Source organism: Homo sapiens, chromosome 19 (genome assembly GCF_000001405.40).
Source record: "Homo sapiens chromosome 19, GRCh38.p14 Primary Assembly".
Classification (NCBI taxonomy): Eukaryota; Metazoa; Chordata; class Mammalia; order Primates; family Hominidae; genus Homo; species Homo sapiens.
In genome coordinates, this window is record NC_000019.10 from 31,079,785 (window position 1) to 31,656,500 (window position 576,716).

Below are 576,716 nucleotides of genomic sequence, written 5' to 3' on the forward strand. Positions count from 1 at the left end.
CATATTTCCCATGGTCATCCCATGGACACAGGCTGGGACCGCTCCCCAAAGCCATCTAGAAAGACCCCCTTTTCTCCCTTCTCCATCTTGACAGCAAACCATCAACCCAATGTTAAGGAAAGGCACAACCATCAGAACATTTTAGCAAATAACATAGGTGTAAAATTGTTTTGTGATCCAACCACCCTGGCTTGCCCATGACTGTCCCAGTTTAGCACTGGAAGTCCCATGTCCCTGGAAAACCGTTGGCTCTAGACAAACCTGGAGGGTTGGTCTGCCTGCCCAGCAATACCACAGCCAGAGTCTACTCCAAAAAAATAGACATAGATGTGTATCAAGACTTAACCAAGGCGCTTTTGCCAGAGCATTATTTTAAACATGAAAACACTGCAAATGGGCTAAATGTCCAACAACAAAGCAGCAGCTAATAACTATTATGTCTTTGCCATACAGTAAGCCACTCTGGTGCCATGACAAAGGACGTGCTGGAGGAAGGCTGGGAGATGTGGGGAATATGAAGAGGGATGTATAATATTGAAGCATAAATGATGCAGACTCAGGTGAAGGTGCATGTATTCTACATACAAAGAGTATACTTAGCACTTTGGGCCCTGGAGCCAATCCAGCTAATTAAATCATGGCTTTGCCCTTTACTAGCTATGTAATAGAGGGTAAATTACTTAATTCTTCCATGCCTTGGTTTCTTCATCTGTGAATGTGGTTAACAACAGCACCTACCTTATCAGGCAGTAGTGAGGATTTCATGGGTTCCTATACATAAAGCACTGGGAACAAAGACCAGCTGATAGAGTTTGGATATTTGTTGCTGCCTGTATTAGTATTCTCTCACGCCGCTCTAAAGAAATACCTGGGACTGAGTAATTTATAAGGAAAAAAGGGTTAAATTGGCTCACGGTTCCGCAGGCTCGACAGGAAGCATGATGCTGGCATCTGCTCAGCTTCTGGGGAGGTCTCAGGAAATTTACATTTATGGTGGAAGGGAAGAGGGGAGTGAGCACTTCACATGGCTGGGGCAGGAGGAAGAGAGAGAAAGGGAGGAAGCCCTACACACTTTTAGACAACCAGATCTCACAAGAACTCATGGGTGCAATGACAACACTGAGGGGGATGGTAATAAACCATTCATGAGAAACCCCCACCATGCAGGTGGTGGATCACCTGAGGTCAAGAGTTCGAGACCAGCCTGGCCATCATGGCGAAACCCCGTCTCTACTAGAAATACTAAATTAGCTGGGCATGGTGGCACATGCCTCTGATCGCAGCTACTCGGGAGGCTGAGGCAGGAGAATCTCTTGAACCTGCGAGGCGGAGGTTGCAGTGAGCCAAGATCATGCCATTGCACTCTAGCCTAGACAAAAAGAGCAAGACTCCGTCTCAAAAAAAAAAAAAAAAGAAACCCCTGCCATGATCCAATCACCTCCCACTAAGCCCCACCTCCAGCATTGGGGATTACAACTGAACATGAGATTTGGGCAGGGACACAGATCCAAACCATATCACTGTCCAAATGACAGTGCTGGAGTTGGGGCCTGGTGGGAGGTATTTGGATTATGGAGGCGGATCTCTCATAAATGGCTTTGGCCATCCTCTTGATGGTGAGTGAGCTCTTACTCTGAGTTCACAGGTGAACTTACACCTCCCCTACACACACACTCTTTCTCTCACTCCTGCTCTTGCATATGAGACACCTGCTCCCCCTTCACCTTCCACCATGAGTAAGAGCTTCCTGAGGCCTCACCAGAAACTGAGCAGATGCTGGCATCATGCTTGTACAAACTACAGAACCATGAGCCAATTAAACATATTTTCTTTATAAATTACCCAGACTCGGGTATTCCTTTAAAGCAATGCAAGAACAGCCTATCAAACTGGCACAGAATAGGCACTCAACAGACAGTTGCTGCTGCTACTGGTGGTGGTGGCAGTGGAGGAGGAAATGGTTATTGAGCCTGTGCCACATGTCAGGCTCAAAGCTAAACCCTTGTTGTGACTTTCTTCATTTAATCCTCATGGAGTCCCCATAATCCAGTTTAAGGAGTTGCCAAAGCTCCCCCACTGGTAAATTGTGAGCCATGATTCAAGCACAGGCCCTTAAAGTCATTACTGAGAACACCCGGCAGGGCACTGGCGAGTAACGTGTGATAGTGTTGCCATCCTCCATGCCCAGGCTAACTTAACCTTGGACAGGAGCATAACTGCTTGTCAGAATCTCATCCCTGCTGACAGTCATTAACTTTAAGGCAGCACAGAAGAGAGCATGTTAAGTTAAACTCAGACCTGTGCTTGTCAATTACAATGCCTTTAGAAAGATGCTACCATGATTCACGATGGACTCAACATGTTCATGTCGACAAGGAAGACTGGATGTCACACGCTGGACAAAGGTGGTGTAAACTGCCAGATTCCCAGTGATAGGCCAAGGAATTCCAAAGTTAGGAGAGCTCCAGGTGTCAAACTCATGAAGGACTTTCTCTCAGGTATTGAACATCTATCTGCCTAAAGCCTCCAACTGCCTTTCAAGAGAAGACCCTTATCTTCAAAGAAGACATGACTGAATTAAGGGGAAAAAGGTTACTCAAAAGTTTAATCAAATAGGAAATGCAGACCAATACCTAATATTCTTTGATGTGCTTCAAAGATAGGCAGTCAATCATGAAAGTGTTTGAAGAAATCGCAATCAAGATTACCAATGTGGGATTTGAAGAGGCAGCAGCTCCCGGGAAGTGGGGCATCACTGCTCATGGCCAAGAGTAATTGGACATAAAGAACGCATAGATTCAACTTTTGATAACTTCAATTGTGATTTAGAAGAACAAATCAGAATGAAATTGAATGGATAAATGAACATCTTATTGCGGGCTGAAACATTTTTCTGTTCAATTCATTAGTGCCACCCCATTCCCAAATAAAGAAGCTCTGATGTTTCTTATGACTAATGGTGTTGTAATATTTAGGAAAGAAGGAAAGAAGTGATGTGTTTGTGTGTGTGTGTGTGTGTGTGTGTGTGTGTGTGTATGATATATATTACCATATTGTGTTACATATTTATTAATTATATATTATTCTATTATATATCTCTCAAAAGATTATAATAATGATAATTATATTTGGGCAGTGAGATCATAGATGTCTTCAAATTTTTCCTTGTATCCTTCGTCTGAATTTTCTGCATTATCCTCACTGACAATGCCCAATTTCAGTAATAAGAAAACTCACACCGAAGAATGCAAAAATATCTGAAGCCAAACCTATGTAGTCCAAAGCTGTCTGCTTTCTAGTTTCTATGCTAAGCCCAACTTGCACATTCAAAACACCATTCCCGTTACATGCATGCAGTAATGTTTCATCAAAATTGCATCTGGAGTCATGTCCCTGGACACTGGGCTGTCAGGGATTAAGATGGGTGCCTCTAAATTCTGGGGGACGGGCTACCTATTGAGCCGTAGGTAGTGCCTGCATTTTGTTACCCATGGTGACAGCTGCCAATGTGTGAGTGAATGTGAAATGTCAAGTTCTTTGGCACCATTCCTGGAAGAATCTGTAATTTACTGGCTTCCTCATGTCACTGTCTGAAGTATTGCCTGGGAGACAGGCTATGACCCACCCTGGATCTTGGCCCAGCTTTCTTTAGGGTTCTCTGAAGGCCACTTTCCCATGAGGGTCCTTTGGTGGGAGCCCTTCCCATTCATTTTCCTCTTGCTTCGAATTTCTCCTGGGGAAGGGAATGGGGTCTCTGGCAACTTATTTTTTTTTCCTGCTTGTATTTCTGGGTGAAATCCCATGGAGGCACAAAGTGTGGAGCGGGGGATGCTGCTCGCCCCATCTTATTTTAAACCATGATAAGGTGGCAGGAGCCTTCAGCGATCAGGAAGGAAGAGACAACCGGAGAGTGGCAGGAGTGAGCAGAAATGACTCCAAAACGGCTTTGGTATTTGCTGGAGGCCTCACAGAGAGGATGCCTGCCAGTTTCGTTTTTATTTTTTATTTTTTAATACCAATTCAGTCAACACAAGCTAGGCAGTGTGTGGATCACTTTTTTTAATTGCTGCAAATGAAATGCATAATTAAATGCCATAAATTAAAAACTGACACTGGATGATCTCACTATGTCTGATCCAACAAAACAACTCACCCCAAAATGTGGAGAAAGCAGAAGCCTTCCTTCACTGATGTGCATTCTAGCCTCTGTTGAGGACATGCACTCCTGCAAACCTATAGATCCAGGAAAGGTCCTCAGACCTACCACCCCTGAAAATAGTGATGCACTGACCTCCTGTGTGCTCTGTGGCCAGTGGTGTGCACGTAGGAAAATTGCATGCTACAGATATTCTCCTCCCAAGCAAAGATTCAACCTGGTCAGACAAAAGTGACTGGTCAACTTGGTCAAACAACAAGACAATGAAATGACAGAAGAATGGAAGATAGACGTGGGCATGGAATAAGTTGTGAATCTAAAGTCTAGGCAGGCAGACACCCGAGTCTGAATCCATGGGATTAATACCAATTTGTGCAGTTCCATTTTGAATAATTGGCTAAGCCAAAAGTGTCCAGACTCATCTCATTATTAAATAGAACCTGAAGCAACATCAGCCCTGTTCTCTCTCTTAAACACCAAACTCAAAGTTCTATCAGTTGCATCCCTTTCTTTGCATGCTCAGGCAACACCTTAGTCAACATGGTCATGACCAAGCTCATTGGTTTCTGGCTTGGTTGATGGAAGAAAGAAAGCACGGTGTCTCCCTGAGCCCTCTGGTATCTACCCACCCCTAACACAAGTACACTACAAGTCCATGCCATTCATGGCACTCAATGGGCCTGCTGTCGTCTGCTCTTTTCACCTTCCTGCCTCTGGTGTTTCTCCTTTCCAGTGTGCCCTCCGCCATGATACCACCAGAGGTGGCTTTCTAAATGTGGGTTGGCACATTCCACCTTCTTCCTTGGAAATGCTTATTAACTCTCCCCTGGCTGTAGGATAAATCCAAAACCTGTCAATGTGCCCTTCGGGACTTTCTTGATCCTTCGACCTAGTAATAGTCAAGCCTGGAGGCTACAGCACCTTCCAGAGACCTGACCCCAGCCAGGAGAGAGAATTTGCCTTTGAACGGGCCATGTTCCTGGGCCTCGAGTGACCCCCCCGGGCAAAGGTATAAATGCAGGTGAAGTGCCCTTCCCTGGCACTCTTCACCCATCACAATCTTGTTCTTTGAAGGCTCAGCTCCCGTTAACAGACCTTCAGTTGGGCCAAGTCCTGGAACTACTACACCATGGGAGAATCACCCTCTGCAGCTGGCTTATTACCTGGTGGGACTGAACTCCCTGAGGACAGGGATCATTTTTAACTCATTTTTTTTCATCTTGTCATCATCCAGCATACAAATCCGGGAGACTCAAGAAATGTTTGTTGAATACACAAAACTCTGAAATAATCATAGTCGTACATTGCTTAATGACAAGGATATATACTTTCTGAAGAATGTGTTGTTAGGCAATTTCATCATTATGCAAGCATCATAAAGTGGACTTACGCAAACCAAGATGGCAAAGCCTACTCCACACCTAGGCTGTGCGGTATAGTCTATTGCTCCTAGGCTACAAATCTGTACAGCATGTTACTGTACCAAGTACTGCAGGCAATTGTAACACAATGGGAAGCATTTGTGTACCTAAACATATCTAAACATAGAAAACATACATTAAAAATATGGTATACAAGATAAAAAATGGTACACTTATATAGGGCACTTCCCACTAATGGAGCTTGCAGGACTGGAAGTTGCTCTGGGTGAGTGAGTGAGTGAGTGGTGAGTGAATGTGAAGGCCTAGGACATTACTGTACTGTACTGTAGACTTTATAAACCTGTACACTCAGGCTACACTAAATTTATATTTTAAAATGTCCTTCAATAATAAATGAACTTTAGCTTACTACAACTTCTTTACTTTATAAACTTTAAAATTTTTTTAACCATCTTTTTTTCTTTCTTTCTTCTTTCTTTCTTTCTTTCTTTCTTTCTTTCTTTCTTTCTTTCTTTCTTTCTTTCTTTCTTTCTTTCTTTCCCTACTTTCCTTTCTTTCCTTTCCTTTCCTCTTTCTTTCTTCCTTTCTTTCTTTCTTTCTTTCTTTCTTTCTTTCTTTCTTTCTTTCTTTCCTTCTTTCCTTCCTTCCTTCCTTCCTTCCTTCTTTTTTTTTTGATAGAGTCTTGCTCTGTCGCCCAGGCTGGAGTGCAGTGGCACAATCTTGACTCAATGCAACATCTGCCTTCTAGGTTCAAGCGATTCTCATGCCTCAGCCTCCTGAGTAGCTGGGATTACAGGCAGACACCACCATGCCCAGCTAATTTTTGTATTTTTAGTAGAGATGGGGTTTCACAATGTTGGCCAGGCTGGTCTCCAACTCCTGACCTCAGGTGATCTGCCCACCTCAACCTCCTAAAGTGCTGGGATTACAGGTAAGAGCCATTGTGCCTGGCCTAACTTTCTGACTCTTGTAATAACACTTAGCTTAAGACACAAACACATTGTACAGCTATACAAAAATATTTTCTTTCTTTATATCCTTACCCTGTAAGCTTTTTTCTATTTTTAACTTTTTTTAATTTTTTATTCTTTACTTTTTAAACTTTTTTGTTAAAAACAAAGATACAAACACACACATTAGCCTAGGCCTACACAGGGTCAGGATCATCAGTATCACTCTCTTCCACCTCCGCATCCTACCCCACTGGAAGATCTTCAGGGGCAATAACATGCATAGAGCTGTCACCTCTTGCAATACCTGTGGTAGCAATGTCTTCTTCTGGAATCCTTCCGGAAGGACCTGCCTGAGGTTGTTTTACAGTTAACTTTTTTTTATAAGTAGAAGGAGTACATCCTAAAATAACGATGACAATTATTGTATGGTAAATCTGAAAACCAGTAACACAGTCATTCATTATCATTGTATTATGTCCTGCATATAATTATATGTGCTACACTTTAACACGACTGGCAGTGCAGTAGGTATATTCACACCAGCATGGCCACAAACACAAGTGATGCTTTGCTACGACTTAAGGATGGCTACGATGTCACCAGGAGACAGGAATTTTTCAGCCCCACTATGATCTTTTGAGAACACTGTGGTACATGCTGTCTATCTTTGACCGAAACATTGCTATGCTATGCAAAACATTGCTAAAGTATAGAACATAATTATATGTGCTAGACTTTCATACAACTGGCAGTGAAGTAAGCTTGTTCACACCAGCATGGCCACAAATGCGAGTGATGCCTTGTGCTATGACCTTAGGATGGCTCCTGTTACCAGGAGATAGGAATTTTTCAGCCCTATTGTGATCTTATGAGACCATCGTAGTACATGCTTTCAGCACTGACCAAAACATTGCTATGTGGGGCATCAGCAACTCAGACAGGAAAAAGTTATAATTCCTGAGAGCAGTACCAGGTAACTGAGGCCATATTCTGAAATCAAAAATACCAGGAGGCCTGGGTATTTGCCTCCCCTCTCTTCCCTGCTCACCTGGACCAGACAGGCTGCTGCAAACCCTCAGTCTTCGGATGGACTTGAAGCTGTCAGTCTGTGGCTCTGTCAATCACGGGCCTTTCGAAAAGACTCAAATTCATTAGGAGGGGAAAAAAGCCTTTAAGAAAATGTTGTCAGAAAGAATCAATCAGTTTAAACATTTAAAAGTAAAATGTGCGTCAGTTAGTCTCCATGGGAAGGTTTTCATATTGCAGGGCATTCCCTCCTGGAGCCCCGCATTCTGAAGTTTCCTTCTGAGGCTCGGCTGCTCTTGAGGTGAGGGCAGGGGAGGAGGCAGCAGCAGCCTGTGAGCTGGGGGTGCTGAGGCTGAGTGAGAAGTGGCCATGTCATTCTCTAGCACTGCACATCTCACATGGATATAAAGAGATGACATGGTTTCAGGTTCTTTATCAGTCAGGGTAGAGCATAATTATTTGATCTTGTTTTCTGGCTGGCATTGGAGTATCCTATTCATTCCTCTTTTTATTTATTTATTAGAGACAGGATTTCCCTCTGTTGCCCAGGCTGGAGTGCAGTGGTGTGATCAGATCACAGCTCACTGCAGCCTTGAACTCCCTGAATCAAGGGATCCTTCCACCTCAGCCTCCTGATTAGCTGAGACTACAGGTGTGTGCCACCACACCCATCTAACATTTTTTATGTTCTATAGAGAAGAGGGTCTTACTAAGTTGCCCAGGCTGGTGTCAAACTTCTGGCCTCACGTGATACTCCTGCCTCAGCCTCCTACTGTTCTGGGATTAAAGGTGCCACTCACTGTGTCCAGTCTCTATTAATTCTTCTTGAAAAGAGAGAAGAAAAAGAGAAAGAAGGAAGGGAAGAAGAAAGGAAGGGAGGGAGGGAAGGAAGAAGGAGGGGAACAAGGCAAATAAAGCAGGATGAAAGAGAGGGAGGGAGGGAGGGAGGAAGAAAAGAGGGAGGAAGAGAGGGGAGAGGGGAGCAACCTTCATCCATTTGCACTTGATGACGATATAGGCTCCCCACTTTGTGCTCTCTGAGTGGCTCTCCCAGCTAGTTACCACTGGCTTCATTTTTGTGGTGCAGAGGTGTTAAATAACTTGCTTGAGCACATGCGGCTAGATGGAAAGCATACTCAGAATCCACTCTTTTAACACATTTTGTTTTGAAAATGCAAAAAGGTAGAAATAAAGACAAGTAAAAGTGGAAATACTCTCTTCAGCCATGAGGTATCTTTCCAGATATAATGGGGCACAACAGACCACCTTTGGAATAGAGTTTGGAGGTGGGGCTGGGGATGAAGTGGTGGGAGAAGGATTTTTTGGAGCGAAGAAGGGGGCTGAGGATTCCACCTGACACCCTTCTCACTGGGTCAGCATCCAAACAGTCCCTGGGATGGCTTTCTTGGGTGAAAATTAGTTTAAAAATCCAATTGCATACAATTTTAAGTAAAGGGACAATTTCTCGAAACATCAGAGTAAAACCCAACCAATAGAGTAAAAAACCAAACCAAACCAAACCAAACCAAAACAAAACAAAAACAAATCTTCAAGTAGTTTCTTCTATTGGTCTCTTGGAAACTCAAATCTTCACTTGTCAGCAAACCAAACAGCTGCCTACATGGGGAGCTTTCAAAAGCTTTAGCAAGTACCATGTTCTGGTTTCCCTCTCCCAGTGAATTTCCTTAAACACCTCCCCAGCCAACCAGAAATTCCACCACTGGATATGACGGTGGCCTCGACTTTTACTTTTGTTCACATGCAAACATCTTAGCAACAAACAACTTACATGTTTTCGGTCCCGACGTGCTTGTCAATGCAGGAAAGTAGCCTAGAAAGGAGAGTATAAAACATGAAAAGGAAAGGGAAGCATAAGCCAATGACATCCAAGGCTGAAAGAGAGTGGAAAGAACCAAAAACTGATCTGACATCCCTCCATCTCTCTTTCTTATATAATAAAGTACTTTCTTCATGGCTCACCACAGAGCAATCCAACATGGCACCCAGGTAAGTCATCATCAGGGACAGATACAAAGGAAAATAAAATTGTCCACAGAGAAATAGAAAAGGCCTGGACATGCCCTCCTCTCCAGCAGGCTGCCACCATTAAGAACTGCACCCTTCCCTTGGCACAGCTGGTGAGTCCAGGGGACTCCAGGCCTCCGTGGTTACTGTAGCCCCTCTTAATCTCATGAGGATGTGACACAGGGTCGGCTTGCTTTGGAAGTGAACGGGGGAGAAAAGGGACAGTCAAATATCTGTGACTGATATTTAAATTTAAAACCAATGCTATTTTATTTATTCATTCATTTGATTTCTTTAAAAAATTACCATAATAGCTAGAAATCCCATTGGCTGTCTTGTGTGTGCATGCACACGTGTTCTGGCACACGCACACACACAGGTTACATTTTTAGGGTACCCAGTTCTTTTCTAAGCATCCCGGAGGCTCTGAATTGAAAAGGAACTTAAAGCTATATAAATATTCTTCAAGGCCTATATAAAGAATAGGGTCCCCGCCAACTAGTCACTTACTCTTCGCTTGATCACTTCTAATAATAGGGAACTCACTACTTCCGCATGCAGCCATGCTTCCTGTTTAGACAGCTGACTGTTAGATTTTGACTTAATATAAAGATGAACTTTCTGTTTCTCCACTTACTGAATGCTTTTGGCATTCCAGGCACTGAGCTAAGCCTTCCACACATATCATCTTTGTCAATTATATCAACAGCCCTGTGAGACAGGGATGGTTTTACAGAGAAGGAAACTGAGGCTCAGAGAGACAATTTGCTGAAGATCTCATTGTTAGTTAGTGGTCAGGTTGGGGTTTGGTCCTAGGTCTCCTGGCTTCCAAATTCTCAGGATTGAATAGTGGGCTTAAGCTTCCATCCTATCAATGGTCCGGCATCATAGAGCCAGGCTAGTTCCCCTTCCCATGGAAAGCCCGGTAGGAGGATAAGAAAAACTCTCCCATCTTCTCTTTCTGTTCACCTCCACCCCTACCCTTCCCTGGAACCTCATCTTTCACAGGGTAAATAGCCCATTCCCCAAACCAGCAACCTTTTCCTAAGCATGTTGTAAGTGACCTTTGTGAATGTCACTGTGGAGTAAACAAATAACATTTGTATATTTTCCATGGTGGTCACTTCCTGCCTATGCTGTCCTCAGGAGCAAATGACAGAGGTGCAGTCCTCAAACAATCACCACCTCCTTAGTGTCTCGCAGCCTCTTCTCGTTGGGCCGGGAGCAGGGCCTGCAGCATATACATTTCATCTAGCTGATACCTCCTCTGTGATCTCTCCTGCCAACTGGACTCTGAGGTCCTTAAGGAAGGCTTTATTCATCTTTGTTCTGGCAACACCTGGCAGGGCTCAGGTACACAACTGAAGCTCAACACCTCTCTGCAGGAGGAAGGTATGAAAGGAGAAAGGAAGAAAGGGAGGGAGAAAGGGGAGACAGAGAGAAGGAGGAAAGGAAGAGGTAGGAAGAAAGAAATGGCGGAAGAAAGAGAGGAAGGAAGAAAGGAAATAAAGAAGGACTCAATTAGGGGTAAAATTACTTAACTTTTATGAAAGGAAAGCCATTCATATAAATAAAGTCACTTCCTCTTATAGGAAAATACAAAAAGATTTGGGATATAATCATTGGCTGATTATAGAGATAACCTAGTGATATTCTACCATTTGGAAAACTACTTTTTAGTTCTTACTGGTCAAGTAGTAAATCGGAAGTATCCAAATCACAATCATTTGTTTGTTCTTAAAAATCTAAATTAAGGCCGGGCGCGGTGGCTCATGCCTGTAATCCCAGCACTTTGGGAAACTGAGGCAGGTGTATCACCTGAGGTTAAGGGTTCGAGACTAGTCTGGCCAACATGGTGAAACCCTGTCTCTACAAAAAATACAAAAAATTAGCCGGGCGTTGTGGCGGGCACCTGTAATCCCAGCTACTCGGGAGGCTGAGGCAGGAGAATTGCTTGAACCTGGGAGGTGGAGGTTTCAGTGAGCCACTGAAGAGATCATGCCGCTGCACACCAGCCTGGGCAACAAGAGCCAAACTCCATCTCAAAAAAAAAAAAAAATCTAAATTAGGTAAATTAGAAATTTTTCAAAAAATGAAAATAAGTGTTTGAATCTCCAACTGCTTTTGAGAGGTTGGCAGTTGTGGCCAGTCATTTCTTCCTGGCAAAAGCTGGCTGAAGTTGAGCGGCACATGCTGGTATAGAAGGAGCTCCTGACCCTGGGTTCATGATGGACCCTGCCCAGACCCCCACACTTTGTGTAATTCCTGTCTGTCCAGGGAGCTGTCTGCAATGGTGGCCTCTGTCTTTCATCTGTGTGTGTTATTTTCACACTGAGTGAAAGTGAAACAAGTTCATTCATTCTTGTCCATGGATCCTTGCAAATCTCCAGCTCTGAAATCCTTTAATTCTAAGTCTTGTTCTTAAGGTGCCCAGGAACCACCAGCACTGGCCAGCCACACAGAAGGCAGTCCCTGCAACCTTGCTTAGTGACGGTGCTGAGCCCTCCACTTACCAGCTCCATTTATGAATGCTAGTATTTAAGGCCTGAGATCTTATTTTCAAATAAATTGCAGCACACCAAACTGAGTTTTGTTTTGGGAATTTGTGAGATTGTCTCAAGACTAGCCCCCTAATGTGGGGCCAAACAGCAAGGACAGAAAAAACATCAGGGTTCCACCGTCTCCCAGTCCCCCCAAAGCCCTGGACTATCTGAATGTGACAAAACTAACTTGTATTCTCAAATGTCCATCCTACACATCCCCAGCCCCTGTCTCACCTGTCAGTCTCTCTCAGTTAGTTTGCAAGGAACACAAAATTGTATATAGAGTCTGAAAGTGAATAGACTATGCCTTCATGGCATGGCCTTATTGGTGAAACCCCAAGGTCAAGAGGCAGGAGAACCCACAGCACCTCTGCAGGCAGGGATGCCTTCCTGAGGCTCAGTTTTGGAGACAGGCAGGCGCTTTATGGGGCCTGTTAGTGGGCACCATATACATCAGATGACTCAGTCCGCTGTGTTCCTCTTGATGCCGCTGAACTGCTTGCAAGACGATTTCTTTGAGCTTCCTTCCTCCCTTCGTCGAGCAGAGGGGGTAAGTCAGGGAACGCTTTTATGTGGCTGCTGCGTTTCCAAATGTTCCTCTATGATTGACAGCTCTGCATTCAGCTTCCCATTATGGCACCTGCAGATAATGAGATATCTTGAAACCGGAATTTCCAGCGCCTGAGCCTGCCAGGAATATTATCATCAGTGTTCTAGAAAGCCATTCCCGCTGCACACATGACCTCTACAAATTTGAAATGTCAAAACACAGCCAGGAGCTGAAACCAAGGCCACTCCAGTCCAAGTGGCTATTGGCTCTTGAATATACAGGAAGGAGTCCTCTATCTTGGGAGAATTATGGATTACCAGAAAATAGTGATCTTTTCATTAACCTATATGTATTTAGAATGTAGATAATGTCTGTCTTTTATCATTCGCATAGCCTGTGTGTGGGGGGACCTGAGAAATGAAGGCCTGGGCATTCCCCAGAGAATCCAGGACTCTTTGGGGGCTAACTCAGGCCATCAAATCTCCTCATCCTCAGTGGCAATCTGGGGCTTAATTTTGTAGACGTTATAGCCACCTAGACCTTGTTGTGTTATCAAAGAGGATAAAGGTAGAGGAAACTCAGTCCTACCTTTGGAATTGGAAGTTTAATCTTCTACTTGTTCATTTTCTTCTGTCTCTTTCACTTGGGCTACAAGCTTAGAGTCCTCAGCACAAGGGGGTTATGGGCTCACCTGTCTACTCAACTGAGCTTCTGGTCTGTGCCATTCACTATGTTGTGTGCTTAATATGAATTAGATATTTTAGGAGCTTGCTATATACAGACGGTGGCACTTGGTGAAGGATTTTGTTATCACCCTCAACAGGGAGAAGCAGAGGGTCAGGTGACTGATGGGGGGTAGAAGGAGGAAAAGGGTATTTGGAGAGCCTGCTCTTGGAGCTGGGCTACAAGGTTGGGTGGGATTTTCTTACAGGCATAAACTGATGAGAGTGAGGGTCATGGATTGACAGGTTTTACATGCAGATGGTTGCTCATGAACAAAGTCCTGTAGGTCTAGAAGTACATGGCACATCTTGGGGGCAGCAAGAGGTTGGGAGGGCCTGGATCACAGAGGGGCTGCACACAATGGGAGACCTGGCTAAAGAGGGCAAACAGGCCCTCCCAACAAAGGCCCGAGAGCCAGCAGGGCTGGGCCATTTCCCCAAAGTCTGAAGACTCGGAGTCTGTAGAAATGGCTCTTACAACCTTTATCTCTTTCTTCCTTTCCATGTTGTTGATAGGCCAGTCTTCCCTCCCTCTCCCCAGTTCTCCATCCACGGCAGAGTTGACCCTATAGCTAGGTTCTAAGGGCAGACACAGAAGCCACATGCGGCCACCTTCAAGAGCTCTTCATCGTTCCATCAGAGCGACTGGTTCAGGATGAACTATGACCCAAATTGGGCCACTGAGAATCAGCCTTGAGATTTTAGCTGGTGTCTTCATGAGCCAGGTCTGCTATTTCCACAGAGATTTCTAGGCAGGCAAAATAGAAGCTTGGCACTGCTGGTGGTCATCTTGCACTGCCTGGAGAAAGATGAGCTATGGATGTGCCAGTGTGGAGGAACGCAGAGCAGAGATGGGAAAGGTGGAGTTCTCCTGGTGTCATTCAGCACCTGACTTCAGCCATTTCTGAAGCCAGCTTCCATCCCTGGATTGTACCCTGGGAGATGATACATTTTTATTTATGTATTACTTGAAACAAGTTTTAGTTGAACTTCTGTCTCTTGAAACCACAAATAATCATAGTATGTGTAACAGCACGCATTGGCATAGCAAGTAGTCCTGTTCTCACCACAATGGCTTTGGGGATAACGCATTGGTACCTGATTGGATATTGAGATGAGGTATTGCACAAACAGTTGAAGGCTATGCATGCACATTTTTCTAGACACTTCACTACTTTTCTACTCACTTGGTCTCTCTCTAAGACCTCAGACCCTGCTGACAGGTGCAAAGACATCCACTCCATTCCCTCAGTGCAGATCTTCTAGGTGTCCACAAGAGAAGCCCATTAGGACCCCAAAACTCAGAGCTAGCAAAGCAGAAAACTCAGACCAGTTACTCCAAGTGGAGCTACACACTCAGGAGATCTCCGTGGACAGGTTCAGAATCCCACTGAAGACCCGGTCTAGCCCAGGTCAGCATGGGCAGACTCAGGAGTGGGAGCCTGCTCTGGGTGGAAGCCCAAGTGGTCCAGAGGTGTCCCCTGCAGGGGGGCCTCTAGCTAAACTGGGTGGGACCTCTTCCTCCTTCCTCTTGGAGGCTTTGGCTACATGGGGGAGTGAGCAATGGGCCTCCTGCTCCTCCGGGAAGCAGATATGGCTGAGGCCTGCCCTCCTCCAATGGGGCCTGGACAGCAGGCTTTTCTCAGCACATGAAGACAAATTCAGCCCAGAGGGTTTCTCTCCTGGTTAAGCTAAGGATATGAAGTTGGTCAGGGAGGACGAACCACATTCTTAAAAGGCATCCTGAATAAAATGGCTCAATAACCACAGAAGATTGGAAAATCATATTCCAGTGCCTCAGAACCCCCACCACACATGCACACATATATACACAGGCACACATACATATATGCACACACATGCACACATACATACACACATAGGCGCAAACATAGACATATATACACCTATAGACACATGTTCACACATACACACATGCACACACATATATGCATGCATACACATGAACATATAGACACACACATACACATGTAGACATAAACATAGACATACAGACACATATAGACACATATGCATGTACACGTATACAAACACACATGCATACGTGCACAAAGACACAGTGCACACACAGACACATACATAGACACATCTACACATATAGACACACACAAATATACACATAGACACATATACACATAGACAAACACACATATAGACACATATACACACATAGAAACAGACATACACACTGAGACACACATATACACACATACACACATAGACACACATACATTCATAGACACACACTTACACATATAGACACATCTATACACATACAGACACCACAAATATACACATAGACGCTATCCACACATAGACATGTAAACATACACACATAGACACACACAATACAAAGATACACACATACACATACTCACATAAAAACACACATGCATACACAAAGGCACAGAGACACACAGACACACACATAGACACACATACGGACACATACACACAGATACACAAACACACATATACACATGCACACAAACATACACAGAGACACGCACACACACACAGCCACACACAGAAACACATATAGACACAGGCACATAAAACACAAGTACACACAGATACACACTAACACCAATATCACACACACACATACACACACACTACTTTCTAAAGACTCGAAGGAGTCCTATCAGGGAAAATGCACACGACTTGTCTGTCAGGCCAGCTGGCCCTAACAATGGAGGCGTGTGTCCCCACTGAATAATTGACCTTACCCCAGGATCCCCAGAAAGCTTTTTTTTTTTTTTTTTTTTTTGTTTTTCTTTTCCTCCCAATAGCATCTGAGGACAAAGAGACACTTGCAGTAGCGGAACAGGCCTCTCCGGGTAAAATTAGAACTGTCTCTAGAAAGGTGCACGCATGTGCTCCAACATACAGCAAATAATTTATTGTCAGGTGCAATTCCCCTGCTTGAAGATCGGGTGGCTCTCTGGCCATCCACGCCAGACTGGAAAGCAGTGTCCCTAGTCCCCGGATCCTGTCCAGCTGAGCGTAGACGGCAGTAGCCAGGGACTGGCAGCACAGGCTGTGTGACCGGGGCAGGGCTGGGAGAGAAAATGGCCGCCCTGTCGCCAGGTCCTTCTGTGTGTGGCCCTGTCAGGAAGGAGCCGGAGCTCCGGCCGGGGCTGGCTGGCTCCCGCTAAGTACTAACGCCACGGTGGCGGTGGGGGACAGGAGATGAGAGACAGAACAGGGCAGCTGCAAATGGAAATCACCCTAGGGAAGGTTACAACTAGATAAAGTTTTCGACAATAAGATTCCAGAGACTGCTGACGGGAGCAAAGCTCCGTATTTTAGTCTCAGTACAAATTTGCTTCAATCTTATACAACTCCCATGCAGCATTGCCCACAGCTGCATGCTGTAAACAACAAACAAATCTATTTCCATCAGCCCTGCTGATGCCAGGAGAAAAGTGCCTGAGCAGAAGACATGCACAGATGCAAACCCTCACCTGAGCCTGGCGCTGCCCTCCATTTGGCCTCTCTAACTTAATATCGTTGTTACAAAGCTATTGGTCTCCTGGTAGCTAGCTGGCTCAACGCAGTGCCTCTTCTTCCAGCTAATCTGACAACTCCGATCCAAGAAGCATCAAGGGCCCAATTAAGAAGACACATCTTATCAAGGAGCTTATTTTGCATAACAGAATACAAATGACGAATAAAAATTTAATGTTTAATAACTTAGTACAAAGAGGGCTGTTGATATAGAATGCCTGGAATTTTTATGGAGGCTGTCAGACTTGTGATAAAACTGTTATATAGGAACACTTGGCAAAAAACAGCGTAGAATTTTTCAGTAATGGTGTGTGCATGATATTGCATTAATTCTTGATAGGGAACTAACTGTAAGCCAGTTTGAGTTTCAGTGTAAGATGGTGTGTGTGTGTGCGTGCGTGTGTGTGTGTGCATGCGCGTGTGTGTGTCGTGCTCTATCCAGAATGCTCTGAGGGTGTGGCTGGACATGCACCCATGCCTTTATGGAGGAGAATCAAAGTGCATTTTATTGAGGACTTTGCAGAGAAGTTGCTCAGTCCTGCATAAGACATCTGGGTGTGTCTTATCTAGAACAGAAATGGCAGGAAATGAGTGGGGTCACTTTCTGTAGTAACTATCCTGACACCAAGAGTTGGGCAGGATTCTTAAGGGTTGCTTGGGAGCATTGGAAATTCTCCATGACCTCTGTATGAGGGTGAGTGTGTGACACGGAGGAACAGTGTGTGGGAGGGTGCCTCGCTAGTCTCTGGTCTCCGAAATTTGATCCCTGGAAGCAGCTAATAGAGATATGCACAAAAATTCATGCCTGAGCTGGATACTTATCGACTCCGCAGAGCTTTCCTATTGCTTTAGCCATGAGGACATCTTTCAATGATGCTTTCATTCAAATATTTACTGACACCCTAAACTTGGCTCAGCTCTGGAAGGAAAGCCACAGTTCTTCCAGGCCCCTCTAGAAAGCGGGTCTGTGGCCACAGGATTGACTCTTGTCTCTGCCACGCACTACCTGCAAGATACTTGAACAAGTTACCCGACTTCTCCAAACTTCCATTTCTTCAATGTAAATCGAATTATGAATGGTACCTACCTCTCTGACTTAAAGTGATCACCCAGCCTTGGCATTTAGCACGGAGTCGGGAGCACAGGAAACTCTGGATGTATATCAGCCTTCTATCACGTTATCGATGCATTTCAGAGCAATTGCATCTCCCAAGCTTTGGCCCAGAGGAGCATTGGTGTCCACACTCTGAATGGCTTTAGGCTGATTGGAAAAATTCTTGACATTATGGCTGTGTCTCCACAAAATTCCAAATGTCTGTCGAGAGAAATTGAGCCTTCATCTCTAGTAATGCTTTATTTTTAAAGTGGCCATTAACTAGGGCTAAACTCCTGCTGAATTAGAGAGGAACCCTTTCAGATAGATGTACATATCACATCTATATGAATGCAAGATGAATTTCATACTCATCCTGTCCTATTGCATTAGTGTTATTACATTGAATACTAAATGAATTTCTAATGATTGGACACTCAGAGGAAAATGTGACCCTTCACAGTAGTCGTCAAACTCTATAGGTGGATTGGAAATTGTCCGGTGGGGGCTTATCCTACTGGCAAAAAGAACACACGACCCAAAACACAACCTTAAACATTATTGTGTGGGCTACTGGAAAGCATAATTTACTTGATGAGGCTAATATTCAAATGCAAACTTATATTAGAATTAACACTACAGGAGGGGCTTTTACATGGAGGATTTGTTACAGAAATAAAATCTATCGGTAACACTTTCATTGTTCCATCATTATGATCTCATTTGGTATTCACTGTAATGGCACCGATCATAATGAATTTGTTTGATATTCATGTGGTTCTCCCACACATTAACAGAGTTTCTGTTATAATTCACCATCCAATAAGCATTAGTTAATGCAGACTTTAGACCAATAAAGATGGTCTATCCCACCCCTAGAGTTGCCTGGAGCTGTCTAAGAGTTCAGGGACATTTTGATATTGAATGATCCTCCTGCTTCCTCCTGGTTCCCATGCCATCCCTCAAGCTGGAGAGGGCTTTCTGAATCCCAAACTGGACATAAACAAGAATGGTCTCCATTTAGTTTTTGGAGCCCAGAGGAGCAGTTGGAGCTGCACCCTTTGATGCCACCAGTTCAACCCTCACAGATGTGGACTGTAGAATTACCCTCCTTTCTCCCTGTCTCACTGGGACTCCATGGGGGCCCAGCTAAACAATGCTCCCAGCAAAATGCTACTCATGCCAGAGTATATAAGCCAGTCCACTCTCCAAAATAACTTCCTACAAAAAATTTCAGGGCTGTGCTTTGGCGTTTGGACAAATGTTTACTCTGCCTTGGATCCCTCAGCCAGGGAGTGAAGCCAGTTTCTCAGCAGCTCTGACTCGTTGGCAATCAAGTACCCCAACCCCAGAGAAAATAAAATCTGACTGATACTGGCCCAGTTACTTCATCACTTGTCAGGGCACTGGGTGAGAGCTCTCTATTAAACTCTCTGGTAATTAAACTTGTGAAATGTCCCTATGATGCTTCTTAGTAATGGGTTTACCTGAGTGCACTGTCCAGGAGGGACTTGCCTTGCCATGCCACTGGGAGGGATGGTTCCATCCCTAACCACCACTCTTTCTGTTTCAATTGCCCAAATATTTATTACAAGGAATGGCAAAACCGCAATTGCTTTTGCACCAAACTAATAATACTCATCCAGTACTTCTAGAAAACTTGTGAGCCAGCATCAATTTTCAAGAGCAAGGTGCTGCCCACGATTATCTTGAAAATAATGTCTGATCAGTTTCTTAGTACTTGGAGAACTCTGACCTCCAGGCTAAGGGCATGATGTGCAAATCCACACTCCTTAAATCTTCAGTGCCTTTTGCAAAGACACACTCTAACCCCAGGCCTGAGGTAAGAGGACAGGGAAGCAGGTCTTCTAGTGCCTTTGTAAGGGATGCCGGTATGGTGAGCAAGCATGTACACAATCCAAAGAGGTGGGGCTTCCTGTCCTCCCAGAAAGAAGTGAATCCTCAGGAGGATTTCTCCCCTGGCTATCTGAGCGTCTTTGGACAAGTTGCTTGCCCACTGGCAATCAAATGAATTAAATGGCCCAGTGATCCTCAAAATAAACTTTTCCATCTGTAAAATGAAGATAATATAATAGTTGCAAAGATTAAGGAACCTAAGGTATGTAGAAATAGCACTCATCCAAGCTCTAACATAAAGTCTGGACTCAAACTGCACTAGAATTCAAGATTATTGCATCAAACAGCACGTTAGCATCTTAGCTGGAAACAGATGTTCCTGCTCCAGGCTGCCCCCACAAGTCAGGTTTGCTGGGCCTCTTTCATTGTCTCTGCAATGTGGAGTTTCTTTTGCTTCAGAGTTATCCTCACGGCTGTGATTCTCCAGCATCTGTAGCTAGAAAGGAGCAATGCAGAATCCTGGGAGGTGGATGGAAGCTGCCTCCCTCTGCAGTGTTAGGTAGAAGTTCCTTGGATTGCTTGGGTAAATGCAATGATTTCCTTCTGCCTTAGTCTTTTGTTGTTGCTGTTGTTTTTCTCTCCAATGTAGCAATGATTTCCCATTTTAAAATATTAAGCCACTAAGCTGTAAGAGAAACAAACTCCTTTGGGCATTTTTAACATTACCTCAGCAGAGGAAGAAATGTCACATGGTCCTATACCGCACTGTCCTCAAAGGGAATGTATGCCTGGCCCCAAACATAGCTTCCTCCTTAGCAGGACACAAACAAAGCAGCTAAAGATGGAGGTTAAGGCCAGTCGACTGCTTCCAGGTAAGCCGCCCTTGTAGTCCCTGGGATGAAATAGGGCAGGCACCAGAGGCCCTGGGCTGGTCTGCCCTAGTTTTGTGGGTTCCTGTCAGGTCCTCAGAGTTATTTAGCATAGTTTTGGGTGAGATCAGTTCACATAGAGTGCAGTATAAATACCATCCCCAATGTGCCAAGAAGCAGTTCACGAGGTGTGCCCTCACCACCAGCCCACAAGTCACGCTGATGAGCTCCGCGTAACCTCACCTTGAATTAGTGAACTGCGACTTGAAAACCATCCTTCAAGTGTGTACAATTTTTTTCATTTTTTTATTTTGAAGAGACACCTACTTGAGAGAATTCCTCTCTGGAATTTAAGAAATAATGAATGTGGACCTCACCAGCCCCTGGCCTTTTCGTAGTTCATAATGAAAACAAATGTTCATTTTTCCTTTAAAACTGTCTTGAGCTAAATGATACTGACGCTTTCAATTTTTAACATCATAATCAATAAAGGCTGCTTATGCACACTTTGCAAAACCATCAGTTTAGAAGTTTGAAAAAAAAATCTGCATATGGCTGCAGCTTGCTGGCTGGAACGCTCTCGCACTAAATCTTCTGAGTTAAAGTTTTACTGGTGTGTTATGAGTAAAAATGCCTTGTCAGCCATCTGCCAGTTTTTCTCCTAACATCCATATTTCCAACCCTTGCTAAACATTGGGAGCATGCGGCCACAAGAGGCCACCTCTACAATTAAACAGCCAAGCGCAGCAGCAGAAGCAAGGGCATGTCATGAGAGAACTGTCTAGTATTAATTTTAAAAGTCCATAAAGACTAGCTCCGACCCGTCCAGGATGATAGACGGGCTGTGAAATGTATTAGAAACTGTTAACCCCAGGAGAGTAAGAAGAGGGCAGAAAAGCAAAAAGGGAGAGAGGAAAAAAAGGAAAGAAAGAAGGAACAGAAACAATCACAAACAATGCGCCAGTGTCAAAAGCTTCAATAAGTGCTAATCATGGCTGATTAATCAGTCTCTAATTCCACTGATCCAAAAAGGTTACAGAGTCAATTGTGTAAAATTAGCTCCTTCTCATGTGTCCCTCTGCATTTCGAGCCTCTGTCTGTTCATTTGCATCTTTTGCCAATGTTTACTAAGAATTCAGTTCATTAGCTCTTGAGCATAAAGTCAGAAATTGGAGGGGACTCTGCATTTTCTTGCTGAGAGTAGTGCTTAAAACAAATAGCATCACTTCCTCAAACATTTATAGATTAAACTAAATGGCATTAATTACCGTAAATCTCCTATTTGTGAGGAGAAAGAGGGGGGAAAGAAAAAAAATCCTCTTTCTCCATACCCACAGTTTCATGGCAGGATTGTTCCATTCTCATCTAATGTCTCATACAGTTGGGGGCAAAATGTTTAATCACAGAATTAACAGGAAGCGAATGGCAAGGGAAGCTAACAAGGCGTGCTGCAAGGAGGCTAGCTAACTTTTTATAGAGCCGTGTTTTGCAAAGCTCAGAAGCAGAAGGTTGCTTTTGAAAGCCCTTATTAAAAAGAGATCCCTGCCACATATGTAGAAGCTATCTTGGGAAATACCTGTTTTACCCGTGTTTGAAAATCTTGAAACCTGCCAAAGGGAGGTGGAGGAGCCAGCATGGGGCCTGGCTCAGGAAGTCTGCCCAGGGCCTCACAGAGGAAGCTGGGGATTGACATGGGAGAGGGGGAGCTCCTGCGTGTTTTCCAAAAGTGCATCTTGTGTGTTTCAGAGGAGAGAATGTGCAAGTCAAACAAGCGGAATGGTTTGTAGAGCAAGGGGGTAATCTTGCAAGAAGCCACACACCTTTCTGGGAAATGTGCAGAATTCTTGGTCCTTGGAAAGGACAAGACGCCACCTGTTCAGACTTCATTTACACCAAGGGTGTCGCACCTGCTCCTCTTTAGGAGACGTGGGAATGGAGCAGGAGTAACACCCCAGAGAGTCGTGTTGGCCTGGGAGGGACTAGAGCCTTCCGGAGCTCCCTGCTGTGTGCACAGCCAAGTATATTTTAAACAATGTGCTGGTGCTGATCAAACCCAGGGGGGCTGCTTGCAGAAGGCTGGCCACAGGCATTCACTCTGGATCTCTGGGTGCTCTCCCCTCCTCTAGCTTAAGTATATTCACATAGTCTGGTCCCTATGCCTCTGCTTCTATTTTCCTACATATTTTCTGCCTGAAATGCCTCTCATCCTACCCCCTGCCGACCTCTTCTTTCCCCAAATCTTAGCAAAGCATCAACGATGGAGGAATAGGTATTCCAAGTGGAAACCCTTAGACATTGGCCCCACCCTCCCAGAGCTCACATGGAGCAAGGGAATTCTAGATACATAAGGAAGTAATAACAATCAGATTACATGATGACAGCATCACCTCCTCCAGGGAGCCTCCTCTGATTTCCTCAGGCTGCATTCCTGTTTCTCTATCCTGTGTGTCTCTTAGCAAGGGACTTCCTGTTTTCCAATTATGGTTTCTGTTTCTATCTTACCTTCTGAGTGTGAGCCTCTTTAAAATTTTTTTTGTTTTGTTTTGTTTTGTTTTGTTTTTGAGACAGGATCTCTCTGTCACTCAGGCTGGAGTGCCATGGCAAAATCATGGCTAACTGCAACTTCAACTTCCTGGGCTCAAATGATCCTCCCAATGCAGCCTCCTGGGTAGCTGGAACTACAGGCATGAGCCACCATGCCTGGATAATTGCTTAAATTTTTTGTAGAGACAGGATGTCACTATGTTCGCCAGGCTGGTCTTGAACACCTGGGCTCAAGTGATCCTCCCTTCTCAGCCTCCCAAAGTGCTGAGATTACAGGTGTGAGCCATTATACCCAGTGATGAGCCTCTTAGGGATAGGACAATATCCCAAGACCAAGTTCATCCCCAGACCAAGTTCAGCGCTAGGACAAAATAGGTGTTCAATACACACTTGTTGAATGAATGTACCTCAGCAACCAGACCCTCATTTTGCAATGTGCTGTACAGACACTGGTCCTTTCCTTCTAGCTGTAAAATGTCATGACTCAGGACTGGGCCTCTGACCCCTCTGGTCCCAGGAATTAACAGGTTTGCAGAAGGTGTGGGGTATGTATTAATAAGATGTGTAGCTATTAATCCAGCGCAAGATGAGATGATTAAAGTGAAACCCACAGCAAGGTCCAGATTTGGGGAATAATGTGATGGAAAGTTATTTATTACCTCTATCTTCCTTTATGTCTGTGTATCTGCCCATTGCTAAATACAAGCATCTTGAGGGCAGGACTATCTTGTTTTCTTCCTGACCCTAAAATCCAGGACAAGCCTGACTTGCAGTAGATACCTACAAAGTATTTGCAACGGAATCAGTGGGTAGGCTTGGGGCCTAAAGCACAAAGCCCCTTTCTTATATTACAGCAAATCAAGGATCAGAGTGTCTAAGCCTCCTGGTGCTTCTGTGCCCATGTAAACATACCTGTATATCCGAAGGTGAAAGTCATTTATGTCAAAGTTATGCGTGGAAATCCCTTAGGATGGTATTTTGTTCGAGACCCACAGTGGCCTCCCAGTTGGGTGAGCAAGCCATTTTTCCCTCCCGTGTAGGGTACACCGTTGAATCTCGGGAGGAATATTAGAAGTACTAGCTTGCCTTTATGATCCTCGTTGTATTTTTAAAAATATGTCTTTTATTTTGTAAAATGTAATGCAATGTAGTGAGACATTCCCATCATGGGACTGAGAACAACTGAGGGTGTAACTCCAAGGTCACATCACCCATCATCCTCACCCTGGGTGAGGTGAATGTCAGCATCCAAAGTCCCTGCACTGCTAAAGCAGGGTCTCCTATAGTGTCAGTAAATCTCCTCTGACTGCCCAGCACTCACTTACTCAGAGAAACCACAGAGGCTCAGGTCAGCATTAAGGACTCAAGTGGGTGGCTTCTGAGCCCAGCCTGCTGTTTCTAGACCCTCCTTAGGCTCACACCAGGTGGGTGCCCGGGCAGAGCTAGGGTGGGCTGGCACCCGAGAAGGAAGGGCGGGAGGCTCCTTAGAGTGAGCTCCTCGGCTCGCCTCTGCTTCCTGATTCATCATGTTTTTTTATTAGCTCTCTTTTCTCTGATAAACCTTTGCAGAAGAGGCGCTCTTGGAAACAGCTGGAGCAAGTCCCTTCAGCAGGTGGAGTTTGGCAGACAGGTTCCCAGATCCAGCCACCAAATCGCTCAAGCTCCCACTTCAATGAGGGGAAAAGAGAGCTGCAACATAAAGCAGGCTCTGCTTTCCCACCTCCTTGTTTAACTCACCCAAGAATAAACGCAACAAGCTGAGCGTGGAGAGGCTTCTGCTCTTCAACAATGCAGTGGGTCCCAGACACCCCGTTTCTACCAAGGAGATTATTGTATTTATTTTATTTTATTTTATTATTTATTTATTTACTTTTGGCAAAAATTCTTCTTGAGCTATCTCTTACTTTCTTTTTTTCTTTTCTTTTCTTTCTTTTTTTTTTTTTTTTTTTTTTGAGACGGAGTCTTGCTCCATCGCCCAGGCTGGTGGAGTGCAATGGCGCAATCTCAGCTCACTGCAGCCTCCACTTCATGGGTTCGAGTGATTCTCCCGCCTCAGCCTCCCTAGTAGCTGGAATTACAGGCACTTGCCACCTTGTCCAGCTAATTTTTTATTATTAGTAGAGACGGGGGTCTCACCATGTTGGTCAGGCTGGTCTCGAACTCCTGATCTCAGGTGATCTGCCCACCTCGGCCTCCCAAAGTGCTGGGATTACAACCATGAGCCACAGCGCCCAGCCCTCTGTCTTTCTTTCTTTGCTGTCTTTTTTATGTTTTGTCTATTCAATGAGGGAGTGCAGAGAAGGCTTTGCTTGGAGCAGACACCTCTATGCATTCTCCTTTCTTGCCTGAACTTTCTCCCGCTTTCTGCACTCACTCTGTCCTCCTTCTCATTGGCTTCAACCTGCAATCCAATGCAAAAGAAAATGGGAAAATCAAGGGCTTTCTTTTCCATTATTTAATGTCTTGTTTTTAGATTTTTAAAATTCTGACCTGAAATTTGAAAAGACATTGATACAGCACCAGTCATATTCTGTTTTAAATTCTCATCAGAATTTGTACTCATGTCGGGGCAAAGCTATGAGGAGATGGCCAAGGAGAAGTGCTCAATGCCCCCAACCCCAGCTTTTCTTCCCCAAGACAAAGTTTGGGCTCCATTTCCTTATTTCTTTCCATTTGTGTTTTTGCTTTTACATGATGATTGTGGGAAGTGGCTACAATCAGTGACAACCAGCAAGGTAGGATGCTGCTGCCCAAAGCCACAGCTGACCCAGAAAGACACTCCCAGATTATTGGCAGCAGCGGTATTTTAAGAATTTATAGAGTGGAGGTAAAAAGGGCTTTCTACACTATGAAGTGGGCGAGTTGGTCTCACTCTGGGCGGGAAAATTTATTTCAATTTGCATGCCAATTGTGATGGATTGGTAGTAATGGCCTGGAATGCTGAATTCAGGAGGGTTCACTGGCTATGCCTGTGCTGAGCAGAACAGTGGCCTCCCAGGGCCAGTGACTTTGGCCACTGAGCTAATGGGAAGGAAGGTCCCTACCTATTTTCCTTCTGGGGCTAGAATCTCCGAGCTCATTTTCAAATCTAGGCAAGGCATTCCAAAATCAAGAAACACTCCATAAGTCCATACCAGATACAGTAATCAACTTATTTAGCTTTCTCTGAGCCATCGTTTTGGCAAATTGAATACTCTATGGAAATTGGTTTTTTTCATGGGACTTCACTGCCTCCCTCCCTCACCCCCTTGCACTATTGCTGTAAAGGATGCTGAGATATCAGAGTCAAGCATTCAGTTGTTTCAGTTTCTTTGATGGTGATTAGCAAAATAGAATATGTGTATCCTTCAAGGGGAGATACAATTCCATGAATGACGATAGTTGCATTTTCTTTGACATCTTTGTAGCTGCCATATCCATTTGCACCACAACCTGTATACACATTTAAAAAAAGACAAAAGGAAAAAGGTAAACGATCATGAGATGTATTTCCTGTAATATTTAATAATCACATTGAAACACTGACATGCATTGCGCTGCATTTACAAACCTCTGTTTCCTTTGAAAATTACACCCTAGCATTTAATTCACCAAAATAACTCATTTTATACAGCACAACAATGTAGTAAAATAACTCATCTCGAATATGTGGATATGAATAGATTTAACACATCTGCATTGAACAAAATGAATTAATCTAAAAGCCGAGAAACTGCTGTTCTCTTTCGAGAGTTACCGATTATTTTACCATTCCCTTCAGTTTACTTGTTTGTTTTTGTTAAATTACTTTTGGAATTAGGAAATGAGGAAAGCAGAAACACTAGTTAGGTTTTTCTCTACTTGGAATGGAGAAACGGGACATAAATAATCATTTGCATTATACCTTATTTCTTTAAAAATTATATTTACAATTGTGCAGAGACCAAGGAGAGGCCTCTGTTCACTGTGGGCTTCTGTTTAATCTTTGGAAAATACTGTATTTCCATTACAACCCTCTCCCAAAAGAAGTCTAGATATTAAAATTATTTTTTGAAGCTGACTGTAAAGTGCTAAAAACAAATCAGAGTTCAAGTGCATTTCAGGGCTCCCCCCTGGGAGGATATTCACTTGTAGACGTGGAGCCCGTCTCCCGAAAGAGGAGATGCATATGTGTTCACTGCATCTGAATTCTCGCACACGGGGCTGTGGGCTCCACAGTGCAGCATTCCCAAGGCTCAGTGGTTATTTCTGGCCCTGGCCGTCTGGGCAGGCACAGGCATCACGAGGAGAAGAGCCCATCTGTGCTGATGGTTTGGGATGGAGTGTGGTGACCCAAACCCACAGCTGGAAAGATAAACCCAAGCACACTCTTCATGTGGGGCACAGGTGCCACAATCTGGGTGGCTCTGACAGTTCCTGGGTCCTGGAGGGCCTCTCTGATGCAATTAACTTTGAGGGCAACCGGCAGGATCTACTGGGCCCCATTCCTACTAACTCTACAGCAAATGCAGCCAGAAGGTCTCCCTTCCATGAGCTGGGACAGAAATGGAGACCACCTTTGTGCGGAGGGATATAAAAAGGCAGAGTCCCCAAATCTTCAGATGCAGAGCCTTCAGGTCAGAGTTTGCAAATGGATCCTATGTCCCCTTTCTTGCAGAAACCACATTGGGATGTAGCACCCACCACTTCCAGTTTCAGGCTCTGCAAAATGGAGACAGTTTGTGCAGTCACTTAAGTGCAGAATCTTTATCTTCACGATTTCTTGCCTCAGACATATACTCTACTATACTACTATAGCTTCCCTTGTAGGAACTTTTATCAGTACTCCGGTCTCTCTGGAGTCTTTCCAAAGCCTTCAACTTAGTTTTCATAGGGAAAAAAAAATCTAATTTTTCACCTCTTATTTGATCAATGTGCACAATTTATTAAATTGCATAATGACAATTACAACTAAAGCAGGTTTGGGAATAAACTCATCTGATTCCTGGGAAATATTCAGCTCACCCAGTGCACCCCCCCTCCTACCCCAACCTTGAGCACTCAGGACACTATGGGCCTCATCATCCAGGGCATCTTCTAGAAGGAATGGTGGCTCTGGCTACCTCTGAGTTGGTCAAGAGAGGGCTGGTTAGGGGAGTTTCTAAGATCGACCAGATATGATCTAGGAGATATTCAGGCTATGGGTAGGCAAGGTGGGGACCATGTGACGGGCTTTCCTACTAAGGAGTTTAGAGATTCTCCTGGCAGTAATAAGGAACTGCTTATCGTTTCTGGGAGAGAAGGAAGCAATTTCATCCAATTTGCCGTCTGGAAAGCTCACTGGGTTGCAGTAGGGAATGGACTGGATTATTGTTTCTTAGCCTTTCTCCCGCCCTTGTAATGGGATTTTACACCCATAGCTTTCGTGAGGTGTGTGCCTTTGCCATCTCTCCCAGTAGAGTAGGTGGCTCTTTGTCTTTGGACTTAGGCATGTGGCTGCTTTGGTCAATGGATGTTGGGGGGACATGAGGGAACCACAGGCTTTGCCTGTGTCTGGGGGACTTGGCTGTCACTCTATCACTCCTGCAGTCTGCCAGGAAAGGAACATGCCCAAGGTGGTCACGTTCCCTTCAGCCTGAGCCTTGGAATGAGAGGTAAAGGAGCAGACCTGAATCTGACTTGCAGCCTGGAGCAAAGTTGCCGTATCCGACCCACAGGCCCAGTGAGAAATGCCCGTTTGCTGTGAGCTTTGTAACAAACAACCCTCAGCCCTCAATGAGGATGTGGGTTGCAATTGAGCCATATTGCAGATGGCTGATTAATACAGAACTGGACAAGACTGAGTGGGATGGGAAGCAGGAAACCCATCACTCTCTCTCACCCAGTTGGGTGACTTCAGGATAGTCCGCGTCCCTCTCCAGGACCCATTTTCTTGTTGGCAAAGTAAGGAAGTCATAGTAGGTGATCTCTACGGGCCTTGCCACCTCTCAGGGGCCATAACGGAGCAGAAGAGGAGATAGAGCATCACCTTGCCCTGGCTGGGGTACAGTTTCTACAGGAGGGATGATTTCCGTCACTTTCACCAGGAAAGGGTCTTGGTCTTCACGTCGTTTGCAGTCCACAGGATGCCAAGACCCATTTGGCAGTACAAAAGGACATCCTGAAACAGCACATCCCAATGTCCCCAAAGTCACTGCAAGTCATTCCCATCACCCCGTCCCGTCCCCCGGGCTCCACTCACACAAGGTGAAATCTTGCATGCATGTATCCTAAATTCCTTGCCCTAGCTCCCTTCTCTGGTGCTGGGGGCAGAGCATTCCTAGAGAAGGTCTTAGGGTCTGTGGGGGGCTCCTTACCAGGCAGGAGACTTTCTGCCAGGAGCCAGGCCTGCAGGGAGCAGCTTTGGGGTGGGATTTTCGAGGAAGAGTGATTATCAGGGCATCGGTAATAAGGGGGGTGGGAAGAGCATGAGAAGAACAATGGAGAGGCCTCCCCGGTGCAGTCACTCTAAGGTATGTCACCTTCTCCGATGCCAGGGCCACTGTCAGAAAGGCAACTTCATCTAACTAATTAGCAGGGTTTGCCACTTTACAAATCTGCCGCGGCTTTCTTGGCACGAAACAGCCGCGGAGGCAAAGAGCTGTAGGAACCCATTAAAAATCACAGGGCTGAAAGAAAAGGAGGGCAAGGGGGAAATTTGAGATAAGAGGTGGGGGAAGGAAGGAAATTTCCCTGTACCAGGCCAGCTGCCGGCTCCCCTCTCTCTGTCCACATGCAAGCAGGAAGTGGTTAAAGTGATGGGAAGGGGAACCCACCCTCCTCTTGAGCTGGGCCTCTGATCTCTGCATCTGGTTTTTCCTCTTGAAGCACTCTCTGGTTTTAAAGTGGCTTTGAAGGAAGACTCTCCTGTGGACTGCAACCTGTCACTGCACCCTGTCATCCATCCAGTAATTAAAATCTGACTGATTTACTGACTGGTACCGACCATCATAGCTCTGGAGTTAGCTGATGTTCATCTTTCCCAAGGCTAAAGTTACTTGGTGAAAAGAGACCGCTTGCTCCCAAGCTAAGCTGTCATACAGCTGCAGTGGAGACCATAAAGATAGCTAACAGAGCCCTCACCAGCCATCTTTAGTTTATTTTATTCTAATATTTATCACCTCCCAGCAAATGAACATAATACAGACAAGTTAGGGAGAGGTGTGCAGGCTGATTTGTGGGTCCGGTGTGGCAGGCCATCTAAACACTGGACGGGCCACACTGAAGAGCAGGGCATCTCCCCGAAGGGCTGGCCAACCTACAAAGACTTGTGGGTTGGGGAAGAGTCTTGAGCTCTGAAAAGTGAGGCTAGCTGTGTGCATGGGAAAGGGTAAAGGAATCAGGGTCCCATCCAGGGGTGCTGAGTTTCCTGAGCCACCCAGCAGCCTGTGGGGTGACCTATCTTCTCCATCCTGTCCTTGCATAGTCTTGACTTTGCTATCACAGTTCCGGGACGTGGCCCATCCTGGCCCTTCTTGTGTAAGGTTACACCAGAGCTCCTGTGGGAGGCAGCCTCTCCCCACATCTCCAGAGCTGCTAGACCTGGGCTCTGCCCCCATGAACTCCCTGCCAGCCGGCTCCTTTTCTCCTCTTCTCTCAGGATCACTTATTCATTCATTTTGTGAGCGTCTGCATGGGGCCAAGTTCCACGCTAAGCACAGGGGTGAATTTGTATAGAACAGAACAGGCCTGATCCAGGCTTTGTGGGACTCACAGTTCGGTGGAAAGATGGAAGCATTAGACACATAAAGGCACAAAGAAGTGCATATTAATAGTGGAGGCAAGGGCTCTGAAGAAGCAGAGTGAGGGGAAGAGAGACAAGAGTCCACAGACGGAGCACCATGCAAACTGAGGAAAGAGTGTGGAGCTGCTCTCTGGGCAGGGCACAGACTAGAGAGAGGCAATGGGGTGCCCGGAGAGCAAATTGCAAAGAGACTTTGCACTCAGGGACCAGCACATGCAGGGCTGCAGCTGAGAGTGGGTGCCCCCTTCAATTTTCATTCTGGGAAGCTCACCCACCTCAGTCTATCTTGGCACAAATTGGATAATTGTATGTCTCTCTCTCTCTCCCTCTCTCTCTCTCTCTCTCTCACTCTCTCTCTCTTTCTTTTGGAGACACAGGGTCTTGCTCTGTTGCCCAGGCTGGAGTGCAGCGGTGCAATCATAGCTCACTGCAGCCTTGAACTCCTGGGCTCAAGCGATCCTCCTACCTCAGCATCCCAGGTAGCTGAGACTACAAGCATGCACACCACCACACCCAGCTAATCAAAATATATATATTAGGTAGAGACAGGGGTCTCCCTATCTGGGAGTTGCCCAGTCTGGTCTCAAACTCCTGGCCTCAAGTCATCTTCCTGTCCCGGTCTCCCAAAGTGCTGGGATTATAGCCGTGAGCACTGGGCATGGCCCACTTCTCATTTTTGCTGAAGCAAAGAGGGCTCCAGTACTCTCTGCAGGTCACTGCGTCTCCCAGCTGACAGCCATCAGCTCGCATGTCTTATAAATCACGAAACCACACAGTGATGCACTCATACAACTCCCTGGGCTGTGGGTATTAATTGTGCATGATGATGTTTACAGAACAAACCAAAAATCCATATAACATTACATATATATATGTATCATTTTTTAAACAAACATCATTATAACGTTACATGTCATATATATGTATGTGTGCATGCATGTATATACTTTTTAAAACAAACACAATGGCTGTTTTGTCAAGAAAATTAAGTGGGGGGATGTAGGGAGAAACATGGGGAGAACGTACAAGAGATAAGGAGTTTCCGGGGTCTTTGTTCCCCTTGCCCTCTCTGCTTGGGGAGGACTTCTGTCCTGCTGTTTCTGGGACAAGCAGTCTTTGGAGGATGGAACTGGGGTTGGGAATACCTTCAGGGCTTGGAGTTGGATCAGATAAATCCAGATGAGATAAACTAATATGAGATATTACAGACCATCTGGAAGGACTAGGAAGGGTCACAGAGCAAGTCCACAGAGAGCAGACAATGAGAAGGAGCAGGTTTTCTGACCCTTCCCGGGGCTCTCCTCACCACCCTCCAAAACTAAGGGTTCATTTCTATTGTGTTTGCTTCCTGTTGTCCTTAAGTCAGAGCAGTGATTCTAGGTCCTCGTGAAACCCAGAACATTACGCCTCCTAAGCTAGACATCAATAGGAAGGACACCTAAAAACTGGAGACCACAGTACTTCTCCACCACCAAATATGCAGCCTTCACAGTCCCAACTACCTCCTTACATGCTGGTGCAAATCGGGCGTTCCACTCAGGTCTGAGGGTGCCACCAGCCACCTGCACACCTGCGCATGCTCAGTGGAGCTCAGTGGAGCTCACCGGAGCAGTCGTGTCTGCCAGACAAAAGCTATGGCTCTTGGGAAGAGAGGGAAGATAGCGACACAGATCCAGTTACTAGCAGGAAGCCCAGTTTGTTCTCCCGATTCAGTCCCAAGCATCCCAAAGGACTTCAACTTCTGGGGAGCAAAGGGCCTCCTTCACCTGGTTAGAAAACCTCGAGGGAAGAAGAACAGCGGGTGAGAAGAGTGGAAGGTGGTGTTTTTATTTTGAGTAAATCAATTGGCTAATCAGGGTGGGATTTTCCATCTGGGAGTTGAAAGGGCAAAAGGAGAACAGTTAATTTTTCAAAACTTCACTTTAAAATACAAGCCCCCTGTTTGTGAGCTACATTTGATGCAGAGTCTAGGCGGGACATCAAGAAGTGGCGTCAGGGCCAGAACTAGCATAGTTTAAAAGAACAGCAAGTAAATTAAGACAATTAGGCATTCTTAATGCCCAGGGATTTTTTTTGTGTGTGTGTGTACATTTTTCTTCCAAAAGAGCCTGCTTGCAAGACAGAATTTCTTCTTATTTTCTTTCTTTCATTTCTTCTTTTTTTTGCATTCACACTCTGGATTTTTCCTTGTATTTCTCTTGGGGAATGCATAGTTTGGTCCTGACTAGGGTGGGTACCAGGCTGTCGCTGGTAGGGAGCCTGTCCTGTCCTAAATGGCTCTCAAATGGAGTGGAAGGGGGAAGGGGGAAGGGGAGGACTTTTTAAAGGTACAAATTCCACCAACTCCTGGAGACCCCAGGTAGAGGTCAGTAAGGTTAAGTGAGATAAAAAAGTGAAAGCATTTCTGGAAATTCTTAGGAAGAAAGGTGCTAGATAAATTCTAGCTACATTTATGACTATTTTTATGGCTTGGCTTGTAACACTGTGGGTGGTCCCTGGACACGGGGCTCATTCATTCAGCTCACAGGAATCATGAGGTTGAGATCTGCAAACAGATCTGGCTCTGGAATGGTGGATGGGATGGGGAGATGGCTCCAGCAGACACCTCACTAAGGGGGCAGGAGGTCACTGTAAAACAGGAAGATCAGCTGTCCAATGATGGAAGGCACATTTCTCAAATGTTTCTGACCGTTACCCATCTAGACTCAGGCACACATTCACCCTCCCATTCCCATTCTTCTGTGGTGAGAGATCTGGTGATAACAAATGGAGAATAACAAAATCAGCCAGTTGCTAGTAACACACATAAACTGTGTATTATTTACTCTATGAGAGATGAAGATAAGCATATACACATTTGGTTTTATTTTATAAAACAATGCCTCATAAAGTAAACACTAGCCCAGCAATTTTATTGCATTTACCTTGATAATATGTTGCAAGCCATTTAAAGAGAACAAATTCACTGACAGACCATCACCCATGAAGTATGGCTATACAAGCACAACAGTTTGGGGATAAAGTATAAATTGGTTTTAGCATTAGGAGCAAAGATGATTCATACGGAAATCACAATGCAAACAGGTCTTCAACTTAAATAACAAATTTTAATTTAGAGGTCGATAATACTTTTAGCCAAAAATGTGTTCCTGTCTACATTGTAGGGTTGAGGAACAAACTGCAGCAAACTGGTAAGGATGCAAAGTTTAATGTAATTTGTAAATTGTAAAAGCAAGATCGGCAGCTTTGAAATATCACGATCTACTCAAGAGACCAGTCATAGAATGACCTTCCAGAAAGTCCTATACTCTGTATGGGGCCAGGTGCACCAGAAACTCTGCCCTGCTGCCATCCAGACTTGGTAGAAGAGTTCTCCACATACTCTAGTATATTCTTAATTTTTATTTATGAATTCTTCATTACATTAACCCAAGAACCTTCCTAATGGATTACTAATAAGTAGCTCTAGGTAACATGTGAATCTAAAAGTGGTTGTAATTCACCTGTAATTCACCAGCCCAGGACAGGATTCATCCCCTCATGTGGATAGTGGTGGCCTTAGGGCAAAAGTAACAATTACCGAAAAGAAAGTGTAAACTAAGGGTTATAGGAGTTTGGAGGAAAGAGGATACTTTTGGCTGGGTGGAAGATGGGGAGCAGGGGATAACAGGGATAATAGCTTAGGGGAAGGGCCCTCCAGGAAAACAGACCCCCAGGAGCAAAGTCTTGGGGTGAGAAATGAACAAGGGGAGAATGAGTGACCCTGAGTGGCTGGAGAGGGGTGTGTACAAGAGGAAATCATGGGCTGGAGGACTGGTCATTATCTAATGGATGATGCTCTGTCTATGGAAATCCAGCCAGGCACAGAGGCTCATGCCTAAAACCTCAGCACTCTGGGAGGCCAAGGTGGGAGGATGGCTTGAGGCCAAGAGTTCAAGATCAGCCTGGACAACATAGCCAGACACTGTCTCTACAGAAAATAAATGAATAAATAAATATAGTTAGCCAGACATGGTCATACATGCCTGTGGTTTTAGCTACTCAGGAGGCTGAGGCAGGAGAATCACTTGAGCTGGGGAGGTCAGGCTGCAGTGAGCCATGATTGTACCACTGCACTCCAGCTTGGGCAACAGAGCAAGACCTTGTCTCAAAAAGAAAAAAAAAAAAAGAAGAAGAAAGAAAGAAAAGAAAAGGAAAACACAAACTAGAAATCCAACTAAGTGGTATATTTGCAACATAAACTCTTCTGATTCTGACACCAGGAACCACGTTCATGCAGAAAGCTTTGCTTAGTTACTGCCGCACCCCAAGAATAACCTGGGCACAACTGCAAGTGGACATGCACAGTCCAGAGATACAGTGAAGATTTAGTTTCCCAAAGTGATAGACTTTCCTGTCCAGAAAACCTGCAGCAAGATCCCAGTATAAGGATCGATAGGGACTATAGCTTAGGAAAACCTCTTTAAGGAATATAAGGACTTTAAAATCTCATTAAAAGGATTACACCTTAGGAAACCCCACCCCCTAACTCAGGGCCCAGGGGAACTTCTTGGAAAGAGTTTTGTAGAAGCAATTACTTTGGGGGCTTCAGCTCCTTCCAGTCACACAGCAGATTAGGGGTGGACACAGAGTTGGAAAAGAGAAAAATCAAATAAATGAGTGGGAATTAGAGGGTTTTTTTTCTTTCTTTTTTTTTTTTTTTTGACATGGAGTTTCGCTCTTGTTGCCAAGGCTGGAGTGCAATGGTGCCATCTCGACTCACTGCAACCTCCACCTCCCGGTTCAACTGATTCTCCTGCCTCGGGCTCCCAAATAGCTGGGGATTACAGGCATGTGCCACCAGGCCCGGATAATTTTGTGTATTTTTAGTAGAGATCGGGTTTCACCCTATTAGCAAGGATGGTCTCGATCTCCCGACCTCAGGTGATCCCCCCGCCTTGGCCTCCCAAAATGTAGAGCTCTTCTTTAAAGTCTTGTTCAATATATTGAAATTTTTCCTGTATCAAACCAGGAACCTTGGAATAAAGAACTCTGAGTGAATCCAGTCTCTACCAAGTACTGGCTGCATACAGTTGGGAAAGATAGCAACACCATCGGTACTTTGTTCTCTTTCCTACAAAATGGGAGGGATGGCAACCACCCTATAGGGTTCCAGAGAAAAGCAAAGGGACTAAGGGGTGAGGAGGTCTTCAGTACACTCAAAGCCTAATGCAAATGATGGGTGTGCTCATGCCTATGTCAGTACACCTCTCAACAAAGAGAAAGAAGAATACTCCAGGGCCTTTTAAGCACACACTGGATCCTTGTCCTGGACTTAGAGAACAAGGCAGGGTAGAGGTAAGACCTGAAACCACAGTCCCCATTATGAGCTCGCCTCCTAAGGACATGCTGTTGCTTCCCCAGAATACACAAAGACACAGCTGACTTATGATGCCTTGATTTATTTTTAAAATTTATTTCTATTTTATTAATTTTTATTTTATTTTGAGATAAGTTCTGACTCTGTTGCCCAGGCTGGAGTGTAGTTGTGTGATCATGGCTCAATGTAGCCTCTACCTCTTGGGCTCAAGAGATCTTTCTACCTCAGCCACATGACTTGCTGAGACCACAGGCATGAACCACCATGGCTGGGTAATTTTAATTTTTTTTTTAAATTTTCGTGGAGACAGTCTCTACCAAGTACTGGCTGCATACATTAGGGAAAGATACCAGGGTCTGGCTATGTTGCTGGTCTTGAACTCCTGGCCTCAAGCAATCCTTCCACCTCAGCCTCCCAAAGTCCTGCAATGACAGGCACTGGCCTAGTTATTTATGTATTTATTTATTTTTTTTTTTTAAGAGAAAGGCCACAACAGAAGGGCTGTGTTTTCAACCTTATTAAAAAGCAGGCAAGGGACATGAACAGACACTTTTCAAAAGAAGACATACATGTGGCCAGCAATCATATGAAAAAAAAAAAAAAGCTAAGCATCACTAATCATTAGAGAATTGCAAATCAAAACCACAATGAGATACCACCTCACATCAGTAAGAATGGCTATTATTAAAAAGTCAAAAATAACAGATGCTGGAGAGGCTGTGGGGAAACAGGAACATTTACACACTGTTGGTGGGGTGTAAATTAATTAAACTATTGTGGAAAGCACTGTTGTGATTCCTCAAAGACCTAAAACCAACTATCATTTGATCCAGCAATCCCATTGCTGGGTATATACCCCAAAGAATATAAATCATTCTGTTATAAAGACACATGCACACAAATGTACACTGCAGCACTTTTCACGACAGCAAAGAAACGGAATCAACCTAAGTGTCAATCAATGGAAGACTGGATAAAGAAAATATGGTGCTTATATGCCGTGGAATACTATGTAGCCATAAAAGAGAAGATCACATCCTTTGCAGGAATATGGATGGAACTGGAGGCCATTATCCTTAGCTAAGTAACACAGGAACAGAAAACCAAATACCACATGTTCTCACTTATAAGAAGAAGCTAAGTGATGAGAACATATGGACACATAGAGGGGAACAACACACACTGAAGCCTATCAGAGGATGGAGGGTGGGAGGAGGGAGAGGATCAGAAAAAATAACTAGTGGGTACTAGACTGAATAATCTGGGTGACGGGGCCGGGTGAGGTGGCTCACACCTGTAATCCCAGCACTTTGGGAGGCCAGGGCAGGCAGATCACCTGAGGTCAGGAGTTCATGACCAGCCTGGCCAAAACAGTGAGACTCCATCTCTACTAAAAATACAAAAATTAGCTGGATGTGGTGGCACATGCCTGTAATCCCAGCTACTTATGAGGTTGAGGCAGGAGAATTGCTTGAACCCGGGAGCTAGAGGTTGCAGTGAGCCAAGATGGTGCCACTGCACTTCAGCCTGGGCCACAGAGCTAGACTCTGTCTCTAAATAAATAAATAAATAAATAAAATAATCTAGGTGATGGAATAAGATGTACAACAAACCCCCATGACACGATTTACCTATGTAACAAACCTGCACTTGTACCCTTGAACTTAAAAAAAAAAGTTAAATAGAAAATAAATAAATAAAATAAAATCTAATGGAAAATTGGATAAAAAAGAAAGAGCAGTGTTTTCAACAACACTCCCCCATGTTATCACACTGAGCATTGTTTCCAAATTGATTATGTTCTTTAATCAAACACCACACTAGCATTCTTAAAAGCACTGAGAACAAAGCACTAAAGAGTTCTCTGCCACAGTTTGGCTTTTCTTTCAATGTCTAATCAAATCTCACATATTTCCTACTGTCTCCCCAGAGGAGTTCTGGGAACTTTTCTTTATATTCTCATCACATAACCCACCCCAAGAGACAGGAAGGGAGAAAGGAGGATGGAAGAAACGAAAGGAGAGAGGAAGGGAGGAAACAGGATAAAGAAATGCAGATGGGAGAAGGTTAGAATGAAGGAGCCAGCATCACTGGACTGAATGTCCCTGCATCCCTGATCTGTTCAGTGGGACACAGGCAGCCAGGGAGGCAGCCCAGGAGCCTCAGAGACCGCTGGTAGTGGTGTCCTCCTCAGCACTTCTTCCCTGCCTCCCGCACACCTGAGGGTCAGGCCCTTGCATCTAATTGGACAGCTGGGTTGGTGAACGTGGCCTGTTCTGCCAGCCGCCTCGTCGGCCACAGTGACAGCTGTATCACTTCCCTGATGTGAGTGGGCGCTGAGAAGCGTTGACACATGATCAACTTCCCTCTAATATCCTTCAACCAACCTGACAGTTGTCCGGCAGGGGCTAGTCAGCTCGCCTGCCAGCCCTCACCGAGGCATTGTGGGACAGCTTCCTAAGGAATACAGTCAGGAGAGACTTCAAATGAGGCCTTTGTTTTCCCCTAGTGTGCTAACTGGGGAATTGATTCAAATCCTGAGGGTGATGGCTATGATAGGGGCTGCTACATAGGGCCTGGAGGAATGTAGGTAACAGCAAATGATAGCATTTGAGAGGGCCACTCCATCTTGCTCTAAGACTAGCTGGGTGGTCTCGTCGATGCAGGATGTGGTTCAGAGGAAGACTTCTATCAGGGATTTGCAGTTCCATAGCAACACACGCTTTTTTTTTTCTATTCTCACATATCTTTCCATCATGTAGTTTAAGGTGGAAGAAACACTCTCTCGTACCAGGAAAAGTTTGGAAGCCTCAAAGTTGTAAGCAGAAACGTCTCTGTCTTTCCCGATGACAGCCACAGTCTGATGGCTCTATCCTGCTGAGCATCTTGTCATCACCCCTGCCAAGTCTCTTAGCCAGGGGGCCCCTCTCTCTCGCTCACCCACTAGCAGGAAGGACAAGGCTAAGTGGGGATCCAGGAAGCATGGGTTCACTTAAGGCTCTGTCGCTATGCTAAGTGAGGCCAGAGACATCTTGCAGCATTGATGAAGAATCTGGCATCCAGTGACTGTCATTCTTTCCTCTGGTTCTGACATTCTCCAGATGTCCATGAGCAGGAGACGAGGACAGCAGCAAACTCCAGCTTAACATAAGATGGAGAGGCTGTTGGGATTTCTGAGGGACCAGAGATCTTTTGGCTGCAACTCAGAGGAGGGTAAGAAAGGAGGGCTGTTACTACCGGGATGTTGGGGTGGCTCAAGGAACACATTCGCCAGAATGCAGCTGGGCTTCAAGAACAACAGAGGCCAGACATTCCAACACCACCAGTGGCCTCTGTCTCTTATTCCTTTTTAACTCTGAATGTTTGCTTCTCAGCCCTACTCCCTGTTGTTGCCATTTAATTTTTCTTTGTGGTTAAAACAAAACAAGTTGCCAGCACCCCCTAAGCTTCAATAACTACAGTGCAACTTAAAAAGAAAATAATGGCCTCTTTCACTCAGTTTCACGTTTAAGGTTCTCAAGAAAGCACATGATTGGCTCAGCTTGATTGTGGGTCCTTTGCTGAGCCAATAAACTGTGGCCAGGGATTGTGTCATGTGGACAAACATGGCTGCTCCTTGGGAAGCAGGTAGATGGTGGGTGGTGAGAGGCGTTCCCAGAAGCACAAAGTACTGTGCTGAGGAAGCCATGGCTGACCCATGCTGGATGGCTCCTATGCCCAAGGAGGCTCTATAAGAAAGTTCACTGATGTCAGATCAAACATGGAATTTGATCTATGTAAGATTTGGTTTAAGGTTGTGATTGTGGTTAAAATGTCATTTTGCTCAGCCTGTGAGACATAATTCAGAAACATTACCCTCCAAAGAAGCCAGTGAGATAACTAAAAATTCAGCTGACACCCATGAAGAAGGAGCAGAAATGACTCTTTGGGGATCATTAAGCAAACCTGTCTCCAGACCAGCTGGGGCAAACTCAGAAGGCAAGAAGCCAAGTTCATTCTCCCTGTGGTCCTTGCCTGTTTTCCATCCTGTCTTCTGTTCTCCAAGTGGGCCCATGGAGTCAGCTGGCTTCCAGCCCCATGAGTTCCCGCAAATTGAGTAGAAGCCAGCCCTGTGGTCAATGGCTGTGGCAAGAGGCCTATGGAGGCTTCCATGACATGCTAAAAAAAAGGCTGGCTTAGTTAGCAAACATGGCCCTGGGGAGAGGACTTGTGGATTTGGGATCTCACCCTGGCTGCTCCAGTGCAGAGAGGAACTCATGGAGAGGCCGGCAGAGGAAGTGAGCAGAGCTAATGTTCAATTACGTGCAGGCAAGCTGTGATCAATGTGCAGAGAAGAGGCCAGGGGACCAGGCTGGGAGAGCTGCCAACCGCACCTGTGAAGGAATGGTCAGGAACCCTCCCACCCTGGGATGCATTCCTGGCTTTTACCAGTTATTCAGGTTCTAAAGAAGTCACCCTTGAGAACTGTTTGTGACCACTTCAAAATTACAAGCTTCCCACAAAAGTCTGATTTATGAACAATCTGTTAGATATTTGATTCAGAACACCTTTTCGGAATTAATTAATCTATCTGAAGGGGGGGAAAAAGGTGTTTTCTTTTTAAACGTCAAGTTTCTGTCGTGGCCATTTTCTATGCAGAAGAAAGAATCTTTTGATTAAAGTCAGAACTTCTCCCAATTGGGGTTACCCAGCACCCAAGGAAGGGCATCCAATCTAAGCTCTTCTGATGACGTACTTGGGCTTGGCATGTGCCTAATTACCAGACACAGGTCCTTTCATTTCTGTCTGAGTTCTGGCACGGCTGAAGAACATTAAAACACTGCTCAGAGTGTGCCTTCATCCTTTCTGTGATGGGGTGGCCACCAACCAGCCCGCCAGCACAGGACTTTGGGATGGCACATGGCAGCTTGCATTCGTCTCCACGACACACTGTTGGGCACTGTCAGGGGATCAGACTGGTAGCTGTGCAGGAGGCTGCTTGCTCCGATAATTAATTTCCTCTCCAGCCAGCCCCTTCTACCAGTTGTACTACCCAGAACTCTGCCCTAGCTTTGTTTGCCTGCAGCTCTCCCTACCATCCCACCTGCCTTCTCCAGCCTCCCCGCTCCACCCTGGCCTATCCTCCCCCCAATTCCCTGGACGCCAGCCTTCAGCCCTGGCATGTCTCCTGTCAGTCACCCTCTGAGGCCCAGGCTTCTCTTCACTTTCCTGACCCTACACCGGCAGACATTTCCTGGTGACAGCTTTGTGATTCCTCTCCACATCTCCACCGTGATGTCCTGAAAACACGGGGCTCTAAAGAGGCCTGCAGGCAGACAGCAGGAACCGAGAATCAAGCCCAGGCCCCTTGTCATTCAGTCCGATTCTGCCGGCCACTGGCAGCCCCTGGTTTGAAGTTGGAGGTTACAGTGACTGCTATTCCTCTCTCCTCTTCTCCCTCTCTCCTCCACATCCGCACTACACAGAACAGGTCTCCTTGTTTATCAGCTTGAATTGGGAATGTACATGGCACATGCCTTATCTTTATTATACATGATAACACATTTTCCAAGATAGATGATCCGCTCTTAGTCACCTCAATACGCACCTGCTACAAACTCCCAGGCTCAGATTCAATAAACATTTCCTGGGCACTGAGTGAGTTCCTTGATTCAGAGGCAGTGACCACCATGCGGTGCTTCAGAACAAAGGCACCAGCCACAAAGACCCAATTCAAATCTCAGCTTTACCACTTCCTAGCCGGATGACCTTGGGCAAGTAACTTCATCTCTTAGTGTGGTGCCTGGTCTGTAAAACAGCAATAATACCCCCTAGGCTTTCTGTAAGTGTGAAATGAGCAAATTCACAAAGCATTTCAATTAGGGCCTGGCCCATTGCAACTGCTGCCTAAGCAGCTATTATTATTTCCAATAGGTACCATGATATCTGTTTTCTCATTATTATGAGAATCTTGTAAATTATGTACTACTGTCTGCATTTGGTTTATAAAGACACCGAGGATGGAGAAGTTCAGATATTTTGCTCAAATGTGCAGTGTTAATTAGCATCAATACCAGGGCTTGAACCTGGGTCTGGGGAGAACCTGGCCAGCTCTCTTTACTCTGGCCATGAAGTGCTGGGTACTTTGCAGGTGCATATGTGCTTCATCAATATCTGTCAAATGTTGTGTAATCGTCTGTTTTCATTCATATTCACAACTCTGTGGACATAGAGTGGTTAGCCATTCAGGAAAGAGTGAGGGTGTTCTGACCTGGGGACATCAGGCTTGGTTCCCGGGCACTGGCCTTCCCTGGAAAGACCTTCTGGGAAAACTGAAGGCTAGAAAGAAGCTTCCCCATTCAAGAAGGAAAATCCTGCAATAAGTAGCCCTGGAGCTTGCATTCCTTTTAAGAAGGGGTGAAGAATCATACGAGGCACAGCACGCAGGAGTGTGGGGTGGGAAGATGGAGGTAGCAATGCCTCAGCTGGCCAGCACAAGAGGCATTTATGAAAATCAATCCAGGCCAGGCGTGGTGGCTTACCCTGTAATCCCAGCGCTTTGGGAGGCCAAGGTGGGGAGATGTCTTGAGGCCAGGAGTTCAGGACCAGCCTGGGCAACATAGCAAGCCTCTGTCTATACAAAAAATAAAACAAAATTAGTTGAGTGTGGTGGTGCACACCTGTGGTCCCAGCTACTCAGGAGGCTGAGGCAGGAGGATTGCTTGAACCCAGGAGTTCAAGTCTGCAGTGAACCGTGATCACACCATTGCACTTCAGCCTGGGTGATAGTGCAAGACCCTGTCTCAACAGCAACAACAAAAATCAATCCACAAATACACATTCGAAACTTTTCCTCTTCTCTCCCGAACCATGGCCACCGACTAGCTCAAGCCTCTAGCATCTGTCTAGAGTGTGCTCACTTCCTTACTTGCTTGCGGCGTCCGGGCCTCTCTGCCCAAGGGCAGCCAGGATGAATTCTAGAAAATGCAAATCCAGGCCAGGCATGGTGGCTCACACCTGTAATCCCAGCACTTTGGGAGGCCGAGGCGGGCAGATCACGAGGTCAGGAGATCGAGACCAGCCTGGCCAACATGGTGAAACCTCGTCTCTACTAAAAACACAAAAATTAGCTGGGTGTGGTGGCACATGCCCATAATCCCAGCTACTCAGGAGGCTGAGGCACGAGAATTGCTTGAACCTAGGAGGCAGAGGTTGCAGTGAGCTGAGATCGCGCCACTGCACTCTAGCCTGGTGACAGAGTGAGATTCTGTCTCAAAAAAAAAAAAAAAAAAAAAAGGAAAAGAAAAGAAAATGCAAATCCACTCATGTCTTGCTCCCCAGCCCGGCCCTCCAGTGTATTCCCATTGGCTCATAGTGAATCCCACCGCTTTGCTCAGTCTCACCCAGCTCTCCATTTCTTGCCCCGTCATGCTCTCCTGGTCTCTGGGCTGCAGCTGTGGGCTTCCTGCTGGACCTGACACCTGCTCCATGACCCTCTCTTGCAGCCTTTGCACCTGCTCTTCTCTCTGCCTGGAGCACCCCTTATCCCCAAACCCCCAAGGTGGCCCTTTTCTCCACTGTGGGTTGCAGAGTACATAGCACTTGCTTAAAAACATCCCTCCGGCCACCTCATTCTAAAGAGCCTTCAAGCCCCGTCTCACTACCAGATTCCTGCCTCACTGGCATTGTCGCATTTGTATCAATAGTTGAAACTGTCTTTAGAAAAAAAACTACTTACATGAGCTCCTTGCAGGCCAGAACTTGGGATTTCTTGTCTATTTCTGGCACTCAGCACCAGAATGGGTGAAGGTGCTCCATAAACACTTGTGGATGAATGAATGAAATTTCAACCCAGGCTTTATGTGCCCAGTGCTTGACTGTGTTTTATGGGGAACAGAAATACAATTGTGTCTCAAATCCTGCCCCCAGAGAGCTTCTGGTTCTGAGCAGATATATTCACCAGGGAGTGAATACTTCAGGACAGGGAGTCAAACATGTATGTCAAGAAGTCCTAGAGGGCAGAATGAGCGGGGAGTGGAATTCCTGGGAATGTCTTGGGGAGTGGGCTGCAGATGGGTTTAAAGAATGACTGGGCTGGGCACAGTGGCTCATGTCTGTAATCCCAGCGCTTTGGGAGTCTGAGGCAGGCAGATACTTGACATCAGGAGTTCGAGACCAGCTTGATGAAGCCCCGTCTTTACTAAATAAATAAATAAATAAATAATAAAAAATAAAATTACCCAGGCATGGTGAAACATGCCTATAGTCCCAGCTATTCAGGAGACTGAAGCATGAGAATTGCTTGAGCTCGGAAGTTGCAATGAGCCAAGATCTCACCACTGCACTCCAGCCTGGGTGATAGAGCCAGACTACTTCTCAAAAAAAAAAAAGAATGATGGCACTGAGAGACAAAGGGAGGAACAGGTTAGGCTTCCCAGCAGGAGAACGACCACAGCAAAGGCCTGGGTAGGGGTGGCAGGGGCCAAAGAGAGGACATCGTAGAGATTGCCTTTGAATAGAGGAGGCAGCTGTTCCATTGATGCTGAGTAAATGCTTTGCATATACTTTCTAGTTTCTCCTGCTGTTTCCCTGAGTTAGTTCCATCAACCTGTGATGGAATGCACAATATCTTGATGTCATTCTTTTTTTTTTTTTTTTTTTTTTTTTTTTAGAGTAGGGTCTTGCTCTGTCACCCAGGCTAGAGTGCAGTGGCACCATCATTGCTTACTGCAGGCTCAACCTCTTGGGCTCAAGTGATCCTCCCACCTCACCCTCCCGAGTAGCTGGGACTACAGGTGCACAACCATGCCCAGCTAATTTGTGTATTTTTAGTAGATATGGGGTCTCACTGTGTTGCCCAGGCTGGACCTCATGGCCTCAAGCAATCCTCCCATTTTGGCTTCTCAAAGTGCTGGCATTACAGGCATAAGCCACCACACCAAGCTCCTGATTTTCATTCTTATATCTCTCAGAGATTTTTAGTGTCACTTGCCAGAGGGCACCAGGGCCAGAGTCTAATGCCCAGTACTCAATGGTGAACATTTTTGCTGTGCCAAGAGAGAACCACTCGATTAGAGGTGGCTACTGCAGGCTTTGGAAGTTTTCTACGGTGGGAACCAACAATCCGTGATCCGCCATGGTCCAGTGCATGCAGCCTTGGCTTCTCTTCCCTGGACCTGGGAAGCCTGCAGATGCTGGAAGCAGCCCAGCTGTGGCCCCTCCACTGTTCTTGCCCCTTATGTGTGGGTGTGGAAAGAACTCTCATTCAGAGACATGGTGATTTTGGGATGGAGACGTTGCTTCCTCCAACCAGACTGCTTCCTTCAGTTTCCACTGCCTGGGCTCATGCATCAGTAAGTTCTCCTACTAGAAAGTTTATTTGCAAAAAGCCATGGCCATTTGCTCACAAAGCTGTGCCCACTTTTGTCTGTGTCTTTTGCCCATTTTTTTTTTTTTTTTTTTTTGCCAAATGTAGGGTTTAAAATAAAATTCCCGTGTTACTTCCCTGTAACTGTCATAACAAATTCCATGCACTTGGTGGCTAGAGACAACATAAATGTGTTCTCCCACAGGTTTGGGAACTGGAAGTCAGAAATCAGGAGTTCGAGACCAGCCTGGTGAAGCCCCATCTTTACCAAAAAAAAAAAAAAAAAGAAAGAAAGAAAATACCAAAAATGAGCCAATGTCTACAGGGCTTCGCTCCCTCTAGAGGCTTCAGGGGAGGACACTTCCTTGACTCTTCCAGCTCCTGGTGGCTTCCATGTTCCCTGGCTTGTGACTGCAGAGTTCCAACCTCTGCCTCCGTCTTTGCCGGGCCTTCTCCTCTTCTCCCACGGAGGCAGAGAAGCGTGTCCTCTCCTCTTCAGTCTCTTACAGGGACACTTGTCATTGGATTTAGGATCCACCTGGATATTCCAGAATGGTCTCATCTTGAGATCCTTAACTTTAAAGCACCTGCAAAGACTCTTTAACAAAGAAGTTACATTTGCAAGTTCTGGAACATGCTCATATCTTTTTGGAGGCCACTACTAAACCCCCTACAATTCTCTTTACATAATTTCCCAAAACTGTTTCCCAAAAAGTTGCCAGCAGTAACCAAATTCCAGAAGTGAAAGCATGACCCTGGCCCATGGTGACAAACCCGCTTTCTACCAAGTTGATCACCACCTAACTGTTGATTCTAGCCCTTCTAATCTTTAGCCTGTGGTAGCAAGCCAGGTACAATTTGGCATTAAGATCTAAGAATGGCCAAAGTCTCTCATTGCACGCAGTGCTACCCTGATGCAGTGGAAACTACACTAAACAAGCTCCGTGGGATCCTTGGGCCTTCTCCCGTCTCCATGACTCATTGGCTGGGAGACTTTGGAAAATTTTCTCTGCTTCTGTGAACTTCAGTCTCCCTATCTATAAAATGAAGACTAGATTAGAACAGGGGTTGATATGCTATAGCTTTTTTTTTTTTTTGGAGATGGAGTCTCGCTCTGTCACCCAGGCTAGAGTGCAAATAGCACAATCTCGGCTCACTAGAACCTCCACCTCCCGGGTTCAAGTGATTCTCCTGCCTCAGCCTCCTGAGTAGCTGAGATTGCAGATGCCTGCCACCACACCCGGCTAATTTTTGTATTTTTAATAGAGATGGGTTTTCACCATGTTGGCCAGGCTGGTCTTGAACTCCTGACCTCAGGTGATCCACCTGCCTCGGCCTCCCAAAGTGCTGGGATTACAGGCGTGAGCCACTGTGCCTGGCCAGCCTGCTTTTTTAAATAAAGTTTTATTGGAACCCAGCCTTGTCCATTTATTTACAGATCGTGTATGGGGGCTGTCATGCTGCAAGAGCAAAGCGGTTGCAACAGAGACAGAATGACTCAGAAAATGGAGAATATTTGCTGGCTAGCCCTTTACAGAAAAAGCTTGCCACCCCCTAGACAAGTACAGAGCTCTGTAAAGGGCCCTTCTAGCTGGGTTATTTTGTGTTACTATGGACCAGTTCCTCATTTGAGCCCTGCCTAAAATCTGATGGTGGCCTGAGGAGCTGGCTATGGAGAGGGAGCAGGACTGAAAAAAAGGCTCCATCAGCCTCACAGTACCAGCATTGCCCCTCCCCGGACATCCTTGTGTGCACCGTGCTTCCGCATTGCCTGCGCTCCCAGAATTTAGCTCCCCCAGATCTTCCACCCTGTTCTCCCCTTGGGGCTTGCCCCCTGCAACGGGCAGGAAATGCAGACAGCCAGGGGACTTGTGGGTCCCTTTAAGGCCTTGAGACCTGGGGAAATCCCCCAGTTCTCAGCCACCTAAGGACAACTCATTCTCCCAGTCTAAGGGCCGAGTCATTCTCACTTTGCTTCTATCACTGTCCAGATTCCAGCAAAATACACCCTTCCACAGTCAAACCTCTACCTCCTTCATTCTCCTCTCTTATTTGTTAAACAAATCCTGATCTGCCTTTTTAGGCTGCTCTTGAATTTTATGGCAACATATAATAAACATCTGACTGCTTTTATTTCTATTTAACTTTTATCTTGAATGTCTCTGCTGTTTCAAACCAAATATTTACAGCATCACACAGCCGCTGCAATTTCATTCCTCACCAATACTGTCACTCCCTCCTGCTTGCACTCACCAGCCCCGTAGAGAGGCCGGGAATGTTGGGGCGAATGGTCTCTTGTGCCCCCACAGCAGGGCTTCCAGACTGGATCTCTGAGTCACTGGACTCCCGGGAGAGCAGATGGCTTTCCTGGCAGCCTGGCCCTCAGCTCGGAGTCAGGCCATCTCTGGTGACTGAAGGGCTTTCTGTACTTGGTGTCTTCACACATCGGTACTAGGTTGGGTCTGGCTGTGAGAAAGACCCTCGCATGCTCCATTAAGGAGCAAACCTGGGGAATTCGAGCACCTCTGTCTTCTCAAAGGCCTCTCTTTTTCTCAGTACCCTCAGGTTTGGCCCAAGGCCTCGGAGTGCAGCTCCTTGGTCCACCTGTGCTTGTCCCTGCTTTTCTGGCCCACCAAAAAGTGCTCCTGACAGCCCTAACCACCTACTCTTCACCAAGGCTCTCTGGTCCTGTGTGGTCCAAAAGGCCGACTGCAGATGCTCTTTTGAGTCCAGGGCCCTAAAGAAAGCAGTCCTACCTGGTGGGGGATGACACTCTGGACCTGGAGTCTGAAGACCTCGTTTTCTGTCTCTGAGCTTCAGTTTTCTCATCTATGAAATGGGAATCATAACACACGCTTGATGTGACTCTCAGGGCTGCCCTAAGGATACTGAAAAATGGCGAATGACGGCGTGCTTTGTACACAGTGGGTCGTCCAAGGGGAGCCAGAGAGTGCCTCTTTCTGGCATGCCTGAGCCTCCGGAGCTGGAGAAGCCTCCTTTGGTCTCCTAGACTGCCTTTTCTCCTCCCATCTGTCTCAACCTGCACAAATCCTGCCGGGCTCTGCACATTGCTCTGTGTTGACGGATCCACCATATTAGCCTTGCCTGGCCCTTTCCTTCGTCCTTAGAAGACTCATGACTCCAGCTGAGCTTATGGGTGAACTCTTTCACAGCAGAAACTGCTTTGCCCTTCCTTCCCCATGGGCCTTGTACCTGGTCAAGCCTGCATCTTTCAGCTCTCTGGTCATCCAGAGGGAAGTCTCACATGAGTCTTGGTGAGAATCTTCAACTTGGCCGTGCAAGTTTTCTGATACTTTCAATCCAGTTCAAGATAAGATACATACAGCAGTCACACACCCTGAATCTCAGATTCTCAGAGGTAAGATAACCTCCCCGACATGTCCCACCCATGGGGTAGCTCTTTCCAACCCCACTAGAAAGTCATTGTTATGTAGACTCGATGTTACTGTACTCCCCAAATTCATATGCTGAAACCCTAACTCACTGTGGTGGTGTACTAGTCTGTTTTCATGCCACTAATAAGGACATACCCGAGACTGGGTAATTTATAAAGAAAACGAGATATAATGAACTCACAGTTCCATGTGGCTGGGGAGGCCTCACAATCATGGTGGAAGGGGAAAAGCATGTCTCACATGGTGGCAGGCAAGACAGAATGAGAGCCAAATGAAAGGGGTTTCCCCTTATAAAACCGTCAGATCTCCTGGGACTTCTTCACTACCATGAAAACAGTATGGGGGAAACCACCCCCATGATTCAATTATCTCCCACTGGGCCCCTCCCACAACACATGGGAATTATGGGAGCTACAATTCAAGATGAGATTTGGGTGGGGACACAGCAAAACCATATCAGATGGTATTAGAAAATGGGGCCTTTGGGAGATGATTAGGTCATGAGCATGGAGCCCTCATTAATGGGATTAGTGTCCTTAGAAGAGACCCTCAGAGCTTTTTTGCTGTCTTCCCACCAAATGAGGATGTAACGAGAAATGGACAGTATACAAACCGGAAAATGGCCCTCGCCAGGACCTGACCATGCTGCCACCCTGGTCTTGGACTTCAGCCTTCAGAACTGTAAGAAATAAGTTTATGGTACTGCGTTATTGCACCCCCAATGAACTAAGACAACCCACACCCTGGCTTGTCTCAGGACAACTCTGAAGGCCACTCCATCTCTAGAGCTCCCTACAGCTTTGGCTTAGACCTTCTTGAGACTACACTGCAGCCCAACTCCTCCCTCAGCTCAGCCCGCCTCCTTCCTTTCCCTACAGTGTTGATCACAAGAACATTCCCGTCTAAACATTCTGCACAATAATCTCCATCTCAGAGCCTGCTTCATGGGGATCCCAACCCATGTGACGGTAGCCAACTGTCCTTCTTTGTGCAGGAGTCCTTTATTCTGAGAGTACATCCTAGCTACCTTTAGGGTGTGAAAATGGTCTTTCTGCTATGAAATGGTGGCACAATCAGATGCGTGTTTGTGTTATTTTTCCCTGTATTTTACTTAGCACCAGGGGCCACTGGCCACCTGAGGGTGGTCCCCTGGTTTCCTTTGATGGTGTGCCAGGATGTCAGATTTAAAAATCCAAGGACCACCACAGCTTCTCAGTCGGTTCTCTGTCTCAAGAGCAACCAGATGAAGTCCACACACGTGATGCCCCGCTGCCTTCTCAGATAAACTGTGGGTCACATCCAATTTCAGAATCTAGTGGCAAGTGCATCACATGCCCTCTCAAGAAGGCATTTCCAGTGGGTGTCTGCTGTTTCTTTTTCACCTCTCCTGTATTCACTCTACTTTCTTTTGGAGAGAATGCTGCAATTTTTGGGGGGCCCCACTCCTTACCTGCTTTCAGTCCCTGTGTTTGGGAGGAACGTGCCTTCCTCTTCTCCCGACAGCAGAGTGGTGATGTGGGCGTGCAACCCATCACAGCATTTCATCCCCTAAGGCACAGTGATCGGGTTCAGAGATACATATGTCATTGGGACAGGTCAACGACAGTGCAACCAGGGATTTTGTTGGCACTGTTGAAAATAAGAAACCCATGCCTTCATCTGTTTTGTGCTGCTATAACAGTATATGAGGGACTGGGTAATTTATAAAGAACAGAAATTTATTTCTCACAGTTCTGGAGACTGGGAAGTCCAAGATCAAGGCACCAGCATCTGCTGAGGGTCATCTTACTGCATCCTCACATGGCAGAAGAGCGGAAGAGTGAACCCACTCTGCAAGCCCTTTGGATAAAGGCCCTAATCAATTTGTGAGGGAGGAGCCCTCATGGCCTAATCACCTCATGAAGACCCCACTTCTCAACACTATCACATTGGAAACATCAGAATTTTAGAGGGAACACATTCAAACCATAGCCACCCTCTGTCCAGTATGAGTGCTAACTGTGAGAACAGGGTAAGGCCAGAGCTGGCCATGAAACCAAAGCAGAGATCAGAACCAAGAGACGAAGAAAGTGGGAGACTGATCTCTGTTAATTTTGCTTTAGTATCAACCTCCAGCGCCATACCAGAAGCCATGCATGCCATTGTACTTTCCACTTATGTCAGCTGATACATTTCCTTTTCTTCCCTTGAGTCAATTGACTTAAGTTTTTGTCACTTGCATATGAAAGAGTCCTAATGGTTATGGAATTGGAGAATGTACAAGCTAAAAGGAACTTGGATTTGCTCCAATATTAAATATGAAATGAGATCATCTGTACACACTGAAACTTATAGCAAAGCTGACAACCCTAAGTCACAATTGAGAGCCATCCTTTCTGGACAAGGAGGTCCATTCATTACTGCTTAGGCCTTCCTGACTCACTGGGTCACAGTTTCTACCACCATTGGTCTACATTTCTAAGCCCAGCCCTTGATAATTGTTAGCCTAGAAAACAGGGTCAGAAAACACAGCCCACTGGCCAAATCAGATCTGCCACGTGTTTTGAGATGGCCTATGAGCTAAGAATGTTTTTTTTTACATTTTACGATGGTTGAGAGGAAAAAAAAAAAAAGAAGTTCAATATTTTATAGCATGTAAAAATTACATTAAATTCACATGTCAGTGCCCATACATAAAGTTTTATTGGAACACGACCATGCTCATTTGTTTATGTATTTATGGCTCCAAACAGCAGAGTTGAGCAGTTGTGATGGAGACTGTACAGCCTACAAAGTCTAAAATATTTACTATTTGGCTCTTTACAGGAAAAGTTTACTGACTAGTGCTGAAAGTCTCTGGAGATGTGACCTTCACAGTTTGGTATCTAGCTTTGAGACCCCGTATCACCAACAATGAAAAGCACTTCCCTTGAAATAATTTACATAGTTACCCAAGATTTAGACAGCAGACATCTCAGGATGTAGAGGATTTTTTTCAGATTGTTTCCAGGACCTAGCTTTGAGCCAAACATACAGTATTCCTGCAATAAGTCTTTGCTGTGTAAAAACAAAAATCGAATGTTAAATTAGGCCACTGACCCTTTTAAGCCCAAAGCATAAATAAATACAGAAAATGTGAATTTGCCATTATTATTATTTTTATTTTTTTGAGACAAAGGCTCACTCTGTCGCCTAGGATGGAGTGCAGTGACGTAATTTTGGTTCATCGCAACCTCCACCTCCTGGGTTCAAGCGATTCTCTTGCCTCAGCCTCCTGAGTAGCTGGGACTACAGGCACATGCCACCACACCGGCCATATATACATAATATTATATATTATTATATATACTATAGAATATATAATTATATATATAGTATAATATATAATAATATATAATATTAATAATATATTATATATTATAAACAAATATATATTTAAATATAAATTTATATATGTTATATATATATAAATATATATATTTAGTAGAGATGGGGGTTTCCCCATGTTGGCCAGGCTGGTCTCAAACTCTTGACCTCAGGTGATCCACCTGCCTTAGCCTCCCAAAGTGCTGGGATTACAAGTGTGAGCCACTTCGCCCAGCTGATTTTTAAAGAAGATCTATCCAGGTCTTCTTGGAGCAGAATTATGTAGGCATCCAGGAATGCGAGTTGTGCTGCCAAGTGACATTTCTCTTCATGTTTTCCCTCCCTGGCAGAGTCGCCACTTGATTTAGGATCTGACACCATGGGTAGATATTGGAATTCCAGTCTTAGCCTGCAAGTCACACAATGTCTTTGAGCTTCAGCTTCCAAGCCTGCAAGATGGGGCGATAAGAGTTTACCTCCTGGGAGTTAAGAGGATTAAATAAGTTAACAGTTAAGTAAAAGTACTCTGAAATGTTAGCTTTTATTTTCATCCTTCCCTCCTTGTGTAAGAAAATAATGTAAATAGCCTTTATTGCTCTTAGTTTTTCTTGTAAAAGCTGTGGGAAGGTGAAATAACCTCATTGAAATAGAGCCATTCATAAGTAGGGTAGATCATTAACCGCTATGAGATAGATGATTATATTCCATCAGGTTCCAAGCCGACAGCACCCATTTTACAGTTTGGAACTGTGAAGTATTTGTACTGTGTGATCCACAGCTCTTAAACTTTCCAAGACTTAGTCAGTCCTTAGGTTCCAGACAAACTTTCATCCCACCTACACCCCCAACCTACTCTCATCAGGGTTCCCAATGACTGCCATATTGCCAAATCTAATGATCACTTCTCTGCCTGTATCTTACTCCGTCTCTCAACAGTATTTGAAAGAATTGATGATGCCCTCCTTAAAGCTCATTCTCATGTGGCTTAGAGGACAGACCTAGCCTCCTACACCACTGGTCAATCCTGAACTTCCTTTGCTGCTTCTTCCTTTTTCTCCTACCAACCTTTTATTTTTGTTTTAATTTAATTTACTTTTTTTTTTTTAAGAGGCAGGGTCTCACTCTGTCACCCAGGCTGAAGTGCAGTGGGGTGATCACGGCTCGCTGCAGCCTCGAACTCCTGGGCTCAAGCAATCATATTGCCTCATCCTCCTGAGTAGCTGGGACTATAGCAACATACCACCATGTTTGACTGTTTTTTTAATTTTTATTTTAGTGGAGATGGGGTCTTGCTATGTTGCCTATGTTGGTCTCAAGCTTCTGGCCTCAAGTGATCCTCCTGCCTCAGCCTCCCAAAGTCCTAGGATTATAGTATGGACAACTGAACCTAGCCTCTTCCCAACCTCTTAATACTACAGGGCCACAGGGCACTCTTGTCTTTTCTTCTTCTATATGCATATTCTAAGTCACCTCATATCACTCCATAATGTTCATGTACTGGCTACTTGCAAATTTCCTGCCCAACTTCAAGCTTTCTTCTAAATATCAGATCCTGATGACCGACTACCTCTTTGGACATCTCTTAGGCATCTGAGCCTTGCCATATATAAAACCTAACTCTTGTTTTCTTTTCTCAAACCTGATCTTTCCTCAGTCTTCCCCATCTTAGCAAATGATCCTTGATGTGGGCTTAGGGGAAAAAGAAGAACCAAGGATGATCAAAGCTTTTAGCCTGAGCAACCTAGAATGTTCACATGTGATGCTCTTTTCCTAGGCCCTGTCATTACCCCCCATTAGATGAAGGTGCAAATGTGGATATGCATACACAGAGGAACATAGACTGTATATAGATTTGTTATTATCCCTCCATCTCCCCTACAAGGAAGTGAACTCCCTGAGAGCAGGACATTTATGTCAGGTCCTGAGAAACCACAGTGAACAAAATGGACTGGCACATAGTAAGAGCTCCTCAAATATGCCTTGAATGACTCCCTGACCTTGTAGAACAAAAATGCTTCCTGGGTCTACAGAATGAGAATAGGCCACAAGAGAAGCGGGAATGAAACTTGGAAACTCAAGCATGAGTGCATTTTTAAGACGAGAGTGCATTTTTAAGACACATCTCTGGGCTGAGGCAACGCATTTACACACATGTACTGTTTTTACTGAATTCTGAACCAGAGAGCTAGATGGATAGATGATAGATAATTAAATTGGTTCCAATGACAGAGAGCTAAATGGATGTTTGTTTTTATCATGCCAAATGATCATGCTTATTTTCTGAAATTTTCACTTCACAACTGCTTGTTTTGGTGTCAGGTAGATACATTTAAGTTATCAAAACTTGCCTGGGAGGAGTGAGAAAAGAGTGTGCTTCTTGTCTCTGCTATCAGCAAATATAAGCCCACCAGGTGACAAGTCCCTGCCAAGTTCCAGGACAGCATGGGGAGCTGTGTATGATGCACTCATGGAGTCTAAAATCAGGTGGGCATCCAGGTTGGAAAGAAAGAAGTAGAACTGTCTTTATTCAACAGATGATAAGATCACTGATATAGTAAATCTGATGAAATCAACAAAAAGCTAATAGAACTAATAGGTAAATTTTGCAAGAATGCAGAACACAAGACTGACATAAAAAAAGAATTGCATTTCTATATATTAGCAATGAACAATCAAAACTCATTATTTTAAACATATCTTCCACAATAGCATCAAAAACATAAAATACTTAGGAGTAAATCTGACAAAAGATGTGAAAGACATGCACACGGACAACAAAATATTGTGAGATACGTGAAAGGAGCCCTGAATAAATGGAAATATACAGACCTTGTTCACAGGTTGAAAAACTCAATGTTAATAAGATGTAAATTCTCCCAAGTTGATTTAATCCTATCTCAATCAAAATCTTAGCATGCTATGTGTAGAAATTGAAAGCTGATTCTGAAATTCTTATAGAAATACGAAAGACCTGGAATAGCCAAAACAACTCCAAAAAAGAAATGAAAGCTGGAAAGTGGATCTTACCTGATTTTAATAATGATTATAAAGCTACAGTAATCCAAACAACATGATATTGTCATAAAGGTAAACAAATAGATGAACAGAACAGAATAGAGAGTTCAGAAATAAAGCTATGCACATATAGACAACTAACTTTTACAAAGCACCAAAAGCAATGCACTGAAGGAAGAATAGTTTTTTCAACAAATTAAGTTGGAACAATTCATTTGTATTCAACTGTATACAATTGTATATTCATATACAAAAAAATACATTTGAATCCATACCTCATATCAGATGCCAAATTAATGTAAAATGCAAAACTATAACATTTCCAAAACACATAGAAGAAAAACTTTGTCCTTAGATTAAGCCTAAAGGTCTTTCATACAACAGCAAAGCACAATCCACAGAGCAAACTGATGACTTAGAGCTCTTAGAAATTTTTGTTTTTCAAAACATGCACTGTTAAGAGAATGAAAAGACAAGCCACAGGTTAATAGAAAATTTCTGCAAGACATGTATCTGATAAAAGACTTGTATTCAAAATGTATAAACAATTTTCAAAACTTTACAATAAAAAAACAAACAACCCATTAAAAATAGACAAAATATTTGAACAGACATTTCACTAGAGAGGACACATAGATGGCCAATAGGCACATGAAAAGATGCTCAACATCATTAGTCATTAGAGACATGCACAGCAAAGCCAGGAGATACTACTTCACACCCATCAGAATGACTAAAATAAACAAAGACTGAGCATACCCAAGCTGTGGAGAAACCGGAACTCTCATACACTCATGGCAGAAATGTAAAATATTCACCCACTTGGCAAAACAGCTTGGCAGTTTCTTAAGAAATTAAGCATACCTCTGCCATATGATCCAGCTGTTCCACCTGTAGGCATTATCAGCCAAGAGGAAATACAAGTCCATGCAAAGATGTATACATGAACGTGCATGGCAGCTTCATCTATAACAGCCCCATATTGGAAGCAATTCAAATGTCCACCAACAGATGAATGAATAAACAAATTACAGTAAATCTGTACAATGGAATGCTACTCAGAAATAAAGAAGAATGAACTATTGAAATATGCAACAACATGAATGACTCTTAAAATAATTATGCTGAATGAAAGAAGCTATACCAAAGGAAGGACATACTGTATATTCTGTTTATATAAAATTCTAGAAAATTCACACGAATCTAGTGATAGGATCATTGGTTGCCTGGGGATGAGGGATTGGGGAGGACTGGGAGGGAGGGATTATGAAGGGGCATGAGGAAACTTCTGGAGGTAACGATATGTTTATTTATTGATTGTGGTGGTTTCACGGATGCATATGTCAAAACTTATCAAATCATATATCTTAAATATGTATAGTTATTGTAAGCCAATTGTAACTTAATAAATTTGCACTTTTAAAAAATCCAAGCCAGACATGGTGGTCTGCCTGTAGTTACAGCTACTCAGGAGGCTGAGGCAGAATGATTGCTTGAGCTCAGGAGATAAGGCTGCAGTGAGCTTGGATTGCACCACCACACTCAAGCCTGAGCAACAGAGCAAGATCCTGACTCTAAAAAAGAAAAAAAGTCTTATGGGAAAAAAAATCAATTTCCTGGTAAAGAATGCCAACTGCTGGGAAGAAAACAAGATCTGGAGCAAGGTGAGCGTTTAGCAGTGGATGCTGCGTAGACCTCAGGTGATGCCCAAGGAAAGTCAGGCGATATTTGAATAGAACTGAAAAGTGTTTACTGTGTGAAAAGCTGGGGAAGAGGGGAGGAGGTGAGAAAGAAAGAGAAGGGTGAAGACCTTTCCTGAAGGAGGGAGCAGCTTGTAGGAAGGCTTTGAGGTCAGGTGGAGTGTGTTCCTATCAGGACTTCAGCACAGAAGGTACACAGTGATGTGTATCAACTTGATTGGGCTAAGTGATGCCCACATAGCTGATAACATATTACTTCTGGGTGTGTCTGTGAGGGTGTTTCTAAAGAGACTGGCATTTGAACCAATAGGCTAAGTTAAGTAGATTTGCATTGACCAATGTGAGCTGTCACCATCCAATCCATTGAGGGTCAGAATAGAACAAAAAGGTGGAGGACGGGTGGATTCTCTCCCTTCTCCAGCTGGGACGTCCATCGTCTTCTCCTGCTTTGTACATCTGATGTACTAGCTTCCCCTGATGCTTGCACATCAGAGCTCCTGGTTCTCAGGCCTTCTGGTTTCAGGACTTACAGTATCAGCTCTCCTGGTTCTCAGGCCTTTGGACTTGGACTGAATTACACTGGCTTTCTGGGACCTCCAGCTTGCAGACAGCAGGTGGTGGGACTTCTTGGCCTCCAGAATCATGTGAGCTGATTCCCATAATAAATCCCCTCTTAATCTATCTGTCTGTCTGTCTGTCTATCTATCTATCTATCTATCTACCTATCTATCTATCTATTATCTATCTATCTTTATTTATTTCTATTTACCTGTCTGTCTATCTGTGAATACCATTCCTTCTGTTTCTCCAAAGAGCCCTGACCAGTATAGAAGCTGTGATGGATAACACTTAACTCACTTTACTCAACTTTTTTTTTTCTTTTCAAAAAAGAGAGCTTTGGGAGATAAATGGTTCAAATTGTTCACGCTCCAAACCTGCAGGTTTTTCCACCATCAGAAGGATGACCATAAACTCACAGTTCTGGACTCCCTTAGGCCACCAAACTCCCCCTGACTTGAGCAGGCTTGTCCTCCAGCCTGAACAACCCCGGGGCCCAGTCACATCTGCTGAGTGGCTGCTCTGTGGAGGCAGCATGACTGGCCCGATGGGTACAGACACAGCCACTGGCACAAGGCCCACCTTGCTCTGCTCTGTTCAGTGGCCTCAGAACACTGCTTAAGCTCTCTGGACCTCAGGGTCCTACCTGTAGACAGTTCCTTTGGGAGAAGACCATGACAGCAGGTCTTTGGGAAAGATAAAATTGTGTGTAACTGCAAAGGGTGTTCACCAAAGGACTTTGTCTCCAGGTGTGGCCAACCGCTGTAGAGACTCTGGGACCCCACCCAGAGTCCCTTGCCAGCTAGTGTGTGCACCCATGAGGGTAGGCTGCTAAAATCTCACTCCTGCACCCTCCTCTGGAGGACTGCCCTCCTCCTTACTTACAAATGCTGGGATGATATGCCCTCCCTAAGGAGGGGTCCCCATCCAATGACTAACTAGTGGAGAGTGGCAATGGTCAGACCACTTGCCTTAAGGAAGGATGGCTCTGTGGTGTCATTCAGGTACCAGAACTCCCTGTGGAATCAGCTGAGGCCAGACTCCAGCTAGGTCCACAGCTTGGCCTGGCTTCTTTCCCACCCCTCCTTTGCTTCCTGAACAACCTCACATTCTCCCTGCGAGCACCCCCTTGATCAATCAAGGCACCAGCGTTCTAGACACTCTGATTCTGGAGAACCCTAACAGAGACTTCTGAGACCTCAACACTCTGAGATTTTTTTCTTTTTTCTTTTTTTTTTTTCAAACAGGGTCTCACTCTGTCTCAGGCTAGAGTGCAGTGGTACAGTCATGGCACTGTAGCATCAAACTCCTGGACTTAAGTAATTTGCCCACCTCAGACTCCCAAAGCACTAAGATTACAGGCGTGAGCCACCGTGCTGGCCCCACTCAGAGATTATTAACGGCAGGTGTAACATCTTTGCCATAAGCCATCCCACCTCTGCCCCACATGGAGGGTCCCACTGTCTCCCTTCCCAGACCTGCCTTGGAACACTGAGGAGCCTAGGGCCCAGGACCTGACTCACTCCTGGATGTTTTGTTCACACTCTTTTCAAAAAACACATTCTCAATAGCTTTAATTTAATCAAAACATTCTTGACTAAGATCATTAAAGCCTCTGAGAGAGGCATTTAATTCTAAATTCACCATATCCACGGCATAGCAGTTGAGTAACTGAAAAATCAACTTTATGTCATAATAGTTTGTTAGAACGTTTGTTTACTCTTCATCTGAGACATGCTAATTAAAACAAGAGGCCTTCACAAGCAATCCAGTTAGCAAACAGGATTGGTTAATAGATAAGGAATGGTTGTTAATTACAGGGAAGCCCCTCCCTGCCCACATGGATTGGGTTGTTCAATGGGGTCCACGGAATGCAACCTTTGGTTCATCTCTTCCCTCATCGAAGACACTTAGGAACATCTCTGAGAAACACTTACCTTGGTCGGGTCTCGCCTGTCACCAGATCTTTCTGAATTCATCTTGAAGGGAAGTGATTCAGGACCCTTGTGGATTTCTGTTTCCCTAGGGCGGAGCTATTCCCACTCTCCCACCACCTTGCCTGTTAGCATGTGGTCCTAACTCCTGCTGCACTGGCTCCTCACGCAGGATAAGGAGCTGTTGCAGAAAGTCCCCTGCTAACAACTGGCCCTCTGACTGCTGTAGGAGACCTGGCCAGCCCTACTACCTTCCCACAGACACACCCCCACATGTTCCAGAAGCCAGTCAATGGGGGCAGGGGGCATGCTCCTTACTATGAGTTCAGGAACATCTCCAAACATAGACACCAAGGGGCCCAGGATGCATTTGTTAAGTTTCAAAGTATCAAACCCCTTACCCTTCCAACACGGTTTCCACTCTGTCTGGCCTTTTTCTGCCTTTCTGCATAATTGCACTTTCACGGACAATTTTTCATCTGCTTCCCTCCCTCACAAGTCTAAGACCAATCACCCAATATCCTGCTTTAGTCCTGCCCAGCAACCTCTCCTTCTGGCATATTCCCCTCCCTTCAGAGCCCTGGGTATTCATGCACATCCGGCCCTCAGCCAGGACATATACTCCCTGCTCTCCCCAGCCCCCAACTCAGGAACAGGGCTCCTAACCTTCCCGTAGACTCCAAGATGTTAGAATGAAAAGACATCTTACAGACCTCATTTTAAAGTAAAGAAACTGAGGCAGAGAGGCAGTGATGGAGGCGTTGTCATATTTCTGGTTGGAAGGCGCAACCCAAGGCCACGTTGCTATTTTTAATGTCTAATCCACATTACAATGTACATAAGTCATGAGCTGATTCCAACCGTGTTACTCATTTTTGTCATCCCTGTGTTGAGTTAGTTCTCTTATGCAGAGTTTCAGCCTTCCAGAAGCTAAAAGACTAATACAGGGAGCTGTCATGACAACGACACCATGGTAGCACTTAATGAAAACTTGAGTTATGGAAATATAAAATACTGAAATAAAAATATTAATAAAGCCTCGCTTTTATGTGGAATTTGGAAATATGTGAACAGCAAAAATTTTATCACTATGAACACATTAGTCTTGAATTAGGTGCATTTTGTATTGAGGACTTGAAGAAGGTCTCCTCATTGTGATGACTGAGGTGGACGGGGACTCCAAAGGCTCTTTAAGCTTTGAAGAGCACAGATGGCATCATTTGTGCCTGCAGTCTCCCGCAGGCCTGGCACAAAGAATAGGTGTCTGGTAGGTGTTGGACAAGGAAGGGGTAAAGGAATGGATGTTCCTACTCTGAGGCCCTGCAGCCTCCAGTCCCAGAGCTCGCTTTGGGCAGAGCCCTGCAGCAGAGAACTCCTGTAACTGTGGGGACCTCTTCTGGAGGGGCTGGCGTCTCAAGGGTGATTGGCTTCCTGGCAGCAAACACAGGCTCCATGCTGGAGTGTTTGAAGGTCTACGTATCAAAAGGGAGGAAATGATTAATCATATGTAGCCAGCCTGCTGAGAGGAGGGCTAGGAAAACCAGGATGGGAATCAGAAAGAAGCGTCCTCCTGGCCAAGGACGTTTCCTGCCTTCTTACCTCCATTAGAGGCACTTTCTTCTCCGACCTCAGTCTTTTCTGTGCAGGAAATCCTGGCCTTTTTAGCTGCTGTAAGCCTTTGCTTGCTACTGGTCTCAGGAAGCTGTCCTGGACTGATGTCTGAAGGCAACTGCCACTTCATTCTCACTAGTACTTTCTGAGCGCTGAATACATCTCAGGCTCTGCCCTAAGCACTTCTTTAATTCTCCCGATAACCACATGAGGGAAGTGCCATTATTTCTTTTTCCCAAGTGAGGAAACTGAGGTTCTGAGAGGCTAAGGGTTGGAACTCACAGCTCTTCTCTAAGCAATGGAGATGACTTTGGAAACCATTTGACTACAAACCATTTACACCGTCTTCCCCTCCCAGCCTCCGCCCAGGTTGCCAGCCTCACATTGTTGTGGTTCCCCTAGTTTCCTCAAAAGTCAGGCAGCCCAGCCTGGGGGAGATCTCAGGAAACTCCAAGATCAGCTTCTACATGACTGGAGGCCACAGCTGCTACCACCACTCAAGCCTGGCAGCACCAACGCCAGGCCTTGGTGATGGATGTGTGGGCCCTGGCCATCTGCCTGGCACCAACCAGACTCCCAAATGCCCCAGGGATTCAGAGTGTGCCAGGAATCCCCCAGGCCATGCCTGTGCTAGTTTCTGCACCTTTGCTCACTTGATCTCCTCTGCCTGGAGCTTCTCTTTCCTTCTCTAGCCCAATCCAACCCCTTTTCCATGGTCGGATCCAATCCCCACATCCCCAACTCTTGGGAGTCCTGCTGGCTTCTTCCTTCCTCATGTTCCCTGTTGGGGTTTGGTGACTCACATAAATGTTGTAAATGTGCATGATATAAATAAGGAAAACAGACCTGTAATAATCCTACCGGAACTATGAGGGTCAATGGTATAGGAGGTCCAGACTTTACAAGAACTCTCCCATTTTGACGTAAATTAATTTCAACTTATAAAACACTGTCTATATAAAAGAAAGTCCATCTTTGGGTTAAATCTGAGCTATGAACCACCAGTTTGCAACTGTGTCCAAGAGTATGTGTGGTGTGTATCATCAGAGCCAGTATTCAAATCTGAATGGCCCAGCGTGAGTCCCTCAACTTCCTAATATGAGTGACTCGATTTCCCCACAAGGAAACTCCCGCCTCCTTTCCAAAGATGAGGAAGTTATGTTGATCACATTTTCCTTGATCCTCTCACTATCAGGAACCTCCAAACCAAAACTGAGCTAGGTCACAGAAATTATTTTACCCTTCATTTTCTCTTTTGTTCTTCTATTTTTATGTTTTGTGCTTTCATTATATTTCTGTGGCAAACTATTGGAGAAATTTCATGAAAGATGTAGGGAAGAATTAAACACATGAATTAAGTAGGTTTCAGGGGGATGTCTCCAAACCCTAGGAGGTCAGGAAACATTTCCTTTCCTGTCTTAACCCTGACCTTTTTCCAGGTCCAGCTGGGCACGTGTATTGCTCAGGGTTCATTGTTTGCAAGTTGCAGAAAGCAACTCGGGCTGGCATTATCACAGGGGGATTTTTTTAGAAGAAGATGGAGTAAGTCAGAAAATGTAAAGCAAAAACAAAAGAAGAAAAAGAACCAGTCGGGGAAGGATCTGAAAGCAGAGCCATGGCGGGCTGCATTGGACTCTGACTCCAGTTGCAACCTGGGATTGATGGATTCCAACTCCGCTGCCTGCTGATCGGGACTCAAATTCAGAGAAGTTGGTATTGCTTGGATAACATTTCCTCTCTTTATCAGCCTCGCCAAGACCCTTAGAAAAAGGGAGCCTGAATTCCCCGGAGGAAAATCTGGGCGAAATATAGGGAAAGAATGGATGTACTAAATGGATCTCGTTGAAGTGTATTGAACTGAGCCAGGCCTGGTAGCGTAGGAGAATCTAGTGTGGGAACGTTCATTCAATTCATTTCTCTATTTCTTGTGGATCCAATGGGAGCCATCATGGCAGGATGAATCATGACCCCAGAAAGGAGCCTTCACTTAGGAAGTTGGATAAAGAAGAAAGTGGGGTTTCCCAGAGCTTCCTTCATGGGTCTGAAATGGAGCAGGCCTACCTGAGCCTCAGAGTGGCTGCCACCCCCTGCAAAGCAACCATAAATGCCACCTTCTGTCCTGTCCTGGACTATACAGTTCTGGGCATGCTCAGTATCTTGCCACAGGGCTCAGCCCACGCGACAGTGCTCCAGCATACTCTTCTCATCCCCTGGGTTGCCAACGTTTAAGGACTCCACAGGTATTGAGGTGTAGGGGTTAAGAACTCACATCGAGAGCTGTCAAGCCCAGGATCTGAGCTCTGTCTTCTCCAGTTGTCAGGTTTTAAACCGGTCTGATTGCTTCTTTTAAAACTTCCAATTTCTCATCTGTGAAATGTGGATAATAATGCTGACCTCATAAAGGTCGTCAGGAGGATATGAAGATGTTGAATAAGATTATCTTATTCCACAAGTGGCTCCTAAGCAACTACTCCATGCTACCCTCTTACCAACCTCGGGGGTTGCAGCAGGAAAAGGACAGACAACATGCTGCCTTCCTGGAGAGAGACGGCAATCACACAAATAAATGCACATATTATTTCAAATAATAGTAAGTACAGTGAGGAAAAGTCAATAGGGCATTGCAGAGATGGAGACCCATCTTCAGCAAGGAGGGACTCGCTGCCCAACTGCAGGGAAAGTGGTTAGCTGCAGAGCAGAGCTGCCTTGACAAGGGTCTCATCCTTCCTGGGGCAGCCTCCATCTGAGAACTAAGTAAGGTGCCTGTAAACGTCTGGCCATTTTGGCTCACGGCGGGATACGCTGATGAGTGATTCTTACTCCCAAGCCACCCACGTCAGTTGCATTTCTTCCTCTGCACAATGTTTCTACCCTCTTCCCTACACAGGGGTTGATCCCTCTGAAACATCTTGCAACCAAAACTCCATCTTGGCGTCTGCTTCCTTCTGAAGAACTCAACCTGGGACACAGTAAGAGGACAGATCACCTACCTGTGAGGACCCCTGTGATTCAGGTGGGTGGTCAGGGAAAAACTCTGCAGAGGTAGCATGTAAGCAGAACCCAGAAGCAAGGGCAGGAGCAACAAGACCCTGTGGGGGAGACTGGTGCACAGAGGAGCCAAGAAATACTGCAAAGATCGTGGAGAAGGAGACAGGCAAGGCCCGTGTGGTCTGGTGGGAGTAGTAGGAGATGAGGTCAGAAAAGGAAGAGGTGATCATATGATGCTGTGAGGTCATAAAAATTGCTGCTGGCTTTTACTAGAAGTGAAATGGGAAGTCACATGAATTTTGAGCTAGCAAGTGATGTCTTATGTTTCAAATGGTGAATTCTGGCTGCTGGGTGGACAATGGCGTGAGAGGAGAGGAGAAGCAGAGTAGTAGTGTAGAAGGGTGTTTTGGTGGTCTAGGGCAAGAGATGACCACAGTTACCTGTTATATGGCAATCGTAGCAGCTGTGGTTGTAATATAGTAGTATTGTGGTAATACTAATAGTAGTTGTCACTGTAGTCGTGGTTGCTAGGTCAAGAGCAGGGAGTTTTCTTCACCCCACAGCACTGGGCTTGCCATGCAGTATTTGCAAGCAGCTCCTCTGTTCACGGTCCATCTGCATAAGGCCTCCCATGGTGCAGTGAGTGTGTGAGGCCAGACCTTTAGAGATCACAGCCTCAAGTTTTGTTTGTCTCATTCTGGCTATGCGAGAACATGCTGCACCCAAATATGCAATTTGCAAATTCTGGCCTAGGTTTGCTGCTGTTCATTTCATTTTCCAGAAAGTTTTTACATCCCTTTCAGCTGCTGTATGGTTTTCCTGTGTGGAGGACTGGTCAGAGTATGTTTTCTTCCATTCAGCGGCTGTAAATCCCACCCTGGATGTGGCCTGGGGAGGCTGGACCTCTGCCTCTCTGCACCTCCTCTTTGGACCATTCCCTTTCCCTTGGATTTCTCTTTGGTCACAGGAGGTACGATAGGTCGCTGGCCTTCTGCAACCCCACTCAGGAGAGGGATCCTGAGGCCCCGGCTTCAGAGAAAATTCCATAATCAACTAGACTGAGTGATGTGTTTAGGAGGCCAAGGCTGATACTAACTATAATTCACATTCCCCGGGCACTCTGCTCCGTAATAAAGCCTGGATGTCAGATAGCCCGGCCAAGAGCTAACATACCTGTTTGAACTAGTCTTGTGCCAATAGAAACACGTCAGAGAAGAAAAACATTTAGCCAACTGTCTGATGCAAATGGGTTCTTTTCAGCCAAATGAAGAAGGATTGCCTAGACAGGGGCATATGGGTATGTTAAATGTTAATACATAATAAAGCATCACACCTCTTTCCTTTGGTGTTCACAAGGTAACGTCCCATAAATAAATAGAGTGACGAGCTTTTAGACCCTCCCTGAGCCACCCAAAGCCAGAAGGAAACTGGGTGGGCCCCTTCTCCATCATGCTACCACACGGGGTACCCACTCCAGGATGTTTATGCACCCGGTGTCAGAATATAAAAATGTTTAGCCCTTTCCGTGTGGAATTAAGAGGTATGAATTTGTAAGTGACTCTGTTTAATCAAAACCTCCATTGAAACACCATTTAGCCCAAACCCTATCAGTGAATTTCAAAATACAGATTTTGCTGGTAAAATAGCCCCGTGTTGCCGTTTCCTCGTCAAATATGTATTTAGCCCCCCGAGAATCCTTTTTACTAAGCCGGCAGCTCCAGCATGCACAATGGTTTAATCGTATATTGTTCTCTGAGTACCAACCCTTTACAAATCATATGACATAAAAAGAAAAATAAGTAACATTGTAAAGACAGTAATGAGAACTGTTGAGCTAAAGTGCCTCTTAAAGAAATCCTAATAAATTCCAGAATTTCTAGTCTTCTGGCAAGCTTTCCATTTAGAACAAAATCAATGATCAATGGCTGCAACGAGCCAGCATTAGGCTTGCATGCCTCTGGAGCAGGGAAAACTCATAGACGAAAGATGACATTTAAGGAAAAAAAGCTGACATTGAGTCCATCACTGTCATCGCTTCTGCCATAAAGCAGCTTCAAATATTAAAACATTTTTCATCTGTGCTGCATTATTGGCACCAGAAATTGTTTTCTCTCTGTCTGGTGCGCACTTGAACTGCAGCAGCGCTCCCCGGAGACTCCGGATTGTTACTAAGGCCTCATAACATATTGGCAGTTGACGTGGTGGTGTTCATGTACACTTGCCACTCACACGGAGCCTCCCCTCCCCCGGCCTGCACGCCAAGCCGGCTGCAAGGGGACCTGGGCTCTGTGGCTCAAATGCGGGGGACAGCGGGTAGGCACATGCATGCTCTGTGATTTCTTTTTTGCAGTCTGCCTTTCCCTGGCCACGACCCCATCCTTGCCCCTGTCTGATGTCCAAGCTGCCCCTGCTGAGACAGACCTGGCCTCTTCTGGACAGCTCCAGTCACATAAGGACTCCATAGCTTGTGTGGGCTCAGAGCACTTTGGCTGCAGAGAGGAAAGTCTTTACCACTGGGCAGGTAGAAGCTGCTTTTCCTTTTGTACTCCTGGACCTAGCACTCTGCTTTATGGGCACTGTGGCCCCTGGGCTCTGTTTTATGATTCAGAGAAATAAGGATGTCTCAGCTTCTGTTCCTGTCCTTACAGGACTCACTAGTTCGTGATGAAGATGGTGACACGCCCACCTGGAGAGATGTACACGGTTTCCTTGGAGGAAGCCCACGGCCTGGAGTGAATCACTCAAGCAGAGTGTTCGCTGGGTGACTGGTGTCCCATGAGGGCACCAGGCGGATCACATTGAATATAAAAGATGCTCCTTGGGGGCCCTCTTAGCTCTTGCCACATGGAACCCTGAGAAGGGCAGGGCACCTTGGGCTGGAAGGAAGATGCTGTCAGGGCGTGCACTTGTAGAAGAGGAGAGGCGCCACCAGGCAATTCCTGGGATTGCATGGTTTGCTGAGAGAATTGGGGCCGGGGACCTCGGGAGCCGTCACGCTTGTGTGGTCCTAGACATTCTCAATCACTCCCACCCTCGCCCTAAAACTTAGTCGGGATGCCCTTTTCTCTCTACGTGGGGACCCTGCTCTAGGGAAGAAGCTGTAGGGGGCTGGTGTGGCCGGGCTGTTTCTGCCTGTCTGCATCTTACATTTTACTTCTGGCAGGCACTTTTCCCAGGGACTGGAACTTCAGCCTCACTCCCTAAATTCTCAATTCTCCCAGAATCCCCAGCAACCAACCAAGGGGAGCTCCAGGGGCTGAGGGTCAGTGAGGCACAAATGGCAGGTGGATGGCAGGATTCCTGGGTGTCCCAACCCACACCGCACCCATGTGGCCCTTGGGTCTCAGCACCTGCATACCCTGGCCAGCGTGGGGCCAGTGTGGGACCAGCATGGGGCCAGTGGGAACACAGCAGCAGGCCCAGTGCTTACTCCAACCTCAGGACTGGGCCTGGGGAGTGGCAGGTTGGACTCCTCCAGGAGGCACAGCACCTAGAACCCATGGTGCTTTCAGGGCATTGAATAAAAAATGTTTTCATCCAATTAAAACAGGAAGAGGCCAGGCCCAAAGGCCTGTAATCTCAGCATTCTGAGAGGCCAAGACAGGAGGATTGCTTGAGGCCAGGAGCTCAAGATCAGCCTGGGCAATATAGGGAGACCTCATCTTTACCAATAAATAAATAAATAAATAAAATGGGAAGAAAAAAATAAATTTTTAGAATCAAAGATGTGGTTTGTCATTACATCCATGTGGTTGTAAAATACAAGTTTGAGTTTTTGTTTTTCGGAGGAGGAAGAGGCTCACAAAGACTAAAGTGCTTAGGGCCTTGTAAGAGGGGGCACATGGCCAGGGCTCAGTGGTTGGGGTAGGGGTCTCTGGAGCCTGGAGGTGGCCTCAGAGCTAAGGGACAGGTGCCCCCATGAAACACCCCAAGCTTAATTTGACTCCAGGCCACTGTGGCTTCTGAACTGATGCCTGGGCTCTCGGCATAGAAAGGGGGACTATGAGAGGGAGATCTGGGGTCCCTGTCCCTCCTCTGGTCACTCATTTCACTCAGTGGGTGGGTGGGGGTTTAAGGGAAGGAGGAAGTTCTATTCTGCAGACCCTCCAAGTACTGTGCACACATCTCCTGGATGCTGGGTCACCCAGCCCTGAATTCTGGGGAGCTGCTGTCCAGTAAAGAGATATAAGCAGTCCATAAAAGACTGCAGTCCAGGGGGAAATGAAATGGATACATCAGAGGGACTGGGGTGAACCTGCTGGAGGCTGGAGTGATGGGGTGATCTGCAAGGAGGGGCCAGAGCAACTTATGAACCCAGGCATCCCCGACTGCCACGCCTGTCCTCCTTCCCAACACAGGAAGTCTTTGTGAGTTCGTCTGCTTGAGCCTTTGCTCTGGCCTCTCCCCCTTGGTCAGATGGCCCCTCGAAGGCCTCCGCCCTCTCAAAGAGCCCTTCCTCTAAGCCCATCTCAATGCCCCCCACTTAAAGAGTGCCCCATTATCTCTAGCAGGGTCACTGGGATTGGTTCTACCACCAATACACTGGCAATCATTTTCTGATCTCTTAAATAGAACACACAGTCCCCAGTCCCAAGTGGCTGGTATACAGTGGGTGCTTAATACACAACAGCAATCTTGAGGAAGCTTTTAGAAATTAGCAGATGTAGACCTTCATACTGAGCTACTTTCTAACAACTTCTTAAGGATTATTTTTTATTTATTATTCTTAGAGACAGGGTCTCACTCTATTGCCCAGATGAGTGCAGTGGTGCAATCGTGGCTCACTTCAGCCTTGACCTCCTGAGCTCAAGCCATCCTTCTGCCTCAGCCTTGTGAGGAGCTAGAACTATGGCTATGTGCCACCACGCCCAGCTAATTTTGTTTGTTTGTGTAGAGGTGGGTGTCTCTTTTATGTTGCCCAGGTTGGTCTTGAACTCCTGGCCTCAAGCAATCTTCCCTCCCCGATCTCCCAAAGTGCTAGGATTACAGGCACAAGCCATGGTGCCTGGCTGGAGCTACGTTTTAAGTCACTTTGCAGGGACCCTCTCTGCCCTGCCTGCTCTTGGAAGAGTGAGCAAGGGGCTTCTCCCCACCCCCAGGGCCACCTTACATTTTATTTATTGAGAGCACTTTTCCCTGGGACCAAAACTTCAGCATCACTCCCTAAACTCCTGACTGTCCCAGAATCCCCATCCAGCACCCTAGGAGCAATCCAGGAGCTCAGAATTCACTGTTATCCCGGTAGAGTGTGCATCTTTGCCTGTCAAGGTACGCCCCAACTCCAAGGTCTGCCACGCACCCCCACCCCCAGAGCAGAGCCACAGCCGGCAGGGTGGGAGGTGCAGGGAGGAGGAGCTCCTTTTCCATCTACTTCGGCCAACACACAGGGTTCAGGCAGGCCTGTGGACAAGGCGGAGGAACTCCCAGGCAGCCAGGCTGGCTTCGGCGTGTGGAGGCGGGAGGGGCACAGCCAGGTGCGAGGGAAGGCTGGCATCTGGCGCCCACTGCCTGCCCACCCGCCCGCCCGCCCGCCCAAGTAGGTCTGGGCTTCCCTGCCTTTAATAACCATCCCCACCGCAGAGGAACGGAAGCTAGAAACACACCGGCTTTGGCATTTCAGGCGAGTCGAGGGTGGATTATCAGGGCATTTAGAAGAAGGGGAAGGGAAGAAAAAGAGCGCTGGAGACCGGGAGACCACACAGGGAGACAGTGCACAGAGCTGCCGCAGCCATCTGCCGCGACTTCATATGCCGCCCCGGAAACTGACAGACACTGCTTCAGCAAGGCCCAGCCCGTCAGATGAGTCAATCAATCAAAAAAATTCTTATGAAACTTAATCATAGAGGGTCATGTTAGGGAGTGGGGAACAGATTAAATTACCACAGTATTAGATACGGGAAATGATTTCTGTCAAAACCATCTTTACTGCAATTATAATATGTTAATTATGTATTTCATTAAGTAAGTGGATTAGAGTCTGCACAGATGAAATCATGTGGAGGCTTTGAATCATTCGCCGAGCACGGTGGGAGGACTTCTGTGAATGGATCTCGTTTAATTTGGAAAACTTTTGCATGCAAAATGTGATTTTTTTCCCCTTCTTTTGTGACCCTGGCCCTCAGCCTCAGTGGAGAAAACGCCCGGGTTGCTGAGAGGAGAATCTGCTGACTGCCTCCTCCATGCTCTGAAGTCAGCCCGTGAGGCCCGTGTGCTGGGAGCCAGTCCCGGGCTCTTTCTGTCTTGCTTCTTTCAGCTTGCAGTGGGCAAAGCGATGCTGATGGCCTGCAAGGGGGATGGGCACCTCTGGGTGCCTGCTCATCTTCTAGCACAATTAGGCAAAGTCTTCATGAGGTTCAAAACCAAAGGACAACCAGTGCATCAAGAAGACAGCCAGGGTACCATATCCTGGTGCATCCACGTGTCTTCTGGCCACATCGCATGACATGCATCTGCCCTTTTCATTTGGCCTTTGGGGATACCCTGCCCACTGGGAAGACAGCTTTAAGAAGCTCAGTGGAGTCCCTTGCAAGGGAGATGGCTGCCCCACTACGGGCAGGATGGCCCACAGCGCACGGGGCAGACACAATCAGATTTTTTGCAGCACATATTTCAGGCCAGCTCTTCAATCCTCTCTGCCATTGGGCCCTGCTGTTTGGTAAAAGGGCTATTTAGCCACCTGGTTTCCAGGTATCTTTTTTTGTAGTTCTGAAGCAAGGAATGGGCGTTGGGCACACCTGTACCACCGAAGTCCCCTTGGGCCACCATGGTGTGGTCTGTCCCTCCATAGATGGACCCTAGTATCTTGTCCCTGCTCATCCTCAGAATCTAAGCTGGACATCAGGAGCCTGCCCATCTCAGCTTCAGTTCAAGGCAACAGAGGCCACCAAGGAGAAGACCTTCCATATCTCTGCAACTCTTCTATTCTTCTTGGCTTCTGAAGATCTTCTGGGATGTAAGGGGCAGTTGAGTCATAAACGAAATAAGAGTTAATAGTTATTCTTCAGAAAGAGGAGGTATCCAGTGCACATACATTTCCTGGGTCCCTAAGTATTCCATTATCAGTAATAACCACAGGGAAGTTTTGACGAAGAGGAGAAAAGAGAGGAGGCAGGCGGACAGGGCCTGCTTGGAGTGCATGGCAGTGTAAGTGACGGGAAAAGGTTGGCTGATTTGATGAAAACCCCATCAGCCTCTCTAGGGAGATATTACTTTCCTCATTATTCCACTGATTGGCCTTATTTCATCTGAAGAATGCTGTACATTCTTTACAGGCCTGGCAAGCTTCTTTAACAATATCCAGAAAAAAAAATCTATCACCTCCTTAATAGAAACAACAAAGAAATTAACATGAGCCATCTTCTTCCAGGGATCAGTAGAGAGACCTGGCCTGATCCCCTTTCTTCTGACCTAGCCACCCAGTCTTCAACCCCCAAAATTATCAAAGAAATTGTTTAAACGTTGTACACATAGGATGGTTGAGGGAGGAGCTTCTTCTACTATATGACAGCAGCTGAGGATGTTTCATAAATTCCATAAGGAGAACAAAGGCTCAAGTCTGGATCCCAGCATCCCCCTTTGCACAGAAACAAAATCTCGATGTGATTGGATGGTTCAGGAAGAACTCAGTTTTCAGGGAGAGTCTGTCTCGATGCAAGAGAATCAGTTTCGTCCCTGATGAAACATAGGGCTTCTCTTCCTAGCACAACAACAGAGAGGGAAGAACAAAAATACACTCGTGAAATTCAGGCTGAGACTGGCGTTATCAATGGCCTGGAGCTTGCAATAACTATTAATTAAGTGCATTTTTTCATTATTCTTTAGCAAAGAGGTAAGATTTAATGATGTAAGCTAACAATGGATGATAATTTAAAGTGGTGACAATAGTTTAATTATTCACACACACACAAAAGTTAACTCCATAACTTATTTCTTTGTGAGAACAAGTTCATTTAAAATATTTTGAACTGTGCATACAATTATCACTTAAACTCTTTCCTTCATGGCTTTGTAGAGACAAAGAGTCAATTCTCCCTGTAAATTTCTCACTAGACAGTTCTACAGATGAAGAATTCTGCTTAAAAAAAAAAGAAAAAGAAAAGAAAAAAAATCGCACCATTGGGTTTTGCCTAGAATGTCCTAGGTCTCAGGAATGGGATGGATGGTTCCATATTACTGTGTCTTTCCATTCCAATAAGCAGGAACCAAACTCATGCAATAACATGTGTATATGTGAGCGTGTGTGTGTGTGTGTGTGTGTGTGCATGTTTATGTGGAAGGTGCTTCTGTTTTTTGTCAGCCCATCCCAGAAAGCTCGTTTTTCCTTTTCGCTGACTATTCAGAGTTGGAGATGCTATATGTGGAAGGGGTGAGGTGGGAGGATTGCCGCTTCAGGGGTGATTAGAAAAGAAAGGAAGAAGAATAAATAAATACTGTAAGTGGAAGACATCCTCTTGAGTTCACAGCCTTTTCATGGCTTTGAGACAATATAATTGTAACATGACTGAGTATTCAAGCAGCTGGACCTCACCAAGGATGTTCAGGAGTGCCAGAGCTCTAGGGCCCTGGGAAGAGCCAGTGTCATTGCAGGGAGCTAGAGTTCCTGATTAGGGATGGAGTAGAACCTTCACGATTATCCTGTCATGGAAAAATGCAGAATTTAACCATGTCCAGTGCCCAGTCCATTCCTGATCCTAACTTCCTCTGTGCTTCCTTGCTGTGAAACACCTCCACTGTTAACAGCAGCTCCAGGGACCTTACAGAACCCAATGGAGAGGCATCTGAGGCACCATCACCAGACCCATGCCTTGAATGGAAGCAACTCAAAGTCCCAATGGACCCAAAGTCATGAAGCCATGATTAGGACCACACAGTGCAAGTATTCAGATGGATATTTTATAATATCAAATATATAAATGGATTTGTCAAGCCAACAAATACTTGAATATTGTTAAGCATTTGAATAATCCAATATAACAACTTCATTTAGGCTGTCTTTTAGATGACTCATTTCTCAGTGTAATTATCTCACTGGATGGTTTCATGGATCAGGAACTCTGGTTAGAATCATACTAATCCTGCCATTGGAGTTCAGCTGTTTACTACGGTTGGGTGTTGCATAAAGTTGATGATACCGTGTGACATAAGATACTGATGTATAAAGGCCAGTTTTCTACCATGATTACTGTTCGTCAAAAAGATGTTTAGGAAAAAATATAACATGGCACTCAGGATTCCTACTAAAAAATGTACATTCTAGACTATAAGTCTTCTAAACTCTGGTGAAACATTCTACAAAAGAGAAAGACTATGTGTAAAATTAATTCCCTCTCCTTCATCTTACTTATAGAGAAAGGAGTGGAAGGACAGTCATTTAAGCTGAGAATAAAATGGATTGCAGTTTTGGCAGAATAAGAAACTCTATGATCATCAGATGGTGATGTCTGATTGGTGTTTGATAAATATCATCCATAGTTTGTTGAACAGACATGTTCTCACTATTTAAAGGTACTCCACATACCACGTAGTTGCTATCACTTGACTTCTTGTTTTATTTTGTATTATCATAAATTAAACTTTTTGTTGTTGTTAACTTATTTATTGTCTTCCAGAGCAAGAGCTTTGTCCTTCTTGTTTGCTATGGTAATGCGGGCCTAAAACAGTGCCTGGCTCAGAGTGAGTATCTAATAAATATTTGTTGAGTAAATGACTAAATATGTGCTTAATATGGTTGTTGACTGTTAGGTAATTTTCCCTCCCTTAGTCTAGTAAGTGTGTTGACATAATTCATTTAATAAAGAGATTACAAAAATATCACCTTTGGTGGATAGAGTTATTGGCCCCAATTCTCAGCCTTAGCCCTGTGTTTAGAACTTTGCCTTATGAGTCTGTGGTTCTTCCCATTAAAGGGTGGAGCAAATTTCTTCACTCTTGTGTTTGACCAGGAGACTGACTTTGGCCAATAGCAAGAGAGGAAAGTGATGGTATCCCAGTTCTGAACTTCAGCCTTAAGAGAACTTGCATGTTTCTGCTCATTTCTTGTACTTCTGCCATCACCATGAAAAGAACATGCCTGGGCTTACCTGCAGGGCCCAGAAAGAGAGCACCAAACACTGACAGCAGAGCTACCCAGCAGAGCCCCACCCGTAGGTGCCTTGAGCCCCAGCCAGCCCACAGCCACAGGAATGACAGAAATGTTTATTGTTGTGTACCACTGACATGGTGTATTTGCTTGCAGTGCAACAATAGCAAGTCCACACATAATCTTTCTCTGACTCAACTTCATGTCATCCAGTCCCCCAGATGGATGACCCTGTACCCAAGACACTGAATTGGCCCAAATGACCAAGATAGATATTATACCCATGTCCAAGCCAGGACATCTGTCCTTCATTCCTCAGTGGACAGTAGGGAATAAAGAAGAGAACCACCTGACTAAGTGTTGTAGAAAAAAACCAGGTTCCTGTCACATGACCAGGAAAAATAAGCCATGCAGACACTTTGAAGGGCTGGGGATAATGGAGTTTATTGGGTGAAAAGGAAGAAGACTCTCAGCAAAGCAAGAGGGGTTCATGTTAACAGGCCCCAATCTCACAGATTGAATCTCAGGTCAGCTCCCAGAAACAGGAGAGACCAGACTCCTATCACCGCAAATGGCTTGAACTTCCCGAGGTTCCATCCCATCCTCCCAGTGTGCAGGTGGGCATTTTTCAGAGAGAATCAGGAAAGTGTGGGCTTCATTTGAGACCTGAAGTCTGGTTTTTTAGCCTTCAGGCTGTTTTAGGCTTGAAGGCAGGGTTTTGTGGGGGGACACTTGCTGCCTCCTGTCTCTATCATAAGGGCCAGGACCCTTACTCGGCACTTGCCATGTGTTGTCTCATTTTGTCCTCATGGCCGTGGTGTCCCAACTTCACAGGTAAAGATGCCAGGTTTGCTGAGGGGACACCCCTTGCCTCTGTTCTCCCACCTGGGAAGAGAAGTCCTGAAAGCATCTTTCAACAGTGGTTCTTGGAGATAATTCCAAAGAGAAGGACCAGCCCTGTCTGGAATCAGAGCAAATGGATGGAAAAGCAGAGCTAGCGAACCAATCACCTGCACTGTCTCCATCAGCCCCATCCTCACAGCCGCCTGAACATTGAATCTGGCCTCATCTAGACGTGATCCCATGCTCTCCCTGGGACTATGTTACTTGGACAAGGAATATTTGTCCTGGAATCCTTTGTACCCTGCTCTCTTACTTGCCTTAGATAACCCCTTCCGACAGGGAGCAGAATATTACATAAGGGATGCTGGAACTGTGCCTTCAAGATGACAGCATTTTTGAAACAAAGGCATAGCCATAAATCTAATTTGTTTCTTTGCCAGGCTTTCCAAACACAGCTTCGTTGTAGGAAAGTGACCATCCCATCAGAAAATGGAATAATTGTGACTTGCATTTTGAGGACATATCTTTCCGCAGCCTGGGCGCTAGTTCACGCATTCATGTGATAAATTTCTACTGAAGGCACACTGTGAGTCAGGCAGGCTTCTAGGGCCTCGGGGCCCAGATCATTCTCTTAAATTAGTGCCCCTTTGTTTTGGAAGCATTTTAGATTAGACGTCCTTTACCACTGCTTACCGTAGGACTTTAGATGGCTTTCAGACACACACCCAAGTTCTCGCCTTCGTCTGCCCCTGATAATTTGACTTCTATCTTGCCTTCCTAGCCTCTACCTGTTTCCACCTGAGGTTTCCCTGCCCTAAATGCTCCCCTCCATTTCCCTCTAACTTGTTTTCCAGGACACCGATCTAATGGCCTCAGAGAGCAAGGGGCCTTCCCCAACTTCCTGGAGGAGAACCTTTCACAAGTCCCTTAGTGACACCATTGGGAATAATAAATACTTTGTGACATTTGATGCACAATAAGAATATACCCTGAATAATGATCTAATGATCACATTGCTTTGCTTTTGTTATTGTTGTTAACCAATCTGGCTCAACTATTGGAATGTGTGCCTCTTTCTTCAGGTCAGGGACCGTGTTGTGAAAACCTGAGTTCCTGGGACATATTATGGAAGAAGCACAATAAAAACAGATGGGCCAATGTTAATTTGCCTATTCTGCTTATTGTTTATTGTATATGCTCTAGAATGTATGCTCCAAGAAGGCAGGACTCTGTCTGTTGTATTCAATGATGTATTATGAGTACCTGGAATAGTGTCAGGCACGTAATAGGTATTCAATAAATATTGTTAACTGAAAGAACAGTTAGGAGCAGACAGAGAAAATTTTTAGCACTTGTGTAACAATAATAATTCCAGTCTCCAAATACCTTGTCTTTTCCTAAAGGCAGTAGGTCTTCCCGATTCCGATGCCCACAGTTCTTTGTTCTCCCTATAAACAAAACAAGATATTATCAGTGGGATAAGACATCCCACTGGCACCAGTTTTTGTCGGTCGGGAGCAGGAGCAGATATCAGCCACCCAGGGCATCTATTTAAAGTGAAGAAGCTTTGACTTCTGGATCATTATCCACCTGCAGAAGCACAAAGATCTTTATGGGAGCACCATCTTTTTTGGTGATCACACCTCTGGAAATGATGTTATAAGACCAGGAAATTGATTTCCTGCATTGCAAAATCATTCCCAGGGTCATCAGTATCAAAGCCAAGTGGTTCATGGATTTTTTTTTCTTAAGATAAAGTGCAATATGCTTTGTGAGTTAAGCTTAACAAGATGTGATGAAATAAAGTTTATCCTTTGAATAAGTGTCATGGCTTAACACAGGCAGCCGATCCTGGTCCCTTCCTTAATCATGACCTACAGAATTGACTTCCTCCTAAGCAAAAAGTTACGGCACTGAGAAGGTAGCTGGGTGCATGGGGATGGGGCTGGCAGGCCACTTCTGCTGCCCAATGTGACCAGGCCCAGGAGTCCCTCATGCAGCAGCGATGAGACTGAAGGGAAAATAGGCACTTTCTTGCCTGAGAGCAGGGTGGTAAATTGATACAACCATTCCAGAGAGCAATGAGGCCCTAGGTACAGAATTGAACATATATTGACATTCTAACCTGGCATTTTTTTTTGTGGGAATTTAACTTAAAGAAACTCTTTGGCAGGTGGGTGCACAGGAAAACCAGTCCATGAAATGTGTTCTAGTGGTGCTTGTAATACAAGAAAATGATGGCAAGCTATCTACTGTCACTAGAACAGTAGATAAAACAAGTCTTGCTATATTCAAAGAGTAAAAGACTAAGTAGCAGCTAAAATGATGAACTAGAGTAGGAATCAGCAAACTGTGGCCAGCAAGCCAAATCTTGTCTGTCTCCTGTGTTTGTTAATAAAGTTGTATTAGAAGATACCCATTCATTTATTCACATATTGTCTGTGGCCACTTTTTGCTCTAAAAGGTTAGAGCTCAGTAGGTATAATAGATACTATAAGATCCACATGTAACCTAAATGCCTGGAAGTAGTTACAATCTAGCCCATTACAGAATAACTGTGCTGGTTCTTCTTAAAAGAGAGCTGCATAGATCACCAATACAAAAAAATGTTGAAGGAAAAGGGTAGATTATAACATAAAATGCCATGATGCTGTTTATGTGAATTAAACACAAACATATATGGCTATATACCTAAGTACAGGAAAGTGGCACAGATGGGCTGGAAGGTGTCAACCTATTTCATGATTCTAATCGCCTATGGGAGGGCCCAAGGAGAATGGACTGGGGCTGAAGGGAATCAAAGTCTATGCAAAGATAATGACTTATTCCTTCTGCTGCATAGACTTGAAATAAATATAACAACATTATGCTCCCAAGGGAGGTAGGCAGAGTCCGCAGGATGCAGGCCTCGATGTTTGAGGCATAGGCTGCTTCTAAGACCGCTTTTCCCAGCCCTGCCTCACCCTGTGGTCACTCTCGTGGTACAATGAACAACTTTGTCAACTGCACGTGGCAGACAACTCTGACCTGAGGGCTAAAGTTCAGGCAGAACAATGTATTTTAGACAAATAAATAATTGGGATTGAGGACAAAACTATAGATATACATATAATTTGGAATGCCCTAATTGTACTTTCCTACTGCTAACATCACCACTTAAAAATGTGAGATTTATCTAAGTCTGTGCCCTCCAAAACCATAGCTTCTAGCCACATGTGGCTACTGAACACTCGACATGTGGCTGGGACGAAAGAAAATGTACTATCAATGTAAAACACACACCGGATCTCAAGGACAATAGAGAAAAAAATATATGTATCTCATTAACAATTCATCCTATCCATGGCAGGTTAAAATGATCATGTTTGGTATACCAGTGGATTAGTCTACTATTGCAGCTGTAACAAATTACTTCAAAGTAGGTGGCTTGAAACAACTCCAATTTGTTATCTCACCATTTTGTAGGTGAGAAGTTCAATGCAGGCTTTACTGGGATAAGACTGAGATGTCATCAGGACTACATTCTTTTCTGGAGGCTCTAGAATGGTGGTCCCCAGCCTTTTTGGTACTAGGGACTGGTTTCGTGGAAGACAAGGTTTCCACGAGCCAGAGTTGGGGATGGTTTCAGGATGATTCAAAAATACTATATTTATTGTGCACTTTATTGCTATGATTGCTACATTGTAATCATATAATGAAATAATTCTACAACTCACCATAATGTAGAATCAGTGGGAGCCCTGAACTCACTTTCTTGCAACTAGGTGGCCCCATATGGGGATGATGGAAGATGGTGACAGATCATCAGGCATTAGATTCTCATAAGAAGCATGCAACTAGATCCCTCACATGCTCAGTTCACAATAGGGGTGGTGCTCCTATGAGAATCGAATGTTACTGCTGATCTGACAGGAGGTAGAGCTCAGGCAGTAATGCAAGCAATGGGGAGTGGCTGTAAATACAGATGACACTTCACTCCTTCTCCCATGGCACCACTCTCGCTTTCTCTTATGCCTCCCTCTTCTACGTTTGTTTGTTTGTTTGTTTTGAGACGGACTCTGGCTTTGTCACCCATGCTGGTGTGCAGTGGCGTGATCTCAGCTCACTGCAACCTCCGCCTCCTGGGTTCAGGCAATTCTCCTGCCTCAACCTCCTGAGTAGCTGGGATTACAGGCACCCATCACCACACCCAGCTAATTTTTGTATTTCTTGTGGAGATGGGGGTTTCACCATTTTGGCCAGGCTGGTCTTGAACTCCTGACCTCCGGTAATCCACCTGCCTTTGCTTCACAAATTGCTGGGATTACAGGCATGAGCCACCATGCCCAGCCATCCCTCTTCTACTTTTAAGGACCTTCGTGATTACAGATTATCTAGATCACATCCCTATCTTAAAATCAGCTGGCTAGCAAACTTAATTCCATCTGCAACCTCAATGCTCTTTTGCCATGAAACAAAGATTTTTGAACACCTTCGGGGAGGTCTTTATTTTGGCTATCACAATTGAGCTAAATAAAAATATTTTATTAAAATTAATTTTACCTGTCTCTTTCCACCTTTTTAATGTGGCTATAAGAAAATGTAAAGTTGTCCATGAAGCTCTCATTCTATTTCTATTGGGCATCACTGCTTCAAGATGTGAATGTGCTTCACCAACTATAAGGTACCTTGATGGTGAGGAATGTTAATTGAAAGAAAATGACTTTTTATGAAGTGACTTTTATTTTTTTTCTTTTTTTTTCAGATAGGTTCTCATTCTGTCACCCAGGCTGGAGTGCAACAATACAATCATGGCTCACTGCAGCTTCAATCTCCTGGGTTCAAGTGAACCTCTTACCTCAGCCCCCCAAGTAACTGAGACTATAGCTGCATGCCACCATGCCCAGCTAATCTTTTATTTTTCATAGAGATGGGGTCTCACTATGTTGCCCAGGCTGGTCTCAAACTCCTGACCTCAAGCAATCCTTCTGTCTCAGCCTTCCAAAGTGCCAGAATTACAGGTGTGAGCCACCACACCCCAGAATGTTGCTCTTGAAGATAGCAAAAACACACTTCCCCCTGGAGGAATAAATAATACTACGATAGCTCACATTTAGTGAGGGCTTACAATGGGCCAGGCCTTGTGTTTAAATATCAGTTGGTTTCATCTTTATATTAACCCCGAGACAGGTACTGTTGTTCTTTATGTATTGCAAGTAAAGTTGCTGAGGCACAGATAGGTTAAGTAATTTGCCAAAGTCACACAGCCAACAAGTAGGAGCACAGGCTGTGGACTCTGGAGGCCTCCCTCTAGGTGGTGTGCACGTGTTAGACATCAGTTTGCACTGTAAGATGCATGAAGGGTGCTGTTCTTAGACACAACTGGCAAAAACAACAACGCTCTGCGGTCTATCTGCCCCTCTGCCAAGAAACTACAAAAGACACCTCTTCTTTGTGCAGCTCTTCAGAGTGACAACCCTGGTATCTAACTCCCAGCCATAAAGCGAATTTCCCCTGGATACTCTGTCTTGAGGCAGCCCTCCAAATGGGTATTTGAGTCTGGCTCACTTTTTAAGCTCCACGTGTGACTAATTCCCACCAGACAGACAGCAGCAGGAGTCCAGCAGCTGCAGGGAAAGGCCTCAGCTTCTAAGGTCTTGAAGGAAAGGGATAGTTTAGCCACACACATATTCGCACACACACACAAACACACAGGCACACATACATACACACAGACACACATGCATACACACATATACACACGTATATACACATACACACACGTATACACACACACATACACAAAACTACACACACATACACACATACACATACACATTCACACACATTCACACACACATGCATATACACACAATTTAAATATCTCTATACTTATCTCTACTTAAAATATTTGTGTATGTCCAAATGAATATATATATATGCTTTAAATATCTTTTTCTGTATGCTGATATATGTATGTCTGTGTGCACATGTAAATTTGTCATGCATTTCCTTGTCTTTCTCACTTATTTTACCCAACTCTTTCTCTCTTAAATGTCTCTACAGCTCAAGATTTCCTTACATAGTTCCAAAGTTAAATTTTATTTAACATTCATTTATATATCTTTGCGTGCGTGTGTATGTGTGTGTGTATCTCACATGGAATAATTCCTGATCACCACACATATATGAATGCCTCTGTATGTGTATAAACACATAATAAAAGTACATCCATATCACCAAGAAAAACATTTTAAAAATTATTTTGGTGAGCCTAGATTCTGGATGCCTGATAGCGGTATGATTTCCTACAGTGTATTTAACCAAACCCCACTCCAGTATTAAGGAGCACACACAACTAGAATTATATTTTACTAGCAGACAACTCTGAACTAAGGACTAAAGTTAAGGCAGAACAACATATTTTAGACAAATAAATAATTGAGATTTTAAACAGAAGTACATGCATAGATATAATTTGGAATGCCCTAATTGCATTTTCCTATGCTAACATCACCAGTTTTGGAGATATGGGATTCACAGTTTTAGGGATATGAGTCCCACAGTTTCTCCTCTTTAGAATTCGCTCTTTACTTGACCTCCCTTAGGCACACACAACATTTCCTCCATAAGAGATGTTCTCTGAGTCGCATCTGCATTTCCTAATATCTGGAAACCCCTCTGGGTCACCCTTCCCCTCAGTAACTTTGGGCCACCTCCTGGGCCCTGATGTGCAGGATCCAATCAGGCAGACGTGCAGTTTGCATTTTTAGAACCGGCCTATTCTGTTCCTTTGCCATGCTGTGGCAAGCCCTTTCTGTAAAGGGCCAGATAGTAAATATTTTTGGCTCTGCAGGCCACACGGTCTCTGTTACAACTCAACTCTGCCATTGTAGGGCATGAATCGTGGGCTATATGTAAATGAAGAGGCATGGCTCTGTTCCAGTGACGCTATTTCAAAAACAGGCGATGGGCCTGGATGTGGCCCACTGGCCATATTCCTGACCCCCGCCATCCACCAACATGGGTCGTTATCTCCTGATATCTGTAGGTCACTTTCACATATGTCTAGCTGAGGTACCCGGTGAGTATTTTAGAGCCCAGGGAACTCATCAGTGGCTGTGCTCATGCATAATTAGGTGGTGAAGCCAATGTGGTGATTTGAAGCTTCGTTATTTGCTCCCCTGATTTTATTCTCCAAGGATCTGTGAGTTCCTTGCGTGTCCTATTGATCACTTTTTCCCCAGCACCCCAGCACAGTGCCTGGCCCACAGTAGGTACTCAGTACTGATGAAATACTTAAAAAAAATCTGATTATAATCTAATTATAATCAGGTAGAATTTAAAGTATAATATTCATTCAATACTTTTTCAGAAAGTGGTAACATCACTCTTGAATGGATAATGGAAATGTTGCTATTATCGGGCTGTCAGATGAAACAATAATTTATGTGAGTCTTGCAAATAGAGGAGGGGGAAATTATTTCCTGGCCCGCCCAAATTTGTTTCAGACACTTGAATGGATGAATGAGTAAATGGATGACGGCTTTTTTCCGACTTTCTTGGATTTTCCTGGGGCATGGAGAGCTGGAGTCTTGCCTCTCTTTCCTTTTCCACCTCACAGCACACGTCATTTTTTGATCATGAAATTTCTTTACCACCAAGATCAGGCAAAGCCTCAGAATCCTTGTCAACTCAGCTCCCTATGCAGGTACTCACAATCAGTCCAAGTTAACAAGTGCTGTGAAATGTCTTTGTTATCCCTAAACCAAATGTTTTCTTGAGCATCTACTATGTGCTCAGCATACATGAGGTTAGGCAAGATTAACCCAAAGTAGGGAGGTAACAAGGAACCATGGCACAGCCAGGGGTGTCAACATAAGTGCATGGGCACTCAGAGAGACCCCGAGACCTGGAAAGCGTGGGAAGTAATGGAATAATTCCAGTTCTTAGAGGACCCACTTTGTCTCAGGTCCTGTGCTACAGCTTTTATGTGCCCCACTGAATCACACAGCAGCCAATAAGCTAGGTCTCTCTCATTATCTAGAGAAGGAAACTGATGTTCTTAACATTCCTAGGAGCTGCAATTGACACCCAAGCCTTGGGACATGAAGCTGTGAAACCAGGGGAGATGAACTCAGGTGTGTTCTTAAGGATGCCAAGAGGAGGTAAACTAGTGGGCCTTACAGAAAGGATAAGCTTTGTTGGAAAAGAATGTAATCTTTGGCCTATTTCATCAGTCTGAAATATGGGTGCACATGTTTAAATGGGTAGATGGGTGGGAGGGTAGATGGATGGATGGATGGGGCCAGATAAGCTAAAGCATAGGGTTTGAGGTTGAGTTGGTAACACTAAGTCTGGAAAGATGAAATCTGATTATAAAGGGCCTTGAATGCCAATTTTTAGAACTCAGATTTATTCTGTAGTGGAGAATAGAGAGGCATGACAGTTTCAGTGGGGAGTACAATTATTGGTAAGATGCTTTAAAAGATGACTATGGTGGCTGGGCACAGTGGCTCAGGCCTGTAATCCCAGCACTTTGGGAGGCCGAGGTGGGCGGATCACTTGAGGTCAGGAGTTTGAGATCAGCCTGGCCAACACGGTGAAACCCACCTCTACTAAAAACACAAAAACTATCCAGGCCTGGTCGCGCTTGCCTGTAATCCAAGACACTTGGGAGGCTGAGGCATGAAACTCACTTGAACCTGGGACGCAGAGGTTTCAGTGAGCTGAGATGGTACCACTGCACTCCAATCTGGGTGACAGAATGGAACTGTGTCTCGAAACAAACAAAGAACAAGAAAGATGACTATGGCCCCAGTGAGGAACATGGATTAAAAGGACAGGCTGGGGCACACAGCTCAGAGAGGTGATTGGGCACCAATAATCCCATCAAGAAGAGCTGCAAGTATATACTGGGGGCTTACCCTGCACCAGGCACCCTCCTAAGTGCTTCATGGGCATTTTCTCACTCAATTTGTGCAAGATCCTAAGAAGTAAGTGCGTGTTTATCATCCCCATGTTACACTGAGGAAGCTGAGGTGCAGAGAAGCTAAGTAATGTCCCCAAGTTGGTGCTTACAGTGAGCAGGTGGTCGAGCTGGGAGTCTCACGTGAGCGGCTGGCTCCAGAGTCCAGACCCTTGACCCCGACACCTTTTTGGTGGTCAGGGACAGCCAGAGGTCTAGAGGACAGTAAAGGGGATAGGCATTGGAGCAACAGGAAAGAGAACGAGACCAGCCAGGTGGCTGTTTTAGAGCTTCTCAGGCCATCGACCCAGAACATCGCACTATTGCCCATGGAAGCTGAATGCCCCGCTGTTCCTGCACTGCGAATTCTGGGGACGCGCTGTTGACCTGGACCCCTGAGAGAAACCCAACAAGAGCCCCTGGAAGGATAGAAATCTCAGGTATGCAGGATTGCATACTTATTCATTAATAACCAAAGAAAGAAACACTAATATTTCTTTATAAACGTGAAATGTTAGACACTGTTCTAAATATTTCCCTGGCAGCCACCTACAGCCTAGCACAGTGCTTGGCACAGAGCACACACTCCATACACATTTGTTGAATAAATGAATGAATGGTGAGTGAATGAAGGAGCACTGTGCTAGGAGCCAGAGCCTCGGGTCCCAGTCTGAGCTTCTCCATCCTCCTGTTTGATAGAGCTTACACAAGTCACACCGACCTCTCTGGACCTCAGTTTTGGCAGAATGATGGGCGAGTGAGCCAGGGAATTCAAAGATTTTAAGGACGCTGCGTGCATGAAGGCTCCTGTTCCAGCAGCTCTCCCCGGGGTGAGGTGCAGCTCCCACCAAGCTCTCCTCCTTTCCCCCCTTTGTGGCTGCTGCGGTGGTTTTCCCTCTCTGCAACAGGACATCAAATGGTTAATACACCACCCATCGTCTTTGATTTATGAAGTGGCCGATTGGACCAGGAAACACAACACAGACAGCCTTCTCACTTGCAGGGGAGACCCCAGAGAGCAGTAATTCTGTGCATAAAAGCGAGCGGCAGCCTCGGGCCTCAGTGGTGGTGGAAAGCCCACCCTGCCGAGCCCGTCCCGGGGATGATGCCAGGGCCGGCGTTTGTTCCTGCTCTGTGCAGGGACAGAGGCGGCTTTGTCACCTGGCCCCTGTCGTCCACCCAGCCCCGGAATCTCCGCTGCCCAGCCTTTGCCCTGAGAACTGAAGTGCAGCCCTGCCCCGGTCACCGCTTAGCGGTTCCTTTCAGCGTCTGCCAATCTATCAAGATTCAGCTACCGCTGTGAACCCATCAACTCCATGGAAAGGAAAAAAGGAACCCTCACCACAGCAATTATTTATCCTGGCCTGAACTTCAGGTGACCTTTCCCAGGTCCACAGAAGTTGCAGATGGGAGCACCTTGGTGTGTAGGATTTTTTCCCCACTGTGTCCTTTTAAAAAACACATTTTTTTTCATGACATGAACCTCTTTTGCAAAATTTTCTTTTGCAAAAAGATCTTTGGGTGGTCTATAAGACCACAACAGGGGTGGAACATTGGCCTACCTAGAGCACAGATTGGATGTAAACGAAGTCATCCAAAGATAAAATAAACGAAGAAACAAAAACTGTGACCTCATGGGGATGGTTTCAGAGAAGACCCGAGTGCAGCTCACCCACAGGCCAGCTCAGCCCTCGGACAAAAATAAGGGGCTGTTCTGCACCAAAGGCTCTGCCCTGACCCGGGGAGATCCAATATTGTAAACTCTGTGGGTGGGTATTTGTGTGTGTCCCCGAATCAGAGAAAAATCCAGGCCATAACAAGGACTATGCAGGGTGTAACTCCCCGTGTAAATTTAAAGTGACCTAAGGGACATAATTACATAAATCTCATCATGAGACAATATACTTTTTATTTGTTTGAATTTTATTTGTATTGGTAAAACTGACCTGAAACTGACACAAGTTTATTAGAAAAAGGACTCTGTAAAAGCAAGTGGGCTGGTCTTCTTATTTAAGATGGATGTGCCGACTTCTAGTATGATTAGAGAAATGGATAACTCACTAACATCTGTGCAAACTACAATAAAAAGGGATTTAGTGTTACCCCAAGGAAGGCAAGAGAGGCTGTCTGTCCATTAAACGCTTTATTACAGCGCCAGCAGCTTTTTTCTAATTCAGTTATTCCTGCACAGCGTTCAGCACTCTGACTGCCTGTCAACCCACCAGACAGTGCTCGGGGCTGGGAGGTTTTGTGCAAGGTAGGTGACAATCAAATGAGCCACTGAGAAGAGAGGGGAGCCTGACCCTCGTGAAGGATTAACTACAGAAAGTGAGTGTGATCATGTCACACCATTACTTAGAATTTTCACAGTCAATTTCTGAAAATATGAGATAAGTTCTTAAAGAGGCAGTTGTCTCAGGAGCTAAGCAGACCCAGTGTGGTTTTGTTCCATGTGACAGGGCAGGGAGCCTGGAGAAAGAGTAGGGACTTCGAGGGAGAGGGAACAGGTGGCATCAGCACTGTGCCTATCCTCTGTAGGGCATTCTAGAGCCAGGCCTTGGAGCAACTGGCTCCCAGGAAGGCTGCAGCCAAGAAGGGAGAGGATGGAGAGATGCCTTCTGGGACCAAGATGCCATATATCCCTCCTCCACTGGATGCTGGAATCCAGCCTCTCCTGGGGTCAACTGGGCTAATGAACATGACCCTTTGGTGATCATATTAGGCTTTGGGTTCACAGGAAGCCTGTCTAGGGCAGTCAAGATGCCGGTGCTGGGATGAAATGTCCATCTTCTATCACTCCTTTTCACCCCTGCAACTGCTACAACCAATATCATCATAAGCTTCCCCAAAAGACTATATGCCCCTACGGCATGCAAAAAGATCCAGTCCCACAGGAGCTCACAAGCCACATGCTTAAGAAAAGTACTATATGCTCAACACAAATATACTTGAGATATATATTTTCAAAGCCTGGCAAAGGTAGATGACAGTACAAGGAAGCATGGCACATTTTGGGGCCAGAGATGAGTCTGTCCCTCATTTATAGATGGCAGATCTTTAACACAAAAAGGGGAAGGCTCCACCCAGAGCACACGCAATCTTTGGGAAGTGGAGCTGAGACCGGAGCCCCATGTTCCTGATCTCCTGACCAACAGAAGTTATGCTACAGGGCTTCACGCAGTAGGGCTTTTTGAGAAGATGGACTGGAAATGTGATTTCTTCCTTTGCATCTATATATTTAAATGAGAAAAGTAAACCACAAACCTCTAAGCTTGGTTCTGCTAAAGTAATTTAACATCTGCTGCCACCTGAATGTAATTGAAACAATTCATTATCAAATTTACTGATCTGCTTAATGATTTTGTATTTCTCTTTCAAAATCACCTTCCTCCTAAGCTAGCCTAGGTAAATTACCCTTTGCTTCAAATCTGAGAGATTGAAGGGACCTGGGAGAACATCCAATTCAAGCCCCCTCACTTTAAAAATGGTGTAACAGTGTTTTGTGTGTCCATGGTGAGGTTGCAGACCTTTATCGAGGTCACAGAGCAAGTCCAGCAAGAGTTGAACACAGGCTGCCAGAATTCCACCCTTGTCTCATTCCGAGATTGTGTGCTGAGGGTTTTCAACTGCATCTCTAAAGGGAAGGCCAAAGAAAGAGCAACAGGAAAGGATGGTAAAAAGGGGGTAGAAAGGAAGAAGGAAGGGAAGAAAAAAGGGAAAACAGCAAGCTCTCTTTCCAGAGCCACACATTTTTTTCTGTTTGCTCAGTGGCAGTCTGTTAAAGAAATACTTCATTGTCACTGAACACAGAGTCATTAAAGGCACCTTGGAAATTTGGACCCTTTTACTAGAATCAGGGCTTAAATAGCAACTTAATTTATGACACTTCTCGAGGCTGATGGCGTTTTTGCTCTAAGGTAAGGTCATCTCAGTATATACCCCTCCCGTCGCTTCCCTTTAGAACACGCAGAGGCGTTTCCTCTTTACTTTCAAGTTACTGATTATTCAACTGCTCAAATGTAAGTCACATATGTATGTAGGCACGTTTGAGTCCACGGTGTGTTTCTAAAAGAGAGCTCTTTTATATCTGCCTGTAAAAGAGGAGAGCTCAAAGATGGGGGAACCCACAAATAAGCAAGTGAATAATTAGATCAGAGATAGATGCCACCTTTTCTCAGTGTTAAAACTGTGAGGGGAAAAAGTACTCGTGCATAATTGACATAATTGATCTAGTATTTTTTTTTCCTTTTTGCTGCAGTAATTTTTATGCATGCCATTGTTGCTGTTATTATCCAAGATGTGATCTTGCGTGGTTGATAATACAGGCTAGATATGAATACGCGTACGCACCAGCCAATCACAAATCTATAGTGTCTATTTCTGCATCACCAGGTGCTATCTCATGGGAAATATCCTCTTTTTTGGCAGGCACACAGAGCACTGCATTATCTGTCATTTTCATTAGATTCAAGCTACAGCTGGGCCAAAAAGACTTAGTTCTAGCATATGTGCTCAAAATGGCCAAGCTGCGATTGTCCAAATTCACCCTTTCAAGATTGCATTACTGAACAACTGGAGCCAAAGCTAGAAATTGGAGAGAGCAAAGCGCCTGAATTCCACTTGGAAAATGGCAAACACCATAGGCTCTGAAGATTGAAGCGTATTATCATGACTAACTCAAAGGGTCAGAGGAGACACTGGCTTCCACCAGCAAGCTCAACGTCTTTTGGCACATCTGAGGTGGGGATGGAAGCTGCAAGAGCCTAGATTTTGACACCACTTAACAAAGAAAAGCCAATGTCTTTCATTCCCCTCTGTGCCTTTCAGTATACCTTGGCCATGTGGAATGCAATAGGTTCTGTACCCAGGTCTTGACCTGGGCCAGCTGGTCTTGAGCCCCGTAGGACGTAGTCTGTGGCCTGCTGCATACTTGGATAGTGTGGGGTGTATAAAAAGCAACTCATCCTGAGGGAGAAAAGCATCCAACTGTCATAAGCTTGAGTCTCCATGCAAGTCTCCACTATTTTATAAATTCAGTTCTTTATGTGAACATGCGAAGAAGACATATTGAAAAATTAGCCCCACAAAGAAATAAATACAAAAATCCCCACTCCAGGTTGCTGGAAATGGGAGAACCACAGGGCTGGGGAAGATGGTCACTCCACCCAGTGGACTTCATGTTATTTGAAGCAGACATTGAAAAAAAAAAGAGAGAGAGAGAGAGAGACTAGTTGTTCAAGCAGAGAAAAAGAAAGTAAAAAGGCCAGTGGGAATGTAAAATAGTGCAGCCACTGTGGAAACAGTACAGGGGTTCCTCAAAATATTAAACATAGAATAACCATATGACCCAGCAACTCCGCTATTGGGTCTATACCCTGAAGAATTGAAGAGATACTTGTACACCCATGTTCATAGCAGCATTATTCACAATAACCAAAGTGGAAGCAACTCAAGTGTTCATTGGTAGATGAATAAATGAATAAATAGGCAAAATGCCATAGAGACAAAGTAGAACAGCACTCCCAAGGGCTGAGAAGAAGGGGGAATGGAGAATTACTGTTTAATTCAGGGTTACTGGTACAGGGTTCCAGCTGGGGAAGATGAAAGGATTCTGGAGATGGATGGCAGTAATGATTATACAACAATATGAATGCACTTAATACCACTGAGTTGTACACTTAAAAATGGTTAAAATGGCAAATTTCTTATTATGTGTGTTCTACCACAATGAAAAAAAAGGAGGTTTGTGTCTGGTCCTGGAGACACAGACTCCCTGAGTCTGTGCCGCAGCAACACCGAGCAATGCTGTGATCTTCCAGAATGCCAGTAAGGGTGAGCCCTTGGCCATGTGTCCTTTGAGCGATGTGCAAAGTTCCAAAGACAGAAGGAATATCTGGGATTTGGTTATGAGGATATATGCTGCCCTAGAATTGTCCCAGGTTTTCATGCCAGGGTGGAGACCTCACACACCATGGTGGCAGGGGATTTCTGCAGGGAGAAGTCTGCTGACAAACCCATCTTATGGGTTCTGGCATCTTGGCCACAGACAGCAGTCAGCTGTTTTTCATCTGCACTGCTAATAGGGTCTAGCTGAATGGCTAACAAGCAAGGTGAAATGTAGCATGAATGTTTTGAAAGCCATGGAGCCTCACTTTGGGTTCAGGAGTAGCAAAACTAGCAAGAAGGTCACTGTTGCTGATTGGGGACAAATGTGATGAGTGTTGGGGGCTTAAACAACAGGGATGTATTTTCTCACAGTTCAGGAGGCTGCAAGTTGGAGATCAGGGTGACAGCATGATCAGGTTCGGGTGAGGGCTCTCTTCCTGACTTGCAGACAAGCACCTCCCTGGTGAGTCCTCACATAGGGATTGATGGGGGAAACAGAGCTCTGGTAGTCTCTTCCTCTCCTTATAAGGGCACTAATCTCATCATCAGGGCCCTACCCTCATTACCTTATCTAAACCTAATCGCCTCACAAAGGTCCCATTCTCCAAATTCCATCATGTTGAGGTGTAGGGCCTCAACATATGATTTGGGGGTTTGGGGGGACCTACATTCAGCCCATAACAAATGTGACTCTTACCTTCACCAAACCATTCTTCCTGCAGCTAAAGAGAGCATCCCACATCTACATGCTCTTGGGTCCTGTGGTCCATCTGTTCTCATTAGCTGTAATTCTTTGGGTTCCATATTTCTCTCATACCCTTCCAAGTCCAGCTAGACTGCAAGCATCAGTTTATGAATAGGAAATTAAAAGTAACCTACAAAACACCTGATTTTGAAAAGATGTTTCCCCACAGGGGCCCTGTTGTCTATTAATTGTAGTGCTTTAAAACAAAGTAAATATTTTTTTGTTGTTAAAAGAAATTTCTTCTTGCATTTTCTTTCCATTATCACCCCATTAATGGAGACGAGGTAAGGCAATCTGAAAACATTTGAGTCAGAGAATATACAAACAAACTTTCAAACTGTCTTTCAGCAAGTGAGGCTAAAGTTATTGAATATGCAAATTGGCTTATTAAAAGAAGAATGATGTCTTTTTCAGCAATCAGTTTAATTACAGTGGAACCCTTCAATGGAGAAATCAACTTGTTTCTTAGAGTAGAAATTCTTTAGAAAGGGAATTTAGGTATAACAGATCAAAATTAGAAAATTTACACTTGGTGGGAAAAATGGTCTCAGTAAAGAAAAATGTACACTTGGTAGAAAAAATGAGGTGGTGGGGGAAGAGGAAGAGAGATGCCAGTACCCCGCTTGGTAGCCTTGCCTGGGTCTCTGAGCCCCAGGCTATTTGTTTGCCATTGTCCTGCTCTACAGCTTGAAGGCGGTGTTACCAAAATGCCAGGGGTTTGGTCTAGATCACGTCGCTCCCTGCACAGAAAGACAATCACTGAGACAATGAGTATTGCCAGGGAAGAAGACTTTATTCAGATGATGCAGCCCAGGAGATGGGAGATGAGTCCCAAATCCATCTTCCCAACTGATTCAAATTAGGGGTTTATATAGCAGGGAAGAAATGTAACTATGTGTGGGAAAACTGAAATTAGGGAGCAGTCTGGAATCTCAGAGTTTGGATGTGGTGATACTATCTAGAAGCCAGAGAATCAGTTTCCTGAGAAAAGGACTCAGCTCATACAAAGATAAATTTCAAGCTTTAAGACAGGGAGGGTGAATTTCTATGTTTATTCAAAAAAGAAAAAAAAAAACCCATAAACCTCAGTTCTATGGGACAATTAGGCCTGTTTCAAAAGAAAAGATATAATGGCCTATAAAAGGTATTTATGCCCAATAACTAAGGCCTCATACTCCCTGTGGGGTAGGAGTGGATTTTTTTAGGGTTGGGCCCATGTGCACCAGGACCAGAATTAATGTGATGTCAGTATTGAGAAGGCCTTCCATCAGAGCCCTGTCCATTCTGCCCCAGGCCTTTCCCTTTCCCCTCAGAGGCCAGAGTTCCCTGCCCAGTGTCCCATTTCTCCAAAATCTTCTCCCCGCTCAGGTATTAGAGATCTGAGTAACCATGCAAGCCTCTCCTCAGTGAAGACCCATTTGTTCATTCCAGGCCTTATAGGTCTGTTTTAATGGAGGGTCCCGTGGTTGGGGGGATACTGGTCCTTCAAGAGACACCAAAACAACCATGACAACTGAGAAAGATCTCTGGAGAGACCTGGTCTGGAGGTACACTTCACCCATGTCCCACCCTCAGCTACCTCCATATCATAGTGCCCTTGGAAGGGCGGCCGACCAAGATTTAGGGCAGAGGTTTGAAGTCACACTTTTTGGGTTGACTCTCTGCTACTGACAGCATCAACTTAGTGACAACCAGCAAGTTGTAGATCCTCTCTATGCCTCAATGTGCTCATCTGTAAAATGGGGGCGATAACACTGTCTGTCTAATAGGATGGGTTTGAAATGTACAGAGAAAATCAGGCAAAAATTTGGTATAATATTTGTCCCACTGCAAACATTCCTTCAATAGTCATGGTGGTGGCAGCAGTACAAATCTCCCATGTACACTGCTTTGTTACCTTAGCTTTCACACAAGTCTGAAATGCAAAACATGCAATTCACACATACTCAAGAAATGCACAGGCAAGTGTTCCTTCAGTAAACTTCAAATTCTTCAGCAGAGAACACACGCCAACAGTGAACAAAACTGGGAAAACAATCCCTATACTTTAACGTTCTAGTGGAAAGACAAACAATAAATAAAAAGCATCATGAACATAAAGATCATATTTTATTTCAGAAGTATCTGCAGGGAACAGAAGAATAGAACAAAGTAAAGTGGTCAGAAGACCTGAAGCAAGCTAAGCAGTTGGCAGCGGCAATGTAAATAGGATGAACAAGATCAGGCTCATTGAGGAGAGGTTGAGCAAGGATTTTAAAATGGAGGGAGCCATGGAAATCTAGAAGAAGAGAATCTTAGGGAGAGAGGCAAAGGCCCTGGGGCAGAAGTGGGCCTGACCTGTTCCTGGCACAGCAGTAGGTCAGTGGGAATACAAGGAGGGAGTGGCAGGAGTTGGGAAAAAACACCCAAGATAGGGACAGAAGGTGATGGGGCTAGATCATGTAGGGTCTCAGAGCCACCATAAGGGCTCTAGCTCATGCTTAGATGAAATGGCAGTCCTTTGTAGGGCTCTTGAGCTGAGAAGTAGTATTAATTATCTGACTCTTATTTGAAAAGGAAGATCCAATGACCATGTGGTGGGTCACTTGGGATGGGGCACACATAGCCTGGAGGTGAGGGACCAAGCTGGTAGCAGCAGTTGTGGATGCGAGAATATTCTAAATGTGGAAATATTCTAAAGGCAATCCAACAGGCTTACCTCACAGATTAGATGTGGGGTCTGAGAGATACAGAGGAGACAAGATGACTTCCAGATTGCATTTAATTAATGCAAAGTAGTTTGTAAACAAGGAATCCCTGACTACCTTGTTTGTTGTGAAAAACAATAAATCTACATTTACTCTCAATTGCTAAGTGCTTACCTATAGTGTTTAACTCAGTACAAAAGACTATACTGCACATTTAAAAATGAGGTCACATTAAGAATATGTCATCTATGCCTCAGGTGAGGAATATGCTCAGATGAGGACATTCTGGGCATCAGGTGGTAAATGGAAAGCACTCATAAGTATTTTACTTCTGTCTGTTTCTTGAAAAAATATGTTCCCATCCCAGGGCATTTGCACATGCTATGGTTTGCACCTAAAATGTTCTTTTCTAAGAGCTTTGAACATCTGGCTGTTTCTCCTCATCAGCTCAATTATTTCCTCCAACCTGGCCACTCTCTCCCACCGGATCCTGTTGTATTAGTCAAGGTTTTCCAGAGAAACTGAACCAACAGGATACATAGATGTAAACAGATTTATTATACAGAATCAGCTCCCTGTAATCCCAGCATTTTGGGAGGCTGAAGCGGGCAGATCATTTGAGGTTAGGAGCTCGAGACCAGCTTTGCCAACATGGTGAAACCCCGTCTCTACTAAAAAGTCAAAAATGAGCTGGGCGTGGTGGTGTTCCTGTAATCCCAGCTACTCGGGAGGCTGAGGCAGGAGAATCACTTGAACCCAGGAGGTGGAGACTGCAATGAGCTGAGATCATGTCACTGCACTCCAGCCTGGGAGACAGAGCGAGACTCCGTCTCAAAAATAAAAACAAACAAACAAAAAAAAAAATTGGCTCATGTGACTATGGTGGCTTAGAAGTCCCCAGACATGCAGTCAGCAAAGGGGAAGACCCGGGAGAGCCCATGGGGTAGCTCCAGTTTGAACCCAGAGGCCTGAGGACCAGGAGAGCTAAGTGTACATTCCAGTCTGAAAGCCAGAAGGCTCGAGACCCAAGAAGAGCAGATGTTTGAGCTCAAGTCCAAAGACAGGAAAAGACCAGTGTCCCACCTCCATCAGTCCATCAGAAGGAGCTACCTGTTCCTCCTAGGAGGTCAGTCTTTTTGTTGTATTCAGGTCTTCAGTTACTGGATGACCACCCCACCTCACATTGTGGAGGGCCACCTGCTTTGCTTAGCCTAATAATTTAAATGTTAATCTAATCCAGAAACACTCTCACAGAAACACCCAGAATAACAATAATCTGGGCATCCTGTGGCCCAGATCACCTAAAATGAACCATCACACCTGGTGTGTCCCCTTTGTATTGGTATTTTGTGACTTTATCTTAGTTATTTATCTGGTTATCTATTTATGGGTTTGTCTTCTCTGTGAGAGTATCACATCCACCAGCTGTTTCTTGAATTAATGAAATACTGAATAAATGAAAACTTTCTGTGTGTGATTTGAGATCTAGGAGAGAGAGGCATGGAATTTTGCTGAGGCAAGGTGACATTGGTATGGAGGGGAGAGGGTACTTGATGAGAACCAGAAGGAGCCAGGGGGCTGAACAGGAGTGGGACCAGGAGAGAGATTGGGAAGAAAGTAGACTGGATGGGATCAAACCTTATGGGAATAAACAAAAATCCATCTCTGACAGCCAAATCCCCCCTGCATGCATTCTGGCTTTTATTTTTAATCTGGAGCAAAACATCCCCTGGCCTGACTCCTCTGACTTGGGTCCCACACAGCAAATCAAAGCCCAAACAGGGCGGGTCCCAGGCTGGGCTTTCCTGGAAAAGTGAGGAGTGGAAATGAGCCTTGTGGTCTCACCCCAGCCCTGGAAGGCCATTTGTCTGTAGGATAAAGGGGTCAGGCAATGGCCCAGTTCATCATGACTGGCAAGGCTGCCCCAAGAGGCCCAGAGCTGGATAGACACAGGTCAGTTTCCTGCACAGCCAGCCAGCCCTCGGCCGGGAATTCTTACATTGCGCTTTCCTGTTGGCACATACGGCTTTGTGTTTTGTTGATCAATTTTAATGAAAAAAAATAAAATGAAATAAAGGAGAAGCTGTCTTCAAGTGTTAAATGTTATGTGCATAAATCTTGCTAAAACTGTGAAGAGAAATACCCCTATATAGGACTTAAGCTAAAATCATCTCTCCCAAGTTGTCATGTTTTTAATTTGTTTGTGTTTTTTTTACAAATTTTAGATAGAATAATTGGTTTTAGAAGCATTGCTCTGATAAACCTTCCTCTAGGGACTCTGTGGAGAGGTTCTGGTAGAGTTGAGCCATGTGTTCAGGGTTAGATTGGGTCTCAGAGGCTGGCACAAGGGTGACATGAAGGACAAGGTTCCTCCTTGGCAGGGTCTTCAGGAAAGGGAGCACATCCTAGTGGGGAGAAGGAGGCTCTGGCTCAGGCCCTTGGTGGGTACAAAGGGGCAGGAGTGCCCAAGGCACAGGGCCTCAGATGGAACAGCTGTGTGTCTGCTCTCTGTTGCTCTGAGTGGAGGCGGCCAGTGGGGCCCTGGCCAGGAGCAGGCAGGGAGTGGTGAGCATTCTTCCCCCATCTTCCTGTCCCTGAGCACTGCAGGCCTGGCTGGCATCAGCCTTTACTTAGCCCCGCATCTCTGCCCAGTACTTGGGAAGGTTCTGGTCTGGGAATCAAGAAGATGGAGACACAGCCCTACCCTTAGGAGCCTATGATTATTACTTCTCTGTAAAATGAGAGAAGGCTCACTCAGAGACAAGGAAGGGAACCCATGAGGGGCTGCAACTTGGGTCTGAGGGGAAAGTTCTGTGTGGGCTGAAGGAGGAGGAAGCCCTCTGGGGTTGGGGGCACCTTGAGTCAGTTTTCACAGTGGTAAAAAGAGAGGGATCTCTAGGTAGGTGGTGCAGACTGAGGCAAGGCCAGGTGGTGAGAATAATCCAGCCCAGGGGACATCCAGGAGAGAGGCTTGGCTGGACCCACCAGCAGAAGTCCTGTAGATCCATCCGGACCAAAGGAGGTGAGAGGCTGTGTAGGGGAGGAGGGGTGGGCACATGTTTCAGAGTTGACAATCAAGTTTCTAACTATCACAGATGATTTTGGAATATATAGTTGGAAGAGAACTCAGATGAGTCAGTGAGAAGTGATCTGAAAGAAAAATGGAGAAAGATATGAAGAGATACTTTACAGAAGTGAATATCCAAACAACCCATGAACCTATGAAAATCTGTTCAATCTCACTAATCATCAGAGAAGTGCAAATTAAAACCACAATGAGTCCAAGCATGGTGTTTCGCTTGTAATCTCAGCACTTTGGGAGGCCAAGTGGGGAGGATCTTTTGAAGCCAGAAGTTTGAGACTGGGCAACATAGCAAGACTCCCTCTCTACAAAAATAAAAATAAATTATCCAGGCATGGTGACACACACCTATAGTCCCAGCTCCTAGGGAGGCTGAGGTGGGAGGATTGCTTGAGCTAAGGAGGTTGAGCCTGCCATGAGCTGTGATTGCACCAGTGCACTTTAGCCTGGGTGACAGAGACTCTGTCTCTTAAAAAAAGGAAATACTGAAAAACAACAACAACAACAACAAAAAACACAACGAGATACCACCACACAAACTGGCAAAATTGGAAGGACAGAAAGTACCAAGAGCTGACAAGAACCTGGAGCAAACAGGGCTCTCATGCCCTGCTGGTGGAAATGGAAACTGGTAGAATCACTTGGGAAAACTGGCAGTATCTACCATGTGTACCCTCCATCCTGGCAATGCCACTCGTAAGAATGTACCTGGCAGAAGTATGTGCATATGGGGCAATGATAGCACCTGGCCCTTGGGTTGCTGTGAGCAAAAAGAGAATATTCCTGCCCTATCCCAGCAGACTTTTCCCAGCAGCATAGTATAGAATTGCTATAAACTGGGACCTATCCAAGAATCCATCAGCAGAAGGATGCATCAATGGACCATGGCGCCTTCATACAGTGGGTTACTGTAGGCATGCTGTATTTCAAATTAAACATTTCTGAAAATGACTTGGATTTGGGAGGAGTGAGATGTGCTAAGCTCTCCTGTGCCCCCAGAAGCTGCAGGAGAGACATGATATAAGAGAATGGCCAGCCGGGTGGTGTCAGCATGGTTGCCCTCCCTCAAGGGGCCCCACGGGAATCTCCATGTAATCTCCATCCCTTGCCTTCCCAGCCTCGGGGCTGCTGGCCGTCTGCAATGTTCCTTGGCTTCCAGCCACATCCCTCCACTCTCTGTTCCATCTTCACATACCCTTCTCCTCTGCATGCCTTTGGGTCTCCTCTCTAGCTGCCTGTCTCTTACAAGGACACATGTGCTTGCATTTAGGGTAAGCTTGGAAATTCCACGATGAGCTCCTGCTTTCAGCATCCCTCACTTAAATCCCAGTGTTTGCTGTAAAATGTAACAGTCATAAGTTCTGCGCGCTGGGAAGCAAATAGATCTTTGGGGGTTGCTTTTTTTCCCCATTTGTCTGCTGACCACATCTAGAATATAATAACTTGACATCTCAGGGCAGGAATATTCTCTTTTGAAGCTCACAGCAACCCAAGGACAAGGTGCTATCATTGCCCCATTTTATAGCACTGCGCAGAGAGGGGAGGCGGGGACAGAGCAGTGACATGAACCTGATGTTCACAATGAGAATAAGACAAATGTTTAGAGGCTCCTGTAGTCCACTTTCTGGCTTCCCCTCATCTACTTTTGTAATCAAACACCACGGACTGGGCATTGGTGGCTGCAAGTGTAGACAATGGAGGCTAACAGGCCTGGGCTTAGAGCTGCCTCAATTTCCTCATCATGTCAATCTCACAGCAGGGACAGCCTGAGCATGAAAGGAAACAACATATGAAGATACTTAGCTCAGGGTTAGCAAATAGTAAGCTTCCCATTGATGATAGATATGATCGTTCTTTTTGTTTAATTGAACAAATGTTTCCCAGTCCCTCCAGCATGCTAAGCCCTGGGTGGTAGTCACAGTTTGCAGAGAGAGCTGTCAGCATCTCCTGGCTACTGGGACTAGCTGGAGTGATAATAGTATTCAGGGCAAATGTCAGTTGTTCCTCATTCGCACCCCTCCTTCATTCCTGCTTGCCACAAGGATCTATCCTTAACAGTCCATGTTAAATGTTGGCATAAAGAAGGTGCTATCGGTTGGGCATGGTGGTTCATGCCTGTAAGGGAGGCCAAGTCAGGTGGATCGCCTGAGGTCAGGAGTTCAAGACCAGCTTGGCCAACACGTTGAAACTCCATCTCTACTAAAAATACAAAAGTAGCCGGGCGTGGTGGCACATGCCTCTAATCCCAGCTACTTAGGAGGCTGAGGCAGGAGAATCACTTGAAACCGGGAGGCGGAGGTTGTAGTGAGCCAAGATCGCGCCATTGCACTCCAGCCTGGGCGACAAGAACAAAACTCCTTCTCAAGAAAAAAAGAAGATGCTAGCATCCTTGCCTCTCTCTTTGCAGGAATTCACAGGGCAAAAGGTACAGAAGGAAACTGTGCTCCAGGGTGAGACATGTCATCAGAAGGCTGTCATCTGGACCTTGGAGGAAGGACAGGTGAGTGATGCCTCCTGTAGAAGATAATGCCTGAGCTGAGTCCTGGAGGATGCAAACACCACGTGCTTCAGCTTCAGGTGTCAATATCTGAAAGTTGGCTGAAGAAATGTGCACCTGTGCCTCTGGGGAAGATGGTGGTGGAAATCAGGAAATATAGTAGTTGAAGACAGAGCAGGAGACCTGGACTGCAGAAGGCACTGATGATGATGATGATGATGATGATGATGATGATGAGCATGATGGTTGAATGGTCAGGATCCTAGTGGGAAACCCAGGACACACCCAAGGTTGACTGAAGAGCTTCCTGACAGGACTACTCACAACAATGGGGAAAGGGACTAACAGAAAACAGCAAGGGAAGATAAAACACTCCAGGGCTATCAGCAGCAGCAACCTCCATCACCTTGTGACCTGAAGGGCCAGGGAAGGAGCAGTAACCAGAACCCAGAGAGAGCTGTCCAGTGGAAGAGGTCATCTGATAACCTTTGCCAGGAGAATACAGCCACTGTCCATGGTGGCCCAGAAGAGAGAAAGACAGGGGAACAAATACTCTGACTGTCCTCTGATATCCATCTCTTGTAGTGCTCCCAATTAGCCATTCCCAACTAGAAGTCAAAGAGTAAGAGAGCCTATGGATGAAGTCCACATTGGTCAGCTTCCTGGAGTACAGAGCAGGGTGGAGGAAGATAGAAAGTAGATTTGGAGGGGGGCAAACAGAGAATCTATCCCCGTGATGAAGACAATGATGATGGTGCTGGTAACAGTGATAATTGTGGTGGTGGTGATGGTGCTGGTAAGAATGATGATGGTGGTAGTGGTGACAGTGGTGTTTGTGATGGTGGCAATGATGATGGTGGTGGTAAGAGTGATAATTGTGGTGGTGGTGATGGTGGTGGTAACAATGATGATGGTAGGTGGTGGTGGTGGTGGTGATGGTGGTGGTGATGGTGGGGGTGATGATAATGGTGGTGATGGTGGTGGTAACAATGATGATGGTGGTGGTGATGATGGAGGTGGTGGTGGTGGTGGTGGTAGTAAAGATGGTGGTGATGATGACTACCATTTATTGAGCTCATATAGTGCCACTCAGCGTTCTAAGGGCTCTCAACCTTCACACGAGCCCAGTAAGATAGGGAGGTAGAGATTCTCAGAGATTTGGGAGATCTACATACAGCCTAACTGTCAGAGCTGGCCTCTGCTCCCTTGGACCTCCCTGAAAACACAGGAATTGGTAAAGCCCCTGGTCCTGGCAATTTGTATTATAATTACATTTGAGTTTGTTTGTGTTCCTTACCCCTCTGTGAGCTCCTCTAGGTAAGTTTAGTATCTGATTATTACTGTAGACTAGGGCTTGGCAGTGTCTAGCAGGGTATCTGCTACTCAGGAATTGCTAAGCCAATGATGATTAGTGAGTGAATGAATGAATGAATGAACGAATGAATGAATGAATGAAGAGTCTGTGACTTCCAGTCCTAGATAGCAAGGTACGGGCTGTACACCTGCTTTCTACAGAGCCTGGCCCACCATAGGCACTTAGCAAATGTTGGAGATAATCCAACACAGTGGCACCGTGACATTTCTGTTTTCTCTGGTGCACGTTTCCTCACATCTAAACATGGACTGAAAGACATCCAAGCTTTTCAAAGCTATGTGGTTTCCTGAAATTTCCACAAGCCCAAACTCTGAGCTAAAAGTGAGGATGTTTGTCCTGTGTCTCAATGCTGCACATGGAAACTCACAGCCCAACATAGCTCAGAATTGCTAATCACCTTGGGATTGTTGTGTTAATAAGTGAAAATACAGAAACACAAACCTGTCTTCCTGTTAATGTTAATTTTGGTCCCAAAAAATGTTGCTAAAACATATTGACGGGCATGTCACAGATGTTCCTTCTTTCATACATGCGAGATGCTGAATGTGAGAGCTGGACGCTTTGACAGGATTTCTGTTGCTTTTATGATAACCGCCATCAGGCCATCTTCCTACCACTGGGGCCCGGCCCTTTATCTGGCCATTCTCCTGTGCAGAGGCTCACGCTGGGGCAGGCATGTAATTCTGTATCTACTACCACAACCTGCACAATAGACTGATAAAGGTAAGCAGCTTGAAAAAAGATGAGCGATGTCACCATCTTGTCAACTCACCTGCTAATTTCAGTATATGCAGAACATCTGTAACAGCCTGCTTGGTGGAGGACTAAGTTGAATCTCAGGTTGTTCATTCCCAGAGCTCATTAGGGGGAGAGATGACACAATGGCAGGGCAGGTGGCTCTCCAGTTTGACACCAAGGTTTTTAACTCATCTGGGTAGCAGAGATTTAGATCCACTTACCAGTTTTTGAAGAATCAAGCAGAACAGCACCAACTTCCCTCATCTTGCAGTGGCCATGTTTAAGCATAAGAAGGTGTCTCATGATTTAGCGTGATTACCAAAGAGGAAACCCATCCAGAATCTTCTGGCTTCATGGCCTTTTCCTTACCATGCAGGAAGCAGATTGGCAGGGACCTCAGCAAAGGGGCAGGGTAGGTTCTGGTAATATTTTAGGCCTGGTAATATTACCAGGGGTCATGTTATCTGTTTTGGAAGATGTACCATCTGAGCAGAGAGAAGAAGGGTTTTCTCCATGTCTAAGGGGTTTCTTTTAGAATCCCTCTGCAGTAGCAGTGCTCTGTGGCTGGGTCAGAGGAGAGAGAGAACCACCGTAGTGGCTTGGGGAGGGAGAACGGAGACAGTGGGGCATTAAGGAGCTAGACTTATGCCAGCTACCAGGAAGAGGCTCTATGCTAAGCAGAAAGCATGGGCATCCCCCTCCAGACCCACACCAGCAGAATTTGTGTTTTGTTGGTGTGCCCACAGGCTGACAGAAGAAATGCAACAAGGAAGAAAAATGCAATGAGGAAGTGAAGGTACAGTCCCAGGCCAGGGGACTTGGAAAGTGGCCTTCTGCTTTTTTTTGTTGTTGCTGGACATTTTTTCTTTTTGCAATATTTTCAGCCAATTTCATCAAATGAAAAATTGCCACCTCGTTGTGGATGCTTTATTCTGGCTAATTAGCACTGATGAGGAATCCTGGGTCAAGCTAAGGACACAGCTACATGCAGGACTCCAAAGAGAAGCCAGAAGGAACTGGAGTCCTGGCCAGATCCTCTAGAGTCCGTGCTCCTGCAGGCATCTCCACTGCAGGTGAATGCAGTGTCTGTCATCCCCACTGCAAACCATGATTGTTCCCATATGGATTGAGGCATCCTGAGAGCCGCATGCTCTACATAGAGATAAAGTAATTTTTACTATTCCTCCAATGTGGAATAGGAACTTGGAGAGTGAGCTCCATCAGTCTCTGCCCAGATTTGGAGAAAGAACCCAGATAGAACCACCTTTTCCAGAGGCATTGAGAGCAGGTTCAAGCTGGGGAAACATCTTCCCAAATAAACATTTCTGTACCGATGCTGTGAATCCAGCAAAAACGAAGAGTGCATGGAATTGTTGGCCAGATGCAATCTCAGAGAGCTCTTGTTCCAGGGAGAAATGAATCCCTCAGACAATAATCCTCAGCTCCTCCTAGCTGCGCCCAGCTGAAGTCTGCCTAGGGGATAGTGGAAGGCACTGTTTCACTCCACAGTTTTGGAAATGTGCATGCAACATTTCTAGGTCACACCAAAATGCACAGCCCGTGATGAAAAATCCAAATCCTAGGCAGGTCTGAGGACCGACCCTAAACTCCCAACCCAACCCAAGAACCTCATTCCAAGTGCTTCTAAGGAAAGCAGAGAGTCAAATAGAATCCCTCAAAGGAAAGGAGAAGCTAGCTGGTGTTTCTTGCAATGTCAGACACGCCTCAACTTTCCCTTTAGAATGGCTTTCCTTTGCAGATAGAAGTGTATTGCTTTAACCCATACAACACGTGTCCAATGTGTTAAAAGAAGATAAGTTTCTTAGACAAAAAAATACATATGTAAGACTCTAATTCACAGAGGACAAGTAAAGTGAGACTCATGGGCCCTAAAATAGGTATTGTGATGTTTAATTTTATGTGCTAATTTGACAAGGCCACAGTACACAGGTAACTGGTCACACACATCTGGATATTGCTGTGAAGGTATTTTTTAGATGAGACTAACATTTAAATCATTAGATTTAGAGTCAAACAGGTAAATCTCCATAATGTGGGTGGGCCTCATCTAATCAGTTGAAGGCCTTAAGAAAAAGAGAGATTTTGCCCAAGGAAAGGGGAATTCTGCTAGTAGATTGCCTTTGGATCTGAACTACAACATCAACCCTTCCCTGAGTCTCCAGCCTACCAGCCTGCCCTGCAGATTTAGGACCTGACAGCCTCTACAATCATGTGAGCCAATTCTATGAGATTCTCTCTCTCTCTCTCTCTCTCTCTCTCTCTCTCTCTCTCTCTCTCTCTTTCTCTCTCTCTCTCCATCCTTAGAGGACAAAAAGAAATTAGCCTTTGCCAGTGTAGGTGCTGTCATAATGACACTGATTCAACACATGCCTTTTCCCTGCAAAGCCTGAAGGCAGGGTGCCTCGACACCCGGCTTAGGTCTTCTCATTTTCATGAAAGATATGTTGCATGAAAAATGGCATTCTGAGGCTCGTCTTGCTCTGAGTGAAGACTACTCTGAGAATCAGAAAACGAAACACTAGCCAGACATGGCAAAAAACAAACAAACAAAAAATCTTAATTGCTCGAATTGCCACTGAAACCAACCTTCCAGAGAATTGCCTGACTCTAAAATTGGAAGGCCACAGAAAGGCAGCAAGCAGGTTGGGAACCAGGTGTGTTAGGGGGTTTTCTTTCCTGCATTTCATTGTTTTAAAGGCGTCTTGATCCATGGGTTGCAATATGGCTCAACCTGTAAGGAGGGAGAGGTGAGAGGTCAGCCACCCTCTGCTGTAGGGAGCTGATGTTTCCACCTCTTACATTTCGATGAGCAAGACATTTTGCTTCTTCATCCCCCAAAAGGAAGAGGTGAACAGGCGCTGGAGTGTTTTGACTGAAGAGTCTTTGGTGTTCCCTTTCTAATAAAGGGCCATATATTAGTGCCGAACAGTCATTTTTTTGAGCACTAAAGTAATACCAGTACTCTCATTGCTCAAGAAATTGCTGAGCAAAATCTTCCAACAATGTGTCTCCCCGGCATTCCTTAACCCTATTGATAATGATAAAGTCTCATAAATCTAGGTAAATCTTTAATTACGCCTTCAGAACGTGACGATATTATGACCGTGATATAGTCATAAAGGGCACATTCAAAATTAGCTCGGTATACATTTTATGAATATGTAAAAGGGTAGAGGTGGTGAGAGTTCAAAAGCAAAGACCAAAAAAGGATGTATTTTTTCTTTTTTGTTGCAATCATCTGTTAAGACGGGATCTTATTTTCTTTTTTAAGATAATTGTAGGAAAAAGCTCTCTTTCTTGTCTTGTATAGTTTTTATTAAAATCCAAAGCACCAACTTTGTGAAGAGCCCTATTTCATGTTACAAAAACTGCGAGATTAAATAGAGGGAGTATTTTCTTCTGTGTTGAAACACCTTTTGGCCTAAAAATTGTTCGTCCTTGTATTAAATGTGTGTGAAACATTTATGGAGAGAGGCATTTCTTTGCACTGTTTTACTGAGGCCGTAACAAAGCTTAGAGTTTGTTTCATACTCTACAATCAGGGTGATTACAGCCTCATCTGTCTCCCACCCCTGCATTTGGTTAGTAGCCCTATGCAATTTATTTTTATCTTCAGCCAATGCATATATTTTTACTTGTGTGAATAATAGGGGAAAGATTAAGTTCTTTTATTTTGCTAATTAAACTGCATTTTTCTAAATCTCATGAGGTAGTAAGTGACAGAATTAACAGGAGCACTTTGCAGAGTTTTGCTATTTTCCTGATTAGATTAGAGGTATTTGATATTGAAGTCAGAGCTGATGAAGTGGTTTCCTCGATGTGAATGAATGCATGACCCTAGTTTATCACCGCGGCTTCATAAAGAAGTCTTCCTTACTGTCAAGAAAGCCCAACCAAGAGTGAAAATGACATTAGCAAAAAGCTAAGCAAAAGGTCAGCAGAGCAGAATGAGAAGGGAGAAGGAAAAAATGCATTCCTCTGCCTCTTTATTTTTCCCCCCAAGGGGTTAAGGAAGATTGCTCAGTTACAACCTCTGTGCTGAGCAGAGCAGGGTGAGCCTCAGAACTGTACCCTCCTGAGACAGGGACACCTTTCTCAGCCTCTAGAGTTTGAAGGTAAAAATTTTATGTTAAAAAAACAAACAAGGAAACAACAACAAAAAAAAAAACACAAGGGGAATAGAAATGCAGAGCGAGGAAAGCTCCAGCTCTCCCTTCCCTTCCGCCAGTGGCCGCCATGCAGACTTATTCCCATAAGCATCTCCAGACTCCTTTGGGCTATCCTGGGCCTCCTCCGGAGCTGGGCTTAAAGCTCTTCTTCAAGGCAGCCAGGGGCCAACTGAAGGCAATAAGCAAAGGCAACTTCTCCCTCGCTTCCTCACACCTTCCCTTCCTCACACCTTCAAGCTCCCCAACCCCAGCTTCCTAGCCCCTTAGGGGAGGGAAGTAAAATGAAGGAGTGATGTCAGACAAACCAGAGGGGAAGATCAGAATAGGGGTGTGCTTTGCCAAATCCTCTATGGTGAACAGAGGAAAGACATTGCGGCAGGGATGAGGAGGAGCCTGCAGAGGGAGCTCAGTGGAGTCTGGACCATGCCCAGGACTGGGCATCTTTCAATGGTAAGTCCAGGCAAGGCCATTGTGTGTCTATTTGTTACATGATTATCCCCTTCTTCTCTTAATCCCTAATCTTGTCTTCCCCAGAGACACATTATTTTCTTTTTAATCAAGGTATAATTTGCATATAGCAAAAGACACATAAGTGTAGAGACAGATGAGTTTTGGCACATGCACAGCCACGTGCAATTCACATTCCTATTAGAATATAGGATGTTTCCATCACCCCAGGAAGTTCCATCATTATCCTTCCCAGTCAGTGCCTGCCTTCCCACCCATCCAAGCAATCACTGTTCTGGTTTCCATTTCTAACTATAAATTAGATTTTTCCTGTTCTAGAATTTTATAGAAATGGAATTCTACAGAATGAACTCTTTTGTATCTGGCTTCTCTCACCCACCACAATGTTTCTGTGGCTCTCTGTTGCGCATAACCATAGGCCACTCATTTCTACTGCTGATTTGCATTCTGTTATGTGATTCTACCACAATCTTTTCATCTGTTCTTTTAACGAATGTTGGGGTTCCTTCCGGTTTTTACCCATTATGAATCAAGTCGCGGTGACCGTTCTTGTACAAGTCTTTTGCAGACATATATTTTGATTCCTCTTGAGTAAGTGTGTAGGAGTGGAATTGCTGGGCTCTAGGGTAAAGAGTATATTTAATTCTATGAGAAACTACTGAGATGGTTTGGCTATGTCCCCACCCGAATCTCATCATGAGTTGTAGTTCCCATAATCCCCATGTGTCACGGGAAGGACCTGGTGGAAGGTAATAGAATCATGGGGGGCGGTTACCCTCATGCTGTTCTCATGATACTGAGTGAGTTCTCACAAGATCTGAATGGTTTTATAAGAGGCTTTTCCCCCTTTTGCTCAGCACTTCTTGCCACTGCAATGTGAAGAAGGACATGTTTGCTTCCCTTTCCCCCTTCTGTCATGATTGTCAAGTTTTCTGGGGCCTCCCAAGCCATGCTGAACTGTGAGTCAATTAAACCTCTTTTCTTGATAAATTACCTAGTCTTGAATATGTCTTTATTAGCAGTGTGAGAAAGAACTAGTCAACTATCAAACTGTTTTTCAATTTGGTTTCACCATTTTTCATTTAGCCAACAATGTAAGAGAGCTCTGCAACCTGTTTATTCCATATCTTCACCAACATTTAGCATTGATAGTCTTTTAAATTTTAAGTATTTCAGTGATTCTGTATAGCTTTCCAAATATGGTTTTAATTTTCATCCTCCTTCTGATCACTTTTTATATGCTTTTTATATGTCATTCAAATATCTTTGTGAAGTATTTGTTCACACGTTTTGCCTATTTTTAATGGAGTTCTCTTATTCTTACTGAGTTGTATGAATTCCTTATATATTCTGAAGACCAGTCCTTTTCCAAATGTGTATATTACAAAATCTTTTTTCTTCATCTTTAGTTGCCAACTAATATATTTTATTCTTTTATTAACATGCAGTAAATTGAGTTCTTTTGGGGTACACTTCTCTTACTTTTAACACATGTAGAGATTCATATAACCACCATTACAATCAGGACACAGAGCATTTGTGTCACCCCAAATGACTCTAACCTTTGTGGGCACATGCTCCCCACCCATAACCCCTGGGAACTAGTGATCTGTTCTCTATCACCATATTATAGTTTTTTTAAAAAATAAATAAACAGAACACCATATAAATGGAATCACACCATATGTAACCTTTTGAGGTTGACTTCTTTCACTCAGCATCTCTGAGATTTTTCCAAGCTGCTGTATGTATCAGTAGTTCATTGATTTTTATTGCTGAGCAGAATTGCATTGTACCAATTCACGTTTAATCGTGTTTTTTTTTTTAATAAGCAGAAGCTTTTAATTTGGACCAAGTCCAATTTATCAGTTTTCTCTGTTATGGTTTGCAGTTTTTTTCATTACATATAACACATTTGGCCACTGAAAGGTAGTCAAATAATATATTCTCCTGTGTTTATTTATAAGACCTTTATATATAGTTTTAGCTTTTACACTTAGGTCTATAATCTATCATAAATTAATTTTTGCATTTAGTGTTAGGTAGGGTTTAGTTTTTATTTTTTCAGTATGGGTATATCTGTTTTTTAAAGCATCATTTGCTGCAAGACTGCCCTTTTCTCATTGAATTGCCTTGCAGCTTTTGCCAAAAATCAGTTGTGTGAATTTATTTCTGGCCTCTGTATTCTGTTCACTTAATCTATTTGTCTGTTTCACACCAATGCAAACTGTCTTGATAACTTTAGTTTCACAGGCAGTCTTAAAATCAGGTAGTGTAAGTTATTTAACTTTGTTCTCTTTAATATTGCTTTGGTTATTCTAAATCCTCTAGATTTCCATAAAAATTTAAGATTCAGCTTGTCAAAGAGAAGTCTGCTGGAATTTCTATTTGGATAGCAGTGAGTTAAATTTCGGAGATAGAATATTACAGCAACATTGAATTTCAATCCATGAACATGGTATATATCTCTTCATTTATTTAGGTCTTCTTTAATTTTTCTTGGTGCATTTTGTACTTTTCAGTATAGAAGCCATACATATATTTTCTTAAGTATTTTTATTTTATTTTATATAGTATTTTAAATTTTTATTTTCTAACTTTTTTGCTAGTATATAAAAATGCAAATGATTTTCCAGAATTGATCTTATCTCTAGTAACTTTGCTAAATTCACTTATTTCTGACTATTTACAGATTCTTTTGGATTTTCTACATGTACAATTCTACATGTATAAATAATTATAGTTTTATTTCTTCCTTTCCAAACCCGATGAATTTTATATATTTTTCTGCCTATTGTACTGGCTAAACCCTCCAGTACAGTTTAGCATGGATGTGATGAAAGTGAATTTTTATTGCTTGTTTTTGATATTAGGGGAACTCTATCAGATTGAGAAATGTTCCTTCTAGTCTTCTTTCACAAAAAAGTTTTTTTATGAATAAGTGTTGAAAATTAGCAAATGCTTTTTCTGCATTTATTAAGTTCATCATATGGTTTTTTCCTTCTTTCATTCTGGTAATTCTGGTGAATTAGATTAATTTTTTAATGTTAAAACAATCTGATGTTCCATTAATAATCCATTTAGTCATGATGTATTATCCATTTTTATGTATATTTTGTTAAGAATGTTTGCATTTAAGTTCATGAGAAATACTGGCTTGTAATTTTCTTTTATTTTAATGTTCTTGTTTGGTTATTTATTAGCATTGAGCTAGGTTCATCAAAACAGGGGTGATGTGTTCCTTTCTTCTCTATTTTCTGAAACAGTTTGTGAAAAATTCGTATTTTTTGAAATTTGATAGAATTCAAAAGTGATCTAATATATGAGTGCTTTTGATAGGAAGAGTGTGATAACAAATTTAATTTATTTAACAGATACATAGCTAATCAGTTTTTATGTTCTGTGTGTTAATTTTGGTAATTTTTATCTTTCAATGTATTTTTCAACTTTAAGTTGTTAAATATTAGATATAAAGTTGTTCATAGCATTCCCTTATTTATACTTTTAATGTCTGATTTATTTCTAGTGATCATCCTTTTTATTACCAACCCTGGAAATTTGTGTTTCCCCTCTTCTGTTTTTAATTAACATAGTTAGTAATTCATCAATTTTCTTAATCTTTTAAAGCAAACAACTTCTTGTTTTATTTATTATCTTCAATGTTTGTTCAATTTCTGTTCACTGTTGCCCTTCTACTTTCATGGGTTTTATTTACTTAGTTTTTTTCTTATATTTTTAAGTTTAGTGCATTGAATTTTGGCACTTTATTTTCTAATATAAACTTTTAAGGCAATACATTTTCCTCTAAGCATTGCTTTGGCTGCATCCCCTAAAATTTAATAGGTTGTATTTTCATTGTCAATTATTTTTAAATATTTCTCATTTCCCATGGTGATTTTTTCCTTTTGATGAGTAGGTTATTTAGAAGTATGTGATTTATTCCCAGATATATGAGGATTTTCCAAATGTATTTGTCATTTTTTTTTTCCAATTTTAATTTCATATTGTCAGAGAAAAAACTCTGTTTTAAATCTTTTGAAATATATAGAGATGTGTATTTTAGTACCACTAGTTCTATCTTGGTGAATGTTCCAGATGCACTAAAAAAAATGTGTATTATAAAGTTGTTGGGTGTCACATTCTGTAAATGTCAACTAGGCCAAGTTGGTTAATATTGTTCTTAAAATCTACTTACTCTATCAATTACTGAGGAAGAAGTATTGGAATCTCCAGCCATAACTGTGAATTTATCTATTTCTCTTTTTAGTTCCTTAAGTTTCTCCTTTGTGTTTGGAAACGTTGTTGTTGTGTCAAGATATTGTTAGTATTGCTATTCTTCTTTTTAAATTACCCATTTATCATCAAAAAATGACCTTCTTAATACAAGTAATAGCCTTTTCTCTAAATCTCTGTGTCTAATATTAATAGAGCCATGCTAGATTTCTTATGCTTACAGTAAGCATAGTATAAAGGAAGAGTGTTTTTCTTGAAGTAGCATATAGTTACATTTTGCTCTGTTACCAAGTCTCACTATCTATGCCTTTTAATTGGATTAAAGTTTGGGAAAGCTTAAATGGCTGGAACTTAAAAGACAGGTCATTAAAGAGGAACTTCACAGGGAAGTAACCCAAGCAATCTACGTAGATGTTCCCTGGAGTTTTTGGCAGAATTCTAAGACAGGCATGCACATGGTATCACTTTACAAGACCTTGGAGGGGGGAAAGAAAGCTACAAGACAGAATGTGAACTGAATGACAATTCCAGAGGATATATAGCACTGGGAGTCATAGGAGATTTATTCAGCCAGGACAGAGAAACCCCTCTAAATATTCCAGGAATTCAGTTGAGACCCCATACAGGCCACATCTTCAAAGCAGTATATTTCAATCTCGGAAAAGGAACAACTTCTCTCCCACTCTAACAAAGCCTAAAAACAAATCCTAACATGATCAAACTGATTTCCCAATAATTATCTATAAATAAAACTCAACACTCTTTAGACCAAGATGGCAAAATATATTCTCAACTATGTAGCATTCATAATATTCAGCACACAGTTAAAAAAATCACTAGATATGCAAAGAAAGAATATTTTACCTTTATCCAGAAAAATAAATAAATAAAACTTTTCTGTAGAAATCGACTCTGAAATGACACAGTTATTGAACTTAGGACACAAGGACTTTATAGAAGCCATTATAAATATGTTCAAGGATTTAAAATAAATGTTTAATATAATGAGTGAATGAGTGGGAAATCTCAGCCAAGTAATAAAAGCTATTTAAAAAAAATAAATAAAAATTCTAGAATAAAAAAAATGTAATCTGAAATGAAAATTTCACTGGATGCAATTAATAGCATATTGAACAATGTGGTAGAAGGCCAGTAAATTTGAAGATAGATCAGTAGAAACTATCCCACCTGAAGCAGTAAGAAAGAAAATACCAATAAATTAGTAGAGACTCAGAGACCTAAGTAATTCAATCAAATGGTTTAACTGGGATGTCAGAAAGTGAGGAAAATTGGGAGAGAACAAATTATTTGGAAAAAAATGACTAAAATATTGCTGAACTTTATGAACAATATCAACACGGTTGACACTGAAACTCAACAAATCATAAACAGGAGAAACATAAAGATATATGTAGACACATTACAGCCAAATTGCTAAAAATATTTTTAACACAAAAAAAATCATAAAAGCAGCCATAGATAAAAATCATTTAACATACAAGAAAAAAGCAATATGAGTACTGCTAATTTCTAGTCGGAAACAATGCAAGTTATAACACAATGGAATGCCATATTTTAAATACTGAAGTAAAAATAAGTCAACCTAGAATCCTATGTCCAGTAAAACTATCCTTGAAAAATGTGGTCAAAATGAAGACATTTTCATCAGGCTTCCCTTTTGCCCCCAAAGTAATTGGCTGAAGGGAAATAACAGCAGATGTACACTTAGTCCACATGACAGAAGGAAGAGAGGGAAAAAAATGTCAATATAAAAGACATTTTTAATTTCAGCACTTTGGCAGGCTGAGGTGGGAGGTTCACTTGTGGCCAGGATTTTGAGAGCAGACTGGGCAACATAGTGAGACCCCATCCCTAGAAAAAGTTAAAAAAAATTAGCCGGGCATGGTGGCACGTGGCTGTAGTCCCAGCTATTTGGGAGGCTGAGGTGGGAGGATTGCTTGAGCCCAGGAATCTGAGGCTACTGTGAGCCATGATCGCACCACTGCACTCCAGCCTGGGAGACTGCACCCCAGCCTGGGTGACCCTGCCTCAAAAAGATAAATTTTATTTAAAAAATACATTTTTCTTCTTTTGTATCTTCTTTATAAGATATCTGACTGCTTACACTGAAATGATAACAATTTATTGGGCATATAACATATAAAGTAAGATACACAACAATAATATAATGGAGATGTGGATAGAAATGTACTATTGGAATGTTCTTCATTATACATGAAGTACATGGTTTTAGTTCATGGAGCACTGAAACAAGTTGAGAATACATAATATAATTCCTAGATCAGCTTCTAAAATAATAACCCAAAGAAGCATGGCTAAAAAGACCATGGAAGAAACAAGATGAATATTAAATATACACAATTAAACCAAAGAAGACAGGAAATAAGAAAAAGGGGAACAAAAAGCAGAAGGCACATTTAGAAGAAGAATAACAACTTAATAAAAGTGGCCTTTTGGGGGTTTCAACCACATGCCTGTGATGTTTATTAAGAACCAATTACTCTTGGGCAGAAACTGAGTAAATGGAGATCTCACCTCCAATGTATGAAAACAGATGCTTTGTAAATTTCTTCCAGTTTTATAGCTGTTTATAGTGGGAGAGTAAGTCTAATACCCTATACTCTGTCAAGGTCAGACCTGGACATTAGTGCATGATTTGCACTTAATAGATGTCTTTGCTAATCCTCTTTCACTATGTTTACTTATATTTTATTTCTGGAAAAATATAGCACTTTGGCCCTTTAAGTTCTGTTAGTATTGTAGTATATTTCTCAATGTATTTCTTATTTTTATCATCCAACATTGTTTTGGGGCCAACTTTATTTCTTTGCATTACAGTGTAATATTCCACCACCTATGTAAACTGCACTCCACTTATCCTTTTTACTTGCTCATTAGATGCCAAGCAACTCTTATGTTGACGCAAACAACACTGCAGAGGAAATCGTGAAATATATCCCTGGGGTATATAAAGTTGCACACTTTCTTTAATTGGATTTAATCGGTTAACATGACAGTTTTTAGGATGACTCCTTTTTGATGAAAACAGTAGAGAAAGTGTAAACCAAAGCCAGGGAGATGCGTGGAGAAGGTGATTAGTGGGAGAAGCCTTTGCTGTATGTCTGTCCACTACTATCACAATCTTCCAATGATGCAATAGGTACCTACAGGGGCCTCCCCTAAAATCAGAGCCCATCTGCGACCCTGGTTTTTCCCAGTGCCTGTGTGGCACAGGGAGGCCTCATGTTGCTGATGAAAGGGAGACGTGTGAAAGAGAAAGGATCTTCTCTTGTCATTGCTAAGCCTGCTCTGCCTTTTTTTTCTGAGCATTTTTTCATGACTCCAAGTCTGTACCAGACTTTCCCATACATATGACGCGACATATCTGGCCTCTGTGGCTCCAGTCTGAAATTTTCTTTCACTCAAGAATCCTTTAAACTATTTCAGTCATATTTTGCAGGAAGCAGTCTCTGTCAGTAACAAATATCCAACTCCATCACCTCCACACTCTTATTCTCCTTGGAGAAGGAAGCCCTCTGTGGCCATGTCCCCAGATGCCCACTGGATGGTGGCTGTCTTGATGGATGAGGGAACAATCTCAAAAGACTTGAATGCCACAGCCAGTAGCACTTACCAAATGCCAGGCATGTTCCAAGCAGGTCCATGAATTATGCTGGGTAGACAACGTGGCACCTAATTACCTGTGTCGCGATCCTGCATGTTATACTTACTAGTTGTGTGAGCCTGAGCAAGCTGCTTAACCTCTTTGTGCCTCACTCTTCTCATAGGTAACATTGTGAGAATCATCTTTATCCCTTAGGGTTTTTCCAGGACAGTGCGAGCCTTTGTAAAGGACTTAAAATCTGTAAAGCACACAGTCACATACATTATGATGTGGATAACTGGAGAAATGCATTATTTTCTTTGGAAAGGAGAACAAATACTGTTATCATAATGTATTTTTGTTAATTTTTTTGGCTGGAAAATTGGCAATGCAATTTTAAGGTTAGCTTAAATTCACTGGTAAGAATTAGTAGAAATTTTTTAGAAAAATAGTAATGTTTTCTGGTTCAATGAGGAGCTTGCTAGTTGCTACTCTATCTTAACAACATGTAAAAAGCTGAACAAACTGGAAAATAAACAGCTCTTCTTAGATCCCAAAGGGAAGTGAGTTCACAGGACAAATCACCGACCCCAAAATTAGAGACAGATAAGCAAATACAGAGAATCACAACTTACTAGATAGAAATTCATGAGCAGAACTTCTGAAGGAATCAGCGCCAAAGTCGGGAAATCTGAACTGTAATTGATGACTTATTGGAGTCTCAGTGTGGATAAACCTGAGAGTTAAAAACTCTAGGTGGACTAGTCATTGGGTATCCCTCACAATTAAGTGAGTTTTACCCCCTGGAGCTGGACCAGGTTCCCACACTGAATACTGGAGAAAAATCCCCTCATGCTTCTGGCAGAAGGAGGTGAAAAACATCTAAGAGTGCATCAGAGCATTCTGTTCTTCTTAACAAGGTCTGCCCTTAGGAGAAACTATTCAACCAGAGCCTAACCTGCTAGGGTTTTATCAGAACTTATCTCACCTGGAAGAAAGGAAATACCCAACTCCACACCATTGCAGCCATCCTGTCCCATCTAAGTGGCAGTGGGGTGGGGAGATTGAGAAGCACTTGAGAAGTTCACAGTCCAGAAGCAGAGGCTCATTAGAAGACTGAGACCCAATCACAGGTCTAGAGAATGCACCCCTTCTCCCTGCACCTTACTACCACTTTACTAAAGGCCTATTTACAGCATTTCTTTTTATCCAGTACATATTGACCAGCTATCAAGAGAAAAGTACAAGGCATACTAAAAAGCAAAACAGTGCAGATTGAAGAGACACAGCGAGTGTCAAAAGGAGACTCAGATATGACAGAAATGTTGGAATGATCAGATCAGGAATTGAAAACAACTATGATTAATATGCTAAGAGCTCTAATGTATAAAGTGGACACCATGCAAGAACAGACAGGCAATGTAAGCAGGGAGATGGAAATTCTAAGAAAAAAGAAACAAAAAGAAATGCTGGAGATAAAAAACACTATAATAGAAATGAATCACGCCTTTGATGGGCTTGTAGTAAATTGGACATGGCTGAAGAAAGAATCTCTGAGCTTCAAAGGTATCTCAATAGAAACCTCCAAAATTGAAAAGCAGGGAGAAAAAGAAAAAAATGGGGGGGAAGCAGAGAATAATATCTGAGAACTATAGGACAAATATAAAAGGTATAACATACACATATGGGAATACCAGACAGAGAAAAGAGGAGAAAGGTACAGAAGAAATATTTAAAACAATAATGCCCCAAAATTTCCTCTCAAATTAATGTCACACACCAACCACAGATCTAGGAAGCTCAGAGAACACCAATCAGGAAAAATGTTAAAGAAATTACACCTAGGCATATAATTCAAAATACAGAAAATCAAACATAAAGAAAAATAATTCCCCAAAGAAGCCATAGGGAAAAACACCTTACCTATAGAGAAGCAAAAATAAGAATTATCTCTGACTTCTCCTCTTAAACTATGCCAGCAAGAAGAGAGTGGACTGAAATATTTAAAGTGTTAAGAGAAAAAGAAACATCTTAAAATTCTGTACCCTGCAAAATTGCTTTTCAAAAGTGAAGGAGAAATAGACTTTTTATACAAACCAAAATGTAGGGATTCTTTTATTTATTTATTTATTTATTTTTGCCAGCAGACCTGCCTTGCAAGAAATGTTAAAAGAAGTGCTTTAGAGAGCAGGGAAATTCTATAGGTCAGACACTTGGATCTACATAAAAAAAGGAAGAAACCAAAGGAGAAATAAGTGAAGGTAAAGTAAAAATTTTATTTTTCTTACAACAAATACATTTATTCAAAATAAAAATAGCAAAAATGTATTTGATTATGTATGTGTTTTTGTATACATGCATACATAATCAATATAGTCATGTGTATACAGACACATATAATCAATATAGTTATGTGTCTCTTAACAATGAGGATACTTTTTGAGAAATGAGTCAGTAGGTGATTTTGTCATTGTGTGAACATCATAGTGTGTACTTATACAAATCTAGATAGTATAGCCTACTGTACACCTAGGCTATTTATTATAGCTTATTGCTTCTAACCTACAATTCTGTACAGCAATACAGTATTATAATATTATGGTTGACCAAAACATAAGGCATGACATTGTGTGTGTATGTGTGTGTGTGTATGTATACATGTATATATTTATATGAAATAAATGAAAACAATGACATAAGGGACGGGAAGGAAGAATTAGGAGTATTTTGTTATTAAAGTATTCACATTATCCATGAAGCAGTATAGCAGTATAGTTACACTACAGTTATTATAGTTATTTAAAAGTGGACTTGGATTAGTTGTAAAGATATATTGCAAACTCTATGGCAAAAACTATAAAAAGAAAAAGAAATATAACTGATACACTAAGAAAAGAGGGAAAATGAACTTATATAAGTTTTTCAGTTAAAATCACAAATGGCATAAAAAGACTGGGAGATAACAAGAACAAAGGGAAAGAGCAATGATTGGTAAACAGCAATGAATTTTGCAGACATTAATTAAACTACATTAATAATCACTTTGAATGCCAATGGTTAAAATATTCTCATTAAAACAGACACATTGCCAGAGTGGATCAAAAAATGAAATCCAACTATAGGTTTTCTAGCAGAAACCCACTTTAAATACAAAGACACATCTAGATTAAAAGTAAATGGATGGAGAAAGACATACCATGCTAACACTAATCAAAAGAAAGTGGGAGTAGCTATATTAATTTCAGATAGAGCAAATAAGCTATCAGGAATAAAGAATGGCATTGCATAATGATGAAGGAGTCAATTCTCCAAGAAGGCATAACAATCCTTAGTAAAGTTGTGCCTAACAGTGCATCAAAATATATGAGCTAAAAATGGGTAGAACTGAAAAGAAGAAAAAATGAATCCAATATTATACTTAGAGACTTCAACACTCTTCTATCATGAACGAACAGACCTAGCAAACAGAAAATTAGTAAGAACACAGTTGAGCTCAACACCACCATCAATCAACTGTATATAATTAATATCTATAGACAGCTTCATTTAGCAACCTCAGGATATACATTCTTCTCAAGCTCATATGGAAAATTAACCAAGATAGACCACATTCTGGGCCATAAAATACACCTTAGCAAATTAAAGAAAATAGAAATCACACATTGTCTGCTCTCAGACCACAATGCAATTAAACTACAAATCAATAGGAAGATAGGTGGAAAGCCCCCAAATACTTGGAGATTAAACAATACACTTCACAATAACACATGGTCAAAAAATAAATATCAAGAGAAATTTAAAAATATTTTGAGATAAATGAAAATGAAAACACAACTTATAAAATTTGTGAGATGCAGCAAAAGCAGTGCTTACAGGGGAATTTATATCATTAAATGCATATATTAGAATTAGAAAAAAAGAAAGAACCAAAATTAATCATCTAGGCTTCCATTAGAGAAAATTAGAAAAAGAAGAACAAATTAAGTCTGGAATAAGGAGAAGAAAAAAATGAAAATTAGAAGAGAAATCAATGAAATTGAACTCAAGAAAAAAAAAATAGAGAAAATTTATGAAACCAAAAGTATGTTTTTAGAAAATATAAGTAAAATTAAAAACCGGTGCCCCAGCTAACCAAGGAAAGACAAGACACAAATTACTAATATTAGAAATGAAAGGGGGCATCACTATCAATCCCATGGACATTCAAAGCATAATAAAGAATGATTATAAGCAATCTATGTCCACAAATTGGTAACTTAGATTAAGAACCTATTATTTGAAAGATAAAATGTACTAAAACTCATATAAGGAGAAATTGACAATTTTAATAGGCTTATATTTATTAGCAAAATTGAATCAATATTTAATAATTAAAAACAGAAAGCACCAGCTCTAGATGGCTTTACTGGTGAATTCTATCAAATATTTAAGAGAAAAATAATACCAATTCTGTAGACTCTGTTTCAAAAGTAGAAGCCCAGGAAATATTGTCTAACTCATTCTGAGCAGCCCGCATTACATTTATACTAAAACCAGACAAAAAGACATGACAATAAAAGTAAACTACAAACCAAAATTCTCATGGACATAGATGCAAAAATCCTCAGCAAATTATTAAAAAATTGAATCCAATAATGTGTGAAAATAAGTATGGACCACAGCTGACTGGGATTTATCCCTGGTATGCAAAAACAGTTCAATATTTGAAAATCAATTACTGTAATCTACCACATCAGCAAGCTAAAGAATAAAACTCACAAGACCATATCAATAGATGCATACAAAGCATTTGATCAAATCTAACATCACTTATGATAAAAACTATCAGTAAACCAGAAATAGAGGGAAACCTCATAAAGAATATTCACGAAAACTGACAGCTAATGTCATAGTTAATGGAGAGAAACTCAAAGCTTTCCCACTAAGATTAGGAACAAAGCAAGAATGTTGCCTCTCACCATTATTTTCAACATCATACTGGAAGTCCTACCTGATGCAATAAGACAAGAAAAGGAAATAAAATATATAAATGATGGGAAGGAGGAAATGAAATTGTCTTTTTCACAGTGACATGATTGCCTATCTAGAAAATAAAAAGAAGAAAAGTACTCCTGATACTAATAAATAATTATACCAAGGTTGCAGGATAAAGGTTAATACACAAAAGTCTATTGCTTTTCTAGGCAGCAGCAATGAACAAGTAGAATTTGAAAATAAAAACAAAATACCGTTTATATTAATACCCCCCAAAATGAAATACATAGATATAATAAATCTAACAAAATATGTACAAAATCTATATGAAGAAAACTATAAAACTATGTTAAACTAAATCAAGGAAGGACTAAATAAAGAGGTATTCATATTCATGGATAGAAAGATTTAATATTGTGAAGATTTCACCTATTCCCAACTTGATCTATAGACTCAGCACAATCCTAATCAAAATCCCAGAAGGTTATTTTGTAGATATTGACTAACTGATTCTCCGATTTACAGGGAGAGGTAAAAGGCCCACAATAGCCAACATAATATTGAAAAAGAAGAACAAAGTTGTGTCACTGACTTCTAGACTTACTGTAAAACTACAATAATCAAGATGATGTGGTATCGTCAAAAAATAGACAAGGCAGTGGAACAGAATAAAAACCCCAGAAATAGACCTATAAGAATATAGTCAGGGCCACGCACGGTGACTCACAGCTGTAATCCCAGCACTTTGGGAAGCCGAGGCAGGCGGATCACAAGGTCAAAAGATGGAGACCATCCTGGCCAACATGCTGAAACCTCATCTCTACTAAAAATACAAAAATTAGCTGGGCATCGTGGCGGGCGCCTGTAGTCCCAGCTACTCAGGAGGCTGACGCAGGAGAATCGCTTGAACCTGGGAGGTGGAGGTTGCAGTGAGCCAAGATTGCACCACTGCACTCCAGCCTGATGACAGAGCGAGACTCCGCCAAAAAAAAAAAAAAAAAAAAAAGAAAAGAAAAAACATAGTCCGATGGTCTTTGATAAAGTACCAAAGACCATAAAATAGTAATAAATAATCTTTTCACAAATGATGCCAAGACAACAGAACATCCACATGACCAAAAAATAAAATAAAATAAAATAAAATCTAGACACAGATCTTACATTCTTCCCCCAAATGAATTTGAAACCACTAAACTCTTAGAAGATACCACAGGAGAAAATCGAAATGACCTAGGGTTTGATGGTAACCCTTTAGATATAATGTCAAAGGGATGATCCATGAAAGAACTAATTGATAAGCTGGACTTCACTAAAATTAAAATTTTCTGTTTTGCGAAAGACAGTGTCAAGAGAATTAAATGACAACTCACAGGCTGGAAGAAAATATTTGCAAAAGACATATCTGATAGAGGATTGTTATCCAAAATAAACAAAGAACTCTTAAAACTCAATGAAAGAAAACAATGATCCAGCTGAAAAAAATGCGCCAAAGACCTTAACAGACACCTCACCAAAGAAGATATACAGATAGCAAACAGTCTATAAAAAGGTGCTCTGTTCCATATGTCATTAGGGAAATGCAAATTGGAGCAGCAATTACATACCTCTATATACCTATTCGAATGGCTAAAATGGGTAACACTGACAACACCAAATGCTGGTAAGAACATGAAGCAACAGAAACTCTCACTCATTGCTGGTGGGAATGCAAAATGAAACAGCCAATTTGGAAGATAGTTTGGGATTTTCTTACAAAACTAAACACACTCTTACCATACCATCCTGCAATCTCACTCCTTGGTATTTACCTAAAGGACTCAAAAACTTATGTCTGAAAAAAAAAACCTGCACATGGATATGTATAGCAGCTTTATTAATAATTGCCAAAACTTAAAAGCAACCAATATGTTCTTGAGTAGGTGAATGGATAAATAAACTAAAAGTCTGGTACATCTTGACTTTGGAATATCATTCAAGGCTAAAAAGAAATGAGCTACTAAGCCATAAAAAGATACATAGAAAACTTAAATGCATATCATTAAGTAAAATAAGCCAATCTGATAAGGCTACCTACTGTGTAATTTCAACTCTGACATTCTGGAAAAGGCAAAATGATGGAGACAGTAAAAAGATCAGTAGTGTCCAGTGGAGGAATGGAGGGGAGGCAGGCGAACAGACGAAGCACAAAGGATATTTAGGGGAGTGAAACAATTCTGCACAATACTACGATGTTGCATACTCATTAGGCATTTCCCTAAATCTATAGAACACGCAATACCAAGAGTGAACCCTCATGTAAAATATGGACTCTGGGTGGTGACGATGTGTTAATGTAGGTTTATCAATTGTAACAAATGCATGCACCACCACAGTGTGGGCTGTTGGTAATGGGAGGCTGTGCATGTGTGTGGGAAGGGGGGTGCATGGGAAATCTCTGTGCCTTCTGCTCAATTGTCTGTGAATCCAAAACTACTCTGAAAAATGAAGTTTATTTTGAAAAAAAAAGAATAATGATGAAGTGGGCTTTCAAATACCACATATTAAACTGTACTTTAAAGCAAGTATAATTAAAGCAGTGTGGTGTCAGGGGAAAAAAATGTAGACAAATCAGTTAAAAAGAAGAAAATCTCGAAAGGATCCCAACATTGTGACAGTGTCGTGATAGGTGCCTATTGAATATTTATGTAATAAATGAATACAGCTTAGTACAACGTTAAAAGTATCATTTCAAGACAGTAGGTAACAGAAAATTACTCTACAGGTAGGTCTGGGGCAAATTGTAATCATTTGATTTTTAATAATGGTTAAATTATTCTCTCACCCTGTACTATCGCCCAAATACACACACACATACACAGATGGATGAGAAAGTTATAAAATGACTTAAAAATATCAATCTCTTCGTGTTGATTAAATGTTCATGTTAAATCTAAAAACAAAGGGAGCCATCAAAATCAAAAAGAGAAAAAGCTTAAAAGATTTGTCTACATAAAAATAAATACATAATGAATGTCATATTGCTAAAAAAAATTCACTATGTTTGACAAGTTGATTTTCTTGATAAGTCATAGAATTTAATATGGAAATATCAATGATTTTGGGGAAAAAAACTGACTAAAGGAATAAATAAGCCACACTACAAAGAAGCAGTCTACGTGGCCATGGCATCACAGCTTATGTCTAATCCCCTTTGACTAGAGTGCAGGAGTGTGTGATTAAACTGAGCAGGAACTAATGTGGGCTTCACGAGTGGCCGCCACTGTATTCATTCAACTGCTGGGTGGAAGAGCGGCTTCCCTCTTCCTTCCTCAGAAGACCAGAGATGATGATTTAAGAAATAAAAGTTGGAAATGTCTTATTTCAAGTCAGATTACAATATTAAATGTTAGAAAGCACTGAGATCCAGTTTTTAATGGAAATATCATCTATTGCCATTATTTGCCAAATTAAAAACCCATAAAAAGTCATGGCTGGGCGCAGTGGCTCATGCCTGTAATCCCAGCACTTTGGGAGGCCCAGGTGGGTGGATCACCTGAGGATGGGAGTTTGAGACCAGCCTAACCAACGTGGCAGAACCCCATCTCTACTAAAAATATAAAAATTAGCTGAGCGTGCTGGCGGTGCCTGTAATCCCAGCTACTCGGGAGACTGAGGCAGGAGAATCGCTTGAATTCTGGAGGCGGAGGTTGCAGTGAGCTGAGATCGTGCCATTGCACTCTGGCCTGGGCAACAGAGCGAGACTCTGTCTAAAAATAAAAAAAAAAGTCATGATCTTTGAGAAAAATTAGAGAAAAAGATAAGCTAATGTAGAACAATTTACTAAAATAATTCACAAAAAAATAACAATTTAGAAATCACTAATGACAACACCAAAGCATATAAAATTGTAATTTCCCAGGAAATACATGTAGATGTCTAGATATCGCTGTATGTATATGTATATTTACATACATAATACATATATGTGTATATCAATATATGTATATTTCTTTTTTTAAATGTGATATTCCAAGCTATTTGCTGTTTTGTAATTTTTTCAATTCATATAACCATTTTCTATTTAAAAAGAGTTCTACTCCTCTGCATTTTAAATGCCAAGTAATACTCCACTGTTTGTGCAGACCATAATTTTTTATTACCCAATCATTATTGGGTAGTTAGATCACTTCCAATTTTTTATATTTGATACAACACTGACCTGCCTGTGGTTTTGCTCAACATTCATGAACACACATGAAATTTTCCAAGGGTAAACTCTTTTTTAAGCCCTTAATATATGTTGCCAAATTACCTTCTGAAACCTTCTACAATAGACTCTCACCTGAAGTGGGAGGGATATTTTTAAAGTCAGTACATATAATACAAAATGCTGGTCATCAAAATTGCCCTGGCACATCTTTTAAGAAAATAGTGTTGGAGATTGACATTCAGTAATTCATTTGTTCATGCAACAACTGAAACACTGTTTATTGAGTAACTAGTCTGTGTCAGGCATAGTGCCAGGAGATGGAGATGGGACAGACACCGAACTAGACCAATATATTCACTGTAAAAAGCTATTCTGGTGGAGAGAGAGAATGAAAATTAAGCCTAACAATCACAAAATTTCTAAAGCATTAGAAGATGATAAGTAATATAGAAAAAAAAAAGACTAGGCAGGGCTAAAAGAGAAGTATGTTTGGAGGAGGGTGCCATAGAGGTTTAGATGGTCAAAGGAAGCTCCATTGAGAAGAGGTGACTTGAAGAAAGTGAGAATTGAGCTATGCAACTAGCTGGTGGAAGGGCATTCCCAGAAGAGGAAACACCATGTATGAATGCCCTGAGAAGGAGGCACAATTGGCATGCTGAAGGAACAACAAGGAGGTCGGTGTGTCCAAAGACCAGTGTGTGGCAGGAAGAGTGAAGGATAGGAGGAGACCAGAGAGGTGAGCTAGGCAGGGCATTGGGTGGATATGGACTTTTTCCCAGAAAGGAATGGAAATTGTGGAGCATGTTTAGCAAAGGCATGACATGAGTGACTTGTTTTAAAGGATCTCTCTGGCTGCTCCTTAGAAAACAGACTGTAGGGCACAAGGTGGGGGTGGGTAGCAAGGAGAGCCATCTTTGCAGTTCTTATGCTAGGAGCTGTTAGGCTTTAGGGGACATCTGGTATGAGAATGGGTCCTTAAACATGAGTCTCAGATCCAGCCCTCGGGACGGTCACACCACACAGACCCAGTGAAGAAACAGCTCTGGGGAGAAAGCAGCAGGATCTCCCCTCAGGTGCTCACTCCTGAGCACACACACAGAGGGAAACGATGGGTGGTAAGGCAGGCTTTAGGTACATCTTCCTTCCTTCTGCCCTTCCTTCCTTCTTTCCTTTTCTCTTCCCTTTCTTCTTCCCTCTCTCCCTTCCTTTCTTTCTTCTCCCCTCTCTTCTCTCCTTCCTTCCTTCTTCCCTCCTGTATTAGCCTGTTTTCACACTGCTACAAAGAGCTTCCCAAGACTGGGTAATTTATAAAGGAAAGAGGCTTAGTGGACTCACAGTTCCGCATGGCTGGAGAGACCTCAGGAAACTTAAATCATGGCGGAAGGTGAAGGGGAAGCAAACACCTTCACATGGCTGCAAGAGAGCGAAGTGCAAGCAGGGGAAATGCCAGATGCTCACAAAACCGTCAGATCTCCTGAGAATTCACTATCACAAGAAAAGCATGGGGGAAACTGCCCCCATGATCCAATCACCTCCTTCCCTCCACATGTGGAGATTACAATTTGAGATGAGATTTGGGTGGGGACACAGAGCAAAACCATATCATCTCCCTTTCTTCCTTCCTTCTTCAATCCCTTCCTTCCTTCTTTCCTCTCTTCTTCTCTTGCTCCCTCTCTTCCTTCCTTTTTTCTTTCCTCCCTTCCTCCCTCTCTCCTTTTCTTTCTTTCCCTTTCCTCCTTCCCTCCCGTCCTTCCTCTCTTCTTCTTTCTTTCCCTTCCCTTCCTTCCTTGGTACCTCCATTCCTCCTTCCCTACCTCCCTCTCTCCTTCTTTCTTTCCCCTTTTTGGGGGAGGGGTGTGGTGGACAAATGCAGAGTTAAAATTATGTAAATTAAATTTGTCAAATATATCACTCCACTGTAGCAAATTTCATTACTGCTTGTACCTCCTTACACTTACCCCAGCCATGAGTAGAATGTTGTTGTTATTGTTGTTTTAATCTTTAGATGTGTGTAGACAGAATGTTAAGTTACTGACAATGCTATAGGCATTGCTTTGTTTGCTAGTGCAAAGGATCATTTTTTCCCAGCTTCTTGGCTGTCCATGTTTCCGTCCTGAGTTGTCTTTCCTGCACTTTGCAGGCATGGAAACCTTGTTCCACACATTGCCTGGTGCCCTGTCCAGCGCTGCAAGGTGCACTGCGTCTCCTCTGCCCAGCAAGCCACAAGCCCCTCCAGGGTGAGAGGAGAGCCTTCCCTTCCCTTGGTCCTCCCTTCGACACAGGGAGCTGGAGCTGGACAGCCCCATAGGCACTCAGTAAGCACACACCATGTAGATAAGTTAACATGTACCTTTGAAAAGGTGGATCACGGGGATTTTGTAATGATGCAGCAGCGAGGATGCTTTGAGGATGGAACTTGGGGTCTTTCAAGTTCTCAGTAGGGCTGCGATCCTTCCTGGACTCTAGTTGTATCCTGCAGAGGTGTAGGAGATGAGCCAGTGAGGTGCCATTCTGGAGAGGTTCCTTGTCGGCTGTTCATGAACACAATTGCTCTTTCACAGCTATCAGTCCCTGAGCAGCCACCCTTCACCAGGTTTGGGGCCAAGTGCCTTACACTTGTTACCTTATGCAATTCTCACCCTAAGCCTGCGATACCACAATTTTTATAATTTATCATCTACAGGTGTGAAAACCAAGGTGGAACATTTTAGGGACTCTCAGCTAGTAAGTGGAGGCTTCCTTTCCTGCCCCTTTTTTATTCCATTATGGACAGAGCTGACTGTATCTCTGCATTCACTGCAAGTCTGCGTTGCTCCCTCAATCTTTGATCCACTTCTTTCTCCTGAAGGGCACTGAAATACTGGCCGTTTATGGCTCCTGAAACTTGGGATGGGAGGACCCAGAGAGCTCTTTTCACCAAGAGTGTGACCTCAGCAGCTTTCATTCCTTCCTGGCCCCAGCTGGCTCTGGGCTGAGCCCGCTTCACCAGGGAGCACCATGTGAAGATGAGTCTCAACCTGGAGTCTGCCATTTGTTTCCAGTCCTTCACTGCCATTCCAAAGAGAGGAATGACTGCCCGACCCTCCATCTGGGGCAGACTCAGCCCAAAACAGAGGCTGTTGGCCCCTTTCCCCACCTCTCAGCTCCTTAGCACTTTGAATCCAATCCTACTCTTTGGAACTTAGCTGATAAATACAAGGCTGCCTTTTCCAAAAATGTTTCTGAATAGACAAACTAGAAACTTTATAATTTGGAAATAGTATTCAAATGGCTCTAAAGACACATCTAGGGCTATGTTCTATTCTTGGGGAAATTCTAGAGATACATGGTTGGCTGGATGGAGGGATGAATGAGTGGGTGGATGAGTAGGTGTGAGTGGATGAATAGATGGGTGGATGGATGCATGCATAGATGAATGGATGGATGAATTGATGGGTGAGTGGAAGATAAATGAATAGATGGATGGGTGAAATGGATGGATGGATGGATGGATGGATGGATGGATGGATGGATGGATGGATGGATAAATGAATGGATGGATGTGTGAATGGATAAATGGATAGATCGATGAGTGGACAGATGAATGGATGACTGGATGAATGAATAAATGGGTGGATGATTGGATGGATTAATGGACAAGTGGGTGGATTAATGGATGGATGGATGGATACGTAGATGGATGGATGGGTGAATAGATGGGTGGGTGGATGGATGGATGGATAGATGGATGAGAGAATGGGTGGATGGGTGTATGGATGAATGGATGGATAGGTGGAGAGATGGATGGACAGATTGATTTCTCTCACTGAACAAGTACCAACATAGGCAAAAGCAAAGCAAGAGACACCAAAAGCATGTTTTATTTTGGGAGAAAGGAAAGTCCTTGGAAACACAAGTCCAGGCCTGCAAAATCCTTGGGCTGCTTCACCATTCTGGGAGCAGCAACATGTCCTTCAGCTGTCTTATATTCCCTTCTCCAGCAAGGACATAAGGACACGATAAATACTTAAACTGCAGCAAGAAAATTTCAAGTTATTCTTTAAAAAAAAACTTTTGAAATAGCCATTTGATAATAGTAGACATCAGCCCCTAAGTAGAAAGAAATCTATTTTTCAGCATTTAATTCATACAAAATCTTCCATTTTCAATAAGCATTAATTTAACACAGACAAAATGGCTATAGGGTGACAGAATCTCATCTCTATATGTAGAAGATTTTTAAACAAAAAGCCACGTTTATATTTTATTGAATTCCAGGGGCCTGAAGGCAGGTAAGTTGTTGGGATAACCCCTGCAATCTGCCCCAACTTTCTAGTGTTATAGAAGAAACAATATTGAGGAAAGTCCTAGGTTTCCTTTTCTAATTTTTTTAGTCTTGCAACATTAACTAACAAGAATTTTCTTCCAAAATTGCAGAAATTTTTCTTTAAGACTAGGCGGGAAGAGTGGAAATAAAAGTCAAATCTAAAACCTGCAAACATAAACCTGGAGCAGGCGAGAGACCATTATTGCTGGTGTCTGTTCTCAGCTATAGAATCATTAACATGAAATACCTTTTAATGAATGCATTGAAAAAAGTGATTATATATTAAAGTACAAAAGTCTATTCCTGCACCATTTAAATTACTTTACAATGCTGATTAAAATAACAGAACATTATAGCTTGCTTAGCTAACCATTATATTTCCAAATCCATTTCCAATTGTTTCCCTTCAATTTGAACAATTTTTGAGCAATTTTATTGCTATTCATACCTGCTTGATTTTTTATTAGAAATTAAAATACACAGGTTTTTTATCAATGTTGTGAAGTACTGCAAAGTTTAACTCTTTTGATGCCATTCAGAACCTCAAGTCACAGGGAGAAGCAACTTTTTTTCTCTCTTAATTCCAGGGGCTTGAAGAAGATATCTAGAAATGTCAAAGCAGAAGAGCCTCGGAGATAATCTGAACTATTTCTGAGTTTATATAAGGGAAAACTGAGACTGGAGAGAACTAACATGTCTAATATTACAATGGAAACTTGTAATAAAACCACAAATTGAGTCAAGTCTCCTGATTCACTATATGAGCTTCTTTTGACTCTAAGAAACTGTCCTTCACAAAGTTCCCAAGAAAGAATGGATTGGCCAGATCGATAGAGGAATTTCTGAGGAAACTGCACTTGTGTTTTTATATACTTGGCACTTATTCATGCTAAACAGTAGTTTAGTGCAGTGGTGGAGAAAAGAATCCCTTTGAATGATACCTGATTAATGTGTGTATAAAGCACACAGGCCTATAAAATAGTGTGGAATATGGGACAAGCTATCTTGATGCCAAGCCATGGAATGGACCTGTGTGTTACCCAGGACAAGCTCCTTGTTCTAAAACCTTTATCATAAGTGCAACGAATGACTGCCTTTGCTGATTATAGAAACCTCTGTCCTGCTCGTGGCAACACCCTTAGCACCAAGCACAGAGCCTCACACAGAGAATGTGTTCAAGAACTCTTCAGTAGATAAATGAATGAATGTTCCTCCATCATATGGAGTTTTGGGGTCCCAAGCAACAAAAATAGATGCTAGTTAACGTGAGGAGGATATGAATTGGTTTAGGATATCAAAGCAAAAGCTGAATTAACAAGGGGTCCTGGAAAGTTGGGGGCTGAGCAGCTCCAGGCCTCTAGACTGAAGAAAGTAATGAGGTCTCTTTGGGCATCCTGCTGGGATAAACCCTCTTTAATAATTTCCCATCTTTGTCTTCCTCATCTTAACATTCAGGCTCCCAAGAAAGAGAGTCCAATTGGCCGAGCTTTTATCACACGCCTGTCTGTTGGCAAGAAGGGCTAGGAACCCTGCAATGTAGTTCATGAAGACTGTATACATGGAAAAGGGAAGTCAAGGTGCTAGTATTAGAAGAAACAATGAATTGTGAGCAGATAAAAACATCACATATCCACTGTACACTTGAGCTTCTCCTTCTCCTGTAGAGTGAGTGTAGCAATACCTAACTTGCAGGGTCCTTATGGGAACTGGAAATAGGATTAGAAGAGTCATAGCATAATTCCCTGGCACATAGCATGGAACCTATCACAGCTGGTTTTATGTAGGGGCAGTGAAGACATGGTTTACCACAAGTCGTGGCTTTCCCAATGCTGATTCCTGAACTGTGGCCACACTGTTCCTCTTTCAGAGGTGTTTGACAACACACTCTTCCATGTGCAGATCTTACTTACCAACGCTACCTTCATTACAACATTTCTTCAGCCCCAGCCATAAATTGAGTTGTGGAAGGCCCAAGCCATGCCAGGATTTTAGGACGGCTGGGGTTGGTATCAGGTGGAGCTGAGGCTAGGAAACCAAAATAGGATGTGAGCTGGACCTGAAGGTAGTGGAGCAGTCAGGATCCCGATGTCTGAGGTGTGTGATGAGCAGAAGGCCATGATTGAGGATCTCAAGAATGACCCCAGTTTGCCAGACGCCAGGTCCAAGGCCACTGACAGATTCCCTGGTAGATTTCAAATGGACTCAAGAGCCTAAAGACAAAGACCTTATGACTCCATGTAGAAAGCCTGGGACTGAGCTGCCCGTGGGTGCCCAGCCAGGTGCAGGGGAAAAAAAAGAATGCTAACTGAAAATTAACTGATAGTCTAAACTGAGCAATGAGTTTGGAGACTCCAATTGCAAAAGTAATGGGAACAATGAAAAGAAGAGTATTCCTTGGGACTCAGTGCAGTAACTAATAATTACTGGACACTTGCCATTTGCTGGGTCCCCTGCTAGGGAGACAGGACAGAGTAGTGATTAGGGGCACAGATCCAGGATTCAGATCATCTGGGTTTGAATTCTGGCTATTCCACTGAGTGGTTATAGGACTTCAGGCCAGTCTCATAACCCACCCTAAGTGGGGATACTAGGAGCAGTTTGTGCCTGTTGGAGCACTAAATTAGATGATTAATGTAATGTGCTAAGACCAGAGCCAGGCACTGAGAAGGTGTTCAATAAGCATTAATGATCTCATTATTGTCGTGTTCGTTGTTAAGCGTTTGGTCATGCCTTATCTCATTTAGTTCTGAGGGTCTGAGGCAGTGCTAGGAAAGCATCATGGGAGACAGGCATGGTGGGAGCTGAGCCCTGACATGAATGGGGCTAACTCAATGGCATAAGGTGTGGGAATGGTGTTTGTCAGCAGTTGGGATGAGCAGTGATGCCCCTTAGGTGCAGTGAGGGTAATCCTGACTTGAGAGATGAAATCCTCAAGGGCCCCCAACCCCTTCTCCCCATTCTGTGGCTGGGTCTCAGCCAAGGTGTGTGGAGTGGTTGGGTGGGGGGTTCAAGTCTAGGAACAAAGGGAGAGAAGGTCAGGTCAGTGAGCCATGTGGAAGCATGAACAAAAGAAGGGGAGTTGATTTTGAAGGAGGTAACAAGGCATAGAGCTTTTTAAGGACACTTCATTTGAGAGTTAGTGGTTGGTAGATGGGAGGGTGAAGGAAAGGAGACCAGAGTGGAGGAGAAAGGGAAACTTCTGGGAAGATGTACTTGGGGGGATATTCCAAGCCAGGCAAATGAGTGCAGGGGAAATGGAGGTAGGGCAGGTCCAGGGACCAAAGGTGAAGCTTGGCCTATAGAGGCACAGGCCTGGGTTGGAGGGACTCTCAAGAAAAGCAGGAATGGGAAATCTTATAGTAATGTCACCAATGACATAGGCTCAAAAGGGCTTTGCACCTGTTTTTTTCTTCTTGAAACCAAGAAGTTTCCTCTCTTCCCCACTTCTCGCCTCTGAATCACTCAGAGATCAGGGCTGGTGACAAGGGCCAGTGGCAGAGGCAGTATGTTTGAGGAGTTCAGAATGCCTCTCCCCAAAGCAGGAGGTATATCTAGAAAAATGAAGCCTCTGATCTCCTTTCTTCTGTGTCTCGGGCCTCAGGCTGCTTCCAGGAGCCCAGCCATGCCTGGAACACGTTTCATGAGTGTCTAGGGGTTAACACTTCAAGAAGAAACAGGGGAGATTTTGCTGGTGTACACTATGTCATGAGAATGGATCTAACGAGTGAGAGGAAGCTCTGATCAAGAGCTGAAAAACCTGCACGATTTTCAACTCAGGAACCCACGCGTACCACCATTTTCTTCTACGAGAAACCTCAACAGGTTACAGATACATAATTTGAAAGAAAACAACCTTAAGTAATGTGCCATTCTAGTTAGGTCTAAATTCACATTTGAAAATATTATTCAACTAATTAAAATGGAATTAAATGAATACAGTGTTAACTGTGTCTAGTGTTTAGCATAAAATGTTGTTAAATATATCATACTCTGTGTTCCAAACTGGCGGCAGATTTTAGCAATGTTTAATTGTAAGAAATAGCCATGTACTACTTAATTGCATAAGTAGGTGGAACATAAAAATCACAATTACATGAATTATATTAAGTAAAATATGTTAAAATAGTTTGTTTTTCGATGGTGGAATTTTATGGACACTATAATGAAAGTGAAGTACATTTTTAATTACCTAATTATTGCTATTTTCAAAGTCCATTTACACCATAATTGTTCCTGTTTTCATAGTCCAAAGAGTCCATGACAGAGAGACTCAGTGGGATCTAAAATAAGGATTCATTCTTCAGACAACTCCTGCTCATGGTTTCCCCCTATCTTTACAAAATCGATCTCAGATTCATTCAACATGCATTCAACAGGTAATTGTGTGTGTGAAATTGCTGGGAATGGTAGCAGGTTGCAGAGATGAGGGAGGGGTAGATTTCCAGCCCTCAAGCAACTCATAGTCTAATGACAGAGGTAAGATGGACTACAGCAGACGCAGAAGGGAAGCATGGTCAGGAGTTAGAGGGACACACCAACTTCTCTTGAGCGGATGGATGCATGACTGTGGGCTCCTGGACCCGGGGAAGAAGGCAGGACTGGGCTAGCCTGGGCTGGGGCAGGGGCAGTGGTGAGGAAGGGCATCCCAGGCTCCAGCAAGGACACAGAGGAAGGAAAAGCAGGTGGCATGAAGTGTTGTGAGGCAGACCAGCCCAGTAGCGGCAGACAGCCATGGGCAAATGGCAAAAAGAGATTCAGTGGCAAAGCCAGCCCAGGCCAGCCAGACCCTGGGAGCCGGCAGGGAGATTCCAGCAGTGAGGAGCGGGGAGTGTGGGGTTTCAATCAGTGGATTTGGGGTTCAGCATGAGCCCTTTGGCCTGGGGGTGACAAAGCAGGAGCTGCAGGACCCTGAGCACTGGAAGACAACAAGGCCAGTGACAGCAACAGAAGGATCAAGGGAAAGGTGATTTAAGTGAAAAACAATAAATTTGCTTCTGGACTGAGGCGTGTTGAGGTTATATAAAGATATCCAGGGTAGATGCTTGGAGGCATGTTTGCTCAGTAGATTGAGGCTTTTAAGCCTTTTAAACAAACAAACAAACAAATCCTTGAGAGCACTTTTAAGCTTTTCTTTCTCTCTTTTTTTTTTTCTTTTTTGATACCATAGGAAATTTTGAGATAAAACCGTGAAATGTTAGGGCAGTCCCTTACCACACATATTGAGTTAGTGTAATTTGTTAAAAAGCAAAAAAAGCAAAGGGTGGCCAGACGCCATGGCTCACACCTGTAATACCAGCAATTTGGGAGGCCAAGGCAGGAGAATTACTTGAGGTCAGGAGTTCGAGACCAGTCTGGCCAATATGGTGAAACCCTGTCTCTACTGAAAAGATGCAAAAATTAGCCGGGCGTGGTGGTGCACACCTGTAATTCCAGCTACTCGGGAGGCTGAGGCTGGAGAATCACTTGAACCTGGAAGTCGGAGGTTGCAGTGAGCCAAGATCACACCACTGCACTCCAGCCTGGGTGACAGAGTGAAACTGTGTCTCAAAAATAAAAATAAATAAAGAAAAATAAAAAGCAAAAGGCTCTCATTATGTATCATCAGGGGAATTAAAATCAAAACAACAATAAGATGCCACTACACCCCTGTTAAAATAGACAAAATCGAGAACACTGACAACTCCCAGTGCTTCCAAGAGTACTGGGGAACTCTGTTACCGGAACTCTGATTCAGTACCAATGGAAATGCAAAATGGAACAGCCACTTGGAAGACAGTTTGGTGGCTTCTTACAAAACTGAACATCCTCTTAGCATACCATCCTGCAATCCCACTCCTTGATGTTTACCCAAAGGAGATTAAAATTTATGTCTCACAAAAGGCACATGGGTGTTTATGGCAGGTTTATTCATAAGTATTAACACTTGAAAGCACCCAAGACTGCCTTCAGTAGGCAAATGGATAAATAAAATGTGGTACACCCAGACAACAGAATATTATTCAGCACTATAAAGACAGAAGCTAACAAGCCATGAAAAGACATGGGAGAATCTCAAAAGCCTATAATAAAGTGAAAGAAGCCAGTGTGAAAAGGCTATATATGGTACAATTTCAACCATACGACATTCTGGAAAAGGCAAACTATGGAGACAGTAAAAAGATTGACTGGGTGCGGTGGCTCAAGACTATAATCCTAGCACTTTGGGAGGCGGAGGCGGGTGGATTGCCTGAACTCAGGAGTTTGAGACCAGCCTGGGCAACATGGTGAAACCCCGTCTCTACTAAAATACAAAAAAATTAGCCGGGCGTGGCGTCATGCACCTGTAGTCCCAGCTACTCAGGAGGCTGAGGCAGGAGAATTGCTTGAACCTAGGAGGCAGAGGTTGCAGTGTGCCAATATCACACCACTGCACTCCAGCCTGAGCAACAGAGCGAGACTCTGTCTCAAAAAAAAAAAAAAAAAAAAAAAAAAAAAAAAAAATCAGTGGTGTCCAGGGGTAAGGAGGGAAGGATGAATAGGCAGAGCACAGAAGATTTTAGGACAGTGAAACTACTCTATAGGATACTATAATGGTGGATCCATGTCTTTGTACATTTGTGTAAACCCATAGAATGTACAACATCAAGAGTGAACACTGACATAGCTATGTACTTTGGGTGGTGATGATGGGTCAATGTAGGTTCCTCAGTTGTAACAAAGGTACCACCCTGGTGGGGGATGTTGGTAACGGGGTGATTGCATGTATGTGTAAGCAACAGGAGGTATATGGGAAATCTCTGTATCTCTTGTGAACCAAAAACTGAAATAAAGTCTATTTAAAAGAAAAAAACGCAATGGAGGAGAGGAGCAGATTACATAAAAGGAATGAGCGTGCTGGCACTTAGCGCACGTTTGGTGCCCAGTCCTCACTCTCATTCTCTTTAGAATAAGTCTACACTCTTTCTTCTGAGCCTCGAGCTGCCCCTGGAGTTTAGACAATTATCTTCCTTTGAGGATTTGAGAAAAGTTTTCAAATTGCGACAATTTAGGGGGATTTTATTTTTTATTTTATTCTTATTTCTCACTCCTTACTTCTTCCTGCACTTGGAATCGTTAACTTGTGCTGAGTGTGGCCGCCAGGCCATCACTGCTAGAAAGGACGAGAGATTCTTAGCAGTAGTCAGAGAGCACCCGTCGGGACCAGTCCTTCTAATTCTCAAACCAAATGAGGTTGAACAAACCCGGGTAAGTTTTGGCGCTTCCGGCTGGTTGTTCCAAATCTTTGAAAGCCCTCTGCGCACTCTCCGTCATTCATGTAATCATTTAAAATATGTCTTCCTGTACAGGAACTGGGTCCCAGCCGCAGGGTAACCAGAGGCTGCATGAGTCACTGTGGTTAAGACAGATCATTGAATTCTCAGCTGGCGTGACCTCATAGCTGGGAAGCCAGAGGGCCTGCGCCAGCCAAGAGGAGCTAGCTTTGCTGATGGTGTGGTGCAGGAAGTGACTCTGCCCCATACCTGAGTCCTTTCCATAGGAAGTGAGCTGAGTGGAGACAACAGCAGATTGAGAAAGCAAGAACAGAGTCTTTGATTCTTGAGTTTTATTCAGCTCAGGGAAAGACTGCATTCATACCTGGATAAGGCATTGCACCTAAGTTGACTGAGACTTATCACTTTCACATCCCAGGATTAAGTGTGGGGGTCCTGAAGACCTATTTCCTAAAGAATCAGGCAGGCCGGGCGTGGTGGCCCACGCCTGTAATCCCAGCACTTTGGGAGGCCAAGGCAGGCAGATCACGAGGCCAGGAAATCGAGACCATCCTGGCTAACACGGTGAAACCCCGTCTCTACTAAAAATACAAAAAATTAGCCGGGCGTGGTGGCGGGCGCCTGTAGTCCCAGCTACTCGGGAGGCTGAGGCAGGAGAATGGCGTGAACCCGGGAGGCGGAGCTTGCAGTGAGCGGAGATCCGGTCACTGCACTCCAGTCTGGGCGACAGAGCGAGACTCTGTCTCAGAAAAAAAAAAAAAAAAAAAAAAAGAACCGAGCATTCAACCCTCATCCATAGACCATTCCCTCTTTGCCAAAAATGTAACAAAGCAGGAGGGGATTAAAATAAAATTTTTAAAAAGTTGGCAGGTACCAAATATTGATACAAAAATGAAGATATTCGGTTGGTTGGCTATACATCTCCAGTGTAGGTGTTTCAAGCATTTCCCAGACATTAGTCATTTAGATACCACATTCAGAATTGTGGCGCTATATCATGTCAATACTACCCTGTACTCATATTTTTCTTTAATATGAGTCAGGTCTTTACTTAAATAAATTTACTCAAAAAGGAAAATTGCTGTCACTCACTGGGAAGTCAGAATCATCTGTCATAAATTGTAAATCACACAAATGAATTTAATGAAAACATTAAATTAGAAGCATCTGTCCACAGAGCACATAAAATAATCTTAAATAACATCAATGCTATACAAGTAAACAAGAAACATCAAAGAACATCAATGGTATAAGTGTATACAAGAAATATCCATGGTATAAGTGTAGACAAGAAATATCAGAAATAGGGTAAAAATGTGAGCTTTAAAAAACTAAAACTCTGAAGATAGCTGGTCCCAATTGTGTTGTTTTAACCATAAAATAAAATGATTTTTTACATTAATAGGAATATTTACAGAAAAAGGTTCTAAGCTGGGTGTGGTGGCTCACGCCTATAATCCCAGCACTTTAGGAGGCTGAGGCTGGCGGATCACGAGGTTAGGAGTTCAAGACCAGCCTGACCAACATGGTGAAACCCTGCCTCTATTACAAATAAAAAAATTAGCCGGGCATAGTGGTGTGTGCCTGTAATCCCAGCTACTTGGGAGGCTGAGGCAGGAGAATCACTTGAACCCGGGAGGCGGAGCTTGCAGTGAGCCGAGATCGTGCCCCTGCACTCCAGCCTTGGCGACAAAGCGAGACTCTGTCTCAAAAAAAAAGGTATTATAATTTTTTTCTATATATAGGATCTATAGTAGAGTTTTCCAATTGGCTTAAAAAAACTATTAAAAATTAAATTAAATTTATTATTAAATATTAAATATTAAATTAAATTAAAATTGTTAAATTTTGGAGGAAAATCACCAAATTCTCAAAGAAAAACCATACAATGCAATTACTTACAACTCACGTTCTTTATGATGGTGTATGTATATATGTATACAAGAAACATCAAAGAACATCAATGGTATAAGTGTATACAAGAAATATAATTCTTTATGATGGTGTTATGTCTGGCCATCAAATCGTTCTTAAATATTTAAACTTAGTCTGCCAGAATACTCAAGAAATTCATTTTAGGCCTTTTTGGGGGGGCTCCCAGCCCCCACCATGTCTCAAGCTGAGCACACAACTAGGACCCCTATCAGCAAGGCTCCTGGCCTCATGAAGACAGCACTTTGCTGCAAAAGGAGGGACCTAATGGCCATGCTAAGGAGACAGTAACACAAGGTAGTGTGGTACAGAGGGATGAGAGTCACCTGAGATCATCAGAAAGGCTTTCCCAGGAGGCAGCTTTTTTTTTTTTTTTTGAGACAGAGTCTCCGTCACCCAGGCTGGAGGGCAGTGGTGCAATCTCAGCTCACTGCAACCTCCACCTCCCTGGCTCAAGCAGTTCTCCTGCCTCAGCCTCCCGGGTAGCTGGGACTACAGGTATGTGCTACCACACCCAGCTAATTTTTGTATTTTTGTTTTGTTTTGTTTTGTTTTGTTTTTGAGATGGAGTCTCACTCTGCCACCCAGGCTGGAGTGCAGTGGTGCGATCTCGGCTCACTGCAAGCTCTGCCTCCCGGGTTCATGCGATTCTCCTGCCTCTCTCCCGAGTAGCTGGGACCACAGGTGCCCGCCACCACGCCTGGCCAATTTTTTTTATTTTTTATTTTTTATTTTTTATTTTTTTGTAGAGACATGGTTTCACCATGTTAGCCAGGATGGTCTCGATCTCCTGACCTTGTGATCTGCCTGCCTCAGCCTCCCAAAGTGCTGGGATTACAGGCATGAGCCACCGCGCCTGACCAATTTACCAATTTTTGTATTTTTAGTAGAGAAGGTGTTTCACCATGTTGGCCAGGCTGGTCTCGAACTCCTGACCTCAGGTGATCCACCCGCCTCAGCCTCCCAAAGTGCTGGGATTACAGGCATTAACCACCGCACCCCGCCCAGGAGGCAGCTTTTGAATGGAGACATGAAGGACTATGACACATCCAACCTGTGAAAATCTCTGTGTGCATGGCTGGGGTTAAGGGGCAGAGACAGCTAGTGGCAGAATGTTGTGGGCAGAGGAACAACAAGGACAAATGCCCAAGGTGGAACTTGTGTGCAAACCTTAAAGGAACAGAAAGAAATCCAGTGGTGCTGGAACAGGGCAACGGGGTGAACGAGGGGGAGATGGAGCAGATGAGGTCAAGGAGATGGGCAGGGCTGGTGGATGAAAGGCGAGAACTCCCTTCCAAAGGACAAACATTTATTTAAAGTGCAAAGCAAATGTTATAGATGGATTTTAAGAAAAGGGAGGTCGTAATCTAATTTACCTTTAAAAAAAAATAAACTAGACTTTATTTTAGAGCAGTTTTAGTTTTGCAGCAAAACTGAGCAGAAGGTACAGAGATTTCCCATGTGCCCCCTGCATTTGACATGCACAGCCTCCTCCATTATCGACAGCCCCCACCAGTTGGTCCTTTTGTTACAACTGATGAACTGCACTAACACATCACCATCACCCAGAATCCATAGTTTACGTAAGGGTTCGCTCTTGGTGTTGTGCATTCTACGAGTTTAGATCAATGCATAATGGCATGTATCCACCTACAAAGCAGTGTATAGAATCCTACAAAGCAGTGTCACTGCCCTGAAACTCCTCTGTGCTCTGCCTGTCATCCCTTCCTCCCCTCAACCCCTGATAACCACTGGTCTTTTCACTGTCTTTACAATTTTGCCTTTTCCAGAATGTCACACAGTTGGAATGATACAGTATGTAAAGCATGTAAAACACAAAACAATAAACTCCTTGAAGATAACATAGGAGAAAATCTAGATGGCCTAGGATTTGGTGAGGACTTTTTAGATCCAACACCAAAGGCACATTCCGTGAAAGAGAGAAATGATAAGCTGGACTTAATTAAAATTAAAAATTTCTCCTCTGTGAAAGACACTGCCAAGAGAATGAAAAGACAAGCCACAGACTGGGAGGAAATATTTGCAAAGGATATTATCTGAAAAAGGCCTGCTATCCAAAGTGTACAAGAACACTTAAAACTCAACAATCACAGAATAAACAATCCAGCTTAAAAATGGGCCAAAGACCTTAGCAGACACCTTACCAAAGAAGACAGAGATGGCAAATACCTATGTCATATGTCCTATGTCCTATGTCATATGTCATTAGGGAGATACAACTTAGAGCAACACTGAGATGCCACCACACATCTATTAGCATGGCTGAAATTGAGATCACTGACAACACTAAATGCTGGCAAGGATGTGGAGTAACAGGAACTTTCATTCATTGTTGGTAGAAATGCAAAATGGAACAGCCACTTTGGAAGACAATTTGGGGGTTTCTTATAAAACTAAATATACTCTTACCATGCCATCCTGCAGTCTCACTCCTAGATATACCCAAGAGAAGAGAAAACTTATGTCTACATAAAAACTCCCACGTGGATATGTGTAATAGGTTTATTAATAATTGCCAAAACTTTGAAGCAACCAAGTCATCCTTCAGTAGTTCAACGGATGAATAAACTGGTTCATCCAGACTATGGAATATTGTTCAGAGCTAAAAAGAAATGAGCTATCAGCCATAAAAAAGGCCTGGAGAAAACTTAAATGTATGTTACTAATTGGGGTGGGGGAAGCCAGTGTAAAAGGGCTACATGCTGTATGATTCTAACTTAAACCTTTAAATTTGTTATAACATTATTTTCTAAAGTGTCATGGCCCATTGGGAATTTCACTCCCCATGGTCTGAGGTAGTGGGATTGTAATCCGGCAGCATTGCTAATTTTTCTACTAATTTTACAGGCTTTGCCACACTGTGACTGTCAGGAGGTTCTTACTTGCAGAAGGAGATGCTTCAGGTACATGTTTGTACCAGAGCATTAGTAAGGCTGCATCACAGAGTGAGATGTGCATATCTTCAGGCTCTAAAGACTTAAGGGAAGTTCTTCGAAGCTGACAGTGAGGCCTTTATGCTTTCACCATACGTATAAAATCAGTGTTTCTGGATTGGACCCCAAAAATTCATTAGTTCTCTGCTCTCAGACAAGACACTTCTCCCAGTGGAGCTTGTTTTTCACTGCCTATGGAGAGACAGGTGAACAAAATGATTCCGTGTCTTGACCTATGACCTCTGTATCAGAGAATGACTCAGTAGCTACTGTGAATAAATAAACCCCTAAATCCAAAGGGCTCAACACAGCAGAAGTTCATTTTTCTTATCAAGTCCAATCAGTGGTAATGATGGCAGTGAGAAGTTTGCTTCAAGCAAACTTGAAGCAAACTTGTTCAGTGACTTGGCTTCTCTCTCTGTTGTGATTTTACCCTCTTCTAGAGCAGTTCTGGCCAGTAGAATATTCTATGGTGATGGAAATGTTCTATATTTCCTTGTCCAATACAATAGCCACTAAAGATGTATGGCTATGAAGCACTTGAAATGTGGCCTGTGCAATGGCAGAACTGAATTTTTAATTTTATTTAATTTTTTAAAGAAGAAAAACATTGAAGAACCTTTATTATCTCATTTCAGGACTTACTTTATGGTATTTAAATTAGGGAAAGTAATTAAGACAGTTCTATTAGCTTATGAATCAATGGAACAAACAGAATAGAGTCCAGAAGTGAATATATATGTGTATAGATATATATATGTATATATATAAAAAATATATATGTATATTCAAAATGTATACTGAATATATCTGGAATGTGTATAAGTATATAATTGAATATATATGGAATTTGATTACATTAAAATATATATATTCAATTGATCTTTGGAAAGATCAATTGATCAATTGATTATTTGATCAATTTAATCAATAGTCTTCAACTGATCTCTTGGAAAAAGATCAATTAAAGACGATTTCTCCCACTACCCATTTACCTTGTCAAGGCCAAGGTGGATGGATGGTGGAGAAAATCCTTTTCAACAAACAGTGGTAGAACAACTGGATATCTGTATGAAATAAAAATGGAGAGATAGATTTAAGAGGAACTATAACTATGCCACATTGGTGTATGTTATTTTTGTCAAACTGATTACTGAAGTGAGAAGCATCGGCTGCAACTTTAAGAGGAAGGAACAGGGGCCTGGAAACATTAAATAAAAACACAATAATCACATAGCAAGGAAATGCCAAAGGCAAGATTGAAATCCAGTTATCTGTCATCCAAAAGTTGCCCCATGATGGTATGGGAGACTTGCAGGAGAAAGGTAAAGAGATGAATAAGTGAAGGGCGACAGGTTGTAAGTTAGACAGCAACTGAGGTCTCTCACTGCCCCTTGTCTCTCTATATATGTATTTTGGGTCTCATCTAACTTCAATTTCACATTTTATTTTTATTTCATTGGGTTGGGGAAGGGAAGAAATCAAGAGTACTTGGGACTGTGATAGTTCTTTGTCTCTCATTTTTATTTCATTTAAATTAATTCAAATTTAAATAGCAACATATGATTAGTGGCTATTAGTAGCTAGAGCCTTGGCGCCCTTTCTATTCAGCTGGCAGGTAAGGAAGGATGATCACAGGGTAGGTTTTTAAAGGGCCAGTCTGAGAAGTGGTGCACTTCACTTCCTTTTCCTTTCCTCTGGCTAACACCGAGTCACATGACCACACCTCACTGCAAAGGAGGCTGGGAAATGTAGTCTAGCTGTGTGCTCAGAAAGATGAAGGAACAGATTTTGGTGAGCACATAGCAATATTTATGACTCCAGGATTGAAATTTCAATGAAGACTGAAATGTGCACCACTTCCTTTTGAAGCAGCTACAGAAAGCAACAGGCAAATCCACCAAAAGTAGTTACATAAGAACAGCATAGATGCCAAACTAGTTAAAATGCCTAATTACAAATGTTTATTATCACCAGCAGTAACAAGACTAAGATCAGAGATGTGTATGCTCAACTATGTATATTCACCCAACATCTGTCACATGCCTACTTGGTATCAGATACTATGCCAGACACAGGGGATGCCATGATGGACAAGATATTATCTGCAAAATATAATTTTAATTTAACATGGCAGGTGTAGCATTAGAGGTAAGGGTAAAGTGCAATGAAAACTCAAGAAAAGGATGCTGAATTCTTTTGGTGGTGGATAGAAAGCCAATTTGGGCCAGGGTTTCCAATAGATATGTGCATGTGTATGAGTGCAGTGATACACATACCTTGAAAGACACTTTTTTGAGACACAGGAGTGTCAAGGAATAGGTGGTGGGGTGTCTTCAAATCAAAGTCAACAGAAAACACATGTCATAACTCCAACATGGATGTGCAGTTCTCCTTATGTCAAATTGGTGGCTGACCTAAATCCACTCCCGGCCTCAGCCATGTGCCCGAGGTCATCAGATACACTCCACATTCCTTCCACAGCATCACCACGATATCATCTGAAGGTTAGCTGGGCACATTGAATAGAAACCACTGTCTCTCCTCCAACCTCCCTTGGAGTTCCTTCTTCACCTCCCCTCTCCTGTAATGCTTTCTCTTCTTCCATGTTTGGTGGTAAGTTATTTACATGTCTACTCCCTAACACAAAATGGTGGCCTGTCGCTGGGCTTCAGTGTCCATGAGTTTATTATCTTAGCATTAACACGGTATCTGGCCCACTAAATATGGTGCACTTCCTGGTGGCTTGGTGACTCATAATCCCTTCACCTTACTTTCAATAATAGCATCCTAATGTGCTTCTGAAAGGTGAAAGGTTTACCTCGCCCTCTGTCTTGGGTCTTGTAAGACTGCAAGCCAAGGTGTCAAGAATGGGACCTTTGCAACCAGCCTCTCTTCAGCCCCAGGACTTTGAATCTGGAGTACAGTGACATGAGGTCAGGAAGTGGTTGGAGCTCATGGTCCCCTGACAGTGTACGTGGTTGAGTTTGCCTGGACCCCAGCTATACCTTGGTTGCAGTCTATTTTAAGCCAGGGTCTTTACCCTTCCCATCCATTCTTTGAGCCTCATAGAGATTTCCCATGAATTTTCTTCATCTATAGCTAGACTGTAAGAATTCCAATTTGTAGAATGTACATCTGTAAGTGCATATGGAACATGTTACTAATGAACGTCACAGAAGACTAAATGTAAAATCCCTCTTTATGGGCTAGTAGAATCTGTTTTACACAGAAGCAAAATGAAACACATCCAGTATATATTGGAGTCCACAATGGGAATGGGGTCAGTCAAACGCATGTGACCAGATGTTATTTTCAATATGCTTGAAGATATTTTCACTTGACTCTTGAGATGAAAAGAGACAAGTAGGACTGAGACTTGGTACACACTTCACAACCTTCCTAGACTTGGAAAAACTTTCAAAGGCTCTAGAGTAAAGTCAAGGTTCCCATCTTCCTGTTCCCCAGTACTAATCAGAATGGATTCCTCCTTCCTTCAGGACCTCCTGTCCCTCTCCAGCTGCCATGCTCTCAGGAATATTTCACCCTTAAATGTTTCTCCCTCTGGACTGGAGCTTCAGCTTCAGTTTCTTTTCTGTATCTTCTACGGGGCTTAGCACAGGGACTTCCTTCATAGGAGGTACTCGGAAAATATTTGCTGAATTGAATGGAGTTAATTTGAATTATTGAATCCAGGTAAGTGGCCTTGGTAAGTCCATTAGCTTTGCCCTGGGAATCTCGTCTCTTGTCCTTCTCCATTTCTATTTTGCCATATAAACATGACAGAGAGTGATTCAGTAGTCTTCCCTATTCACTTCAGAGGGTTAGAAATGAGATGTGAAAATGACAGCAAGAAGACATGTCAATAATACCCATGTGGGGTCAGCGAGTCTCCCGCTGCCTGCCCAACCTTTGCAAGAAGAAAGCCATCAAGGCCACTTGAGTGGATCTCACACAATTCCCTTGACTCAAGATGACCATGAGGCTCAGGAGGTTGGCAGCTAGGATTTCTGTTGAGAGGGCATTAGAGATTCCATGTCCCTGTCACACTGATGGAAGCCCTGTTTCTCTTGGACATCTGAGCCTGTAGATTTTTCCTCTGCTCATCTCATGGAGCAGAATTTGTTTTTGGTGTACACTTAAAATATTAGGGTCAGCTAATAAAATAATAAGAATCAAAGGTTTACCAACTCATAAAATATTAAGTCTTTAAGGCTTATCTGACACTGTAGAGCCCTCTGTATTTGTGGGGCCTCATGTGTATACCTTCTCCCAGGTAGGTCTGTGAATGATGGACTCTAATTTTAGTTCTTATAACGTGTGTGTGTGTGTGTGTGTGTGTGTGTGTGTGTGTGACAGAGAGAGGGAGAACTAAATACATTATGTACATCTGAAAAGTCACCAAAGACAAGAAAAAAAAAGTAGGTATATATTTAGCTAAGTGTTCTGTGGATTTTTTTTCCTTTTGAAAAACTCCAGTACAAGTGTTCAAGCCAAGTAGAAGCCTTTCACTCCAGTTATTTATTTATTTTGCTCTCTCCTTTGGAAAGCGATGCACATGTATTATGAAAAGCAAATATTATACTCTTTATTGTCAAACAAAGTTTATAAGGTTCGTGTGTCAATGATGGGGCCAAGGACCTCACACAGAAAGTTTCCTGTCCTGGAAGAATTTTTCATGGAAGATAAAATATGGAAAGTGGGGGGAATGCTGACTGCCAGCAAATAGAATCCTCCCACTCCTAATGGCACCCGTGGGGTTGGATGAGCTCAGGCCTTGACTGTCCTAGCTGGAGCGGGGGTGGGGGTGATGGGGGTTCTTCCCTATAGACTAGCATGGGCCACTCAGTGAGGGGAAGGACCACAGTGGAAGTTGAAGGGTGTTTACTCAGAGGAGGCTACTTGCGTCCAACTCCTTGCAGCTCTAACATCCAGATGCACTCGGCAACCAGGCCTTTGGACACAGGAAGTAGAAGCAAGGTGATGAAAAATGAAAGGCATTCTTTGGCCTTGGAGCACACAGGCATGGAATCCGGTAGGAGTACAGTTACTATTTACAGGAAACTGGCACGGAGATATAACTTTTGCTAGACAGGTTGGTGCCATTGTGTTCTGGCACCATGAAAAGCATTAAATAAGGTTTACCATTTGTCTAAACCATGCTGTATGCACTCTACTTTCTGATATGTATTGCTTTCTCCAACTGGGAGTTTCACTAAAGTCCCTCCCTAGGGAGTAGAGAGCGGGAGTTATAGTCAACCATGGTTAATTTGTGCTTTGTGCTTTGTTTATCCAAACCATATGTCTAGATGGTTGTAATTCTGTGTCATTGGCTGTGTAATGCTCTCTGTGCTAAGATATCTGTAAATAGCAACAGCTCAATGCATAATCACGTTGGTATTCTGAAGGGGGAAAAGGAAGTTTCAAGTGACGTTTGCTGTGAAGACAACCACTCCAATGATGTCTCCATACATGTCTCCCAGGACATAATCTCTTAAGTATTAATCATGCAGACCTATGTGGATGGCACAGGACCTCACAGAAGCCAGACGTGGTGGGTCAATGCTACCTCCAATTCTAATACTCTAGCCTTAGGGCTTGAGGACACTCTAGATATTAAATCATATCATTGCTATTCAGCAGCCCCAGTAAGTAGTTTGTGTACCAAAGAGAAATCCTTTTATGTTGGTGCTAGAAAAAATTAAAAACAATAAAACAAGGGGAATCCACCAAAATTTTCTTTTATAATATTTTCATTTAAAAACTTTATTTGATTCACCAGCTTTCTATCAAGAAAAGACATTGTGCTCAAGAGCTGGAGGTGATAAAGTCCAATGTGAATTTCTTAAATGGCAAATTACCAGCCAGGATGAACACACAAAGGCTTCAGCTTTTATGTACGGCCTAGAAGCCCCAGGGCCCCTGTTCCCCCTGAGCACCCAAGAGCAGCTTCTGAACACTGCAATGTGCTGGCTGGAGGCCTCTGGAGAAGAGGAGGCCAGACCTGTGAATTATGGCAAATTCTACTGCACCCTGACTTCAGCAACCTCCTAAATCAGAAAAGGGGGCATTAAAAATGTTTTTCCTTCATGCAAATGCTGCCATTCATTTAGAAGTGAGGCCATGTTACTTCAGGTGCCCATAGAGCATGATCATTTGAGCATCCCGAATGGCATTATAGGAAGCCTGGCCCCAGAGTCAGCCTCAGACGGTGGAGATGTGACAATCTCTTTGAAGTCCCAGGGAATGAAAGGAGTGGTCTGCAAACAAGCCTAGGGGGATAAGCTGAATATATTTCCCCCAGCCTTGGCAGAGACGCTGCAATCCATAGCTGGCTCACATTGCCACACACATCTCAGCCTGTCACATTGCCCAACAGTCTTGGTGCATTTCGTTCACCAACCCTTTTACCACAGCAACATGTTCAACGCATCTTATGGCCTCAAACCCCAATCTTGGCATACAGCCTTGTCCTGCACTTTATGGAAAAATGAGAAGCCATCGTATAGGAACAGGAGCATCTCTTTCTTGCATGACAGAATCTATCGGCCCATCTGCACCTCCCCATCCTCCCCCACCTTCCTTCAGTTACAAAGGTGAAGTTCGCCCTTCTCCTTCCTGAGGGGCCTTTTCCCTCCTGCCTTCTGACAGTTTCCATCAACAGATATCTATTCCTTTGCTTACAGTTTCCACTAGTCTCCCAGTCTTAAAATTCATTTCCTTTGCTCTCACTCATTTTCCTCCTGCTGTTGCCTTATCTCCTTACCCTTCCCAATCTGGCTTAAAAGCGGTGTGTCAGCTGGGCACGGTGGCTCATGCCCGTAACCCCAGCACTTTGGGAAGCCAAGGTAGGTGGATTGCTTGAGGACAGGGGTTTGAGACCATCCTGGCTAACATGGTGAAACCCTGCCTTTACTAAAAATACAAAAATGAGCAGGGTGTGTTAATGGGCACCTGTAATCCCAGCTACTTGGGAAGCTGAGGCAGGAGAATCACTGGAATCGGGAGATGGAGGTTGCAGTGAGCCAACCTCATGCCACTGCACTTCACCCTGGGCAACAGAGCAAGACTCCATCTTAAAAAAAAAAAAAAAGCAATGTGTCCATATGATGCTGTCCCCAATTCCTCACCTCCTTTCAATCTTCAACCCACTCTTTCGACTCCTTCAATTCCACTTCTTCCCATACCATTTGATATGGTTTCTGTGTCCCCACCCAAATCTCATCTTGAATTGTAGCTCCTATAATTCCCACGTGTTGTGGGAGGGAACCAGTAGGAGATAACTGAATCATAAGGGTGGTTTCCCCCACACTGTTCTCATGGTAGTGAACAAGTCTCACAAGATCTGATTGTTTCATAAGGGGTTTCCTCTTTTGCTTGGTTCTCATTTTCTCTTTGCCTGCCACTATGTAAGGTGTGCCTTTTGCCTTTTGCCATGATTGTGAGGCCTCCCCAGCCACATGGAACTGTGAATCCATTAAACAACTTTTTGTTTGTAGATTACCCAGTCTCAGGTATGTCTTTATCAGCAGCGTGAAAATGGACTAATACACCATTCCATCAGAACTTCCCTGCTAACCGCTCTAAATCCTATATTCCATTCTTGCCTTCCATCTGAGCACCAACCACAAGTCAACATCTCTACTTGAACACCCTGTGTTCAAGACATAAGGTGACCATATGTCTTCATTTGCTCTGGGAAGTCTCTATTTACATGTGGTGTCCTGGCATAAGTAGTCACAGCACCCCTTTCAGACTCAAAAACATCTTAGACAATAAATTTTAAGGTCACATATATTAGCAGATATAGGCATCTGTGATTTGTCTGTCCAATCTGTTTATTTCCTTATTTTCATTTTTTGCTTTTAGAGAACTATCCCTTGCAGATACTTTTTCTTTTTTCTTTTTCTTCTCTTTCTTTCTTTCTTTCTTTTTTTTTTTTTTTTTTTGAGATGGAATTTCTCTTTGTCATCCAGGCTGGAGTGCAGTGGTGCCATCTCGGCTTACTGCAACCTCAGCCTTCCAGGTTCAAGCGATTCTTGTGCCTCAGCCTCTCAAGTAGCTGGGACTACAGGCCTGTGCCACCATGCCTGGATAACTTTTTGTATTTTTAGTAGATATGGGGTTTCACTATGTTGCCCAGGCTGGTCTCGAACCCCTGACCTCAAGCCACCCACCCGTCTCAGCCTCCCAGAGTGCTGGGATTACAGGAATGAGCCACCACGCCTAGCCCAAATACCTTTTCAAAATTGTCTGGTCATATGACAGATCTACCCAGAATCAGATTGGTATAAAGAGAGTTACTGAGTCAAAAGTGGGTCAAGACCATTCACACCCAACAAATTTTGCTGACACAATTTGAGGAGGAAAAAAACCCTATTTTCTCACTGGAATTGCTATGCTGGTAGAATAGAATAGAAGCCTGAAGAGACTGGGCCAACTCTGCCACCAAACTTAGGGAGAGCCTGCTAGAAGAGAAAGGCAGCACAGTGAAAGCACAGCTTACAGCAACAGAAGGGGGAAGAAAGAGAGGATGGGAGGGAAGAAGAGAGAGATCCCTAATGCCAATGTTGAACACCAGGGGCTGAAAATCTGTTCCACCTGTGGGCTTTATATTGCGTACCCCAAAACTCTTCTTTTTCACTCAGTAAAGTTGGAGGTAGGTTTCTCTCACTTAATGACAAGACATCCAGGATCTACACAAGCATGCCTTGAACTCAGCTCCAGGCAGTCCTATCCCTGCTGTCCCCAAATCTATTCCTACTCCACCTTTCAAATCTCAGCAACCATCCAGTTTCTTCTGCCAGAAACCTTGGAATCATCTTGGACATCTTCCCTTCTCTAGCGCCATCATGAAATCTTATTGGTTTATTTTTATGACCAACATATGTGTAAACTCTGGTTCCTTCCCTCCATCCACACGGACCCCCAACAAGTCCATAAAACCATCATCTTACCTGGGCAACTCAACAGCCTCCCAGTGGGTCTTCCCATGGCCATTCTCACTCCTAACATTCTCCGTGGAACATCTAGAGTCATCTTCTTAAACTTCAAATCTGCTTATGGTGCACAAGGCCATGCTTCACTGGGGAGCTGCAAGGAGAGTAGAGGGAGCATTGCCAAGTTAAGTTAAGAGCTTCAAGACATTATTGAAGCTCTTGTAATTCCTGAATTCACCAATACAAATTCTATTTCAGGCTGGGTGTGGTGGCTCACACCTGTAATCCCAGCACTTCTGGAGGTCAAGGTGGGCAGATTGCTTGAGCCCAGGAGTTCAAGACCAGCTTGGGCAACATAGTGAAACCCTATGTCTACAAAAATTACAAAATTTAGCTAGGCATGGTGGTGTGTGCCTGCAGTCCCAGCTACTCCAGAGGCTGAGGGGGGAGGATCACATGAGCCCCGGAGGCAGAGGTTATGGTGAGTTGAGATCACACCACTGTACTCCAGCCTGAGTGACAGAGTGAAACCCTGTCTAAAAAAAAAAAAAAAAAAATTATTAGAGACAATATTAGCATGGTTCCCAAGAATATGTGTCTTATTTTTCAATCATTATTTGCTTTATTGTGTTTCAATCAGAAGCTTAGGGTCAAACTTTCTTCCTTGAGCTGGGATATTTGAACACTGAAGGTTACTAGCACCTTCCCATGGACAGATTGCAGAGAGTGGTGTTCAGATTTTAAATAAAAATCTCTACCAATGCTGCCAGGATGTTAAGCAGAGCCTGCACAGAAGGATTGTACATGGGTCAGTGACTGCAGGGTCATTTGTAGACCCTGGTATTTGAAGTTTCCTACAGAACCTTCCTGGAAGTGAGTGTTCTCAAAGGAGGGGCATGCACTACCTCGCCACTCTAATCTTAGATCCTAACCTCTCTCCATCTCCTCCTTCCTCAAAACAGACCTGTGGGTTCCAAATTTGATTGAAACTGAGTCCAGTAATATTAGTCCTACCTGACTGGGATGCTGTCCTGACCCAGTGGTTTTAGAAGGGAGTTTTATAGAAGAAGATATGAGAAGGGTAAAATTAGAGGGGTGCATGCATGTTCCTGAAAGAGAAGACTAAACATTGTAAGGGGGCCATTGCCTCAATTTGTGTATAAGTCTATTATAATTCCAATCCAAATTTTAATAAAGTTTTCTTTGAAACCTGACAAAATGATTCTAAATGTTGTCTGGAAGAATAAATGAATAAAATAATCAAGTAAAGTTTGACCAAACAGAAAGATTAGAAACATTTGCAAGGACATTAAGATAGATTCTAAAACTACGACAATTAAAATAGAATGTTATTGGACCAAGGATGGGCAGGTAGAAAGAACATTAAGAATCTATTCCATAATAGGAGAGCTTTTTCAAGTCTCTGGGGGAAATGATGCGGGGACAACTGCGAAACACTAAAGATAAATTGATTCATCACTGCTTCACACCACATCCTAAAATAAATGTCAAGCGGATTATAAATTTAAAAATACATATACAAATGAACTAGAAGGAAATATAGGTGCATGTTTATCTGATCTTGTAATGGGAAAATCTTTTAGGTAGTGTATTACCATAAAGTAGAATCTTGATGAAATTGATCACATGTAAATTCAAATATTCTGCCATAACTATATCTAAGAGCAAATAGGAAACTGGAAAAAGAAACTTGCAATGTATGTAACAAAGGGTTTACATTCTTAAGTCTCTGAAATGTCAATGTGGACAAAAGACATGATTAGAAAATTCACAAAGGAAGTACTAACAGCAAAAATATGAAAAATGTTTAACTTTGCAAGCTGTCAAAGATGTGCAAACTGAAACAATAGTGAAACACGATTTTTCAGCTATTACACTGACATTTTCTAAAAAAGAAAAGATTATGTAGAGCCTGGGAAAATGGGCACCCACAGATTGCTAGGATGATCCTAAAGTGATACAATTGTTCTAGAGGGTAACTTGGCAAAATTCTTTAAAATATGTGTAGTTCATTTACCCAGCAATTCCTCTTCTAGGAATTTATCCTCAGAAAATAATCATAAATAACTGCAGAAATTTATTTAAAAATGTTCCCTGGAAGGTTGTTTATAAAAGCAAAAAATTAAAAACAAAATAAACGTCTGAAAATATGCAGCTGCTTAAATAAAGTATGGTGCATTATAATCCAAGGTCATAAAAAAATCATACTGAGAATTATGTAGTGACTTCAGAAAAGGTTCACAATATATAGTTAAATGGGGAAAAAAGTTGCAAACCCATCTGTACATTTCATTTTTTTGTTTTTAAAAAATGTATGTATGTAAATATATGCATAGAAAAAGACTTTAAGAGGATAACCAAAAAGTTATCAGTGATTATCTCTGGGCGGCAAAAGTGTTGGTGATTTTCATTATTCCTCAAATATTCTGCAATAAAAATGTATTACTTTTTGTAACAAGATTCTTAAAAACATTAACTTTTATTTAAATCCTGCAGAGAAGTCAGGTATCAAAAAATGGTCTTCAGGAAGCTTTTTCGGGGAAATTCTTACAGCCAAAAACTGGGGAATTGCTGGGGAAAGTGGTCAGACCTAAATGCAGCTGAGCTAGGAGAAGACAACCCACCTCTCAGGGCCACGGTCCTGGAGTCAGCAGCCCCATCACTACCCCTGCTTCCCATCACTGCTTTTTTTTTTTTTTTTTTTTTTTTTGAGACGGAGTCTTGCTCTGTTGCCCAGGCTGGAGTGCAGTGGCCCAATCTCGGCTCACTGCAAGCTCCGCCTCCCGGGTTCATGCCATTCTCCTGCCTCAGCCTCCCAAGTAGCTGGGTCTACAGGCTCCTGCCACCACGCGCGGCTAATTTTTTTTTGTATTTTTAGTAGAGACGGGGTTTCACCTTGTTAGCCAGGATGGTCTCCATCTCCTGACCTCGTGATCCTCCAGCCTCGGCCTCCCAAAGTGCTGGGATTACAGGCATGAGCCACCGCCGCTGGCCCCCATCACTGCTTGTTTTATGAGTCATGGGATGGAAAAGTGATATGGACTAAAAATAATAATAATGAGGATGATCACAATAATAATGCAGATGATAATATATTAATAGAAAACTGACATTTATTAAGCACTTGGTATTTTCCAGACCCCAAGCTAAGTGCTATACAGATAGCATCTCATTTAAAGCTCACAACAATCCATTGGCAAAAGGATTATTGCCTGGGATTCATAGAGAAAGAAAACTGAGACCAGGATGGTGGCACGATGATGTGATTCTCCCACACTTTCAGCTCTCAGGAGGCCGAGCGGAATTACAAACATACCTGAGTCTGATGCCAAAGCCCCTGGCTGATCTACATTGATTAGGTGCTTACAGGAGCATTTTTCCAAACCCACATGCCCCGATCCCGACTTCACCACCCAGGCCTCAATTTCCTTTGTGATTCAGCCTCGTATTATGTAGCCTGACTCCACTGTGAAAGATTTGTGGCAGTTGCATGATGTATGAGGTGCCATTTGTAAAAATATTATTTAGTGTAAAACATGATGTTTTTTCTCCTGATTTACAAGTTGGATTTATAAATCTGCACTTCTCACTATCTGAGTTATATATCTTGCCTCTGATTTATAAAACTTGCCTGTAAATCTTCCCAGCAAAGTTTTGATTCAGAAATCATTATTTTAAGAATTAGATTTAGTTAAAACATTCAGCTGCTTTATAGGGGAGGAAATGGATTTACATAACTCCAACCGGAGCTTACGGATCCTATAGCAGCTTCACAAGTCGTGCCTAGGAATTCCTAAGGAAAATGTTTTGATTTAAGGGCATTCACTTCACACTTTAGCTACACCTGACTGATTTATATCACCAAAGCCATACAATGATGATCCATTTTATAAAAATCCCACTTTTCTTTAATTCCAGACCCTGATTTATATGCCCTGATTGGGTATCTGTAATGCTCTCAGTCACAGGCTCCTCTGCCCTAGAGCTGGTCTTGGGGAAAAGGCCTAAGAATCAGGGATGGTCAGAATAAAGGGAAATTTCACCTCCTTCTTGGTTTATCTCCCTTATTCCAAGGGAGCCAAAGCAGGTTGCCTCCTGCCCCTGAGCTAGAGCCAGCTAACCCTGGGGGAGCGTCTGTAAGATGCCACAGCCTTCTCCAAGAATGTGGTGGGTTCTCTCCATCCCTGCTGCTCAAATGAAGAGCGGATTGCTCCCAAGTAGAAGAAATCGCCAGTCCAGAGAATCGAGGACATGTTTGATGAGTAATTGCTGGCTGAAAAAAAAGTCAATGAATAAATGAACGCTTTTTAAAGAGCAGAGGCCAACAAGCAGTGATCTGACAAATAGTATAAATGAACGAAAAGGGAGGGTGTGTGAGAGCCTTGTGAGAGGCTGCTCCAATCTGAACAGGGTGGCTGTAGCTCAGCTCCACCTGGCTGTGGTTAAGTAGGATTACTTGCCCAGTATTCCCACATGTGGCTTTCCAAGGCAATCCTGAAATTCAAATGTTTATTTTAAATGACTTATTTTAAAAATCAACATTGTGCAGGTTTAGTTTAAAATAGCAAAATACACACATTTTAAATGTACAGGTCAATGGCATTTGAACAAAGTACACACTCATGCAACCACCACCCTGAGCAAGACATAGAATGTTTCCATCTTTCCAGAAATCATCCTCTTGCCTCTTAAAGTCAGTGACCTCCATCCTACCCCCTGCTCCAGTTAACCGCTGGCCTCATTTCTATCTCTACAGATATGTATTTTTTTCTGTTTTAATATAATTGGAACTTAATATAAATTGAATCATACAGAATGCATTTGTTTCCTGTCCTGTTTCTTTCACTTAGCACGCCTGTGAGTGAGATTCATCCATGCACGTATCCAGCATTTGTTCCTTTTTATGGCTGAGTAGTATTCCGTGGTCTAAATGTATTATAGTTGTTGATTCATTTCCAGTTGGTGGACATTTGAGTTCTTTCCAGACTTAAAACTATTATGAATAAAGCTGCTAGGAACATTCCTGGACCAGTCTCTTTATGGACATATGTTTTCATTTCTCTTGGGTAAAAACAGAGGAATGGAGTTGCTGAGTCATTTGGTGAGTGTATGCTTAACTTTCCATAAAGCCGCCAGACAGTTTTCAAAAGTGATTTTGCCATTTTACACTCCCTCCCCTCCCCAGTAATATATGAAAGTTCCAGTTGCTCAACATCCTTAACAATGCTTGGTCTTGTCAGTCTGTTTAATTTTAGTCTTTTAGTCAGTTTAGTCATAATTTAAGTCATTTAGATATAAAGTGGTATTCCATTTTAATCTGCATTTTCCCAATAACTAATGGCACTGAGCATCATTTCATTCACTCATTGGCCAATTGTGTATCTTCTTTTGTGAAATGCCTATTCAGAACTTCTCTTATTTATTAGTTGTTTGCCTTCTATTATTCAGTTGTAAGAGAACTTTGTAGACTCTGGATACTAGTCTTTGCCAGATATGTGCATTGCAAATACTGTCTCCCAGTCTGTGGTTTGTTATGTCTTTTTCTTGTCAATGTCTTCGGCAGGGCAAGCAATTTTAATTTGATGATGTACAACTGGTCATTTTTCTTCTTTAGTTAGTGCTTTTTGTGTTCCTAGAAATATTTGTCTACCCCTAAATTGCAGTTTTTCTGCTATGCTACCTCCTAGAAGTTCTACAGTTGAAGGCATTATGCTCCGAACCTACGACTCATTTCAAATTAATTCTTCAAAACAACGTGAGCAAAGGATTGAGGTTCATTTTTTTTCTACACAGACACCTAGTTCTTGTAGCACCATAGAAATCAGGAAGTGTGAGTCCTCCAATTTCGTTCTTTTTAAAGATTGTTTCAGCTATGTTAGGTCTCTTGCATTTTCAGATCAGTTTAGGGTAACTTTGTTAATTCCTACCAAAAAAAAAAAAAAAAGCCTGCTGAGATTTTGTTTGGAATTTTGTTGAATCTATAAGTCAGTTTGGGTACAAAGAACATCTTAACACTATCTAGTCTTCCCATCCACTAACAGGACATGTCTTTCAGTTAATTTAGCTCTTCCTTAATTTCTTTCAAAAATGTTTTATAGCTTTCCATGTAGAAATCTTGCACAGCTTTCATCAAATTAACTCCCTTCTCATTTTGAAATTTTATTTTCTAAATACTTGTTGTTCATAATAATTAACTTCATATATTCATCTTGTATTCTGTGACGTTGCTAAATTCATTTTTAGCTCTAGTAGTTTTTTTCATAAAATCCTTAGGATTTTCTATACGGATAATGATAACATTTGTTAATACATTTTTATTTCTTCTTTTTTAAATATTTCTCTCCTTTTTAAATTCGTTTGTTTATTTATTTTGCCTTATGGCATTGGCTAGGACATCCAGTACAGTATTTATGGGAAGTAAGGAGACTGAACATCTTTGTCTTATTCCCAGTCTTAGGGGGAAAGCATTCTGGCTTTAACCATTAACAATGATGGTTGCTGTATGATTTTCATAGATGCCCACGATCAGGTTGAGAAGGTTTCCTTCTATTTGCAATTTGCTGCGTGTTTTTCATCATGAACAAGTTTTGGATTTCATCAAACTCTTTTGCTGCATCTATCTACTGGGATTATTATATGATTTTTCTACTTTATTCTATAATATGTGAAATTGCTTTGATTTAATTTTTCCATGTTGGAACATCTTTGCAATACTGAGATGCAGTCTTCATATAGTGCTGAATTCAGTTTGCTAATATTTTGTTGAGGATTTTGCTTTGTGTGTTCATAAGAGATATTGACCTGTAATTTCCTTTCCTTCCAACTGCATTGTCGGCTTTTGATATCAGGATTGTGCTAGCCTAATAACATATGTTAGGAAGCAGTCACGCCTATATTTTTGGAAAAAGTCTGTGTAATATTGATGTTATTTCTTTTGTAAATCTGTGATAGCATTCATTGGTGAACTCATCACAACACCGAATTTCTTGTATGGGAAGTTTTTTTATGATAAATTCAATTATTTTATGTTTTTCCAGCTTTACTGTGGTATACGTTACAAATAAAAATTACATATATTTAAAGTATACAATGTGATGTTTTGAGCTATGTATATATCATGAAATGATCCCCACAACCAAACTAATTAACATACCCTTCACCTCGCACAATAAAATATTTTTCATGTGTGGTGAAAACACCTAAGATTAATTCTCTTAGCAAATTTCAAGTGTATGATACAGATTAATCTACTATTGTCACCATGCTGTACATTAGCTCTCCAGGACTTATGTATCCCAAATAACTGAGCCTTTGTGGGCTGTGACCAACATTTCCCCATTTCCCCCCAACCCCAACCCCTGATAGGCACCATTCTACTCTCTGTTCCTACGAGTTCAACTGTTTTAGGTTCCACATATAAGTGAGATCATGCAGTATCTGCCTGTCTGTCTCTACCTGACTTATATCACTTAACATAATGTGCTCCAGGTTCATCCATGTTGTCACAAATGATAGAACTTCCTCCAATGTGTGTATGTGTGTGTGTGTGTGTGTATCACATTTTCTTTCCTTCTCTTTTTTCTTTCTTTTTTCTTTCTTTCTTTCTTTCCTCTTTCTTTCTTTCCTCTTTCTTTCTTTCTTTCTATTTCTTTCTATTTCTTTCTTCTTTCTTTCTTTCTTCTCCTCTTCTTCTTTTTTTTTTTTTTTTTTTTTTTTAATTTGAGACAGAATCTCACTCTGTCGCCCAGGCTGGAGTGCAGTGGCACGATCTCTACTCACTGCAACCACGGCCTCCTGGGTTTGAACAATTCTCATGCATGCCTCAGCCTCCAAAGTATCTGGGATTACAGGAATGCACCAACACACCTGGCTAATTTTTTGTATATTTAGTTGCAAAGGGGTTTCACCATGTTGGCCAGGCTGGTCTCCAGTGATCCACCCACCTCAGCTTCCCAAAGGGCTGGAATTACAGGTGAGAGCTACCGTGCCCAGCCACGTATTTGTTATTCATTCATGTGTCAACGTATGTATGCTTAGGATGATTTCATATCTTGGCTATTGTGAATAATGCTACATGGGGGTGCAGATATCTCTTCAAGATACTGATTTCATTTCCTTTGGATCTATATCCAGAAGTGAGACAGCTAGGTCATGCGACAGGTCTATTTTAGTTTCTAGTTATTTTTAGTTTTTTGAGGAAACTCTGCACTGTTTTCCACAATGGCTGTACCATTTACATTCACACCAACGGTGTACAAAAGTTACTTTTTCTCCATATCCTCATCAACATTTGTCATCTTTTGTCTTTTTGACAACAGCCATTGTAACAAAGTGTCAGGTGATATCTCATTGTGGTTTTAGTTTGCATTTCCCTGATGATTAGAGACACTGAGCACCTTTTCATACACCTGTTGGCCCTTTGTATGTCTTCTTTGGAGACATGTCCATTTAGGTCCTTAGTTCATTTTTAATCAGGTATTTGGTCTTTATTGTTAAATTGTTCGAGTTCTTTTAAAATTTTGGATATTAATCTTTTATCAGATATACAGTTTGCAAATATTTTCTTCCATTCCCTTAGGAGTGTCCTTTCACTCTGTTTATTTTTTTCCTTTGCTGTAATGAAATCGGACCCTTATCTCACACCATACACAAAAATAAACTAAAAATGAATTAAAGACTCAACTGTAAGACCTGAAACTATGAAACTCCTGGAAGAAAACATAGGGAAAAACCTTCTTGTCATTGATCTGGGCAATAAGTTCTTGGCTATGACACCAAAAGCACAGGGAATGAAGGGCAAGTAATAGGTAGAATTGAGTCAAGCAAAAAGCTTTTGTACAGCAAAAGAAACAATCAACAGGCTGGGCGTGGTGGCTCAGGCCTGTAATCCCAGCACTTTGGGAGGCCAAGGTGGGAGGATCACCTGAGCTCAGGAGTTTGAGACCAGCCTGGCCAACACGGTGAAACCCCGTCTCTACTAAAAATACAAATATTAGCCGGGCGAGGTGGCACATGCCTCTAATCCCAGCTACTTGGGAGGCTGAGGCAGGAGAATCGCTTGAACCCGGGAGCAGAGGCTGCAGTGCACAGAGATCATGCCACTGCACTCCAGACTGGGAGACAGAGCGAAACTCCGTCTAAGAAAAAACAAACAAACAAAAAACAATCAACAGAGTGAAAAGGCAATTCTTTCAATACATTGGAGACTGTTCAATTTTTTATTGCCCCTTGATTCAGTTTTGGAATACACTAGTTTTAAAGTAATTTGTCTCTTTCACCTAAACTGTTAAACTTATCAGGCTGAAGTTGATTGCAATATGTCCTTATGATAATATTCCTCATTATTTCTTACTATTATTATTGCTTCTTATTATTCTTTAAAATATGCATATATTTTAAATTCTTCTAAATATGTATTAACATTCTACAGGATATGTATTAATATCCCCACTTGCACCTCTAATACTGTTTATTTGTTTTCTTTATTTTTTCATTAATTTGTCTTCCTAGAGATTTACTAATTTTATTAAGTTTGTTTTCAAAGAACCAACTTACGGCTTTGTTAATTTTCCCCATGTGAATGTTTACCATTCATTGATGTTTGTTCTTATTTATATTAATTCTGTCCTCTCTTTGCTTTGAGCTTATTTTCTTTTTCTGTCTATAAAATAGAAACATCAATAATTGGTATTAAACCTTTTTCTTTTCTAAAATAGATATTGCAAGCTATACATTCTTTTCGAAGTATTGCTTTAGCTGTACACTGCACCCAACAAAGTTTGAAATGTTAAATTTTCATCTTCATTTGCTTCAAATATTTTAAATTTATCTTGTAATTTTCACTGGCTTCTGAGTTATTGAAAAAGCTTGTTTTATTCCAAAATGTTTAGAGATTTTCTAGATATGTCATTTATATTGATTTCTAATTTAACGCCATGTGGTCAGAAAACAACTCTATCTGACTGCAATGTTATTAATTTTGCTGATATTTATTTTATGACTAGAATATTAGCTATTTTGGTGACCATTCCATGTGCATTTGAAAATAATACATATTCTGCAGGTGTTTGTGGTAGTTCTATAATGTCAATTATATAAAAATTGTGGATATTGTTATATTAATCTTTGACATCTTCATCTATGGTTTGTATATTTTTATTAATTACCAAAAGAGAAATGTTAAAATTTTTCTATCATTGTGGCTTTGTCCATTTTTCCCTTTATTTCTGTTAATGTTTCCTTCGTGAATTTTTTTTTTTTTTTTTTGAGACAGACTCTTGCTCTGTCACCCGGACTGCAGAGCAATGGCACAATCTTGGTTCACTGCAACCTCCACCTCCCAGGTTCAAGCGATTCTCTTGCCTCTGCCTCCTGAGTAGCTGGGATTACAGGCACTCACCACTACACCTGGCTAATTTTTGCATTTTTAGTAGACATGGGGTTTCACCATGTTGGCCAGGCTGGTCTTGAACTCCTGACCTCGAGTGATCTGCCTACCTTGGCCTCCCAAATTGCTGGGATTACAGGCGTGAGCCATTGTGCCCGGCTATGAATTTTGATGCCCTATGATAAACGGTATACATATTTAAAATTGTTCTACCTTGCTAGTGAATTGTTCCTTTAATCATTGTCTAATGCCCGTATTTATCTCTTACTCTTTGTCTTGAAATCCACCTTCTCTAATACCCATATAGCCACGCCAGCTTTCTTACTCTTATTGTTTGCATTGCATGTTTTATCCATCTTTTACAGTCAATGTCTTGTTATTTATTTTTAAAATGTGTCTCCTACAGATAGCATCGAGTTGGATCTCACTTTTTTTCCTAGTCAAAAATCTCTATTTTCATTGGGATGCTTAGTATATCTGCATTTTATTATTTGATGAGTTGAGGTTTAAGTTCATCTTATAATTTGATTTCCACTTCCCTAGCATGTTTTATAAAATTATTTCTATTGCTTATTTCCTGTATTCTTTGATAAATATTTTAGATATCTAATACATCTTCTCTTTTTTGTACTTAATTTTTGTGTGCTTGATGTAGGGCTACTAAAATGTGTTTTTTAAATTATCAGTCTATTTATAGTCAATATTATACCTCTTCACATTTCACACTTCCCTTCTGATACTTTATACTTCCTGTTTTACAATAAATATTTTTCCCAGGATATGATTTTTTTACCTCCTTATATCCTTCCTACAATTGCTATCCTATTTTTTACTTATCTATATATGTTAAAGGTCACTCTACAGTGTTATTATTTATGTGATAAGTAATTAGTTTTATTATGAGTAATTTAAATAAATTATGAGAATAAAAGGGAGGCTTTTATATTTACAGACTCATTTCCAATTTCTGATGCCCTTTATTTTTTACACAGATTCTAAATTTTCATTTGCTGTTATTTCTTTCAGCCTGAATGATACTATTCACTATTTCTTTTTTGCAAGAATCCTAGTAATAAACTTCCTAACTTTCTTTGTCTGAAATTATCTTGATTTCATTCTCACTTTCAGAAGCTATTTTTGCTGGATATAGAAATCTAAATTGACAGGATTTTTTTTTCATTTACACTTTATTTTTATTCTTATTTTTTGGAGACAGAGTACTGTTCTGTCAGACTAAAGTGCAGTGGTGCAATCATAGCTCACTACAGCCTCGACATTCTGGGCTCAAGTGGTCCTGCCTCAACCTCTCAAGTAGCTGGAGACTACAGGCATGTGACAACATGCCCAGCTAATTAAAAAAAAACAAATTGTGGAGATGGGATCTCACTATGTTGTCTAGGTTTGTCTTGGACTCCTGAGTTCAAGTGATTCTCCTACCATGGCCTCCCAAACACTTGCACTTTTAAAATGTAATTAAATTGACTTTTAATAGCCTTCATTGTTTGATATGAAAAGTCAACAGTAAGTTATTTTTATCCTTTTGTTTCATGTCTGTAATGCGTGTTTCCAGTATGGCGCTTTCAGTATTTTCTTTGCAATTTGACTCTGATTATTTATTTTACATTTATCTTGCTTGGAATTGACTTAGATTTTTGGTTTTGTTTTTAATCTGAAAATTTTTTTCTTGTTTTTCATTCAATTTGTTAAGTTTTTAGTCATTGTTTTTCTAAATGCTGGTGTGCTCCTTACAATTGTTTTCTGAGACTCAAATTTCAGGTATGTAAAAGCAGTAGTTCTCATATTTTTTGGTCCCAATACTTCTTTACATTATGTAAAATTTTCAAGCACCACGAAAGCATTTGTTTATGTAGTTATATCTATCAATATTTATATTAGAAAGTAAAGCAGACAAATTGTTAAAAATATGTATTTTGACACACATAAAAACAAAAATACCATAACACATTAAAATAAAAAAGATAGACTTATTGAAAAAAATCAAAAATTCTTCGTGAGAAGAATGACACTTTCACAGAGTGCTTTTTATGGCTTAATAGAAGACAGCTACAGTCTCATATTTGTTTCCGCATTTAATCTGTTGTTATATCATTCATCTTGCAGTCTATGGAAAACTCCACTTTACACCTATGAAAAGATGGACGTGAGAAAGGCAAATAATATCTTAGTTATCATAAATATAGCTTTAGTAGTACAGATTTTATGAAATAATCTTGGGGACACTCACACTTTGAAAACTGTTATTAAGCAATTAAATATTTTCACACAGGTCCATAAGGTTCTGTTTATTTTTTTTAATTCTTTTTTTCCGTATATGTTATTGAAAAATGCTATTGATTTATAAACAAGATCCTTCTTTCTCTGCCCAGTTATAATCTTCTGTTAGGTTCATCTGGTAATTTTTTTAAAGTTTCAGTTATTATAATTTTCTGTTACTGAATTTCCATTCGGTTGATTTTTTGTATAGTTTACATTTTTCTGCTCAGATTCTTTTTCTATTCAATCATTAGGACCATATTTTTCTTTAATTCTTTGAAAATATTATACTTGTTTTAAAGTCTTTGCTAGCTCCATCATAGGAGTCATCTTACATTTAGTTTCTTGATTATATTTTCTTTATCCCTGAATCACATTTTCATGTTTTTATTTTTGTATGCCTAAGTGATATTTGATTGAACACTGCACACCACAGATTATATGTGGTAGAGAATGTGGATTCTGTTATCTTTTCATAGGAATGTGTGCACATGTTTATTAGGCAGTTCAGTTGCTTGCACATCGTCTAGTAGGCTTGGTTTTATGTTTTTTAAATAATAAATGGAAAGTCCAAGGTATTTCCCAAGCCCCTCTAATTTGACAGGACTCAAACTGCAAACTCTTGTTGGGGCTTCAATTTGGACTCTGTTGGGACAAATTAAGAATAGTTCTTATACCTTAGACACAATTTTCTGTTGTCTTGAAAGATGCTGAGATGTTAACCATATGCTCAAGAGATCTCTTCACTCTAATAAGGTTGAGAATCAAGCATCCAGCCCCACCACACTGCCTGTCCTCCGTCACTGTCAAAGCTTTAGTCTCTCTGCTCTACTTTCAATCTCCCAACAGCTTAACTCTGGTAAGCACTAGGTAATCTCCATGCACGTGCAGTCTGGTTCTCAGCCATGGACTTGCAGGGAACCACCTACACACCTCCCTTTCTCTGATGCGCCATTGTGCAGACTGCAGCCATTTGAAGTGACTCAAACTCTGACCTCATTCTCCTCAGCTCAGCATGCCCACCATCCTCTGCCCAGATATCAGCTTGCTCTGCTGTGATTGTGCTACTATTACAACCCCGGCAGGGGACTGAATGACCAGAAATCTCCTCACATGAGCTTCCCTTCTCTCTGAAATCACTGCTTTGTGTTATCTAATTGTTATTGCCCCAAATCAGTTGTCATACGTTGTGTCTAGTTTTATAGTTCTTTATGACAAGAGAACCAACTGAGCTATTCCGTAAACCTGTGAGGTTCACTGGGCCCACATACCTCACTCTGATCAGGCAATCTGCCCTGTCATACCATCTTCACTTGATGCCTAGTAGACAATTATTCAAGGGATGTAAACTATATAGATAATTAAGTGGGTAATTTCATTTCCTCAGTGGATTTTTAGGCATATTTTTGAAATGCATACTTCTCTACTTAGCCAGTGACTTTCCTCTCACATATGGCAGCCCTGGTCTTTGAATCTTCACTTAAAATTTGTCCCTTCCAGAAGACAGCTTTAGTATTAGTCAGGGTTCTTCAGAGGGACAGAACCAATAGGATGCATAGATAGATAAGTGAGAGGCTATTTATTAAGGGAATTGGCTCACATGATTATGGAGGCTGAGAAGTCCTACAACAGGCCATATGCAAGCTGGAGACCCAGGGATGCCTGCAGCATGGCTCAGTCCAAGTCCAAAAGCCTCAGAACCAGAGAAGCCAGAGGTGTAGCTTGAAGTCTGAGGCCAAAGGCCTGAAAACCTGGGGCAGGGGTTGCTGCTACACATCCTAGAGTACAAAGGCCTGAGAATCTGGAGTTCTGATGTCCAAAGGCAGCAGAAGATGGGTGCCTCGGTTCTACGTGAGAGAACCTGGAGTTCTGATGTCCAAAGGCAGCAGCAGATGGGTGTCTCAGGTCTAGAAAACAGAATCTGGAGTTCTGATGTCCAAAGGCATCAGAAGATGGGTGTCTCAGTTCTACGAGAGAGAACCTGGAGTTCTGATGTCCAAAGGCAGCAGCAGATGTATGTCTGAGGTCTAGGAGAGATAATCTGGAACTCTGATGTCCAAAAGCATCAGAAGATGGGCGTCTCAGTTCTAACAGAGAGAACCTGGAGTTCTGATGTCCACAGGCAGCAGCAGATGGGTGTCTCAGTTCTAGGAGAGAGAACCTGGAGCTCTGATGTCCAAAGTCAGCGGAAGATGGGTGCCTTAGTTCTAGGGGAGAGAAAGCACAAACTCAACTTTCCTCTGCCTTTTTGTTCTATTTGGGACCCCAGCAGATTGGATGGTGCCTGCTTACATTGAGGGTAGATCTTCCCATCTCAGTCCACCAATTCACCCTCCAATCTCCTCCAGAAATACACTCACAGATGCACCCAGAAATAATGCTCTATCAGCTATCTAGATATCCTTTAATCCAGTCAAGTTGATGCCTAAAATTAACCATCACACCCTCCTAAACCAACCTGTCTGAAGCCTTCAATGAAAGGAAAGATGCACATATATCTGTAGCTATAACTACTGACTGTTTATATGGATTAAGAGAAGTATAGTACTTCATACCTGTCATTGATGGATTTTTTTTCTCCACTGCACTTAGAAGAACTACAACCCCAAATTCCTTAGTCTGACCTTGGCACAATTCCATGCTTGGTCCCTAGTCATTTCTAATCCATGTTGGTAACTCAACCTACAATTATACTGTTACACACTTACAGACTTCACTTAAAACAAGTCTGTGGGATTTTTGCCATAGTCACTCCTAACTATCATCCATCCACTCACCCCTGTGTAGTCAGGGTCCCACTGTATCACACCAACCCATGCATGGTATCCTATATCATATAATGCCCTGAACTTTCCCGTGTCAGAGGGAGGTGAGCCCGGCAGGCTGGTATTATAGTGGTGACCGCCCTGCCGCCTGCATATGGGATGAGTCCTCTCAAATAGCAGAAGCAGAGGGGGTGGGGGCAGATGCATGTCCCACCGACACAGGATACCATCCTCGGGGGCTCCGTGCCTCCCCTGCCAAGGTCAGGGTTGTTCAGATGATATGGGGGAGCAGCGGAGTGGTGTTCATCGAGCTCTGGGAATGGGAGCTGGGTCCCCTCTCTGTGACCTTAGGAAGCTTATTTAACCTCACTGACTCTGTTTTCCTCATCTGCATTTGGAAACTTGATGTAACAATATCAAATCATGATTTCTCATGTGGAATACACTTGGAGGAGGGCGGTTTGCACTGTGGTTGCTCTACCCTGAGGGTGGTTATCAGCAAGGCCTTTTTAAAGTAGACTTGAGCTTTAGGTATTAAGAACCTAAAACATGTGCATAACTTTTGGCCTGGGATTTCTCTCCATTTTTAGGTCTGTGTTCCAAGGAAATGATCAGTGATATAGTTAAATATTTGCATTCAGGGATGTTATTTGAAACTTTATATATAACAATGACAGTGTATGATATAATTTGCATCTGTGTCTGCACCCAGATCTCATGTCAAATTGTAATGCCCAGTGTTGGAGGTGGGGCCTGGTGGGAGGTGATTGGATCTTGGGGGCGGATTTCCTCCCCATGCTGCTCTCTTGATAGTGAGTGAGTGAGTGCTCATTAGATCCGGTTGTTTAAAAGTGTGTGCACCTCCCCACTCTCTCTCTTCCTCCTGCTCTGGCCATGTAAGACATGCTGGCTTCCCCTTTGCCTTCCACCATGACTGAAAGTTTCCTGAGGCCTACTCAGCCATGCTTCCTGTACAGCCTGAGGAACTGTGACCAATTAAACCTCTGTCATTAAACAAGAAGCTACTTTTATAAGAAATTTTATAAGAAATTCTCATAAATTGCCCACTCTCAGGTATTTCTTTACAGCTGTGAGGGAACGGACTACTATAAAGTATATCAGTATAAAATTAGCCTACATCCAAATATGGAAGATTGCCCAAATTGTGATTTATCCACATAATGGGATATGTATACGGTCATTCAAAATCATTTCTTTTTTTTTAATTGAGATATGGCCTGGCTCTGTCCCCCAGGCTGGAGTGCAGAGGCATGATCTCAGCTCATTGCTGCCTCGACATCCCGGGTTCAAGTGATGCTCCCACTTCAGCCTCCCAAGTAGCTGGGACTACAGGCACATGCCACCACACTTGGCTAATTTTTGAAATTTTTGTAGAGACAGGTTTTCACCATTTTGCCCAGGCTGGTCTTGAACTCTTGGGCTCAAGACATCTGCCCACCTCAGCCTCCCAAAGTGTTAGGATTATAGGCATGAGCCACTGCTCCTTGCCTAAAATCTTATAAAGAAAATTTAATATCATTGGAAAATGCTTACAATATAAAGCAGTCAAATAAATACTCTATGTAATTTGTTATGTATGTATAAAGTATATAGGAAAATATTCACAGTGTTATTATCTCTGGATGATAGTGTTGATTGTTGGTGATTTATTATTTTTTTCTTTATTATAATATTCTATATTTTTCAATTGTTGCAAGTCAGTATACAATAAACAAAAATCTTACTTACGAAAAAATGTTGGAGTTAAAGTCTGGGGTCTGGATTTGAGTCCAGGCCCCAACATTTGCTGTGCAACCTTAAGTAGGAGAAAGCTGAAAAATGGGAAAAACTTGTCTCACCCTTCTCATTGGATAGGCAAGGAACTAAAATAAGATAATGTGCACAGGACTCATGTGGAAGGAAAATGGCAAAAAAGATAGGGGGGCTATTGCTCATATGAATCTGACTAGGAAACAAGAAGCTGCTCTTAAAAGAAATATTGATGCTTACAAGGTTTCAGGTCACCCCTATCTCCTCCAGCCTATCTTTAAAATAGACAAAATTCAAAACAAAACAACACAAAATCTCACGCAGAAGGTTCTTCTGCCTGGTAACAGAATGCTTCTGTGTAGTTAAAACACAAGCTACATCTGACAACTGCACTATCAGATGGGAGCTCTGGACATGTGAAAATCATTGCTCCTGTACTGTAAGACCTGATAGAGCCCTGGTCAGCCACCAGCCTTGCAGAGGATTACATGGGGTCTCCATACAAAGCTGGATGCTTCAAGATAGTTGCAGTCTCAAGAGTGCATTCCCTGCCTCTGACGGAGTGGTAGGGGCTGTTACAACCCATCCTGTGGTGCCCAAGAAGACACTCAGCATTCATTGCAGGTAGTGTGGCCCCCAGTGCAGCCACATTGGAATCCATTTGTAATATTTATTTAACTAGAAAATATAAACGTCCTAAGTCCCAACAATCCTACTTCTCTGCAGCAACTCTAGGGATGTATTTGCTGATGTGCATGAAATGGCTGGGCATTCCTTTTAAGTACTACATGATATTCCATAGATGAGGCATGCTAAAATAGTATTCAGACCTCAGAGACTTCTCTTATTGTTCAGCATCTCGAGTTAAGCTGCAATGAAGTGAATCGACATGTCACAACATCAAAAGTCTCCAAGAGTTTGTTTTTTTTAAATTTAAAAAAGTATGTTGCTAATCAGAATATACACTATCAAATCATTTATATAAAAATAAGTCAAAACACTACAATTCTAATTTCTGTGGGTGTATAAGGCTCAGAAAAATGTCTGGAAAGATTCATACCAAATTGATCATATTGATTAGACCTGAAGGTATGGGTGAATGTGGAGGATACAATCTTTCTTACCTGTATTTAAAATCATTTTTAAAAAGAATGTGTTCATGTATTACTTGTGCAATTCACATAAATTTGACAGTAAAAATTAAAATAGCTGACATAAAATAATTATGAATAGTCAACAACTGAACAAACAAATAAATATACTATAGTCATTCAAAGCCAGGTTTCTCATTGTTGGAGAAAGGAGTATAAAATTGGAAAGGGGAGGAGGAGACAGAATAAGCCCTAAGGTGCTGGATTGAAATTGAAGTTATAAGTAAAAACTCATGGTTTAAAAAGGGACAGAGGAAGGGAGGAAGGGAGAGAGAGTGAGGGAGGTCAGGGGAGAGAAGGAGAGAGATAAAGAAATTGTTCATATGCATACGCACAGAGGACCTGGAAGCAATGGAACTCCAATAGCAACGAGCATACTTAGCATGGAGGCGTTTCTTTCTATGTCATTCTCCTCTAAGAGAAGACAGGGCCACTTACAAAATGGTCATTGCAGGCCTGCAACCGAGAAAGCACAAGATGAGCCTGAAACTTCTGGTCCCAAAAAGTAAGGAAATGCTCAAAGAATAACAGGGACATATCAAAAGGACAAAGAAGCCAATTTGCAGAGACTCCCACTGGCCAAATATGAGGCAAATTTAGCACAAAAATAAATAATGATTGAAAATCATGATTTATTGAATGAAATAAGCATTCACCAGTTACATGGATATAAATAAATAAATGAAAAAGAAGGAAAAGCTCTTCCTTGCAGTAGAAAGACAATTAGTAAATGTAGAAGGAATACTATAATTAGAAAAATTTCCTCTTGGCAACTATCATCATCATCCTTGAATCAAACAAGAATCGTCAACGGATATTAAAACTACTGAAGGGATGTTTGAGGAATAACAGGGGATATTTACATAGTCTTGAAATATCTCCCATAAGACGCTTACTTATTTCAAAGGAAAAGGACATTTTCCTAAGAATGGAGAAAGCTGGCAACACCACTGTCACCAAGACATCCAGATTAGCAACTCTAATCATGGGACAAAGCTACATCTTGTGCCCCCTGACAGGAAGAACCAAGGAGACCAAGGCACCATTTTGGTGGTATTTCTGCCAGAAATGAGTAATGCAAACCTAATCCTCATAAAATATCAGGATTTAAAAAACCCAAATTGAGGACGATCCACACAGTAGCCAGACTCCAGCCCTCAAAAACGTCAGTGTCATGGAACACAAAGGAAGATAAAGGCATAAAAGGAGGCCAAGGAGAGATGAGCACCGAAGGCAACTCACGATCTGTGATTTCCTTCCACCACTAAGGAGAGTGTTAGGATAATCAGCCCCATCAGAACAAAATCTGTAGATGACGGGTTATCCTATCAATATTAACTTCCTGATTTTTGTGTATTTTCTAATTCCTGTGTTTATGGAAGTGCACATCTTGTTTATGGGAAATGCACGCTGAAGTATTCATGGGTGAAAGAGCATCAGGTCTGCAGTTAATTCTCCAATGGTTCAGAAAAATTAAAGTGCGTGTATACACACAATTACAGTGTGTGTGTGTGTGTGTATGTATGTATGTATTAGTCTGTTTTCACGCTGCTGATAAAGACACATCTGAGATTGGGTAATTTATAAAGGAAAAGTTGTTTAATGAACTCACAGTTCCACATGGCTGGGGAGGCCTCACAATCATGGTGGAAGGTGAAAGCTACGTCTAACAAGGCAGCAGGTAAGAGAAAATGAGAGCCAAGTGCAAGCAGAAACCCCTTATAAAACCATCAGATCTCGTGAGACTTACTCACTACCACGAGAACAGTATGGGGGAAACCTCCTGCACGATTCACTTATCTCCCACTGGGTCCTGCCTGCAACACATGGGAATTATGGGAGCTACAATTCATATGAGATTGGGTGGGGACACAGCCAAGTCATATCAGTGTGATACATAAAAAGAGAGAGGAAGAGAGAAAAGAATAAAAGCTGGTAAAATGCTAACAATTAGGGAATCTGATGAAGAGAATATGAGAATTCTCGCAACTTTTCTGTAAGCCTGAAATTACAAACTTAAAAAGAAATGGCAAGTTTAAAGGCAAAATAAAGGGGTAGACAAAACAACTTGCAGCAAGCAACCAGGGTCTCCAGCCAAGATGTCAGAGTCAACAACCTGGCCAATACTGCGGAGAAGCTGTGTATACAGAATACTCAAAACTCTGGGTCCAAGGCCGGGAGCAGTGGTCCCTGCCTGTCATCCCAGCACTTGGGCCCAGGAGTTCCAGACCAGCCCAGGCAACACAGCAAGACCTTATTTCTACCAAAAAAAAAAAAGTTTAAAAGACTAGCAAGGCATAGTGGCTTGTGCCTGTGGTCCCAGCTACTTGGGAGGCTGAGGAGGGAGGATCTCTTGAGCCTGAATGGTCGAGGCTGCAGTAGCCATGATCGCACCACTGCACTCCAGCCTGGAGAGACAGCCAGACCCTGTTTGAAAAAAAAAAAAAAAGAAGAAGAAGGAAAAAGAAAAAGAAAAAGAAAAATATCTGGATTCAGGTTCAAATGTCGGCCAAGAGAAAGGAGGACAGTAAGACCTTTCAAAACCTTCATTTCTAAAACAGGACTATTAATCCTAAATCAAAGGATGCTGGGGTGATGGAGCAGGTTTTGAGTAGTTTTGAGTGGAGAGCAGCTAGCATTGAGCCAAGCCCCTAGAACCTGCTCAAGAGATGAGAGTGTGGCTAGTCCCTCCCTGCTCGCTTGCGACCCCCAAGACCATCACTGAAATACACAGGGAGGTGAGGGCCTCAAGTACCTGAGACGCTAAGAGTAAGCACAGAGTGGGTGAGGAGCCTCTGCCTAGGGGTCAAGTCAGTGTCCCGTTGGGTTGCAGAAGCTTTTTATTGAATAAAGTTCCAGGGCTCCAGTGATCTGTCAATGCTGCACCTGCAGCCTGAGGAAGTAGGAAAAGCTAGGTGTCCGCTTATTCAGAGGGGCAGGATAGCCCACCCAACGCTTGAAACGCATGTGCCTTTCCAGCGCAGTTGGATCTAGCTTTGGAAACTTGGAAGACTGATATGAAGATGGTCCCAGGCTGCTGCAGTCCTTGGCACTAGAGGGCAGGCCAGCAGGTTCCCTGTCTGCCCGGGTCAACTGAACAGGGACCTTGGCACCGACTGCAGAGTGGCTGCTGTCTACTTAAACACACACACACATGCGCGCCCGCACACACACACACTCTCCAAAGGGAAGCTTAATATATAAAAAATATAGAATTCATAGAATCAAAGTAAAATTGAATTCCTCAGGCAGTTTAACTCTTTCCCCTTGGGCAGGAAAAGGTTCAGTTTTGACAAAACCTCGAATACGCCTCCGCTGAGACCTGCTGTCACAGCTCTGGGTTTGAGCATCCACAGTTCAGGATGGAGGGAGACCCCAGAGATAGGGCCAGACAGGCCTCCGCCCCTCCCTCTGGCAGGTCCTTCATCTCCCCAACCCCAGCTTCCTCCAAGGTGACATGTAAAGACAGCACTGTCCAGTTCCTCCTGTCATCATGGAGATAACAGATAACATGCAGCGTCCTGGAAGACACTCCGTGGTCAATAACTAGCAGCAATGACTCTGATTATCATCCACATTTGCTTCCTGGGGATACAGAAATATATCCTCCCTGGAGCCTCGGTTCTCCTGGACTCAGAGAGGGACATGAGCTGCTGCTCTGAGCTGTTCCTGGTGCAAGAGCTCCCAGGCTGCACGCGCCAGGCACACAGCACATGCCCGGGACACACCTGTCGAGTGAACACATGGACAGGCACAGCCAAATCTTTCTGACATCTTAAAAGCACTGAAGGAAATTCTAAGTCCTCTTAAAAATATATCTTTAAGCACATCTATGAGCATGACTTTCCTCACCCCTATACCTGCAAGCAGACATTGTTACCCTTGAGTCTAAATCATCTTTTCCCTTTTGCGTTGCAAAAATTTTCCCTGACAGCCAACAGAACATATTCTTCTTCTAATTGTTGGTTTACCTCTCACAAACGCTGGTGGATCTCCCCATCTCTAATCCTCACCCGCTCATTCATTAACTATCAAGTGTGGCTTTTTGGAACAATTATATTCTGTCCTGCTGTCAGCTCTATCCACACAGGTAGAGAATACATCCCAACTCCTTACATGGGATGTAAATTATTGCTGGCATACCAGTACCTGAAGAATGATTACACCCAGTGCACAGTTAAATAATGGATGCTTAGCACAGTGCATTGTAATAAGCAAAAGATATGAAATATCTACAATTCTAAGTGGAATACGCTAAGTATTTTTTTTATAATAAAACCGTTTTGGGGGAAGACAGGCTATTGAATCATGGTCTCCAGAAAAGACACCCATGTGTCAGTTCATTTGCAGAAGCCGGCTGGCGCTGTCATCTCATCTGTGAAGTGGGGACAAGAATCATATTTTTCATCAAGTAGAGGTACTGCTTAGCACTGAGCCTGACACACAGTAGGTGCTCAGTAAATGGCAGTAGCTGCTGTCATCTGAGGAATGGCTGCCCTGGCTAGGCTAGCAGTAGGCTGGGGCAGTATCTCCTCGTGGGAAGAGCAGCTGGAGTGCTCACCACCTAGATGTACCTGTGGTCAGGTTTGGTGTCTGACCACAGGGAGGGGCAGGCACACCACCCTGCCCCACCCCACCCACCTTTCCACTGGGAAGCTGAGGGTAGAGCCTGCTTTGCCACCAAACACAGTAGAAGGTTCTGGAGGGCTGGGAGGAAATGGAGTTAGGGTGGCTCTTGAAGACTTCTCTCTGCCTTGGAAGCCTTCCAGAAATAGAACCCTGGAACTCAGTGCAGTGCTCAGGCCTGAGCAGTAGGGGCCTCTTCCTGAGCCCCATGCTCTGCAGGGCCCTTCTGTGATCCTTGTCCCAGGGCAAGGAGTATGCAGATACAGGGGACATGTCTGCCTGGGACCTGCATCCTTCCCATTTCAGAGCATGCTTTAGCCCCCTTAGGAAGTCCATTTCACAGCAAAGGAAGCTGAAACCCAGAGGATACTGGTTTCCCTGCAAAGCAGAAGAGGTGGTCTTACTAATTCCAAACCAGTTGTTCCTTATTCCAAAGCTGTTCTGGCCTCACCCTGCCTCCTGCTCCCTAGTGACATGGGTGCCTGGGATATTTTGCACCTGTGCAACAGGCACCTCTTTGACCTCCTTCACAGCAAATGAAGCTGAGACCCAGAAGATAAAGGATTCCCTGGGAAGCAGAAGAGGTGGTCTTTCTAATTCTGAAGGTGTTCTAGCCCCACCCTCTCCCCACGCCTCCCAACCCTGCCGTGATATGGGTTCCTGGAACCTTTGCATCTGTCCAGTGGGCACTTCTTTGGCCACCTAGACCAGTCCATCTGGTGTTCTCAAGCCAAGGCCCCCGGAAGATGCAGCAGGCTGTGCTGAGTGGGAATGAACACTTCCTGCTCTCATTCCTGCCTGGGGAGGTGGAGTGGGACCTACCACAGAGCCAGGGCTGAGAGCAGCAGAACTATCTAGAACACTCACGCCAGCATCCTACCCACTGCAGCGCTGATGCCGGAGCAAACCGCCTCTGCTCAAGGGCTTCTCAGCAGAGCTCCCCTCTGCAGTCCCCACAGGAGGCCTGGAGCTCGGGTGGTTTCCCAGGGCTGGAAGTGCATGGTTTTCCTCTGTATCCCTAAGCACCCCTGGGCACTGAGGCACAGGACATAGTGCTGGGGTGCTGCGTAACCTGCAGATGTTTCCAACCTTCTAAGTCTCAGTGTGTAAATTCGTTTCCTGAGGCCATGACATTAAACATGGTGGCTTAAAATAACAGATATTTATTTTCTCACAGCTCTGGAAGCTGCAAGCCAGAAATCAAGGTGTCTACAGGGTCATGCTCCCTCAGGCTTCAGGGGAAAATCCGTTTCTTGACTTTTCTGGCTTTTGGTGGCCTTCCTGAGGTTGTGGCTGCATCCCTGTAATCTCTGCCTCTGTCTTCGCTCCACGGTCTCTCCCTATGCCAGCTCCCCCGTGTGTCTCTTGTAAGGACACATGTCATCAAAGTCAGGGCCCACCTGGATAACTCAGGATGATCTTCACATCTCCAGACACTTGATTCACTTATATCAGGTGATATGGTTTGGCTCCATGTCCCTAACCAAATCTCATCTTGAATTATAATCCCCACATGTCAAGCATGGGACCAGGTGGGAGTAACTGGATCCTGAGGTCAGTTTCCCCATGCTGTTCTCATGACAGTGAGTTCTCAGAAGATCTGATGGTTTTATACGCATCTGGCATTTCCTCTGCTTGCAGCTCTCTCTCCTGCTGCCATGTGAAGAAGTTGCCTGCTTCCCCTTTGCCTTCTGCCATGATTGTAAGTTCCCTAAGTCCTCCCCAGCCATGCGGAACTGAGTCCATTAAACCTCTTTCCTGTATAAATTACCCAGTCTCAGGTATTTCTTCATAGTAGTATGAGAATGGACTAATACATTGGCAAAGACCCTTTTTCCAAATAAAGTAAACATTTACAGGTTCCAGGGATCAGGATGTGGGCATATCTTTTTGGAGACCACCATTCAGCCCACTACTGTGTCCTCAGTTATAAGGCACAAATAATAATACTATTAGCCTCATAAAATTATGGTGAAGATTTAACAAGACAATGTATATTAGACAAGTGCTGAAAATATTCAGTATAGATATTTTAATTTTCTCTGCACATACATTTAGGTAAAAACAATATATAGATCTTGATAATAGAGTCCTAGTGCACGTCAAACATTTACTTGCTTAGTTAATCGAAACCATCTCTAAAGGTTATTTGCGTATTCAGGGTGAGGTATCCTCGTGCAAATCCCAAGACAAGGTGTTCCCAGGGACAGGGGTAGTTGGGGTCATTAGAGGGGCTTTAAATATCACTGATGAGTCACTTTCATTGTACTAGCAAAATAAGCAGTTCAAGTACAAGAGCTAAGGTTTCTAAGACACACATAGACTTTTCAGAGAAAAATGCAGCAAATGGATCAAGATAAGAAGAAGAAAGAACAGGATTTTTTTTAAGATTAAAAAAAGGAAAACAGTCATAGATGTCCTTGGCAGAGAAATGGCTGAACGCCCAAAGTTGCATCTCAACTGTGTGCCCCTCCACAGGGGTTAACAGAAAAGCTGAAGGGCCTGAGAAAACCAAGTCTCCAACAATATGTGCAGAATAATTATTAATTTTTTTTAATCTTTGTAGAGATGAAGTCTCGCTATGTTGCCCAGGCAGGTCTCAAACTTCTGGCCTCAAGCAATCCTCCCCCTTCAGCCTCCCAAAGTGCTGGGATTACAGGCATGAATCATTGCACCCAGCTGCAAAATGATCATATATGTAAAAAGCAATAGTCTGTGCATGCATGGGTACGCTTTCCTGTGCACATATAAGCATGGAATGATGACATACTTCTACCTCGCAACCCGGATAGAAAGGGCCAACTCCCTGTCCCCCACCCACCAGTTCACCACTGTCCCTTCAGCAAAGGGACAGGAATGAAGAGGGAGTTTTACTACTTCTGTAATGTGTGGCAATTTCTCAGCAAAGACGGCAGCAGAATTTGACAGTGCAATCTCAAAATTAAGGAAATTTCACATCCAGCTGTCAAAGGCTGTCAAAGGACAGCTGGGTGTGACTAAGGCAGAGGAGCTCCTGCTCTTGTCTGAACACTACTCTCCTCCCCACCCCCATCTACAGAACAGACCGGCTCACAGACAACCTCCCATACTAATTCTGCTGCAAGGATTTGGGTACCTTGCCAGGCAGGTCCTGGGCACCTGGCAGATTTTGAATGGGAGACTGAGTGACCTGCTGACCAGCCAGCCTCCTGAGACCCACTGGCAAATACCCTGTGGTCTTAGCATCCCCTGCTCCATCCACTTGCATGAGGACAAAATGAAGAGCTTCAAGGTCATGCCTGGTTAGGGATGCTGGGTACCCTGGGTACCAGAGTGCTGTGCCCAAGGGTGTACACGTTCTGGTCCCCAGCACGGCCGGGCCTGCAGAGGAGGCAGGAGTGAGTCACCACAAAGCTATGCTGCACAGGTGCAGTGAAACTGTGATATGCTGGGAACTGAGCCCAGGCTGGGCTGTGGGCCCTGGAGGAAAGGGGGCCGGTCAGCACCAATCCCCGGGGCTGAAATATAAAACACGCTGTGGCTCGCCCTCTCTGAGAGTGCACTGGCTTTCATATTTCTGAGGCTTTGTTTTGCCACAATGGATGCATTTCTGAGTTCCTGTCTTTGTAAACAGATACCGTTCAATGCGGCGGGTGATTTTCAGGCCATCCGCCTCTCTGCTTTCCCACATTTTGGAGGAGCAGAGTTCAAGTTCTAGTTCTTGCCCTAGCTGTGGTGTGATCCACATGGGCTGAGTCCCCATTCTGGGCTCCAACCTGCTCTGTGAAACTGCAGTCAATGGGGCTAGTGCGTGTCTAAGGACAGCGGGAAGTGGCCTGCTCTGAAGTCATCCATGAATCCTCTTAGTCATTCCCCGGGGTGCCCTGATGCTGATGGACAAGGCCACACTTAGATTCAAGTATGCAAGGAAGGACTGCAGCATCTAAAAGCTATCACCTGGCCAGCATCTGGAGAAGGTGGTGCTGGGGGCAGGTGCCTCAGCAGGAGTGGGGAAGGAAGGAAGTCACTTCAATGAATGATAATGAACTTTGCCCAACATCCTCCTAGCTAGAGGAGAGTCTGGGTTTCCTTTCCAGAGACTCTGATCAGACAAAGAATCAGCTTTTGGTTCCATGCTTTCCTGGCTCTCTGGTGACTGGAGAAGGAAAACGAAGGAGATGAGGTTTCCACTGTTGATCATCAATGGGGAATGCCAACCAAATTTTGCAGAGTGTTTTGAACTCCCCCAAAACCCCTCTGCAGTAGGCAATGGTGAATCCAAATAGCACACATCTAGGGGCAGTGAGGACGGGCTCTGCTTGCTACCCTCTGCAGGGGGACACAGTAAGCTGCTCTGAAACCCCAGCTGCTGGCTGGAGTGGGAGGCAGCCTGGATGCTCCAGAAACTCCAGGCCTGCTTCATAACTCACCATGTTGCAGGAATGTGTCATCCTCAGAACAACGTCACTAAAGGCCTGGGGGATTTGCGTCTGCCTCAAAATCATACCCGGCCTTATTTTCAAATCACTGCGCTTACCACCAAGAGTTGTGCCCTTTCTTTTATGCATGGCAGGGGCGCCGGGCTAACACGACCTGAGCTCCCTTCCCATTCAAAGCCACACCACGGACACCTGTCACTACAGCTGCTCCCCAAGCGGCTGTGTGTGGTTTTGGCCGGTGTCACAGTCACTCAAGCACCCCGGGGTTTCTGGGGGCAGGGTCAGCTTGCCCTAAGACAGGCAGAGCAGCAGCAGAGGGGTCTGCGCATGGGAATTCTGTATCCTTCTCTGCAGGGAATGGGGAATCCCTTGTCCTTAGAAATCTGGGGGCATCTCATGGCCTCTACATCTAAAAGAACCAGGTAAGCCCCCCCTTACTCAGTGCCAATCCTGTTCAAGTGTTGCTCAGGGGCTAGTGTTGGGGTGATGAGTGAGGTGTTTGCAGTCTTGGGAAGAAGCTCAATGTTCACCCTGTAACAGAAGTTGAGATTGCCCAGGACAGGAGGGGACGGTCCAGTCACTGGAAGCGGAGGGGTGTGGGGTGCAGGGGATGCAGTAGGAGAGCGCAGGGGTGGCGCCAAAACTGAGTGCATGGTCATTCTTCATCAACACAAGCATGCAGCCTTGGTCCCCATGTTCACCCTCCCCGAGGCTCACTTTCTCCCCTTCTGTGAAATGAGATTATAAAGTGACTTTCCCCTCATAGGACTGCTGCAGGATGGAGAGAGACAGGGAACACAGAGGAATCCACTCAGGGCCTGGCTCCTGCACACCCACCACGGTGGCCTTGCTTTTAGTCTTCCCTGTCTAGTGAAGAATCCCTTTACATCTCATTAGAATCCAACACACCCTCTGTGCACATGCCTGCCGCCCAGCCCCATCAGCTCTCTCTCTGCGGGGGTCCTTTTCCAGGTGCAGTAGACAGAGAGAAAGATTCAGGTCTCAGGTGCTCCCAGGCTGGGGCGAGACTCACCTGTAAGCAGATTGCAACATGAAGTAGTGACAGATGTTTGCCCAGAGGGCCTCGGGAGTGACTGTCTGTGCCTGGGGGTATTCCCCAGGGCATATGAGGCAGAGGCGCTCTGATGCTGTAACACACACAGCAAACATGTACAGAGTATGTTCATTCTTTTTTATCATATATGCCTTCATTTTCCATTCATTCATTATTTCTTGGTTATCTACCATGTGCCAGGCACAGAGAAGTTTTGCAATATGGGAACAGCCCTCCATTCAGAGGAAGTGACGGCTCCTGACGGAGGGGCTTTCCCTGCACAGGGTCACTGCCCTGCCCGCCTGTCCTCACAGTGCCACCGTGGGCCTGAGGCTGCAGCTCTCACTGAGGTTCGTGCCACTGGACAGTCTGCCTGGCTGATTCCTCTGTGTTCCCTGTCTCGATCTCCATCCCACAGCATTGTCCTACTCACAGCACCAAGGACAGGACTGGACACGCTACAGGTGACTGAAAGCAAGGCCGCCATGGTGGGTGTGCAGGAGCCAGGTCCTGAGTAGTGAGTTCCTCTGTGTTCCCTGTCCCTCTCTATCCCACAGCAGTCCTATTGGTCAGTCCTGTTGACAGCTGTGGCCTTTGGTGTGGGGAGTGCTCCAGGGCGGGTGCTCCAGAAGAGGTGTTTCCTCCCTGGCTTCAGGGAGCGCTTTGTAGGAGAGCCAGAGATGGCTGCACAGAGGCCATTAGAGAGAATGGACATTGTAAGCAGAGGGAAGGATGTAAGCCAAGGCACAGAGGGCTGCGCTACTCAGGGTGGCGAGGGAGCAGGACGGTGCCGTGGGGAACTGTGTGCTCAGAAGCTAAGCCCAGACACCAGCCCCAGAGGGCTGGCCTGGGAAAGCCAACCAGAGTGTCTGAGCGACTCTCATTCCCTTTGGTGCCTTAGCCTGAGTGTTCTGAAGGCAGAGCTGAGGCAAAACAGTATATGTGAGTAGTTTATTCCGGAACATGACCCCGTAAGCAGGGATGAGGGAAGGAGGGGCAAAAGCAGCAGATGCCCAGCCAATCGAAGGACACACCATCAAATTCACCACTGCTGTGGGCAATGGGGCTCCACCCCAGGACCCCTCTGGAGGACCCCGTGAAATGACTCCAAATTATCCACTCTGGAGAAGGAAGGCTCCTCCGCTGTTGGTCAGGCTGGCCCCAGGACCTGCTAAGTCACTGTGGTTTAAGATTGCCTGGCAGCACAGATTGGCCGGCTGCACGGGACTATGCTGCAGTCTCAGACCCTCCTGGGGAAGACGCGAGGGGCTTGTCCCTGGGCCTGACCTCCTGCCTGCTCTGGTTGCTTCTGTATGGACTAGTCACCACCTATGCAGAGTGGTCCCTATAAAAAGGCTTGAGTCTGAGAGTTCTAAGTTGGGCACGAAAGCAGATCTGACTGGGGATTTAAGGAAAAGCAAAAGCCTTCAGCCCCAGCTGTCTGACATGGGTCTTTGCCGAGGGCTAGATTTTCCCAAACTTGGAGCCAAGCATTCCAGGGCAAGTAACTGATTTGGGAAGTGCAAGGGAGACAGGGAGGGGACTGAGTGAAGGATGGCACCCAGTTAAGGGGGTGAGACTGGGGCAATTGATAAACTGGGTGACTGCAGCTTAATCCCATGAGAAGACTCCCGGAAACAAGCATCCCAGGCTTATTCCCCTCTACCAGAGGCGAGGAGCTGGGGTTCAGACCCATCCATGGTATCTTACAACACAATTGCCAATCCCTCCCCAAAGTCCCTGTCCATCATTGGTTGGGAGCAGCTCCCAAGGGTATAAGCTCCCTGGCTCTTGGGGCCTGCCATGAGGGTAGAGTGGCTTTCTCAAGTTTTGGACAAAGCTCTCAGACACAGGAACGCAGATTCCAGCTGTTCTGTCCAGTAAAGCCCTTGATCCAGGCCTCAGCCACAGGACATGGAACAGGACTGCTGCAGGCTGTCTTGATGGCCAGGAGAGGCCACTTGCAAACCCTTGCTCCAAGTCCTCAACCCGGGAAATCGCCCTTCTGTTCAACAAGCACTTCCTATGAGTCTCTCCCTGGCTCTGTTTTGGTTTTCTCCGCAGCCAGCAGCACCCTATCAGGCATGAGAGTAAATGTTTATTTGCTTCTTGGATTATGGTCTGTCTCCCCCACTGATCTGATCAGCTCTCCAAGGACAGGGATTCGGTCATACTGTTTTATCTCAAGTGCCTAACACAGTGCCTTGTCCGTGAAAGATGCTCACATATCTGTTGAATACAGGAAATAAGGGAAGGAAGAACTGATGCCTGAGATTCTCGGAGACTAGCTGTCAATCAATGTAGTCTCCCGGGGAGAAATGCAGGTCTCTTGCCACAGCTTAGCATAAGTGTCTTCCCTTGGCTTCCCCTGGGCCCTAGGGCTGGCTTCCCAAAGCTGCTGTTCAGTGGCCCATCGGGTCGATTCCTCTAGGCACCATCACAGCCATTTCCAGTACAGTGTGAGTCCTCTGTGAGTCCCGGCAGGTCTGGGATCCATGCCCCGGCCCGCCTTCTCTATCCAACCCCAGCCCCACGGTCTTGCTTACACATAGTTGGTGGTGTAAAGTCACGGCAGTATTCAAAAGGTTAAAGCAGAGTGAACTGTTAATTTTAATGCTTTCTCTAAGATTCAGTTTTAATAAGCGAAAATGATGTTCTTATTTGCAGTAAAGTGGTGTTATAAAATTCTGTCTGTCAAGATCATTTTAAAACCATGGAAATAAATGATCTGACAAAATCAGGCTATTAGACAAGTGAGGAAGAGTGATTTCCATAAAAGTAGAGGAGCTGTTCCTTAATTTCACACTTGGTAGTCTTTTGGGTCGACTAAATTTTTAAATAAGTGATAAAATTATATTAGCGCAATTGCATTTTTATAGATTTTTTTGGTCATTGTACTCTTTTTCAATCCCTTTATTTTAACTCAAACTGTTCTGCTGAAAGGTTACTCTCAACTTATGTTACCCCATAACAGTCTTCAGCCCACGACATGGCCTGAAGCTCGCAAATCCTCAGACTGTCCAGGTAGGGTCCAGTCGAAGCATGCGTCTGAGAAATGGTCGTTCCCTGCTAGGCACATGGGCTGGGGTCTGTGGTCCTGGGTGCAGAGGGAGGGCAGGGAGGCCACTGAGGGTATCCTATGGGGCTGGGAGCTCACCTGTCCCTGGGTATCTGAGCTCACTCAATTTTTGCTGGAAATAAAAAAAAAAAGAGAAATAGGAGGTCATGTTCTCCAGAAACCCTCATTCTTCCAACTCAAGATGCTGGGTGTAGACGGCAGCTGTCACTGTTTGCTGAAGGAGCTGCATTTAGGGAAGAGGAGAGAATGGTGGTTCTTTTGTGATCCATCACGTGCCCACCCTCTAAGAACCCTCAAATCATCACATCTCCAGCCCAGGCCAAGGATTTTGTCTCAGTCACTAGGAAAATCCTTAGAGAAAGCCCAAGATCCCAGGTCTCTTGTGGGACCAAAATATCACTGATGGGACAGATGTGGGCCCAGTTGCGCGGGAGAGAGGAACGCTTCCAACTTGACTTTTCATCACTAGAACAACTTCTATGATGTGCATCTTTCATACTTCCTTCTGCTCTGCCCTGTGCTGATTGTCCAGGTTAATTGTTCAGAGGGCAGACATGGGCCTCCTGCAGGCTCAGCCTCAGCCCTGAGCCATCTCCAGGGCCCAGCTCAGGACCTGGGGTCTGCATCCCTTTGCTGTTGTGATTTTGGCTAATTCTGAGACCCAGCCAGCAACTTCTACTCCCCTCTGCATCCTGAGTTCCCCTCTTGCTCTGTCCTGCCCAGTCCCCCCGCCCAGGTCTCTGTCAGATTCACCATCCTCGTCTATGTCTGGTCATCTCTTGTCCGTGGTGCCCTGCCTAACTAAGTACAGCCAGTCCGGTGATACTACATAAAGTGTACTTTGGCAAATTACCGCCCCTCCTCTTCAGTGGTCAGGTCTGGGTTCAGAATCTGAGACCTGGGGCTGTGCAGAAGCTGGGAGCTCAGCCTTGGCATCCACCTGATCTCTGGGCTCTGTCCTCCTGGCATGCACTGAGGAACTCTGGCTGACAGGCTATTCTCTGGGCTTCCCAGGGCAGCAGCTTTTTAAAACATGTACTCATTTCCAGGTAGTCTTTTTCCAGGAAAAATATGAAGCTCCTTAGTGAGAGAAAACGCACCTTTGTTGAGCATCTACTATGTGCCAGGCACAGGGCTAGGCTGGCAGAGTGCAGTCAATTTGTTTATTGGACAGGAAGGGTGTGGCGCTCACTTGGGAAGCACAGCTCTGGGAACAAAAGAACATTTTGTCCCAGTTAGAGAATGGCCTCCTCTTCCTGAAACCCAAGTACCAGGGAAAAGGAGAGGCAGGCTGTGTTAGCACTTAGGAAGGCACTGAGCTTGAACTCAAAGGTTGTGAGAATCCATTCACCACATGCATTTTTAAAATTATGAATTTAGCCCAAGTTTTCTCAGCACCTTCTGTGTGCCAAGCACTGTGCCGGCTCCTATAATATTAAATAGAAGGCCAATTTTGAATGCGGGGCGTGGTGGCCAGGGAAGGATGCCTGCATTCTCCTAGAGGACCTTTCAGGCTGCACTCTTGGCTCAAGAGTAAGAGAAGCAACCTGGAAACTTATATCCTCCTGTGCTTCAATCTCCCCATCAGTACAATGGGTGCTCAGGGTGCCCAAGGGCTCTCCCACCCCTGGCGCCCTGTAGGCAGAACATCTGTGGACATTAAGAAGCCAAGAACTGCAGGCTGGGTCTGTGTGCCCTCTGCCAGCCACTGAACACTGCTCTGATATTCAAAGGAGCATCTTCAGAACTCAGAAGTCAAAAATCACATTCTCCAGAGTCTCTGAGAGGCAATGCCTGAGCTTAGGGGAATGTTAAATTTCCAGTGTTTCCTGCAAAAGAGGAAGAAGCACCGATAGGCAAAGCCCGAGGGGTGGCCTTGGAGGGACAGGGCTGTCTCTCCCAAGGAAGGAATAAAGAAGTCCAAATTAGTCATGTTGTATTACTTCTTTTTATGGCAATGCTCTGAAAGTCTGCAAATGTCAGCATGTTAATTTACTGTCACTCAGTGATATTATTTCATCCTTTCAAAAATGTGTTTCTTGCATTTTCAGTAGCATACTCCAAGTGTTCTCCATCTCAAAGTTTCTATAGATAGTGCGACTACTTTCACTCTGACCGTTGCCAAAATGTAGAAATTCATCGTTGACTGCAGCCACATATACGTTACAAGTGGAGCTGGGACTCGGGTTTCCTGCTTACAGAAACCGGGGGAGAGGTCTGAATTTTCTCTGTGTTCTTGTTCTATCACCTCTTGTCCTCCAAAAGTACTCTGTGGTTTCTCTCTCAAGGCACGTGCAGAGATAAATTTCATAGAGAGATGTTAAGCCATCAGTCACGGCTGAGTTTGTATATGAAGTCGGAACCCTCCCTGTCTGCGAGCCCAGCCCCCTCCACCCCAATGATTCTCCTATGGTGGCAAACTTATTTCAAAAATTCTGATGAAACACTTTGTAAATTTTGTTATTCTGTGATGATAATAAATCATTATAGCCTTAAACACTTCTCTAGCTTGGAGCCTCAGTCACAAATTATCTTGTCATTCTGACCAAAACATTCTCCAAAAAAGCTTGACAAGTGCTAAAACCCAGAACATGAAACCATGTGTTGTTGTGAAAGCAAGATTCAGAAATGTCAATTAATTAGATTAAGAGGCTACTTTTAGCTTTACCCGTGTTGCCAAATAACCCTTAAAATATGCATAGCAGTGGAAATCTACCTCCGCGGTACAGTACTTCAGTGCTGAGGGAAGACAATGGCTCGGACTAATGGACAAAATTGTTGTATCTGTCAGTCAGCTGCAAAGAATGATCTAGAAGCAAATGTCTTGCTTCTTTTTCCACAATGTGATTTCACGAGCTGGGTAAATGCTACCATTTATGAATTCGAAGAGCTCCCCCCTCCCACTCCACCTCTTAAAAATCATACACAGATCAAGAAGAAAAAGTCAAGTCGTTTTCATATGTCTTTACTAGTAAGATAGGTTTTTAATGTCTTTCTGTGCTTTTTTTTAAAAAATTTGCATTTGCATTTTGAAGTTCACTTTGTAAAAAAAATATATACCGTGGAGAAATTATTTAAATGTTTTTTTATCCCTGTTTCTTGAAAATCTTATCTTTAAATAATCTATATCCTCAATTTTATTTATGCCATAAACTGTTCCTATATTTTAATGGTCTGTTTGCTTTAAAAGGGGTTGTTGGTTTTAATAGCTCAGTTGCTATCTTTGTAAACTAAACTCCTTCTGACGAAATTCGAGCAGATCATCTCTGCCTGTGAGTGGAAGGCACATTCCAACCCCTGAAAAGGAAATTTAAGCCAAATAAATGTTCTGCCCAAATTAAAATACATAAAATGAATAGTTAACTCGGACAAGAGCTGATGGACGCAACAGTTGGGCTGCGGACATGTGGGTGTTGAGAGCGCTGACTGCCAGGCAGGACCTCAGGAGAGAAAACCCAGATGAAATTAATTTCCTGTAACCCCCTTTGTCCATTCCTCAGGACTAATTGATGGCAGTGCTGGCACGGACATCTTGGGTGAGCAGAAATGACCAGGGCAGACAGCATCGTGAAGGGTGGTGTGGGTCTCTGCCCTGCCGGGGTCTGAAGATGGCTGGCTCAGAATTGCAGCCTCTGAGCCAGGACTTGGAGGTCCCGGAGGACAGGGACAGGAAACTCTCCTCCAAATTCTCAAGGCCGTTGAACCCACCTTGATTATATTAGAATCCATGTGGATTCTGGCACTAATTTTAGGACAGGTCATTTTCATGGAGGAAGGACAAAGAAATGGCAGGGGGTGGGGAGTGTGGGCACTGGATGAGAATCCTATGAAGCTTTGCAAAGCTGCATGGAGATGTGACAGCAGCCCCTCTCCTCTTGGCATTCATAACCTCGCCACCCGCTGCCCACGGCTGCCCCCCAGCAGCGAGCACGAGGAGCTGCGAAGGCATGAAGGAAAGCTGCCTTCTCCCCAGCTGGAGTGCCCCCGTCCTGCTGGTCAGGGCAAGACGTGCCCTGTGGCAAGTGGGGGACTTATTGGGGGAGGGACTTCCTGCATGGGGCCACTTCCTGCATGATGTCATTTTGTGCGGGGCCAAGAGAGGGGGGACAGTGTGCCCTGCAGCAGGCTTCCAGGTTTCCATGTCTCACAGATCCTGTGGGTCCCCCCCACTCCTCACATCCCCACCCCTCTCAGCCAGTCCCACTGTTTCTAGCTAGCAATGAGGCAATTAATGAGCTGTATAGAGGCCCTAAGTTATCTCTGGAACTAGATGGGTAATAACCACATAAATAAGTAAATAATTAAATAACTAAATAAAATAAAACGGATGAGTGAGGCACCAGAGCTCTAGTCTCCATGGAATGAGTTGTACGGGGTAGCAGAAACAGTGGGGGAGGAGGGGGAGGCCCATAGCTCCAGCCTTGGCTCTGCCACTGACATGAAGTGTGTGACCTTGGGCAAGTCACTCCTCCTTGCTGGGAGCTCTCCCACCCGACCAAAGACCCCATGTAGAATAGGTGCCAATAGGAGTGCAGTGGGGAGATGGGAGCATGAATGGTTTAAATGTAGCAGGAGGCAGGGGTATCCAAATGGCCTCACATTCCTTCATCTTCCCGGTCTGCATCTGGCCAAAACCTTCCTCCTGCAAGCCCTATGATTGTGGGGACATATTCCACCTGTGCACAGGGAAGCCACCCTCAGCCAGTGACAGGCAGGAGGTGGTGGACCATCAGCTGCCTTATCCTGGGGTGGGGCCACTCAAAGATGAGAGTTTCCTGCACAAACCTGCAGAGGTTCCTGGGGACCAAGTACCAGTGGCCTACAGTGGCAGCTTGCTCCTTAATGCATTGGGAATTAGCTTCCTTTTTTTCCCCATCTGCCTCCTCCTCCCTCCTATCTGAACGTTCCAGGCTCCCTTGTCAAATGAACTACCTGCCCTCAAATCCTCACCTCAGTCCCGCCTGTGGGAGAGCCCAGCCTACAAGACAGATAGGGAGGAGCAGGGCCCAGGGCCAGCCAGAGAGCGGATGTCCTGTCTAAAATGGGCGGCTGCTGCCCGGTTCCAGCCACCTGCTGTCATGCAGGAATGTGGCATCCGGAGATGCCAGAAATCTCACTGTTGTATGAAATCTCCCAATCTTCAAAGTTTGGCAATGAATTCAAGTTTTGTGGGTTTTTCTTTTTTTTTTTTTTTAAGCCGTGTGGCTCAAGCCAAACAAATCGGCAGGTCATATTCCATCCATGGGTCACATTTTGCAACCTGTGCCAGGTAAAATATTCATTGCGCAGTTCAGGTGCCAGAGACAGGGCCAGTCAACGAAGGTTCCTCTTTCTAGTAAATTCTGGTCTGCAGCCATAACAGGGTATAGGAAGTCATGATCAAAAGGACCAGCAGTTTTTGGGCAGAGAGGCCCACTCTGACTGTGGGGTAGGGGTCCCCAGCTATACCTTGTGGAGAGAGTGGCCAGGAGGTTCTCAAGGTCAGCATGGCCCACCCTGTACACTTCTGGCCCAAGGAGGAGGAGACACTGCCTGCCCCATTAGGAGAACCTGCTCCCAGTGGGTCACAAAAATCCCATAGCCGGCTGGGTGCAGTGGATCATGCCTGTAATCCTAGCACGTTGGGAGGCTGAGGGAGGTGGATTACCTGAGGTCAGGAGTTCGAGATCAGCCTGGCCAACATGGTGAAACCCCGTCTCTACTAAAAATATGAAAATTAGCCGGGCATGGTGGTCCATGCCTGTAATCCCAGCTACTCAGGAGGCTGAGGCAGGAGAATCACTTGAACCTGGGAGGCGGAGGTTGCAGTGAGCCAAAGTTGCGCCATTGCACTCCAGCCTGGGCAATAAGAACAAAACTCTGTCTCAAAAAAAAAAAAAAAAAAAAAAAGAAAGAAAGAAAGAAAAAGAAAAGAAAAGAAAAGAAAAGAAAATCCCATACCTTGGTTTCTCATCAGGATTCTCCCTATTGTAAATTGAAGTCCTTGAATCAGGGGTGCCACTCCTTGAGGAATTTGAGAAGGTCATACTAGGGCTCATTCCCCCTTTAGCAAACTGAGGCCAGACATTATTCGAGATGCACAGAGAATTACCTACCAGCCCTTTGCATCCCGGACTGGAACCCTAAACATATGGCTTGAACCTGACCTTCAGGCAGAGCCAGGCCTGCTGCTCTGGGCCTGAAAACAGGTGGGAACACACCTACTGTCACTATTGTGAAAGGAAGCCCCTTTCCCCTGAAGGTTGCTGAGCCACACAAGGATGGGTCACCCACAAAGGGAAAAGTGCCTGAGTCCAAGGCAGAGTCAGAGCGAGGTGGGGTGCTGAGAAGGGTGGAGGGGCAGGTTCCTGGTGACATCACTGAGCACCCATGTCCAGTTGGGCCTGAAGCCCCTTATCCTAGACTACAGTCACATGAGCCCAAATCCCTTCCTTTTCTTAAGATCCTGAGCAAATTCCTGCTGACAGCATCTTGACAAGCACCCCTGGCCCCTGAGCCTGGAGAGGAACAGGTGTCCTGTGAGTTACAGGTTCTGCAGGGCAGTGGAGAGCAGTGTTTGTTAACTGGGATCCACCACAAAGGCCTAGAGGTGGACCTCAGGGAGCCCATGTCCCCCTACACTTAAGCATCTTAAGCAACACTTAAGTGGTGCTTGCATCCACTTTCTCCTGAGGAGAGAGACTGTATCTCTCAAAGGGCCTGCAACCCCTAAAAGGTCAAGAAACTGGTATACCCAGCCTCATCAACATAACAAGACCCCGTTTCTACCAAAAAATAAAAGGATTAGCTGAGTATGGTGGTGCATGGCTGTGGTCCCAGCTACTAGGGAGGGTGAGGCAGGAGGATGACTTGAGCCCAGGAGTTCAAGGCTGCAGTAAGCTATGATTGCACCACTTGAAGTCCTTGAATCAGGGGCGCCACTCCCTGAGGAATCTGAGAAGTTCACACTGGGGCTTATTCCCCCTTTGGCAAATTGAGGCCAGAAATTATTCAAGATGCACAAAGATTCACCTACGAGCCCATTAACACGACCCTTTTCATCCCAGACCATAACCCTAAACACACGACTTGAACCTGACCTTCAGGCAGAGCCAGGAAGGCAAGAGAGCAACACCCTGTCTCCAAAAAGAAAAAAAGTTGTGGTATAAAGTTCTAATAAATCCCCATCTGAGACACACGGGAATAGAATAAAATGCATTTATCTCTAAAATGGTAATGGTGATATTTTGCTTTGGACGATTCAGAAGGCACTCCCTAGGATGTGACAAGTGACACCATGAGCCTCACCATCTCAAAGCAGGGCCAGAGGGACATCTAGGGACCAAGCCCCTGTGGTTTCCGCCAAGGAGAGGGCCAGCCCTCCAAAGCCCTCCCCTCTCTGCAAGCTCAAGTGGCATCCATCCTTCACAGTACACCTCGGGCCCTGTCCGGCCCAAGGAAGTGCTCCTGGCCGGCCCACTTCAAGTTTCAGGGTTTGAGCCTTGCAATTTCACTTTGTTTTCTGCCCAATCGTGTTCTTCATTCACTGCGTGTTGTCATTGACTTGGCATGATTGTGGACTACATACATGTCTCCTCTCTCCAGCTTGACTCCAAACTTATGAAAGGCCAAGGCAGGTCTTAGGAATTTTCTTCTTGTTCTTGATGACAACACAGGGCATGAGGGCCTTCTCTCAGCCTGCACAGATGAGATGAGAGCTCACCCTTGCCTGAGAATTGTGCAAGAGATGAGAGCTCACCCTTGCCTGAGAATTGTGCAGGGTCCAGGAGACTGACCTGGGCCCTCACATGTCTTGGGGGAAAGCTCCTCAGACCCTCTCTCAGAACAAAACCATAGGACCTCCATGTTCAAATGGGCCATGGTGGTCAAGTCCCTTGCAGGCCCTGCCCTCACTCATTCTCTAGGAGTCTGGAAGCGCCCTCAATCCCCCACCACTCCTTCCCCTACCCGTGTCCCCAGAGCCTCCATCAGGCCCAAGCACAAGGCACCATCTCCTCAGCATCTCCTTCTTTCCCCTGCCCCCACTCCATCCACCCTTCCCCCATTTCTTTCAAGGGTCTCTCTGGTGGGTGCCTCATGTCTCTGGCTTTTAGTTCCATTTAGGAGAATAAGCCCATTTTTTTTTTCCTGGACTTCAGAAGCTTTTTGTCCCCACTCGCCCTTTGGAAGGGAGTCACACAGGGGTGAGGGTAGAGGGCATTTAGAGAGCAGAGGCTGTGGCCAGGATATCAGAGCACCTTCTCCTTTGGGATCATTGCCAAGCACTATGCTGAGCTTGTTGAGAATGGGGATATTGAAAACATTTGAGAAAGCTGAGATGAGAAGCTGGAGAGAGCAGAGTGAAGGTTGGGGTCATCTGTTCAATGGTCACACCTTTGACAAGTGCAGTAAGAAGGCAGGTGATATGGTTTGGCTGTGTCCCCACCCAAATCTCATCTTGAATTGTAGCTCCCATAATCCCCACTTGCCATGAGAGGGTCCTGGTGGGAGGTAATTGAATCATGGGGGTGGGTCTTTCCCATGCTGTTCTTGTGATAGTGAATAAGTCTCACGAGATTTGATGGTTTTATAAATGGGAGTTCCCCTGCCCATGCTGTCTTGCCTGCCACCATGTAAGATGCGCCTTTGCTCTTTCTTCATCTTCCTCAATGGCCGTGAGACCTCCCCAACCATGTGGAACTGTGAGTCCATTAAACCTCTTTCCTTCATAAATTACCCAGTCTTGGGTATGTCTTTATTAGCAGTGTGCTCTCTTTCTCCCTGGGACCACCCACTGGTGCAGTACCCCCAGGAAACTCTGGGTTGGCAGGGTGCCTCTCATGAAACCAGAGCCCCAGGAGACCCAAGCCCTAGTCTCACTGAAACACAAGAGCCAAATGTCAAACTCCTTCCAGAACCATGGCCCTTTTGGAGATAGGGGCTGGGAGGGTTGGGTAAGGCTGTCACTGGGTGGATGCTCCGTGTTTCTAAAGCTTCTGAAAACAGAAGCCTGGCTGATCTTCCTGATTGACACAGTGGGGCCCAGGCCAGGCCACTGATCCCCCAATCCTCATCTATAAACAGGCATCACAGAGATTACAGCCCTCTTCCCTCCTAGGATGGCTGGGGAGAAAGACACAAAAAGAAAGTAGTGAGGTGAGCTTGTGCCACCCGAGAAGAATATCAGGACATGACTCCTTGGGTTGAAAGCAATGTGGGAGAAGGCCTCTGCTTTCTTGGGTTGCCAAAATATAAGGAAGGACCTCCTGTACAATCTTGGCTGGAAGGCTTGCTAGAGAGATGAGCTCTGAGTCTCACCTTTACGGCTGCCTCCCCGGGCAAATCCATCCATGTGCCATTTCAACACAGGGAGGGGAAAATTCCTGAGACCCCAGTTCAACAGACACAGTCTCTTGTACCCCAAGCTCAGCGCCCACTAGAGAGAGGGTGGGTTGGGCAAAGTGAGGTCCCCACAGGTGCTATCCCCAGTAACCTCAGCTGCACGGAGCAGCCCCTGCTGCCCAGCAGGTCCACACATTGCAGGAAAGCCGCCTTCCTCTATCTCCAGCCACACGCACTTCTTCCTGAGGGCTGTCATAGCAGCCCTTCAAACTCATTTGACTGGGTTGCAGCTCATCACACTGTCACCAACTCAGTTTTCATTAGGCGGCTGCTTCTCTGTTAGCCTAGCCAAGCAGAAGAACTCAAACACATGCACAAATTAAATCGACATCCAAACTCCACCAATATACAAAGCAATTTAAATGATACTCATTAGAGCAATGACAAGCCCTGATGAGGCTTTCAGGAGCCGGGTCCTTCAGCTTTTGCCGACTCGGTTTCATGGTCACTGAGGCGGAAGTCCGGCGACCGTACCTCCATTTTTTTTAAGCTAAGAAAATGACTCCTTCCCGACAGACACACCTATCTCATTCTCTCTCTTTTCCTCCCAGCTGTCTCTTGGCTCAAGTTTACCCAGCCCTGGTTTCTGGACACAGGTATGGCCACGGACAAGAGAGTCACATAAAGGAAAAAAAAAAGCAGCCACACTGACTTCTTTTTTCCATAAATGCTCCAATTAAAACAGATTTCAGTTTCTCATAATTTCATTTCACTTGGCCTGGGAGATCTCTAACTCACAATTATGACGGTCATAAATGTGTCCCTGGATTCCTGCTGTGGAAGAAAAAAATGAAAGTGAAATGTTGAAATGCAGTAATTTAAAAACTTAACCCCCCCAAATTTAAGAAGTCATTTCCAAAGTCCCATTTATGTATTTTAATTTTTAAAAAGAAAGCAGGATGGCCTCCCCCGCTGATGCCTGGGGCTTCAAAGGCCAGGACAGAGGCCTAATGGGGTCTGCAGTGGTGCCTGGGCAGGGAGTCCCAGTACCCCCGCATGGAGGCTGACAGCCACGCCAGCCACGGAGCCAAGTCTGTCTCCAAGTCATTGGGTGCAAAGAACAGCACAGGGACCGCCTGATTCATCACTGACTAAGGGCAGAGCAAGGTCACGACTACATCCATCAGATCTGTGGGCTTTGGAGTTTGCAGCCTAGATCATATCCACAGCAGGGAGAATGATCGGCAACTTCATACACCGGTGCCTGTACTTCTGTTTATAATTTTATGCTCAAGGTTAATTATGTGTGTCCTTGGCTTTGATCAGAGATAGTAGCATGTGAGAATGTTGCCTGTGCCCATATTGGCAGGATAAGGATTTTTAGAAATACCCATGAACTGGAAACACACTTACATCACTGAGATGTGAGCTCTTACCCAGGAAACTGATTTGTAAATCATGGTATAGAAAGCATTGTCCAATGTCCAGTGGAAATTTGTTGGTTTGTTTGTTTTTGAGACATCACAATCTGCAGCCTCAAACTCCTGGGCTCAAGAGATTCTCCCAGTCCTGCCTCCCAAGTACCTGGGATTACAGGTGCACGCCACCATGCTCAGCTAATTTCTATTTTTTATTTTTTGTAGAGACAGGGTCTCACTATGTGGCCCAGGTTGGTCACTATGTTGCCCCTGGCCTCAAGTGATTCTCCCACTTCAGCCTCCCAAAGGGTTGCGATTACGGGCTTGGGCCACTGTACCTGGCCTTCCAAAGGAACCTTCTATGATGATGGGAATGCTCTGTGCCTGCTGTCCAAAGAGTAGCTGCTAGTCACATGTGGTTAGTATGATTGACTGATGAACTAAATTTTAATTTAATTTAAATCTGGATAGCCATATGTGGCTAGTGTCTACTATATTGGACAGCACAGGTTAGAAGGTAAGTAAATGTATCCTACTTCCTGAGTTGGCTAATTGTGGATGTTAATCTCTGGAAAAGGATCACCTTTCTTATCACCTTAATCATCAGGAATGATTTATTAAGAATATATCAGTACCTGACATTATACAAAGGTTGCAGAAAAGCAGTGTCTCTGATCTGCTATCATTAGAATTTAATTCTTTTAAAACCTGGATTTTTGGACCAGAGGTGGGGCACTGACACCCCAATGCTGAGCCTCCAGAAGCCGTGGACTTATCTAAGTTACCCCTGGTGTCCACAGCAGTACCAAGACTGAGTCATCATTAGACTGCCTGGTACGGCTCCAGCCTTCATGGACTGTCAGGCCGCTAACCAACAATTTGGCTAATCTATTGTCTTGGCAGGGCAGGGGATATAGTTCTGAATCATCCAGCGCTTTGGGATGCAGGCCCTTGGAACCATGAAAGCCCACCAGTTCCAGGGTTCGCTGGCCTTTAAAATCCTCCTGGGGGTCGCCTCCTGTCAAATCCTTAGGGACAGAAAAATGGTGCCCGTGAGTCAAACAGCATCTCCCTCTGGCTTGTGGAAACTCAATGGAGTGTGAGAAAAATAAGCAAACTCCCTGGAAACAAAACCCTGGGTTTGATCGCTGCTCTGCAGTGACACCCGGAATCCAGCCCTCGGCTGCAACAAAGCTGCCACACGGCACGCAGGAAGGTGAGGTCGGTTCTATCACAGAGGAGCTTGTCTTCCCTGAAGCTTTATGCTAAGACAGAGCGCTGAAGCCCTACCCAAATGAGCCAGATTATTTCCAGAGCTAACTATAGTGTATTTTGCAGAGGCCGGTGAGCCCTGGCACTGAATGGAGGTCCAAGCCTGAGCACCTTTTCTGTGTTTTCTGAGGTCAGCTGAATGCTGAAAGGCATCCACCAGCACAGGGTCCCAGGGGGAAATGTATGTTCAGGCTGCCTTTGCCAAAGATTACACGTGCTCACTAATAAATCCCCAGGGAGAAAGAAGGCTCCTGTTTCCATTACCAAAAGAATAACTATCTGGCAGAGTAAAGATGGTAATTTCTCCATTAGCTAAGACGATAATAGCTATTATTTTAAAGTTAAAGTATTTATTATTAAAGAGCGGTGTTGGAGTTTGCATGTTTTCAGTGGTATGATTGCTTCCTCTAATACAAAGTGTATTATTTTCCTGCTAAATAGTCAACAGAATAAAACGCAATTGCAATTTTCCAATCTCAAAAGGACTGTGGCAGATGAATTTGAGAAAAAAAATCATTGGATTTATTTAAAAAAATTTTTTTTATTAGATGACTTGGAAATGTCTAAAGATGATAGTTTTCATCCCGGACTTGTTCGATGCAGCCTGGCTTCCCGTCAGCTCCTGTCTCTCTGCCACTCACGGGTTTCTGTCTTCAGAATTCTGCTTCCCCAAGATGGAGCTGGACGGCTTAGAGGGCCTTTTTTCCTCTATAAGTATTTTGTCACCACGTCTGTGGAACTGTAGGTGGCCAGAGGCTGGGGATCAGTGAAGTCACCTAGCTGGAATGGTCTGAACTTGAGGAAGGAACCACAGAGACTGCCGCCCTGAACTCAGCTGGGAAGGCTGTGGACACACAACCTCTGTCTGAGCGCAGGGCAGAGAAGGGCCTGTTTGGTGGTTATCAATATATATATTTTTTCCTTTTGCAGAATGAAAATAGAATAGAGATGCCAGGGAGATTGGGTCCTCATCATAACCAACCCTCTCTAACTTACATGTAAGGATTTTGGTTAATTATAGAATTCTTGCTGCCTAAAACTTAAAGATACATCACTGATATTTTTGCTAAATGTTGACTGCAGCGAATTGCTAAGATGTGGCATATTGATTTCTTGTTGTGAAGTGAGCTGTTCAAGCTCCATTTAAGATTTTCATCTTGCATGTAGCCCTGAGCACATCATAGCACCATAAATTAGTTAAATTGCACATTTATCACAAATGTTATTTTAAGATACTGCGTACATGTGATGGTCGGAAGATATACAGTAGGACTGCAGCAAGCCGGGGCTTGGGCGGGGTGAGGTCAGGGTCACCCGCGCACCTGTGATTAAAACCTCCCTCCCTTGGCAACATCCCCCCTCCTCCCTGCACCCATTTAAAGGCCTGACTTGGGCGACCAATGCCTTCCTCCATTCACTCTCTCGCAACAGCAACCGCAGAACATGAGCACTACGACAGACGCGGAGTGCGACTTTACAACTTCCTGTCTTATCTCAGGGAAACCAGGGCCATTCTGGGCTGGGGTGAAAGGTTCTTCCGGACAGTGGCCCAATCTTTAGCCAGGCAAAGGTTTGGTAACCTCAGGACAAAATGGCCCTGAATTTCCAAGTAGGGGGAGACCGTAACAAACCATATCCGCCATGCTGCCTGGTTCATGGGGTTGTTATTGTGCCACGTGAGGTTTGCATTCGTGCCTGGAGCCCTACTGCCCAATTCTGATGTTTCTCTAGAGGTAAAATTAATTCATGGACCCCCACGTATATGAGCAGTCCTTTCCTGGCTAAACGCCCAAGGTGTCAAACAAGCGAGAGAACCTGCGGCCTACCTTGGCTTGTAAATCCTCACACCAACCCCCAAATTGGAAAGCCCAGAAGATGATCCTGGGAGTGGGGTGAGGAGATGGGCAAAGTGTGTCGAGTCCTCCCAAACTGTCAAGAGCGGGGTTCCACCGTCACTCGTACAAATCCCATCTCCCTTCAAGCCACATGGGCCCTGGTGGTGATGGAAGTGTTGTCAGTTTAATCTGTTAGATGCAGGACTTTGGATTCTAATAAACCGATGCTATATTTAACCTGTGAAAAATTCAAGCGTGGAAATCTGGGCTCCAGGATGTGAAGATGCGGAAGGCACGGGAGGGAGGATGTCTCTGTCCCCTGAGACGCATTCTGTGGGGAGCTGGTCCTGGAGGGAAACATATGTGTCCTTTAGCTCCTCCCAGGTAAAGGTCAGTAGGACAAAGAACAGGCCAGAAAAGAACCAGGGCCAGCCACAGAGAAGATGGGGCCTGGCACAGGCCCTGCACCAGGAGGGGAACCTGCTTTCTTCCCTGCCTGGCCGTAAAACCCACCTGTGTGCCCACATCCCAAGGCAAGAGCTTAGCTAACACAGCACTCTCTATTTGCCAAACAACTCATTTTAAATTGTAGTGAGTTTCTCCCTAAAAACCCGGAGAAAGATGGAATGCCGAGAGAAAACAGAGTAGACAGAAAAATTTGGACTCCTCTTGAGAAAAAGGGGTGGGGATGAGCGGAAAAACCGTAGGCGTGTTGCCGAACATCTCTGAAAGGGCTTAAATTTTTAATAAAATATGTGTTTTTTTTTTTAAGTTGAGGTGTTTTATGTATTACATGGATGTAATACATCTCTCATTTGTATAATTCTAGGTTAGGAGCTATGATTCTGCATAACTGCAAGAGTAGTTTGAATATAGTAATAAAGGTATTTTACAATTTTACATGATGTTCCCAGCGTTTTGTTGGCATGATTTGCCGGGGCTAATAAAAGCTTGTGATTATCATATAAATGCTCTCCCCCTCCTCCCATGGATGGGTTCAGTCTCCTCCCACAACACCCCTGCCTGCTTATCTGTGGCTGTTTTAACACAGGAGGGAGAACCTTGGGACCCCAAAGTCTGTCTGACCCGATTGGTTCTGTTTCCCGCTGTTTGAAAATCCTGAGTCAACAGGAAGGAGTCACCCTTTCAAAGCTTTCTTTCCCATCAGCCTCCTTGACAGTGCAGGGCCCTGAACCCCGGGCATCCAGAAGAGAGATCAAACCCCAGACCCCCATGCAGGTCACCAGGTGTGACCGGAAGCTCTGATCCTGGGGGTCTGGCAATATCCCTTCTGCACTGAGCATCTAACCTTATAGGCATATCTTCCTTTCTTGTGAATGTTTATTCTCGGTGCAGATCCTATTCGAGCTGCCTCTGAGTAAGTGCTCCCTGCTCTCCAAACGCCAAAGTTCACTAAAACTCCCCCTGATTTACGCACAGCTTCCGACTGCCAGCACCTGGCAGCCGCAGCAACCAGCTCCGTCATAAACAGATCGCATACAATTTAATTTTAATGTGCTCGTTAGTCGTAGCACATTTCAGACATAATTGTGAACGCAACACAAAATTATAGCAAAAAGACAATTTTAATGCTGCCGTAGAAAAAAGGGTTATATGAAGAGTCACATAATGGTGCTTCATTGTCAACAACCAAACAGGGCACAGAGTGTGTTACGGTGTCTGTGCTGTTTACATGCCAATATTTTATACAAAGGTTCTCATATGGTGTCAGCTGTCAGTTACTTCTGCAAATTAACTGCCAAAAATGGAGAAGAACAGAATCACTTGGAGAGCCGGTAACCACGGGTTACCTTTCATAAGCCTAAAGATAAAGCTGCAGTGTGGGATCTTGGGAGAATAATTAGGAAGAACAAAACAGAAAGTTACCAATTGAAATAGAAAGGCATCCTACAATATGGAATAGCAACCAAGAGGGCTTATAAATAAGTGAAAGAGGTTGGATCACAGAATGCCTCATGACTTTTAAGCAAAGTATTACAGTACAAACATTTTAAAGGCTTTATCAATGTTTAGGAAATACAGTACAAGTTCTTTTTTTTTTTTTGTTCTTTTTTTTAACCTTTTCAAATAGACTTAACCCTTTGAGCACTGAGTTTATTTTGAGTGTTCTTTGATTTCTAATAAATACCTTTAAAAATCATGTGCAAAATAGTTCTGATGCCTGCCAGGGATGTCTTTCCCGGTCTCGTTTATTCAGACTGCTCAAAACAAATGACAATATGATGCTAATAAATATGTATAATTTAAACATGAACCTCTATCAATATAGATGTACTGTATAGCAAAACAAACTATCATACTTTGCTTTCAGATAATGTTTCTGTATACTTTATAAATGCTATCTGTGGTATCTTCTGTATAATTTACAATGTTTGCATGTAAAAAACAAAACCCATAGACCTTAAAAAAAAGAAAAAAAGAAATATACACTATACATAGGCACAGCTTATGCCCAGAGCATAGCAGGTGCATAAAACACTGTTGCTATAAATGCAAGAAAAAGGTCATTTAACCACAATCACATTTTTTTTCATAAGAGAGTCTGAAATCTATACAATATATACATCTATGTTTCAATGTGAAAATAATATTCTTTTAAATTTCAAGGCGTGTTATACCCCTGCAGACCTGCATAAATGGAGGTTCATATTATTCATTATAACTAAGCTGGTAAGGAGTTTAAAAAACAGAGCTTCATACATTATTATTATTTTATTTTATTTTTTAACCAAATTAATGCAAAAGTGCTTCAAAGTACTCAGAGGGCTAAAGATGAAAGGGTGAGAAATGCCAGCACACTCGAGTCTCGTGGAAAAGGTGTGCCTGATTCCGTTATAAATGCTTAATTAAACTGTCTGTTAATGCATGCAGCTTGAAGCATCGGGAGGATGCTCACAACTAAATCCCGTTTACACAAAGTTCCAAACACTTACCACTGCATTTTAACCTTCATATTTTACCAGTAACAACAGCTGATTATGCACCTCTATTAAACACTGTACAGTTATACAAAACAGTCCAGCCCAGAGTGATTCTCTGCAGTTAAAATAAGAACATGTGCCAAGAACAACAAGTCAGAGGGGGCCTGAAGGTGCCTTCCACAGTTTCCCTCAAAGCAAACTGCAGTCCTTTCTATCAAAAGCAAATGCTACTGCTTCTCTAACTCAGAGACATACAGAAGGTGGTCTTCCGGAGATTTCCCGTGTGTTTTGCTAAGGTGAAGTTTAACAGCGTGCTTGCTGGCAAAGGTCCGATTGCAAAGTTTGCACTGATAGGAAGTCCCCAGGTCTTCCTCGGGGGAGGACGTCACCATTTTTTCTGACGGTGACTTGGTTTGTGCTATCTGACTGTTAATCTGTTCGGTGGACAGTTTGGATAAGTCCCGTAGCCGGAAGCCTAAGTGTGACTCTAGGTGACTGATGTACGTGGAAGGAGTCCTGATTTGGGACGCACAATCGTTACAAAAGAAGACGGGGTGGCCAGTGTCCAAGTTTTTGAGGAACTTTGTTCCACCTGTCCTTCGAAGCTGGTATTTCACGTTGGCCAGCCAGTGGCTGATGGTGGTCATGGACAGCCCGGTGAACCTGGAGATATGCATCCGCTCCTGGGGGCTCAGGTCTGACATGATGTACTTCCCTTCTGAGGTCTGCCGGAGGCTGGCGGCAAACTGGGCCTGGAGGATCAGGAGGTGCTGGGGGTTCCAGTTTGACTGGCGGCCCTTCCTCTTCTGGGCGGGCGTCGACTCCTCAGCCTCCTCCAGAGTGGCCCCGTCAATGTCAGACTTCTCGGAGATGCTGGAAGGAGTGGAGGATTTTGACGTGTGGCTCTCTGTCAAGTTCTTCAGCATATCGGATATATCTGACAAGGCATTCTCGCGTAGCGGCGAGTTTGACATGAATGATACGACGGCAGATGTCTTTGCCGTTGTCACCGTGGATGAGGAGGTTGCCGGGGCTGTGGACGTGGGTGACAGAAGCACTGAACCCAAGGAGCAGCCTTTGTCACTCTTCCCTTTTGTCAAGTCTATGGGCTGGTCGTTGTTGACGTGGTAGAAATAGCGGTCGAGGTGGTCTGCCTTCTTGGACTGCAGGGGCGGCGGGGTGGCCACAGCAGCCTTCTCCGCCAGGCTGTTGCTCATCTTGAAAAGCATGCTCATGGGGTCCAGGGCAGGCAGGGAGGGCTTGGCGGCCTTGCCCAGGTGAATGTTCATGACTGACTGCAGGGCGCTCAAAGGGTTAACAAAAGGCTGTTCAGGCGGGTGGTCGGTGATGATGGCCGTGCTGCCACTCAAACTGCTGGCTAGGGGCTTCACCAGCTCCTTGCCATTCTCCACCGGCTCAGCGAGGGGGCTCCCATCCTTGCACCCATCCCGCGGGGGGCTGGGGCTGTTCTCCTGGCTGCGGAAGCCCCCATCGCTGGATGCCTCCATCTTGATGGGTTCCCCGACTTCGCTGCTACATGGGGAGGGAGTGGCCCGCTTGGGCGGGGAAAGCTTCCCATCCGGCTCCTTCATCTTCTCCTCCACTTTGGCAACTTTCTCAGTGACCTTTTTCACCAGCTCCTCCATGGCATGAAAGTTTGTCTTGGGCATGGGGGACGTCTGGCTGCTGGGTGGAGAGACCAGGGTCTGGTTTTTCGTCGGGGAGACAATCTCACTGTTGCCAAACATGGGTTTCAGGGGCGTGCTCTTCCCCGACGAGCCCAGGGACAACTTCATCATGTTGGGAAGTTGGTAGGCGGCATGGATGCTGGGATAGCCCCCCCAGCTAGGAGTGCCGTTCTGGGCCTTGTTGATTGCGGATGTCACTGTGTTTTCCAAGGATTTGAGGATATCAAGCCCCCCCTTGGGACTCTCTTCTAAGTCATTTTCAGTCAAGTAATGGTATTTGGAAGAGATGTCACACTTCTCCTCTTCTTCGCCAGGCTTGTCTTTTTGCTTAGGTTTCTCGTCAGTGACCGCTTTCTCCTTGTCGACTTCCTTCTTGACCTCCACATTCAGTTTTGGGGAGATGCTGGCAGGTGTATTGGAGGGGGACGTGAAGGTGGTGGCTGCCAGGGGCACGGACTGGACCTTCTCATCCAGCAGGGTTGTGATGGTAGGTGTGACAGGCGTCTCCACAATGGGCTTCCCCTTTTTCATAGCAGAGTTGGTGACCTTGATGAAGTGGCCAGTGACCATCATGTGGGCAGTGAGCTCCTGCAGGGTGTCATGCGAGCTCCCACACTCCATGCACTTCAGGATCTGCGACTTCCGGGCCTCAAAGTGCCATGCATAGCTGGCCCCATTCTGGTGGCCGTACCGATTATTTGGCGTGATGTAAGGGTTGGAGTTCTTCTGAAGTGCATCGTTGGTGTCTGAGATGGTGGCTTTGGGGGTTCCACCTGTGGAATCTGGGGAGCTGGGGAGCTCCAGCTCCAGGGAAGCTTTCTTCCGAGTGGCAGGGATGATTTTGGCGGCGACAGGAGTGACGGGTTCCTTCAGAGGCACTTTTTGGTAGTGTTTTGTTTTGATCATATGGACACTCAAATCCTGCAGGGACTCAAAGGAGTGGCCACAGTACATGCACTTCAGCACCTTCTGGGCGTCTTCCTTCCCTTCCATTTCCAGCAAGGAGCGTTTGCGAGGCTTGGACCAGCGCTTGGGGTTGTTGTTATCGGTCTCATGGTTGTCGTCGCGGTAATGCCCCGTCTCGTTCATGTGCACCGTCAACTCCACCAGGGTGTCGTAGGCAGCGCTGCAGTCCTTACAGCGGAACTTGCTGGCCCCCGTGAAGATGGAGCCATAGAGCTTGCTGCTCTGCCGGTACAGCTGCACGGTGCTGAAGAGGCTGGGCTCCGGGAGCATGCGGCTCTGTGACACCTGCTGCAGCGTCTTAGCCATGGCGCTCTGGTGCCAGTCGAAGCTCCCGCTGCCACAGCTGCTGCTGCTGCTACTGCTGCTGCTGCTGCTGCCGTTGTTCTTCTCCGAGGAGGGCTGGTGCAGGTTGAGGTTGAGGTTGGACCAGTAGGAGTTGGAGAGGAAGTTGTTGTACACGGCCTTCATCTGCTCCAGGCTATCCGACACAGTCGTGTCTTCCAGTGGGACCGTGACCTCCTTGGTCTCCTCTTCGTTCTTGATGGAGCCGCTTTCAAAGTCAGCCATTCGGTCACTGGTCTCACTGATGTGTGACTCGCTGTCCATTTCATGGCAGGAAAACTCGGCGGCCGGGGAGTTCTGGTAGCTGGGGCAGGCCCTGGCGAGCTCCTTCTCCGGGCACATGTACTTGGCCGAGGGCTCTCCATCTGCCGTATGCTCCTCTGGGTCTAAACCTTCGTCCACCAGGGCAGCAGCCTTTAACTCTTCGGAAACATAGGCTGCCATGATAACAGGTGGGAAAGAGAGACAGGTAGGATGGAATGAAGAGAGACAGGGAGAAGGAGAGAAAGAAAAAAAAAAGCATTAGTACTTGTTGATCTTACCTAGAATATGTTCTGGGCTCTCAGGAAAACACAGCAACCCAGATGGGTACATGTATTTGTAAAATTAAACAGTTAAAATGTGGTGTTTCTTTGGAGCAAAAAAAAAAAAAAATCTGCTCTTCAAACATAATTTGCCACCTTATTCTTCTCAAGGGGCAACAGCTTGAAATTAAAACTAAATTTGAAATTAATGAAGCACATTCTGGAGGTGGCATTCATTTCTAAAGTAATAAATTACTTGTATCAACCTCAGAGACAGCAGTTCCTGTCTGTCAATTAATATGTCTTATGCTTCTCCTACCCCTAATGCATTTCTTAACAGACAGATTCACAATTTAAATTAAGCAAGCATTTTTTACTCATTACATTTTTGAGGCTCAATCTTTAATAAATATAAAGTATAAAAACATCAATAAAATTTTTACCAAGTAAAAAGAAAAGTACGTCCATTGTAATAAGGGAAAAACAAGATTTTGTGGCTTTTTTTTTTTCTTTCTTCCTTCTGGAAAAGCAGGTCTCAGAAAAGCTTAGAGGTAGGTTTCCTGGCAGGGATAGGTGTGGGTTCGTTCCAGTTGAGAGGAAATACCCTGACCAGCTACCACCCAGCCCCCAGCCCTGTCCCCCATGTGAACACTCAGCCGTTCTCAGCCACCTGTGCACACACACTCTCCATGCAGAATTATGTCACAACAAGTTCAGGAAAATTGGTATGCGGTGCTCATTCCTGATGTATAAATATATACAAGACCTTCCAGTGGACCTTACAAATGTCAAAGTGTTTGCTCTTTAGACTACTTTGTCAATATTTACTCAGTATAAGCTTCATGGGCATCCAACAGAGATCCTGTCTTTCTGGAAGCGATGTAACTGGGATGTAAATCCAGCATGCATTCCCACGCAGGTGGAGGGCAGGCCACGCGCCTGCAGGTTCTGGAAGATGCACGTCCAGAGACACAGAGCCCAGAGAATACTTGCGTTAATGCAACAGGGTGTTTTTTTTGTTTTTGTTTTTGTTTTCATTCTCTTGCATTCGGTGACTTGGGTTATTCCTTACTAAACTGATCTGCCACTGCATACTGCATCAGGGTAGTTTTTTGGACAGTGAGGAGTGGCCAGCCCTGTGGCTAGGAACAATTTCAAGGTAAAGGAAAAGGAGAAATAAAGTGACTTTGTCCTGTCAGCTTCTAAATACTTGTTTGCTTCAAAAGGCCAGTGGGGAAGTGTGTTAAGTGGTTGGAACGTTGCAGTGCTAATTGCAAGGCTGATTTCTACAAAAAGCTCTTAAGAAAGGAAGGGAAGTTTTGTTTGTGGAATTGACTCCACCAGCTTTAAAGATTTGCCCCTGTTCCATTTCACATCAGAAAACCAACAACAACAATAAACAAACAAACAAACAAAAACAGTGAAATGAGTCCCTTGAAGTCAAGCAGATAGGCCCCCCTCATTCCTTCCAGGACAGGTGTGATTCTTTTGCTCCTAAGCCCCCTACTTTGAGTGCCAAGATTCCTAAGCCAAGACACATGGAATCCCAACACTGATGTAATGTGAACTTGGATGGGAACTGCCCCAGGTACACACATCAGCTGCAGGGAGGGGGATACTTCTGCTCATTTGCCAACTACTAAGCAAGAGTCTTGTCCAGGAGCCATGGATGTTCTTTACAAATGACCAGAAGAGAGTGCCCTGCTGCAGTCAGCTGAGTGTGAAGTGCTGTGGGGAACCTCAAGTTTAAGGCCATGCACTTTGAGATGACAAATAAAGACAGCAAAAGCTCTGTTCCTAGGGCCAAGACCAAATGCTTAGGGAAATACGGCGCTGGCCAATGGAGGCTCCTGTGCTAGCCACAGTGAAGACTGTGAATGCATGTGTTGGAAAAGAATAGGAAAAGAAAAAGAAAAGAAGACATCTCACTCTCCCTCACCTGCCCCCCGACAGACTTCCTCGGCATGCAGCACATTCTAGAAATCTGGACTCAAAACTCCAATGGAGTGGCAGGCCTGGAGGAAGAACAGCCGAGGTAGAATAACCAAGTGTCCCAATTTGCCTGGAGCTGTCCTGGTTTCAGCACTGAATGTCTTGCATCCTGGGAATTTACTCAGTCTTATGCAAACTGAAGGATGGCTTGTTACCCTAGCTGGGGCACACAGTATGACTGAGGTCAGAGCATCCAGGTGGGTCTGCAACCTCTCTTATAATCCTCTCGGGGAACAGCTGGAGCAGAGTAGGCTGGGTTTAGCTAGACACAGCCCACTGTCTGCAGAAGTGCACCGGGTGCATGCATATATGATGTTTCCATAGTACGGTTTTATTGTAAACGGGGAAAGAGGAGGAAATCCCATGGCTGGTGTCCCTCCCACTGAGACTCAAGGAAATGCCCAGGCCTGTGTAGATGGGTGAAGATATCAAAGCCCCTTCTGTCCTGGAGATGCCTCTTGGAGCCACAGTCTGCAATACAAACCCCACACCCTGGGGATTTTGCTCCTATTACAGTGGCTCCCATGAAATTAAGTCTGAGAGAGAAATGGCCCCACAGCAGCCACTACGAGAGGACACCAGCAGCCAGAAGCAGCAGAGCCAATAGTGGACATGAAAGAGTCCTCTGTGGGTGAAGGCCACCAGGTGAGAGGGAAACCCAGGGGCTCTGCCAGCCCACATTCCACCCAGGGGCAATGCATCTCCCCATGGCCAGAGCCTTCCCCACCCCCACTGCACAAGCACCAAACCAGCCCAGGCCGTCCGGAGCACCCCTCCCCAACACATGCACCATGAATGATATGACCAGCTCCTCTCCTGGGCTGGCCCACAACACGCTCTGATATGCTTTGTAAACTACACAGCAGGGTCAGAATGTCATCAGTCTGATGACTGAGGAGGAAATTAATATGGAAAGAAAAGGCCAACCTCTCAACCTCCCTGGTGGAACAAGATCCAACTCAGAGGAGAATTAAAAGGCTCTGGTGCCAAGCAGAACTGGGTCCTGGAGAGACCTGGCCTCACCGCACACCCCACTCCTGACCATGTCATGGTTTCTGAGGGTTCTTTCAAGCGCACACCCTCGTGGCTGTGACGTGGGCCTCACTCCCTGTTCAAATGACCATTTTCTTTTCCGATCTGAAGGTGAGAAGTATTTCCTTAGGTGGAGCCTAAGACTTTTACCCACTGGTTCTCCCCTCCACATTAAAATAAAGGGAAGGGCTGGGCGCAGTGGCTCATTCCTGTAATCCCAGCACTTTGGGAGGCCAAGGCAGGCAGACTGCCTGAGCTCAGGAGTTTGAGACCACCTTCGGCAACATGGTAAAACCCCATCTCTACTAAAATACAAAAAAATTAGCCAGACATGGTGGCACATGCCTGCAGTCCCAGTTACTCCAGAGGCTGAGGCAGGCGAATCACTTGAACCCGGAGGTGGAGGGTGCAAGTGAGCCATGACCCACCACTGCACTCTAGCCTGGGCAACAAAGCAAAATCCTATCTCCAAAAATAAATACATAAAAATAAAGGGAAAATTCCCATCTTCCACCATGCTTTGCAATAATTTCACTACTCTGAGAATATTTATACTCTTGATTACTGAACTTTAAAAATGTTCTAGAAAATGGAAATGGACCCAGTGGAATGAGGGAACTAAGGGATGAAAGGCACTCCACAAATACGCATCAAGCTGCCACAGGCACCAGGCAGGTTGCCGCACACTGTGCAGTGCAGAGTTTTGTTTCTCTAGGCCTCTATTTCCTTCTTTGAATGATACGGGGCACTTGGGTAATATTTGTAACGTCCTTCCTCGGCTACATGTCTATCATTTTATGGCCTTTCAGAGAAGGTAAAGAGCCGAGCTGTAAAGTCGCTTAATCTGGTTCATTCTCTGCAAACGCCAACCTCACCAACACTCAGCAAGTGGAGTAGTTCCTCTGTGCTTTCTTCTCTAGACTGAGCTTGACACGCAAAGCCCCTGGCTGGATAGAAGGAAGGGCTCTGGAAGCTGGCACAGCGAATGCCCTGGATCAGGCAAGGAGGGGAGGAAAGACTGGGTGTTCCCAGTCACTGTGCAGATGGTGAGAAGTCAACAGGGGTGTGGGGCAGGGCTGTCGAGAACCTGGTCCCCACCAGGCTGGCTTCAGTAGCCCAGGGGTAGGCACCGTCCACCGATTCGACCCAACAATGCATCACATGTGACCTTGGGAAATTCCGCTACTGTCTCCAACAGTATTTGAGAGTATTTAAATTCCTTGTTGCTACTTAACTTTCTGTGCATTCTTGCCTGAATTCTCTAAGGGAGGGAACCTTACTTCCTTAGTCTTGCATGCAGTAGCTGAGCAATGGACAGCTGCTGCCTCATTTCAAGTAGGTGAGTGGGGGGTCATGTCCAGGAGCAAGGAGTTGTAACAGCCTTTGTTAACAGGATCCCCCATTCTCTCTGCAGCCTCCCACATGGGCCCAGTCCAGCCACTAGCATCTCTCACCCCATCCCCAACCAACTCCCTGACTCCAGCCCCAGCCCCTTTAATCTCATCTCCAAGCAGAAGCTGCTGAGATTAATATAGAATATCAGGCTGGTCATATCACCTCCCCATATAACACCCTCAGTAACTTCCCACTGGGCTCGGAAGAAGATCCAAATTCCTCAAAGCAGCCCTGAAGGAAGGGAGTCCTCCACCATTTGCCCGGTTCCCCTCCAGCCCCTCTCAGCTTCTGAGATGCACCAAGATCTCTCATTCCTTACTTTCTAGCACTGCCTCCTCTGCTGGAAACCCTGGGGCAGGTGCAGTGAAGTGGAGAATGCGGGAACCCACCCTTCCCCGGGCCTCAGGGAAAAGGCTCTTGGGGATAGCAGGGTTTTGACCCCAGCTTTTGTCCCCTTATCCATGGGGATCACTTGTGTATGGCCAGATATTCCAACACATTGTCAGCTTTGTGTGGTCAGGACGAGACCCCACACACCCACACCCCAGTTATCAGCCGCAACCCTACCGTCCGGCCCAGAGTGGCCACTCAATACATGTCAATGGGACGAATGAATGAATGAATGAATATCATAGACAGCTGCTTCACACTTCCTAAATAGCTGCCAAAACATCCTGAATGGATCCTGAGTCCAGCCAGTCCCAGTGCAAAGCAGATGTGCTGGGGTGAGACCCAAAGTCCATCCTAGGCAAGTTCTGTCTGAGAGTGACTGGCACATTCAGCAATGCCACTTCGTGATTAAAGGTCTCTGGGGTAGACAGGATGACAGAACCCACCACCAAGGAAGATGGGAGGAGACACCCCAGTCGGTGGTCTCCTTGCATTGGAGCCTGCCCAAGCTGTGCCCACACTCAAATACCCTCTTCAGGAATGCATTATCGGCCAGGTGCAGTAGCTCTTGTCTGTAATCCCAGCATTTGGGAGGCCGAGGTGGAAGAAATGCTTGAGCCCAGGAATTCAAGACCAGCCTGGGCAACACAGCAAGACCTCATCTTTATAATTCTTTTAAAAATTAACCGGGCATGGTGGCCTGTGCCTGTAGTCCCAACTACTTAGGAGGCTGAGGCAGGAGCATCGCTTCAGCCCAGGAGATTGAGGCTGCAGCGAGTTAGGATCACATCATTGCACTAAAGCCTGGGTGACAGAGTGATTCTGTCTCAAAAAAAAAAAAAAGGAAAAGTAGGCCAGGCGTGGTGGCTTACACCTGTAATCCTAGCACTTTGGGAGGCCGAGGCTGGGAGATTGCCTGAGCTCAGGAGATTGAGACAACCCTGGGCAATATGGTGAAACTCCGTCTCTACTAAAAATACAAAAAATCAGCCAGGCATGGTGGCGGGTACCTGTAGTCCCAGCTACTTGAGAGGCTGAGGCACGAGAATTGCTTGAACCTGGGAGGTGGAGACTGCAGTGAGCTGTGATCGTCACTGCACTCCAGCCTGGGCAGCAGAGCAAGCCACTGTCTCAAAAAAAAAAAAAAAAAAAAAAAAAAAGGAAAAGTGAAAGTGAAAGAAAAAGAAAAGAATGCATTATCATCCCTCTATCCCTCTTTTCTCTTGAGCAAATAAGATGGGAACCTCTGCTGCCAGCTCCCATGGAGGAGGCAGCTGGACTGTGAGGGGGAGGAGGTTCTCATTCAAACCAAACCAACAGCTGCAAAGATGCAAAGAAGCACACAGAAGTGATCAGGGACTAGCAAGTGAGAGGCCGACTGGGCACCCGCATTCCACGCTTCCCCAAGTCCCTCCATTGAAAGAGTCTCTCAAGATGTGAGCCCCTGCGGAATGGCTGCACCCGCTTCCCCACACACATCTCACTTTCCTTACCCCACCAATGAAGACTGTGTGCTTAAAGCAACAAGACAGCCATCGATCTCTCAAGAGCTGAGTGCCAAGGACACATTTCCAGACAACTGCCTGAACTGAAGAACTTGGCATGCACAGAACCAAATGTGACTCCTGGGTAGAGACACACATGGATGAGAAATAAAAGCTCCCAAAGTTACAAAAGCTTTCTGCAAAGTTCTATAGCCCAACAACCTTGGAAGCCCACATGATGGAAAAACAAAAAAACACAAAGACAAAACACGGATCCTGCCTAATATGAGCATGTTTATGAGCTGTGTTCACATTCACACATTCATTGCATCTGGTCCTCTCAATGGTCAAGGAAGGTGGAAAAATCATCTCCATTTTGCAGACAAGGAAACAGGGATTCTGGCTAGTTCCACAGCACACTTGCACTGAGGAACCAGTTCTGACCCCAAGCCCTCTGCTGCAACCCCTCGGGATGAGTCACTGGAGGTAGATGGGGCATTTGCCTGAACTCCTAAGACCCACACCCGGGGTCCAGTGTCAGGGGACCACACAGGAAGTGTGGGAGGGAGCGCCCTGTCCCCGGAATGAGGAGTGGGCAGCCACGCAGAACCTTCTCAATTCCCCCATTGGGATCCACACCTACCCTTCCAGGAGGGTCCAGCATCCCCACCCTCAGCTCACCAGTGGTGTGGCTTTCACACCGTGGATGCAGGGATGACAAACGTATCATGTCCGGGGAGAGAAGAGAGCTGGCCCACCGTGGCCATCAAGGGTCTGGAGACACCAATTCGTTAATATTTATTGTCATCATTAACTAAATTCAACCTCTAGGTAAAAAGAAATTAATATGTGTCATATAAATATAAAACAGTAAGCTGGGGCATAACGGAATTCATTTCTGGGCAAGGTGGAATTACTTTCATCACACAGTTAGGAATCTCTCCCAAAAGATAAAGAGGAAGTGTTGGCTGGGACCTGCACTCTCCAACCACGGGGGCCACGGATGGGCAAGTCGTGGGTGGGAGGGGGCACTGGGTGTGGGTGGAAAGAAAGGAAAAGAAAGTATGGCTGTGTCCCGCTCCCCAATGCAATTTCCAAGTAAAATGCCCTGTGAGAGTTAGCATTTTCTGGGCTGAAATAAAGGTTCTGAAGTTATAACCCTCCGTTTCCCCTGGGAAGGTGCTTTGCTGGCTAAAACTGTTTATAGATTCCTTTTCCGCATGTCTTCTTATTACGGATAGCCCAGAAGAACACCCCTCTTTGCAATGAGTGCCTCTGGTCATCCATCCATAAGGAGCCCTGTGACTGTGATGGAGGAAAGAGTAGAGCCAGGAGGGAGAGGAAGAGGCAGGGAAAGGAGAAGAAAGGACCGAAGAGGGAAGGGGCCATCAAGTCATCCAGGGTTTGAGAAGGGGTCAGAGAGAGAGGAGGGGGCCCAGCAGAGAGAGGACAGAGGGAGAAAGAGAGATGGGAGAGGAAGAGAAGAATCCACTAGGGCTGGCGTAGGGGAGAGAGAGGCCACCAAAGGGCATGGGAGGTAGGAATGGAGAGAGAGAACACAGGTAATGGAGATTTGAGAAGAGACAAGGACAAAAGAGGTTATTTTCTGGAAAGGACTCTATGACAAAGAGGGCCTGGAGCCTGTGAGTTCTGGTACAGAAGTGGCCCTCAGGATGGCCACCAAGGTAAAAGAGGATGGACCTAGGGGAGCCGCTATGGGTCCATTCCAATGCTGGGGCCTCCGGGCCTCCTTTCCTCCTGCTTCCCTGAATACTCAGATTTTCAAATGACAGAGGGTGATTTCTTTTTCTGTTTTTTTTGAGACAGGGTTATGCTCTGTTACCCAGGCTGAAGTGCAGTGGTGCAATCACAGCTCACTGCAGCCCCGAACTCCTGGACTCAGGCCATCCTCCCACCTCAGCCTCCTGGGTAGCTAGGACTACAGGCACTAGATACCTCGCCAGGATAAGAGTGCTTTATTGTTTTTTGTTTGTTAATCCTTTTTTTTATTTAAATAATAATTTAACTAGCCGAAGGGGATGGAGGAAGGATGATGGCTTGGGAAGGTGGCTGTCAGGTGTGTTTTCCCAAGCAGGCTCTCCAGGACTCATGCACACCAGTCTCTGCAGACCCTCCTGCCCTTTCCTCAGAGCCAGAATCAACTTCAACACATGCCTAAGCCCTCAGCAGGCACGAAGTCCTCTTCTCTGCTGCAGAATGTGCTTGGACAAGGAAAAATGCCAAGAGGCTCACAAGGCATCTTGACCACTTCTCACTCCCCACTTACCTGCCTTCTTCACACTTGGGCCCACAACAGAGCAGACCCCAAGGAAATGGCAGGAGGAGACAGGAGGGGACAGTTCAAAAGCCATAGCAACCCAATGTGGAGAGCCGTCCAAGAGGGCAGTAGCTGGACTCTGGAGAGGACCTGCCGATTCTCTGCTCTGTCGCCCAGCCTGGAGTGTAGTGGTGTGATCATGGCTCACTGCAGCCTCTAACTCCTGGGCTCAAGTGATCCTCCCACCTCAGCCTCCCTAGTAGCTGGAACTACAGGTAAGCACCACCATGCTAATTAAAAACAATCTTTTTTTAGAGTTGGGGTCTTGCTGTGTTGCCCATGCTGCTCTGGAACTCCTGGCCTCAAGTGATCCTCCAGCGTCGGCCTCCCAAAGCACTGAGATTACAGGCTTGAGCCACGGAGCCAGGCAGGATCTGCTGTTTCTGCATTGGATTTTTCTCTGGGAAACAATGTGATGTTAGGCAGGGAGGCCCTGGGTCTCAGCTTCTGCCCTGCCATGGATTAGTCCTGTGGCTGTGATGACTGACTTCACATCTGTGAGCATCAGTTTCTTCATCAACAAATGGGAGGAAGGAATGGGAAGATGCAACTGGCCACATCCGCCTCCCAGGTGTTTGCAGGCAACCAAGGATTTCATAAGGAGTGGGCATAAAGGACTTTTCTAAGTTAAAGAAACTCTGCAAATAGAGGTGCACCAACTGCACAGGGGCTGTGCTCCACACAGCTCCACACAGAAGGCCTCCTGCTGTCGGGAATCTGGGAGGCACGGCCAGGGGATGACCCCTAGGCTCACCCCTCCTCTTGTAAAGGCCTCTGGGTCTCCCAGACCCTCCATGCTGACCTCATCACAAAAGGAGGAGGTGGGGGGACAAGCACCAAGCCCTGCTGGGGTGAGAGCTCCCACTGGGGCTTGGGTTCTGTCCCTCCTCACTCTGGGCAGCCTTAAAATGGGGGCTGCAGAAAAGGAAGAAAGCCAGACAGAAAAGAGAAGAAAAAGGGAGGGAAATGGAGGGCAAGGAAAGGAGGCAAGGAAGGAAGAGATGATGTCAGAAGCACGCCTGCAGCATTAGTGTTCCTGACCAAGCACAGCTCTCCTCCCCGGGCCCCAGCCCCTGGTAAAGGAATTCTAGGAAGGTAGCGGGCAGGACCATGGATTCAGTCCCGCTCCATCCCACTGCATGGATCTGACTGGAGATCCCCAGTGCCCCACTCCCAGGGGTGGGGTTCGGAGCCAGATGCCCTGCAGCACGGTTCTGGCTGGGGCGGCACCTCAGACACTGGCTCTCAGATTGGCTGCCACTGTCCCTGTAGCCCCTAGCCCCCAAGCTGGGCCGCGTTCTCCTCCAGGCTGAGCCCAGACCCCATGTCCGCTGGGCTTCTGCCTTGAATCACCTTCCTCTGTGTCAGGGAAAGAGCTCAAAGTCCCCAGAAAATTTCACCTAAATCTCAGCTTATTCTCAATACACCTGGAAAATCTGGATGAATTGATTCATTTGACAAAAGAATATCTGCTTGACAAAGGACTCATGGAAGTGCCTTACACGCTGTGCCCCCTGGGTTATGCTTATACAGGGCTCTCTGCTGTACAAACGTGCTGCACACCTTGCTATGATGAAGCAAGGGGATCCCCTTCTCAGGGGAACCACACCTGCCATATCAGCTGTGTCTGACGCCACCCGATTTAGGGCCTAGAGCTATCCCCAGATGTCCTGAGGTCCCACACAATGGGCTGCTCAGAAGCAGCTGCCCCTAGACCTGGCCCAGAGCCCTGGTGGGTGTGAGGGATAGACAGACAGGGAGGAAGCTCAGGCCTGGATTGCCACTAACCAAACACATTCCCCCTGGCCCTCAGAGAACATGACAAATCAAGATGGAGGTGCACCCTCCTGGCTCTTGACCGGGAGGGGCTCAAAGCAACAGTGTGAAGGCAGGACTTCCTTTTTGTGCAAACAGAGAGAGGAGATGGCAGGGGGAAGTGTGGGATGGAATGGAGGGGGCTTAGCTAAACACACACTGGGGGGTACCAATATGCTTGGATTGCATGTTGGGCTTCTGTCTAGTTATTAAATAAGCAGGGAGAAAAAAAGGGTTCTAGAGGACTGTTTATACCTGGTACCGAGGAGGTGACAATTCAGTGGGGAACACAAGTCTTCTCCATCTATCCACCTGGGCACCCGGAGTCACCTAGAGACGCTACCTAGGATGATGGAGGTCATGGCCTCTAGGGACAAAGAGAAAATGGCATTCTTGGATGGTACCAGGGAGACCAGGGGCCTTCCAGGCATCGCTGCTGGGCTTTGGAGCTCCCCAGAAACCAGGGGAATACCCAAGGGCCAGAGGATCCAGAAGGGCATGGTTTGGCTCTGGGGGAAGGAAAAGTGGCTGCAGCTGTAATGGCCAGGACTTCTGCAGAAGGCTGGCCATGGCGGGATGACAACCTCCCCTAGATTGATTGCTCTTCCCACTAGCAAGGTCAGGAATATTAATTTTGTACACGCTAATTTGATGTAATGTGTGAGATGAATGCTTGTTCAGTTGGGTATCCCTGTGTTAATAAAGCTGCAATGCTTTCATCCCAAGAAAAGCATGGCATTAGCTGATTGGTGAATAAAGTCAGTGTGAATAAGGAAACACCATGCTTTAGCACAGCCCGAGTGGCCAGTGGTGGCGTAAGCCAATGACAGGCTGCGGCTGCTCCTCTAGGGAACCCATGGCAACGAGGCTTCCCAGAACACCTCCTAGCTGCTGGAAGCCCCAGCCGGTTCAGAAGACTCAGAGCCCAGGATGAGTCCTGTTCCTCCAGCGGTGATGGGAAACAAGAGTCCAAGAGTTCCAGAAGCCAAACCTGGGGCTCCCAAAACTGAGTTAAGAAAGACACTGCCTGAAGCTTCTTTCTTTGAATTCTTGCTGCAATGAAAGAACCCCATTGTACCACCGTCTAGCAGCTCCTCCCCAGAACAATCTCCCTCCCTTCCCAGCACTCTTCATGAGGGGGATGGCTCAGAAAAGGAGGAGGCCAGAACGTCAGGAAGCTCTCCAAGATCAGAAAGAGAAGGCAGCTTCCCTGTCTCTACAATGACTCTCTTCCAATGCCTTCTGGGGAGCTTGCTCTGCTGCAGTTAGGGCACCAATCCCAGTACAAACAAAAATAAATGTATCAAGGAGGCATTCACAGGACAAAAACCACTGCCTCAGACAAATCTTCAGATAACAAAGAATAAATAAATACTCACTTTGGGGACCATCTGAGTCACCTACTGTCCTTGGCTTCAAGCACATTTAAACTGACTGGGCATCAAACCAATGGTGGAAGCCCGCACCTGTCTGCTGTCATGGGGAGTCCATACACTCACTCTGTGTGCCCTGGAGGAGTGCTTCACTGCTGAAATCACCTTAATCCATTTAAGCTACAGGGCAGAGTCATCATTCAGCCAGCCCGGTGCTGGGCCCATATCTGGGTTGACAGCAATCAGTTTGTCCTGGTAGCCAGCGACGGTCTATACAGTGAAACATGGCTTCCGGAGCCAGGGTGCATTTTTGCAAGACTGGTAAAGGAAGTAAGCTGCCTGTGGGTGCCGTATTCCCATTCCTCTTTGAGTTCAATACATTTCCAAGCACACTGCCCTCTCAGAATAAAGAATCCAGGGTCTGAACCTCTTCCCAATGTCCTTTTTACCTTTTATTCTACAAAAGCCATGAGGTAAATCCTGGCCTATATTGGATCCAATAAATTAGAAGAGTAACTTCATCCAAAGAAAGGATTCTCTCATCTTGGTGGAATAGGAATTGGGTAAATTATTAGGGGCAGGGGATGTGCTTGACCTTCTCAAATTGCATACATGAGCAGAGGGATTCTCAGGGGGTAGCTGATGTCTTTAACAAGGCAGTTCATTGAGGCAGTTTATGGAACCAAGGAACTCTTGCCTGCCTATACACTTGGTGATCTAAAAACCTGGGAAAAGCACAGTTGAGAATTGGGCAGCAGGCTGTGAAAATTTGGGAACAGTCCTTAAAATGGGCCTCTTCAGGTGGCTAAACATGTACAACTCAAACTGTCACTGGGACTTGCTGGCTTTCCTCCAAAATACTAAAAGAGCTATATCCAAGGGGAAGGTAAATGGATGGCTAACATGAGATGGGAGTTAAGATTTACATGGAAGACGAAGCAACTGATTCACTCAACACATCTACCCATCCACCCAGCCAACCCTCCATCCATCTACCCATCCATCCATCCATCCATTGAAAGACTTATTCATCTATCCATCCAAAAACCTATCCATCCAAAACCCATCCACCCATCCATCCATCCATCCATCCATCCATCCATCCATCCACCCACCCATTCATCCATCCAAAAACATATCCATCCATCCAAACACCCATCCATTCATCCATCCATATATCCCTCATCTGTTCATCTCATTCTTCTAGCCATCCCAAACCCATCCATTCAAAAACTCATCCATCCATCCACCCATCCATCCAACCAAAAACCCATCCATCCAACCAAAAACCCATCCATCCAACCAAAAACCCATCCATCCATCCATCCATTCAAAAATTCATCCATTCAAAAATGTATCCATCCATCCAAAAATCCATCCATCCATCCATCCATCCAAAAATGTATCCATCCATCCAAAAATCCATCCATCCATCCATCCACCCAAAAACGTACCCATCCATCCAAAAATCCATCCATCCGCCCACCCACCCATCAACAACCCAAAAACCCATCCTTTCATCCAATATGTATTAGACACTAATTATATACTCCAGATGCTTTAGGGTTAGGAATAAGTAAACAAAGTAAATAGCTCAGAATTACAGGCTATACTTTTATGTACTCAAGGTGGCCTTGGTTAAACACAGAGCACAAGGGCATTAGAGAATCATACATCTGCACAAATGTCTTAGCTCGATATTCAAAGCCCAGGTTAACCAAGCCCCACTTTACCTTCTATGTTTTATTGTCCACTGCCCCCTCCACACACAGAGATGCTAGTCTTCCCTGATAACTTTCCTTTGATCTTGCCTTGATTGATGCTGTTTCTTCCATTTTACATATCATGCTTGGTCTTTTCACATTCCCCTCCCTGTCCTCCAAGGTCCTGCTCATTCCATGTCCCCCAGGAAGTCCTTTCTCACCTGTCTCATTGAAAGTGATCTCTTTAATTTCTGTGATGAGACAATGAATGGAAAAGTCCCCTCTAAACTCTAAAGCCTACAGAAATATAAGAAATTATCAGCATCATTGTATATCTCTTCTGGCATTTATCTCTTGTAGTTTTAGAGTCGCTGATCCTGTGCATAAATTCTCTTTCCATATACACTACAGGAGCATTTCTTACCTCTGTGCCCTTTGCATGGCCTGGCATGACAACTGTACTCAGTAACTTCTGGTCCAATTCTTTTAGTTTGGATGGCGCTGCTTAGGCTAAGAACCAACAAAGACCAAGGGTCACTTCAGGTAGAAGTTTCCACCACCTTCCTCAACGGCTCTCGAATGCTGGGCTGAGAAGTCCCACGTGCTCTCTGACTTCCCATGCATCTCTTCATTCCTCATTCCCACGTCACAGAACAGAGACACTCCAGTAAGAACCAGGGCCACCAGGGTATCTCAGTTCTGGCGAAGTTCCTCATCTTATGACCACAAGGAAAACTTGGAGAGAAGATGTTCCCAGTGACCTCAGAAAAGTTTAGCCCTACCCTTTCTGCACTGAGCACCTGCATGGTAGCCACCATGACTAAGTGACCTTCTTAAGGTCTGTAGCACTGCCTGCATTGAGCCAGGACTGATCCAGCATTCAGCCAGCATTGACACAGTATTCAGCCAACACTCAGCGAATTCTCATCCAGGACTCAGCCAGCACTTAGCCAACACTCAGCTAGCACTCAGCCAGCACTGACCCAACACTCACCTAGCACTCAGCCAGGACTCAGCCAGCCCTGACCCAGCACTCAGCCAGCGGCACTCAGTCAGCACTTAGCCAGTACTCAGCACTCACTCAGCACTCAACAAGCACTCACTCAGTATTGACCCAGCTCTCAGTTAACATGCACCCAGGCCTCACTAGTGTGCATGTGAACACTGTTTGGATGGACAGTGAAAAAATCATTCTAGCCTGCTTGAAGGAACAAAGGTAATGGTCAAATGTTTCAATTTTTAAATAATTTTGACTGACATATACATGCCTACAGATTTCAACCTCATGTCTATATATTAAAACAGCTTTTCTCCAACCAATATATAATCTATTGACTGGTTGGCATCACAATATATGTTTCCTCTTAAGTATCCCATCTCACATTTTTATATTGACACTTATATAGTCTGAGTTGGGTGTTTCTTATGCTAGATCAGGAACCCTTAACACCTTACCATCCATCACAAGGAAGAGAGACAGAAAAGAGAGAGAGAAAAGAAACAATATAATAATGAGAACAGCACTCTCACTAACTGGTTCATGCCTTGCTTGCCTTCTTGTGGAGAATAATTTTGTAGTATATATCAAAATTGAAAATATCTACACTCTGACCCAGATAGCAATCTTTACTACAAAAACATTCATACATCATACATAGCCCCTCAACAATAACAAAAAAACCCCTCTATGATTAAGGGTGTTCTCATCAGTATTTCTTAGAATACCAAAGAAGTGAATAAACAAACTAAAGTATACCCATATCATGAAATACTATGCAGCAACTCACAAGGACGATAAGACAGAGATACCAGTGTCAGAGAAGATACGGAACACTGGAACTTTCCAGTACCAACTGTTACAACCATTTTGAAAATCTGTTTGTCAGTATCTACGAAAGCTACACTTACACATACTCTGTGTGACCTGGCAATTCTATTCCTAGATCTAGACCCATTAGATGTGCATATGTATTTCATCAAAAGACCTGTACGCTGATATCCTTTGATACGCTATTCACAACAGCAAAGCAACTGGAAAGGATTCAAATGTCTACCACCAGTAGAGTGAATAAATACACAGTGTCCTGTCCACATGCTAGAGTGCCATGCCACAGACAAAATCAACTGTTATTCAAAACAACATGGGAGGATCACAGCAACAAAATATTTTATGAATTCATTTATGTAAATTTCAAAATCAGGCAAAGCTCACCTGTGGTGTTAAAAGTCAGGACAGCAGTTACCCTTTGGAGGTGGTGGCTGGGGAAGGGCTGTGGAAATCCTGGAACACGAAATGTTCTGCCTCTGGACCTGGGCCCTGGAGGCACAGGTGTGTTCACCTGGGGAAAATTCCACCTACACTTATATTCGTATGCTGGCCTTTTTGTATGTTATTCTGCATAAAAAGGTTCTTTAATAATAATTTCAACTTTGGGGTTCAGGGGGTACAGGTACAGGTTTATTACATGGCCATATTGTGTGATGCTGAGGTTTGGGCTATGATGGATCCCATCACCCCAGTAGTGAGCATGATATCTAACAGGTGGTTTTTCAGCCCTTGCCCCTCGCTTTCCCCCACTCCCATCTAGTAGGCCCCAGTGTCCACTGTTCCCATCTTTATGGCCATGTGTACCCAACTGCTTACAAAGTTTAAAAATAATGATAATTCTCTAATTTCTCATATGAGGAGATCTCTAAGACATAGCAGAAGGTAGGAAAAGAAAATAAGTCTCACAAACACAAACATGGGTCTCTGTTTTCTGAGCAAGTTTGTGTGTGTGTGATTGTATGTGGGCACCCAGTGAAATAATCCTGGCCTGGATATTAGCAGCTGTCCTGCAGATGGAGGAGGCAGATACTGTTGTGGGGAATGGCATGGAGAGAGGAAGGGGAGGAAACGGGTGCCCTTCTGCACCGTCTGGAATGTTCACAAGCACACCTTCATGAAGTGCTGGAAGTGCTGTGAATTTTTTTTTTTTTTTTTTTTTTTTGAGACGAAGTTTTGCTCTTGTTGCCCAGGCTGGAGTCCAGTGGTGTGATCTCGGCTCACTGCAACCTCTGCCTCCCGGGTTCAAGCGATTCTCCTGCCTCAGCCTCCCGAGTAGCTGGGATTAAAGGTGCCCGCCACCATGCCTGGCTAATTTTTTGTATTTTTAGTAGAGACAGGGTTTCACCATGTTAGCCAGGCTGGTCTTAAACTCCTGACCTCAGGTGATCTGCCCGCCTCAGCCTCCCAAAGTGCTGGGATTACAGGCGTGGGCCACCTTGCCCAGTTAGTACTGTGTCATTTTGAAAGTTATAAAGGAATTTTTATTTGTAGCATGCACCTCCTGTGTGTCAGGCTCTATACTGGGCACCGTCAGCCTAGAAGACACAGTGCCTGGTCCCAGGGAGTGGGCATTTGGGGCTGCATGCCTGGGAGTCAGTGGAGAGTGGGTTCTGGCACTGGGGGTCAGTCACAAAGGAACAGGGGCCTCAGGTGCCAGCTCCACAGAATGCCAAAGGGCCTGGGACAGCTCTCCAGCCTCTCACCTTTGCTCTCTTCCGTGGCAGCATTCTCAGCATTCTAGGTGAAAGTGTCACCCACAGTGACAACAAACTATGGGAAAACAGAGACATAGGCAAACTATGTGCTGCAGTCCTAATTTTGACCTCAGTGGGAGCGGGAGGTGGGAGGCTGGAAGGGTGTTGGGAAATACCCAAAGCATCCAGGGGGCATAGCACCCCTAACCACAGGCAGGGTCTTGTCCCCCATTGTGGGAATCAGCGGGTTTCAGGTCTGTCCCTTCCTTTCAGGTTCAGGCTTGTTGTTCGAGGCCAACTGCCTCCTCCACTGGGCACAGTTCTCAGCTCCCCGCATCCCCTCAGAGGATCCCTCCTGCGGATCACGTCGCCAGCATTCCCAGGTCCCTGTGGTGGACTACTCGGGGTAGGCGTCTGTGTGGCAGGCAGGACAATGGAGACAGATGTGCAGTGAGACCTCTCTGGGCCCCACCCTTCTGCTGTGAAGACTGAATAAGATAACTACCAAGAGTAAGGGTAGCTTATTCCCTTCCTGTCTCTTTTTTTTGCCCATTCCTAAGAACTGCAGAAAGTTCTACAACCTCGATTTTCTAATTTTTTATTTTTTTTAAGAGACAAGGTCTTGTTCCATTGCCCACGCAGGAGTACTGTGGTGTGATCATGGCTCACCTGCAGCCTTGAACTGATCCTCGTGCCTCAGCCTCCCAAGTAGCTGGGACTACAGGTGCACACCACCACGCCTAGCTGATTTTTAATATTTTTTTTGTAGAGTCAGGGTCTAGCTATGTTGCCCAGGCTGGTCTTGAACTCCTGGCCTTCAACTCCTCAGCCCCTCAAAGCAGTGGGATTACAGGCATGAGGTGATGCACTTGGCCTGAACTTTCTGCTTCTAATGCAAGTGCTCTAGAAACACACAGGCTTGGAGAGGACACTCAAAATAAACCAGGATAGGTACAACCCCCACCCATTTCAGCTGCCACTTGCTTCCCTGGCCATCCCTGCCCTAATGCGTACTCACAGGTCCAGTGGTTATGCTCCTAAAACCCAGCTGTGAAATGCTCACCCTCTGCAGAGAGACCTGCTACTGGATCAGCAGACATTTCCTGAGAAAGGGTCAGTGGGCCACCACCTCGGGCGCAGGGATAGAGCTGTATGGAGCTCCTGCGGCCTCCTAGGTCACCTGTCACTCCTCAGGAGGTGCTCACGGACCTGTGAGATTTGTGTCTCTTGGCTTCCCTTGCACCCAGGGAAGGCCACTCTAGGGCTGCTCATGTGACCAGGAGCATTTCACCTCCCACAACCCAGCTGATGTGTCACATGACCAAGAGCTTTGCTGTCCCCGCCATCCAAAGCCCATTCTTCTCACCTCTGCATCCCCATAGCCCTGCAGAAACCCTACAGCTAGGCAGTCCCTTTTTCCCAGTGGGCTGGGTAGGCAAGGGGGTCCCAGCCCTCCCCATACAGAGCAGAGGGAGGGCTCTGCACAAGCCAGATACTCAGTCAATTTCTTTGAATTAAATCAAACTTTTAAATTAAAAGTTGACCCCATAGAAGAGCCGACTTCATGCTTGTTCTTTTTGTTTGTTTGTTTTGTTCCATTTCCTTGAGACACTTCGGCACCAAGCAGCATTTCCGTAAAGAATTAAAAGCCCAGAACCAATTGTGGATGCACAGAAGCCTCCCATCTACCTGCAGCAGTACTGTCTGGGAACGGTCCTGGCCCATTTTGTGGGGCCTTGCACTCCTGGGGGTACCTTCTGCACATGATCGCTGCCCAGCTATAAACCAGCCCGAGAAGGAGCGAGAGCCGTCCATGGGCTCCATGTCATGGATGAAGAGACTGACGCTTAGAGAGACAGAGAATAGGGGATGAGGACACAGAACGAGGACTGGAATTGGGAAAAAAAAGCAGCCAGGGCTTTTACTGCTGGATCTCACTGCCTGTCTCCAGAATACACGTTTAAAATGTACTACTTAAGAGTGAAGAAACCGAGAGAAGGTCTCCTGATTCTTTAAAAGCGTGACACACAGCTGGGCACGGTGGCTCATGCCTATAATCCCAGCACTCTGGGAGGCCGAGGTGGGTGGACCACCTGAGGTTAGGAGTTCGAGTCCAGCCTGGCCAACATGGAGAAACCCTGTCTCTACTAAAGGTACGAAAATTAGCCGGGCGTGGTAGCGGGCGCCTGTAGTCCCAGCTACTGGGGAGGCTAAGGCAGGAGAATTGCTTGAGCCCCAAGGGCGGAGGTTGCAGTAAGCCGGGATTTCACCACTGCACTCCAGCCTGGGTGACAGGGCGAGACTCCATCTCAAAAAAAAGTGTGACACACAACCGCATGGCGACTCTCTCTGACCGGAAAGGACAGTAGGCTGGAGTCCGGCCACGCCACCTTGGCAAGGTGTGCTTGGTGAGTCTGTTCATCTCTCAGCCTCAGTCTCCCCACTTGAAAAATGGGACAATATCATCACCTCCCTTGGAGGGCACGGGGAGACACAAACTATGCAAGGTAGATAAAGCAAGAAATGTCACACGTGTAGCAAGGGTGCCCAGAACCCTCTGCTGGTCGCAATTGTGGGATGCGGGTGTTTTTCTTCTTGATCAAGAGGGAAAGTCATTTTTATTTAATCTGAAAATACAAATAGAAGGGCCGCTTTCTGGATGTAGCAAAGCCTGAAAGTCCATGAACACCCTGTGACAAGGTTATGGGGTGCAGGGGAGAAGTCGGGCCCTGGGTCAGCATCCCTTGACCATCATGGATTAATCTGCCTGTGCTCCAAAGGTCCCCGTGTCCACACATAGCAAGGGGGCTCAAACGCTGCCTTACAGCTGTAAGACTCCTACTGTGCAAAGTTCTCAGGACCAAAAAGAAAAATTACTTCGGGGGTCTCTCACTGACTGGGTCCGGGACCCAAGTCTCTGAGGCTCAGGGCAGCCCTCTCTGTTGGCAGCCTCTTGGAGGGGACAGTAGGAACACTGTATCATCGCCACTGTGAACACAGAATGTCACATGAGCAAAGACACTTGTCAAATGCCTTTCCTTTACACGCACCCTCACCATGACCTGTGTTAATGAAGTTAATTGAATTTAAGATCAATAATGGTTAATTATTGCAATTTGACATTCAGAGATAAATGGCTTTAAGACAGAGAAGTATGTGTGTATGTGTGAGCACGCGAGAGAGTGTGTGTGTGTGTGTGAATTCTCTCCAAAGAAGGTGAATGCATTACAAGCCTAAGAGGGATCCCACAAGCCTTCCATTGATTCTGGTACATTGTGATCGACTTCATCCTCTGATAAATGTGGGCTTTTCAGAGCTACAGGTAAATGTTCTACGAGACTACTCTAACCCTTGTCACTGGCCAAATCTATACGTGCTGTACACCAGAAATCTATTGAGATAGATTAAAGAACTGCTGTAGAAACAAGAGCAGCTTCAATAAAGGTGAAGGTTTATTATATTGACTATTAATGTAACTTAACTGTATGCAGTTATGAATGCTTATAGATCAGGGCAGTTTAATTTGGGGCAGTTGGATATGATTATAATTGAACACAAATTTTTTTTATATCACCATAGATGAACTCAATTCAATGTGGACAAAAAGAAAAAACCAACCTAGCTTGGAAAGTAGCTAGGTTATAACCAAAGGGTGAATTCCTAGGGAGGGATGGCCCCAGGAGAGCTGGCCCAGGTCCAGGCCTCTCTAACGATGCACTCGCCGCACCACCTCCTGCTCCAGGTCCCACAGCGTGCATGGAGCTGACGCCCCAGCAGTCTACAGTGGCCCCACAAGCCTGGGGTCAGGGCTGCTAAGTGGCTCCTCTGATTTGATCCAAATTGGTAAGAAGTTTAATTTTCAGGAGAGATTCTCGGTAGGAAGTCACAGCCCCAAATGCATTAATAATGACACTCCTCCATCCACCCAGAACCAGCTAGATGACCACTTACAAGATTGATAATGACAAAGTAAATGTTGTCAGGAAGAAAGTCCTACTGATTGCGGAGCACTGACAATACCGTGCGCCTGAGGAGTTCTGTCAAAATGTAAGATTATGCAAAAACACCGTTGAGAACACTGCTAATCATCTGCTTGTGTCAATTACTTGAAGGGTCTCTGACAGCATATTTACATTAAACACATTTCAGGAGCAAAATCCTTAATGCTATATCAGAATATTTTTCATTACCATTAGCAAATCTTTAAAAATCGTTTTTTCCCCCCTCGGCTACAATAGGAGTGATGGTGAGACAGGGAAGGCTGGGTGGGGGCCTATGTGGGTGGAGTGGATTGCGGGGGATTTCAGTTCATCCCTCTGCAAAGAAGCGGGTGGTGCAGACTCAGAGATGGGGCATCCCCACCACGTCTCCCTCTCAGGGCAGATGACAGGGCCCTCTCTCATCCCAAACACCTTCCAAGCCCAGTGAACAGCAGCATTGGTTTTCTTCCTGTTGGTGTAGCCAGCCCCACACATCTAATGCCAGGCTATTTAACAGAGCAAATGACAGGTGTACAGAGGCAATTATTGAAATTAAAACTTAGATGACATCTGCTGGGGCTGTGCACTCAAACACCTCGCCCTGGTCACGCCGTCTTGTCCACAATTATGGCAACATGGACATAACCAAAATAAACAGCCCAGGGCCTGCAGTGGCTGGGCTGCCTGAGACATGCCTGCGGGAAGGCACTGGCCCTGTGCTGGGCATCGTCATAGAGCAGGAGACACCCCGGCAAAGGGATTCCGCAAGGTCCACCCTCAGGCCTCCCATGGCAGGTCAGAGAGGGTCGGGTCAGAAGGTGTCTGAGGTGCTTGGAAAAATACATCCGGATTTTTCCGGACATGTTTGCCAGACATGACAATCATACTTACCATGGTGATGATGGCAGCCAGCATGCTTCGATTTTTAAAATGTTTGAGCACTCTGCTGTACGTTTTACCTATGCTGCCTTTGGTAAGGCACACCAAAGGCCCCTCATACCCACCCCATGAGGTCCACAGGTGGAGACACTGTGTCCCAGATACACGTCTGATGAAGTGGAAAACCGGCATTTGAACTCAGGTCCCTAGGCGCCTGTTACATTCCACACCCTGGACATCTTAGTTCTAATGCTTGTGAGCTGGCCCTCCAAGATCCCAGCCCAGTCAGCACCTGAAGACATTCCTTACACTCAGAAACGCAGGCAAAGGGGCCCTTACATAAAGTTTGTAAAGCCCCAGCACCACCTTAATGTGGCAAAAGAGAGAGCCATGGTGCTGAGCCATCTGAGACTGCCACTCACAGGGCCTCTCCAGGTCTAGGGTGCACAGGAGTGACCCCTCAGTGCATGAGCTGCTGCCAACACTTCCCAAGGGCTCAGAGGCCCGGAGCTGACCCTCCGCCCTTGTGATCCGTGCCCTGGAAACATAGAGCCACAGACTCTGCCCATGTCCAGGAAGAAAGACAGCACGGTGTGTGAATGGGACATAAGACTCCACATCATCTCCAACCTACTCAATAAGAAATGCACCATACATGCAAAATCAGAAAGTACTCACACCTGTTCATAAGTGGCCAGCCCAAGGAATCCAGTACTTGTGGTCATTTTAGAAATCTGTGTAAGTTACATGAAAATTTAAAGCAAAATGCATTTCTTTTAAGAAATTCTATATTCTGAAAGTTTTGTTTTCTAAAATCTGTCTCTTGCCATTCCAAACATACAGACATTTCCTCAACTGACCTTTATAAGTGTGCTTTTACTTTTACCTTAAAATACTTAAAAACTACACACATACAAAAATAGATATGTCTATATATAAACACACACATATATATGCATTTTTCCTATCAGAGTGTGTAGGTTAAAAAATAATGCAAAGATGCCACATTCATCCTCAAATTGCACTTCCATATGGGAAGTGAGATGTATACTGAGGAGACCACAGTTCAAAACAGGAGCATCTGGAAGCCAAAGGGTCTAGCTCAATAAGGCCAAAATTTAGGGTGGATTCAGCATGGCCCATTGCTTGCTTGGTGGAAATAAGATGTCACAGGTAAACAACGTGGCTTGAGTTCATCTTTAGTTTTAATCTAGATTACATGTACATGTATGTGTAAACATATACACATCCTTATGCTTATCCATAAATGCATAAACACACGCCCATCCACATATGCACAAATGGACCTCTGAATGAATCTGATAGCCCTACAGAGTCATCTTTCAAATACGTTTGAACAAACAACTCCAAACAAAGCTACACCAAATGAATGAATATACTGGGCAAAGGTGGCCCAGGCTAATGGGTGGGGTTGACAACATCAGATTCCTAACAGCCAAGCCTTCACTCCGGCAAATCGCCCCCCATCTCTCTGGGAAGAGACTGAAGATGGTGGAGCTGCTGACCCGCAGGCCTGAGTGTTGTAAAGGGACCTTTCTCCACTACGCTAAGGAATACGCCCGGGTCTGCACTGCGACATTGGTCGTGCTGCAACACAGGACAGAGACGGCAGCCTCTGAGATGGCATAGACCTGGCTCACCGGAGACGCACTTGGTCCACATAGGCACCCACAGTCACCAAGGTGGAGGGCTCAGCTCATGATGGCATGGACCACTTGACCTGCACGGGGCCTGCACAGGGCCCATCTGGCACCTGACCATCTCGGTGGGGTGGCTGAGTGGACGGAATCACTCAAGCATGAGGCACAGAATCACTCAGGAGTCTGGTGGGTGCTGGTACAGGCTCTCATGCCCCGACCCCGCCCCATCTTCCTCTCTCCTCTGTTGGCATTTCTTCCCAGCAAGGTGTCAAGGCCTCACAGGCCAGATTTCTAAAACCCCAAAGCCCACAAGTGACAAAGGGCACTGGCAAAAAGATGGCACCCGCTGGCTGCACTGTCATGGGATGAGCCATCGGCTGGTGCCAGCAGAAGCACATGGGTCTCAGAAAGACGGATTTTTTTGCAAAGATTTTATTTTATTCAAAATAAATGCTAGCTACCATTTGGTGACATGGATCCTGACTAGGGCCAAGTGCTATTCCAGGGCCTTCCCAGCACTAACCCACACACCCTCCACAAGGACTTCATGAAGTCCTCACTCTTTTTTTTATTTTCATTTTTTTTTTTTGAGATGGAGTCTTGCTCTGTCATCCAGCCTGGAGTGCAATAGTGCCATCTTGGCTCACTGCAACCTCCGCCTCCCGGGTTCAAGTGATTGTTTTGCCTCAGCCTCCTGAGTAGCTGGGATTACAGGCGCGCACCACCACGCCCAGCTAATTTTTGTATTTTTAGTAGAGACGGGGTTTCACCATGTTGGTCAAGCTGGTCTCGAACTTCTGACCTCGTGATCTGCCTGCCTCGGCCTCCCAAAGTGTTGGGATTACAGGCTTGAGTCACGGCGCCCAGTCCGAAGTGCTCACTCTTACAATTTGCCTTTCACAGTTGAGGACTCTCAGAAACTTGCTCAAGGGGACTGGGCAAGCAGGGCCAGGACTGAGGCCTCACTGTATGCCTGTGGCCCCCACACCCATAACTCTTCCTCTCCACCTTTCTGGGGGCCCTGCCTCTCCCTCTGCATCTTCAGCTGTTTAGAAAAAGAATCTCCCTTCCCCAAACTGTCAAACTGGGACCATAACAACAACAACAACAAAAAATTAATCTTGAGTTTTTAAAATATCAAAACCTGAAAATGTATAATTAAATTAATCATCATAAATTACTTTTTAGCACCGAGAGTTGGATTTATAGTATCATTTCCAAACCTCTCTGTGAGATTTAAATATTTTATAGCATATGTGAGTTAGAGGGAAAAGTGTCTGAGGGCTTAAATATTGCTGCAGAGCAGTAGACTTTGACAAAAACTATAGCACAACTGTTTCTAAGGTAGTTTGTAAAAATTATTTATTTCCATACCAGTTAATTATGATGGGAGTCTTTGTTGAATGCACAAGCATTAAAAAAGTGCTGATATTTTATGCATCTTTAACTGGAGCGCGATTCCCCGCAGCGCACTGGTAACTCCTTGACATTTAGCATTCACTCACAGCAACTGTAATAAGGGGTTTGATTGCTTCCTTTGCAGACGCAGTAATTTAATAACTGTGATCAGTTGCATAAATTTACTATACAACCATCTTAAGTTAGCCACATTAAAATTAAGCAAAATTGTAATCTGTTGACAGATTATTGCTACTGAACAATTCTACTAAAAGCATTTCAGATTAGCAAGTGCCACGAGCATTTGTGTTTTATAAGCTTGTAAAAAAATACGGCAGCTTCCTCTTTCCACATCCCCATCTCCAGCCACCCCCTCTCCTGCCACCCCCTCCACACACACACCACAAATCTGACTATTAGGCAATTTCATGAAATTCTGTGCTTTCTGTTAAATCACCTCTGAACTGTTGATTTCGTTATTTGAAATGTGTGTGGTGAATTCTGCTGTCTGGAAAGGAAAAAAAAAAAAAGCCGCGTGTCAGTTTCTTCTTTCTTTCTTCCCAGTAATTTCCTTTATGCAACTTTACATCCATTGCCTTTGAAGGGACAGGAAACCTCCTAGCATGGACCTCTTCTGAATAAAATGATCAGTTCCCCAGAGCAAAGGAAAAGCACTAATTTCATACCTTAGATGGAGAAAGGTAAAAGGTGCCCGGCTCCCTCTGAGTGAGATCCCTGCAGCAGGCATCCTTAATTAAGGAGACAACAGAGAAGCCTTCTTGCTTAGTTGCTAAAGAACCCCTTATGGAGTTTGTGGATAGAAAGAGAAGAGGGCACAAGTTCCACAGGCAGGCTTTACCTAGAGCATGGTGATAAAGAGAGGAAAACAGCGCCCCTGCCCACTCTGTTTAGAGCAAAATGGGACCCGCATCTCCTGCCTGGTGCCCTGTGAGTTGACTTTTCAGAGCAATGTTTAGCCAAGCAGGCAAGTCAGGAATAACTGTTTCTGATACTTCCCAGCAAATATCTTTAACCATCTGTTTACACTTGCCAAATATGCTTCCAAGTTTCCAATTTTATCAGTATATAAAAAGAATATCTGTTTTTAAAAAAAATCGTAAATATCTTGTGATGCATCTTTACATAATTCAAGAGAAATTAAAAAAAAATTTCACTTGAAAGCCAGCATGATCACAGATTTGTTTAAACTTTCATTTACATAGAAGTTTGGGGTGGGAGCCACAAAAAGGGGGTAGGCGCTTTTTTGGAATGGTCAAATGTCAAAGTTGAGTGCCAGGCGGGGAGTGACGCACAGGTGTGCCCTCCCCACGAGACGACGGCACACCCACCGTGTGCGCTCATTCCCGGGGTGGCCTTGCATATGCAGCCTGTCACTTCAGATGGAGTTGCGGGGCCTCTCCCAGACAGGTGACGCGGCGGGCTGGGCTGCGAGCTTCCTTCGGAGCGAGGACCACTACTGAGTGTGACAAATTGGATGGGACTTCACTACCAAATTTCCTGCCAAGAGGCCTAACAGTCAAATGTCTATCTTCTTCTCATCACCAAGAAGTGATGCTACGACTTTGACATAGTGTCTCCGTTACTTAAAGATACAGTTAATGCAAAGTGATCGCAAAACGTGAGGTCTGTAAAACTTTTAAGAGCCAAGCAAAGGCGGCTTCCATCATTGGCTCTTTTATCTTGAGAGGGCACACGTGCACGTGCGTGGGTGCGCATGTGCACTCATGCATGGGCGTGTGTGCGTATGTATGCGTGTGTGTGTATGTGTGTGTGTAAAACCAGAATTCCTACCAGGCAGCACAGAACCTGGGTCTCTGCCATTGCCACCATTACCTGCCATTTTTTATAACATAATACACTGGAGATACCCTGGGCTAGGTTTGTTTGCTTCTAATTATAACTAATTATGCTTCTAAATATGTTCTTTAGGGTTACACGTGTATAAAAATGGAGGTAGGAAGAAAGAAAATGAATCAGGATTATTAAAAGAAAGAGAAACATACTAATTAGTTAGCTAGTATACTCATTTCAATGTTTAATAATATTTTTTAACATTCCAGCATACGCCGCAGAATTAAAAATTACCACAGCACCACCTGTGCGTCCCCTGGGACATGAAGATTTAGAGTTCTCTCCTGCAGACTTGGAGTCCTCCTTTCTAAATATTTCTTTGACTATTTCTTTGTATTCCACCTCATTCCACCCCCACAAATTAGAAGCCAAAAAAAAAAAGATAGTAAATTTTGTTCCCCACCAAAGCCTTGTAAATAACATCTCTACAAAGCCCAACTTAATTACATAACTCAAGTGCTTGAGGAAAAAAAAATGCATCTATTCCCATAATTTTGGAAGCTGCCTCTACCCGTTTCTATATGTGCAGACTGCACTGGCTGTGTAAAAAGCCAAGTGCCCGCCCTGTTCTCTCAGCCTGGGTAGGAAAGAGTGCCATTGTACCCCTTCATTTTTTTTTTCCATCTGCTTAGTGCTCCCCCTCCCCATGTTCTGGGAAGGTTCTGGGCTTTGTGTGGCCTACGATGGGGCCAACTGCATATGGCTGGGGAGACGGGAAGATGGAGCGGAGCTGAGAGTGTCAAGAAATGCAGGAGTGATGACATGAGGCCCGAACCACCCTCTCACCTGGAAACAGCCCCACCTCCTCCACCTGAGCAGCACGCGGCACGGGGCTGGTGTTCCATTAGGACCCCACAAATAAAACCGCGTGATGAATGGCAAAGCCAAGGGTGCCCCCCAAGCCTCTTGGGCTGGCTTTCCTCAAACTCCACTTCTGATTGTGGGTCAGTCGTACACAAACAAAGCCTTAACAGAAATGTTACCGAGGAAATAATAGCCATTTCCAATGATAATACACAATTTTAGCACTGACGCTTGGCTGATTTAGGTGTTCGGCCAATGTGTCAAGCAGCCTGCCTTCCTTAGGCGGGCCTTTAATGGGTAACTGGCAGGCTCTGGCAGCCTTATTTCTGTTTTAGATTTGGTTTGTCATTGGGTATCCATTACCTGCCATTCATCTTTGATCTCTTTGGACAGGCCTGATCAAAAGATGTCATTTGACCTACTCCACTTGGCAGAAACTTGTATGACTCTCATAAAGGGGCCACCCCAGCTATAAATAAAATGACATTATTATTTTTCTGTCCTATCATGTAGAAGAGACAATTATGATAATGCAGTGTCTGTCATCGGGAGCCCAGCAAATTGCTAGCTCTCACGCAACTGTTTAGCTTTCTTATTTGTTTTTTGTCTGTTTTCCTCCATTTCAAGTTGAAAATAAAGCAGAATTGAAATCCCTAATGTTCTGCCTCCCACTCCAACAGTCTCGGGGCTGCTTCCCATGGCAGTGACGTGCAGGTGTGGCCAGCAGCTTGTGTTTGTCAATGGTAGGTGGTGGCTATGGCTGTGCTCGCCAGGCATGAACAATGGGATCAAGTTTGTCCTTCATTTAATGTTTGGAAAACAAGCTAATCTCTGAAATTAGAACTGAGAGATATTACTGCAAATAGATAAAAATCATGGCAAGGGTTTATTGTGTCCTTAATCAAGTCATAATAAGGGAAAATGCGCTGGAACATTCCCCCGACAGGCAAAATAGAGACAGCTCCGGTGTCATCGCCAGGGAGCCCACAGCTTGGGGACACAAGGGTCCAATTGTTTGTCATCGTCTCCAGCGTGGACCACCACTAAGGGCTCCATTTCTAGGAGACTGGCTCTCGATCCTTTTTGGAAATGGAGGTTTCGGAGCTCTGGGGTTTGCTTCCTTCCCAGGTGTTTTAGGCTCCACAGGTACACAGGGGTAGTGTGAAGAGACTAGGGCAGCACGTTCTCCACCCACCACGTGCTGAGAACCTCCACCCAATTGATGCTCTTGTCTGGAAAGAGAGAAAAACAGGGACACACCGTCTAAGACCCCTGCTGAAATCCTGGCTGTGTCTGCTCAGATTCAGATCATCCTAGAGATAAGGAAGTGACTCCTACAGATGGGCTTCATTTGAAATGAGAGAAAATGAGGCCCCAAACAGAGGAAAGGACTGACCAGAGGCACCACGAGGCGTTCATAACAGAGCTGAGACCAGATTCCACGCCGCCTAACTTTTTGGTGGGGCCCACTCGCCATGACAGGCCACCAGCCTGCCGTCCTCCCCAAGGCCGGCCCAGGAGCTCAGTCTTCTGTGAGCCAGTGACCACCGTGCTGTTGGCCCCCAGGGCCTGCCTACAATGCCCAGCTGCCTCTGCAACATGGGCTGCCTTGAGCTTTGCTTGGTGTGAAGATGCACACCGTGGTGTTGCCCGCCACCCCTTGCAGACACAATGCCGGAAGGCATCGCTTTGTACGGGGCCCTGGGTTCAGGACTTGGGGGTCCCTATGGTCTCTCAGTGCTGCCATTTACCCACAGGATATGGGCTAACCCACCAGGGTGCGTGATGTAAGAGGGTAGGTGGTAAAAGGACAGAAGGATGAAAGAGAGAGAGGGAGTAGATTCGGAATTCCTTGCCTGAAGGAGGAACATGGCCTCTAGCAGGCGTAGATGGGTGGAGCCATATCTTCTGCAAAAAAAAAAGGACAAAATACTCTACAGGCGCAGGAACCCAAGCCAGGGCAAGTCAATCCCCGCATGGAATGGAGACATCAGCATTGAGGCTCTCTCAGTATAACATATGACACTCATTTGAGGAAGAACACATTCTCGGCATTGGGAACCATCAAGTCAGCAAGAACAAATATTCCAGATTAGCACAGGGGTCAAGAAAGGCCTGGAAACAGGCCCCGAACTAAGAAACCAAGGTAGGTAAATGAAACGTGCGGATAAAGCATGGTACTTTAGTCATCCAAACTTGCAAAGCATTAAATAATGTGGCGCAAAGAGGAATGACGGCTCCTAAGACTGTTGCAGGAATATTATTCCCTGAAGACTCAGCTGGGGCATCTCCACTTTCAGGAAGCTGTCGCCAGCTTTCTTTCACCCCCTGGGATGGCCACGGCATCCCTCTCCATGTTCCCATCCTGCTCACGGTCATTTCCATCATGGTACCCACGTCAGAATTACGTGCATCTGAGTCTCATCCTCCACACTCCAACCCCCTTGAGGACTGCCTGTCTTGGTGTCCCTGGCACCTGCCAGCACTGGCTTGAGCAGGTGCTTAATAAACATCTGCTCAAATTGTTTCAACACATACTCCAGTAGCCTGGTGCCCTCGGAGGAATTTGTGATGATGGGAAAATGCATGCAAGTATGTTTTCCTTCCTTGAGTTTGAGCGACATCTCCTTCCCATCCCTGGAACTGTGGGGCCCATTCATTATGTTGTCATGTTGCCCCATCTGCTAAGCCTCCACTCGGTGTCTCAACCTTCTCATGTCTCTTCCCTACTCTGGTCCCAGGTAATGAGCCTCTTTCCTCCAAGCTGCCTCTCAATGGACCAGAAGTGAAGATGAAGAGTCGAGTGACCCAAAGCAAAGAGTGTGGGGCAGATTAGAGGAGAAAAACCACAGTCTTCCTTCATCTTCCTAGGAAGATGTGAGGGTTTGGGGGCCATTCCACATGCATTTCCTTTTCTTTTTGGTGCAGCACCGATCCTGTGCACTGGTGTCCAGGGTGGTCTGCAAGTATCTGCTGCATGGATGAATGGATGAACTCAGGGACCCACTGCTCAGGAGAGAATCCCTTCCACCTTCTTAAAGGAGATGCAGTTCCACCAATCTATGACAAGCTGGAGGCCACATTCCTCCTTCAGGCACAGAATTCAGAATGAATGCAGGGAAAGGGGTGGGCAGAGTGCGGGCTCTGTGTGATGCATAAGTCACAATGTGAAAGGACACTAGGACCTCACAGGCCTAGGTCCATCTTCTGTTCTGTCCTGAGCCACAGCAGGACTTGAGCAAGCTACAAAACCTCTCTACGTTTCTGGTTCTTCCCTTTAAAATGAGAATGAAAGTCCTCTCTTTTAAGAATTGTTGTTAATGGAATTATGCACATAAAGCACTTAGCACCATGCCTGGCATGTGGCAAGCATTCAGTAAAGAACAGTTATTTTGGGGTTACAGAAATTAGAATTTTCCATCAGCAAGGAAGATTCCTGCAGTGACAAGGCCAGGATCTCTAGGGCGACATTTCAGCCCCTCACTGGGCCCCACCCTTGCAGCTGGAAGGATCATGCAATGTCCAGGAAACTCCTGCCTGTGCCATCAGCTCAGCCTCTTGAGACCAGGAAGGGAGGTGGTGCCACCTGGTAAGGTGGCAGCCAAAAGGCTTTCAGCCACCCAAAATTCTCTCTCCGTCTCAGGCCAAGGGTTTCACCAGTAGCAAGTCAGACAGACTCTGGGCTAAGCACTGCCCTGTTTTAGATACTCTTATAAAAAGCAGATAAACTTCAAGCAAGTTGGGATGGAGGGGTCTGAAGGCTGAAGGGGGTTATTAATCCACCTAACACTTTGGTTGTGGATTTATTCATCAGCACTTCCCCTATAGCCCACTCACCCCCAACAAATCCTAGGACAGATCAAGAGCATTCGTGTCTGGGGAGGCAGGAGAAGCTGGGAAAGAGAGAAACAAAATAGGTGCCAATGTGCTGCTGAGCTCTGGCCTGCCTCCTGTCACAGGACCTTCTTGGGGTGAGTCTCGCCTGTGGCCTCCGACTGCACAGGGTTTGTTCCTTATGGGAAGGAGACGTCTTGGTCCTACGGAGTCCTCCAGTACATGCAGAGATGAAGCAGAGGACAGAAGGTGCTGCACTGTGAAGGGAACTTGCCCCTCTGCCCAGCTCACGGGCTCCATACTGATCAATGCTCAGGGGGCATGGGTGGAACATGAGGACTGGAAGATGAGAATCCCGTTTAGGGTCCATTCACTGTTAGGGTGAGAGATCTTTGAGCAGAGCCACCCCTCTTTATTTGTTTGTTTATTTTTGAGAGAGTCTCTCTCTGTTGCCCAGGCTGGAGTGCAGTGGCACTATCTCAGCTCACTGCAGCCTCCACCTCCCGGGTTCAAGGGACTCTCCTGTCTCAGCCTCCTGAGTAGCTGGGACTGCAGGTGTGCGCCACCACGCCTGGCAAATTTTTGTATTTTTAGTAGAGATGGGGTTTCACCATATTGGTCAGGCTGGTCTCGAACTCCTGACCTCCAGTGATCCGCCCGCCTCAACCTCCCAAAGTGCTCGGATTACAGGTGTGAGCCACTGCACCCGGCCAAGCCACTCCTCTTTAAATCCTGGCTTCTCCATGTCATGGCCTTTGAGTCTCAGTTTCCCCATCTGTAAAACAGGCATGGTGACACCAATGTTTCCCAGGGTTGCTAGGAGAGGAGCACTGGACAAAAAGAGTGTTTTGCAGGCTGCTCTGTGCTGTGCACACCACTGCTGAGAAGAGGCCCATCTTCCCTCCCACGGCTGGAAACTATGAATCAGCAGATGCTGGCTTAGGTCAGAGAAATAAGCACAGAACCACAAAAGAAGGATCTAGAGCTATGCTGTCCATGGGGCTAATGACTGTGTTGTCCATGGGGCTATATATGTTTAAGTTAATTAAAATTAAACAAAATGTAAAGTTCAGATCCTCCATTGCACTCATCACACTTCCGATGGGGTAGTCCTATCGGACAGCTCAGGGCAGCAAATTCCCATCAGAGCAGGACACTCCATTGCTGGCTGGAGGGGACTTCTCCTGTTGCTTCCTGAACCCCTTGGCTTCCTAATGTCCTCTCTCTTCCTCTTTAGAAAAGACACTTTCCTACAGAAACAGTTATTAACCCTTTTGGGGCTTTCAGGGCCCCTTTGGGAAGTTAATCGAAGTCAGTGTTCGCTGAAATCCAGAATCTTTCAGAGTGTGGGAGGAGTTCCACCGGTGGTACAAGAAAATATGAGGTGGTTCATCTTGAATCACACGGTAATAAATTACTCCCTTGTCAGTTCCATCTTTTTCCCTCTGATTGCTTCAAGGAGAAAGTATCCGGTGGGTGCTATTGGTCTTTAACACCTCCCCAACACTTGCTAATCCCCCTTTTTAAAGAAGAGAGATAAGGCATTAGACTCCGGTAGGAAGGCAAGAGAATTCAGCTAGGATTTAATGACATTGTTTGATTTCACGGCGTTTATTTTTATGGTTATTTTCCCTTTATGGCAAGTGATTCTGGGTCTTCATTTATAGGAGTGACACACTTTCCTTTTAAAAATAAATTTATTTGAGTTAAAACGTGTGTAAACAGTAAGTTCAGGCAGTGCATGTGGTATGCAGAAACGTCAAACAGCATGACAGGTTTGGGACTCAGGATGCCAAACCTGCTTGGGGGCAAGGAACAGTCACAGAGGCTTCCAGAGGAGACTCTGCGGGAAGCCCCAGGTGAGGGCTTTGCTCTGCTACCAGCGTTTGCTGTTAGCATTTCCACACCCGAGATTTGGAAGGGAATTTGTCAGGTTTCTATTAAAACCTCTGAATGTCCAGTTGGAGGAGGTAGTGGTTATTAAACCTCAATGTTCATAAATATGCTAATAAAAATGTAAAATTTGCAGTGAGCCATTATCAATCACAGACAGGATGCTCCACCTTTGAACGATGGCCCCCATGCCTGGCTGCTGACCGGGAGCTGGAAGCCAAGTGTGCACCGCTGGAGGGCAGCGAGGAGTCTGAGCTACATGCCTGCCACGTGCGGATGTGGGCACCTGGCAGGGACTAGGGTGGCCACGCTCCTGGCACTGCGTACCACCTGCCTGTTGGGCTGCGGAAATGGTTCCTGTCCCCACACATATGCCAGTGCCTCTGTGAGGGTGAGGCCCATCCACCTCTCCCAGACACCCAGGAAACAGGCAGCGACATGTGACATGTGAATTCACCCTGAGTTTGGACAGATTGGTGAGAGTCCCCTGAACAACGAAATGCATGGCCGTAGCCATTCAGCAAACGAGAAGGATCCTGGGACTTGAAGGATCCCTGCTCCTTGCCCTAGAAAGGCCCCATCGGAGCCAAGCCTTTCATAGCCATGCACTACCAGAAGTGGGGTATTATCGAGAAGGGTATGGCACTGAGAGTCCGGGTACCTGCATCCTGGCACCGACACTCACTTACCAGGCTGCAACCTGCAGCACACAATTGGAAGTCTTTGCGCCACAGAATTTCACTTGTAAATCAGGTAATACCTTCATCTCGGGTAATGACGGTGAGCCTTTCTCTCTGCCTGCTTCCCAGGTCCACATTTGGGAAAGGCAGGTCAGACCCCCTCGTGCCTGCCTCTCGAGTGGCTGTTGGGCTCACCGGATGCAATTGGAAGATGCTTGGTGGATGATGATGACATGATGACACAGGGTTGCCTCCCTTGTCCCCTAGACAACCAGAAAGGATGCCTCCTTCCGGCTTCTAAGGCCAGGACTAGAGGCCTTCTTTCCCTACAGTCTGCACGAGAGATGCTGAGGCCAGGCCCCAGCCATGCCAGCCTCCTTTGCCAAGCACTGCTACATGCAGGCAAGGGTGTTTCCAGAGCCATGGGAGAGAGAGCGGGCGGCAGGGAGGCATGGTCGGCCATCACTGCAATCCTGAGAAGCCACATGGGCAGCGGCCGGAACCGTGTCTCACCTGCACGGTGGGGCTCTGCCTGCACCCCTGCTTCTGCACAAGTCCATCCCAGCTATCTGGCTGCTCACCTCCTTCTGCCCAACCTTCTCAGGGCCGGGTTTCTGATGCATTGTGAATCATTTCTAATGACAGGATTTCACATCCCCTTGTGATACTACATTCTTGTGCATAACTTGTAATTTGAGTGATTGTGAATTGTTCCGAGTGCCAGATTCGTATTTTGCAATAGATCAGGGTTTTATTCATATGTGAGTGCATAATTTTGCCTCAAGATGCGTTAGATTACATTAATTAACTTTGTAGCCAGAATGGGAGAAATTAACCGTTTGGATGAACCTTGCTCTGTAATCACCGTCATTCTCAGACCCCTTGAGTGTCCACCTCCGGGGCTGTCTGGAAGAGCAGGCAGTGAAATAAAAAGAAGGGGAAGGAATTTGGGGGCACAGCTCCAGGGGAAGGCTCAGCTCATGGCCCCTGGGAGAAGCCAGGCTCCTGAGACACTGGAGGTGCTTACCTCTATGAGAAAGGACGACGGGTCCTATATCCCTCTGTGTGTTTCTTCTAAACTCTACAGATGCGTGCTGGACAGATAGAGAGCATGGGATGTAATCCCAAGCAGGGAATCCTGCCACCAGGGGTTGCTGCACTGGACACTTCTGTCCTGGGCACAGATCAAGGGAAGAAAGCAACTCTGCCAAGAGATGTCTATCACCTATGCTCTCCCCGAGCGGCCAGCAGAAATGTATGAGCTACCTGGAACAGATGCTGAAAGGCGCATTATTTGGAATATGACCAATCCAACTTTCCTTTCATGATATTTATTTTTTGTTTCTTTTTCTTTTCTCTTTCCCCTTCTCCTTCGAGGCTCACATCAGCCATCCAATTTACTGACAGTATTGACCTCTTATAGAGGAGATTCCCCCAGCCCCGCCCTGTCCCAAAGCGTCCCCGGTCTGTTCATCACTTGGGACTGATAAGTCCATTTCTCCTCCAAAGGGTGGAGCTTGGCTGGGGGTACTCAGGAAGCTCTACTCCTGGGGGCGGGGTGCTGGATACTGCCAGGTGGCAGGACACATCATATCAGAGCCAGGCCAGGCCGCAGCAGTGGGGCCCCTCCTGCCCTCTGCCAGGGAGCTGGGTGTGTGCGCCCTAGACTTCCCTCACTCGCCACCCAGCTTGGATGGGCAAAGCACTAAAAGGTAAATATGAGAAATACAATTGGAATTATGATAAACAGAAATAAAAAGGGGCTAAAATCAGAAAGGTTTTGTGAAAAGAAAAACGGCTGGCAATAAAGCTGAAAACAGCAGTGCTCCGAGGCAATTTAGACTGCAAAACACAAACCATTAAGTTTGTGCATTATCTTTTAATTTAATCTTGAATGATTTATAATCCATCACGCAAGGCTTCAACCATATCCAATTATTCTCTGCTGCTTGATTGACAAGAAAGGTGATTTATTAAGCTAATAAAAAGTGATGTGAGCTGAGCTCATATAAAAAATAACCAGCCGGACAAAGACTTTAAAGAGACATCGACCATTTTTTTTTCCCACAGAGAAGGGTTTAGTCACTTTTACCCATTCAGCACTAATCAAGTAGCAACTTGGGAGAGAGTGGCAAGGTGTAATAATTACTGCTATATAAAACTAGACTTGCACTTCGGGTGGGTGTGTAAGGAGAAGGAAATAAATATTAAAACAGATAGAAGAAGTCTGACGCCCCTAAGAGAGTCCAAAATGCAGGAGGATCTCAAAGTCTTCAGTGATGAAAGCAGCACCAACACCAGCAGCTTTGTTTTCAGGGAGGGAGGCAGGAGTTCCCTGCTACTTAAAATGCCTTTCCCATTTTCCAGGGGGAAATCTGCCTAAATCTCCCAAAGCCTGTTTGTGAGAACTCCATTGTGTTTTCTGCAGCAGTAACACTGGAATGCTTGTATGCATGAATTAAAGGGGAAGACGGCACCTCTAAAGTCATCTCCTGTAATTGTTTACCTAATGCTGCTCGGAGACTCTGGGGAAAAGGCAGGTTTGCAAGATGAAGTGGTGTGTACGAGGCCTCTCCTCATACACAACAGGATGCCACTTTAATGTCCAAGATGCTGGCGTGTTTCAGTGAGCACAGCACTTCAGGACTAATGATGCAATCAAGCCTCTTGCAATCAAACAGCCTGGGCTGGGGAAATAGTGCTATTTGCGGCAGCCGCTGTGTCGTGTACTAAAATTTTCTGGAACAGAGAGGAAATAAGAAAGTAAAAAAGCAAAATTCTAAATTTTCATGGGGGAGAGGAGGGGCTGTTAGGGAAGGAAATGTTCAAGTGTCTGCTTTCCACCTCATGGAAAAGTGGGAAAAGCAGAGAGGGAAAGAATGGGGAGAGAGAGAGAGAAGGAGAAACAGGCAGAGAGAGACAGAAGCCAACCCCCGCCCCACCTCAGCTCACTGTACGCTGTGTCACTGAACAGTCTTTCTAGTCGTTTTCCCGTTTTATTTCTCAATTATTTGAGTCACATATGCTCCGGCCAAATATTCTCTGCTTGCTTTTATTTTCTACTGCAACCCATATTACCTACAGTATATTAAGCAATCTATAAGGGCCTGGCACCTTCTATCAATTTGAAGAAGATGATGCCAATGATTTGCAGAGGAATTACAACAAAGAAAGGACCACGGGAGTTGAAATTTAGTCGCAGGAGACTTTTTTCCAGGGACAAAATTCTCTTCTCCAGGATTTTTTTCATCCGTCAACAAAATCCAACGGGTTTTTCTTTTTACCAGCCTCCCTCCCCTCCAGCTCTCTGGGCATGCCCCCAGCCCCAGCCCCAGCCAGAGCCACAGCTGCCTAGGAGGGAAGCATTAAAACGCTGATATGCTGTAGTTTAATGCCCCAGCCATCTCTGGGCAGCTGTTCCAGCCGAGCCATGCCAGGGCCAGGGTGTGACCCACTGCAGCCACATCGGGACGATGGGGATGCTGAACAGTGCAGGCTCTTGATGGGGCAAGATGCAAAGAGCTGGGGGACCCTGGCTGCACCATACAACCCAGGACCTGCCAGGGATTCAGAAGCTCCCTGTGATGTCTCCTGGTCCTTATGTCCTCACCCCAAATTTACTGCCACACTGACCCTACTGGCCAAGCACAGCAAGGATCACAGAAGGCCTAAGGAACTCCCTGCTCAGACTCAAGACAAAGGAAGGAAACAGGCTGTGTAATTAAGGTGCACCAAGCCAGGTGTGAGGAGAACAGCAGGGTCTGGAGAGCAGGGCGCATCCCCAGACTGGCTGCAGCTGTCCCAAACGCCTGCCCCGCTGCTCCCAAGAAGGGGCGGCTTGTCATCATGCTTGGCTTTCATTAACTTTCCTTCCGGAAATCTGACCCGGACATCCGGGGTGGAAAGCATACAGAATCAAACTTCATTTATAAACTTTTCCCTCTGCATCTCTTTCACGCCTGGGTCCCAGGTGACCACGGAGCTCCTCCAGGCACCTCCCACCCCTGGTAAAAGGGCCCAGCCGTATTGACTCATTTGTGTGTGAACATTCGGCTGCAGGACTGTAAAAGCTCCCTTTACCAAAATCAATTCAAAGATTCAAAACAATCTATTGAAGAGTTTTGCAGCTAGCTTTTAAACCACTTATAAAAGACAACACACAGGAAAAATTAACCCCTGTGGCTCTATTAGGAACAGTATAATAAATATACATTTAAAAGATCTATAAACACATATTTATCTGCAAAATGTTCTTGCATAAAACTGTTATTGAAAAGGCTTTCATTTTATCTTTGTGTTATTGTAATTTTATTGAATTGCTTATTCATTCTTTGATATTGTATTTTAATGGTATTATAAATCTGTTTTATGTCTGATAGGAGCCTCATTGTAAACTGATATAACAGATAATATGGCAATTCACCATAAAAATTCTAAACCAAAAATGCAGATCGGAACGCAAAGAAGCACTTTAATTCATTCTCGGTTTCTTTTCATTTTATTTTTTAATTATTTTTCATGTGCTGGTTGCCATCTGTTGATAAAGGATGGTTGTGTGAAACTCACTGTACAACACAATAGGAACTTTTTTGTATAATTCTATTCATAAAAAATGATAACAGTATAAAAGCATTACACTTCTCTAGACTGAGGATCATTAGCAAGTTCATTGTATAAACTGATTTAAATTAGTCACTTCTGGAACAAAATCCTTTTTTTGTAAAATATCTTATTTTGGGTAATTTTTAGTATCATGAATAAAAGAACAAAAAAAACCACTTTCTAAAATGTCTCCTATTATTTTTATCCTTTTATTAAAAACAATGAAAAACAATTATGATAAAAGATGGTATCAACATGTATAGCAATTATGTCATAAGCCCAACTATGGCTCAGAAACTTCGCAGGAAGTTCATTCAATAAAAGTATCTTAACTTGCCATCTCTAAATGATGAGATTTCCATTATCAGGAACAAACGATCCGGTCACCAATACTGTGGCAAACACCTAGTCCCAAGAGCAGGGCTTTATAGCAGCTCTGGTGCCTCCTCATGGGCTCCTCCCATGGCCCAGACAATCCTACCACCCTGGTGCCATGGCTAAAAGCAGCTCATTAATCTCAGCTCTGTCTGATCAAGGATCCTCTGAGCCGGAGACCAGGGACCTGAGAAGTTGCTTTTCCTGGGTGAGTACATCTGAATATAAAAAGCAGGCGTCAAAACTGTCTCCTGTTAAAAGCCACCTAGTTCATTCCCCTATAGAGAAAAACAACAGGACTTAAGGAAAGTGTGGATCCCCACCTCACAACTTAGCAACACTGCAGAAACAAGCAGGCTATGAATAGCACCTGCCAAGACGGCTGGCTCAGCTGCAGATAAAAAGAAGAACGTTGTCAACACAAAAGCCTTCTATTACAAAATAGAGAAAAGTAGGTTTTCCTTCTTTAAGAATTTTGCACATAAATCATTGTTTCCAATAAACATTGTAAAGGTTTCATCAGTAATTTTTTTTAAAAAAAGCTACTCATATATATGAAGATCACTTGGTGAGACACAAACAATTAAGCCACACTGAAGAAGTGAAAATGGCTGAAACCCTAAGGTGAGCATATCCAGGTCTGCACAGCAAAACCCAGCCACAACCTGGGCTTCTCCCCTGAGCCCCAGCCCACCACTGAGGGAGACTGATGTCTCTGCAGGACTGAGAGGCAGGCCCTGAGGAAACCCGGGCTCACCCACCATGAGCTCATAGCCCCTCAAAGCATCACCAGGCAGAAAGTTTCTACTAGAACACTGAAGAGGGACAAATAACCACCATGACAACGGTAATCACAAAGAAAACAACAGTGTAACACCTTTTGTCGCCCTCAAAAGCACAAACATCACTGAAACAAGTTTTCTTTCTACTTAAGCTGCTTTGAAAAAAAAAGGCTGCTACTAGGGGCAGGAAGGCAGGCTTCATTAGCTGAATGACATATATGGACTCTTAAGATGCAGCCCCCCTGAGAAAGTAGCAATCGGCCCTTCCTTCCTAATTCTTTCCAACACACACGCAGTTGATAGAAGTGATGGAGAGTTTCTTGCCAAATCATCCTAAACTAGGACGTAACCGCTACAGCCTGGCTCAAAAACCAGAGCTTAGAGCTGCAGATGACCTGACGTATTAGGGAGCTCACACCCTGAAACATTTTCTCGGGTTACATCTGATCTATACAGAAACAGATGAAATATACATGTAGGTTCTTAAGTATAATAACCAAACAAATGCCTGTGAACAAGGACCCAACTTGAGAATGACAACATGACCACGGGGCTTCTCCACCGCTCAGGCAGGCGGTGGGTAAATATGACCCTGGACATGAATGCGTGACCCCCAAGCAATACTAGGCTCGTGTTTGCTTCTGTGCTTTGTAGAAAAGACGGATCCTGGACGTAGTCCTTTTTGACTTGCTTTATCTACCCATATAATATCACTAAGATCCATCCCTGCTGTTGCCCGTGGCTGCCGTTCCTTCATTTTTACTGCTCTAAAATATTCCATTGTGTGAATGTTATTTATTTAACCTTAAAGAAAATGTCTTTCTGAGACGTGACACCTGGAGTGACAGGTGTGTTCTGTGCTCTGGGCCCACCTGCGAGGGATGATAACTGCAGTTGTCCTCGGGTTGGGGGCCACATGTTTTATGATGTGTCCTTCTCGGGAGAAGGGACATGTTCAGGATGATCTGAGTAACTGACCTCTCCCTGGACCTAAGCCTTTGAAGGTTGTTGTAGTTAAGACACGGTCAGGTGCGGGTCCAAGAGACAGCACTAATGGCCACTGCGCCTGAGTCTGCAGTGCACCCAGGCTGCAGGGAGGAAGTAACCAGGAGGCTGAAGTCTCCTTGGCTCTTGGTCCCTTCCACTAAGACATCCTGGCTTCAGCTGTAGGTCTGGGTGTTCCTGGGAGAATATCTGTATCTCTGGTTGCAGGATGTCACTGAGTCCTGCGCAGTGTTCAATTCTGAGATGACTGAAGGAGAAGGAGGCAGAATTCCCTTCCCTACGGGTCCTGCTGAGATGTTAGCAGGTGTCAGGACAGGTCATCCGGCCCAGAGCCTCAAGATCCATCGTCCACAGAAGATCTGCTTCACATTTTTAAAATCATAGCTTGGCAACTGTCAATACATTGTCTCCCACTTTGCAATACATAAAGAATGTAAAACTGTGTCCTGTTGAAGGATGGCAGTGATACCATGCAAGCAAAATACAGTGCTTTATAATTTTTTTTCCAGCATCCCTTTCCACCAAGGCCTGGCCAGCTCCTTAATGTCTAAGTTCATCCTCTGAACCTGATGAATCAATCATTCCAAGGTGGAGGTGGGTAATGACAGTGCTGAGAAGGCCATGGCTCTCACTTAAGGCTGACATGGGAGACAGGCAGGGCTGGACGCTGCTCACTGGCCCGCCAATCGGAGCTCTACCTTCCAACTTCACAGTGCCCCTAGGACATGCCCGGTGGCGTCATCACATGGCTCACCACTGAAGCACTCCAGAGACCGTTCCCCGTTGTTTTTAACTGCCCACCTAGCAAGTGCATTTCTGGTTACTCTTATGAAATCTAAACATGGAGCCTACAGCTCTGCCTGAAACCTCATGGAAACACACCAAGGTGTCTGCATACGGCAGACTCACGCCAGGTTAACGCAAGGGGCCTGGCCACAATCAGGCAGCAAGGTCAAAAGCACCTGACACTAATGATGTATCCTCGTTTCCCCACAACAGCAGGCCCGACGTGGACAGCAGTACTTTCCATCCAGACTGTGTGTGAGACAGAGGGAGTGAGCCAGAGTTGAGGCCAGGAGAGAAAGAAGGTAGTGCTTAATTGTCGTTGATTACATATTTATTAAATATATATTTTTATATATATTATGTATGAGTAAACGCATTTCCTTGAAGATGTTTTTTCTTTTTCTTTTTTTTTATACTTTAAGTTCTGGGGTACATGTGCAGAACGTGCATGTTTGTTACATAGGTATACACGTACCATGGTGGTTTTCTGTACCCATCAACCCATCACCTACATTAGGTATTGCTCCTAATGCTATCCTTCTCCATTCCCCCTACCCCCAAAAAGGCCCCGGTGTGTGATGTTCCCCTCCCTGTGTCCATATGTTCTCATTGTTCAACTCCCACTTATGAGTGAGAACACGCAGTGTTTGGTTTTCTGTTCTTGTGTTAGTTTGCTAAGAATAATGGTTTTATGTTTGTTTGTTTTTTTTTGTTTTTCTCAGACGGAGTCTTGCTCTGTCACCCAGGCTGGAGTGCAGTGGCACAATCTTGGCCTATTGCAATCTCTATCTCCTGGGTTCAAACGATTTTCGTGCCTCGGCCTCCCAAGTATCTGGGATTACAGGTTCCCGGCCAACACACCTGGCAAATTTTTGTATTTTAAGTAGAGACAGGGTTTCACCATGTTGGCTGGGTTGGTCTCAAACTCCTGCCTTTGCCTCCCAAAGTGCTGGGATTACAGGCGTGAGCCCCCGTGCCTAGCCTTATGTATGTATTTTTTTTTAGAGACTAGGTCTCACTCTGACATCCAGGCTGCAATGCAGTGGTGCAATCATAGCTTACTATAGGCATGAACTCCTGGGCTCAAGGGATTCTCCCATCTCAGCCTCCCAAGTAGCTGAAACTACAGATGCATGCTACCATGCCCAGCTAACTTTTAATGTTTTGTAGAGACCAGGTCTCACTATGTTGCCCAGGCTGGTCTCGAACTGCTAGCCTCAAGCGATCCTCCTGCCTCGGCCTCCCAAAGTGCTAGGATTACAGGCATGGGCCACCATCCCCAGCCAGTACTTACTTTTTGAATGGATGAATGAGTGAAGGAATAAATTAGTGATGGACATAATAAAGGAATGAGTGAATGAATGAATGAATGAGTGACAGAACGAATGAATGACTGAATAAATGAAACTAATTATTTAGTTACCTTCTTCCCAGCCACAAAGCTCTCTGATACAAGATAACATCAACATCAAGGATTAGCAATATATGTCTATTGATGAAAATTTGGAAAATAAAGGCATATAGAAGAAAGCAGAAAAATAAAAACCCTTACATTTTGGAGTGCTTATTCCTTTTATTTTCCCTTTATAATGTGTGCATGTGTGTGAATGTGTTGGGTTGGTATTGTATTTGGCAACCTGCTTTTTTCACGCAACATTGGGTCAAGAGCATTTCTCTCACATGAAAATGTTTTAAACCAGCCTTCTGCTATCAAATGCTGAGATAACCTCAAAGGAGTGGAAGTCCATACAGCCAGACACCAAAGGCCAGGCCTCCCTCTTCCAGCCAGGAGCTGCCCAACTCACCCAGGAGCATGCTGCCACCGTAGATCCCTGAGTTCCACAGAGTAGCCTATGATCATGAACTTCACTGCATGGCATTCAGCACTCTTTACTATTCAATGGTTTGGGGGCCTTTAAAAATCAGAAAGCAAATGCTATGATCCAATGGTGAGCTCCCGTAAATAGGTTTAATTGTAAAACATCACATTTATTCCAGATGTGAAGACACATGAGTTTTGCCATTTAAGTAGAAAGACAAAGCATAATTCTATCAATGCATATTTTTCCTTTTCTTTTCTTTATCTTTGTTGTGGGTTTTGTTGTTCACCTCTACACAGCTTCATTGTCAAAGAACTCTACCAAGTGGGAGCACTGGATTTACCTCTGCTCTCAGTGATGCGGCTGGTTTACGAATACCCAGATGATTTCACATTTGTAGACCCAGGATAAACTTTAAGAAATGTCCACATCTAGACCAGGAAGAAGTTGGCTTCAGGTGCAGATACATCAGGGTAGACCCACCACAGTCTCCCACACAGTCACCCCATCCACAATCACCTTCCCACACTGCCACACACCTCAGAAAGATGTTTTCTCCCAGGTGGTAAAGACAGCAGCTGCTGCTCTTGTACTTGAACCTGGCCTCCAACACACACACACACACACACACACACACACACACACACACACACACACACACACAGTGCATTGCAGGATAGGCAGCCTAGGGCATCCCTTTGCATGTGGGGCTACCCTCATTCAAGGCATCACCGAGGGCTCAGGGATCAGAAGCCACGAGGGGCATCTTCACAACCAAAAGCAGGAGGAAAAAACGTCTCCGCAGCACCCAATTTGATGCTGGCTCTCCGCCCCTACATCAACTTGCACAGCCAAGCCCTCAAGGCTGTGCACACTGGGCCAGCCTACCATCAGTAGAGCAGGAAACCAAGCTACTAGAGAGGCAACCAAGGTTGTTTTGAAAGCGTTATTATTATCATTATGATTTTAATGTAGTAGACTTGTGAGTTTTCCATCATTATAAATCCAGTCTGAATTTTCATTTTTAACGTTTACAATTTGACTATTCAGAATGAAATCTTAAGCAGCAAAGTTTGGAACAAGATGAATACTGCCAGTTGACTTACACCTCCCGCATATAAACAATTGTGTCAAGTTAGGAAAACTAATATAATTTATGTAAATATCCTGATTTCTTTGATATCAACATAACACGATGAAGGCTTCAAATTCAGACACAAGTTTCCAACACTGCAGCATTGAGACAGCTTTCCTTCAAGCACCTTCCAAACCCAAAAGAATGGGCAAGGGGCGTGAAGCCTGAATGGGAAGTGACTTACCACTGGGTTTTAGGTTTGGAGGCCTATGGCCTCTGGTATATGGAACTTCCCTGAAATCTGCCCCACCAGCATTCTGCACCAACTCTCTGACACAACAGTCCCTCTGTCTCCACTACCATTGCTTCTAAAACAAGGGACAACCCCACTTAGAAAGGCAAAGTATCCTTGCATTATGTAGGCCAAGTCCAGAGGGGAAAACCCTTTAAAATTAGAGAATCTCTGGGTATAGTGATTCCATGGAAGCACAGTGATTTTTTTTTTATTTTTTCAATTCCGTAAGTGGAAAGTGAAGAAACCATTTTCATATGAGCATATTTTTCTCCAAGGAACAGTTAGAAAAATGCTGATGTGGTGTCTCAATACGTTTTACTACAATGCCATCAATTACATAAAAACAAAATTAAGTCACTGTTTCAAAATCCTTAAATATTATTCAGCTAAAACCCAAAAGGACATTTTCAGTATTCCTCGGTCATTATCTAAGAAGCTCCGCGCTGTAGCCAGCCACCTCCGCTGTGCTCCGTAGGAACTAAACATAGGTAGTATACGGGCACAGTGCCTCTGTGTCTTGGCCGTTGGGCTCTCTGAGCGACCTCAGGTAATGAGGATGCCTATGGAGAGGGCTTCCGCAGTCCGGCCACAGAGCCAGGCTTTACACCCTCAGTGCTTTCACTGGTCGGGACCGGCCAGGGAATGACATGTGAACTTAGGCTGGTCTCAGTTTTCCCGTCCATCCAATGAGGCTGTCCCTGCAGATGAATTTAAAAGGCTGTGATCCTATGAATTTACCTATTTGCTGTCACCCAGAGACTGAAATAAAAAAGGCAAAGATGTCTGAGATGAATACAGGGATTCATATGCTTTCATATCCGTATCCATTTTTGTTGATGCATGGAGGCTTCTGGGTGCCTGCTGAGCGAGAGAAGGGGTTGCTGACTGTGATGCTGTCCTACCTAAGCGCTGACGGCCAGAGACATCACGCGCGCACTCCCACGCAGCTGTGGGAAGCGAAATGTGTGTGATCTTTTTGGAGAACAGTTTGGATATTTATCATTTTGTTAACCTGAACATACCTTTTCAGCTAGCAATTCCGCCTGTAGGACTGCATCCCACAAGGATGTAAGTGGAAGGACATTACTATACAAAGGCGTGTGCAGAAGGATGTTCACTATGGTACTGTTTGTCAAAGAAAAGACTAGAAGCAACCAGAATGTCCATGCAGAGGGTAACTCATTCACTAGAGTCAAACGTGGCCCTTAAAAAGTATAAGGCAGCTCTGTGCAACAAAATATGGTAGGATATAGCAGCTGAAACCTAACATGATATAAGATGATGACTGAGATACATAGATTTGCCACCATTTTATTATGTACAATGTAATATACACAGCAAAGTTTAAAGAATTTTGCCTGTACACCCATCACCTAGTTTAAAACTTTAACATTCCGCTTTATTTGCTTTATCACATATATACCCATCATTCCATGTATCTTAACTTTTGGATGCATGTCAAAGTAAACTGCAGATATCCAAAGTATATTCTTAGACAAAAACAGGTACAACATGGAGTGTAAAGTGTGGATTTCTCATTTAAAATATTTAAAATATACTTTTAATTTAATGGCAAAACTGCAATTACTTTTGCACCAACATAAATATCTAGAAGACTATACTACAAACTGGTATCGGTGCTTGCCCCTAGGGAGAAGAACTGAGGAGCTGGGGTTAGAAGAAGACTCTCTTTTAACTGCATACCCTTTGATTCTCTTGAATATTGCATTATGGACATCATTTTGTTTAATTTAAAGAATGACAATGCATCCACTTTCATGAGAGAAAGCTACTGTCAAATCTTTCAGGGCTCTAGGTAGCTTCTGTAGAGCAGCCCTGCATGCTTAGAAGCCTGGCGCGTGTGTGTGCATGTGCACACGTGCCTGCGTGTGTCTGTGTGTGCATGAGCACGCGTACACACCCACACCCAGATGCTCGGAGCCTGCACAGTGAGGGTGGTGCTGACCTCCCCTCATCTATCGCTGTAAGTCACTTTCTCATGGGGCTGAAACCTCGGAGTGTGAAGCAACCATCTTCAGGAGGCTCATTATTTAATTTCCAAGTAAGCAGCTGCAAAAGACAGCATGTTTGTTGCTGTTAGGGAGAACGGAGCACATGGAAGACAGGAGGGAAAGGCAGTTCCTCTGCTCAGGGTAGCTCTGCACTGCGAGTGCCCATGTCTCAGTCTCCCTTACTGTAAACATTTGTGCAACTTCAAATAAATATCCTCCCCAAGTCTCACGCAGCCTTCGGCTCTGATGGAAACCCTATGTGTGCCCCAGTGTGCCAGTGTGCACAGGCCAGAGAAGCATGCAAATACAGGGGAGAAGTCCAGCTCCATGTGAGGAACGCCAGAGAAGGCATCCTGGAGAGAAGTGAGCAGTCCAGAATGTAGACTCTCCTTCCTTACAGCACTCAGCCAGGCTACTGAAAGGCAGCAGCTTTCTGTTTCATTAAAAAAAAAACCAGCAGAGGAGTAAAAAGCCCTTAGAAAAAACATAGAATTAAACATGATCATGAGAACAGTACTGTAAGCCAAACCTTCAAAGGAAAAAAGAATATTCCACGGCATTACTGGATGTGTTCGACCAATTCCCTTCTTCCCTGAGACCTGTAGCTCGAGGTTCTAGACTTTGAGCCTCTGGGCTACCGCTGCACATTTTTGAACAGCGATCAATTTCCTTGTGTGTTTTAAACCCTGGGAATCATATTCTACATGTGAGAGATAGTAAAATAGATTTTAAAAATTGAGGTAACTGAATATGTGGAGTTATGTCAACATGTCAGAATAAATACCTGAAATCCTTACTTTTCTACATATGAAAGGGATCTGATATCTAATGAGAGGGAAGGAAAATGCACTTTGTTAGCATTCTGCTTTATTCTTGAAAACATGCATATAAGGCTAGTTTTAAAAATCCCTCTGATAAGAATAAGACTGTGAGAACACTGATTTCCACTAGGTGATACACATATGTACCATACATATACATACATATGTAAGAATACATATATGTACACACAATACACGTATACACGCATATAAATATACAGTGTATATGTAACTGAGCCAGGCAGTATACTTAAAGGCAATAATATGATAGTATGAAGGCAATTTGTATCTTACCACATATTGAAATAAAACACCCTGCACAGCCCCTAAACCTCAAAATCCAATACACAAAATGAAACGAATTGCACTGGGAAAAAAAATAAAGAAATGAGAAAATGAACTACGATATTCTCTTATTTGTTTAGTGTTCTCTTTCTCTAGAGTTTACATGGACATTGTCTCTAGTTGCATCTGCAAACCAATACATCGGCTGTCAGATCACTAAGGCATTTGACAACATCATTCTAGAGCCTTTAGTTACTGAGATATCAATAATTAAATGCATTCAGTTCACACTTTGTTCTTGCAGATACCAGCTATTTATCTCTGTCCTCTGAAGAAGCTAATGGTATAATGGGCAAAACATCAAGAATAATTAAGAAAAACGTTGCTACAAACTCTGTCAGAAGAAATATAACTTTTGCCCAGGCCCCCAGCTAGAATTCATTTATACAAGATCCACCCAAAACCAAGGCACCTTTGCTGAAAAGCGAAGTGCTAGGCTCATGGAGCAGGGAACTCACTCACTCTGTCCACCTGAGGGGAAGACCAGTGGGCACTTCTCTGAGTGTGAGCCTTGAAAAGCCTTGGGTGTGTGCATATAGCATCAGCTATAAAACAGCGGGGACTGCGGGCCACGTTGGCACCTCTCCCACACCAGGGATGGGCTCTGGAAGGCCAGCCCAGGCTGACAAATGGCAGCAGGACTGACTTGCTTCAGTGGACTGGCCCCTGCTGATGGAGCCCAACCTTCCTGCAGGCCATTCACCTCCCAGCTGAGCCATCCATGTTTCAAAGCTTGTTTGCAGCATTAGCTGGTACCAAAACAGAAGTTCTGAGAACATCTTATTCAAGGAATGGCGGGTTAAATCTTAACAGGTCTATTTTTCTTTAGTAGAGAGTGTCTCTCTCCTTTCATATCCAATAACAAATAAGAAGAGAGAAACTGTGAGGTGTTTTCTTCTTTAGGTAAGGGTCAGGCCTAGATGGTATATAAACTCCAAACAGATTATATTTTAAGTTGGTGACAATTAATTACAATACCGTATACATACTGCAGATAACACAATTTAAGATTAAAGAATTATCTGGAGCCATAGTAATGGGAGATGACTTTGAAGAGGCAGCCTTCCAGATAAGCCATGTCACATATCTGCATATCCTTTCAAACATCTTTGTCACCTAAGCGGGAGTGGCTCCCAATCACTGTTCACCAATCTCACTTGCGGAAGAGTTGGTAGTCAACTTCCTGTACAGGGGCCGTGTGAGCTCCTGGATGTCTACCTTAAACTTCAAAGAGCCACATTTACAGAAAATGAAATGCTCACATTTCATCATTAAATTACACTAGGCTCCCAATCTTCATGCGGCACATGTATTGCACTGAAAACGGATATTTGTTATTAATGACAAAGATATGGAAAATGTGAAGTTGAAATAAGCTACCCAAACTTAAGAGAAAGAAATGTTACAGGAACTGCTTTGTCAACCCTAATTGTGTAATTACTTCTTGGCTTGGTCACCCAAGCTCCGAGCAAGAAATAAGAGACAATGGTAATTTCTTACTACTGAAATGAAGGTGTCACGCTGCCTTGTGCATTCTGTGTAAGCAGGGCTAAAGTTTACATTTATATCACGTTACCTCCATTACAATCATCCAGGCCACTGCAAGAACTTAGTGGTATAAGGTCAGCCCTGGCAATGGGCACGCTCAAGTTTACTTGCACAAACATTTAATTTAGGCAGAGTGGAGGCATCTCTGCTTTTGGTCATCATCTTACCCCTCACCTCACACCGGTGAAATTGGTGAACTGCTACTGGCAACTTGCAGACTCACAGCAATAAAATAGTGTTTTTAAATGGTGCTAATACAGTGGCTACCAATAAAAATGAACCACTAGATGGCTTTAGATTTTTCACTTCTGAATATCGGAAGATGCATTATTTATGGTGTCAAAGCTAAACCTGGGTACAGCACTTGGGAGTGGGGGTGTTTGTGGAGAGAGAGGCAGGAACACCGCCCTGTGTAACTCCATCCCTTTCTCTCTTCACTCCACAGTTCCCCTTATAGCTCGATAATTAATTACAAGGCCGCATAATTCTATCTTCAGTCCCATCAGCGTTGGGTCAACTAAGAGCAAGGATCACATGCCAAAATTGTTGTGTGTTTTTTTTCCACACCAAGTATGAACCACTCCTCATTCTAATGGAAAAAAGAGCGCAGACACACAACTAGGAAGAGAAAAAAATGAAATTCCATTATAACTGGTTTCCTCAAGCTCCAGCCTAGGATATGAGTAATCATAAAAACTGTAATATCAGCTTTTTTGTTTTCCTTAACACTGGGTTCCTACTTTATTTCCTTTCAAAGAGGGTCAAGATCCTTTTTTTTTTTTTAATTCATAAAAGCTGCTGTGTGATAACCAAAAGGTTGGTTTCTCTCTGTAATAGCTCTGCCTTCCGTGATACTTTTAAATTTGGGGGCAAAAATAAAACTCGCTAAACTCTCAACAGCTGCCCTGAGTGAACTTGAAGCCCCTCACCTGCCTGGCCCTCAGGCCTTCTGGAAACATCTAACGCCTAGCAGGGGTGGAGCAGTGAGCTGACCGGCAGGCATGGACCAGGAGCTGCTAGCACAGGCCTCGGGAGGTGGCCTCCGGGCTGCTTGGCCGTACCTTGAGGACTGGCCTGACGGCTCCCAATGCCCGAGCTCCCATGTGAAGTGCAGGGAGGAGCAGGTCAGTGGCCACAGCAGCCTGGCCTGGCCTGGGTCACACCCTCGGTCAGCATCGCCCCAATGTCACTCTCTAGTTCTGTTTTCTCCTCCCTACCCACTCCCACCTTAACCAGCCACAGGGAATGGCGGGGTGCAAAATGGAGGCTGTTGACCTGCTGTGTGATCCACACCTCCCTCTGGGCTCAAAACATCAATGTGCTTTTAACAAGGAGCCAAGTGCTGTTTAATCCTTGGGCGGGGGGAGGAAAGTCCAGAACACCTATGGGTCATGAAGCAGCCCACGCTGAGAAGGCGACCCCAGACCCCAGACGGAGGTGTCAGGAGCTTGTTTTCCCAGCACTTCCTGTTGGCAGGGTCACAGCTCTACCGAGAGAAGGTGGGCCGTACCCCAGGGCACAGGAATCAGCATTGACATGCCCAAAAACTGACATGCATGCTTGTCCCCCACAGGCACGGGCATGTCCCCAGTCACCATGGTGGCAGAAGGACAATGGGAAACGCAGGGCCTGCCAGGCAAATTCTAGCAAAGACGGGCTTCCTAAAATCTCCCTTCTACATGAGAGCTGCCCAACCCAACGGCAGAGTTATGACTCACCGAAAGGGATACCCCCTCCTTCCCTCTAAGGACTGAAGGAGGGAAACGGCGCATGTAACCCTGGCCTAAGAGAGACCCCCGGGCTGAACCAAAGCATCAGAGATTCAGAGGGCACGCGGGGAATGTGGACAGAGCGACACCAGGCCTTCCTGAGCTCACCTGTACCAGAGCCTCAGGAAACATGTCTGTAAAACCGCTCTCATAGTAAGCACTTTATTATCTACTTTTGGCGCAGTGATGAGTTAAAGGGGCATTAATTTTCTTTCATAGCCTGGAATAGCTTATTTATCATTTTTTTTGTCTTTGTCACTGATATTTCAGATCTGCTGCGAATTGCTGTTTTTTTGTTTTGTTCTGTTTTGTTACTGTTGTTTAATTAATCTGCACTCATACAACCACCAAAACAATCACGGTCCTACTGGTACCAGCAGATGTGGCCGAAATGTGCCCTGAAACTTCCCAACTGCAGCTCGACCCTGCTTGCAGTGCTGTGTCATAACGAAGGGAAGTCAACTCAAGATGCATTTTCTGGAAATGCCATGGACGCACAGAGAGAAGAAACTACAAATAGTGTTGCAAGGAAGGAGGCCAGCGGCTGCATTCACTGTGTCACTGCGGCCAAGGTTTCTGGGTACCTTATGTTCACCACCTGCCACCTACTGTGGTGTCAGAGCTGTCTGGTCCAGCCGGGACAGTCAATTGATTTTCACAGAACGTCCATTTTATGTTTCCACACCAGAGCACGCTGCACCTTCGTAAGGAGGGGTGGCTGCTTCTAAGGGCAGAGCGGCTGGGCCCCAGCCAAGCCTGCCTCCCTGACTGCAGAAGATGTCACCTCCCCCGGGCACTTTCTTCTGGGCAGGGGCAAGGAGGAGGAAGGGAGAGGAGGTACGTGAAGAAGATGTCCCCCATAAAACCAAGGGTGTTCCCTTCTCAACCTCTCCCTTTTCCCCCTCTAACTGAGTCTCCAAAAAATGCATGTTTCCATTCACAAAAAGTATGCAGAATCACTGATGGGAGCAAAAGAAGACCCTTTTTCCTATTACAGGCAAAACCTAGGCTGATTCTCTTGCTTCCTTCAGCTGTCAATGAGGTGGTGTGTTCCCGGCCTCCTGACAATATAATCATCATAAACTTTATTATTACATCTGGAATTTCATGATATGTTTAGTAATTGATTACAGAGACACAACCCAGAATGCGGCTCCCACTCGCTCTGCCACGATTCCAGTAACCTAACTGCTTAATACCCCTGGAATGTATAAACAGTGTTAACTGCTGCATTCCCCACACTGCCATGGCAGAAGGGAACCACGGAGCTGGTGGGGCTCTGAAAGCTCAAGGCCATTTTCACTTACTGAATATAATGTCATGGGATAGAAACTGAGATCACATTTTTTGGAGCCACGATGACCGACGACCCCTCATCAGATGTGATTGGGGCACAAATCCACTAAAATTATCAGCTGTATTGGGGAACGGAGATGTGCCATGAAGTTTGCACAGGGCCATCACCCATCCCTACTTAGTCTCAGTTTGGTGGGGACTCCAGTTTAGGGGACTGTGATTACTGGGGTTCTTCAAAAAAGCTGCACAACTCGCTATTTCTAATTTTATGAACACCGTGATATGAATGCAATGCAAAGCAGAGAAAAAGCCATATTGGGTCAGGCCTGCAATTACAGTGGCTAGTGCACTTACTATCTCATAGGAATAAAGGCAAAAAACAAAAACAAAACAAAACAAAACAGGGGTAGGCCAGGCACATGGCTCACACCTGTAATCCCAGCACTTTTGGAGACCGAGGAGGGTAGACTGCTTGAGCCCAGGAGTTCGAGACCAGCCTAGGCAACATGGCAAAACCCCATCCTACAAAAAATAGAAAAATTACTCAGGCATGATGGTGTGTGCCTGTGGTCCCAGCTACTCAGGAGGCTGAGGTGGGAGGACTGTCTGAGCCCAAGGAGGTCGAGGCTGCAGTGAGCCATGATCATGCCACTGCACTCCAGCCTGGGTGACAAGGGAGATCCTGTCTCACAATAAATAAATAAATAAATAAATAAATAAATAAATAAATAAATAAATCCAGGGGTGAAGGCCACACTCAAAGTGTCTGGGAGTTGGGGCCTCAGAGAGATCTACATGAACAGGGCATTTGTTCCCTCCCACTCCCACCAAGGGAGGGCGAAGAGCAATGCAGCTGCCCTCCCTAACACTACTCCAACTCAGGAGGTTATGACCAAGGACATGCGAGCCCCTCTCTGGGTGAAAATCAGCTCCATTCCCCCTGCAGAAACGCTCCCACTCAGCTCTTGTGCCTACACTCTCCCTCCTGTAACAAGTCAATTTACAAAAACCAGACCCATCTCAGCAAGGGGACCTGGATCGGCCCTTTTCACCCGCATATCATCTTGAACCCAAACAGTCCCTTGAACCAGCAAATCCTCAGCCAACCCCGTGGCATGCAGAGTGTGTTATCTCTCCAGGCAGATCCACTTTATAAACCACCAAAGAAGCCCCATGGAAGGTTCTGCTTGCAACAAAAAAAACAAACATGCTGATGTCACTCCAACCTGAGCTCTTGGGCCCCAGTGATGGGGCCCGGGGGACTTTACAGTGGGATGCTTGTCCCAGAGCTGCCTCTCCAGGCCAAGTGAGCCATCATCCTGGGACCACCTGGACCAGCCAGGCCCCCATGAAACTTGGCCAGCGCGTTCCCGTTAAAAATGGTCCTGCCATTCACCTCAGCCAGGTTCCCGCACGCACGCTAATAAGTACTTGTTTGTTGAACTGAAAAATCATTACCACAGAACACGTCAAGTAATGAAAGATGTTTTCCTTGCAGAAATGTTAAATACTCCACTTCTTTCACAAGGAGCGTGTACGTGTGTTTCCAAATAATACCTTGCTCCCTCCCCACCCACACTACATCAGAAAGTATGGAGCTCCAAGACCCAATTTGAACAGGGCTCATGTTGCACGGCTCTAAGAACCAAGAACATGCTGTTATTTTATTTATTTTCCTTTGCCCAGCTGACTACGTGTTTGTTCTATTAGTTATTCACCTAACCATCTCGGTAGGAACCTCCGTCACTGTCACGTAGGGGAGGGTCCACTCTGCCTTATGATTTTATACAGAAAAGCAAGAGAAAATAACACCACCGCAGCCTCATCTATTACACACCCATAGTATTTGCTAACTAATATATGTGAAAGAGCCATTTTACTACAACCTCAGAGCAGAAACAAAGGCAAGAAATGGAATGGGAACATTTCACCACATGAAAACCACTGATAACCCATCTTCTCCTCTGGCAAATATGAATCTCTGCCCCCTTTCAAAAGCTTTTTGTTAGGCAGATGAGTAATAACAATTGCGTCTTATGCAATGCACTGAGGTCTTTTAAGTGTTTTGGAATGTCTCTACCTACAGGGAGTCACACTGGTTAATTTCTGCTGCCTTTCCCTCTCATCCTAAGGCTTCAGGCAAAGCCAGCAGGGTGGGGGCTGAGCCTGCTTTGAGTCTATGGCAGCTGAGTTAGGAAAAACCAAAATGACTTCCAGGTAACCTTGTCTCATGGAACTCCAGGAGGCAAATACACATCACTTAGATAGAACACTCAAATATCAAGTTGATGCGGGGGTCAGTGGAGTCTTAGGTTTTCTCACCATAACATATGGCTTTGAATGTGGTGGCTCTATCCTGCCATGCCCCCTTGAGACATAAGAGACCTATGTTTATGCCTGGCTCCCATGTCAGAGAATCCATAACCTGGGGACGGAGATGCTGAAATCCTGGCCAAAATGCACACCCACAGAAGCCAAATCTCCTCTAAAGAATAAGCAATCATCATCCCTTCTTCCTGCCCTCTCTCTGTCATGTGTTCAGTGAGTCACTCAAAAAGCTGCCAGGGGTTACCTGGGGGAGCAAGAAACACAAGATCCTGACCAGGGCTCCAGGAAAAATGACCTGCGTGAACTTCTCAAAACTTAAAGACTTTCCCTCTTCTTCACCCATTGCTTGTTTTCCCATTTTTAAGAGGGAGCAAATCTCACTCTAATTTTACTAGCATTAAAGGTTGACATTTTTTATATGTGAATTCACAAATCTACCATAAATGATTCACGGGATCTTTCTTCCTTTGCCCTTCCCCGACGAACCGCCACATTTTGGAACTGCGTTGGCTGACATTAAGCAAAGCGCTTTCTCAGCAATTATTTGGAAAGGAGAGATGGCAACTACAAGAATTTCTCTCTGAGGAACAGAGGAGCTACCCTCACGGCCCACTTCCAAATGGCCAGGTCTCACGGAAGACAGGAGGGCCTCCTCCCCTGCCCGGACACTGCCATCCACCTGAAGCTCTCAAGCCCTGGTCAGGCATCTACTGGAATCTCTGGCATTCCTGCAGCACACCCCGTTGTTGGTCTAGAACAGGTACTGACTGCCCTGGAAAATACTGACCTTAAGGACCACTGCTGTGTGTTCAGAAAACTCAAGAGACTGGTTGTCTCCCACTCAGACTTGTGAGCTTAGAAGGCCACCAAGGAGATTCCGGCTCAAGAACCCAAATCGTCACCTGAAGTCGAAGCCACTCATTTCCCTAAAGGCCAAGTTCTGATAAGGAACACTTGCCCCAGCCTCCTGAACAGGTGAGACCTCTGTGAGGGTACCAGCAGGCCTGGCAGGTGCTTTTGCTTATCTGGGTCTCTCTCTACATATATTTCTCTATCCCCAAAAGGCCAGAGCTGTGTCACCCCCGTGGGCTCCAAGTGCATTCATTACAGAAGGTGGACGTCACACCATGAGGTGCAGCCACCTGAGATTCCTCTGGGACTCTTGGCAAAAAATCCCCGGTGCTGTGACAGGGAGGGAGTCAGGGACGGAGTCCCTAGTGCACTGATCTGGCGTTCCCTGAAAACGGTGTCCCAGCTCAAAAATGTGTTGCTTTCTTCCTTTTCATGAATTCTAATATTCAAGCCTTTTTTCCTCCTGCTAATTTTAGAAGTCCTGCTATTCTTTGGGAAGAGAATGGTGTGAAAATCAAGCATAGTATCCAAAAATAAAAGAGTAGATCTGTTTCAGGGTTTGCAGCATATTTCACTGAAAAGCAACTCCAGATATGCCACTTTCTATCTAGTTTTTAATACATTTTCCAATTCCTCCAGAATATTTTAGCTTCAGAAAAAGCAAGAACGAACTTCCTGAACTATGACAATTTTTTTTGAGGCTGAAAGGGGCACCCAGAATGGTCTTTAAACCATGACTGGGGGCCTTTTCAGAATGTGACGCCAGGTTATCGCTCTCTGGCTGGGACTCTGTAGTGCACTTTGTGGGACCACACGGAGACAGATTCGAAGTAGGATGGATGGATTCTCTAGGTCCTTGAGCATGTTCCAGTTAGGCAAGAGGCCAGAGGAGATGCATAGCTTACTCTGAGCATCTTGACGGTGGACCTCATGGAATGTCTTTCAAGCTTCCCATCTTCATGTTTTAAAAAATCCGGTTATCTAAGGAACGAAGTTTCAGACCCACCAGAACTGTAGAAGGGCATCGGATCCTGGTCAGCAGGGTCTCACTCCAGTTCTTCGGGGTCTGAGACTCTCTGGAAGAGCCAAGAATGTGGGCTGGGGAGTGGAGGGAACAGATGCGGGGCACCAGTGGATACCTGAAGACCCCAGCCTGTGCCTCCTCACCAGCCAGGAAAGCCAGAGATTTTTAACAAAAAGTTAGAACTTTGTGTCAAGCCCTTCAAGCAAACAATAAATATTACTTCTGTTCATAATCAGACTTCTCTCCAGCATCGTCTTTGAATGTTGAACCTTTTTCAATTAATTAAAAACTATGCACTGCAGAGTGCATATTTTATCAGCCCTCAGCTGCTTAAGTGTCTAGAAAAGACCAGGCAGTTTTTCTTTCTTTCTTCCTTTCTTTTTCTTTTTTTCTATTTTTTTTTTTTTTTTTTACAGGCAACCCAGAGCAAGTACTTGCAAGGGTCATATCTTTTTAATTATCTTTTCTCTCTTTGATTAATTATTCCGTCTGACAATAGCGTGTTTCTAATGCTATTCACCTGCCTTTGATGATTGACAACTTTTCTGTCTGATTCAGAGCAAACAGCTGCTGCCACAATCTCCTAGCAACCCGGGTGTGATGGATGAGCCCCCAAGATGGATGGCTGCAATAAATCATGTCTCCAGCCATAAAACTGAGAAAAGGGGATAAGAAGAAAAGCGAACAAAAAACAAAACAAGGTTTCTTCCCATGAGTGCACTCAGTTCCTTACCAATTATACCTGAAATGGACTTTGCACCTATTAATAGCAAAGTTTTTCTAATCAGTAAAAATGGGATGATGGCATTTGTATCAAAGGTGTTTACAATTGTTCCTGCAAATTGGCACTTGTACTCCAATCACCTTCAACACTGCCCAAGTGCAAGGGCAGATGATCAAAGTTTTGCCTTCTTCCACGAAGTCTCAGCAAGGAACAACATCACCTTTGTACCACTGGCTACAATTCCAGGCACCAACAAAGAATACCAATCTGATTCTACCCAATTTTTGGCAGCAGCTGGACAACACCAAAAGTAAATTCTAAGTCATGCTGAATGCAGTGCAAAGTGTTAGGCTGCGAATAAAGTTATTTCAAAATAAACACACACACACACACACACACACACACACACAAAGTTGCCTGGAGTTGATGAGTGAATCAGTACCATTTCCATTTCTTTCCTGTTCATGGCAGTTGCAGGCGTTTTACATGTCAGGGAAAAGTTTGTCCCAGAAGCAGCAAGATAGGAACATTCAGCCCTTTCACAAATTCTAGATTCTCATTTCTTTAGGTAGAAAAACTCTTCCGTTCTAACTTTCTATCCCATCATTCTTAAAAATTAATGTCCACACTGTAAGTCATACAACAAGCCTTTGATTTCATTAGCAACCCCAAATAAAGTCACATATTTAATAGAATCCCTGCCAATTAAATTTGCACTATCGGGGCTCTCCCAGTAGTGTAGATCCAGCAGGAAGGCCTAGAGTTTCTGCTTTCCTTTTTCCACCAGGGAAGCAGGCTGCAAGGCCTCTTGCAGCAGAAGAGGTGGAAAGGCCAGAGCTTCACCGACTCCTCAGGCAGCTGGGGGCTGTGTCAGTGAACCAGGCTGCGTCCCTGAGTACTTCCAGTAGGTGGGGGTGTCCTGGTGCACACAGCTCAAGGGTGCAAACCCAGAAGCGATTAACTGGCAGGGCTTGGGAACAGCTGTCCACATCAGGCCTGGTGGGGGTCTGCTGGGGCCCTGCAGAGGGGACAGAGCTCAGACACAAAGGGGAAGAGGCTGCTGGGAGCCCGGGCAGGGAGCCGCAAAAGATTATTTTTTATCTGAAATATTCCTGAGACGTGGAAGTCTTTACGTTTCTTCATTCTCACACTACTAACCAAGCCAACCAAAAGATTTTTTTAATAGTTATATTGTGCTAAGCTTTTCAGATACGGTGTTGGTTTTTCTTTTTTTTTTCTTTTTTTTTTTTTTTTAGCATGACACGGAGTTTAAAAAAAATCAGACAAGGGTTCTGGCTTCAGCAACTGCAGCTCTGTTTATATTTTAATGTTTTGTACGTGACTGCTTCTGTGGGGGAAGAAAAAGAGGGAGAGAGAAAGTTGCCTGTGAGCTTTAGTGTAAATCACAGATACTTCATTTTTCTCTGTGTCCTTGGAAATTATTCAAAATTAAAGCCTTCCTCCCTCCATCTTTTTTTTCTTTCTTTCTTTCTTTCTTTTTTCTTTTTTTTCCAGTGGGGGAGTCTTCTGTATTGCACATGCGAGGGTTTGTGTCTGGTCAGCTGCAATGAGAAGGCAAGGCCAATCGATAGAAACACACACACAGGCCCCTACCCTGCCCCAGCTTGTCCGACTCTCAAGTTACAGGTTTACACGGCAAGTCTAAATAATATTCAAAATGATAAATGGTACCCGAAGCCCGGCATCCACCATCAATCTTTTTTTAAGGAACATCCATCTTCAATAACGCACGTTTGAATCATGTGAAGTCAGGAGCCCTGAGATTCATTTCTACCACCCTTTGCAAGCCAGGGTGGCTTGAATGATACCTGTCAACCTTTTTCTTTTTTCTTTTTTTTTTCTCTCCCCTTGACTAATGGGGAAAAAAAAAGGCAGGGAAAAGAGAAAAGGAATGAGAAAGGGGGGAAAAAAAGTCAGAAGAGTGTCAAAGGCTGAACAGTGTGGTTTAGCAGATAATATGAATGAGCATAACCTCTCCCGTGCCTCTGCCAATCTCCCACCCGCCACGCCACGCACCCAGCCATCCAGAAGCAGGCTCTACCCCCTTCTCCCCTGCCCAGCCTCTTTCCTCCCTTTCCCTCTTGCCAAATCAGCAGAGCTCCCTCCTGCAAGCCACAGGGTACAGTACCAAGAGGAGGAAGAGACAGCCTCACATGGACCTGGGCTTCCCTCCCCTCCCCGTAGTCTGGCTGGGGCCCATATGATAAATGACATATGTCATTCTGTCAGGAGGGAAGGGTGGGTCAGTGATGTATGACTCTGCTGAAAAGGAAATCGACTGTTTGGCATGGTGCAGCTCTTCTCCACCAGGATTTAGTTTCAGAACTCTGAAATGAATTCTCCGACGTTTCAAGTGCATACTTAGGGCAGGGTGATGGGAGGCCTGGGAAATCGTACTCCATCCTCCCACTGCCCTTCCCATGGCAAAAAGGAAAAAAAAAAGGGGGGGGCGTTCTGCTGCTGATACCTGCAAAAGGCCACGCACGTGTCGAAGTCCCTAGCTGTCGCAACACCGTGGGTTATTTAAAAAAATTGACTTTAAAAAAAAAAAAAGAAAGAAAAGAAATCAAGTGGAGTCAGGTTAGCCCTTTTATTTATTTATTTTTTAATGGCAAAGGGCTGACACAAAAGCAAGATAAAAATTAGCATGTTTGAAGTAATCGTCCCGCAGCTTGACATCTGCATAGTAAATTTTAAAGGAAAAAAATGTGTCAGACAGCCATGAGCCGCCTCGCCCTCCCCCTTTCATTAGCTCACTGCCAGGGTGGCACTGCTGAACCTCATTATGGCGAGAGGATTTATGAAGCTGAACCCAATGGCAAAGAAAAGGCATCTGTCAATAATTGTAGGGAGCTGCACTCACAGCTTTGAAATCTCATTAAGTATGCAGTTATCAGGCATAAAGATCAAAAACATTACTCAACTCCGACAGAATCTTATGGAGGAACATTAATTAGCAACAGGCCTACAGTACAAAAAAAAAAAAAAAAAAAAAAAAAACCACAGACTTCCTCTCACACCTGCCCAACCCACAAACCTAAAGCAACACTCCCCCTCCCGCCTGAAAAAAAATAATTCCCAGCATCTGAAACTGATCAAGAACATGAAACAAGAGAGACGCACACAGAAAAGGGGAAAGGGAGGGAAGGGGTGGGCGGCGGGCAGGGAGGAGGGGAGAGGGAGGGCGGGGAAATTCAGTTGAGAAAGCCTTGGCGGTGAGGAGAGAAAAGGAAGAAGCTGTCAAACTTGAGAAGGATGTCAGTGCGGGCCCTGATTACTGGGGCCTATGGAGTTCTCAGACCTTTTATCATCATCACCATCAAAACCAGTCTAGGAGTCACTACCGGGAGGACTGGGGGCTGCAGGTTTGCAGCCCAGGCCCAGGGCCCAGACCCCAGGACCCTCTCCTCCAGCCCCTGCTTACCTGGCAGGCAGGAGGCTGCAGGGCCAAGACCCAGGAGGCAGGCCCCGCTTTCCCCAGCCAGTCTGCACCCAGCCAGCTAAAGCTGGCAGCAAGACCTGCCTTCACAGGCTCTGGACACAGGCCAGGGAACCACTGCGTTCACCTTCCATCTCTCAACCACTGTAACACACCTTTTTCTTCCTCCAAAGAGACTGCAGCATCCCCTTCTCACACAGGCACCTTCTGTTATTTGATTTCTGTGTGCAATCCCTTACTGAAAAATACAATATAGATGGGGGAAGGCACGTGGAAACTGCCAAGCTGACCCTGAGTCCCGAGGCCTCCAGACCTCTGTAACACTTGGGACAAGGTGCAGCTCATTACGGGTGTCCAGCAGATCCACACACTAGTTTGACTCTAGGATCTCCAGGAAGGTAAAATTAAATGGCAAGTTTCCTACCCCACCACATTCTAGCCTCTTGCAAGATGCATTGGCAAAGAGTAATGTACATAATGTACATGTGTTTCAGAAGCATCCCACAAGTATTGCGCACTTGGGGTCTCAGGCAAACTTCCCTGATGTCCTGTGGTGGTCTGGATCCAGGGTAGGTGCACAGAGGCCTGATGGGGTGGGAGTGTGTCTCAAATACCACACAGGTTTCAGTCCAACAGGCAACATCAGCCACTCCCGGACATGTCATGCAACAGTGAGGCACCATCTGTAGCCCCCACCCCCATGAAAGGTGTAGGAAAATAATAAAGTAGATATCCTGCATGTTATTTCCCTTATTGCACTGTTATAGAAAGGTGGCCTTCTCTGTTCACCTGCTAGCATGCACTCACTCTCTCTCTCTCTCTCTCTGACACACACACACACACACACACACACACACACACACACACAGCACTTCCCACAGTCCCACACCATAAGAAAACCTACAGAACAGCTCCTTTGATCCGAATCCTCTGCTAGCATTCTCCTGGCTCCTCACTCACTCCTAGGCCACATTCTTCCCTGGTTCCACGGCTACTTCTGAAGTGTTTACCTCTCTGGTCTACTCAGAAGACAATGGTCACCTTTTCATAATTAGCCACATCTTTAAGAAAACGGGCATTAAGATTCCTAGGCAACCAGCTTGGAGATCCCTCCAAACCAAGGCCCATCTTTTCCAATAAATGCCTCTCCTTTAGAATATCAATGAACACAGCTCGAATAAACTGTCACCTATGACCAAAAATAGGAACACTTGTCTATAAACCAGACTTGATGAGAAGGCATTTTAGCAGGAGTATTACAATAAGGTGTTTACATTTTTTATGTACTTACCATATTACCTTTATTATGTGTAACATCAAAGTGATTATAGCAATTACATCTAACAGAATTAATTACAGAACTTCGTATCATTCCAGGATACATAATGCATTAGAGGTAAGCCAAAGAAAGAAAACATCTTGATTGTGGTAACTATTGTTGGGGTGTATTTTCTCTAGCAGCAATGCCACACCAACGGCAGCTTTCTGAGCAATGGAAACTGAGGGGTTTAACAGGGAAAAAGCTGTATTCTCTTAAAATTGAACTCATGCTTTTTGCTTAATAGTACGTTGGTGATAGTGGACATATAAAATCAATTTAATTTTTTAAGTGTAAATCTTTAAAAGGTGCTGGTTAATCCACCCAACCAATGTTAATACATAAAGGAGAAAGCACATGGGTGAAAGACTTACAAGTCTTTACGTATGCAAAATAAATTCACTCAAGGCTTCATTAATATTAATTTAAATTCAAAACCCATTTACATTAAATTGTTCATTAAAAATTGCCTATTTTATGCAACATGCATTTCTCAAAGAACTCAGAGGAAACTGAATACATAGGACTAGATTTAATGATGGGAATGGAAAATCAAAAGTAAATGAATTGGAGTCATTTCACGTATATTACCAAACAGCCCTTTGCTCTCCATTAAGGATGGGTTCCACTTTGGGAAACAAATATATTTTCTGAATATTGTGTTTTCCATTGCTATAAACTTGTAAACATGACCTTCTGGCCTACCACAGAGGAAAAAGAAGAAACACAGAGAAACTGGTGGAAGGGAGAGGGCAGCCAATCCAAAACCTGGCTAACATTAAAACAGGGATGGTTTGCCTTCGGATCTCACCTGGATTCACAGTGCATTGAGAGTTAGGCTTGCGTTTTTAAAAATGTACGTAAGTTAGCATCTGCCAGTGCCCATCTTGATCTAGAACTAACAGTGTCTCTCTCCCCTACACTCTACCCTTTACAATCCTTTATTCTCTTAGCGAGGTGACCAGGAATGCGATGACAAGGAGTTGGTAAGTTCCTTGTGCCCTCCCTCCCGACAACAATCTGAACTTACCCTGTTTCCCCAACAGCTGTTCTGGATGAAGAAAACACAGTCATAATTAATAACATGTGTCCTGACAGTATGAATTAATAATTTATCATTAAGCCCAAACAAATTTAAATTATTCTTCAAGAGCCACACCTTTGCATATCTGAGAAAATAAGGTAAGGAGATGGTTAAAATGTCCAGGTAACGTGACCTTCAGTGAACTACTCGCCCCCACCCCCCGGACTGTATCTCTTGGACTATTCTTGTTGAAATGCTAAAATAATTTACAGAATTGAAAGTAATTAAACCCAAGAATCTAAATGCTGATCAAACTAAGTGCATGTGCTAGAAATGTCTTCTTTTTTAAATGGGGCTTATAAAATATTCAATATTTGGTCAAGGACACTCTGTAATCTTTCTAATAAAGATTCCTAAACCTAGAGTATGACAGTTGTTCAGGCAAGTGGTCATAAGAAGATTATGTTCTATTACTGTCTTTTTTTTTTTACTTCCAAAAATGCATAGCGTTATTCTGGTCACAAACAGTGACCTGAATTTTTAAGTCCATTTCTAAGCGTAAATTTCTACAAATGGTGAAAAATTAAGAAAAGCTACCAAGTCTATGTCTCCAGTCCTTACAATTCAGGTTTTTTTTTTGTTTTTTTTTTAAAGAAAATCCAGAAACAGGGGAAAAATATTGATAGCCATTGTTTAGTGGGATTTAAAAATTTAGTGACTAATTGCAAATACTGGAAACTGGAATTAATCTGTCTGGATTTTTTTAAAAAGGCTTACAGACATTTAAATGCATGTATCGGGACACTTTATCAACCTAACATAAAATTGTCATCTTATCTTATTATATGACTATTTTATGCATGTGTCAAAGAATTTAAAAATGACTGCCTGTCTATTGAGTCTAATTACAACTGCACATTATCTGTCTGGATGTACCAGTCCATATCATTGTTACTAAATACAATATATTGTATTCACCTTTCATTTGTAACTTCAGACAGAGAAACCACAATTTAGAGCATAACTAAAACACAGACACAGACACACACACGCACACACAGAGTGAACACCTGCAAGGGTTTGGGATACTGGATACCACTGTTCCCTTCTGTCCTTTTCCCCTCCATGGGCTTTGAGGGTGATGCTACAGGGGTGTGATAAAGCAGCTGATTTGAAAGATCCAACTACCTACCTGGGCTGGACACTAACACAGAAGGGTAGACACACACACCCTACTTTATTTCATTTTTATTAATTGTTTTACGACATGACCAAAGCTATTTTTACCCTCTGCCCAGTGACAGGCAGGGATGAAAATGGGGCAGGAGGAAAGCCTTACAAACTGCACTTGGGATAACTGTGAACTGCTGCCACTCTTGGATTAAACATGGCTGTGTGCACCAGGACCGGGCACTTCCTAATCCTTTCCTCTCTGCCTCCCCGCGGGCCTGCCTGCCTGCCTGCCGCAGCCCTGGCCCCAGCCTGACTCTGGCAGGACACGTGTAAAAGAGAAAGCACCACAAGAGGTCCAGGCACTCTGCCTTCAAGAAGGTAGGTCCTTTCTCTTTCCAGAAATCCCAGGAGTGGAGGGCGGCGGTAAAGGAATGGTTTTAATTCTCTCAACTCACCTGGGTTTCACGGTATTTCCCACAGCCCTGAGCAGTCGCCTTTCATTCTAATCACTTGACAAAACAATCTTTAGCAAAAAGAGGGGAAAAGGCAGACGTGTGAGGCAATTTAGGGAATCGCTGCTGAGGCATCAGTTATTGACTATCTGGCTCCTGTTTATGAGCGCGCTCAAGGCAAAACTGAGAACAAAATGACAACATCAACAGCTCACAATCAAGTGTGGCCCTGGAGAGCACTGAAGCCCTAACTGACAGCTGTCAAGATAATGGGGGCACCGCAGCTGATTCTGGAAGGTTCTCTTCCCCACGTGGACATCCAAGGGAATAGCCTTGCCTCCCACCTCCTTTGTTTTTCTCCTTCGTCTTCTTGGCTTTCCTTTTTAGAATTTGCATTGTTGCTCTCATTTCGTAGGAAATGGGGGAAGAAAAAAATCATAGAACGGTCAAAACCAGTCGCTCTGCCACCTTGCTACAGAGTAGAATACCTGTCCAAGGAGAAATACGTGGCAGGTATGAGACGAAAAAAATTCCCAAAGCTAAGGCCGAAATGCCCTTCTGAATGCTCCATGTGCTTCCAAGAGAGAACGGAAAAGCTCCTTCCTGGAGCTGCCCGATGTGTGGACCAGACTTAGGAAGGTGTCATCTGGACACCACCAGGTGGGCCACCTCTTAGGCATGCCCATGTCTACTGGCAACATGGAACCCCCTCTGGCTGTTCCAGGGGGATCCACAGTGTTCTGTGGCACCAGCAGACCCTAGGGGGTCCAAGTCACTTTCACAAAAGTCAAGATGCTTGAAGATTTACCCTTGCCTTGTTTTTACCACCTAAGAACTCCACGGAACATTACCCCCTTTCAAAGAATATAGCTTGCTGGCAAATTGTGGTTCGATGGTTTCTTTTTGTTTTTTGTTTGGTTTTTTTTTCTTTTGGAAGCATAAGAAATGGTCTTTTATGATTTCACATTTGCCTCCAGAAAATTAATATAAGTAAAATATCTGCTATTAAGTATTACACTAAAATTTTTCTGGCATTTTCAGAAATGTTTTTTAAAAACCACTCTGAACAGGAGAAAATCATGCTTTAAGCAGGGGATAATGGTCATTTTGCCTGAAGGACACTGTCCTTCCCTAACCCCACTCCTCTGAGCTTCTAAAAGCAGCAACATCTGTCCAGCACAAATGCACACCCCCTGGAAATTACAGGTCTCAAGGAAGCAAACTCCCGCCCAGGTTTCTCTTTGGCAGGTAAAGAAACCTCTCTTTCTCTTTGAGAAAAGACCCTAAGCCATACATAGTTTCTATCAAAACATCAAAAAATCCTAAAGTACAGAAATATGTATTTTCAGGGATTCTTGGAGCCTGCTTCGGCCTTCGGGAAAGCAATGATACATTGGCCTAGATATGAAGACCGTGTGTACCTGTGTGCCACGTCTGCTCGCCCTACCCAGCTCTTGGCCTTTTGTGGTTGTTATTCTACCCTAGACCATTAAAAGGGCCCTAATTCCTATGACATGATTATCCAGGTACCAAAGCCCATTTGTCACCTGCAGCAGAAAATTGAGTTAATGCACAACTAAAGGCAGCCAGGACTGTGTAATATCAACTTGATTACATCAAACTAGCTGCAAACCTAATTCTGCTGGATGACACTGCGTCGAGCTTGTCATCTCCAATCATTAAAGCTGTCAGGAATCCATCAGGTTTACAGCTAATTAGGTGAACACTAATGAAGCTGGCAAAACAACTTTTCTTTTTTTATGGCTGAGCGGACCTTTCAGTTTGGAGGGGAAAAAAATTCTCGAGTATTCTCAAGGTTGCTGGGGACTGGATTTCCAGTTACCAATCAGCAGACATCTTTCTTTTCCCCACTCTCTCTCTCTATCAGTACAAAGCAATCAATTTGTCATCACTCCCAGTATGCCACAAAAGCTGGCATGAACCTTATAACTTGCAGCTGGGAAAACTAAAAAAGAGGAGAAAAAAATGGGAAGTTTCTGGTCCATCCAAACAAACAAACCACCCCCAAAAAAAAAACCTCTGTGCATACTTATCACCAGCCTAAATGTGGAGTTTTTTTTTTTTCTCTCCACTCTTCTTAAATAAGTAGCTCTTCAGTCCGCCTCCACCCCCTCCTCCACATGTCCATTAGGCAGAGGCATTCTGATAAAGTAAATCCAAAACCCGAGTATGGGAAAGAAATAAAGCACTCATGCTGCCAGCTTCTGATTGACCATTAAGCTATTGATGAATGTGCCTGTCAGGAGAGAGACAATTAAATCAAATATGAAACAAAGTCGTTTTGACGGGTCATTTTGATAGAGCAAAACCATTCTTCCATCTCCTATTAGTCCTGCAGTCAAGTTTTTTATATAATGAATTTTTCTTAACTGACCTGAGATTTCCTGGCTGGCTTTCTTTAAAAAAAAAAAAAAAGTGTGAAAAGGTTAGTGAACAGGTTGCTCTAAAAATAAATAAATAAATAAATAAATAAAGCCAACAGCAGGTTCCCTCCTCCTCTGATATTTTTCTGGAGGAAGCTATCAAATACGAGTCTCAGATTGGCAGGGTGCAACCGAAGAGATGAACTAGAGAGAGAGTTCTGAACCAAATGTAAAGATGTAATCACATATGGTTCATTGGATGGAGGCACACACATACCTTAAAATGTGTATCCAAAAAGGAAAGAAAAAAAAAATTTCAAAGACTGGAAGAAGCCCAAGACATTCCTACTACTCAACTTTGTGAAGGATTCCTCCAAAGTTTCAGAGTTTATTTTGGGTAGATAAGCTCATTGCTTGAGCCTGGAATTTAAAGTAGAAGGTGGGACGGGCAAGAAGCAAGCTCCAGGAGGTTAACTAGGGAGGCGGCAAGCTCCCTACAATCACTCCTGGAATTTTCAAACTTTCTAAATTTGGGCAACACCGAGGACAGAGAGCAAAACCTGCATCCTAAGCCCCAAACCAACCCTGTTTTCTTCTGAGATTTTCTGAAGACACTGGCAGGCAAGTACATTTCTGGGAGAAGAGAGAATTATCATTCCTTCTCTGTGACCCCGTGTAAGGGGTCTGGAGTGCAGAGTGCAGCCAACGTGTGAGGTCCCCTGGCAGTGCCGGCTGGCATGATGGAAATTATGGGCACTCAGGGCACCATGGCTACAACGCCTTCCTCCAAGATGGGCACCAGCCAATGCCCTGACCCTACTCTCTGCCCTTCCCTCTTAACATCAAAAGAGAAGTAAAAGAAAGGAAGAGAAAAGAAAAGAAAGGAAGCCCCACTTAACCCTCCCCTTCAGGGAGCATCTGAACCTCTGCACATCTGAGTGTTACTCATATCAAAATACATCACGTCCATATGTGGTCCTCTCGGCAATCCGCCCCAAATCCCAAAGTTGCACTGACAGGGCCCTCCTGACGTCACAGAGCTTGGCCTCACTATTGCAAGTGATTTATTGATGTTTATTGGGAATGAATAGATCAAAGGCAGCAGCATGACGGGCGATCAATCAGTCATCAAATCAAGGATGGCAACGGGCCAGAAACCCTTCTTCCAGGCAACATGCCCCCAACCGACATTATTGCAAAATAATGTTATGTGTGTGGTTTTTGTTTTGTTTTCAATGATGCGTTTTCCAGAAAAGAAAAGAAAAAAATCGGCTCAGTCTTAACAGGAGTTGACACTCCCGGTTAAAGAAGAAGAAAAAAAAAAAAAAAGGAGGAACAAAAAAGTACTCAGACACGTCCCAGAACTAAGTGCTATGCGGAGATGAGGGTGGGAGCAGCAGTACAAGGAGGGGGTGGGGGCGAGGAAACACAAACAGGGGAGAAGGAAACGCCAGCATCTAACATGGACTTGACAGTCATCTGACAATACCCAGACCCTGTGCGCTCCGGGTTCCACCGCTGTGCCCAGTTTGGGCCCAAGAAATGAGGAATCAATCGTGTTAGTACTAAGGTGGCCGAGGGGACCGGCTCGCTCACTCGTTCGCGCTCCCTGGCTCGGCGGACACCAGGCAGTCCCCCGGCGGTCGGCCGCTCGGAGGACGCGGAAGATGTCCCGGGGAACTCAGGTGACCCCGCCCGCCACCCACAGAAAGAGCCAGGCCGGGGTTGCTTCCCATTCCCTCTGCAGCCGGAGAGCTGAGGAGGTAGGGACCTGGCGCGGCTCAGCGCGCTCCGCGAGCGGCTCCCCAAATGGGTGCGAGAGGGAAGAGGGCAGAGCGCGGCGGGGCGTCCGGGGGGCGCCCGGTACCCGAGGCGGGCGCACGCACCCAAACAGGAGAGCGGCGCCCGGAGTTACTCAGTGCGGGCAGAAGAGCGGGGCGAGGAGCGGGGTCGCGCCCGCTGGAGGCGCGGGGCGAGCGGAGGAAGAGGAGGAGGAGAGCAGAAGGAAGGGGAAGCGGCTCGTACCTGCTGCGCGCCGGGGCGCCTGCTGCTTCCTCCTCGGCATGATGCTTCTCCGGCGACTGCCACTGCCGCCGCCGCCGCCGCTGCCGGGCTGAGGACAGGGAGGGAGGGGGCGGCGGGCCCGCGGGGGGGCGAGGCGGGCCTGCTCTCAGCCTCCCCCCCGGAGAGCGGCCGCCCGCAGGATGCTGCTGCGCCCAGGCTCTCCGCGTCCCCCCCGCGCCGCGCTCCGCCGCGAACCCCGAACGTGCGGAGGGAAGAAGGAGGGCGGGCGAGGGAGGCTCGGGGAGGGAGGAGCACGGGGGGGAGGAGGAGGCAGAGGAGGAGGAGGTGGAGGAGGAGGAGGAGGACCGCGCTGCCGGCGGAATGGGAAGTTTGACAAATCGCTCCAGAGGCCAGAGGAGGAGGGGGCGGGGAGGAGCGGCGGCCCTGCCCCCCCCCGCCCCGTCCCCAGACGAGGTGCGCGGGGTTCGGGGCTGGGGGGCGGGGAGAGGGCGGGCAGAGCGGTGGGAGGAGGAGCGCGGGAGCGGCCCGGACCGGTACTGCCCCGGCCCCCGCCCCTAGGCCGGGGGTCACGGCATCCGGGGGGACGCGCAGCCGCCGCCGCGGCCCGGGGCTCGGCGGTCCAGTCTTCTGCCCGTGGCGCGGCTGGAGCGGCGGCGTCGGCAACAGGCAAGCTTAAAGGAAAAGGAGATGATCGTGTCAATCGCCCGCCCGCGGGGGCGCCGCGCCCCCGCCCCCGGCCCCAGGCCCGCGTGGGACCCCCGCCCCGCCAGCGAAAGGGGTGCCGCCCCTCCGCCTCCGCCCCGTGCGCACACGCGGGGGCGCGGCGCCAGCCCCGCCGAGCCCGTCCCGGGGCGCTCGTTACCCCCCACCCCTATTCCCACCCAGCGTTCGTCCCCAGCCACCCCCCAGCTGCCCCACCCGGCTCGCACTCCTCTCCACCCGCCGACTCCGGAGCCCCCAGCGTGGTCCCCGGGCCGGGGCTGGCGTCCCCCGGGGAAGCCAGAGCCCACGGGCAGGCCCCCTCCAGGGAGGAGGCGGGCGCGGGCCGGGGCGGGTGGGGGCAGCCCTCAGACCCCGCGCCACCCAGCTCCTCCCCCAGGACCCGCCGTAGCCACTTCCCCCAATTTTTTTTCCCCGGACAAACTTTCCTGGGCCCGTCCCGGGGGTCGGTGTGGGAGGGGGTTCCTTCAAGTTTCCTCTCCTGACTTTGGGATGATCAGGGTCCCTCCACCCCGCCCCTCGCCCCCGGGAGCCGGGCCGCGCCCCCCATCCACGGCGCGGGCCGATCCTAGGGCGGGACGGGGGCGGGAGAAGGAAACCGGGCTCCCCTGCCCATCCCCCGCCAGGGGCTCCCCCCGAGAGCCTAGGGGGCCGCCGCGCCGTGTCCCGCGCCCGGCCTGCCGGGGCTGCTGGACTAGAGGGATTGATTATTGATTGGTGATCGGGGTCGCTGAGGCTCCGGGCCGGCCCGGCCGACTGGCCGCGGCAAGAAGGAGCTGGCTGGGCGGCGTGGGCGGCGGGGCGACGCGGGCTCACTTACGGGCGGCGGTGAGGGCGCGGGTGGGCCGGAGCTCATGCGGGCGACCCCCGGGCGGCGGCGGCTGAGCGGGAGCCGGAGCCCGAGCGGCGCGGGCGGCGGCGCATCGATGCGCTGCGGGCTCGATTGCGTCTCCCTGGGCCAGCTCTCAGGCCGGGAATGGGGCGGCCGCGCCGGGGCCGGCTCCGGGCGCTGCCGGGCGGCGGCTGCTGGAGCGCGGGGGCGGCCTCCGGGCCCACTATCCCCGAGGCGGCCCTGCGCCCGGGCGCGCCGGCTGGGGCTCTGGCGCTCTCGCAGGCCCCGAGGCCGACAGTCCCGGCGAGGGCGGGCGCCCCGCGCTCCAGCACCGGCTGCCTGAGCGCTCCTGGAGCAGCAAACCCCAGACTTCTTCCTCCTTCTCTCCTTCCTTCCTTCCCCCTCCCCTTATCTTTTTCTTTTTTTAGTCTCTTTCTCCCTCTTTTTCTGCCCTGTGTCCTTTTTATTTTTTCTCTACGACTGTTTTTGCAAGTTTGTTTCAAAAGTTCACAGCATGCTTTCTTTTCTTTTAGACCGGGAGACAGTGATCTCACCCACACGGTAAGATCAAAAGTCTCCGCTCGCCCAGCCTGCGGGCTTGGGCTGGGTCCAGACGTCTCCCAGGATGCAGATGCGCCGCCGCTGGCCTCCCCGGCTATAAAGCCGCCTCCAGCGCCTTTCCGCGCGCAGGAGCGCTCGGAGTTGTGGGGTACGGACCCCAGGCGGGGCAGGGAGTCCGAGGCGGGCTGCGGCGGGGCTCTCGGGCTGGCGGACTCGGGGGCTGAGGCGCCGTGCGCGTTGGGTGCCCGCGGCCGCAGAGGCCAGAACCGCTACTCCTCCAGGCCGGGGAGACGCGGCCGTGGAGCGTGAAACGCTTCTTGCAAGCGAGGAAACGGTGAGTTGGCCGACACCGCCGGCGGCCTCACCATTCTGGTGGCCGCGCTGAGCTCCTGTCGCCTGGAGGCGGGTTGCGCCGCACGGGGTCAGCTCCCGCCGGCTCCCAGCTCACCTTCGAAGCTCCCACTTAGGCGCGCCCGGTGCGGCGTGTGCACAGCGCGGGGCGCCGCACACGGAAGCGTGTAGTTCTCCCTGGTCGCGCTTTTCTCCTCCTTTCCATCCCCTCGCTGTTCTTGCAAACCTCTGTTCCTTCGGCCCCCTCCCACTGCGGGCCGCGGCCTGAACTCGGGTCTCCGCGTAGCCGGCCGCCGCCGCTGGGTCGCTGCCTGGCCCTCCCCCGCTCAGGCGCCGAGCGCTGTGCGATCCGCCCTAACATCTGTCCGTCCAACCATTGGCGCATCCATCAGTGTCAATGGGCTGCACATTGCAGCGACAGCCCGCCACGCACAACACGGGCTATGCGGAGTGCACGCAGCAACCATACTGCCATGTCGGGACACGCAAAAAGGCCCCCGGCCTGGCTTGGCACAGCCTGAAGGCCTAATCTGTGTTCTTTCAGCCACATGTACCCACCCCCACTTAATATCTGGACCCCCAAACATGAATAGTTTTGCAGACCATTGTAGGGATGGAATTGAAGGAAGAGGGGCAGTGTCGCCCGAGTCATTATTTTCCACCAGGTTTTCTCTGCCCTTGTGTGGGCTGGGTGTGGCTAGGAGAGAAGGAAGGGAGACTTCCCAAATCCGCACCAAGCACACTGCAGAACCGGAAGCTACCTGGATGCAAGGGCTTAAACCCCCTTCACCTGGGCCTAGGATGTGTTGTCGAGGTCGCTGGCCAGGTTTTAGCCAGGAGGTCTCGCGCTAAAACTTTTTGGCCCCGCCTGGCTGCTGTGTGTGACATGGCCTGATGGAGAGGAGCTGGAGAGCGGAGGAAAACGTGGATCCCAGTGAGAACTAAGGGCCAGATTTAGGGAGAAATAGTGTCTGGATGGCAGTAAGTCTGTAATTCACATTTTGTTTACAAAGGGAGAAAGGGCAGGGCTGTAGGTTTGAGAAGCCAGAGGTTTGCGCGGAGTTCCGTGTGCCCATTCCCCGAGAGTGCCGCTCTTGGCTGTAGTTGTTTGTTCTACCTGATTTTGCCTCTTGCCTTCAACTCCCCCATAACCCCTCCCCAAATGTCCAGAGGGCAAACATATGCGCATACCTCCCTGATCAATCCAGCCAGACCAAAGGGCCTTCCCTGTCCTCCCCCTAAGAACTTAATGGGAAGAGTGTACGGGGGACCTACTCTTGGGACATCTGCAGGGCGGCTGTACCAGGCGTTTTACCTGACTTTATTCTTACCGCAAAGATTTCCGTCTCGGTACCTGGTGCCCCCTCAGAGTCCACTACACAAACGGGTAAAATCCCGCGCGGCTATTCATTTCGCCATTCGCGAGTAAGAAGGGGAAAAGGAGCCGCTTCTAGGAGAGCACTGAGGTATGCTCGGTTCGGTTCCCGAGGAGGCCAGAAGCGGCCGCGGCGGCGCGGGCTGGAGCTCCCTCCTGCAGGGAGACACCGCGCTCTAGGGTGCGGGCTTCGCCGCCCACATCCAGTGGTCGAACTGTTTTCACGCTAGACTAGAGGGCGGAAAAGTCTGCGCCCGCGGAGAAACTAGAATTCTGTAGAATGTACACTGTGTAGAAATCTTTTCACCCCACTCTTCAGAGTTGCAGATTATCTTTGAAAAACAACAGGCTCTGGCCCTGCCAGCCCTAGTAACTTCTACCCGCCTGAGTCACTCTGAAAAGTAAGCCCCTAGGCCAGTGAGATGTCCCCACCTTTGGGAGGTGCCGCCTTTCCGGGAACATTAAAAAAAAAACCCTAAAAATAGAAGGAGGAAAAATGAGCAAAGGCGGTGGGACGACTCACCGAAACACCGAGGTGCAAATGTCCATTGGAGAAACTGGCAGTCGCATGGCAGCCAGCTGGCTCACCCAATAGCTGGGTGGTAACCTTGTGATCCCCAAACATCCCCCAGGGCCATGAAGGCAGTGCTGACCCCCACGATTGCACCTCAGGCCCGGTGGAATCCCGCTCCTCCTCCATAGTGGTGCTATGTAATCAGTAGAAAATCAGTAGAAAAGCTCCCAAATGAAGCTGCTTCAGGTCAGGGGTTAGAAATCTGCCTCAGACTTTTTGAACTCAAGGAAATCGGGACATCTGTCCCCAGAGCTACCTGTGCCCCACCCCAGGATCATTCATGACCTTAGCTACCGGGAGCTCTGCCCGGATAAGTTTTTAAAAGAGAGAGAGAAAGAAAAAAGTCACATGCAGGCAAGGCTAGGAACAGGTGTGTGCTGTGGGGACGGGCACTTGGCTCGCAACACACCACACAAAGTCACGAAGTCTGTGCCAGAAAGGAGTAGCCAAACCACCGCCGGGAGGCAGCCGAGGTTGTGTTTAAGGTGGCGATTGAGGGCAGTAGGTGACAACTCGACCCAAAGAAGGCCAAGTCTTGTCCTTATCTGGGGTGGCCACTGAGGGAAAAGACTTAAGGGAAAGAAGTTGTCTTCAAAGCTACCATTACAAGATGAGGAGCTAGAGTGGGCTCAGGTCCCAGGCACCCAGGGCTTAAGCCTTGATGTTGGAGAGGTTCTCGGAGGGAGGCTTGGGCCACCTGGAGGGACTGGGCACTCTGAGTAGTACCCTCTGGGAGGCTGTACCCCCTTTCAAAGTGTGAGGGCATTTGCCCAAGGTGTAGGCTTTTAGGGAGCCCAGGGCTGGGCAGCACCAGGGGAGAGAGGCACCAGGTGGGTGCCCTCCTGCCTGCACTCACCTGGAATGCTGGCATATGGGTTTTTCGCCTTCCTCACGCCTCCCCACACCACATTCTGGGCTAGGCAGTGTCGAGGAGGTGCCTTGGGTTCAGGGAAGCTTGCCACCTGCACACCTGAACCAGGAATTGGGCCCCGGAATCTCAGCCCCTGCCCAAGCAGGAAGGATAGGGACCCTGGCCCTCGCCAGGTGGTAAATTGTTTGCTAAAAGTGCATTTACACGGCGGCGAAGTTTGTTTCTCTTTTACCGGTAGCTTTGTTTTAACGAACCAGATGTTTTGTCTGTAAATTCTCCCAAGAACTTTTCCAGTTTTGACGTGAAATAAACCTTCGAAAATCAGAAGAGTATATTAATACCACTTCTGTGGGGCCTCAGGAGAGCTGAGTCAGGTGTGCCTGGATGGGAGCTGGGGGTGGGAGTACAATCTTTGGAGAGAAGTAGGGGGCTTCTCTTGGCCCAAGGTCAAGAATTGGTTTGGGGGAGGTGAAGTGCCTCCCCGACTCCCAAAACAGGCGCACACACACGCATTGTCACACCAGAGTACGCACTCCCAGCCCTCCTCCAACCAGGCATAGCTTGCTACTTCGTAAATTTCTTGTGGCTTGGGGCACAGAGATGTAGCTCAACTTTGCAGACTGTGTCCACTGCATGCCGCTGCCGTTTTCCACGAGGACCGCCTGACTGAAAGGCAAAGGGGCCTTCGATCTTCTTCCCGGGGCAGCTTTGATGCCTGAGTGTGCGGGGCCGGGGCCGGGGCCAGGGCAGAGCAGGGTGGAAGCTGGTGCCCCTGTCTGGCCCACCCTTAACTCCTGGGCACCACTCGATTCGGGAGAACTTGGGGTGGAAGCCGACCTGGTCTAGGAAGCCACAGCCTGCAGGTCCCCCTCTCCAATGCCTCATTTTTTCCGATTTAGGATTTCCAGGCAGTTATAAACACCTTAAAAAAAAAGACCCACTTAACAATACACCTAAAAGAGGGAGGGAAGGAAGGAAGGAGTACGGTTATCACAGGCGTGTGGGGAGAGGGAAACCAGGTCTGCCTAGAAACCCACCTTCTGGTCCTGTGAGTCATAGCGGCCACTTTCTCGGGTTTCCCAAGACAGGAGATGGCGATTTTCTGCTCCCTCCCCTCTCCCCAAGCTTTCCAGTGCTCTGAGTCTCACATCTTCAGATACCTCTTTCTTCCTTCATTCTCTTTCGTTCAATCATCTACGGAACTTTCAAAAACTTTTTTTTTAGGAGAGCGAAGATTAAATAAAGAAAATAAAACGTCTTTGTATTTCAGTCTAAGGAGGACAGATGCACATTAAACTCAGTTTGGAGCGCTTAACTCCAGGCGAAATGCCCTTTTATCAAATCCCACGCGTCGACTTGGGTTGCGCTGGGAATTTCACGAATTCCTCGCTGCAGCGTGGCGTGGTTTACCCCCACCCCCACCGCCACCCCACTTTGGGTGAAATGGATTTTTGGAAACCATTTAAGCAGAGCTAAAAATAAGGGTGGGGGGATCCCTACACTAGAGATAGCTGCAGCCACCTAGGGGCTCACCCCTGGTCGGGAGCGAGCAGCTATTTGCTAGTTGTAGCTCAGGGGTGCCCAACTCTTCCCGTGTGGTTGCGCCAGCTGCCCCGCACTGCAGGTATCTGAATCATTACGTGGGCAACCTGATGCGGCTCTGAACCCCAGCTCTTTGAATGCTGGAATCCTGAAGGAGGAGGATTCCACCAGGTCTTAGCCGACCAGATAGCCCAGCTTTCTGAGGCTGGTGACCTCATTAACTGGCCAGGGAATTTGCAAGACCAGGAATAATCACGTTTCCCAGTTCTTCTTTCCTACATTGCTTTTCTCCTCTGTCTTCAACGTTAGGGTTTTGTGTTTGTCCCTAAATTTACAATTTACAAACGGGGAAGACGGAGCCTAAGTTTCTGCAGGGCAGGTACAAAAGAGAGGGACAACACTCTGGGGGCCTCATTCTTTCACGTTTTTGTTTCTTGAAATTTGATGGATATCACCTTAGTTCGGCAATAGGAGGGCCAGGGTGACTGGGGACATGGTGGCCCGAAGGGTTAGATAATATAGCATGCAGGTAGTCTCTGATCTCCAGGGCTTTGATAACACCAAGATTTTCCTCCTTTGCAGAGCAGTCCTAAATTCTGCCTTCTCCCTTTTCTGCCGCCTCTTCTCTTTTCCCCATTTCTTTCTTCGTTTCTTTTTCTGTTTTCTTTTTGTGTGCCTCTCTTCCAACAGTCCCTCCTCCACCTTTATAAGACTTCTCAAAGGTTATTTATTTAAGGTCTACCAAGTGCTAGCCCCAAACAGGTCCAGTCCTTCTACCTGTGGCAAGACGGAGGCTGTTACCGCGTGCAAATAGTGAGGGAACAAAGTAGTTTGGAGTTTTTTGCAGCTTTTTTAGGTGAGGGGAAGGGAGGGAGGTCAGAAATAGGTTGACACTTGGTTTGAAATAAAAGAGCATGTTAAGAAGTTTCGAAGCTGCCAATAAAACCCTTTAAGTGGCTTGTGATTCAGTGCCTGGAGTTGCGGGGATGGCATTGGTAAATGACTCTAATGCCCAAAGAAAAATATTACAAATGCCGCTGTCTCGGCCACCAATCGGGCGCCGCTTTCCTGCGCGGGCGATGGCTCCTCTCTGGCGCGGAGGGCACCCACATTTGCATGATAAATTGACCAGACTGGCGGCAGCCAATGAAATATTCAAATTAGGCTGGGTGGCGGTAGTAGGGGTGGAGTCCCTGGGGCTGCCCCTTGGCGCGGCGGCGGGAGCGGGCGCTACCACCTCTCCGTCAGCGCCCTCTGGAGGCGGGACAGCGCGGGCGGCCGCTCTGGCCCAAAAGACGAGATGGGGGGTTGGGGGTTTGGGATGCAAGGGGGTTTGGGAGGGGTGATGGTGGGGTCTGGGTGGTGCTTCGCGGCCCCAGGAGGCTTTCCGGCTGGCCTCGTTGACTAGGCGTACAGCAGCGTCTCCGCATGCCTCTTGCCCTTAAAAGTGTTGATGGATTGCAGAAGTGGATGGTGACCCCAAGGAGGGGTTTCAGAAAGGCTCCAGCCTCCTTCGCCCAACCACCTTCTCTAGGTTCCCCTAACAAACCCATCACTTAAGTTAAAAACGTGTATTTGCTCTTGTTGACTTAGCTTTAAGACAAGATTCTTGCCCACCGCAGACCACATGGCCAGCTTTCCCAAAGGCCCTCTGATAATGAAATGGTGGAGCAGATATATCAAACTTTCCATCTTGCCCTGAGCCAACGACCCTGCACCCTCACAGGCCAGGGCACTCTGGAGGGCACCCTGCCTGGAGCCCCAAACCTTGGGTAAGCTGTGGGAGCCTAGGCAGGGGCAGGCAGTGCCTGGAGGCTGGCTTCAGACGGCAGAACTTCTCACCTGGGAAAATGCTTTCTGGAAGAAGCACCCAGGCCTCAAGGCAGCTCCAGTGAGGGGGCAAAAAGGGATATACATAAGGCATAAGGCGCTGGCCATGGTTAGGTAGGTGCTCAGCCAGGAAGATAGGGCAGATTCACATGGGGGAGATTGGCTCGGTGATGAGACCACTTCTGACTCCACCAGAACCAGGCCCAGCTCTTCCTGGAGGTCCTGACTCAACGGGGACTTTTGCATGGGAGCCAAAGAACAGTGGATGTCTCTTGTCCGCTGATCATCTCTTCCCTTCCCCCACCCCATATTCCATCCCATGCCAGATCCCTAGGCTGTGCCTGTTAGAGCTACTGTAGCACCACATGGACTTGCCTTTAAAGCAGAATTTTTAGAAGTGCAGTTGCTTTTCTTTACTCTGCTGTGGGATGCTGAACACCTTGTTCTTTCTCCAGCTCAGCAGGGCTTGGAGTTGGTTCCTAGCTATCTCTGGGAATGCTCGATCCCCATCTCTGTTACCAGCCAAAAGGGTCTGCGGGAGGTGGTCGGCACTCCAGTCAGCAGCCCTCTCAGTACCTCTTCCCCAGACATAGTCAAAGCAAGTCATTCATCTGCAGCCAGTCTCCCCTGCCCATTCACCAAGGAGAACCTGGGGATAGGACCACTCAGAGCCTGGCCCAGGCTGGCTCACTAACTGTGTGTAAATACACACAGCGGAAAGAGTAGGTGCTGAACACACATGTGTGAGAGAGTGAATTTTTACTCTCAATCACCTTATATATATTATCAATAGTTTCAAAGTATGTTGCCCAAAGGATGTTAATTCCTAAGAAGGCTTTTATATCGTTTGGAGTTTTGAGGAGTGTGTTGGCTGAAGAGAAGAGGGTCTGGCCCCAGTCTTGATGGGAATGCATGGGGTAAACAGCTGGTGGCAGAGGTACAAAAGGGGCCTCTCTACTTTCTAAGAGAATCTTCCATCCTGGCTGATTTTAGGACCTGGGGTGGGGTTCCCATCAGGAGGAGGCCTAAGGAAGGAGTAGGACCCTTCCTAGATGGCTGAGTCAACTTATACGACAGGGCAGGGAAACCTATCTTGGAAACCCGGGAGCCCTCCTTCCTCCTCCCCATCCTCAGGCCTCACCTGAGACTTGAAAATGGACCAGAGTCTTCCTCCAACAGTGAAATTCGTTAAAGAGTCACTCCTGTCTAGAATGTGCAGAAATGCAAGCCTCTCTCTTTCTCTCTCTCTCTCTTTCTCCACCTTGAGGATGCTGTATCTAGAGCCCATATAGGGACAAGAAGGTAAGCAGTGAAAGCAGGAAAGAAGTAGAAGGCTGGCTGTCATCCAGCTGTGCATACAGTCCTATCTCAGCTGAACTGTGCACGGTGAATGAGGAAGTAAATGACAGGTGAAGGACCAAGAGAGTGAAGCTAGTCAGTTTATCTGAGGAGATAGGTATCAGTGAGTAACTGTAAGGATCACACCCACAGTGGGTGTGCCCCGCAGATGGATATATGTGCAGCAAGCGGTACCTTGCGGGGGAATGCAAGCTCCAACTGTGGTGCTGAGCCTCTGGCCCATAAGTAACCCAGTGAGCCTGAGCAGGTCACTCCCTCTCTTTGAACCTTGTCTCCATCTCTAAAACAGGACAGCTTTCTCCATCTTAAACACCAAGTAGGAATTCATTGTGGAAACCTTCCATCAAAATTGGAGATGCCTTGGATGGACCCTGTGGTGGCTCATGCCTGTAATCCCAGCACTTTGGGAGGCTGCGGCAGGCAGATCACTTGAGTCCAGGAGTTTGAGACCAGCCTGGGTGACATGACAAAACCCTCTCTCCACAAAAAATACAAAAATTAGCTGGGCATGGTGGCATGCACCTGTAATCTCAGCTACTTGGGAGGCTGAGGCAGGAGGATCGCTTGAGCCTGGGAGGTTGAGGCTGTAGTGAGCCGAGATAGTGCCACTGCACTCCAGTCTGGGCAACAGAGTGAGACCCTGTCTCAAAAAAACAAAAAATAGAGAAATAGAGATGCCCCTTGAACCCATGGGTTTTTGGGACTACATTCTGGAAGCTTTCAGAGTCAGACCAGAGTTTGAAAGAGGCATTGTGTCACTAGCCGTGTGCCCGTGGGCAAGTCACAGTAGAGTCTACTTCCCACGGCACTTGTGAGACTCATCTGGGATTATGTGTGTCCATGCCTTGGCAGAGAGCTTGGTGAAGAATGTTAGTTGTCCAATAAATGGTACCCCATTAAGTTGGTGTGCAGGGTGGCCACAGGGCCAGACCACCCTGAAAATAAAGGCTTATATTTGGGCTGAGCCTGGATGCACCTGAGATTACAAGCAGGTGCTTAGAATGTGGTGAAAAAGAAAGACAGGAGAGAATGGCTGAAGGCAGCATGCAGTCCACCTGACTTTCTGGGAAGATTGGGCATTTGCAGGGCTGATAAGTCAGGTTCTTCCGGGCCTTTCTGTGAGCTCATTAGAGGAAGGGGTCTGGTGACTGATATTTCTATTTTCCCTGTTAGTAGCGACTGGAATTTGCACCATCCAGGTCAGATGGAAAATAGAAGGCGGGAAAATCTGACAGTCTCATTGATTTGCTCTCTTTGCCATCACCACTCTTGAGAGGAAGAAATGTGACTTCAAACTTGCAATTAGGAACCAGCCTGCTAAGGAGTCCTCTCGTGAGCTCCTGTGCTATGCGGAGCACAGGCCCATCTCATCTCATTTCCTAAGGAGGTAGGTTCATTCATGGTTTCAGCAGGAGCAGGCAGTGCAAACGTGTGACACCCGCCCGCAAATAACTGCCAGAAAGGCCGTCCAATGCTTCCTTCACATTTTTGGTCAGATCTCTGAAAAGATGGCCATTCTCCCAATGTTTTAAAAGTATTAACTTCCTTTCAAACATCCTTTAACCTTTAATGTTTTGTAACTTGATGAAAAGGTCATTTTGTGCTGAGGATGCAGTTGTTCCGGAATTGTTCAGCTAACGGGGTGAATTCCAACCAAATCCAGAATTATTTAATGGGATCCAACGCCCCGGCCACACGCACAATAAGTGAATATTTTCCCATATATGTCTGTGTACAGGTACATGTACTTGTGCATATGTATTTACATATTTGTATCTATGCATGCACATATACTCATTGGGACTTGGATTCAATGGACATTTTTAGCCTTCTCACAAAATGACTTATCCTTTGCAGGAAAATAGATATTAAACTTACTCTTTTGAACACATTTTGCTAAATATTTGATGGCAATTATTTATGGTGCACTGTACTTATTCCTGATTTCTTACAGAAGGGGTTGGGTCAATTTCTAATTCAACATTTCATTGCTGTCTCTACAATAAATGCCTCCAGAAGCTTAGGAGAATTGAGAGGTTTTTTTCCTCTCTCTTCTTTCACAGTGTGAGCTTTTTAACTGTCACTGGCTAGAGCAGTCCTTCTTCACTTTTACCTTCCTTAGCTGATGTATTCTTGGAAACAGATGGCTGAGCATGTTAGATTTATATTTAAAATAAGAGTAGAGTTAATAGGCTCAAATAAGAGCAGGAAGGTATTTTCTACAAGGAAACTGCATGAAGTTTATGCCTGGACTCTGGAAGATGTGTTAATACTTTTACTTATTCAAGAGGCATTGGGTTGTGGTCTGCTATGTTTCTTGCTCTGATGACTGAGTTTTTAAGATAAAGGCTCTCCGGGCAAATAAGGAACAGTTGGATAGAGTAGCTCACCTTAAGTCTCTATAGACTCATGTAGAGAACAAATCTGATCTAAACTGTGTAAAAAAATGAGTAAGAGAACTCTATAAGATTAACACTCTTATTAAACTTAAAAGAGAAAATTGGTACTTTTTTTTTTTTTCTTAGACAGAGACTTGCTCTGCTGCTCAGGGTGAAGCACAGTGGCACAATGTCGGCTCACTGCACTCACCTCTGCCTCCTGGGTTCAAGCGTTTCTTCTGCCTCAGCTTCCCGAATAGCTGGGATTGCAGGCATGCACCACCACACCCAGCTAATTTTTGTACTTTTAGTACAGACAGGGTTTCAACAGGTTGGCCAGGATGGTCTCGAACTCCTAACTTCAAGTGATCCACCTGCCTCAGCTTCCCAAAGTTCTGGGATTACAGGGCACCAAAAATTGGCACTTTTAAAAGGAGACAAGTTTTACTTAAAAGCAAAAGCCTTTAACAGGCCTTTGGCTGGATTAAATGATAATGAAGCGAAGCAAAGCTTGTGACCACTCTGTAGAGCCATCCAGATAGTCTCTCTTTGGGGCCAGATCCTCTAGAATGCATGATTTAGGGTCATTCATTGCACATTCCTGGCTTCAGACTGGTTTTCTGAATTTCCCTGCAATCTGATTTTTGTCTTCCTACATTTCTGTGTGTGAGATACATCAAAAGGTAAAAGAATGTGTGAATCATATAGGTACGGTTTAAATAATACCTGCATACACAACACTCAGTCACCTGAAACCCCCCGACACCTCCCAATTCCAGTCCCCTCTCCTGGAGGCCACCTCTATTTTTAATTTTTGTAATGATCACTTCCTTGCCTTACTTTGTAGTTTTAATATTTAGATGTGTATACCTGGTCATGTTCATAAATGAAATCATGTTGTATGAATTATTTTGTGTCTTGTTTCTCTTACTCAGCATTGTTTTTCGGACTTAACCATGTGGATTTGTGTTGCTGGTTCATGGTCAAGGTTCTAGACTATGAAAACATTAGTTTCATGAAAACATTAGGATTTTTTCCCCCCAATTGTTTGGATATCATGAAGAATGCCGCTGCGAACATGTTTGTTCCTATGCCATAACTCACATGGGGAATATCTCCTATTTATATATAGTTAGGGGTGGGATTGCTTGGTCAGAGTTTGCATATCTGCAGCTCTAACTGTTTTCCAAGATGATTGTGTCAATTTTCACTCCCACAAGCAGTTTTTAAAGTTCCCATTGTTCTACATCCTTGCCAGCCTATGATATTGTTAGCAATGTTTCTTCGTATTTGTAATGTTTCCTAATCTAGCGGCTGTGGTTGCTGTCTCACTGTGTTTAATTTGCATTTCCATGATTACTAATGAGTTTGAGCACCTTTTTTATATCTGCGTGGTGATCGGGAATGCCTTATTTGTGAGATGCCTGTTCAAGTCCTGCCATTATCCGTTGCATATATGTTTCACATTATTTCACCCAAGTTCTCTGTTGCCCAGGTTTGTTTCAGATTGGTTTGGGACAGTGGATCAGATCAGAAATGTTTCAGTGACATCTCTCACTATATTTCCTAGGATGCTTTTATCTGTGAGAAATACGACCCCCTGCTCACACTGGCTTAAGGAAATTGGCAAGAGGTAGATTATGGCTCCATTATATTAACAGGAAGCCAGTTTGCTCTGCCTTCTTACTCTTCGCTTCGTTTTCGGCATAATCTCATCCTCAAGGTGTTTTATCTTATGATTTCAAGAGGACCACAAATGGCGAGTGGAACTAATTGCTTCTTTGTCCACATTCCACAAGGAAGAGAATAATAGAAAACTTTTCATTGACCCATGTAATCTAAGTCATACCCTTCAGTTTCCAGGGGCCACGTCCATGAAGCAGGAGGCATCTGCAGTGAATGCCATGCCCTGACGCCTTACTGAGCACTCCTAGTAGGACAAAATGAGTACTGTATGGGGAGGAGGCAACCTCAAACAACCACCATGCTTACTGCCAAGCCTATAGGATATTTTTAAATTCATTTTTTAATTTGCATATAATAAAATGCATTTTTTTGGGATGCAGTTTTCTGAGTTTTGCCAAATGCACAAAATCACATAACTACCACTGCCATCAAGATTTGGAACAGTGGCTAGGTGTGGTGGTGGCTTACACCTGTAATCCCAGCACATTGGGAGGCTGAGGCAGGAGCATCGCTTGAGCCCAGGACTTCAAGATCAGCTTGAGCAACATAGTGAGACCCCATCTTTACAAAAAACTTTTTAAAAATTAGCTGGGCATGGTGGCATGTGCCTGTAGCCCCAGCTACTTGGAAGGCTAAGGCAGGAGGATCACTTGAACCTGGGAGGTTGAGGCTGCAGTGTGCTGTGATTGCACCGCTGTACTCCAGCCTGGGTGACAGAGGAAAACCCCATCTCAAAAATTTTTTTTAAAAGATTTAGAGTCGTTTTCTTTTTTTTCTTTTTTTTTTTTGGACAGAGTTTGGCTCTTGTCGCCGGGGCTGGAATGCAATAGTACAATCTTGGCTCACTGCAACCTCCACCTCCCAGGTTCAAGTGATTCTTCTGCCTCAGCCTCCCGAGTGGCTGGGACTACAGGTGCCCAGCACCACACCTGGCTTTTTTTTTTTTTTTTTTTTTTTTTTTTTTTTTTTTTTTTAGTAGAGGCAGGGTTTCACCATGTTGACAGGCTGGTCTCGAACTCCTAACCTCAGGTGATCCACCCTTTTTGACCTCCCAAAGTGCTGTGATTATAGGCATGAGCCACCGTGCCTGGCCTAGAATAGTTTTCTTACTCCCCCAAAACTGCTTTATGCTGCCTTTTTGTAGTCAAACTATCTGCCTGCCCTTAACCCCAGCTCCCCCGCATTAGAAACCACTGAACCTCTGATCTGTTCTTCACCTTAAAGCTTTCCCTTTTCCAGGGTGTAGCGTATGTGGAATTATAGAGTATGTCACCTTTCAAGTCTGGCTTCTTTCATCTAGTGTAATGCATTTGAGATTTATCTATGTTGTCGGATGTATCAGTAAGTTTGTGTCTTAGCAGTGCTGAGAAGTATTCCTTTGCATGGATGTACCCAGATCTGTTTATCCATTCATCAGTTAGAGGACAACTGGGTTGTTTCCAGTTTGGGGTGATTACAAATAAAGCCACGATGTACAAGCACCTCTAGGTTTTGGGTGAACATAAGTTTTCATTTCTCTTAAGTTTCAATACCTAGGAGAATGATTGCTAGGTCAATGGTAAGAGCGTGTATAATGCTACAAGAAAGTGCTAAACTGTTTTCCAAAGTGAGTGTAGCATTTTGTATCCCCGCTAGCAATGAAATGAGAGCTCCGCTTGCTCTGTAAGAGGCATTAGTGAATATGAAAGTGCTTTGTAAAGACTAAGGGTGTCTCACAGTGTGCCCAGGCGGGAGGATTCAGAGGGGGCATTTCTAAACTCTAAACTCCTGTGGGCTCCTAGCCCATCCTTCTGAATGGGGACAGAATACTTCCATTTCCAGGTTACTTGCTTCTCCAAAAGGGAGACAGGGAAGTATCCTTCTCTTTTTGCAAATGAGGGCACAGCACTGCCTCTCGTGGTTGAGCCAGTCATTATTCAGTAGGAACAGCAGTGAGATTCTCCAGCCTTCTATTTTATTCCTGGGGTCACAGAGTAAAATGCAGCGTGATCATTTGGAGCATTCTTATGCTTTGTGACAAGAACAAAGCCAGTGGAAACAGCCATGTGTCCAATCAGAATGTCAGAGCTGGCAGGGACCTTAGCAATTGTCACTTTACAGATGATAACCTATTACATCCCCAGGTCCCCAGAATCCCAGCCCAGGACTCACTCCCTCAGCCTTCCTGGATTGTCCTGGGTGGAACAAGATCAGCTCATTTAGCACATAGTCTTCCAGAACACAAGGCAGTGTCCCACCAAGGTTGGATGGGACCAGCTTCTCTATCCACAGTAGCTGTGCACACAGAGACAGAAATGAAGCCGTACTGCCGGGTGCACCGTGGCCAGAGATCCTCCTTCCTGGTATATACTCCCGGAGCCATTGCTTCTTTCATTTCAGTGCCCATTTCTGAGGCACCTTCACATTTCAAACGTCCTGAGAATATGTTTAATTAGAACTTGGCCATACAGCCTTTTAAAACAAAACAGAAGGGACCAGCTAATTATATCACTCAGCATTCTGTGGCAAACATATATTTTTTAATAAAACACTTTCCTAACCAGAGTAATCCCTGGAGATGCAAATCCTCATTTATAAGAAGTTTCCCAAAGGGAGTTAAAGAGAAGATGCCTTATAAAGAAAAGAGACAAAGAGAGTGGGGAAGTGTTTTCAAAGAGCTTTTAAAAGATACACTCATTCTGAGGTTGAATTACAGATATTTTAAGGGTACCAAATTTTATTTCAGATGTAATCCTTTCCTGTGTTTTTGATCATGTATTTCCGTTTTTTCCCTTTTTGATCATTGCCACAAATGCCCATATTTCTCTTTCTGGTGTCTTTCATAAGTGCAATATTTAAATAAACAAGGGATTTTCCCAAAATGCACCTCATCTCCTACTCTTTGTCATTTCCTTGTCTTGCTCTGTAAATAACCGTGTGTCTCACAGCAGAGCTTACACAGAATGGATGTGGGGCAGTCTGTGGTCCTGGGGAGGGCCTTCCCTGTAATCTCTGCAGCCCAGGACAGGGAGAGGGAAGATTTAGATCCTGCTGCGGCATGTCTTCAGGAGTGGAGGTCAGCTTGGGACATTTACGTTCATGAGGCAGCCGCAGAGGGTCAGAGCAATAATTGTGCCAGCTGATGTTTGCTGCGGGGTTTACTCCAAGCCAGGCCACACGCTAAGAAATTAGGTATCGTACCTCATTTAATCCTCACAATCCTCACAAAATGTAGTTGTTTTGCTCCATTTTGCAGATGAAGAAGACGAGGCTTGAGAGACGAAGGAATGAATGAAGGGTCTCACAGCTGTTAGAAGGGTTAGATCTTGTATTTGGACTCAGGTCTGCCTGCCCTGGAACTTGACTCTCCCACACCTGGTGCTGGGCACACTAGGAGACGTCACAAGGCTCAGAGATGCCACCCTTCCTAGAACGGGCGCCGTGCCTCTCTTCTCCACACACTGCAGGGGAGACAGGCACTGTGTTTTCAGATAAGTTCCATGTGCATCAGGGGCTCGGTGGGAAAGGGAGGACACACTCAGATTAGGATTATTCATGGAGGATTCTCCAAAGAGGCTATTTGGAAAGACGGAGGGAATGGTGAAGGAAAGCACAAGAGAAAATGGACAGAACCGTTACTTCCTCACGCCTGAAGGGGATGGGTTACTGGAAGCCAGGAGGAGAGTGTGATAAGAGCCACTTTTAGAGGAGCTTTCACCTTCAGGAGAAAGTCAGGGCCCAAGAAGACCCACAGGGAGGTGACCAGGGAATGGCATACTTGGACTACCCTCTCTTCTGTTCCTCCACTCTCCTGCCAGGGCTCCACATTGGATAAACCCCTGCAGGGGCGAGTGAAACTGCCACCCAGGTTTGCCTCCCAGGGCACAGCCCATGGAGAGCTCTAAGGCAAGTGGCAGAAAACTAGCACAGGTGCAGTGCGTCTTGCAAAGCACCCAGCCTATGCCGGCCCTGGGCTAGAAATGGGAAGAGAGGAGACCATGGCACTGCCCTCAAAGATCTTAGAGTCTGTGGAGGAGTCAGGCAGAGAGAGGGGGTGTTCCCTTGGCAAAGGACTCCATGAGCAGATGCAGGCCATGGGCGACGCTCCTGCAGAAGCTTTGGGGTTTGCCGCATGTGCCTGGAAGGAGCGCGCCCACCTTGACATGCCTCGCCTCCTGTTGCCATTGACAACGTGAAGGCAAACTCCTGGGGCTGGGCCTTTTTCCTTGAGATAAAATATGTATAATTCTCTGTTATCAAATGATTATTAAACAAAATCTAATTGAAAAAATAGAAAGAAGAAAAGATAAGTCATTTATCATCCTGTTCTCCAAAGACAACTGTGAACAGCTTGGTGGAACTCCTTCCAGTGGCTTTCCTTGGAGCTTTGCCTCTGTGGATGTGGTAAGAGTCGGATGCGATTTTGAATTTTGAGATTTTGATTGAGCATTGTTGTAGTATTTTGCCATGTTATGATAAATCATTGGCAAACATAGTTTTTGACGGCTGCATAATATTCTGCATAATATTCATAATAATGAATGCTAGTATAGTTCATATTATAATTCTTCTACTGTATTTATTTATTTATTTATTTTTGAGATAGAGTCTTGCTTTGTCACCGAGGCTGGAATGCAGTGGCGCGATCTCAGCTCACTGCAACCTCCACCTCCTGAGTTCAAGCTGTCCTCCCACCTCAGCCTCCTTCAATAGCTGTGACTACAGGTATTCGCCACCATGCTGGACTAATTTTTGCATTTTTTAGTAGAGACGGGGTTTCACCATGTTGGCCAGGCTGGTCTTGAACTCCTGACCTCAGGTGATCTGCCCGCTTCGGCCTCCCACAGTGCTGGGATTACAGGCATGAGCCACCACGCTCAGCCTTCTTCTACTGTTTAAATGTTTAGGTTATATCCTGTTTCATTAATATTAAAGAATGCTATAATTAAAAACTTTGTGTATAGAGAATTTTTCCATGTTTCAGATTATTTATCCAGGATGATGTCTCTAAAATAAAGCTACTAGAGGTTGAAGTATCTAGCCCAGGGCCAGCCACAGAATAGACACAACTTGGTTGATAACTATTGTTGTTCAGTGGTGAGTGTTTATGTAAAGCTCTTCTGCAATTAAGAACTGCTCCAAAGTCCTTCCTCTAGAACAGCGCTTGAATATGATGTGAGCCACGTAATTCTCAATGTTATAATAACCACATTTCAAAAAGCAGACACAGTTGAAATTAATTTTAATAATACCTTTTACTGGAGCTGGGCATGGTGTCAGGCCTGTAATCCCAGCACTTTGGGAGGCCGAGTTGGGCAGATCACATGAGCCCAGGAGTTTGAGACCAGGCTGAGCAACATGGCAAAACCTCATCTCTACAGACAAATACAAAAATTAGCCAAATAGGTGGTGTGTGGCTGTAGTCCCAGCTACTCGGGAGGCTGAGGTGAGAGGATCACTTGAGCCTGGGGGGTTAAGGCTGCAGTGAGCCAAGATTGCACCAGCGTACCCCAACCTGGGTGACAAAGTAAGACCCTGTCTCAAAAAAAAACATTAATTAATTAAAACAAACATAAAAATACATTTTACTTAACCGATTATATCTAAAATATTATTTCAACATATGATTATATGTAATCAACATAAAATTTATCAATGAGATAGTCTACATTTTTTTCCCATGTAAACCTTTGAAATCTGATGTATAGATTTTATGCTTACAACACAGCTCCATTCAAACCAGCCTCATTCCCAGTGTTCAGTAGCCACGTGGGTGCCTGATAGCCACTGTGGACAGTGCAGGTCTAGGGCAAGGAACCCACCAGAGATATTTGCCACTGTTGGCATCTTCACCTAGCCCTGAAATCCAGCCACCTTTTAATGCCTCCCCGAACCCCCTTACTGGCGTTCTGGACTGAGGGTGGACCGGGTGGCCAGGTGTGACATGACTTCTGTACCTGGACATTTTTACCAGTCGTCCTCATTCCTGCCTTGACCTTGACCTTAGCCAATCACAGCATCCCTCTATCCCAGTGTGCCTGGCACTGGTTCATTCAGAGACATTGCACACTTCCCGCATGGTAAGCCCTGGGCCTGACCCTAGGGATACAGGTGGACAAACAGAACTTTCTTGTAAAATTTAATTACAGAACTTGTCAGTGTTTTTACGGTCTAGTGGGGGAGACAGACTTTAATCAAATCATCACACAAATATATATAGTTTCTAAATGTGGTTAAGTGCTACAAGGGAAATGCACTTTTAAAAATGCTAACACTGGGTCATGGCATGAGTGGCCCGCCCTGAAGGCATTTAATAAAGGTGGCCCAGCCCCTGGCCAGGCTGTCTTAGGGAACATTCATGTGAAAGATGAGAGTGAGATAAGAGGATCTCAGTTTCCTTCTGGTATCCAGGGTCCCTAAGCTACATTAACAGAGTTTCTAGGACAGACAGTAGCTCACCGGTTCCTGTGTCTGGGGCCCAGTTGATCAATTTGTTGTTTGTCATCTCTAAAAAGTATTGCGGCCAGCTGGAACATAAAAGTAATGAGGAAACAGGCCAGGTGCAGTGGCTCATGCCTGTAATCCCAGCACTTTGGGAGGCTGAGGTGGGCGGGGGATCACCTGAGGTCGGGAGTTTGAGATCAGCCTCACCAACATGACTAAAACCTGTCTCTACCGAAAATACAAAATTAGCCGGGCATGGTGGCACACGCCTGTAATCCCAGCTACTTGGGAGGCTGAGGCAGGAGAATCACTTGAACCTGGAAGGCGGAGATTGCAATGAGCCGAGATCGTGCCACTGCACTGCAGCCTGGGGAACAAGAGTGAAACTCTGTCTCAAAAACAAACAAACAAAAAAGTGATGAGGAAGCAGAAGGCTACCCATTCATTCATTCATTCATTCATTTGTTCCTGTGTTCACGCAGCAACTCTCAGTGAGTGCTCTGTGGGATGCCAGGCAGGCTCTGCACAGTCAGAATGGCAAAGTCAGCCTTCTCTCTGGCAGATTACACACTGCCAACTGAACACACTTTTCCGGGGAACATATCCACTTAAAAGAGAGGAAAAATCAATGCTAATAGAACTCCTTATCTGGTTCCAAAAATGACATCGTCCGTAGTGGCTGATGCTTTGAGCCCATGGCTGCTCTGGAGGCATGAGCCCTGCATGGACACAATTTTGTAAGCTCCTCGAACCTGGCCAAATCAATCAATGAGAGGCTGCAGCATGGAGAGAGTCTGGGTTCCAGGGGCAAACTGTACCATTCCTCTTCTAACCTGAAACAGGACGGAGACCCTCCCTTCAACCTCCAGCCCCTAGGGACAGGGTAATTTCAGCTGCACCTGATGTACCCTATACATCACTGTCTTCTCCACCAGCTCTCAAATTAAACTCTGATGTATAAAGTTAAACAAAAATGAGATAAAATTTGGCAGAGGTTGAAGAGGGTCAAAGTAGTCCAAACATAAGGTAGACTATTGCTTCTTTTGATTTATGTTATTCTGTACACTGAGAAAAAAATAAAATTATAAATCTCCCCGAGACTTTCTCATTGAGAATGAGGCATTGCTAATTGATTTTCAATAGACTCCCAGGGTTTTCAGCTGGGAGGAGCACTATAGCTGTTGTTTGTAGTGAAGATGCCATGGTTCGACCTCGGACATGTACTGTGATGATGTAAAAATATCCTGCAAAATTAACATCTGCAGGCAGTGATGTTGAAAACCACCCTGCCTTACCTGGCTCATGTCACAGACCACAGTGTCTGTCCTTCCTTATTTTCTTATTTAATCCTTGCAAACCCCTAATATGTGACACACAGAATTCACTGTCCCCTTTTGGCAGTTAGGGAAACTGAGGCTTAAAGAAACCACGTGTCTTCAGTAAATATTAGCATGTCTACTAAATGGCTGGGACACAGAAGTGAACAAGACCAGTACCCTCTCCTAGAGACCTTCTTCCAGTACAAGAGACGATAATCAAGTCAAATGACTAAATATAAAGGATTATTAGTGTGTAGAATTAATTGTGAGGAAATGGAAGTGGGAAAAGGGATAGAGAAAAAGGGGTATAGAAAGCCAAGGGAGGGCCTTAACAAGGGAATATTTAACAGTAAAACAGTAAGATTTACTTTTTTTTTTTTTTTTGAGATAGGGTCTTGCTCTGTCACCCAGGCTGGAGTTCAGTGGTACTATCAAAGCTCACTGCAGCCTCAAACTCCTGGGCTCAAACAATCCTCTCACCTCAGCCTCTCAAGTAGCTGGGATTATAGGTACACAACAACACACCTGGCTTATTTTTTAATTTTTTGTAGAGATGGGATCTCACTATGTTGTCCAGGCTGGTCTTGAACTCCTGGCCTCAAAGGATCCTTCTACCTCAGCCTCCCAAAGCACTGGGATTACAGGCATAAGCCACCAAGCCTGGCCCAAGATATACATTTTTAAAGGATGGTGAAGGCTGCTGTGTGTAGAACTAACTCAGGGGGACAAGGGCAACATCAGAGAGACCAGTTAGTAGGCTGTGCTCATTTTCTGGACAAGATATGGTGGTGAGTTGGGCCAGGTGGTGGCAGGAGTGGTAGGTTGCAGAGCTTAGAACAATTTTGAAGATAAGGTGTCTCCAAGGGATCTGTTCCTGCTCCGTTGCTCTTTCCACAGCACGCTACCTGCAGCTTCTGCTGGTATCACTGCACCAGACTCTGGAGCACGCTGCTTCTCTGGAGGAGGATAAAGACAGGGAGGCTATCTAGGGAGATAAGACTGCACCAGCAGGCAGCAGGGGCTTCCGAGAAGAGGGCCCCTAGTCCTGGCTGCGTATGTGCTTGTGTGTGTCACTTGCGATGTGCATAATCATCTTCAGTCTTATTTTTCCCAGGTAACTGCAAAAGGTAATTTCCAGCTCATTTAGCTCTGTTCTTTCCCTAAGCTCCTCTAGTCTGGCTTTTGTCTCTGCCACTCCTACCAAAACCACTCTGCTCAAGGCCATGATCAATGTCTCCATTGCCTAGTCCAGGACAGTCAGAGCTGCTCTGGGACAGATACACCAGATGCATGAGTTTCCTGATAGAGCAGGATCTCAGTGGAGGCTCGATGCCCACCTGCCTGATGCTGTGGGATGGATTTCTGCACAGATGCAACCTCTGTGGGCAGAGGCCAGGATGAGGCTTATGTGGCTGTGAAGACAGCCTTTGATCTGTTTTCTGATGCAACCACAGTGCTGCAGGCCCTGCTTCATCTTGGAGGTTTGATGAGTGCAGACATGAGAGGTTTCTAGGTAGAGCTGAGCCCTGGGCTCTCGAGTCTCCTCTGTCTGCATATCTGCATGTGGTTGGCAAAGTGCCAGCCAACCTCAGTGCAACCCTCACCAAGTTCTCAAGGAACAGCCTCTGAAAGTCCCTCTCTATGCTGAGTTCTAGGGAAGGAAAAGGAACTCAGGGAATAGAAGAGCTGATCTGCCCAAGTCATACATTTCTTGGGGGCACAGGAGGACTACATCTCTCATGCTCACTTGAAATTAACTGTGGCCACTCAAATTAAGGTTTACCAGATGGAACATGAGCGGGAGTGATGTGTTCTCTCTAAAGGCCTAACCCATGAAAAACCTATTGGGAACACTCCCCCATGCTCTTTTCCATTCCATGAGCTGGATGCAGATGATGGCAAGGAACTAGGGTGAGGTGGAACCACAAAACAGAGGGAGCTTGGATCCCTGAATGACCACATGGACATACACATACACCAAAGACTGTCTTGTAAGCAAGAAATAAACATCTACTGTATGGAACCTTTGCATGGAGGGTCTATTTGTTATAGCAGCTTAGCTTACCCTGACTAATACAATCCCTGCTCTCTGAGAATTTAAAATTGCTTCAAGGAGACAAGACTCACTCATACAATTCTGGAATGGTAGTACGTGGCTTCGAAGAAGGGTGGGTTGTAAGGTTTGGACTTTCAGTTCTGAAGTCACAAGCTATAGGCCCTTGGGTATTAGACTCTCCTATTGAAGGCCTTTTTCTGGAAAGCTGGAAGATAGACTGGGGAGAAGGCCCTTCTGGAAGAGGACACATTACAATCAAGGGTTCAAAAGTAGGGCTTGAAGCAAGCATAGATGAGATCAACAATGTTAATTCCTAGAAAATGAAAAAGGAAAATGGCCTTTAAATACCTAAGAGCTTTGACTGCTGCAGGGATGAGACGAAGGCCAGACTTTCATAACTTCTCTCCTGTGACTTCACACACCTCAGAAGTTTTCTGGTGAGGAGCCCTGAACCTGGGTGTGTGGGGAGTTGGTGTCAGCTTGCTGTTTCTCTCCCATGCCTTTTCTCCTGGCTAGGAACCCCACTTGTTGTCTGTTTTAACCAATAACTTAGCTCAGACTTGAATGCTTGATTGGAACAGCAAGTCTCCAGCTTTCTGCAGAGGTCTTTGGGGACAGGAATATGATGAAGTTTCTGAGCTGAGGATTCTAACTGAGACTTCCAGCTCTCAGCTGAACTTCAGACGTGTTCTTTACAGTCACAGCTGTGAAGCTTTTCAGGGCAAGGCCCTGAAAAGCTCAGCTTGGATCTGTCTGTCCCTACCAGGTTCTGGGGGAAGGGGGAGGAGAGCAGGCAGAACACTCCCAGTTTACAGCCCAGGGATGCTGAGTCCTGGGGCCAAAGGTGTTGCTCATCACCCTCGAGCCCTAGAAGTGGCAGGACCTCAGGAGAATTCAAAGTGGTCTTCCTCTTAGGAAAGATAAACACTTATTCCACTGGTTCTCCTCTTCCTGGACACTCCACTCCCTTCTTCCCAGACTCACACACCTCCTAACTGCACCCCAATGAATGGTGCTTCTCTGGGTCCCCCACAGACAAACATTGGGGAGCAGCCACTAAAGACTTGGGTTCTGGTTCCAACTGCTGATTTTGATTAAGGGTGTGACCTTGGCCCTCTTCATCCCCCTCTCTTCTTCCCCTGTTCATTCACAGCTGCTTTTGTTAATATTCATGGTGCATTATGTAACTATTGTTCACAGTTGAGCCAAGTAGTGTACTAGACTTGCTTGGTTGGTTTCATTCTCCTTTTGTTTTCCCTGAAGCCAATAATCAACTCATTTTCATTTGCTTGGTGTTGTTTGCACAGATGATTAAGTTTTCCCTTACCTACCTGCAGCCTGTCAAGACAATTTTCCACAAGATTGAACAGATCAGAAAATCCACTGGGAGCAGTTTCTTCTTCTTCTTGGAGGTGTCCCCTCTGTAGGCCTCTGACGTTCCAGTTCAGTTCCCTGTTTGGGCAACAGCACAACTATCATATGGGCTTTTCTTCACCTCCAGCTTGGAGAATTTCTTTACTTCTCTCATCCATTGGATCCACTGCTTCCTGGAGCCGATGCCTTTCCCTCCTTGGTTTCATCCCTTCTTTTGTTGGTGCACAGCCCCCAGCAGCTGTCTGCTAATGCAGGGATGACATCTGGGGGTTAAGCTAGCAGGACAAAGGAGCTTCTGCCATTTCTCTTCTGGATAATCATCCCCCAACAAACAACAACAGCAGCAAATAAATAAAACAAGAAGAATGTGAAAGAGAAATGCAAATTTCATTTTATACAAAATAAGCAGACAGACACAACCCAGTACTGCAAAGAGTGGAAAATAGGTGGGAGAGAGTCGAAGGACCTTGTTCTGCTAGGTGTCTGCAGCAGGGCAGAAGCCGATCTACCAGGCAGAACCCCAGAGTAGCTCAGGAATCCAAGATGCCACACAAGGCAAAGTGAGGTGTGGCAGGTCACAGGTTGCAGGCCTCCATGGGGAATAGCTAGGCCCCCAGGTTCCCACCCCTGAGCCTGACACCTTCCCCTGTCCTTTTGGAAGACGGGAAGAGGATCCAGGCAAGGGCCAGGGTGAACACAAACCAAAACGAGGGGGATTGGGGGAAGTTTACTCTTGTACACAGTCCCCCAGCTCTTTTCTGTCTGGCTCATGGTCCAGGAGCAGAGGTAGGTCATGGGTCACCTTTTCTTTATGTCCTACAAGAGGTATGAATTTTAACACATGCACTGGTTGTGTAACCAGAACTTCAATCAGGATACAGAAGAGTTCCATCCCCTCCTGCCCCCGACTCCCTCATGTTACCCCTTTTATAGACAAACACTCCCTCCACCCCTTGCCCCTGGGAGCCACTGATCTGTTCTCCATCACTGCAATGTTGTCTCTTTAAGAATGTCACATAAATGGAGTCATGTCATATGCTACCTTTTGAGACTGGCTTCCTTCACTCGGCATAATGCCTATTTATTTATTTATTTATTTATTTATTTATTTATTTATTGAGACAGATTGTTGCTCTTGTCGCCTAGGCTGGAGTGCAGTGGCATGATCTCGGCTCATTGCAACCTCCACCTCCTGGGTTCAAGCGATTCTCCTGCCTCGGCCTCCCAGGTAGCTGAGATTACAGGCATGCACCACCACACCCGGCTTATTTTGGTATTTTTAGTAGAGACAGGGTATCACCATGTTAGTCAGGCTGGTCTCAAACTCCTGACCTCAGGTGATCCAACTGCCTCAGCCTCCCAAAGTGCTGGGATTACAGGCGTGAGCCAACGTACCTGCCCAATGCCTTTGAGACTCATCCAAATTATTTCACGTATTAGGAATTTATTTTTCCTTATTTCTGAGTAGTGTTTCATTGTAAGGATGTACCACAGTGTGTTTATCCATCCACCCCTTGAACGACATTTTGGGTTGTTTCTAGTTTTGACAGTTATGAAGACTATTGCTACAAACATTTGCATACAGGGTTTTGTGTAAAAACAGATTTTTATTTCACTGGAGTAAACACCCAAAGGTGGGATTACTGGGTCCTATGGAAAGTGTATGTCTAATCTTATAGGAAGCTACCAAACATTTTTTCAGAGTGGCTGTACTGATTTTTATTCCCACCAGCAATATATAAGAGTCTTGTTGTTAGACATGTTTGCCAACACTTGGTATTGACAGTATTTTTTTAAAAAATGTTATCATTTTAATAGGTATATAGTGGTATCTCACTATGACTTCAAGTTGCATTTCCCTAACAGCTAATTATGTTGCACATTTTTATGTCCTTATTTGCCATTCTTACATCTTTTTGGTGAGTGTCTCTTCAAGTCTTTTGCTCATTTTAAAAATTGAGTTGTTAGTATACTTACTGTTGAGGCCTGCGTGTTCTTTACACATTAAATATTCAAGTTCTTTTAAAAAAAAAATACAGGGGCCTTTTGTATTCCCTAAACTGGAATGCAGTGGCATGATCATAGTTTACTGTAGCCTTGAACTCCTGGGATCGAGGGATCCTCCCACCTCAGCCTTCCAACTAGCTGGGACTACAGGTGCATGCCATCAGGCCCAGCTAATTTTTATTTTATTTTTTGTAGAGGAGGGGACTTGCTTTGTTGCTCAGGCTGGTCCTAAACTGCTGCCCTCAAGCAATCCTCCTTCCTTGGCCTTCCGAAGGCATGAGAATTACAGGCATGAGCCACTGTGCCTGGCCCATAAAGATGCAAGTTCTTTGATGAATAGGTTACTTACTATTTTTTTTGTCCCAATCTATAGCTTCTGGTTTCATTCCTTTAATTGTCTTATATAGAGCAAAAGATGTTTTTGTTGTTGTTGTTTTGTTTGTTTGTTTGGCAGAGCCTTGCACTGTCACCCAGGCTGGAATGCAGTGGCATAATCTCAGCTCACTGCAGCCTCTGTCTCCCAGGTTCAAGCGATTCTCCTGCCTCAGCCTCCTGAGTAGCTGGGATGACAGGCGCCTGCCACCACGCCTGGCTAGTTTTTTGTATTTTTAGTAGAGATGGGGTTTCAATCAGTTGGCCAGGCTGGTCTTGAACTCCTAGCCTTGTTATCCGCCTGCCTCGGCCACCCAAAGTGCTGGGATTACAGGCGTGAGCCACCGCGCCCAGCCTAGAGCAAAAGATTTTGATTGTGATCATGGACGCCATCTTCAAACTGATTCCCGTCTCCATTAATGTGCATTTATTGAGCACCTGTAGTATACAGGTCCCTGTTGGGGGTTGAGCTTTACAAGACTGATGGAACCTGGTGCTCAGAGCATCCTCTAAGATCTTTGCCCTTCCCCAGGGGAGGAGGTGCTGGTTTAGACCCATAGCCCTGAGGGAAGTTCGGGACTTACTTAGGTTTTTCAACCCCAACTATCCTCAGCTTCAAACCAATGCCACCGAATTACCCCCTGAGCATTCCTGTCTTACCCACCCTCCTTTGCCTAAGCCTTGTTTTCCTTCACTCAAGCATTGATCTCCTCCTTCCTTCCTGGGTTAACCTTGCCTACAATTCAAAGCTCAGCTGGGATAATCCATCAGGCCTGAAAGCTTCTCCAACCCAAAGTTTCTATCTCTCTGTCTATGGCCTTGTTTGATTATATCATCTTTTCTTCCCACCTGGTAGGGTTTTGGGGATTAAATAATATGAAGCATATAGACATGTGCAGCAAAAAGCCTATTAGAAAGTAGATTTTCCATGCAAGTTGCTACAAAATCAAATAAGTTCCCAGTTCCTGAGAACCCAAGGTTTGATATGGTTTGCCTGTGTCTCCACCCAAATCTCATCTTGAGTTGTAGTTCCCACAATTCCCATGTGTCATGGGAAGGACCCAATGGGCATAGGTCTTTTCTGTGCTGTTCTCATGGTAGTGAATCTTTCTCAGGAGATCTGATGGTCTTACAAAGGGGAGTCCCCCTGCACACACTCTCTTTCCTGCTGCCACGTAAGACATGCCTTTGCTCCTCCTTGCCTTCCACTATGATTGTGAGGCCTCCCCAGCCTTCTGCCACTGTGAGTCCATTAAACTTTTTCCTTTGTAAATTACCCAGTCTCCAGTATGTTTTTATCAGCAGCATGAAAATGGACTAATACAAAGTTCCCTCTAATTCTATGTTAGAAGCCTGTTTTAGAAGGGCTTCCACGATTATTTTAATGAGAGCAAACTGGTTCATGAGTACACCGGGCAACACACGGGCACTTTCACAGGAAAGTTAAGAGCATCTTCCGCCAAAGGAGAGCCAGAGGCCAGTCAGGAAAAGGAAGGATTTCTTAATAATAGGAGGTCTTTCGCTATTCCAGTGTCCTGCCGCAAAATGATAGTACAGACCTGGCTGCTAGTCCCCTAGAGTGCCCAGTGCTTCCTTTTCTAGAACTGAGACAAATAAAAAGTAAACTCCAGTTCTGGAGTCCTGTTTTGCAGGCCCCGTTCCCAAATGTCAGCTCCTAATGGGCAACAGCTGCCTCTGTGGTTTCTTCTAGGCAAGTGATTCATGTCTTTGCTCAGAAACGATAAGCAGAACAAATGTTTGCTTAGACATATAACAGAGGGACAATTGGAAAACAGGAGACTGGCAACTGGAAATAGTTTGCAGCTATTTGATCCATGATAATTAGTCTGAATTAGTCATATGGTGCTCACTGGCCAGGCCTTTGGGCCAGAGGCAGCGTGGGGGAATAGACAGCTGGTCTTCCTGGAAAAGAAGTGCAGAAGGGAACATAGCAGACACAGAGGTTTGCTCAGAACACGTCAGATTGGCTCTTGCCCTCTCAAAGGTGACCCGTCTTGACCATCTGCCTTAGTTGCACTCCATACCGGATCCGGGTCCCCAGCCTGGAAATGAGTGGAGAGGCAGAAACTACACACCCATGGGAGATGCCTCTAAAATCCATTAACAATTTTTTACACACTCAGAAGTTAAAGTAAACAATAGGTTGAATTTTGTGTGTGTGCAGGTGGGAAAAAGCTTCAAAAATATCCAGACACCCACATTCATTGGATTTTAATCTTAGGGATCATGTTAGGTATACTGACTCATTTAAGAGATATATGGACCTTGAATTTGGAACCTAAAAGTGGGACTTTGAGTGGAATTTTCAGTCTGATTATGTTGATATAATTTAAGATCTTGTAGCCTACATTATACTTATACAGAATGTACTCCTGTGGTCATGCTCCAATACATTATTTAGCAGATCTATCATAAATATTTTTCTTTCTGTGAGAAAAGGTTTCACTCTGTCCCCCAGGCTGGAGTGCAATGGCACAATCATGGCTGACTACAGCCTCAACCTCCTGGGCTCAAGCAATCCTCCCACCTCAGTCTCCCGAGTAGCTGGGTCTACAGGTGCCCTCCACGACCACGCCCAGCTAATTTTTTTTTTTTTTTTTTTTTTTTTTTTTTTGTAGATACTGGGTTTCGACATGTTGCCCAGGCTCGTTATCATGAATATTTCTATGAGAAGGGAGAAAAGTCAGATACATTCAATATTTCAGCCAAAAAAAAGAAAAGCTACATTTTTGTCAAAAACTTCTCAGACCATTTTTTGCAGAGTCAGGAGGAAAAACAAAAAGTGAAGCCCACAAACCCGACCCCCTCCTCACCTCAGATTAGAATCTGTAATATTGGAGGCCTCTGGGAGTAGAATTTAAGTCACTAGGAAGGTGGACACATCGGCAAAGCCAGCCCGGAGCTGAGTAGGGCATCGACTGCTTTACCAGCAAACATGAACGAAGCTAATTTTGAGCACGGGATATTGAAAAACTCAACCCTCACGTCTCAGGTGGATTTTTCTTTTTCTTTTTCTTTTTTTTTTTTTTTTTGAGAAAGAGTCTCGCTCTGTCGCCCAGGCTGGAGTGCAGTGGCACAATCTCGGCTCACTGCAAACTCTGCCTCCCGGGTTCACGCCATTCTCCTGCCTCAGCCTCCCGAGTAGCTGGGACTACAGGCGCCCGCCACCACGCCCTGCTAATTTTTTGTTTTTTTAGTAGAGACGGGGTTTCAGGTGTTAGCCTGGTTGTTAGCCAGGATGGTCTCAATCTCCTGGCCTCGTGATCCACCCGCCTCGGCCTCCCAAAGTGCTGGGATTCCAGGCGTGAGCCACCGCGCCCGGCCCCGAATTTTTCTAAATACATGATAAGAGGTTGTAAATGGGGTGACCTGCTCCTCCCTCCTTGCCCACGAGCAGTTCCAATGGGGTGTCTCTCTGCTTGGGGCTGAAGCAGATGTGGCTGCGGGAGGGGAGGTAGGAAGGTAGGAACAGGAGCCTGCAAGAGAGTGGTCTTCCTTATTGACGCAGACGACTGTTGGTTTCAATGTTCCCAGCCTCCCTTTCCTCCTTCTTCTGTTAACAACACCTTGGATTTTCTCTGAGAAAAGCACTTTTCCCATATTCTCAGTCCCTGGTGCTTGGATGGGATTAGAAAGGGCTCTTCCTCCTGCCTCCCCTGCACCCCCATTCCAGGGAGAACCTGGGGTCCAGCTCGGTCAGCCAGCATCCTCCAGCCACCAAGGCTGGCACCAGAAGGGCTGCTGAATATTGGATGCAGGACTTGGGCCTCATCTCCAGCGATGCAAAGCAGCTTTCTCCCGTGGTTGCTGAGAGGAGGCTGCGGTCCTGGGGTGGTCCATGGGCCCTGGTTTCCTCCACGTCCAGCCCTGCTGTAACAGTTCTCACGACACAGCCGAAGCCTCTGGACCCATTGTGCTGGACCTACCCTGAGAAGGCTCAGTTGACTCTGTGCCTAATCTAGTTTGATACTTTTGTCTGGTTGTTTGCTCTTACCCCTTGCAAAAGACAGTGTCATCACATGCACTCATCTTGGCCAAAGGCGGTGCGGGAGGAAAGGCATGGAGATGACGCCAGAATTTAGGTTCCACTTTTTGACACTGAGACCTCCCAAGGGGAACCGCAGGCTCTCAGTGCGGAAGCCCCCTCCATAGCTCCCCTGACCTGTCCAGCACCTGCCTCCAGAGGTGAGGAGGGGCTGTGCAAGTTCCTAAAGGCAGCCACCATGGACAGGTCTCACCAGTCCCAAGTCCTTCCTCTAGGCCCCCATCCACCTCCTTGGACTGGCAGCAGTGGGTCTCAGCTCTCAGGCCCCAGAAGCCACACTGGGAGTCCTCTGTTCACTGAGAGGCAGCCTGAACCACGGAAAGGAGAGACCTGGGTCTCTCCAGCTAAATACCCCCATTCCCTCCTGCTGTGCCCATGGCTGTGGCACCAGGGCCTCCTGCCAGCAGGACCACCATGCCCTCTGTGTCCTCTGAACACCTCCACTCAGAGCTGACTCAGTTCAGCAAAGGCGGAGCATGAACTTGTGAGGAGAGACACTAAGCAGGCTGGAGTAGCTGAAACATCACTTTCCACTGCTCCCTGGGAAACGGCCAGAAAGATTCCTGCCAGGCCCGGAATCCCTGCATGCACTTGATCCCCAAGACCTCAGGACCCTCTTGCCCTCCCTCTCTGCACGACATTTGCTCTTCTCTCTGGAACCCTCTACCCTTGGGCATCTCGGAGTTGGCTTCTGCTTATGCTGTTTTTCGGATCTCAGCTTGAAGGATACTTCCTTAAGGATGACTTTCCTGCCCACACCCAGGCCAGGCCACTCTGTTGCAAGATTTTGCACACTTATTCATTCATGTATTTAGTATTTTGGGGCGTTTGTTGTTTTTGAACAGCACTTGCTTATTCTTCCTGACTGGATGTCACCTATGGCCCCAGCTGACATTTCTGTGTCTGTCTGTCACTCTGCGGGTGTCTGTCTGTCACTCCGTGGGCTGTGTTAAGGACAGTCTTGTACTGCACTGTGTTCTCAGCATCCAGCATATCCACGTGGGCTCACAGTGAACAAATGAATGCATTTGTCTGATGGTTCTTTTTGTTCTGTTTTGTTTTGTTTTGAGACAGAGCCTTACTCTGTCGCCCAGGCTGGAGTGCAGTGGCATAATCTCAGCATACTACAACCTCTGCCTCCTGGGTTCAAGTGATTCTCATGCCTGAGCCTCCCAAGTAGCTGGGATTACAGGTGTGCATCACCATGCCTGAATAATTATTGTATTTTTAGTAAAGACAGCGTTTCACCATGTTGGCCAGGCTGGTCTCAAACTCCTGGCGTCAAGTGATCTGCCCACCTTGGCTTCCCAATGTGCTGGGATTACAGGCTGGAGCCACTACACCCGTGCAGTCTGATAGTTCTTATATGCACTTCTTACTCTCATAGTGTTTTTAAACAATTTTTAATTGATGCCTAATAGATGTTCATAGTTCTTCCATGACTTAAGCTAAATCTTGCTCTTCCTGGCCTCAGATATGTGGCCAAGACTCACATCCTCCTAAAAGCCATTCCCAAATGACTTCAAAAAAAAAATAGGAGGAGGAATTCAGGAACAATCCATAACAGGCACCACAGTGAAACGCCAGGTGCAGCAACTCTGGCAGAGGAAGGGCTGGTCTGGGAAGGTGCAGTGCTAGGGCGGGTCCCAGAATTGCTAAGCTCTGTGTCCTTGGAGAGAGGGACAGGGGATGGTGACAGCTTCAGGCCCTCTTACAACCGAGATGATTGCCCCTGGCCCCAGGATTTTGGCCGCCTTCAGGAGCAGTTGGTGCTGCAGTACGTGCTGCCTCGGGTTGGGTACTGTGAGCTGCCATCACCCTGATGCCTCCATGGGCTGAGCAGAAGACACGCCGATGTGTTTTGATTCATAGCAGGCGAGGCTATGTACATTTTACCAAGAAGCCTGAATGTAAAATGGACGGATGTTACTATCAGACACAACAGGGGGCCTACAAGTTTCTAAGTGCCTGTGCTGTAAGTCTGTCTTGAACATATAGCCCAGTTTAGCAATGGAGCTGGTGTGAACAGCTGTGTGTGTGTGTGCATGCACACATGCACCTGTCTCTTGCACACTGTCTCTTGGCTATGGCTACAACCATCCCCCAAGGATGAGATAGGAGCTAGCGGATGGAGCACCTGGGGGCTGGGCCAGAGCACACCTGCAGGTCCTCAGCCTCACAGGAGTAATTTCTGTGGGTCTTTCTGCTGCCTAAGTTGAGGATCTACTTGCTGGCCACTCATGCCTGTCCAGCTTTTAAAACAATATTTGTTTACCTTTTTCTAAGTATATAAAGTAATACATATTCATAGTAGAAAATGTAGAAAATTTAAAAATGTTTAAGAATAATATCATCTGTAATCCCTCTACTCAGAGAAAATATATTGGTGCATTTACACCCAGTTTTTCATTAATAAATATTTTGTAACAAAATTTTTGTGACCTAGTTAGTATGACCTTATTATTTATTTACTTCTGTATCTTGCTTAACAATATATCAAGAACAGTTTCATATCATTACTGTTCCCTGGAAATAACTTTTTACTGGCTGCATAGTATTCCATCATTTGGATATATTACTATTTATTTAACCCATTCTCCACCTTGGAACATTTAAGTTGTCTCAATTATCTTGCAGTAGACAGTAGATGTAAGTGAATGCTCTTATATACAGGTTTTTGTGAGTTTCTGATTGTTTCTTAGGAAAACCTTAAGACCTTTGTTGGACCAACTGGGGAAGAATTTCTTTCCTGCTCAGGCTGCTCAGCTGATAGAGTGCTGGCCTGGAGCAGCTGAAAGACACTTTGCTGCTTTCTGGAGAATGAAGCCACTGGGAAACCACATAGGAGGGAAGAGAGAGACAGCTTCTCGATGATGTCATCTGAACACCTGGATCCTGCTGTGCCTGGACTTGCAGTCCCATTGTCTACCAATATAGTTCATTGAATTCAACTTCAGCTGGATGTCATTCATCTGCTTCCAGAACTTGTGTCTAATGCAGAGCTGAATGCATACTCTCAGAGTTGGAAGTGGATGCAATCCACAAATCTAGCACCCAAATTTCTTTTTTCTGTTCTTTTTTTTTTTTAATTTGAGATGGAGTCTTGCTCTGTCACCCAGGCTGAAGTGTAGTGGCGCAATCTCAGCTCACTGCAACCTCTGCCTCCCAGATTCAAGCGATCCTTCTGCCTCAGCCTCCCGAGTAGCTGGAATTACAGGCGTGTGCCACCACGGCTGGCCTAATTTTGGTATTTTTAGTAGAGATGGGGTTTCACCATGTTGGCCAGGCTGATATCGAACTCCTGGCCTCAAGTGATCTACCCCCCTTGGCCTCCCAAAGTGCTGGGATTACAGGTGTGAACCACCATGCCCGGCCTCAAATTGCTTTTACAGAGGCAAGTGGCCACCGAGTCTGTGATTGGGATCCTCCTGTGGAGACCTGTGGAGACTCGTGGCTCACTACCTTTGAAGGCAGTGTTAGGGTAATCTCTCCACATTTCCCTGCTGAAAGCTCTGAGTGTTAGTAAATTCCTTCTCATATTAGCTAAAATGTATTTTCCTGTGCCTTTTATTCACTGATGGGGAATACAAGCATTCTTTTTGAGGGTGGCCAATGCTAGTAATTCCCTCCATACAGTCAGTGATGGATAGAGTTAACCCATGGTTGCTGCATGTAGTACTGTCACTTGCTGTACCACCAGGACTCAAGTTGATGCTCAACGCAACATTCTTTTGCAGGGCCCTTGTCCTCAGTTTCCCTTCTTTTGGGGTGGGCTGAGAGAGACAGCTTATTCAGCATGAAGCTGTAGTATCTACAGTTTAGCAAATGTCTGCGGAGCCTTTAAAGCAGTTTTTATCATAATAAAAATATTTTAACTTATAACCCCAGAAAGAGATAGGCATGGGAGTCTTTATACAGCACAGAAATCCAGATGAGCATAATTTGAAAGTCATTTGAATTGTAATGAGTATTTTTAATGTAAACAGGCAGGAGGAAAAACTTGCTGGGTTCTCTTGTAGCACAGACACCCAGATATATGTCTTTTGATAGTGATATTAAAGTGTCAAGGGTGCATAGGAGGCTGCAGATGTCAGCGGCATGAATGGGCAAGGCAATTTCTGTGGTTGCAGGCTGGAGGTTCCAGCAGGAATAGAAAGGCAATCTCTGTGCTAGATGGCCCAGGGTCACTGCAAGTCTAGCTCCTAAATGAAAATCAGGGACAAGATGTGGCCTGTAACCACAGTCACTGCTCTTCGTAAGGCTGGTGGAAAGGTGAACTGGAAAGGTTTTTAGGGTTAGGGAGATACAGGAACTCCCAAACATCAGGCACCTGATAGCACTCTCCACCTAACATCTGCATTTATATTGACCTAATGCATCTGTTCAATTTGTCTCATTCTTTGTGCTCACACACATTTATTTGAAACAAAACTTTCCATCATTACTATAGGTGAAAATCCTTGATCACTTGCCTTGAATACAAGAAACCATTATTAAATGCAAGCTAGATAATTTTGCTTGTCTTACAGCCATGAGCCTTAAGTCTGTTCCCCCCACCCCCCCCCCCCCCCGCCTTTTTTTTTTGTTAAAAAGATGAGCAAAATGTGAGAATGATGCAAAAGAGATCCTGGTACCAAAAGAAGCCTTCTAACTGGATATCATCAGAGGGACAGAAAGAATTAAAGTATGGACAAATTTCTCAAAGTGGTATTACTGTTATTTAATTAGTTGTCCATGTGCTACCTAAAACCTTTCAACTACATCTTTTATGAAGTATCCCATATGGACAGAGTCAAATTCCCTCATTTAACAGATGGAAAGTTTGAGGGCCAGAGAGGGGAAGGGGCCCTGCTGAGGTTCCAACAGCTTTCTGATGCCTTGTTCCATGCTTTGCCTTATTTCTGCTGTCCACCTCATCAGCTCTTAAGTGAATGTTGTGGTCCCTAATTGTGGGATTGCAGTGTGTCCAGTCAGGGCAGCCTCTTCACTTTCCTGGAGGAAAAGGCAGTGTGATCTCTCACTGGGTGATCTCTCACTAGGGTGATCTCTCTGCATAGGGCACCCAGGCTGGAAACTAGCAGGGAGCTGGCCAGCACACCCAGCAGGTGCCAGGCTGCAGGGAGCTCCTGCTTCATCTCAAACACAAGAACACTCAGCTCAAAGCACAATATTTTCTGGCTTAGAGTTTGGCTCTTAGAGTGGCAGCTGTTCCTACCAAAGCAAACATTGAAAATCTGTAATTTTCAGAAATAATCGCCAACCCTCAAAAAAGATGTGTTTACACCAAAACTCCTCCGTGTGTTCACCCTGCATTCACTCAGTGTCGAGTTGCAGTTTTCTCTGCACTTCATCGCTCTGCTTCCTCCTGAACAATTGCTTTTGCCAGGGAGCATCAGCACAGACAACTAGATCCTGAGCAATGACCAGCTGGGCTCCTCCCCAAATGGAGCCAGATAATTTTGTGTTACCACTTCTGCATTTTTTTCAAATCACATCTATGCTTAAGCAGAGAGCAAACTCTCAACTCCAGCGGCCAGCCTATGGGAAGCTATAAACCTTCATTAGTTCAGCTTCAGGTGTCTTCATCAGCCTCTCCCGTAGGTGGCCTTGCAACCTGATCTTGGTTTCAAAATTAAAAATGCAGCTTCCTTGGCCTTCTCTGGACTCACAGAGCCTACAGTTGGAGACTTATGCACTCTACATTTTAAAATGGGACTCACAAGCCTGTGCACTTGAGGCCCATGGGTGGATGGCATTGCCTGGCTGGGAAATGTCAATTTCCCAACTGGGCATCCATCCATCCACCAGCCAAGTGGCCAGTGGATCTTTGTTGAGCAGTTCCTGTTTGCCGAGCCTTGTGTAGATCTCTGCTGCGAGGGAGGAGGAGGTCCCCACCTTAAGGAGCTTTTAAGGCTTGTTGGGAAGGCAAGGCATATATCTGAAAAGCCCCATTGCATGCAAGTTAACTAACGATACAGGATGATGCCATGAGACCTCTGCCATCCACGTACCAGAACCTGCTCTGCTGATTTCCTGGCTCGATGTCCATTTGCTGCTGGCTCATGCTCATATTCACAAGTCACTCTTGAGAGTCCTTTCCCTGTGCCAGACCCCGTGCTGAGTTTCAGACACGCAGGGATGGACAGCACACAGCCTTGGCCCTCCAGGCGCTTGCATCCGACTGTGGAGAGCCACTCTTAGAAACCCAGGGAGCAATCCAAGTCTGTGTGTGACGCCACTCCTGGACCTGGGGAACACAGAGCCCCTGCCAGTGCCCTGGGAGCTGGTATTCTTGCAGGGTTGGAGACAGACCTGTCTTTTGTGGCCTGTTAGTTTCCTTGTGGCTGTTGCACCAATGACCACAAACATGGAGACTTAAAATTACAGACATTTGTGCTCTCACAGTTCTGGAGACCAGGAGACTGAACTCAGCATCACTGGGCCCACATCGAAGTGTGGCATGGCCCTGCTTCCTCAGGGGGCTCCCAGGGAGAATCCGTTCCTTGCCTCCTCTGGCTTCTGCTGGCTCCGGTGTTCCTGGGCTTGTGGCTGTATCACTCCAGCTTCAGTGCCAGCACCTTCAAATTTCTCCGTGCTGAATTTTCACATAGACTTGCCCTCTGTCTGTGTCAAGCCTCCCTCTGCCTTCCTCCCTTAAGGTCACTTGTCACTGCGTTTAGGTCCCACCAGGATAATCTTTGCATCTCAAGATTCTGTTCTTAATCACATCAACAGAGACCCCCTTTTCCTCATAAAGCGACAACCACAGGTTCCAGTGGCTGGGACCTAATGTTTCGGGGAGCACTGTGCTGCCTGTCACATGTGGTTTCCTAGATCATCAGGCCCAGGCTGGCCTTTTGGATGTGGCCTTAAGTATTCACGCCACAGAGGCTCATTCTCTTGTCCCTGTTCTACCACTTTTTAGCCAACTTCCCCAGGACACGTGTCCTTCCTGGTAAGGAAGCGCTTGGGGTCACAGATCAGCCTGCGGCTTTGTGGCCTCCTGGGAGACAGGCCCAGCCCGGCCCACCTCCTCCTGTCGCCTGGAGGTTTCTGAGAGCTCATCGTCACTTTCTCGTCCCTCAGTGTGAATGCCTAATCATTCATTGAAGGCCTGAGTTCTGTGAACAGAAAGCAGGTTACGAGTCAGATCCATGGCTGGGGTCAGTGAGGAAATACAAAGGAGATTAGGGGGACAAAGAGGGGACAGGGCAGGCAGAACTCTGGTAAGGCAAGCAGGCCACCCTGGCCTCAGCCCTCCTGGAGCACGGCTCTGCTCTGTGTGAGACCTGAGAGGGGCACGGGGCCCGTGTGCACCTGTAGCTCTCCCCACTCTGTATTCCGGGGGATTCAGGGGATTCGTACCACGCCTGCCAGTGGAAGCTCTGGTTTTTCGTTTTTTTTTTGTTTGTTTGTTTTGTTTTTTTGCTTTGTTTTGTTTTTAAGAGACAAGGTCTCACTCTGTTGTCCAGGCATGATCACCACTCACTGCAGCCTCTATCTCCTGGACTCAAGCAATCCTCACCTTCAGCCTCCCGAATCGCTGGAACACAGATGCACACCATCACACCCAGCTAGTTTTTAAATTTTTTTGTAGAAATAGGGTCTCACTAGATTACCCAGGCTGGTCTCAAACTCCTGGCCTTAAGCAATCTTCTTGCCTTGGCCTCCCAAAGTGCTGGTATTACAGGCATGAGCCACCTGGCCAAAATTCTACTTTCAAAACAAGCAAACCAAAGGACCTCATGCTGAGGCCCTGATTCTCACTGAGGCGGTTGCATCAATACAATGATTCTGATCCTCACAGCATCTCAGGGGAGGCTCCCTGCCCTCCAGAGGTTGGCCTCTGATGGCCATTTCACAGATGAAGAGACTGAGGATCCGAGAGAATAAGCAACCTAACTGAGGACACAGAAAGGGAGAAAAATGGCCAAGTGGCCAGGGTGTGGAAGCCAGGCCTGGGGATTCTCTGCCATGAAACATTGGCTGTCATGACTGAGCTCCTAGCCTGTGAGGACTTGCATGTATGCACGGCCTGGTTGTGCATAGAAGGGAGAGAAAGGCCGGCCGTTAGTCTTTCTGGACTTCTCAGGCTTTGGCCTCCTCCGAGACCCTGGGGGGCTGCCCTTTCTGCCTTGTATTCCCCCAAAGTCTCTGCTTCCTAACAACAGAGTTTGCCTTCTTGCTTAAGACCCAGTGAGCAGGCTTCTGTTCTTGCAGCCAAAGGAGCTTTGGTCCCAGCAGTGGTGGTGGCTGGGGCAGCGCAGCCTCCTGCATGGGCTTGGTGGAGTCCCGGGGCCCCTGTGTGCAAGGTCCATGCTCCTCCAGCTCCCAGAGGCCCAGCAGGGGCCAGGGCTGGGTCTTGCTGACCCTGAGGTTAAAGCTACCACTATCGCTAGGGAGAGCTCTCTGTGGGCTTTCACACCCCAGAAGTCCCAGGATACAAGTCTCCTGAGGAGGGCCTCTGGGAGAGTCCTGCTGGGGACATGGATCCCTGTGCGGGGGGTATTTTATAGATATGCAGGATGCTGAAGTTTCAATCCAAGCCTTTTCACTTCATCGCCAACCACCCTGCTCTCTTTAGTACCAGCAACATCATCAAGTCACCGCAGAGAAGCAAGTACCCCTGGGCAGCCTTGACCCCCACCCAGAGAGACTCACCAGGTTACAGAGGCTGGAATCTGATGGGGTGATGGTTGTTGGTTGGGGTTTCTCAGGTTTAAGGAGAGGATTTTCCCTACCCATACCCCCCACCCCATTGCCATTCTCAAGAACTCATCCCAGTTGCCCGGAAGAACATCCCAGGCTGAGTTATGTTGTGTGACCTTCTCACCAGTCTTTGCAGATTAGAAGTAGGGTGGACATCTGAGCCAAGCCATGCCAGTGTTCTGTTTGTGGAGGATTTGGAGTTAAGGCGGGGAGGCCCTGGGAGCCAGCCTCCTGTCTTCAAGGTGCCAGTGACTTAGAGGCCATGGGTTTCTTCCTTTTGTCCTAAAAACATAGAGAGGGCTGATGCAGAGGAGAACCACAGGAGCCGAGGGAGAAGAGATGCCACCTTGGGGCTCCTCGTGTTCCCAGGTACAGGCTGTACGTCTGGAAGGCAGGGCCCTCCTTCCTGCCTTGGGTTTCCCCAAAAGTCTCTGCCTCCTAACAAGGTTTACTTCCTTCCTTAAGAACCAATGAGCAGGCCTCTGTTCCTAGCTGCCAAAGGGCATCTGGCCACAGCAGCAGGAGCTGTGCAGCCCCATGCGTGGGCTTGGAGGCCTCACACAGCTTCTGCATGGAGGGCGAGGGGCTCCTCCAGCTCCCTGAGGCCCAGCAGGGCCTGGGGCTGGGTCTTGCTGACCCTGAGGGTAAAGTCACCCCAGTCATGAGGGGAAGGGCTCTGTGGGCTTCCTGAAGGACATACGCTTTGGAGGTAGAGCAGGGTGGCCTATGGGGAGAGGGAAGGAACAGGGCCACAAGTTGTCCCAGAACATTTGGCTGTTAGAGGGAGTGTATCAGGGCAGGAAGGGAGATGGCCCTGGCGCCGGCAGCTCTGGTTAGCTTCCTCTGCATGTCACATGTCCACATCTCCAGAGTTCCTGCAAGGACAACAACAGTGCCATTTAAGTGAGGAACCTGAGGTTTAGAGGACATATTTCCTTCCCAGGGCTGCCGTCAGAGAACAGTAACTGGTTGGGGGAGAGGTGGGGGCTTAAGACAAGAGACATTTATTCTCCCACTATTCTGGAGGCCAGAAGCCTGAAATCAAAATGTCCACAGGGCTCTGCGCCCTCCAAAGGCCCTAGGAAGAGGCCTTCCTTACCTTTTCTGGTGGCTCCAGGTGTTCCTGGGCTTGTGGCTGCCTCGCTCCAGTCTCTGCCTGTGTATTCATGTCGTCTTTCCTCTTATCTCTTGGTCTTCTCTTCCATCTCTTAAAAGAGCGCTTGTCCTTGGATTTGGGCCCACCTGGATAATCCAGCATGATCTCATCTCTAGATCCTTAACTTAATTCCGTCTACAGAGACCCCTTTTCCAAATAAGGACACATTCACAGATGCTGAGGGTGGCAGGTGGACATGCTATTTTGGGGCCTCATTTAACTTTCTGCAGATAGGCTGGCTGATTTTCCACTGTCACGCAGCAGTAAATATCTGAGCGAGGTCTGGAACCAGCCCAGTCTGACTGCCATGATATTTGCTGGATACAACATGAAGATATGGGAGGAGAGGGAGAAAGGCCAGGGCAGAAAGTGCCTCCCAACACTTTCAGTATTTCCTGCACTCTCTGGGAAAACATAGGTATGATGATATTTATTCTAGATCAATGGCTGTTAGAGAAAAGCCAGGGTGGGAGGCCCTGGGACGGCCTTCACTCCTGGGTCCCTGTGCTCCCACATATGTTCCTACATGAACCATGGCCTCCCTCTCAGAAGATGCCCTCAGATCCCATGGGTGCATTGCTAGCAACATCCACAGGCACCGGGATCTTGAGCACTGGAGCGGCCCCAAAGGGGAAGGTGTTGGTTGGTCCAGGAGGAGAGCACTCTCCAGGGAGGTGAAGGGCCAGAAGCAGAATGGAGCAGAATTCCTTCTACTCAGGCTGGGCTGCAAGGAGAGGCACTGCCCAGGGAGGCCGATAGTGAAACCTGGTGCTACCTGGCAGTCAGTCTGCAAAAGGGAGGAGGCTGTGGAGAACCCTGTCCCCCTACCTACATTTCTGTCACCCCAGAATTGTTCATGCAGTGCTTTGACACTGCCAGCACCTCTGACCTCTGACCCTCTGTAGAATCCAAATGCGGAACTTTATCAGGGATCCATGCCCACCCCCAGCACACACACACACACACACAACACACACACACACACACACACACGTTTTTGTGGGATGAGTCTGAGAGGACCCTCCAGGGCTGTCCACGTTTCCCACTCCAGCCCTCCTTCCTTTACCTTCACACTTGGCCTCCCGACTTACTCTCAACCCACCTCCTTGGTGTGCAAACTAACAAAATGCACTTTTCTGCCCAAACTCCCCTACATCATTAAGTGACATAGAAAGTTCAGTTCAATACGGGGGAAAATTGAATTTATCTTGGAAATGTTTTATTCTTCCAAAATTTCACTTTGGCAAAGTCTAATGCATAGAAAAGCATGAAATACTACAGCTCCAGACCAAGCAAGTTGTTCCACTAAGCATTAAGCCGCAGGGTCCGAATTCTGCCTCTCTCCCGTCAACCACTCTCTTTAACTCAAATGCCCATCAACGTCCCGGCTAAATGTGAGTTTTCCACGGATCGCATCTTATCATAATGTCACAAAACCCATAGAATTACAAATCAGGTTTAAGGCAGAAAACATGACAGGCAAATATAAGTACACAAAAAGTACATTAAGGATCCATCTTCATTTATTCTCCGCATTCCAACCTACCTCTCCGCGCAGACCCGCTCCGTGCGGCGCTCAGCTTGAAGTAGCCTCAGATCCATTTTAAAGTGGACTGAAATATAAATGACAGTTCACACTGCACATGAACATAGACAACTGTATAAAATATTTAAATAAAGACAAGAAAGAACAGAGGATTGCAGCAAAGCCTTTGGCAGAACCGGCCTTGGGGAATTTAGCAGCTTGAGATTCATTACAAATATCATCTTTAATGTTATTTTTAGTTCAATATTTTGTAGCACTCAGAAGTAAATCTTGGTGCGCTGTCTCCTCTCCCCTGCCTTTCTCTCCTTGGGTGTCTGATCCTTCAGTTGTACTGAAACCTAATACGTTTTCAATAAAATTGATTTGTGACGTCGTAATGCTGTTTGTTTACCATCTCCCATTCCTTGTTGTAATGGGAGAGAACTATTGCATCATTTGGCAAAGTGAGGAGGATTGCTCTTGATTGCTGAATAAATTGACATGAACCTGGAAACAACCCTGTTGCAATGTGAAAATGCTCCATTGAGCCTTCCCTCCCTCCTGCACTCTCCCATTTTGAAGTTCTCGCCTGGTATTCCAGTCCTGAGTGCTAAGGGATCATCTGTCCTCCCGAAAGAGAGCCATTGTCCCAAATATGGATGCAGAAGAGAGAGAAAACTTGGTTTTAAATAATTGCTCTTTGGTTTCTTTCTCAGTGTGACTCTTCATCTCTAGCTAGTTTGCCACCTCAGGAGGAAATTCTAAAAAATGGCATTTGTCCCCAGGTGAGGGGTAGGAGAGGACCAGTTGACTAGAAGCCCTGTTCTGGGGTCATTTTGCAAATTCTTCAGTCTTCCAGGGGAACTGCAGGGAGAGTTAAACAAAGCTCTGTCCAGGAGGCAGCTGGCAAGATGGAAAGGAAGGCAGAAAACATTGCCTTGCTGCTCGGCCAGCTCCTGGGGTGTATGAGTGGAAGCCCTTGAGGAAAGGACAGACCCTAGTGGTTTTTGACAGAGCAGAGCTGGGGTTTCACGTTTGTCACTCCAGGGCAGGCTTTGACTCCTGGCCCAGGGAAGTGAGGGGCTGGGGAGAGAGGCTCAGACGGGAGCTCAGAGCAGCCTGGGAAAGGGATTTTTCAACCCAGATATTAATGGGCCCATGATGTTTCCTAGATGGAGCCCTCAAGGGCAAGCCACCCTCTCTGTGACTTGGTTTCTTCACATCAAAAATGAGTCTGATGCCCTTTGCCCTTGACTTTAGTAGGATTTCTGAGGAAGAAGGAAAAAAAAATTCTCTTTTAGTATTGAAGTTATGTTTACATATGTAAAAGCAAAGGGAGAGAACTCAGGTGGTGATTTGGGTAATTTATAACTAAATAAAGCCTAATAGTGTTTTGTTTATTTATTCGTTTGATTTTTAGAGACAGAGTCTCACTCTGTTGCCCAGGCTGGAGTGCAGTGGTGCATTCATGGCTCACTGCAGCCTCCATGTCTCTGGGCTCAAGCAATCCTCCCGCCTCAGCCTCCTAGGTAGCTGGGACTATAGGCATGCACCACAGTGCCCAGCTAATTTTTATATTTTTCTGTAGAGACAGGGTCTCATTACATTGCTTAGGCTGGTCTCAAACTTCTGGTCTCAAACAACCCTCCTGTGCCTCCCAAAGCACTGGGATTATAGGCGTGAGCCAGTGCACTTGGCCAAGCCTAATCATTTTAAAAACAAAGATAGTTAGATATTTCAACTATGGAACAAAAAAATACCCAACGGTTGTTGTAGTTAGATTTTTGTTGTTTTGTTTCTTATTTATCAAGAGAACTACTTCACCAGATATTGTGTTGATGTGGCCCAAGGTTAACAGGAAAAATCAGAAGGACTCAGGTATCTGAGAACATGAGTACCCCACGCAGCCAGGATGCTGCCAGTCTAGGAAACTGAGGTGCTGGCCAGGGGAGAGCCAGGCTTATAGAATTCAGAACCGGTTCTGGGTGGCCTTTGGAATGTATTGTGATATGGTTTGGCTGTGTCCCCACCCAAATCTCATCTTGAATCTTAGCTCCCACAATTCCCATGTGTTGTGGGAGGGACCCAGGGAGAGGTAATTTCATCATGGGGGCCGGTCTTTCCCATGCTATTCTCATGATAGTGAATAAGTCTCACGAGATCTGATGGTTTTATCAGGGGTTTCCACTTTTGCTTTTTCCTCATTTTCTCTTGCCACTACCATGTGAGAAATGCCTTTTGCCTCCCGCCATGATTCTGAGGCCTCCCCAGCCATGTGGAACTGTAAGTCCAATTAAACCTCTTTTTCTTCCCAGTCTCAGGTATATCTTTATCAGCAGCATGAAAACAGACTAAACAATAAATTGGTACCAGTATATTGGGGTGTTGCTGAAAAGATACCCAAAAATGTGGAAATGGGTAACAGGCAGAGACTGGAACAGTTTGAAGGGCTGAGAAGAAGACAAGAAAATGTGGGAAAGTTTGGAACTTCCTAGAGACTTGTTGAATGGCTTTGCCCAAAATGCTGATATGGACAATAAAATCCAGGCTGAGGTGGTCTCAGCTGGAGATGAGGAACTTGTTGGGAACTGGATCAAGGGTGACTCTTGATATGTTTTCACAAAGAGACTGGTGACATTTTGCCCCTGCCCTAGAGATTTGTGACACTTTGAATTAAGAGAAATGATTTAGGGTTTTTGCCAAAGTAATGACTATTACTTTTGCACCAACCTAATAGCAGAAGTCAGGTGCATGGACTGCAGCCTGCTAAAGGCTATCTGGTTGGCACACCATCAGCTACAGGCAGCAGGACTTTGCAAGTGAAATCTCTTTCTACCATTTCTCTACCAATCTTCAATCTGCATTCTGGACCGCAAAGACAAGAAAGCTCACTGTGCCACAGTCCGTTTTGAGCATATCAGAGGATAAGCATGCTACATAATAATGGGTCAGGCAGAAGGAAAAGCTGACTTCTTGCAGCTCACATCGTAGGAGAGGAAAGGGTCAAGTTCAGAGCAGCAGAGGCACTGTTTTTGCCTTTTTTCCCGTGACATGACACCATTCCACTTAAGTAGCTGCTGTCAGATTCAATGAGAAAATACGTGTAAAGCATTTTACACACTGTCTGGCACATACTAACCACTCAATAAATGTTAGCTTGTTATTATTATCATTTTCCTAAATGGAGAGGTCAAACCAATTAGCTGAGATTTTCTTTTTAATGAAAACTCTGATGAGTTAATCATTGTGAGGTAGGGAGGCTTTGAAACCCCTGTTAACTGGGATGATTAAAACATACTTGATTAAGCTGAGGCAGTGACAGCATATAGATTTTCTTACAGGCCAACTCCAACCGAGTCATGGTGGTGGCCACTATTGTTAAGAAGGGTTCTGAGGCTGAACAAGGCTTAGGACGAGGGAGTTTTCAGATGAATTAGTCACATGTGCCTTGCACACCAGAGATATGTGGGCAGGGGTGATACATGACATTCCTGTCCTTTGGAATAATCAGAATTCATGGCTTTTATTAATCATAGAGCTTCAAGAAAACAGATTAGAAAGGCTGCTTAGCTCCATAAGCTGCAAATGTTAGAACAGAGGTAAGATGAGAAAGAAGTTTCCAGAATGTGCCAAAGGTAAATATGCTTCTTCAACGTTGTCTGGATTTTCCCAAGAAGAAAAAGGAGGAGAATGGTGATGAGAAGAAGATGGAGAAGGAGAAAATCCTTTAAGATATGACTTACAGAGGCATTATAAACTGAAAGGATCAGCGTCTAGAATGTGTGCGTGTGTGCGTGAACACAGAAAACCATAAACAAATAAGAAAAAGACAAACACCTAATAGAAAGACAGGTCAAGGCTAAGACTTCTTAGAGAAAAGCCAATGATCAATAAATAAAAGCTGCTCGATTTCACCAGTGGTCCATGCTGTGTGAACTAAAACAGCATTCTATGGCTCCAAATTGGCAAAACTTTTGAATCTGACAGTATAAAGGATTGGGAGGATGTGAGAACTGGGTAGGGGTGCACACAACTCACAAGCCCTTAGGACAGCAAGTTGGCAACCTCTAGCACAGCTATAAACGTGCCAATCTTCTGCTGTTCCAGCATTTCCACACTAGGTGTGTACTCTCAGAAAACGACAGTCAATGAGTCCCATGGAAGGATGCTTCCCATAGTATGGTGCAGTAAACATCAAAAGCCAAAACTAGCCAGACAGCCCCACAACAGGGAAATGGTGCATAGCGACCAGACACAAGATGTATGGTTTACCTCTGAGTAATAGAGAAGTGTCCACGTCATGTTTATGTAGAGAACAAGTATGGCACGGAGGACAGTCCCTCGTCTTCTACCAATGCCGTACGTTTTCCATCTAAATACAAAGAACATGTCCTGAAGGCCACACACCCACAGATAATTATGATAATACAGAATATATGGCGGATTGGGATGGGAGAGGGTCAGAGAGGACTTTACTCTTATCTGTAATGTTTTAATATTTTATAACAATAATGTGTTCATGTATTCTTTGAGTAATTAAAAGTTAATGGCTCATGCCTATAATCCCAGCACTTTGGGAGGCCAAGGTGGGCAGATCACTTGAGGTCAGGAGTTTGAGATCAGCCTGATCAACACGGTGAAACCCCGTCTCTACTAAAAATACAAAAATTAGCCGGGCATGCCTGTAATCCCAGCTATTAGGGAGGCTGAGGCAGGAGAATCACTTGAACCCGGGAGGCAGAGGTTGCAGTGGGCCAAGAGCACGCCACTGTACTCCAGCCTGGGTAACAGAGCAAGGTTCTGTCTCAAAAAAAAAAAAAAAAGTTAATTTAAAAAGAGCCTCGACTCCTGGATTTACAGAGCACAGGCAGGCGGCTGGGGGTGGTCAGCTGGATGCACGTGGCGATGGCAATGTCTCTGCGTCCACAGCAGCCTCTGGCCCTTTTCCTTGGCTGTTACTGGCCATGTTCATGACTGAGCTCCTTTGAAATGTGTTCACTGGGGAAGAGCAGTCTCCTGTTTCCTGTTGCTACTGCTTGAAATCATGATTTCAGAGCCCAGGCTGTAGGATGGGCAGCTGCCTCTTCCCTAGGTGGGAACAGAATACTGGCCCAGCCTCTTGAAGTCTCCTTGCAGGTTCCTACCCTCTTGGTACTTTAGAGGGGACCCTGAGAAGCAGAAGACATCTTTTTATTCCTGGAAGCCCCTGCTCTCCTTGTCCATGGTGCTGGAGGGTGAATATCTCCAAATCAGCACCTCCATGGCACCACGTGTGGGTGACCAACAACTGCTCACAAAGGTTTCTTCCCCAACCTCTGGGGGAACTCCAGGCAGGGAGACCTGTGGAAATACCTCAGAGGATATTCCTGTAATATGGACTGCTTGGACCTCTTAGACCCTCCCCACTTGCTCTTGCATTCACCAACCCAGCCTCCTCACGGCCAGCCAGTCCTCTTCCTGGCCTCTCTTCCAGGCCCAGCTCTGTGCCAGCGCCTGGGGGAGGCTCCATTCTCTTACCCTCCTGCATGCTTTGTTTTACTCCCACTGGCCAGGAGCCTTCTGGACCTCCTTGAGAAGCAGTCTCAGGCCAGCTCAGGCTGGGGTTGGGGAGATGGGCTATGGTTGTTTCCTGATATGATTTGGAACTTTTGTTCTCTCCAAATCTTATGTAAAGAAGTGGCCTCCCATGTTGGAAGTGGGGCCTACCGGGAGGTGTCTGAGTCATGGGGGCAGAACCCTGATGGGTGTCTGGGTGCCATCCTCACCATAATGAGGGAGTTCTCACTCCGAGTTCACAGGGGAGCTTGTTTGAAAGAGCCTGGTACCTCCTCCCCTCTCTCTTGTTCCCACTCTCGCCATGAGACACACTGGCTCCCCTCCCTACTCTGCCATGATTGGAAGCTTCCCGAGGTGTCTCCAGAAGCCAATGTCAGCCCCATGCAGGTTCTGTACAGCCTGCTGAACCGTGAGCCAAGTAAGCCTCTTCTCTTTATAAATTACCCAGTCTCAGGCATTCCTTTATAGCGATGCAAACAGATGAACACGTTTCCCCTATTCTTTTTGACTTTCTATGACCTTCCCGGTGTCCACCGCCCCTTGTCTAAACCTATGCTGTCGTTACCTGTGCGGTGCTGAGTCCCCAATCAGGCCTTCTCATCACCAGCAACCAGCATTGCCTCTTGAACCCATCTTTCCCTGCACAGCAGCCTGGAGGCACTGCTTCCAGGGAGAAGTGCTAAACACAGAGTGCCCTTGTTATTGTTGTTAATGGTGAAATACTCACTGAGGGCCTGGGATAGAGGAGGATCAAGACCAACTCCGGTATGCACATCTTTACCTGCTGTGCTGCTCAGCACCTTAGGGCCAGGAAGGGAACTCAGAGGTGGGTCTGGTCCACAGAGCCAGGGTGCTTGGGCTGCAGCCTTGCACAGATGAGACTGCTCTCTGGTTCAGGAAGCACCAGCAGCTCCGAGTCAGGTCGTCTGGGTTCAGTTCTGGGCTTGGCCACTTAGAATCTGGTGCTGACAGAGTGGCTGTCCCTCATAGCTGAGGCTGAACTCTGGTCTGTTTCGTCTTGTGTGTGGGGCATATAATTATTCCTTTCTTACCTGTCTCCTGGCTGGAGGGTGAAGTTGTCATGCACGAGAAAGGGCATTTGGAAGGCCCATGTTTACAAGGTCCCTTGGTCCTGGGCAGGGACGTTCTTCTGTAGCCTTCGATCCAGGCTCATTCATCAGTCACCTGATTGGCACAGATTTATTGAGAACCCATTTGCCAAGTATTCTTCTAGACTGGAGGAATGCAGAGAAAAGCACAGTCCAGCCCTCCTGTTATTTTCAGTCTAGCAGGAGGGGAGGGAAATAGAAATGGAAGTGCACAGAGTGGCAGGTGCTATTAGGGGCTGAAACAAAAGGTGCTCTGGGCACACCGTAGGTCATGCGGCCCGGGGAGATCCCCCTCAGCTGACTTCATCTATGTCAGAGTGAACAGCATGGACGAAAGCACCGAAGTGTGAGGGAGTATGGTGCCTTCTTCTTCAAAAAGGCACATTTCAGAGTGGCTGATGTTTGCTAAGGGAATGAAGTTCAAGGACAAGCTGTGCAGGGGAGCAAATACAATTTGAGGCAGTTGATGCCATCCACATCTCCACAGCACTCACAGGGCTCATCTGTGGACCAATTTCTACTGCAAGTTCCTCCAACCCTGCAGGACAGGCAGCTCAGAAGTGCTAGGGAGTTAACATCCCCAGGAGCATCCATCCCGCATTGGGTGGGACCGCTCTGTGTCCCATTCTGCACTGCATCCCCAGGGGTCTCAGCAGATCTGAGCTCCAGTTACCCCTAGCAGCAAGCTGCTCACAAACCCATCTGGCTTTCTTCTCTTCCCTGTCTCACTTCCTTGCTCCCCCATGGACATTTGCTGCCATTGCCCCCCAAATAAACTACTCAAAGAAGCCAGTGCCTGCGAGCCCAAATCTGAAACAAGCCAGACTGTGAAAAACCTGGTTTTGCCTCAATACTCACTCTGTATGAGATCCAATGGGCTGTCCCATTCAGAAGAAGTTTCTGCATTTCTGTCTGTTTCTGCTGTTCCTGCTACCCAGTCAACAGAGCACATGTCAGCCTCCTTCCAGCCCTGGGACAGCCCTGCCCCTCCCTTACCTTGTCCCAGTCTCCCCATCACACCCACACCCCTTGTTTACCAAATGTTCGATCTTGGTTATGTTACTATAAAAATCAAGCAGCTGGCAATTCCAGCTTGATTACCAGGTCTCCAGTTTTGATTAGTAAATTACTGTGGTAATCAAGGTTAATTCTCGCTGCAGCGCTCAGCAATGGATTTTATATTTTTCAGGGAAATGGTTTTCCTGCCTGGGATGGAGAACATTTCATTAAAGGAACCCAAAGATAGGAAAGAAAGGAAGTGAGTCCTGGAAGTATGGAGAATGGGCACCTGCAGGTCTCCTCTCTCTGTCCTACCTTCCAGTCGGCCCTTGGCTGGGGTCAAGGAGCCAGGACAGGACAGGGCCTCCTGAGAAATACTAGTCCACCACTTCTGGCTTTTGGAGTGCCATTGAGAGACCAGGGAAAAACTCTTCTTGCTGGAACTGAAAGCCACTGAGCTCAGGTCAGAAATCCTAGCTGCTGGGGGGTAAAGGGGTCAGTGCTCAAGATCAGAGATGTCTTTGGGTGATTGATATCTTTAAGTGCTTCAGGGGGATGTGAAGGAAAGTAGGCTCTGTCAGTGCTTGTGTGCGGGCAGCCTCTAGACTCTAGACTCCCCGCCCTACGGGATGTCACTTTCTCCAGGGAATGAATGGCATCTATGGAAGGGGTCAGGAGTTCGGAGAGACACCCAGGCTTGCAAGAGAGCTCTTGGGATGGTGGAACCTTGCAGCTGGATTTCATTTCTGATTTTTGTCCTGGGTCTAGTATATGGACTGTGGACCCCAGACAAGTTGGAATTAAGGTGTTCTGACCTACAGATAGAGATAGGACAAGAGAGAATGGGGGCTGGCCCCAGCCCACCCAGGATTTCTCTGTGAGCTAATCCCACCACCTGTAACTCCCTATATTGCCATCAATAAATGTCAGCAATGAATGCTTTGCCTCTAGAAGGTGAGATTTGTTTTTAGTATCTCTTTGGGGGATGGACACTGTCAGTCCATAGAATTTATATCAAACTTTTTTAGCAGCAAAGATGTGTGGCAGTGAAGGTTATGGTCAGTGCAGAGGTGCTCCCACCTCATCCCACTCTGAGTCAAAGGAAGCTCACAGGTTGCTCTGCTGCCAACCCCACCCTCTATCTGTCCTTCTCTCCTACACATCCATAATCGCCCTCTGGACCAGAGCACGCAGCTGGTCCTAACTTCACCTGGATGTAAAGATGAAGCGAGTCGTCCTGCAGGCTCCACCCTTCACTCTGCTCCATACAGTAGGAACTGGTGTGCACATGGTGTAGACTCTGTTCTGGGGAGTCTCACCCCAGAACCGCCAAGCAGGAAGAACAGATGATTAAAACCCAGACCTGGCCTTTGACTTGGTCATCTTGTTTTCTGGGGGTCTCAGGAAGAGACTGCCTTCTTGGTGTCTCCCCTTCCCAGATTACTGTCTCCAATTTCAGGAGTCCCCAAAGCTTATTAGCACCTTTACAAAGTGGGTGTGGGTGAGGTGGAGTCTGGACTGGGAAGACCTGGAGCTAGCACTCCTGTCTGGAGGTGAGATTGATATGTCCTCATTCTCAGTGCCCCTGTGGGGCCATGCCTCTAGGAACAGATGTTTGCTCAGGGGAAGGACAACATGTGTCCAAACCTCATTTCAAATATGTTTTGTGCTGGGTATGGTGGCTCATACCTGTAATCTCAGTACTTTGGGAGTCCGAGGCTGGTGGACTGCCTGAGGTCAGGAGTTCGAGACTAGTCTGGCCAACATGGTGAAACCCCGTTTCTACTAAAAATACAAAAAATTAGCAGGATGTGGTGGGCGCATGCCTGTAATCCCAGATACTTAGGAGGCTGAGGCATGAGAATCGCTTGAACCTGGGAGGTGGAGGTTGCAGTTAGCCGAGATTGTGCCATTGTACTCCAGCCTGGGTGACAAAAGTGAAACTCCATCTCTTTCTCTTTCTCTCTCTCTCTCTCTATACATATATATATATATGCACATATGTATATACACACACACATATATATGTGTTTTGTTAGGCAGAAAGTGAAAAGCCTTTTTCCTCCCCACTGCAAAATCTGGGTGTCCCGAGACCCCTCAGAATTCTCGGACAGGATCTTGGATCTTCATCTCTGTGCCTTTGGCAGCCACGAAACCCCACCCATCCTTCAAGTTTCCTTACAACAAAATTATGCTGTGCTCTTCTGGAGTGGCATGAATAAAGCCCCATGAAAGCAGAGAGTCCCAAGAAAGGGCCTAATTCCAGGAAGAGATGGAAACTCTTGCAGGTCCCCTTGCTTAAGAACAATTAAGCCCTGACACGTGCTTGGGTGGCAGGGTCAGGAGAATTGTCTGAGGGCCACTGCGGCTTATGACAGGGGCTGCCAGTTTCCTTCTAACTCTGAGAAGCATGTGAGCTGGACTTAAACTCCATCCAGCATTGTCTACATCTCCCTCACCCTTGCTAGCTTTATGACCTTGGGCAAGGCACTTCCTTCCTTGTACCTCAGCTTCCTCCTCTGTCAAATGGGTATTATAGCAGTGATTAATTCACAGGACTATGTTAGGATAAATGAGGTAAGACATACAAAAGGCTTTCACCTTTTATAAGAAATAGTGCTTAAATGTGGCCCATCAATATTTCTTACCCCAGCAGGGCAGTATTATGCAAATCTGTGCTTGCATGATGTGATGTTTGCTGATGAGCTGGTAGCCAAAGCCAGCCCAGGGTCAATGTGGGAGAGCAAGGACAGCGGGAGGTCTGACTCCCTGAATCCAGGTGTGCTATGAATTCCCTTTGTCAGCAATTACTACAATGTCTGAGTCTCCGGATGTTCTTGCATCCTTGTGCCTCACCCCCTTGTGTCCAGTGGATTCTTTTTCATCCCTCTTTCCCGTACGTTTTGTCTTGAACTACACAATGTCAGTGGGATGAGGTGCAGGAGAAAGAGAGTGGTCTTAAGAGAGAAGATATCTTTGGGGTAGATGAAGAATCCATAAACTGCAAGACTACTTTATGGGCCGCTAGAGATGAGGAAAAAGTAGTCATACCGAAATGTGTTTTGGGAGGCTAAATTTTACACATTTGTTTGGTATTATGCAAATTTTCCTTTGTAGATTACTCTCAGCAGAGAAAAGCACCATGATGTCAGTGCCACGTTAAAGTGGTTAGTGTATCACCCTGCAGCAAGACTGTGGAATCAGAACCCCAGAACAATGACTTCTGGCATTGTCTCTCTATTAGTGATTGCAGCTGATGTCATTTTGCCAAACAAAATTATAAGCAAAATGGATGTTTTGGGTCAGAGTGTGCCAAGGAATATAAAGCTGCATTTCTTTCAATAAATCCTGCCCTCTTCTGCCAGGACAAAGACATACAACCTATGGTGATTGACGTTTTCACCACTAAATTATACTATGTCTATTTCTAGAAGAAATGTCTCCATTCCAAAATTAGCAAACCATCAACATAACATAAAATAACATGAACATGGTGTCATTTCGCAAAGATATTGATTCATGTAGACTCACTGGATTAATAACTGGTTTCCCATAAAAGGAGTAGTCACTATGTCTTTGGTAGACAGAAAAAATATACACTTTAGAACAATATATATTGGTACCTTTAAGCCTGATTGCTAAGCTCAAATAAACAGAAGAGTTTTCAGAGGAAACATTGCAAACGAAGAGAGAGGTGACATACGGCAATGTACAAATGGATCCAGGAGTGATGGAAAGCTAATAAAAAAAGACAACTATTTATTTATTTGGAGCATTTGATTTTACTCTATTGGATTACATGAAGCTCTAATTTTTCACTGCAGTCAATCTGTATAAAAGTTCAACTGATTGAAGCATATATTTAATTCCTAAATGCCTTTTCTTTCAACCCCCTACTTCTTCAAAGTTGGACCTTTAGTGTCTTGAGTAGCAAAGAGGTTTGGCTTATGTTGGAGCAACCAGACCCAAGGAGGCATTTAAATGCTGTGGGTGATTTACTCAGTTCCTAACGACAGCCAATCCACTCTTTTCTCCTCTAGGACTGGATTTGCCAATATATTGAGAAAATATGTTTCTTTGCATTTTTTTTGATGTTTTCTTCAATGAAGTTCCATGGTAATAAAGTAATTGAAATTAACCTTCCCAGTTTACTCATGGCATTTAGAATGAAATTCAAACTCCTTACCAGAGACTGTTGGTTCCACATGTGTTGGTTCAGCTTGCTTTTCTAAGCTCACCTCTCTCTACTCTTCTTGCCACACCCAGGGTTGGCCCTTTCCGTCAAAGGAACAGTGCTCATCACTGCCCCTCTATTTGGAATCTTCTTCCAGCCTTTCACATTGCTGCAACCATCTTGTCTTTTGGCCTTTGCTCCTCAAAGACACCTTCCTTATCCATATAATTTTCTAGAAAAATGACCAACTGTCCATGACCCACTTTCATTGAATTATTGCATTTTAATATCATCGTCTCTTCCCTCTGGAATATAAACCCTTTGAGAAAGGGAGAGTCCTTATGGGGCTTGTTGATGGCTGTATCCCTGTGGCCCCGCACAGTGTTGGCAGACAGAAGGTGCTCAATAACTGAATGGATACACTTCTGGGAGGAAGATTCAGAAACAGAAAGCAATCTTTTTGACTCAGTTCCAATTTGCTGTCATGTTTTTGTAGGATAATTGTCTTCTTTATATCTCAATTTTTCTTCCCTTAAATAAGAAGAGTGGTGTTTATATGCTGTCCAGAAATGGTGCACAGATTAAGTCCATTGTAAAACAAAACAAAATAAAGCTATCTAGTTATTTATTTGCTTTTAAAAAACTTTTCTGGTTTCTTCACAATAGGCTTAAGAGGTAAGAGTTTGTTTAACATAGAAAACCAACTATGACTGTGAGGACACATCTGCTCTAGGGATTAAAGCTAACTCAGTATGTAAAACATCCCTTTGGAAATGGTCATATGTGTCTTCAGGGGATTTGACAACTGGTTCTCCCATTTGTTTTTCATTGTTGAAACAGATCATTGTTTCTGCAGTTGAATACTGGATTAAGTAGTTGTATTAAAAATTAACATTTTAATGCACTAAAATCACAGACCACGAGACGACCACCCAAGGAGACACAGAGGAAATGGGACCCAGAAGAGACTGCATATTCATTGGTTCCCATTTTATGTTTATTTCTGGACAAAAGCTGATTGAGTAAGCTGGCAGGTAGACTAGCCTACTTCTTCAACCATTGTGTTTCCATGCCTGGCCTCCACCCTCTTCAACTGGGAATAGATTATTTTCATTAACCCAACAGTAGTGATTCCCCCTGCAGCTTCAGTCTCCAGTTATTTGTAGCTGAATCTATTGCTTCTCTGGAAAGGATTGCAGATAGCCAATGGCCTTCCAATGCTCTGGGTGGATTTGCTGGCTGTAGTCCCATCTGGAGGCAATGGAGGGGAGTGCTTCCTTGGATATCTTTCTCCAGGTGAAACCATTTGGCAAGGTCTCAGAACTCTAGGAACAGTCTGGAAGCCCCTTTTTTTGCCAATGTTGGGAATGTCTTGCCCATCACAGGGATTTGTCTGCTTTGGAGGTTATCAAACCTGAAATTGAAGGCAGTGGTCCAGCAGGATTTAAAGTCTTTTCTAATTGGCAGAACCTGGAAATAATATTGTGAATCTGGAACCAAAGGGCCCCTATTGCCAGTGCCTTTGGATTCTAGAAATGTGAGCTCAATAGTACCTATTGAATAGTCCCTAAATCTCTGTCCTTACCTCGCAGGTCAGCAGTTCTAGAAGAATCTTTCTGGACAAAAGACCTGGAGTTGGCACTTTTGGCTGCCACTCAACATTGAATGGCCTCTAGCTGTGACCCATCTTGGGACAAGAAAATAAACTGTAAGTTTGGAAAATGAAGACTTTTAAAAAGATTAGACTGGGAGCAGTGGCCCGTCCTTATAATCCCAGCACTTTGGGAGGTCAAGGCAGGAGGATCAATTGAGGCTAGGGGTTTGAGACCAGCCTGGGCAACATAGCAAGACCTCATCTCTACGAAAATAGGAAGTATTAGCCAGGTGTGGTGGCGTGCTCCTGTGGTCGCAGCTACTAGGGAGGCTGAGGTGGGAGGATCCCTTGAGCCCAAGAGTTTGGGGCTGCAGTGAGCTGTAATTGTGCCACTGTACTCCAGCCTGGGTGACAGAGTGAGACCCTGTCTCTAAAAAAATAATAAAAAATAAAAAGATTAGATACCTGCTGGACCTCATTTGCAACTGGTAAAATCAGAAGCTGTCTTCCAGCAGGTGTTTATATGAGAATAAAATAAGAGAGAGGAGGAGCTGCCCCAGAAGGAGAAGTCCCCAGGAGGGGACTCTCAGCCAGTCACACTCTGCAGCCCAGTGGACTGTTTCAGGAACCTCCTCTCCAATTCTTCCACCCTTGCCTGCTTTTTGGTTCCCAACCCCCACTCCCACAGTGATTTTGTAATTTTCATTCCATCCTTCCTGAAGATAAAAGACACCATGGGTGGGATCCGTGAATAAAAGTCGTTATTTATCGATGCCGGTTTTGGGGAACATTTTTCCTTCTGATTCATGAACCACTTTTCTACATTCGAAAAGCAGTTCATAAATCGTTCAGCACCGGCAGAAATTAATAATAATGAATCCATTTACATAAAATAGTCTCATCCTGCCAGGTGCTGATAATATTTGAAGCTGGAATCTCTTTAGGAAACTGGATGGCATATGTGCGTGTGTTTTCCTATACATCAGACCTCACACCTTCCTTTTGTGAGTTTTACCAGAAATTTAATTATTTAGTGGCCAGTCTTGATCACTGGGAGATGCTATTTGCAAAACTGGGGAAAGATAAAAATAAGAGAAATATTGCAGTGTCTTAAGAAGATAGTTTTAAGCCATGAGAGTTCGTGTCTAGTGAAATTAACCCTTTGAGTAGTTCAGAGAAATACAGCTACCCACGGAATCATTGAGTCCTAAGAAGGATCGTCACTATCTTATGGCTCACATATGCTCACACTCACACAAGCATGAACACACACAGGATTTTTTTGCAGTAACAAAAATGAATGCATACATCGTAAACTCTATTTTCAAAGGTATATGACAAAGAGCATAAATTATATTATAAGTAGGTCTTATGTAAAAAAAAAAAAAAAGAGTACTGTGATCAGACGAACTGGTGCAACATACCAATTAACACAAACAAGATAGGGTGCCTGCCTCCAGAGTAGCACACTCCACAAATGGACTGAAGAGTTTGGCAGAAATGTTTTGCTTGAGTACTTTTTTTCCCCAGCAGGAACAGAAGGTTAAGCTCTCATACTCCTCAGTCATTAGAATCTGATTACCACTGTTTGTTACATGGTCCCTTTCTTGTTTTGTATATTGATCCCACTTTATCCTCTCATGCTACTCCTATTCCTATAGGAAAACATGCGGTTGTGTTAAATGTACATTTTTGTTTTGTTTGCATCCATTTTTAACTTACGTAAAGGATATTATGTTATTTACTTGGTTCTGTATCTTTCTTGTTTCATGAAACACAGTGACTTTCACATGTACCCACATTGTTCTGCAAACATGAAATCTGCCGCTTCACCATGATTTCACACACGCTTATGTTGTTGCTCTCTAAATGTAAAATCTGCTGCTTCTGGTTGTACACAGTTCTCTCTAATGTCCATCCATTCTTCCAGTTGGCTGTCTCCAATTCTCCATCCCTACAGACAATGCTGCAGAAAGAGTCTTTTCAAACAGGTGCAAGGATTTCTTTGGGATATATGTCCATGAGCAGAATTGCAGGGTCACTGCATGTGCATATATTAAATTTGACTAGGTTGTGCCAGATGCTCCTGGGTGGCTGGCAGCTCCAGTCTACATTCCCACCAGCAGTGTGGGGAGTCCATATCCTTGCCAACATGTGGCATTATCCAACTGTCTTGTCAATCCGAAAAGAATGAAGCGCTGTCTCGTTTTAATGGCATTTGTTTCTAATTGCTAATAAATGTGAACATCTCTATATGTGCTTATTAATTAGCCTTTTGAATCTCTGCTCTAAATGGCCTATTTACAGCCTTTGTACATCTCTTTCCTTCTGAAATTGTTTGACAACTTCTTATTGATTTATAGGCATTCTTTATCAGTTTTTGACATCATAAACTTCTCCAAATCTGTCACTGCCTATAAACTGTCTATAGTGTCTTCAGTTGAGTAGAAGTTCTCCTTTTTCCTCTATAGTTGTACAGTCCTGTGGTAGGCAGACTTCCAAGGTGCCACCCAGTGATCTCTGTCTCCTGGTACTCACGTGGTTGTGAATCCCTTCATATCAAGTGTAGGCTGAGCCTAGTGACTTGCTTTTCATGGATGGGGTATAGCAAAGATGATGGCAGGCCACTCCATGATTAGATTACAAATGAGTGTGACTTACAGCTTGCTAGTAGACTCTATTGCCCTTCCAGCTTGCACACTTTGACAAAGACGGCTACCATATTGGACAGGTCCATGAGACAAGAAACTGAGAAAGGCCAATAGCCATTGAGAAACGGAAGCCCTTAGTCCAACAGCCTGTAGAGAACTGATTTTTGCTGCAATCACATGAGCCTGGAAGTGGATCTTTCCCCACTTGAGCCTTGAGATGACTGAAGCTCCGGCCAATACGTCAATTGCAGCCTGGAAGAGAAACCCCAAAGGACCCTGCTAAGCCACACTGGATTCCTGACCCATGGAGATAAAGAGGCACATTGTTGTAAGCCATTCAGTGTTGGGTTATTTTGTCACTCAGCAACAGATGACTCATAGCAATTCTAAAGTTGTAATTTTGACACTTAAGCCTTTAGTTTATCCAGATTTCACTCCTCTGTAGTGTTAGGAAGAGATCCAGCTTAATTTTTCAACAGAATTGGTCTTGAATTCCAAACCTGCTATTTACATTCTGTTTCACAAGGTGAGATAATGTATGAAAAATTGCTTAAGGCAGTGTCTTCCTCCCACAAAGAAAAGGCAGCTACAGATGCAGTTATTTGCTATTATGCAACTCAGTGAGAGGCCATTGTAGAGGATATTCTCCAAAACTCCCTGACAATGAGTCACTTCCTGATTGATAATTTCACATAGCTGCATTCTTAGGAGCTCACTTGGGAACCTAAACCATGGAGAAGTTAAGATTTTGTCCCAGAAGTCTCCTCTGAGACATAGGTCCTCTGAGACACAGGCTACTTTAAGGAAAAGATAAAAAATCACCTGGGTTCTGTTCCTGACTACTGCTGACTAGCTGTGCTGTATGGAGTGGGTTCACTTTCCTTTCCTTTTCTTTCTTTCTTTTTTTTTTCTTTTGAGCCTGTCACCCAGGCTGGAGTGCAGTGGTGGGATCTTGGTTCACTGCAACCTCTGTCTCCTAGATTCAAGCCATTCTCTTGCCTCAGCCTCCCAAGTAGCTGGGATTACAGGTGCGTGACACCACATCTGGCTAATTTTTGTATTTTTAGTAAAGATGGAGTTTCACTATGTTGGCCAGGATGGTCTTGAATTCCTGACCTCAAGTGATCCACCCACCTCAGCCTCCCAAAATGCTGGGATTACAGGCCACTTTCCTTTTCTGTCTTAGTTTCCCCATCCTTTGAATGAAGAAGGCAAATAGGGTGATTTCACTTTCATTCCATCCACCACTCTGTTCCCTGAGAAGCAGCAGGAAGGCCTTGGAGAATGAGGATTTTCACTCTAGAGCTGCAGAAAAGCAGGTTGGAATTCACCTTGTGAGACTGACCTTGGGTAGAATCAGGTCAGGGCCTGATTGCTCTGTCCTTCCTCTGCCATGTCCTGCTTGGTGCTCAGTATCCCCCCTTCTACATGGGACCTCCAGCTGCCCTAGTTGAGTCAGCTCTGTTAAAATAGCTTACAGGCCAGGTGCGTTGGCTCATGACTGTAATCCTAGCACTTTGGGAGGCCAAGGCAGGCAAATCACTTGAGGTCAGGAGTTTGAGATGAGCAGGGCCAACATGGCAAAATCCGGTCTCTACTAAATATACAAAAATTAGCCAGGCATGGTGGCATGCACCTGTAATCCCAGCTACTTGGGAGGCTGAGGCAGGAGAATGGCTTGAGCCTGGGAGGCGGAGGTTGCAGTAAGTGGAGATCGTGCCACTGCACTCCAGCCTGGGTGACAGAGTGAGACTCTGTCTCAAAACAAACAAACAAACAAACAAACAAAAATAGCTTACATATCACACAATGGTCTCTTTCCTCTTATAACAGCCACAATACATTTGGCCATAAATTTTTGTCTCTAATTTTCAAGTCTGTGTCTGCTGGGGGAGAGATGAAGTGTGTGCAATTCTGAATCACTTTAATGCTACTCAAAGAAATACCACTCAGTCAGTCTTTTGGAGTCATTCCTCCTATAGAACAAGCCCCAGTGCTCACCTGATTGGTAGAGACAGATAAAGGAGACACCCACACACCAAGGTCTTTTTGGATGAGTTTGAAACTTTGCAAAACACCTGGCAGAATCGTAAGTTCTAGTCTGAGCAGCTCACAATACGTATGAAAGGCCATCAGAGAATGTGTGCTTTTGAGACAGGTTCTCAGAAAACCTGTGGGAAGCATGGCTAAAGTGGTGTGAACATACCCTGTAGTTACCACCACCTGGGACTTCCACATTGAACAGGACCACTGGTGGATCTGGTTAGAGAGAGAGAGAATGTGACAGACTGATGTGGCATCTGATAGCTCCTGCTTCCCGTGGAAGATCTCTTCAGTTGTCACAAAGGATCCGCAAGCTCCAGTGAAAAACCAACAGCTACAGACCCTGTTGAGCCCATGGGGGCTGCAGAGCACTGTGCTTGCTGAACTCTGCCACTGAGCTCCATGCACTGTCTCAAGTAATCCTCAAAACTGCCACGTGAAGTAGGTGCTCTTGTTTCCCCCATTGCACAGGTGAGTCATCAGAGGTGCATTCTAGGGTCAATCAGAGGGGTGAGACAACAGCAACGATAAACCAATTCATCTTCAATTAAGGACACCATGGACAAAAATATGACTGACTGGGAAAAGACATTGGCAATGTCTTTGACTACCAAGGGATTGTATTTAGGTAATATCAAGAACATCAGCCAACAAAGAGCCAAGAAATAACCCAAATAGAAAAGAGACAAAGTGCATGAAATAAAAGAAGAAATTCAAAATGTTCACTAAAAAATAAAGAGATGCTCAAATCCACAAATAATGAGACATTAAATTAAATTAAAACAATGAGGAAGTAGGCCGGGCCTGGTGCTCACGCCTGTAATCCCAGCACTTTGGGAGGCCGAAGTGGGTGGATCACCTGAGGTCAGGAGTTCAAGACCAGCCTCAATATGGAGAAACCCCATCTCTACTAAAAATACAAAATTAGCCAGGCCTGGTGGTGCATGCCTGTAATCCCAGCTACTCGGGAGGCTGAGGCAGGAGAATTGCTTGAACCCAGGAAGCAGAGGTTGCAGTGAGCCAAAATTGGACCATTGCACTCCAGCCTGGGCAACAAGGGCAAAACTCCTCAAAAAAAAAATGTGGAGGTACCCTATCTGTATCATTAGATTGGCAAAATATGAGGCATGTGGATGGTGCTGTTACAAGAAAGGGGTCCAGATCCAGACACCAAGAGGGGGTTCTTGGATCTCACACAAGAAAGAATTCAGGGTGAGTCCATAGAGCAAAGTGAAAGCAAGTTTATTCAGAAAGTAGAGGAATAAAACAATGGCTACTCCATAGACAGAACAGCCCCAAGGGTAGCTGGTTGCCCATTTTTATAGTTATTTATTGACATTACACTAAATAAGGGATGGATTGTTCATGCCTCCCCTTTTTAGACCATAGAGGGTAACTTCCTGCATTGCCATGGCATTTGTAAACTGTCATGGCGCTGGTGGGAGTGTAGCAGTGAGGACAACCAGAGGTCACTCTCCTTGCCATTTTGGTTTCGGTGGGTTTTAGCCAGCTTCTTTACTGCAACCTGTTTTATCAGCAAGGTCTTTATAACCTGTATTTTGTGCTGACCTCCTGTCTCATTCTGTGACTTAGAATGCCTTAACCATCTGGGAATGCAGCCCAGTAGGTCTCAGCCTCATTTTGCCCAGCTTTTATTCAAGATGGAATTACTCTTATTCCAATGTCTTTGACAGTGCTAAGCTTTAATAGGTTGTTGGGGTTCTAGGAGCTCCCACACGGAGTCAGTGGGAGTATAGACTGATGTAGGTATCTGGAGAACAATCTGGCAGAGGGGAGTCAACATGAGAATCTGCATCCCCGGAGCAGGCAATTTTGTTCCTTAGTACACATTCCCAAGAAATTCTCACACTGCTCCACATAGGGCCCTGAGCTAGGGTATTCACAGCAGCCTTGCCTATGGTGGTACAGAATTGAAGCAGCCTGGATGCCCATCTCTGGGGCAGGGATGGAGGACTGTCATCTGGCAGATGCCAACCTTGGGGGGATCATCCAGCCATCAGAAGTCACAGACTATGTGAACCCATGACAACAGGCACGGATGTGAAGGCACAGTGCTCAGCAAAGACAGCGGGAAACAGAATAAGATGATGAATGCACTCCCATTGACACAAATTATCCAAAATGTTTGACAGTCTGTATTACACAAGTGGAATGGGAGCCAGTTCCTGGAATATTGACCCTTTCATTGGTGGGCTGTAGGAGATTCAATAATAGAGCTGGGCTGGCCTGAGTGTTGAACAACCAACCCTCTGGGGACATGGGGAAGGGGCATTTTGCCAACCAAGATGACAATATTTTCAATATTTTAACCATAGATCTGGCTGCACTGGTGCATTTTGGCTGAATATCAACCCTAGGTGGAAGCCCTGAGCACAACACCCTTGGTCAGAACGGTAACAGGACACTCTCCTGTTCATGGTAGGGGGAGAAATCCGACAGTGGGGTAAGAGTCCAGGTCCTGTGGGAGTCCAAACTTGCAGGGCATAGACAGGAGTGATGAGCTGGATGACACTTGTGAACATGGCATAAGGGGCTTTTCAAAAAAAGGCCTCAACCCAAAGAGTAACTCAGGATAGAAATTCAGACACTTTGAAGACTCCAGGAGCTGAAATTATTTGTGTTTAGGGAAAGGCCTCTCCAACTTGTCCAAGTGACAACAGCATATGTCCACCCACCTACTGCTCTCCATGTAGGTCCACCGTGGTTAGAGCAAGTCTGACACCACCCACGAAGTCTGGATGGGAGTGACAGATTCCTCCTGTTCAACCACACCACCCCCAAAGGGATTGCCCCCCGCAGATGTTTTCTGTAACCTGCTCTGTAGGCAGGTGCCAGGTATGGATTTGTGAGTTGGGGTAGCTGTGATTTGGAGACACAGGCCATTGGTGTTGAGTTTGAGACCTAGTCAAGCTGTGGTCTCAGGAGTTCCAAGAAAGTGGATAGGAGGTTGGACATCTTTTGTGGCTGGGGAGGAAGCCCCTGTGTGAGTACTCAGATCGGATGCCGAGACGCATCTGTTTGTGCTCATTCTGTGATGACAGGGACACATTGATCCTATGCTTCGCTAGCTCACAAGGGGCTGGGAGTAACAATCAAGCAGTGAGTATGTAAGACGAACACACCACAATCCCCATCATTAGGGTGAGTGGAGTCTGGATCATCTGCCCTGTCAGGGAGGCAGCAGACTGCTGGGAAAAACTGGGTGCATTCCAAACACAATCAGATCCTGCAGGCGTTACGGGCCTTCTCAAATCCACATTGGTCCATGCCAGGATGCTGGAATGCCAAGGGGCCATTACCCCCTGGCCCTTCTATTCCAGTCTGCTGTGAACGCTCCTTTGGAAATGGTAGAGAATTTGCATTTATCAGAAAATTGCTTACTTACTCTAATCATCTATTTGTAAGGTTTTATTTTAGCTAGATAATGAATAAGACTAAATTGATGTCAGGCATGGAGTAATTTTAACCAATACCTTCAGAAGTCTGTAATACCAAATATTGGAAAATTATATGTAGGGTAATCTAAATAATGAGATGTTAAAATTTCTTGGATCCCAGGAACTCTTCAATTCATTTTTTCCTCTCTCTCTTTCAACCTCACTGTGGGAGGCGCCATCTCTGACATCTTTATATATGATGTTCTCATTTCAAAATGCCACTGAACCTTCAAATGAACACTTGCGTATGGTCCTTGAATACAAAAATACTTAAATCAAGATTTTTATATTTTGGTGCAGCCAGCCAGAATGCACAGAGAGAGATGGGAAGATTTAGCTCAGAAGCCTACCCAGGAAGGCAGAAAAGGTCCAGCTAAGGGAAGGGGAGAGGCACCGGGCTAGCAAACAGATACACGTGGAGATGCTAAAGATGGAAGGAAGAGTGTCTTCCTTTGGCCTCCTGTAACCTGGAGCAAACACAAAATCCAAGTTGCAAAGGAAAATTCCTTCTCCTGAGACTAAGGACTTCAAAAGATGCTCCAAAAGGAATAAATACCATAAAATGTATACTGTGTGCATCGCCTGTGGCCAGCTCCTGTGTCTACAGAGAAGAAAGAGGAGATGGTGCACTGCAAGGCAGGTGGAGCTCAGTGAGCTCAGCATGAAGACCTGGGAGCTCCCTGACCATTGCCCACAAGCTTACTTCACTATTCTAGTCTCAGAGCAAATCGGGTAAATAGATAATTTGCATGAGGGTTAAAGAAGAGTTAAGGGGATCCAATGCCTGGATGAGTCCTTGTCCGCTAAGGGCAAGGAATGGGGCTGGTGCTTGACTGACGTGATTGAACTTGATTATAACAGTGACAGATACATTGGCTAGAGTCACACCTTTTTATTTTATTCACTTTATCTTTATTTTTCCAGCCTTATTGAGGTGTAATTGACAAATACAATTATATATATTCAAGGTGCATAACATGAGGATATGATATATGAATATATCATGAGACAATCACCACAACTCACTTAGTTAACACATCCTTCACCTTGCATAGTTACCTTTTTGTGTGTGTGGTGAAAGTATTTAGGATCTACTCTCTTAGTAAATTTCAAGTATACAATGCATTATTCTTAGCTGCAGTGAACATGGTGCATATTCGATACCCAGAATTTATTCCTCTTATCATTGATCAACATCTCTTTCCCCTTCCTGCCCTCCTCAACCCTAGCAATAAAAATTCTACTCTCTGCTTCTATGAATTCAACTTTTTTAGCGTCTACATGTAAGTGAGATCAGGTAGTATTTGTCTTTGTCTGGCTTATTTCAGTTGGACAATTCAATTAGACATTTTGTAATGTCTTCCAGGTTCATCCGTGTTTTTGCAAATGGCAGAATTTCCTCCTGTTTTATGGCTGAGTAATATTCCATTCTCTCTCTCTCTCTCTGTGTGTTTGTTTGGGGTGGGGTGTCACATTTTCTTTATTCATTCACCTGTTGGTGGGCACTAGATTGGTTTGATGTCTTGGCCATTGCAAATAGCACTGCATGTCATACCTTTTCATAGAGGAGGAAATAAAAGCTCAGTAGGTGTAACTAACTTGCCACAATCCTATACACAGGGAGTGGCCAAGCCAGTGTGTGAAACCTGATATAACTAGGTCTGAAGCCCACACTCTCAAGGGAGTTGCCAGGGATCAAGGGAAAAGCTCTAGAGTAGAGCTATGTGGCTGAGCCACATATCCCATCGATGGAGTAGCCTCTGAATATTTAATAGTGACTACACTTTGCCAAAATGGGTCAAATATTTTGGAAGTTTAAAGTTTGGAGACAAAGGTGGAAAACTTTGTGTGTGGAGTAAGAAACGTTGGTTTATTTTGGCACTAAGCCCACCTTGGTTTTGTTGGGACAGCTCTGCTTCTCCCTATTATTAGGCAGTGGCCTGCCAGCCTTACCCAATACTGCAAGGAACCCAACCAGTGAGGGGAGCCGCAGTCAGGGATTTGGGAAGCGCAGAGTGCAGGCAGGTCCCGTGGGTTGGTAAAGTCACAGGAAGAGCAGATTTGATGCACTTTCTGCCTTAAGTGTCCCTTTCCTCCATTCTCTGTTTCTCTTGGTTTTGTTTTGTTTTTGGAGGAGATACTAGAATACTCATACTCAACCTTCAAAACTCAGCTCGAATACCACCGCCCCCAAATAACCTCCCCAGATTCTAAGAGGTCAGATTAAAGGCTCCCTTAGTTCACAGGCACCCCATGCACTTGCTGTTGTGTGGCACGGTGTGCTTGTCTGTCTCCCACTGCTAGGCAGCGAGCTTTCAGAGCAGAGACACACATGGCTGTTGCGGAAGAACTGGGGACAGATGAAGCGCACGTGTGCATGAGGCTGTGGTGCAGGCAGGGGCAGCAGGCTGCAGCCTGGACCAGCCACCTTGAGGAAGAAGGGCATCCAGACTGCTGGTGACCCATGCAGCCAGTGCAGAGTGAGAGCCCAGCAAAGTGGCCTTTTTGGGAATCTGATATGGATTGGTACATGGGGGCAGGGGCCATGTTGGCCAACCAGAGGGCAGGGTCGCTCAGTTTGTGAGTCCTTGCCCGGGGCTGTCTGCATCACCAGTCTATCAGGAAGTTCCTTCCTGCAATAGCAGTGTTTGAGCGGGGATTAGGGCCTGAAAACTGCAAGTAGTGACCTCACTCCCCACCCCACATTGATCCATTGACTATTGACTAGAACCAAGACTGGAAAGGTCTTATTCCCTTCTCAGATCCTCCCAGTCCTCAGAAAAGGGTCAGATAAAGTGCGACCAAGACACAGAGGAAGAAGATGGAAAGGGAGAGAAAGACAGAGATGGTAGACAACAAGACAATTGTGATGCGAAGGGAGAGTTCCAGGCAGGAGAGGGCAGCATTGGAGGGAGATTCACCTGAGATCCATGTAGGAAACCAAACTCCAGCCCAGCCTCTGCTACCAAGAGGGTCCCACCTCACCCAGTTCTGTTCTCCCATGCATAGAAAAATTTAAAAATATATTTTACTCTTTTCTCTGATACTCAATTCCCCTGAGGAATATTTTTTGTTTTGCTTTGTTTTGTTATTGTTGTTGTTGTTTTTTAAGGGAAAAATGTTCACGGAAGGTTATAAAACACATATAATTTACTCATGGTAATTGCCCACATGTTATTTATGTGCTGTGCTGGCAGTGAGACCGAGAAGAACGACTTGATCAATGCATTAGTCTAATCACGGGGTTCCTGCTCTTAATTTCTTTTGCTGGTAATTTCCATACTCAGGCAGCAATGCGTAGAATTATCTCGATTTACAGATCTCGGGGCCCTGGGGAAAATCTCTTTGGAGCCATTTCTGTCTCCTGGGAAATTTGAAATTTATTCAACACTGAGTTTGAAAGCCCTATGATATGGGTTCAACAACTCCAAATAATACCTTAGAAATTTAGTAGGTCTGTGTGACATTTTTCCTTTTTTAATTAGTAACTTTAGGGGGCTCAGAAACGGATCACAGAACATTTTTAAGAACAACTTTTGGTCAACTTGAAGCCAAGATTTGGCAGACTTGGCGTTTGCCGGGAAACACACACAAAGAAAAACACTACTCTTTCTTTTCTTGTTAAATCCATGAAAGTTCCTGGCTTGGCTTTGCCCCGGGTTTGTAACACAGTCTTCTAAGGTGGAGTATTTATGGCAAATCTATTGAAAGCCATGGGAGAAATTTCCTGTAACTTCAATTTACTTTGACAGAAGGAGACGCAACACCTGCTGTTAGCTGAACCTGCTGACCAGGCTCCGTCTCCTCAAAGTTTTGGGGGAGCAGAGAAGATGGTATGAGCAGAACTTCTTTCTCTTGGATCAGCTCCTAGGTTTGTTCTAGTGCCTGAAGAGAACAGGTTGCAGTATCTCCAACTGCAAAGCAGGTGCGTGGAGCCACATTCCTTCTGTTGAGCAAAGCCCTTCAGAGGGGCCCACGGGCAGGTGAGTCCTCCTCCCTTAACACAATATCACAGACAGTCCAGCCTCCAAGCCTCAAAGGGCAGAGCAAAAGGGCCAAAGAGGAGATGGCAGGCACAGCCTGGACTGTCTGAGATTTCAGATCCGCAGAGGAAAAGTTGGCAAGCGTCGGGACCAACATTCTTCTACCATTAACACTCACCTAGGAATAATATCTATATTTTGGGCTGGCACTTCAGGTTTACTGTCTCGTATAATCTCAACAACCTGGGAGGTAGATGCATTCATATTCTTATTTTGCAGATGAGGCAATTGATCCTCCGACAGGTTGAGGAGCACCTGCAAGGTCTCAGACAGGTGGTAAGTATCAGAAAGAGAGGGTTTAAATGCAGATTCGGTCTGATTCTGCAGGAGATCTCATACCTGAACAGGTGAGTCATCGTCACGTTTCAGGAGCAACCACCAGGGCATGCTGAACTTCCTAAGGCAGTAGGGTGACCAGCTGCCTTGGTTTGCCGGAGACTGGGGGTTTCCCAGGACACAAGACTTGCAATGCTAAAACTGGGAAAGTTCTGGACAGACTGGGACAAGCTGGTTCCCTTATCTGGAAGTGAGAATAAAACATAAGCTACTAAGAGTGCTGTGACTTTAAACTGTAAAATCAAAATAAGTAGCAAACCAGTGGTTTGTGGGTAGGATGTGAGTCTCTGGCGAGTTTCTTTTTAACTGCATGGAGTTCCTAAGGCATTTTACACAGATTGCATTTGAAATGCCAGAGTTGTTGCATAGAAAGTTGGACCTCGGGCTTTCAAAAAATAGAAAGAGCAGGTCTTGGAAGGCTACAGTCCCAGCAAGGGTGATGGCTCCTTTCGTAATTCTCAGTTCCTGCTGGCCAACCTTATTCATTAGACCATGGGCTTGGCTCTTGGAGACAGTCAATGTTTTCCGTAGAGAATATTACCCCGCAGTGGCCAGGAAGCAAATGCCAATAGATCTCCAAAATATTTGATCATACCAATGGATTGCCTAGAATATCCTGTGGTCTTTCTGTTGCCTTTGAGAGAACGTCATGGAATACCAGGTGGGGGTGGGGCAGGTGAGCTCAGGGTAGCAAGGATTCTGACATAGCAAAGGGAAATTCTGTATGGGACAGACTCAAAGGTCCCAGATGCCCTCTCAAATGAAGATGGCAATATTCCAAATATTCATTGATCCATAAGCATCTCACGGCAGGTATAAGATCTGGGAGAACTCATCTTATTCCATCCCCAGGAAACAAACATCCCTTCTTGGGCAATGTCTCCAGGCCACGCTTCTCATCCGCAGAGCAGGTGCCTGTTCTCCCCGGGCCATCTGACAGGGGAGATAGAAAATCTGCAAGAGAAAGCTCACAGCACGGGGCTGAGCCCTGGAGGGGAAGCACAGAGGCCTGTATTCTAATTCACTGATGATCAATTTGCAAGTTCTTTTTCTCTTAGTTCCCTTAGTTTCCTTCCAGGTAATGCAGAATTCCTTGAAGCTTCTCTAGGTTGTTTTACTTTGCAATCTTTGGTCAGAAGGTCTTTCTCATGTTAACAGGTGAGTTAAGGTAAGAGCCCCAGACTCCTGGGCTTCCCCCAGCCCACTCCATGATCCCAAAAGAGATTCCACTGGGGGATACAGTTTGAATCACCTGAACTAGACAATTATTACAGCTTCTCTTCCAGGTTGAATATTTCAGGGTCCCTTGCCAAACAGGGGAAGATCTTGTTAAACCAAAATCCCAAATAGATTTCAAATATGCTGGAAGTTTACATGACCCTAAAGACTGCTCTCCATGAGAGACTCAGGGGCTGGGGTAGTACCTTCTAAATTTCCATGGGAAAATGAACATGCTCCAGCAAGAGCTTGGGAAAAGAAGATAGTCCCTAAGTTTTATTGTTTGAAATTTGTCACTCAAGGATGTGAACGTGTCGCTGACAATTATGTAGCATCTCAGAGCTCAGAAAGCACTTTTGCATCGATTATTTCATTTCTTGTTCGTGCCAATTGTGTGAGGTGGACAACGTTATGTTCATATGAGAAATGCAGCCCAGAGAGGCTCAAACCCAGCACTTTTAACTCCCAATCTCCCTCTTTTCTCAGTACCATGTGGTAAGTCTTTATTAACCAGAGTGTCCAATTAACCAGAACATGCCTGTGTCTTAGGGATCATCCCAGACTGATTTTCTTTGCAGAAAACCCCAGGGAGCCACAGCCTTTCCTGCACCTCCTTTTGTTAGCTGTATGTTTTTTTAGCGGCCCAGTGAGGCCTGCATTTCAGAGCCTGTGTTGCAAAGCTCATTGCTGTGGAGGAGACGGTTATGGGCTGGGGCCTGGGTCTTCCGCCCCTTCCTGGCAGACCAGGAGCTTCAGTTGCTCTCTGTGAAGTTCTTCTTTGCAGGAGCCTGACACAGACGACAGCCCCAGGTAATCCCTATTCTTCAAGACCAAGCCAGGGAAAATCTTCCAGATGTTCTTGCTACTCACCCCGACCTTGCGGTCTTACCCTTCTGGCTGAACAAGAGACAAACAGCTCCTCTCCACTTGGCTGTGTGCGGCTTAACGAATGCGTATGAAGACCGTATAAATAATTCACATCACTCAAGAGGTGGCGAGCTGAACAAGTCCCTTCTGGTTACATTTATTTCAAGATAAGGTGAAACTAAGTGAGTGATGGCCCAGTTACAGAGGCCAGGGTCCAAAGGGGATTGGGACACTCTAAGTTACACCACCAGAGTGATTTGTGCAGAACTGTGTCAACTTAGAGATCCTGGCACCTTGGGGGAAAGGGAAATGTCTTATCTCTAAGAAAAGTGATACAGGATGAGTATTTTCCAAGTACAGCCTATAAGCTAATTCTGCAGAATCAATTTGGCTCTGCCAGGAACCAAGTTTCTGCTTTAATCTAAGAGGAACTCTGAATTAGTAACCTTGCACATGTTGTCTTCCCTTGGAAATGTCACTAAGGGACTCTTCGAAGCATGGGTGTGGGTCCTTGGTGTAGGTCCTCTAGGTGCATGAGGTGGCACTTTCCAGAAGCATGGGTGAACCTCCCAAGGGAGTCCAGAGTCTTTTATTGGAATCAATGGATGAGAAAAATATTGTTTTGCAACTTGAGTGAATGTGGCCTCCATGATCAAAACCTGGACTAGAAAAGCCTGTGGAGTGGCCCTAGAACAGGGCAAGGTAGAGAGGAGAGTTTTCTCCTGCTGTGAATTTACCACTCATTCCTGTATTGTAGCCACATGCTTTAATTTTTTTTCTTCTCCCTTTTCCCACAGTGCCCCCTAAATATTTCCACTGAAGACTTTTAGAACTTTGGAATAAGGAAATTGTATCTCCAGCTGACAATAAAATTTACGAAGCAAAGAATGCCTCCGTTAATACTTTCCAAACGTCTTTGTTTTTGAACGAGCAAGATGCTGAGAACCTTCCAATTCAGTAACCCTGCCTCTGACAGGCAGCAGAACAGTTAGCAAGGTTGACAGATAGATGCAGCCACACGATGCAATAATCCTTGCTGCACTGAACTTTGTATTTAAACACTTATTTTATGTTTAATTAATTTCTCCAAAGAGGAAAACTTCCAGGCTGCCTTTGAAGCCGGCTGTTTGTTTAAGATATTTTGTTTTAAGAATAAGAGAAAAAAAGGAAGGAAGGAAACGGAGGGAAAATGTTTATGTTTTTCCTGTTGTTTTTTCAAATATGATGTGACATTGTGAAAAGGCCTCCTGAAAGTGCAATTTTTTGTTTGTGATGGAAGAGAGATGCACCTATGAGTCTTACATCATCAAAGAAACAGACGCTTATCTATAATTTATGCTTTGCTTTAAGCTTCTGCTGATCTGATGTGGCTTTTTTAAGACAACACAGGCAGCCCTGGCATCACTTGTCAATCATCGGGGCATGCTCAAATCGTAGACCATTAGCAGGAGGGACGGCAGAGTTTCTTTAATGACGCTTTTATACGGGGCATCCTGGCAGTGAAACAGAGAGGGTTTGATTTGATCAATGCATTAGCCTAATCACAGCGTTCCTGCTCTTAATTTCTTTTGTCGGCAATTTCCATACATGGGTTGCGTTCAGGGTTCTGGCAAAAACCCGTTCAGAACTCCGTGTGACATGTGCAGTCACCTTGCCCGGATTTCTCTCGGTGGGAAGCGACGTCTGCAAGAGAGGGGACGGCGGCTGGGCTGGATGGCTGCCTTTGAGTCCGTCCTGCGGTGAGGCTGGGGAAGGCCCATTCCACGCGAGCCTTGGCTTCAGCCCTGAGGTGCCTGCCAGCCCCCGTGGCAGACCCCGGCCCTGCCAATTTCAGCCCCCTTGGTGATTCTGTTCCAGCGCTCGCCAAAAGCAGAATCCGTGTATAATGAACAAGTTTCATGTTCAACATTTTAAGTGTCTATTTATGAGTCCCAGTAATTAGCCCTTTGTCTGCAATTCTGGCGATGATGATTAGAATTCCATCTCACGTTATGAATGCTGCTCCCCAAACTTGTCCTTCTCGCCTGGAGAATCCCAAGCAGGTGGGCACCTGAAAGGCAAAGAAAGGGGGCGATTTGGGGAGTGGCCGGTCTCTTCTTTTACCAGCCCTCCAGCAGCCTCCTTCCTTTGATCCCATTCTTCCCTGGCTGTATGTAATTTCAGACTTCTCAGAATCCATTTTCCTGGCTTTTGTTCTGAAACTTGTTTTCTTCTCATCCTCCACTGTCATCCCCAAAGGGTGCATTTTTTTATATCATGCCCTACACATGATATTTGTACCTTTTGCAAAATCTTGTCAGGATGCTATGAGGTTTGAGAGTCTTTCCAAACGAATCATTCTCAGAATCAAAATATTATGAAGGAGGCCAAATTATCTCTAATTATAACCTCCAGAAAAGTGGAGAACTTTTTCAACAAACAGAACAGGGGTAAGCATCTTACAGAAATATTTGCAAGAAAAGTAATATTCTTTTTTTTTAAAGCTATCAAATCATGTAAGCATACAAATAAATGTATTTTAATAAGGGTAAAATTACTAGTTAATGAGTTTGCTTTGGGGTTTTGTATCTTCGGTACAAAAATATATAAATGCTTTTATTAAGGTTGTACCTATTATTTTCTAAATGAACACAAACACACAATCTAATCCATTTAGCAATAATATATTTTAACATATCACTTACTCCCTCTGCCACTTCTTATTAGGGTACACTCTAGAAAACTGAATAATAATCTGTACCACATAGACTCTCAGCATCCTTTATGACTATAAAAGGAATTCGAGTTTTTGATGATATCACAGCAATGTAAACAGATAATTGGAAAGCCAGGGCTTCCTTTAGAGGGAAGCCAGGGTCAGCCTTGGGGCTTGGAATTGGGCAGTCTCTTTGCAAACTTGTCTTATTCCATGGATAAATTTCTTCCCATTTCCCCCAGTACCTGGAGGATGGTGGTGGTGGTTTCTGGAGGACTTTTCTCCACCCTGGGCCAGGACTTCTGGGGAGGCAGATGGAGTAGCCGTTTGAAGTTCTGAGTTCATATCTTTGCAGAAAGAAAAGCATCTCCAGGCTTCCAGGAAGCCCTGGCTGGTGGCTGATGTATGGACCCAGGCAGGGCAATGATTGGCCAGTCATGAAAAATTAGCCTAACTCACAACTTCCTGAAGAATGAAGGAGAGGAGCTGCGAAGGCAAACAACCGTGGGAAGGAGAGGCCCGGTTCGTGGCTCATGTCTGTAATCCCAGCACTTTGAGACACTGAGGCGGGCTGATCACAAGGTCAGGAGATGGAGACCATCCTGGCTAATACAATAAAACCCCATCTCTACTACAAAGACAAAAAAATTAGTCGGGTGTGGTGGTGGGCGCCTGTAGTCCCAGATACTCGGGAGGCTGAAGCAGGAAAATGGTGTGAACCTGGGAGGCGGAGCTTGCAGTGAGCTGAGATGGTGCCACTACACTCCAGCCTGGGCAACAGAGCAAGACTCCGTCTCAGAAAAAAAAAAAAAAGAACTGTGGGAGGGAGAAAAGGCCACAGAGCACTCTTTCCAAGTTAGAACAACGCTTGGGCATTTCTTGGTTCTGCCCTTATCTTGGTCCATGACTATGGCTTGTGTGTGTGTGTGTGTGTGTGTGTGTGTCTGCTTCAGTAGGCTAATTGAGTATCTAAACAAACTAATTAATCACAGGAATTCATACAAGATGGACAGGTCTGGAGAGGTGATGTTCATCAAACCCCTCCATTTGTTTTTTAATCCTTGCAGCAATTTATTTGCTGAATATGCACATTTCTTCCTTGAAATTTCCTAGCTGTGGCCAAGGTTAACTGTATACAGACTCATTCAGTATTTATGATTTTGCATAGTGGAGAAGTTTTTTTTTTTTTTTCTTCAGAGTCAGAGAATCTGGGTGCATTAATCAAAAATAATGAATAAAATGATCCGTCTGACAATTCTCATAGCCGCCTAGGTTTCAGGAGAATAACGAACTAACTTTATTAATCAACAGTTCCTGATTAATTGTTACAAAGTGTCATCCATAAATTTCCCTTCATTTTAATAATACTTGCTGAACGCTAACAATATCCCCAGTGATTTCAGATTTATGGCAGCCTGGGCACTGCGAGGAGTGTGGCACTCCAGCCTTCTCTGCTCCCCCGAGCCTGAGTGGCTCTTCAATCCCAGCCTGATCTCTGTTTTCCTGGCACCCCTCTTTCTGTGACCCCTTCTTCCCCACCCCTCTCCTGGCTCCTCTGCCTATGTCTGCCAGGCAGAGAAACCACCGGCTCCCGGGAGCACCTGTGCTTGGCACCCCAGCCCCACCAGGGCTCCCCACCCATTTCACCTCTTCAGGCCCAGTTTCATGAAGGATAACGTAGAGAACAGCGCCGCAACCCATTAACCATGACAGTTTCACTTTTCTCTCCTAATTACTCGTTCCTGCCTATTTGGCATTTTCTTAGAAAAATTTGTTGAATAATGACCAGCATTAAAATGGAGGCTCTTAAGAATTTATACGCAGAGCTTAATTTATCATGTACTTTCCTTATCTTGCAGCCGAATTTATTTCTAAGTGTCTTTGCTATGCCTGTGACAGTGTAGTCATTTTCTTAAGGGCACAGCATGTATCGGTAACACATTTAAAAATGCAACACTATTTAATCAGAAGAAGCTCAGGCTGGTTTCTTTGTGAATTGTGTTTGTTTACTGCAACTGCCGGCTTGACATAAGGCAATTAGTACTAATTGTTTAACCCAGCTGCCTTGCTGAGAGCAACCAAGAACTTTTGTACTTTATCTTGTTTTCTCTAGTCGCTCTTTGCTATCCAATTGCTGCCATATTTGCTCTTGTTTCCAGTGTTTTCAACAGGGTGTAATTCTGCTTTTGTGAAACGGGCAGGAGGCTGTCTTCCTCAAGAGAATATTGTGAGGAGGACAATCTTCAGCAAAGTTCATCTGGCTGGCTCTTCTTGTGGGTTGCTGTGAGGTCTTTGAAAGCCAGCAAGAAATTGAGGTCAAAATGGACAACGGGAACTCAAAAACTGTACGTGAGCCTGGGAAGACATTCTCTCCCCCGCCTGCTTTTAGCTAAACTTCTGCAAAAAGGAAAATCCTAAGGCTCAGATTTCAATGGGTTTTAAGTTATGAGGAGAAGCTGTAACTTCAGGCTACCATCTGTCTGCCTCGAATATTTTACTTCTTGCTTATTCTTTGTCAAAGTTTGCATCTATAGGAGGCCACTGGGAGTAGGAGGAAAATTCATGATTTATCATGTTTTGATTTGCTTGTAATGGCTTAAATATGCTTCCACGGAGTCTCAGAGATTACATCTTTCCAAAAGAGGGAATTGTATTAGAGGTGGACATGAAGCCTCCCCTTGGGGTGGCGGAGTTGTTGCAGGATGGCTCTGGCTCTGGCTGAATCAGGGTGACCCTACACCATTGTTGTTCAGCCACCAGGATATGATGGTTGTCCTAGGTGCATCCCTGTGGACCAGCTAGGGTAGCACATCTCCCTGAAAGATTGCAAGGACCCTGAGGCTAGACACTTGATCACAGCAACAATGTCATATACAGGACACTATGGGGCGTGTCTTATAGAAGTCTGTTGAATTACTACCAGGCCAATGGCCACCAATTAAAATACAATCATGCACTGAATAATGACATTTTTGTCAATGATGGACTCATAAACAATGATGGTCCCATAAGATTCTAATGAAGCTGAAAAATTCCTGTCACCTAGTGATATAGCCATTGTGATGTTGTAGCAAAATTAATTGATTTTTTTTATAAATATGGCATCGCCCAAGTGAACATGGCTTGTCTTTTTTTAGACATAGTCTTGCTCTGCTGCCCAGGCCAGAGGAATCTCAGCTCACTTCAACCTCTGTCTCCCGGGTTCAGGGAATTCTCCTGCCTCAGCCTCCTGAGTAGCTGGGACTACAGGCACAAGCCACCACACCTGGCTAATTTTTTTGTATTTTTAGTAGTGAGAGGGTTTCGCCATGTTGGCCAGGATGGTCTCAAAATCCTGACCTCAAGTGTTCCACTTGCCTTGGCCTCCCAAAGTGCTGGGATTACAGGCATGAGCCACCATGCTCAGCCTACGTTGCTTATTAAATCTACAGTAGTGTACAGTAATGTCCTAGGCCATCACATTCACTCACCACTCACTCAATGACTCACCCAGAGCAAATTCCAGTCTGCAAACTCCATTTATAGTAAGGACTCTATACAAATGTATCATTTTTATGTTTCATATTATATTTTCACTGTGTGTGTTCTATGTTTAGGTATGTTTGAATACACAAATCCTTACCATGATGTTACAAATGCCTATAGTATTTAGTACAGTAACATACTGTACAGGTTTGTAGCCTAAGAGCCGTAGGCTATCAAGCTCAGCCTAAGTGCATAGCAGCCTCTGTCATCTATATGTGTGTACGTTTCCCTTATGATATTTGCACAGTGATGAAATTGCCCAAGGATGCCTTTCTTAGAATGTGTAAATGCAACATTGCAAGCATAAAGATGAACATCAAAGAACTCAGCCCAGGTGTCAGGGGATGAAACTCCACCTATGGGTGCCATAGTTGGTAAGTATGACAGGGAGGGATGTGGGTCATTTTCCCAGCTTATGATTAGGTTTGTTCTAGCAGCCAAGAGTACATGTGCTGACTCCAAGTGAGTTCACACATACAGAAATGTTTTTCTCTCACATAACTGGATCTTCAGAGATACCGGACTTGATGCATATTCTAGTAGAGCTCAATAATTCCCCTGGAAATCTGGGTCTTTCTTTTTTTGAGGTCAGCTTTGGCTCCATCCTCTGGCTGACTGTGCATGTGATTGCTGGCTGGTGGTCCATTGCAGCCAGGACGGCATGCTCTCATTCTCTTTCCAGGTGAACAAGAATAACTGTTTCTCCAATTACGGGACATTATAAGTTGTTTCCTTCATTCTGATTGAATGCACCCACGTCGCTTGCCACATTTGGACCAATAACAGATCCCAGAAGAAAACCATGCCGATTGGCTTAGAAGGCTGTGGATGTTTCCAAGGCTAGGAAAATAACTGAGCAGAATCAAGGCTGTGTTGGAAAGGTGTGCTGGAGAGGAGACCAAGTGTTACAACTCAGATCTATCAGCTTATCAAAGGAGGAAGAAAGCTAGCTCTTGGGTGAAATTTCCCAATGTTTAAATAAAGGCAGCTAATGCAAGTTTTGCCCTAAAAACGTCATGTAAGTCAGTGGAGCACGGTGGCTCAGGCCTGTAATCCCAGCACTTTGGGAGGCTGAGGTGGGTGGACTGCCCGATCTCAGGATTTCGAGACCAACCTGGGAAACCCCATCTCTACTAAAATACAAAAAATTAGCCGGGCGTGCCCTGTAATCCCAGCTACTCAGGAGGCTGAGACAGGAGAATTACTTGAACCTGGGAGGCGGACATTGTAGTGAGCCAGGATTGCGCCACTGCATTCCAGCCTGTGTCACAGAGCGAAACTCCATCTAAAAAAAAAAAAAAAAGACAAAGCAAAAAAGCAAAAATAAAAACAACAACAAAAAAAACAAAAGCATCTCACAGGTCAATCATGTGATCATGTGGCACAATGAAGCATGATTAAGCAAGACCTGACTCTGATTCCTGAGTCTCCAGTTCTGGTTCTCTGGGGAAGTAGGAAACTGATGGAATGGAGAAAGCCAAGAGTGGGTGGAATTCCATCCACAGGATGGTCAAGAACTCTAGACTTGAGAAGCTCTTGGCAAGTTTCTCCTTCCGTCTTGTGGCTGTCTGGGAAGAACACATGTAATACATTTCAGTAGGCTCCCAACAGCAGCACCTCAGAGACTTTTAAAAGGTCAAGAGCTTTCTTAAGAACTACTGGAGAGTAACTTGGGTGCTGGGGAAAATTAAGATTAATATACATTGGAAGTTAAATCCTGCCTTTTTTTTTTTTACCCCCTAGGAAAACTCTTAATGTTAGCAGAAGCCTGGATCAGCTGAGAAAGCTACAGGTTTTCTGTTCCAAAAATGCTTTTGTTGCTAATTAAAATTAGTCTAATTTTGAAATGATCACATCATTAAAGAGTATTTCAACTGATGTTGATTTGATGATACCTACAAACATCTTAGAATAAAGAGGCTGGTGTTTTAGCATTAAAAGGTGCTCTGATTAGACCTAAATCTGTGAAATTGATGACATGAGCTTCTGGTACCTCTTCATTCGTTTTTTTCCCCTTCTGCATAAAATAATTATGAATACTTCACTCCATGCAATCCACGTTTATTTTATTTTTTACAGGGTTGGGGGAGGGCTGGATTAAGTGCTAGCTCTTTGCTTGTCTATGGTATTGCTCTAGCAATATCTTAATTAAGTCTAGAGTCAAGATGAAATATGTGCCCCAAGTATGTTTCTAATCCTTTCAAACTTGCAGGTTTGATGTGTGATCCTGGGCCAAGTCTTTAGAATGGTGTCTCTTATGTCAATAAATCTTCTGAGACGTGTCAGCCAGGTCATTGACATCTTTGGTGAAATGGAGAACTGGCTCTCAGAGGGGCTGCAGGTTGAAGGCACAGTCCCAGAGGATTTTCACCTTCTTCCCCAGGGCAGGGCTTTTTCCACAGTCTCCTCTGCATAAATATTCTGTGCATTCATGTCTCCTTTCCTCTACTTGCCTGGCAGGTCAACTCCATACCTTCTCCTCTTGGCCTATCCAAACTCTAACCACCTGCAAAAGCCACTCCTGAAATCAAGAAGGTTTCTCTCCTTTATCTCTTGCAGGAGTTACCAATGATGCCAACCATTTGGATGCTCAATCAAAGTACTTTAGCAGATTTGTATTAAGTACCTGGATTCATCCATTTGACACATATCATAGAACCCATGCTTAGAGTAATGAGAAAGGCAGACAGGCAGATGTGATCACTGCTCCTAGGACATTCACATTCAGAGGTGTGATAGGGAGTAAACAGTGAGGCACACGCAGCATTTCAGATTGTAAAATGCTCACAAAGGGAGTGAAGAGGGTGGCAGGACAGGAAGATTGGTGATAGAAAGCCATCTGAACAAATAACCTTTTACCCCTCTCCCAAGATAAGGAAGACATGTCCAGTGAGTGGTGATTCACTTCTCATGTTTGGGTATATCTGATAAGGAAAGTCAAGGCTGCTGGGCCTTGGCCATGACCTAAGGATGTAGCAGAACTTCATGAGGATGACCTCTGGAGAGGATGGCTTTGGGGCTGAGACCTATAGATGAGAAGGGAAGAGCCTTTCAGGAAGTCCATGTTGTTTCCTGGAGTCCACTGTGCATTCATCTAATCTTTCCACCTCCTAGACTGAGAAACTGAGAATGCCTTAAAGGCCAGATTGGCTAAATTCATATGGATAGGGCCTCTGAATTCTGGCAGTGGGTGGGCCTTCTAAGTGGTACCCTTCCCAGTAGATACTTGCTGAGCCTAACTGAAGGAGAAGCAGTCCAGACTCTTCCCATTCCCTAAAGAGAAAAAAGTTGAGAGCAATTCAGGATGACAATGTGACCCTGAGCATGGAAACCTCACTTCTAGAAGTGATTATTTTTCTTAGACTTCATGTCACCAGTATTTCGCAAGTTGAAATGAAAACCACAGAGGCGCTTCACCATTTATTGCGAGTGAAGAAAAACTTCTAAGCTTCTTTTCTGCCCTGACTTTCCTTCTAGACTTTAGAACACCTCTCATGGCCCAGCCATAAGGCCTTCCTCAACACAGAGTAGGGCTGAAACATCTAGCTTATGGTGTGATTATTTGGGGCCACACTCTTATTCCTTTAAGACCAGCCCCTCCCAGAAGATCTTGCCTGATTCCTCCTTAAGAATCAGTGCAAGTGCCCTAGAAGTACAAGCAGGCCAGGCCATGGTGTGTGTTTGCCCAACAATGTTTTAAGACTCTCTAGTACAGTGGGGATTGACCAGAGCTGCTTCCTTTGACCTCAAAGACTGTCATATAGTCATGATCTGGAGAGTCTGTGGATTGAGCACCTGAGCCAGAGTGACCAGCAGCAACTTGTCTGGGCATCTTGCAAGTAACTTTTTTTTGGTTTATTTTTGAGACAAAGTCTTGCTCTGTCACTTGGGTTTGAGTGCAGTGGTGTTAACATAGCTCACTGCAGCCTCGAATTCCTGGCCTCAAGAGATTCTTCTGCCTCAGCCTCCCAAGTAGCTGGGACCACAGATGCACACCACCATGCCTGGATAATTCCTTTTTAGTTTTTGTAGAGATAGGATCTCCCAGTGTTGCCCAAGCTGATCTCTAACTCCTGGCCTCAAGCAGTCCTCCCGCTTCAGCCACCCGAAGTGCTGAGACTACAGGTGTGAGTCACTGTGCCCAGCAACAAAAAACCTTTTACCACCCTCCAACGTAAGGAAGAAGTTTCCAGTGAGGGGTGAAAGACAGTGACTTGGCTTCTCATGTTTGGGGTATATCTGTTAAGGAAAGTCAAGGCTGTTGGGATCCAGCCATGACCCAAGGATTTAGCAGAACTTCACTGAATGTTTTGAATCAGCCCATATGGCTTCAGATTGGATGTCCCTTTGGTGCTGGGCTGGACCTTTGGCTCTGAGCCTCTGCACAATCATGAATCTGTACAATCATGAAAAGCAGAGTTCACATTTCCCCACTCTGTGAGCTACTAGCCACAATGACCAGTAGGTCTCACGAGTCCTTCCCCCTACCCTTCCCTTGAAGGCAACCTCTTGGCTTTCATCATCATGTTTGGCCACCTTTGGGGAAAAGGTAGAACAGTTAACATCTGAGGCCACTTTCAAGACAATATGTCTCAAGCTTCGTCCCCCATGGTGGTGGCACATTGTGAAGGAGGGAACAAAGAAACCACTTTTTCTATCAGGGACTTTCCAAAGATAAGATAATTTTGTTCCTCTTCTGACCTATAAAAAAGTTATCAAAAAAAACTCTAGTAACATTCATTTTCATCTGCATATTATATTTACAATGATTCCAGAATAGAATACAAATACACACAATGAGATTTCTCATTGCTTGGGATTGTCTTTGCCTCCAAACATTCCAGATATATCACACAGCTGTTGATTTCAATGCCCTTGGAGAGACACTTCAACACACAGTACCAAGTTTCAATGCCTACTTTAAAGAGGAACCCTGAATGCAGGACAGATAATACTTTAGCTCTTGATTTCAATGATTTTACTGTTTGTATTGAGGTTTTGTGGGGTGTATTTATTTATTTATTCCTGATACACAGAGTCTCACTCTGTCACCCAGGCTAGAGTGCGGTGGTGTGATCATGACTTATTGTAGCCTTGAACGCCTGGGCTCAACCAGTCCTCCAATTCAGCCTCCCAAGTAGGACCACACGTGCATGCCACCATGCCAAGCTAAATTATCTCTCTCTCTTTTTTTTTTTTGTAGAGATGGGGTCTCACTACATTGCCCAGGCTGGTCTCAAACTCCTAGGCTCAAGCAATCCTCCTGCCTTGGCCTCCCAAAGTGCTTTTTGTATTCTTACTGGTTGCATGAGTTCTAGTTGAATGAATACCAGAAGTAAATATTGTATGGTATCAAACACGCAAGGTAGCACACAGTGAGGGTGTACCAAGTGGAAATTTAGGAACTCAGCTGAAGCCCAAGTGACTGGCTCATGTGAGGCTCCCACCAAGCTGTAATTATAGATGAGCGGCAAGCCACCCAGTGACTGTCCCTCCAGGGGTCTGCCAGTCCTGTGAGAGGAGCCAGGCTCTATGGTGCTGATCAGCACACTCCCACTTTCCTCGGATGGATCTTTCTGATGGACAGCCTGCTGGCTCCTGTGGAAAAAGAGAGGTTAACAGAAAAGGACAGAGGAGGGGCAGGGGAGAAACTCCTCTGACTGGAGACCATGGTGTGCACAGGCCCCACTCGTCTGTCTGCTGGGGATGATGCCTGGCCCTGGTGTGTGAGGTCCCGCTCATCTGGGTTCCTATAAATCTTTGAGAACTCTGTAAGATAAGCCCAGGGTCACCAAGCCCCACCCCATATCACGAGTCCAGTATGGGCTGACCCATTCCAACACCCAGTGTCAGTATCTGCATCACTGTGGCTTGGGGCTATTTTTTTTTTTTTCAGAGCACTGAAGGCTACTCTGCCTGGACACAACAGGTGGGATGTGCCAAGGAAGGAAGGAACACTCCCAGCAGCAGCCCTCAGCCAATGACTATGCAATGAGTTGCAGAGAACCACAGCACTTCCTTCACACCCCACCGGGAACGTCCTAGCATCTCCCATGGTGCCAGGCATCATTGTGGTGGCCATCTTCACAATGCATTTGCTGGTGGAAGAACTGTCTGTGCCACAGTCGCATTCCTGCCAGCATTTCCTAGGGAGCTGAATAAGGAGAACACATGGACACAGGGAGGGGAACAACACACACTGGGGCCTGTCGGCGAGCAGGGGGAGGGAGAGCACAGGATAAATAGCTAATGCATGTAGGGCTTGATACCTAGGTCATGGGTTGATAGGTACAGCAAACTACTATGGCACACATTTACCTGTGTAACAAACCTGCACAGTCAGATCTGTGTTCAGGGTCAGCTTCTGGAGCAATGCAAACTGAGACCCCTGAATTCTTAGAATGTCAGTCAGGCACCTGGTGGGCAGGTTCCTGGACCTCTCATTTTTTACTGACTATGTAGGAACTCAGATCAACTTGCCCTCACCTCTGCCCTGCAGTGGATGTTCTGGCAAGGAGATCAGATAAGGAAACAGCCCTTTCCTACAGAGAGAAAGAACCCTCAAAAGAGAGGATCTGGTAGCGATTTCCTGGAGCAGGGTTGCAAAGAGAACTCCTACTTTTAGTAAAGGAATAAAGGAAGGTTCCTGCCAGGAAGGATAATGATAGGATTTTGAAGGGTCTACAGGAGCTGGAAAATCAAATGGGATCAGAAAAATCACACAGGTGGGAATATTCCAGGACAACATGGAGCACCATGAGTAGGTGGTTTTGGCTGGAGTGGATGAAGGGCTTATGAAGGGAGGAGACCTGGAAGAGAAAGTGGCAAAAGAACATTAGGAAGATGCAGGAGGTTGCTGGGCCCTATGCATCACTCACAGAAGAATTTAGAATAGATATGAAGCATGTATCGATGCTCCTATCTATGGAATTAAATTGAAATAAGCCCTCCTCGGTCTAGCTTTGGACTCAAGCCATTCAAAGGCTTAAGGGAATAAAACAGAAAAAAAAGATAAGAAATGAGTTCAACCTGTCAACTGTGATGATAACAGTGATTGCAACATTGATAAAGTGCTTTAGTAGAAATATGGAATTTAGAAGAAAATGAAATGAAGGCAGCAGACTATTCTCACTGACAGTGATGTTGGCAAGCAGGAAGGCTTGACTGCTCTGAGATGGGTCATCCCCAGCCACCCCACACCTTGGGGTTCCCACAAGCCTGGGTTCAGGGGCTTAGTTTTTCAGGATGGGAACCCATCCCATTGTGTTTTTTAGCTGGATTCAAAATCTCCCATTCTGGAAATGATGGGAAGCCAAGGTCCTGAGTTCACTTTATTAGTTTTGGGGAGAGCAATAAAACAGTCTAAGATAGAAAGTCAGGGCAAAGGCAATTGCCTGTTCACAGGATCTCTCCCACACACCTCCTTGGCTTAGTTTCATGGAGGCTGCATGCAAGAAATAACTAAGACTCGTCCAAGGCTCAGGCTGCCTAAAATCAGATCTCTGTATATCTCTAAGCATCCTGGCAATACTTCCTTGGAGTGGTAAGTCCACTGTACTGAACGGGGATCAGTGCTGGGGTTAAATATGTTTTTTTTCCTTTTTCCTTTTGGTAAACACTTTTGAACTTTTTATCAAAGTGTAATGTGCATATGGCTGTGGAGAAATAAAAATGCTTTTACACTGTTGGTGGGGATGTAAATTAGTTCAACCATTGTGGAAGACAGTGTGGCAATTCCTCAAAGACCTAGAACCAGAAATACCATTTGGCCCAGCAATCCTATTACTGGGTATATACCCAAAGGAATATAAATTACTCTATTATAAAGATACACACACGTGTATATTCATTGCAGCACTATTCACAATAGCAAATACATGGAATTAATCCAAATGCACATTAATGATAGACTGGATACAGAAAATGTGGTACATATACATCATGCAACACTATGCAGCCATAAAAAGGAACAAGATCATGTCCTTTGCAGGGACATAAATGGAGCTGGAAGCCACTACCCTCAGCAAACTAACACAGGAACAGAAAACCAAACATGGCATGTTCTCATAAGTGGGAGATGAACAAAAAGAACACATGGACACAGGGAGGGGAACAATATACACTGGGACCTGTTGGTGGGGGCTGGTGGAGGGAGAGCATCAGGATAAATAGCTAATGCATGCAGGGCTTAATACCTAGGTGGTGGGTTGATAGGTGCAGCAAACCACCATGGCACATGTGTATATATGTAACAAACCTGCATGTCCTGCAGATGTATACTGGAACTTAAAATTAAATTAAATTAAAAAAAAGAAAGAAAATATCCACATTAACGTGATCTATTCTTCAGGAAAAATAGTTGAAAATGCAACCAACTCTTGGTGAAATGTATAAATAAATCTTTGCTATACTTTACTTCAAATAAATTATTTTAAAATAAAGTACACAAGACATAATCACACAGCTGAATAACTTTTCACAAACCAAATGCATCCATGAAATCAGCACACACATCACCAAATAACATTATCAGTACCCTCAGAAGTCTCATAAGGCCACTTGCAGTTGCTAATCCCCCTCACCCAGAGGAAGTATTCTGACATCTGGATTAGTTCTCTGTTGCTTAAAACAACAGTATATGTTTATTATCTCTCATAGTTTCTATGGATCAGGAGTTTTGGAGCAGCTTACCTGGATGGTTCTGATTTGGAGTCTTTCATAAGGTTGTAGTGAAAATATCAACCAGGGTTGTAATAATCTGAAGGCCTGATTGGGGATGGTGAATCTGTTCCAAAGGTGGCTCACTCACAAGGCTTGTAATTTGAGGATGGTTGTTTGTAGGCTTTTATTTCTTTCCATGTGGGGCCTCACTAAAGGCTGCTTGAGTTTCCTTCCAACATGGCAGCCAGTTTCCTCCAGAGAGTCACGTGAAGCCCACCTTAGAAATCACATGATATCACCTCCGCCACATTTTATTTTTTTAGAAGCAAGTCGCTAAGTCTAGCCTGTCTTGAAGGAGAGGTAATTAGGCTCCATCTTTCAAAGCGAGGAATGTCAAACATTTTGCAGAAATATTTTAAAATCACCACAACTTGTAACACTGTAGATTGCTTTCACCTGTTTTTAATTGATATGCAGGAGATTGTACAGTATCACATACAGTATGTGATGACACACAAAAGACATTCAAAAGTATGTCTTTTGTGTCTGCCTTCTATCAGTCAACATTATGTTTGGGAAATTTATCCATGTTGTTGCACATAGTTGCAGTTCATTCATTTTCATTGCCATAGAAAATGCTACAGTATAACTATACCATAAAAATGTGTATCTGTGCAATTGTAGACAGATATTGACTATCAGGAATAAAGTTGCTATGACGAATTTAGGTTTCTCTTGGCTTGCTTGATGGTTTAAGGCCAGCTCATGACTCTGTCCCATGAGAAATTATTGTACAGTGGCCTTCTCTATAAGGATGATCAAGAAACTTGTTACTCCCCAAGGAAAGATTGTAAGTCCTACACTGACCAAAACTGAGGTCTGGTACTAGCAGTCATAGCCACTTTGCCATTTGTGCAACATTTTAGTCCCCTTCCCCCCCGAACTTTCTTTCAGAAAATACAAAGAGGTTAATTAGCATTAGTCACAGTTTAAGAATTAGCCAAAAGCCTCCGCTGTTTGCAAGCTATCTTTTAAGAAGCTGAAGCAAACCCCATGGCATCTGAAGCCAGAACACTTCTCTGAGTTGTCCTGATATCTCAGAAAAGGCCTGGAGGAGACATGAGCAAATGAGTGTACTCATGGGTGAACCATCCAGTGGGAACAGTCTTGGGACAGACAGATGTGAGGTTGCCTAGCAACGCAGCATGACCAGGGAGAAGGGCCCTCAGAGGGCATCTCCAAACAGGCTGTAAAGAGTGGCACACCTGAAAGGTGTCATTCCACATGAAGATGGAGAGGCAGGTGGCCCTGATTCCCGAGAAGTCCCTGGTGGAGGTGGAGAGGATGCAGGCACCAGGAATAACATTGGGAGCTCTTTCTTTCTCCCAGAAAATCACTTCACTGACTCACACTTTGTAGCCCTAAACACTCATTTCTCTGCTCCTCACACTCACATTCCTCTCATCTCCCAGTGAGGAAGTCAAGCAGATGCTGTCCTGCCCTGGTCTCTTCTGTGCATACAGCCCCACTTCCACCTGCTGGAGCCTGCACTTCAGTGCCTGAAACATTTCTTAGGGCACTGGAGTCAAGACAACAGCATGGCAGTCAGTTTCCCTGCTCTCCAACAAGGAGGCATCCTCTACCCACAAGTGCCAGGAGTTAATGGAGAAACACCGTGGCTGCCCCTCTGATATGTTTTGGCTGTATTCCCACCCTAATATCATCTTGAATTATAGTTTCCATAATCCCCACATGTCATGGGAGGGACCTGGTGGGAGGTAATTGAATCATGGGGTGTTTTCCCCCACTATATTCTCACGAGTAATGATAATGAGTAAGTTCTTACACAACCTGATGGTTTTATAAGGGGCTCCCCCCTTTGCTCGATTCTCATTCTTCTGTCTTCTGCTGCCATGTGAAGAAGGACATGTTTGCTTCCCTTTCTGCCATGTTTGTAAGTTACCTAAGGCTTCCCCAGCCATGCTAAACTATGAGTCAATTACACCTCTTTCCTTTATAAAACACCCAGTCTCGGGTATGTCTTTTTTAGTAGCATAAGAATGGACTAGTACACCTTCCCTCTTGCAAGAGGGCTCAGGGCTGTGTCCTATGCAGGCTCCTGCAGTGCAGTTCCCCATTGGGATCAGACGTTAGTCGCCCACAGGGCAAACCATTTGATAAGATGCCATTTATTGGCTCTTTTTCTTCCTTGCCTCCCCTACCCACCTACCCGTGTTTTTTCACCTCCCAAATAAAAAACTTGCAGTTGAGTCCTTGTCTCAGGGTCTGCTCTGGGAGAACTGAGACCCACACAGGTGGTCCTCAGAATCATAGCTTTTAGCTCATTTGTTGATTTATTTAGTATATACATTTATTGCTCTTTTGCCCTGTGCCAGGCATGGTGCTTGTTGCTGGAAACTCACTGAGAAACAAAACCCCAAAGGAGCTTCCCTTCCTGTTAGGGAGACAGGCAAAAACCAGGAAGCATGAATGTAATGATGGGTAAGAGGGTGAATCTAGTGAGAGGGGCTACTTGAGATTGGGGGTGCAGCAAGAGTCCCTCTGAGCTGCTCAGGTTTGAGATGCCTGGCCAGGCTCAGCCTCTGTGGGGCTCTCCCACAGGAATGCATGGCTGGCCACTGTCCCTCCCTGCCACCCCCAACCCCAATACCTGGCTCCATGGCTGCCACTCACCATGGGCTGCTCCTTAGGGGAGACTCAGCCAAGCTCAGGTCCATGGGCCAAGTGGGTTTCTTCCTATCACTGCATCCTCAGATTCAGGCTGCCCTCTAGCTCCAGCTCTCAGTTGGCCATAGCAGTCTTCTAAAACCTGGATCCAGGTGTTGTAAGACATGGGCCACAGAACTGATGCATGAGGGAAGAATAAAGACCAACGCTCATCAAGCTATTTCCGTGTGCCAGACTCTACTGGGGGCTTCAAAATATATGGCCTCATTGACTTCACCTAATATCTGTTTGGAGTAAGTATTTTATCACTGGTATTAGAGGGGGAAACTGACACTCAGAGGGGCAGAGTGACTTCTCTGAGTCTCAGTGCTAACACAAGCCAAGGTTTAGGTTCCGGTCTACATGTCTCCAAACCCATTGTCTCTGGACCACAATCATACTGTGTACACAGTCCCTGACCGGAGTCTCTCCTGGGACACTTAACTTTCTTTTAAGGACTCTTCATTCTCACCCTCATGTCCACGCTGGCTCAGTCTTATCCTTTAAGCCCTTATGATGCCTCATTCCTCCAGGAAGCCTTCTGAGAGGAACAATCAGAGACAGAAGTCAAAGGCTGGAGCCCCTGGCTTGCTTCTGGGGGAACCTGAGCTGGAAGTCAGCAGATGACATTAGAGCCTCCCTGGCCATTGCTTATTGCCTGGGCACATAGTGAATACCACTCAGGACAGGGTCCAGAGGGCAAGGCTGGCTGGTGTGTGCTGGCCTCTCCCCCATATCCCAGGCTGGGCAGCCCCCACTGTGTTTCCATAGTGATGATGACAACTATGATGATGACCTTATTGGTCATCATTGGGTGGCCACATTCGATGCTCGGCGTTTTCTACGTAATATCTTAGGTAATTCCCCTACCACCTGCTGCTCCACAATCAGGTCTGTTGTAACATGTCTGTTCTCTAAAGGGGCAGGGCACAGACATAGGTGACAGCTCCATCAAGAATCAAGCGGGGATGACGCAGTGGGCTGTGTCTTGCACGGCAGTGGAGAGGATATCACTGAACTCTCTAGACTCATTTTACAACATTCTCCTGTCATTCCTTGGGAAGTGTTCAACAAAGCTTCTTCCCTTTGCATTCATCTGAGCCTGGCTTCTGTCAGTGTATGCGCTTTTCAAAAATGCTGTCAATCCCCCACTTCTTGAATCAGTTAATTAACTAGTTGAGTGTCTGTTTAAGCAGAGGAAAACCCAAATTGCGTAGGATCCCACCCACCTCTCTGCAAGTCAATTCAGTAAACATTCACCGCAGCCCTGCTGGCTTGCCCAACACAGTGGCCACATGGGAGGGACGTGGAAGAGGTGGCCACCTGGGTCTTGCCCTTGGGAGACAGGTATGTGCCCTTCCCTGGCTACCAAACAGGAAAGAGCATGTCTGGTGTCAGCTCTGTCCTTATATAATCTAGGAATGACAGGAAGCAGTGCTGGCGGTGCAGAGGGGAATAGAGCTACGCCTTGCAGAACCGGGTTTCAGCTAAGATAAGGGTGACTTTCCCTTTCCGTCTGCAGCAGGGAGTGCAATATGCACAGTTCACTGGGTCTGGATAACTTGCACAGAAATTGAAGTGTGTTGGGAGAATCATAGGAAAGGCTGAAGAATGTGAGATCCAGGTGACAGAAATTAATAGGTAGCTACTTCAGGAAAACTCTGCTGGCATGAGATGGGTGCCAAGTGTTGACCTTACCTGTGTCTGTCCAGATTGAAAGGGGAGGGAGGAGAAAGCAGGAGAGGGAGCAAGAGTGAGAGAGAGAGAGGGTTGGGAGAGAGTGGGAGCCTCAATGATGCCCAGCCCCTAGCTGGGGAAGGGCAGGGCCCTTGGCTGGCTGTCCCCCGAAAACTGACCACAGTGCCTCAAGAGAACTGTCCCAATCCTGGTGTTTTCCCCAGAAGATGGAGATATGGATGCAAAGTGGGTAAAGCTACAGATACCTGCTCCAGGGCGTGGGGGTGGAGGGTGCAACTTCGTGCCTCAGAGAGAAGTGTGTGAAGGGCCTGAATTTTCCCTGACAAACAGCAAGACCAACTGGGAGATTACAAGCACTGGGTTCCTTCCAAAGTCTAAGGAATCAGAAGCCTCCATGGATGTCTGGGTCTAGGAGAATTCTGAGAAAGCAGCCAGGGCATCTCTGGAACATGGATGAGAGACTGGAGGTGAATTTAGTGTTGTGGAAACTAGAGAGTCCAAAGAGTGGTGGTTGTGAGGAGTCCTTGAAATATTAAGCATAGAATTACTGTAGGAGCTGGCCATTCCACTTGTGGGCACATACACACAAGAGTTGAAAGGAGGGACTTGACTGGATATTTCATTCCAAAAGGTGAAAGCAACCCCAAAAATCCATCTATGTATGAATGGAAAAGCAAAATGTGGGCTATGCATAAAATGGGAGGTATTCTGCCTTAAAAAGGAGGGAAATTCTGACACATAGGGCAACATGATGAACCTCAAAGATAAAGATAAGTGAAATAAGCCAGTTACAGAAGTACACTTTTGTATGATTCCACTTATATGGGGTGCCTAAAGTAGTTGAATTCATCAAAACAGAAAGTAGACATGGGCTTGCCAGAAGGTTTGGGTAAAGGGAAGTAGGGAATTATTGTTTAATGAATGTGGAGTTTGTTTGAGATGATGGAAAACTTCTGGAGTTGGATTCACAACAATGTAAACACGCTTAATGCCATGGAACTGTACACCTAAAAAGATTAAAATGGTGAATCTTATCTTATGTGTATTTTACTACAATTAAAAAAGAATACAGAGACAGGGATGGGCTGCTTGGACCCTGTCACCAGAGACATTCAAGCAGAAGCTGCATGACTCTAGATCTTGGTTATGAAATGAGACTCAGATAGAAGATAAGGTTTGTCTCGCCCCTAGACTCAGGGTGATGCCGTGGAAAGGCGGCTTTGCAGTCAGACAAAAATGGATGAGTATCCCAGCTCTGCATCCTAGTTAGCTGTGGGACTTGGCCGAGTTGCCTAAATTCTCTAAGCCTTCCCTTCCTTTGTCATCTGTGAAATGGATGTTCCAATGACTACCATGCTAGTTAATTGTGAGGACTAAATGAGGCAATGTGCCTGGAAACAAAACCCAATGGAACCCAATAAAAAACATCTCAGGACAACAGATACGCACAAATGACCCTGAGACATGAACAGATGCTCAATTTCACTCATAACAGCAGAGATGCAAATCACAAAGGCTCAACACCTGAAGATATCAATTTTGACCTATCAGACTGGAACATCCCATGGTTTGAGAACATACACTACATCATTGGAGAGGCCATAGTGAAAGAGCCACAAGTATTGCTGGTTCAAAGCAAAATAATGCCAACCCTGTGTAGGGCAATTTGGCAGTGTTTATAAATATATAAAATCAACATTTCCTGGTGACCTACATTATGAGATATATATCATATAATTATCTATCTATCTATCTATCTGTCTGCCTGTCTATGTATCTATCTAGAGGTTTTCATCCTGCCTAACTCCCATAGCCATTATCATAATGTTGGGGCACTTCAGGCCTCAGGAGCAGACCTCAGAAAACAGAATCTCTCTCTGACCTTCTTCCTCCTGTCACCTGCCCCATACCCTGGAGAAAAAAATACTGCACAGAGAGGCCAAAAAGAATCTGAACGGATAGGCCTGGCTGGGTTTGGATCATGCCCTTTTTGTCCAATCACATTTCTACATGTTGATCAGTCACGCCTATTCAGTGAAGTCTCCATAAAAGGCCCCAGAGGAGTGGGTCTGGAGCATCCATGTGGCTGAATTTATGGAGCTTCCTGAACGGTGGTGCCCAGGGAGGGCATGGAAGCTCAGTGCCCTTTCCTTTGTACCTCACCTGTGTATCTCTCCATCTGATTCATTTGTGATAGCCTTTATAATAAACTGGTACATGTGTTTCCCTGAGTTCTGTGAGCCACTCCAGCAAATTAGTCAAGTCCAAAGAGGGGGTTGTGGGGACCCCAACTTGAAGCCCTTCAGTCAGAAGTTCTAGAGGCCCAGACTTGCAACTGACATCTGAAGTCAGGGAAGTCTTGGGGACTGAGCCCTCACACTGTAACATCTGACGCTATCTCTCGGTAGATAGTGTCAGAATTGAATTGAAATAGAGGACACTCAGAGAAATGCAAGTGGCAAAGTCTCCATACTCTGAAGATATCAATTTTGACTTTTCACATTGAAGCATCCAATGGTTTGAGAACATACACTGTTGGGAGAGGTTATGGTGGAAGGGCTACATGTATTGCTGGTTTAAAGCAAAATAAAACCAACCCTGTGTGGGGCAATTTGACAATCATTATAAATATATAAAATCAGCATTTCACACTGCAGTGTTCACTGCAGAATTAATGGCTCACTTGGTGGTGTGAAGAACTCCCCACATATTTTAGGGTCACGGAAGTCTTCTGTGATGATTGTTGTGAAGAGTGAGAGTAGGAGAAAACACAGTTTGAGGTTTTTTTCTCAAACACCTGGCAATCTCACTACTGGGAAATTATCCTACAGCTATACCAGCAAGTATGCAAAATGACATAATACAAAGTTTTTTTTACAGTAGAAAAATGTATAATATCAAAAAACTTAAAACAATTGAATATTCATTTATAAGGGACTGGTTAAATAAACTGTGTCATATCCACAGAAAAGGGACAGTGTGCAGCACAGGAAAAGAATGAGGAAGCTGCGCTAATAATACAAAGTGACAAAAAGCAAAATTCAAACAATGTGCCTGTGAGCCACATTTTCTTGTAAGAGAGACAAGGAGGTTAAAATGATATCTGTAGTTGTTTCTTTTTGCCTAAAGAAACCCTGTGAGGATAAACACAAAACTAGACTAGGCATGGTGGCTCACACCTATAATTCCAGCACTTTGGGAATCCAAGGTGGGAGGATTGCTTGAGGTCAGGGGCTCAGTACTAACCTGGACAACATTGTGAGACCCCATCTCTTAAAAAAATAAAAATAAAAAAATAATAAATTAGCCAGGTGTGGTGGTGGCCTTCTGTGGTCCCAGGACTCAGGAGGATTCCTTTAGCCCAGGAGTTCAAGGCTGAACTCCAGCCTAGGTGACAAAGCCAGACCACATCTCAAACAAAACAAAACATGTAACTAATAAAGCCAAGTAACTAATAAAAATAATTTCCTGTAGGTGAAGGGACTGGACTGGGACTGAGATATCTCTGGGTATACTTCTAAATTTTAGATCATGTTAATGCGTTACTTACATGAACTTTAATTTTTAAAAAATGCTAAAAATAAAACTTATGAAACTTCATTGGAGACATAAAAAGAAAATTTAATGAATAAATTGGCATATTATGTTTCTATTGAGTCTAGAGAAAGGCTCAGTACTCTGAAGACAATCAATTTATTTCAAATTAATCAATTAATTCAATGCATTTGTAATCAACAATGCAACATATAGAATCTGAAAGAGTTATTCTAATGTTCATCATACAGGAAAGAAAACAATTCTAGAATTGTCAGGACAGTTTTGGACAAAGATAACGAGGGGTTTATGTTATCAAAATATACCTTTATAGTAGTTAAAGTGTATTTTAAATACATTAATTATATTTTATTATTACATGGAAAAAGAAAGATACATTAATGAAAAAGAGTGCAGAGTCTGGAAACGGACCCATATGTCTATGAAAATTTACAGAATAATAAAAATAAAACAAGATCTTTGTTTTACAACATTAATGCAGTGAAATGCAAATAGGTTAGAAATCTACAGATTTAAAAACAAAACTTTGAAAGCACAAGAATAAAATGCAGAATAATTTTTAGGGTTTGGGTAATAAAGACTTTCTAAAGCAGGAGAGAAAACTTAGACATAATAAAGTAAAAGAGTAATCAGACTTTATTGGCAATTTAAAAATCACCATACATACAGTTGTTTCAATTTACCAGTGACAAACAGAAATTAAAAATTAAAAAAATATTTGCAACAGCATTAAATTTTCACCTCAAAAAAATAAATCTAATGAAAAGTATGTGAGGCTTCTTTACAATAATTATAAAGTATTATCATTAATAATCATCACTATATTACCTTTTATTATTTAATAATGAAATCATTATTACTAAGATGTAAATGAATGGATCTATATACCTTGTTCTTGGGTTGGATTTTAGCTATGCCAATTCTCTCCAGATGATTTATTATAGTTGATGTAATCTCAATAAAGACATCAATATCTGTTTTTGGAGAAAATTGGCAAGCTGACTTAAATTTTAATGAGACTATAAAGGGCTAAGAATAGCCAAGATACTCCTTAAGAAGAAGAAGAAGGTGGAAGGACTTACTCTTCTGGTTATTCAAAGTTATGATGAAACTACAGCAGTGAAGACTGTGGCATTGGTTCAAGGATGGATAAATAGGCCAATGAACAGGAAACAGGTCAGAGAGAGTCAGGGACACTTGATCCATGACAAAAAGCACACTGCAATGGGGAAACGATGTCCTTTCAATAAACACTACTAGGCCAATTGAATAATATAGAGAAAAAGGTTGACTCCCTACCTCACACCAACCTGTCCATATACAAAGATCAATTCCAGGTAGTTTATAAATCTAAGTGTGGAAGGAAAACAATAAAGCTTCTAAGGAAAACATTGGAGAGTTTTCTTATAGCCTTAGGGTAGAAAAGACTTCTCAAGTAAGATATAGAAAGTAGTGTCATAGAAGAAGATTGATTAATTGAACTGCATTAAAATGAAAAGCTTTTGTTCATTAAAAGACATCATGAAGAAGCAAAGATAAATCACAGAGTGGGAGAATGTATTTGCAAAGCAAATTACCAATAAACAACTTATTCCTGGAATATATAAAGAACTCCTGCAAATCAATACAAAATGACACACAACTGTGCCAGCTATTAATTTATTGCCTCTCAGCTCCAAATTCACCCAATTTCCCCCTAGTTTGCAATACTGGAGCTGGGATCTGTACTCAGTTCCTGCTTTGCTCAGTGGCTTTATGTCAGGCTGTGTCAATAGGGATCACTGATGGAGGCTGCAAGAATGGAAGAGGGACAGGGATGTTTTCTCTCCCTGGATTTTGCCATTGGTGGTAAGCAGAACAGTCCAAGGGCCGTGAGTTCCTGCAGCGCCCCTGTGACAGTAGGCATTTCTCATGGTTTTGGGATAGCCCAGCAAGCTTTGTCTTTATTGCAGAGGCATGTGACAAAGTTCTGCAACAGCTGCATCATCTCAACAATCTGAATCTCTGTTTTTAGAGGCCTCTTTTCTAAGCTGCCAAGTTTCTTCCTTGGCTTCCTTTTCTCTCAGCCCCAGGAGTGGTCGCTTTCTGCAGCTGCTACCCAGATACAACTTAGAGTCCTCTTTTACCTCTTTTGGTTATTCGCCATCTCTTGCCTACTTAAGAAATATTTGCAATACTTTTTTTCTTTGTTCAAATTTCTGAGTGTGGAATCATTCTCCTAACTGAATCCTGGCATATACAACAACCCAATAGAGAAACGGGAGAGACTCAAACAGGTACATCATAAAGAGGATGCCCAAATGGCAAAGAAACATATGAAAGAGGGCTCACCTTCATTACTCATCTGAGAAATGCAAATTTAAGGCAAACACAATACCACTATCCACCCATTAGAATGGTTAAAATTAGAAAGACTCACAATACCAAGTGTTGATGAGAATGTGGAACAGCCAAAACTCTTACAATGCTGATAGGTCCATGAAATGATGAAACTACTTTGAAAAAGTGACATTGTCTATACTCTGTGTATACTATGTGGCATACACCCAACTGCAAAGGATATAAAGATACACTGAAAAACATGTACAAGAATATTCATGGCAGCATTGTTTATAAAAGCCAAACTCTGAAATTAAAATAAAAACAACTCAGAGGTCCATCAGAAGTAGAATAGGTAAAATATGATACAATGATTAAATGCAATGTTATACAAAAACAGAAACAATCTGTACCTATGTTGTATAACATGGATGAATTTCACAAACATGATACTGACCAACAGAAATAAGGAGCTGGGTGCTGAGAAGTATATGACATATGATTATTCTATATAAATTTTTAAAGGGCTAAACTCATCTTTTGATAGTTATCATTGCTGGGAAATCATTACCTCTAGATGGAGAAAGGAGGTAGTGACTGGGAGGGTGTAAGAAGGGAACCTCATGGCAGGTAAAATTTTTTTATTTCTTGACCTGGGATATGTTCATTTTGTGAAACTTGATGAACTCACTGTTTTAAAATCATGTACTTTTCTGCATATATGTTATTCTTCAATTAAAAAGTAAAAAGAAGACAGAAAAAGAAAAGGCAGCATGTTAAGACAAAATACTTAACTATATTTTATTAGTGAAAGTTTAGGATCCAATCCACATAAAGAGTTTCTGTTTAAAAATGACAAACAACCTTAGAGAAAAATGGACAAAGATTATAAAAAACAATTCACATAATACATACTATTATCCAATATAAAAGGCAGATTCCCTTAGTTTCTCTCTTCGAAGCCTGGGAAATAGGTACTTAAACACCAATGGCCTTGACTACCCATTTGAATAGGAAAACAAAAGGCTGACAAAATGTTGGGCGGGGGGATGTGGGAAAAGGGGCATCAGTACCCCTTTTCTGACTGTACCATCAGTCAGATATAAATTGTTAAAATTCTTTTGGAGGAAAATTTGGCAATATTTATCAAAATAAAAACAGGACTAACCCCTAGTCCACCATTTCACTTCTAGAAATTCTAAAATAACATTCACGCATGTTCAAAAAGATGTAAGCAAAATAATGTTTTGTTTTGTTTTTCTTTGAGACACAGTTTTGCTCTGTCGCCCATGCTAGAGTGCAGCGGCGCGATCTCTGCTCACTTCAAGCTCTTTTTGATGCCATTCTCCTGTCTCAGCCTCCCAAGTAGCTGAGACTACACCCAGCACCCGCCACGGTGCCCAGCTAATTTTTTGTATTTTTGTTTTTTTAGTAGAGACGGGGTTTCACCATGTTAGCCAGGGTGGTCTTGATCTCCTGACGTCATGATCCACCCGCCTCGGCCTCCCAAAGTGCTGGGATTACAGGCTTGAGCCACCATGCCCAGCCACAAAATAATGTTTATCGCAGCATTTTTTTCTTGTAACATAAAAAAGAAATGGGAAATTAAGTCTCTATGAATCAGAAGAAAATCAAGTTTCTTCATACAATGGAATACTACATGGCTGGTAAAAATATAATGGGGTCCTCTGTGACTTAACGTGACAAAATCTAGCGTAAGGCTAACTCATGAAAGCAACTCTCAAATCAGTGCATTAAACATTATAGCATTCATGTAAAAGAATTAAATACTCAGAGTATGTTTGTAAGGGTTGTTTTCAAGTTTGTCTCTATAGCCTCATAGACTACTTAAATATACCATACCAGAATATTTTTAAGTCACAGAAGTAAAGCGCTAATAAGCAAAAATAAGCATTTAAAGTCTCCTCCATGATGCCTGCTAGATAGTAGAATTCTTATTCCCTGATGTCCTAATGGCAGACTCTGGCTGATGAAAGTGATCAACACCTAACTATACAGGCATTTCAAACAACAGGATTTATTTACGGAGGACAGGAAGGAGGGAGCAGAAATTCTTGTTCAGAAAATAAATTCCTTAGAATTTCATTGAGCTTGTTTATTCTTGGCCTACTCCATGATATGGAATACTTACTTGGACCATCTTCTATCGGTTTAGGGATGGTGGGATGCTCTCTGTCCTGGACAAGGCTGATATGGATCCATAGAAATAAAATGTGAGCCTCCTGTGTGACTTTAAATGTTCCAATAGCGAAATCAGAAAAAAGTAAAATGAAACCAGAGAAATTAATTTTAATAATATATGTTATTAACCCAAGGTATGAAAACAATTATTATCTCAACATTTAATTAATATAAAAGTATTAATGGAATATGATGTATTCAATTTTTTGGTAAGATCTTCAAAATCTGGTGTGCATGTCACACTTACAGCCCATCTTGATTTGGATGCTATGTTTTTCTTGACTTGATCTGTATTTAAATTTCACAAACTTCCCAGTAGATTCAAATACCTAAGTTGTTTTGAACATATCTAAGCATATGAGTTTTTCAAGAACAGAATCAAGTATCAGTTTTTTAAAATTTGGATTTAGACAGAATGAAGTAAAGTTAAAAATTCAGTGCCTCCATTGCCCTGGCCATATTTCGAGTACCCAGTAGCCACATGTGGCCAGTGGCTCCATATTGGACAAGGCAAGTGGAGACCAGTCCTCCCATGTGGTCTTGGAGGTGGGTCTTGGCATTCTTGGGAACTGCTGCCCCAGCCAGCTGGGCTCCCTGGCCATGTTAGCTCTTCTCTGCATCCTGAACACGTGGGAGCTGCAGGCACTGGGACAACCAGGCAAGGGCTGGAGCTCTGCCAGCTTCCAGGGCAGGCAGCTGGTCCCACTTGTCTCAGACACCTGGCTGCCTGACATTTACCCAGCAGCCTCGGCTCCACCATGCAAAGCTGGCGAGGACAGACCAGGGTTCCTGCAGGCTGTGAAGGGCTCTGCAGAGGGACTGCATTCCTGGGGGATGAGCCTGACCTTGGGATGAACCCAGTGGGATGACATAAGCCATGATTTCACAACATGGCAGTGATCACGAGCTCTCTGTGAGCTGGGGTGGACCGCGGTTTCTGCTGAGAGCATGGCGGCTACAGGGGAAACTGAGGCAGCCCACAGCTCTGTCCTGCACCAAGATCTCTCCTTCAAGACAGGTCCCAGAGCCTCAGCATCATCAATCCCTGGGACACACATATCAGTGGCGAGAACTTGTATTTCCTCTGAAAACGGAAGGGCTGCTTTTCCACATCTTGAGAAGTAGCTATTTTTCTCTTTCTTCCTTAAATCAGTGATGAAGCTTCTGTTCAAGTTTCATTCTCGAGAACTGTGCAGAAGCTTCCCTCGCTTTGCGCTCTGGGCTGGGAAGACTACATGGTTCCATCAGTATTCTGTGTTCTCATTTTGGTGAAATTGAAATTTCATGGATTAAATCACCTCTCCTATGTACCCAGTACATGCCATGGAGACAACCCAATAAAAGGCATGGTCCCTGTCCTCCAGGATCCCACAGTTTCATGGAGGAAGTCAAAGGAGACTTCTTTTTATTAAAAACAGTGGCTCACAACCTTGCCTGCACAGTAGAATCCCTGGAAAGTTTTAAAAAGCATCAATGCCTAGGATGCACCACAGAGGTTCTGATTTAATTGGTCTAGGATGCAGCTTTGGCATTGGGATTTTATTTTGTTTTATTTATTTTATTTTATTGTTTGAGATGGAGTTCTGCTCTGTCACCCAGCCTGGAGTGCAATGGTGTGATCTCAGCTCACTGCAACCTTCGCCTCCTAGGTTCAAGCAATTCTCCTGCCTCAACTTCCTGAGTAGCTGGGATTACAGGTGCCCAACACTATGCCCACCTAATTTTGGTATTTTTAGTAGAGATTGGGTTTTACCATGTTGGCCAGGCTGGTGGTGAACTCCTGACCTCAGGTGATCCACCCACCTCCCAAAGTGCTGGGATTACAGGCGTGAACCACTGCCCCTGGCCGGCATGGGGATGTTAAAAGCTTCTCAGGTAATTCTCCTGTGCAGTCTGGGTGCGAGTGACAGTTTTACATCTCAAGTCCATGACCTTAGGGACAATCAACTGGGTCCCAGGAACTCTAATTGAATCCCAGGACTTCTGTGTTCAATGTAGCCTCCAAAGTTATCCTTTAGGTTGGCTGTGGTGGCTCACACCTGTAATCCCAGCACTGTGAGAGGCCAAGGTGGGTGGATCGCTTGAGGTCAGGTGTTCGAGACTAGCCTGGCCAACATGGCAAAACCCTGTCTGTACTAAAAATATAAAAATTAGCCAGGTGTGGTGGGGGGTGCCTGTAATCCCAGCTACTCGGGATGCTGAGGCAGGAGAATCGCATGAACCCGGGAGGCAGAAGTTGCAGTGAGCCAAGATCATGCCACTGCACTCCAACTTGGGCAACAGAACAAGACTCCCTCTTACAAAAACAAAACAAAACAAAAAACCACATGACAACAAAGTGATCCTTCGAAGTGTAAATTAGGCCGTAACCTTCTTCTCTTCAAAATTCTCTGTTGGCTCCCCATGTCCCTTTAAGTAACAGTCAAAGCCCTTGTGTCTCCTGCAAAGTCCATATGACGGGCTTCCCATGATGTCTGGGACCCATCTTCCATGCCCCTCTGCCTGCTTGCTCCCTGGGATCCAGCCGCCCGTGCCTCCTGGCCTTCCCTTGAATACCCCAGGCTCAGCCTTGACTTGGAGCTTTTGCACTGGGTCTTTCTCCTGCTTCCTCCTGTCTGGGGAATGGTCTTCCCCCAGAAATACACGTGGCCAACTCTCTCCTCTCCTTCACACCATTGCTCACATATTATCTTCTCAGTGAGGCTTTCTCTGGTCCTCTCCCAGCCCTGGTGCCCCTTTACCCAGCTCTCCATTTTCCAGCGTACTTGTCTCCTTCCAACGTACTATATGATGTACTTTCTAGCAATGTCTGTTTGTTAGCACCTGTCTCTCCTGCTAGAGATGTGTCTACTTTGTTTGCTGATGTATTCCTGGTGCCTAGGATGTGCCCGACATGAAATGTGTTCTGAAAATATTTAATAAATACATGAAAATCTGGAGAGTCCTAATTAAGACAGATTTCTCAGTAAATGAAGATGATGATTTTAGATGTTTAATGTCCCACATCCAGATTCTAACGAGAATAACAACAGGACTATAGTAAGAGTGATAACCAACACCTTCCTTGGAAAATAGGGAAGAGGTGTGCTACAGAAAGGTCAGAAACTGCAAGGAATTCCTACTAAAAATAGCAGGAGCCTAGGCGTGGTGGCTCATGCCTGTAATTCCAGCTACTGGGGAGAATGAGGCAAGAGCATCTCTTCAGCTCAGGAGTTCGCGGCTGCAGTGAGCTATGCTTGTACCACTGCATTCCAGCCTGGGAGACAGGATGAGACTCCCATCTCAAAAAAAATACAGTAAGTAAATGACAGGTCAAAAAATGAAGAAAAGACCCAAAAGAAATGCGCACCTGCTTGTCTGAGAAAGCAGGAGGTGTCAGGAGACTAGAAGAGACTATGGCAGATCCATTTACACTTCTGCATTGTAAGTATTGAGAATGGAGCTGTGGGCAGGTCATGCGATTGACGTGAACTCCTTGTTCTTTAGCTGTTATGGGTCAACACTGTGGGACGTAGCTGCTCAGAGAGGTTCAAGTGTGAGTACAGTAGTGCCTCCTTATATTCGGGGGATACATTCCAAGGCCCCCACTGCATACCTGAAACTGTGGATAGTACTGAACCCTGTACATACATACCTACGATAAGGCTTAATTTATAATTTAGTCACATAGTTAGGGATTAAAAACAATAACTAATAATAAACCAAAAAAAACAAAATAAGTAAAACAAGGGCTGCCGGGCTCAGTGGCTCATGCCTGTAATCCCAGCACTTTGAGAGGTTGAGGTGAGTGGATCACCTGAGGTCATGAGTTCGAGACCAGCCTGGCCAACATGGTGAAAACCCATTTCTACTAAAAATACAAAAAAATTAGCCAGGCTTGGTGGTGGGCACCTGTAATCCCAGCTACTCAGAAGGCTGAAACAGGAGAATCGCTTGAACTTGGGAGGTGGAGGTTGCAGTGAGCCCAGATCGCACCACTGCACTCTAGGCTGGGTGACGGAGTGAAACCCCATCTCAAAAAATTAAAAAATAAAAAATAAAAATAAATTTTAAAAAATAAGGACTACTTGAATACAAGCTCTGGAATACCAAGACAGTGGATATACTAACCTATAAGTGACTAATGGGTGCACAGTGTCTACAGCCTGGATATACCGGACAAAGGAATGATTCACGTCCCAGACAGGACTGAGCATGATGACATGAGATTTTATCAGCTACTCAGAACTCCACACTATTTAAAAGTTATGAATTGTTTATTTCCGGAATTGTTCATTTAATATTTTCAGACCAAGGTTGACCCTGGGTAACTGATACTGTGGAAAGCAAAATCTTAGATAAGGGGGAACAACTGTAATAACAGCTGCAAATACGAAACCCCAGGCATGGAGGGCTCCCAGCACGGACATGATTCTTCCCAAGGTAGTGGACCGGACCTCGGGGCTGGGAAGCAGTGGTATTCCACATTGGACGTGGAGGCAGATCTAAAGGGAAAACTCCATATGGAAAGCTAATCCTCAGTGTTTGGCTTAAGCAAACACAGAAAAGGAACTGTAGCAAATTGAAATTTTCCTGCTATGATCATCTCCCAGGATGCTTTCTGCTCCTCTCCAGTCGCTGTAGAACTAAACTGGTTTGTAAACTTCTGTCAACCCATCTTTCAGTTTCAGATCTGAATGTATCCAGGTGGACAGGGAGGGATGAGGGGGAGAATCAGCTCACACTGTTTGGGGCATTTACCTAGTTTGGTAGACTTCTTCTTGTTTTAGCTTGAATAATGTGACCAAAAAAAGGTACCTATGAAAAGACTCTGCATTATTTAAGCAAAAGAATATGGCAGTTATAACATACTTAAAATATACTGCATTATTTACCATGTGCTTTCAGTTAAATTCAGAAAAAAATAAACTCTGTAAAATGAAGGAAAAGATGTGAAAATGAGCAAACAGACTGAAATGAAATGGAGGTTCCTGAATTACTAAAATCCTGTAAATAAATAGATAGAACCACAGTGCAGGTGAAAATGACATTATAGGCATTAAATGGCAAAAGTGATACCAGAAAAAAAAAAAAAACAAATGAAGGATACAGAAGGAAAACACGATAAGCTCCAACAGGGCAGAATTTTCTTTTTTAGCTATGAAGATAGACGTTCTGAGAGTCAGGATGAGAGAGACATGGAGGAGATAAGCGAAATATTGAAATATTCATTTAAATACGAAATATTCAAATATCCAAATATCCAGATTTAAAATATAGGAAGAAATAGTGAACAAAAAAATATATACCATTGATATTCCCCCAAAAAAGAGACAAGAAAAATAAAACTGAATACATTATCAAGGATATAATAGTATAAATGTATTTTGGATTTAACAAAGACATTAATCTGAAGATTCATATGGCTTTACATTTACAATACCATTGATGAGGTTCATGAAAAGTGATTAGTTTTTGCACATAAATTTTGTAAAATATTTTTATTTCAAAGGAAAAGAAAAACTCCATAAAGGACAGAAAAGCCAACTAAAACAGAAGAAAGATCAGGCTGTTTTCTTACTTGTGCTCTGCAGTGTTAGGAGTGAAAGTATGATGAAACTGGCAAATTTGATGTCCAGAGAAAAAACTTTTGCTACAGAAAACTTTAAAATGTGGCACACAGTCCAAGGCACAAAAGCAGGACAGGAGACAAAACCTAGGTGTGCACTAGCTGGGTGGTCTGATCAGAAGCAGCTATACATAGAACCCTAGAAGTGAACGAGGGAAGAAACACACTCCACAGAGGAAATAAAATATCCTTGTGGCTTGTCTTAGGCTCTAGTTGGAATAAAAAGAAGAAAGGTTTTACTAAGAATTTCTAATATAAATCATTGCATGAGTTTGGGACTGAAATTTATACTACCTGTGTGGACTGAAAATCTCCATGAAATTTTATTTTAAAGTGATTTCAAATTGGCAATCCTCACATGTCTAGGAGAACTAAACTAAATCTTCTTTGGAAGACCACTTTAACTTCAGATTTCAAAAAACTCCAATAGATAAAAATTCCTGATAATATGTATCCATAATCAGAAATTACAAATCACATGAGGCAACATGCCTGCCATAGCAAAACTCAGCAAAAAAAAAAAAACTACAGAATTATCACAAAACCTATAGCTACCACAATGATAAAATTCAGAATATTTTAAAGTATGTTTATTATAATTAAATAAAGAGTTTCCAAAGTGTGATTATGGAACTAGAAACTATGAAAAATGACCAGGAAACTTTTGAAAAAGAATGATAAAATCCCTAGGACTTAAAAAAAACTCAAGGCCCAGGATAAACAGACATAGAAAATAGAGTAGGAAAGTCTAACATGTCTTTTCAGAGTTCTAGAATAAACACATTGAGAGAATTGGGGAAAAGGTAATATTTGAAGATAAAGTGGCTGCAAATTTCTGAAATTGATTAAAAAATACTAATTGTCAGATTCAGAAAGCACAACTTCTCCCAAACTGAATAAATCTACAGCTGCAAAACCCTCAGGGCAAAAAGTGGACAGAAAATGAAGAGGAATGATGCATATTAATGATAATTTCTCTGGAAATGGAAATATGAACAGCAATGCTAGAAGCTAGAAAATAAAACAATACCTTCAAAATTTTGAAAAAATATTACTCTAAACCTGGAGTTGCCAGGTGTAAAATTATATCTTGCAAGAATGAAGTTGAAATACATATATATCAACAAGAAAAAATTGTAGAGTTTAAAAAGAATAGGCTCTTAAAAAGGAAACTTCTAAAGTCCATTGTTTGTAATTCAGAAAAAAAAAATCTGAGGTGTAGGAAAGAATGGTGAGCAAAGAAAATTATACACATGTGGGTAGAACTAATTAAATAATACAATGTAAAACAAATATTATGATTTATAAAGTGTACAGTACAAACTGAGTAAAAATAAAATATTGGGCAAAAACAGCATATATCAGTGTCAGGTGTTAAATATTCTAAGCTGATTCTATTAATCTGAAAGAGGGAAAATCTATTAATGAACTAGAAAACTGAAAAACAGAAGATTAGACCAATCACCTACATTTAAAATACCGAAAAAGATAGAAAAACAGTGAAAAACAACAAAAACCCCCAAAATTAAATGATAGAAATATTATCAATTATAATAATCTGCACAATAAATGTAAATGAATTATACTTTCTAGGTGAAGAACAAAGGTTTTTAGACTCCAATTTAAGAAAAATATTCTGTTTACAAGAGGAACACCTAAAATATTCAGTCACAAAAGTTTGAAAGTAAAAAAATGAAGACAGGTATACAGAATAAAAACCAACGAGCCAAAAGGAAGCTAGTGTAGCAATATCAACGCTATACAAACTTAGTAATTCAAAATGAACTACTGAATATAAAGTATATCACACCGTATTGTGCCCCAAACTTCTATGAATTTAATGCATAGCTTTACAATATGCAAATGAAACAATGAATATTACTGAAGCAGAACAAATAAATCCATCATCTTGCAGAAGATTTTAGCACATCTTTTTCAGTAAATTATAGAACAGGTAGAAGACAAATGATTGAATATATAGAAAATTTAATCCATAAACTAACAAACTTAATTAATAGGTAATATAAAATAACATTCTTAAATTCAGAAAAATTCTTTCCAAGGATACGTGGAATATTTATTAAAATGAAACACATGCAGTAAGACAAAAATTTCAAAGAACTGATTTCATACTGAACACAACATGGTTAATTTGGAAATTAAAATGAGTTTTAGAATCTCAGACATGGAAATTTAAAAATGTATCTCCAGGTAGCTTATTATATCTATTAATTAGAAATTAGTAATTAATAATGTTAAAAATACTTTGGTTTATACACACACACATATGTATTTATAATAACTCTTGGAAAGCCAAGAAAGTTGCATCTAAAAAATTTATACCATTTACATTGGAAAAGAGGCAAATGTTAAAATAGAATAGAAATTAATAAAATAAAAAGTATTATGCTAGAGAAACTGAGCAAAGCTAATATTTGGTTGTTTTAAAAGAATAATAAAATAGACCAACTCTGGCAAGATATATTATGAAAACATCATAGAAAGAAAGCACAAATACAATTATTTTGAGAATGAAAAAAGCAAAAAGGTTAAACTGTGATTTAAAGAAAGTAGTTTATTTTTTCAACTTTATGACAATATATGCAACATTTAATTGAAATGGACAAATTCTTAAAAAAAAAAATCAACTAATCTGACCAAAGGAGAAATCTTTAATTTCTAGAGTCCTATAGCCATTGAATACCATGCATCAGTAGTTAAAAAAATAAATTAATTAAAAAAAAACTTTCCACTATGAAACACTAGGCACAGATGATTTTATAGATACATTATACCAATGAAGAAATAATCCTAAACCTTCACAAACACTTTAAAGCAAAACAAAACAAAACAAAAAAACAAGAGGGTACAATTCCCAAATTATGTTATATGGCTACCACAACACAGATATATCATAGCTAGACTAGGACAATGTATGAAAAAAGTTACAGGCTAATCTTACTCATTAGTATGGAGCAGAAACCTATATCCCTTCAGCTAATGACTTGTGAAAAGATAACATGCAATGACCAAGTTTGTTTTATTTCAGGAAGGCAAAGTAAATACAAAAATTGTGAAACTTATAAAAGTTGTTCATCATATTACATTGAGAAGATCATGTTAAACTCTTTTATTCTGATTACTGTTTTCTAATTCTAATTTTAATTTTCTTAATGTTTGTTTCTTATATTTTGCAGGTACGTTTTTATGTGCATTCACATTTAGAATGGAGGAGTACATTCACTTGGATTTATCCCTTTTTCATTATGAAATATATCTCTTTGTTTTTAGCAATGTTTGTTCTAAAGTCTACTCTATCTGATATTGCTATGACTGCACTAGCTTTTCTTGGTTAGGGTTTGCATGGTATGTCTTTTCTCATCCTTTCATTTTTAACAACTCTGTGTTCTTACGCCCCAACTTGTGAGTCTTAAACAGGATATAGCTTGGTTTTGTCTTTATACTCAGGCTGCCAATCTTTGCTTCTTGGAGCATTTACTCATTTATATGTAATGTAATTACTGTTATATTGTGTTTATTGTCCTCCATTTTTTTTTCTGTTTCTACTTGACCCACTTGTTTCATATTCTTTGGCCTCTCCTGTCTTGACTTCTTTTAAATCAATCAGACTTTTCATTATTCTCATTCTTTCCTTTATTAATTTATTGTTATTTGTTATTTTATTATTCTTTTAGTTTTTACCCTAAAGATTACATCATTTATTGATGTGTTAATGTCTAAAATAAGTTATTGCCTTTCCACTTCTCTGATTATGCTCAAAATCTGAGACATTCTAAGTCCACTTAAATGGGTATATTCCATTATACCCATCTAATGAGTTCTAATCTTAATGTATTTTAAGTTTTTCTAATTTCCATTCATTTCTTCTTTTGATTATATATATATATTTGCTTCTTCTTTTGCAGTCTTGCTGTCATATATTTTAATTTTCCATGTTTCAAACCTCATATTATTAATACCATTATCTTTTTTTTTTTTTTTTTTTTTTGAGATGGAGTCTCGCCCTGTCTCCTAGGCTGGAGTGCAGTGGTGTGATCTCAGCTCACTGCAAGCTCCGCCTCCTGGGTTCATGCGATTCTCCCACCTCAGCCTCCCGAGTAGCTGGGACTACAGGCGCCCGCCACCATGCCTAGCTAATTTTTTGTATTTTTAGTAGAGACGGGGTTTCACCATTTACAGGATGGTCTCGGTCTCCTGACCTCATGATCCGCCTGCCTCCATTATCTTTTTATACAGTTGATTTCAGTCCATGTACATATATAGTCACTGCTTTGCTTTCTTTTCCTTCTTTCAATTCTGTGATTCCCTGCAGAATTTTTTTTGTATTAGACTCAACTATATGAACTTGCTATTATTCATCAGTTTTCATCAACACAAGCATCACTATCATATAGTTCAACCTAATATTACCTTAACGCATTTGTCTGAATAACCTGTGTAACTTTTATAAGATGGAGTCTTGCTTTGTTGCTCAGATGGAGTGCAGTGATTATTCACAGGTGCTATGGTAGTGCTACAGCTGCAAACTGCTGGATTAAAAAGATTCTCCTTCCTCAGCTTTCTGAGTAACTGGGACTGCAAGGCATCCACTACTGCACCTGGCTGTGAGACTCGTGTCTGTTTTTTATTTTGTCTCTTGGTCATGTGGCCCTGAATTTTGGTGTGTGTACTACTTTCTTTAAATACATTGTTAAGTACACAAAGCACACAAATGTTAATGCGTACCTTGATGCCTTTTTAGATATGTGTATCCCTGTGTAATTTCCATCTAGATCAAGGGATACAGCATTTTTAGCAGTTCAATAGGTTCCCTCATGCCCTCTGCCAATTATTATCTCTCCAAGAATAGTTGGGGGAGTTATACTTGTTTTCAATTTCATGTGAATGAAATCGTGGAGTTGATGTTTCTTCCCTTAACTTTATGTCCATGAGTTCATCAATGCTGTGTCTATCAGGATTTTGTTTCTTTTCGTTGTTGAGTAGCATTCCATTGCAAAAATTGAATTTTTTATACAGTTGAAATTTATTTATACAATTAAAAATTTTTAAACAGTTGAAATTTTTTTCAAATATATTTATCCGTTCTACTATTTATGGACACATTTTTCATCATGGTGGTTTTATAAAGAATGTAGCTATAAACATTCTGGTGCATGTCTTTTGGTGGACATGAACACCCACTTTGGGAGAAGATTTATATACTGGTAATTACAGTTATTAGATGATAATATGTATGTATATTTTGATTTAGTAGGTATTCCTAAATAGTTTTACAGAATGATTGTGCCAATTTATATTCTTATTAGCAATTTAAGAGAATTTCAGCTGTTCTCCATCCTCCCAAACACCTGGTAATGTGAGTCTTTTAAATTTAGTCTTTCTTGTAAGTATATAGCAGTGTCTCATGAGCTTTATTTGTATTTCTCTGATGCTTGAACACTTTTTCATATGTTTATTGGCGATTTCAAAATCCTCTGTTGTGCTGGACAACAAGGTGAAACCTCGTTTCTACTAAAAATACAAAAAATTAGCCGAGTGTGGTGGCACATGTCTGCAGTCCCAGCTGCCCGAAGGGCTGAGGTGGGAGGATCACATGAGCCTGGGAGTTCTAGGCTGCAGTGAGCTGTGATCTTGCCACTGCACTCTAGCCTGGACCACATAGTGAGTGAGACCTTATCTAAAAAAAAATCCAATCCTATATTGTGAAGTGCCTGTTCATATTTCTTTCTTATTTTTGTTAGGGTCATCAAAATTTTTCTAATTTATTTGTAGAAACATTTTTTTTAATACTCTGAATTTGAGTTTACAGTTGAAGGTTTGTACTGGAAATATCTCTTTCATGTTTATGGCTTATCTGTTTATTCTCTTAAAGGTGTCTTTTAATGAAAAGGGATTCTTAATTTTGATTAAATCATTATAGAAATCTTTTATAGTTGGTATATTTTTAATCTTGATAAACAAATGTTTGCCTTATTCAAAGATAATTAAAGATCTTTTCCTACTATGTGTCTCCTAGAAAACTAATTTATTTTTATTATCATATTTAGTTCATTGGTTCATCTTGAATTAATTTTTTTGTATAGTATGAAATGGGGGTTGTATTAGCCAGGAATCTCCAGATAAACCCTACCAATAGGATAGACAGATACATACATACACACATAGTAAAGTTTATTGTAAGGAATTGGCTCATGCCATTATAGAGACTGAGAAGTTCCAAAATTTGTAGTCAGCAAGTAGAGATCCAAGAGCACTGATGGTGTAGTTCCAATAAGGAGCCAGCAGGCTTGAGACTTGAGGATAACCAGTGTTTCAGTTTGAGTCTAAAGGCTGGAAAAAACCAACATTCCAGCCTAAGTCTGTCAGGCAGAAGAAATTTCCTCTAACTCAAGGGAGGGTCAGCCTTTCGTTCTATCTATCTAGGCTTTTAATTGACTGGAGGAGAGACACCGACATTAGGAAGTGTAATCGGTTTCCCTCATTCTACCAATTCAAATGTTAGCCTCAACCAAAAACTCCATCACAGACACCCCGAGAACAATGTTTGACCAATTATCTGGGCACCCCATGGCCCAATCCAGTTGATACACAAAGTTAACCATCATAAAGGTCAAGGTTGGCTTTTATCTTTGTGTGTGCGTGTGTGTGTGTGTATGTGTGTGTGTATACGTATACATTGTTGTTTTTCATCATGGTGAATATGGCACAAAGCTATTTGGTATATCAGATAAATACAAAAGAAAGCTCAGTAAGACACTTCTCTATACCTATATGTATACACATACACACACATATGTGTGTATATCCATATATATGTATGTGTGTATATGTGTGTATACGCACACACGTATATATTTGACCTATCACCATTTCAAAAAATGACCATCCTATTTCCACTGAATGTTGTGTGTATCCTTTGTCATTAATGATATGTCTGTATAAGGTGGTTGTTAACACAATCAATAATGTTGACTGAAAATATAGCTATATACATATGTTTGTATTTTAAAATATTTTCTATTTTTACTAAAGTAATAAATGTGTATAGTTTAAAAATTATGCCGTATTAAATAATTCTGCTTCACTCCTTTATTCTCTCCTACTTCTACTTCCTATAAGTGATGGCTTTTCATATTTTTTCTATTCTAATTAATACTTATGTTGCTACTTCTTGATTTATGAATGTTTCATATTATATACTGATTTCTTGTTTTATTAGCTACATTTTTTGTTTTTACATATCTACCCCCATTTCCCTTCCTCTATCTAATCAATATATCTATATTACCATTTGTGAGTAAATCATTAATTAATGTTTATATTAATATGACCATATTGTTTTCTGACTAGACAAGCAGTGTACAGTAATTGTTTTGTACAACTTTTTGCTTTTTTGGCACTGACAATTGCTTTGTTTTATAATTTAATTAGTGTTCTATGTATGGGGAGCCATTTCTCCCTAAGCGCTCCAAAGACCTGTCAAATACCTGTCAGTAATTTTCCAAGTGTTCAGACACATTTTCAAGCACCTATATGCATCCCACCCGAGAGACTTCCCTCATATAAACCTTAGTGAACTTGGTCTCCCAGCTTACAGTGTTACAGCAGAGAAGCAGAGTTTTTATCTCATTTCCTATTCCTTTGTATATAGCCAGTTTGCATTTTTGATTGTTTTTCCTCTTGGAATCTCTTAGGATCTACTTTTTATCCCTGGTGTTCTGAAATTGTGTGATGCTGCGTGTGGCTGGCATAGGTCTTTTCAATTTAATTTAATTAACTTTTTGCACATTTCCCCGTACGCTTCATGGGCTCAATCTGGCCATTACTCAGCAATTACTCGGCACTATTTATTTGATGATATTCTTCCCACAGTTTTCTCCCACTGGTCAGGTGTGGGAGCTCCTGGATAGATCTAACAGGCTTTTCCCTTTCTCTCTCCTTACATTCATCTCTTTATCACTTTAGTTCTACTATCTATTTTAATCTCTTCCATCTATTGTCTGTTCCTCCAAGTTCTTTTCTATTTGCTTATTTGCTTTATTTTAAAAATTTTATTTAATTAATTTTTTTAAGAGACAGGGTCTCACTCTGTTGCACAGGCTGGAGTGCAGTGGTACGATCATGCCTTATTGCAGTCTCCAACTCCGAGGCTCAATTGATCCTCCCGCTTCAGCCTCCTGTGCAGTTGGGACTGCAGCACATGCCACTACACCCGACTAATTTTATTTTTTATTATTCTGTAGAGATGGAGTCTTGCTATGTTGCCCTGGCTGGTCTCAAACTTCTGGTCTCAAGCTATCCTCCTTCCTGGGGCTCCCAAAGTGCTGGGATTACAGGTGTGAGCCACTATGCGTGGCCGGCTTTAATTCTTGTGCCCCTTTTTGTCTTGGTCTATGCCTTTCATGTCGAGTCTTTTCTCTCAGGTATTGGGACTTTGGGCTGCTCACTCATACTTAGGAGCAAGACTTTAAGCTCATTGGAAGCTCTGGGTATCTGCACCAGCTATCCGCAGTGGACCTCCACCACGATGCAGTTAGACGGCCAGCTTTTTTGTCTCTCTGGTACACATACCCTCTAAAGACAGGCCTTATAAGCCTCTTTATTGGTGACCACTTGGTTTCTCTTGAAAATAATCCTGCAATCTCCCCACCTAGTGGTAGGGGTTATGCCAAATGGCTGACTCCTGGGAACAGGGCAAGGAAGAGAGGTGGGGTGTGAGCATTCTGGATGTAAACTTATTTATTCCTTTTGTGGTTTCCCCACATCTGCAGCCTCTCAATTCCAAAGATAATAAAACTCCTATTTCCTGCAGAGATAGGAATGGATATTTCCATGGCCACACATGGAAGACAAGGAGATTGGAAAAGACATGGGGGTGGCACCTAACTGCTCAGTACAGATGTGCAACCTTGGAAACTGGTGCCCCCAAGTCCAAAACCTCCCCAGAGTCCCATGGGGAAAATTAATTTGTTTTTAACTGTGACTACCTCTGTAGGCACAAATATTTCTGTTTTCTTAGCCCTTCTGACTCATTTACCCCCATTCTGTTTTCTATCTTTGAAATCTAACTTACATCTATGAACACTGTTGATTCATCCTCTATTATCTTTATCTTTATGGGCTATTATTACTTCAGTTACTTTACTATTGCACCAATAGAGTTTTGGGAGAGTAAAACAATTCTTATTTATATCTAAATCTCTTTACACACATGCAAACACACACATAATTATTCCCAAAATAAGCAGAGAATGCTAGTTAAAAATAAAACTTCTACTTTCACAAAGATTAACACAAAGAAAATCTCAACCAACTATAAAATGTAAAAATACAAGCCCATATTCTGTGATTAAAATACAATAAAATGCATAGCAAAATAATAATCCTATCCACTTGTCAATAACAGCAACTGTTACTAGCCCCACTATTATTATTATTAATATTATTATTACTACTAGTAGTAAATAACTCCTGGAATAAAGAGGAATTCAAAATAACTTATAAACTCTTTAAAAATGAACAGTAATGAAAACATCACATGTAAAGATCTGTGAATACTCACATGAATATGTATAGTCTAACACACATATCAGAAAATAAGGAAGATAAAAGAATAAACCTAAAAAATAAAAAAAAAAAGCCATAAACCTAAAACTCAAGAAACTAGAAAACTGGTGAAAAAATAAACTGAAATTCTATGTGACTATTTCATAAAGATAATGGGAACAATTACTAAAATAGAAGTTTAAACAAATAAACCAAAACTCAGAAAGGTTGCTTAATAAGATTAATAAAAATAAAATTTTTCACAAGCCTAATCAAGAAGAATAAAGAAGGAAAAAGTAAACAACATTAGAAAAAATGGGGTAGATGCATAAAGATTAAGAACATTATGAAAAGTTATGTGTAATCTACACACGGCTTTATGGTAACAAAGGTGAACATTTAAACCAGTTTTTTTAAAGATAATAAAAGTGGAAAAAAATCAACTAAAGATAGGATCGACTACCTAAATATACTAACAACCATAGAATAAAATGAAAGGGACTCACATAGCAATCCCTAAAAATGTTAACAGGATCAGATGGCTTTATGGGTAAGTTCTACCAAATTCTTTTTTTTTTTTTTTTTTTTTTTTTTTTTGTGACAGAGTTTTGCTCTGTCGCCCAGGCTGGAGTGCAGTGGCCCAATCTCGGTTCGCTGCAAGCTCCGCCTCCCAGGTTCACACGATTCTCCTGCCTCAGCCTCCCGAGTTGCTGGGACTACAGGCGTCTGCCACCACACCCGGCTATTTTTTTGTATTTTTAGTAGAGACGGGGTTTCACCATGTTAGCCAGGATGGTCTCTATCTCCTGACCTCGTGATCCGCCCACCTCAGCCTGCCAAAGTGCTGGGATTACAGGCGTGAGCCACAGCGCCCGGCCTATTCTACCAAATTCTTATTGAATAAAAATGATACTATATATCCTATCAACTGTTTCAGACCAGAAGAATAAAAATGGAAAGCTCCTCAACTAATTCTAGAATCCCAGTTCAACTTCACACCTAAACCAAATAAAGAGCTTTCTACAACAGACAACAAATCAAGGAAAAGGAAAGAAAAAAAAAACTAGCCATGCTTACATTTGAACATATACTCAAAGATACTCAAAGAAACAATGCAGATATTATTGTAACAATAATATAAACAATAGCAAGCTTTGACCCACTATGGTTAACTCAGGAAGATAGAATGGATTCAACATTAGCGAATCTATCTTATAATTAACTAACTTAAAAGATTGAACAGAAAAAAATGTGATAATCACAAAAGATGATAGATTTTAATATCCATTCTTATTAAAATTATTAGCAAGCTAGTTATAACGAGGAAGATACTTGTTAAAGAATTAAGAATTACAGCAAATATTTTAAAATAGTAAAATATTAGAAGTCTTTCTGTTTAAGTCAGAAAAAAGAATGCTAACACTCCCTGCAACTTTTCGCATTCTTCTCAAGGTTTTAGCCAGACAACAAAAAGTAAGAGATGTAAAACTGAAAAAGAAAAGAAAGATTGCCTCTAAATAGTTGACTTAATACATGAGTGTGGTATGAGATTAAAGTAAAAAGTTCACCATACTAATAACTTTCCTCAGCTCCAGCCATCGCCAAGTAGAAGATAATTAAAAAAAGATGCTAATCTGAAAAGAACCCAAATAATAATTAACTAAATTCCTAGGAAAAATACCTTTCTTTTCAAAGTTTTCTTAGGTGATCTTATTTGAGTGTCAGGCTAATGTACTGAACTATTTATTTGGGTATGTGTGTGTTAGTTTGTGTGTGTGTATTCGTATGTGTGTATTGGTTTGTGTGTATTTGCACTGGTTTGCGTGTGTGTGTGTTGGTTTGTGTGTATGTGTGTAACGGTTTGTGCGTATGTGTGTAGTGGTTTGTGTGTGTGTATTGGTTTGTGTGTATTGGTTTTTGTGTATATTGGTTTATGTGTATATATTGGTTTGTGTGTGTATTGGTTTGTGTTTGCATTGGTTTGTGTGTGTTGTGTGTATGTGTGTAGTGGTTTGTGTGTGTGTATTGGTTTGTGTTTGCACTGGTTTGTGTGTGTTGTGTGTATGTGTGTAGTGGTTTGTGTGTGTGTATTGGTTTGTGTGTATGTGTGTAGTGGTTTGTGTGTATGTGTGTATTGGTTTGTGTGTGTGTATTGGTTTGTGTGTGTATTGGTTTGTGTTTGTATTGGTTTTTGTGTGTGTATGTGTGTAGTGGTTTGTGTGTGCATATTGGTTTGTGCATATGTGTGTAGTGGTTTGTGTTTGTGTATTGGTTTGTGTATGTGTGTATTGGTTTGTGTGTATGTGTAGTGGTGTGTGTGTATGTGTATTTGTATGTGTATGTGTGTATTGGTTTGTATATGTGTGTATTTCTATGTGTATGTGTGTATTGGTTTGTATATGTGTGTATTTGTGTGTGTGTATTGGTTTGTGTATGTGTATTGGTTTGTATATGTGTGTATTTCTATGTGCATGTGTGTGTTGGTTTGTGTATGTGTGTATTGGTTTGTGTGTATGTGTAGTGGTGTGTGTGTATGTGTATTTGTATGTGTGTATTGGTTGGTATATGTGTGTTGGTTTGTGTATGTGTGTATTGGTATGTATATGTGTGTATTTGTGTGTGTGTATTGGTTTGTGTATGTGTATTGGTTTGTATATGTGTGTATTTCTATGTGTATGTGTGTACTGGTTTGTGTATGTGTGTTGGTTTGCGCGTGTGTGTATTTCTCTTTTACTCTTCCTCTGCCATCCCATGAAAGTGGGCCTTTTCCTGTACTAACTCAAGACAGGTACTGCGCCCAGGGCTGAAAAGGGAGCTGTCTGCGTTCTTCCCTGCTTTTTCAGGAGCTCACGGAAGAGGCCATGCTACCCACCAGGGGCAAACACCAAAGAAGAGAAAGGGGTCTTTGAAGATGACAGGAAGGTAAGAGGACATGCCTTCTGTTGTTCTGAGGAGGAGGTCAGAGTCCAAAGACAGCAAGGACACAACAGGGCTTCACCTGTGGGTTGTGGGGAGGCCTCCGGATGATGGCTCGTGCCTCACCTATGAAGGCAGGGCCCTGGGGTGCTGATTTCCAGCCTCCACAAAGGCTGGGCATGGACGTGAGAGTGACCTAACTTAAAGGGACATTCCGGGTTTGGGAAGGAGCATAGCTGGGGCGACTTGGATAGCCTTAAGGGTCAGAGGCCCCTCATCTCTTTTCGCTGTTGGACGCTAAAGAAGGCAGGATGGCTGGTGGTAAAGAATCGAATCTGAAGTCAGCCATGTGCTGAGGGCAACAAGATATGGAGCGGAAGCCCATGCCCTTGTGGACAACACGAGGCCGCCATGACACCAATCAGGGCCAACGCTGGGAAGAGAATCAACGTCCACTTTGTTTTAGGTGTCATTTTTTCTTTCCCGTTTCAGGTAGTCCATTCCAACCCTAAATGATGAACTCTGTGAGGCTCAGTTTCCTCTTCTGTAAACTGCAGACAATCCTCATAGCATCCCTGTGAAAATGGAAAAGCTAAGATGTCCAGTGTGCTTGGCACAGTTGCTAACATGTCATAAACACCCCAAACGTGTCAGGTATTATTATTGTTACTGTTGTTGTCTTGAATAACATCGAATCAAAATATATGCTGAAATCCTATGAGAAATATAAAGATAAATAGAAAGAAGCATAGCACTGGTGGTAGATGATAATTGCATTTTTCTGATTTGATACCATATTTTATTCTTAGCTCACTTAATATATCAAAGTCAGAGGAGCCTATTGATAAAATTGATTTAATAGTAATATATCAAACCTTGCAGAGATAATGCTTGTTTTTTTCTAGTGCCCATGGAATATTTACAGTAATAATTACATTCACCCTCTAAAAGATCTGAATAAATTCTTTAAAATGTAATGCCTGTATTGTCTAATTGCCATACAAACTATATATAAATAATAGAATTTAAATGAGAAACTTCTTGAAATTTAATAAACCCTTCTATGTATCTCAGTAAAAGGTGGCACACAACTATAAATATAGACTATTTGTAAAATAATGAGACAACATAAGACAATGTATGAGCTGCAGCCAAAGCTGTACTTATTATTACAATAATAATCTTAAATATTTTTCATATTGAGCAAGACAAAAATAAATACACTGACCATTACATTCAACAAATCAGCAACAAAATGGGGAAGCATAAGAAAAGTGGGAGGAAGGAATTAACAGAAATAACAAGAATAAATATGCATTCAGCAGAATTGCTATAAATGAGATTGGTTTCTCTGAAATGACAAATAAAATATTCAAACCCAAGAAATCTAATCAAGAAAAAATGAGACCAAAATAGGATTGAGAATAAATATATAATCACAAATACAAAGAGGATTTATAGACTTTTCAGAGATTTCTGTGAACAACTCTGCTAAAAATGGAAATTGCATAAAATTGATCACATTCTGGGAAAAATGCATTTAAAGCGGCTTATGAAAATCTAGAAAATACAAATAAACCAGAGACTCTTAAAAAAATAAAGGATTGTAAAAGAACTATGTGTTTGTTTCTATGTGTATGTGTGTATCAGTTCTATAAGGATGCTGGGACCAGAGGGTTTTACAGGCAAGGTCTATCAATCCTCTAAGGAAAAGGTAAATTCACTGTATTTTAACTATTATAGAGAACTGAAAAGTTGGAAAGGTTACTCTCTCTGTCTCTCTCTGTCACACACACACACAGAAATTTAAAATGAAGAGAATATATTCTGAAAAAGAGGAAATACTGTATTTTGGATAACATATAACTTACCTGGAAAATTCAACAAAATCAACAGAAAAACTGCTTGAATTAATTAGAGAGCTAAGGAGAGTGGAATATTAAATAATGTAATATAAAAATAATCACTATTAGAGATAACCAGTTGATACATTTAATTTAGAAAATTCCTATTTATTACAACATCCCTAAACAGAGATTGTTCAGAAATAAATTCAACAAGAAATGTGCAGGACCTATATGTGGAAAACAATCCTACAAAATTTTACCCAGGGCTGCACAGGTCAACACTCCAGGACGGACAGGGTGGCAAGTCCTAGGCTCAAGGACAGAGATGCTGATATCGGAGCACTGGGTTGTGATTTGAAGATTCACGTGTTGAATACAGGTCTTTTTCATGACTGGGTATCTACTCAAAGGAAAAGAAATTGTTCTACTATTAATAAAAAGACACTGGCATGCACATGTTTATTGCAACACTAATCACAATAGCAAGGACATGAAATCAACCTATGTGTCCATTATGGGTGGATTGGATAAAAGAAAGTGTGGTACATATACATCATGGAATACTACACAACCATAAAGACAAATCAAATAATGTCTTTTACAGCAATTTGTGTGGAGCTGGAGGCAATGATTCTAGGTGAAGTAACTCAGGAATGGAAAACCGAATACCACATGTTCTCACTTACAAGTGGGAGCTAAATATTTTGTCCAAATGGACATAAAGATGGGAACAATAGACACTGAGGACCCCAAAAAGGGAGCAGGAAGGGAGGAGGGAGGGGAGCAAGGGCGGAAAAACTATTGAGTCCCACGCTCACTACCTGGGCAATGGGATCAATAGAAGCCCAAATCTCAGAATCAGGCAATACACCCATGTACCTACCACACATGCACATGTACCCCCTGAATCTAAAATTTATAAAAAGCAAGAAAAAATAAATATAAATACAACCTAGACACTATTAAAAAAAAAAAAACAAAAGAAAGAAACATGTCTTTTTTTTTTTTTTTTTTTTTTTTTTTTTTTGTTGAGACAGAGTTTCACTCTTGTTGCCCAGGCTGGAGTGCAGTGGCACGATCTCGGCTCACCACAACCTCCGCCTCCCAGGTTCAAACGATTCTCCTGTCTCAGCCTCCTGAGTAGCTAGGATTACAGGCATGCTCCACCAAGCCTGGCTAATTTCATATTTTTAGTAGAGACGAGGTTACTCCATGTTGGTCAGGCTGGTCTCGAACTTCCAACCTCAGGTGATCCGCCCACCTTGGCTTCCCAAAGTGCCGAGATTACAGGCATGAGCCACCATGCCCTGCCGAAAACATGTCTTTTTCAAGTCTTTGGGAGACTTTTAATAAAGAGATTAGTGAGAAATTTCCAGAAGCCTGGAGAGATGTAAATGAAGTGAAGCTGATGAGGAACGACCCTGTGTTGGGAAGAAAGGTCCTCCCTGGTTTAGATTAGATACCCCACCCCCCTCCACTGAGGACCTGAGTAAGCAGGGTCCTGCCTTGATGGGGGCACACGTGGTGAAGCTAGGAGAGAAAGCAAGTTCTCTTCCTATGGGGGTATCTGCACGTGCACACCTCCTTTTTCCATGATCGCCAGCCTGAGAAGGACCCTGTCTCCAACCTTCCCACTGTTTACTTCCAACATGGGGAGCTTCCTTGACCTCCCAGAAGCACCATCCGAGGTCTCAGACTCTGGAATTAACTTGCAGCTCAAGAGAGCTTACTGACTGCATGTTGTACGTGGGGACCTGCTTCACAGAGGGCGATGTTGTCCTGGGCCTCTGTCCCAGAACCTCCAGCTTGACCCTTAGGCTTAAAGTTGTTGTTGTTTTTGTTTTCTTTCAATAGCTTTTGGGGTACAAGTGGTTTTTGGTCACATGGATGCCTTCTATACTGATGAATTCTGAATTTTAGTGCACCCATCACCTGAACAGTGTATGTTGTACCCAATATGTAGTCTTTTATTACTCAAGCCCCTCCAACTTCCCCAACTCCCAAGTTCCCAAAGTCCATTATATCACTGTATGACTTTGAGTCCTCATAGCTTAGCTTCCACTTGTAAGTGAAAACATGTGGTATTTGGTTTTCCATTCATGAGTTACTTCATTTAGAATAATGGCCTTCAGCTCCATCCAAGTTGCTGCAAAATACATTATTTTATTCCTTTTTATAGTTGAGTAGTATTCCATGGTGTATATCTACCACATTTTCTTTATCCACTCATTGGTTATCTTAGATCTCAGACCTGAAACTGTAAAAATTCTAAAGATAATGTTGGAAAAACTCTTCTGGACATCCAGGCAAAAAAATTCGTAACTAAGACCCCAAAAGCAAATGCAACAAAAACAAAAATAAATAAATGGGACCTAATGAAACTAAAAAACTTCTGCACAGCAGAAGAAATAATAGGCAGAGTAAACAGACAAATCAGGCTGAAAGATAAAGGAGAAGGCAGGTGGCTTTTTCATTTGCCAAGGGTCTCAGAAGACAGTCGGCCCAGTTGATTGACAGTCAGTCCAGTTGATTGACCTCCCACTGTCCACATTAACTGATTTCCTAGGTAATTTCTAAATACTCACCTCACTTTTCTACAGACTGGGTTTGCTGGGATCATACCAGGGTGGACTAGGAAAGTTTGAGTCTTCACTCTCATCAGTTTCCTTCCTGACCCCACCCCCAAGCCACTTTAAATAAAGATAAGATCTAAGTAGAAAATCATGCACTCGCTATGAACACCCAGCTTCAAGAGAAGTGCCCTAAATGCCTCCGGTAGAGAAAACCTCAGTGCGTCGTATGCTTGTTTCCATATGCAAATGAAGGCTTCACCAACTTCCACCCCTCTTTGCTGCCTGGCATATCGTGATTGGCAGGGCTGTACTTCCTACCCTCCATATGCAAATACACCTCATATTCACTAACGCACAGTTTTAACCCCACCCCACAGGTGGGAGGTCGCAAAAGCAAAGGATTTTTTTTTCTAGTTCTTGTCAATCAACCAGCCAAGCTAGTTTATTTAATTTTATACACTAGCTCAAAGTCACAGCCAGTGTCTGAAAGGCCTGAGGGGTTTCTCAGAGGTATCCTAATTTCGTGCAACCAGCTCCTGACTTTCATCTGCACCAAGGTGGGCAGTCAAGATGAATGAGTGAATAGAAATATGACACAGGAAGGCCCTGAATAGACTCAGTGGTCAGGAGACATTAATCTTGACGTGTGTGATCTACTTTCGCAGAGGAGCTGAAGTCACCCTTTCTGCCCACCACACCTCATTTATTTGGTTAATCTCCCATAACTTGGGCCTTATGATTAACCCTGTAAGTAAGCTCTGCTCTGGTGGGTCTTTGCCCCTCTGAGTTTCCAAAATGGCATAGATTATTGAAATCTCTCCTCTGACCCATTCATAGACATCAGCCTTCACGCCATCTGGGGCTGCCCCTCTCCTTTGTGACTTTGACCTTAAACAGCCCAGTCCTATAAATACCACCACTGAGGTCAATGCCAGGTGCAAAGAGCATGCTTTGGTGTGCAATCCCTCAGCACCTAGTTGGTGCCAGGCCCTGAGGGATGTGCTGTTGGGAGTGTAGAGATGATTTATGCTCAGAGAAAGGAGACCTTCACTCTTTAACCTGGCGAGGCGTGTTCTGCAATTGAGGAATATTCCTCAGAAGGACGGCAGGTGGAAGCTTGCTGCTGGCTTGTGGAGGCGGAGGTGATTGAGCAGCCTCGCTTAGCAGACAGGCATTTGTCAGGCGGGAAAAACAAGGGTAGAGTGGAATCACAAGTCCGATGTGATGACAACTTTAGTGTGAGGGAAAGAGCATCCAGAAAGGCTGTTTTGAGATGTTAACCTGGGTCATTCCTCTCTCCTAACTGAATAAGGCACAAAAACAGTAGCTGCTGCATTTACCATTGTGCAGAAATTTCAGATGCAACATCTTATCATTGGTTCCATGATTCTTGATGCCCTCAACCACACTGAGGATTTTAAAAAAGGTTAAGAGAATGGAGACAGGGAGAGAATCTGTTAGATGGATTTCTCTGGAAAAAGTTGGATATGGGTCCTACATCCCTCCCCACAACCTCACCTCAAGACAGAAAGGAAGTGCTTCAAAAGGGTTGCTTGGGGAAGTTGGTGTGTGCCCTGCAGCCAGGAGGACACGGGTGCTTGTGGCTGCCTCCACTTGGGAGACCCGGAGGTGGCTGATTTGTCAGCAGAACAAGAGAGAGACAGTTTTAGCAGCCTTGGGACAGCCTGCTCCCCAGAGTTCACAGGAATGCCTCCCACTGGCTGTGCAGGAATCAATGCCTTCTTGCAGGGCACAGCCACTCCCACAGAGAGACTCCCTGGGGATGGGCCACCGGGAACTCAGGGACTGAGGCCATGGTGAAGGGCATTACCTACTTCCCGGACAAATTTTTCAAAGTGCAACCCACAAAAGCAGCCCTCAAGAGCCTGTGTCACTTTAAACAATCTGCCAGTCAAGTGAGAATCTCACTAAACTCTCCAGTCTCCCTCTCCCGTGCTCCAACTGCCCAGGACCAAGAAACATTCGCTTGGAAGTGGGAAAAGAGGGGAGCATGAAGGCAGGCTTCCCTGGCTTCCCCGGCAGCCCATCTGCCAGGGAGAGGTCCCAGCTGTGCAGGTGGTGCTGGTGAATGGGAGAAGTCAAATTTGTAGAGAAAGTTGGAAACTGACTACTACGTAAGACTGGCTTTTAAAACCACTCAGTTGGCACTTCCATGAGTTCAGACTATTGTAAGAATTTTCTATTCTCGAGTGACTTGGAAAGTCATGGAGGCTCGTCTAAGTTTGCACTCAGGAGATAAAGAAGAAATAACCCAGCAAGCAGGCTTACAGGACAGAAGGAAGGAAGTATTGCATACCATGCCTCTGTTTGTTTCACACACTGGGGACAGCACTTAGGCTTTGAATGAGTGGGTCTCAAAGGCCAGGGGTTGCGGGGGTATGCACACTTTCCATGGGTGCCTGTATTAGTTCGTCTTCACACTGCTGATGAAGACATATCCAAGCCTGGATAATTTATAAAGAAAAAGAGGTCTAGTGGACTTACAGTTACACATTGCTGGGGAGGCCTCACAATCCTGGCAGAAGGCAAAAAGCACATCTTACATGGTGGCAGACAAGAGGGAGTATGAGAGCCAAGTGAAAAGGGAAACTCATTATAAAACCATCAGATCTCGTGAGACTTATTCACTACAATGAGAACAGTATGGGGGAACCCGCCCCCATCATTCAATTATTTCCCACTGGGTCTCTCCCACAACACGTGGGAATCATGGGAGCTACAATTCAAGATGAGATTTGGGGGGAGACACAGCCAAACCATATCAGTGCCCCAAACTTAATGATTACAAAACCTAGAACACTCCAAGGTGCTAAAGACACAGTTCATATTACTGTAGAAAGTGAGATAAGTAAACTTCACTTCCAAACCCCCTCCTCCAGCATTTTACTGCAAGCAATGGTAGAAACATATAGAAATGGAGAAGTCATTTTTCAACATTGTTATGTAGTTTTCTAAATTCTAATGACTGCATAATAGTCTACTTAACCAATCTCTGATGGATGGACATTAGGTTACTTCCAATTTTTCACCATTAGAAACAACGCTATGATGAATATTCTTATGCATAAATCTTTGTGGTTTCCTCTGATTATATCCTGTGGTGAAAACAGAAAAAGTGGTACTACTGAACTAAAGGAGGGAAAAATTGTAAGGCTTTTGAACATAACGCTGGTGTCCCCCAAACCTTCTACCAATTTATATTTTCATACTTTCACCTTAGTTCTAAGTTTCTACTCAATGGACAAGAAATATTTTAAAGTCTTTTCTAATCTGATAAAAGCTTACTGGTAGGTTTTTAATTTGTATTCCTTTGAAATCTAGTGAGAATAAATTTTCAGCCAGGCACGGTGGCTCACGCCTATAAATCCAACACTTTGGGAGGCTGAGGCAGGTGGATCACTTGGGGTCAGGAGTTCGAGACCAACCTGGCCAACATGGTGAAACCCTATCTCTACTAAAAACACAAACATTAGCCAGGCATGGTGGCATGCACCTGCAATCCCAGCTACTCAGGAGGCTGAGTAAGGAGAATAGCTTAAACCCGGGAGGCAGAGGCTGCCATGAGCCAAGATCACGCCACTGCACTGTAGCCTGAGTGACAGAGCAAGACTCCATCTCAAAAAAAAAAAAAAAAAATTCTAGGTTAACCAAATGTATTTCCTCTTTTACAACTTTCCTTTGTAGTTTCCTTGTTTTATTTTATTTCAATTGAAAATGACTGTATATAATTATGGGATACAATGTGATATTTTGTTACATGTATACACTGTAGAAAGATCAAATCAGCCTAAGTAACATATACATCACCTGAAATATTTATGAATTTTTTCTGTGGTGAGAAAATTTAAAATTTTCTATTTTAGTTATTTACAAGACATTGTTATTAACTATAGTCAGCTTGCTGTGCAATTTATCACCAGAACTTATTCTTTCTACCTAGGTGAAACTTTAGAACCTTTGACCAACATCTTCCCTTTCCCTACCTGCCTCACCCCCATTCCCTGGCAACTACCATTCTACTCTCTACTTCTACAAGTTTGACCTTTTCATTTATTTATTTTTATTTTTATTTATTTATTTTGAGATAGGATCTCACTCTGTCACCCAGGCTGGAGTGCAGTGGTGTGATCTTGGCTCACTGCAACCTCCACCTCCCAGGTTCAAGCGATTACTCCTGCCTCGGCCTCCTGAGTAGAGTTACAGACATGTGCTACCATGCCTGGCTAATTTTTGTATTTTTAGTAGAGATGGGGTTTCACCATGTTGGGCCAGGTTGGTCTCGAACTCCTGACCTCAAGTGACCCACACGCCTCGGCCTCCCAAAGTGCTGGGATTATAGTCCTGAGCCATTGTACCCGGCCAAGTTTGACTTTCTTAGATTCCACATATAAATGAGATCATGCTGTATTTGTCTCCCTGTGCCTGGTTTATATCACTTAGTGTAAAGTCCTCTAGGTTTGTCTATGTGTCGTTTACAACTTTTCATGTATTATCTTTCATTTGTATATATTTTTGTGTTCTTTATCTTTTTCATATCTGTTTATATGTTCTTTACATAATAAAGGCATTGACTGCTTGTCTTATTTGATGTAAATTTCAACTACAGTTAGCTGTTTACCTTTTAGTAGTGATTTTTGATACTTGGGTCTTTTAAATAGTATGTAGCAAAATCTATAAATCTTTTTCTATAAGATTTATTCTACTAAGGTTTTGTAACAACAGAGAAAAATGTCTATGTTATAATTTTAGGTTAAAAGACAAGGTACAAATTTATATTTACAGTATGATTAGAGCTATATCACACACACACACACACGTGCACACACACGCACCCCAAATTAAAACCAAAGTCCTAATAGCAAAATCAAGAAGTCTGTCAAAATTCAACAATGGCTTAAGTTGATAGTTGGCCATGTAGATATTTTTTCTTTTTATTTCTATTTTCTACATAACTTCTGTCTTGTATATGGAGACACAAATATTAGAAGTGAATCTTATTCCACAAACCCAAGTGTGCAAGAAATGTCAAAATGTTTTTATTAAATCAAGATAAATCTGACTTGAATTACCATCTAGCAGGGCTGTCAGCAGATTTTAGCCCACCTATTTTGTCTCTTCTGTCCCTTTTTTAAAAAATTAATTTTTTAAAATAAATTTTTTAATTTCCATAGGTTATTGGGGAACAGGTGGTGTTTGGTTACATTAGTTAAGTTGTTTAGTGGTGATTTGTGAGATTTTGGTGCGCCCATCTCCAGAGCAGTATACACTGCCCCCAATTTGTAGTCTTTTATCCCACCCCATTCCCACCCTTTCCCCGTGAGTCCCCAAAGTCCACTGTGTCATTCTTATGCCTTTGCATCCTCATAGCTTAGCTCCCACTTATGAGTTAGAACATACAATGTTTGGTTTTCCATTCCTGAGTTACTTCACTAGAGTAATAGTCTCCAGTCTCATCCAGGTCACTGTGAATGCAATTAATTCATTCCTTTTTATGGCTGAGTAGTATTCCATTGTGTGTGTGTGTGTGTTTGTATATATATATATATGTTCTTATATATATATTCTTATATATATACATATACAAATTCATAGATATATATATGGATATATACATATATGTATATGTACAATATATATGAATATATACTATATATTGTATATATATTCAATACAATAGATATACAATACAATAGATATACAATACAATAGATATACAATACAATATACAACATACAATGAATATATATACAATAAAAATATATATGTGTATATACATACACTATATATATACGTGTATATATTCCATCATATATATACATGTATATATATATTCCATCATATATATACATGTATATATATATTCCATCATATATATATACATGTATATATATATTCCATCATATATATATACATGTATATATATATTCCATCATATATATATACATGTATATATATATTCCATCATATATATATACATGTATATATATATTCCATCATATATATATACATGTATATATATATTCCATCATATATATATACATGTATATATATATTCCATCATATATATATACATGTATATATATATTCCATCATATATATATACATGTATATATATATTCCATCATATATATATACATGTATATATATATTCCATCATATATATATACATGTTTGTATATATATATTCCATCATATATATATACATGTTTGTATATATATATTCCATCATATATATATACATGTATATATATTCCATCATATATATATACATGTATATATATTCCATCATATATATATACAGGTATATATATTCCATCATATATATATACATGTTTGTATATATATATATTCCATCATATATATATACATGTTTGTATATATATATATTCCATCATATATATATATACATGTTTGTATATATATATTCCATCATATATATATACATGTTTGTATATATATATTCCATCATATATATATACATGTTTGTATATATATATTCCATCATATATATATACATGTTTGTATATATATATTCCATCATATATATATACACGTGTATATATATATTCCATCATATATATATACATGTGTGTATATATATATTCCATCATATATATATACATGTGTATATATATATTCCATCATATATATATACATGTGTATATACATATATATACCATCATGTATACACACACACACACACACACACACACACACACCCCTCAGTTTCTTTATCCACTCATTGATTGATGGTCATTTGGTCTGGTTCCATGTTTTTGCAATTGTGAGTTGAACACTCTAAAATCCCAAAGGTTGAGCCAATAGTCACTAAACAGGAGCTCATAGTCTTCAGCTGATCCTGATCCCAGCCCCCAGGCCTCATCCAAACTCTCCAATCCATGAGGAAAGACATTCTTCCAATCCTGACCTGCCACAGGCAAAGGAGCTTTCCCAAGACTCAGAGCCCAGGTACAGGTTCAGCCTGTTTGTGCCACACTGACATTCTGTTCTGAGGCCTCAGCCCCCTGTGGTCCTGCTTCTGGGCTGCAAAGCTCCAACCACCACCCATTCCCATACGTCATCACACCCCTGCTTCTAACCTGCCTCACCCTCCACATCAAAAACACGTGTGTCTCTCCTCTCTCCCAAAGAACTCAGGCCTGGGGAAAACAAAAGCCAGGAAGGGAGGTTGCCTTTAGGAAAAACCCAATGTGTCTACAGAAAGAATTTAAAGATATTGATTCAAGGTTTCAGTGAGACAGGAGGAGTAGGTTTTAGTGCCGCATGATGACCACAGTTAATGTTAAAATATTATTATTTCAAAATTGCCAAAAGAGTTTTAACATTCTTGCAACAAAAAAAGATAAATTGGCAAGATGATGGATATATTACTTGACTTGATTGGATTGTTCTATAATGTACACGTAGATCAAAACATCACATTGTACCCCATAAGTATACACATTTATATTTAACTGTGAATTACATTTGTTTTATTTTATTTATCCATTTTTTATTGTAGAGATGAGGTCTCGCCATGTTGCCCAGGCTGGTCTCAAACTCTCAGCCTCAAGTGATCCTCCCACCTTGGCCTCCCAAAGGGCGGGGATTACAGACATGAGCCACCATGCCCAGCCAAAAATTAATTATTTTTTATCAAATAAGAAATTTAAACATCTCTTTCCTTTAAATCAGGATCTGTGGTGTTTACTCAGCTGACCTGTGTTCTCTTCCATAACTGCCCTCTTAATATTCAATGCTGCAGTCCCACTCCCTAACATCTTGCTATGGCTTCAATGTGTCCCCCAACATTCATGGGTTGAAAACCAAATCTCCATTCCAATAGTGTTGAGAGGCGGGAACTTTAAGAGCAGCTTGGGTCTTGAGGGCTCTGCCTTCAAACCCAATGCTCTCTCTCTCCTCTGGGTGTCCTCAGATACTGTTCCCTGGCCTGGAATATTCCTCTTCCACTGAATTCTCTTTGCCTGATCACCTGCCATCCCCACCTCAAGTCTCAGCAAAAAGCCACCTTCGCCTGGAAGCCTTCTCTGTCCCCTCATGCCTGGGTGAGTGCCATTTAGAGTCCTCTTCACCTGGTGTTACATAGCCTGTTTCTGTATTTACGGCCTTCTTCAGACTGGAAGCTCCATGAGGCAGGGCCATGTCTGCAGTGCAGTGGGCACTCAGTGAATGAAAAAATCAACAGTGCTCCCCTGCTTTTGCCGTCCTGTCCCGAAGCCAGCGTGCTGGTCCCTGGGCAATGTAGGGAGTGTGGGAGCTCTGCTTTGTACAGCTCATCACTCCAGTCACTTGATGTGGGAGATTGTCATCAGCTGTTGACATACCTGACTTGCCCAGCTGATCTGTGGGCCACTTGAGGGATAGGATCATGTCTCATTTGTCTTTACTTTCTTAGTGCTCAGCTTAGTGCCTGGCACACACCACACACACATGAGATTTTTTTTTTTTTTTTTTTTTTTAGTTCTTAAATCCAGCCCATTTCTTTGGGGCCTGCTGTGGAAGATGAAAATGGAAGTTGGCAGCTGGAATGGATCTGTAGACAGGAAACCTGGGAGATGACAACTGCCGTCCTGGGATGGGAGCAGGGTCCAGGGAAGGATCAGGGGCTCATATCTTCCAGATTTCAGCTCTTAGCACTCCCGCAGGGCTCCATCTCTGACCTACTGACCGGCTCCTAGGAAGGGCTCTGCCAGTTATTCCTTTTGCTTTCTTCTTGCACTTCCCACAGCCAAACCATGAAATAACAGGACCTGGACTCTGCCAGACATGCAGACATCTCCTACCCAACTGGAGAGCTGAAACCTGAATATTGCTCTTGGCCCCACTTGGAATGTCTGCTCCGCAGCCGGCCTCTCCCAATACATACACATACGCACACACATGCATATACACACATGCATACATACATGCACACACATGCATACATATAACACACACACACACACACATGCATGCACGCACACACACAGGTGCATGCACACACACAGGTGCATGCGCAGGTTCACCTGTACACATCACCCATATTTACTTGCTCTTCACCTTTTAGTCTAACACAAATTACTCCAAGAGCCTTCCCTGAACTACAACTTCATCAGCCCTTCTACTGATGTATGAACGCTCAGTGTGCTGGCTGGTTTCTTATTTAGTGCTACATCCCCCACTAGGTACAAATTCCTGAGTTGCAGAGGTTGGCTGTCATGGTCCCTACCCTGCCCCTGACGCTTGGCATAGCATCTGGCACCCAGCAATGTAATGAATACCACTGAGTGTGGAATCCCTCCACAACCATCACAAGTAGGAAGCCCCAGCGGTTTTGAGTTAACTCCCAGTTCACCAAAGCCAGTGGCCACCATCCCTACTGTCTGAAGTTTCAAGCCAAGCTCCTCAAGTGAGGCTGAGTCAAAAGATGTTTTCTGCTTTGTGACCTCTCAGGCTGAAAATACTTGAGAGGTCAAGTATTGAGAAAAAAAGGGGAGGGGTGGGGTTAAGCAGTTTGAGCTCTTTACAAACAAGATGCAAGCAAACAAAGCCCAGGCCCCAGGTGAAAGATAAACATAACATGTTCTATAAATCACAATTACAAAATATTCATCTGTCCTCCTTAAAACACAATCCCGCATAAGCCATTCTGAAATATGTAAAATGTTGCAGCACTGTTGGGGAAATGCATGATCTCAGATTTAAGAAGAACCATTGAACCCAGTACACCCCACTTGCCTTTATCTTTTGGTATTTCCAGAACCAGAGGCTCCAGTAACCCTCATTTTCCCTCATGCCAACACCCTGCAAATCTGTGTCACCCCAGATAGACTGTGGGCCCAGCATTTGCCTCAGCTGCACTAGAGAGAGGTTTGCCATCAGTAGCAGTTAGGAGATTAAATGGGTACAGTAGTCTCAGACATGGGAACCACAGAGTTAAAAGTTCAGAAAAGACTATGATAATAAATGTGATAGAAAGTTCAGGCAATCCCATTACTGTGCATATGCCCAAAGGAAAATAAATCATTCTACGAAAAAGACACCTGCACTCATATGTTCATCACAGCACTATTCACAAAAGCAAAGACATGGTATCAACCCACTGCCCATCAACAGTGGACTGGATAAAGAAAAGGTGGTCCATATACATCATGGAATACAATGCAGCAATAAAAAAGAGTGAAATCATGTTTTCTGCAGCAACACGGATGCAGCTGGAGGCCATTATCCTAAGTGAATTAAAGCAGGAACAGAAAACAGAGTGTCACATGTTCTCAATTATAAGTGGGAGCTGAACCTTGGGTACACATGGACATAAACATGGGAGCAGTAGACACTGGGAACTCCAAAAGAGGGGACGGAAGGGAGGAGGGCAAAGGCTGAAAAACTTTCTATTGGGTCCCATGCTCACTACCTGGGTGATGGGATCAATCATATCCCAAATCTCAGCATCACGCAATGTACTCTTGTAATAAACCTGCACATGGACCCTTAAATGTAAAATAAAATTAAAAGAAAAATAAAGAAAGTTCAGGCCTTATATAGATCTTAACTGAAACCTAATAATAACATTTGATTTGAATATGAAGAGGGAGAAAGCAAAAGAGATAATTATTTTGCCTTAAAACATGTGCCGGCAAACTTTTGTAAGGGGACAATTAGTGAATATTTCAGACTGTGACCACATGGCCTTTGCCAAAACTCACCTCTGCCACTATAGCATGAAAGCGGTCACCAACAGTGTGTAAACAAACGACTATGGCTGAGTTCCAATACAAGCTTACTTACAAAAATAGGCAGCGGGCCAGATTTGGCCCACAACCCATAGTTTGCTAACCTCTGTCTTATAGTAGAGTGGAATAGAATGGAATGGAATAGAATAGAATAGAATAGAATAGAATAGAAGAATAGAATAGAATAGTTGTGTACTCTTCCCAAATCAATAAAAGTTTAACAACAGTCTAAGAATTGCATGTCTATATACACATTTACTGACAAAATGATTCTGAGTTTCATTTGAAGAGTAAAATAAGAGTAAATAAAAATTTTAAGGAAATAGGAGAGACTTGCAGTAATAGATATTGAAATGCATTATAAAGCTATAGCACTTAAAACAACGTGGAATGGACAGATCAATGGATAAGAATTGATATCCCAGAAACATTCCCTAGTGTATACAAACATTTCATTTATGATAAAATCAGCATCTCATCAAAAGAAAAAGATAGATTTTTCAATTGATAATTACTAGATAATTAGGAAAAAGCCATTCAAGTCTTTTTTTTAATCTATCCATCCTATTCTATAGCAAGCCAATTTTAGATTAAGTAGTTAAATTTCAAAAGTTACTTGAAAATACAACAGTGATCAGGATGGGAAAGAACTTTCAAAGCATAAAATTAGGGTAACATACAAGAAGTGAATAAAACTAACCTCTTCATCTAAAAACACATCACTATCATAAACAATAACAACAAAAAACAAATGAACAGTGATTTTTAAAAACACTATAGATAAGGAATTAATTTTCTTTCTACTTTTAAAACTACTTAGAAATCAATTTAAGAAAAAAATCTATCTACCTGAAAACAAAATCAATGAGTGATCCTTTCTGAGTTGTGGTAATACTAGCAATCTTTGTTTTTATGCTTTTCTGTATTTGTCTATATTTTGCAATACAGGTGTATTACTTTTATAAGCATAATAAAGACCAACAATATTTTAAAGCAAACATTTACCACAATAGGAGTGGGCTGGAGGAAGAGGTTGTGAAAAACATGAGATTCTAAAGAATATTAGTGCAAATGGTAATAAAGACATAAAAATGGGCATAGTCAGAACTAATTAAAGAAATGACAATGAAACACCAATTTTAATGTATAAAAGTGGCAGAATTTTTACAAAAACATATAAGATTCTCTGTGGGGAATGTATAAAGAAATTGTATTATCATACATGCTTGTCATCAAGTAATTGGATAAAACACTTCTGGAAGGCAATTTGGCAATATATATAAAGAACCTTAAATATGTACATACCCTTTAGTCTAGTCCCACTTCTAAAACTTAGTCCTTAAAAGTGAATTAGGCAGGTGCAGATAATTTATGTACAAGAGGGGGATAACACAGAAGGATAGGTGGGATGAGTGTCCTCCTGCATCGGTCCATTCTTGCTTTGCTATAAAGTAGTACCTGAGGCTGGGTAGTATATAAAGAAGAAGTTTATTCTGGCTCACAATTCTGCAGGCTGTATGGAGGCATGGCAAACAGCATCTGCCACTGATGAGAACTCAGGAAGTCTAAAATCATGGTGGAAGGCAAAGGAGGAGAAGGCATGTCACATCCAAGAGTGAGAGCAAGAAGGGGAAGTCCAAGACTCTTTTAAATGATCAGCTCTTGCATAAACTACCAGAGTGAGAACTCACTCATTACCATGGGGATGGCACTGAGGCATTCATGAGGGTTCCATCAATGTAACACAATCACCTCCACCAGGCCCCACCTCCAGCATTGGGGATTACATTTAAAAATGAGATTTGGAGGAGACACACATCCAAACCATATTATGATGCCCTTGGCCCCCCAGTTGACATGCCTTTCTCGCATTGCAAAATACAATTGTCTTTTCCTAACAGTGCCCCAAAGTCTTAACTTGTTCTAGCATTAAGTCCAAAGTCCTAAGTCTCATCTGAGACTCAAGTCAAGTTCCATCCACCTGTGAGCCTGTGAAATCAAAGACAAGTTATTTACTTCCAAGGTACGAAGGTGGCACGGGCATTGGATAAATTCCCATTCCAAAAGGAGAAATAGGTCAAAAGAAAGAGGCAATAGACTCCATGCAAATCTAAAATCCACCAGGGTAGACATTAAATTTTAAAGCTCCAACATAATCTCCTTTGACTCCATGTCCTGCATCTTGGTGCTAGAGGTGGGCACCCAGGCCTTGGGCAGCTCCACCCTTGTGGCTTTGCAGAGTGCAGCCCACATGGATGCTCTCGCAGGTTAGAGTTGAGAGCCTGCAGATTTTCCATGCTGAAATTGCAAACTGCTGGTGGTTCTACCATTCTCAGGTCTGGAGACTTCCTTCCCACAGCTCCACTCAGCAGTGCCCTGGTAAGGACTCTAACCCTACATTTCCCCTCAACACTACTGTAGCAGATGCTTTCTGTGTGGCCTAAGACTCTGAAGCAGGCCTCTGTGTGCTTTCCAATATATCCTCTGAAATCTGGGTGGAAGCTGCCAAGCCTCCTTCACTCTTGCATTCTGTGTGCCTGCAGGCTTAAAATCATATGGAAGCAGGCAAGGCTTGCTCCCTCCAAAGGTGTGGCCTAAGCTGTTATCTGCAGCCCTTTGAGCCAAAGCTGGAGCTGGAGCAGCCAGGGAGCAGTATCCTGAGGCTGCACAGGAGCAGCAGGGCCCCAGGCCTGGCCCTGAAAGCATTCTTTCCTCCTAGACCTCTGGGCCTGTGAGGGGAGGGCCTGTCTTTAAGATTTCTGAAATGCTTTTAAGACCTTTCCCCATGTTCTTGAATATTAGAACCTATCATTTTTTTGGCCATGCAAATGGCTAAGTTGTTCTCTTAGCCTACTTGGATTTCTCTCCTGAAAATGCTCTTTCCTTCTCTACTACATGGCTAGGGAGCAAATTTCAAAATTTTTATGCTCTGCTTCCCTTTCAAATATAAGTTCCAACTTTAAGTCATCCCTTTGCTCCTATATCTGTTCATAGGTTGTTAGAAGCAGCCATGCCACATCTTGAATGCTTTGGTGCTTAGAAATTTCTTCCACCAGATACCCTAGATCATCACTCTTAAGTGCAAACTTCCACAATGACCTAGGATGTGATCATGATGCAACCAAACTCTTTGCTAAGGTGTAACAAGAATGATCTTTGCTCCAATTCCCAGTAAGTTCCTCATTTCCATCAGAGACCTTTCCATCCTGGCCTTCATTGTCCATATTTCTAGTGGCATTTTGGTCGCAACCACTTAACAAGTCTCTAAGAAGTTTCAAACTTTCCCTCATCTTCCTGTCTTCTTCTGAGGCCTTCAAACTCTTTCAACCTTGTATGAGTCTGTTTTCACACTGCTGATAAAGACATAACTGAGACTGGGCAATTTAAAAAAAAGAAAGAGGTTTAATGGGCTTACAGTTCCACATGACTAGGGAGGACTCATAATCATGGAGGAAGGCAAGAAGGAACAAATCACAACTTACATGGATGACAGCAGACGAAGAGAGAGCTTGTGCAGGGAAACTCTGCTTTTTAAAACTATCAAATCTGGTGAGACTTATTCACTACCACAAGAACAGCATGGGAAATACCTGCTCCCATGATTCAGTTACCTCCCACTTGGTCCTTCCCACAACATGTGAGAATTCAAGATGAGATTTTCGTGAGGACACAGCCAAACCATATCATTCTGCCCCTGGCCTCTCCCAAATCTCACGTCCTCACATTTCAAAACCAGTCATGCCTTCTCAACAGTCCCCCAAAGTCTTAATTTGCTTCAGCATTAACTCAAATGTCCAAAGTCCAAAGTCTCATCCAAAACAGGCAAGTCCCTTTTGCCTATGAGCCTGCAAAATCCAAAGCAAGTTAGCTACTTCCTGGATACAATGGGGGTACAGGCATTGGGTAAATACAGCCATTCCAAATGGGAGAAATTGGCCAAAACCAAGGGGCTACATGCCCCATGCAAGTCAGAAATCCAGTGGGGCAGTCAAATCTTAAAGCTCCAAAATGATCTCCTCTGACTCCATGTCTCACACCAAGGTCATGCTGATGCAAGAGGTGAGTACTCATGCTCTTGAACAGCTCCTCCCCTGTGGCTTTGCAGGGTACAGCCTCCCTCCTGGCTGTTTTCATGGGCTGCCATTGAGTGTCTGTGGCTTTTCTAGGTGCCTGGTGCAAGCTGTCAATGGATCTACCATTCTGGGGTCTGGAGGATGGTAGCCCTCTTCTCACAGCTCCACTAGGTGGAGCCCGAGTAGGGACTCTGTGTAGGGGCTCTGATCCCGTATTTCCCTTCTGCACTGCCCTAGCAGAGGTTCTTCATGAGGGCCCTGCCCCTGCAGCAAACTTCTGCCTGGACATCCAGGCATTTCTACACATCCTCTGAAATCTAGGTGGAGGTTCCCAAACCTCAATTCTTGACTTTTGTGCACCTGGAGTCTCTATACCACTTGGGAACTCCCAAGGCTTGGGGCTTTCACCCTCTGAAGCCATGGCCTGAGCTGTAGCTTGACCTGTTTCTGTCATAGCTAAACAGCTTGGATACAAGGCGAAAAGTCCCTAGACTGCACACAGCAGGGGGATCTTAGGCCTGGCCCACAATACCATTTTTCCCTCCTAAACCTGTGATGGGAGGCACCACTGCAAAGGTCTCTGACATGCCTTGGAAACATTTTTCCCATTGACTTGGTGATTAACATTGGGCTCCTTGCTACTTATGCAAATTTCTGCAGCTGGCTTGAATTTCTTCTCAGAAAATGGGATTTGCATTATCAGGCCTATTGCATTGTCAGGCTGCAAATTTTCCAAACGTTCATGCTCTGCTTACTTTATGAAACTGGATTCCTTTAACAGCACTCCAGTCACCTCTTGAATGCTATGTTGCTTAGAAATTTCTTCTGCCAGATACCCTAAATCATCTCTCTCAAGTTCAAAGTTCCACAGATCTCTAGGGCAGGGGAAAAATGCTGCCAGTCTCTTTGCTAAAATATAAAAAGAGTCATCTTTGCTCCAGTTCCCAGCAAGTTCCTCATCTCCATCTGAGATCACCTCAGCCTGGATTTCATTGTCCATGTCATTATCACCATTTTGGTCTTCTTCTGAACCCTCCAAACTGTTCCAACCTTTGCCTGTTACGTAGTTCCAAAGTCACGTCCATATTTTCAGGTATCTTTTCAGCAGTGCCCCACTCCCAGCACCAATTTACTGTATTAGTCAATTTTCATGCTGCTGATAAAGACATACTTGAGACTAGGCAATTTACAAAAGAAAGAGGTTTAATAGACTTACCGTTCCAAGTGGCTGGTGAAGCCTCACAATCATGGTGGAAGGCAAGGAGAAACAAATCACGTCTTACATGGATGGCAGCAGGCAGAGAGAGCTTGTGCAGGGAAACTGCCCCTTATAGAACCATCAGATCTCCTGAGACTTATTCACTATCACAAGAATAGCACAGGAAAGACCTGCCCCCATAATTCAATTACCTGTCACTGGGTCCCTCCCACAACACATGTTGTGTTTGGGTGGGGACACAGCCAAACCATATCAAACCTCTTCCCATTACCACATTTTCAGGTATCTTTACAGCAACACCCCACTCCTTGGTAACAATTTTCTATATTAGTCTGTTTGCATGGCTATAAAGGAATACCCAAGGCTGGGTAATTTGTAAAGAAAAGAGGTTTATTTTGGATCACAATTCTGCAGGCTGTACAAGCATGGCACTAGCATCTGCTCCTGGTGAGGCTTCAGGAAGCATCCAATTGTGGTGGAAGGTGAAAGGGGAGCAGGAACATCACATGGCAGCAGTTTGAGCAAGAGAGAGAGGCAGGGAGGTTCCAGATTATTTTAAACAACCAGATCTCATGTGAACTACCAGAGCAAGAACTCATTCACGACCATGGGAGGGCACCAAGCTGTTCATGAGGTAATCCACCCCACTGACCCAAACACTTCCTACCAGGCCCCTCCTGCAACATTGGTGGTCACAACATTTCTTTTCTTTCTTATTTCTTTTTTTTTAGTTTTTTTTTCTTTTTCTTTTTTTTCTTTCTTTTTTTTTTTTTTTTTGAGATAGGGTCTCATTTTATCACTTGGGCTGGCATACACATACAGTGGAGCAATCATGGTTCACTGCAGCCTTGACCTTCTCCTGGGCTTAGTTGATCCTCCCACCTCAGCCTCCCAAGTAGCTGGGACTAATGGCATGCACCACCACATGCAGCTAAATTTTTTATTTCTATTTTTGTATTTTCAGTAGAGACGGAGTTTCCCCATCTTGCCCAGGCTGGTCTCAAACTCCTGGGCTCAAGCGATCCACCCACCTCAGCCTCCCAAAGTGCTATGATTACAGGCCGGAGCCACTGCATCTGGCTGGAGGTCACATTTCAACATGAGATTTGTAGGGCACAAAACATCCAAACCACATCACCTCTCTGAGCTTACCATCAGTGGGAAGCTGACCCCACTTCTGGCACTGCATAATTTCTTTTCCATTTGTGACAAATTATTGGTTTCAGCCTGGACCCTGACACCAAGAATGTCCTCAACTCTCAGCCTGCACTTGATAAGCACCTTACACAAGTTTCTGGAAAAGTTGCTGCTCAAGATGGGCCAGCCACATCTCTGATGCCTGATTACTCTTATCCCTGAAAGGTTCTCATCTTTCTCCTTCCCTAAATGGGCTGAGTCTGGTGTCAAGGGGGTGGTGTTTTGTGTCAAAAGACCTGGAGGTCTTAGCCTATGTTCTGCACAGCGTGATCTTGGGCAGACCACTTCTTCTCTAACTCGACAAGCATGTACTGACCACCTGCCATGTGCTGGGCTCTGTGCCAGGGTATATACTGGTGAACAAGGCACCTGGGATGAAACTTGCACACTTGTTTTTTTTTTATCTTTAAAAAATAATGAGAATGTGCTTATCCTCCACCCTTAATGTGCTTAACCCTTCCACCTTCAGCTATTGCAAGGCAAAACAAAGACAGTATATGTGAATCTGCTGTACAGTCAATGAAGTTCTACAACCCTGCAAAACATTTTCTTTAGGGTACTCCAAGTTATGCTATGAGCACTGTAGATAACAAGGCCATGAAATCTCTTTCTCCGCTGTGCCTTGACAAAGATCAGCAAAGTATCCTGGAAGGTCCTAATCATCCTAGAGCAAGACTGGATGAGGTGGGATTCTTATTCTGGGTCACATAGTGGTGGATATTGATGAAGATTTTTCTGATACAGCTCAGTTGCAAAGGCAAAAATCCAAGAGTCATTCTAGAAAGTTCTCTCTTGACCAACCCTTCCCCATCACCATATTCAAACTGCCACCAAGCTCTGTTATTTCCCACTTTCCTCCAGATCATTTCAGAATGCTGTGTAAAATTGTTTGAAATCTTTCTTTTGCTCTTAGGATAAAGACCCACTGTCTACAGGCAGAAATGAGCCAATCCCTCCTATTTAACATCATATCTAATACTTCTGTCTTCCAGCCTCCCTGACCTCAAATGCACCAAGGCCTCCTGCCCCAGGGCCTCTGCACAGTATGCTTTTGTTGCCTCCTTCCTCATCCCCTTTCCTTACATATTCCTTTTGTCTCCTTCCAATTTTATATGTGGCCTCTGAAACATCAGTTCCTCAGCAAACTTATCCCCAAGCCCCAAATTTGGATAAGATTCTTCTCTTGACACCCCATACAGTTCATAAAACTTTTTTTGTTTGTTTGTTTTTGAGACAAGGGTCTCACTCTGTCCCCTAGGAGTGCAGGGTTGTGATCACGGCTCACTGCAGCCTCAAATTCCTGGGCTCAGATGACCCGCCTACCTCAGCCTCCAGAGTAGCTAGGACTACAGGCGTGTACTACCAAGCTCATCTAGGTTTTCTTTTTTTTTGGTAGAGGCTGGGTCTTACTATGTTGCCCAGACTGCACACAACTTTTCTATCCTAAGCTAAGCTTGTCCCAGTTTGTAAGATAACTTGATTATATGTCCCTATTGTGAGATATTTGATTTCAGACTCTTTGTCTGTTTCTTCGTTTTTTATTTTTATTTTTTTGAGACAGACTTTTGCTCTTGTTGCCCAGGCTGGAGTGCAGTGGCACAATCTCAGCTCACTGCAACCTCCGCCTCCCGGGTTCAAGTAATTCTCCTGCCTCAGACTCCAGAGTAGCTGGGATTAAAGGCATGCACCACCACGCCCAGTTAATTTTTTTGTATTTTTAGTAGAGACAGGGTTTCACCATGTTGGCCAGGCTGGTCTCAAACTCCTGACCTCAGGTGATCCACCCACCTTAGCCTCCCAAAGTGCTGGGATTACTGGCGCGAACCACTGCACCTGGCATGTTTCTTCTTTCAAAGGTAAGCTCCCTGAGGGTAGATTCCTATTGAATAGACGAATGAACAAGTGGAGAGGAAAGAGCTTGACCATCTGCACTGGAGGTGAAAGCTAAACCCTGGAACATCAAACCGATGGCCACACTGAAATGACAGCCAGGAAACCGGGCCTTCCCACGGGCCAGCATGGGACGCCTCATGTCCATGATCTGACCACCTCCTGCACATGGACATAGAGCAGGGAACACCATGAGCAGCAGGGGAGATTTTAAGGAGGAAGTAGAAAATAAAAGAGGACCTCAATCCCCATGCCTGTGAGACATGAGGGCTCTGTTGCCCTGTGGATTCTGTTTTATGCTTCCTTTTCTGCCTTTTCTTCTTGTCCTGTGCTTTTCCTTCTCTAGTAAAGCGCTCTGTATTCTAAACGTGGTAATAAACCAAGTGGCCTTGTCTGCTCTCATCTTTAACCAGAAATATAATCTCCTCGTTAACCTTTGGGGGGAGGTCTGGCTCTGCCCCTCAAGGGTCAGAGGCCAGAATATTTGGGCATGCCCGTGGCCTTAGCTTCCTTGGTCAGCCTGAGTTAATGGGAGATCAGCATGTGGGGCAGAGCTCTCATTTGCTGGGGGTGGAGGGGGCACAGTCATTAATGGTTTCTATGGCAAAACACTCTGGGTCTTTTGCATTTGAGAGCATTGCTACTTATTTATTTATGTATTTATTTATGGTTTAGAGACAGAGACTCACTCTGTTGCCCAGGCTGGGGTGCAGTGGTACAATCGTAGCTCACTGAAGACTTAAACTCCTGGGCTCAAGTGATTCTCCCACTTCAGTCTCCTGAGTAGCTGGGTTACAAGCGCACACCACCATGCCTGGATCATTCTTTTTATTTTTTCTTTTGTAGAGACAAGGTCTGGGTATATTGCCCAGGCTCCTGGGTATATTGCCAGAGGTCTCGAACTCCTGACCTCTAGCAATTCCCTCACCTTGGCCTCCAGAAATTCTGGGATTATAGGCATGAGCCACTGCACCTGGTGGGAGCATTGTTATTTAAAAGTTTGTGGATATTCTTCCTGTGACTAGTGTGGAATCCCGAGGCCCCAGGAAATTCAGACTTATGTTTCATGATGGGGAGGGTCTAACTCCTTATATTATTCCTTCTGATCGTACTCACCCAATGGGGAGAAATAAAATGAAAAGAATACCAGGTGAGCCACTTCATCTGCTATCATTTTGGCAACAAGAAATGGAAGCTGACCGGGCTCAATGGCTCATGCCTGTAATCCCAGCTCTTTGGGAGGTTGAGGTGGGAGGATGCTTGAGCCCAGGAGTTGGACACCAGCTTGGGCAACATGGCTAAACCTCATCTCTTTAAAAAAAGTATAAAAATTGGGCAGGTGTGGTGGTGTGCACCTGTAGTCCCAGCTACTCTGGAGGCTGAGGTCGGAGGATCAGTTGAGTCTGGGAGGTCAAGGCTGCCGTGAACAATTATTGTACCATTGCACTCCAGCCTGGGTGACAGAGCCAGACCCTGTCTCAAAATAAATGAATAAAAAGTGGGAGCTATTTCTGCAGCATCCACAGCAAACAGAGATGGACTTACTCCCTTAAATCTGAGCTGAGTTGGCCAAATTCTCACTGCGTAAGTTGGTCTAATGCCAGCAACATTTCCTGGATATGAGAGTTTTCAGAGCTCTTAGAAGGGGTTGGGCCAAGCATGGCGGCTCATGCCTATAATCCCAGCACTTTGGGAGGCCGAGGTGGGCGGATCACCTGAGGTCAGGAGTTCAAGAACAGCTTGGCCAACATGGTGAAACCCCATCTCTACTAAAAATACAAAAATTAGCCGGGCATGGCAGCAGGTGCCTGTAATCCCAGCTACTCAGGAGGCTGAGGCAGGAGAATTGCTAGAACCTGGGAGGCAGAGGCTGCAGTGAGCCAAGATGTCTCCACTGTACTCCAGCTTGGGCAACAAAGCGAGACTCTGTCTCACTTTTTAAAAAAAAAGAAAAAGTGGGTGGGGGAGGTTGGAGCCATGGGTGTCTGACTCTCCCTGGGATGATTTACATATATTATCTCATTTAATCTTCACAGCAAGCCTTTGAGGCAGGCAGCATGAGTCAGCTGAGGCTCAAAGAGATAAAGCCACCCACCCAAGATAGGGCAGCTGGTAAGTGAGATGCCACCTACACCCTCAGTCCTACTTACTCGGAAGTCCATGTACGCTGATGTTTGCTGTTACCACACTCTGTGGTTCTGCCACTACCATCCTTGTGAAACTCGTGAAAGCTGCAGACATGCCACAGCTCAGCCTTCCCAATTATAAAAGGAGAATAAAAAATATCTCCAAGAGGATGGAGTTTTCTAGAGCTCCTTCTTCCATCTAGTTGATGACCCTTAGAAAATGCTTAGTAAAATGAGAAAGCATTTTTAATAGGAAAAGGTCAAATGAAGAAATCTTCTAGATGACACCATAAAGCTTTAAAAACCCTTTCGACTTCTGTTCTAAGCCCTTCTTCCCGGTACTCAGGCCAAGAGAATCCCGTCTTGGCATGGCTGCCTCTGAACCATTTTTGCAGAGAGTCAGGCATTCATTCATTCTTTCCCTGAATGTTTCCTGAGCAGTTCTGACCAAAGCACAGGGGAGTCAGCCACTATTCCTGCCCTCCAGTTGCTCCTTGGCTTGCATCTTAATCTTCTGGGCTGCTATAACAAAATAGCACACATGGGATGGTTTTTAAACAACAGAAACTTGTAGCTTCCACGGTTGAAGGCTAGAAGTTCAAGATCAAGGTGCTGGCAGACTTGGTGTCGGGGGAGGTCCCGCTTCTTGGTTCATAGAAGGTGACTTCTATGTGTTCTCAGATAGTGGAAGAAAACAACAGTGGTTTCTTCCATCACTTATAAAGACAGGAATCCCATTCATAGCACTCCACCCTCCTGACCTAATCACCTCCCCTGCCCTGCCCACTTCCTAACACCATCACATGGGGGATTAGGTTTCAACACATGAATTTTGGAGAGGCACAATGATTCAATCCCTAACATTTAACACATAAGTCTTGCAAGTAGCTTGAGGGTGTAGGAAGCAAGTGCTTTGGGAGCTCAGAGCAGTGTACCTGGCCTGGCTTGACTGGACATGCAGCTTATCTTAGAAGACCATGCGTGATGGAAGTTCTCAGGTGTTCACTCTTGAGGTTGCACCCTAGGCTCTCTCAGATGCTCCCCTGCAAGCCACTGTTCCCCAATTCTCTGCAAGGGTTCACCTCTGGCCTTCAGGACAAAGTGGAGACTTGGGCACCCTTGGGCAATGGGACCCCTTCAGGTGGACAGATAAGGTTTATACCCAGTCTGTGGGGCCAGGTCGGGATCATGGCATGACTGTGGGCATCTCGGTGTGCCAGGGTGTCTCTCCAGCACTAGGGGACCCAGGATTGCCACTGTTAGGTATCTGGTAGTTCAGCTCAACACACATGATATTTTAGCTTCTTGAATTTTTCTTATTGGACCTTAGAGGCAGAGGACCTGGTTAATTATGCTCCTTGGTTCAAGACACTTTATTATGGTGGGTCAAGTCTAGGCCCTCTGTTTTGTTTTGTTTTTTTCTTATACAACTTTTATTTTAGAATCACAGGGTCCACGTGCAGGTCTGTTACACGATTGCACAATGCACGATGCTGAGGTTTGGGATATGCTTGATCCTGTTACTCAGGTAGTGAGCATGGTGCCCAATAGGCAGGTTTTCAGCCCTGGCCCCTCTTCCTCCCTCCCCTGCCTTATAGTGTCTATTGTTCCCATTTTTATTTCCCCATGTATACCCAACATTGAACTCCCACTTATAAGTGAGAACATGCTGTATTTGGTTTTCTGTTTCTGCATTAGTTTGCTTAGAATAATGGCTTCCAGCTGCATCCATGTTGCTGCAAAGGACATGATTTCATTCTTTTTTTTTGTGGCTGTGTAGTGTTCCATGGTGTATATATAGCACATTTCTTTATCTGATCCACAGTTGATAGGCGCCTGGGTTGATTCCATGTTTTTGCTATTGTGAACAGCCCTGTAATGAAGATACGGGTGCATTTTTGGTAGAATGATTTGTTTTCCTTTGGGTCTATACCTAATAGTGTGATTGCTGGGTTGAATGGTAGTTCAATTCTTAGTTCTTTGAGAAATCTGTAAACTGCTTTTCACAGTGGCTGCACTAATTTCCATTATGTCTGATCTCTGTTGTTTTTATTTTTAACTCTCCCCCCACTTTAAATTTTACACAATAAAGTTGGAAGACATTTACATTGATCACCTGTATACCTACCACCTAGGTCCTACCTTAGCACATTATTATAGTTTAAAAAGATCATTTTTAGTAGAGACGGGGTTTCATCATGTTGGCCAGGCTGGTCTTGAACTCCTGATCTCAGGTGATTCCCCCACCTCGGCCTCCCAAAGTGCTGGGATTACAGGCATGGCAGGTGCCTGTAATCCCAGCTACTCGGGAGGCTAAGGCAGCAGAATTGCTTGAACCCAGGAGGCAGAGGTTGCAGTGAGCCAAGATCGCACCACTGGACTCCAGCCTGGGCAACAAGAGTGAAACTCCATCTCAAAAAAAAAAAAATATGTCTATCTATCCATTGATCTGAACTTCTATATGCTGATGAATCTATTTTTCAAATGCATATCAAGGTAAATTGCAGATATCAGTAGACTTACCTGCCAAGACTTGAGTATTTACTTCAATATTTTAGTGCTTTTTCTCCTTTGTTGTAAAGTTTACATAAAAATGAATATACAAATATTAAGTGCACTAATTATGAGTGTTGACAATATGTACACCATTACAACCCTAACCTCTATCAAGATGTAGAACATTATCTTCTTCTAGAAAGTTCCCTGAAGCCCCTTTCTGACCCATCCTCCACCCAACTCCACAGAGGCATGCACTACTCCAGGTTTTTCCCTTTATAGATTAGTTTTGCCTGCCCTGAATCTTTACCTATATAGAATCATAGATCTTACAATCTTTTGGGTAGGGCTTCTTTTACTCAGCAGAAAGTTTTCAAGCATCATTTGTGTGCTGTAGGTATCAATAGTTTGTTCTTTTTTGTTGCTGAGAAGTATTCCATTATACAAATATGCTAGAATTTGTTTATCCATTTTTTAGGCCATTTCCACCATTTGAATAAAACTGATGTGAGCATTTAGGTACAAGTCTTGATGTAATCTTATGTTTTCATTTCTTCCTAATTAATACTTAGGAGGGGAATTGTCATGTCACTGGCTAGGTATGCTTTTAGTTTTATAAGAAAATGCCAAGACTTTTGCCAAAATGAATGTACTATTTTATCTTCCCACCAACAATATAGGAAGGTTCTCACCGGCCCCACATCTTTGCCCATATTAGGTGTTGTTGAACTGAATGTGAAGCATTCTGCCAGGTGATAAGGGGTGTCCCATTGCAGTTTTAACACGCATTTCACTATTAGCTAATGATGTTGAGTGCCGTTTCTCGTACTTGTTGGCCATCCCTTTATCTTGTTTTGTGAAGTGTTTGTTTAAATATTTTGCTTTCATTTCTTTAATTTGGTTATTTGTCCTTTTATTATTGAAATGTGGGATCCTTTATATGTCCTCCATAGTAGCACTTTGTGAGACATGTTTTACTTCTATTTTTCCCAGTCTGTGTCTTGTCTTTTATTTTCATAGTGGCTTCTTTTGATGAGCAGCATTTTATAATTTTGAAGAAGTGTAAATTATCATGCTTTTCTTTCTTTCTTCTTCTTTTTTTTTTTTTTCTGAGACGAGTTTCGCTCTTGTCACCCAGGCTGGAGTACAATGGCGCGATTTCTGCTCACTGCAACCTCCGCCTCCTGGGTTCAAGCAATTTTCGGGTCTCAGCCTCCCAAGTAGTTGGGGTTACAGGCATGCGCCACTATATGCCTCGCTAATTTTTGTATTTTTGGTACAGATGGGGTTTCGCCATATTGGCCATGCTGGTCTCAAACTCCTGACCTCAGGTGATCTGCCTGCCTCAGCCTCCCAAGTGCTGGGATTACATGCGTGAGCCACTGCCCCTGGCCTATCATGCCTTTTTTTTTTTTTTATGGCCACTGTGTGCTGTGCCCCTATCCAAAATCTTGTGCCTACTATTGGTTCACAAGGAGATTCTGTTTTCTTCTTAAAGCTTTATGATTTAGCTTGAATATTTAAGTCTATCGTCCATCTTATATTGTGGAAAAACTTTTTTTCCCTATTATACTAGTCCTCACTTATCCATGAAAGAGATGTTCCCAGATCCGCAGCAGATGCCTGAAACCACAGAGAGTTCCAAACCCTACGTACCCTGTGTTTTGTCTTATACACACATATCTATGATAAAGTTTAATTTATAAATTAGGCATAATAAGAGATGAACAATAATAACTAAAAATGAAATAGGGCAGGCTAAGCATGGTGGCTCATGCCTGTAATCCCAGCACTTTGGGAAGCTGAGGTGGGTGGAGGGTGAATCATCTGAGGTCAGGAGTTTGAGACTAGCCTGGCCAACATGGTGAAATGCCATGTCTACTAAAAATACAAAAATTAGCTGGGCGTGGTGGCATATATCTGTAATCCCAGCTACTTGGAAGGCTGAGGCAGGAGGATCACTTGAATCCAGGAGGCAGAGGTTGCAGTAAGCCGAGATTACACAATTGCACTTCAGCCTGGGCGACAAGAGCAAAACTCCATCTCAACGTTATTCAAGTGCCATTTGTTGGGAAAAAAAAAAGAATGAAATAGGACAATTAGACAATACGCTGCAATCACAGTCGTGTGCATGCCGTTTTGCTCTCTAAATAACTTACTGTACTGCACTCAGCCTTCTTCTTGTGATGACATGGGATGATAAAAGGCCTATGTGATGAGATTCCATGACCGTCAATCTGATAACTGAGACAGCTACTGAGTGACTAGTGGTGGGCGGCACCTACAGCATGGATATGCAGGACAAGGGGATGACGTCCATCCTCCGTGGGACAGAGCCGGCGGTGCCGGATTTCATCGCACTATGCTGAACTCCCAGCAACTTAATACTTATGGATGGTTTGTTTCTGAAACTTTTTTTTTTTGAGACAGAGTTTTGCTCTTATTGCCCGCACTCGAGTGCATGCAATGGCACAATCTCAGCTCACAGCAACCTCTGCCTCCCGGTTTCAAGTGATTCTCCTACCTCAGTCCCCCAAGTAGCTGGGATTACAGGTGCCTGCCACCATGCCTGGCTAATTTTTTTTTATTTTTTAGTAGAGACGGGCTTTCACCATGTTGGCCAGGCTGGTCTTGAACTCCTGACCTCAGGTGATCCACCTGCCTCGGCCTCCCAAAGTGTGGGATTACAGGCATAAGCCACCACGCCTGGCCTGAAACTTTCTATTTAGTATTTTTGGACCAAGATTGACCACAGGTAATGGACACCGTGGAGAATGAAACCATGGATGAGAGGGTGCAACTGTGCTGTTTTAAAAATTGAATGAATGCCTGTGTGAGTCCATTTCTTGGTTCCTCCTCTTCTTTTTAAAAAGTATGGCTTCTTTTGTCTTTTCCTTCTCCATTCCCATGTCCTGTCCTCAAACATGAGATGCCATTTGTAATGTGTTGAAACTATTCATTTATTTTGTAAATGTTCTTGGAAAAGATGAATTTTTGTTTTGTGTATAAGTGTCTTTATACAACTGATATTGCACTATACATCTTATGGTGTTAACTGTTGACCTATTAAAATAAGATATATATGATATCTACATGTCTTTATCTATATCTAGCTATCGATTGACTGATCTATTGATCAGTTGATCTATCTCTTTTAATGAGCCATTAACATTGCCATGAGCTAACACTTTCTTTCTTTCTTTTTTTTTTTTTGAAACAGGATCTTGTTCTATCACCCGGACTGGAGTGCAGTTGCATGATCTCAGTTCGTTGCAACCCCTGTCTCCTGGGTTCAAGCTATTCTCCTGTCTCAGCCTCCCAAGTGCCTGGGATTACAAGCACATACCATGATGCTCAGCTAATTTTTGTATATTTGGTAGAGATGGGATTTCACCATGTTGGTCAGGCTGGTCTGGAACTCCTGGCCTCAAGTGATCAGCCTGCCTTGTCATCCCAAAGTTCTGGGATTACAGGTGTGAGCCACAGCACCAACCTGAGCTAACAGTCTTGTGTCAGGGTAATGCTGTTTTGTGTATCATGTCTCAACTCTCTAATATCTCAGTGGTGGACATCTGCTCACCTCCAACTTTGTACTACCAAAATCAATACTGCAGTAACATGGCCAGAAATATCCTGTGGACCTGAATGAGAATCCCTTTTGAGGTAGAAACCCAGGGGCAGAGATCCTGGGTAATAGAATATAGAAGACAGCATTTTCTAAAAATGATGACCATACCTATCCCATCCTCACACACTTTCTAGAATGTGAGGTTGACACTCTTCATTGAGAGGTGAAGTTCCCATTCTCTTTTCTTGATCCTGGGTTGCAGCCAGTTGAAACGGTGCTACATAATGCTGAGGCTAGGTCATTGAAATATCATGCACCTTTTTCTGGATCTGTGGGGCCCCTCACTCTTGGGACATAGTCCCCATGCTGAGTGGCAGCCAAGCAGCCACAAGATGAAGTCACCTGGAAGAATCCCGGCCAACAGCCTCAACTAGGTTGCTAGCTGATGGCCAGCAAGCAAGTGCCAGGCATGAGAGTGAGTTTCTGGTGGTTCCAGCCCCCAGCTATCAAGTCACCCCCCAGCCTTTGAGCTACCCTGGCCACAAGGAGCAGAGATAAGCTTTCCCTATTAAGCACTGCCCAGTTTGAAGACTAATGAGCAGAGTAATAATTGATTTTTTAAAGCCACTGAGTATACGGTGGCTTGCTATGCAGCAAAAGAGAGCTGGAACGTATGAATTCAGGGTATGAATCTCCAAGAAATATTAGAGGCGGCCCCTTTGCAGGGCTTCAGATTCTATTCTCCCAACATCAGTGCCCCAGGCCCCTCTGCCCTCATGTCTCTGCTGTTTACTTAGCATTGCCTCTTACTAATTTTGCCTAATAGTTGCCAAGTAACAGCTCATCCATTAAAATTGTGTTTTTCTGATTACTAACGATTTTGAACACTTCTTCGCATGCTTCTAAGCTTTTTGGGTTTTCCCTTCTGAGAAATGCTTGTTCATACGTTTCCCCCATATTTATATTAGGCTGCTGTCTTTCTGTTTGTTTTGCAGGAGGTCCTTCTCTAGCCTTGATATTAGTCCCTTGTCAGTTTCAGTCGTTGTAAATATCTTTTTGCATTCAGTTACCTGCCTTTGACAGTTGCTTCCTAGCCACAGCAGACAAACGACAGAATGAGAGATTCCATGGAGAAAGAGCCCCCATCTGTGCCGTCATTGTCCTAAGCTCTTTAAAGCAGTTCTCAACAACATTTTCTCACATTTTTGTACAATGCCCTGCCGTCTAACAATATATGCATATTTATGAATTTAATTATTAAAACAACCCCAAAAGATAGCTATTGCCACTCTCCCTGTATTTTGTAGCTTGGTAAATGAAAGCCTAGCTAGCTGAAGTGACCTGCCCAAGGTCACACAATTTTTACATGTTGTCAGAAAATATTTACCATCAGCTCCATTCTTCCCACGGTCCAACAGAGCTGAGGGCTGAGGGCAGAGAAAGGACTTCCATCAGATCAGGTGATAATTCAGTCCCTTAGGAGAGGTGAAGACTGCTGAGTGGACCCAAGCGATTCAGCCTTGGAGCCAGGGGTCTGGAGACAAGGCCTACCTGTATTACCAGCTCCATGTTTGGGTGAAACATTTCTCCCGTCTAGGCCTAAATTTCCCAATCCAGAAAACAAGCTCAATTGTCATAATGACAATGACCTCCCAAATGAATCACGAAAGTTAAAAGAAGTAATATAAACTGTGAAGTATTTTTACCCAAAAAGTCTAAGGAATTAGTTCACCTGGACAAAAACCCTGGGTTGGAGTAGCTATGTCAGGGTTTCAGGCTTAGCTCAGGTCCTGAAAAGCTGTGTGGCCCTGGGAAAACTCCTTCACCTCTCTGGGCTGCAGGGTGCTTATTGGTCTAAGGAGGCCCTTACACACATCTCTACAGGCCCTTCCAGCCTAGAGATTCAAGCTGAACCTGAGCTAGGGTCAGAGGCGGTTCCCAGGGAAAGAGCAGGGGGGTGTGTGTGTGTGTGTGCGTGTGTGTGTAAGTGTGCATGTCTGACTTGTGCATGTATAAGTACACCTCTGAGTTCACATGTGCATTTGAGCCTGTGTAAGCAGGTGCATATATGTGCATATATGTGCATATGTGAGGCTATGCTTGTGTTTCGGAGCATGCATGTGTGTGTGTGTGTGTGTGTATGTATATATTTGTATATATCTATGCATGTAAGCATATGTGTTTGTATGTGAAGAGAGTGCTGTATCTTGAAAAAAATGTTTTTGAGAATTAATAGATGTGCATCTTTTCCTTGAATTTCCTGGATTATACCCCAAGGCCCTTTCTTCCCACACAATGAGAAAGGTGTGGTTTGCTGTTCTGGGGACTGGGCGGTGGTGACAGAAGGCAGATAGTAGGGACGGGTGTCATGGAAGCATCCAGATGGGTGTGCACTCTTGCTTCCTTGGGTTTTCAAGCCCTCCTTTCTCTGCAGAGTCCCAGGTTGGGCTGGTGGAAGAGGCAGGAACCAGGAGGACAGGACAAACAGGGCTGAGAACAGAAGTGCCTGAGCATGGGGAGCCAACCTGGAGAGCCTGGCCTTCTTGGCCTCTTCCTACCCTCTGATGAGCACCAGCGCCTAGCAGCAGCCCACAACAGACACTCACAGGTGTGTTGGGGCTGTGTGTGCTGGGGGTGGGGTCTCTGCTGCTCGGCTCACGGTGTTGGGGAGGACTGACTTTGCTGCATGGGAAAGGGCAGGGATAAGGAGCAGGGCTGCCCCAGTCCAGCCGGATCCAGGCTCTGATGGACATGGCAGCCCTCACTCCTTCTCCTCCAGCCCTGTGGGGTGCAGCTGTTGGCCTCTTCCTGCTGCACCACTTCCAGAGCCACCTGGGCCTGGCAGTTTGTCACCACTAAAAGCCTCATATCCTGGCTCCCCCTGCACTATTAATCTCAGAAAAACGCATTGTCAAACCTAATGAAAAAGGGGAAGCCACCAAGGAGAAGGTGTCCACACCTCGGGCTGACAGTTGTCAGGCAGGCGGGCAGCAGCGTCCTGCTGGGGACAGAGCTGGATGAACAGAAGCAGTGGAAAGTGCCTGGGGAGATGGGCACGGGGACTCAGGACCCCGTGCACGGGGTGAGCTTGTGCTTGCCAACAGCAGAGGAGGGAGGACCAAGGACAGGAGGCCTGGGGCCTGGAGGGACACTGTCAGGGACATGGGGCAGCACTCCCAAAGAGAAGTACCACCTGACCAGGACTCCCAGAAAAGGAAGCCCCTGGCAGCTGCCAGCTGTGTCCCCAGCCCTGTCCTATCCTCTAAGACCAAGCAAAGGGGGAAGGACTGAGCTCCAATCAGAGGCCATCAACGGAAAGGCCTCAGGCCTCACCTGGCCCATTGAAAGGTTTCACTTGGTCTGTTGAGTGTTGAAATTGTTTTCAATGATATAAAATTTTTAATTGGGATAGCCTATGTAAAGAGCGAGATTTGCAATTTCTCTTGAAAAATGAAAAAAAAAACTGACCATTTTTGGTTTGGGGGTGTGATGAGCTGTAGCTGCAGGGTCGTGACTGGTGGGCATGGGCTTGCCGGCCGCCCTGGCCGCAGCACTCCTGGCGGCTGGCCACATCCCTTGCCACTCACTGCGGCAGCCGTGGAAGTCTTCGTTATTCATAGATGCCAAGAATCTTCAGTGTCCTGCAGCTGCGTATGAATTTCTCTTTCTGCTCTCCCTCAGCCATGTGTTGGTGCTGTGGGACAAGCCAGGGTTTTGCTAGCATGAAAATCAAAGGCAGTATATTTTAGCCTTCCCATCACAGACCCTCTCCTGTCCCCTTCTCATTCCGGGACTGGTTCTCTCTCTTATTCAGCCACCATTGCAGTTCACAGCCCTCCCTCCAAAGGCTCCTATGAACCCAGAGATCATAAGTCAATCTCCCCCTGGACCCACCACACCCCTTGTAGATTGCCCAGGCTGAAGACTGATAATTTGGAGCTCTTTCAACAGGCAGTGCATTCTGTTGGCAAGTGGGTTCTGAGCATCTCCTGCCATTGTGTGCCCAGATGGGGGAACAAGGGGAAAGACAGCACCTGTCACATCACAGGCCCAAGGCTGCCAGAGAGTGACCAAACCCAGAGAGGTAACATATGTGTGACAGATGAGTGTGGAGCAGGCTGGAGTCAATCAGGAGGGCTTCCTGCAGGAGGAGGAGCTTAAGCTGGCTAGTGAGTGAGTGGAACAGGGTGAAGAGCTTGCTTGCTGGAGCAGGCTAGGCCTGAGCTCCAGGATTTGATCTTTTTGGGTATAGCTATGTGCTGTTGGGTGTGGCATTTAGGATCTCTAGACCTCAGCCTCAGTATCTAAAATGGGAATGGTTCTAGTGTCTACACCCTTTCCAGCCTCAAGTACTGCAAGGCTCAGCCTCTGTCTTTCTGGAGTGGTTTGGTCATGTTTGCTGGAGTGAGTCCCTCCTGGGCTTCCTTAGGGCTGGTCCCATCTGCTCTGTGTACCGGGACTCAGGATAAGCCACATGGGAGGTGACCAAGAATCACTTTTTATTTGGCCAAAGATGGGGGAGGCATTGTAGGGATTACTGCAGGAGCCAAGGTCACTGCCAAGTAGATGAGATGGAGAACAAACCCACGAGGTGTTCGCTGCAAGTTGAAAAGTGAAATACTTGGCCTAAGCGGTTTCATAACATTCCTCCTATCTCTCTATGCCCCCCAAGCCCTTTCCTACATTTGGGAGGGATGGCTGTGGTGACTGGGGAAAAAGAACTAGAGAGTTCTACCAGTTGTCTATCAGACAAGAGCCTATGATAGACTGAGGGAAGCTGGGCAGAAAATAAGCTAAGGGTCACATTGTTTCCCAAGCTCAATGAGAATTGGCAAAGCTGCATTATAATTTCAGAAGTATGTGTATGGTATAAGATAACTGTTGGCCTCATTGTTAACCTGGAATCCTTGGCCTCTGGGAAGGATGGTGTCTTCTTATGCCCTCTCCTTCAACTCTCAGGATGAGAAACTACAATTCTGAGTGGAAGGAAGGGCATCCCTTAGTTCATGGGGCCAGTGGGAGGCTTTCTTCCTGTGGGGCCTCTTTGAGCCTTCCAGATGGTTGGAAGTGGCCCTTTATCCTTGTGGGAATAAGGGTGAGACCGAGGGAAAAGACACCGTTAGTGCCTGGCTAGATTTTAGGATGGCACCCACTGCAGATCACCTTCTGGAGGTCTGGGACACCCACCGCAGATCACCTTCTGCAGATCTGGGGCGTCCACAGTAGATCACCCTCTGCAGGTCCAGGACACCCACCGCAGATCACCTTCTACAGATTGGGGGCACCCACCCGCAGATCACCCTCTGCAGGTCTGGGGCGCTCACTGCAGATCACTCTCTGCATGTCCAGGGCACCCACCAAAGATCACCTTCTACAGATCTGGGGCATTCACCCTAGATCACCCTCTGCGGGTCCGGGGCATTCAACGCAGATCACCCACCGCAGATCACCCTCTGGCAGATCACCCTCTGCAGGTCGAGGGCGTTCACAGCAGACCACCCTCTGCAGGTCCGGGGCACCCACTGCAGATCACGCCCTGGAGGTCTTGGCAGTTTGTGAGCACAAGCACATGCATTTTCGTATCCTGAGGAGAATTCACTGGTGTCATCCCAGCTTCTCCGAGTCTGCCCTTTCCATGGATGCAGAGAAATTTTCCATTTCAGTGACCTTCTCCACCTATATTTCATGACTCGTGTGCCACCCTCTCCTCGGAGCTTTGAGCTGAGACCACATTTCCACCCCCGGCATCCCACCGTGCCTCCACTCCAAGCTCTCTGCACCTGCCAGGTGAGACAGGGCTGATCAGAAGATGCTGTGATGAGATAAATCACTTTCCCCTCATCGCCCTGAGGACTCTCGTAGCCTCCTGTTCTGTGAGATGTCTTCTAGACAGTGAATTTTCCCCGAGGCCCTGGGAGCAGGAGCACCCTGCCCCTTGGGGATCTCATTGGCTCCTCTTCAGGTGATTCCTATGAGGTGGCTTCCATGTTTGGTGCTGGTCCACACTGGAGGGCCAGGCCCTATCTTATCGGTATTTGTGACCCTCCGAGTGCCAGTTGAGATCTGGCACAGAAGCACTCAATGACTGTTTGCAAAGAAAATGTGTGAGTTGCAGAGATTCCCTTAGACCTATGCTACAAGCCTGTTCAGAGAATGAGCATTTGCAGGAGATAATAAGTGGGAGAAGATGAGACTGTGACCCGCGGAGAGCTCATCAGCACTTTGGCAAACTTGGGTCTCCACATACGGCTCAGCTAGGCTGTGATTTACCTACTCATGTGTCTCAGTCACTCTACTAGGGCTGGGAGGCAGAGAGAGAAAAGGCAGGAGGGAAGGGAGGGAGGGAGGGGAGGAGGAAAGGGGGCAAGGAGGAAGGGGGAAATAAAAGACTTATTTTGCATAATAGAGATGGAGAGCATTGGTGGGGGGGTGGTGGGTATGAAACTCATACTTTTGTAAACACACAAAGAGAGAAAAATAATAGGTGTGCAGGTAGGTTTGCTATTCTGTTCATCACTGCCCCTCTAATGTCGACAGCCAGCCCTAAAGTCCAAATGCCCCACCTGGGGTAGCCTGCAGGAATCCGTCCTGTGCTGCAATCCCTACAGGAGCCCGGGGACAGTACACTGGTGAAAGCCATCCGATGTGTCTTATTTTTAGCAGCAGGGAAATGTGGACACCTCTGGGTCAACCCTGGGATTCAAATCATGTAACCCAGGTCTCAAATTCTCTCTTGCTCTTCTCTTCACCTATGTGGACTCTAGAGTTACAAATCCCTCCTGGACAGTGGAGGTGGAGTGTGGCCAGCTGTCATTTTGACAGGTCTTCCTTGCTGTTGTCCTCGGCTGTTCAGGTGACCCCCAGATGCATGTGGCTGACTGTGCGTGGCCTGTGTAGACCAGGGCACCTTGGTAGTTTCCTTAGTAACCTGAGCATGCTGAGAAGGCATGGTTTTCATGTGGGCCAGGTAGGGGACAGCCACTTCAACTCACCAGGTAAATGGCAGTGGGACAGGGCACTGGCCTGACCACACTCAGGAAAACCTCACAGAGCACAGAAGAAGAGTGATGCATACACCATCTCCATACAGCCTGAGGGACCGCATCGCCCTGTGTCTGCAGCGACACGGACTGTTGGATCTTCAGTCAATTCAGAAGACATCAACCCATCAGTCTGTCATTTACCATCATTTTTTCTTTCTTTCTTTCCTTTTCTTTTTTTTTTTTTGAGACAGAATCTCACTCTGTTGCCCAGGCTGGAGTGCAGTGCCACAATCTCTGCTCACTGCATCCTCTGCTTCCCAGGTTCAAGGGATTCCCCTGTCTTAGCCTCCCAAGTAGCTGGAACTACTGGAACTACAGGTGCCCGCCACCATGCCCTGCTAATATTTGCATTTTTAGTACAGACAGGGTTTCACCATGTTGGCCAGACTTCTCTCAAACTCCTGACCTCAGGTGATCCGCCCACCTTCACCTCCCAAAGTGCTGAGATTACAGGCATGAGCCACTGTGCCAGGCTCATCTACCATCATTTAAACAAAAACTCATGTGCCTCCTTCTAACTCTAGGTCTGTTCAGGAGCAAATGCCACTGGATGTACGTTGGATCCCACTGTACATCTAGGGCCATGACTTCCACACCTTGGCATACCTCGGCATCACCTGTAGGGCTGCGGCCCCAGCCCTGAGGGCTCCTGACCGAGGAGGTCTGGGGTGAGGCCTGAGAACCTGCATGTTTAACAAGGTCCTAGGTGACACCGATGCTGCTGGTCTGAGGACAGCACTCACCATAGTCAGAGAACCGTGGTCCACCGGAAAAGTGTGAATCCTCGGCCAGGCTGGATTTATCCAGGATTTTACTTCTCCTCCTGCTTTTCTTCCTTTTCTAGAGTCCGGCCGGGAGGACTGCGGGCAGCTGGGACAGAAGTGTTTGGAGGTAACACGTTGTATGTGTTTTCCTTGTTCTCCTGCCCTGCTCACCTCGACTCCCTTCCACAGCTGTAGGCTCGCTCCTCTGCTGTGGGCTTTCCTCTGTTCCTCAGTCACCCTCTGAATGAGGGCACCCTTTCAGGTGATGACACAGACACTCCACAGACATCTGCCGGCTGCCCAGTCTCCAAATGCCCTGCAGAGATGTGACTGGAAGAGTTTGGGGCAATTCCAAGGGAGTCCGTTGAGAGAATCATCCCAGTTGGTTGGAGGAGGGCAAAGAGGTAAGACTGAGAGGAGACGCTCTGTAAGATGAGCACGCAAGAGTATGCCAGGGCAGAGCGGGCACAGGAGAGCAAGCAGGAGTGGGGGACAGGGACGTGTGCTATCTTCCCAGGCAGCTAGAGCCCAAAGCCATGCACAAAGGGAAAATCACCAAGAGGCAAAATGACCACTGAACAATCTCCCAGGATCTGCCAAGTCAATATTTTTGTCATTGTTGTTGTTGTTTGACACAGGGTCTTGCTCTGTCACTCAAGCTGGAGTGCAGTGGTGCCATCATAGCTCAATGCAACCTTCACCTTCCAGGTCAAGCGATCCACTCATCTCAGCCTCCTGAGTAGTTGGGACTACAGACACACACCACTACGCTTGGCTAATTTTTTTCTTTTGTTTTGTAACACAAGGTCTCACTTTGTTGCTCAGGCTGGTCTCAAACCACTGGGCTCAAGTGATACCCCCACCTCGAACTCCCAAAGTGCTGGGATTACAGGTGTGAGCCAGCGTACCCAGCCCCAAGTTAAGACTGAGGAAGCTTTCAGTGACGCCTCCACTCAGGCCCACTCCGAGACATAGATTCTGTCCACCCCAGTGGACCGGGGGCAGAATCTGTGCTACTTCATTGTCATTGTAAGCTTTTGTTTGTTATTTTTAGACTTACTTTCTTTCATGTGAGTTATGTGGATGGTTGAATCCTCATGATTTCTTCTTGCACAGGATATAGCATCCCCGATTTCACCTTTGGAGCGGTGATCATATAGTTTATTGCACAAATCAGACATTTTTTTTTTCTTTTAACAAAGTTAAGATCACAAAATTTTATACCTTGCTTTTTACATGTTATAGGATATAAACACTTCCCGTTTGACTGAAGTATCTACTTAATCAAAAAGACTGATGCTTGTGTAATATTCCATTTTATGAGTGTATCATAATTTATTTCATCATTTCCACATTGTTGAACATTCAGTCTTTATTCTTCTACTTGTCATTGTCATTTTTATGTAAGGAGGACATCTTTGTGTGCACATCTTTGTGGTCATTATGGATTGTTTCCTTAAAAGAAATTCCTGGAAAAGCATTATTAGGTGAATAAAATGACTGTCTTTTAATCCCAAATAGGGTAATAGTACCTCCTTCCTCAACTTACTAAAGAAGAAAAAATCAAGAAGTCGTGAAACTGGGTCCTGTCAACATCTTACTCCAGGAACCTCTAGCAAGAGCACAGCCATGCCCCCCGGAAGAGGTGGAAGACCCTGCTTCCTCTCCATCTACACAGTCTTCTCCCTACAGCCATGCCCCCCAGGAAGAGGTGGAAGACCCTGCTTCCTCTCCATCTACACAGTCTTCTCCCTACAGCCATGCCCCCCAGGAAGAGGTGGAAGACCCTGCTTCCTCTCCATCTACACAGTCTTCTCCCTACAGCCATGCCCCCCAGGAAGAGGTGGAAGACCCTGCTTCCTCTCCATCTACACAGTCTTCTCCCTACAGCCATGCCCCCCAGGAAGAGGTGGAAGACCCTGCTTCCTCTCCATCTACACAGTCTTCTCCCTACAGCCATGCCCCCCAGGAAGAGGTGGAAGACCCTGCTTCCTCTCCATCTACACAGTCTTCTCCCTACAGCCATGCCCCCCAGGAAGAGGTGGAAGACCCTGCTTCCTCTCCATCTACACAGTCTTCTCCCTACAGCCATGCCCCCCGGAAGAGGTGGAAGACCCTGCTTCCTCTCCATCTACACAGTCTTCTCCCTGGGAGCTAGATAGAAAATGCTGATGTAATCGGCATTCAGACCTCCAAAACAAAATTAAAAGACTGGCCAGGAAAAAAAAAGAAAAAAACTTCTGTGTCTTCAGACACTAAGGCAGCCTTCAAAAGCCTTCTGAGCACAGATGGCTGAGAGGTCAGAGAACGGGAAACCCAGGGTCCCTCCGTGCTAATGCTGGTGCCCGGTCTTGGAAGATCTGGGTCTCCTGCCAGCTTCCCTCCTCACCTGTCCCAGAGTCAGAAGGTGAACATCTTTAAGCCTAATGGGGTGAATGCTTACTATACTAGGAGCTCATTTGTAACATAAGGGCCCTACTACAATCCCACTCCTCATGCAAAATTGCCAATTTATGGCAATATTCCTTGTTTAGAAAACAAGGCTATCCAAACACTATAATTACAACGTGCACCAGAAGCCGAGAGTTCCCTACATTAATGCACAGGCTCCAGATACATTCGTCAAATAGAGTTTTTTTTTTTTTTTTTTCTCTTTGCCTTCTTCTCTGGGTACTTTTAAGTTCAGGGACAGAGAACATGTCTTCATTAGAAACATTAACATTCACAGGCTGTAGTAAATTTTGACAGTGAAAAGGTCTCTGTAACCTTTAGTTGTGCAGAAATTTACTTCCCAAGAAAATTACATCTGGCACTGTCTTAATTAATGCTAGCTTTCTTTTCTGAAAATTGTGGGCTTGTCAGTAAAAAAGGCAGAAAAACCTGAATTTAAAAGGCTGGACACAAAAGACGCCGAGAAATAAAGCTCTGTGAGATTTCATAATATTGCTCTGTTTTTGTTCTACAGTAAGAAGATGAAAAGATCTCATTTGATTTTGCCAAATGCAGCAACATACATGTAATGTAGAATTGATTTGCATTTTCTCTCTTTTGTCTCTGAGTTTTATCATGTAAAGTGTGCTTGGGAAGGTATTCTATTTTAAAAGCAATAGGTCAAATAAAATCCATACCTACGAGGAAAAAAAAATAATGTATGACTTCATTTTTTTAGCCTTTCTCTAACTGCTAGTATTAATCGCAGCTAACAGGAAGAACCGTGGCTGTTTTCGCAAGTGAATTTTGATTATCTGACATTCTCTCTCCCGGTTTAAAATGGGTTCTAAGTATGATGGGAGAGCTTGGCTTCACGTCCGGATATTTCTATTTTGCATGGCTTGGACGTCTATTTTGAAAATAAGATGCTTTGGCTTTCTTTGGGGTTTAGAGATTACCCTAGGTTTATTTTTTTTCTTCTCTATTCAACTTTGCATTTTGATGATCTAGCATTACCTTTCTCCAGTTTGAGAAAGGAGCCTCAAATACATGGTCCTAAGTCATTCTTTCTAACGTGTGTTTTGTGTCATGTGACATGAAACTTTTTTTTTTTTAATTTACTTTAACTTCCAGGATACATGTGCAGAATGTGCACGTTTATTACTTAGATATACATGTGCCATGGTGGTTTGCTGCACCTATCAACCCCTCATCTAGGTTTTAAGCCCTGCATGCATTAGCTATTTGTCCTAATGCTCTCCCTCTCCTTATCCCCCAGCCCCCAGACAGGCCCTGGTGTGTGTTGTTCCCTTTCCTGTGTCGACATATTCTCATTGTTCAACTCCTATTTATAAGTGAGAACATGCGGTGCTTGGTTTTCTGTTCCCGTGTTAGTTTGCTGGGGATGATGGTTTCCAGCTTCATCCATGTCCCTATGAAGGACACAATCACCTTCCTTTTTATGGCTGCATAGTATTCCATGGTCTATATGTACCACATTTTCTTTATCCAGTCTATCATTGATGGGCATTTGGGTTGGTTCCAAGTCTTTGTTATTGTAAATGGTGCTGCAGTAAACATACGTGTGCATGTGTCTTTACAGTAGAGTGATTTATATTCCTTTGAGTATATACCCAGTAACATGCTTTTAAAAATGTCTTAGTTTTGCTATGTGTACAGGAGGCTGGAGAACTAGAAGGTGCGTGGTCTTGGAGAAGCTCTGTAGCCATCAAGGCCACCCTGGGGCCAGGCAGGGTGGCTCATGCCTGTAATCCTAGCACTTTGGGAGGCCGAGGCAGGTGAATTACCTGAGGTCAGGAGTTCGAGACAAGCCCGGCCAACATGGCGAAACCCCATCTCTACTAAAAATACAAAAATTAGCCAGGCTTGGCGGCAGGTGCCTGTAATCCCAGTTACTGGGGAAGCTGAGGCAGGAGAATCTCTTGAACCCGGGAGGTGGAGATTGCAGGCAAGATTGTGCCATTGCATTCCAGCCTGCGTGACACAGCGAGACTTTGTGTCAAAAAACAGACAAACAAACAAATAAACCCACCCTGGATTCTGATGATGGGAGAGAGAAAGGGTGACTTGTCCAAAGTCACATTGCAGAGCTGGACTCAGCTCCCAGACTCCTGGGTCCTGTCCTCACCACTCCACAATACCCTCTACAACAGCACACAGGAAGGAGGACTCTCACCTGTTCCTCCTGCATTGTGAAGCCTAAGAAAACAGCGATGGGATCATTGATTTTGATTTGGGGCCAGTACCTCCAAAAATGTGGGGCAGTCCTGCCTTGGAAACTCGAGGGGATTTTAATGGTATCCAGCCAGCATGGTGTCCAGCTAGGGCCTGCTTGGGCACTTTCTGTCCTCCCAAAGTCAGGGAAGGAGGCTGTCTTTGGCTCCAGCCAGCATATCTTGAATGTCTCTGTGACACTGGCTGGCCACCCCTTTTAATAGAAAGAGAAGGACTTAGGCTTCATCAAGCCTTCATACTGAGCTGAAATTTAATTACATAGTTTGTTTCCATTATGTTCTTTTTAATGGTTATTTCATATTTATGGTAAGTGCTATTACTTTTCTATTCATAGTAATAATATAAAACTTCTTTTAAAAATTAAATCCATTTAAGTAAAAAAGAATGAATATAAATTAAATAAAAATATTAAGTAAAAGAGAGTACCAATGGCTCCCCGGGTGTGGTCAAGAATGCGAGGGTGCTAGAGGAAAGCTTAAGGTTCAAGTTGGGCAGAAGTTGCTTTAGAGGACAGAGAGGAGCAGGTGGAGGGGACCCCCACCTGCTCCTCTGGACTCCCGGGTGGGATATGTCTTCCTCAATGTTCCAGGAGCTTTTTACATGAAGGTACCCATTATACATAATTTACGTGTGTTGATCAAATGATGAGTGGGCGCCTCTCGCTCATTTAATAACTCACCGTGGAGGCTGTTGGAGAGACGCCCCTCGTCTCCATGCTTAACAGACTCTCCTGCTGCTCCATGACAGCTGGATAGGAGGCAATATTTTAAGATAAAAGGATTATTAAAATAGTGCATGTGCTGTGTTCACACTCCCATGTGCTTCCTCTTTCTCTGAGTTGTTGTCGAGTGCCATGTAATTTAATAAATTATAACATATTTATAAATAACACCTTAGGTTAATGTTGTCATGCATTTTTCACAACTTAGCATTGTACACAGAACGAGTGGGAAAGTCGGGGGAGAAGGGGTCCAAAATGCAAAGAGAAAGGAGGGTGCTCACAGCGTCAGGTGGGAGTGGGCTTCCCCCCTAAAGACAACAGCTTGTTCAGGGTCGCTCATGTGCAGAGGGTGGCCTACGGGTCCATCAGGGGCTGAGGGATATGCTTGGGGCCTGTGGAAGAGCTTTGGAGGCTGCGGAAATATGGGGTCTGGGGTGAGTCTATGGGGAGTCCATAGGGACCACTGGGGGTCCTTGGTGGTCAGTGTGGGTCCATATGGGGAGTGGTAGGAGGGATCAGAGTCCAGATCTAGACTCTGCCTGAACCTCCTGCAAGCCTTTCACCCCCTCTCTCCCTCTCCAACCCAGGGCCTCAGTTTTCCCACAAGGAGCTTAAGCAAGAGGCTCCTGTCCTTATTCTAGGATTCTAGTTTCCCACAGGAGACAGAACCATTAGCAGGTGGCTGTATTATGTTTAGATGTCTCAGACTTGTCCGGGGCTGTAGGAGTGTGTGGGGGCAGTGGGAGTGTGTTCAGGGCTACGGGGGTCCATGGCTTTGGGAAGGGGCTCAGGGCAGACAGTGTCCAGGCAGGCTGCCTGCAGCTGAACTGACCATCTACCTCTTCATATCCTACCTGCCTGGCTTTTAACTGCTCAGGAAATTAAACACTGTCCATTTGAAAAATTAGAGATAAAACCATAAGAGAGAAAATCAAAAGATCTGAGATGAGCCAATTCCTCCTCATGCGAGACTTGGCTCCAAGGGTCCTGGGAGTGAAGACAAAAGAGAAACTTGAGACTACCACTCCCCACGCTCTAGCACATGTGCAGAGCACTCGGCAATCTTGTGGAAATGTGGATTGTGATTCGGGAGACCTGCGCAGGTGTATGAGGGTGGAACCACACTTTGAGAAGTGACTTTGGACAATCTGGTGCTCAGAGCCTGCAAAAGGAAGCCAGCAAAGCCACAGGCAGAGATGAGCTTTGCACTGGAGATTAAGCAGCTCAAATCCATGCCCTGGACCACCAGGCACCCAGGCCCAAAGGGCTGATTTTCACAAAAGTTTGGGGCTCAGACAGTGCAAAGCCAAATGGAAAGATGCCACCCAGGAGGGATCATAGTCCAGGTCTAGACTGCCTGAGCCTCCTGTAAGCTTTTCACCCTCTCTCTCCCTCTCCCACCCAGGGCCTCGGTTTTCCCACGAGGAGCTTAGGCAAGAGGCTCCTGTCACTATTCTAGGATTCTAGTTTCCCGTAAGAGATAGAACCATTAGCAGGTGACTGTATTATGTTTAGATGTCTCAGACTTGGTGTGAATTGGGACTCCTGTCCCAAATTACCTTCCTCGCCTCCAGCCAAGTTGCCCGAAATGCTATCATTAGTGCATCATTCCTTTGAGGACAAATAGGCTTATCACAAAATGTCACTGCACACAGGGAGGTGGCAAGCCCAGGCTTCTCCGAGTAGACCATCTTCTCTCACAGCCGGGTAGGGGATGAGTGAGGCTGCCTGGGGAGAGAGGGCTGGCTTCAGAGGCACACAGTGACTTGTCCCCCAGGCTGTCTCCATGAGCAGGGCACACAGGAAGGCTCAGGTGAGCTCTGATGTGCAAAGATAAAGGTGTCCAGCTCCTTCGTGGCCCAGAGACAATGTTGCTTTTCTAGGAAAACCCAAGTCTGAGAGAAGCCAAGCCTTGGGAAGGTGGTCTCAGCTGCAGCATCCGGGAGTCCCATAGACTGTGGGCATGCGTTTTCCAAGCAGTGTCCTCTTGTCCCTAGGCAGAGGTTGTTCTTTCTCGATAGCTGTTCCAAGAGTGCTATCCTGGGGCTTCCTAACCACTCCAGACCCTCTGTCCAGCCACCAGGTGCAGAGAGGGTACTGGGAATAGGAGACACCCACCTTGTACTCATGAGGGGCCTTGACTGGGTCCCTGGACTAGGAGAGCTCCCTTCCTTCCTGGGCATCCCCAGAGGGCTGTTGGGTCGATGTTCAACATGGAGCAGAGAGCTCCAGAGATGCTCCCAGGAATTAGGTATCTCTGGAAGCCAGAGCCTGGAAAGCCCCCTCTAGAACGCACGGACCAGATGTCCCTTTTTGTCTATTTAATTTATTTTATTTTATTTTTGACTTTTAAGTTCAGGGGTACATGTGCAGGTTTGCTACATAGGTGAACTTGTGTTGTGGGGGTTTGTTGTACGGATTATTTTGTCACCCAGATATTAAGCCTAGTACCCATTAGTTGTTTTTCCTGATCCCTTCCCTCCTCCCACACCCCACCCTTCAATAAGCTCCAGTGTGTGTTGTTCTCCTCTATGTGTCCACGTGTTCTCATCATTTAGCTTCCACTTATAAGTGAGAACATGCAGTGTTTGGTTTTCTGTTCCTGTGTTACTTTGCTACGAATAATGGCCTCCAGTTCCATCCATGTCCCTGCAAAAGACATGATCTCATTCTTTTTATGACTGCATAGCTTTCCATGGTGTATATGTACCACATTTTCTTTATCCAGTCTACCATGGATGGGTATTTAGGTTGATTCCATGCTGTGGCTATTGGACCAAAGGTTTCTAAGTGGGAAATCCGGGGCCTCAAAGGGCTGCTGGATGAACTAGAAGGGGGATTGTGAGCCCACAACAGTGACATGAAATATGTGCACCTATGCATTTCCATCCTCGTGACATTCTCAAAAAGGCTTTTGATGCTAAAATATCAAACAATAAATAAAACAGGACAAAACACCCTTCATTTGCAGACTTGCCTAGGGTTCAAGGGGTAAGGCTCTTTGGAATGTTTTTCTCCAAACCAGCTTCACTCCTAAGGCTCTTTTTTGACATGTAATGTCTCAGAAGAGAAAAGGCAAATCAGTTTCTTCCTGGGAAACTCAGGCTTCCTGAGTGAGCAATCAAATCCCTACGCACTGAGCTAGCCCTCGCATTCTAGCTGCTGGGCCCTGTCCAAACCCTGGTGAAGAGGGCACCTGGGACTCCTTCCCATAGGGAAGGTCTGGTCCAGCTTTCTAGGTGGCCAGCCAGGCCACAGAATACCTTTCTTTGCCGCTGCGGCATCTATCCCGTGGTTCAACAGTTTCCTTGTGTTACAAGTCCTAGGGCGGCCCTCTCCCCCCCACGCACCGTGCCGGCATGGTCTGGATGCTTGCACACACCGTGCACGTCATTTCTGCCCTGTGCTGAGCTGTGCAGAGAGCCGGAGGGGAACAATATATTACCACGTTCTTTGCCTAACAATTGGTAACACATGACACTTGTATTTGCCCCAAGATAATGTACAAATATGTTTTACAGGGTTTCCTAATGATAATCATGATATTTCATTCTTCTTGCCCTTCTAATAATGATAACAGTCTAGCATTATTATTTTTTTTAACTGTTCTCAGCGAGTGTGACATTCAGTTCAGAGAATCGAATGTCAGCAAGAAATCTGTATGCACTCCCTGAAGCTGGGAGAAGCCCCTTCCGTTTATTTTTAGGTTGCAGGAGAATGAAGTGATCTCACCTTATTCTTTTTTTTCCCCCCTTAGAAAGGTGTTTGGCATTCAGCACCTCTCTGATGTTTATGAAGTCTGGTCTGAGGTGTAGGCATTCTAGGTCTTTTCGAAAGCTGTCCTAATGAGAAGGTGGGGGCTTGATCAACATTGCGTGGGGGCCATGGAGGGAGAGAGTTCCTCCCTTAGAAGAAAAGTTTCTTTCAAAGTGGGCTTTGTATATTGAATGAGGAATGGCTTGGGCCCCTCAGCAAAAGACCCAACTAATTAGTAGGTAAAGCAGCCACTTCAAGGCTCCTTGTAGACACTAGGTAGAAACACCTAATTTTTTTTCCCAGCTACTTCACTGTTCTTCAGGGTGCATTTGACATGCCAATGTGTTTTTTCATCCTTGTCCTCCACCATTAGGGAGCGTTATCTTCAGGGTTAAATACCCAACAAATAGCATATATATATACACTATTATAATAATAATAGTGTGTGTATACATATACATATATATATATATATATATATACATATACACACACTATTATTAACCAGTAGCAGTTCTAGGCATGCTGAAAACTACATTTGAGCTGTTCACCAGAAACTATGCATAAGAGATGAAGATTGATCAAAACCTAGAAAAAGAAAATAGAGAGCCAGCAATGATAAAATTAATATGATAGAGGCTTAAGTTAGGATAGCATTTGTTGCCTCTCTCCTCTAAGTTCTTAGTTTTAAACTGATGCTTCATTGTTCCAATTATCTAAGCTATTTTGACTTATTGGGTTTTTTTCCCTCTTTTTCTTTTCTTTCTTTTTTTTTTTTTTTTGTAGTGGCCAAATGACCAAAAGTGTCCTATTTTTGGCCAAGAAGTGGTGAGATTCTAGCACACACTAAGCCCTTTATGGCTGGCTGGCTGACAGAGCAGGAAATGGTGGCGGCCATAGGTAGGACATTACACTGAAGCCAGGCCTGGGATCCGATTATTTAGGGAGGCAAGTATTTTTGTTGATGAGCGAAATGAAATCCTCTGACAGCAAAATCAATCTTCTGCAGAGACCCCAGAGCATTGATCCTGGTGCACATTGACAGGCTCAGGCTGTTTAGCCATTTGGAATGACCACAAAAAATGAGCAAGTTGTTAAGAGTTTTAGAGTTTTGGTATTTATTGGCAACCGGTGCACTCATATGATTAATCACACATTCGAAATGTGTGTGCCATGGAAATTGACTGCAACGCAGCAGAAACAAAGTTTTCAGTTATCCTCGTATAATAAATTGAAGCTATATCCCTAAGCAGAATTGTCTTCAAGATTCCAATTTGCCTTGTTAAAAGTGTTGTTTATAGAGTAGTTAGCAAAAACGCAAGTAATTACGTGCAGAATTCATTCTAAGCAATTCTTTATTTTCCCCCGTTCTGTATTGGTTTTCCATCTTCATTACCCAGTATTTTGGTCCATCTCAGCAGAAACCTGACTGGTGAGATGGCGGCCAGGACGGCGGCCTTGATGGCTTTGGCCATGCGCAGAGTGCATGTGGTCACAGGCATCAGTGTGTGGGACTCGAACAGGCGGGGCTCCAAGACTCCAGCTCCGGGGCCGTGTTGACAGGGACAAGGCAGGAACGGCTTCGGTGCTATATTTCATTTCATAAAACAATATTTACTTCTGGAGAAGACGCCTCTTTATTTATTTATTTAGTTCGTTTTGAGCAGGAGCACAGTTTGGTATACACGTCGCGGTGGAGCAAGCCACATCTGTTTTGGTTGCGCAACCAGCAGGACTTCATTTCACAAATATCATCCGAGTCAAGAATACAGCTTTTGGAATGCAAATTATGTTTAAGTGAGTAAACATTGCAGCGACTGTGTACCCCCCTAAACCCCCCCAGCATAGGAGGGGATAGGGCAGCAGGCAGTGGGTGCAGGCTGTTTGCAGAGACCCCCAGTCAGGGTCCCTGTGGAGGGTGGGCAGCCTGGAAGGGCTCCCACTGGGGAGGGGAGAGAATGAGCGCAGTGCCTAGAGGGGAAGCCCACTCCGCAAAGCCCTGCTTCCCAGAGGCTCCTGCTTGCTCTCCCCGGAACAGAGACCTCATCCATATCTATCAGGAGAGGCCTAATTATAGAGCTCGGAGATTTTAATGGCACAGGGAAATTTAAATGCGGTGGAAAATATGAATATTCCTAAGCCAGCAGTCAAAATACGAAATGATTGGCTTCCGAATCAATGAATTATAATTTCACAGTGTATTCTCCAAGGTGGAGTCTCTCTCCCTTCCCAGGAAGAGTTTTGTGCAGGCAGACGTGTTTTAATAAACTGTACTTCAGTATTTTGTTCAGCAGAACCTTGCCTCCCTCCAGCCCCGGATGCTGCAGCCTTCGTCAGTGCTCGGTCCCCCCAAACAGATTGCAGGGGACAACAGGAACAATCACAGCATCCTGGGGGCCAGCAGGGGGCCAGTACCTGACAGGCACACTTGAGCCGCAGCCCTGGCTTCCCGGGTGCCTGCAGGAAGCGTATCAGGGTGTCAAAAGTAGGGGACCAGGATATTTGTCTAAAACAATCTGGCTCCTGCTCATGCACCCAAATCCCCCATCTCAAAGCCACAATGCCTTTGTAACTGAAGCCTTTTCCAGCTGGAGCAGCCAGTGGGTCCCCGACGCGGGACACACCCTTCTCAGCCTCAGGCACTGAGTGACTCCCTTCCTCCGGCTCCTATATCTTTACCTGTGGAGGAGATAAGGATGTGCCCCAGCTGCTGTCCATGCAACCCTCAAACTGGAGAGTCATGCCATAAATCCTGTTTTATTTTATGGACAAATAAATGCTGAGGTAAAATATTCCAGGATCGTCGCTTGAATACTTGCCATAGCAGCGGTACTGTAATAACCACCGTGACATTAATTTACTGCATTGTGCCGTGGGAAGAAGGAAGAAGGAGGGAGAGGGGCATTAAAAGAGAAAAATGACTTTCCTTCGAATTTATTGGGATTGGCCTCCCTCATTTTCAGCCATCATTAGTTGATTAGGCCCTGATGACAGTGTGGACAATCGTGCCGGAATAGTTGGCGGAGAGACGCCCTAAAGGTACTCTGTTAATTGAGATGATGTTCATCTTGTACTTACTGAACATAACTGCAGACCGTGGAATTGGTGGTTAGTGTGGTGGAACCAAGCAGGGGGGCCGGGCTGTGGCCAGAGGCCGCGGGCTGGGGTGGGAGCACCTGCTGCTACCCCCTCCCCACCAGACCACGGCATCCACCCAGAGCCCTGGTCACTCCATCTCTATTCTGAGCACTGCCGATGAACCTGTCAAGAGAGGATAAAGCAAGCTTCCCTTTTATCCCAGGAGCGCTCCTGAGCTGCTGCTGCACAGAGACCACCAGGAAGATCCCCCCCATAATCGCCGGCTTTGAGGACTGACTGCAGTCTGAAGGGTATCATTCCGAGACCCGCAAGCCAGAGCTGAGACCAGGCTCCTCTTCTTCCCAGCCTCGATGCTGTAGACAGTCATTCCTAACGGGAATACAGACGCAACTTCCATCCGCATCAATGGCTGGGGCTTGTCCACAAGGAGATCCCAGCCGGGGCAGAGCGAAGGCCTCTCCACCCTGGGATGGAGACCCAGTTTCGTGTCCACAAGCTCCATTGGCAGCGGCCTTGGCCGCGTATCCCGAGCAAGGAGGGTAGCTCCACTTCGTGATCTTTGCTTAAACATTTTCAGAGGCCAACACTCGCTGTCTGTCCCCAGGGCTAGAGAATTGCCTGCTAAAGGTATTTAGGAAAGAAAATGGAATCTGACATGTTTGAGTGATTTAGTAAGGGCCACATACCTTCCGAGGTGCTTGACATCCATTATCCCACTTAATCTCCTCCTACCCTATTTATCGTCATTTAGGGTCAGGGAATCGAAGCTCAGAGAAATGAGCAGGCCCAGTGCCCCATGGCCTGCAGGAGCCTGGAACAGGGAAGTAAGTAGGCAGGGGAGGTCTCTGCTTCCTGAGAGACAGTGGTTGCAGAAGCTCTAGGATCAGACTCCCTGAGCTGGAATCTGGCTGTGCTTCTCTCTTGCTCTGTGATCTTGGACATTGCTTCCTGTCTCTCAGCCTCTATTTAATCGTTTCTAAAACAAAAATAAGTACACAAGACCATGATGTGGGCTCGGTATTTGTGAGTAATTTTGATTGCTGTAGTCGTTGTGGTTAAGGGACCATCAGCAGTTATCCTTCTTGGAATCCCGGTACCTAGGAGGGGGAAGGAGCACAGGATTGCTCCAGCCTCAGTCATGTGAAAAGGGAGTGCCTCCCACACCCTCCCCACAGCCCACCACGCCTGTCATGTCTAGACAACCAGACAGATGCTCGGGCCTGAAGGGTGACAAATCCACTCACAAGATACAGCTTGCTAAGTGGCAGTGGCCTTTTATTCTCTGACATCTTTCCAGACCCTTGAAGGGATTAGAACTGGATTAGTTTGAGATGAGCCTGGCTCTGCCGTTATCACCTGTTTATAGGATAATGACATTATCTAGTTTGGCCCGTAAGGGCCTCCATACGTAGGAGCTTCGTTCTCTTTGATCTGGAGGGTCGCAGACAACATATCTTTAAATCTAAACAAACTCACTGAAGCCCAAGATAAGTGTTCAAAATACCCAGTGAGAAGAAAGGAGCCTCTCTTTTCCCTTCCTGCCCAATGCAAAGAGCAATTTTAAAATTGTGTGCACTCACACGATTTTAAAACCTAAAACTCATCCTGCCACTTTGGACCCTAGCTTCCTTGCGTCTCCTTTCACGTGTGCACAGAATTCTGAAGTTTGTAGAGCTTTTTCAACCCATCTCAACTTATATGGTGAGCACAGCCGTCTGAGCAGAGCAGGGTGAGCTCAATACACATGATACAGGCTGGGACACAAAACACAAGGCTCAGGGAAGACAAGGAGTTTGGCAACCCTCATGTCTTTTTTAAGAGAGGAGCTGTGGTTAAACCCAGCTCATCTGGAAAAACCCAGCACTCATTTCACTGCCTGAAGCCATCTATGAACCGACCTCTCTGCCCAGACAGCTTTCTTTAAAGAGGATCCTCATTACCCTTCACAGAAAACATCTGTTTAGACAGATGTTCCAGGAGGTCCTTGGCCCAAGTCCACTTTCTTGTCCCAAGGCTTCCCTAACGTCCATCATCCCTGTTTAAAAATTATTTTTATTGAAGTATAATTTACATGCAATATAGGCAATCTGCTTTAAGTGTACTGACCTTTTGTTAAGTTTTGGAAAATGTGTACCTTTGTGGAAATGATGCAGGACAGGAAAGACCCAAAACTAGGGCTTAGCCTGGGAAGTTTCTTGGTTTTGCCCAGGAAAGAATTCAAGGGGGAGCCGGTGGTATTAGACAGCAGCTTCTATTGAAAAGGCCATGCACAGCAGCAGAGGGACTGCTCCTTGCAAAGCAGGGCCACCCTACAGACTGTGTGCCTGGACATGCAGCTCAGAGGCACCTCTGCAGACATATTTATACCCACTTTTAATTACATGCAAATTAAGTGGCAGATTATGCAGAAATTTCTAGGAAAAGGGTGGCAACTTCCAGGTCACTGGGTCATTGCCATGGAAAGGGGCAGGGTGTTGCCATGGAGTGTGGCCATGGCAATGGCAAACTGACATGGCACAATGGTAGGCATGTCTCAAGGAAAGCTGCTTCCACTCCACCCCTGTTTCAGCTATTTCTCAATTTGGTCCAGTGTTCAAGCCCAACCTTTGGAGTCGAGTCCCACCTCCTACCTCAGAACCACCACCATAATCAGGATTTAGAATGCATCACCCCAAAATGTTTCTTCATGTCCCTGGCCCCTTGCTTTCAATCTCCTACAGCTCCTAGTGAGTATTGATAGTTCAGTCACTATAGTTTTTCTTTTTCTAGAAATTCGCCTAAGTGGAATTATATAATATGTACCAGCTTCTTTCTTATATCTGGCTTCTTTTACTTGGCATGCTGTTTTTGAGAGTTAGGCATTTTGTTGTGTGTTTGATTAGTTTGATTTTTGTAGTGTGTTTGATTTGCTGTGTGTTTTTCTTTATATTGCAGAGTAGTATTCCACCGTATGTATATACCATAAAATGATTTATCGATGCTCCAGTTTTAGACATGCAAGTAGTTTCCAGCTTAAGGCCATTCTGAATAACGCTGCTATGGACATTTAGGTACAAGTTTTTGTGTTAATATGTTCTCACTTATCTTGGACAAATATCTAGGAGTGAGATTTTGGCCCATATGATAAATAGATATTTACATTATAAGAAACTTTCTATTTTTTAAAGTGGCTGTATTCCTGCCAGTAATGTTTAACATTCCAATTGCTCCACATCCTCACCAACACTTGGTATTGTCAGTCTTTCTAATTTTACCATTCTTGTGTATGTACAGTAGTGTCTTGTTGTGGTAGTATTTGCATTTCCTTAGAAACTAATGATGTTGAGCATTTGTTCATGTCCTTAATTGACATTCATAATATTTTCTTTGGTGAAAGGCCAGTTCAAATCTTTTGCCCATTTAGATTGATTATCTTCTTATATTTGAGTTGTGCCAGTTCCTTATATATTCTGGGTGTATCTCCTTTTTCAGATATTTCTAGCAAATATATTCTCATAGTTTGTGGCTTTTCATTTTCTTAGACATGTCTTTCAAAGACTAAAAGTTCTAATTTTGATAAGTCATTTATTCATTTTTTCTTTTATGGTTTGTGTTTTTTGTGTCTTATGTAAGCAATTTTTACTTAGGCCAAGATCACAGGGTTTTCTTTTCTATTTTCCTCTAGAAGTGTTAATTTTTATGTATAATGTGAGCTAAGAAATGAGGTTTATATTTTCCATGTGCATATATTGTTATTTCAGCATGTTACACCTCTCAATGTATATAAGTCTTTTCTATTTTATCTCAGTAATAATTTGTAGTTTTCAGAATATGCCTCTCACATTGTTTATTTTATTCCTATTAATATTTTTCATACTATTATAAAAGGTATTTTAAAACTTTGCTTTATAAAAATTTGTTGTACATTTTTATTTTTATTCCTTTTTTAATTTTTAATTTTGTGGGTACATAATAGGTGTGTTTATTTATGGAGTACATGAGATATTTTGATATAGGCATGCAGTTTGTAATAATCACGTCACAGAAAATGGGGTATCCATTCCCTCAAGTATTTATCCTTTGTGTTACAAACAACCCACTTATACTCTTTTAGTTATTTTTAAATGTAGAATCAAATTATTATTTACTGTAGTCACACTGTTGTGCTATCAAATACTAGGTCTTTTTCATTGTTTCTGACTAATTTTTTACACATTAATGATCCCCACTCTCCCATGTTGTATATTTTTATGTCTAGTCCATATATTCTGTTTCATTGCTAAATTGACTTATTAATTCTATCTTATTTTATAGATTTCTTGGATTTCCTCCATAGATTATCGTATTATCTGTATGTCTTTTATTTGTTTTTCTTGACTTACTGTCCTATATGGGACCTCCACTGTAAATTTTAATCAAAGTGGTGAAAGCAGACTTCCTTGCCTTTTTCCCAGTCGTAGGGGAAGATTTAATCTTTCATCATTAAATAGGAACTTAGCTGTAGGTTTGTCATAGATACTCTTAATCTAGTTGAAGAAGTTCTCTATATTCTTAGTTTGCTAACAGTTTTTATTCATGAATTGCTGCTCAATTTTGTCCAATGCTTTTTCAGTATCTATGATTGCAATTAGTTCCTGCTATGCTATTTAAAATCTTGCAAGAAAAACCTCAGTGCTTATGGAAAAATTGGGGTGACAGGCACCACACTAAAAACCTTTATCAGTGACACACACAAGAAAAGAAAAGATGAGAACCTAATAAAAATGGTACCACTGTTTTCCACATATTACTACATAGCTGATTTCAGCTCAGTGCAGTTTTTTGCATTCATCTAGTTTTCCTTGATAGCAAAATTGTGCATAAGCAAACACAAAGTTCAAATTGTTCTTAACACGTGAATTGCATTGAAACAAATTCACATTTCAAAACAAGTGTTACAGCAGAATTTATTGTAAAAGTTTGTGTTTTTTAGTTTATTAATAAGGTAAATTGCAATGATTAACTTTTGAATGTTAAACTAGTCTGCCATTTGTTGGATAAGCCCATTTAGTCATGATATATTATTATATTTGTATTTTTCTGGATTTAATTTGTTAAAATTTGTTAGGGGTTTTTGGATGAATATTTATAAGGCGTGTTAATGTGTAGTTCTGTTTTATAGTAATGTCTTCTTGTTATTTTCATATCAGATTAAGGCTGGCTGTGTAAAATGATTGAGGATATATTTCTTCTCCTATAGTTTCTGGAGCGTTTGTATAGAACTGGTATTGTTTATTCTATAAATAAACAATAGAATTCATCATTCAAGTAAACTAGGCCTGAGATTTTCTTTGTCAAAAGTTTTCAAATGATGAATTCCATTTCTTTAATAGATAAAAGCCTATTCCGGTTATTTGCTCCTTCTTAAGTATGCTTCGATAATTTGTATCTCTCAAGAAATTTGACAATTTCTTACAAGTTATTGAATTTACTGACACGAAGTTATTTCTCATATCTCCTTATTATCCTTTCAAGGTCTGTGGGATATGAAGTGATGTCTGTTCTTTAACTCCTAATATTGGTAATTGCTGTGTTCCTTTTTCCCCTTCTTTTTTATTATTTAGTCTTTTTAAATTTTCTTCATTTATTGATACTTTGAAGAACCAAATTTTGTTTCCATAGATTTACTCAATTATCTGTTTTCTATTTTATTAATGTCCAGTCTTTATAATGTTCTTTCTTTCTGCTCACTTTGGGTTTCAGTTGCTCTTCGTTTTCTAGTTTCTTCAAGTAAAAATTCAATCATTGAGTTTAGTTTTTTCTTCTTTTCTAATGTAAGCTTTTAAATATAACAAATTTCCTTAATTATCACTTTATCTACAACCCACACATTTTGATTTTTTAAAATTCAGTTCATACTATTTCCAGGCCATAATGTTGTTTTATTTTTCCTGTGATTTCTTTTTTCACTCATGGATTTTTAGAAGTATGTTTTTAAATTTCAAATGTTTGTGGTTTTTCCAGATACCTTTCTGTTATTGATTTCTAGGTTATTTCCAGTATGGTCAGAGAATATACTTCTTATTTTTCAATTTTTTAAAAATTTATTTAAACTTATTTTATGACCTAGAATATGAGCTACCTTAGTGAATGACCCATATAGACTTGAAAAAATGTGCATTCTACTCTTTTAGGATTTTCTCTAAATGTCCCTAAATGTCACTCAGTTTTGGTTGATTGACAGTGGTGTTCTGGGGAACGTTTAACTGAATATCTGGAAAGAAAAAGTCCTGATACATAGTATTTGATACCTTCTGTGGATATGCATTCTTATCAATGCTGATTTTAAGCTAACAATGTGCTGTCACCACATTGTGCTGTCACAAATGAAATTGCTTTCACTAGCCAGTGCAAGCTAGTTCTAGCACACCACAGTGATTGTGGTATTCAAATCTTCTGTATCTTTGTTGCATTTTGTCTGTATATTCTTTCAGTTACTGAGAGATGAATGTTGTAATCTTGAACAATGATCACTGATTTTTCCATTTCTCTTTTCAGTTCTTTCAGTTTTTGTTTTAATGTAATTTAAAGCTTTATGAAGTGTACATGCATTTAGCATTTACGTGTGTTATAACTTCTTGATAAATTGATCCCTTTATCCTTATGAAATGTACTTCATTATCACTGGTAACTTTCTTTTCTTTGAAATATATTTCTCTGATACTAATATAGCTACCCCCACCTTACCTTTGATTAGTGTTTATATGGTGTAGAATTTTTCATTCTTTTACTTAAAATTTTTTGAATAATTTTGGATTTACAGAGGAATGCAAAGATAGTACTGAGATTCTCTGCATAACTGTCACTCATCTGTCCCTAATGTTAACATCTTAAACAACTATGGCAGATTTGTCAACATTAAGAAATTAACATTGGTGCATTATTAGGAACTAAAGCACATTTTTTACCTGGATTTCCCCAGGTTTGCTACTAGTTTCCTTTCATGTTCCAGGAGTCTATCCAAGAGTCCACATTTGTATTTCGTTATTGTGTCACCTTAGTCTCCTCTGGTCCATGAAGATTTCTCAGTCTTTTTATTGTTTGTCATTGCCTTTATGCATCTAAAATGTACTAGCCAGGTATTTTGTAGACTGTTTCTCAATTCGGGTTTGTCTGACATATTCTCATGTTTATACTGGGATTATAGAATGTGAAGTGTCCTCATTACATCTTTTAGGGGCAGAAATGATAAAAATGACACTATTACTGATGTTAACTTTGATCATTTGGTTAAGTCTGCCAGGTCTCTTCACTGTAAAGTTACTATTTTTTTTTCCATACTGTATTCATTGAAAGTGAGTCACCAAGTTCCCAGAATTAAAGAATTAAGTTATACTTCCTAGAGGGGAGAGAGTATTTATATGTAAAGTTATAGAGTTATAGGTATGTGTGTGTATATACACATACACATACACATACACACACACACACCTATAATTTTATATTTAAATATACATATATAAATATATATACTGTACATGTATATACACATAATGTTTATTGTATAAAATTATTCAAACATTTGTCCCTTTTCCCAACCCCTTGCTTATTTGTAATTTCTTTCTCTAACAGTGAGAAACTTGGCTTCCTTTATTTATAAATTACTAGTTTTTATATGTAAAGTAGTTTTATAATTGCTAAATATATCCCTGTGAGAAACACATTTACTACCTAAGGTACTGTGTTTATATATAGTTTTTTTTGTTGTTGTTTTTATTTAGGTCAGCCCCTTTTTTTCTTCATCCCAGTGGTGATATTTTGTCATATTTTAATAAAGTTAGATTCATTTGTCAAGGTCTACATTCCATCCTGGGATCTTTCAATATCCTGGTTGACTTCTTAAAGAATATCACATACTGTAAAGTTTTCTTTGTAGTGTACAGTTATGTTGATTTTGAGATAAAAAAGCAGTACCATCTATCTACCACCCAAGAACCATACAGAATAGCTTCATCCATTCTAAACATTTTCTTCTCTGTCTTGTTATAGTCAACACCTCCCCACTCCCTAACCCCTGGCAATCCCTGATACGTTTTCTGTACCCATAATTTTGTCTTTTCTATAATATTATATAAATAGAATCAGAAAATAAGTAAACTTTGTGTCTGACTTCTTTCATTTAGCAAAATGCACTTAAGATTTATTCATTTTGTGTAAAGCAATAGCCCATTTCTTTTTATTGCTGAGTAGGGTTATTCCATTGGATAGCTATACTACAGTTTGTTTATTCACTTATCTGTTGAAGAACATGTCGGCATTCTTTTTCTTTTGTCCTCTCTGTGCCGTGTATTTAAAGTGCATTTCTTTTAGACAAGTCGTGTTTTTATATCCAAGCTGACTTTTTTTAATCAAAATATTTAGACCATTTACATTTAGTGTAATTTTTAATATGATTAAGTTTATCATCTTGCTATTTGTTTTTTAATTTTCCCATTTGTTCTTTTTATCTGTCTTCTTTTGGATTAGTTATTTTTTAACTACATTTTATTTCCACTACCATTTTGTATTTTAGTTTTCTAAAGTTTACAACATGTATTTTTTAACTTACCAATTTACTTTCAAATAATATCATGCCACTTAACATACTTTATAAGAATCTTAGAACAGTATACTTGCATATCTTTCCTTACTTTTTGCAATTGTTCTTATATGTTTAATTACTTTTATTATTAACTTTTAATGTGAAGTTCCAAACTAAGAAAATGGCCTCTAACCATAAAGAACAGGATCAAATCCTGGCTTTCTTACTCACTCACTATGTAATCTTAGGCAAATCACTTTACATGTTTGTTCCTCAGTGTCATGGTAAAGTTGTCTGTAAAATAACAAGCTTGATATGAAGAAAAAGTAAAATAAGCCATGACATAGTTGCCACACCATAGCTGGCACACATGAAGCAAAGGGATACAGTATCCCTTCTAGGCCAAACACCAGAAAAAGTTTGTCGGGAGTGGAGAGCTAAAAGTGAACAGTTTCCCATCTCTGAGCACACTCATTCCTTGCTACTCATAGTCTGGCCCTCTGTGACACCAGGAAACAACAGCAGATGCCAAAATGAACCACAGCAGCAAACTAAGGGTGCCCATCTGTGTCAACACCAGCAGACATAACTGATTCTATTCCAAGAAGGAAATTAAACTAAAAATCAGTTGTACTTTATGTGAGCTCCCCAAATCACAAAGACTAGGTTACTAAGGAAACTTGCTTCTGCAAACTTCAAGTGTTGAACTTAAGTGGTGAGTGGTTTTGTCTGCAGACACCATGTAGGATGCCTGCTGGAGATTGGGGGCTTCAGAGCTACCTTATTTTCTTACTTCCTGGCCCAGCTGGCTGCCTCTTCTCCTGAGCTGCTAGCTTTCTTCTGGAGGGATGGATAGGCTAACGCACTTGTGAAGTAAGCTCTGGGTTCAGACACACCTGGATGTAAATCATGGCCCATAATTCATTAATCATAACCCTGCAGAAGCCACTTAGCCCCACCAACCCTCAGTTTCCTAATCTATAAAATGGGAATAAAAATGAAACTTAATGAGATAATGCATTTTAGCTAAGAAGAGTAGTGGGATAATATTCTAAAATATTAGCCAATCTTCCCTGCTCTTCCTCTCTTTCATTTATCCCTCAGTTCATTTTGTTCTATCTCTTAGGCCCTGGGCAGAATAGAGCAGCAGAAAGCAGGCAAAGAAAGGAGTCTTTTCTGACTGTAGATTTCCAGAAGCCTAGGCCCTAGGGCAGGGGCAAGTCTCAGAGGACAGATTCAGGAGAGAGAGATGATGATGAAGGGCCAGGAGTGTGGGCTGTCAGATTGGAAACCAGTCTGAGTTAAATCTGGGAGGAATGAAGGAAGGGAAACAGAAGGGTGAGGGCTTTGTTTCCAGGCCAAGTGCAAAGAGGCAGCACAGCCCCAATCAGTTTTGTGGGATCCACCAAATGGCTGTAGAAGGAAAGGGAGAGAAGAAAGGGCCCAATTGCCTGGGCCAGCCTCTGAGTTACACTGGCTGGGTAGTATGTCCATGCACACAGGCTCCAGGTCAGAGGGAAGCCCAGGATGAGGCAGGACCCACAGAGTGGCCTCTCCACACCCAGGAGTTCAGAATGCCAAGCTTGATGGAGCTTGTGGGCAGGACCAAAACCTCCTTGGAGGTGACCTGCATGGACAAACCTCCAAGGACCAGAAGAAGGGTGCACAATTTAGCAGAGATGTCATCAGAGAAGGGAGGGTGGGATGCGAAAATTTCTCTCTGCTCTTCTCCCTCTACAACTGCATTTTGCTGAATTTGTGCAGGTTAAATAAGCTTATTTCACAATGTGACTTGACAGTAATAATAACACAATCATGTCACACAACCAAGGCCTCAGTTTTTGGCAGGGATTTAAGCTGTCCAGAGCTTTGTTGTGATCATGGGTGCATTTAACATTCCCGACAATCTGCCAGGCACCAGGGCCTGGCTATGAGGGAAGGAACTCCTACAACTCAGAGTCCCTCTCCTTCACTCAGCATCCTCACCAGACCTCGTGGAAGGAAGAAATCCTCTTTAAAAGCAGTGATATTCATGCTTCAGCATTTACTGAGCACCTGCTGTATATTGGGACCAGGAAGAGACCCTGCCCTCATGAGGCTGTCAGTCCAGAGCAGTAGATGTACATTAATCAGTTAAAGGCGAAAGTACCCTCACAGTGACTAGTTTCTAATGAGCAAACAGAACTTGTGGAAGGCTGGCTTCCCCCCATGGCCTCTTATAAGTGTTTAAAATCAATCAATCAATCAGTTAATTAGTAGCTGTTCACTGAGTCCAGCCTGGTAGTCCAGGGCTCCCCTGGCCCAAGTGGTCTCTATGGAAGGTGCAGACACAGAGGCCCCATGCAGATGCCATAACAGATGTGAGAGCATTTGGCAAACAAGAAACTTCCATCAGACATGACAATTTCTGCTATGATGCTTATTGTTATTACTGCAGTCATTGTTGCTATCACCGTCATTAATACAAGCAGTGCTTGTTTGAAGGAGATGGCCTGATTGGAAAACAGGACCAGGCTTGCACGCAGGATCAGGGTGTCTGCAGGGAGCAATGAGCTCAGGACGGAGCCGCAGCCTTCACTTGATTTCTCGCCGTTCCTGGGTCTCTTCTTACCACATCCACCATGTCTCTGGGCCCTTTACCGCTCACTAATTATATTTTCATTACATCCACTTACCCCTTTTACAGAACCAAGTGTGTTTTTTTTGTTAGTTTTTTGTGCTGAGACAGGATCTTACTCTGTCGCCCAGGCTGGAGTGCAGTGACGCCATCATAGCTCACTGCAGCCTCGAATTCCTGGGCTCAAGCGATCTTCCAGCCTCAGCCTCCCAAAGCACTGGGATTACAGGCCTGAGGTACCATGCTGGACCTGTGTCGTTAAAAGAAACATTCTACAATTATCACCAATGGGAAGCCCCTATTATTAGACATAGATAGGAAACAACAGTTCAATAAATACAATGATTAAACATTATTTGTAAATTGTAGCTAAATTCAGCCCCATGCCCCAGCTCTGAGGTAGGTATCACTTAACAGAAAGCCTCAGGATGGAATGAAAAATGTAGAGGGGTAATTTTCTCATCATGGAATCCACGTCATTTGCTACTTTGTGCCTCAGCTTTAAGTCTCTGGCCAGCCATTTTCTCCTGTTGTGTGCAAGTTGATCTAAAAATCCCCACCCAGGCCCCATCCCACATTCCTGCTTCCTGCCCTCAGGGCACCTTGCTTGGCTGCTGTTGAATCAGCCTTCTCTCCTTTCTGTTTTTTTTAAATTAAAATAGAATTTGTTTATTTTTATTGATATATAATAATTATACATATTTATGAGGTACTTGTGATACTCTAATACAGGCATACAATGTGTAATGATCAAATCAGGGTAATTAGCATAACCATCACCTTGAATCTTTATCATTTCTTTGTGTTAGGAACATTGCTAATCTTTTCTTCTAGCTATTTTGAAATACACAATATATTCTTGTTAACAACAGTCACCCTACTGTGCTATCAAATGCTAGAACTTATTTCTTCTAACCGTATGTTTGTACCCATTTACCGACCTCTCTTCATTGCCCTGCCCACAGCCCCCACACCCTTCCCAGCCTCTGGTAACTATCATTCTACCCTCTACTGCCATGCAATCAACTTTTTAGCTCCCACATGTGAGTGAGAACATGTGATATTTGTCTTTCTGTACCTGGCTTATTTCACTCAACATAATGACCTCCAGTTCCATCCATGTTGCAGCAAAGGACAGAATTTCATTATTTTTACTGGCTGAATAGTATTCCTTTACCCATTCATTCATGAGTGGACACTTAGGTTGATTTCATGTTTTTGCAATTGTGAATAGTGCTGCAGTGAATATGGGGGTGTAGGTATCCCTTTGCCATACTCATATTCTTTCCTTTGGATAGATACTGAGTAGAATGATTTTATCTCCTTTAGTGCCTTACCCCTGTTCCATAGAGTCACCTCCCAAATAGGCCACCTCCACATAACCCTGGGCTCCAGCTCAGCTTTCAGGAAAATGTAGGATAAAGCATGGTATCTTTCTAGCCCCTAAAACTGCCTTGTGAACCCCAAAGACATGAGTCCTATAACACTAGCTCCATTACCTGTTAACTGTGAAACCTGGAACAGGTCAGTTAGTGTTTCTGAGCCTGCTTGCTTGCATGAAATACTGGTAACTGTGCTTACCTTACAAATTAATAGGAAGACTAAATGAGCAGACAGCATACAGCAACAGTTTTAGGAGAAGGCAGTGGTTAGGCTGGGCATGGTGGTTCATGCCTGTAATCCCAGCACTTTGGGAGGCTGAGGCGGGTGTATCACGTGAGGTCAAGAGTTCGAGATCAACTTGACCAACATCGAGATCCCATCTCTACTAAAAATATGAAAATTAGCCGGTCGTGGTGGTGCATGCCTGAGGTTCCAGCTACTCAGGAGACTGAGGCATGAGAATTGCTTGAACTCAGGAGGCAGAGGTTGCAGTGAGCAGAGATCACAACACTGCACGCCAGCCTAAAGGCCTGAAGGACAGCGCAAGACTCTATCTCAGGAAAAAAAAAAAAAAAACAAAACAGTGGCACACTCAAGGAGCCCACCCAGGTGCCTGGAGACTGGCTTTTGGCCTGCAGGTGGTGGTGAGGCAGTGCAAGTGTGACAGCTGCTGACAATGAGATACTACCTGCTTTTGCAGAACACACAGATCTATAGCCCAGTGTCAGCCATGGGCCGGTGCTCACCTGGCGTTTGTTGTGGTGCTGGCCCAGCTGTCCGCATTGTTGGGGATGTTAGAGTGGCCCCTTCTGGGTGGAAAGTCGAGGTCCGGGAGGTCTCTATGTAGCTGTCCTCTGTCTGATAAAGGATCCTTGGGGCTGTCTGTCTGGCCACTCCGGAAACCATGGGCCATTGCAGCTACTAGCTCAGCCCTGATGGGGAGCCCCGCAGATGGGGCTTGAGTCCTTCCACTTACTCTTCTCTTTCTCTGCCTCATCTATTACCACTCCCTGCTGGCCTCCTCTCTTACCTGCAGCCCTCCTGTGCATCCAGCTGGAGGTCTGGCCACACCAACAGCTGACCTGGTTCCCTAGACTTTCCAGCCCATGTCTTGGACATGCAGTTCCCACCCTCCACTTCTCTGCAAATTCATCGTCTTCCTTCTGAGACTCCTGTCCCTCAGATCTCCTGCAGAGACCTCACCTTGCCATCTGATGACTCTGGGATGCACCTCCCCCCTCAGCCTGTGGATTCCTAGAGGGCAGCACCTAGTCTCTGTTAACTGCCCCCTCAAGCCCAGATGCTGTGAACAGGAGTCAGCATTGGCTGTGTACCTGGCTGCCTCTCTGCCCCCTGCCCTCAACTACCTCGTCCCACTCTGCCCTGGGGGTGGCTTCAGATGAGTGAAGCTCAGCTCTGGACATACTGGACAGATTGCTGTTCCCCAACTGTGTCAGACCCATTGCTGCCCTTTGCACAGTCATTAGCTCTAATAATTACTGCAGGTCCTCAAACACTTGTCATTCAGGTCTCAGTTCACATGTCACCTCTTTAGAGAACTTCCCCGACTACCCATTGTAAGGTTCCACTCCCTCCGTCTGAAATGATCTGATGTGTTTTCTTAGTAATGCACGCTCTGCCTCCACTCTAGAGCATGATGACTAAAATCCTGCTTATCCTGTTCCCCCTCTACCCCCAGGTTGCTGGCACAGGGCCTGGCCCATAGGAAGTATCTACATGTATTGAATGAATGAATGAATGAATGAATGAATATATAAACCAATCAATGAAAAAACAAACCAATCCTACCAAAAGCCTCAAGACAGACACAGGTGGGAGGACTGGGTAGGCATTACCGTCTCCAGTAACAGATGAGGCACTAGAGTCAAAGAGGGCTCGCGAGTGAGAGTGACAGCCTGGAGCCAGCAACACTGCTGTTTTTCCCCTGGGCTCCTTCTCTGACCCACCTCTACCCACCAGTGAACCCCCGCTGGACATCTGGAAAGGGCATCTTCTCCATCCCTGACATCACTTTGGTCAGAACTGCGCTGGCCTCACTTTCTGATTCATAATTCAGCACCAGCAGCTCACTGCTCCAGTCAGGGGTGAAGCCTCCCATTCATTCAAGATGTTTCAGAACGCCTGCTGCATTACCCCAGAGGCAGCACAGGGCTTGGTACAAAGGTGGATGCATCACAGGCCCTGCATCCCCGGTATTGATTTCTATATGTATGTCCCGCTTATTAGACCGCCAGAATTTATCAGGCAGAGACCAGGTCATTATTTCAGAATTTCTTTCTATTTCCCCCTTTCCCTAAAATCTGAGGGTGGGGTGCTTCTGGAAAAACAATGCGGGATTATAGGTAGACTTTTCTACAAAATAAACATGATGGCATGAAAGTACTAAAGGAACCAAGATGACATCTTCAGAATGGTTATTTTCAGAAAATAATTCATTCAAGAATTGATAAATAGCCCTAGTGTGATAGAGTGTTTGGGGGTGTTTTTTGTTTGTCTGTTGGGGGGCAGTTATTATGAATTGTCTTTTATTTTAAAAAATAGTGTCAAATACTATATTATAATTAGATAGCAATTTTTACAGTTTTATTGAAATATAAAGGATACACAAAAAACAGCACATTTAAAAAATCTTTTACTTTAAGTTCTGGGATACACGTGCTGAACGTGCAGGTTTGTTACATGGGTATACATGTGCCATGGTGGTTTGCTGCACCTATCAACGCGTCATCTAGGTTTTAAGCCCGGCATGCATTAGGAAATTGTCCTAATGCTCTCCCTCCTCTTTCCCTCAACCTCCTGACAGGCCCCTGTGTGTGATGTTCCCCTCTCTGTGTCCATGTTTAATGTGTACAATTTGATGAGTTTGAAATATGAAAACACCTGTGATACCATCCCCAAAATCAAGGTAGTAGGTACACTTAACATCTCCTGGAGTTGCCATGATGCTTTTTTCTTTATGGTAAGAACTCTTTGCTTGTTTGTTTGTTTTGAGACAGAATCTCGCTCTGTTGCCCAGGTTGGAGCGCAGTGGCATGATCTCAACTCACTGCAGCCTCTGTCTCCTAGACTCAAGCCATCCTCCCACTCCAGCTTCCTGATTAGCTGGGACTACAGGCATGAGCCCCCATGCCCAGCTAATTTTTTTTTTGTAGCTTTTGTAGAGACAGTGTCTCACCAAGTTGCCCAAGCTGGTCTCAAACTCCTGGGGTCAAATGATTCATCCGCCCTGGCCTCCCACAGTGCTGGGATTACAACATGAGCTACTGTGCCTGACCTGTGATAAGAATCCTTAACATGAATGAGATCCACCCTCTTAACAAATTTTGAGTGAACAACATTGTTAACCATAGGCACTATGTTGTACAGCAAATCTCTATAATGTACTCATGTAGCATAACCAAAATTTTATACCCACTGATTTTTTTAAATATGGTGAATAGACAACTATTTTCTCTTTACTCCAAACCCAGAGCTTCTAAGTTGGGGCTCTTAACCTTGGGATTGAACCTGACCTGCAATCTATGCTGGGATCCACAAAAATGCTTTTTTGTTTGTTTGTTTGTTTGTTTTTGTTTTTTTTGTTTTGTTTTGTTTTTTGTTTTGAAAAAGGTCTCACTCTATGGCCCAGGCTGGAGTGCGGTGGCACGATCTCAGCTCACTGCAACCTCTACCTCTCGGGTTCAAGTGATTCTCCTGCCTCAGCTTCCAGAATAGCTGGGATTCTAGGCATGCATCACCACTCCAGGCTAATTTTTGTATTTTTAGTAGAGACAGGGTTTCACCATGTTGGCCAGGCTGGTCTCGAATTCCTGACCTCAAGTGATCTGCCTGCCTTGGCCTCCCAAAGTGCTGGGATTACAGGTGAGAGCCACCGTGCCCTGTCCGAAAAATGCTCTTTCTATTGCTGCTGGGGGGGTAATAATACTGCTTTCCAAAGAGCTCTACAGTTTGCAACAAGTCCCCTCCTGGCTGTGGCATGAGAGGTACTTCCTGAGGGAGAGAGAATGCATGTGATGAGCGGATCACACTACAGTGTGTGACTTGCTCACTGATTCCAGCATTCGGTTTGGGCTAAACTGTGTTCTTTCCATTATCTTGGTTTAAAAATATAGGTTTTTTTTTTCATTTTTTAAAAAATCAGGATTTTATACATACCTGGAAAATTAGGAAGTGGGACCATACTGGGCCTATAGTTCTCCAACAAGAGCTGAGCCATGCTCTCCCCAGCAGATGGGCTCCTAGATCCTGTCTGCTCTGGTCCTCACCTGGCCTGCTTTGCTCTTTAGGCCTCTTTGTCTGTGACCCTGGTTTATAAGAACCATGCTTCCCAACCTTCCCCCCTAAATACCCTAGACCACAGATCACCCCTCCACAGTCAAGCAGCTCTGGGAATAGTCAAGGTTCCTGCATAAGCACATTATTTTGAAGGCTTAGGTTTCATCTTGAAAAAAATGTGTGTTCCATTTTATTATATAACAGGGCTATGTATATTTTAATTAAAATTTATATGTTTTTCTTCCCAATGTATGGACTAAAAGTGTCCCTCCAGGAAGATGTGCCAGGCTGTTCTGAGGCTCTGAGTGTTCCAAAGGTGTTAGCTCAGGGTGCCTTCTCTCCAGTTTGAAAAATACAGTCTCTCCCAGTATTGTTGCTCATCATGTCTTTAGTTCCTTTTTAAAATCTTCCAAGTTCTTAACTTTTGGGCACTTTTTAAAATCAGAAATTAAATGCCCTTAATTTGGGGGAGTTGATATGGCCCTCAGAGCTACAAGCCCCTTTGGGCTGGCCCCAGTGCTTGTGTGGGGAAGGGGCCAGGCCCCATGTCCACATGCGGCCTGGCTGGCTCGTGCGTGGAGCTCCTGGGCATCACACACTCAGCTTGCATAGCGCTGCCCTCAGAAACTTTTGCGGGTTATGGCTTATGAAGGGTTCCGGAGAGTTCAGACGCAAATCGATAGCATGCATTACAAGAGAGCGTGAGCTAACAAAGGTGCTGGGGGACCATGCATCTTAAAACAGCTTCTTGGGGACTTTAATTGTCGGGATGTTCAGGAGAAGAATATGACCTTACGGGGCATTTTCCAGAATAGAATAGTCTATATATTAAAAGGCAGCAAATGATTCATAACTGGTTAGTGGCGGGGCCTATGGGTCCATGTTTCCCATGTGAATTTTTTTTTCTGCGTTGCAAACTCTTACATTAAATTGTGATAAATGAAGAGTGGGGGCTACTCATACAAATCAATGACTCTAGTGTGTGTGTCATTAGCCTGAGAGATGCAGGCAGCGGTCAGTCCCATAAATCATGTGATGATCTGCTGTCTGCAACACGATGCAAGCAAGCAGGCACATTAGGGAGGTTAAGGAATGAAATTAATCTGTGCATTTTCCTCTCCCCCTGCCTCCTTCCCCATCACCTGGTCATACGGAAAGAATTAAAATCACATGATCCGAACTAAACCAGCTCCAGAACAGTAAATTGGTTAAGTTTGACTTCACCTTTCAACTCTGAGTTAATTATGTATTAGGGGATTAATTTATTCACAGGCACTGGGAAGGGAAATGGAGAATGGGAGAAACCTGCCAGGGCCTCTCATCCAGATGCCAAAGTTATTAATTGCTCTGGCTGTGCCACAGGCTACCTGGACAGACCCTGGGGTGGGGGGCTATGTGATCGGCCATGGATATGGTGGGGTCTGTCCTGCTCTGAGGATCAGCCAGCTTGGGTTACAGAAGAGGCCCCAGTCTGTGCTCCACAGGGATGCTTGTGATGCTTGGTTGCTGGAGTATCTTGGAAGCCTACGCTAGAAGGAGCCTTTCCCCAGGGTGTGTAGCCAGATTACACTTCAGATGGTAACTGATACCTCTTCCAAGGCCATTCGCCTTGCCTGGAATTCCTCCAGTGAGAGGCAGCTCTCCATTTGCGAAACTACCCATTTTACACATGCAACTCTGATTTGCACAACTCAAGGGTCCTACTCCACCCCCTTGGGATCATATGGAATACCAGGACTACGTCTCCCACGCATACATGATGCCCTCTGTTCACCCGAGGACAGGGAGCATGTTCTCCTCAAACATCCTCCAGGGTGCCTCTCCAATGGCAGCCTTTGGAGGCCTCTTGCCTTTGTGGTCTTCCTGGGAGGTCAGTCTTGATCTCTCTTCTGTGGTGTGGTCCCAGCCGAGTGAGAACAGCTGCAGGTGCAGCAGTACCCAGGGGCTCCTGGAGATGAGACCTGGAGCAGATAGGGGAGCTCCTTTCTCAGTGATGCTACCTGGTGGTGATTGGGCATCAGATCCAGCAGGAAACCCCAGGAAACTCCTGCCTATTTAAGGGTCTGACCACACCAGAAACAGCCTCTCAAAAGACTCCAAACGCTAGCATCATCTGCATGGAGCCATGCAAGAGAAATTGTTAGGTATATTTGTCCATTTGTTGTTAAGACAGAAGGATGCTGAATGGATTTGACACAGACCCTTTGCTTATAAAAACTCACAACAACCAACATGAATGGCAGCATTAATGCTCTGTGCGTGAACAGCACTTCACAATGTTCTAAATGCGTTCCCATGTGTTTGGGATATTGTTTAATCTTCCCAGCAGTCCATGAGTTGGGTCCAATGATTCCCATTTGACTCCCTAAGGAAACTGAGGCTCTGAGAGTTTAAAAGACTTGGCTGAGTTCACATGCCTGGGAAGTGGCTCAGCCACCATAAGATTCAGTTGCAGGAAGGATGGGACCATCTAGGGTCTTTCTTCCTATCAAATCTACAGATGGAAAGTTCTCAGAGTCCAAGCACCCATGACCATCTCTAGAGGCTCTATGCAGCTCCCAGATCCGTGTGCTGCTCCAATAGGGTTACAAAAACAAGTTGAGCTAACATCTAAAAATTAAAAGCTTTCATAGAAAGAAGGGATTTTGGCTTCTCTTGAAAACTTGGAATCTGGCCATTGGGCTGACATTTCACTGTGGTGATACTGGGTTCATGATGAGTGGTGGCTCCACTCAAAGGGCTCTGAGCTCTCACAGGCTCAAGAGACATGTTTTGGGCAGTACACACACTGAGACACTGACCCCCCAAATCCTCACTCTGTGCAATGACCTAATGGCCCTCCTCTCACCCTCCCATAACCCAGTCTTACTGCTGCCCCCACCTCCTGGGGAACCCACGCATCTCTGTCCTGCCCATACACTTTCTCTCTCTGTCCAAGCCCTTCTTGGCTTCAAGTCAAGCTCTGGTCATTTCACTGGCTCCTCTGCCAGCCTTCTCCTTCCTAAGCTCCAAAAGGATTTTTCAGCTGGTTGATGCGGGTGAGCACGCCAGAGCCAGATGCACCCTGGAGACATCTAAATCCAACCTTCTTGTCTGTAGTAATGAAATTAAGGTGAGACAGGTTGCCTGACCTTCTATGTCGCCAACCCCATTCCCAGACCCTCTCCTGGCCCCAAGAAGCCACCCTGATCATGTTGCTATCTGAATGTTCACCTTGGTTGCTCTTTTGGGGAAAAAATACCAAAAACACAGAGAAAAGGGAAATATCAAAATCCGCAGCATTCAGAATTAACCAAAAATCAAAATTTGCCATATTTGTTGCAGAAGTTTAAAAAAAAATCAAGAAATTCTGAGTTCCATCCAGGAAGCTGGCTTCATTATACTCTTAAGGTCTCCACACATCTCTTCCTGATCCCCTTCCATTCTCTTCTTCCAGAAGGAAGCATTATTGTGACTTTTCCTCCAAATCCTTCTAATCTATGTTTACACACACACACACACACACACGCACACACGTTTGTAAATTACATATGTTTTTTGGTTACATGCATGTGTTTAGATCTACATAAAACACTTCTGCTTTTTTCCATCACCATTGCATTTTTTAGGTTTTTACGGTTTGGCTCTGTCCACCCACTCCAAATCTTATCTTGAATTGCAGTTCCTGTAATCCCCACATGTCATGGGTGAGACCTGGTGGGAGGTAATTGAATCATGGGGGCGGGTTTTTCCTGTCCTATTCTCATGATAGTAAGTCTCACGAGATCTGATGGTTTTATAAAGGGGAGTTCCCCTGCACACACTGTCTTGCCTGCCACCATGTAAGATGTGCCTTTGCTCCTCCTTCACCTTCCACCATGATTGTGAGGCCTCCCCAGCCACGTGGAACTGTTAGTCCATTAAACCTCTTTCCTTTATAAATTACCCAGCCTCGGGTACGTCTTTATTGGCAGCATGAAAATGAACTAATACAGAGGTCGACTCCCACCCTCACCTGTAAATCCAGCCTGGCCAAATCCCATCCTCTGAGGGATGTAGGATTTTGTTTCCCAGATCCCCTTTATAATTACTTAATTAATATTTTTTAGACAGAGTCTCACTCTGTTGCCCAGGCTGGAGTGCAATGGCATGATCTCGGCTCACTGTAACCTCCGCCTCCCAGATTCAAGCGATTCTTCCACCTCAGCCTCCCGAGGAGCTGGGACTACAGGCATGCACAACCACGCCCAGCTAATTTTTGTATTTTTAGTAGAGGCAGGGTTCACCATATTGGCCAGGCTGGTCTCGAACTCCTGACCTCGTGATCCACCCACCTTGGCCTCCCAAAGTTCTGGGATTACAGGCATGAGCCACCGTGCCCGGCCCCCCTGATCCCTTTTTGATGGGCATGTGCATTGTGGATTTTTTACTATCACCAATGAAGCTGGAACAAAACTCTGCATCTTTTCTGGGGTTTGCTAATGAGGTCTGCCTAGAGTTTTATTTACTCTCTAAATGTGTCATGGGTCCCTCTCCCCAGTGGGACTGAGACCTTCTGGGGGACCCTAGGGACCACATGTGAAGATACCCAGCACAGCCCCCAGTTGGTCCCTCAGTATTTTCCCTGGCATGTGTAGTCGCATCTCTCCCTTAGCTCTCCACTGAGGCTGCACGTGCTGGTCACACAGCCCTCCAGCTGGCTATGTCCCCACATGTAAGCCCCAGGGAGCCCCAGCCTACGGCCTGTGCGTCTCAGGCCCATTAAACCTCTCACTTTGTATTTCCTAATTCCTTTAAGAAATCCCAAACCTGTCTCCTTGGATAGAAATAAAATAAATGTAATATCTATTGCTATCGCTTAAATACAAATTATAGTATTTTTTATTAAATACTCTCTTGTCAAATGCTTGACATTCCTCATAATAGATAAAAAAACAACTAAAACTAGTTATTTTCTGTTACCTTAGAGGCTTGCAACGTAGTTTGTATTGTATTTACTTGTTATGTTCTGCTTGTCGCATTTCATTATAAGCACGTGAATTATTTTCCCTACTAAATTAAAAGGCAATATCCCCGCCCCCAGCTACCCTTGAGCTTGTATAAAAGGTGAAGATCTGGAGCTATGGGCTCTGGGAAGCCACCTGGTGATCAGGGTCACAGATCCTCTGCCAGCTCACAGTCCTCCTCTGGCATAGGCTGGCCCAGCCCCCGTGCCTGGTAATGGGGTCAGGGGAACCACCCCAATAAACTTTGTGGTGGGGAAAGGCTACATGTATCATTGCTCTAGCCTTACACTCTTTTCTTCCCACTGTTTCTTATCGTCATCATAGCATCCCTATAAGGCAGCAGGTTGGGACTACTGTACCCATTTTACAGATGAGGCAACAATCCTGAAAGGAACTTTTGAGTTATGGTCAGGCTTAGGGCTAGAGCCCTGCAGATTCCATCGCTTCCACCAGCACTGTTGCCACACACATGTGCCAACTGGAGGTTACCGTGCACCAGGCGCTTGGGGAATCTTTTCACGTGCAATGCCTTCTTTGATCCTAACATTAGTTCCTTGAGGTAGAAGTACTGTTATCTCTCTTTTATAGTGTTGATGAAACTGCAGCTCATGGAGGACAAAGAAGTGCCTCTGGTTGTATAAGTTTCACATGCAAGAGCAGAGGTTGGAGCCAGGTCTGTCTGACTTTAGAGCCCAGTTCAGAAGCAGTGAGAAGAAACATCTTCAGCTCTTTGGGGTCACCATCTCTTTTAAGAATGGGGTGAAATCTGTGCCCTGACCTCCTTCCCTCAGGGAGTGCCTATTTCTCACATCACTGGCATTTTACCTATCATTTTGTGAGCTGCTGGGACTAGCTGGGGCTCATGTCTGGACCCACACAAGTCCTGTGATCCAGGTCAGAAACTCCCTCATGAGAGCTTGGAATCAGATGCTTTTGTTGTGTACACAGCCTAAATCAATTGCAACCTCACCAAATGCTCTGTCTCCTGCCCTCCTTTCCTGCATAAGCTCTTTCTGGTAGCTTAGATTTTCCAGACTCAGAATTTGAAATGGGTTCCAGTGGAACTTGGGAGAGTGGAGTTTCTTACAGTGCTGGGATTTGACCTATTTTTCTCTGAGCCCATGGGGACTTGGAGAGTAATGAGCCTGTGCACCCCTGTCAGATCCTCCTGCTCTTTCAGTGCTACCCTCCCTCCCGTCATGGCACTTCTTTGAAAGAGGAGTTGATACCTGAGTAGTAATTCATGGTGCAGATGCACCGCGTTTTCCTTACCCACTCGTCCACTGAGGAGCAGTTAGGTTGGGTCCACATCTTTGCCATCGTGAATTGCGCTGCAATCAACATACACCTGCAGGTGTCTTATTTATAAAATGATTGCTTTTCCTTTCGGTAGACGCCCAGTATGGGATGGCTGGATCAAATGGTAACTCTACTTTTAGTTCTTTGAGAAATCTCCATACTGTTTTCCCATAGAAGCTGTACTAGTTTACATTCCCATCAGCAGTGTCTGAGCGATTCCTTTTCACCACATCCACCCACACATCTTTTTTTTTTTTTTTCCTTTTAAAACATGGCCATTCTGACTAGGGTAAAGTGTTATCTCATTATGGTTCTAACTTGCATTTCCCTGATGACTAGCAATGTTGAACATGTTTTCATCTTTGTTGCCATTTGTATATCATCTTTTGAGAAATGTCTACTCATGTCGTTCACTCACTTCATAATGGAATTATTTGTTTTTCTCTTGCTGATTTGTTTGAACTCCTTGTTGATTCTAGATATTGATCCTTTTTTGGGTGTACAGTTCCTTCAGATCACCTGCAAGCCTGGCAGGTTCTCCAGCCAAGAGCCCAGACAGGCTTGGTACCTGGCAGAAAGTCATGAAAGCTCAGTTTTCACATCTGTAAAATGCAGAACCCTTTCCGGGTACTTCCATGTCAATGAGAGAACTCTGACTCCTTTATTTCTAAGGACCACATACCTTACTATTTCTCCTCTCCCTACACATTTAGACAGTGGGCCTCTGGTTTGAACTGTTCTTGCTGCTTAATCTTACAGAGAACGTTCTCAGGATTCCCCCTATCTTGATGTGTCTCTCTGCATCAGCCACTCCATCACCTGAAAGCTTTGTAGTAACACAGCACCTCTCAGCTGAGGCTTGCTTCTCTTACACAAGTGCTTCCCAGCATGCACTGATAACACTCGGCCACACAGGGAGAGAGGAGCTGATAAGTCCACATGCACATCAGAAAATGATGCCTTTTAAATGCAACAGCCACCTTATTCTGGAGGTAAATCACAGCACTGAAAAATATCTACAGGTACCTATGGAGGAGGAAGATAAAAGAAAAAATACCTTTTTTTGGATGGAAAATAAGAAGCCAAGAAGAATAAGGTTTTCATGCATGGACTATGTCAAGGTCCCACGATTGCCACCAAGACCACCATGATGGAAGCATCTTCTTCATTGGCCAATGGACATCAGTGCAAGGATGGTCGTGCATGGAAAAGAGGAGGCAGAAGGGCGGGAGGGACTTGGTCAGCCTTCAGAGTGAGCAGACTCTAAACTGGACTTCTACCTGGCCCATCAGATCATACTGCTCATGCAGTCTGTTTGGGTTTTGTTTCCTCTGGGGACCTCTTTCACTCCCACAAATATCCTACAACCCTTGAGTAGGAATTAAAACCCATCAGAGATCGAAATAGAATTGGTTATGGTAAAAGGGAGCTGAAACAGTGAGAAAGGGAGGAGAAGGGAAGAAAGATTAAGGCAGACAAGGGAACCTGTGGAGAGAGTGAGAGCTAGAGACAGAAGGAGAGAAGAGGCAGGGCCGTGGAAACAGACACACCATCTCTCCAAGTCCTTCTCAAAGACACTGGAAGAGTTCTGGAAACCGAACAGGTATGGAACACGGCAAGTAGTGGAATGGAGAGCTCAGCCCATTTTCTGGATTTTTAGGGCCCCAGATCACACATCCTGGAATTTCTCATGTTGTTCTCTTTATCTTTGTTACCCATCCCCGACCTAGATTTTCAGCCTGCAAAGGCACTCTTGCTTTCATCAAAACCAGAATTCCCACTGTGTTTTTGTCAAGCACCCTTGCCTTCCTCCTGGGATTCTCATCTGCCTTTTGTTTCAATTCTGTATCTGTCTGCCCTGTCTTCTTCTTCTTCTTCTTCTTCTTTTTTTTTTTTTGTCTCACTCTGTCACATAGGCCAGAGTACAGTGGCATGATTTCAGCTCACTGCAACCTCCGCTTCCTGGGTTCAAACAATCCTCGTGCCTCAGCTTCCCAAGTAGCTGGGATTATAGGCATGCGCCACCATGCCCAGCTAATTTTTTTATTTTTGGTAGAGATGGGGTTTCACCATGTTGGTCAGGCTGGTCTCCAACTCCTGGCCTCAAGTGATCCACCTCCCTCGGCCTCCCAAACTGCTGGAATTACAGGTGTGAGCCACTGCACCCGACCAACCCTGTCTTCTTCTTTAGGTCAGAATTATCTTGTTGCCTTCACAGACCACAGCTGGTCAGCTGCTTCTTCCACCACTCTGACGCAACTCAACTCAGTCCATCGTCTCCACCCCATACAAGGAACCCCAGTTGGCCAGCAAGGTCTCCCTGACAGGGGAAGCATTTCTCTAAGCTCAGAGGGGTTGACAAAGTGGAAACTGCCCACTCTGGAGGTGGCTTCTTCTCCCCAAGGCCAGCACAGAATTCTCCTGGGCTGTGGCATTCTCTTGGAGAGCATCTTGATGCAGATGAAGGGTGCTATATAAATCAATGGATCATAAGTCTGTTGGACAGCACTTATATAGGTAAATGCATGTATGTTATTCACTCAGTGAACCTTCCTAAAAAAGATAATATGCTCAATATCTCACCGTGCTGACATATTTCAACTCAATTGATAATGGGTCAGGATTGAGCAAGGCTTACAGAGTGAATTACCTTTTAGCCATCCCTTCCAGTTTAGGGTTGCAGTCACCAACAAAATCAATGTCGAAGGATTCTTGTTGTCTCAGGCAATACCAACAGTGACTCCTAATGAAATAAACCATTGAAACCTTTTAATCAGACCACCTGCCTAAAAGGAGGAAGCCATCCAGCGGAGGCTGGGGCTCTAGGGATCTATTTTCCCCTTACCGGTCAACGCATGAGTGATTCTTTAATTGTAGTAATGATGTGCTTACCCTGGACCCAGACACTTGGGCAGCAAGAGGCAGCAATTCTCTGGGGCAGAGGGTTGGCGTGACCTCAGCTGGGGCTGCACAGGTCCCCGAGCAGGGCTGCATCACCAGGGGCCATGCAAATGCCTCCAGGTTAGGGGCCTGTTTGACTCCCAGACATGTGATAAATCTAAATCTCTATTGAAAGAAAGCCCTGCAATAAATGAGCCCTGCTCTACATCTGAATTCTAGAGTCACTGTTACAAAAATAGGAGCTGGCTGCAAATGTGACCATCAATGGGCTCCTGCCTCTACCCCTTGCTCTTCCCTCCTCCCTGACCTGCAAATTTCTGAAAAATTAGCTAACATCACCTTAAATATATTTAAATATTAGGAAGCCAAAGGGAGTCCAAAAACACCAGAATTGACCTAGAAGCTCTCTGCAAGGCTCTCTTTTGTGTCCACTGATTCACTCTGAGGCACATTTATGGTTTCCTTCTTCTTTATGGATCATTCCTGGATTTTCTTTGGAAATTCTTCTTTCCCTCATGCTCCTGTCTGAGTGTGCTCTTCTCTTAGCTCTGTGGTGGACCTAGGATTCAGGTCTGTATTAGTCTGTTTTGCATTACTATAAAAAATATCTGAGGCTGGGTAGTTTACAAAGAAAAGAGGTTTATTCGGCTCATGGTTCTGCAGGCTGTACAAGCATGGCACCATGAATTTTTTATGGAGAGGCCTCTAGAAGCTTTTACTCATGGCAGAAGGTGGAGGGGGCAGGCATGTCACATGGCAAGAGGGAGCAAGAGACATGCCAGGCTCTTTTAAACAACCAGCTCCCACGTGAACTAATAGAGTGAGGACTCACTCATTACCATGGGGAGGGCACCAAGCCATTGATGAGGGATCCACGCCCATGACCCAAATATCTCCCATCAGGCCCCACCTCCAACACTGGGGATCACATTTCAGCATGAGATGAAGAGGGGACAAAACATTCTAATGATATCAAGGTCTAACTTAGTCAGTAGTTGATTCCCTAATGAATCTCATCCTGTCAACCAGAGTGTCAACTCAGGACTTCTAATGGGGTGACTAACAGAGAAAGGCCTGGTTCTCTCTTTCCAATCAGACATGGACCTGTGGAGTGTGTTTCTGGTTGGTCATTAGCTGGTGAAAAGCCCATCTGAAAATGTGACCCACACCAAGGAAGTTGAGATAAGAGGCTAAGGCAGTGATTCCAAGCCTCAGGATTCCTACCTGAAGTTCTGACCCCCAAGCAAGATCTTCTTGGATTATTTGGTTTGTGAGTCAAGAAGTTCCCTCTTCACTCTGGCCACTTAGGCTTCTTAGGCTTGGTTTTATCTCCCTCCTTGTCCTCTTCCTCCCTCCTCCTCCTTCTCTTTCTCCTTCATCTCTTCTTCTTCTTCTTCCTCCTCCCTCCTCCTTCTTCTCTTTCTCCTTCATCTCTTCTTCCTCCTCCTCCTTCTTCTTCCTCTTCTTCTCTTTCTTTTCCTCCTACTTTTCCTCTCTCTCTCACTCTCTCTCTTTCTCTCTCTCTCTGTTGTCACAGGCAATCAAAGAATCCTAATGGATTTCACCCACCTACAAGGAAAAACCCATGAGCATTGGGAAATAAGGCTTCTTTACATCTGAGGAAGAAGCCCTTCCTGGGAATCCACTGAGGAAGGGCTCCTGTGCTCCTGTGACCACAGCACCAATCCATGAGGCTACTGGTTTGAGTACTAACCAATAAATTTACAAAGAGCCTTTTAAAAAGCCCTAAGAAAGAATTGAGGGCACAGATGGGAAGGGAACTGCCTTTCTTGGTAAACAAATTAAAAGAAGAGCCACTATCTGTCTAGCTGGTCATACTCAGAGGCACATGATCCCTTGAAGTCCCATTTTTCTGATTGATGATGATGGCTACAGAGAGGAGCTCCTGCTATGGATAACTTTGTTGAATCCCCAATGTGTCTAGAATGGCCAAGAATGAGTCTCTCAGCAGCCAGCACCCCTTAACACTTCCCATGAAAGATCTTTCGGGTCCCTAGAAAAGATCCGTTCATACGCTGGATAGCTGGATCAGTGGAGATGACAAATAAGGTGATCAGGCATGCCAGTAAGTTGGAAGAAACCAAAGTCAAACCAACAGAGTATGAGTTCTCCTTTCCCTTGGGTCTATGTGGAAGCTTCCTAGATGTCTGAGCACCCAGACCCCAATAACTTCCTCTCACCCCCAGCCCTCTTTTGGGGCCAGTGCCATGGGACCAGTTAGTGCAATGGAGGTCCAGCATTCTGCAGGATCCTTGAGTAGGAAGCTGGTGGAGCACCCACCGCCCTTTGTCTACCACGGTGATGAATGGTTGTTGACAAGGCTAAACAAAGGTATTATTAGTAGATTACATCTGAGAGGCTGGACTCATGCAGAAACAGGGCAGCAAGAGCCCTGGGCCCTGCTCAGCCCCCAATTAGTCCACAAAAGCCTAAACCACCAGGTCAGGGATAAAAGTGAATAAATGTTTCTAAATTCTTATCTTAAACACACTTAAGCTTAAAGCTATTTAACTGGAGCTTTAAAAGCATGTGAGCTTCCTGGAGCCCAGCTACCTGCCTCATTCTCTTGCTCTTATTTTTGCTTTTATCCTTTTAGTCTGAAGAAGCCTAATTAGAAGCCTGAACAGGGCTCTCTCTCCCTGCCCTTAAATCAGTAATTGGCTTCAGTGCAGAGACTGTCAGGAAATTAACACATCACAACATGACAGCTGTTAATTTTTTCTCCTTATTTGTCATATGAATCACCGCTGATTTGCCGGAGTGCATAACAAATTAGTGGGCTGTAATCAGCGGCCTCTCTTCTGTGAGCTGCACCTTCCCTTTTTTTTTCCCTTTTTCTCCCCTCTCTCTCTTTTTCTCTCTCCCCCTACAGTCCATTACTTCACTGCCTCAGCAGAGATGACTGCTCCTAGGTGTGTCATTGTCAATAAATCAGAATAAGCAAATGCTAAAAGCGCAAGAAGCTCTTTAAACTTTGATGAAGGCTTTTAGTTACATTTTTAAACTTACACTCATAACTTGAATCTTTTTTTTTTTAAATTGTCACTCCCCGGTAGTGATAGACTGTCAGGTTTCCAGTCATTTCCTCATCCAACGTGCCAGGGAAGGTGGAACTCCAAGTGTCATTTGCACAAGTTCTGGCTGACGGAGGAGGTGGAAGAGGTGTTAAGGAAGGCAGGGGAAGGGAGAGATATCAGAGATTCCAACAGGGTCAGACCAAGGCACTTTCCCTTTTGAGTGAGAGATTTAGGGGAGGCCAGGTATGGTGGCTCACGCCAGTAATCCCAGCAATTTGGAGGCCGAGGTGGGTGGATCACTTGAGGTCAGGAATTCGAGACCAGCCTGGCCAACATAGTGAAACCCCATCTCTATAAAAAAAATACAAAAATTAGCCGGGCATGGTGGCATGCACCTGTTGTAGTGCCAGCTACCCAGGGAGGCTGAGGTGGGAGAATCATTTGAACCTGGGGTCAAAGGTTGCAGTGAGTCAAGATTGCACCACTGCACTCCAGTCTGGGCAACAGAGTGAGACCCTGTCTCAAAAAAAAAAAAAAAGAGAGAGAGATTTAGGGGAGAGAGGAAAACAGGAGGAAAAATGGGAGGTGTACACACAGGGTGGGAGGAAGAGACATGGATTCTGGAATCTCATCCTCCTCAACCTTTCCAACTTGATTTATTGTCCACTATATCTGAGTCATTTGAGGAGTGTGGGCCTTTGTTTGAACGCCTTTGTAGGGACAGCCAGGACTACCAAACAGAGTCATGGGTTCTCAGACTTTATTTCTCATTCAACCTTGCAGAAGACATATTGGTGGGCCTTAAACTCAATACTTATCACCTCCTGAAAGGAGGAAGCATAGGAAGGATGGTAGCACTGGAAGGCTTCACCATGTGGGTTTCAGTTCTAGACTCTAAGATTTGCCAAACAAATCTGTGTTCTCTGCATCCATACTGTGGATGCAGAAGGGGAAGGCACTTCTTCCTTCTTCCTTCTCAGCCTGGACCTATTGTACTGACAAGCCCATGTCTTCCTAACCTGGGGCCAGTAGGGAGTTGGTGGTGGCTTCACATTGGGGCACCGCCTCTCAGGGACCTATCAGCATGTTCTGTTGGCTATTACAGACTGATGTTGAACCTAGGGGTGAGAGTATTTCAAGGGTGAATTTCTTCTTTCCTTTCATTTACTACCCATCCATGCATCCATCCATGCATTCATCCATCCACCAATTCATCCATTCATTCATGCACCAATTTATCCATCAACCCATATACCCATTCATCCACCCACCCACCTATCCATCCATCCGTCTACCCATCCACCCATCCATCCACTCATTCATCCATCCATTTACTCATCCATCCATCCATCCATCCATCCATCCATCCATCCATCTCCATCCATTATCAGTGCACTTTGCATGCAGCAGCATGGCATGAGCCCAGTGCATGAACAGGAGGTCAGAGGGAGAGTGTGGGAAATGCTATCTATCTCAAGATAAGCCCCTCTCAAGGTACTCCAGGATGTCCCCATGGTGGACATGGAGGAGGGCGAAAAAGCCTTGCATTCTTAACCATAGCCATAAGCAGGTGGGTTATTCTATGTATCCATATTAGTCTTAAGTCATCCTTTTCCCAAGAGTTACTCTAATGACTTTCTTGCACTAAATTCTAATTTGCTACTTGAGAGTTGAGTTTGGTTCAGTTTATCGAGTACATTAGCAGGACTATTATGCACTAGATACTAGTTTAGGAGCAAAAAATTCAATAAATTAGGGTCTATGCCCTTGAAAATTATATAGGTTTTAGAAAAGCTGTCATAATTTTAAAACTATGTTTTATTCGTTTGTTTTTCAATTCTCAACACCCAGGATGTGGAATGTATGCCCTGCAGGCTGGTCTCTTTCCTGAGAGCTGAGATGTCCTGTCCTAAGGTACACAAAATAGTCTTCTAAACATCAGCCATTTTAATAGACAGAGCCATGAGGTCTTGCTCATGTGAAAGCCACTGAAATCTTTTGGAAATATAATAATTGTCTTTTTTTTGCTTGTGATAATTTATGTATGTTCAATGTATTTAAATACAGTTTAATATGCTGCATCTTATAAAAATCACTGCTGAGAAAGTTTCTGTCTAATGTCATTTTTGTAAGCTCCAAGAAAGGGTTTTTGAGCAAAATACCAATTTTACAATTACTCCGTTGAATCCTAATTTAAGAAAAGAATCATTTATTCATTATGTGAGGTGGAAAGAATTTTCCAGGAGAGACTAAGATTGACAGTAATGAAGTAGGAGCTTCACAGAAGAAGCGGTAGTGGGAGTTTTGAAATTCTGGGACCAGCGCAGGCCCACCATAGGTATGGACACCTGGCTGGTCCTGAGGGCCCCCACAAGAGTGGGGCATATCAGGTTAGATGCCTCTGAAGACAATAAGGATGGATTCAATAAGTGTTTCCAACACTTGGCAGAATCCAGTGGACCAATGAATCCTGCCACCTGCTGGCTGGCCCTTGAGGGGAAGGGCGCTCTTCCTCTACACAGTAGTATCTCTCCAGCACAAGCTGACTTCACTATCCTCCCATTCCTGCTGTCTTTGACCTGTAGTCATCTTCTATTCCTACGTTATACAGAGCTTGCTTTTCTCTGAGCACATCCTTTGTACTCCTCTCCCTTCTTAATGGCTGTATGGAAGCCATGTTTCTTGATTAAAAAACCTCCTTAAACACACCTTATATCTTCAACGTCCATGCTATAGTGACTGCTGTGGTCTTGGTGATACACTTTAGGAAGAAACTTTCCCTGCAGCCCTCGAGGGTGGCATGTCAGGATCAGGAGTTTGTGTCTTCTTTGTATCCCAAGACTTTTGAGAACTATTTCTACTTCTGCCTCTGCACCTTTTAGATTAGCACCATCTGGCTCTGCTACCCTCTACTTCTTATGATCCCCAGCATTTACCACTCTCCTGGGCACTTTTGCCATTCACCAAGAATCATGAGAACTGGGTCAACATCCTCCTCTACCACCAAATATTGTCATTATGAAGGGTGAACTCAGCTTTAACAAGGATGATCTGTAGCCCATCACTGTTGTGTTACAGATGACTGATCCACTTGCCCATCTCAGTGACCTCACCCTACTTTAGCCAGCCAGCCAGGTGCTGGACCATCTCCGCCCCTAGGTGCACCATACCTTCTCCCCAAAACTACAACTCTCTCAAATCTTAAATGCTAGAACCATCTCATTCTCAGGTCCAATGTCTTATCCTAGCTCTCTTAAAGATTTCCTCATTTTTGTACATTTACTTCTATTTTTCTGAGACTTCTGGGTCTTGGATGCTGATATCATTTGTATTCCCACCCAAATTTTGACCTGTCATCCCAAGATGTCAAGGGAGGGACCTGGAGGGAGGTAATTGGATCATGTGGGAGGTTTCTCCCATGCTGTTCTCATGATAGTGAGGGAGCTCTCACAAGATCGGATGGTTTTATAGGGGGCTCTTCCCCCTTCACTTGCTTGCTGTCTCTCTTGTTGCTTTGTGAAGAAGGTGCCTTGCTTCCCCTTCACCTTCTGCCCTGATTGTAAGTTTCCTGAAGCCTCCTCAGCCATATGGAACTGTGAGTCGATTAAGCCTCTTGTATTAGTCTGTTCTCACGCTGCTATAAGGACATACCTGAGACTGGGAAATTTATAAAGGAAAGAGGTTTAATTGACTCACAGTTCTGCAGGGCTTGGGGGGCCTCAGGAAACTTACAATAATGGCAGAAGGGGAAGCAAACATATCCTTCCTCACATGGTGGCAGCAAGGAGAAGTGCAGAGTGAAGAGAGTGAAGATGGTTATAAAACCATCAGATCTCATGAGAACTCACCCACTATCACAAGAACAGCATGGAGGTAACTGCCCCCATGATTCAATTACCTCCCATTGGATCCCTCTCATGACACGTGGGGATTATGGGAACTACAGTTCAAGATGAGATTTGGGTAGAAACACAGCCAAACCCTATCACCTCTTCCCTTTATAAATTACTCAGTCTTAGGTATTTCTTTATAGCAGTGTGAAAACGAACTAATACAGATGCCTTCTGAGCATCTTCTGAGATTCTGAATAGAATCTTCTGAGCATTCTATTTTCCTTCTGAGCAGTGCTTTCTCCCTTTGTTTCTCCATCTCATCTCCATGGTCTTTTGTTTCAACCATTCTCATGCCACTGAGTCTCCTCTATGACACTCCTCCTTTGCTTGTTTATGCCTCACCCAGGCAAATTCTTATTCTTGAAGCAATCTCTTCATTCCCCACCTCTATTTTCACTCTGAGTTGGCAAGGACCACTGGAGAAACATCACGCAAACTTTGCAAAGCTTGCAAACTGGAGGCACCACAAACACAAGTTCTTTAGGTGCTGATGAGTCTTCTGCACTGATGAGCACTCCTGCAAGGTTTCTCTCCAGGGCAGTAAATCCTCTGAGTGGTTATTCCAAAACTCCTTAATGGTTTTCCAGTCCCTTACTGCCACCTCCCTCCCTCACCCTTCTCCTTCTCTCCCCTCTTGGTGGGAAGTCTGTCCCCATGTTGGAAGTAGTTCTCCTATCCCCACCTCCCTCCCTCATCCTCCTCCTTCTCTCCCCTCTCACAGCAGAAAGCCCATACCCTAGTGTTGGAGATAGGGCCTCTCAATTTCCCTCTGCTCCAGTCTTCCCATTCCTGCCCCCTGAGCACCATGGCTGGGTGGATTTATTCCTTCATACACACACACACACACACACACACACACACACACACACACACACTACCCAGGCTGGAGTGCAGTGGCGCGATCTCAGCTCACTGCTAAGTCTACCTCCTGGGTTCAAGCCATTGTCCTGCCTCAGCCTCCCAAGTAGCTGGGATTACAGGAATGCACCACCGCACCCAGTTGATTTTTGTGTTTTTAGTAGAAACGAAGTTTCACCATGTTGCCCAGGCTGGTCTTGAACTCCCATCCTCAGATGATCCACCCGTCTGGGCCTCCCAAAGTGCTGGGATTACAAGTGTGAACCACTATGCCCAGATCTCTTCTAGATTTTATCATCTCCCACTCTTTATCTCTCTTTGCTTATTCCTTCCAACAATTAAGCATACTTAAACATCATCCACATTTATGAAGAAAGATATCTCCTACAGCCCTAAGGACCTTTTTGTCCTCACAACCAGTAAGTTTCTAAAGAGTTATCATCTCTTGCTGGACCCACTTCTCATAGCTCTATTCCCTCTTTAACATACTACTGTTTGACTTTGGAGCCCTCCATCTCTCACCAAGATTGCTTAAATGCTTGCAGACAGATAACACTTTTCAATTTTCAGCTAACGTGTTTTATTTTTCCGCAAGCATGAGGGCATAACTACCTCTTGAAAATTTGACTTACGAGACACCACAGCCTCCCTGGGTTCTTTCTTTGCTGCCTTTCTGGCCATTCCTTTTTGGGCTCCTTCGGAGACTTCTCATGATCTCCTCTCTCTCTCTCTCTTTCTCTCTCTCTCTCTCTCTCTCTCCATACAATATGTCATTTCCTTGGGGTTTTATTGTATTTTTTCTCTTTACCCTACGTACTCTGTAGGCAAGCTTGGCCTCTCCTTTTGGGCTTCAAATATGACTTTAAGCCTAAACTTTCTGGGCATCTACTCTTGGATATCTCATGAGTATCTCCAAAGCGAACCTGCCGTCTCTCTCCCCGTCATCAATGGACTTCGGTTCTTTTCCAGGGATGAATGACAAGAGGTCATCCTGGGTTTCTTCCTCTCCAATACAGTCACTGTCTAATCAATCACCGAATTATATTGATTTCCCCCATCTGTCCATTCTTGCCGTTCCCACTGCCATGACCCTGATCCACCACCACTACTTTCTCTCATTTGATTAATACAACAGCTTCCATCTTGCCAGCCTTCACTATACCCAACATATTCCACACTGCAGCCAGCATCCTTTTTCTCAATGCAATTTTATTTATTTATTTTGAAATAGAGTATTGCTCTGTTGCCCAGGCTGGAGTGCAGTAGTGCAATCATGGCTCACTGCAGGCTTGACCTCCTAGGCTCAAGCAATTCTCCCACCTCAGCCTTCTGAGTAGCTAGGACTACAGGTGTGCCCCACCATACCTGGATAATTTTTTAAATTTTTTGTAAAGACAGGGTCTTGCTATGTTGCCCAGGCTGGTCTTGAACTCCTGGGCTCAAGCGAAATTTGACCTTGTCGCCTGCAGGCTGAGACACTGCTGCAGACTGCCCTCATCCTTGATGTGGTTTACAAGAACCTTTATGATGAGACGTCAGCCTAGGGTGGGTCCTCATTTGCCCACCCACATCACAGGTTCTAATCCAGAAACACTGAATTCATTCAGTTTCCTGAAGTTCTGATTTTTCTCTACTCTCTAGGCCTTTGTCCATGGTATTTTCTCTACCTAGAACACCGCTGTCTACCCATTTACTCCTCAGGTTTAAGCTCCACTGTTGCTTCCTCTGTGTAGCCCTCCCTAATGTCTGTCCCCACCTCCTAATCTCCCAACCCAGAGATTGGGGCCTGGGTTTCTGTTACTAGCAACACAGCCGGATGTGGCAGCTCACATCACGTGGCCTTGATGACATGTCTGTGCCACATCAGGCCCCACTCTGAGAAGACAGTACTCTGTGTTGGGGTAGAAGCTCCGTTGTGTTCATTGCTGGAGCCCTGCCAAGCACCACGCCTTGCCCAAATAGTTTCTCTGGAGGTGTCAGTCGAGTTGGTCAGATGCCTTAGTCATCGGTATCCACAGGGACAGACCTGAAGGTGCCTTTTCATATCCTTGCCTGCAAGTCAGTCTGTGTCTTAGACTCTAAAGTTTGGAATTAAATTTATTATCTACATATCTTTTGGATTTTATCTAATTTTCTAAGACAGCTGGGTCAATGAAAGTATCTTTATATCCCCAAATAAAAACTCACAAGCACTTAGATTCCGCATGAATCTAAGTAGCTGGTGATTTCAATCTCCTAGCAGATGCTTGGCCCTGCAATAGGCCCAGCTGGGCTGTGCCCTAGGGCTACCGCCCCTCGCACATGTTGGAACCCACCCCTGGTATTCTGGAGAAGCCCTCTCAGCTAGAATTATTTTCAGTTCAGCAGTTCCTGAAACCCTAGAGCCTGTAGAGGGAAAAACAGAAATGATTTCCAGTCCAGGGCAAAGTGAGGCTGCATGGAAAAAGAGAGAAAGTCAGTTGTTGGACGGCATCAAAAGTCAGCCTGTTCTATTAGGCAAAAATAAACAGAGGCAGGCAGAAACCAAACAAGACAAAAATGTTCATTAGCTGCGCCAACCCAGGCCACCCACTTCGTTGAACTGACCACATCACTTCGAGATTCCCTACACACGGCCCCACCCTTCCCTGCTCTCCCCAGGGGTAGACAAGGCATCAGAGTGGAAAGGAAGAGACCAGCTTAAACCAGAATAACCTCCATCCCCCACTTCCAAAGCTGCCCAGAGATGGGCTTTGGCAGCAGATCCACCAAGACGTCAGTCGTGGGGGAGTTCCCTGCCTGGCTGCCTCGGTTTCTCCTTGATAGCACAGACTCATTGTTATCCGTTTACGGAAATGAGCCTAAAACAGGGGTCAGAACAGATCAGTATCTGTGGGGAAGGGCAGCATTCTTTGGAGAGGCGTATTCAGGATTCATTATCTCTTTATAATTAAAAACAAACTATGTTTTCCCATTAAACTTTACAGAAAGTTAAGTCCAATTAAAGCATCTGGCCTCCTTAGGGAGTGCGGAGATAGCGTCCTCATTAGCTCCTGCAGCGACTCTTGGGGTTGGGGGAGGAAGGGCATGGAGATTTTACTTTATTTGTTTGTTCACTGAGTTTTTTCCTCACTCCACCGTCATGTGAAGGTGGGGATCTGCACATTTTGCTCACCACTGTATTCTCGACTCCTAGAACAGAGCCTGGCACGTGTCGGACAACTGTGGAGGGAACTGATGAGTGAAAGAGAGAATGGAGAAAGGAATGAATCAGCATAAGCCCCACAGGGACAAAGACTGTAACTGGAGCACCCTTTCATCCCCACTGCTGGACACAGGGTGGGGAACACTAAATGTGCGCTACGCATTGTTTATCGAAACAGGCTCTACATCAAAATAAAAAACAAAACGAAAAAACAGGAAGCTTTTCTGGATCAAGGCTAGCGTTTTACAGTTGAGATATGGAAGCCCAAGGAAGAAGGGAAATTTGAGATTTGCTTGTAGCCTCTGAGCTGGTCAGCTGGGAGGCTCTGGCCAAGGTGGGGTTGTTGAGCCCCAGGTAAAAGCCCCACCCAGCCCCTCTTCTTGCTGTCTGCAACAGGGCAGCCACACTCTGTGCTCACCAGGGAGTCTTATCTGGAGTTCAAGTCCCAAGACCTGACCTTCGGGGCCTCCCAATAAAAGGGCAGAGATCTTTCCTCATGAATACGCCGGGCCCTTGCGGCTCCCTCAACTCTCAGCAGCCGCCACAGATCCATTCTCCTCTCTGGCCCCAAGAGCACACCTGCTTGCAGGTTTCTGGATAGGGCTAAAATGAAACCGGGACAGGTGTCAGGTGAAGGGCCGAGGTCTAGGCCTAAGGGGTGCTGCTTTGCCCAGAAAGGCCCAGATGAGCCAGCCTTGATTTGCAGCACTTAGAAGAGCCCCTGTGGCTTTTGGCAACTCAGGACAATAGGTGAACTCCCAGGAAAGTCACTCTCCTTCCAGGCCCAGCCCAAATGCTACCTCCTCCAGAAGGCTTTGCTGCCCCCAGCACTGGTGCGATGTACCCCTGCTTGGTGGGAGTCCTCTCCTCTGGGTCTCCAGTCACTTCTCAGTGGCCTCCCTCTCAGCTTGTTCATCTGTCGTTGCATAGGACCGTGTGCGTCAACACCAGGACAATGTTTCTGGTCTTCTTTGAACCTTCTGTGTCCAGCACAGTGCCTGACTCCCAGCAGGTACTCAGGAAATACTTCTGACAGGTAGAAAAGGCCTCTCTGCATCTTTAGAACCAGAGAAGCCAAAAGAAACTGAAAAGATGCTCTATAAGAGGCTCAGGGGTTACAGAAGGAAAGGCTGTGAAGGAAAAGGATGCAGCCCTGGCCAACAAGCTGAGATCTCTGGCCGTCCTGTCGCCTTTCTGGGCCTCAGGGCCACGAGGCTGCTGGATGCAGTGGGACTGACCCCTGGTGTCCACCCTGGGACAGTCAGATCACATGATCCGTATTAGATAAAAAAAGCAAATATACACCTTTGTTTAAGATGCCACATGCCTGATCAAAGTAAAGGCTGTTTACTCAACCACTTGTTAAACTCAGGAATAGCAGACTTGCTCATCTGAACCCAAGCTTGCAGACAGGACGGGAGAGCAGAACTCATGCCCGAGGGCTTTCCCCGGAGCAAAGTCAGGGCTGGAATGCTTGCCAGGACAGCTTGGAAGGTGGAAGGAGGCGGCAGCACCTGTCCTCAGTGTGTGTGTGTGGTTTTTCTCACTTCTCTTCCCTTACCCAGTCTCTCCTCTCTTTGGAGGTTATTTGTGGGGCACATAGGCTGAGTTTCCTGGGAAGTAGACTCTTGGGAAGGAGATTAGTGTGCAGGAGTTTGCTAATGAGTACTCCTGAGATCCCATCTATGGCAAGGAAGGAAACAGGCCTGAGCAGAGGATAAAGTCAGGCTGCCATGAAATCTTGGCCGAACGCTGCAGCCAGTCCTGCAGAGAGTCCTGAAGATGGGATGAGCCTTCAGAGCTGCCCAGCTCAAGGGAGAGAGTGCCGAGTGTGCCTCTACATACCCTGTCCCCATCAATCAACACTGGGCATCATTGCCTGGGACAGAGGTAGAGCTTGGGCAAGGCAGTGGTCTTCAGCCAAGGCAATCCTGAAAGGGGCTGGCTGCTGCGGGCTGTCTGTCAGGGGCTCTCCCAACAGAGAGGAGAATGAGTTCTGAAACGAGGTCTATGCAGCCCCTCCCAGCGGCCACCACATGGGGGTTGACAGTGAAGGTGATCGGAGTGGCATCAGCCGTGGTAGCCAGAGAGCTGTTCAGCTTGATGGGGAAAGGGAGTAAGGAACGAAGAATGCAACCCATGTGAATTCTTCTAATCATGCCTTCTCTAACCCCCAGCACATTAATCTTGCCTGGCTTAGAAGGGAGTCAAGTGTCAAATTTAAGGCTATTCTACTTTTTTTTCTTCTAATTCTATTTCCATAGGTTATTGGGGAACAGGTGGTATTTGGTTACCTGAGTAAGTTCTTTAATAGTGATGTGTGCACCCATCACCCAAGCAGTATACACTGCACTCAATTTGTAGTCTTTTATCCTTTACCCCCATCCCACCCTTTCTCCCCGAGTCCCCAAAGTCCACTGTGTCATTTTTATGCCTTTGCATCCTTATATCTTAGCTTCCACTTATGAGTGAGAACATACGATGTTGGTTTTCCATTCCTGAGTTACTTTACTTAGAATACTAGTCTCCAATCTCATCCAGGTTCCTGCAAAAGCCATTAGTTCATTCCTTTTATGGCTGAATAGTATTCCATTGTACATATATACCACAGTTTAGTTTCTTTATCCACAAGTTCATTGTTGGGCATTTGTGTTGGTTCTACATTTTGCAATTGAGAATTGTGCTGGTATAAACAAACGTGTGTGCAAGTATCTTTTTCATATAATGACTTCTTTTCCTCTGGGATTGCTGGATGAAATGGCAGTTCTACTTTTAGTTCTTTAAGAATCTCCACACTATTTTCCACAGTGGCTGTACTAGTTTACATTCCCACCAGCAGTGTAGAAGTGTTCCCTGTTCACCACATCCACACCAACTCTATTATTTCTTGGTTTTTTGGTTATGGCCATTCTTGCAGGAGTAAGGTGATATCACATTGTGGTTTTGATTTACATTTCCTTGATCATTAGTGAGTTCAGTGAGGTTAGCATTTTTTTCTTTTTTATTTGGCCAGTATATATTCTACTTGAACGACCCGCATTCTATAAACTCAGACATCCAACCCGGAAGCCCTTCTTCATTGATCAGAAGGGGAGGAGAGGCCTGGAGGGGGGAAAGGAATGGCTCCCGGCCATGCAGCATATGGAGCCAGGAGTAGAGCCACTGATGCTGTCTCCCAGTCTAGGGTTGAGCCAAGAGCACCTTTTTGGCCTATGCCTTGCAGGTGACCATCTTTCTCTCCCATCAACACTGCACCGTAGACCCAACCTTGTGAAATTTTTGCACTTTCACAAAACCCAGTTCAAATCAATGAGGCTTTCTGAGTTCTTATTAACTGCTCAGTAGTGTCCTCAGGCTACAAGGAGGCAAGAAAGAGAGGAGTCAAGGTGCTGCCTTTGGTCCAGGAAACAATAACCATGGCCAGAAAGCAACCAGGAGTGGTGGCTCACGCCTGTAATCCCAGCACTTTGGGAAGCCTAGGAGGGTGGATCACTTGAGGTCAGGAGTTCGAGACCAGCCTGGCTAACATGATGAAACCCCATCTCTACTAAAAATACAAGAAATTAGTCAGGTGGGGTGGTGCGTGCCTGTAATCCCCACTACTCGGGAGGCTGAGGCAGGAGGATTGCTTGAACCCAGGAGGTAGAGGTTGCAATGAGCTGAGATCGCACCACTGCACTCCAGCCTGGGCAACAGAGTGAGAGTTGGTCCAAAGCAAAACAAAACAAAACAAACAAAAGGCATGGCCAGAGAGTAAAGGGAGAGCACAGCCAGGCAGGCCGGAAGCAAACACCCTGCGAGCATATTCCGACCCAAGGGGCAGGTGTGCACTGCTCAGGGTGGGCCAGGAGAGAGGCTGTGGAGGAGCCTTGGGAATGACTTTCTGTCCTGGCAGTAGTGTAAGGATGTCAAGAAAGATGTATGGGAGGACAAAGGCATTGCCTAGGGTGGGTGGTCCAGGCAGGGCACCCCTGCACCTCTTAGCAGAACTTGAGGTGAGCCAGGAAGTCACATTGCAGAAGGACAGAATTGTGTCTGATGGTCACTGTGGCAGGCCCCTGTCCTACCTGGGAAAAGGCCACTCTCTTTGGAGTTCAGTCAATGAGTGGTCACACTGGAGAACAGCAATCCTTGATGCTCTGGTGGCATCCAGAGTTCTGCAGAGGACCTGCCATGGTCGGGGGTTGTGATTCATAAGGAGGCCACTCGCTGCAGGCAGGCCAAGGCTGCAGAAGGAGACATCAGGGAAACAGAGGGAAGACACAGAAGCGGGGACATGGTAATATCCACATGGTAAATATCACAGCAGATATAGCCCTGCAGGAATTAAAGCCACCAGAGATTAGAGTCAACGGCAGCAAAGGAGAATTTTGGCGGCCTCGCTGGGACATTGGGCCATCCCAGGCTTTTCCATGAAGGTGGGGACATCTGGTGTTTTTATGGTGAGGGCCACCCAAGCCAGGCAAGTGTCTTTCCCAGGCTGCTGCAGAGTGGGGCAGCATTGGGTGCTCATAGGCATGGGGTTGGCCAGCAGCAGCCCAGGGGTCATTGTACTTTGCAACATTGCACTTGCACTCCCAAAAAGCTGCATTCCTGGAGCTCCTTCCCAGTTGTTTTGGAAAAGGTCAGAGCAACAACTGCATTTCTAGTACCACATCAGCAATCAAACTCCATGCCTGGATTGGCCTTGTTGAGGGGATGATGTTTCTAAGTGGTTGAATGGTGGAATACGAGCCCATGAATGCAGGGGTGACAGGGACTATTGCTGGGTCCCTAGGCTCTCATTCTACCAACATGTGCCCTATGTAATAGTCATTAGTGCCAGCAACAAGTATTCCTGAAGAAAGGCAAGCATTAATAGCTAGCTTTGTCAATGAAATGGGACAGATGTTACCTGTGTTTCTCCCAGGGTGGACACCTTTGGAAGAGTGCCTGATTTGCAATCTGCCCTGCTTCATGTTATGGGGACCAACAACATTCCAGGAGGCAGATTGTCTGTCAATCTGAGATTTCTGATGAAACCGCAAAGAACAGATTTCCAACACCATCCAACCCTGCCAAGATGGAGAAATTGTTCTAAGCTCATGAATTCGTAAAGTTGTTTGTTACTGCAGCACAACTTCTCCTATCCTGACTAATACAGCACATCTCTGCTTAAACTCTTCAATGGTTTTCCTGGAAACTATGGTATAATCCCAAATCCCCATCACAGCCTATAAGGCTTTATTTTTCTGCCTCTCTTCCAACTTCATCTTCCACTGGTCCTGCCTTTCTCACTCGGTTTCAGCCACAGTGAACTTTCTGTTTCTCAAATACGCCATGCTTATTCTGGTCCCAGAGTCCTGGCACTTGCTGTTATCTCTGCCTGGGATAATCTTCCTGACCCTCAGCTCTGACTGGATTCAGATCCTCTTAGATTCCACCGCCTTGAGCAGGCATTTATTTCCCTTACCACTCTGTCTAAAGTAGCCCAGTCACTGTCTATCATAGTAACCTCTTTTAAATTTTCTTTTGAGCATTCATTACGCTCTGCAGTTACTTAGGATTGTAAGTAAAATGCTTCTCTTTTCCCCTGGAATGTGAGACAGGAATCTTGTCTCTTGACAGCACCTAGAATAAGGCCTGGTATGCAATGAGAGTTCAGTGAACATTTCATGAGTGAATGAATGGATGTGTTATCCGTGGAATTCATTGACTCATGGACAACACACAAAGGAGAGACTAGATGAATGGTTCCATTTTTACAAACAGACAACTCAATGCGTCCCAGAAATCCAGCACTGCTGGCCCTACCTAGTTCCTGGCAGGGAACTCAGCTCTGATTTGGAGCACTGACCATTTCCTCCCAGATTCGGGCACAAGATTCACTGTGATAAATGGCCTGAGCTCCTCGTTGCATTTAATGGAAAACCCTGATCCAAGTGGAACTGCAGCCAGGTGGCCCGTGGGAGCCCTGGGATATGACTTCCAGGGAGACCACAAAACCTGGATAGGCGGACGCCGTTCCAGATACATTAACTCATAATCCCCAGGAAGCGCGCACTTCCGATGAAGGAAGAGGAGGCTTCCCCTCTCACAAACACTAATAGCCATGGTTAATCCTCATCCCAGGAAAAGGTTCTTGCCCAAGTGTCTGGAGAAGCTTCATCAACGTCAGCACAGGGACCCGATGCAGGGACAGATAATGGTTCCAGAAGGCGTCTGCTCAGCGGCCTTCTTGGATTATGGATTGTGTGGGGCCGTTGCTGGGGTGGTCCCTGAGCAGCAGGGAGACTGGTGCAGCCCCAAGCAGCTGCCCGGCTGAGCTCACCTGCTTGTTCTTGGTGTCCAGAGGCGGCTGTGGCTGTTCCTGGAATTTCGGATGTGTGCTTTTATGCTCAGTAGGGATGCGGGAGCCTGTGTCTGGGCTCCTAAAGTGAAAAGGGCAGGGCTCCAGTGATTTTGAATCAAGTTGGAAGTCCGAGATGCCCATAGAGCCAACCAGGCTGCCTCAGCCCTCCAAATGCACCTTGCCTGAGCTCCTCCTGCTGCCCTGCGACCCCGACACTCACCCCTTCCCCTTTGTCTCCTGTTCTTTTTCTTCTAGACTTGGCTGAGAACATCCTCCAGGTCTTAAAACCCAGCCTCCTGATTTTTGTTTCTCTCCCCTAGGCTGCGTGGTGCTGGGGGGATCCTGTGTCCTCCCAAATTTCCCATCTTCCCTCTCATGACTACTGCCAAACTCCACCCTCGGTCTTTTCCCCACCAGTTTCTTCTTGCGAGCCAGAACAGAGGCTCTCAAACAGCAATTCACACACCTGTGTCATTTGTGTTAAACGAAATAAAAAGAAAGGCCAAGAAGTAAGTATTTTTAAAAAAATATTTTTTGAAACAGGTTTTTTTTTCTTTCTTTCTTTTTTGAGACAGGATTTTGCTCTGTCATCCAGGGTGGGATACAGTGGTGCAATCATAGTTCACTGAAACCTCAATCTCCTGGGCTCAAGCAACCCGCCCACCTCAGCCTCCCGAGTAGCTGAGACTATAGGCACATGCCACCGCACCCAGCTAATTTTTTTTCTTTTTTTTTTTTTTTTGTTTTGTAGATACGGGGTTTTGCCATGTTGCCCAGGCCAGTCTTGAATGCCTGTCCTCAAGCAATCTGCCCACCTCAGTCTCCCGAAGTGCTGGGATTATAGGCGTGAGCCACCATGCCCAGCCTTCCAAGGAGTAAGTTTTTCATAAAAAGCTAAATGTATTTTCTTTAAAGGATTATCTGTTATTTGGGGAGGATTTTCATTTTGAGACAACATAGAGATGGCAGCTATTTATGCTCACATTTTTATCATGTGGACTGCACCTGGTATCCCGAAGCCTGAGCACATCCAGGACATGGGACATTTCTACCTGCCCGTCCTGTTGCTACCTGGAGTGTGTTAGGCTGAGACCTCATCATCCACCTTTCTGGGTCCTGTGTCTCACAGGGAGGTCTCTGGGCTCGTCTGTCCTCTAACCTCTTGACCCAGGGATCTCCTGCAGGAACCATCATGAGCTCACCCCTCATTCAGTGGATCACATTCATTCGTTCTTTTTCCTCTACTTCTTTGGGCTCCTCCTCCATCTCTCCATGCCACTGCCACTCCTGAAATTCAGAGACCTGTCATCTCCTGCTCACATTGCAGCATAGCCTCCAACTATTCCCGAGCCAGTGCGTTTTCAGCTCACCCTCATCCGCCAAGCAAAGGCCAGTGTGCCCATCTAGTTTAAACACGGCTTTAGTCTAGAAGTCACACACTGGAGGCCTTGGGGCTGTGCCCAATAAGAAGACATAGTAGCTACCCAGGGATGGTTTCTTCTTCTTCTCTTTTTCTTTTTGGTCAACATGTGTATATCTAAATATCAGAAGGCCCTGGCAAGGCTGGGTTTGCATTCTCGCATGTCAGTAATTACCTGGGGCTAAGCTTCCCCTTTGAGGCAGCTGGCCCTCTCCAGTTTGCCCAGATCCCGCCACTGCATGTTGTCTCTCACATGGTCCACTCCATTCATGAAGGTCACCTACCCATCATCTGAAGGCCCTGGTGGCTGCAACCCCTACGTGGTTTCCATCACCCTTCTTTCCAAGAAAAGTAAGCCCATAGATTCTGCGCAGAACTGAAAGAAAACTATTAAGTTAGGAGGCTGCCGTTAAGTTCCTTCCATGGTTTGGTGAGCCAGCAATAGCTCTCTACCTTGACTTCCCTTTCTGTGAAATGGGGATGCAATCAATCTTCACGTCTGGAGTACAAAGAGATGCCATGAAGAAGCACATTTACTTTGAATGCTCTGATCTCGTTGGAGAGCAGGTAACATAAAAATCCAAGGTGTTATTATTAGATAGTAAGAAATTTTGTTCCATGCTAATTAAACTCACACCTTACCACTTCCACACGGGGAAGAGGCAGCATGACAGCCTGACATGTTAGGAGCGGGAAGAGTTCTGCATGCGAGCACAAGACAGGCTGCCTCCTCCTCGCCGCGCCTGGCCGTGATGTGTGTGTAAATCTGCCTTCCAGCTCCTTCCTCTCATCCAACCGGGACTCCGACATTTGCAGAGAGGCTGATGGAGCTCTCAGCTCTGCACAGAGCATTGACTGTTCTCCGCGCGTGTTAAGAAGTTGTCAGGCTGGGGTCAGGCAGGTGAAGATTTAGTGAAGCAGCCAACAAAGTTTCCCCGCCATTGGGTTGCCACCACTTATGGAAACGCCTGCAGAACGCAAGCGAGAAAACAGATATTTCTCCTGCGATGACTTTAGCACTCCTTTGGGGATGGGGACATTAAGTCTTCCTCCACCGCCAGGAGGCTGCTGACAGGGCTGCCTCCCGAAGACTTGGTAGGGGGCGCCTTGAAGGAGAGTGGGCGCCAGCTCTATCGATCCGATTGCCCTATTGCAAGGGACAATTGCAGGAGAAAACAGCGGGTTTTTTTTCTCCTCCTTATTCCAGGGCCAAAGAAAAGACTATCCATGGAAGGTAATGTAGCTGTCACCAAGGAGAGAGAAGCGGAAATTCACGGTTCTCTTGTGAGGCAAAGACATCTGTGTTATTGCACCCTAAGCCAATAGTTTTTAAAACAAAGTCATAAAACAAGCTACTGTATATAAAAGAGGTGGAAGCTATGCAGGGCTCTCCCCTACTCTGTGCAGGGATTTGAAAAGAAGCAAACCTTAAAAGAAAAAAAGCAGAATGAGGATGACTGACTACAGAAAGCCTGAGGGATGTGGGTGGAGCTAAGAGGTGGTGGGGTGGCTTCCCTCCAACAGGAAGGATGCCTGCTTGCACTCAGGAGGGAGGGTTTGGGGGCACATGAAGAGTGAGGAGCTGGACAGAGGTGACACCCAGGCCTCCTTCAGCTCCAGCCCAGGAGAGGGTCAGGGCATATGCAGTCCCAGAGCTCTGTCACTGTCATGCACACACTCACCTGTGCTGAGCACCCATGGGCATACTCAGCTTCCACAAACATCTACCCATCTGATTTCCAAAACCACCTGGGAGACAGGCCAGATGGAATTACCGTCCTCATTTTTTTTTTTTTTCAGATGAAAGAACAGCAACTTGGAGAGATCCTCCTAGTTGGCCAAAGCCATGGTACAGGTCTTCTGACCTAAAATCCAGTGCCCTATTTTTTTTTTTTAATAAAACCTTCTTTCTTCTTCTCTGTCAAGGTAGGTCCATCAGCCTGAGTCTAAAACCCACTTAACTCCAGTGGATGGTGACATGCACTAGGCTGTTCTTGCCAATCCTATAGAAAGCCATGTGTTTGGCCCTCATGGCCATTGTAGATCACCGGGACCTGCTAGAATCCTACTACAGCCTGTTGGCAGACTGTTTCTTGGATGGCTGGACTGGAAAGACTTCACCAAATGGGCCAATTATCTAAATGGTGAGTTGCTGTTCTATTTATTTCTAAGGGATACAGTTTGGGCCCTAGAATTACAGAATTCAGAATGGGAGGGGGCCTTCATTCAACTTCCCATCAGCATAAGAATCTTCTCCCAAAGTTCTTGACTGGTGATGCTCTGGTCTTCCTGCACTACAGGGGGCATGGAGCCTGTCCTATGCACAGACCTGGTGAAGGGCACCAGCCACCCTTTTGTACCAGATATTCCCACCGTGTGTCCTGGCCACGCCCTTCATTGCACTGGGATGATGCCCACATGTACCAATCCCTATACTGGCCAGTGACCTCTGACCCTGCAGCAAAAGATAAGCTGAACCACTGTCCTTCCAGGAATGGGAGCTAAGATCAGTGTCAGAGGGCAGGGGACTTCCAGGTTGTGGGTCAGTTTCAGGTAGACAGAGCCACACTGGCAAGCCAACAACCAATGAGAGCTGGGGTTTTGAGGAATGGAAACTGTGAGAAGGAAACAAGGCTAGTGGGATGCAGGGAAGGATGCAGTAGACCCATGCCATGTGGCTGGCCTATGCTAGCATTGATCATCCAGGTCACCACCGGGGTCTGACCCTAGCTCAAGTCAGTATGAACAGGGGCAGACCTGCGGTATACGGCTGCACAAGCTGTGCACTGCACAAATTATGACCTCTTCTGGTTGGCAACATTATGGGAGCCTTTGCCTGGCTTCCAGAACCCAGGCTAGAGGTCACACACTGGAGGGTTGGGTTTGAGCTCAGCTCTGCCTCTGACTGGGTGGCTTCAATGGAACCCTGCCTCTCTCAGGGCTCAGTGCTGGCTGCCTGTGAAATAGAATAGCAATGCCAGTCCCACCTGCCTCAATGTGCTCAGGAGATGAGAAGATTGTGATGAGAAGGGGCTTTTAACATAAAAGCCCCATGCAAATATAAAAGTTATCGTTCTTTAAAAAATGTTCTGTGATGTGAAGAGTGGACGTGGATTCATCAGTGGAAACAGGAAATGGGTGGATGAGTCAGCTGGGCCCGGGTGGACATAGTTCATAAGGGAAACACTTGCTCTCCGGCATTGGGAAAAAGAGTGTGGATGGCTCTCAGCAGCCAGTGCCCTCCTCCTCCAAGTGCAGCAAGTGTGGCCACAGCTCATAGGTGCCCCTTCTCGGGATAACCACCTCTGCCATGGAAGCTGCCATGCCTGGGAAGCTGTGTTCCTGTCACCCCCTCCTAGGGCAGCCACAGCCACTTACCGGCTGAGATGAAAGGCCAGGCCCTTCCCGCCAGTTGCAGGCTGTGCTCCAGAACCCTCTCCCAGTGGAGCCAAAGTGAGGCTTTCCCTGAGACCGTGTCCTGATGGGGTGTTTCTCAAGCCCTATCCTGCACCCTCTATCTCTTTTTTTATTTTTATTTTTTAGAGGCAAGGTCTCGTTCTGTTGCCCAGGCTGGAATGCAGTAGCAGGATCATAGCTCACTGCAGCCTTGAACTCCTGGGCTCAAGTGATCCTCCTGCTTCAGTTTCCCAAAGTGCTGGGACTACAGGTGCATACCACCTGTAGTGCCTGACTCTCCCTCCATCTCTTAATAGGCCTTGCACAAAGATACTCCTTCAGAGCTCATCTCATAAAAATCCCTGGGGCAGGCCCTACTTCACCAGAGCCCAACGTACAGCGGCAGCTGGCAGAGAAGTGAGTGCGGGAGCACTTGATTGAATCTTCATGTAGCCAGGCCCTCCACATGCCTGAGCCACTGTACTGGGGCATAGGGTAGGGGAGCCTGGAAGCAAACTCTGCATCCTAGATTCACATGCAGACATGTCCTTAAGAGGGGTCCCTGAATCCAAATGTCCATCAATGATAGACTGGATAAAGAAAATGTGGCACATATACACCATGGAATACTATGCAGCCTTAAAAAAGAATGAGTTCATGTCCTTTGCAGGGACATGGATGAAGCTGGAAACCATCATCCTCAGCAAACTAATACAGGAACAGAAAACTAAACACCGCATGTTCTCACTCATAAGTGGGAGCTGAACAATGAGAACACATGGACACAGGCATGGGGGGCCTGACAGGGGGAAAGAGGAGGGAGAGCATTAGCACAAATACCTAATGCATGCGGAGCTTAAAACCTAGATGACAGGTTGACAGGTGCAGCAAACCGTGGCACATGTATACCTATGTAACAAACCTGCACTTTCAGCACATGTATCCCAAAACTTAAAGTAAAATTAAAAAAAGAAAAAAGAGGGAAGGAGGAAAGTACTGAGCAGAGGGAGAAGGTGAACCGGGATGCAGGCACACGTGAGGCCTTGGCCAGTCCCACAGGCAGCTCTGAACTGAATGTCTATGTCCTCTGCAAATTATATGTTGAAATCCTAACCCCCAATGTGACGGTATCAGGAGCTGGGGCCTTTGGGAGGGAGTAGGTCATGAGGGTGGAGTCCTCGTGAGTGGGATTAGCGCCCTTATAAGAGGCCCCATGGCCAGGCACGATGGCTCATGCCTGTACTCCCAGTACTTTGGGAGGCTGAGGAAGGAAGATGACTTGAGCTGAAGAGTCTGAGACCAGCCCAGGCAACATAGCAAGGCCTTGTCTCCACTAAAAATAAAAATATCAGCTGGACATGGTGGTGAATGCCTGTAGTCCCAACTACTCAGGAGGCTGAGTTGGGAGAATCTCCTGAGCAGGGGAGATGGAGGCTGCAGTGAGCTATGATGGTGCCACTGCACTCCAACCTGGGTGACAGAGCAAGATCCTGTCTCAAAAGAATAAATAAAATACAATAAGATACATAAATAAAAGAGGCGTGGGAGAGCTCCCTCATCCCTTCTGCCATGAGAGGATTCGGAGAAGATGGTGGTCTACAGACCAGGAAAACTGTTCTCACTAGACACGGAATCTGTAAGAACCTTGGTGTTGGACTTCCCAGACTTCAGAACTGTGAGAAATAAATTTCTGTTGTTTATCATCCACTCAGTTTAAACTATTTTTTTAACAGCAGCTAAAATGAACTAAGACCTTTGGAAGGGCCCCATCTTTGCATCCTGTCTCAACCAGTAATTGGGTGTAGGCTGCCCCCAGGGCATGGTATGACCTTGGGGAGCCAGCTTTCTCTAGCAGAGGTCAATTCTTAGAAGGAATTCGGCTGAAAGCTGTCAGGGACCAGCCTTCTCGGGAGCCAGAGAATGCATCTCTTGTTCCTAAAGGGGTCATCTGCATGGTGTAGCTACTATGTCCTTCCATCATGGGGCAAGCAGAGCTTTCCCTCAGAGTCAACTTATCTCAAGCATAAAGGATTCGGTTTTTCCAACGGAATTTCCAAATCATTGCTGGGTACCTAGTGCTGTACAAGTGAATCCCTCAGGTACGTTGCATCTGCCTGTGAAGAGACCGCTATGTGGGAGGAGAGGCAGGCAAGGCACGGCTTATACCTTGGCCACAGTGACTGCATGTCCGCCCAGGCCATTCCTCCCCACTCCGTCCCCAAGCTCCGTGGACCTACCTGCCTTTATAGGTTGTGAACCCAGAAAATCTGAGATAGGTCTCGGTTAATTTAGAAAGCTTATTTGGCCAAGGTTGAGGACGTGCCCGTGACAGAGCCTCAGGAAGTCCTGATGAAATGTTGCCCAAGGTGGTCAGGGCACAGCTTGGTTTTATACATTTTAGGGAGACATGTGGTTCGGTCTGGAAAGGTGGGACAACTTGAAGCAAAGGCAGGAAGACTGGAAGTGGGGAGCGAGCTTCCAGGTCACAGGTGAGACACAAACCCTTACATTCTTTTGAGTTTCTGATTAGACTCTCCAAAGGAAGCAAATCAGATATGCATCTATCCCACAGAGCAGAGGGGTGACTTTGAATAGAATGAGAGGCAGGTTTGCCCCAAGCAGTTTCCAGCTTGAGTTTTCCTTAGCGATTTTGGGGGCCCAGGATATTTTCCTTTTTCAAGGTGCTGAAGGGATCCCAAGAAGCGAGGGACTGATTTTTTTTTTTTCTCAGCCCCATTGCAATGGAATTTTTTCATTGTTTTCCTCATGTTCTACCTGCAGGAGTGTACCCTGCACCGCTTCATGCAGGACATTCTGAAGAGTGTGAGAAGCAAAAAAAGAATCTTTGCAATGTATATTAGTAACATTTAATTAGCCTTGGATTACTTATTAAGTGACAATTATCCCTATTATGCCTGTCACAGATGAGCGACTACATACTGTCTATGGTTTATGGGCCTAAAGTTCTCCACGGAGTGTCACAAATTCCCATTATGTCCCCAGCGCTGGGCTTTGCATTTGGAATGTGAGCAGAGGTGAATCGTCCCCTTTGCACAGCCAGATGTATCCCTGTTGACTTGGCAATGAGGCAGGGTCGGGCCAGCCTTCCTTCTGGTAAATGCAGAAAACTCATTAGCAGACACACTGTTGATGGGGTGCCCTGGCTGGCGGAAGGGGATTGAGCCATTGAAACTGGACAGGTCTCCTCCCCAGGCATCATCCTAAATTCTAGTCTCACAGATGTCACACTGGAGGGCCTCTGGAGATCATATCTTCAAACCTTTGAATTTGTCGCTGGGAAATCAGAGTTGCAGAGAGCATGTACGGTGTGTCTCTGGACCACAGCTGCATCCCTGAACATTCCCACTATGCCAGAGGCATGCCCTAGACACAGAATCCTGGACACCTCGCTACAGAAAGGTCCTTTTTAGCCAAATGTCCAAATGTCCCATAAGCCACATTCCCTCTCTGTGACCTCTTTCTGACAACTCCCTTTCCATAGAAGCTGGAGATCTCAGGAATATGTAGACAGCTAATGACCTCCCCCATCATCACCACCCCAAAAGTCACTGTGATACATGGAGAGATGGGCGCCATATTCCTCAAGTTCTATGGTGCATGAAATCCTGCCTTTAGACTTTTTATGTGGAATATGTCATACTCTTTTTTTTAATATTTTTTATTATACTTTAAGTTCAGGGTACATGTGCATGACGTGCAGGTTTGTTAAATGCTCATGATCACTGGCCATCAGAGAAATGCAAATCAAAACCACAGTGAAATATCATCTCACACCAGTTAGAATGGCGATCATTAAAAAGTCAGGAAACAACAGGTGCTGGAGAGGATGTGGAGAAATAGGAACACTTGTACACTGTTGGTGGGACTGTAAACTAGTTTAACTATTGTGGAAGACAGTGTGGTGATTCCTCAGGGATCTAGAACTAGAAATACCATTTGACCCAGCCATCCCATTACTGCGTATATACTCAAAGGAATATAAATCATGCTGCTATAAAGATACATGCACACGTATGTTTATTGAGCCACTACTCGCAATAGCAAAGACTTGGAACCAACCCAAATGTCCAACAATGATAGACTGGATTAAGAAAATGTGGCACATATACACCATGGAATACTATGCAGCCATAAAAAATGATGAGTTCATGTCCTTTGTAGGGACATGGAATATGCCATACTCTTTAAAGAATGTATACTGTCTCCAACACAAGCCATCAACTCTTTGGCATAAACGAGCTTTCGAATTTCCTCTGTAAAGTGCATTTTAAAACACCAAGGTCTAAGAAAAGTCAGACATGGGGCCAGGTATTGTGGCTCATGCCTGTAATCCATCACTTTGGGAGGCAGAAGCGAGTGTATCGCTTGAGCTCAGGAGTTAGAGACCAGCCTAGGCAACATGGCGAAACCCCATCTCTACTAAAAATACAAAAATTAGCCAGGCACGGTGGTGCATGCCTGTAGTCCAGCTACTTGGCGGGCCAAAGTGGGAAGATCGCTTGAGTCCCAGAGGCAGAGGTTGCAGCAGTGAGCCTGGATTATCTTTCTCGGATCTGTGAGCCAAGATCACACGACTACACTCCAGCCAGGGCAACAGAGCAAGACCCTGCCTTCAAAAAAAAAAAAAAAAAAAGCCAGACTTGGAGAGGGGACCCAAAGGTAAATCAGGGACAGTCCCACCCTGGGGGAGAAACTGACCAAGATGGGGAGTTTCTTGCAGGCTTCCCAAGGAGTGAAGGAGGTGGGCAAAACAAGGATGGAGAATGAGCAGCCTTAGAGGCCACATGCCCCTGGCGGGAGGTGGGGGAGAAAAATATAAGCTGGGGAAGCATCCTGGTAGTGTCTTACCATCTGACCATTTTACACAACTGAAACTCAGAGCTTTTGTACAAGGGCAGCCAAAACAGATTTGCAAGTTAAATGTAAACAAAACCACAAAACTATTACATTTAAATAGAAAGTATTACAAAACAATGGAATTTAAATCAGCAATATTAATTCAGCACAACGGATTTGTCCTGTTCTGACGTAAAAGGCTGTTCACAGTATGTGAGTGGCAATCAGGGCCACCCAGTGCACTGTGTCCTGTTTGGCCAGCCCCCCTTGGCATGGGCTATGGTCTGATTCCCTCACTTACCACAGTGAAGCCTTCACACATCCAGCCACTGTGTGCCAGGCGGCCTATCCTTGGACAGAACACATCACCTATTCATAGCAAGTCTCTCTCGGCAATTCTCATTAGTCTGCAACAACTGGGACTGCACTACTTTGCCAAACTGATCAAACCATAAAATCAAACACCAGCTCTGACATCACATGGTGGCATTCAGGCTGGGCTTCCATAATCCTTGTAAACATAACATTATACAATTCACAAATAGTAAGAGCTTATGATCTACCAGTTAAAAGCTGAGACATAGAGATCAGGCTGAAACTCTCTTTCATCACTGCCATGAACTTCATCCCATCTAAGTACAACCTTGTCCAAAGCAGAGGCAGATGTTGCAGGATTTTCGGGATGGAGTCTAAGGCCCAGAGGCCTGGGGTGGAGTCATCATTCTACCGCTTTGTGCTGTGTGGTCTTGGCGAGTCATCATTCTGCCGCTTTGTGCTGTGTGATCTTGGACAAGTGACTTCACCTCTCTGTGCTTCAACTCCTCATTCTGTAAAATAAAACTCAGATGGTAACTGCCCCCATAAAATCGCTGCGAGCATCATAGGCATGTTAATGTATGTGAAATATTTAGAACAGTGGCTGGCACTATGTTAGCACATGTAATGTAAATAAGCATTACTCTCAGGTTGATGTGGCTCTTTCTAGATCATTTGTACACATTTACTAATGTGCAAATATATTCAGTATGTTTTGATGTTTTAAAAAATATTTAAAGATGCAATCATACTTCCTGAATCATTCTGCAACTAGCCTTTGCTCTAAATAATCCATGAGCTTCAATATTTCCTCCCCAACACATCACTACACACGTGCCAAGCAGATCTGAAAGAGCATTTGAATGGGTGCGGCAGTCCACACCTGTAATATCAGCACTTTGAGAGGCTAAGCTGGGAGGACTGCTTAAGTCCAGGAGTTTGAGTCCAGCCTGGGTAACATAGTGAGACTCTGTCTCTACCAAAAGATACAAAAATTAGCTGGGCGTAGTGGCACGTGCCTGCAATCTCAGCACTTTGGGAGGCTGAGGCAGGGGGATTGCTTAAGACCAGGAGTTCAAGACTAGTGTGGCAACATAGCAAGACCCTTTCTCTATAAAAAAATAAAAAATAAAATTATCCGACCCTGATAGTGTGCACATGTGGTCCTATCTGCTAAGGAGGCAGAGGCAGTAGGATTGCTTGAGCCCAGGAGTTCAAGGCTTCAGTGAGCCATGATTACACCACTGCACTCCAGCCCGGGTGATAGAATGAGATCCTGTCTGTAATCCGACCAACCAACCAAACCAACAAACAAAAGCAAACATATAGAGCTGAGACTAAGGGTGGTGCTGGCTCATCCTCCGCCTGCTCCACTGGTCCTCTCTGGCCTAGCCTTTCAGAGCACAGCACTGCAGTAGCTCTCTCTGCTGATTCTGCCGTGCTGGGGCCTCCAAGTGCCTTTTACAGCACATTAGGAATCTGGCACCATAAGCACTGAACTTTCCTAAACTGAAGTTCATTTTAAATGCACTAAGGCAAAGAACAATTCAGAGGAAACTTAGCCCATCTGTGTGTGTGCGTGTGTGTGCACGCATGTGTGCATGCATGCAAGTATGCAAAGAGTCCCCTGGGAATTGCTCTAGCTCATGTATTAGGGCACATGTGGACTGTGTATTGTGAGAGCAGAGCTACCTACAATGGCAGCCACTGTATTTTTCAATATTAAAAACCACTCCTGGTTACTGGCAAACAGCCACCTTCTCTGCTGTGGAAAGCCTCATGCCCTGGGCTCCTCACCTTACCTAATGACAAGATATGCACATAGGCAACATGTTTGGAGGATGGCAGGGGCTGAAGGGATTATGGCTAGAGCACCGGGCCAGCAGCCCACCTCTCCTCCACAGAAGACAGAGCAGAAAGCATGGCGGCAGGCATTTAACTCTGCACTTAGCCGCTGCTCATTAACGAGCTCTCTGGTGGAAGTCTTTGCAGCTACTCTCTGGCACTGGAGGTTTTGTCATCCCACCCACGACAACCTCTGTTAGTCAATAATAACAGCTTATTTAAAAATAGCAGCATCAACTGTTTGCACTGTTATTATCTGTGCCTGGCTTCTAGCCCCAGAAGACTTGGGAAAGGTGTGCGACCTGCTTTTCCGGAGCTTCTCTTGCTGAACCTGTTTCCAGATCTGGGGAAAAGACAGGCACATCTTTAGCAAACACTCACAATGTAATTGCCAGGCAGTTATGGGCTGCGACAGTAAAATACAGCAGTTGGCGGCACGGTAGGTTCATTAGTCAATAAAGCATTGCCACGCGTTTTATTGAATTGTAACCCTATTTTGCCCTGATGCGGACCTTGTGGAGCCTCTACCTTCACATAAATCTGAGTGATTCATTTAGCATTCAAAGTCGAGTAAAAGGAGGATTTGGTCCAATTCCAATGCAACCCTGCTCCATTAGCTATCTCTATTATTATCTGCCTTTGCCTCCTCCGTCAGTGGGGACATTTTGATAAAAGCTTACATCGGAAATAAATCAGGGAGTGAATGGCAGGACATGAACAAAATAGCTTTCCTATAGGCCACTCTGTCCCTGGAATGCCCAGGAATGGCTCAGGGCTGGTAAGGAGACCGAGTGGACGATTCCCCTGGCATCCCTGCATCCAGCCATCCAACCCACTCAAGACGCCGCTGGTAAATGTATACTACGCTCCTATTTTTCTAATATCTGACTTGAAATACATTTGACATGGTCTACTTAATGTTAGATAGCTGAAAAATATTTTATTATTTACATTGTTTATTTCAGGACAGAGATTTAGCTCTATCACTAAAATGTCCACCCCCAAAGTGAGCAGGATTCTAAAACTAGAAAATAATAACAGGGCACAAGTCAATGTTATTCATTCCATATCTGTGAGAAGTACCCCAAATAATTTGCTAATTTTAAAAAATCATATCTGTTTGCAAGCAATATTCTCATATGGTTGGGGGATCTGGGATAATCAGAGCAAGAAGGTGGACTTACAAATTGTAGGGAGTGGAAAATAGAAAAAAGATTTATAAAATAATATGAAAATATGGGTGCTGATGAGAAACACAATTTTTACTTTTAGAAAATGGTATTTTTAAAGTGTAAGAAATGCAAAATTGATTACTGAGATCTAGGATCAACGACCAGCTATTTTTTTAAAAAACTGGCCAAAAAAATAGGAGGAAAATACTAAAAATTAAGGCAAATTCAAAAGAGAATAAGATAGAAGACAGGAATTTCAATGACCCAACATCAAGTCCATACTCTGACCTGCCTGCCCCACTAGAAGGAAAATGAGCATATCTTTTTACCCATGCCTTGTCTGAGAACCCCAAAGTGTCCAGTTATTTCTGAGACTTGAAGACAGTGCCCCATAATCCCATGGTGGGGTGCTGCTTGGCTTTTTAATTATGTTAATTACATGTTTGCTTCCTTGGAGTTTGAGGCCAGTGGTCCCGTTCAGCATTGCACCTTATACAGAACCAGTAACAGCAGCATCGGGGGAGGAAGCATCAGTTAAGGGAACCACAGGTGTGCTATTTGTTTCCGATGGCCTTCCTCGTCTCCTGATAGCTGACAGTTCAGCAAAGGGAATTAGTAGCACTTGTGGGCAAAGAACCGAAGAGACTCTTTTTCCCTATTCGATGAGTGCCATATGAAAGGTTGTTTCCGTAGCAGCTCAGAGCCCTCCTTGCTGTCTCCTAAAGAGAAGCCTGCCAAGTCGGGGCTGTGGGTTTTAAGAGGTACAAACAAAGGTGGCATGGTAGGGCAGACCAGAGGTGCGGGGACTCAATGCAGACTTCCCCATGGTTTCAGGGTGTCAATTTCCAAAATGTGGTCCCTGCTCTCCTTCCCGCCAGACTCTGAGAAGCAAACCTTGCTGGCAGGAAACCTAGCCAGGAGTGGCTCCGTTCCCTGGCCTCTTCTTTTTTTCTGCCACGTGTAGCCCTGATGCCCATAACTAAAAATCACGTTCATAATTTAATTTGGGGGGATCGGTTGCCAAATGCTCATTAAACAATTGGGTCTTTGAAAATGCTATCTTTAGATTTTTTTTAATTGACCTATTATTTTCTGGCTCTAGCTGCCAGATCCCCCACCGCAAACAAGGAGAAGCTTGCTACCTGGACTTTCTTTGATGAATAGTTTTAATTAAAAAATTCTGTACCATAAGTATTTTAATCTTACAAACATACCAAAGGTATGCAGTCATAAATTTACAAACACATTTAAATTAATCTATAAATATGCTGCAAAATTGACAAGGCATATTTAAGCCGAAGGATGCACCATAGATGTGCTAATAATGACAATTAAGAATCGTGTAAAATAAATGAAAATCAATACTCAGAACAGGTTGACAAAAAGGAAAAAAGGGAGGAACTAAAACAACGTGTAGTTTGACTATTAGGGGAAAAAATTAGTAGCTGCTTGTAGTTTTGAAATGTCTACTACCGTGAAGGAAGGGCTCCTGGTGGCATTTTTTTTTCTCATTCTCGTGGATCATAAAAACGCCCCTGCTGGGGTGACAAGACGGACCTATTTGGGTTGGGTGGTCTGGAAGGAGGAGGGCTCTGCTTCAATTCTCTAAACAAAATATACACCTTGCCAGTTACAGATCTGAAAGGAAACCATCCAAGGTAAGCTATGTGCCTAGATGCTGACACATGGACACATTTTTTTTGCACATGGTGATCTGTTTTCTGCTTTTTAAGCACTGGGACAAGTTGTGGGGGTGTCTGTGCTCCAGGAGGCAGGAGTATTTTGTGGCCAAGACAGGTAACTACCTGTGCTATAGGCATCACGGGTCATCCACTCACAGGAGCAAGAGGTGCTCAGGAGCACCTTTGTGTCTCCCGGCAGAAAGCACCAACTGCAAAGAGACGTGAGTGTGCCGCTCCCACTAATTCACAGAGTGCCTTGCTGTGCCGAACCAGGAAACACACGCTAACCTTCATGGCTACATTCATATTAAAAGACAACTTTGCGTCTTTCAATCATGTATTTCCCTCTAATTAAGGCATATTCACTTTTTCCCCCTAATTAGGTATTCTTTGTTGCATAATGTTTGCTCTAATCTTTCGGAATCTTTCTCAATATCCAGTCATTACAGGCTCCCCTCGAATTCAACCAAAGCATGTTATTTTTTCTGCTAATTACATCCTCATTTACAGATTGGCGCCTCCTCTGATTGGCTCTGCGCACCAGTTGCTATGACTTCATTAGTCGTGTCTCCTGACCCTGTTATTTCTTGTGACAGGACTTGCTCCTCGTGTCCTGTGGCTCCAGATCCCTGGGTCACTTCTCACCAGGGTTGAAATAGTGTCAAACACACGAGGGTTTAGGGTGCGGGAATCAGTGCTGCAGTTACTAATTACTACACACAGTAACGGTACAAATTACTGCTGCTGGCTGGGCCTTTATTTCCTCCTCTTTTTTTTAAATTAATGTTTTAAAGGTGTCATTAGCAGGTTAGTTTCATTTTAAAAATGTGCCTGATTAAAAAAAAAAAAAAAGCGAAATGTGTCTCCCTGCCAGGGCTCTTTCACATACAGAACCCCAAAAGCTTTAGTTTTGTAGGGGGCTGCCGCCTAGTGAGCACAGAACTTCAGCTTTGGCTCAATTACCATCAATCTCAAAAATATTGAATTTTAAAATCTCGAAGGTGGTGCTAATAGAATTTTCTAACCCAAGGCATTCACACATTTAAAAAAAAAGAAAACAAGCGAAATTTTTAAAACTATACAAAATTTCAACACACGAGCGTAAATTGTATTTATTAAATAACAAGATGAAGCTCTCTAGGTAACCACATTTAAAAAAAAAGAATGTAGCTCATTAGATGAGTTATGTATATTAAGGGATAATTAAAATGAATGAATTACATTTGAGTACCAATGCTATCTTTTTAACAAGCAGAATTGGGTAACAGGACCTGAACATTTAGGGGGTGCCCAAGGCAGAGAGTGTGTGTGATCCTCACTTTCGGATTCTAGGCCATCGGAATATCCCAGTTTCCTGGAATCAAAGGTCCAGGAAGAGTCAAGCCTGCAGAGTTTAAATGCAAGTTAGTTAATATGAAAAATGCTGTATCTAGTTGTTTGCAAAATTACTTTTGTTGATTAAAAGGCTCTTCAGAACTTCCGGCTGGTGAAAGGGTTTTAAATTGTCTAATGCTGATTGTGATTGCTATGCAGAAAAAAGGCAGTGCAAAGCAAACCATTATATCACTGAATCTTTGTTAAGCAGGCCTTGAAAGTGTCTGACAGCATAATTAATCTTGTGATATTAACAAAGAAACCAACTCAATAGTATTGAAGATGCTTATTAAAAATACTAAATACCTTTTTCCACTTAAAAAACCTTTTGAAACAGTGTGGGAAGTGGCATTACCTTTTTGTTTTTGCAGCATTTTCAACTAAAATTGATACTAGGGTCTACAGCGCAGCAGCAAAATTGTGAAGTGGACAACAATAAGAATTAGTTTAAAAAACCATAATTCCCAGCCAAGAACACTGGCTGGGCTCATCATCCTGGCAGCCGCAGGCTCCGACAACACCCTTTGCAGAAAACCCACTTTCCAAAGTTTAGGCAGAATGAATGGTTGGTAACAAAAATCTGCAAAATATGAGCCTTCTACACATTGTTATTTTCACTTGGGGATCTCAAGTGAAAAGACCAAGTGTATACAACCATTTATGTTTCCAAACAGTTTGAGAGGCATGGGACATATGTGGATTATTCGGGGTTCTTTTTTGTGAAGGCAGGGTTTGCAAGCCAGCTATTTAGGGCTTCCTGGACCCCCTGGGGAACTGAACCATGTCCATATCTTGGGAAAATAACTGGGGCCCCGACAAACCTCAGCACTGTATCTCACTTATTCTGGCAATGTGTGAGTATGGCAATGGTGTCCTGTAAGCTGGGCGAGACACTGGGGGTATGGGCACGGGCCTTGGTGAGCAGGGGTAGAGGAGAGGATTCCCCTTTGATATGGTTTGGCTCTGTGTCCCCATCCAAATCTCATCTTGAATTGTACTCTCATAGTTCCCACGTGTTGTGGGAGGGACCCGGTGGGAGATAGTTTGAATCATGGGGGCGGTTTCCCCCATACTGTTCCCCTGGTGGTGAGTGAGTATCACGAGATCTGATGGTTTTGTTGGGGGGTTCTGCTTTTGTATCTTCCTCATTTCCTCTTGCCACCACCACGTAAAAAGTGCTTTTCACTTCCTGCCATGATTCTGGGGCCTCCCCAGCCATGTGGAACTGTGGATCCATTTGAATCTCTTTTTCTTCCCAGTCTTGGTTATGTCTTTATCAGCAGCGTGAAAACTGACAAATACCTATTGGCAGAATTTTTACCTTGGATGGTGACTAAAGAGAGCATTAATATGTGACACATTTGCAATTGGCAATTGCTGTGCAACCAAACTAGTAACCACACAATGCAATCACCTGAATGCCTAGAGCAACAGCATTTATCCAGATTACATGTCTGTGGGATGACCTGAAGATCGGCAGGTCTTGGCTGGGCAGTTCCACTGATTTTGGTTGGGCTGGCTCGTTCCTGCATCTGCAAGTCAGCTAGACTAGCCTGGTGGACCAGGCTGGGGCAGTTCAGCGCCATGAGTCTCTCATGCTCACTGTCCCCAGCATGGCCTTCTCATAGTCATGGCAGAAGCACAAGAAAGCAAGTGAAAACCCAGGAGGCTGCCTAAGGCTGAGGGTCCTAACTGGGAGTAAATGTTACATTGAGTGGCCAGGACAGAGTTAATGGAACAGAAACACTTTGGGAGGAAGTCACGAATAGGACTGAAAGGCATATGTTAACACATTTGGATTTATCCTGCTTCCATCCTGCACTTTTCTTAAAGAAAGTTTTAACACCTAATTATAACTCAAGTCTTCTGCAAAGTAAAAATACGAGGTAATTTATTTACTTTGGTATTAAGGAGAAAAAAATTAGAATGCAGTATGGGTTTTCCACAATGTCAGTAGTTAAAAGAGAGCCAGTTAGAAGAGAATGGGTTGGACAATGTTTTAAGCCTTATCATTTTCAGATGACTTGATCATTCACCAAGCAAGCACACAAACAGAAAAATCCAAACTCAACAGAAAAATTCTTGTAATGAACAATAAAGTTATTTTATTTGTCAATTATCTCTCAATAAATAAGGGAAAATTAAATTCAGCAAAAATGTTGGATAGAACATCAAACTACAAAATTCAGTGGTATTTCTTTTTATCAACCATAACCAATTAGGAAATATAATTCTAAAATATAATACCGCTTACAATAGCAACAACATATAAAGGATACAGAAATAATACTTCAATAATCCTGACAGATAACAATATAAGCAGATCAACTATCCTATACTAAATCTATATCTTTAATTCAATCTAAATGAATATTCCAGTTGGGATTTGAAAAAAATAGATGTTTACTATAAAATGTACATTGATTTTAAGATCGCTCTAAAATTTGGTAAACATACAAAATAGCTCATTAAACAATAAAGAAAATCAAAGAGGGAAAAATTGCTGTATCAAATATAAAGTCATATTACAAAGTCAACACAATATAAACAGTGTGGTATTGTCAAAGAAAAAAATAAACTAATAAACAAATAATGGTGCTGATCTAGGGCAAGCTAGACTAGACCACTCTACAGAGAAATATAAAACAGGATCTCTACTTAATGTCACAGTTAAATGAGCTCAAAATTGATTAAATGTGAAAATGTGAAGTGTAAATTTGAAAGGTAAAAATATATAATTATTAGAAAAGAATACAGTGTCTTTATGACTTTTTAAACAGAACTTCAAAAATAAAAACAATAGACCAAAAAACTTTAAAAGATTTGATCACATGAAAATTAAGGCTTTGGTTCAATGAAGGACAAGATAAAGTTAATAAGCCAATGACAGAATGGGAGATGATTTTGCAGTATTTTCAACTGAAAAGGGATTAATACCTAGACAGTAACCCCAAAAGGAAAATACCAAATAAGATGTTCAGACAATTTATTTATTTATTTTAATTATTGTTATATATATATTTTTTGAGATGGAATCTCGCTTTGTTGCCCAGGCTGGAGTGCAGTGGCATGATCTCAGCTCACTGCAAACTCTGCCTCCCAGGTTCAAGCAATTCTCCTTTCTCAGCCTCCCAAGTAGCTAGCACTACAGGCGTGAGCCACCACTTCCACCTAATTTTTGTATTTTTAGTAGAGATGGGGTTTCACCATATTGGTAAGGCTGGTCTTGAACTCCTGACCTCAGGTGATACCCCCCTTCTCGGCCTCTCAAAGTGTTGGCATTACAGGCATGAGCCACCATGCCCATTCTGTTCAGACAATTTATAAAATTATACTTATTTACTACAAAAGTTAATAAATATAAAAAGAGAGACCAAAAATCATTAATAGTCAGAGAAATGCAAGTTGAAACAAAATGATACGACTTTATACCTAAAACATTTGTTAAAAAAAAAACCTGGACTACTAGAAAATCCCAAGTGTTCACAGGGATGAGGGAAGGTAGGACATTTCTGTGGGGCTTGTGGAGTGCTGGCTGTATCCCATATCCACCCTGGAGGGCAGCTGTGACTGCTTTCAGTGCACACACTATCTGCAACTCAGGTTGGTTGCAGAGTATGCAGTGCATGCAGGAAATTTCCCAGGGAGCATGTTCAGAATTAACATTCAAGAGAGTGAAATCGGTAGAAGTTGAACTGAAATGCATTCACCACAGAGGCCTCAGCTATTCCATTATCTTTTTTTTTTTTTTTTAGGCAAAGTCTCACTCTGTCACCCAGGCTGGAGTGCAGTGGCGCGATCTCAGCTCACTGCAACCTCCACCTCTCAGGTTCAAGCGATTCTCCTGCCTCAGCCTCCCAAGCAGCTGGGACTGCAGGCGCACGCCTGCACACCCAGCTAATTTTTGTATTTTTAGTAGAGACGGGCTTTCATCATATTGGCCAGGCTGGTCTTGAACTCCTGACTTCATGATCCACCCACCTCGGCCTTCCAAAGTGCTGGGATTACAGGCATGAGCCACTGCGCCCAGCCCAGCTATTCTGTTATCTTACAGGGAGATCTGGAGCTGGGATGGCCCTTCAGAGCTGTCTACCATTCCCCACCAGATACAAAGAGGCAAGTCCCAGGACCTAGGGCCAGGACCTCTCTGAGTCCCCTGGAGAAAGACTCAGTTGAGAGCCATTGGCAGCAGCTGAGGCTCCCTTGGTCTTGAACTGGATGGCTTGGTGGCCCAAAATTGTAACCACCATACTCTATGATCCAGGAATTCTACCACTTGAAACGTCTCTTCAGGAAGCTCTCACAGAGGACCGCAAGAGGCACAGTATGGATGCTGGTCACAATATTAATTGTTGGGGGCAGGAATTGGAAGTCTGTATGGGGAAGGTAAGTAAAATGTGAAAATGTGTAGTGATTCAAAGTAATGGATTATATGTTCACATAGCAATAGGGAACTTATCATTTATATCAGTTAAAATACATGCACACTAACAATATATGCCGGTCAAGAACACATACAAGGCTGGATGTGATGGCTCATTCCTGTAATCCTAGCACTTTGGGAGGCTGAGCTCGGAGGATCCCTTGAGCCCAGGAGTTGGAGACCAGCCTGGGCAATAGAGTAAGAACCTGTCTCTGCAAATAATAATAATAATAGCCAGGTGTGGTGGTGTGTGCCTGTAGTTCCAGCTACTCAGGAGGCAGAGGCAGGAGGATTCCTTGAGCTCGGGAGGTTGAGGCTGGGCGGCAAAACAAGACCTATCTCAAAGGAAATAACACATACTAAAGAATAGATAAGCATTAAACACACTGCAATGATTGTCTACAGAGGGAAGGGAATTGGGTTAAAAGAGAATAAATAAATAGACAAGTCAAAACCAAGGAATCTGGCTGGGCATGATGGCTCACACCTGTAATCCCAGCACTTTGGAAGGCTGAGGTGAGCAGATCACCTGAGGTCAGCAGTTCAAGACCACCCTGGCCAACATGGTGAAACCCTGTCCCTACTTAAAAAAAAAAAAAAAAAAAAAAAAGTTAGCGGCATGTGGTGGCTTACGTTGTATTCCCACACTTTGGGAAGCTGAGGTGGGTGGATCACTTGACGTCAGGAGTTTGAGACCAGCCTGGTCAACATGGTGAAACTCAGTCCCTACTGAAAATACAAAAAGTTGACTGGGTGTGGTGGCACATGCCTGGAGTCCCAGCTACTTGAGAGGCCGAGGTGGGAGGATTGTTTGAATCTGGGAGGCGAAGGTTGCAGTGAGCCAACATCGTGCCACTGCACTCCAGCCTGGGCAACAGAGTGAAACTCTGTCTCAAATAAATAAATAAATAAACAAACAAACAAACAAACAAAAACAAACAAAACCATGGGATCTTGCATAGATCAATGATGACAATGTGTTCTAAACTGAGGATTACAATGAACTCAAACCTCTGCACCTGAGTCCCAGGGGAAAAAATCATAGTAGTGTCAGAAATTTCTATCCATTATTTAGGTTAACCTCAGATTATTCCACATACCTTTTTTTTTTTCCACACCTAATCTGCAGTAGGTCTCCTAGAGCTGTGGTCCAGCTGATATATCTATTTTTTAGGAAATCAGGGATGATTTTCCAGATGTTTTGGATAGATGTTTTCATATTTGAATCTAATTAAGGGTTTGCAAAAGACCACAACAACAAAAAACTTGTAGAAAAAGGTTTACATTCTTTCTTCACTCTTTGGATTTGGTTTGAAGAGAACGAATCCAAGCATGGGGTTTGAAAAGATGTTGCCGATGGAAGTTGAGCATGGAGGAAATCAGGAGTTAGGAGAAGGGGGAAGAGAGCACTGCATTGCTCCAGCCGGGTGGAGGGTGTTCCTGGAGGAAACACAAGTGAAAAGTGAAGTTTTACAATGAGGAGGAGAAACAAAGTTAAAGAGATCCTCAAGTATTTTTAAACTGTGAAACTGCCAAAGAGAATTTGAGGCAGAATGTACACAGTCCACATGGGGAAATGTTTTTTATAGAAAAATCCAGTTTCTAGGATATTCTTATCACAGGGCTGGGAGGCAGAGAACAGATTCAGAACAATGGCTTTGTCGAACTCTTAAAGCCAAGAGAGTCCAGCTCCTTGTCTGAAAGTCTGTACTCCTGAAAGTAAGAAAATATATACAGGAAGATGCATTAAGAGGCAGCCCAGGTTCCAGTACCAACAGTCACAGCCCTCCTCTGTTCCTTCCGCAAGCCTCACTCTTTTTTGAGCCTCAGCTTGACCATCTGTAAAAGGAAAAGGTCAACTTTTTTTTTTCTCAACTTTTAGGAACTGATGCAAAAGAGTGATGTAAGAAAGTGTTGATAAAATCTCTGCCCCAGCTGTCAGGAAGCTACAGAGAAACAGCTGAGTCCCATCATGTAAGCAACAAACTGATGGTATTCTTTGGGAGGAGGAGTAGGATGAGAAGGAGGGGGAGGAGAGAGAGCAAGAGGAGGGTCTGGGTGGTGGTGGGAGAAGAGAAAGAAGAGGGGAAATAAAAATAATATTTTAAGTGGAGTGGCTGGTGATATTTGTCATTCTCTCAGTCGGTTATAGTGTGAGCATCTTACCACCCTTGTGTGAGTGTAGGGTTTTTAAATAAACAAACATATACACATAGATTTTCTATTATATGACCTCAATGCAAGTCAGCTACATCATCTGCCGCTCAGTGGAAGTAGCAACAATTTATTCCAACTCTGGAGAAAAAGTAGCCCTGTTGGATTTATTGAAAATTGACATATCTGTACACGGACAGAAAACTGGATGATTTAAGGATTTTTAGGGCAATTTTGATCAGATGTGATTTCATTTTTAATTTACATGCATTATTAGACATGTGCTATTACAATTGTCCCAGCATCAGATCACACTTCTTTATGAGGCAAAGTCCACCTGCCTTTATAGAGATCAACATTTTCAAATATTTTTCTATCTTTTCTTGAAAAGAGGGAATAGAGACATGAGTCTTTAAATGAAACCTTAATGAAGCAATGAAGTGGGGACTTCAAGGAATCCATTCTGCAGAGTGCAGTGGCAGCAAACTGTCCACACCTTACTTCCTAAGGCACCAATAGCATAATGAGAACACCAGTGATAGGTGTGTGGTGTCTGTGGTGTTGGCAGTATAGGCCGTGTGTCTGGACTCAGTTGTGTGACTATGGCACCTCTCTGGAGTTAAGTGGGGTGTCCTTCTCAGTCCAATTGCCATACCTGGCTCTACAAGCCTTCTGGATAGGAAGGTTACTCAAAATCTTTTTAGTATTTTTTTTTAAATTCTAAATTAGTCTGACTTTATTTCTGATGCTTGGAACTAAGAATCTATTCAGACTTTGGAATTCAACTCTCATGCAAGATGCAAAAATACTTCTTTAATGTTTGGTTTATTCACCAAGGAATCCATCTGGATTTGCAGTTTTCATTGTGATGAGTTGTTTAATTACTTTGTTGTTGTTGTTGATAATAAATAGGGCTATTTAAATTTTGTATCTATTCTTGTGTCTTTGGTAATGTATAACTTTTCATGTCTTTTATTTCTTCTAAGTTGTTGAAATTATTTATATTAATTTTCTCACACCATTCCTTTATTATCTTTTAAATGTTGATAGAAGATCAACATTAAAAAGGGGATGTACCCTCTTTCATTACTATTAGTCTCCATCTGTGTCTTCTCTTTTATTTTGTTCAGCATATCTAGAAGTTTGTTGATTTTATTAATCTAGTCAATCAACTTTGGTTTCATTGATTTTTTTCTATAGTTTGTATATTTATATTTTATTAATTTCTGCTTATTATTTTTCTACTTATTTGGCTTTAATTTTCCTGAATTTTCTAGTCTCTTAAGGTATAAGCCTATATCTTTTATTTTAGACCTGTTTTTTCTAATGTTAGCATTTAAGGATATAGATTTTCCTCTAAAGAATTGCTTTAGCTGCATCTGATGAATATATATGTTGTGTTTTATATTCACTCAGTTCAAACTGTTTTGGATTTTCTCTTGTGACTTCTTTTTTGATCCATGAGATTCCCAGAAATATTTTCTCCAAATATTTGGGGATTTTTAGATCTCTTTGTTTATTGCTAATTTTTATTATATTGGAAATATATCCTGTATGATTTCAATCCTTTTAAATGTATGTACACTTTTTCTAATGGCTTAGGATGTTGCTTATCTTGGCAAATGTTCTATGTGCCATTGAAAAGAAAAGCATTTTGCTGCTGTTGGGTGAAGTGGTGAAGTGTTCAATAGATGTCATGTCAATTAAATCCCACTGATTGGCAGTTTTATCCAGGATTTCTGTATCCTTATAGATTTTACATTCCTTTTATTAATTTACATTCCCTCTATTAATTACAAATCTGTAAGAATTTCTGTATTCCTATAGATTTACATTCCTTCTATTAATTACTAAGAGAAGTGTTGAAATCTTCAACTATATTTTGTATTTGTCTTTTTTTCCCTTTTAATTCTGCCATGTTTGCTTTAGGTACTTTGAGGATTTTTCTGGTGCATACATGTTTAAGTTTGTTATATGCACATATATATTATATTTATATTGAGATTTGAGCATTGTGTCCTTATGAAATGTCTTTTTTATCTCTGGTAATAGTTATTGTACTGGAGTCTACTTTGTCTGATATTAATATAGTAATGCCAGTCTCATAATTAGTTTCTGCATCACATACTTTCTCCTATCGTTTTCTTTTAAACCATTTATATATTTATTTTTAAGGTAAGTTTTCTGTAGATATATATTAATCTTTGGTATTCAGAAACAAAAAATAGAATTCCAAGGAAATATTGGGAATTCCTTAAATTACATTAGTCTGTATTTTTCATAACACTTTTTTGCTAAAGTACCTATTTGTAGGTAAATTTTTTTTTCAGTAACATAAAAGTAATCTCTACCTGACATAGACATTTGAGAATAGAAAATATTTTAAAGGTGAATATTAACACAAAATAAATGCCATGCAAAAATCATTTAAAATTTTGAAAAATAATACCACAAAATTTAATACCCCAAAGGTATCATTAAAAAATGAAAAATACACAAAGAATTAATTGTCTTATGCACTAGTCTTTTCTCTTTTTTCATGACAAACCTTACAAATGTGGAAAATTTTCATTCATTTTTGCATTGATGTTGGTTGAATGGCCAAGAATGTACCTGAAAGCATTTGTAAATTAGGCTTTAGGGCACATGTTTCTTCATATCAGATTATATCATTTTTTAACAATAAAAATATTTTGTGTGCTTGCCTTGATTTTGATTTTTGCTAATGAAACTGATATTCTTTTTGCAATTCAGGTTTTAGATCAGTTTCTAATCTTATTTCAGAGTATTCCACAAACATGTGTTTACAGCCTGGCAACAGCTATGACTGAGACTAACCGAGGAGGTTATGGTTACTCTTCTGCCTGCTCCTTCCCTGGTTTCTGTAAATGTTTATCTTAACCTTAGACTCTGCACATTAGTGGTTCCTGTTCATGCTTTTGAGTTGACATCAGTGGATTCCTCAAAACTACTAGGTTGGTGCAAAAGTAATTGCGGTTTTTGCCTTTGAAAGTAATTAAAAGAAATGTCTATATTTATCGTTAACCTTGAATTTGCATCCAAGATTTATACTTTTTTCATTTTCCCAATTTCTTGACTGAAATATAAAAATCTCCCAAAATGCAGAGCAGGAATTTTCACAGGAAAACATTAAGCATGTATTTGGTCTTGTTTCTTCATCGAGTCTGTTCATCTCTGGCTTTTAATTGGTGTGTTAGACTATTATATTTATTATAATTATTAATGTGGTATTTCAGTATTTATTTTCTATTTCTCCCATCTGTTCTTTGCTTCTTTTCCTACCATCTTTTGAATCAATCGAGTATTTTTTAGTATTCCATTTTATTTTTACCTTAGGCTTATCAGGTATACATTTTTCTTCCATTTTTCAGCAATTGCTTATGGCTTGCCATGTGTACCTTTACTTCTTTAAAGGCTGCTTTGAAATACTATTATGTTACCTCAGGTTTAACATAAGAACCTTAAAATAGTATCTTCCACTTTCTCCTTCCCGTCCTCCCATCCATTGTGCTATTGTGCCCAGACATTTTAATTCTGCAGACACTTTGAACTACACTACTATCTATATCTATATCTTTTTAAAGTTATCCTATCTAAAAAAAAAAAAAAAAATTGAAACCTATTTCATGATTACTCACTTATTAGCCATTTCTGGCAGTGTGTTTACTGGAGTTGCTGAATGCGTGAGGCATTCTTCCCTTACCAGTCCGAAAGTTAAACCAGTTAAACTCTGCCATTTTGCCTCTTAGTGGGCATGCTTAAGCCCGCTTGCCCAATTCTTGATCTTATCAAGAATTGACAGAATCTTATCAAGAATCTTATAAGATCCCAGTTCTTGAGATCTTATCAGGAAGCTGCTGATCACCAGTTTCAGATGTTTCTGTCCATCAGGAGACTGCCTTTCCCTGGCACTTACCCCTTTTTATAAATCTGTTTCAATTTGGTGTCATTTTTCCTCTACCCAAAAAGCTTTCTTTAATATTTTTGTAGCTTTTACATATGACATTGCTTCTGCTTGAAAAATGCTCTTCCCCCATTACCTGCATGGTCAGTTCCCTCAATCCTTTATGCATTTTGCTCGAATGTTGCAGTCTATGTGGGGTCCTTTAACCACCTTTCAATACTGCAATGCTCTGTCCCCATGGCTCTCTCTGTAACCCCGCCTTACTTTATTTTTCTTACAACACTTAACATCTGACCTGTTTGGTAGTTTGGTTTTTGTCTGTCTCCCTGTCATTAGAATGTAAGCTCCATGAGGATGGAGCTTTATACATACTTTTTTCCACCCATGTGCCTATACACCCCTTCCTAGTTATGTTACCAACTGAATGTACCCAAGTCACACAGCACCAAAGTATGTAAGCGGCGGCGAATCCATACGGGTCTGCAGCAACCTCAGTTCTTGTCTCCTCAGAAGAAAGAATCCAAACGAAGAGCAGAGTGAGAGACCGAGGCAAGTTTAGAGAAGGAGTGAAAGTTTATTAAAAACTTCTCCCCTGATTCTTCCCTTGCGGTGGGCTGTGCCCATGTACAGTGGCCCAGTAGCACTTGGGAGGGGCTGCATGCGTGGTGCGTTTACTGGAGTTGTACGCATGCTCACATGAGGCATTCTTCCTTTACCAGTCCAAATGCTATACCGGTTAAACTCCGCCATTTTGCCTCTTAGTGCTCATGCTTGAGCCCGCTTGCCCAACTCCTGAGATGTCATCGGGAAGCTGCTGATCAGCAATTACAGGTGTTTCTGTGTATTGGGAGACTGCCTTTCCCTGTCATTGATCAATTATTTTTTTAGAGAGATACTTAACAACTACCTCACCATCACTTGATGGTTGCCTGACATTCCTGATTGGTGAGGGAGAGAGGGAGGGAGTCAGGGGGGCTCTCCTGCCCTGTTCCTGTCTGACTAGCTACCTGCTGTAACAATTATACTAGTACTAGTGATAAACCTATCACTTGTGCCTATGACAGGGCCTTACACAAGGTAGATAACCAATGATTATGGTTGAATTAATAAACAAGGCCTCTCTTATGCCCCTAAAAATGCAGAGATGCTCTTCTCACCTCTCATTCGGAATCTACTCTCAATTATATATAAGACGGTAAGATTAGTCAACTCACTCTCGTCAGGTGGTTAACGTGCTAGTGGTTAATCCAATCCAATTACTTGTTCAAATAATTAGACCCATGCTGGATGTGTTCGTTCAGCTCAGCCCCACCTTCTCTGAAACTATCTCAGAACCAGTGGCTTTGGTTGGGCACTGGAAGTACATAAAGAAGAAGACATACATGCTGTCTCAGGGTGATCGTGGGTCTCTAGCCAGGAGTCAGATGACATCACCACCATCACAAGCTGGTGATGCCAGAGAGGTATGAATGGGGAATAGAGTTGAAATTCATATGGAAGTGACCAGTGGAGTTGTCGGGGAAGTTTTAAAAAGAAAATAACAAGTAAACTGGGTTTTGACAAAAAATAACATAGGGATTTCTTTTCTGCATGTGAGTACATATCTAAAGTAGAAAAGTATAAAAGTTAAAAAAAATACACAATTACTTGGTTCAGGTTAATGCCCACAGCCCAGAAGAAGGCTCAGAGCCTTCTCTGTGAGTGTAAAGTTTATCCAAGCCACCTTGGACACCATCACATTCTCTGCTTAAGCAAAGCTGCTTGTCAGAGGAGTTTCTGCATATTCTGAATATTCAGGGACTCTCCTGGCCCTACAGGTGGCTCAGGAAACCCTAGAGAGGAAACGCATCCTCATTGGTGAAAGGATCTCACCTGGCTTTTGCCGAGGGTGAGCAGTGTAGAGGGAGCATAATAAACTCTCATAGACAACATCTGATTTCCGACAGCTGTCCCACTTCTGAGGCTTCGTGCTCTCAGCGCCGCCACCGCCAATGCAATATCCTCCAGTTTAAGGTTAGGTACCAGAAATATTTCTGCCAGAAGTTCTTGATGTAATCAAAACGGGATTTTCATGGACTTGCGTAATTTTAGGATCTGGGTGAAGAAGCCTTACCCAGCCCCGCTTTGAGTCTGGCCCTCAGTCTGTCACATAGTGAAACAGCTCGACATCTGACTTTGAAGCCAGGTTCTTGGGTCAGTTCCTACCTTTGTGTATGTACCAAAGAACTCCTTCAAACACTTCCTTTCCCCACCCATCTGTCCCCACAGACATGTACCCCAATGCCCTTAACTTGTTCCTAAATGAGTAAACAAAGCTTCGGTAACATATAAACATGATTTATGAAAACAAATCTCTCCCCAAATCTGCTTAGAGAAGCAGTGTCACATAACTGTAAGCAAAGATGAAAGACCACGATTAACAGGGTCCACATCTGTTCGGGGGAGGATGCAGCTTGAGTCTCTGCCAGCCTCTACCTCAAAGAATGTGTGCGCTAGGTCAATAATGAAACTCGTGGCCCATCTGTCCTTCCGGTGTGCCCTGCACTGTGCTAAGAACTTCCCATCCACTGGATCTCACGGAGGTTCACAGTCATCTGAAGAGGGGGTCCTGTGTTCACCTGCATCTTGCAGGTGAGTGGACAGAAGTGCGGAAAGCATGAGAGCTAGTGCAGAGAAGAGCTGGGGCACCAGCAGTAGGACTGGAGGCAGGACATTGTCTTTGGTTACTACCTGGATGGACAAACTACATAGATGAAGATTAAAAAAACAAACAAACAAACCTGGGCCTGATTTATCAAATTGGGATGTCTCCATTGATCCAGTTGCTTGCATCATGTGTTAATTCTCTTCTGTTCTCTTTCTCATGTAAGCACCACCTGTCTTCCACATTATGATGCGAAGCTGAAGATTCACCCCACTAGGTCAATGGGGACACTAATTGGGGAATATTTGAGGTGCAGAGAGGAGGTAGATGCTACATCCTGTGAACCTCAGTAAGGGGGATGCCTCTGTGTGTAGGGATGTCAAGGCCCTGGCCCCGTGTCATCCCCAGATAAGCCCCATATCACCCTGGGAGCTCTGCAAGGACAGAATCCATGTGACATTTTGGGAACTTCTAAGATGCTAATCAGAGGCCTTCTCCTCTGAGTTCTCAAACAAATGAGAAGTAGACCCAAGGGTCAAGGGTTGATGAAAATAGCATGGTTGTTTGCAGAGCTGGATTGGATCTGCAGAGAGCCCAAGCCTCCCTGTCTTCCTCTGTCTAGTCTCCGGCCACTGACAGAGTCCAGGCAGAGACAGAACCAGGCCGTAGACTTGCTGTGGGGAAGGATATCTGTCACATGGAAGCAGAAGCCAACAGCATCTTTCCCCTGTGGTCCCTAAAGGAAAAATTGAGGCAGACCACAGGGAATAGCAACTCTTTCGTAGCTTAAGACACCCATGGACATCTTCTCATCCTTCCCAGCAGCTGTCCTTCAGGAAAGAGGGAATGGAGTGGGAATTTTCCCCCCAATACTTTCAGGGAAGAAGTCATCATTTGCTACTCTCTGAATGTTTGTGCTTTTTCCCCAAATTCCTATGTTGAAGTTCACCCCTAAGGTGACGGCCTTAGGAGGTGGGGCCTTTGGAAGGTGATTAAGTCATGGAGATGGAGTCCTAATGCACAGGATTGGTGGTTTTATAAAAGAGGCCCAAGAGAGATCTCTTTTCTTTTCCACCATGTGAGAACACAGCAAGCAGTCACCGTCTATGAACTAGAAAGCTGATTCACCAGACACCGAATCTGCCAGCACCTTGGTCTTGGACTTCCCAGCCTCCAGAACTGTAAGAAATAAATACCTGTCATTTGTGGGCCACCCAGTCTATAGTATTTGGTTATAGCAGCCTTAATGGACCAAAATACCATTCCTGTGCCCATCAGCAGCATGAAGAATAGGAAATGATATCTTCCCACTGTAGGTGTCACTGTTGACCTCCATCACACCTTCTTGCATCCACACCCTTGCTGTGGCCTCATCACAGGTTGCATATGCTTCCTTAACTCTGAGCTCTGAGGTTGGCTATGTGATTTACTTTTAGCCAATGGAATGTAGATGGAGACAGGAGGGTGCCAATTTTGAGATGAGGCATTTAGAAGCCCTTGATTTCAGTAGACCCTCTTGTGCCTCTGGTATCACCATGGGGAGAACATGCCCCAGTTACCTCTCTGATCCAAAAAGTGCGAGAGACAGGTGGAAAGAGACATTGTAGACACCCTAGCAATCCCAGATGGAGAGCTGCTTAGTCAAGCCCATTCTAGATCATCCAAGCCCCAGCCAACTCATAGACACCTGGGTGGTAATGCAGGATTGCTGCTTAAGTCCACAAGTTTTGGGCTGTCTGTTATGCAGCAACAGCAAACTCATAACACTTACCTTTCATATTTATTTTGGAACCCCCCAGACCTAGCAAAACTCCCAGAATAGTGTAGGTGCCCAAAAAGTATTCGTTGTTTGAATGAATTAATTAAATCTCCTTTTTGTAAACCAACTCATCATAATGTCTCACTAACAGCTGGTATACATTGCAGTATTTATCTATGTGATTTTGGAGGAATAATTTAAAAAAACAATACCAAGGCAAGACAGTAACCTCTCTTGATACGAGCTGCTAAGCATTTAAAGTCCTAGGAGTCAGAGATCACCTGGCTATCTTCAACATCACCTGCAGGCAGCTGGTGCATCACACGCCATGGTGTGATGAAGCCATCCTCCTTCACCCCTGTCTAAACTCTGATGGGGAGAAATGAGCCAACATGGCCATGCATTTATCTGGAGTCAATGCTGATTCTAACTCCATGGCCACCTTTACCCTCAGGTATGTGAGTCCCATCAGAGAGGTTGCCAGTATGACATCAGATCCACTTTTCCTCTTATTTTTCAGAGGAAATGTTCCAACACATCTGAGGAAACACATGCCTTCCCAGACTGGCCTGTTGCTGTTTCCCAGGAGCTGCATTCTGGAAGGTGGACCATCAGGTGGAAGAAGTATTCTTCAGAGAGCTGCCTTCCCAAGGGAATGGTGACAGCTTGCGCTTGCCGGGGAGTCCTGCTGCCTTCCGAGGTGTGAAGGGAAGGCATGCACTGTGCATATGCTGTACCATACAGTTTTGCCTACAACTGCTTGTAGCTTCATTGTAGCTGTGAATGCTCCGTTCCTCTCCTTTTCACCCCTGAAGATTCGCGAACATGCAGGATTGAGCTGTGCGAGGCATAGCATTCCCCACATGGTAGACGAAGGCGGATGTGGGTCTGATGGCTCTACTGCCGTCCACCCGGGAGGATGGACGTGTGTTCCGGGATATCAGAGCTTGCGGCTGACCAGCCCACATGTCCATGCAGCCCTCCCGCTGGCTGTGTCGACATTTTGGGTGTCACTGAAGGATTTTACTGGTGCAGACTTTACAAAGGCAAAATTGTTTCTCAAGGAAGTGGACATGAAAGATCTAAAATCAGGGCTGCTTAAAAAAAGCAAGCACAGATTAATGACCTATCTACATCCTACACGGTTTTAGGACTGCGCCTAGATGGGCTTAAAGACCCTAGCCTAAAAACTGTAAATGTGCTTCCGTCTTTGCCCTGTAGGACAAGAAAGCCTTACGGGCTTGCTTCTAACTGTGAGAGGAGGAGAGGCCAGGAAGGGAGAGGGAGAAAAGGAGGAGAACAGGAGACGAGAAGGAGGGGAGAGTGAGGAGAGGAGGAGAGAGGCTTGTCAAAATCTTTTTAGTGCACAAAACTAATTTTGTTCATCTTGGATTTGGTGAGCTGGGTAATATTCTGTGCACGGCTCCTAAATGAATTATTAAATGTCAACTCAAGATGGCTTAACTAAAATACTCAATTTAATAACCAAAAGTATCTAAGGTAACAACAACAATTTTGCAGGTGATTGTAGAGTTGTCAAGTCAAACCATTATAGACAAGCATTTGGGGTTTTCACATAATCTCCTTCCACATCTCATCTTCTGTCACTAAATACCCACTCTGGTGAGCATATTCCATTTCAATAAAGATCATCGCTTCGGTGCCAGCTTCTTTTTATTCAGATCGAGCCAGAAAACCTTTTTTTTTTTTCTAAAATATAAAGCAAAACAAGATCTCAGTCACAACCACCAAATCTTTATTAATGCATTCCTTGTGCTACTTCTGAATATTAATAAAAATTAATAATTAATTTTGCCTTTGGCATTGCAAGATATACTAGTTTTAATTAGTGTACTGTACTCCTATACAATTAAAAAATAATTGATGTCCATGCTTATTGGCGGTGTCTGTGATCTTCCTTTCTGTTGTTGTCAACAAATGCCTTAAAAAACAAGTTTCAAGAATGTTGTGCTGCCCACTTGATTTACACACCCAAAGTAACAGGCAAATCTTTTATGATGAAACAGAACAGTTTTCTGTTTAAATTATACACAAGTATATTAACTAGAAAGAGAAAATTAAAAGCTGATGTCTACAAGGAATAATGGAAAGTCTATAAAAATGTTTTATCTATCAACAAATTTGCCTGGAAAATATCAATGATTGGCACCATCTCTCCGCTGAAACATGGGGAGGCCATCTTGGATGTGTTATGTCAATTCCATCAAGCATTTAATTCTGACGTCCTCCTTAATCAGCTTCAGTTATTTAAATTCAGCATATCATGTTACTGTTCTACTACATCATTTTAATTGTGCCATGAACTACTTTATTATAGAATGCTAAAGTATTTCCCTGTGCCTCCTTCTTCCTCTGAACAATGCCAGCTGTAGAGAGACAGCCCATGGTGAAAGGAGGGAAATTGCTTTCTTTGAAAATATTTGTGTCAAGAATCTTGCATAGAGAGAGGGTGGTGGTTGTTTTAGCAAGAAATAATTCAAATCCCACAGCACATATTTCTTAGTTTTCTTTCTTTGAACCAGGATTTTTATTTTTTATGAAATCTCCATTGAACAACTACAAATGTATCTGTAATACCAAGAGGTAATAGGCTAAGAGGAAAGAGACTTAGGAAAACACATGGCAAGGAAGAAAGAGTCAATGTGAGATGCAGATTTCACACTTTACCCTGGACTCACTGGTTAATAAGGATGTTTACGGAAGAAAAATCACAAATTGATGCAAATTTTTATCATATTCATGATCTTAATAGCAATTTTATTTTTTAAAAAATCTACTCTACCAAAGTATCAGTCCTAAAAACGTAATCTTTGGTTTATTTTTCATAAGAGAATTGGCTTCAGAGAACCTATCACAATCTAAAATCATCTTGTCCATGTGTCTGTTTACTTGTTCATAATCTGCATCTCCTCCTAGGTCCAAGTGCATGAGTCCCGGTGCCTGACTGTCCCCTTCACAGCTGCACTCACAGTGCTGAGCACAAGCTCTAGCAGAGCACTGACGTTTCGCAAACATCCGTGGAATGAATGTATTAATTCTGACTCAAAATAATTTTTTTCCCTCCCCCTTTCTAGAGTCTTCTAAATTTTCTTTTTCCATGTCCATCAAAATGTGAATGGCTTAACCAGCTGTGGTCTAACTGTAAAATGTCTATTACTCAGTGATAAAAAATAAGCCACGAATACACACAATACCACATATGAGTCTCAAAACAATGGGTTGAGCCATATAAGCCAGCTTCCAAGGAGTCTACGCTGTAGGATCTAATGCATATGGAGTTGCAGAGCAGGGAAGGCTAAGCTATGGTGAGAGAAATCAGAACAGAGCATGCTTGCTTCTGGAGAGAATCTCCCCAAAAAGAGGCATGAAGGAACACTCCGGGGTCATGGAAAAGTCATAGAGCTTGATCAGGCTGATGTTTGCATGAATGTTATGCATGAAACTATACACCTAAGAGCTGTGCATGCATCCTATGTTAATTATGTCTTAATTTTTAAAATCTTAGTAACACATTTTTTTTCTAGTTCATTGGCAATGGAAGGAGGAAACTCAGAATATGAATACAGTTGAGAGGCCCTGGAATTCCTGTTTCCATATCACTACCTCCCTCCACAGATTCAGGGAACAGTGCTACTAAGCAGCAGGGTTGACAGATGTTCTCGCAACTCCCCTCTGCCCTGATGCATTTTCCTACCTGGTTTCACCCCACCCCTGGGGGCTGTAACAGGTCTCTCTCATGCACAGGTGATGAAAGCAGGGGTTCCTTCATTGCAAGCACGCTGTCTTGGATGCAGGGAAGCACCCAGCTCTCTGCCAGAAGCTGTGAATAACACTCTTAACAGTCCATGCAAATGCTGTGGTCTATGTCTGCATGCCCAGCTGGTCTGCTGATCAATTTTTACTTCTCAAATTGGGTCAGTGAAAAAGGACAGCGCTTTCTGTTCCTGCGATCTAAATTCTCAATGTGATCTAAATTCTATTAACACTGGGGAACCTGAAAATTCCAAAGCAAGCCTTTAGCCTCACTGGGGCCACCTTTCAGAAAGGCCCATTGACCTATTTTCTTTTTAAACTTTCCCTTTCTTTTAATTAAAAGGCTCAAATTTCCTAGATGTTAATCAAAGATTAGCTTGAGAATTAAAATGCTGTGCATCACTCAGAAAAAGAACCAAGTCGAATGGTGAACAACACTCCTCTCCTAATCAGTCCTGAACCACCTCGGAAGGACCTTCTATGCAATTTCCTCGTGTCTGTGAGAGGAACCAAGACAAGTGGGAAGGCCTCCTGCTATTGTGCTCTGGTGGGGAGATGAGCTGTGGATCTGGGGCAGCCTTTGGGGATTCTCTGTTGTCTTCCTGTAAGAATTGGATCTTCTCCTCTGACTGCACCTGAGAAGTCCTGATTTTCTCATCCTGACTTTTCTTCTCTTTTCCTTTACTCATGGGTAATGGGTCCATATTCGACCAAAGGGTCTAGGCATCGCAGCTGGCCTTGAGCTTCCTGGTCCACTGTTTTTGATTGGCTCCTGGGGTGCATTGGAGACCTGCAGGTGTCTGAACTGCCAAAGTGAGTCCTACACCTGGGACAAACGCTCTTGGTCTGTCCAGAGCTGTCCCTTCCACAAATCTGTGTCTCTTGTTGTCCCTCAGGTTCACCTAGGACAGCCTAGGTCATGTCTCAAGGATGTTGAATGGTAAACAACACAGACCCCCCGGGCAGTGCAGGCCTCTGAGAACCACTTTCATTGCATGCAATGTAGGGACATTATCAGGTAAGAGACGAGATGCTGCCTCCAGCCAGAGGCAGAGGATGTCAGGGACAGTGTGTCCCGCAAGAGTGAAACTCAGGCTGCATCCTCAAGGGAGGGATAGTTTCAGGTGGAGGAGGATATTCTGGGCTCCGCGGGCAAAGGAATATTGTCTGATGAGAGAATAAGAGCTGTTTTCTGAAGAGCAGTTCTTCCCTGAAATTCAGACATTCCCATGCTGGCTTCACGTGTGTTGCCATTTCATGTCCCCTCTGAGCACATATGGCCTCCCCAAAGCTTGCTGCAGTTGGGGCAGACAAGAGAGACACACGGAAAGCTGTGGGCGGCAACAGCCACCAAGCACATCAGGGAAGAGCATCAGGCGGTTCCACTGCACGTCTCAGGTCTGCCCACTGCTCCGTCTCTGTGCCCCATCTGTAAATGGGGTGTGTGGGGTTGGACTCAGGGAGTTGTTGTGAAGGCTAATGAGGCCCATTGCACCCTGTCCCTTGACATGTTGTAAAGGCTGAATGCATGATAGCTATCATTAATCGTTTTCTAGGTTAGAATCAAAGGATAAGAATATTTGTCTTAAATAAAAAGCCACCAAAGGGTGACTTTTAAAGAACAAGAAACAAGCACTTTGGGAGGCTGAGACGGGTGGATTACTTGAGGTCAGGAGATCGAGACCAGGCTGAGCAACATGGTGAAACCCGGTCTCTAATAAAAATACAAAAAAAAAATTAGCTGGGCGTGGTGGTGCACACCTGTGATCTCAGTTACTGGGGAGGCTGAGGCAGGAGAATCACTTGAACCTGGGAGGCGGAGGTTGCAGTGAGCCAAGATCACGTCATTACACTGCAGCCTTGGCAACGAGAGCAAAACTCCATCTCAATAAATAAATAAATAATAATAATTATAATAAAAAATAAGAAACATCAAAAAGTCACAGAATCATATAACCAGGCCACTCCAGTCCCTGTTTTCTTTTCTGTCGCCCAGACCTGTCCTCAGTCAGCTCTGCCTTATCCCGACCGCTGAGTCTTACCTGCCCTCTCTCAGAGTGCAGTGTCCTCTGCTGAGCCCGTTTCAGTCAAAGTCACCTTTAAGGAAGTTTGTGTTTTAAAATGGACCCGAGATCAATGCCCCAACTGCAATACTGTTTCCACCACAGTGTAGTTTAGTACATGCCCCTCGGAGACCTCAGCTTTCACTGCTCCCCCACTCCCATGTCACCAGGGGCGAGGCTGGCCTTCTGGAGTCTGCAGCTCTGTGAGTCCCCAACAGGGTGGGGCTTATTTAGCGATGGCATCAGGCTGCAATGTAGGCTGAAACACACCTACCACACACTGCGTGTGCAGAATGCTTTCACACGCATTAATTAGTATGCGAGCTCTCCTCTGCCCTGGAGATGAAGGGTTTTTTTTAGGAATGTATCTCATTTTGCTTTATTAGGTAATAAATTCTTTAAGACTGGGGACTTGGTCTTATCCTTATGATCCCTCACAATACCTAAGTGTCCCTTGTGCATTTTAGATAGTCAATCTGTCAATATATATTTTATTTTATTGATTGATTGATGGATTGAGATGGAGTCTCACTCTGTCACCCAGGCTGGAGTGTGGTGGCACAATTTCGGCTTACTGCAGCCTCTGCCTCCTGGGTTTAAGCAGTTCTCCTGCCTCAGCCTCCCAAGTAGCCGGGGCTACAGGTGCGGGCTGCCATGCCCAGCTAATTTTTGTATTTTTAGTAGAGATGGGTTTTCACCATGTTGGCCAGGATGCTCTTGATCTCCTCACCTCGTGATCCGCTTGCCTCGGCGTTCCAAGGTGCTGGGATTACAGATGTGGGCCACCGCACCCAGCCTTATTTATTTTACTTTATTTTTCCATAAGTTACTGGGGTACAGGTGGTATTTGGTTAAATGAGTAAGTTCTTTAATGGTGATTTGTGAGATTCTGGTGCACCCATCACCCGAGCAGTATACACTGCACCATATCTGTTGTCTTTTATCCCTCACCCCCTTCTCACTTTTCCTCCCAAGTCCCAAAGTCCACTGTGTCATCCTTACACCTTTATGGCCTTATAGCTTAGCTCCCACATATCAGTGAGAACATATGATGTTTGGTTTTCTATTCCTAAGTTACTTCACTTAGAGTATTAGTGGAAACAAAGTTATCTGTGTGACATTTTGTTTCACTGCTCATCCTCCTCCCCTCAATTAGACTGTAGGTTCTGGGAGGTCAGGGATTGCATGGGCCTCAGTTCTTACCACATCTCTGACCCTGGCATAGTGCCCGGCATACAGCTAGTGATCAAGAAGTAGTAAATGGAAAAATAAATAGTCACATTCAATAGATATGAATATCCAGTCTTCTCTTGAGTCTGAAAACCAAGTGGAGCTTTCATGCCCCAGGGTGTTGACACCTCGCTGATTCCTGCCCTTGCAAGTCTCCCAGGAAAGCTAAGGTTCCCACTGCCCTGTGTCCATAAGTTGTCTTGTGTCTGTCTCTGCTATCACACTGGATACTGGAACTGTCTCCCATACTAGGCCCAGGGCTGCTGGGGGACAGGGGCTTTGTCTGCATGTCACCTGAGCCATACAGTGGGTGACCCTAGCAGTTATCAATAAACACTTGTTTCAAAATTACGGATGGGTGCGGTGGCTCACACCTGCAATCCCAGCACTTTGGGAGGTGGAGGCAGGCAGATCACTTCAGGTCAGGAGTTTGAGACCAGTCTGGCCAACATGGCGAAACCCCATCTCTACTAAAAAGGCAAGAATTAGCCAGGCATGGTGGCACACACCTGTAATCCTCACTACTTGGGAGGCTGAGGCAGGAGATTCGGTAGAACCCAGGAGGTGGAGGTTGCAGTGAGCCAAGATTGCGCCACTACACTCCAGCCTGCGCAACAGAGTAAGACTCTATCTCAAAAACAAACAAACAAACAAACAAACAAACAAACAAAACAAATTAGTCTTATCCTGGTCACGGTGGCTCATGTCTGTAATCCCAGCACTTTAGGAGGTGGAGGCAGGAGGATATCTTGAGGCCAGGAGTTTGAGACCAGCCTGGGCAACATAGTGAAACCCTGTTTCTAAAAAAAATAAAAAATAATAAATTAGCCAGGTATGGTGATATGAGCCTGTGCAGCTACTCAGGAGGCTGAGGTGGGAGGATCACTGGATCCCAGGTGGTCGAGGCTGCAGTGAGCTAGGATCAAGTCGCTGCACTCCAGCCTCAGAGACAGAGCAAGACCTTGTCTCCAAAACAACAAAAACAGTTCATCTCATCTTTTTCCCTACCCACCCTGCTAACATTGTGGACCTGGAAATGGGCTTAAATTCTGATCTACCATCAAGGTCACAAAGGACCTGAATTTCGTTTGCCAGCCTTCCTCACTGCTGCCTTTAGAGAAGGCATCCAGGCATCCTTCATTCTAGGGGACTTCACGCCATCAGCACTGTGGGAACACCCTCAGGAAAGGGGAGCAGAGGCCTCAAGGGGTTTTTTCTGCTCTGTCATTCCTCTGCTGTCAGATGGAGCTCGTTTCCAGCCTAGTCCACTCTAGGCCTCTCCTTGGACTACACAGAGAGACATCAAGATGAGAGCTGGCCCCAAATGGGGTTGAATGTTGTGTGTGCTTAACTTTTTGTGTAACTGGCCAACATGACATGTCTAACTATACAAATGGAAATTTTATGATGATAAGATCAGTAGTTACTGAGATATTTATGTGACAAGCTGACAGATATAAAACTACAAAGCTTGCTTTTATGCCTCCCATCTTTTCAGAGGAAAAATATAAATACCGAGATGAGGGGTCACTTTGAGGAGAATTTATGATCTAAATTACCTAATACCTGGTGAACTTCTAATATGCATGATGAAGTCTGTCTATGGTATTAAAAAGATAAACTTCATGTCCCAAGACTGTAGCAAATAAATTCATCCTGAAGAGGGATCCAAGTATCTCATCTTCTCCTACCCCAGGTAAAAACCCGAAAACCCTGCCCTGGAGGAAGGGATTTTCACCAGGTTGCATTGCACAAGCATCTTCCCAGCCTGGGTCAGGATGGCCTCACGTGGTCATCAAACATTAATCCATTCTTTGGAGAGAAATCTAAGTCCTGAAATAATTGTGTGTTGATAAAATATAGCAATAAAATACAACATTCCCTTGCCACTGCGGAGTGCACGTCAACCAAGAAAAACAGCAGAGGAAGCTGCGGGACACGTTGTGGGCACTGCGGCTGTGGCTGCTGCCAGATCTGTCCTTCAGTCCAGGTGACAACTGGCAATGCAACACCTCACCTGCGCACCTGGGGTCAGCCTTCTCTCCATGCCTGGCTGCTGCCACTTTTCCTGCTCTGATGGGCATGGGAGTTGCCAGGCTGACACTGGTGGTGTCTGGGATAAGCCCTTGGCAGCTGGACAACCTGGGCTTTCTTGTTGACTCGGTGCCCCTTGTTACCACTTCTGAGGAGTGCAGCCAAGCCCCGGTGCCATGAGTGTACCTCTGTGCCAAGCCATGACCTGGCACTCTGCAAGCCTAACTTCCTTTCACACTCACAGGTGCTTTGCAAGCGGAGGCACCACTCATCATCCTCATCACCAGACAATAACGAGAGCCTGGGAGGAAGGTGAGGGAGCCCTGTGCTCTGCCCTGTCGGTGGTTGGGAAGGCTGAATGAAGCATCATGCTTTGAGTCACTAAATGTCACCTTCTCATGCTACTTACTCAAGATTGCACAGTCCTGATGGGGCTGGTGTTTAAAACCCAGTCTCCCTATATGCACAACCTCAAACCCTGGCTGTCTGGGGAACAGGAATAGATTAGAGGTGGACGAGACAGCAAGTTTCTCTCTTGTTTTGTAGTTGCTCCTTTACAATAGTGTCTCTTCCAGGGAATCATGGAGTGTCAGAGCTGAGTGGGCTCATTGCTAGACAGAGACATGGAACTCCAGAGAAGAGGGGGGCTTCTCCGAGGCCACACAGCAAGATGGTCTGCAAGGGAGGCCGAAAGCCCAGCTCCCTTCAGGCCCTAGACCAACTTTCCACTCTGCCTCCTCCTGCCTTCTTTGAATTTTATATTTCACTTCGTTAATGCCCTGCCTCTGCCCAGCGCGTTGTCATGGTTTGATTATTTTAGGGGTGTTTGCAGGGCACTAACCTTTCCCCTCAGTGTGTTTGTGAATTCATTGTGTAAGCCTGTGTGTGAGTGTGAGCTGCGTATCAAACCCAAATTAAACTCTTTTACTGTATTTTATCCTATCGATCTTCTGTGTACTCCTCAGCACCGTCTCATTTAAATAAAACTTCCATTTGTAACAATCCTATAAATAGAAAGTCTTATTGATCAGGGCCCCACCGGCAGGCTGCACTTTGGTTATCACTGAAGCCTGACCGGTTAATGCGAGGGATACTATTTATTATGCAGCAAGACACAAGGCAAGGCCGTGCCATTTAGATCTCTAAACAGAAGCGTGCTCAGCTCCAGCAAGAAGATCCAATGGGGCTGTCCTTGGGATCACAATTTGCTCTTCATTCGCCATTTCCCAACCCCAGATGCTCAACAGGGTTGGCCTTGTTGGAGACATACTTGCCCCAGCCTGCATGGGAGAAGTCAATTATTCACCACGGCAATGAAGATGTTAGTTCAGGAACATTACAAAAGCTGGGTTCTGGCCTCATGTGGCGGCTCATGCTTGCAATCTCAGCACTTTGGGAGGCCAAGGTGGGAGGATAGCTTGAGCTCAGGAGTTTGAGACCAGCATGGGCAATATGGTAAAGCACCATTTCTACAAAAACATACAAAAATTAGCCAGGCATGGTGGTACCCCCCTGTAATCCCAGCTACCCAGGAGGCCAAGGTAGGAGGATCACTTGAGCCCAGGAGGAAGAGGTTGCAGTGAGCCAAGATCGTGCCACCGCACTCCAGCCTGGACAACAGAGCAAAACCCTGTCAAAAAAAAAACCTGGGTTCTTCTCCACTTGGAGGTCATGCTGGGGAAATGTGAGTGGGCTTGTGGTCAACCAGAAATGTTAAACTAACCACATTGAAGTGTCAAGATTCTCAGCAGTACTAAATACTCACTATGAGCAGGACATGGTTACCTAGGAGTGGAATTTCTTTCTGTTGGAAGCTGTGCTTTAGATCATGCAGCTATTGCTTTGCTGAATAAGCCACTAACCATTGTTGTCATCATTCTGCTGGGCCTTTCTTAGAAATTGCCAATAACGCCAACCAGTGTTCCCAAAAGGTTTGCAATCAAACGGCTTCCCCCAAATCCGTGGAAGCCAGGCATAAGTGGAATGCTGGGCTACTCATGGAAATAAGGTCACATTTATGCTACAAGTGGAGAAATTTGGCCCAAACCCCTTGCTTGCTCCCAGGTGCCCTGCTCCCTAGCCAGGCTGAAACTTCCTGCTGGGGCTTGCCTGTGTCTGAGGCTCCATGCTGGGTCTGCTGACGGATGGACCTGTGGATACTGAACACCGTAGCCAACAACCTGAATGCTGGATGTGCTGGAAACTCACTTCCACCAGAATGCTGCAGAGACCCATCAGAGAAGCTGGTCTCTCATTCCAGACCCCAAAGCCTCCAGGACTGCTGGTTTCCTGTGCCCCATCTGCCAATATTGGATAGGAAGCCACCTTTCAAGTCCACATGGCACAGCAGGAGCTAGAGTGTAACGTTCCTTGGTTTTGTCTTTGGTTTTGTGGATCTCCCCTTGTGTCCTTAGCTGTCTGTCCCTATTTACAGCAAAGAGAAGGTGATCATGTTAAGGAGCCAGTCCAGTGTCCCCTGCCACTGGGCACTTATGTTTTCCATTAGATCTCTCCTCTGAACAGAATGCTTGACAGGTATCTCCGGACACACTAGGGTGAGGGCTTGTTTACTTGCTACATGGCTTCAGGGTAACTGGGAAAAGACCTGCCATCAGACATGGGGGCCCTGACATGCCAGTATCAACAGGAAACATCCCTGGGCCATTGGTGTCACACAGTAGCCCAGGTTCACACACACACACACACAAACACACACACACACACACACAGCTATAAGCAAGAGTATCTCTTTCTGTGCACAGTGCGGTCTACTGCTAGATCAGAAAAAATAAGCACAAGGACACTTCTTTCCAAAGCATCAACATGGCCTACAGAAACTAAGCGGTCTGAACACTCAGCCTAAAACATCTGTTTCCTCGGGTTTATCCAGGAACAACAGTTAGAACTTTCATGGGTACTTGTTCTATATCAGAGTAACTAACACGTTCATTCAGAGAGGTGTCCCAGGAAAGAGAAAATATGTATCAATGAAGTAATCGCATCTCCTTTGTAACTAGTTGAAGGCAAAAATAATGGTTTTTCCAGTTACTTCTGGGTCTGTGGAAGTTAAAAAATCACTCGGCCCAAGTTCCTGTGGGGACACTCGGCTTCCAAAGTGATCTCTAAACTCTCATTTATGGTCCTCTCTCATTAGGCCAGATGCTGAACTTGCTCATCTGTTACACTGCAATCTGGGTCTTCATAAGGTCTTTTTTACTGTTAAATTTTAATAACTTGTGTTATAGGTAGGATAGAAACAATATCTTAGTGGCATTTAAAAGCAAATCTATTAAATTTGAGGGTAACGGCATTACATGGCTAGAAACATTATCATTTCAATCTTGCGGGGGAAAATGGCTACCATACGAGCGAAGGAAAATTCTGTACTTTGGAAAACACAATCCAAGTCTAATATCATTTGTGAGAAGGAAATTCTTTGCTCATTACCAGGGAGATTGTTTTTATCTTACCTAGAACTAAAGTTATTAAAGTTTGAGAACTGTAAAATGCTTAATGAGAAACTGCAGAATAAATTAGAGCAGCCAGGACCTGCGCTGGTATTTGCCGATGATAAACTTCAAATCTCGATTGTGGGATAGTGCCTTGGCTTACCCAGAGCCCCCCTTGTGAGTGTACAATGACTAAATGGTTAAACGGAGCAGTAAAATATTAAGTAGGTAACCATGGAAACCATGATGCTGTCCAGTGTGGGGACATACCGGGGAGCATTTCCTGTTGGATTCAAGGGAGGCGTTGATATTCCTGCCAAAAGCCAGGGCAGCTTGACCCATCTTCTGGACTTGCTTCACTATCCTGCCCCTGTATAGACCCTGCATGCGATGAAGAGGAGAATGTTCTGGCAGGCACAGAAAGAGACGCAGCAGCTTGCACACGAGACAAGCAAAGAGAGGCACAAATGACTAGCTGCAGAATATTGCCACCTGCCAGGAGTGTCCACCGGGCCCCCCAAATCACACAGCTGAGGAGGTTCAATTGCAGCTCTGGGCATCTACAAACTGTAACAAAAGTGCCAATATGATTAGCCAAGGAGAGGCTGGCTCTTTGCTTCTTTAGGGGAGGGGAGGTGGAATTGTTCACTAATCTCCTCTGCACTGGGCCCAAGGACTGTTCCATCTGGTGTTAGCTCCTTGGGACCGTGAACTGTGTGGTCTACTTGCCACTGCACATGATAGGTTACCTTCTACTAAAATGTCCCTTGTCCTCCCGGAGTCCCACTTTAAAGCACCTCCTGAACACTGCTGTAGATCACTGGTTAGACCAACCTGAAGAGCATTTTAAAAAATATTCATGGCCAAGAGCCACACTGGGAGACTCCCATTTTATTAGTTTGGAGAGAAGATGGATATCCATGTGTTTTAAAGGCTCCTTGGCACAAGCCAAGGGCTCTGGCTGAGAACCATGAACTCTGACCAGTTGTTCATAATCTTTACTGCACATGGGGCTCACCTGGGGAGCTTTAAAACTACTGATGTGATGCACGAGTCCCACCCCCAGGAATGCTGCTATGATTGTTCTAGGGTGTGCAATCGGGACTGAGACCCATTCCTGCCTTGGAGGGTGGGCCCTGAGCCAGTCTCAACATTCAGGGAAGAAAGAACAGAGAGTGCCTCAGTGTCTCTGGGTAAAGTGCAGGGTGTTGCAATTGCAGAGAGGGGATGCTGGTTGGTTGCAAACAGGCACTTGGACCTGTGAGGTTTCCTCAGGGCTCTTGCAGACTCTTGGAGTGGTTTGCATGCACTTGGTAAGAGTATTAAAGCACCAAGGGGTCATATAGATTCCCACCCGTGTTTCCCAAAGTCCCAGAGTAGAGAAAAGGAGTTACTGACTGCTTTCTGCACTTTCTGTGGGCACAGAAGCTGAGAGGGGCTGGAGTCCTAGTGGGGGATGGATGAGTGTTAAGGTTGGAAAGGTGTTTGAGGATCAGGAGTGAAGAACCTTGAATGTCAGGGTAGAGGGATCTGGCTCTTATTCTATAGGCAATGGTGCATCTTGGAAGGATTTGGGGCACATCAGTTTGGGACATAGGGAGGGGAATGTGCTCAGAGCTGAGTTTAGGAAAATTAATTTGCAGGGATAAGACTTGAGGAAGACACTAGAACGAAGAGATGTTGACTAGAAGCAGTTATAACGGGTCAAGAAAGGGGTGATGTTTGTCATCCTTTCCTTAGAAAGACCAAGAATATACACTTGGTGTTGTTCAGGGTCTATGATCCCTCCCAGATCTCACTTGGTATGAAGGATGGAATTCTGTTCAGACAAAGGACTTGTTCAGGCCAAAGAGCCAAACTGGTCCCACAGGCGTGTGAATCAGGCTGTTTGAGAAGGACTTTCTGAATGGTGTTTCTTATGGAAAACTGGAAAACACACTTGCCAGCAAGTATTCCAATTCAAAATACTAAATTCTGAGTCAGCCTGATACCTCCCCCTGGGTGCATTTGAGCTCCAACTTAGAGATGGGCACTGCATTGGGTGACTCCAGTTCTCTTGCTACCCGCTCCTACTCCTTGACAGAAGGTGATATGGTTTGGATCTGCCTTCCAACCCAAATCTCATGTAGAATTGTAATACTCAGTGTTGGAGTTGGGGCCTGGTGGGTGGTGAGTGGCTCATGGGGGCAGCAGTTTCTCATGAATGGTTTAGTACCACCTCCCCACTGCCCTTGGTACTGTATAGTGAGTAAGTTATCTCAAGATCTGGTTGATTTTTTTTTTTTTTTTTGAGATGAAGTCTCACTCTATCGCCCAGGCTGGAGTGAGGTGGCATGATCTTGGCTCACTGCAACCTCTGCCTCGCGGGTTCAAGCCAATTCTCCTGCCTCAGCCTCCCGAGTAGCTGGGACTACAGGCAAGCGTCACCAAGCCTGGCTAATTTTTGTATATTTTTTAGTAGATACAGGGTTTCACCATATTGGCCAGGCTGGTCTCATACTCTTGACCTCATGATCCACCTGCCTCGGCCTCCCAAAGTGCTGGGATTACAGGTGTAAGCCAATGCACCTAGTCGATCTGGTTGTTTAAAAGCCTGTAACACCCCTCACCCCTCTCTCTTCCTCTGGCTCCCGCTATGTGAAATACCTCTCTCCCTTTTTCCTTCTGCCATGATTGTAAGCTCCCTGAGGCCCCTTGATGGGTGCTTCCATGCTTCCTGTACAGACTGAAGGACCATGAGCCTATTAAACCTCTTTTCTTATAAATTACACAGGGTTGGGTATTTCTTTATAGCAATGTGAGAATAGACTAATACAGGAGGCATCTTCCTCCTAGTATTTTGTGTCTTTCATCTTGTTCTCTCCATATACGGAGTGGTGTGGGGAAAACCCGCAACGAGGTAACGATGGGTGGAGAAGAAGGTGCCAAGAGAGGCTTCAGATCTCTTAGCCACTCAACCAACTCTGTCCACTGATGGCTTGGATGAGCTGGGCCCTAGCAAGCTCAGGACCAGCCCAGGGAGACTTCCCTGCACCCCTCCCTCCACCACGCAGAAAGTGTAGGCCCTCACCTTCCACCCCTGGCAACCCCTTATGTCCCCCTTCTGCTTACAAGCATGCAATTACTCACAACTCCAAGCCCAAGAGGGGGTTGGGGAGGGGAACAGCTCTACTTGCAAATTACTGAAGATTGATTTGCATCACTTTCCTTTAATTATGTAAGAATGTGTTAGAAATTATTAGGTAAAAATTTGATGTAACTCTTCTTCAATTAAACACAGTGATGGAGGCAAAATCTCTATTAGTGTGCAAATTCCTTGGGAGAGCATCTTCTCCGCACAGCGGAATGTCTATTAGCTTTCTGCCAAAATAAAGGTCACCAGACGGGAGCCTTCCCCATCACACTCTTACTTCCATGGACATGCAGTGTAATCAGGCAAGATGTGTCACACTCAGGAAACCAATGGTGCCATTATACTGAATATACCCAGTGCATTACAACCTGGTCCCCTGTTCCCTAAAGGTGCTCAGAATCTCATAGATCCTGGAGACTGGCTTAAGAGAGGGGAGGACAGATGTTTAGTTCCAAGAGCTGGAGTTTATCCTTCCTATTGTCCTGATTAAAGGAAGAGGCAAATAATCCCAGTGCCTCTTGAACCACCCCAAGTACAAGAAGCTCACTGTGGGTGATGTAAGCTGCAAAGAATATTTAGAGGGAGAGGGAGAGAGAGAGAGAGAGAGCCTCAATCCACAAACTCAGAGTGCAAGAATGCAACCTTCTTCATTTTTCTGCAAAAACTTAATGCTTACTTTGAGTCTTCATTCTGTTGTGTGACAAATTAATATCAGATTGTTTTCAGTTCTTGTCCAGGATTGGTGTAAGTTTCAGAAATTTATTATGCACAGCTAAGTGGCTGACAGAAGGAGGAAGGGTTCAGTGCTTGGTCTTCAGTCCATGCTGGCATCCACCAAAAAGTGCATGGTTCTGCCTGATTCTTGGTTATTGATTTCAGCAGGCCACAGCTTGCAGCATCTCACTTATCACAACAGAAAATAGGATCTGAGACATATTTGCAAATGGGTATTTCTAAGAGAAAAAAACAAACACATACACACAACCGTGGGTACAAGACACCTTTGGACTCAGCTAGCCCAGCATCTATTATCCTTAATTCTGGTAAGATCACACTGATTTTCTTTTGGGAGACTAGCCCTTCTCAACTCTCAGTCTAGATTATTTGAGTGAAATTGACTCTCTATCTTAGGTCTAGAAGGGGAGACGTGACTTAGCCAACCGGCCCGTTTTGTCACCCTAGAACTTCAGGATTGTCCATGGAGGGTCTGCCCCTGGAACTTGGCTAGAATGGCTTTGGAAGAAGCACTGTTTCCTGGGGAGATCACTAAACTGGAAGGCTCAAGCTGGGAATGGCTGGTGGCAATCTGCCACAGGCTGGAGACAACTTGCCTGAGAAAGAAAGCAATGTGGAAGACTACAGAGCTGCGAGATGGAAAGAGACGGGGTTCTCAAGGCATTGTTGAAGCCATCCATACCCAAACACTTTTCAGTTACTTGAATTGGTAATTTCCCTTCTCTGTTCAGGCTAGTTTGAGCTGGGCTTCTGTTGCATGTAACCAGAAAAAAATATAAGTAGAACACTACAAATCTAAAAGTGAAAATCATTCCAGCTCAAGAATGACTTATGGACAGGATAGATCCAGGTATGGAGGGGCCTGAAACTGGTCCAATTTTAAGAAAAATAATACAACTTTAAAAATACAAAAACAGGCACAGAGCCTGGGAAGGGGCGCATGCAAATGGGACCCATGGAATTTAAGCTCCTTTAGCTTCATTGCAATTGGGAGGCCTGGGTACTTGTCTCCATTTCCCCGAAAAGCCTTTGATAAAATCACTTCATCTCTTAAAGTCTCCATCTCACCATTGAGAGCAAGATGGTTGATCTCAGTTAAATTTCATCCAGCTCGAAAAACACCATGTCTCTACAATCTTTGCTGAGGAAATGACATTGCTTAAAATTATATATTTTTTGATACTTGCTTGAATAAAAGTTTCTTTGTCTGTCCAGGACCTGCCTGGGTGTTCTGATGCTCGGAACCTCTACATCCTTCTTCCATGCCTCCTACCTGCGGGCCGCTCTACTGGGCCAGTGAATTCACGACAGCTGTTCATTTCTGCCATCTTGGTAAGCATAAGGCCAACGAGGAAAGGAAGGCAGATCTTGAAAGAATAATACCAAGCTATTGTACTCTCTTAGGAAGTGTTTCTTCCTCAGCTGTCTGGGCAGAGAAGCTTTCTTAAAGAATGTTTTCATACAAAATTTCTAAAATGCTGAAAATACAATAAGATTAACGGCCCCTGGAGGCTATGGCTTAAATATTTTATCTTCTTAGATATCAGTTACACTGCACTTTCCTCCAAGGATCTAAAGTCTTTTAAATATAGCATCTAATTAATCCTCCTGTCATCTCTGGATGGAATAGCATCATTACCCCAATTTCACAGGTGAGGACACAGAAGCTATGGGAGGGGTGTCCACAGGCAGAGGTGGCCTGATTCCAATCAGTAGAGACCTCGGCCACAGCACTGGTGACTGACCCAACAGGGACATCATCAGGAAAAGTCCATTCAGAAGATGACACTCACGCCCTACACCACAGAGCTTATAGACTACAGCCAGCAGTCAAGAAAATGGTACCATAGGAGGCTGGGGGACATCTCTGCCTCCCATACACAGACAAGGCCTCAGAGAGAGAGTGACTCACCTCACCAAGAAGTGACAGATTCATGATCCTGATGACCGCATGGCCAATGAATTACACAATCATTGCGTCTTCACAAACAGAAACAACCACTTTATTAATACAGTTGTTGGATCAAAATGGTGTTTTTTTGGCCGGGCAAAAAAACAGGCCCACGCCTGTAATCCCAGCACTTTGGGAGGTTGAGGTGGGCGGATCACGAGGTCAGGAGATCAAGACCATCCTGGCTAACACAGTGAAAACCCATCTCTACTAAAAATACAAAAAAAATTAGCAGGGCGTGGTGGCGGGCGCCTGGAGTCCCAGTGACTCGGGAGGCTGAGGCAGAAGAACGGCGTGAAGCCAGGAGGTGGGGCTTGCAATGAGCCAAGGTTGTGCCACTGCACTTCAGCCTGGGTGACAGAGTGAAACTCCATCTCAAAAACAAAAAAAGGTGTTTTTTTTCTCCCCAAATAACCAGATAACCGCACAGATTGTCATTTGCTTCCATTCACCTGACACCTGCCATGTGTATCAGACATATTGGCCATGCATGACCTCTGTTTCCCAGCCCTGAAATGTACCTGCTGCTACCCTCATTCAGAGAGGCAGGAGACAGCTTAAACAAGCTTATCAAATTGGTTCCAGCAAGAGAACTAGTGGACAACAGGGCCAGGATTCCTTCCACAACTGTTTTCTGCCTGCCCTGTTTCCTTTTTTAAACGATTTTTATTGTTTAGATCCAGTGTTCAGCAATGTGGCCCATCACTGCTGGTGAATTCTACTGGATAACACAGCAGACGGAAGCTCCAGAAAGAGACGCTTCCACGGATTATAACCATGTCACCATAGTCACCACCACTGCCACTGCTTATGGGAGGTCAGGTGTGGGGTCTTGAGAAGGAGGAGTTGAAACTCAAAAATCACCCAAAGGCTGTCTCAAAGAAAGGTAGTTTTCTCATTGTCAAAACTCAAAGTTACTCACTCTTAAATGCTTTTCCTGCCTCCTTTTCGAATCTAAAGCATCAACTACATAGGGAAAGTCAGGCTGCTTTCCAAGCATCAAAGCCAAAAGAGTCTCACTTTTGGCAAAGGTAACAGGGTTTAAAAGAGAAAGAGAGATAGAACCAGGGAGAGAGAGGAACCAGGGAGAGAGGAGGCTGACAGTGGAAGAAAAGGAAAGAGAGGGAGGGGAGAGAGAGGAGAGGGAAAGGAGAGAGAAGAGAGAGAGAAAATAAAAGAGAGACAGAAAGAGGGAGAGGAGAGAGGAAGAGGAGAGAGAAAGAGTGAGAGGAGAGAGAAGAAAAGAGAGACAAAGGGAAAGGAGAGAGAGGAGGGGGAAAGGAGAGAGAGGAGGGGGAAAGGAGAGAGAGGAGAGAGAGATAAAAAAGAGAGAAAGAGGGAGAGGAGAGAGGAAGGGGAGAGATGAAGAGAAGAGATAAAATGTGAGAGGAGCGAGAGAAGAAAAGAGAGAAAGGGAGAGGAAGAGAAGAGAAAAAAGAGAGAGGAGAGAAAGAAAAGGAGGGAAAAGAGAGAGAGAAGAGAGGAAAAGAGAGAGAGAAAGAGCAAGAGGGGAGAGAAGAAAAGAGGGAGAAGAGAGAAAAAAGAGGGAGAGAAAAGATGGAGATGTAAAAAGAGAGCAGAGAGAGAGCATGAACATGAATGAGTCTATGTCACTGCGACAGCAACAACAAAGGAAAGAAAGAAGGAAGGAAGGAAGGAAAGAAAAGGCATGTAGCCATGGAAGATGAAATAGAAAGAGAGAGGAAAATGTGGAAAGAGGTGGAGAAGAGAAAGAAAAAAGAAAAGAAGAAGCTGCTGGAGAAACCCCAGCCTTGAGACGGGAGCCTCTGACCCACGTTGTAAAATGACAAGGATTGAGTGAGCGGTTTTTAATACAGATAATATTGTCCGTGTAGTCTATAAATATAAAATTAAATGCTGACCTCTCTGGTCCATGTCAAAAGTCCAAGCCAGTGTCAGCACATATTGTTTTTATTTGTTTCAAGAGAAAATAGATCAACAACATTAACCTCCCAATGAAGAGAGAATTGAATGAATTAAAAAGCAGAGCCATAAATCGCACCGGTTTTATTGGCACCATGATAAACATGCCCGAGGCCTCGCAGGGAGTGGGGTCTAGGATATTCTCAATACCCTGCAGCCTCTTTGCCACCAAGAAAGGAAGAGAGATATTAAGAACTAAGAACGGGGCGCTGTTCTCCCACTTCCACCACCTCTATCCATCACCATCTGACAAAGGCTCCAGCACACGCTTCGAGAAAAATATTGAGAAGAAAAAGAACCTAGAAACAGGGCAATTTGGAGAGGCCTTCGGGGAGCCAGGGGTGCCCAAGCGGCCCACTCGCCAGCTGCAATTAACAAGAGGACTTGTCAGGGAAGAGGGGGAAGCTGGGCGTGGGATTTCCAGGACACAACTCACAGGCCATCAGCCGGAGAGAGCATCCTGGGGGCTGCTGGCTGGTCCTCTGCCCTCTCCCGGCTCCAGCCCTCCTCAGACCAGTGGGTTATGCACACAGACAGCTGCTTGCCAATGAAGGAAACACACTTTATTTCCAGCTTAAGAATTCACACCATCACTTGGGCAGTTGCTAAATAAAGCACCATTTCCCTTATCCATTTCATGTGGACCTTTTAGCACTTACTTTATAATGATTCAGAACCATTTTTAATTATGAAGACTTAGCTGAACACATTCGTTTACAAAGAAGAGATATTCACAGACAGTTGTGCTTTCTGCTTTGCCAGCCTGGCCTCAGGAAGCCATGCAGAAGAAAATTTCCAGGAATTTAGAGTGTTCATTCCTCCTGTTCACACCCCTTCTTACCTTCATTCACTTCCTCTTTTATGGCTGGAAGTCTGGAGCTAGGGTGATGAGCAGAGTGGAGATTGAAGAAATTCTTTAAAGTCCCCGGTTGACTTTTTGATAACTCCCTTAGCCACCACCAGCAGAGAAGAGGAGGACTCAGTGATTTGGGGAAAAGAATCTTACATGAGAGAAGTACGTAAAAGGCGACATAAATCGTACTGAAAACAACTTTCGTTTATAAACAAAAGAAAATGTTATATATTTATAAACCAATGGCAGACCAATTGGCTAGACCTGTAAAACTCAAAAATAATTACCCTTTGGAACAAACCTACAAAGCAAAAGATTCTTCAGCTATTAAACTATTTTCGGTAAGTCATTATTTTATGAAGCTATTATTTGCTCTACCATCTCTACTGATTTAGTTACAGATATTTTAAGTCTGTGTCTGACTGTGACAAAACTCGGTCAGGGTGACCACCCAGTTATCTGGGCTCATGGACATGGTATTCTTTTAACCAGTTAAGGTTACATTTACTTAATTAGATCTGAGAAGTGTTCTCTTTGGCTGTGGGAGTATGTGCAGGTGTGAGCTTGGCACATTGTCCACAATCTTTCCAATTAGGACTTCCTTTTTTTAAATAATAAAAATAACAATAATTGTGGCCAGCACACACAGGACTCATGGTGTGTCATGTATTGCTCTAAGGGCTTAGCCCAGATAAACACATTTCATTCCCACCACTCCCCTGCCAGGCAAAGCATTGGCTGTGTGTCCAGAAAACAGAGGCACAGACAGGTCACATCGTTTGCCCAAGGTTACCCAATAAATGGCAGAAGTAGGATTCCAGCCCTGGCCGTCTGGCACTGGAGTCTCTGCTCTAGGTCACTCTGCTGTACGCTTCTTCCTTTCCTGGGCCCTGTCTGGCAGCTCCCTGAGTCTCTCATCATGTAATTTTAAAGGCCACATTTGTCTTTTCCAGCCTGTGTACAATGTAGGTTGCCAAGTCCACCCTGCCCAAGGCCGCAGTGTGGCTTAGAAGAGGAATAGCTGGAACTTGGCTGGAATTGACCCCAATCTGGTCACCCAGGGCTCCCATCCCCTGACACTCTCTCCAGTGTCTCTGTGTGTCCCCTCTAGTGGGCTCTCTGGGAGTCACAGTCATGTCAGATGGTGGAGGTTGGCCCAGAGCTATTTGTGCTGAAGCATTTCTCAGTACTCCTCATGGAAACAGCTCCTTGAGATTTAAACTGCAGCATCCCGGTCACCGGGCATAGGGCGGGGAAAAGGGATGCCCCTCTGTCCTGCAGGATTCTCGTCTCTCAGTCACCAGCATCCGTCTTTTGTCCAAACAAAAGAATATTCATGTAAACTGACTCAAGCACATTGCAGTGGGGCTGGATTTCAGTTTGCCAGACTCTCCCAAGCACTTTTAGATTGCAGTTTGCATGAGGGATGACATCCACTGTTGGAACACGAAGCAGGTATACCCAAGTCAGTCAACACCATTTCCATTTTAATATTAACACACACATAAACAACTCAAACCTGTGGCTTCAATGAACTGATTTCTCTCTCTCCAGCAGCCCAGTTACCTGAGACATGTTGGACAGCTTGGCTCTGGTCAGAATATATCACCCACCATGGCCTGGGACTTCAGAGACTACCTGCCGATTCCTCTATGATAGACATTTGTTGCTGTGAGACCTGGGAAAAGTTGCTCAGCTACTCTGAGCCTGTTACCTCCTCTATAAAAATGGGAATTTCTAAAGTATCAACCTCATAGGGCTTTTAAATGCTTTTGTAAAGCACCTGGCAGAGTTCCTGGGGCATAGTAGGTGTTCGATAAAAGTGAGCTTGTGTATGTGGCTGATCTTCCTAGTAATGCAAAATGAGACACGTCACCCATGGGTGACAGGCATCTCCCACTGCCCCACATCCCAGGGGACCAAAAAGAAAGTAGCTGCTGATAAATATCACATTGCTCTCAAATGCACCTATTTTGCAGAATTCTTGGGTTTTATCCAGAGGCTTGATGTCATATGATTTCAGCTTAATATTTTCTTTTTTATTATTATTATGCTTTAAGTTCTAGGGTACATGTACACAACGTGCAGGTTTGTTACATAAGTATACATGTGCCATGTTGGTGTGCTGCACCCATTAACTCGTCATTTACATTAAGTATATCTCCTAATGCTATCCCTCCCCTCTCCCCCAACCCCACGACAGGCCCCGGTGTGTGATGTTCCCCACCCTGTGTCCAAGTGTTCTCATTGCTCAGTTCCCACCTATGAGTGAGAACATGCATGTTTGGTTTTCTGTCCTTGCAATAGTTTGCTCAGAATGATGGTTTCCAGCTTCATCCATGTCCCTACAAAGGACATGAACTCATCCCTTTTTATGGCTGCATAGTATTCCGCGGTGTATATGTGCCGCATTTTCTTAATCCCCAGTGATCCCATTACTGGGTATATACCCAAAGGATTATAAATCATGCTGCTATAAAGACACATGCACACGTATGTTTCTTGCGGCTTTATTCCCAATAGCAAAGACTTGGAACCAACCCAAATATCCATCAGTGATAGACTGGATCAGCCTAATATTTTCAAGCCTGTTGGTAAAACGTTTCTAACCCATTTCCAAGACAGCCTTGGGAGGTAGGTGGTCTGCCCTTAGAGAAACATCTCTGAGAAGTGGGTCTGGCCCAGATGATGTAGAATGTGGTGCCTCTGGGACTGTCCTAGAGGGTTCTGTCCCCACTAACACCCAGTAACCACACTTCCTTCCCAAGACATGGCTAGGAAGTAGCAAGTCTCTACAGGGTGAACGTCCTTTCCCAAGCCTGAGCATAGATGGACGATCAGATTTCCAAGCTGTGGAAATTCACTCTGATCTGCTTCAGGCCTAAACATCATACCTCATCTCCCCTCCTTGAAGGAGACCTTTCCATAAGGGCTTAGAGACGTCCAAAACAAAGAATAGAAGGAAGACCTGCAAATCAAACACAAACAAACACTATGCTGGACCCCAAGCCAAATGCGTTCCATCTCAGCTAATGGAGCCAGAAATAATTTCTGTTAATTTCTCTGCCTCTTAGAAAGAGACATTTTCAATTCAGGTAAGATATTGCTGAGCTAAATGCCAAGATCTTAGTCTCAGACCATCGAGATCCAGATTGGTTTGTCAGAGAAATGTGAGTCATTTTCCGGGGGTGAGTGTTGAAAAGAATGTCAGGAAAGTGGCTGTACCAGCACAAACCTATTCACCTTTCCAACTACTCAATGCCCTTGCATTGTTTCTATAGATGATTTTCTGTTTAGGAAGCAGAGGTCTTGTTTATAATGATACAAAGTGATGAGTGAGTCCATAGTGATGAGGTTAATTAATTCAGGAGGTGTAGATACTCCAACTGGGTAATTCAAGATGAAAATATGGAGTTCGGCATGTGTGAGAAATAAAAGTCTTAATCTCCTTTATCACTCTGTTTTATATAGAAGTTTTATTAACATGTGCTAGGGAAAGAGGGCAGAGGATAAAACATCCACATGTCAGCCATTTTCTCTGAGAGACTGGCAGGGGTCTGGCCTGTAGATCTTCAGAGAATGATGTTGAATTATTACCCACCATTAGGAGGGAGTGTTCATTTCTCATTTGTCTGGGATAGAAAAGCTTCTTCCATAATACTGAGAGCTAATAGCTCCACAAAGAGTAGAGTTTGAGTTCCTAAATTACCAGGACTGGCTAGGAACCAAGTCTAAACTCGCCCAGCTTTCCACGTCTCACTTTCCATTTGAGCACGAGAGATACCAACCCCAGATCAGACGTCCCAGGGGACCAAGGAAAAATTAACCAGGCATCAGGCTGCTGATAAATATTACGTCCTCCTCAAATGGATCTATTAGGCAGAATTCTAAGGTTTTATCCAGAAGCTTGACATCATGTGAATCCATCCTCATCTTTTCATCCCTGTTGCTAACATGTTTCTGAAGTACTTTCAACCCAACTGAAGACTGTGTGCCCGCAAAATGAAGGGCTCACTTAAAAACCAGTGATTTTCCTTCTGCTCTGAAGGGGGTGCAGGCAGGTGCATCTCTGCTGCCCTGTCATTATCAGGCCTCTTGTTGGCCCTGCAGGCAACTGAGAATCCCCCACTAGGGGAGAGGAGGTGCCAAAGGCAGGCAGGAGGTGATTGGTTCAGGTATTGATCAATTCTTACTCACACATGACCTTTCACCTCCCTCAGAGCATGGCAGCCACAGCTAACGTCTGATATTCACATTTGTAATTAAACTGGAATATTAAACATCTGCATCCATGACAACCTGGGCGATGATCTCATTTGATCCCCCATGCCCAGCAGAGAGCAGCTCCCAGTGAGCTGGAGAGAGAGTGCACCAGGGATGCAGCAGCCACACAGCCTGCTGGGCAATCCAGGGGGTAGGAGGCTCCGTTGCCTTTGCCCAATCACACTGCACTGCCAATCTTCACTGCTTGGGACTGGCTGGAAGAATCTGGATGCATCTATGTCAATGCAGGAGGGAAACTGAGCCATAGCAATGAGCATTCACTAAGCATGCTGCATGCCCAAGAACCATGTTATTGGGCCCTGCAAGTGTCTCCTCACTCGGACCTCCTGGTTGTACAGATGAGGACAGGCCCAGGGACCCATGACCAATGGCTCAGTGATGGAAACCAGAGCTCCATGCTGAAGCAGAGCGTTTTATACCCCACAAAGCACCTCCTAATTCAGTGCTACAACTTCTCCACACAGCAGCCTCTAAGACATTGGTAGGGAAGGATCATAACTATTGGCGATAACAGACTAGAGGCTCAGCGGTTATGTCTCCCATTTAAGCCCTCTACAGGACACTCATAATTTTTAAAACTTTGCATATAACCAAAAGACAATGAAGTAGCAAGACAAGGTTTAGAAATAATGGTATATTTTATTTTTTATTTTTATTTATTTATTCTTTGGAGACAGAGTCTCACTCTGTTGCCCAGGCTGGAGCGCAGCGGCATGATCTCGGCTCCCTGCAACCTCCAGTTCCCGAGTTCAAGGGATTCTCCTGCCTCAACCTCCCGAGTAGCTGGGAGTACAGGCGCACACCACCATGCCCAGCTAATTTTTGTATTTCTAATAGAGACGGAGTTTCACCATGTTGGCCAGGCTGCTCTCAAACTCCTGACCTCAACTGATTCACCTGCCTCAGCTTCTCAAACTGCTGGGATTACAGGTGTGAGCCACTGCACCCAGCCTAGAAATTATGGTACATGTTAAATATTTACTTTTTACAAATTAATATCTTTAACACATAGATGTAATATTTTTGTGATAACTGGGATATTTATTAAATCTGTAATACATAAGTACATTACAGATAGTGTGGGCTGGTGATGGTCTCTTGCTTAAAATCAGCGTGACAAAACCATCTGCATCCGTGTGTAACTGCTCAGACTCAAGTGGAAGCTGAGCCAGACCTTTGTATGTGGAAAGCTCTGGTTCAAATAGCACCAGGTCTGAGGTCCCCTAACCCCCAGGCCTCTGAGTTTTCTGCCATTCCAGAGCGTTCAAGTGAGCAAATGTTCAGGTGGACAATTGTATGCCTGACAGTGACCATGGGGAGGGGACGTTTCTCTGTCTACGCACACAGCCTGGCCATCCTGTATAGTTAAACAGCTCTTGCCTTCTTCCCAAAGATGCAAGAGTTGATTGCTGGAGATTTGACTGACAGTTTATAAGGCATTCTTGGATGCATCAAGACCAAAGGCATCTATAAACATAATTCAATCACATCAATTTCCATTACTCTATGTGAAGGAGCACTCTTGGGGAAGGATGTGCTCCAAACTAGGTCATTGCTCTTCACACTCTGGAAGGTGACCCACAGGCAGCAGTGTATAGATCATTCATGACGGTCTTGGCAGGAGACCCTGAAGGAGCCTCTGAGGACATGAGCAAGAGGCAGACCAAGGACTCTTGCCTGGGAAGCTTTGCAAAGGACATCTCTAAAACTTACTGGAGATCAGTCACGTTGGCTTACTTCTGCAGTGCCAGCACTTTGGGAGGCCAAGGCAGGAGGATTGCTTGAGCCCAGGAGTTTGAGACCAGCCTGGGCAACATGGCAAAACCTTGTCTCTATAGAAAATACAAACATTGGGCTGGGCACGGTGGCTCATGCCTGTAATCCCAGCACTTTGGGAGGCTGAGGTGGGTGGATCACGAGGTCAGGAGGTCAAGACCATCCTGGCTAACATGGTGAAACCCCGTCTCTACTAAAAATACAAACAATTAGCTGGGCGTGGTGGCGGGCGCCTGTAATCCCAGCTACTCAGGAGGCTGAGGCAGGAGAATGGCGTGAACCTGGGAGGCAGAGTTTGCAGTGAGCTGAGATTGCGCCACTGCGCTCCAGCCTGGGCGATAGAGCCAGACTCCATCTCAAAAAGAGAAAGAAAAAGAAAATATAAACATTAGCCAATGTTGTGGTGCACACCTCTAGTCCTAGCTACTTGAGTGGCTGAGGTGGATCATTTGAACCTGGGAGGTTGAGGCTGCAGTGAGCTGAGATTGTGCCACTGCACTCCAGCCTGGGCAACAAAGTAAGACCCTCTCTCTCAAACAACCACCACAACAACAAACTTACTTGGCGGGGAGCAAGGGAAGATGACAGGGGTAGAAAAACATATGTTGTCTGGGCTGTCCAACACTCATTTTCCCCTTTCATGGTCACTCAATACATATATAGTCCTTGGGGAAGCACCTCTCCCTTTCTCTTGGTCCTCATCTTTTGTATGGGCTGTGTCTACTCTAGGCTTGGAGGGGGCCATTCAGAGCATTAACATGCCCCCTACATCACAGACGCACGAGTGTTCCCATCTCCAAGAACTTTTCCTCTAGTGCCTTGTTCCCAGCCAGTGACCCAGAGGACTAAGTCATGTTAATTTACACTAAAATGTTAGTGACTGAAGAGTTCCTTGTTGTACTTTAGACAGTACTTGATTGTCACAGGGTATTTGAAAGCCATGGACTTTGTTATCAGATCCTGTCCCAACTTCCCTTATAGTGGTTATTTGGCCTTGAACAGAACAAATTGTTTAACCTTTTTTGGCCATAGTCTACTCCTTTGTAAAATGAAGTTAGTAATATCTACCTCTTCTGTCCTTTTGTGATGCAGATATTTGTAAATAGCTCAGCACAGCATCTGGTCCACGGTAGCACCCAATAAATGACCAATGTATGATCAGGGTTGGAGTGGGCAGGAAGAGGCCTTCATGCATTCATGAGTGCTTGGTGTCTGCAGCAATACCTGCCAATGCTGGCTGTGGGCAGACCACCCCTGCGCCTCATTTGGGACCCTCACCAGGGTCAGGATTAATGTCACTTCTCTGCATGGTAGTTGGAGGTATATTTCTCCCCTGAAACCCCTTTGAACTTTCTGATTAGCACAGAGAATTGGCACTTGAGCTGGCACCTGGAGACCATGGCAAGGCAAGACCATGAAGGCAAGGTGGCAATGAAGTCAAACTGGTGCAGCAGAAAGAGCACTAGAGTGGGAGTGTGGAGTTCTGGCCAACTGCCTCCCTGTCTCCTGCTCCCTGAAGATGCTGGTCATGTCATTCTTTTCTGGTTCACTTTCCCCTCACATGGCTGAGATGAGGATCCTGGGGTTGTTTCATAAACTGAATAAGTTCTTGCTCACAGCCAGGTCAGGAAGGCTGCAGATCCAGACCCTCCTCTGCCATTGTTAGCTTCCAAGGGTAGCTCCAGCATGCTTTATTCATGAGCCCTCATGTTGATCCAGGAGTTTGCGGAGATGTGGAAATTAGGGAAAGAGGTAATAATCCACTCAGGTACTGTTAGGGACTGAATGTTTGTCTCCCTGTCAAATTCCTATGTTGAAATTCTAAGCCCAAGAGCAATGGTATTTGGAGGTGTGGCCTTTGGGAAGTAATTGAGGGTAGATTATGTCATGATGATAAGAGCCCTATGATGGGATTAGTGCCCTTATAAAAAGAGTAGGACATGGGATCTTTCTGTCTCTCTCTCTGCTTTCCACTATAGGAGGATCCAAGGAGAAGACAGCTGCCTATGAACCACTGGATCTGCCACTTCCTTGGTCTTGGACTTCTCAGCCTCCAGGACAGTGAGAAATAAATGTTTGTTGTTTAAGTCCCCAACTATGGCACTTTATTACAGCAGCTCAAACTGACCAAGACAGATGCACAGAATGAAATTCTCCAGGGGAACATGAATCATGTCCATCTGACCAGGAGCTAAGTCACAGTTCTGAAGCATAATTGGGAGGAGGAGGAGGAAAACACCTTTACCTACACTTAACCCTTCCTTTGGGGTTCATGAAAGGACATTTATTGCACATATCAGGTCTACATATAAGTGTGCATGTATACATTTATGTGCATGCATGCAGAGACACACATACACTTGCACACAAACACATATGACACCTATCTGCAGCATGCACAAACACACATATTCTCCCAGGCTATTGGAAGTCCTGCTATGAGAGTACCATAACCCTGAGTGTTCTCATTCATGTCCCAGATCTCTTTCCTACCCAGACTCTGGGCATCTGACACTAAGCCTTTCTTCAACTTCCAAATTCAATCTGCTACTCCAGGCTGCTCTGAAATAGTGGGTATGTATCAGTTAGTTCTTGCTGCATAACAAAATGCCCCAAAATATAGTGGCTTAGATGACAAGCAACCACCCAGCTCACTATCTGTGAGCCAGCAATGTGTGCTGGGCCCAGCAGAGTAGTTCTTCTAGACTAGGCTGGGCTCCCTCATGTGTCTGCAGTCAGCTGCCAAGTCACTGGAAGCCTGAATAGTCTAAGATAACCTCAGCTGGGATGGCACATCTCACTCTACATGGTTTCTCATCCTCCAGAAAGCCAGCCTGGGCTTGTCAATATGGAGTTCACAGCGTTCCAAAAGAAACAGAGCAGAGGCACGAAAGGCCTTTTGAAGCTGAGGCTGAGAAATGTATGTTGTTTTTCTCTGCTGCATTCTGTTGGCCAAAGCAAGGTACATGACTAGCTGAGATTCACACAGAGGGAGAGGGAGTCTACCTACTGGTGGAAAGAATGGCAAAGTCACATTGGAAAGAGAGAGGGGATGGGGGGCAATGCCATTTTTTCAAATAATTAATCACAGGAGAGATACAGCAAAGGGCCCTGGTGATGGCCTGTAGAATTACCAGGAGTCCCAACTAAGCCACACAGGGCCTGGGTTTCTTGCGGCTCCACCCTCACACCTTCCACCCCTTCCTTGCTGCAGTAACCCTGCTGTTTCCCCTAAACACGCGAAAACCATTTTGCTCTGCTACGTTTTTCACTGACAGTTGAGAATACTTTTTTTTACCCATTTATGGGTGCAAATTAATGAGATGACAACAGACTGAAACCAATGACAACTGCTAATCTGTAAGCAAAAACAAGGGATGAGGAGCCGAGAGCAGTGCAGCTGTTTTATTTTAATTGAGGAATGATTTTATGTTAGGAACACTCAATATTCACAGCAAATTAAAAATAATGAAGTGAATTGATACCAATGATTTTTTTTTTTTTTTTGCTTACTTTCCCTTTGTAAATCTATTTCTTCACACAAATTGACAGGTCTGATTGATACATACGCTATTATTCCTCATTAGTAGGCTGAATAAAATAATTCTTGATTAAATTTATTGCAATTTACCAATACAGCATAATGTTTGCAAGCTATAAAAGTCAATCAACAGGAAAGCAGAGGGAAGCCAATGATATTATTTCATTTTATATAACACATAAGTGGCCTCCCCGTCCTGGTGAAGGGAAGGCCATCACAAGACTCCCAAGTGGGCAACACACCTCAAAGAAGGGGCTCCAAACCCATGTTGGTTTTCATGATCATCAGCAGGGGCTTCAAGAGATCACCTCTCCCTCTGCTGCTGGCCTGGGCTCGAGCCATCCCTGCTCTCCTGGCCTACCCACCCTCAGCTGAGCCTTGCGCCACTTATGATTTTAAGCTGCAGTGACTTCCTGGGGACTGGGGTTGGCAATGAAACCTGTCACCTACACCCATCCCAATCTAGCTGAATATCAGAATAGAGGCTGCCTAGAGAGAGAATGAGAGAAGGAAGCCACACCATGGCCTCCTAGATCTTGTCTACTCAAGGCACCTATCTTAGGGCTTCTGAGTCAGATGGAGTCTTGAGTCCTGAGTCCAACTGTCCTGCTGTGAAGTAAGATCTCCTTGGAAGATCTGCCTCCCTCTTCTCAGATTTCACACCCTGCCAGCAGGAAGGATGCATCTGACTCCATGGATATGCTCTGTTTGGCCCACCAGGATTTAAACAAGTATATAAACCTTTCAAAACTTGGAGATTGCACATAAACCCCTGGTTTCCAGGTTTCTCTTGAAGATCAGGAATATCTGGCTCTGTGAAACCCCTTTCTGTGTGTAACTGAGCCAAGCAGCACCCCTTGGGTGAGAATGTGTTCTCTACTCCCCATTGTCTGTCATTCTGTTCCCTTCCTTGTTTTCTGTCACCTGCCTGTCCCGAAGGTATCTAAATCTGTGACTTCTGCAGTAGATGGGCTTTGAGTGCTTAGGGCTTTACCCTTTTTACTGCTGGATTGTCTCATGGTGACTGTGCACCTAGCTGGGGTGTAATCGGATTTAATAGGAGATATATAAACCTATAGCAACACCATAGAGGATGCCAGACTTGCTTAAATGCCTCCACTAGCGTCTCTCCTGTGCTGGAGGCTCTCATCCTCCTTCTCCAGTTCCCTATTCAAGCTTTTAAGTTTTTTACCCTGCAGAACCTCCTCCACCCTCATCAAACACATCCCTTCGGTGTCCCCTTTCCCATGATCCTGGTTGTTAGGCTATGAAGTAATGAATATCCTCTCTCTTCAAGGTCACAGTGATGGGGAAGTGCCTCCTGGACTCCTAGGTCCCCAAGTCTCCACTTAGAGCAGTTCTCCAATGGGGATAAAAACTAGGATGGGTATTTTGACTCGACAGACCTTTGCGGAGCCTTTCCAATCAGATCCTCTGGAACATAGTAGGTATGCAGTCAATGCTTTTGGACTTGAATTCTAAGACTACCTTCCTGATTGTCTCTGATAGTTCCTTATCCTTCTCAGTAGAGAATGTTTTTCTCAGGTCTCCACATCCTTTGGGGACTACAGGTACATCTGTCCTAGAAATCTCTCAGGCCAATGGCTGGGCTGGAAATTTATGAAACCATTGATCAAGGAAGGTTGTCCAGCCATGCATGCCTCTGGCTTGTGCAGATGACAATGAGCCTGTAATCCTGCAGGTCACTTGCTCCTGACTGCCTCACAATAATAAGAGGCCCTTCAGACTCCCTTATAGTAATAAGAGCTGCTAATAAGTTTGAAGGGCTTACTGTGGGCCAGGCCCTGTGCCAGGCACTGCCCATCTATCTTGTTCATCCTCACCACCACCTTTGAGGTGAGTCCTGTTATCACCATCCTTTAGGAGGCTGTGCCTAACTGAAATTTCTAAACTATGCCCTTCAAACTGATGCCAGTCTTGCCCCAATATTCATGGATGAGAATACATGACAGTCTATCAACAAATAATTATTGATCCCTCGATAAAGTGCAATACTATCCTGGGCACATTGATGGATAGAAAATTCATATGAGACACCTTCCCTGTCCTTCAAGAACTTATCATCTATTTAGGGAGATGAGTCTCTGTATTGGCAATAAGTCAAGTACAAAATTGTTTTATACAATGATAAAGGAGCTTAGAGAGGGGGAGGCTGGTAAAGTTTGGAGCAATGAAAGATGGTTCCTGAAAGAGCCAAGGCTTTAGCTGGGCTTAAAACATGGGGGAGAAGAAGCGCACCTCCTCCCCCACGTCCCTGGCACGATCTCCTGCAGCTCCTTCATTCCTACCCAGCCCTTCTTGGAAGGATGTTCACGGGGTCATCAGCCTCCTCCCATGCAGTCATGATAGGCAAAATTAGACCACCTGACAGAAGCTGTGAGGAGGCTGTTTGGCGTAAGTATGAGAGAAGGACTTTCTCAGAATCAGAACTACTTGTTCAGGTAAAAATGATGAGTTTCCCATCACTGGGGGGTTTGAACAAGTCTGTTGTCATCTGAGAGGTTGCAAAAGGGATTTGAACATGCCTCCAGGTCCCTTCTCCTGCGGCCCTGGCATTCCAGGGTTCTGTGAGGCACAGAGGCAGCAGAGATCCCCTCAGGGGGTGAGCACAAAAGACAGGGCTGATAAGGAGGTATCCCTGGGGCCAGAGAAGAGATCTCAGGCACAAGACAGCACATACACCGCCAAGTGCAGTGACAGCAGAGGGATGCAAGGCCCGGGAACATGGAGGATGCTCTGCTGGTGATTCCCAGGGCCAGTACAGAAGTGTGCATAGCTCTGCAAAGGCCTGAGCCCTGCTGGGGACTGCAAACAGGCCAGCGGGCTAGGCCTGAGGAGGGTGCTCCGATGCTGGGAAGGGGACTTCTCACAGACATTTCCACCTGAAATTCCACAGGAACAGGCACAAAGTACACAGCTCAAGTCCTCCCACCCCAGCCTCCTCCTCTTCCTCCTCCACTCTCTCCTCCTCCCCCTCCCCCTCATGTTTCTCTTTCTCTTCCTCCCCCTTCTCCATCCCTCGCCTCCTCCTCCTCCCCTTTCTTCTCTTCCTCCCCCTCCTCCTTTTCCTCTTCCTCCTCCCCCTCCTCCTCCTCTTCCCTCTCCTCTTTCTCTTCCTTATCCCCCTCTTCCTCCCCAACCTCCTCTTCTCCATCTCTCTCCTCCTCCTCCTCTTTCTTCTCTTCCTCCCCATCCCCCTTTTCTTCTTCCTCCTCCCTCTCCTCCATCCCCCTCTCCTCCACCACCTTTTCTTCCTCTCCCTCCTCCCTGCCTCCACTCCACTTCTCTATCTCTTCCTCCTCCCCCTTCACTTTTCTCCTCCCCCTCATCTTCTTCCCCTTCCTCCTCATCCTCCCCCTCCTTCTCCACCTTCTCTTCCTCTCCTTCCTCCCCATCTCCACTCTACTTCTTATCCATCTCTTCCTCCTCCTCCTCCCCCTTCACTTCTCTCCTCCTCCTCATCTTCCTTCTCCTCTTTATTCCCAGTTCCAGGGAAGAGCTCAACCATATAGACTCAAACTATAAACCTGGGAGACACCTCCACCTCCTTCATCTGGCACCACTGCACCATCCCATGCACCACCCTTCATAACACCCCTAACATTCACTAAGTTAGTCTTCTTTCCTCTGCCCTGTCCTGGATGTAGCTCAGGCCATCCGGCCGTCTCTCTCACAAGTGCCCTGTGCCATGCACACAGGGGACTGCATCTGTCTTTTCCACCACTGTGGCCTCAGCACCCAACAAAATGCCTGATACAATGCAACAATAATAATAATAATAATAATAACCATCATAGTACGGTCCCTTACATTAGAAACTTATGGACAGGCATTGTATAAACGTCTTATGTGTATAACTCGCATAACAATTCTCTAGAGTGAGTATTATTATTACCATTATTCACAACTGAGAAGAATGAGCCTCAGAGGAACCTTGCCTGAGGTCCCACAGCTAGTAAGTCCCAGCACCAGAACTGGAAATAGGTCAGCTCCATCTGACCCCAGAGTCTGGTTTCTTAATTCTTAGGCTGTGATGCCTCCATGGGAGCTTAGTGCAGATTTGCTGATTAAATGAATGGATCACTGCAACCTCTCAGCAGTCTCCTTGCCCCCAGCTGCGCTCCTTCCAGGTCATCCTCCATCCTGTAGCCACCACAGTAGGTCCTTAGGCATCAGTCTCTTTTCCTGCTTAAAATCTTCAATGGGCCTCAGGATGTAGCCCCTCCCTCCCTCTCCATCAGTGCCTCTCTTCACTGCTGGTCAGCTCTACTGAGCTGCTCTAATGTCCCCTGAATCTGCTCCGTGTTGCTTCATGTCTTGGGCCATTGCACAGGCTGACCTTGCTACGCTGAATGCCCCCTCCTCTGTTGCAACCCATCTGGAGCTCTCTGTGCAGACCTTACCTCCTCTTACCTGATCCTATCAGCCTAACCAAGATGCCTGTCTGTTGTGTCCCTGTGTTTCCTCGCACTTATCCAACAGGTCTGTCATGGCCAGGCACTCTCGCTCTCTGCTTCATTAAACTGCCAGTTCCTTGAGGTACAGGGGGCATTTTGCCCACTCTGGGCTCTCCATTGGCCAGCCCCATGGCTTACACATAAATGTCAGTGACCGCCATCAATGCCTCTTTGTGTTAATGAGCTGATCCAATAAAGATATCAGTGAACAAAGACACAAAAGGCACAATTTACATGGGCTGCAGGAATCCCCATCAGAGAAAACTCTTCACTCTTGGAGAGACAACATGACCATGTAGATGGATGATTTCAACCATTGGGGAGCATCATGATCGCCCAGTGGACTTTAATTAAAGCACAGAGTCCTGGACCCCACCCCAGAGTTTCTGAGTCAGTGGGTCTGTGAAAGGAACAGGGAAAGAGGAGTCTGGAAATGTGCATTTCTAGTAAGTTTCCAGGTGATTGTGATATTACAGACCCAGGAGCCACATTTCGAGAAACATTTCTTTTAGAAAATTCTAGCAAAGAACAGTAGTGTCCAGTAAGACTAGGATGAAATGCAGGAAGAGAAATGAAAACAGGCTTCTGTTCCCTCTCGAGGGTGTAATGTTGCAAACCTTACTGTAAAGCCAGCAATCTGAACAAGAGCATTTAAGGGGCGGCCACACCCGGTCCAACGTCCGTGTTCAAGTGCATCCCGGCCTCTTGTAGAGGAAATCCTGGCTTCCTATGGACACACGCATATGGGAATAGCCACACTCAGGCCCAGGCTGCAGACACCAGACGTCTGAGTGCAGGGCACAGGTGTTCCTGAGATGCCCCGTACAATGGGTCACCAAAAGCTGACTGAGTAGCAATGCAAACAAAGAATGACCCCTCCTCGCCGGCCGACGGGAGCGGCTCCAGGCAAACCAATGGCATTCCCAAACAGCGTGAACAGGGAGGAAACAAACAGATTCATCTCTGAAATTTGATACCCGTTCCAGACACAAGTAGCAACAAACTTAGCGACAAAGCTGTCAAAATATGTTCCACAGCCTCATTGGCAAGAGATCTGGACACACGAAAGAAATTCAGCAAAACCACATCAGTTGCCAAACGGGGAGGTTTGACAGTGTGTTCGGGAATACATTTAGATCAAAACAGGAACACGTCCAAAGGAGCAAGTGTCTCCATAAATTATTATGGGATGATTAGAAATAATTAGTCAGTGATTTCAAAATATTACGTACATTTTTCAGTGGTATTGAGGGGACGTGTTATACAACGTGGGATTTTGTTTTTGCATTGGGGTTTTCTCTTTTTTTCTTATTGCTCTCTGGCAGTTTGTAAAAATGGGGGCCATGGAGGCAGTCTCACACCATGCAAATCCCTGGGGCTTAAAAGAATACGTTTTTAGGCAACCGGATTCCTTTGCAAAGCTTCCATTGGAAGTAACATAGCGGGGAAAGAGCCTTGTTCCTTTCTGGGCTTCTTTGTAAGAGTCAGTCTCTAGTTGCTGTCCCTGGGTTAGAGTTTGTTATCAATGGGGTGAGAGGATTTACATTTTCAAAGGCCTCTAAAGGTGCCTGGGCCAGCTCCTGATTCTATAAGGCTCAGAGAGGTGGAGGGAGGCACTCAAGCTCTTGGGAACCAGAACCAAGAGCCGGGAACCAGAACCAGGAACCAAGAACCAGAAGCAAGGCTGGACTCCCTGGCCTCCTGACTCCCAGACTGCTATCTTGGGTCAGCAGATAGCAAGAACCAGAAGGGTCCAGTGGCCTTAATGAAGAAACCCCACTCTAGGGAGAGTTCTGTGGGGCACGTCTGTTCCCAGTGCTCTGCCACATTGGGGGAAGATCTCTTGTCCAGGCCACAAAGAGACACCTGATGGTTCTGCCCCAAGAGCCTCCTGCCAGACCTAAAATAGCCACCCCAAACCTGGAACCCTAAGAGTTGACAATGCTCCTTCAAGATTTAGAATCCTGGGAAGGCAGGCCTAAAAGGGAGTATTCTTTTCTCCCCATTTTACAGTGGGGCAGGGAGAGTCCGGTGCTGGGTTCTGCACAGAGCAGAGTGAAAATCCCAGCCCTCCCAAGTCCCCATCCCCAAGGGGCTCAGGGGAACCCACTAAAGCACAGGCCACTGCCCCTGATGGCCCTAGCTTTTTCTGCCTTCTACTCAAGAGTTAAGACTTAACATCCTGCTAAGGGGTATTAACTTTTAAGTTGCCATAAAACCAAATAATTATATTTATCTATTTGTTTTAACTCTGGGCATGGCTAAGCATACATACGGTATATGTACACCTAAAAAGCCAGCAAGCACGCCTGCTGCAAGGGGCACTTTGCAAAATGAGGCATGAGGAAAAGAGTCAAATCTATGTCCCTCTTCTCAAGTTCCATTTGCAGGGAGAAGAAGAGAAAGGAGGAAAAAGAAAAGCAAGACTTTCCGCACAGAAGCAGGCCTTCACAGTTACGGCCTTTTACAAGATGATCCTGAGCTATGTTTCCTGTCTCTGAGGGAGGCACCAGCATATAAAATGGTAGTGAATTTGCATTACTTCCAATCCATCATTCTCTGGGTATGCAGGAAAAACCAGGGGACCCGCTGCAACAAAGCTCAGCCTTCGTGTTGACAGATTCTTATTTAAGTGACTATGAATACAACAATTCCACAAATAATTTGTCAAGTGTGTGGCTGAACTGGCTCTGAACCCTGATAAATACCGACTCTCCTTCCGCTACAAAAGCAGCGTGTTTCGTGTGCGGACACCGTGGAGCGGGCACAAGGATTTAACAATCAATGCTACTATATTTCTCTCTTCTTTGTGGCTTAGCAGAACAAAACACAGAAACAACTTTGAAGGGTGCCTTTTTTTTTTCCTCTGTGTTAAGTACCCAGGGCAGCAAGGCTTGGAGATCTACATCACAAGCTGCAGGCTGATGGACAAGGGGGTTTCTTGGCAGATGACGTGGATGGCCCCCTGCCCGCAGAGGCCTCTGGCTTCCGCTTTGAATAGGGTCACCCTAGGCCTCAGGCTTTCCAGGTAGCTGGCTTCAGCACTGCATCTGGCACCTTGTTTGTAGCCTGGGCCGTAAGGATGCAGAGACCATGCAGGACAGTGACAGTGCACGGTGGCCCTGCCGTCAGACCCACGGGTCTAGAAGTGCCTGGAAGAATGGGTGACACATCTCCTTGAACAAAACGTAAACCTAATCATCTTTGAAGACTGCAATATACACCTAAATGTCTCTTGCAGATGTAATTTAGGATGCATTATTAATTTATTTTTCATAAAGCTCCCCAGCTCCTGAGAGGGTGAGTGAGAGCACAGAGCCTCTCGGATGATAAGCCTCGTTTGTCAGGGAAAGGCGGGCACAGGCATAAAAACAATTTCCCTCCTAAAAACCCATCCAGGAGAAGGCACGGACTCTTTTCAGGGAACGAATCCTCTTGAAACTCGATTATTCCAGACGTTTTAATAAAGTGCCGACCTCTAATGGGACATGAACACTCCCGTGCCATTTGCAAAGTGAAGCAGTAACTTCCCCAGGCTGGATGGCCAGGAGTCAGGAGGGGTGCCTATGCATCAATTACGCATCAATTACAGGGAAACTTTTTGACTTTGGGACAGTGGTGCCTATAGAAATCATTAAGAAAGAATTAACTCATTCTAATACAAAACACTAATTATTTATTGTTTATAAAGTAATTTTAAATAACGCAAAGGCTCATGCAGTTGGGCCATCATGATTTTCCAGTCATTAACTTAACCAGAATTTGCATTTTGGGACTCTAGCCAGTGACTTACATGCAGTCCTTAAGTTATTTTTCAAACACCCTGTCCTATCTTAATCTATTCATCATTAATCACATTTGGTCACTTTACATAGAGAACACTATTCAGATGAAAGATAAAAGAAATACATTAATAAAACTAAAGCAAGTTGGAATACTTCAAAACATAAGGTAGGGGATGAATATGGTTATCAAAGCAATTTATACAGTGTGCACTTAGTGTTAAAGTGAGACTGTTAAAGTGGGGGAGCTGTTGCTTATTATTTAAAAGAGATGGTAAGGACGAGCTGGGCTTTTAGTGCATCAGACACCCTCTCTCACTGTTCAGAAATGAGAGGATGCATCTAAGAGGGTCTCAGGAGTGGCTTTGCCTTCCGCAGTTGAGGCAGGTCAAAAAAGCCGGGTGGTATCCAGGCACTTCTCCAACCCAAGATCCTGCCACCGGTAACTACAGGTTGGCCTGGTGAAGGCACAGCCCCTGGAACACTCAGAAGCCACTCTCCGGGCAGATCCATCCATGCTCCATGCTGTGACTCTGGTTTTCTTGGGGTTCACAGGGAGCTCACGCTGGCCCCCTTCAGTGGCACCAGCAGCAACTTGACTGGTCCTCTGGGACATAGGGAATGGTCTTCTGTGGGTTCCTGGACATTCTGGGCACAGTCTCCTTCTTGGAGCATGAACAAAGCTCATGGGACCCCGGCAGTCAACCCTGGTACATGCCTCATGGGCCACCGCCCAGACACCATCCCTCCCCAGGATGGCCTTCACCATCATCCCTGCCCAGGGGAGTGTGCTTGCTTCCCAGACCAAGGGAGGAGAAGAGAAAGGAGTGGGAAGGGAGACATGGGAGGAAAACCAATGCAGGGAGAGGATGAGGGGAGGAAAAAGCTATATCTGCTGCCACTTCCTTCCCGGGCAGAAGACCTCACAAATGAACCTGCAACATTCTGAGCCAGCCAGGGCCACGGCCTTATCTCCACACTCACAAGCAGTCCATGCTCCCCTGGGCAGAGCCCATGCCGAGGGCCACCCTGGGTGGAGAAAGTGTCTGGGTGGTGGCCCAGGGGCATGTACCAGGCTGGACCTGCCGGAATCCCATGAGAACTGGTCAGAGAAGTGTCATGCCCCTAGGGATTTCTGCTTCATCCTAGGTGAGAGCAGGGATCAGATCACAGTGGGGCCATGGGTTCTTTGCTGGACTCAGGGTCAGACTGACATCTTCAGAGGAGGAAAGTTGATTCCCTGCACAGCCTCAGAGCTGGGAGGGGAGGGGAGATGATTACCCCAAAGCCAGCTGGTGCTAATGCGGCAGCCAGCCACACTTCGGTAAGTAGATGTAAAGCTCAGTTTGGGAGCAAGCACTAGGGAACCCTGATGACCAGCATAGTTTTCATATTGGATATAAAACTAAGTGGGGCAGACAGGAGCCAAGGAGAGAGAACTTTGAGAATGTAATTAAAACGTTGTAAATATATTTTGTTTGTTTGTTTGTTTTTTGAGACAGTCTTGCTCTGTCTCCCAGGCTGGAGTGCAGTGGAGCAATCTCGGCTCACTGCAACCTCCACCTCCCAGGTTTGAGAGATTCTCCTGCCTCAGCCTCCCAAGTAGCTGGGACTACAGGTGCCCACCACCAAACCCAGATAATTTTTGTATTTTTAGTAGAGACGGAGTTTCGCCATGTAGGCCAGGCTGGTCTCGAACTCGTAACCTCAAGTGATCCGCCTGCCTCAGCCTCCCAAAGTGCTGGGATTACAGGCATGAGCCACCGCACCCGGACTGGGAAGCCATGGAAGATTTCAAAGCAGGAGAAAAGTGGTCCACAGTGCATGGATGGCTGCAGGTTTTCCATAAGTGTTCTACGGTGCGGCACCCGGGCTACGATCATCAACAAAGTTACTGTTGACAGAAAGGCAGCCCTGCACAGACAGGAGACTACGTCTGCTTGATTCACCTCTGTATTTTCAGCACCCCCAACAGCTCCTGGCGCATAGTAGGTCTAGTCTGCCTGCCTATTAACAGGATGCTAAATAAAACTAAATACAGTGGAATGGTTTTAATGATGCTAAGCACAGTTCACTGCTTCACACTGAAAGGCTTGGATCCAGATGTCTCCAACAGGCACAAGAATCCTGGAATAAACAGTTTGGATTGCTATCTCATACCCTTTGGGCCAGAATCATGATTATTTTCCTCATAACACATTTGGAAGCCCAGACATGTGCAGTGCTCTATGAGACTAAGCCATGGCCTAGGCCTTGCTGGGAGGAAGGGGCTGTCTATGCATCACAGCAGAAGCTGATGAAGGGACGTCCCACCGTGGCCCATAGGACCGTAGGCCATGGCTCACGGAATCGGGTGGTAGACGGCACTGGATGAGCATGCAGGGAATGTGGGCGTCAGGCCTTGGAACACTTAGGTCTTGCCTAAGCATCAGAATACAGGGTGTGCCAATGCTCTACAGTCACACTCTTTAAGGTTGTGTCATTGCTGTGAGACGGGAGGGAGAGAAGATGGAGCTGGGGAGGAGCTAGCCATGTCGGGGGCAAGACAGGGACCTGGGAAAAGAAGTCTAACTTTGAATAGGGCTGCTGACCTGGCAGGGGAGACAGGCCCTCTCAAGGGTCTAGCCTCTGATGGCCAACATGTACTGGTCAGCACAGCTCCTCTAATCCCTAGGGGACAATGTGATGCAAGTGTCCCCATGTCTGGCACCACAAGACCGGTCTGGGAGTGAGTTTGTAGTCAGAGCACCTGGGGTGCCATCTGAATAAAGAAGCGAAAGACCATGAAATTAAATATTTACTTCCATGGCATGCCCCATCTTACTGGACCTGTCACTCCACCAAAACAGAATTCAAAAGCAATAATGCCCTGCCCTTGTCTCGGAGAATGGTGGGCTGCCGTGTGGTGTTGAGATGCCATCACTCTGCAGTTTCACCTTGTCATTTGAGCTCAGGTCAAAGAATAGAATCATTTTATGCGTGCCTTTCAAAGTGTCTCCCCCAAGTTTCTTTCACGCAACAAAAATGCCTGCCAAAAGAAACTGGTTTCTGAAGTCCCAGTCAAAAAAGTAGTAATGTTCTATCCACACATTAATGATTCCAAAATTCTCCATTATGAACAATATTTATCAAAAACAGCCCACTATCAGATGAAAGATGTGCCTCATCTTTTCTTGTCAACTAAAACATTATTCACTGAAAGTTTCTTTCATATCTGTTTCAGGGGTTTCAGTGTCATTTTAAATTGCAAATCAATCATACATCTCGAAGCCCTAGTTCTGTAGGGGAGATTAACGCTCTGGCTAAAATTGTTTACAAAGCCATTTGTAAACCCTCTGCAGATGCAGATGAGGCAAGTTTACCAGTTTAACATTGTTGATCCCAGAGAAAGCCTTAAGCAATGACTTCAGAGGGCAAAAAAATTTGTTCATTTATCATTATTGTCATGGGCTTTCGCAAATGATAACAATTTGTCTTCATCCTATTTTTAGACAATGAGCCACAATAGAGTCCAGAAAGCCATTTTGCCAGATGGGAGAAGGTGCTTTCATTGCAAAATGTTGTCTTTTCTTTCTCTGCCCTATAAAATTGGCTTAAGTGAGAACCAAGGATATGTTTTAATGTCAGGATTCCCAGAAGACATAATGACATACAATAAAAGCATTGCCAGGCTCAGGAAGGATGTGGTTCAAATGCATTGAATACTATTTTCAATCTAAAAGAGTGACTTCTGGGGTAGATAGAAGCTTAGTAACAGTGTGGAAGATAGTTATGGGTTTTAGCATGCTTTCATCCTTTATTAATATTCCCCTTTTTTAAATGAAACACTGCAATAGGAAGCCCAATTACTTCTCATTAAGATGAATAAAAATGTTAGAATAAGCTGGACATAAAATAAACATTTAAAGTGATATATGGTTAATTCCTCCGAGCTCTGAACCACTAATCAGGAACTCTCTATGGAAGAGAAGATAAGAAAATCCAGTTTTCATTAGAAACGTTGCAGATTCTGTTGCATTTCCTCAAGCTCCTGGCTTGTTCACATCAGCTGGTTTCTGGCAGCGTCCTTGGAAGGAGGGCTGCTCTTATTTCTGGGTCTCTGGCAGCCTGGGTCTCTAGGAGTGGCCCCTTCCCCAAACAGCCCTTCCCACCACCCTGCTGGGATCGATGCATCGGCTCCCTCAGCCCTCCTGGGCTTTGTAAGCTTGTCATGGATAATCATTTTACGGTTAGTCTGCCTTTAGCACAAAGGAATATTTCACCTGTGTTTTCCCTCTATGGAGAACGATAAACAGACAAGCCTTACAAAGATCCTGTAGGAAAATGTCGACACCAGGGACATCCTATGTGGTCCTTTTTGGTTTGGATACAGGGCCAGAGGAACGTAAGACTTCATTTCTAGAAGGCTTTATTGTAGATCTGTTATTTTAGCAAGCAATACTATTGATTGAAAATACTACTGTTACTCACTGGATATACTTTGGAGAAACATGAGAGCTTTACCGAGCATTAATCCATCTAAAAGCGAATTTCCAAATAGTCTGCATGCACACACACGCGCACACACACACACACACACACACACACACACACACACACGCATCTCTGAGGTGCCCAAGAGCAGAGGCTCTCGTTTGGGGAGCAAAGGGAAGCTGATCCCTCAGATGGGTCGTTGGCATGTACAGTAGGGCAGTGACTGTGTGGAGCTGATGGCCTGCCGAGACTGGTTGCCTTCTTTAATTTAGCAAACTGGGTAATGGCCCCGTTTCCATGCTCTTCGTGCTGTCCGAATTGCAGATCCAGCTGGCAGAAGCAGCTCCTCCACCTGCCATTTCCTTAAAAGCAAACAAGGAGACAACTTTTCAGTGTCATCTCTATCTTCATCTTCCTTGTGGCTCTTTACTTCTGATCTTAATTGCAGTCCCATTCGCAATGCCCTCAGCCAGCTTGCCCCATCTGCATCAAACACACCTCGCTCGTTCCTTTCTCTGCCCTTCCTCTGAAAGCTGAATCTGCCTTCCAGACACCACTCTGTTCCCAGTTTTATGGAGGTCTCCCTAGTGACCCCAGTCTCAGGGACCCTCCTCGTCCACGTTCTCTACTGCCCGGCTTGTTAGCTCAATCAGAATAGGGACAGTTTTATTTCGTAATCAGGACTGGTTTTTATTGTTGTCATTTGTGTGATGTTTTTGTTATTGCTGATAGAACAGTATTTATGCATTTGGGATTGTATTAATGATTTTAAGAAAGGCTAGGACAAGACATGGTTCTATAAGTAAAATGCTTTTAAAAGTTTTATTTTGTGTGATAATTTAAATCATAGAAGCATTCATTTATTTGCCTATCTTTTTTCTTTTTTTTGAAACAGGGTCTCACTCTGTTGCTCCGTTGCCCAGGCCGGAGTACAATGGTGTGATCATAGCTCACTGCAGCCTCAAATTCCTGGGTTCACGCAATCCCCCTGCCTCAGCCTCCTTAGTAGCTGGGAATACAAGCATATGCCACCATGCATGGTTAATTAAAAAATAATAATAATTGTAGAGTCAGGGGTCTTGCTCTGTTACCCAGGCTGTTTTGAACTCCTGGCCTCAAGCATTCCTTTTGCCTGGGCATCCAAAAGTTCTGGGATGACAGGCATGTGGCACCATGCCTGGCCTATTTGCCTGTCCTCTTATTGCAAAGCCAAGTCTTCTTCTAGGCTTATGGGTCTGCTGATTGGTGTTTCAGGCACTCTTTCTTATATAAACCACAACCATAATACATAACCTACAAAATTATTACAGTATCTTCAAAGGGGATAAAAAAGATCCTCACAAGGCAAAATAAGTGTGAAATTCCTCCAGATTTTTGGGGCCAGTCTCTATCTCTTACATTTGCTTCTCACACCTAATTTTCTACCAGTCTGCATTGAATCTTTACAAAGCACCACATCTAGTTCTCATAGACACCACTACGTCCTTTACACTCTTATCACATCTGAGCAGCATATATATATAATATATATATATTATATATATAATATATATATTATATATATATATTATATATATAATATATATATATTATATATATATTATATATATATTATATATATATTATATATATATATATTTGTTGTTGTTGTTGTTGTTCTTTTTTGAGACAGAGTCTCACACTGTCAGCAGGGCTGGAGTGCAATGGCGTGATCTCGGCTCACTGCAACCTCCGCCTCCTGGGTTCAAGCGATTCTCCTGCCTCAGCTTCCCAAGTAGCTGGGATTACAGGCGCCTGCCACCAAGTCCAGCTAAATTTTTGTATTTTTAGTAGAGACAGGGTTTCACTATGTTGGCCAGGCTGGTCTCAAACTCCTGACCTCGTGATCCACCCACCTCAGCCTCCCAAAGTGCTGGGATTACAGGCGTGAGCCACTGTGCCCGGCCAATATTTTCTTATATGACATACTTACAATAACAAGTACAGTTGACAGATTCTGATTCTTGGTAAACATACAACGTGTGACTGGTGGGAACAGAAGTGTGCAGACATTCTAGAGTTTGGAATACTTATGGGAGCCCTAAATATCAGTTGCGATTTTACAGAAGGAACAGAGTGTATCTGTTATGTTGGTTAAGTTGAGCTAGTCTGTTGAGTTGGTTATGCATGGACCAAGCCAAGAATCTTGGTTGTGTTACACTTAGACCTGGGTTCAAATCCTGGCTCTGAGACATTGGAAAAGTTAGCTTCTAGATCTAAGCTTCAATTTTGGCTGGGTGCAGTGACTCACACCTATAATCCCAGCACCTTGGGAAGCTGAGGTGGGAAGATCACTTGAGGCCAGGAGTTCGAAACCAGCCTGGTCAACATAGCAACACCCCATCTCTACAAAAGAAAAATCAAACTTAAAACATTAGCCAGGAATGGTGGCCTGCAGTCCCAGCTACTTGCAAGGCTAAGGTGGGAGGATTTCTTGAGCCCAGGAAGTTGAGGCAGCAGCAAGCAGTCATCTCACCACTGCACTCCAGCTTGGGCGACCCAAGAGTGAGACCCTGTTTCAAAAAATAATCATCATCATAATAATAAGCTTCAATTTCCTCATCTGTAAAGTGAGGGCAGAAATGGCTCCATAGCATAGCAAAGTTGTCAAGAGATTAAGTTAGATGGTGCCTGTAAAGTGTTTAATACAAGATCTGGCACATGGGAGGTGTTCAAAATAAGTAAGCGCTGCGAGTACTGCTGCTGGTGGTTCCATTTTATTCTCAATGTGGTAAAATACACATAACGTAAAGTTTACCATCTTAACCATTTTTCAGCTTGCAGCTCAGTAGTGGTAAGTGAATTCATGTTGTGCAGCCAACCTCCAGAACGCTCTTCATCTTGCAAAACTGAAACTCAATACTGATTAAACAACACCTCTGCATTCTCTCCTGGTCCCCAGCCCCTAGCAACCCAATCACGCCCATTTTTGACCCTGTAACTATTGTTTCTGCCATCCTGCATTTCTTGTTACTCTGTGAGTCCCTCCCATTCAAGCCACCAGAGGCTCATTGCCTCAAAGAAGAGGTGGGCTAACAGAAAAGAGAAAAATAACTCTCTTAGGAGCTTTCACGTCTCAAGCCCAAGCCTGGAGGAGTAGAGAACAATATGATTGATCAGTGCAAGGTTTCCTCCTCCAGAGACTAAACGAATGCAGTGGAGGGAAGAAGAGGAAAAGGAAATAAAAAGCTTAGGTGCTGGTGGGTCCCCAAGAAGGGCCTGGTACTCAGCTATCCCTGGGATTGAGCCCGAGCAAGAAGATAAGAATATTTGCAGGCTACCCAAGCAGGAATGAGGCACTACCCAGCAAAGACACAACACTGGACAGAGTGATGACCTACTATGGGGACCACACCACCCTAGTCCTAAAGACACCTTGTCATTATGTAAGATTCCAGGAAAATCTAGAAAGCCCACAACGTGGCTAACATTGTTTTCATCAGAATGAAAAACTGAGGACCTGAATTAAAAATTTAGCTGAATCAGGCCAGATGCAGTGGCTTGTGCCTGTAATACCAGTGCTCTGGGAGGTGGTGGTGGGAGGATCACTTGAGGCTAGGAGTTCGAGACCAGCCTGGGCAACATAGCAAGACCCTGTCTCTAAAAACAAACAAATAAACAAACAAACAAGCAAACAAACAAAACAAAACAAAGCAAACATTATCCAGGTACAGTGGCATGCACCTGTAGTTCCAGCTACTCAGGAGGCTGAGGAAGGAGGATCATTTGTGCCCAGGAGGTGGAGGTTACAGTGAGCTATCATTATGCCACTGCACTCCAGCCTGGGCGACAGAACAAGACCCTGTTTCTAAAAAAAAAAAATTTTTAATTTACCTGAATAATAAGAAAAGCACTCAGAGATATTTTTTCTGCACTCCTGATCTTGAGCACTGGGGCTAAAAGCTGCTCTATTCCATACTCTGCCCCCTTTACTCGGGTCCTGGGATGCTAGTGACTACACTTCACACTGTCTCAGTCTACTGCCTTGCTCATACTTCAGGCCCAAGGGGAACAACATATTCCCACAGCTTATGTCTGATTGGACAACAGAGGTCATGTCCTTACCCATGAGCCACATCCTGTGGCCAGTGGGATGAGATCATTCTGATATGCCTCAGCTAGAGCCACATGCCCCATGATCAGAGCTGGTAAAGCATCAAAATCCCTTGAAGCACATGAGCTATATGAGAAAAGAGTAGGAACCAAAAATATAATTATTTATCTATTACCAAGAGAAGGAGGATTGAATGAATGCATTTGCTGTATTTCCACTTGGTGACTGAGTGTCCTGGTGGGTCTGTGCCTGTGAAGCTGTGTGCATGCATATTCATGCTTGTGTGTGCAGTGGGGTATGGGTGGGAGTAGGTAGGTAGGCAAAAGTCACCCAGGTATTGTCAGAAAGTGAGTTCAGGCTGGGGGCTGTGACTCTTGCCTTTAATCCTGACACCTTGGTTGCTGGGTGTCCAGGGGTCTGGACAGTCAACCACCAAGTGGAAATATAGCAAATTAATTTGCTTGTTAATATTAATAATAATATCAATAAATATTAGGCAAGGTTTTATTGAACATCCATTGGGTGCCAGGCAGTGAATCAAGCTAACACAAATCCCTTTCCTCAGGACTCTTACATGCAGGAAGAAGATATGGGTTCAAAGGGAGAAGACGGATCTGGCTGGAGGAAAATGAGCTGTGGCTAGAGGAAAGAAGGATCGGGAGAGAGAGAAGAGGGTTCCAGAGGGAAGAAAGAGGGCTCTGGAGGGAGGAAAATAGGCTCTGGAGGGAGGAAGAGGGCTCTGGAGGGAGGGAAAGTGGGCTCCGGAGAGATGGAAGTGGGCTCTGGAGGGAGGAAGAGGGCTCTGAAGGGAGGGAAAGTGGGCTCCGGAGGGAGGGAAGTGGGCTCTGGAGAGAGGGAAATGGGCGCTGGAGGGAGGGAAATGGGCTCTGGAGAGAAGGAAGTGGGATCTGGAGGGAGGGAAAAGGGCTCTGGAGGGAGGGAAATGGGCTCTGAAGGCAGGGAAGTGGGCTCTGGAGAGGGCGAAGTGGGAGCTGGAGGGAGGTAAATGGGAACTGGAGGGAGGGAAGTGGGCTCTGGAGGGAGGGAACTGAGCACTGGAGGGAGGGAAGTGGGCTCTGGAGGGAGGGAAATGGACGCTGGAGGGAGAGAAGTGGGCTCTGGAGGGAGGGAAATGGGTGCTGGAGGGAGGGAAGTGGGCTCTGGAGGGAGGGAAATGGGTGCTGGAGGGAGGGAAGTGGGCTCTGGAGGGAGGGAAGTGGGCTCTGGAAGGAGGGAAGATGGCTCTGAAGAGAGAGAAATGGGATCTAGTGGGAGGGAAATGGGCTCTGGCAGGAGGGAGGAGGTCTCTGGGGGGAGGGGAGAATGCTCTGGAGGAAGGAAATGGACTTTGGTGGGAGGGAAATGGGCCCTGGAAGGAGGGAAATGCTTCACTCAAATGTTTGTTCCCTTGGCCTCCTTCTTCTTCAGCAGGAATTACACGTGTTCCTGGCACCGGCCTGCCAAAGCACAGGCTCATTGTCTCCTCCTAAACACCAGGACAAGCTTCCAGAACCAAGCCTCGCCACCATAAGAGGCAACTGAGACCGTTTCCTAGAATGAAAGTGATCCGTATGTTAAAAATGCAATAAGCAAGTCAGCAGTTTTATTGATTTTTTTCTTCATACCTCCTTAACCAATTAGTTTGAAACAGTGTAAAATGGTCTATGTGACAGATTGCTCAACAGATCTCACTTTTTTCGGGAGTAAGACAGAGTCTCACTCTGTTGCCCAGGCTGGAGTGCAATGGCATAATCATAGCTCACTGCAGCCTCAAACTCCTGGGCTCAAGTGATCCTCCCACCTCAGCCTCTTGAGTAGCTGGGACTACAGTCGTGAACCACCATACCTGGATAATTTTTTATATTTTTGTAGAGATGGGGGTCTCACAATGTTGCCCAGGCTGACCTTGAACTCCTGGCCTCAACCAATCCTCCTGTCAAGGTGCTGGGATTATAGGCGAGAGCCACTGCACCCAGCCTGAACTGACTTTCAGACAATACCTGGGTGACTTTTGCCTACCTACCCACTCCCACACGTACCCCACTGCACACACAAGTGTGAATACACATGCACACAAGTGTACACACACAGATTGGCTGGGACCACCCAGGATTCAATCCTCCTTTTGGCAATAGATTCTGAATTATACTTGTAGTACTTATTCTTTCCCTATGTAGCTCATGTATGTCAATGGATTTTGATGCTTTTCCATCTCTGATCATGGGGCATGTGGCTCTAACCTAAGCATATCAGAATGATCTCATCCCTCTGGCCACAAGAACGTGGTTCGTGGGTAAGGACCTGACTTCAGTTGTCCAATCAGGCATAAGCTGTGGGAATATGCTCTTCTCTGCTAGGCATGAATGAGGAACCATGAGGCCTGAGCATGAGGCCAGGAGCAGTGTTAAGACCACAAGAGGCTGAGAGTAGGGCTGCTGAGAGTAGAGTGGTTTTCAGATAAGTTCTCTGATTCTTTAACATGCTCCCTTCAGAAGGTGGAGCTTAATGCCTCCGCCTTGAATGAGCTGGATTTGATAGCCTGCTTCTAATGGATAAGATGTGGTAAAAGTCATGCTATGCAACTTCCCAGACTTGGTCATAAAACCAAGAGCATCCACCTGGCTCTCTCTTACTCTTGGATCCTTTGTTCTGGAGAAGCCAGCTGCCATGTTGTGAGGAGGCCCATAGGGGAAGAACTGAGCTCCCCTCCCAGAAACCCTCAGCACCAATCTGCCTGCCATGTGAATGAGTTATCTTAGAAGCACATCTCCCCAGTTCATCCAGAGGATTGTAGAATCAACTGACACATCTTCACTGCACCCTCTTGGGAGATTTAGAGCCAGGAACACCAAGCTAAGCTTCTCCTGCATTCCTAACCCATAATAACTGTGAGATGCCAAAAGTGTTTTGTTGTAAGTAACTGAGTTTTTAGGTAATTTGTGACATAGCAGTAGATAATGAACACAGAAACCCATACCAAGACAAACAATCATTAAGTTGCTGGATCAACCCTCACCTGAAGTTCGCTTGATCCTTTAGACTTTTCAGTTAAGCAGGTCAAAAAAAGTTTCTTTCTTGTTTAAGCCAATTTGAGTTGGGTTTTCTGTTATTTTTCCTTGAAGGCATATTGGTAGATATATTTCCAATCCTTTCCTCTGGTCTCAGCCTTCTAAAGGGAGCTAAAAATACAGATTAGCTTATTTTATTTAATTTCAAATCCTTGTTTCAGTTGCTCCTGCTTGTAACTGTGGCATTTGCACGAATGGAAGCAGATGCTGTTGCAATCTCCATGCAGATAATTCCTTCTCTGGGTTAAGGATGTAATAAATGGAAAGGGGAAGATAATTTACACCTGAATATATAAAGAGTCTACAGGTAATAACCCTTAAATGTATCCTGTCTGTATATAGTGGTTGTTATTTTCCTGCCCAAAGCTGCCAAAGAGAAGGAGAGAGAAAAGATGTTAATTCTTACTTGACAGTGGGCCTTGTAGCATTCTTCAAACCAAAATGAAAAACACAGAGAACTATGTGATGGTTACAGGACTTACACGCCTGAAAACCCAGTGTTCCCTTTCTCTGTCCTTTGGAAGTAGTTTGTTTTGTTTGCTTGTTTGTTTCCTTGCTTGTTTGTTTTGCAATGCACCGAAGAGACAGTAGGACTTCCCTTTAAGAAAAAAAAATTTAAAAATGATTTGTGCATTTGTATGTAACAATGGGGAAATATCACAGCAAGATAGCATATGACTCATGTTATTGACAATGTTCAGAAGGATCTGGAAGAAAGAAATGAGGCTTATGGTAGGGTCTGGAATGCAATAAATCTAAGTTAAAAGGAGGTGCTGGATAAAATACATCTCCAAGAGCCTTTGGCTGTCTTCCTTCTCTGAACAAAACTAAGATTGGCCAATAACAATTACAGTACCTCATGTATCAACTGTGGATATTGTCCTACTGCATAGACATGGCCATGTGAAATCTATAGATCGAGGGTCTACTTACACCTGATAAGACTTGTCAGTAAATTATATCTTTATTATTGCTTCTAGGTTCCCTTCCTGGATTTTTAAAACTTGACTGCCTGGATTACTGGCTCTTTATTTAGGAAGAACTTTGAAATTTACTTATATGAATTTCATCAGAGATATCCTTAAGACTCATTGCATGTTTCAAACTAACTTATTTTGGGGGATGGATTAGGGTTGATGTTTGGATTTGGAGTCCTAAGAACTCAATATAGATCTCACTTTCCCCTTAATGCTAATATAACCCTGAGAAAGTTATTGAATCTCTCCAAACAATAGCCTTTCATCTGTAATATTAATTATTTTGTTTGTAATAATAAAAGTAGCGCACACTCTTATATAACTTACTATGTTTCAGACCCTGTTCTTACTATTTTCCATTTCTTAACTCATTTAATCACATCACCTAATGTAATTCTTTCATCCCAAAGCTCAGCACATATTAGATACTGCAATGACAGTATCCCCTTTCATTTAGAAATGAAATATTAAAAGGCATAATTAATAGACGGAGCACAAAATTATCTATTGTAACATTTCTCACACATCTTGGTGATGCTAGTCTAAAAAATATTTTTACACTTATACTCTGTGACCATTTTTTTCACTCTCTCCCACACACACAGGCACGCACACACACACACACACACACACGCATGCATGGTGAAAGAGCACGATTTGTGAAAATCAATGTATCATTGCCTTTTCTATAATGTCCATCTCTATCCAATCCACCTGGTGTCACTGGGGACATCAGAGAGACCCTGTGCTTCAAAGACAAATGCCATCTTAATTGGACAGGTCTCTTTTTAACATTTAACATTTCCTGTTGGACCTAGCTTACACTAGTCAATTTTTTTTTTTAATAAACAAGGGAAGGAAAAAAAAAACATGATCTAAAACCCACATCTCTAAGTTATCAGTGTTTGGTGCAAATGCGTTGATTCTAGCATTCACGCGGGTGCAATGCCATACATGGGTATCAGCCATATTAGACACAGGGCTCAGGGCTGTGTGCAACCTGCATCAGTGACTGAATATGAGTGACAACCCATGCAGCACTGTTAAACTACCACCTCACATCATTACCCACAATAATAGGGACTCAAATTGGTGGAGATGACCCAAGTTCTGCCTACTGAGACCCAAGTTCTCTGTGGAAACACTGAAAGATGTCTTGCTCTTGATGGCCAGTTTGATGCAAAATCCCTGAGGAAGTGGAATGCAACGTGCTACCTTCTCTTCAAATTAAACCCAGGCTCCAAAGCCACGTGGTGAACCCGCTACGAGGACAGCATGACTCAGGAAGAACCCTGCTTATGGACTTCGATAGCAGAGAGGCCTGGATTCAAATATCAGCTGTCACCTGCTCTTTTCTGAACCAATGTTTTTTTGTTAGGATTAGATGAGATGATACTGATGTACTCTGTAAACATAGAAGGCTTTCAGTAAATGGCAGAAGAAGCAAGAAAAGTAACAATAATATTTGCCTCTCCTTTCCTACCTCTTCCCTTGAGCTCCAAATTTATGCAGAACTCAACCTAATAAGTCAGACTCACCATCTAGACCTTAAACTTGCAAAAACCAGAAAGCTGGGTCATCACCACATCCTCTCCTCTCCATTCTCACCAATTGTGTAGCTAAATCAAGACCTTCACTGGACTACAGCTTTGGACTTTGCTTCAGAAGTCAGAATTTTCTTCCTTCTTCTAAATAGATACTGAAGCAAGATGAAGAACACAAAAAAATGTGCTTAAAAATATTTAGGGAAATTAAAAGATAAATGCAATGCAAGACTCCAAGATACATGTGAGGCTGTCAAAAGCAGCTGAGATTGAGGGGAAGCCACACAAGAGGACGTGAAAAGAGATGCAGCATGTGGCCTCAGGATCAAATGGTGCCATCTTTCAGGAAGGACAAGCAGAAAGATATTTTTTAAAGAAGGACTCAGGTGAGAGTCCTGAAGTGCAAGGTTATTCCTGTTTTCAACAATGGGACCAGGTAATAGAGCAAACTGCGCTTACGCTCAGAACATGGTTGGCCTGGCTTGGGACAAAATAGCAGAGTCAGCCATAGTTGCAGGAAGCAGTCTGTCTCTGAGGCAACAGAAAACAGAAAATATTTTTATTTATTTAAAAAATGTAGCTATATAAGTTGTACAATATGATGTTTTGATATGCATACATATAGTGAAATTATTACTACAGTCCCCAACTTATGATGGTTTGACTTACTACAGCTTTTGTCATGGTGCAATAGTGATTGGCAACCACAGGTTTTCAGATTTAAGCACCACTGGTTCTTTGACCAAAGATACTCTGCGCTGTATTTTCACGTGATGGGTTTATGAGAATGTAATCCCGTTGTATGTGGAGGATCACATGTGTACAGTCAACTAAATATCCCATCCATTGTCTCACGTAGTTACCTCTTTGTGCATGTGTATCATGAGAGCAACTGAAATAGACTCTCTTAGCAAATTTTCCAGTTTACAATTCAGTATTCTTAACTATAGTCCTCATGCTGTACATTAGATCTCTAGACTTAGGCTTCTTCCATAACCACAGCTCTGTACCCTCTGATGAACATCTCCCCATTTCCTCCCACCTGCTTGCCCATGGAAACCACCCTTCTGCTCTCTGTTTCTACATATTCAGCCTTTTTTTTTTTTGTCTTTTTGAGACGGAGTCTCGCTCTGCCGCCCAGGCTGGAGTGCAGTGGCTTGGTATCGGCTCACTGCAAGCTCTGCCTCCCGGGTTCACGCTATTCTCTTGCCTCAGCCTCCCGAGTAGCTGGGACTAGAGGCGCCCACCACTGCGCCCAGCTAATTTTTTGTATTTTTAGTGGAGACAGGGTTTCACCGTGTTAGCCAGGATGGTCTTGATCTCCTGACCTCGTGATCCACCTGCCTTGGCCTCCCAAAGTGACATATTCCACATATAAATGAAATCATGCAACATTGCTCTTTCTATGTCTGGCTTATTTCACTTAGCATAATGTCCTCCAGTTTATTCATATTGCTACAAATGGCAGGATTTCCATTTTAAGGCTAAATAATATTCCACTCTGTGTGTGTGTGTGTGTGTCACTTTTTTTAAATCCATTCCTCTGTCCATGGATAACTTAGGTTGATTCCTTATATTGGCTATTGTGAATAATGCTGCAATGAACATGGGAGGCCAGGTATCTCTGAGGCAGTGATTTTATTTTCTTTGGATGTGTACCCAGAAGTGAGATACCTGGATCATATGATGCTCCTATTTTTGAGAAGCCTTCATACTGTTTTGTATAATGACTGCAACCATCTACATTCCCATCAGCCTCATAATGGGGTACAAGGGTTCCCTTTTCTTCACACCCTTGCTGGCATTGTTACCTCTCATCGTTTTGACAACAGTTGTTCTAACAGGTGTGAGGTGATATCTCATTGCAGTTTTGATTTGCAACTCAGAAGGGAAAATCTGACACGTGAGATCTGAAAGGCTCCCCATCGCCCATCCCTTGGTCCTCCAAGGCCATGCCTTACCTCCACCTGGAATTTCTGCTAGTGCCTAGCAGGGAAAATTAAACACATCCAACTATGAGTCATAAAAGGAGTGGACATGATTCCTATAAAGAAATCTCGAAAGGAAAAATTGGAAAAGAGTCACAAAACTTAACAAAATGAAAAACGCTCACCAGAAATTATATTTCCATAGGGTAGGTAAGAACTATGACCGAATATGTGGTAATGACTTAAAAAATGGAAAATGATTACATCTATAGAGGAAGATTTTTAAAAAGAAACAATTATCTCATGTACATTAGCTTGGTGTTAAAGGATGTCATTCAAAAATGAAAAATCTAGTGATAAATCACACATATACATATAAGCAATGAGGTATTGCATTAGTCTGTTCTTGCATTGCTTTAAAGAAATACCTAAGACTGGGTACTTTATAAGGAAAAGTGATTTAATTGGTTCACAGCTCCACAGGCTGTATAGGAAGTATGGCAGCTTCTGCTTCTGGGGAAGGTGCAGGGTGCTTCCAATCATGGTGGAAGGCAAAAAGGGAGAGAGATGTCTCACATGGCCAGAGCAGGAGGAAGAGGGTGGGGGTGCCGCACAGTTTTAAAAAAAACAGATCTCGTGATAACTCTATACACAAACAGCACTAGAAGGATGATGCTAAACCATTCAGGAGAACCACCCCTCACCCTCCATGATCCAATCACCTTCCACCAGGCCCCACCTCCAGCACTGGGGATTATAATTCAACATGAGATTTGGGTGGGGACCCAGATCCAAACCATATCAGATATATACTAGCAAACTATTACAAACTAAAATTGGGTGATAGAAGGGAAAGGAAGAGAAAGAAAGGAAAAACAAATATGTTAATTGTATCATTAATTATGGCAGGGAATGAAGAAGAGATTGTCTAAAGAAATAAGAACTAAAAGTCTCATATAAAGTTATAATTGCAGATGTTATAACTAGTAAGAAATACAAACCTTTTTAAATATCAGGAGAATCAAAGCACATAAAATAAATGACATAGTAGAGGACTTTAAAAAACAAAAAATGTAATATACAATGATATCTCAGAACCTAGACCAAATATACATCATGGAAAATGTCAATGGGCTCAACTGATCTATCAGAAACATTTTCAGTTGTTTGTCCCACAAAGCAAAGCTGGCCTCAGCTGTAGTCCAAAGACACATTAGACCATTTGTTCAGCAAAGTTGAATATAAAGGGACGTTTAACGGATACCCAAATAGATGTAAACAAAAGGAAGCAGAGGCCATACTCTTCATATCTGAGAAGGTAGACTTCAGGATAAAAGCATGAAATGAGACATACAAGTGCACTTCATAATTCTAAAGGGGAGAGATTCACAGTGACGATACAAACATTCTGAATACCCACGCATCCGAAGCAACAAGAATGCAGCAGGAATTACAGGAGACTCGGGAGAAACCGGCAGTCATGCTCGTAGCAGGAGGCCACTCGCCACTCTCGCCCATGAGAGGCCAAGTGGACCCAGAATTAGAGTCTAGCAGTCCTCGATAACATAAGTACTAAGACAGACTGTGCTGAGTCATACAGACCACATACCTTGACAATAGATCACTTATTTTCATTTTCAAATGCCCATGAAAACATTTATAGAAGAACAGATCACATTCTAGGCTACAAAGAAACTCCAATACATATTTTAAAAATCAGAAAGGTGTAGATATTATTCTCTGATCATAATATAATAAAAACAGAAGTAAATAAGATCAGAAAATAAACAAAATCTTTTCCACCTGAAAATTTAAAAAAAAAAATTGCTCTTAGGTTAAAAAAAAAGCTCCTAGATTAAGGAAAAAACACAACCCGAAATTTAAGAATGTCTTTAAAATAATAGTGAAAATACTATATTTCAGAAACTATGAATACAGCTATAAAACACTCTGAAAAAAGTAATAAACTCAAAAATGTATATCAATTTTTAAAAGAGAGAATGAAAACAAATGAATTAGGCATATGACTTAACAAGTTAGAAATAAAACAAAATGATAAGGGAAAAATCAATAAAGATAAAAGCGGAAATTAATAAGATAGGAAACTAGAAATCCAGAAAACTAAAGAATAAATTCCCAAGCTGTTTCTTTAGAGTAAGGAGAAGAACAATAAGATAAGAAACCCAAAACAGGTATAAGCTTTGGCAAATTTTATTAACTTTTAAAAAAAATCAGCTGATCTGATAATGCTTAAACTATTCTAGGGCATTTTTTTTTAAAAAGGAAATTATCAAAGTCTTTTATTGAAACAAATACAACAATACACCCAAACCTGAAAGAGATTGGACCCTAAAAAATTAAAAAACAAAAAAAGTCTAATCTTATTATGTACATTGGTGCAAAAATCATCTGTGAAATTTAAACAAACCACATTCATTAGATCATCAAAAAACAATAAGCTATAAAAATGGGGTTTTATTTCAGAAATTTAACAATGGCAAAATAATACAAAAATCCACTAAATAAGTCAATCTGCTACTAGATTTAAGGAGAAAAACATATGATTATCTCAAACACGAACAAAAAGTACTTGTTAAAATTTAACAATTCTTGATTATATAAAGGAACAGCAAAAGTTCAATAAAATAAGACTAATAAATAAAGATTTCCTAGAAATGTATACAAAAGGAAATGGCCAAGTTGAAAGTGGGGGCCAGGAAAATTCACAGAAAAGAAAAAGTATATGATTCAAACATAAGAAAAAAAAGAAACTTCGCTTCACTCTAATGAGAGATCCCCCAAATTAAAGCTATCTTGAGCTGCCATTTTTCACCTATTGAATTGGCAAAAATCCAAAAGTTTGATAACACTCTGCTAGTGAGATTATGGGAAAACAGATACCATCTATTGCTGTTGGGAATATGAATTGGTGTAACCCCTGTGGAGGGCAAATCAGCACCATCTATCAAAATTACATATGTATATACCCTTTGACCCATCAATTATACATTTGGGAATTTATCCTCCAGTTCCACTTGCACACGTGTGAAATGATGTCTGTGCAAGGTTATTCATTAGTGTTGCTTGTAAGAGCAAAAATGCCAAACAACCTAAATGTCCATCTAGAGGAAACTGGTTAAATAAATTATGGTACATCCATACACTATAATACCACGAAGCTATTAAAAACATGAGGACACTTTCCATATATGGATATGGAAAGATTGCCACAACATACCATGAAGTTAAAACAAATAAACAAAAGCAATGCGTCAAACAGCATGTACGTTGAGATGCCTTTTGTGTAAAAGGAAAAAAAATATGTATTTGTGTTAGGTTGCAAGCAATTTTGTTGTCTTAAGAAATAATCCTTCAAATGTTGACTCCAACCCATTTTTTTCTGGTTGATCACCCACTGTTGGTTCCTCCAACTTGCACCCCGCTCTGACCATACAACCTATGTTCTAGTTACATGGAGCCATTTGACAGTCTCTGGATATCTTTGTGTATATTGTTTCTTCTGCCTAAAGCACCAAGGGGCCTGTGTCTGCCCCATGATCCAGTTCCAATAGCACCTCTGCACTGGGCACAGAGTGAGTGGCTCCCTTCTCCATAGTCACGTGCACATTCTTCGTTTTTGGATTGTACTGAGATTCTTTGCTCAGATATGTAACTCCCCACAAAAGACCTTCAGAAACCCAGGACCATGGTTCATGTATTTTACTTTCCTATGTGTCCCCATGACTTTTCCAGCCCAGATCACACATGCGATCAATATGCTTTAAATGATGAGGGGTTGTAAACAGCCTAATGTCCATTGGTGAATGAATGGATCAACAAAATATGGTATAGACATAATGGAATATTATTCAGCCACAGAATGGAAAGAAATGCTGGCACATGCTATAATATGGATGAAGCTTGAAGACATTCTATAAACTGGAATAAGCCAGACACAATAGGACAAATGTTGCAGGATCCCACTTCTATGAGGCACCTACAGCAGTCGAATTCATAGAGACACAGTGGAATGGTGGTTGCCAGGGGCTGGAGGAGGGGAAACAGGGAGTTACTGTTTAATGGGTACAGAGTTTCATTTTGAGGAGATGAAAAGGTTTTGGAGATGGATGGTGATGGATGGATGGTGATGATGATTGCCTAACAATGCTACTGAACAGTGCACTTAAAAATGATTAAAATGGTACATTTTATGTGATGTATATTTCATCACAATAAAAAGTATGACTTAAATGGGGTACCCAAAGAATCCTTAAGATCGAAAGTCTTTACCCTTGGTTAGGTGCCATGGCTCATGCCTATAATCCCTGCACTTTGGGCGGCTGAGGCAGGAGGAGGATTGCTTGAGCCCAGGAGTTTGAGACCAGCCTGCATAACGTAGCGAGACCTTGTCTCTATAAAAAATACAAAAATCAGCCTGGCATGGTGGCATGTGCCTGTTGTGCCAGGCACTAAGAGACTGATGTGTGAGGATTGCTTGAGCCTGGGGAAGTCGAGGCTGCAGCAGTGAGCTGTGATCTGCACCACTGCACTCCAGCCTGAGTGACAGAGGTCCTGTTTTTTTTTTGTTTTTTTTTTTTTTTTTAAAAAGACCCACATCCTCTCATCTTCTGCCAAAGAAGGAAAAAGAAAAGTCTTTATCCTGCAGAACATTTTTGTATCCTGTTCCTGAACATGGTAAATATTGTGCATTGCTTCCCTGTTCATCTGTCAAAATCAATTCTACCCTTAGAAAGCTCTCCTGGGACTTCATCGAAAGCTATAAATAAGCGGTCACTGAGGCCTTAGTAAATAGGCTGCACCATTCATTTGTCAATAAATATTGATGACCCCCTAGGTGGCAGACACCAGGTGCTGGGGATACAGAAGTGAAAAAGATGGGCATCTCTCCTCACCTCAAGGGGCTTACCCACAATGCTGAATCCACAGACCTCTTAAGTCACTTTCAAGACCCTTTGCCTCCAGGTCCTTCTGTCAAGGAGGTCACCCACTCCATGGCCCCCTCCTCTCCTCTACCCTCTGTAGCAGTGTTCGCATAGGATGCTGTGCGTCCGCTAATGTTCCACAGCAGAGAACCAATTCCCTTAAGTAAATAAAACACAAAAAGTTTATGAAATACATCGTCTGGGTAGAAAAGCAATGCTCATTTATATGTTTTATTTGTGAGTGGGTTATTGCTGGGGTAGAGAAGTGCTATTGATTTTTGTATGTTGATCTTGAATCCAGCAATCTTGCTAAACTCCATTATTAGTTCTAAATGTGTGTGTGTGTGTGTGTTTATTTCTTTGGTTATTCTGGGTAGATGATAATATCATTAGCAAATATGCCCGTTTTATCTCTTCCCTCCCAATCCTGATTTTTTTTTTCCTTCATCATGTTGGCCATGACCTTTTCAATAAAATTTCAAAAACAAACAATGATAAGGCATCCAAAAGGATCAATTTTATTATATTGAAATAAAAAAAACCTGTTCAAAGAAACCAGGAACAATGTTACTAAATGCTAGAACAAGAGAAGAGATTTGCCAAACCTAAAACAACAGGGGATTACTGTTTCTAGATCATGTAAGGAATTTCTGCATATCAACAAGGAGAAAATGTTAACCTAATGGAAAAATGGTCAGAGGATATGAATAAGTAATTCATAGAAGAGAAAACTTTAACAAGCACATTGGTGAGATGCTTACAATCATTAATCAGAGAAATGCAAATTAAAACAATAATAAATATTACTTTATACATATTAGACTGGCTGACTGGTAAGCCGAAGAATGCAACATGTTGAAGGGAGTGTGGGCATATACAATTGTAATTCACTGATTCAGGGAATGCGATTGGTACAGCAATTCTGGAGAAAATTGGGCAGCCTAGTCACATGTTTTTTTCTTGGCTTGGCTTTTTATTTACTTTTTCAATTTTATTTTACTTTAAGTTCTGGGAATACATGTGCAGAACATGCCGGTTTGTTACATAGGTATATATGTGCCATGGTGGTTTGCTGCACCTATCAATCCATCATCTAGGTTCTAAGACCAGCATGCATTACGTATTTCTCCTAATGCACTCTCTGTCTTTGCCCCCAACCCCCTGACAGGCCCAAGTGTGTGATGTTCCCCTCCCTGTGTCCATGTGTTCTCATTGTCCAGCTCCCACTTATGAATGAGAACATGCAGTGTTTGGTTTTCTGTTCCTGTGTTAGTTTGCTGAGAATGATGGCTTCCAGCTTCATCCATGTCCCTGCAAAGGACATGAACGCATTCTTTTTTATGGCCGCATAGTATTCCCTGGTGTATATGTGCCACATTTTCTTTATCCAGTCTATCATGGATGGGCATTTGGGTTGGTTCCAAGTCTTTGCTATTGTAAATAGTGCTGCAAAAATTTAGACCTAAAACCATAAAAACCCTAGAAGAAAACCTAGGCATTACCATTCAGGACATAGGCGTGGGCAAGGACTTCATGTCCAAAACACCAAAAGCAATGGCAACAAAAGCCAAAATTGACAAATGGGATCTAATTAAACTAAAGAGCTTCTGCACAGCAAAAGAAACTACCATCAGAGTGAACAGGCAACCTACAACATGGGAGAAAATTTTCGCAACCTACTCATCTGACAAAGGGCTAATATCCAGAATCTACAATGAACTCAAACAAATTTACAAGAAAAAAACAAACAACCCCATCAAAAAGTGGGCGAAGGACATGAACAGACACTTCTCAAAAGAAGACATTTATGCAGCCAAAAAACACATGAAGAAATGCTCATCATCACTGGCCATCAGAGAAATGCAAATCAAAACCACTATGAGATATCATCTCACACCAGTTAGAATGGCAATCATTAAAAAGTCAGGAAACAACAGGTGCTGGAGAGGATGTGGAGAAATAGGAACACTTTTACACTGTTGGTGGGACTGTAAACTAGTTCAACCATTGTGGAAGTCAGTGTGGCGATTCCTCAGGGATCTAGAACTAGAAATACCATTTGACCCAGCCATCCCATTACTGGGTATATACCCAAAGGACTATAAATCATGCTGCTATAAAGACACATGCACACGTATGTTTATTGCGGCACTATTCACAATAGCAAAGACTTGGAACCAACCCAAATGTCCAACAATGATAGACTGGATTAAGAAAATGTGGCACATATACACCATGGAATACTATGCAGCCATAAAAAATGATGAGTTCATGTCCTTTGTAGGGACATGGATGAAATTGGAAACCATCATTCTCAGTAAACTATCGCAAGAACAAAAAACCAAACACCGCATATTCTCACTCATAGGTGGGAATTGAACAATGAGATCACTTGGACACAGGAAGGGGAATATCACACTCTGGGGACTGTGGTGGGGTCAGGGGAGGGGGGAGGGATAGCATTGGGAGATATACCTAATGCTAGATGACACGTTAGTGGGTGCAGCACACCAGCATGGCACATGTATACATATGTAACTAACCTGCACAATGTGCACATGTACCCTAAAACTTAGAGTATAATAAAAAAAAAAATTAAAAAAAAAAAAAAAATTCGTGTGCATGTGTCTTTATAGTAGAATGATTATATAGTAGAATGATTTATAATCCTTTGGGTATATAACCAGTAATGGGATTGCTGGGTCAAATGGTATTTCTGGTTCTAGATCCTTGAGGAATTCCACAATGGTTGAACTAATTTACACTCCCACCAACAGTGTAAAAGTGTTCCTATTTCTCCACAGCCTTGCCAGCATCTGTTGTTTCCTGACTTTGTAATAATCTCCAATGTGACTGGCGTGAGATGGCACGTGCTCCTGTGCTTCTATCCCCCACGTTTCCACACATGGCCCTTAGTGGACACATAGTGAGAAGTTGATGGTAGCATGGTTTGACGTGCCAAATAGTTGGAGGCAGTTGGGTTGTCCATTATTGGTGTGTGGACAGACAAAATACCGTGGTTGCAAGCCATGGGTCAGATGCAGCAATTGAAAAAAAAAAATTCTAGACGTACAGATACCAAACTGGATGGGTCTTGAAAACATAGTGCCGAGTGAGAGAAAGTCAACAAAAGGTTATAATGTCTCAACCAATACTGTTTACATAAAATCAAGTTTCACGCATACAAATCAATTGTACACATTTTGCAAGAACACATGTAGACACAAAAAGCAAGTATAAGTCAAACATATCAAAACGGTTGCCTATTGGGAAAGGAAAAGGGGATAAAGTGAATGAATAAATACAACAAAAGCGGACCCTCGTACAGAGTGATGGTGGCAATGCCCCATGACAAAAGAGTGAGATTCTTTTCGTAAAAAAAGAAGAAAAACTAAAAAGACCTCTGCTGAGAGAACAAGGGCTTCCAGAGAGAAAGAATAGTAGTAATCAGTGTCTCCCATGCAAGCACTAACCAGGCCTGACCCTACTTAGCTTCTGAGATCAGGTGTGTTCAGGGTAGACACAACCCGCTGTCTCAAGAGTTGCATGGGGCTTCTAGCTCAGCCAAAGCACCATCACAAGATGTTCGACACTGCAAGAAGCCCACGAGGAGCGGCACCAACCACACAATATGGGGCTACAGTGAACTCCAAGGGAAGGCAAGACTGGGAAGAAAGACAAGCCTTTTTACCTGCTTCCCACCTGGGGCAGAAAATGAGGTGGTGGCACCCAAGAGGGAAGAGGGATAGGAGGAGGATGGGGAGTATCTCGTTAATCTCACCACCCACTGCCTTCCTTGTGCTATTTCGTGCACAAGGAGGGGCGTCTTGTCTACATATCTGGCCAGGCTCCAAGCCCTCTGTTGCCAGTGAGATACGTAAGTGTGCAGGAGGAGCAGACCTGGGGAGCGGAGAGACCAACCCTGTATTCATCCTATGGAGGGAGTACCTCCTTCTCTAAGCTCTGATTTATAGAAGATAAATAATTGGCCTCAGCAGGCAGTCAGGCAGGAACACACCTCGCTTTCCCTGGGTTGCTTCTCTTGAATATATCATTTGATGTTGCAGCAGAATTGGGGTTGCACCCCCATGTTAACCGATGCCCTCCAGAAAGCCAGGGGCAGCGAGAGGCCAGCCATGGTGGAAGCGGCCTTTTATGAGTGTGTGTCAAGAAAGCCTGTGGTGTAGCGAGCTAGACTGTTAGAGATTACATATTGACCTGGCTCCCTGAATTTATTCTCTGCTGGTTGTGGATTGTTCACACCAGTCCCTTGGAAAGTCTGCCACCCTGCAGCTCTCACGATGCTGTTAGGGACGGGGAGTCCACGGGGTTTACCTGTGTCTCTGGGCTATCTGGAATACAGGAACTGGAAGGAAAAACACATTTGGTAAAAATGTAGTGCCTGCAGAGGGTGGGTTTGAGTGGATCCTATGGATTGAGCTGGGAGCCAGGGGCTGGTCATCAATTCAGAATAAGACCTGTCTGAACACAGTGGAACTCTAGAGTGATCTGCAGTATAATTTAGGGCAGTTCTGCTCATGACTCCCAGGCCTGGGGGT

General features: G+C 44.5%; 1 protein-coding gene, 8 long non-coding RNA genes and 1 pseudogene across 22 annotated transcripts, besides 22 other annotated features; 7 read left to right on the forward strand and 3 right to left on the reverse strand.

The window, feature by feature from the left end:
* Positions 16,368–17,380: an enhancer, noted in NCBI's record as "VISTA enhancer hs385". NCBI's record gives its function as "enhancer in: neural tube[4/9] | dorsal root ganglion[4/9]" and the evidence as "EXISTENCE:transgenic organism evidence [ECO:0001131][PMID:17130149]".
* Positions 16,493–16,992: an enhancer, noted in NCBI's record as "H3K4me1 hESC enhancer chr19:31587183-31587682 (GRCh37/hg19 assembly coordinates)". NCBI's record gives its function as "activates a minimal SCP1, AML or CMV promoter by ChIP-STARR-seq in naive H9 embryonic stem cells {active_cell/tissue: H9 hESC(naive)}" and the evidence as "EXISTENCE:reporter gene assay evidence [ECO:0000049][PMID:30033119]".
* On the forward strand, positions 20,660–45,965 carry LOC124900621 (uncharacterized). The gene is made up of 3 exons (XR_935901.2): positions 20,660–20,710; positions 39,453–39,564; positions 45,903–45,965. It is a non-coding gene; the product is annotated as an uncharacterized LOC124900621 (long non-coding RNA).
* On the reverse strand, positions 45,771–60,345 carry LOC105372356 (uncharacterized). Of its 5 annotated transcripts, none has more exons than XR_001753892.1 (6): positions 52,044–52,232; positions 50,843–50,952; positions 50,564–50,661; positions 49,727–49,792; positions 48,454–48,526; positions 45,771–46,295 (listed from the first exon to the last, which is right to left on the reverse strand). It is a non-coding gene; the product is annotated as an uncharacterized LOC105372356 (long non-coding RNA). The 5 variants fall into 5 exon arrangements; XR_935899.3 differs by lacking the exon at positions 45,771–46,295 and adding an exon at positions 60,067–60,345 and having other exon boundaries at positions 46,801–48,526; positions 52,044–52,149; XR_001753895.1 differs by lacking the exon at positions 48,454–48,526.
* On the forward strand, positions 48,453–67,003 carry LOC105372358 (uncharacterized). The gene is made up of 4 exons (XR_935902.3): positions 48,453–49,076; positions 64,164–64,289; positions 66,615–66,785; positions 66,913–67,003. It is a non-coding gene; the product is annotated as an uncharacterized LOC105372358 (long non-coding RNA).
* Positions 70,092–271,093, reverse strand: TSHZ3 (teashirt zinc finger homeobox 3). Of its 5 annotated transcripts, NR_138036.2 has the most exons (5): positions 269,396–269,652; positions 148,221–148,356; positions 125,172–125,294; positions 76,572–76,633; positions 70,092–71,960 (listed from the first exon to the last, which is right to left on the reverse strand). NR_138036.2 is itself a non-coding variant. In XM_047439132.1 (3 exons), the coding sequence occupies exons 2-3, from the start codon at positions 269,433–269,435 to the stop codon at positions 196,763–196,765; spliced, it is 3,246 nt and encodes a 1,081-aa protein (XP_047295088.1). In that variant the 5' UTR covers positions 269,436–270,066; positions 270,936–271,093; the 3' UTR covers positions 195,161–196,762. The 5 variants fall into 5 exon arrangements, 2 of the variants coding, with proteins under 2 accessions (XP_047295088.1, NP_065907.2); NR_138035.2 differs by lacking the exon at positions 125,172–125,294; XM_047439132.1 differs by lacking the exons at positions 70,092–71,960; positions 76,572–76,633; positions 125,172–125,294; positions 148,221–148,356 and adding exons at positions 195,161–199,968; positions 270,936–271,093 and having other exon boundaries at positions 269,396–270,066.
* Positions 87,726–127,879, forward strand: LINC01791 (long intergenic non-protein coding RNA 1791). Its single transcript, NR_147209.1, has 5 exons — positions 87,726–87,805; positions 87,901–88,049; positions 115,806–115,919; positions 124,962–125,136; positions 127,715–127,879. It is a non-coding gene; the product is annotated as a long intergenic non-protein coding RNA 1791 (long non-coding RNA).
* Positions 131,837–132,337: an enhancer, noted in NCBI's record as "H3K4me1 hESC enhancer chr19:31702527-31703027 (GRCh37/hg19 assembly coordinates)". NCBI's record gives its function as "activates a minimal SCP1, AML or CMV promoter by ChIP-STARR-seq in naive H9 embryonic stem cells {active_cell/tissue: H9 hESC(naive)}" and the evidence as "EXISTENCE:reporter gene assay evidence [ECO:0000049][PMID:30033119]".
* Positions 174,122–175,120: an enhancer, noted in NCBI's record as "H3K27ac-H3K4me1 hESC enhancer chr19:31744812-31745810 (GRCh37/hg19 assembly coordinates)". NCBI's record gives its function as "activates a minimal SCP1, AML or CMV promoter by ChIP-STARR-seq in naive H9 embryonic stem cells {active_cell/tissue: H9 hESC(naive)}" and the evidence as "EXISTENCE:reporter gene assay evidence [ECO:0000049][PMID:30033119]".
* Positions 175,121–176,118: an enhancer, noted in NCBI's record as "H3K27ac-H3K4me1 hESC enhancer chr19:31745811-31746808 (GRCh37/hg19 assembly coordinates)". NCBI's record gives its function as "activates a minimal SCP1, AML or CMV promoter by ChIP-STARR-seq in naive H9 embryonic stem cells {active_cell/tissue: H9 hESC(naive)}" and the evidence as "EXISTENCE:reporter gene assay evidence [ECO:0000049][PMID:30033119]".
* Positions 209,014–209,514: an enhancer, noted in NCBI's record as "H3K27ac hESC enhancer chr19:31779704-31780204 (GRCh37/hg19 assembly coordinates)". NCBI's record gives its function as "activates a minimal SCP1, AML or CMV promoter by ChIP-STARR-seq in naive H9 embryonic stem cells {active_cell/tissue: H9 hESC(naive)}" and the evidence as "EXISTENCE:reporter gene assay evidence [ECO:0000049][PMID:30033119]".
* Positions 239,086–239,587: an enhancer, noted in NCBI's record as "NANOG hESC enhancer chr19:31809776-31810277 (GRCh37/hg19 assembly coordinates)". NCBI's record gives its function as "activates a minimal SCP1, AML or CMV promoter by ChIP-STARR-seq in naive H9 embryonic stem cells {active_cell/tissue: H9 hESC(naive)}" and the evidence as "EXISTENCE:reporter gene assay evidence [ECO:0000049][PMID:30033119]".
* On the forward strand, positions 242,047–343,062 carry TSHZ3-AS1 (TSHZ3 antisense RNA 1). Of its 3 annotated transcripts, none has more exons than XR_002958388.2 (3): positions 242,047–269,133; positions 325,912–326,027; positions 337,818–343,062. It is a non-coding gene; the product is annotated as a TSHZ3 antisense RNA 1 (long non-coding RNA). The 3 variants fall into 3 exon arrangements; XR_001753896.2 differs by lacking the exon at positions 242,047–269,133 and adding an exon at positions 271,634–271,842; XR_001753900.2 differs by lacking the exon at positions 242,047–269,133 and adding an exon at positions 271,634–271,842 and having other exon boundaries at positions 338,328–343,062.
* Positions 261,019–261,543: an enhancer, noted in NCBI's record as "H3K4me1 hESC enhancer chr19:31831709-31832233 (GRCh37/hg19 assembly coordinates)". NCBI's record gives its function as "activates a minimal SCP1, AML or CMV promoter by ChIP-STARR-seq in naive H9 embryonic stem cells {active_cell/tissue: H9 hESC(naive)}" and the evidence as "EXISTENCE:reporter gene assay evidence [ECO:0000049][PMID:30033119]".
* Positions 272,859–273,360: an enhancer, noted in NCBI's record as "H3K4me1 hESC enhancer chr19:31843549-31844050 (GRCh37/hg19 assembly coordinates)". NCBI's record gives its function as "activates a minimal SCP1, AML or CMV promoter by ChIP-STARR-seq in naive H9 embryonic stem cells {active_cell/tissue: H9 hESC(naive)}" and the evidence as "EXISTENCE:reporter gene assay evidence [ECO:0000049][PMID:30033119]".
* Positions 273,361–273,860: an enhancer, noted in NCBI's record as "H3K4me1 hESC enhancer chr19:31844051-31844550 (GRCh37/hg19 assembly coordinates)". NCBI's record gives its function as "activates a minimal SCP1, AML or CMV promoter by ChIP-STARR-seq in naive H9 embryonic stem cells {active_cell/tissue: H9 hESC(naive)}" and the evidence as "EXISTENCE:reporter gene assay evidence [ECO:0000049][PMID:30033119]".
* Positions 274,803–275,446: an enhancer, noted in NCBI's record as "H3K4me1 hESC enhancer chr19:31845493-31846136 (GRCh37/hg19 assembly coordinates)". NCBI's record gives its function as "activates a minimal SCP1, AML or CMV promoter by ChIP-STARR-seq in naive and primed H9 embryonic stem cells {active_cell/tissue: H9 hESC(naive and primed)}" and the evidence as "EXISTENCE:reporter gene assay evidence [ECO:0000049][PMID:30033119]".
* On the forward strand, positions 284,497–305,795 carry LOC124904794 (uncharacterized). The gene is made up of 2 exons (XR_007067377.1): positions 284,497–287,857; positions 303,794–305,795. It is a non-coding gene; the product is annotated as an uncharacterized LOC124904794 (long non-coding RNA).
* Positions 308,849–309,350: an enhancer, noted in NCBI's record as "H3K4me1 hESC enhancer chr19:31879539-31880040 (GRCh37/hg19 assembly coordinates)". NCBI's record gives its function as "activates a minimal SCP1, AML or CMV promoter by ChIP-STARR-seq in naive H9 embryonic stem cells {active_cell/tissue: H9 hESC(naive)}" and the evidence as "EXISTENCE:reporter gene assay evidence [ECO:0000049][PMID:30033119]".
* Positions 338,441–339,387: an enhancer, noted in NCBI's record as "OCT4-NANOG-H3K27ac hESC enhancer chr19:31909131-31910077 (GRCh37/hg19 assembly coordinates)". NCBI's record gives its function as "activates a minimal SCP1, AML or CMV promoter by ChIP-STARR-seq in primed H9 embryonic stem cells {active_cell/tissue: H9 hESC(primed)}" and the evidence as "EXISTENCE:reporter gene assay evidence [ECO:0000049][PMID:30033119]".
* Positions 339,388–340,334: an enhancer, noted in NCBI's record as "OCT4-NANOG-H3K27ac-H3K4me1 hESC enhancer chr19:31910078-31911024 (GRCh37/hg19 assembly coordinates)". NCBI's record gives its function as "activates a minimal SCP1, AML or CMV promoter by ChIP-STARR-seq in primed H9 embryonic stem cells {active_cell/tissue: H9 hESC(primed)}" and the evidence as "EXISTENCE:reporter gene assay evidence [ECO:0000049][PMID:30033119]".
* Positions 339,388–340,533: a biological region, named in NCBI's record as "Sharpr-MPRA regulatory region 8466".
* Positions 340,239–340,533: a silencer, noted in NCBI's record as "tiled region #8466; K562 Repressive non-DNase unmatched - State 24:Quies". NCBI's record gives its function as "represses a minimal TATA promoter and a strong SV40 promoter by Sharpr-MPRA in K562 cells {active_cell/tissue: K562}" and the evidence as "EXISTENCE:reporter gene assay evidence [ECO:0000049][PMID:27701403]".
* Positions 368,671–369,171: an enhancer, noted in NCBI's record as "H3K4me1 hESC enhancer chr19:31939361-31939861 (GRCh37/hg19 assembly coordinates)". NCBI's record gives its function as "activates a minimal SCP1, AML or CMV promoter by ChIP-STARR-seq in naive H9 embryonic stem cells {active_cell/tissue: H9 hESC(naive)}" and the evidence as "EXISTENCE:reporter gene assay evidence [ECO:0000049][PMID:30033119]".
* Positions 419,842–420,426: an enhancer, noted in NCBI's record as "H3K27ac-H3K4me1 hESC enhancer chr19:31990532-31991116 (GRCh37/hg19 assembly coordinates)". NCBI's record gives its function as "activates a minimal SCP1, AML or CMV promoter by ChIP-STARR-seq in naive H9 embryonic stem cells {active_cell/tissue: H9 hESC(naive)}" and the evidence as "EXISTENCE:reporter gene assay evidence [ECO:0000049][PMID:30033119]".
* Positions 420,427–421,011: an enhancer, noted in NCBI's record as "H3K27ac-H3K4me1 hESC enhancer chr19:31991117-31991701 (GRCh37/hg19 assembly coordinates)". NCBI's record gives its function as "activates a minimal SCP1, AML or CMV promoter by ChIP-STARR-seq in naive H9 embryonic stem cells {active_cell/tissue: H9 hESC(naive)}" and the evidence as "EXISTENCE:reporter gene assay evidence [ECO:0000049][PMID:30033119]".
* LINC02841 (long intergenic non-protein coding RNA 2841) lies at positions 440,403–475,019 on the forward strand. The gene is made up of 3 exons (NR_184026.1): positions 440,403–440,540; positions 468,724–468,786; positions 474,799–475,019. It is a non-coding gene; the product is annotated as a long intergenic non-protein coding RNA 2841 (long non-coding RNA).
* Positions 473,254–474,453: an enhancer, noted in NCBI's record as "P300/CBP strongly-dependent group 1 enhancer chr19:32043944-32045143 (GRCh37/hg19 assembly coordinates)". NCBI's record gives its function as "activates an origin of replication core promoter dependent on BRD2, BRD4, P300/CBP, MED14 and CDK7 cofactors, with strong dependence on P300/CBP, by STARR-seq in HCT116 cells {active_cell/tissue: HCT116}" and the evidence as "EXISTENCE:reporter gene assay evidence [ECO:0000049][PMID:35650434]".
* Positions 494,424–494,983: an enhancer, noted in NCBI's record as "OCT4-NANOG hESC enhancer chr19:32065114-32065673 (GRCh37/hg19 assembly coordinates)". NCBI's record gives its function as "activates a minimal SCP1, AML or CMV promoter by ChIP-STARR-seq in naive H9 embryonic stem cells {active_cell/tissue: H9 hESC(naive)}" and the evidence as "EXISTENCE:reporter gene assay evidence [ECO:0000049][PMID:30033119]".
* On the forward strand, positions 508,390–514,001 carry LINC03103 (long intergenic non-protein coding RNA 3103). Of its 4 annotated transcripts, none has more exons than NR_172937.1 (4): positions 508,390–508,532; positions 509,034–509,164; positions 511,436–511,526; positions 512,625–514,001. It is a non-coding gene; the product is annotated as a long intergenic non-protein coding RNA 3103 (long non-coding RNA). The 4 variants fall into 4 exon arrangements; NR_172935.1 differs by lacking the exon at positions 509,034–509,164 and adding an exon at positions 510,198–510,332 and having other exon boundaries at positions 511,429–511,526; NR_172934.1 differs by lacking the exon at positions 509,034–509,164 and having other exon boundaries at positions 511,429–511,526.
* Positions 558,492–558,657: a silencer, noted in NCBI's record as "fragment chr19:32129182-32129347 (GRCh37/hg19 assembly coordinates)". NCBI's record gives its function as "represses an EF-1alpha promoter that drives an FKBP-Casp9 reporter gene in an ReSE screen in both phorbol 12-myristate 13-acetate-treated (for megakaryocytic differentiation) and untreated K562 erythroleukemia cells {active_cell/tissue: K562 | K562(+PMA)}" and the evidence as "EXISTENCE:reporter gene assay evidence [ECO:0000049][PMID:32094911]".
* On the reverse strand, positions 575,572–575,677 carry RNA5SP471 (RNA, 5S ribosomal pseudogene 471; annotated as a pseudogene).

Bases quoted from the DNA above. Each gene is read 5' to 3' on its own strand.
- TSHZ3 (XM_047439132.1), bottom strand. From the start codon at position 269,435: ATGCCGAGGAGGAAGCAGCAGGCGCCCCGGCGCGCAGCAG. The intron at 199,969-269,395 runs GTACGAGCCGCT...TTATCATGGCAG, and splicing joins GGCGCCCCGGCGCGCAGCAG to CCTATGTTTCCGAAGAGTTA.